This window comes from Watersipora subatra, chromosome 4 (assembly GCF_963576615.1).
Source record: "Watersipora subatra chromosome 4, tzWatSuba1.1, whole genome shotgun sequence".
Lineage (NCBI taxonomy): Eukaryota > Metazoa > Bryozoa > Gymnolaemata > Cheilostomatida > Watersiporidae > Watersipora > Watersipora subatra.
Window position 1 is genome coordinate 25,263,900 of NC_088711.1, and position 576,716 is coordinate 25,840,615.

Sequence of the window (576,716 nt, forward strand, 5' to 3'; positions counted from 1 at the left end):
TGATAAAATCAATGCATGAGGAGACATCATTCATATCATTTACAAAATCATGTTTCGAAGATTGTATGTAGTATTGTTTAGAACATTTATTATCCTTTGACTAATTTAAACACCTGGTATACAGATCTTGTTATTTATAAAGGACACTTCCCTATGGCATCTTATTTTCAAAGTACTGCTCTAAGGTAAGTTCTTTCAGCAATCTATATAAAATATATCACGTTTTGAAAGCTGTTCTTTCTTCATTGCTTCCCTTACAGGTTAAAGCTCTCCAAACTTGTTTGGACTTTTTTCGTTAATTTTGTTAACTGTGAATTTAATGCTGTTGCATTATTGAGACAATATTGTACTTTTTAGCGAGATTTCTATCTGACAACCTCTTTCGGGAGGTGGTCAGATATACAGACCTTACGGCAAGGTAGAATTGATGACGACAAAGACACTTGTCAGCTGAGCATGAAGAAATAAGTTTTTCATTAGGAGTCATCAGGTTTTAAACCTTTGGTTTCTCTCTGCCAAACACCAATTAGGTCCAAAAAAAGACAAGTTTGAAAAAATGTGAAAGATAGGCTTTGTCAGCATATTCAGCTAGATCCATGACTTGTTGACCGTTTACAGTTCTTCTTTGCATGCTTCCCACAGGGCGCCAAGTGAGGGTCTGACCCTTGTTAATCTGAGCAATGTTATATCTTGTATATGAGGAGTGCTACATTAGCCATTTATTTCATAGAATCCCATGTGAAGTTAAAGTGTTGAAGTGAAGAAGTGAGTTTTGACTTTCGTCAGACCAGACTCGCTCTCTCGACAAGAAGGAAATAGTATTCAGCAGGCAGGAAAAATCGAGACATTCTAGCATTTCTGTCGGGGTGCAATGGCTGACTAATAGATATGTATGTTTGCCCTTGACCAGTAGATGCTGTCACGGTGCAGTGTCACTCTTATTCATCGTTTTTTTACGTCATAAAGCCATTTGCACATGCACTCAGGCCTGCCAACCCAAGAGTGAGGCAATGCTCGAGATTTGGTTTTGGGGCAATTGATGTATCAATGATAATATATATAAAATTGTGGAAAATGGGACAAAAATCTGGTGATTGCGTTAGTCTCACGCCCAATGCGTGAGAGTTGGCAGGTATGCATGCACTCGTTCACGAAAAAGTCGCCATATTTGTAGAAAACAATTGTTTATTCTTTTATTTAATAGTACTTTTTGGTGTTGTTTTGATACTAGAACAAAAAGAATGCAAACAAAAGCATCGTTTTCAAAAATTCATTGCAAAAGCTTCGTGTTTTTAACGATAAAACTGTCTATAAAGATGGCCGACAACGATAAAAATGGCGTCATGAAAAACGAAGGATAGCTCAGAGCTTTTACAGCTGTTGTTCTATGTTCTATAAGGGCATCTAGTTCACCTTCCCCACTTGAATGGGGTTAATGCTTTAGTTACATTTGGTCTAACCCATGCACAGGTGGCACCGGATTACATGGATTCTCAGTAGTAGCTGTTTGATATATTCTTGTCCTTTGCTAACTGTTTTACTATGGAATTTTTTGCTTGTTCTGATGGAGTTAATTCATGTCAAAAAGTCTTTGCTGATGTACACTCAATATTTTTGTCATAAAAGCTAGTTTCTGTCATAGTCAAGTTTTTTTGAAATCAGCAGAAAGTTCTACACAAGAATCAATGCATTTGAAAAACAAAAGCCATGTTGAATATTTTTTATTTTAGTGAAACCAGATGCAACAAAAAAATGCTATCGTTTTCGTAGTTTTACCAAAACGCAGACACCCATTCTCTAATATATAAATATTGTTATCAGAAATATCTGAAGCCCGATATTGAAGAACTTTACTGGCAGAAATACGTTTAGGTTGCTGTTAACATTTGTTCTTTTAATCCTTCCTAAATCAAAAATTAAACAAATTTGGAAATCGCGAAATTATGTATTATCAATGTTTTTATATAGATATTTCCGGCTATAAGATTTTCGGCAGAATGAACGATATGAGTGAGCTGATATCAAAGCTTTTCATAGCTAAAGTTTTTCGAGGCTAAAAATACCACTTGATATGACAAAAAATGTATAGCTGGTTCAGGAGTACGGGCCTGTCTTTGTATAAGCGCTGATATCCTCAGACCTCTGATTATCATGTATATATAAATTATTAGTAAATACTAGCAGGAACTTTCTAGAAGCTGAGTAAAGAAAGAAATGTATTAAATCAAACTATGAATTTATAGAAGATTGTATGACTCTATCAAGCACCTGGATTAGAGCAATTGATGTCTCAAAAAACAGTAGAAAAAAAATACAGCTCGACACTGAAACCATAATTTAAAATGGCCGCTTGCAGAACTTCATTTTTCCTTATAATAAATACATTGTCGACAATTAAAATCATGTATAAATTCTATTGACATGCCATAAAATGTAGACAAAGATTCATAGAGCCTGCGTGAGAGGCTCGGGCAAGCTGAGTGAGTTAAGACGACGTGATAAATATCATACATGTAAATATCAAAGTATACGTAATAAAAACAGTCTGTGACTATTTACGTTTAGAAAATAGACTAGACATTTTAGTGGGCGCTGACTTCTCCATAAACTTGTTGAGCATGCCCTTGCTGTTACGGGGAGACAAAGGAGAGCCTGGAGGAACAGCAGCACCGATAGCCTGAGTGTGCACACTTTGTGCTCCCAACCTGCTATTGCTGCAACATGAGAAAGCAACATTTCATTAGTACTCTGGCAGCTGAGCATTATAAGCATATTAGCTGTGCCTCCCGGCGTTGCCCGGGTATTAAAAATCAGCTTATAAACAATGAGAAGTGATGAGATTTGCTTACCACCTGCTGGCAGGCAACTCTCCAGCAAGTGGCAGGCCATTGCCAAATTGCCTGGCACATTGCCAATGGAAAATTCCACTAACCTAGTTAGTAAGCTTCAAATGCCGGTAGGCATTGACATTGCATCAGCATTGTTGCCCAGCTAGGCTATTCTAATAATAGCTATAGCCGGCATGCAGACAGACATAGGACATAGGACACACGGACATACTTCGAGAAATATATATATAGATTTGTGCACTCTAGTAACATAAGCAACAGAACTACTGTAGTATCTGACGTATTTATGAACAATAAATCGTTAAAAAAGTAAATATACATGTATATTTAAAAACAGAATAAACTAACAAAAAACAATTGAGTAAATCAAAATGACTAATAGAACCACTTCATAGAACTACTCATAAAACTACATACTTCGCGGAACTATTTCATAGAACGACTTCATAGAACTGCTTCATAGAACTACTTCCTAGAACTACTTCACATAACTGCAACTTAACTTTGCTCACAAGCATGTAGTGAAATGGCTACAAATTTCCCTAATAGCCTCGGTTCAACAGGATGTCTTAATTGAAAAAAATGTAAACTATTACTAAGTGTTCTAATCAACACGCCGTGTCGATATTGGTTGGAGAATAAACAACCCTATCAGCAATACTAACAGCGAATTTTATAGAAACTGAAAATTGAGCAAAAGTATGATAAGATTGTAAAATATAAACTACTCAGAACATATACGTATAAAACACTAGGCTTAGTTTGTGAAGTATTGCAATGGTCTGAAGATCAAGCATGAACTGGTATGTAAGAATACAATGGTATCTCTTACAATAACCCAGAGTACAGCTGTCAGTTTTGTACTAGTGACTAAACTTGCATACAGCTGGTGAGATCAGTCGATGACCTCAAGGTCAAACCTCCTTTGTATGACAAGAGCAGTTGTGTGTTGAAGTTATTTTTTAAAGAATACTACGTATTTTGCTTAATTTGTTACACAAATCAAAAACTTAATGATAAATACTTCAGGTAATCTTTACTATAATATATAAATCTCAAAGTCTGTCATTATCTGTTCAGATGTCTGTACAGTTACAGCTATTAAAACCCTGGAATGAAAAGCATGCAATGCTCTGGATTTGAACTCACGGAGATTGCAAAGGAAGGTTTCTAACCACGCATTTAACCACTGAGCTACACAGTCCATACAATTTCATCGCTCTGATGACATACCATAGACCCTTTTCTCGATTGCACACGCTAAATGACGTAATAATTGATATATTGGCCCCATGGGTTACGATGCCACTGTCATAAAATATTTTTCACCTAACTATGAAACGCGATGCTTTTTCGTCCTCGCAATACTAGGGCGATTTTTTCCCGTCAAATGATATTAAAATTTGGTAATTGTTACTGATTACAACGAAATAACAACAATGTTGATAAGCTATTTCGCCGCTCAGTTCTCAGTACAGCGTTATCCGTTATGGTAAAATTGGATTCGCAAACCAATAAGTGATTAAACTTTACTTTGAAGTTTACTAAAATACATACTAAAACCTCCTTCAAGTATGTGTTTAGTAAGCTAAATTCATTTACCGTAAGTTAGATTCAGCGTTTATATTACACATCTGTCTTGAAGGTAAGAACTCTGCATGTTGTACATAGTAATGTTACATCTGCTTGCAGATCATAACCACAAAATGCACTAAAGTTATTGTAGGTAACTATAGTTATTAAGGTTAACATATTGTTTTGTTACTATTCTTTAATGATGACGATTTTGATGATTTTACCAAGAGGTGATCGCATTAGACAATTACTATGGGTTTTTATACCAGTCCATACGTCTATACGATATTTTCGCCTTATGATGCCTCACCACTGAAATGAACTAAAATCATATAATTGTATACCAAATAATTTTTCATTGTAATCGTAGCAAAACAGACTAAATTTAACCATTACTTGCTAATGATTTCACAATTGCATTTAAACACCTTTAAAGTTTTATTTTCCCTCCTAATTTATTTTAACAAAACACTTCTTTTATGATATGAAATGTAAAAACTACAGTTGTTAGAAAAAGTTTTAAAACCTTTACAGTTACTTTATTTTTTCTCTTAATTCATTTGAACTGCACACAAAAACAGGTTTTTCTTGATATGAAGTTTAAAAGTTAGAAGTGTAAAGGTGGTATATGTTAAATAAAAATAAATTTTTTGTTCAGACGTTTTTATTACCCAACAACCTCTGGCATTCAGTAGTATTTACTATAATAAGAACTGTGTTCGTCTGACTGTGCGAAGCTACGGCATCAGCGTTAGTAAAAAAGATTGCCTTGCACAAGACTTGAACTCGGACCCACCGTTTTACAGGCCAGCGTTTTAATCAATAAACTACTCGGCCGCCGTACTACATCCCGGGATAATTACGCACATACTGATTACTCAAGACGATCTCTCACAGTGCACGGGACTTCCAAGAGTACTAGTTACATGTATTTATAGTATTAAAACAAAGGCATATATTAAACCATGTGAAAGCTTAATGTAGAAATCTCTACCAACTTACTTGGAGTTGTCTTCTCCTATTTTAGACTCCATGTCTTTAATCATGGACTGTATAAGAGCGGATCCCTCGAGCGCCAGTTCCTTGAGGTCCACCTGAAGAGCCTTGACACCAGGTAGAAAGGACTCCTTTAGAATGCGACTAGATACAACTGGTAGTAAACTATTAAGGAGAGAAATAGCGCTAGCCTGTGTAACCATCTCTGCTGAGCCTACCTTTCTACCACTCCGGGTTGAGGATATTTAAGAGGGGATAAGGCTTTACTAGCGCGTGTTTAGTCTGATTACAGTCTAGTAAATATAACACAGAACAGGAAATAAAGGCATGAGATGATTCAATGCTCGAACGGGTATCAGGGATAACTACATGCATGTACGCCAATTATTTCATAGAGCCACATCTGACTATCGATTTGAGAACCACTCTTTCAAACATGTGTTCACCTTGTGACATTATTCTCATTATCAAACTAAACAAAGTATTAAAAACTTTAATCAATGTGAAAATTGAGTTTACAAGTTTTCATGCAGTATAGAGGACAACTGAGAGTAGTAATATATATAGCCATATAACCATCAAATATTGTTTCAGTTTGTGATACAAGGAAATACTTGTCATGTAACTAAAAACTTTCTTTTATCTCGGAATACTTAAGCAACACCCGAAAATAAATTTAATTTTATGCAGAGCAGCGATGAACGTAAATCATTTTTCTGTACTCAAAGTTTTTTTTCTATTTTATAGAAAAACCTGCAGCGCAGATTTTTCTATAAAATACAAGACAATGTACAATTGGTACAATACAATGTACAATAGATATGTACAATACTTTATTGTACATATCTATCGTACATTGGCCATAAATAGGTACAATAGACAGCTACGACTGGTAGTTCTGTCACAGATATACAAGCTAGTTGGGGGTCTAGCAGGCCAGCCTCACAATTTAGAAGTTACTTGCTGGCAAGCCTGGTTCTATAGAGTGAGAGAATTAGTCTAAGTGAACAGCAACCCTACTAATACTAAACAACAGAGACAGAACTGCAATGTGCACAAATGGAGTCAGAAGATTAAAGAAGGATACAGCAGCAGGCAAGTGCACAGTACACGTCTATCAGTTTGAGGGCAATATCTCGTCTGCGTATTGTGTCTCCACACTGGTTGTTTTCTCTTGACCACTTAAAAAGGTGAGGAAGGACAACTACAATATAACAACACACAATTTAGATTACTTCCACAATTGATAGATAATTTACAAGCTTAAGTGATAATAGCCCATTTTTAGCAGTTGTTGTTTGTGAGCCTGTGACAAGAAAGATATCGTTTACATTATTGCATTATACATAACTCAGGAGTTGCCTAAGGTTTCGGGATAATGTTATTCCTGTGTGAAGCAATACTAATACAGTCTAATTACAGTTTTTGTCACTCTTTGAGTGTTCCATAGAGTCATTCATAGACATGCCGTGAGTGTTTTATAAAGTTATCCATAGCTCACACTTTGGGTGTTTCTATAAAGTCCTCTATAAATCATTTTGAGTGTTTAATAGAGTTATTCGTAGTTAACTTGCTGAATATTTTATAGACATATCCACAGATCTTCCTGAGAGTGTTTTATAGAATGATGCATAGCTTACACCTAGAGAGTGCCAATAGGAAGAACTTTGATATGAAAAAGAGTTGCCAGAGCTAAAGAGAGCTCATTCAGCTGTCATACTTTGTTAGCTAACAGCCAAGATTGCATGAGCACCAATTATTACAAATCAACTTATATCTACAATTAGCAGATCACAAGATATTCTCCACAGGGAATAATGATAAGCCAATATGCTGACACTTGTTACACTCCTGACACGCACTCTCTTCCACTAGGGATGCACCAGTTCAAGGATTTTCAGTCCATCAAATAGCAATTCTATTTCACCAGATGTTTACTCGAATTTTACTAATGAAAGTTTCAACAATTTTATTACCTAATTTTCACAATCAAAGCACATTTTCACTTAAAAATTACTGCTTACTAAGACATGATTAAGGTTTTTATATTTGTACAAAACACAATAACAAAAATATCAACTAGGGTTTATTGTATAAAGCTGTAAATTAAAATAAAAACACTAAATCTCAGAACAGCAAGCAGATCTAAGGCAGATTCAATACCAACAATCAATGGAACCAAACTGGCCATAGGTTGTTGCTACAGTAAGTACGCAGCGTGTGCATATCATCTTAGTCTTTTCTTGCCATTTGCTCAGATGAAATATCATGCTCAACGCATGTAGCAAAATGTTACTTGAGATTTCATAAGATTTCTGAATTCTTGTAACTTTTTAACAACAAGAAAACATTATTTGTTTTCTACGTATATGTAGATCTCCTTAATGTAGGATTGATATGTAAAGTTGAAAAAATTCTCACTTAAGTTTCTCGTCTCATTGCTTACTAAACTAGCAGGTTATGATTAGCAGAAAGATAGTTTGAAACACCATTTCTGTAATCAAGCACCCCGAAAGGGTCGTTGGTCTACACAACCTCAAAACGAAACAACATAATTATGAAACGCATGCCGGAATTTAGCAAGGACCTGAGAAATGCTCAAAAAACAAGATTGGATGTGTAATCCTAGAAAGGTTATAAAGCATGTGGAGCATTCTAAATAGAAACAGAGTAACTTCGTGTTTTACGTGGGAATAACAAACTCGAGACTTTGTAGTATCAGCCATTCGTAGTGTTTCCTTGCGGCATCCATACATTGACGATTTGGGTTATCAGCCCATCGAATCTAAGAAGGGACTGTCAATGTGTTGTCAGTATTTTAAGAGAGATGCATCGAAAAGCCCTCTTGATCGATGTCTCACTGCCGCCCTTTTAAACCATACCGCCTTAGTACGTCACCAAGCTCTCACTAGTAGAAGGTACAAAAATGGCATGGGAAATATTATTTACATAGTTAATATTGTTTTCTCCCAAGGAATAATTTAAGCACTTGTAACCCTGATGAATGCACTTCACCAGAAATCTTTAGCTATGACTAACATTTTAGCATGAAAATCCCAAAAGGCTGCGCTGTAAAGTAACAACTATGTGGTCGTTTTTCTCCTGAACTGGTTCTAGTCGGAACAGCAAAAACAAGAGGCAATATTGAGCGCATTTGAGAAGCTGTACAGCCCTAGTAACTACCAACTGCGAAGCGACCTTAAACGTTGATTTGACTCGCTTCATACAAGTCTTGAGAAACTAATTCGAAGATAAAGCAAAGCAACGGCAGCGCTAGAAATATGTCAGGTAAGCAGCTGAAATCCTACAGTTGGCATTCTAATTGTAAACTATTTATACAACTTCTCACAAATCAATCCATCGATCGACGATACATGAATAATTCCAGCTCCGCGGTATATTATAAAATCTAATAGAGTGAAGACGCATTCTGCTTTAGAAGTAAAAAAGTGGCTATGGATATACAAAGGTTTTTAGAATCGGCAGCATCAGAACTTGACGGCAGCATCTCTTGGCGTCGTACAAACAATATCCAGGAATGTAAGTGTCTAGCTTGAGTGCTTCATTTGCAAATTCAATCAGTTTTATCTTTGCACTCCCTCGGCTAACCTATGTTCAGATCATATGATGTATGTATATTGTATGTATAACACTCTATGTATGTACATGTATATTGTATGTATAACTTCTTATTTGGCATTCATTAGTAATCATCAACCAAACGATGTTTTCCATTATATGATAAAAGAAAAAAAAAATGCAAAGAACGAAAATCAGGAATTAGTGAATGAGTTGAACATGAGTGTTTTAAAATTGGTAATCTAACAGTATTGCGGAGGAGTTGGTATGGTGAATTGTAGGGTATGGTAACAGAAAGTTCATAAACTGAAACATATGATATTGGATGTAGTATGTTAGTGCCATGGAATAGATGACAGAAGTTAAGTAAATGGTCAAACTGTTATTACTATTATACTTTGTTAACGTTTACGTTAAACACTGTCTTTTTCTATAGATTGAGTTAGAGGAAATAAGCCCTGGTCATAGATAAAGTAACAATCACCAAGTTGTATACTGTAAGTCTGTTACAGCAGCATTCAGCTAGTCAGCCATAAATACAGCAATGGATAAACTCAGACCTTATATAATGCTATATACTTCATGAGAACTTCATCAAATAATGTTTCATCTAATTTTCTCCTCCAGATTGTTTCAATTGCAGTTATTTGCAGTAACGACTTGAGAGAATCAAGATCAAAATAGTAAACTAAAAGTTGATAGTGGTGGTGTTATGATAAAATGATAGCCGGATGTTAGCAATTGGTTGATTGTACAAGAAGTGTCATGGTTTAGGAGTTGCCACAAACCTTCAGATATCACACAGGCTTAATGAGAGGCAAAATGTGTAATACTAATTTGTAACATACATACAAATGGCTCCTTTTATTCCTTAATCTTGACATTAAAAATATTGCTGACTTGAGAACCTCCAGTTATAACTCCGACAAAAGAAAATGGTTATATCCCATTCTGCACATAGAAAGTTATATAAATTTAATAGAGTGAGCGATGGTGATATCCTTTATTATAAATTATTAAACTTTCTATGTTCATTTATGTTGCAGTAACATGATACTGTTATGCTTACTATTTCCTTTAGTTATCAAAATTTGGTTTTTCAGCCATGATTGTGAACAAATAACTTGTGATTATCGAAAATATATTCGTAGAAACAAAAAATCAACGGCGCCCATCACTTTGCTTTCTACACGAACGGTTCAGTAGTAGTATACACCTGTTCTAGCACTAGCCGTGTGATATTTCCGGTGATATTTTCTCTTATGGCAGTGTCAGTCATGAGGCAATCTTCCTGATTTTAAACATACCACCATAACAGCAGTAACTTATGACTCAGCTACATATAATTGTTGACTAATAATGGTGGACGAATTAATTGTAAGACCCTTTGACAAAGTGCAACTACAAGACATTCACTCAATTTATGTAAACGAATGCTTATCGTTTCAAGTCTCTCGTAAACTTTTGAAAGATGATTGCTGGTGTATGAATCAATACTGGTTCCAAGGAAAGACGATTGCTGTCAAATGAATCAATACTGGTTCCAAGGAAATGCATTTTCCATTAGGGTTGTATGCACAGCTTGAGTTCAAGTGTATGTACAGAGTACTTGCATATCATCAGATGCTAAAGGAAACCTGACAGCTGAGTTTGGAGAATGGGTGATGGAGTTGTATATACCCTATGCAGTGTTGGAGCTAATGGGAACCTTTGGAGCACTGGTTATTATCTCCACCATGCTCATGAGCAGCACGTAAGTGATCACCCCGCCTCATACATTTATGCTTTGCCTCCAAGATGAAACTAACCCATATGTGATAACTATCGACTAGTGCGTATGCGTGCTCAACTATTTTTAACCATTAAAACATCTAAACCTAGTAGTTGGCACATATGTTTTTTTTGTGATAGCTTCACTACATCAATAGGAAATAACACATATCTTCATATATGTTCAAAAAAATTTTTAATTTTTTTACCTGTAATTCATTTAAAGCACATAAGTTATATACTTTTTTATTATATAATTCAATACATCAGTCTTGGCTTTCGAATGAGCCTACATGCCTATGTGTATACAATACACAATACAATGTGTATATTCAATACACAAAGAATAATAGAACTATGAAAAATAGGGTGTCAAAAGTATGTCCTGCAATAAAAAAACACTTGGTTGCGGTTCCCACTATGTGATGTCATAATTATTATTTAGCCTTAGGTAGTTGATCCCTTGCGCTGCCATTGAGGCTGCGCTTTTCTGTGACAATCAGTGCTGTTAAACCCAGAGAGCGCTAATAAGAAACTAGGATTCTAGATAATCAACAATGCCCAGGGACCGTGCTAACGCCAGACCAATACAAACACATGTTCTGGGTTAATTAATTATGCTTCAATAAATATACTGTCATTGATAAAGGTAATGAAATCACATCTTGTGATTAAATTGTGACCCGCAGTTGCGTGGCTCTAGGACTATATGTTGATCACACTTTCGGAGATCATGCAATGCTTGAAATTAATTAGTCTCACTCATGCTCCTCAACATCACAATAAAAAGAGAGAGCTAGTGCATATTATCATCGGGCAAACATAGTATGGTGCTTGGAATCTGAGTTATTTAACATCGAAATAATCTGTACATGAAGAGCTAATGACACTGATTCCTTTGTCATCTTCATTAGTTCTCTGGAGTTGTCCTACCTTCGCCTGCCACTAGCGTCATTATCGTAGTTGATAAATATAAGCGGTAAGCAATAAAATAGGTGGTAAGAGCACACAACGCCGAATATGAAAATTGTTACGTCACAATTTTCGAGCCTATACCATTGAACATTTCTGCAGTAGAGCTCCGGGTAAATCCTAAAAACACCAACCAATGTCTATCTCACCATGTCAAACCATGGCTCATTCCAAAGCCAAGACTCTGATGCATTGAAGCATATGATAAAAAAGTATGTAATTTATGTGCTTTAAACAGTATTTGCTACATTTACAATTTGTGTTACATCTATGATTGGTGTTACATCTATGATTTGTGTGATATCTGTGGCATGAATTATATCTACTAGTACGCTTGTCAGACCCGTGCACTGTGAAAGATCATGATGAGTAATCAGTATATGGCTAATTGTTTCGTGAAGTAGTAAGGCGACCGGGTGGTGTAGTTGTAGCATGCCTGTCTTTGAATCTGACGCTCTGAACTCGTTTCCTGTGCAAGACAATCATTTTTCCTAACGCTTTTAGCATGGCTCCGAACAGATAGATGGATAGACAAACCCGGCTCTTATTATAGTAATGATGGTGTGAGTAACAACCGAGGCCAAAATTGCATCTACGGTCTGCACTACGTTTACATTCTGTAATAAAGTTTTAATCTGCTGCACACAACAGCATGTGCGGTAAAAATACCTAGTAAGACGAGAATATCAATGAGAACTGACTATAATTTTTAACCCAGATGATAATTGTTGCTGCAATAGATTTTAGTCAGCCAATAAAAAAGAATATGACAGAATTCAAGTTTTTAACCGGCCAATAACAAAGAATGAAACAAAATTCATGTTTTAATCAGCCAATAAAAAATAAAATTGAATTCTTATTTTAGTCGACCAGTAATAGATAATATAACAGAATTCTTGTTGTACATTACAGGTTTATCATGACATACAGAGTTTATTTATCCCTAGCAGCCATCATGGACATTTTCCTCCTGTACGTATTTGGTGGAAACTTGGTGATAAATGTACTGACCAGCCACAACACTGTTTATGAGTAAGTAGACTACTAACGCAGTAGAGCTAGAGGCGCTGCCAATCTTGATTGCATCGCTATATGTAGTCAATAAGCTATCAATTATGATACTGTATAAAAGATCAACAGTTCAGGCAACTCTCTGACCATATGAATGGTGCTGCTAATTACAGAGTGCTGCTCCAGTCTGACATCAGCTGCCGAGTTTATCATGTTTGCATCGGTCTCATGACTCACTTGAATGTCTGGCTCAACGTCAACCTTATGATAGAGCTATTTGTCATGCTGGTCTTCCCCATGAAGATGAACTCAGAAAGCAGCAAGGAGCGAGCACACTTCCTCTCACTTCTCTTGCTGGCAGTCCTCAGCATCCTCAACATGAACTACTTTTGGACGATTAAACAACAAAAGGTACTTACTCCTAATGACACCAGTCTAAACTACATTTAAAACTAGGTCAACATAAAATACTGTATAGGCAAGTTGTCTCTAGGAGCGATGTTGCCAAGTTGAGGATTACACCTTCACTAACTGGAGAACACTAGTCTCTACTGTTAATTTATAAAATTATTTAAGACGAACATATTGAAGCCCTTTCCTAGATGTCTAAAAATCAGTCAAACCACAGCATATAAAGTTACTTCATTTGTACATTTTATTTCATATGTCAAAAGCTTCCCATGTTAGAATGAACTTTATTATACAAATGCAATTCAGTTTGTTTAATTCGCTCCACAATATAAAAACTTTACGATAAATACTTCAAGCAATTACCGTAAAACCTCTAATTGAACGCCACCTCTAATTGAACGCCACCTCTATTTGAACGCCACCTCTATTTGAACGCCACCTTTATTTGACCGCCACTATGAGAGAAAGGTTGAAAAATAGAGCGTCACCCTCTATTTGAACGCCACTTCTATTTTATCGTCACTTTGATTATCTTTGATGTTTATGAACCCATAATATCAAGTGATCAGTAAAAAGGTTTTCACAAAATCATTTTAATAATGAATCGTTTACATTAATAACAATCAATTCTTTCATTGTCCAACTTCAAAGCTTTTTGTTTTTTTTTGTTAAAACTTTAAAAGCAATACCAGAGAAATAAGGAATAATTGTCTCAGGCTAATAGTAGTTTCTTGTTTAACGCGGTCTTGATACTTCGAAGAACATATATGGAAACAGGTTAAATGTATGATGGTAGATGAACTTTGAAAGCTACACAATAGAAATAATTATTATCTGGCTCAGGGTAATAGTGTTCCTTGTTTAAAGGTTGACTTGCAACAAAATTCACATTACAGTTATTTGATATGAAAAGATTCACCATGTCTTACTCTGTTGTGTTGTAGGTGCAAAATATGTGGAAAGGTGATTACAAGCTCTTAAAAGCTCAAAAATGAACAGAAAATCGCAGCCACACAAGACCGCCGTAGTTTGGATTCTCTTTCCAAAGCAGCTCAAATGTGACATAGTTGTGAGAGATGGTTTCTGTTTACACTTTCATGCAACCTCATTCGTCGAAATATTTTCACAAATATACTTCACGCATTCAATAAAGCCATGTCTATTGTTTTTACACGTCTGTTTTATCGTCATTGTAATGCTGTCACTTTTAGCAGTGATATCCTATAACTTACCGTAAAAATTCGTTCAATTTTTTAGCCTTAGCTTGAAGGAGTACATATCATTGTCTGATAATCATGATGAGCCTGTTGGTCACTTGTGATAATCGAAAAGTGCTGCAGAAATTATTTGCGAAGTATTGGGTCATATGATCAGATTACGACTTGCCAATTAGATCAAACCGAAACAAAACTGTAAAGTAGCGAGCATCTATATTTGACACAGGGTTTTCGGTAAAACTTGAAGTGTTTGTCATAAACCAGTGCTACGATGAGTTTTATATTGAGCTTTTTATTGGCCTTTCAGTTCACGTGAGAACATCACGTGACAAGACAATAACCAAATTTCATGGCTACGTCATCGAAATAAAGAGATTCCAATCTACGGCGGCTTTTCGTTTTTGAGCTTTTAAGAGCTTGTGATCACATTTCCACATATTTGGCACCTACAACACAACAGAGTAAGACATGGTGAATCTTTAGATACCAAATAACTGTAATGTGAATTTTATTGCAAGTCAACCTTTAATGCGGTCTTGATATTTCGATGTACATATATAAAAAAGCCGTTTACAAGTTTGGGCCAGAGGTTATGTTTAGTGAGCAAAACTTTTATGCATTGCATTTGTGCCAAATACGACACGTGAAAGTCTCGATCTGCTAAAAATTGTTTAAACGCTAATATTGACTAGTTCAGCAGTGCAAAAAAAGAGTTGAGGTCAGATGACATTGTGGAAGGTATTGGATAATCGGAAGATGTTCCTTCCATCAAAAGCAACAGCCAGAACGCAGCTATTCTAGCAAACGATGCAAATATTTTAGTTTAAAAAATGTGAATTTCTGTTTCTGCATGTAAGATAAGTATCGTTCGCTTATGTCACTTGTTCATGAATACATATTTGTAGCATGTGATAGATTACTATTATTATTATACTCGTATAACCTATAAATTTGCAGATTTATAGCATATTGTTTGATAGCATCATTGCGGTAATCTGATCTTACAATTAATTAAAGCTTGTAACTTCTATTGCACATAAAAAGCTAGTTTTGGTTGCAAACGGTAGCAAACATATCAATGAGTGTAATGAGTTTTATGCAAGATTGGTAAATATAAATATAAAATAAAAACACGTTTTCAAATGTAGAATGAAATAAAAATTGAAAGCTCTAACAAATTGCAAAGCAGAACAATGGCTGTAATATCATCGGAGATTAATTGCAAACAATAGATAACAGCTAGTAGAGATATATCTCGGCTTCCTAATGCAGCTTTATTTTTTATGTAGAAAATTACTCAACGGTGTCAAAAATTTTCAAAAAATTGATGTGAAGATCTTTGGTACTGTTTTTTTATAAGCTCTTGCGTTTAATCTGAGAAAACCTTAGCCTTCTTCCTTGTTTCACCGCTATCACCAATCTAACTAGCTTTTTGATATCCATAATTTAAAACTTGAAAGACAAGATAGAAAACAACATTTAATATTAAATGAGATCAGTAAAAGAAAGCTATGCGAAGAAAAACTGCACACATATGTACTGATTTCCAAACTTTGGACATGGTACGTTGGAAACTACTTCAAAGCTGCTGAATCGAGTATCTGATCAAATTTTACCATGTAGGGTGAACAATTGATAGGTTAAGCTGGTCATACGTTAGACATGACTGTATATCAAAATTACTCCTATATCACACGATGCTCACAGCGAGATCAGGAGCTACAGGTGTAGATACAATAGCAATTTTTTCAGCTACTTTAAAACTATATTAGCTAAATAAATTCTGGGCAGAAACGAAATACTGAACTAGAGCGCATTAGGTATAACTGCCGCTCGTCCACATGGAATCGGATAACGACTGACAAAATACAATTAAAACTTTAAAAGTCCAAACAGGAAGATGTAGTAAGCATCAACTAGATATTGTTTTGTGAAAAATACAGTCAAACTTCTACTTATGGTCACCTTAACATATGAAAGAATTTCAAACATACGATAGAAATTTCCCGTTTCTAGAAACATTCCTGTTTTGTTTGTAAAAGTGAAGTGATTGAAGGTGAAAATTACAAATAAAAGATAAAATACCAAATATAGAAGTAATATGATAAGTGAGGAAAGTTAGTTTAAAGCTGATGTAGTCCATGTCAGGGTAAGTTACTCCGCGAATCACTATCACCATAACCTACTTCTAAACTCTCTCTCCTGCATTGCCACAACAACCACAACAAGACCTTCTTACATCCGTCTCCAGGACAATATCTTGTTCTATTGATTCTTCTCTATTAATGTAGTTTTATATCTTTCTTATATAATACAATTGTCTTATTACTTTATGTAATTACCTACAGTATTTATTAAGGGGTCATCATAGGCTTTTGGGCTGTGTAATGGAGACAAATTTCAGTGAATTCTTATAAAAATATTAGGTGAATGCCCGACATTGCACAAGTAATACAAAATGTTTTCGCACCCAAAATTTCCTTTTTAATCAACATATACAACAAGAACCATTCTAACTTTTAAATGAAGGCGTTTGTTATTTCTTTGTGTGCTATTAATTCAATTAAGTTTATGCTATATATACATATATTTATAGCATTTTGGGTACGTCTGGACACATATATTAAAGATTGGTATTTGTAATATGTCCACAAGTATTCCACAGTATGGCAATGTGGCCACGTGCGAAGCGGTTAACTCGCTCGTCTGCGAAACCGGTGTTTCCAAGTTCAGTTCTGCTGCAGAGTGGTTAATTCATTCCTAGTAGTTTAAACATGCGAATTTTAATAGCTATAACTGGACATATGACAGACCAACAAACACTTGGATTATATACATGTATATGGATTTAGGCAAGCATATGACAGTTTCAACATATGAAGCAAGTCATGGAACAAATTAAATTCTTATGTAAAGGTTTGACTGTGAATGTAGAAAATCTTTTGTAAAATTAAGATTTGTCATCTCATTACAATCTGTTTTAGGAACCGCTTGGCATAGATCGTACAGAGATCTGTTATTTCGATGCAAGATTTCAACTGTTCGAGACCAAGATCTACCCTGTGATCGAGGTCGCCGTCGTTGGTATTATCCCCACACTTACATGGCTTGGTCTCTTTATATTTACAGCCAAGAAATTCTGTGAGTTGTTTAGATATTGAATTTGTGTAAGTTCATACTTTGGCAATTATGAGCTAATAGCCGAGACTACCGCCACTCCTTTTTGTATATGCAGATAAGCAAGGTTCGACAAGCCCAGGCGGTCTGCTCATACCAACCAGAGAGTATTGGAGGATCAGCTACTCCATCAGCACGGTCTACTTGCTGGCTCACTTGCCTCGTGTCGCCTGGCTTGTTCAGCGCTTTGTGAACTATGTCAAGGACTCCATTCAGAATCCAGGTAGATTACTAAACTACATCCAGTTGTAAAAAGAACTTCAGATAGTAATTGCTTATAGATATTTTTCCATATGTTTTCAGTACTTGTCTGACAACTACAGCCTCTCATACTGTACGCTTGCAGGGATATCAACTCTGCAGGATTTCCACACAGAGCTTATAGATGGAAACCCTTTGTATAATCTTCCTGTGATTGTTGCCATGGCTATAAAGCTTCCCATCCTTGCAGCTGTCAGCAGTGCATTCAGGCAAGTACTCCCATATCAGCACATTTACTAGCACCTTTAAACCACTGGTTTCTAAAGACTACAGGTATAAAGGAGTGACAAGGTGGACTGATGTTCTGTGGCTATGCTAGTACCCATGTGATGTGCATGTGACAAGGTGGACTGATGTTCTGTGGCTATGCTAGTACCCATGTGATGTGCATGTGACAAGGTGGACTGATGTTCTGTGGCTATGCTAGTACCCATGTGATGTGCATGTGACAAGGTGGACTGATGTTCTGTGGCTATGCTAGTACCCATGTGATGTGCATGTGACAAGGTGGACTGATGTTTTGTGGCTATGCTAGTACCCATGTGATATGCATGTGACAAGGTAGACAGATGTTCGGTGGCTATGCTAGTACCCATGTGATGTGCATGTGACAAGGTGGACTGATGTTCTGTGGCTATGCTAGTACCCATGTGATGTGCAGTCAGCTAAACAAAGCTTCAGTATTCATTCAGAAAACAGCGTCGAGCAGTTCACGCTTTTAGAAAGCAACTTAGACGAGTTCTTATTACAGTACGGGCAGGAAATATACTTACTGGGACACGCAGTACTCTCACTGGATATTTAATACTTAGAATGTTCTCACAATTTATAGGCAATGTTACCATAAAAAACCAGTTTTTGCTAGCAATGATACACTTTGCATGTCTAAAACATTAAAAGAAAGCTGGACAAAGATGCATTTGTATTTATCCGGACATCACAATATTTGTTCTGAGCTAGTAACCCGGCGTCTACAGTTGGTAGTTATAACACACCACATGATTGGCTGTAAGTTGTTCACATTCGTAGATTATCTAATTCTATTGCTAGTGAAAGCTCGCATGCTTAAAAATGTTTGAACTGAAAATGAGAATATTCCAATAGTAAGTGTAATTTTACCTTTATGTGAACGCCCTACCGCCGTAATAAATATGATTGGTTCCAACAGCGCAATAACCTTAGAGGGTGGGACTGAAAATGACAACTTAAAATCTTGTCATATGTATTAGGACTCTTAAGGAAGCAGCACACACAGTAATCAATTGTTGCTTTGAATCAAATTCTCACACACTGACACAGCACGATTGAGTCTTCAATATTCCTTGTACAGTTGATGACACTGAACCAGAGGCTACAAGCTTCAAGTCATACTGTACATACATACAGTATGTACAGTACATATGTATAATACCAGTTGAATGCATTTAACTGAAGTGACTCAGCGTATGTCTATACACAGGAAAGAGTTGAGAAAGCTGAGCAGAAAGATATGCTGTTGCCCGAGCAAGAGATACAGCATAGCCCGAGCTCTTAACACTCCTTATAAACTCAGCAGCATGACCCTCATTCAAAACTCTAGCAGCGAATTCACACTGCCTACTTAGAATGACACGGCTGGTCAGCTATAGAGACTCACACACAGGACTCACACTGTGTATGTAGCAGTACGTCTCCTTTTAACTTCAATGGAATTATTACACTATAAGAATGGCATCATTAGCATGCAGACACCATCAGCGTATCTACAGGCCTATCAATTGATATCTCTATGAGTAAAATATTTAAACCGATTTAACATCTCAACAAGTAAAAGACAATTATAATTATAACTCGCCTAGACTAAGAACTAACTTCACAACATTAAACTAATGGATGCTACAAGAAGCTTACCATCCTCTCTGAACTGAGGCTCAACATTTGGTCCAATCCTGCTGAACGTGCTTATCATAGACATCAACATCAGTATGTCTCCAGTCTTCTCAATATGTTGGATGAGAGACAGCAACTCCGAGTAGACCCGATCCATTACCTATGGGGAAACAAGTTAAACAGCTCAGCTCCTTTGGGTTCAACATTGCTGCCTTTCAACTCTGTATTAGATGTATAGTATTGTTAAATGGTAAATAAACATAACTGGTAGCCATGGTGATGGGTAAAACTCTCTGTATTTCACTTATCTACCTCTATAACATAACAAGTGTAACTTGATAATCTACTATAAAGATGTTTATTTCCACATATCATAGTGGCAATAATCTGGAAAAAATGTTTTTCGTTTTTTCAACATAACTGTTTATCAGTATGAGAAGGCTTGGGAAATGATGTAAGAATATCCACATACTAGTCATAACTGGTTGCATTTCAGAATTTACAATCTAAAGCATATATACATTACGGCATACACGATGTATTGTAATGCAATAAACTAGTTGTAATAAATTACAAATCGGGAACCAGTTTGAATCAGAATAGGGAGGGAAATAAGATGAGCATTTACAGAATCGCTGATGACCAGAGAGGCAAGTCTCTAAAGAAAAATAAGAAGTCTGCACAGAAACAGACAGAAGACATCGGCAGTGTATTCAGGAGATGAAGTTGGGCAAAACAACCTGCTTTCCTAGACTTCCCTCACCAGCAGATCATTTACCTAGATATGCAAGTCAAGTATGATTACAACTTTACCTTCCTAGCCCCCTAGCTCCCTACCTCCTAGCTCCCTACCTCCTAGCTCCCTACTTCCTAGCTCCCTACTTCCTAGCTCCCTACTTCCTAACTCCCTACCTCCTAGCTCCCTAGTTCCTAGCTCCCTACTTCCTAGCTCCCTACCTCCTAGCTCCCTACTTCCTAGCTCCTACTTCCTAGCTCCCTACTTCCTAGCTCCCTACCTCCTAGCTCCCTACTTCCTAGCTCCCTACCTCCTAGCTCCCTACTTCCTAGCTCCTACCTCCTAGCTCCTACCTCCTAGCTCCCTACCTCCTAGCTCCCTACCTACTAGCTCCCTACCTCCTAGCTCCCTACCTCCTAGCTCTTTACTTCCTAGCTCACTTCCTCCTAGCTCCCTACTTCCTAGCTCCTACCTCCTAGCTCCCTACCTCCTAGCTCCCTACCTCCTAGCTCCCTACCTCCTAGCTCTTTACCTCCTAGCTCACTTCCTCCTAGCTCCCTACTTCCTAGCTCCTACCTCCTAGCTCCCTACCTCCTAGCTCCCTACCTCCTAGCTCCCTACTTCCTAGCTCCTACCTCCTAGCTCCTACCTCCTAGCTCCCTACCTCCTAGCTCCCTACCTACTAGCTCCCTACCTCCTAGCTCCCTACCTCCTAGCTCTTTACCTCCTAGCTCACTTCCTCCTAGCTCCCTACTTCCTAGCTCCTACCTCCTAGCTCCCTACCTCCTAGCTCCCTACCTCCTAGCTCCCTACCTCCTAGCTCTTTACCTCCTAGCTCACTTCCTTCTAGCTCCCTACTTCCTAGCTCCTACCTCCTAGCTCCCTACCTCCTAGCTCCCTAACTCCTAGCCCCCTACCTACCTAGCTCTCTACTTCCTAGCTCCCTACTAGCTAAAGTAGGTAAAGTAGCAATAAGTAAAGTAGGTAAAGCTACTAGGTAAAGTAGCAATAAAAACCTCTTTTCATTAATCAATACTTTATTGATTTTTAGTTATCAAGTCTTCCAGTTGAATGAGTTATTTATTTAGACTTTATGAAAAATATTTGTTTTTCATAAAGTTTAATGCTATATGCAACTATCAGCAGTAAATACTGAATAGTTACTTTGAGCTGGAAGATACATTAAACAAATTATAATGAAGCTTTATTGTATCAAAGAGATGACAATTTCAACATATAAAGTGGAATATGTAGTTTAATTTCCTAAATAGAGATGTGACTATATAGCAGATTTGAAGCTTGAAATGACCATTTCATACATACGCCTGTAAATTACTAAGAACAACTTATAAACTAACCTCTCTCTCAGAGCTTATTTCCAGTACACTGCCAAAGGCTGATATAGTTGATCCTTTCACTTCACTGCAACATAAAGGCAGATGGTTAAAGCTAAGCACATTCTATGTAAGTTTCTAAATTGCAACAACAAAAATGCATAGATTACAAGGTTGTAATGCTAGATATAGATTGATATTTAGAAGACATACCTTTGAGGAGAATTGGCCAAGACAGCCAGGCCTGGTAAGATTTTGCTGCAGATCATGGTTGAGCAGTTTGTGGACTTACAGCAAATCTATAAAAATAAATGACCAACAAAAAGCCAATGAAGTACTCATGATGTGTCCTACTTCCAATAGACAGCTATGTCAATAATGTAATATCGCTATATTGAACAAACAAACAATGGAAATCAAAAATTTCATGCAAGTGACTAGATCAAAGTATATATTAGGGATACAATGCTACCTCCAAAAGATGGGAACAGCTTATCTTGACCATAGGTGAGCTTTCTGTCAAGAGTTCCACCAGAGAATCGATGACTGGCTCCACAAGCTCCGAATCATCACTATAAAACAAGTTATGAGTCATCACTATAAAACAAGTTATTAGTTGTCACTATAAAACAAGTTATGAGTCATCACTATAAAACAAGTTATGAGCCATCACTATAAGTATAAAACAAGTTATGAGTCATCACTATAAAACAAGTTATGAGTCATCACTATAAGTATAAAACAAGTTATGAGCCATCACTATAAGTATAAAACAAGTTATGAGTCATCACTGTAAAACAAGTTACCATGAGTTATCACTATACAAGTTCTAAGTAAAATTTGACCAGTTAATCAAGTTGCTAACAGATACTTTTTTCAAATAAATTTGCTTTCACTAGCAGATAAAAGGCTGTTAGATCAGTAATCATCCAAAACTTTGAATGTGCTCTTATCCTCACCACTGGAGGTGGAATGTGCACCTCCCCTCACTACTGAAAGTAGAAAGTGTTTCTTCCTTTATTACTGAAAGTGGAAATGTGCATCTCCCCTTACTACTGAGGATGAAGCATCTCCCCTTACTACTGAGGATGAAATGTACACATCCCCTTATTACTGAGGGTGGAGTGCGCACCTCTCCTTACCTCTCAGGGTGGAATGTACTCAGCCATGACAGCTCCTTATTGCTTCATTGATAAAGAGCTAGTTTTTTATGAACCTATTCCTGAGAATATTAATTTTGGGTATTTCTGCTAGAATGCCAAAATACCATTACTTTATCTAAACATAGGACTGAAACACAGGCAAGGATGATAAAGCGATTATTACACTAGGAACGCATTTCAAGAACAATATAAGAATTATCAGTTTTGACTGACAGCAAGAGAGTGAGTGACATATCGAGAGCCTGCATGGGAACCTCCCCCTCAGCCATGGAAATTATGAGCTTGTGTAAACAACTGATGAGCTCAGTGATGCTAGCGGACTCATAGAAAGCGGCCTTGACCCCGCATATGAGCATTGGAAGCAGCGCACTCGTGTAGACTTTGTGATGATGTGAAGTTATCCGATCCTCATACTTGAAGAGCTCGTTGAACTTCGGCTCAACCTAGCAAGATGCAGAAGATGCAACTAGACATGGTGACTGTTACAAAGCTCTTCTCTTCGGCATGTTAATTGTAAAATAGAAAAGAATATCATACTCTTTGATGTATTACTAACTGCAGCTTCAATATCGGCAACAATACTTACTGTCTTGTGCAAGAAGATGCATAGACAAGCAGCCTTTGCTATTGGAAATCACTCTATGGTTCAACAAAACCGCTTTATGGCTCAACATAGACATATGAGCTAACCTTATCAGTTGTGATACGTTTGCCGAGCAATGCACAAACGGCCTTGACATATTGTACGAGGGAGCTGATGACTCTGTATTCATCTGGCTGGATAGATAATGCTAACATGGATAATTGAGAAAACCTGTCAAAACACAATAATTGAGTGCTTAGGAAATGCATGGTCTGTCACGTGTCAAATGCATTTATTAGTTAGTCCATTACAAGACTTTCCGGCAGCTATGCAATGGCAATAACAGTTCCTAAAACTTATATCTAAACTAGATACAGGGGAGAGGGGGGTCAGTCAATAAGTAGCAAAAATTTTGTCATAACTTTTGTTCTATTTTATCTAGCAATTTAAAAATTTCTAGATTTTTATAAATGGGAGTTGTCATCACATACCAAAAAAATTAACTATGTATTCTATTCTGCAGGAATGGAGAACTTTGTAGGTTGATGGAACAAGCGGGTAGAAAAAAGATCTTTCATTGAAAAGTGAAAAGATATAAAACTCTAACTTAACACAATAAAACATTGTTACACAATTTCTACCACCTATTGATTGACCCTCCTTAACCTTCCAATTAACTACATGTATTCTAGAAGCTTCTGGTCAATGTACAATTCATACTATCAAAACCACGCATATTAAATTAGTGTTTCTCAAATAAGCTATAGGAATAACAGGTAATTATAAGGAATTGAAACATCTAATGAGTGACAAATCTCAATTAAGCAACAGTATACCGCACCCCATTTTTTAACATTTATTTACATAAAAGTTTTACTAAGTCAACTTGTTAGTTTTTTCATACCTAAATTTTGTTCAACTCATAACTAAGCTTTCTACTTATTAACATACTTTTAAAATTTTACTAAACACAGTAATCAATTGAGAGTTGTCAACTCTACGTGTTTAGCCTACACTTCGCACAACAGCAAAATGTAAAGATTTGTGTAGACACTCACAATAGATGACTCCATATAATAACACAGCTCAACAACGCATGGGCTCATAAGTAAATTGACCAACTACAACTAGCCTCGGTGGATTTACTAACCGATTTATTGCTTCCAAAGCGTTAAAAATAACAATGACAAATAACTTACATTATTTCTCATACATCTACCAATGAATTTTTCAACAAACGCTCCAAAATTTGACCGAATATTAGTCACGACATACGAAGTAACTTCCATCATACAACGCTCAAAATTTTTTGAAACTTGACAGCTTTGTCCACAAAAGAAAAACTGGTGAAAATTAAAGACAAAATCAAAATAATAAAATATAAAATTTAAATTAAGCTAGTTTAAACTATAGTCTATGTTAGGGTAAAGTGAGCAGGATATTTACCTAACTCACTCTACCACTCACGCATACCTCTGTTTACGTGTCTCTAAGATACTTACACCTCTGTTCACGGGTCTCTAAGGTACTTACACCTCTGTTCACGTGTCTCTAAAGTACTTACACCTCTGTTCACGTGTCTCTAAGGTACTTACACCTCTGTTCACGTGTCTCTAAGGTACTTACACCTCTGTTCACGTGCCTCTAAGGTACTTACACCTCTGTTCACGTGTCTCTAAGGTACTTACACCTATTTTCACGTGTCTCTAAGGTAAAGTAATGATACAAACATTCTTTTATTGACTATTAGTTTATTAATTTAGTTTTTACATATACTGTAGTTAAAATGTTGACGTTTAGTTTTTATATATCTTATATATGGTGCATTCGGTTAACCGCTATATGTTATTACTTGAATATTGATTATCTGGTTCTTTAGGCTCTAGAGTTATCCAAATATAAAAGATGCTAATAAGAATGTTTTGTTCATTATAGTACAGTTTCAACATGTGAAACATATCAGAACAGATTATTTTCATATGTCGAGTCTCGACTGTTATATTAAAGATATAGTACAACAATAGCAATAGTAATCATTTCCTTGCTACCAGATTTAACATCTCTCCCACCGCTTCCTGAGCACCTGCGGCAATCTGTCAAGATGCTGAGTCACTCACGTTGTGTATACAAGAAGTTCAAACTCAGGCCAAGTCTTGTACCATTCCTCTGATGTGTATTCGATAAACAACTTCCACAGGTGTCGGTACTCCGTGACATTCTCTACTAGAGTGAAAAGTGACGTCAGGTCTTCAGCACCTGTAAAGCCACAATAGCGGGCATGTTAAAGTACAGCTATCAGCATTCGTAAGGTAGAGTCAGTCAAGGAATAACACTCTAGCAACTACTGATAAATTGTTGTTACACAGAAGCTGACTTGAGCTGATTAATCAACTAGTTCTAGAGTGTTTCTTAAAGATGTAGTTGCGTCAAAAATGAAATTAGGACCCATAAAAGGCTAAAACATCAGCTACAATTTGATGCCATTTTTGTCTTTGTAGACCAACCCTGTCCAGAGATATATGCGTTTGAATGAGGCCCTCTTTTAAAAAGCTCACGTTCCAGCGGGTGCCAATTTCGTGACGTCACTAGCTTGTTTTCTGAAACGAAACCACGAGCGATAAATATGAGGTCGCTTCGTTAGCCAATCACGATCGCGAAATTTTTATATAGACCGTAATAAATGTTATCACTCGTAAAACGCGTTGTCTGTGATCTCGAAGATTCTCATCGCTAGAGAATTCATGCTCATCGTTACTGATTCAACGCGTTTCAACAATTACTAAGTTATACATAGTTTTAAAATGGCTTCAAGTTCGAGCGACCGCTACTCAGAGTTATCTGAGCAACGTTTAGTAAAAGATTAGAGTAGACAGCCTATGGCCAAAGCTGACAGGCGTCAGCAGCGTTTTGCTGCAGAAGAAGACAGAATGGAGGTAAATTAACTTTGAGTCTTCTATACTTTAGTAAATGTAATATTTTTTATAGTCATAAATACATATACTAATTAATAAAATGATAATTCTTTGCTATCTCCAATCATCGTTTCATAGCTTATCTGCCGTTTTACCTAGCTATAATATTTTTTTCGAATTTTCTTTGGTAAATTAGAGTCATGATTACAAATTATTTTCACACGTAGGAAGTGGGTAAAATCGATTGATCATTGCAAATCTTTAATTTCCAGAACCAAAGCTTCAAATCGTTGGCTTGGCGTACTTGTGCCTTTATTAAATGTTTATTCGTTTTTAAAATTACACTCGCAATCTATTTAACTCCCAATTTGGAAGCTGTCAATAGATACGCTTTAGAATGACATATCTATGAATGACATATTTATTGCATCTACTTTGTTTACATTTACTTGTTTTACTGATTACAGAATGTTTATGTCGTCCCACCAGCCGAAGAAGCTTTGTCAGTGTGGAAACTGCTATAAAGGAGGAAGCAAGACTTGAATGCGTGCTGGATGATGTTTTGTTTGAGTTTGTTGCAGTAGATGAATTTGTCTTATTGTATCAGCTAATACTATGTGAGTGGCCACGACTTGATGAATATTTTTAATAAAAGCTTTATGCCGAGATGAAAATATTTTTGCTTGTAAAAATTATATAATAAAATAATATTGTTGAAGATAATGCAAAACATGATTTGCAGAATATTGTAGTGAATCGGATATAGTATATGGGTGTCCGCAGAACTGGAGAATGTGAGTTCAAATCCAGTTTGCAGCAGACTTCTCATCCTTAAAACTCTATCCCTGTCTATATTCTTTTCAAAGAGGTGGCTTGCTAGTAGTAAGAAACTAGTACGTAGGCAATAGGTAATAGGCGACATAATGTGGGCGGGGCTTATGGGAGGCTGTATATCGTTTATATGGGTAGCTGCAGAACTGTGCTGATACAAAGACCGCGTTCTACATAAAATGACTAGACAGAATTACCGTAGACCGGTAGAATTGGTAGTCGGTACCCAAATGTTTACACAACATTTGGAGAAAGTGAGTAGAACAAACTTTCAATTTTCGTTATTTGAGGCCTTTTAAACATTCATAATAATGCATCTGTAGCAGGATTTAAAATTTTATTCTAGCCAACACGAGCAAATACAAAATAAGATATATGCCAATAGAGCCGCGTAAGACTAGACTTTTATCGCAAATAGCCGATGTGAATACGAGAGATAGAGAGAGGTTGCCAAACGCGTGACATCATTTTTGGCGAGGCTGGGCACGTTTTTGTGGCCTGAGCGTTTTTACGGTGATCAGATTTTTTCGGTTTTAATCTTCAAATATCTTGGCAATGCGATCGCGTAACACAACAAACAACATATCAACTGATAGAGAAAAAAAAAAGCTTTCTTTTAAGATCAACTTAAATTTTGACGCAACTACATCTTTAACCTTGTTGAATTGAACTCACCAATTTCATACGCAGTTTCACCGAATCCTTCTTTATTGAAACATAAAATATGATTTTTGATAAAATTCCAAACCGGTAGATATTTTACTGGTGCACAAAACGAGCTGTGCATTAACTTCATTGTTAATAAAAAAACAAAACCGATACAATGCATTACCTCACGACAAATTACATGACTTTTCATAAAGGCACGACCTTGCAAATCAGTCTAGTTCTGCCGCCATTTTGAGAAACCCCAGTGAACCCCTGAGACTGACTCACCCATACCATAGGGTTTGATTGACCCCAAGTTAAAAACCGCTATTCTAGAAGAAGTATGACCCAGTTTCCAGTGAAAAAACCAGACCAGAAAAGCACCACTTAGTATTTTTGTCAAATACAAATCATTTTCTCACCAATGTATACACATAAATGTATGTCTTGAAAGAATTTGAAGAGGCTTGCCTCTTACACGAATTACTAAATGGGTTTTTTAATCATATGCCTGTCCTAATAACCTGCGATTACATATCTTAAACAAGAAAATTCCTGACAAAAACTTTGTTTTTAAAATTGGTCGTAAAAATGCCATAAAAAGAAGCCATGAATTGACTAACATATGAGTCTGGCACACAAATTGAAAATTTCTAAAACCATTACTTATCACAAGCTTCTTCTGGGCTATATTAGTAAAACACAACAGTAGTGAAAAGAAACACAAAGATAACGCAGCTTTTGTTTACACAAACTGTAAGATGTGCAAATGAGTAATAAGTCATAGACATAGAAGAACAAATGAATGATACAATAAAACAAACCATGGTTATCCATAGAGATCTCATCTTCGCTACTGTAAGAGTTGTCGTTGTATGGGCCACTGTACAGCATGGATATAAACTGAAAGTTGATGAGCTGATGGAGGTGTTTGACTGCGGGAAGAAAGGAATCTGGGATGACCTTGATTTCATTCTCTTCATTTGGTTCTGTCAGCTGTAACCATAGACAGTGCAGCTTTTCTAACTGCCGAGTTGAATGTAGGTCATAGGTGAGATACACTTGAACTATGGCTAACAGAGAAACCTACCAGAGTCTTACACGTGTTGGATATATGAATAAATAATTGAGTGAAGAAATGAATGAACGAAAGAATAAATAAATGAACAATTGAGGGAGTTCATTCACAAAGAAATTAATGAAAGGATGTAATAATCTTAATCTCTATATATAAATCTCAGTGTGCATCTGTCCGTCGTTCATGTGTCCAGTTATAGCGAGAAAGTTATAGGAACAAAAAATTTGCTTCACACTGGATTTGAACTCGGAACCTCCAGGTCTGCAGACTGTTTGTATATCAACTAGGGCAGAGGTCAGCAACCGAAGAATGAAAGAGGGAATGAAACGCCGCAGCGAGGGAATGAAAGAGCCGCATGCGGCTCTTTCATTCCCTCGCTGCGACTCCCTCTGACTTTTTTACCATGTGCCAAGTAATTCATAAAAATATAGAAGTTTATCACTAGATTTTGTAATATAATATAAAAAATTGTAATTAGGCCTATAGTGATAAATTAAACATTGTCACTCGTTATGCGTCAATATTTATGCGCCAATAAAACCCGCCAAAATTACATCAGCCGGCATGACATTTCTTGATTTTTTTACCCCAGGTAGGAAAACTGACAAATACTAAGAAAATAAAAGTGACAGAAAAAAATAGAACATTTAATCCTACGTGGGCTAATTCGTTTGCTTTCACTGCTGATGAGACTGGTTCACCAGTTTGCTTAATATGTAATGAGAAATTGGCAAACAACAAAAAGTCAAATGTTGCAACACACTTTCAGAATAAACACGCAGCCTTTGCTAAAAAATATCCAGAGGGAGATGAAAGAAAGAAGGCCGTTTCGGAACTGATGCGTAAAGCTAATTTGAGCAAAAATCATTTCAAGAAGTGGGTGAAGTCCACAAATTCAACTACACATGCTTACTCCCCAAATGACAGCACACAGAATAAACGTGGCACAGTTGCTGCAGTCAGAATTTAAGTTCGGCATTTTGTTGAAAGAAGGATTGAATTAAACATGCAGTTGCATTTTTTCTTCAAAGTAACCTTAAAAACAACTTAATATTTCCACGTTACGATCAAGTTATTATTAGCTATTTTATTGTTCTTTGCAAAAGTGTAATTTTGTTTTCTCAGCAGTTAAGTCATTATACATGCCACACCCTTTCGTTTTATAGTTTAAACCGTGTATAAAAACATTAAAAGCTAAACAAAAACGTTACATGTAGTTTGTTTTATTTAAAATATCAAAGGGAGTTTGTGGCTCCCACTGCGCTCTTTTCTATGGAAAACGGGTCCAAATATCTCTTCAAGTGGAAAAGGTTGTAAAACCCTGAACTAGGTCAAGCGGCTACAATGCTATACAATAATTGTGGTCATACTTATGACAGCTGTCAATATTTAATGCCGATTAGTTAAAATAGCATACTCCACACTCCAGCTAGCATGCTTGAAAATCATCATGATTGCGTGAGAGAGCATGATTGCAATCTTATTCCTAACACTGGCTTAAGTTATAATAACGGCGATTATTATAGTAAAGATTTAAAATAGCTTAAGTTATTAGCTTAAGTTACTAGCTTAAGTTACTAGCTTAAGTTACTAGCTTAAGTTACTCAACTTCATTGAGTAAAGAAACCTAGTAAATTAAAAATAAATTTTCTATGCAAAAACTTGTTCTATTACCAGTGCAACACCCTTGTTCTATTACCAGTACAACACCCTTGTTCTATTACCAGTACAACACCCTTGTTCTATTACCAGTACAACACCCTTGTTCTATTACCAGTACAACACCCTTGTTCTATTACCAGTACAACACCCTTGTTCTATTACCAGTGCAACACCCTTGTTCTATTACCAGTACAACACCCTTGTTCTATTACCAGTACAACACCCTTGTTCTATTACCAGTACAACACCCTTGTTCTATTACCAGTACAACACCCTTGTTCTATTACCAGTACAACACCCTTGTTCTATTACCAGTACAACACCCTTGTTCTATTACCAGTACAACACCCTTGTTCTATTACCAGTACAACACCCTTGTTCTATTACCAATACAACACCCTTGTTCTATTACCAGTACAACACCCTTGTTCTATTACCAGTACAACACCCTTGTTCTATTACCAGTACAACACCCTTGTTCTATTACCAGTACAACACCCTTGTTCTATTACCAGTACAACACCCTTGTTCTATTACCAGTACAACACCCTTGTTCTATTACCAATACAACACCCTTGTTCTATTACCAGTACAACACCCTTGTTCTATTACCAGTACAACACCCTTGTTCTATTACCAGTGCAACACCCTTGTTCTATTACCAGTACAACACCCTTGTTCTATTACCAGTACAACACCCTTGTTCTATTACCAGTACAACACCCTTGTTCTATTACCAGTACAACACCCTTGTTCTATTACCAGTACAACACCCTTGTTCTATTACCAGTACAACACCCTTGTTCTATTACCAGTACAACACTGTGCATTCACTTAGTTTATTAATATATACCGTACTTTTCGGACTATTAGCCGCTACTTTTTTCTGATGATTTGAGCCATGTGGCTTATATAAAGGTGCGGCTAATCTGTAGCTTTGTCTTTCACCGCTAGGGCGCATTAACAGGAATCTCCAATTAGTGCGCTTCTAGCGGTGAAAGAAAATACGAAACAATGCCTCATGATACTGTTCCGTTAGGCACTACGTAAAAAATCGTCGGATAATACGAAACTGTGCCGTTCGGCACTGTTCCGTTTTAAACAGCAAAGTTGCTGCCGTGTTAAAAAACACAGTTCTGAGTTCTGCAGCCTATACAAAGGTGCGGCCTATGTATTGTTTTATTATCGTTTTTTGGAAAATAAAGCAGATGCGGCTTATATAGGGGTGCGGTTTATAGTCCGAAAAGCACGGTATGTATATAAGTAGTGGGTTATCCTAAATTTATATTTAGAAGTGCTACGATTAAACATAAATAAAATAAAGTAAAATAGAAAGCCACAATAGATCTCTATATAACTAGTAATAAGCAGGGTAATTGATTAAGATAAAAACTTACTTGGAAGTCGAATTCTGAATTTTTACCACAACAACTCTGTTTCATGATCCAATCAATGCCTGACGAGTGACAGCCAATCACGAAACAGATTAGTTGTAGAAAAAATTCAACTTTCCAGATAAGCTTCTACTTTAATCGTATTTATCATTATATAAATACATGTAGTTAAACTAAAAAAGAACTCAATCTAAAGCATGTTTATAAATACAGAATAGCTATTTTTTCAATTTCATTAAAAACCTATAAGAATGTAGAACAGGAACCAAAAGTAATGCTTTAAAGTTATCAAAATCAACTTTTTTCTTTATCATATTATCAAGGTAAAACAGTACGACTAAGCTAGCTGTGAATTAGAGCTGGAGTTATAAACCCTTTCCAAAACAGCTAGTCCAAAATGAGATACAAATAATGAGAGCATTTATAGAATAAGGGAGTAAAATTCAGAGTGATGTTATTCTAGTTGTAATCTTTGCTGTATAATAAGAGCCGTGGCCATCCATCAGTTGGTTCGAAACAATGTGGTTAAGAAAAAATATTAGCAAACCGACACTCTATCACCTGCGTGAATCGATCACCATGAGGCATTGCGGAATAATTGTGCAGTTAGTTATTACATCTGATGATCTGTCACAGCACACTGGACTGCCATGGCACTAGTAAAGATACAAAGCAAAGAACCACTCACACTGAATCTTTGGACTTATACATAAACTAAATGAATGCCCGGCATTGCACGATTAATAAAAAGTTTTTGCATAAAAAATTTATTTTTAATTGGCTAAGTTTCTTTACCTAATGAATTTGAGTAACTTAAGCTAGTAACGTTACTATATTAAGAACCATTATTATAACTTAATTCAGCGTTAAGAAAAAGGATTGCATCATGATCTCTCACGCAATCATGATCTTCTAGATTAGCAGGTACATAAGTATGTTCAAAGTTATTCACCGCTATGCCTGTTTACAGACCTGGAGGTTCCGAGTTCAAATCCAGTGCGAACCAGATTCTTTATTCCAAAAAACTTTATCGCTATAACTGGACTCGCTAAAACAGACACTAAGATTTTTATATAAATAGATTAGGTTTCCGTTTGTATCCGTTATAGATTTAATAACGTAATAACAGAATATATGCTAGAATATATGCAATAAATAATCAACGGATAGACGGAAATAGGTTCATGTTCTAAAGCAAGAAAAAAGCTCACACATGTTTCATTTGCAGAATAAAAGCTATCTGTCGATATATAAAAACTATCTAGAAAACAGATAGAAACTAGACCTAGTTCATCCGTACTGAACCATCATATTACGTACCGAATTCTGGAGGGCTGCAAGAAGCAGCTCTGAGATGTTGGCCATTCTGTTGATGTGCGCTGCCCACAGAGCTAGAGATGGCAGAAGCACTTTTAGTGCCTCTTCCTGGACATCAGGTGAGGAGTCAGTGAGGATATGCCGAGAGTAGAGAGCTAAGATCTTTAACAAACACAAACAATTAGCCTTCTGCACCCATGAACATACATAAAATTTTTAGAGATTTCATTAGAAAGTATTAGTATTTTTCTATCATTTGCGATTGCTTTCGATGTTTGAGGGAATCTGACTGCCAGGATGTTTCAAAATGAAAATCGATAAAATTTGATCACGCCTAAATTGCTCAGAAGAAAAGTTCACGCAAAAGTACGCACTAGTTGCTATTGTTAATATTGTCTATTGCGATCAAGTCGCAACGTTACGTATCTCTATTCTGTCAGTTTCTTTGCAACTATAGATGTCATAATCACACTTTTGCTTGATCTGAGCGTTTTATTCGCAATCAGGTTTTGACGATTTTAGTCTTGAAACATCCTGGCAGTCAGATCATTTCAAACCTTGAAGATAATCGCAAATTGTAGAAAAATACTGATACGTTCTAATAAAATCTTCTAAATTTTTGTTTAAATCCATCTCTAACTTATACACAAGTTTTGAATTTGACAGAATTGTCCTGTTCGCAAGCTAGAAGCTATCTTTTGTGTATTTACTCGGCAGCAAAACTACTTAGTGATAACTGAAGGTAAAATATGACAACATAGAAAGCAATGCCACCTGAGAGAACTTGTCAACATCATCAATGAAGCAGACAAGAATTCCCAGACTTCTCACGACAGCCGCTCGTATTTCTGAGACTCTTTCATCCAAGAGCATCTGCTGCAGCATTGAGAGAAGGAGCGACGCCCGCATTGAGCTCTACAATCCAGGTAGCAACTTATAATTTACATGCATGTTCTAAAAGCTCTCTTTTAGCACCTGACATATAACTCATAGTACATTGGAGGTAACTATATCCAACTATCTTACTATGAAAATTCCTTTTTCGTGCGCAAACAACACCATAAGCATGTATTCCTTTTGCTGCAGTTAACATTAGCAGTGTACATGTATATAGGCTACTTACAGACATGTATGGAATTAGAGCGCAGCACGCATTTACCACGAGCAGACGTCGTTCTGTGTGCTTGTCATTTATCTGTAATCAATCAAAACAACATAGAAGGTTATATGACGGTTTATCAGCGAGCAAATACGGGTTTGATTTATCTTCTAATTTGCTGTAAAAAAGCAAATGTTGACAGCTAACCAAAGAGAATCATAGAGAATGAGGTGAACACTTGCCTATCTTTACACTTAGGTATTTGCAATTGATAACTTTCGCAATCAACTCACACTAGTGAAATAAAAAATTGTAATCCTATGAACTACTCGTAACAGCAATAAAGAAGACAATTCCCAAATTCAAAACAACTTTTTGATTTAAAGAACATTCTTACTTGACATTACATGTAAATAACTTTAGTAATACATGGCATCTCATAGAAAGATGGACTGTCAACATGGTCATTTTTAAGGCATATCTACAAACGAATACTATGCATATTTATCATAAATAATCTATTGTGTGTGTGTATATATTTGTGTCTGTTAGCCTGTGTGAACTCTATGCATTACCACATTATCTGGCTGATTTGTCCGAACTTCGCACACTCCAATCATCAAAAGATTTGGTTTTAAAACTCCATCTGGTTTCTGAGAACCAGCCTCTTAAACACCTATCTGATTAGAAATATATTTTTATTATACAGATTATAAAGTGATACTTCTATAGACATTGAGTGATACTTCTATAGACATTGAGTGATACTTCTATAAACATTGAGCGATATTTCTATACCTAAAGATACACTAAGTGCGTACTATTAGGTGATACTGGCATCCTGCCAACTGCACCAATTTAACATCCCCAATTTGGTTAACTATTTTTACTATAATGAGAGCGATGTTCCGTGACATTAAAAAGTTCTTGTCTGAGAGAAGAGTTTTAATAGCGGACTGCTAAAGTGCAACGCGTTATTTACCGATTATTCTATGTGAAAAAGCAGGTCAACTTGGCGTAAAGCAGGGTTCAATTTGCAATTTTAGATATTTCGTTTTCCATAAGAATGTGGCAATATCTTTCTAATAAGCAACTCAAGGACGCGCCTGCATCAAGTACAATTGCACTCAACAAACGCGTTCATGGATTGTTGCCATGAATGCGGTGTAGCAATTTGCACTGACAATCTGCAAGCGTGCTGCGAGCTGTCTGATCAAAGGTGAAAGAAGTTTCGTACTACATCAGGCTTACTGCCAGTAAAAATTAAACTAATATTAGGAAAAACATAAACATTAACATATTAACAATTTGTGCATCAACAAACTAAAAAATTAATATCAACATTGACTAAACATCATGAAAATAAATACTGACTTTAGAGACGAATCTGGAAGCCATATTCTTGGTTTAAATCACTCGTGAGAGAAAGTAAACGTGGAAACAGAAAGTCATGCATCTTATTAACTGCACAGGTGATACTCAACAGCGATACAGACGGTTCCCTACTTACGAACATTCGAGTTACGAACAACGGTACATACGAACGTATGTACCGTTGTTCGTAACTCGAATAACTTTCGAGTTATTTGTTTGAACTTTACATACATATTGTAAAGGGATTTGCCGGCCTTCACTTGGCACGATCTATACTAATAAATAAAGAGAAGAGAGTGCGTGTAGTTTCATTCAGCTTTTAATTAGCGAAGGAAATTTCACTAGCCGAGGAGCGTACGGCTATCTGCTCTGCTCAACTAAATGAGCGCACTCGTTTATATACAATAATATCAACCGTTCCAGCTAACGGCAAACGGTAAGAACACCGGCTAACAAGGTGAATAAATAGGACCGCTAGCGCTTTGGTTAGACAACAATATAAGTGACGATAATTGATAGCGTTATGACGGTATATCAGATATAACAATAGCATAACGAGTGAAACAACGATATAATAAACGGACAACACATACAAAAAATAAGAAATGCAGTGTCATGGCCCGGCGTCCACTAAAGTATTATCTCCATTTTGTTAAATATTTTTTTCAGTACAAACCAATACAGGTTACTTATACAAGCCTTAAACATACTTATATAAACCTTCAATATACTTATATAGGCCTTAAACATAAATTATAATACAAAACATAGCACTGAAGCAACTTATGAACAAATCACCTTACGAACAATCGTTCGGAATGTAACTCGTTCGTAGGTTGGGAACCGTCTGTACATTCAACCAACTGACCAATAGCGATCCCATATTTCACATTTAATAATTTCACACGAGACTATTTCATACATTAAATTGCAAATACTTTGATCCGTTGCTGCTACCATAGATAATTCAATTGACTGAAAATAAGAAAATTTATCGGATTCCTAGTTAATGAGTTGAAAGCCATCTTTTATAACAAATTCTTCAAAGGGCCCATATGAAAACAGGCACATCACAAATACCTAGTAAGCTTATAAATGCACAGAGGAATAAACACAAATGTTTTTGACAATTTAGTAATGTGTTGATAAGAGAGGCCATTTTTTTCACCCAACACTCTAAGCCTACATTAGAATTTAGCTTAAATCATACCTGTTCCCAGCATTGTGGGAGGAGCTCCTCTTCCACCCTTCCCGGACCATTATACTGCGCAAACATTATGCAGCCTGTGAGTATCATCTCACGCTGTAGCCTGTCAGGCTTCTTGATGAGATTAAAAAGAGTACTGAGCATGCTGTCCCGTGCTTTGACTGAGTGGTGCAGGTTGGCGGCACAAAGAATAAGAGGAAGTAACTCCTCGCGTTTAGCTAAGAGAACATTGGGTACTATATGTGGTAAACACTGGGCTATCATGTCTACTATGGTGTCACTACTGTTTCCGTCTATCTTGGACACCTAAAATAATCATAATTAGATATAACTGACAAAACAATATGCAAATAAATGTGATAATAATATATAATATATAATAATAATAATTTTATGTATTTAATAAGATCAACTTGTTTGTTCATATTTAAAAATAAAGCGAAAGATAAAAGTTAAAAAAAACTATACATTTTAGGTTTTTGAAGTAACTTTCCCGAAATTTCAAATTTTGTTTGCTATAATTTATATAACATTATTATTATATATAATAATAGTATATAATATATTAATAATATTATTACATTGTTTACATAATTATGAAAATAAACTTCTAAAACATAAACTGTAAGTAGAATATATATTATATAATAATATTATTATATAATATTATTATATAATATATATTTCACTTGGATGTCTCACAACTATTTACAAGTTTAAATCTTTTTTCAACTATTAGCAGCTGACGTGTTGAAAGTGAACAATATGTGAATGTTAAACAACAACAGATGAATACTACACAACAGTAAGGGAATGACAGCAGATGCAGTTCACATAAAAAATGAAGTAGTGAGAACTATAGTTACCTGTTGAGCAATTCTGTTGTCACTAGGAATGTGGTATGACATGGAAAGGATGCTGTTAAGGAAGGGAGTTGGAATCGTCCTATCCACGGGCTGATAACTGTAGAGCTGGTGAGGAGAGTGCACACGAGGAACTTCTGGACCATCTGGAACATCAGTCTTATGCCTTTTGTCATCATTTGGAGGAAGTTGCTGATTATGTTCGACGATGGTTAGCCTTTGTTCCTCAATCCTGTAAACCAACAGAAGCACCAATGAGTAAATTAGAAACAAAGCTAACCCCTTTCCTGCTATAGAAACAGATCGGTTCACGCTAGTGCCAACAACAAAAACTTACTTTCCCATAATTAATAAAAACATATCTTTTTACATTGGGACCTACAAAATATACCTTTGTACAGTAAAATCAATAAAATTAAATAATTTCACACTGAGCCTAACAAAACTGGACTTTATTAAACACAAAAATAGAAGTACAGCTTTTTGCAAAGGGACCAACATTTACTATTAACACAGACCTCGTATTATTACACTACGCTAAGTTAGTACAAGGAGAGATATTGTGCCTATTATAAAGAAGGTAAAGTTGTCTCTACTTGTCTCCTTCCCCTAGTAACAAGACAGAATGTCACATGATCGGATACTGACATATCACTATAGATATATATTTATTGCTGTTATGTGGCTCGCTCATGTGTCATATAGACAAAACAATTTTGTTGAAGCATCAGGCTCAAGTCAGAACAGGTGAAACACAAGGCCATTCGATGTATGAAAAAGCGATGCATGAGCTCTCAAGTTGATAAGGCAGTTTGGTAAACAAATGCATAAAATTTCCATTTGTAATGACAATTAAAAATAAAGAAATGGAAAAATAAAAACGCAAAAACCAAAGTGAGTAGTATCAGCTCTCCATGCCTAACATTTACAGTACAGATAGCTAAATCATTTATTTATTAATGGTTAACACCTTGAAAGGCGTTTCCGATTAGTAATATGCTAGTTGGTGGAGCCTCGAGCATACTTTGTAACAATGCTAATAATCTCTGCAAAGTTTTGGCTAAAACTCCGCTATCCATATTGCTCTGAAATTAAAGTTGTCTGCGCTACTGCAGAACTTGCTTAGCGATTGTCTATGATTAGTAACAATAGTAATTGTAATTATTCGATATTTCCATGGTCATAAAACTAGTAGACAAACTTTTGATGAGCAACTGCTGATGAACAGTCTCTATGATTCGTCAACTCGCTAAAGGAAGTGAAGCTAAAGGCAGTGAAGCGTACCTAACTGACTAAAGAGGCTCAAGTCAAGTTCTCAGGTTGATGCAAGGAAAGTATAAACAATTGCATAGTGTACTCTCATAGCCTTAGGAACAGCAAGACATAAACAAAGGCCAGTATGCCAGTAATAAACAAGACTACAACGGTATGTAAAGCAAGAAACTCGTGACATACTGACTTGTCTGTCAGAGAGGAGTTCTCTAGTTTAAGTATTTCTATATCAGTAGTGAGAGACTCATTCGTCATTCTTAAAGATGTGAATTCTTCTCTTCCTACTTCCAGCTGCTCTCGCTGTAACCAAAATCCTGTAACTAGTGACCTATGATTAGCCTTGCTATATACATGTACAATATATTTACATGTATATATATACATGTATATATGCATGTATATATGCATGTATATATATAACTATAGAAAAGTACGAACACTGTAGGATTAGAGTTTGAGTTGAGAAAGGCTCAGGACACTATAAAGTCATTAAGGAAAGCACTTACTATAGCTACAGGTTTGTTTCATCAGACTGAAATGTATGCACAACTCCAACTTTCATGGCTCTTACAACTATGGGGTATGATCTGAGGTCTGCTAGTTGCTTGTAGCTCAGTATATTATGACAGCTATTGAATAGATAAGAGGATTTACTTTATATCCTTAATTAACACACTCAGTATAGCCGGTTATATTGTTATCTTAGAGGTAATTAGCAGGCTAGGGATAGGTATGTAAGACTTATTGAGATATTAGTCATTTGGTCACGTGATTCATACTTAGCAATAAAAACAACATTATGAGAATCATTGAGATCAAACTGACAACAAAAGTAACTATAGACTAAAAAAACGGCAACGGAGACAACAACCAGAAATTTGTTTAACCTAACCGCAAAACTAGCTTGAAATTTGCAAGCACATGTTCATTTTTACAGAGACTAACTTTGTTCTATGCCACGGCTATACAATCATAAAACATCCAATCAGCAATCACCAATGAGTAGAAAACCTTAGCTAATTCAAACTAGAGTGGCTGACTAGAGCTTTCTCATACATGTCCAACTGCTTTCTAGTAATTTTTTTAGCAATACAATTGCATGAGCTTTTCAACAATTCCAGCTGTGTCCTACACATGTGTTTTACAGGAGAACATGCTAATAAAGGCAGGCAACATTGTATTAGCATAAAGCTCTGAACAACTCTGTATTAGCATAAAGGTGCGTTTACACGAGGGCAAATTGTCGGAGATATGTTACCACGGAGAGAGTTGGAGTTGTGTTACCACTGAGAGAGTTGGAGTGGCTTTCAAGTCTGTTTACCATTTGAGATTTTGCACAGACTTTATACTAAACCAACTCAAACTCCGACCACACAAAATGGGTCATCTTTTGCAGCCAATGAAATACAACATAGATATCCATTCCATTTGCTTGTATTTGTAGCGGTATTATCATTGCCATATGTGATTGGTCAACTCCATGTTGCACTTCATTAAGGATGGGCATCAAAACCGGAAAAACATAGCATGCAGCATTGTACTGATTTTGTGTCGGCAATTGCGACAAAACCATTTTACAACCGCTTTTCGTTTGATTTCAAACAGACTTTGGCGGTGTAAAAGCAACTCCAATAAATCATTCTGGTGTAACTGCACCAGATCCAGTAGCGTTACTACATAACTATCGATCAATCTCTCTCAGCCATATTCCTGCAGCTCTACAGCTACCGACAGGTAAATAAAACAGATGCATAGCTACAATTTCTTACCAACATTTGAAGTTGCTTTTCCAGAGCCTCAATCTCGGGAGCATAGAAGTTATCACCAGTAGCCACCTCACAAATGTCTACTACAGGAGCTGAATGCTTGCCAAAGTCTAAATAGAGGTGGAGCAAGTCTGGGGGTTTTGATATGTTCAGACCAACATCATCCCAGTGTTCAAAGTCCTAAAAAGAATACCAAGAGCTGTAAGACTTCTATGGTTTCACCTAACCAATACCGCAAAGAAAAGAGTGTTATAGTAATATCATACATAGTAATATCATATACATGTATATTAATATCATACATAGTAATATCATACATAGTAATATCATATATATTAATACCATACATAGCCGCATTACTTCTAACAATAACTTTTAGCATAACAGACAAACGAGTAAGTTTTAAACAAGTAAAAAAACTGAATTAATGATGCATGTATGAGAGAAACTGAGAGTAGTCAATAAATACAGCATAGATTACGGAGATTACACCAAAAGCTAAAGCAAAAACCACATAAAAAATGACATACCGGTAACTGGCTATAGATGATATTGGTGCTGAAAACAACCAGCATGATCCAGTTTCCAACACAAAATGCGACTGAATACCAAAATCCAAAGATAAGTAGGCAACAATTTGAGGGTGGGAGAAAAGTTTTGTATGTTATACCAAAGAGAATGAGAGGGTTGGGGGAAAAGAGAAAAAGGGCAAAAAAGGAGTGGCGATGGAAAGGGGGCTGGCAGAAAAAGCTAAGGATTCACAAAGGTAAGGGAGAAGACTAAGAGAGAAATGTACGCAGCTGGAAGATGAGTAGAAACGAGGTGGCTGACAAATGGAAAGAAGTTGGCCGAGCAAATCAAACGAATTACAGAAAAAAACTTAGGCGGCTATCAAATAAAATGGTAGACCAACAGAAAAAATAGAAAGTTGACGGCAAAAGGTTAAACAGCTGGCAAATGAGAAGGTGCAAGTTAAAAGACAAACGGCAAGGAGCTGGCAGAAAAGGGAGGGCAGCTATCTGAGGAAATGCAGGAGTTTGGCAGAAAAGAGGACAGAGTCTGACAGAAACGAGGGCGGTAGAGGATGCATATACTGTACCGGAGAGAGGACAGGGGGATAGCGGGAAAGATGGAGGGTGCAAGTGAAGGACAGCACTTTCTAAAAATCATCGAAATAAATTACACTTAATGTCTCTCTGGTTTCATAAACTAGCAGAGAAATTTGATAATGAGTCATCGACTAAAATAAACAAAAGTAATCCAAAGTGAAAATGAAGAAACTCGGCAATTCTTGTTACTGCTAGGTTTTTCGGCATCTCCATTACAGCTGTTCCATAATTACAAGTATGTAATTACTCTATCTGAAGACAATGTAACATTAAAAAGCAGCAGGCTATAACACACTAATTAGTAAGAATAGTAAGAAGCTAGACAAAATTACTCCTTCAAGTATTTGTGGGGAGTTCACTAGTAATAAATTTTGACCCTCCTTGATCCAACCAAGTTTTGCCATCAAAGCTCTGACAGCGAATGAAACCAAAGTTTAGACCTTGTGTGGCCCTTTAACAAAGCTACATTAGATCCAATTGAGAATTAACCTTCTTTTACTAAGATCAATAAAAGCAATGAATGCTTGTAGGTTTATCTAATAATGCCAAGTCTATAATCAGACTTTTCCTCACTTTAAAAGGCTAATATTTCCTAGAACCCTGCCGTCCGTTCTAAGCAACAGTGGGAAGTTGAAAAAAAGATTGCATCATATGGGAATCAAACTCGTGACATCCAGCTTAGCGACCCGACCCACGCATACGCCAATCAGCCGCCTTCTGGCACCTCAGAATAATTGTACAGATTCTTATTCTTTCTGTGTTTTTTCAGCCCACCCGATGATTTGCCGCGGCGCACTGGACTGCCAGGGTACCAGTATATATAAAATAAGAAATTTTTCGTCAATTTACAAGAAACTATTCATTGTATGGCTAAACTTGACTCGACAACTTTCGCACCTGATTTTCATTTTCCTCCGCAAACGTAACAGATGTGAGTTTATAATCATGCAGCAGCAGGTACTCGTTGACAAGAAAATTGATGGCTCGTCGCTGATGAGGTTTGATGGCATCAGCAGACTCCGCTGATTCATTCCTTGTGTTCGACTTTTCATTCGTCACACCAGAGTTGCTGGAATTTTCTACAAGAGGTGATGCATCCTTAAAAAATGATATTCGTTTCAGTTATTGATAGCCATCCACATTCAATATGTGTGAGGTATGAAAACAAAAATCCTCTCATACTTTAGAAAATAATGCATCAAGGGTAAATACTACCTTTTAACTACCTCACGGTAACTTTTATAATGAGGAGATGGAGTTTGCATAAAAAATACTGCGGAACTAGAATATATGGGGAGGCAGCTAAATCACAATAATTTGTTCAGAGAGAACGAATGATCCACATCGATACAAATTACTACAACTATTGGATTAAGCATTGAAGACTTTAGGTGTCTTCTAAAGTAGACCGTGCACTGATTGACCATGCTATCTTTATAACCAGTTTAATTAGCCTTTATCTCCTCAACACCGGTTGATACATTCAACCATAACAAAATGGGTTTTTCCAGTTGCCAACGACCACAAAATTATCGCCCACATGTTTGCTCTTGCTATTGTTGTACATGTAGGTTTGAATACAATGAGCCCCATAATAACATTTCTATTGCTGCTTTAGATTCATGTCAAATGCTTCTATAATCTTTGAATTGAAGTAGATAATAAATAAAAAATGATAAAGTTTTGAAAACTCGAACATCACCCAATGACCAATATCTAAATGGCGTCTACATAAAGTATGCCTGACCTGCTAATTATCTCTAAGATAACAATATAACCGGCTATACTGAGTGTGTTAAGGATAACAATATAACCAGCTATACTGAGTATGTTGAAGATAACAATATAACCAGCTATACTGAGTGTGTTAAGGATAACAATATAACCAGCTATACTGAGTGTGTTAAGGATAACAATATAACCGGCTATACTGAGTGTGTTAAGGATAACAATATAACCAGCTATACTGAGTGTGTTAAGGATAACAATATAACCAGCTATACTGAGTGTGTTGAGGATAACAATATAACCAGCTATACTGAGTATGTTGAGGATAACAATATAACCAGCTATACTGAGTATGTTGAGGATAACAATATAACCAGCTATACTGAGTGTGTTAAGGATAACAATATAACCAGCTATACTGAGTGTGTTAAGGATAACAATATAACCAGCTATACTGAGTGTGTTGAGGATTACAATATAACCAGCTATACTGAGTGTGTTAAGGATAACAATATAACCAGCTATACTGAGTGTGTTAAGGATAACAATATAACCAGCTATACTGAGTGTGTTGAGGATAACAATATAACCAGCTATACTGAGTGTGTTAAGGATAACAATGTAACCAGCTATACTGTGTATGTTAAGGATAACAATATAACCAGCTATACTGAGTGTGTTAAGGATAACAATATAACCAGCTATACTGAGTATGTTAAGGATAACAATATAACCAGCTATACTGTGTATGTTAAGGATAACAATATAACCAGCTATACTGAGTATGTTAAGGATAACAATATAACCAGCTATACTGAGTGTGTTAAGGATAACAATATAACCGGCTATACTGAGTGTGTTAAGGATAACAATATAACCAGCTATACTGAGTGTGTTAAGGATAACAATATAACCAGCTATACTGAGTATGTTAAGGATAACAATATAACCAGCTATACTGAGTGTGTTAAGGATAACAATATAACCAGCTATACTGAGTGTGTTAAGGATAACAATATAACCAGCTATACTGAGTGTGTTAAGGATAACAATATAACCAGCTATACTGAGTGTGTTAAGGATAACAATATAACCAGCTATACTGAGTGTGTTAAGGATAACAATATAACCAGCTATACTGAGTGTGTTAAGGATAACAATATAACCAGCTATACTGAGTGTGTTAAGGATAACAATATAACCAGCTATACTGAGTGTATTAAGGATAACAATATAACCAGCTATACTGTGTATGTTAAGGATAACAATATAACCAGCTATACTGAGTGTGTTAAGGATAACAACATAACCAGCTATATTGAGTGTGTTAAGGATAACAATATAACCAGCTATACTGAGTATGTTAAGGATAACAATATAACCAGCTATACTGAGTGTGTTAAGGATAACAATATAACCAGCTATACTGAGTGTGTTAAGGATAACAATATAACCAGCTATACTGAGTATGTTAAGGATAACAATATAACCAGCTATACTGAGTATGTTAAGGATAACAATATAACCAGCTATATTGAGTATGTTAAGGATAACAACATAACCAGCTATATTGAGTGTGTTAAGGATAACAATATAACCAGCTATACTGAGTATGTTAAGGATAACAATATAACTAGCTATACTGAGTGTGTTAAGGATAACAATATAACCAGCTATACTGAGTGTGTTAAGGATAACAATATAACCGGCTATACTGAGTATGTTAAGGATAACAATATAACCGGCTATACTGAGTGTGTTAAGGATAACAATATAACCAGCTATACTGTGTATGTTAAGGATAACAATATAACCAGCTATACTGAGTGTGTTAAGGATAACAATATAACCGGCTATACTGAGTGTGTTAAGGATAACAATATAACCAGCTATACTGAGTGTGTTAAGGATAACAATATAACCAGCTATACTGAGTATGTTAAGGATAACAATATAACCAGCTATACTGAGTGTGTTAAGGATAACAATATAACCAGCTATACTGAGTATGTTAAGGATAACAATATAACCAGCTATACTGTGTATGTTAAGGATAACAATATAACCAGCTATACTGAGTGTGTTAAGGATAACAATATAACCAGCTATACTGAGTGTGTTAAGGATAACAATATAACCGGCTATACTGAGTGTGTTAAGGATAACAATATAACCAGCTATACTGAGTGTGTTAAGGATAACAATGTAACCAGCTATACTGAGTGTGTTAAGGATAACAATATAACCGGCTATACTGAGTGTGTTAAGGATAACAATATAACCAGCTATACTGAGTGTGTTAAGGATAACAATGTAACCAGCTATACTGTGTATGTTAAGGATAACAATATAACCAGCTATACTGAGTGTGTTAAGGATAACAATATAACCAGCTATACTGAGTATGTTAAGGATAACAATATAACCAGCTATACTGTGTATGTTAAAGATAACAATATAACCAGCTATACTGAGTATGTTAAGGATAACAATATAACCAGCTATACTGAGTGTGTTAAGGATAACAATATAACCGGCTATACTGAGTGTGTTAAGGATAACAATATAACCAGCTATACTGAGTGTGTTAAGGATAACAATGTAACCAGCTATACTGAGTGTGTTAAGGATAACAATATAACCGGCTATACTGAGTGTGTTAAGGATAACAATATAACCAGCTATACTGAGTGTGTTAAGGATAACAATGTAACCAGCTATACTGAGTGTATTAAGGATAACAATATAACCAGCTATACTGAGTGTGTTAAGGATAACAACATAACCAGCTATACTGAGTGTGTTAAGGATAACAATATAACCGGCTATACTGAGTGTGTTAAGGATAACAATATAACCGGCTATACTGAGTGTGTTAAGGATAACAATGTAACCAGCTATACTGAGTGTGTTAAGGATAACAATATAACCAGCTATAATGAGTGTGTTAAGGATAACAATATAACCAGCTATACTGAGTATGTTAAGGATAACAATCTAACCGGCTATACTGAGTGTGTTAAGGATATAAAGTTAATCCTCTTATCTATTCTATAGCTGTCATAATATACAGAGCTACAAGCAACTAGCAGACCTCAAACCATACTCCATAGTTGTAAGAGCAATGAAAGTTGGGAGTTGTGCATACATTTCAGTCTGATGAAACAAACCTGTAGCTATAGTAAGTGCTTTCCTTAATGACTTTATAGTGTCCTGAGCCTTTCTCAACTCAAACTCTAATCCTACAATAATTCAATCACTTGTAATTAGAACTGTGGGCAGTACCTTATGCTCAGGTGTCTTCATGAGCAAATATTTGAAATGTTTCCATGTTCACCATTGAACTATTTCCTTGAAGCGATCAGGGGATTCCAGGGGATGCGAGTTACAGAGGTGGGCAAAATAAACAGCCCTTTTTGTTCGTTGAACAAATTTTTCAAACTTATTTATACTTTGTTGTTCCCATCCTTATTACTAGTAAACAAACATGGATTATACACTAGATTCAAAATCTCATCAAAAATCAGAATATCCCATTAAACAATGTGTAGAATGTGCGCGCATCATATTAGATGCAGTTTCTCGAACCAATGTAATAAAAATTATTGAATTGCATATAACCGGGTTTCATGAAATGATTTCCTGGTTCTAAAATTTATACAGTCAAACATGGATAACTCGCCCACGGATAGCTCGAACACATGGTTAACTCGAACGGTTTCTTTGGTCCGTTCCCACGTAATGATAAATTGCTATAGATAACTCGACCTCAACTCTGTTAACTCGAACAGTTTTTTGTCCAACAGCTACCAAGATGGTTGTTATCACTTTGGAAAATCACTTTATTCCAAGTCATAGAGGTAAACCTCAACTTTTCGTAAATCATCGGCGTCGTTATTACCACCGTCGGCAAAATATTTTTGTCAACGACTTTTCTAAAGGTTTGGTGAATTTTGATTTTTACCAAACATCCGCTTAGCGATCGCCTTTCGGAAGCATGGAAAAGTGAGGTGACCTTCGCATAAACTTCAAGAAAAATCGGCAAAATTGATCTCGGTTAAAACGCTCAAAAGAAAAAGATGTCTTTTCTTCTGAGCATTTCAACAAGGATCAAGTTTTGCCAATTTTAATCTAAAAAACGTCCTGGCAATAACATCACCTCAAACAACAAAACAATCTCAAGTGATAGAAAAATCTCCTATACTTTTTGATAAAAAAGTTTTAAACTTTACATTAGAAGCATTTAATTTGAAACAAGCCATTTATGCTTTTGATTTTTATCATAGTTTGTATATGTACATGTATCTACTAATAAATAAATAAATACATGGACTTGTGACAGTGCTCTGATAACTTGAACGCTCTGATAACTTGAACACTTTTGCTCGGTCCCGTGAAGTTCGAGTTATCCATGTCTGACTGTACATATAAAATGTTTGTATCCAAAATCTATTCTTGTAGGTATTGCGAAATATGTTGTCTTGCATAACACCAGAAGCAAACAATCATATCTATACAAATCGTTTTCTTCATCTAACGATTAAAAATGAAATGTTCAGAATTTAGCATAATAACAGCATTCAACATAATAATTTTACTGCTGTTTAGTTTACATATTTAAAATCAGTGCAAAGTGAGGACTAATTTAATATTTAATTTATGGTCATAAATCAAATTTACAATGAGTAAAAATGTTATAAATGAGACTTAGTTTTCCAACAGTTTATTTTACACACCACTGTATGTTATCTTATTAACCAACAAATGCAGAACTCAATCTGGTAAAATGAAAATTGGGGTGTGTTACCTGCAACTCTATCTTCAGCTTGTCTGTCTCCATCATCTGAATATCTCGCCCAATCTAATGAGTCAAACGTCTGAATGCTACCACTTCTCTCTGAAAATGTTAGTGACGGTATTCAAATATTTGAAAAATCAAACTAACTTTTACCATATGAGAATAATACTTCAATACATTGTTATAACTCACGCAAGCTAACAGGTGGGCTCGTAGATTGAACGTCTGGAGGTTTCATTCTTTCAAAATTTCCAGGGTTCGAGAAGTGGTCCTTTAAAAAAGTTACGGGTTTTCCAATTTCCTGCAGCTCTGTGTGCAGTTCAAGAGCAGTGAGAATAAAGCCGTCAAGAATCAGCTGACGGGAGATATCGTCATAGTGCATTCTATCACCGACAGGAGAATTGTTAGAGGTGACTCTTTCATCAACAACAGAAATCTTGGGTGATGTGCTTTCTGACAGTGCAAAGTCCCCATCATCATCAAGAAATGGATTAGCTGGTGTGTAAGCCATGATGGAACTACAAAGTGCTGCTAGTTTATGAACAAGATTACTACGGCATAGATATATGTTAGTATTGTGCTCTTGTAACATCCATTCAATTATAAGAAACTAGCAATTTGACTTCCGTAGTCTAGTGGGCAAGGCGTCAAACTGGTAAATGGCTTGGTCTGAGATCGAATCCTCTTCGGTAAGGAATATTTATTCCAAGATTTTAAGATCTATAGCCGGAAAACCGACATATATACGACGACATACTTTGAGAAATATATAGATGATAATAAATATTTGTATATGCTGTTGACACTAATTACCAGATTTGCCAAACAAACACTCTTGTAGTTTTACTATCGTATAATTAGTGTAATCTATACTTCACTCATAAAAATGTTGCATTTTGGTTCTCATTCTGTTGGCGTAGCGCAAGTACAGTTGTTCCAATGATGTAACAAATACCATCTGCATTCCAGGATGAATGGCGTAAACTGAGTCCAGCCCAAATTAAGTTTATAAAAATTTTTGTCACACTGTTACTGTTCCGACTTTGTCACCGCAACAACAAACTTTTTCATTCTCTATTCATTCACATTGTGTTATCAACTAATTGAACACCAGTCACATTATGATTGTAGAAGTATATGCTATAGTATCACATGTGCTAATAACTGTATGCGTAGGCTACATAAGTAGGCTACAATTCATACTTTTGCATTCTGTACCACTTCTCCGCATGTTAATCTTCTCCGCATGTTAATCTTCTCCGCATGTTAATCTTAACCATTTAGTACAAGAATCTTATTTAAAGAAAGAACGAGGATAAAAAACAGCCTTAGGTTTATTATAGAGCCTTCAAGTGCGTAAAATATTCACATATTGATTAGAAGACATAATTATCACCAAATCATTTGGTAAAATTAATAAGCTAGAATAGGTTTTATATAAATTTTTTAACTTTTGAGTCATATCTTATTATCTACATAACTAGCAAATATTGAGAAGCTCACAAATTGAGGTGATAAAAGATGCAACCACCGGTATACAAACAAAAGCATATTCGATCATTCTATTCCAGTGAACATTTTCTAAATGCATTGGTGTTAAATATTTACTTGGAAGGTTTCTTAATTAACACAATTTTTAAAAATTTTGAAAAATCAGGAATATTTATATAACTTGCACTGGTACAGTACGGCAACCCATATGGGTAGCTACAAGTAAACACAATGTAATTAACAGAAAACATCACTGCAGTAAAAAGCAGTAAATACGCTTAATGTCAGCAATCACAGAAAATGCTGAAGCTCAACCTAACCTAGCTCTAATTAAAGACACCTCATCAATGTGCTAAATTCATTTATAGAAATTTTTGCCAAAAGCATTTACTCATCTCGCCCAATGATTAATGAAATGTCCTCAATATTCTTTATTGCCATTTTTACATTGAGCGTAATTTCAATAAATCACATTTCAAATCTCTGTATCATGAACAGTGCAAAAATCCACTGTAAGACTATAACTAAATACATTTTTATCAAGTTCCTATTGATGTAAAACTACTTAACTTTTGACTGTTTTAGATGGCTCATAAAGTTGCTGAAGCTGTATTGATGTGTTACCCCTGATAGTATACGTAGATAGCTCAAAGGAAAACCAACCTCATGTTAACGATATGTTTTCGTCGGTGATAATTGTTTGTCAATTTCCTATTGAAAATGCATTTAGGTAAGTTAAGTTGCAAGCAAATCTACTCACCTAAATTTATTTGTAAATAAATTTATAAAGACGCAATACAATTTACAACTAAAGGTAGCCAGATATTTGTATAAGTATCTCACACGTAGCTACCGATGAAACAAAATCCGGTTTTATGTTGTGGCTGTTGTGATTTAGCTTTGAATTCAAACGAGGCTCATGCAAGTAACCAAATTTCAACTATATTAAATTGCAATATATTCATTAAAACTTGAAATAATGTAAATATAGTATTCTTTTTATGAAACCTATATATAACACATTACCATAGCTTGTTCTGGGAAAAGGAGGATACAGCGGATATTGAGAACTGGGACTTTATTGTTGAAATAAAAATTGTTTGAGGACTACTCGCAGGTTTCGCAATGAAGTATGGATTCTGGTGTTTTTAAATAAAACGATTCAACGTGACTCGCTGTATGCAAAAGTATATACATATAGTTTATGATCTGCAGTATTAAAATGACTCACAATTCAGGAATAAATTGTACATGAGTACGAATTTTCAATCGTGGCATTATGTTTTTAATATTGCTTTTTGTTCAGTTAGTACTGAAGAAAGTTTAGTGTTGTAGAACCTTCCGTATGTATTACTACATTGAAAATGTCAGCTTGCAATTTAATGTGAAAACCCTAGGGGTTGCTATCACATCAGAAAAGCGTGAATCGCATGTATCAGCACTTGCTACATTTATGAGTTAACAACTAGATAATGCTGTAGTCATTCTAGCGGAATCACTCTAGGTCTTCAACGCAATAAATGTTGCGAAGTTTGCCCCTCACTCGAGGCAGCTTACATGTTGATAGCTTTGCAAGTGAAGACTTGCCTTGATTACCTATATTTACATGTTTAACCAATTATGGTTATCCTTGTTTTTGTTACTGTGAAAACCTACATTTATTTTGCGTTTTACTGCAGAAACATACCATAATCTTTGTGCCTTACTGTAGAAGCATTCCGTTATCTTTGTGTTTTACTGTAAAAGCATACCATTATCCCTTAGTGTTACTGCAGAAACATACCGTTGTTTTTGTGTTTTACTGCAGAAACATAGCATTATCTTTGTGCTTTACTGTAAAAACATTCCATTCTCTTTGTGTTTCACTTTAGAAAGATACTAAGCCGTACACCATTTTGAGTATGAATGTCCAGATATGTGGCCGAACTTGTGCTGTGTTCAGCACTTTTATCTTTAATTAAAAACCAACTTGATAGTTTTTTTATCAGACATACTCACTGCCACAATGTACGTTGGTTTCTAAAAGTATTTGATAATCTACGTTGCTTCTTTAAATAACAATAGAAAGATTGCTACAGCAGCTTTGACTAGATTTTCTAGTATATGTAAAAGTTTGTAATTAAGATTGTAATGAAGACAAACAATATGAGCAACTTTGGCAGGGAAAGAAGTTTTACATCTTCCATCAGCTTCGATGTACTAAGTCGTTTGCGAATTCTATTGCTATAAGGGTACTGTTTGTATATTGACCCACTTGAAGTGTGAGTCTTTGAAACTGAATCATCTGTGCACTTCTGTAGTATTCTTGTCTATCAATGCACTATGGCTGCTTCATTTTCAAGGTTATATCTATTAGCAGTAAATTAGCCTTAGTTCATTATAGTGATTAACTCTTGTCAGTCGCTCACCAATTTTAGCGGTTTTTGGTGTATTTTCACCCTATGTACAGGATCATTACTGTTGAAAATTAGAAATTATGGATACGACAAATTTTCTATGCACATGTTGTTCTTCTATCAGGCGATTAATGGGTTATATGTATCTACTTTGTATTCTGGTCTACTAAACAGTATTCAGATGACTCTTTCAGGGCAGCATAATGTCACAGAAAAAGATTCTTGTGAAGCAGCCAGTTACAGGAAAAGCTAAACCAGACAGTCTACCCAGCAAAGTATGGCATATAGCTCTAATTGAGATACCTGGTTTCATACAGTTTTGAATGACATTTTGAGAGTCTGATTACCATAATACCCCTAATTGAACGCCATGGCGCTTCATTTTTCAACCCTTCCTCCATAGTGGCCGTCAATTAAAGGTGATGTTCAATTATAGAGGCTGGCTTTTTTTTCAAATGGCTCATCAGAATATTGGGAGTCGCAAATGTCGCCTATATTTTGCCCTTTTCTTCCGGTGGAGTGATTATAAACCTTTTGGATGCAATAAATCTGCTAACTTACCTCCAACTCGTCAAAGATCACTTAATAAATATGGAACGAGAAATATCTCTACCAATTGATATCTATTGCTTGCAATTAACCTGCAATGATATTATAGCGTGTGTCCTGCTTTGCAATTGGTTGGAGCTTTCAATTTTTATTTCATTCTAACGGTAACCAGTAGTTGTATGGTATTCGTTTGTTTACATGCTGTATTTACTATTTAGTTGCAGCTGTGTGTTTCTTTGTTTAATGTGGTACATTTTTATATACTTTGTTTACTTGTGTCCATAATCCACTAATTTATAATTGATTCATAATAAACATAAGCAGGCATGGTGACAAAAAGTCAAATTGCTGCTCAATTGCAGCCAAGTCAGCGGGCCATTATGAAAAGTTATTTTGCAGTCTTCTGGTTTATTTGTAGATTGTAGTTCGTAGATTACCGCCTTCTTTAACAAAGGAATCATTTTTAGAGGAAGTTTCACCATTACCGGAACATGACTATTTTCACTTTGAACCCGCTGATCGAAGGTTGGCGCTGACAATATATTCCTCAAATATTTTTCATGATCTGTAGGCTCTATGCTGCTCTTATGAACTGAAAGTTATCAATGTATTTGCAGTTTGGGGCCATTCGCACTGTGCAGAGCTGTGATCAATTTCAAAGATGTACAGGATCTGTACATATTCCGAGAAAAGTTTGATGGATATGTCTTTGTTGATTCACGAGGTAAAGGGATGATTGCTGCTACAAAGTTTAGATTGTTTGTTGTTTCCGTTTCACCTATGCGAGCATATACCAAAACTCTGTGTGTATGACATTGCAGTGGTGTCTGAAATTAAACATCTTGGTAAGCTTGGCATTTGTTTGATAATTTTATTCCACCGAGTTTATGATATTTGCTTGACCTTGCAGGACAGATGTTTTCACAGCAATCATTCTCAGAAATGGGGACATAAATTTCTGCTATATATTAACTATCGGTAGTTATTTCTTGATTCTGCACCGTATAACAATCTTTTGGCCTTTAATAGGAACAGAATATCCTGCGGTGGTAGAATATGCTCCTTACCAGAAAATCCCTCTTAACCATCGGAAAGATCATCGTGAGAACACACTGGATGACGGTAATAGTTTAATATTTCTCATGACATGGACAATTTCCTTGTTCTTCACATGTTCCAATCTTTGCTACACTGTCATGTTTGTTACTTTCAAGTCTCCATAATACTTCTTGGTATTATTCTTCTGTCACTTTTCTCTTCTTCGCTTAGAGCAGGTACTTAGAGCAGGTACTTAGAGCAGGTACTTAGAGCAGGTACTAAGAGCAGGTACTTAGAGTAGGTACTAAGAGCAGGTACTTAGAGCAGGTACTTAGAGCAGGTACTTAGAGCAGGTACTAAGAGCAGGTACTTAGAGTAGGTACTAAGAGCAGGTACTTAGAGCAGGTACTTAGAGCAGGTACTTAGAGCAGGTACTAAGAGCAGGTACTTAGAGTAGGTACTTCATTCACAACAGTAAATAAGTACCTTAGCCTATAGTCTATTCTAATTTTATGTTGATTTGACTTCAAATTTTGATTTTTATTGATTTGCTAGAAGACATGTAAGCCAGAAGTATTTGTCAAGGCGAGTTCGGCGTGGTTATAGTAGATGGAAGAGAGTTGAAGTTGGATTGAATTCAGAGATATTCGGAGAATCTAAAAATCATCAATGAAGAGAAGCTTTAAGAATCTTTTAGCTACCAGCAGGATAAACTTAGAATACGCCTTTGTTTACCTGCCAACCGTACAATTCCGATGTCGCTCTGATAATGTGAAAATAGTCGACTGAGAAAAAACTCTGTTTTTGCCAGATGACAAGTATTTTGCCCAAATTTAGAAACAATTATTTCTCTTCTGCCTGTGAATCCAACTGTAGAGTAGATGAACCAGAATTTGATTGCTTGGCTTATAGCATGTTTCCACTTTTTGGAATACAAATACAAAGCACTGCTTACTATGAAAAGTCAAGAGGCAAGGGTGAGAGAAGCTGTGGTTAGTAACTCTCAGCACACTTTTCCAATTTAAAACGAACTCAATACATGCAAGTACATAGCGGTAACTAGCTTTCTGGCACTAGACTGTTGTGGAGTGACAGCATAACCTGCACAAATGAGGGCCTAATTCATAAATAGCAACAACAAAAGCATTATGGTTAGGTTGTACAATTTGCTGAAGTTTAAGCTTTTTTTGTCATATGTGAACAGGTCATATCATTTTCAATACAAATGAGGTTGAATAATAAAATTGTTTTTAGGCCCCATGTAATAGAAGTTTCTCAACTTTTCAAAACTTTGAAATTGAAATCAAAGCAATTTAACCTGAGATACAGCTTTTTATCGAATGTGGTGTTGGTCAATATGGTCAACACAACAAACTGAAAAACTCCTTCAAAGATGATGGATTAGATTTTAAACAGTATTATTTGTTGACGTTTAGGAAGGTCATAGCAATCGCTTGCTACAATCGTTACATTTCCATAAATGTTGAAAATAAATTGGCTTCACAGAAGTCTAAGCCACCTTGACAATTTTCACTTTGGGAGTCCATTTTGCACTATATGAAATGCCTCATTTGTATTGAAAATGATACAACCTGTCGCCATTATATATACGTAGGTATTAATAAACAGGATGATGTTAGCAATGGTTTTATGTATGCATGCAACTACTCATCATGGCTAGTTGGACAACCATGACATTCAAGTTTTCAGTGCTTGGAGAATCTAAAAACAGGCAATCCGCACATTACTGCTGGTCATATTAAACTGTAATTGTTTACTCCAACCTTAGATACATTGCATGTAAGCGATATTATAGTTTCATTACTTGCACAAAGACTGGTAGACGGTTCATTAACAATCATTAATGTTTTGTGTTAATTGGGAGTTGTTTTCTATTACAGATCAAGAATATAAGAAATTTTTGGAAAACCATGAAAAGCAGGAGACAGATGAGCCGGTAATGACGCTGAAGGAAGTACTTGAGCAACTGGATGCCAAGCAAAGAGAGCGGCTGGCAGCGCAGAACTCTGAGACCCCTCTCCTTGCTTTTATTAACAAGTTTAAGATTGAGAAAAAAAGAACACAAGAGGTATGAGGTCTTCCCCATGATAGGCTAGACATGTGCATGATGAAGATATGCAGCATAAGGCATTTCATTTTGGTCACATTCATATGGTTATTCGACATTTTAAGCATTCTTCTTTGACTGCCAATGCTGTTACACATCATATGAGTTGTAGCAGCAAACACCTATAGTTAGTAGCTAAAGATCAATACATCCTTTACAAGTAAGTTTGTTCGGTCTATGACCAGAATTCATCTTTCATGGACTTGGTAACTTCAATTTTCAGAATATGTTGATGTGGGGTTGACTAATTAGACACTTTCATTCTAAGTTTTATGCTGCGATATCAAATTTATCCAGGTATGCCACCGTTGTACCATTTTGCTAGAATTATCAAGCGCAAAAGCCAGGCAAGCAGAAATCTCATTAGCAACTTTATTTTGACACAAGAACACATTTATTCATTTTAGGTTATGCACTCGAGTTATTAGCTGTTGTGAATTTTATGAGATTATTTTATTACTAGAAACAAAGGGAGGAACGACGTCTTAGAGATTTGGAGAGAAAGAGGGCGCTGGAGGAGCAGAGAAAAAAACGAGAAAGGCTAAGAAAAGAAGCAGAGGAGAATAAACAAAAAACAAATTCTAGGACGTCTGCAGTAGACGACGTTAGTTATCACCTATTCTTGTGACATATTTATTGCAGCACTAAAAACAATTATATTTATTGCACCGCTAAAAAAATGATATCTATCGCACCACTAAAAGTAATTATATATATTGCATCGCTAAAAACAATTATATCTATTGCACAACTAAAAGTAATTATATTTATTGCACCACTAAAAACAATTATATCTATCGCACCACTAAAAGTAATTAAATTTATTGCATCGCTAAAAACAATTATATCTATTGCACCACCAAAAGTAATTATATTTATTGCATCACTAAAAGCAATTATATTTATTGCAGCACTAAAAACAATTATTTCTATTGCACCACTAAAAGTGATTCTATTTATTGCATCACTAAAAATAATTGTATTTATTGCATCACTAAAAACAATTATATTTATTGCATCACTGAAAGTAATTATATTTATTGCACCACTAAAAGTAATTATTATATCTATTGCACCACTAAAAGCAATTATATCTATTGTACCACTAAAAGTAATTATATTTATTGCAGCACTAAAAGTAATTATATTTATTGCAGCACTAAAAGTAATTACATTTATTGCAGCACTAAAAACCATTATATCTATTGCACCACTAAAAGTGATTCTATTTATTGCATCACTAAAAACAATTATATCTATTGCAACACTAATGGTAAATATATTTATCGCATCGCTAAAAATAATTGTATTTATTGTATCACTTGAAACAATTATTTCTATTGCAACACTGAAAGTAATTATGTTAATTGTATCACTAAAAACAATTATCTTTATTGCATCACTAAAACAGCTATATTTATTGCATTACTGAAAACAATTACATTTATCACATCACTGAAAGTAATTATGTTGATTGCATCACTAAAAACAATTATCTTTATTGCATCACTAAAACAGCTATATTCATTGCATCACTGAAAGTAATTAGGTATAGTCATTGCTATTATACTAAAAGCACTCTGTTTCTCATATTGGTGATAATGAGTATGGAAAGCATTACATTCTTTGGATATTTATACCATGATTTCCTAATTGATAGTTAAGCATTCATTACCTGTGCCCTCCTAGTGTTTGTAAACAGTTATGATCCTTATAGGAATTTGTAGTAGGATATCAAAACAAGTACACATAGGAAGGATTTTTTGCCATCAAAACTTGTCGAGAGCTTATCAAACTGCGCAGAAACTGTCAGCTTGCTTACCAAACTATGAACAAATTCTTTTTCACTGCATTTAGATAGCAGTTTGGTGAACTGGTTGAGGGTGTATCGTGGCCACTTGTCCATTGCTATCACCGAAATATGTAGCTGAAAATGGTTTGTCTCATTTGATCGACAATGGCTCATTGTCGATCACTTCTACCATTCCTGCAGCTTCATATCTGGGAATTTATTTGCCAATTTAAAAAAGAGCAGACAACTCTGCGTCGTGGAGTCAAACTTTATCATTGCACATCAAACTGAAGTAAACGTTTGTCTGAAATAATATTATAAAACTTTTACATTGTGAGCATGTTGTGAGATTCCTTGTGTCTTTGCTAGTTTAAATAATCACTACTCGGAAAACTGTCAACCGCCTTGAGGCATTCAACAAAAACTAATGAACACGTTTGCCAGTAATGCAATTACATGTAGGTTTTCTTGCATTTTATGTCAAGGTCAGTGAATTTATTCAAATCGCATTGGTTGTTGTTTCTAATGTAGGATCAGCGGGATCGAAAGAAAACTAATAAGCCTGGTGAGTCACAGCAGAAGTTTTCGTTAATTCATGTTGGAATTATCAGCTCATTCTTTCATCAAACCTAAGTGCGTACAGTTACTAGTTAGCCCATGTAGACTTATGTTTTGCTCATCAGGTGCTAAGGCTGGAGATAGCTACACGTCTCAAAGTACGTCTGAAAGACCTGGCAAAGGCTCTTCAGCTGCCGGACACAGAAGCTCAAAAGATGGTATGTGTATTTTTGTTAGGATTATCTTCTCATGAAAATGTCATACTTTTAATAGACATGTTTGAACCATTTTGACTGTTATATGGAATATTTTATGCTCAGCACAGTAGCTATTGCTAACAAATTGTCGAAAGTGAACATGTAGTTCCATAAACTTGGAAATTTATTTTTGATCGCTTCGGGTGGTGATTATCTTTTTATACTAATACGGTATATTTCAGCTAAAAAAGTTCATTTAGAAAGCAATATAATGTTTAGGGAAGATAATTCTATTAATCATTGTAGCTAATCATTCATGTTTGGACATCTTTTCAACTAATGAACTAAGTGATATGAAAACTTTCTTTAATTTTTAAAAAATTTATAATATTATTATTGTTCTATGTACACAATTGGTGCGGGAAGAACCACAAGAAATACTGATGATGTTTCCAAAGATTATGATAATTTCTCTTCGCAGTATCGTAGTATGAGTGAATAATCATAGATATATTAATATGTCGAGTACAGAAGAGAATAGAGGTTACAAAATTGGTCTTACAAACCTTGCTTAAACTGAAATGACAATAATGAAATAATGACAATAATGAAATAATGACAATAATGAAATAACAATAACTAAAATGACAAGATTCCGATTACAATGAACACGAGTGCACCATATTATGGTGCACTCGTGTTCATTGTAATCGGGATCTTGTTCAACTATATTGAATAATTATGTACAATTTAGCAGCCTTGATGTCTGATTGGTCAACGGTTGTGGAGCACATTGTCAGAGACTCAGTTACTGAAGCTGCTGACAGAGCATCAGATTTTTAAAATTTGTTCTGATGTGTGCTGCCCATGAAATACTGCGTGTTGATCGTATTTGCGTCGTAAAATCATACTACAACAATTTTCTTTATTAACAAATTGCTTAAGATTGGAACATTCAAAAAACTTAGGCGTAATATATTTTTATGAAATGAAAACTCTGTAAGATAATAGTTTTATTAAATCTCATGTGACGGTGGACCAGCTGCATAGCTATTTGGTGTCTTTTCTCGCTGACATTGTCGTTATTTTCGTTATTATTATATTTGGTATCTTGCAGATATTATCGTTCGAACCTTGCCATCAGGTAAATCAAAGAACTCTAAACAGGCGGTCTTTTCCGAAAAGCGACCTAGTTCTGTCAAGTCTTCACAACCAGCTTCCAAGTCTGGTACACCAGTGAAGTCAAGCAGCAAGGCTGGCGACGTTAAAGGTACGGGTATGTAGGACCAAAAGTTTTATCAAATCGGAATTTCTTTTTATAGGGATCAGGCTCTTTGTGCATATATATTGCTGGCCCACACTATAAATCGTATATAATGCTTTTATTAGAAAATTCGTCATCTGAGAGTACATCAGGTAAACAAGAAGGTCTGCGAGGAAGCAGTAAATACAGTAACTCAGCAGTCACTGTAAGATCCTTCGACAGAAGAGTTGTAGACAGAAGCACTGGTAAATACTACAAAGGCAAGAGTTGGGAGCAGGTAAATCTTATAAAGAGTGATCCTAAAGTTTCGCATGGTTGTTACTTCACTAGTCTGACCCAGAAATGCTATACATTATTTAAGGTGATATGTTCTCATTAGTACTGGCTGCTGCTGACGTATTGATGTATTTTTGCGTGTTTAGGATAGTGCAAAGGAGTCTGGCAAGGGAGGCACAAAATCAACCAATTCTGGGAAAACAGATGACACCTCCAAAGGTAGATGAACTCTTGCATGCCCTATTTGGTCATATAATGCAATAATCGTATGTCCCCGCATATAAGCCTATCTCGCATATAAGCCAACCCTAGAAAAACAGCCCTGAAATCAAGGGATTTAGAAAATTTGCATCTAGGCCAACCCTATATATCATAACATGCCAAATGTACCTATTAAAGCGTTGCAGCAGTAGATCGGCTTTTGTTGCCTTAGTACAAACATTTCTGATTGGTGAGCACTTCGATAATTAGATTATCGTGTCTCTGCTTAATCAAATGGAAACAATCATTGGTTTGCGTTGAGCCAATGGAAATCATGTTTGCATCTCACGCTGACTTCAGTTTCACTTTGCAAAAACACTTTTTTATAGCTATTTCTTCTTTGTGATGATCAGACGCGTTACAGCTATGTCAGATTTCAAAAATTTTAGATCAATAGACTTCTGATGATTATATATTGGGCAAAAGTAGTAGTGACAGTGAGTATTTATTTCTATCAGTAATAATAATGCCGTGAGCTATAGCATTAGTGACAAACTCGTCTGACTCGGAACATGCTCAACTTGTCAACCACGGTAGTATGAAGAGGACAAAAGTGTCTGAATTCATTCTGCAGCACATCTCTAGCCTTTATATGGCATCAGATGACCATCATCAAACTTCGTGCTAACAATTTGGTCAAATTTTATGACAATTTATACACGATTTTGTTAAATATTTGGTTTTACTGAAAATTTAATTGTCTCAGTAACAAAATTTACTTCGTAGTAAAAGAGTGATAGCGGTAAACATTATTTTTATGCCGCCACATTGCTTTTATTTTAAAAGAAGTGTAAGAAATTCGTTTCCTTTTATGGGTAGAATCAAACAATTCTTTAGTAAAATCTTTTAGACTGCTAGCAATACTAATAATGCAATTGCATGTGACACTAGTAAGACGCAAGCGATCATGTGTATGACTAACTACAGACTGTTATTACCGTCATAATGTACAATCAAACGAGAGCTGCTTCGTGTGGGTGTCACACTATTACCGTGAGAGCAAAATCTGGACAGAACAGTGTTAAATGCACCGGTTCTGTTGCAGTTCATTCAATGAGTCTGCACGTGCGGCTTTTTTCAAGTGCAAGCCATCTGTATAAAACAAACTTCAAGTAAAAGGCTGCCAGCCGCATGCTTAGCATGGTTCGGGTTGTAGGTGTTAAAAATAAGTTAGCATGTCATTTCGTTTGCTTTCAGAGTTGCGCACATAAACCGGACCCCTTGGTTTGGTAACATTTTTGCATTCTAGAGTCGGCTTATATGCGGAAGATACAGCAATGGACTACTATTCGAGCTTAAATAGTACCATAGAAACTCAATATTTAAGTAACAAATATTGCTAAAATGTATTTAGTATTTTTGTCGTTTTTAACAAGTACTTCTTTTTGTTGAGATAATCGCTAAAAATTATTTCTTTTTAAAGGTGATTATTATGGGGCTATAATGAAATGCATTACAATGTTATCTCTGCGTCTATCTTGAGAGTAAACTGGTTTTTCTAATATGTGCGCTCTTAATTTTGATAAGAAGTATTCAACTCATATCTAACATGTACTACTATTTCTGCAATTTGAAGCTGTAACACTTATGACATGTAGTTTTAGTTTAGGAGTAGTTTTATCTTACTAGGAACTCTATAGGATTTCTATATATTTAAGCTGATGATCTGAGTGCAAGACTGAGCTCTGCGAAGCTGAAAACTGACAGCAGTGAAAGTTCAAGTTTGGAAACAAAATCTGGTAGCAAAGTCTTCGACAAAAATTTAGAAAGGTTGGACTACTTAGGAAGTGCTGGCATTTTTTAACTATTCACTGCATGTCGCTGTATTGTACTAGTTTGTAGTAAGAGGAAGGTGTGCATTAATATAAAATTCATTTAAAACAGTCAGAGTGAACATTGAAGCTGAGGATGATTTTTAGCTCGATCAGCTCTGCATAAAAGGTGGAATGCAGCCTGTTATCGGTTATGAAGAGTAAAAAACATTTTAGTCAAATGGATCACATGTTCTCATTCGAAAGAGTGCTAGCATTTGAGGCTCAGGCTCATTCGCCAGCCTCTTATCTCATTCTCACCATGATATCACTAGACCTGCGTGTAACACTTATTGCTCATGTTGCACTTTTGTAACCCTTTCTGAAAATTAAAAATGTGGGATCAAATGATTAAAACATAGACTGCCCTTCCATGTGCTCACAGCGGCATGCATGGTAATTGTATCATTTAATTATGAATTGATTCAGAGCAGCAGCTGACAGATCATGTCTTGTTACAGGTCAAGCAGTACTACCAGCACGGCAAGTGATTGCAAGTCACTGGACAGCAGTGTGAGTATTACTGCATACTGATTATCAGTCAATGAGAAAGGCTGCTAATCCATTAAACTATTCCCTGTATACACATTGTCAACAGCATATAAGTTTATCAATTCTCTTTGTTTGCTATAGCAAGCCAAATATGTCTCGTTGATAAGGTCTGTTGTTGGTATAACTGGGTTTATTGATGAAATTCCAGGAAGGAGACGGAGATAAACCTCGAGCCCGTAACACGCGATACAAAGACAGACCTGAACGAGCAATCTATAATCCAGCGGCACGAGCTGCGGAACGTCGACAACGAAAGCAAGTCACTGGATCATCTAAAGCTGCCTCAAATGATGAGAATAAACCAGAATGAAGTAACATTGTATTACAAGACTAAAAACATGTAAATTTTATGATCAGAATGACAAAAAAAACTGATTGTGAAAACATCTTGGCACTGATAACAATATAATAATTAACAACACCCATAAAATATATCATTGGATTGAAAATATTGTAGATCTTTATAGCAGCACCGCAATAACAAAAATTAACAAGGTAAATAAGTGATTGTCATAGCGAAACAATCAACAGAGGTCAACAAGACAAATGGAGATTAATAAATGTCTCCAAAAATAATTGATTTATGGCATTAAATAAGTATGAAATGACTATAAAAATGACTGAAGAATCAATATGGCTTTGATATGCGTTACTTCCTTCCATACTTTGCAAGGTATTTTGGAAATTGATTTGAGTCGGATTCATTCGCTTTCAGCATGTCTCGCATGGCCCGAGCCTTGTCCAGTCCTTGCCAATACTGCTCAGTATAATCATATTGAAACCACCTGTAGACACCAGCGATAGGATATAAATTTTTTTAATGCTAACAGGTAAAATTATACCACACACATGGTATTCTGGAACTCTTCCACACATTTTTATGCATCCATTGTATAATCGGAATGCGGGTCACGGAGCTCTGTAAGCTTCCTGTCTTCTTATATTTTCCTACACTAAGTACATTTTCAGCAGATGAATTCCCATATACATACCAATCACGTTTTTCAGGCTTTTTGTACAGTTCAGGGGCTGGGCAGGCAAATTTGCGACCATCGGTCAGTTTAGGAGGTATCAATGGAATTGTTGCGTCCAATTGTCGAGCTTTGTTATTTCTATACACTTCAGTAGCTCTATCACAGACAAAGCACTCAAATCCTATAAGCCAGAAACAATTGAAAATATTTTACAAAGTCCACATGAGACAATAATCAAACCTACATAATAGCAAAATATCAGAATAACAATTTTAATAAAAGAATTAAAAAACCCTTTTTGTTGCATTATCTGCAGTATCAGCCATGTGTATCAGTAAACTGGCAGATTTAAAATACAGTGCAAAAGCAGCGGGTGAAATGAGTTATAAATTTATAATGTATGCATACAGTGGTGATACAAATTATGGAACCACCTCTAATTTTCGTTACATAGCAATGAATTCTGAGTTGTGTTTGTTTTTCTACAATCAAAATTTTACATAACTATAAAAAATTATATATCATTTGAATTGTCACAATGTTGGCTTTTTGATAAACTTAAATTAAAACCACATCGTATTTTTTATAACAATATTATTAGAGGTTTACTGAAAGCTGTCAGAGAGTTACTGTACAGTTGTCATTTTTATTAAATAGTGTCTGACCAAAAGTCATAAAATAACATATTTATTTTCTTTGAAATGGCTTTTATTGTGAATTATCTTAAAGACAAGGTATAGTAGCTTTGAAAAGAGCTGTTTTGGTTCTTAAGATGATCAATACTTGGTTGGCTAGCCTTTGTTGTCAATCACTGCTCGGCAGCACCTGGGCAAACTATCTGTCAGCGTTTGAAGCTCTTCAGGTGTAATTATTCGATGCCAGGATTGCAAAATAAGCTCCATCAATCTTCTTTTATTTGTTGGTTTGTCTTTAGTTACGATTATGTCTATTCTGTTCCACAAATTTTTAATTGGGTTAAGGTCTGAGTGACTGAAGGCCAAGTCAGAGTGTTAACGCTATTGTCAGCAAACCACTTCTTTACTCTTCTGGCTGTGGCATGGAGCATTATCTTGCTGAAACAGCCACTCTCTATCAAACAGACTTCTAGCAGATGGTATCATCACACTTTGTAGCACTCCACAATGTTTTTCTGCATTCATCATACCATCAACAAAATCTAATCTACCAGGACTAGCAGCCTAGAAACAACCCCACACCATTACTGAGGTGGGATGCTTTATTGTAGGTAAAATACATTCTGGTTTAAACTCTTCACCAGGTCTCCTTCTTACATAATTGTTACCAGAGTGATTTTGAACAGTAAATGTGCTCTCATCGCTGAATAATACTGCTCTCCAGTCTTCTGGTGACCAATTCACATGATCTTTTGCCCATTGTAGACGAGCCTTTTTTTGCCAAGACGATAACAAAAGGTTTTCTACGAGCTTTACAGCCTCGTAAGCCATTATCTCTCAATGATTTGCAAACAGTTGACGGTGCTAACTCTGCACCTGTTGATTCTTTTAACTCACTGGCTAGCAGAGAACTGGTTGGATGTCTATCAACCAAGGAAAGTCTTACTAGGCGTCTGGTCACTCGATCTGTTGCTAGCTTTTTCCTTCCCCTACCAGCCCTTTCTTCAACTTGACCAGTTTCCTTCCATCTGCAGATTGTTGTAAATACACCTTTCTTAGAACAATCTACCTCCTTTGCAATTTTACTTTGCGATTTCCCTTGCTAATGAAGGTGAATTATTAGAGCATGCTTTTCTTTCGTGAGATGTTGAGGCATGATGATGAAGTTATTAGAATGACCTTTACTGAGAGCAGAAGGACTTTTCAATACTACTTGGGTTACATTGCGTAATGCACAGCATCTCACTCAATGCAATTGCTGTCTTAGATGATTGTTGAACTGAGCAGAGCAAAGAATTTGGAAATTCTAGACATCATTCACCAGACTACTGTTTTTGAAAAAAATGACTTGTTATGAGACACCCTGACTAGTTGCACTTTTAACAGCACTAGGGACGGAATTATTTTTGGATGCAGAAAAAAATTAAACAATGCGACAGCTGATAAAATTCCCTTTCTAATGATATATAACTTTGCATATCTGGACTGAATATAACTAATATGAGAGCCATTATAGCGCATTGTTTACTAAAACTCTAAAGCGGTTCCATAATTTGTATCACCACTGTATGTATTTCCAGTGCAAAAATTACTATGATAACAAACGTAATCACAGTTTTATTTTTTAAACCTTGTTTGGGTCTGCTATACTCTATGGCATCCTATATAACATGAGTCTAGATGACCATAGAGTCATCATTTACACTGGTACGAACAGCATGAGTGAGGTATAAGCTGGAAGTAAACCTGGTTAATATTGGTTACCATTCACATACAAAACTGAAACATAGGAACATTATGAATGTCATAAGACATGGTGAACAGCGATAAAAGATTTACAACATGTGCAATGTTTGGCTTGTTTAAAATTTTGTTGTCCCATTTGACAGTGTGAATCGTAACAGTGTGCAAGAATCCATAGAGAACCAGGCTTTAAACCTACATGATCTGTATAGAAATTGATTACAGACTAACATTTCATCAGCAAGCTGAGAATCCTGAATCACTGATTCAGTACAACTCGACAAGTATATCCAGCTAAGCTCGTACCTTCAAAGAACTGCCCATATTACTGTATCGCTGATTCAGTACAACTCGACAAGTATATCCAGCTAAGCTCGTACCTTCAAAGAACTGTCCATATTACTGTATCGCTGATTCAGTACAACTCGACAAGTATATCCAGCTAAGCTCGTACCTTCAAAGAACTGCCCATATTACTGTATCGCTGATTCAGTACAACTCGACAAGTATATCCAGCTAAGCTCGTACCTTCAAAGAAAGGCCCATAGTCCTGATCGTTATTAGTGAACCTCCATGGTCTTCGTGCAAGATGATCAAGTAAACTCTGGTTTGTGATCTTTTTAGTCTTTTTGAAATTGAGAAATTTCTAAAAAAGAATTGAGCCTTAGTCAGCCATTTAGCCTTTGGTTAAAATATTGGAGAATTTTAGACAATTGACAGGACAGTATCAAACCTCATATTCTCCATCATCCTGGTTGAGTTTGTGTAGAAATGCTGCCAGATCTTTCGGCGAAGCAAAGTCATCGGTCATTATAACTGAATTGTTGTCAGGCATAAACTCTTTAGCTAACCTTGAACCTCGGTATACAGGAACAGAACCAACATGCAGCGGACGGAAGAGTTTCTCTGTCATGTAATCATCACAAAATCCTAAAAAGAATTAATTAGTACTTTCAAAATATTTGCATCATACTTTTAGTATCCTTGTCATATCTGTAAATCTCCTGCAGGCTACTTCAGCTTTCACTGCTTGCATGAGCATATACATGTGCATGTATATATGTGAATTCATTCATTTCTATGGTAAATCCCCACAACACATCCCTAAGGTCGACCCTTCTGTAGGTATGTATACCAGTAATTGAATTGAGAGCATCACTAGGCAGCATACAGTAGAAACTGCAAGATCAATTGTGAAAAACAATTTTATTAATGCTATATTGCAGGTAAAATTCAATATCGTACAATCACCACTGTTAAAAGAACTGCAAGGTACTTAATTATTTCACTTCAAGGGTAAATATTCCGAAAGAGTGTGTGCACAACAGCCATTTTGATGTGAACTCATTCCAAATAACCAATCACTCCTGTAACATACATGCATGCAGTTCTCATTATTATGCTCCTTTTACATGTATTTCTTTATTAATATAACTATAATGCTGTACTAGTAGGCGACCAAATATACCAGGTGAACACGCAGTGTTTAACATAGATTAAAAAGCTCTATACAGTGGACCTTGCCATATGATTTTAATTCGTTCCAGTGTTGGCATTATAAGGCGAAATTTCGTATAAAGAGGTATAGAAACCCGTATTAAATAGCTAATGCAAACACCCCTGGTAAAAATAATTAAAATTTAATATGCGCACTGTACATATTAAAAATTAGTAATAAAATAATATGTTAACCTTAGTAACTATTGTTACCAACAGTAGATGAAGTTTATTTAGTGGTTATGATCTGCAATAAAATGTAACTTTACTAAGTGTTACTTTAAGTAACTTTACGTACTGTACTACGTACAGTACGTACCGTAGGAAGTTCTTATCTTCAAGGCATACGTATAATATAAGCCTTGATTTTAACCTAAATGAGTTTAGATTACTAAACACATACTTGAAGCTAAGATTTAATATGTATTTTTAACTATTTTACTGAACTTCAACTCTTTTGGCGCAAAATTTTATTGCCTATCTGTTTTTAGTTTCATTTTCACACTAACTAATAACGAATTACGCCCGACTGAGCAAGATCGAGAATCGTTTCTCTTTCATCTGTTGTTAGAGGGATTTCAGCCAATAGCATATTGACATATTTGTTATTCCGACGTAATCAGCACATCGACTGCTGAATTTGAATTTTGAAAGAAATTTTGGCTGATATCATTTGGTGAAAAATATTACGTAAGGAGAGGGTAAAAAATCATATAACAGGGTCATGGTAACCCAAGGGCACATTATATTGTTGAATTAAGAATTTGAACAAATGAGCAAGCATAACCACAAGAAAACTTTCTTAATATTGAAAAATAATAACATGGAAACTTAAATTTTCACCCAGTTATACTCTATCTGATATTTATATTATTAGCGAATTTCAAAAGCAGGCTAAGTGAGAGTGATGCCGCAGCAGGTAGGTGACAGCATGTGATTAGCATGACAAAAACTCATAATGCCATATTGACTCAAGAATCCACCAAGATAAATGCAACATTGGTATGAAAGCAGTACTTACCATTTTCAAAGGAAAGAACAAACTTGTATTTGGCTATCAGATCTTTAAATCGGTCATCAAACATATTCTCAACTGGGTTGACAAGCTCTAGAGGTAAATCCTTGTTATGCAGGCACTTGCCTACCAAACAAGCATAATTACTTATCTTGAAGGGTGCCCATCGAATATAAGTGCCTTATCAACACTATCTAACAAACAGTGCAATAAGATATTTCGAAATGAAGTTGCTTAAATTTACAGTAAAATCTCTATTTGAACGCCATGGCACTCTGCTTTTCAACCCTTTCCCTAGAGTGGCTTTTATTAGAGGTGACGTACAAATAGAGGCTGTCGTTGTATTTTTCAAATAGCTCGTCAGAATATTTGGAAAGGTAAATTTAACCCTTTTATGGGTGAAGCGGGTTTCGCCTATATTTTGCACTCTTCTTCGGGCGAGCGAAATTAACCTTCTTGGATGCAAGAAATTTGTGCTAACTTGCCTCCAATTTGTCAAACATCTCTAAATAAATATACATAGGAAGCTGAGTAATATTTCTACCATTTGATATCTATCGAAGTGTATAAACAAGCCATGTCACCACTAGGCTACGCCATTCTTATCATTCTCAACCCTCTTATCTATCGTTATCGCGATTGCACACACTAAATATGTCTTTTATATTATGAATTGACATTACCTTTGGCGGTTTTTTTAGAAAAAAATTTCAAGGTTAATTTTTACCAAAATCTATTTTTATAATTTGTAATGTTTATATTTGAAATGTGCGGTTACATTACACTCCACTTTCCAGTTCTTTACGTTTGTGCCAGTATCGAGAGGTTCCAGTGTCAAGAGGTATTAGTATCGAGGGGTACCAGTATTGAGAAGAACCAGTATACCAGTGACCAGTATCATCATATTTAAAGTTTTGATAGATAGTTTCTGCTGCAACAGTAACCTTTTTTATACACACAGTTTTATGTGCTCATTGTTATTAATTATTCAATATATTCATGATTTTTATTTTGTTTTCTCAGTTCATATTAATTGTATCAGTATCAAATCATTTTTCATTGTAATTTCATTGTAACAGACTTTATCTAACCATTACTTGCTAACTACTTCACATTCAAACACCTTAACAGTTGTTTTATTTTTTCCTTAATTTATTTAAACTGCACAAAACATTTTCCTAATGATGTGAAATTTAAAGGTTAGAATGGCAAATTCTGTACAGTGCACGCTTAGAATACAATTTTGATCCGTTCCAGGGTTAGCATCGTACAGTGAAATAATCGTATGTTGGTCACCCGCAATAGTGCTAAATTTATATTCCTAAATTCTGACGAGCTATTTAAAAAATACACCACCAGCCTCTATTTGAACGCCGCCTCCAATTGACCTTCACTGTAGAGAAAGGGTTGAAAAATAGAGCGCCATGGCATTCAATTAGAGGTTTGATGGTATGTATAATGCAAACATCACCAGGTAAAAATCGTCAAAATTTCATATAAGTGCTGCACGTACATGTATATTAAAAATTAGTAACAAAATAATATGTTAGCCTTATTAACTATAATTACTTACAATAACTTAAGTGTATTTAGTGGATTTTGTGAGTATGATCTGCAATAAAATGTAACATTACAATGTATAACGTGTATGTGCAGTAGAAGCAAGTGTGTACCATAGGGATCACTTATCAGTTTCTGTGTTCGCTTTCCCGATAACTTTCAGCGGGCCTGTTGAAAACCTTTTTCAATTTAAGTCAGTGAAAAGCCCGAATGATGATTTCATAATGAAGTGGATTTTTGCTATCAGATTAAGGAAAGTTGTCTGACCCTCTGTTTGAAGAGACTGCAACTCCAACTTTGCTAATGGTTTTAAAGGGAAAATATTACTGCTTTAAAAGAAAAATATTATTGTTTTACAAACAAGAATAGCTGAACTGAGAGAAATCGGGCATCATGTCTCTTTTAGGCATTGTGAAAATATTTTCGGCAAATAGTATTTGGGTGTCTTTGTTATTTTAACGCACATAATAAACACGCTGATTGCCAAATTTGAACGCAAACAAAAGATTTTTTGAATTCGTATGGTAAAATAAGGTTCGACTGATGAAGTGAAAAAATCACGTTCAACTTCGTAAGGTGAAAAAATCGTATATCAGGGTAATCGTATCCTTAGGATGCGTTGTATAGGTACCGTAAAACCTCTAATTGAACGCCATGGCGCTTTATTTTTCAACCCTTCCTCTATAGTGGTGGTCAATTAGAGGCAGCGTTCAAATAGAGGCTGGCAGTGTATTTTTAAATAGGCTCGTCAGAATTTTCGGAAGATAAATTTAGCCCCATTACGGTCGAATCGAATGTCGCCTATATTTAACCATCTTATTTCGGTGGAGCGGTATTAAACCTTTTAGATGCAATAAATCTGCTAACTTACCTCCAAGTTGTTAAAGGTCTCTGAATAAATATGCATCGAGAAACTGAGAAATATCTCTACCAGTTCATATCTATCGCTTGCAATTGACATGCGATGATATTATAGCCTTCTTAGCAATTTGTTGGCACTTTTAATTTTGATTCATTCTAAATTTGAAGACACTTTTTTATTTTATATTTCTACTTACCAATGTTGCATGAACGCTTATTGCACTCATTGACATGTTTCCTACAGTTTGCAGCCAAAACTAGCTTTTTATGTGCATATCAAAAAGTATTAAACTTAAATGAGGTATGTTTGATCAAGACCTAAAATTGGTCTTAATTATTTCATATATAAGTTAATACCTACCATAAGAGTCAATTTTGATGTACTGCATCAGCTCTTCAACGTAACGATCTCGATCTGATGGCACCTCACAATGTGACTGCACATACATTACAGGGGCAAAATCATTCTGCTTTTGAAATTCATTTTTCTGAGCTACAGATACTGGTGCGCGATTTAGTATGAACTCGATACCAGGAAAACTCATTGTTGTAATCGGAAAGTCAGCAGCACGATGATAAGTAGCTGTATAATTGAACACATTCATACCAACTGCATGATCTAAAATAAAATTATTAAGTGGAGATTCTTCATGAGCTAGTGCCCACAAATGCTTTTGAAGCCTTGGCAAGGGTAATGTTTTGGGATTGAAATCGGTACCATAGAAATAGAACGCAGTTGTTTGTGGATGTCGAACAAAATCTTTATTTTGAGTCGAGTAACAAATGCTGTTTGGACACTTTAACTCTTCCCAAACATTGAGATGGGGAAAAATAGTTTCAGTCCACCAAATTATAACAGGAATATCGTTTAAAGAATTGTTAACTTTGTCGGCGGTGTTTCCTGCAGTACCAAAAGTCCATCGCGCTACATTTTCCCCAGCACTGAATTCGTCGCAATCACAAACGTTCAAAAGTATTAACCGTAAAAGTAACAAGGCAGTTGTCTGTTTAAACATAGCATTGAATTTATATATGCCACCGCATATGCCGTGCAAAGAAGACGAGACACGATTTTGCCTCACAAACTTGAGAAATCGTGTACAGGAAATAGTACTTGGCCAACAAAGTGGCCATAATGTTGTAAAATCATCCCAAAGCTTCGCTGTATTTATGAAACTAAGACTAGAACCACGTTGTTTTAGCGTTCATGTAAATTTATTGCGCATGCGTGTATTGTTGTCGTGGCAAAACCTACTCAACTTGTTAAGGTATGACAAGATAATAAAATACTTGTAGTTTTCTCTATTAGTGTGAATATCTGGAATCAAGGTAAATCACTTAGCGTGGTTTAAATATTGCTTGAAATTTAAAGCTGCATTTAAATATGTACTATACGCTTATCTGTTTTATGTTCCTCGTTTAAGAAAAATCTTTCATAGTGTTTTGCATGCATAAATTATTTGCTAAACGTTATCAGTTTTTCATTTGTGAGGAGCGACATTAGCAATCTGTATCGTCGGCTGACGTTGACTAAGTGGCATTAGAATCACGCCTTTATACGTTTTTTTATATCAAAAGATCTACAACGTGGGGTGTGACTGTATTAAGAACCAATATGTTGTTTCATTATTTTTTGGCTAGCATTTCTTCAGACATTTTCGACAGTACAATGGAAGCTTGGGTTAGCAGTAGACTCAAATGGCACGTTTGCTTTGTCATGATAATTATAATAATTATTGAAAGATGCAAAGAAAAAATCTCAAATATACAAAAATTACAGGATACAGAAAACATTACATATTCTATATTTATCACAGCATCTTAAGCAGTAAAACTCGTTAAAGGGCTTTTATGCTTTACTACTACCTCATTTACCTCAGTTGTAATGGGAATATATATCTGATATGAAGGGTTTTGGTGTTGAAGCTAGACCCTTGCAATGGTGTCCAATTATTAAAAAACTACAACAAACCTCATAATTGTATCCATTAAATATGTTCAGTTCCAATTTTTATAATACAAAAAGGGCTTTATATAATAGTAATCTAGTTTAGGTTCTGTTTTGGCTGCACTCACATGGTAACCTATATTGTTTTTTATTTGCTAATGTACCTTACATCACTTTAGCCTGCTGCCTTTTAGGCAATAGATATAGTGTATAGAGTATGTAATTGTTAACAAAGCTATAAATATGCATCTGGATTTAACCAATTTGGTCCAGGAAGGCTTTGAACTTGGTTTAATATTGATGCTAGCATTAGAATTAGCATTAGGAGTGCCCATACTACTAATGCCCAAGCTATTGTCAATGTCAAATAAGTCATGGTGATAGACAATTTTATCAGTTTTTTATGTGAATCAAAATTTCTTTCATCTCACACTAATTAACACCTGTAAAGTTGTATCAAGCTAGTTTTTGTCAATTTTCGTTGTAAAGGCTTACCCTAAATAACAGTCAAGCATTTGTATATTGTTTTTATTTGAAGTAATCTGTCATTTTTATCTTTGTCGATTACTTATTTTAAAAATATATCTTAAGCGTATATACTGAACAACTATATAGCGAACACCTAACTGTATAAAATAAGATTTTATATGACGCATTTCAAGTATTTCTTATGACAAAACTAGTAGCTCCTATCAGTTCAAAGACGTGATTTGTAGACAGCTTTGCTATAAAAAGAGGTTTCAAGATATCAGCAGCTTTATTTATCTATTGAACTCTTGGTCTGGCTGGTTAGATTCTCTTTTTGTGGTAGTTTACTTTTGGTAAGTTATCCACTTCATTTTGAGAAACTAAAAAATTGCATTGTACATCAATTAAATGGTACTGTATGTCCATTAATCGTATTGATTGGATCATTGCAGCCTTCAAAAAATTTTTTATTTGTGTACAACCAGAACCTCTAAGAAAACCAGCAGATAATCTCATACAATGCAATGCACTGTCTGCTAAGAATGGTCTTCTGTTTGACTCGGTGTGTGCGTGCGTGCGTGTGTGTGTGCAAGCACTCAAATGCATATCAAGATGAAATCTGAAACATGCCAACATTTCTGGTATCTCAGAAATCAAGATACGGTAAATGTAAAGTTTATTGTGAGCCATATAAAGAATAATGCTTTTGTTCATGCAAATATCATGTAAGGCTAAAGCATTTCGGACATGCAGAATTTCAGTCAAATCTAGCCTTTAGCTTGAGCTTTTAATGGCGTTAACAAAGATTTGAATTTATTACAATCCAGTCCTTTCACATAAGGCTTAATTCCTTGCTACGTAGGTGACACTATTTCTATTACGAGTATTGTACGAGTGTAGTACTCGTATTTACAGTCTGTTACTACGCAGCATATGTGATTTTGAGTAATTGTGAAAGTCTGTGCCTGTTTTGCTGAAAATATTCATTTCCTTTATGGTGTTCGTTATGTATGATAATAAGCTGTTTTACAAGTAACTTGTAACTGCTGCTTTACATAGTCAAAGTTTACAGTGCACATTTGTGCTATATATAATGTATATATATGCGATTAAATCTTGACTTATGGTCAACTCAACTTGTAAATTTTTAAAGGTTGACGTGCAAATTTACATTACAGTTATTTGGTATCAAAAGATTCACCATGTCTTACTCGGTTGTGCTGTAGGTGCCAAATATGTGGAAATGTGATTACAAGCTCTTAAAAGCTCAAAAACGAAAAGCCGCCGTAGATTGGAATCTCTTTATTTCTCTGACGTAGTCATGAAATTTGGTTATCGTCTTGTCACGTGATGGTCTCCCGTGAATTGAAATGGCAATAAAAAGTTCAATATAAAACTTATCGTACCACTAGTTTATGACAAACACTTCGGGTTTTAACAAACACTTTACAGTTTTGTTTCGGTTTGGTCTAATCGGCAAGCCGTAATCTAATCATGTGACACAATACTTCGCAAATAATTTTTGCAGTACTTTTCGATTATCACAAATGACTAACAGGCTCGTCATGATTATCAGACAATGATTTGTACTCCTTCAAGCTAAGGCTAAAAAATTAAACAAATTTTTACGATAAGTTATAAGATATCAGTGCTAAAAGTGACAGCATTAAAATGACGATAAAACTGACGCGTAAGAACAATAGACATGGTTTTATTGAATGCGTGAAGTATATTTGTGAAATATTTCAACGAATAAGGTGTCATGAAAGTGAAACCATCTACCACAGCTACGTCACATTTGAGCCGTTTTGGAAAGAGAATCCAAACTACGACGGTTTTTTGATGGTGGCGATTAACTGTTCGTTTTTGAGCTTTTAAGAGCTTGTAATCACATTCCCACATATTTTGCTCCTACAACACAACAGAGTAAGACATGGTGAATCTTTTCATATCAAATAACGGTAATGTAAATTTTGTTGCAAGTCAACCCTTAACATTGCATGAAAATTGAGTAATTGTTTATCTCAACATATTAAGTTCCAACATACCGTGTTAAATGTTTCTCAAATCATTTGAGTTTTGGAAATCCATACACATGTACACAGTTCTTTTTCCCTTAGTTGGGCCATTATGTTTTGAACTAATTTCGAATAGCGCTTTTACACTTTCCAAGTTTAGAAAGTTGTTTAAAATTTAATTTGTATGAAATCGAATTATATCTCATGAAATAATATTTTTAAAAACTAGAAATTTTAGAAAACCTTGCTTAAAACCTTTACTGACAAGCCTGTAGTTTACTTGGCAATTTTGAAGCAGTTTTTTTGCAGCTGTTTAAAGTGTATATGGCAAATATTTCGCACAAACTTTTTGCTTTATATGTCGTAAAACTTCTGTTTGAGTGACACCTTTAATTGAATGCATCTCTAATAAATCACCGCATTGACATTCATTATGTTTGAGCTTTATGAATTCATAATAAAAAGTGATCAATAGAAAATTGTCCACCAAATGGTGCTAATAATGACTACATTAGATCAATAACATTGAATTCTTTCGTTGTTGTCATAGCTGCCTTATTTTAATTGCACAGCTTGAGAAGATCGATCATCATATTATCAGAACTAGGCTCTTATTCAAAGTCAGTAAGGTATAAATTTGACTCGTTGTTGTCAGATTCATCCATGAGGTGGTTCACAACCTGACCTGAATACTTAAACGTATCGTTAAATGATGAGAATGCTTTTCAGGGCCTTAATAACAGCTGCTATTACGGCGTATTGAAGTCAGTTTTCTAGCATCAAAGTTTTTCTTCCTTTTTTTTCTCTTTAAAATTTTGAAAGCATTACCATCAAAAAAGTAAATAATTGTATCAGTTTAATATATTTTATTCAAAGTAGTGTCTTGTTTGACTCGGTCTTATACTTCGACATGTATAGCAAACATTTTAGCAAAAATGCAGACACCGATGGCACGAGTGTCATTCTGCTTAAAGGAGAGTGCAAAATATAGGTGACATTAACATCGTTTCGCCTGTAAAAGGGTTAAATTTCTCTTTCCGAAATTCTGATCCGCTAGTCAAAAAATAAAGCGCCACTCTTTATGTGAATGCCACATCTAATAGAACACCACCATAGTGGAAGGGTTGAAAATACAGCGCCATGGCGCTCAAATAGAGGCTTTATGGTAAATATATATATAGATTAAGAAAACAAGCAAAAATTTCATTTGTATTCTTGGAATTTTATATGTAAAAGAATGTTACTAACTACTAGTGTTAATATGACTATTTCAGATGCAAGGTGCATATGGTCCACCTGCCGGTGGTGTTTACGGTGCTCCGCCCAATGCTGGGCAACCTCCTAGTCATCCTCCAGCTGCTCCAGGTATCTTGACCCAATATACATCCTTTAGTAGGTTTCCTCAGTCAGCATTTTCTATTTGTTGCAACAGCGAGTTTATATGATCCTGCAATATGAACATCGGTGTGATTTTTCTATCTGTGTCTGGACCAAGTGCTCAATAGCAGTAACAACATGAACAGGCCGAGTGGTTTTCAGCATACTCACATATATGCAGCGTATCTACATGTATATATAAATCCCTAAGTTTGTCGTCTGTATGTGTGTAGTTCGGTATGTCCAGCTATAACTATTATTAAAGTCTTAGAATTAAAATTTCGCATTCTGCTGGACTTGAACTCATGAAGATTGCAACCGCAGGTTTGCAATCCAATTTCCTAATCAGGAGACTATGAAAGCTCTTACAATTCATAGCTCTTGCTATATTCTGTATACACCCTTTATCCAATTTCACAGCTAAAATGACATTAATTGAAACTCTATGAACGCGTTTAACTCTATGAACTCTTTTAACTCTATGAAACATGATGCTTTGTTGTGTGTTCGTGAGCTTCTGTTTCCTGTTTTTCATAAGGTTCAATTGCTAAATCATGGTCAAGGTCAATTATTTTTACGCGGATACTTGTATTATCTCAAGTAGGAATAGCCTCTACATTCTCTTTCCGTTCAGTCAGACAAAGACAGTGCGATATCTCAGTTTTACATTTGTACCAGTATCGAGAGGTACCAGTATCGTCGTATTCAAAGTTTTCTGCGAAACTGAGAAAATTTTCTGAGAAAATAAAAACAGCTGTATAGGTTTTCAAACTTTGTCAAACAACTTTTAATTTTCATATCATGAGGAAAATGTTTTGCGTCGGTCAAATAAATTAAAAAAATAAAATGACTATAAAAAGGCTTAGATGTAAATGTAAAATAATTAGCAAGTAATAGCTAAATTAAGTCGGTTTTGCTACAATTGCAATAGAAGATGATTCGGTAATGATACAATTATACGAACTGAGAAAACAAGATAAAAATCCTGAATATGTCAAATTAATAATAATTTAACAATTATTGCATAGAAGTGTGTGTGTATAAAAGAGGTTACTGTTCCAGCAGAAGCTATCCATCAAAACTTTGAATACGATGATACTGATACCTCTCGATATCGGTACAGATGTAAAAATGAGGTATCGTACTGTCTTTGTCTGACCGAACCGAGAGATAATGTCGAGGCTCTTCCCATGGAGACAATATAATTGTCCGCGTGAGAAGAATTGGCCTTGATCCCAGATAAACTAATTGAACCTTATGAAAAATATTTCTTAACACTGCATCGTAACGCGTGGCCGCATCGTGCGCTGTAGCTGGAGCAACACACACATGTACTTTGAGAAATAGATATACATGTATATAGATATTCATTCAATGCATAAACACTTTCATAACGAGCTTTACTAGCAGATCAGGAGCAGACAACTCTAAGAGTAAAGTGGCCTAACAATCTTACATGTAAAGACAATTTGGCGAAGGTGGAAATATTAGTTTTTTGTTTGACTATGGTGTTACTGCAGACCTCACAACTACACATTCATTGTACCTACTGTATTTGTATAATTTATAAAAAGACTACCATCTTTGACTTTTAATTGCGCATTAATTGATGCAGGTGCAATAAAAAGTGTTCCTGGACAACAGGTACAGCACAATGGACAGTATATCAACAACCCACAAATGAACCAGGTCAGTGTCACGGGTTTCAAGGATTTGCTACTGTCAGTATTTTGCCCATGATTATGGTACTTTCAGGACATGGTTTTGTTACTAGTACTAAGTCTCCGTGCAGCTACAATAGTGCAGCTACACCGACAAGCAAATCATGTTTCCATAGGCACTATAGAAGAGCGATGGTTGCGTGACGCGTTATGTCAAGGATGTATCTTTGAGAGGTCATTGTCTTAACAAATGATGGATGGTCAGACGAAAAAAACTGCTACTTCTTATGGCGTTATCCGTCATGCTCATGACACTAGTTAGTCAACAGCTTTTGTCACTACCACTTGTCAGCTTTTGTTGTATCCAGCTATGATACAACTAAATACTCGGCTGCCATTTTCGGTTTCATGTAAAACAGAGATCAGAGGGTTTCAACAACAAAACATTTCTGCATACGAAGCAATAGGAAAGGAAGATCTATGCACAAGCACAAGTTGACGCTGTTGGTCGCTAAGGCTATATCGTGGCACAAAGATGGCGCATGGCGTGTGTGTTTCATTTTCAAACACCAACACTGAATTGTTGCAGAATGAGAATAACATGACTGTTTCCACGATGGCATTGCAGCGCGATATGGGGGTGTGTCGCTACCCTATCGTTGTATGGAAACTTGGTATAGACTAAATGTGAGATATAATTTGAAGTAATCTTGGTTGCTTATGCCATACCTAACATGGCATTCTGCAGAAGACACTCGAAATTATTTTTAAGGAAGTTCAATTTGTTACAACTGCGTCGATCCTTTACGTCAGGTACTAATGTAAACCAGGTTGAGTTTTCAACTGAGCAAAGGCTCTGACAAACTCAATAATAGTTGATAAACAATGACTGGTAGGTATATATACCTGTCGATCATATGTATATATACCTGTCGATCATATGTATATATATATATACCCGTCAGTCATATGTATATATACCCGTCAGTCATATGTATATATACCTGTCAGTCATATGTATATATACCTGTCAGTCATATGTATATATACTAGTGCTGGGCACGGGTAGTAATACTCGTTAAACTCGCGGGTTTATCTTCTCTCGAGTATCGGGTAATAGAGATTTCGGGTATTCCATTCCTTCGGGTTCGGGTTTTGACTTTCAAGTTCGGGTTTTGGTACACGGATCCGTCGGGTAGTGTTAACAAAAACTCGGTCTATTGTACCCTGCGCTCTTAGTCTGGGACCACAGGGCATTTCTGTGCCATTTTTGCTAAGGGGGCATGACGATGGAGTTTAACGAGTCTTTAATTTAATAGATAGAATAAAATATATCATACCTTATTTACTATGCCTACTAGAAATATTGTAGTCAAGCAGTGATTACTTGTCATTAAAAGGTGAGAAGAAATACTTACATCAAATTTTATTTGCGCAATTAGCCAAATCGGCTTCGTAAACAAATCTATGCCATTTTTAATACGGCGCGTGTTCGCTATCACCGATAACACATAGGTCCTTAGTCTGTTTCCGCTATCGCTTTGTTAGAAACAGCTATCAGCGTTGATAGTAGCAGTGAAAATTTAATAACTCTGTTTAAATTGATTACCACAGCTAGCTATTATGGATTACATAATTCATTATAACCAAGCTTTACTAAGCCAACAAGCCTTACTAACGGAAAAAGCCGATAATGTAAAGTTTTTTATGATATTTGGAGCACCATCTACAAAAAGTCAGAGAGGTACATAGAACATGCTTAAGTATTAAGCTACCATAGACCCTATCTTCTGCCACCTGTTTACACATAAAAGCCCTGTAGCCCCAGACTATCTTGACTGTTTAACAATCCACCTGTTAACGCTGCGAGTACGAATGTCAGTCAATAAAAATTGTGAAAAGTGATAAATAAATCGAAAAGAAATATCATTGCTTTGTAAATTTGAAGATATATCTGTTTAGAAAATTTAAACATAAAATCCATATCAACAAACCCGATACCCGAAAAACCCGTAGGCAAAGAAATACCCGAGCCTAGCACTACTAGCTACCCGATACTCGAAAAACCCGAACAGAAGGGGGTGGGTCTAAACCCGTTGACCAAGAAGTACTCGTGCCCAGCACTAATATATACCCGTCAGTCATATGTATATATACCTGTCAGTCATATGTATATATACCCGTCAGTCATATGTATATATACCTGTCAGTCATATGTATATATACCTGTCAGTCATATGTATATATACCCGTCAGTCATATGTATATATACCTGTCAGTCATATGTATATATACCTGTCAGTCATATGTATATATACCCGTCGATCATATGTATATATATATACCTGTCGATCATATGTATATATACCTGTCGATCATATGTATATATACCTGTCAGTCATATGTATATATACCTGTCAGTCATATGTATATATACCCGTCGATCATATGTATATACATATACCTGTCGATCATATGTATATATATCTCCTCATATACCTAAAATTCTTGAAGTATATGGGGAAATGCAAGCACACTGACAAGAACAAACAATCTTTTTTAGATTTTAAATTGTAATGTTTTGAGAAGTTAGCTAATCATGATTTAGTGTTCACCCTGGAGACAAATTTTAATATCGATATTTGTTTGCAAAAAAATATATATCACAACTACTCACTGTCCGTTTTTAGATAGTAAGTGTTAATACATATCATTATTCTATTTATCTATATCATCATTTTATTTATATATATTATCATTTTAGTTATATATTATTTTATTTATAAATATCATCATTTTATTTATACATATCACTATTTTATTTATACATATTGTCATTTTGTTTATTTATCAAGGAGAAAGCTATCCTATCAGATATAGCTGTTCTCACTTGTTGAATGTGTTGTTTGTTGAATTTAGATGGCCAATCAGATGAATAGAATGAGTTTACAACAGCCACCTCCGCATGGCATGGCATCACAGAGTCAAGGCAATCCTATGCCTTCATCACAGTCATTCAATAGACCGCCATTAGCGGGCCCTGGTGCACCCAATGGGCCCGAACACCAGCTTCCACCACATTCTGGTTCACAGCCTGTCTCAACGAACACTTCCGCCGCTTTTAACAAAATGCTACCGCCTACAGCAGGTATGCAGGCTGGTGTTCCACCAACTTCACATTACAATGGACCACCAACTTCAAATGTAGGACCTAATAGTATGCCACCCACTTCGCTATACGGTGGGCAACCTAACGGAGTATCTGCTCCTTTACCAGGAAACGCTGGAAATCAACCACAAGCTCCAGGGCAGCTACAACAACCTGGTTTACATTTACCACAACCAGGAGCAATGCATCCGCCACAACCAGGTATGCCTGCACGACAACCTGGTATGCTGTCACAACCGGGTATGCCAGGCCAACTGCCTCAACCTGGTATGCCAGGCCAACCACCTCAACCGGGCATGCCAGGTCAACCCCCACAACCGGGCATGTCAGGTCAACCACCTCAACCAGGCATGCCAGGTCAACCACCTCAACCGGGCATGCCAGGTCAACCACCACAGAGCGGCATGCTAAGTCAGCCTCCACGACCTGGTATGCTACCACCGCAACCTGGCATGACAGCACAACCGCCACAACACGGTATGCAGCCACCACAACCTGGCATGATCCACCCGTCGCAACCCGGAATGCCAAGTCAGCCGCCGCAACCAGGAATGATGGGGTCATCTGGAGGCGCTAATTATATGAATTCTGCACCTGCTCCAAAACGCCTTGATCCTGACACCATGCCTAGTCCGGTGAGTCAAACTCTGGGTGACAATAGATTTTAATAAACTGAAAATCATCAGTCTTGTTTCTTTCTTATAGCTATATTCAGGGACTTCAGGGAGAAAGTGTTATCACTTTACTATGCTTATCGATGGATAATCTGCTTCAGCACTTGTATTGCTTTTGCTCAGAAAATGGGACCTGCTGTCAAAATAGTCATCGGCGCTATCTAGTTGTTTAGTCCTGTTGTCAACCGAGCCTTTATGATAGCGGAGATGATGATTTGCAATAGCGATTGTTTTTAATGCTTTAGAGGTTTTTGCAGCCGCTTAATTATCCATTTATATTCTCGAAGCTTAGTATGCGGGCAAGATGCTTATTTTAACTAACCGTCATATCATGAGCATGAGATACAAAAGGAAAAGGCTTAATTCTATAGCTGCGCAATTAAAGAGTGTTAATGCTTTTAAACCTCTTTCAAGTTTTTTAATGTTTTTTTGTTAAAAAGTAGCTATTTTTATTGTTTGATGCTTTTTTGTTTCTGTTGTTGACTCGGATTATGCATTAAGTTGCTGCCATTTCCTTCAGTACAGTCTAACTCCGACTTACAATCACCTCCACTTGTGAACTTGTCGACATACAATGTAAAATTTGAGCAAATATTTGCGTCGACAGGCAACATCGTTTTCAACTTACGACAATCGCAATGTTTAAAGCATTGTAGCTTTGTAGTTATAAGCAAAAAAGCTAGTAGAAATTAACAATGAAACAAAGATAATTAAAAATGCCTAAAAAGTTAAGCGCAAGGATGTTGGGTTTTCATTAGCCCGAGTTGTGCCACTTATCACTACCTCTCACTTTTCTACCAAACCTAGCATTGCTGAGTTTACACCTTCCTTCAAGTGTCGCTATACTGAAAAAATATCTTTTTACTGATTCTTATTTTAATAATTTAGTTTTTACAGATGTTTTAAGTATAATTTTAAATAATGCATTTGTTTAATGTTTAGTGTAATCACGTAAAATATAAAATAAATTTATAGTTGTTTTTTGGGCTTCAGAACAAATTAAGGATAATATAATGTATTGTTATAAGGACATTTGTCTCAGCCTATGAAATTTATGTCATGCGAAGGAAATATCAAAACATTATAACTTTGTATGTCAATGTTTGATTGTACTGTTATTATATAATATACTGTACTCTATGACAGTCCATTGTCATGAATATCAGTTTAGTATGTCTGTATTTTTATGAGTAATGTTTTCTTTTTTCAATTACTGTATGATAGTCTATAAACAATCCTAGTGCCCTAGCAAGACTAGATGTTGTCAAACTCCTGTACTGTCAGGTCTTACGGTACAACTTTGTAAGGCAAGACGGTATGTTAAAAATATTTTATAGAAAGGTTCGTAAAGCAAGTTTTTGTGTTCTTATTTTGAAAGGCGACGAGTTTAGAGTGTCTGTGTAGTAGTGGTGTCAGCGTAGTAGCAGTGTTCCAACTGGCAAGACTTTCTTGTTTGCGCAGTGTTGTCCTTGTGGTATTGTTTAATCGGTGCTACATGTAATTGGCATGACTCATTCAGTGCCCGTGACTCATTCAATGCCCGTGGCTCATTCAATGCCCGTGACTCATTCAATGCCGGTGACTCATTCAATGCCTGCAATAAAAGTATCAGCTGTTGCCTAATATCAAAATACCATACTTGGTGGCTTAAATTGGATTCTTGGTTAGTTTGCTAAAATCATGATGTCACTGTCTTTAGCAGCTTTGGAAATTGTTACATTGGCGTAACGGCTTGTCAACTATTTCTTAAATGCAGATTCAGGTCATCATGGATGACATAAAAATGAAGAGTGGAGTATTTCAGACAGCGCAAAGAGGAGTTGTCCCGCCTCTAGTAACCACAGATTTTACCTGTCAAGACCAAGGTAAATATTTCTGTTAGTTATGCAATTCACTTGAAGGGTGACTTGCAACAAAATTCACATTACAATTATTTGGTATCAAAAGATTCACCGTGTCTTACTCTGCTGTGTTTTAGGTGCAAAATATGTGGAAATGTGATTACAGGCTTAGATAGCTCAAACCGCCGTAGATTGGAATCAATTTATTTTTCTGTTGTACTCAAACGATTTGTTTATTGTTTTGACACGTGATGTTCTCACGTGAATTGAAAGGGCAATAAAAGGATCAATATAAAACTTCTCGTAGCACTAGTTTATGACAAACACTTCAGGTTTTACCAAAGAGCCCTTACCAAACACAGATGCTCGCTAGTTTACAGTTTTGTTTTGGCTTGGTCTAATCGTCTAGTCGTAATCCGATCATGTTACCTATACTTACTGCCAAATGGCCCGAATAATTTCTGTAGCATTGTTCGATTATCGCAGGTGACCAACAGGCTCGTCATGTTTATCAGAGGATGATATTCACTCTTTCGAGCTAAGGTTAAAAAATTAAATGAATTTTCACTGAGTTTTGAAAAATCAGTGCTCTAAATGACAGCATTACAATGATGATGAAATAGACGCGTAGGGACGATAGACATGGTTTTATTGAATGCGTGAAGTATATTTGTGAAAATATTTCGACGATTGAGGTTGCATGAAAGTGTAAACAGAAGCCACCTTGTACAACTACGTCCCATTTGAGCTGTTTTGGAAAGAGATTCTAATCTACGGCAGTTTCGTGATGGCTCCGATTACCTGTTCGTTTTTGAGCTTTTAGGAGCTTGTAATCACATTTCCACATATTTTGCACCTACAACACAGCAGAGTAAGACATGGTGAATCTTTTGATACCAAATAACTGTAATGTGAATTTTGTTGCAAGTCAACCTTTAAGCATTTTACTTTGATCTGATGATTTGCTGCTAGTACATTGTAATAATTGTTAGTCCAATAGCATTTTTTATCATTTTTCTAGAGCATATTTTCAATTCTTGAGTTTCTTTTACATAAATATGCCTAATGCATAGATGAAGCTTTATTTTTGGTACTATTTCAATGACAATATTATAGAGCGTTATCAACCATTACATTTTTTGTGTTTTCAGGAAACTGCAATCCTCGATATCTAAGGTCGACAATGTACAGCATACCAAACAGTAGTGAGATGATGAAACAATGCAAGATGCCATTTGCTGTCGCCTGCACTCCTTATGCTAAGATACCCGCCAGTGAGGTGAGGGACAGTGAACAAGGCTATTACATATCCGGCTTTTAGTTTTCAAAATTAATTGTTCACTTGCATGATTGTTGTTTGTTAAACCAATTATTAAGTGGAACAGATCACCAGGAGATAGATGTGATAGATAAAACACAAAACTCTGTGATATACTAAAAGTGTCTTTCATCCACATGACTGTTGTTATCATCGGAATATAAACAACTAGCTCATTCGGTCTAACTATGTCACATGCGTTTCAGCGACCACCACCATTGGTCAATCTTGGGGAACTCGGGCCTGTCAGATGTCGTAGATGCAGAGCGTACATGTCACCTCATATGCAATTCATAGACGGAGGGAGGCGATTCTCCTGTCCTTACTGCACTTGCGCAACTGATGGTATGTGTCTGTAAATGTATGTTCATTCGTCTAAACTCGGCCTCATCAAATGAGTAAAGTGACATGGTGAAATTCTGTTATTGCGACTCTCGCACGGGTCTTCCTCACAATTATCGTAAAACCTTCTATTCAACCCCATGGCACTTTATTTTTAGCACTTCTTCTATAGTGGCGGTCAATTAGAGGTAGCGGTCAAATAGAACTGTTGGTGTATTCTTTAAATGGCTCGTCAAAATTTTGGGAAAATAAATTTAACCCTTTTGCGGGCGAAGCGAATGTCGCCTATACTTGGCTCTCTTTTTTCTGGTGGAGCAGTATAAACCTTTTGGATGCAATAAATCTGCTAACTTACCTCCAACTTGTCAAAGATCTCTTAATAAATTTGCATTGAGAAACTGAGAAATATCTTTACCAGCTTCTCCGTTTCTACTACTCTGATAGTTTCTCAGAACTACTCTGATATACATCTTTTGCCTGCAATTGATCTGCGATGATATTTTAGCCATTGTCTTGCTTTACAATTTGTTAGAGCTTTCAATTTTTATTTAATTCTAAATTTGAAGACATATTTTTATTTTATATCTATATTTAACAATGTTGCATAAAAGCTCATTGCACTCATTGATAAGTTTGCTACAGTTTGCAGCCAAAACTAACTTTTTATGTGCAATAGAAGAGGAGTTACGAGCATGGATCAATTGTATAATCAGATTACCGCAATGTTGCTATTAAATAATATGCTATAAATTTGCAAATTTACAAGTTATATAATAATAATCTATCAAATGCTACAAATATATATTCATGAACAAGTGACATAAACGAACCATACTTATATTACATGCAGAAACAAAAATTAGCATTTTGAAAACAAACAATTCCATCATTTGCTCGGATAGCTGCGTTCTGATTGTTGCTTTCGATGGAACGAACATCTTCTGGTTGTCCAATACCTTCCACAATGTCATCTGACCTCAACTCTTTTTGCACTGCTGAACTAGTCGATATTAGAGTTCAAACAATTTTTTGGCAAAGCAAAACATTTACGCGTTGCATTTAGCACAAATGCAACGCGTAAAAGTTTTGCTCGCTAAACTTAACTTTCGGCGCTGACTTGACTAACTGAGTTAGAGCTGACTAACTGAACTTTGACTTGCAAACGGTTTTTTTATATATCATATGTACATCGAAGTATTAAGACCGAGTTAAACAAGGGACTACTATACGTCTGAGGCAGTTAGTAATTATTTTTAGTGTTGCTTTCAAATTTTATCTACCATCATAAATTTGAACCGTTTTTTATATATGTAAGCTACTTCGAAGTAGAAAGACCGCATTAAACAAGGAACTACTATTAGTCTGCGACTGTTATTGATTATTTCTATGGTGTTGCTTTCAAATTTTAATGAAAAAAAGCGAAAAGTTTTGCAACAACTAATGGATTTATGCTCTGGTATTTAAAGATGCTTGTTGTCTATTACCAGTTACATAAGTGGTTTTCTCACTTGTTCAAGATTTGTCTCATCTTGTCTACATAGATAAGAAAAGTATAAGATTTATCCTCTCCTCTTTAGGCTATGTATATGAGCACTTCTTATTGAGAGGTCTTCAGTATCCTCGGATTCATTTCAAACTTTTGTACATGTATATTGCAGTTGTATCAGCTAGGATTTATATAAATATTCATTCAATGCATTAACGCTCTTCTACTGATTTTTACTAGCCGGTCAGGAGCAGACAACTCTAAGGAAAAATAGTATTTGAACAGCTTGGCTTAAATTTCTATTAATAGTTTTAATGATTGTCTAACACTCTTATTATGATGTTTTTGGCTGCTCAAAGATTTAGGTTGACATCAAACTGCACTCTGAATCATTTGCCATGCCTGCTGTCTCTGCTTGCGTACCTTAAAGGTTGACTTGCAACAAAATTTTCATTACAGTTATTTGGTATCAAAAGGTTCACCATGTTTTACTCTTATGTGTTGTAGGTTCAAAATATGTGGAAATGTGATTACAAGCTTTTGAAAGCTCAAAAACGAACAAGTAAAAAAACGGCCATAAGTTGGAATCCCTTTATTTCGATAACATATTCAACTCGACGTGATTATTGTTTTGATACGTGATATTATCACGTGAAATGAAAGGCCAATAAAAAGCTCAATATAAAGTGTCTCATAGCCCTAGTTTATGACAAACACTTCGGCCTTTACCGGAAAGCCTTTATCAAATACACGTGTAGATGCTCGCTAATTTACAGTTTTGTTTCAACTTGGTCTAATCATGTAGTTGTAATCTTATCATGTGACCCATATTTCCGGCCAAATGACGCGAACAATTTCTGCAGCACTTTTCGACCATCACCAGTGACCAACAGGTTCTTCGTGGTTATCAGAGGATGATATGCACCCCCTCAAGCTATGGTTAAAAAATTAAACTGATTTTTAACCTTGGTTTTGAGATATCAGTGCTCAAAGTGACAGCATTACAAGGATAATGAAACAGGCGCGTAAGGACAATAGACATGGTTTCATTGAATGCGTGAAGTGTATTTGTGAAAATATTTCAGCAAATGAGATTGCATGAAAGTCTAAACAAACACATCTTGTTCATCTACGTCACATTTGAGCCATTTTGAGAGGGATTCCAACATACAGTGTTTTCGTGATGGCTGCGATTAACTGTTTGTTTTTGAGCTTTTCAAAGCTTGTAATCACATTTCCACATATTTTGAACCCACAACATAGCCGAGTAAGACATTCTGAACCTTTTGATACCAAATAACTAATGTAAATTTTGTTGCAAGTCAACCTTCAACCTGGCACATATGTCTGAGATATTTATTTGAAGTTGTATGTTTTTAGTTCCCCAAGAGTATTTTGCTCATCTAGACCATACTGGAAGAAGGGTGGACACTTATGAGAGACCAGAACTCTGCCTCGGCTCTTACGAATTTGTAGCCACCAAAGATTATTGCAAAGTATGTTGTAGTTGTCTTCTCATTTCATGTAAGATGACAACTCTTTACGCAATTTTTCTTGTTTAATTTATTGGAAGTAAAACACGTATAAAACATGAGATTAATTTTCAGTTTTTATACCAGCATTGTCATTTGTTGTTTTTTAATGTTTTTGTTATACCGTAAGTCCTTAAGCTCAAGCCGCGCGGCTTGTCGTTGGGCGCGGCTTCTGGTTCAAGGTCATAGGCCGCGGCTAAAGCCAAGTTTTTAAAACTTACGTGAGGCTTAGGGCGGCTTCTCGATAAATGCGGTCTCTGCTCAGTTTTGCGCTATGACCATAGAATCGCAGTCATGATACACTTTTATGTACGGGATTTGGCGACCTACTCGTTTATTTTCAAGGTCATGTTTATGGAATAGTACTTTAGACTAAAGAAGAATTTATCGCTAATGTTTAACTCACCACAGTCGTAGGTTATTGAAACCGTTTCATTCTTGACCGGCATCTTTCCATAAACGTGAAGCCCTCTAACAGCGCAATAAAAATCTAGCTGAGACATGGCAAGTAAGTTCTTGATGCAAGGGTTTAGGAATTTTAATTCGAACTTGGAAGTAAAAGAAAATTTTTTTCACATGTACTGATGTAGCCTGTTTACTTATTCAAGAGTACGGGGGTATAGCGAAACCCTTCTCAACACTCTTGCTCCTGAAGGGTCAAGGACGACAAAACCTCAGTCATTAGCCGCGGTCTGTGGGCATACGCGGCTTGTTGGAGGATTTTTTTTTCGTGAGTCATCTGGTTTTGAGCACAAGCCGCGCGACTTGAGCATGAGGACTTACGGTATATTTTATCAAATAGCTGATATTTATTTACAGAATAGTATACTTCCTGGACCACCAGCATTCATATTCATGATAGACGTATCATACAACAGCGTAAAGAGTGGGCTAGTGCATTTGCTGTGTCAGCATTTGAGGGAAGATATTCTTCCTCATCTACCCAAGTAAGCTATGTCTGGGGATCTGATGCTGTGATATTGTCTCACATTTTTAAATCCGCTGTATCTGTGTATCAAATGGTACGTTTATTTGACCGATAACAATAGCAAAAGGGGAAAAACAATGCAATCTATATATTCCCGATTGATTTGGAGACAACAATATTAGCGTTACAAATACATTATCAGCTTGTTTTTTGACATTTGTGAGTTCTATGAATAGCTCTCTAGTATGTTTACCAGGATATTGCTGACTGCTCACACTTGTAGGTGTAAATCTATTTTGGAGGCTCGCGTGTCAGTATCATGTTTATTAATAGTCGTGTTTCATCCTTTGTTTTCTTTGTTTGAGATGAACTTACACAAAATTTTAGTAGATTTTATCAGAAATTATCAGTATTTTGCTCTTATTTGTGGTTGTTTTTGATGTTTGAGTTGATATAACTGACTGTCGGTTTAAAGATTAAAATCGACAAAACTTAATCACGGTTAAAATAAAAGGCTCAGAAAAGAAAATTTGCTGAAATGACATCACTAGTTGCACGGTTGATTGTCTCTCTCGTTATTGATCTCTGCTATTGCTTTCAAGTTGCAGCGTGACACGTTTCTATTTTGCCGGTCCCATCGCTGAAGCGCAACTATAGATGCCATAATTACTATTGCGCTTGAATGCGAGCGTTTTAATAGCAATTAAGTTTTATCAATTTTAATATAGAAACATCCTGGCAGTCAATCACCTTAAACATCAAAAGTGAAATCAAATCAAAATGAAAAATAGCGATACTTTTTGTTAAAATGTACTGAAGTTTTGTGTATATTCATCATTAAGTCTGCGTCTCTGTCAGGGATATGCTAAAGATATACTATGTTGCTTGTACTGTCTTTTCTTCCATGTATCATGTCATGTGATGCATTGTAATTTCATTGTTTCATTCTCCTTGCACCCATTATTTATGTTTATGCAGAGAACAAGGGATGGAGGAGTCCGAGATAAAGGTTGGATTTGTCACCTACACCAATGTACTTCACTTTTACAACGTACTCGGCAATCTGGTCCAGCCACAGATGATGGTTGTCGGCGATGTTAAGGACGTCTTTGTTCCAATGGTCGATGGTTTCTTAGTAAATCTTTCTGAATCGGACAGCGTTATACAAAGGTACCATTTAACACATGATTTATCAGTTGCTTTAGGACAAATTATAATACTGTTTGTTAATGTGGCTTTTTGTTGTAATTTTTAAAGTCATACATTAGCAGGTTCATGGTCTTAAAGTTGTGTATGTATATATTTGAATACTCTATACGAGAGTAAGGAGCCAATTAGTTTAAAGGAAGGATGAAAGTTTATGGTTTCTTAAAACAACAGCGAAGGTCTCTTCTCACATTATGTTTACTGATAGTGTGACCCAGAAATTTTCCACACTTGAAGAATGTTACTAACTGAATGTATCTAACTAAATTTGTTGTTAAAGTTATATTTGCCTTTGTGTATATTTTGCCGGCTTTCCATTTTACAGCTACACGTTCAACTATGAATATAAACACATACAATTAAAATTTGGGAAATTGCCTTATTTTCATATTTAGAAAAAATGAGGAAGTTTTAATATTTTTTACAGAATATTTAATCCAATTTGAGTAAAAAAATTTAATATCATTTTTGTATTTTGCCTGTTGCATTAATGATACAACGTGACTCCTTAGATAGATAGTATCATGGCATGCCCCTAGTTTTTAGAGGAACCGAGGACATTAGTCTCCCACAATTGCGTTAGTAATAGTGTTTTTCTTGTTTTCTACATCATTACCTTAAGCGAGGATCTACAAAAGCTTGGAATATAAAAACTGGTTATGTTATACTTCTTTTGCCAATCACATGAACTGCTTTTGTCAAATATAGATATTGCCAACAGTAAGAGTAGCAGTGAGCCAACAGTAAGAGTAGCAGTGAGCCAACATTAAGAGTAGCAGTGAGCCAACAGTAAGAGTAGCAGTGAGCCAACATTAAGAGTAGCAGTGAGCCAACATTAAGAGTAGCAGTGAGCCAACAGTAAGAGTAGCAGTGAGTCAACAGTAAGAGTAGCAGTGAGCCAACAGTAAGAGTAGCAGTGAGCCAACAGTAAGAGTAGCAGTGAGCCAACATTAAGAGTAGCAGTGAGCCAACAGTAAGAGTAGCAGTGAGCCAACAGTAAGAGTAGCAGTGAGCCAACAGTAAGAGTAGCAGTGAGCCAACAGTAAGAGTAGCAGTGAGCCAACAGTAAGAGTAGCAGTGAGCCAACAGTAAGAGTAGCAGTGAGCCAACATTAAGAGTAGCAGTGAGCCAACATTAAGAGTAGCAGTGAGCCAACAGTAAGAATAGCAGTGAGCCAACAGTAAGAGTAGCAGTGAGTCAACAGTAAGAGTAGCAGTGAGCCAACAGTAAGAGTAGCAGTGAGCCAACAGTAAGAGTAGCAGTGAGCCAACAGTAAGAGTAGCAGTGAGCCAACAGTAAGAGTAGCAGTGAGCCAACAGTAAGAGTAGCAGTGAGCCAACATTAAGAGTAGCAGTGAGCCAACATTAAGAGTAGCAGTGAGCCAACATTAAGAGTAGCAGTGAGCCAACAGTAAGAATAGCAGTGAGCCAACAGTAAGAGTAGCAGTGAGTCAACAGTAAGAGTAGCAGTGAGCCAACAGTAAGAGTAGCAGTGAGCCAACAGTAAGAGTAGCAGTGAGCCAACATTAAGAGTAGCAGTGAGCCAACAGTAAGAGTAGCAGTGAGCCAACAGTAAGAGTAGCAGTGAGCCAACAGTAAGAGTAGCAAAAATAGTAGAAATGTTGAAATGCAGTGTTTACAAGGACTAGAGGAGGCACACAATGTCCAAGTGCGATTTGTTAGTATAGATTATGCCAATTTATTTCATTTTTTAAAAACATTCTATAAACTGACTGATTTTCACTTCTAGGATCTTAGCACCTCTTTGGCTGCATTTTGCACCAAGTTGGCGCTACTGTCCAGGTTAGGGAAAGTTCAATGCTGTTTTGATGCTGCTATGCATACATTTCGCAAACCCGTGATATCTGTATTTCCAAGTTTGTGTCATCATCCTGGAAACTTCTTCTATGAGCCAAAAATATCTCAAGCCGACGCGTTCTGATTTCAATAATGTTGTTACATTCTATTATTGCTAACATTTCATTATAATACAGTGCAGCTAATATTCCTTGGGAAAATGCTTGTAGTCTTCTAGCGTGTGATTGGATTTTCCCATCCGCCATTAGATATTGTATGTCGAAATGTTAGTGGTGTAAACGGCGGCATGCTGTTTGTTGATTCTCAGGGGACAGAAGTTGCTCAACTCATTTAATATTGCATTGTTTATAAGTGCATGCAGCCTTGCCGATTGCGAAATTCTTTTTTGTGTCTCACACCCTTCCTACGGATCATTTCGACGCCGTTTACAATCTTGACAGTTTATTTTCTCAATACAACTGACTGGTAGTCATCACATGGTCTGTGGACGCAATTTGAGAAGCAGGACTTTGTTCATAGCTTTTTCTTGCATAACCCAAGAGCCACAGAGTCACTTTGATAGACTTTTTAATCAAAGTATATTTGACCATTAGTTATCAAGTACATCATTTAAGATGTAGCCAACTGTAATATTTGTAAAATGCATTTGTTTTATGTTTTATATTCTTCAACTGTTTACGGTAATTATATTTGTTGCAGTGGTTTATCAATAATACTGTTTATTGAATAGTATTACTTGTAATTTAAAAGCACGCTGTTGCATTGATCGTATAACTGCCCCCACTCTAGCAGTTTAGCTTCACTAAAAGTGCTTTAGTTTTGTGTTTACAAGGGTTTAGTACACGCCGTCACAATAGATTTGTCATGATCTATTTTAGATTTCAAATTAATTGTATCACAGCGCTACTTTTAACTGATTGGAGAAAGGGGGAAGATAATTAGGGACTTAAGAAAGTCTATCGTTTTCTGTTTTTAATTTTCCATAACTTGACTTTGATTTGTTTCAACTTGCCCGTTTGGTACGTTAAAATACAGCCAATCATGTGTTTTCACAATCACAGGTGAATTACAGTAAAGTATGAAATATTAGTTTTGTTTCAAATTTAAATGTCACAATTTTTATTTCTGTGTTACTTGAAAAAATATAATTAAGTTTGATTTGCAATTCAGATGCAATACAGTGACACAACATGGCTTGTACCTATGTCGATACAATAGTGACACAACATGGGTTGCACCTGTACTGATGCAATAGTGACACAACATGGGGTGCGCCTATTCAATGTTTGATTATTCCCCAGTGTTTCAGCCATATATGTGACTAATCAAACTTGGCTTTGTAACTAAACATCAGCAATATTATCAGGAATTGAAATATGGTACTTTGAATACTTTCGAATTCCATACGCATAAGAGTGCATGATAGGCTTGTGTATTTAATTTCCAATAGTGTACTCCTCACAGTTGCAGAAAAAATTAGTACTTTTTGCTTTTCATTAGAATACGTGAGGGTACGTGATAACCGCAGATGTGCAGTCGGGTTCGTTGAAAATATATATATATGGATATATCCATCAATGCATAATTAAAAACTATAAACTGAGACCTTTATAAATAATTAATATTTGTAGGCTGCAACATTTTTGATGCACGCTAAAAATGTTGTTATTGGATTTTTTCAAAGGTCATTTTGTAATTGATCAGGTAATTACCATGGGGGTTGCATGCCGCAAAAAGCATCGTGTGGAAGATAACTCCATATATATCTGTATATACGTATATCTGTAGGCCTAACCAAATACTTATCCAGCACTCTGTTGAAGACTAGATATTTTCAGGTGTACCACTCTGGGGGTGCAAGTCGGAATCTGACAACGTCTTTAGCTTAGTAATCATAGAAAAGTACACAGGAAGACTTCAACTTTTTCTATCTCCACATTTACTGCACATTGTCCTGAACATATCAACAAATAAGAGCTAGCATTTGCATGTTCTCATACTTTTACATGTATTTAATTTGATTTGTTAGTAAAGATAAGTTGAGGTGGTCGATGTAAAAAACCAACTACCATCTTTTGTCTTTTCATCTAGTCTTCTGGAGCAATTGCCAGAAATGTTTGCGGAAAGCAGGGAGACTTCCGTAGTTCTGGGTCCGGTCATTCAGGCTGGTCTCGATGCGCTCAAATCGGCTGGTTGTCCTGGCAAACTCTTTGTATTCCATACATCGTTACCGACAGCCGACGCTCCTGGAGTCCTCCAGAACCGAGATGATAGAAAGCTGCTCGGGACGGAGAAAGAGAACGTAAGTGACTGTCAGCTTAAGTATGTTAATATAGTTGGGTCAGCAGCCCATCGGAGTGTCTCATTTTCTATTTGATTGATGGCTGCCCTATCAGTAATCTCCGACATTCTCTGTTTTAGCACTAAATTATTAAGATCGAGTGAGAGAGGGGCGATGGTGGTGGTATGGTAGGGGTGGTGTGTAAGTGCGTATGTGTAAGTGTAGGAGAAAACAATTTTAAATATAGAAAGGAAAATTTATTGGTAGGCGTTGCCAGGTTTTATGTCATGTACAATCTGCAGTATGGCCTGGTAGATGCAAATGTTAAATCTTTTCAGGCTGAAAGTTCAACTTTCTTACAGGGAGATCAATAGGTTAGTGACATAGACATGTGTTACGTTATGACACGCTGGGTTGGTGAAGCCTTTCGCTGACCTTGGATTCAGCAATTTAATTGATTTGCTGAAAAGTAATTTGTTTGAGCCCCTTTAGAGGTTGTCACGCTCTGATAGCTCACTCTCAACACGTGCTGGTTAAGGTTTCCATATGCATTTAGCTAAACTAGCACTAATTGTCTCCCTTGGTGTTGTGCAGACTCCCCTGTAGGATTTGTCATTGAGAAACAAACAACTGAGTGTTATTGTTATATTGATTATTCCGCAGTTTCGTATCAAATTGAAAAGTTTCTGTAAGTTTTATACAATACCTTCCCAGTACTTGAGCATCTTTTACTGTTTTGTTTACAGACCATACTAACTCCTGCGGGTACCTTCTATTCGTCTCTCGGCCAGGAATGCGTGACGCACGGCTGCGGTGTTGACCTCTTCCTCTTTCCCAATTCTTATATAGACATAGCGACCATTCGCGAGGTACCTCGCATGACTGGAGGGGACATCTATCGCTATGAGTATTTTACGGTCAGTCGATAGTATTGTATGATTTTTTCAATGCATCATCATTTTGCCGAATAATGTATGTTGATAATCGCGGAATTCGCTATTTGTTTTTTATTGGTCATTATCCAATCAACCGCATTCTCTCTGGTGCACTGCTGTATTGGTAGAATTTTGTTTGTTAATGAAAAAGGGAATGTCTAACAGAAAAAACTGTTTTCAAGCTGCCATGTGTAAGCATTCCACGAATGTCCCTGGTCTTGGTATACTTACTGATTTTGACATGGGAAAATTTCCTAGAATAAGCAATTGTTGCAAAAAATATCGCCGAGTGTGCGTTGTGCAAGCGACAGCGAAGGTATTTAGCTATCAGGTTCCTTGTATTCTGCAGGCCCTGTTTGTCTAGCCTTGCAGCTATAGTACATTCTAAAAATAGATGTATTTTGTTATGGAAGAGCAAAAAGGATCCATATGCACATGGGTAATTAGTAAATCGTATGCGCATATGTTTAGGCTGGTTACTCTCACTTCGTCACATTAATCAGCTCATTCCGCGTTGCTTCGTTTATTTCTCTTTTACTCAGCTCGCAAATCATTTGGATGCTGTCTGTGATTTTTTTCTCCTATAATTGTTGTGTTACGTAACTCAAAATCTATTTTATCAAGGCTTTTTAACAGTTAATTAAACGCATGCAAAAGTTGCCTTTGATTTGAACCTGTTCTACTGCAGGTAACAAATTATTCAGGAATTGTTTAATTTGATGTTACATCAAATCTGGTGAGAATATTTTTGCATGGTTAGCTCTATGGCTCTATTCTGTTAAAACTATTCACAAAAACATTGCAAAATTTTTAAAATAATATGCTACAGGTTTAACGATGCATCTCACATTTTAATGTCTGTGTTCAGAAGTTTAAGATCACGACAGCAAGTGTTGAATACTGCTATCATCTTTTCGATCCAAATGTTCAAAGAATTATCTTCACATAACCCACTGGCCACGCACTATATTATGATGCAAATTACTTTTACCTGGCTTCTTTAACACTTTCCGTAGAGTTATTTATCTCAACGCCTGAAAGAGCGTATTAGGACTTAGTAGTAAAAAGATTGTTTCACAAATTAGCATTTCCGCCGTATCATTCAGACCAACAGCATTACACATAATCACCCATGGACTTATCTGTTCTGCTGGTAGAGATGTCAATTTTGTGGCTTTGCATTACAAAGTATGATACTGGCTTGTGTATAACTTTGAGCTTTTTGCTGTTGGATACAACAGCATTGGATACATCGGTATTTATACACTATGCTGAGCCATCGACTCATGACTTCTTAAGTTTCTTCTGATATTTGTAGGCTGATTCACATGGAACTAGATTTATAAATGACCTAAAGTCAGCAGTCAGCAAACAGATAGCCTTTGATTGCATTGTTAGAGTGAGAACCAGCACTGGTAAGGACAGTTTTTAATCATTCCTCTGATATATAACATTTATGAAGTTGGTTGCCTTTGCTTCGGCCTCTCTTTTCACCCGCCTGTTTATGTTAGACATTATTTTCAGGAATTCGTCCTGTCGACTTCGTTGGAAACTTTTACATGTCCAACACAACGGATGTAGAAATGGCTGTAGTGGACTCGGATAAGACATTCTGCTGCGAGATCAAGCACGATGACAAGTTGAATGAAGGTGATGGCGTCTATGTCCAGGTGTGTGTATGACTCAATAGGTGCTTCGTCGCACCCTTTGGTCTGATGTAATCTCCGCACTCTGCAATGTGGCCCGTCATTGAAAACATTTTGTGATTTATAAATCCACGAGTGCGAGTCAGTAAACAACACAATTGCCGAGCCAATTTTTAAATAATTGCGGTTTTTATTTTTGTGTCATAACATATTCTGATAACAATTACAGCGTGTGCAACAAGCGAGTTGTCTGATTTATTGCCTGACATTCGCGGATGTGACAGAAATCTCCTCAAGTGTCAGACTCCGTAAAAATGCGACAGAATTGACAAATGCTTATACTTATCCGTGTCTTGTGACACTTTGTAGGCGCGAAGATGTCTTGACTATCCTGTTACATGGTTTTATTGATCACAGATTCTTATAGTCTGGTCTTGCTGGTTTCATCATTATAATTAAGCGCAGTATTATCTTTATTATAATAAGTTCTGTCTCCTATGTGTCCTTCCGTCTGTCCAAAGTCACAATTACTTGGAGAAAAAAAATATTGCTGTAAACGGGTCTCAAACTCACACATCCAGCTTTGTAGACCAACACGCTAGCACCTGCACCACCTGGTTCACCTTCCATGTTAAAATAATTCTGTATATACATATTTTCTGCGCTTTATTGGCTCGCCTGATGACCTCTCACAGCACAATAGTTTGCCAGGGTACTAGTTATGTATAATATGATAACTGTGAAAACTTGGGCTTCTCTAAATGGTTTTTAGTCCTACCATATCTCATACGTGTCAGCTGTCTGTTGGTGAAAGTGGAGCTATCATTAGTTCTCGTAAACCTTTTCCCTTTCTCATTTAGTTCTAGAATTTTATTTGCTATAGTTTTTTGTTCTTAGAGTATTACTCTTCTATTGGGATTATCTGTTTGTCAAGTAATACTCCGCTTGCTTCATAAAGAAATTGTTTTTTAGCCGTAATCTTTAGTGCTTGTTTTTTAATATTATGGATTACCTCACATTGCTAGTGGCATATTTTATTTTAAAAAGTAGCGAACTGTTAATCGGTTAACGTGAACTGATTGGTTAATGTGAAGTCAAGCTAGCAAATGGATCAAAATTTTTCGATTTTGAAAATAATCGATCATATTTTAAGGAACTGATCTACTGATTAAGGGTTTTGTCCAGATTTCTGCAGACGCTATGTAATTATAAATAGTATTAGAATACACAACTCGAGTTCGTTCAAACATATTTAGCTTGTATATACTGTTAAGTTGACTGTCTGATATGCTTTTTGAAACAATTGAAACAATTCTGTATTTGAATACGCTGTTGTCTTTGAACCATACACATTTCTTATATAATCGTCTTTTGTGCACGTAATGCAGGAGACTTCAGACCTACTGACACAAATACAGTCGTCGTGATGTATGTTCAAAACAACAAACTCATCAATATATCGTTACGATGTGTTTTGCTTATTCGTGTTTGTCTGTGCTGGTCTTCTTTGCGAATTTTTCATGCATGCGGTTTGCTGGTTTTGCTAATACTTTTAGCTGGTTGTCCGCAGCTTCGGGGGAAACGCAGACTTGTTTATGTAATAGTTGCACAAGATTCACGCAAAAATCTCTCTGATCAGTAAATTATGATTGATAACCGGTTACAGGTCGCCATGTTGTTTACAAGTATCACGGGACAGAGGAGACTCCGTATTCACAACCTTTCCCTCAATGTCTGCTCTCTCATGACAGAAATGTTTAAAAATGTAGAGCAGGACACCCTCATTAACTTCCTGTCCAAAACTGGTGAGTGATAGTGGCAACGTGGTTAGATGGGCTTTTAGCTTTTTCCAAGGGCTCATTGTCGTGTTGGTAGGTTTTCTTCACTGCAGGTTTAACAGAAGGCAGTATTTGTGCTGTTTTTACTTTTAAAGATGACCTTGACCTTAAACTATATTTTAGTAGATTTTATTAAAAAGTAGCGGTATTTTTCTATTATTTGTTATTTTATTTTACGTTTGAGGTCATTTGACTGCCATAATGTTTCAAGATTAACATATACAAAACTTGGTCACGGGCAAAACGCTCAGAAGAAAGCTACGTGCCGAAACGACGTCTTTAGTTTCGCCCCTGCCAGTCTCTCTTGTTGTTGAAATGTCGAGACGCGTCTCTATTCTGTCCGTGACTTTGCCGAAGTGCAGCTATAGACATTATAATTGCACTTTCGCTTGAATCTGAGCATTTTAACCGCGATTAGGTTTTGTCGATTTGAATCTATAAACATCCTCGCAGTCGGATCACCTTCGACACCAAAACTGAGAGAAAAATATTGATATTTCTCGGTACAATCTACTAAAGTTTTGTCTAAGTCCATCTTTAAGTCTAAGTTTTTCAAAACATTGATGGGGAGAAAGAGTCCAGTACTGCTATAGAAGCTTATTTATGCTCTTGTTTAGTTGGCATTTGAGTTGTTTGTCAATATCTTAATGGAGGACGCTGGTACTTTTGCAGTAGATTTATAGCAATAGTTACGTAAACGCTGTCTGTTTCTGACAAATAAATATTAATAAAATAAGTGATGCAGCTGGCTACACTCTCCCAGTGATAAATCATAGAAGATGATTGGAGTTTTTGTTTTGTAAAAAGTTTTTTGTTTTTTGTATAATTACTGTCTTTCATGCTAAATTATGTAAGTTCACACCGTAAAAAGTTTTTTGCTTTTGTACTTAATATTTTATCCATGATCTGTGTAACAGGACGGTGATAGACTGCTGTTCCGGTTGGTCAGGCAAAAATATATATTTTGTGGACATTTTTATATATGGTAAAATATCTTTCATCGCGATCCTTATTCATGTTAGTTCAGTCCCGGGCAGTAAACTCAATCTTATATATGATATGTGCTCAATTCTAGTTGAAGGTTTTTACAATAACTAAGTGTATAATCCAAAAGGCTTGACAAAGAAGAACAGGATGTTTGTAAAATGGGTTATTGTTAGAAAACATATCACTAGCTCAAAAACAAGTTTCATGTAAAATTTATCATCAGTATTTGTGTCGAGATCATTAGCGTTCGACTGTTGTACGCGCTTTAACTGGAATAAAACACAAGCTACAGTAGACGCTCTACAACATAAATAATCTGTTCCACGAATTTTACCTTAGCCTATAGGGATTTTATGTCATAAGGACAGTAAAATACATGTGTATGTAAATTGCTTAATCCGTTCCAAGATCTTTCCAAACTCACCCCTTTGGGTCATACAAAAAGAAAAGCTTGACTTAACTCTTTAATTTTGTTAATTTGTTAGCTGTACCGTAACTGCAGTGTTATTAGTTAGCAGTGACAACTTTTCTCCTTTATCACTTTCACTCGTTTTATGGTCCAATATTGTAGTAATTGTACATTCACTCTACTACATTTTTTAGGTCATTTATAATAATTGGTCTATTTTTTCTAAACGGCAAACTTTATTATGCAAATGAAAACTAATAACACACCTTTTATATATCACAAATAAAGTAAAACAAAAATATATTTTCACTATAATAAGAGGGATGTGTACCTGTCCGTCGTCTATCTGTATGTAGGGGTCGAGGTTAGGATAAAAAAGAACTGTCTACGATACTCCAACTCGTGACATTCAGATGTGTAGACTGACGCTGTAACACCTGCACCAATCGATCGTCTTTAAGTATTGCTGAACAATTGCTCAGCTTCTTATTCTCTCTGTTTTTGTCAACATACCTGACGATCTATCTCGGCGAACTAGAATGACTTGGAACTTGTATATGTAATAGAGATAACGCTACACGTACGTCGTTTTATCTCACAAGTGCAGCGAGATAACTATAAGATTATCATTATTCAAATCAAGTTTGAGAACTTGCGCCGATTTGACACTTAACATTATATGGAACTTTGCACGTAGTATGAAGCAAAAACTTTGCATAAATTTTTTACGTTATGTGGAATTTACGTTATAGGAGGTATTCATTATAGGAATGTCTACTGTATTTCTGCACTTTTATTTTACCCAAAAATCAGAAGAACCGAGGCTGGAGTGGACACTACATATACATTCTATCGCTAAAGTAGTTATAAAAATCGATAAAGTAGCTGTCCGTGTACTCTGTATATTCATATATAGGGTCTATTCATAAACTGCAGACAGTTTATGATTTAAAATGATATTAAAATGCATAAAAAAAACATTTACTATTTTGGGACGGATTGAAATTGTTTATCATTTGTAATACGACTATTTCAGAATTCAAGCAATTTGCTTGTCGAACCACTATCTTTAATGGAATGTGGTCGGAGCTCGAGTTCAGACTGTATTTATGCATGTCATGCAAGGCAAAGCATCGGTGCAGTGTCTTTGAGGATGTTGTTGTTGTTGTTTAACTTCTTATATAGAGATCTTTGGACTCATTGCTGCAATCACAGCTATATAGCATGGTTTGTCCAAGCATGCGAGCCCTTTATCTTATCTAATTCATGTATTGTTGTTTTGTGGAAGCTGTCATTGCTGCAAGCCAAGACATAATCTCACATAAAATAGTTTTCTGTCATTTATTTATTGACGTTTAACCGATCCTTTGGTCAGTCATTATTCCTCATGGTTCCCAATATCTGTCCCATATCCGGTTACTGGCTTCACAAATAAAAGTTTTGTAAAAAAAATGTGTAGAATATCATTGCATCTTTAAGCAGTTGGGTAGGCTACAACTTTGCCAATGGGAAGATGGTAGGTTTGCTGGTGGGTTTACTGAATTTTCATATGGCAAATCAATTAAGAAGTTATGGAGTCGGAGTCATGCTCTCTTTCATCAAAGGAAAGTTTGTTATGCATTGATTGTAAATTGTTCTAATATTATTCGAGAGATTTTCTACATTCAGTCACTCATGTTTTTAACCCTGATAAATCAACTAGGTCAAGGACATTTTACTTTAGATATTAATGCAGTCACAATCTAAAAGCTAATTTCAACTAACGATGTTTTTCCCACCATCATGGGGAAAGTGCTCAAATTTCAAGCTTGATTTTGTATTTGAACGGAAGATATTATATCACTGGTGTTTTGCCCATATATCATTTGAATTTTGTGTTTGGTTGTTAACAAGTTATTAAATATCATTTTAAAATTTTCAGTTTTGATTGCATTTTAAAATTAACATAACCGAATAAATAAAATTAATTATTACAATAAATCTGTGTAAGACATTTGTCGAGTTGGAAATAAGGTTAAAGTGTCATTAATACTCAGATGCCTTACCCAAATATGTCTGAGAAGGGAAAGAGACGCGCATGTTATTGATGGAATTGTTGTCTTAATATTTCTCTGCATGTCTCTTCAGGAGAAGTGACGAGCTTTTCTTTGTTCCTGGCAGGGAGCTAAAGCGGTGGATTTGTTGTCTTTATAGCTCAGATCGATTCTTTATTCATTGTAAATGAGCGGTGACATAAACAGGAACATCTATTTTATCTGTCTCCAAATCTGGGTGCTATTTAGGTAGCTCTCGAAGAATCAGAAAATATGGATACCCTGAATATGTTGAACTCTTGAACTCTTTGTTTTGTGAGGTGTACTTCTCGCATCAGCCTATTAAAATCTCTACAAATAGTTCAAAATATGTGACATTATCTATTTCTGACCTAGACCTAGTAGTTGAGCGAGCAGATTCTTACATAAGGTATGGGAGTTTCATCCTTTTAGTAAGGGTGCTGTTAGCGGCAAGCTCTGATTATTGCTCCTGTGTTCTATTCCTTCACCTCATCATCCAGAGGTGGCTCTGTAGCTGGTGCGTTCATATGGCTGAGGAAAAAAAATGTTTCCTTTGAAGTTTGTCACAAAACTCTCATAGTAAAATATCTTTCATGCTTTTTTATCTTCATGTATTGTAAATAATATTTTATACCAACTCTTGGGGAGTCGGTTGTTTTAGTGCCACAAATGACTTCTTAAATGCATTCAGCACATAAACATCACTTATGAAAATGAGGCCTGTTGTGGATGAGGTAACTCTAAAAGGGGCTGCTGTCTTTTAGTATCCTATAGTTTACTAAAAAAAATATTTTTTCTTTGACCAAAAAGAAACATATTTTATTTAGTTAGAGACTGCAGTGTGCGGCCACTTTACAGATATTTAATGGTAATAGAGTTCAGATTTGTTATCATTGTTCCTTCAAAATTAATGACACACCGACTATTTCAGCCGTGAGAGACCAGCTGGAGAAAACACCCAAGGTAGTGAGGGAGCGCATAATGACGCAGTGCGCCGAAATCCTTGCTTGCTACCGACGTAACTGCGCCAACCCATCCTCTGCCGGACAACTCATCCTACCTGAGAGCATGAAGCTGCTGCCTCTCTACACCAATTGCATTATAAAAAGTGATGCTTTGCAGGCTGGTGAGTCACTTTTTAGTATTCACTCCTTTCAGCCTGACTAGTGGCAGCATGGGAGAAAAACTCGCATTGTGAAATCAAAACCTTTAAGACAGTAGATTATTCATGTACAATAAATGCTATTCTGCAATCTCTGATTGCTATGTCATAGACATTGCTGCTTGTGTGTAATTTTATGTGACAGTCCTAGCGCCTTATGTCAATGCTCAATGATCTCTTTTTGGGTGTTTTAAGGCTGTAGGCTACTGAATACAGGACAAATGATTTTCCATGTCTTATTACAGGCAGTGATATATCGACAGATGGTAGGGGGTACCTGATGCATCTTGTCATGTCATTAGATGTCAACTCGTCTGTTCCCTTCTTCTACCCGCGACTCCTGCCATTGGTGAGTTTAGAATCTGTCTGTAGGGTCTTCCCATTGTAGCAGTTTCAAAAGGTTTCTATATGTTGCCTCTGCAACAAACAGGAAATCGCATTAGATAGTGGCCGTAGATAAGCCAACTCTTTGTTATATCTCTTGCAGCGAAGGAACCAAGCCATCCATTGGCAGGTGGAGTCAACCTTTGCCATCTTATGCAAAGCTTGTGCAATGTTAACCTAAACCACATAATATTGTTTGTCATATGCGATTATCCATTTCGTTCCTTTTCGGTTTGACTGAGAAACCAAAGGCAAGGTTCTCCAAGGTCGGGCAATGAAAGCAGCCAAACGCTTCTAAAATTGTTCATTTCTTTTTATCCAGTCGCTTTTAAACCAATATTGAAATTCATGCAGATAGATTTTTGTTTGAACACCAAAATTCAGACATCACAATCTACTGCTATTTTTCAGTTTCTCTTGCGTAATGCACACGGATAGACTAAAATATTTGCTTCAAAAGCTCTATTCGTGGCATCATCCACCTTATCATGTTTCTGTGATGCTGCGATTAGTGTGCTAAAGGACTCAGCTTTCATGAGGCGATGCTGTATTGGAGATTAATTTTAACAACCAATAAAAGTTAGTTCATTTCTGCAAGAATAACTTGTGAACACATTCTAGGTTCCTAGACTGAGGTCCTTTTAAAGAGTATTTTTGATCCATGTTATAGTCCTGCACTAATAATACTACTAGAAACTTTAATCAATCAGAGACACAAAAAACATTCGTATTTTTAATACCAGTTTTCTGTTTAATTGAATATTTTTGCACTTCTATATTAGTCAACATACACTTCTATATTAGTCAACATACTTCTATATTAGTCAACATACTTCTATATTAGTCAACATACACTTCTATATTAGTCAACATACTTCTATATTAGTCAACATGCACTTCTATATTAGTCAACATGCACTTCTATATTAGTCAACATACACTTCTATATTAGTCAACATACAATTGAAACCTACCCAATGATCGTTGGCATAAGGTTTAGAGTGTCGAGTGGCATTGTAAAACTCAACTACAATCGCTAAACGGCATCGTCGATAGACATATCTTACAAACTTGGCAAGGTTCTGACGTTCAAAATTGTTATCGTTTTTTGTCGAGTAATTAAATAAAGTTATTCTTGAGGTCGTGTCACCTTGTCATGTTATACTTACAGTTTAAGACCACTTGTAAAGCTACGTTTCTACGTTTTACTACGTTTCCATTGTGCGAGTGATACATATTCGGAATTTTGCGTGTCGAGTTATCGTGTGAGAAGTGCTTCAATAAACATTCGCATGTTGCGGATGATTACGGGCTCTTTGTTAAAAAAGATAAAAAATTTTATGCCAGAAGTCAAGCGGTGCACTCCTGTCTCGCTTAGAAAAATAGGAATGACTCGAAATTGTCTCGCACAAAATAGGAATGACCAAAGTGTAAAAAATGTTTAAAATGGAGTAGTTTGTCCGGTATTTTCTTGCGCCTCATTCGCAAGTGCCATTTCCATCTTTGGCAAGCGTAAAACATTCAGTAAAAATATGCTAGTAACAAAACTCGCTAAACTCACGGGTTGTGACAATTTCCCATCTTGGGATGGTACAAGTCTGTAGATTCACTTCATGGAAACATAGCACTAGAGATGGGATGATCACACAGATGGAATGAGATTGTCAGGCAAATAGTCTTCCTTCTACTAGTGAGCACCTGCATTTAGATGAAAAATTTAAAACATTTGTTTACATTAGTGGCTCATTATTGCTAATAACATGGTGTCAGCAAATCTCAAACCATCAGCAATCTGGTTAGTTTGTCTTGTTTGATGATATGTGGGTGAGGCACTGGTCACAGCATCTCTATCATGAGTCCTACACTTTCCCATTGTTTTTTGTTCTCATTGTCTACAAGGCTGCGTCATCTTGTTTTCAGGCATTCCGCAGCAGCTGCAGTGATTAAAACTTGTTTGTCTGATTATGTAACGCATGTTGTAGCACACCTTGGATGTCAATTCTGATGCCCTTCCTACTCCAATAAGATGTTCGACTGACAGGCTGTTGGATACAGGGGCTTATTTGCTAGGTAATGGCTGGTCTCAAGCATTTCCTTTTCAATCACATTCGTGGTTGGCTGGGGTAGAGAGTAACAGACTGTGTATTTGGCTAATGGGCTTCCCTATAGTGATGGATGGGTGGTTACATTTGGGAGTTAGCAACACCGGTCCATGCTATGTTATATAACTCGGCTAAGTTAAGGTCATATGTGTAATGCTCATAGCGGTAAACAAGAGGCATAAGAAGTGGTTTCTATCAGTAGTACGCTGCTGAGCTGTGGTTGAGCTCTGGCCAACCCTTTCTGTGTCAGGAGGCTGGTTGACCAGATTTGCACCTAGTTCATGCTGTTTATGCAAGCAGCTTGGTTTAGCGCACTGCAGCAGATGTTTTGTTTTCTTGAATAGGATTTTGCACTGTCACCGGTGATGAGCATCAGCTGACTTAATGATAAAACATCATCTTGTAAACCTTCTAGAACCTTCTAAACCATATCAAATGTTGAGCACTTTTTTCTTTTGATGCTTTTCCATTCAGCTTTTCATTTGATTAATTTGTATAACGTTTTGCACAAAATGAGCAGTTTTATTATTCTTGCAACAGTATTGTCATTTTAGCAATAATATTATTAGCTATTATTTAGTCAGTTTCCCTCACGTATGTCTGCTAAGATAATGATTTTGTTTAAAATATATTTGTGTTTAGCGAGTAAACTGCTTCAACTAAACATCTACTTTATTTTCGGATGAACAGGTATATAGGTTAGCCAAAGCCGTACTGTAGTATTCGTTTAATCATTAGATATTGCATATGGTGATGTCGTGGCACAATGACATTGTTAATAAGTGTTTGATATTCAGGTCAGTTTCAGCAGCATCAGGCAGCACCTTACTGAGTGATAACCCGATGAAACAATTCCAGCGTAGTTTGCTTTTTAAACACCCAACTTACTTGTTTCAAAGTTTCTTCGATTGTTAAATATTTTCTAAGCCATTTCCTTCTATGATATACGAACGCAATTCAACTTCTAGTCATAAATGAAAGTGTTGTTGTTGTTGTGTGCTAGTTAATTTAACATTTACTGGGCATTGCTGGCAGGGGGAGTTAACTCTAGCCATAGGCATGGTTACTTAAGCTAATAGGCTATTAAATGGTAGGAGTATTTATTAACCGAGATGTCGGTGCAGCAGTTGTTTTGCTATAATAATGTCCTTGCTCTGGCATTGAACTAATCTCTTTCATTATTTCTCTTGTGCCCGTATTTATAGCGGCAAGGTTGACAAACTTGATTGCCTTTGGTGCAGCTCGCCAAGTTTGAATGACATGTACTAACTAGAATATTTTGCTGTTTTCAGATGTATATTGGGCGAAGTACTTTCTCTTTGACAAATATTACGTGATGGCTTATATCAAACAAGTGTACTTGTGTCAGAGTTGCTAAATTAATTGTAAATATCTCGGTTACATAGAATAAGAAATAAAAGTCCTGCTGACGCTGGACTAATTGGTTTGACTCATTGGTCTTTACATCTCTGGAGGCGCACGATTTCCTCGAATAACAAGAATGTACTAGGAGAGTGTCAAATATAGAAAGCCTGATAATCTACTGCCCTAGGGAGATTGTTGATAGCTGTACTAAAATAACTAACTCCCATCGAGGTCGCCCTAGTGTTGTTTACCACTCGCCTATGCTAATTTTCTCTCTGACAGGTGTGATGACTCCTTGGATGATATTATTAGCATTATATAAATCTTATGATTATCTTTTTATGAATACGAACTGGATGTGTTCTCGGGTCTTTCCGGTGCCTGCCGCAGTTGACAGTCATTGTTATGTAACTGTAAGCAGTTCGTGAGAGAGCTGGTGCCCAATTAGTCATTGGTGCAAGTCCGGTGTTGCGGTAAGGCTCTTTACCATTAGCTAGGCTGTCAGTTTACACCTGGCAGCATGACACTGTCTGTCAGTGCAATAAAAGTGTTTAGTTACTTTGTAGATTGTTAGATCTTAAAACCAAAGAACTACATGGAGTTTGTGGTTTGTAAGTTGCGTTGAAATGTTGTTTATGAATGACAGCTTTGAATGTAATAACACTTATCCACTCTGACAATTCATCTTAGCTTTTGTCAGAGGAAGTTGGATATAAACAGCTGAGTGTTTGTAGCTGGTTATCTCAATCTGTACTTGCCCAAACTATTGCTATGAGCAGAAATATGCGTGACTATCTCTGGGAAACACTATAATAGGTTACTGAACCAGTGACCTGTTCTGGAAAGGATGTTTGTGTTTATTATGGTCACATGTTTGCACCAAAAGCTGTTGTTGTTTTGACCTGAAGATAATGATTTGGCACATGGCAACATCCTGGCCATAGTGAATGGCCTAACCTACTGATGTCTTAGGTATATTTGATGATACTAACTTTTAAGGCAGCTTTGTATAACTAGAGTTAACTATGGTTTGTAAAAATGTGCAGTAGTGCAACTTTGGAAGGTATTTAAAATATGTTCTCCATTTTCATTACAGCGCTTGCTAACATATTCAGTTCACCATTTCTTTTCACTCATCGCCTCTTTCCTGAGATACTAATTGCCTGTTTGCATTACATAACGCTGTTTTTATGACCTCGAAGCTCAATACTGTTTTTTTTTTTGAGGTAATGATTGTATCAGCGGCTTTGCTGGAGCACATAAGATTTTCTACCTCACTGTGGTCGCAGATCTCCTTCGTGGTCGGCTTGTTTTCGCTTTTTGCTTACCAACTTCTGCAGAGTTTATCCACAACAAAATTCCAATTTATTCCGCTAGTGGAGCCTTCAAACTAATTGAATCTATGGAATGGATTAGACTAAGGACTGGTTATTTACAGTTGATATCTGTAATTACAGCGGATGTCTCATAGGTTACGCTTGCCATCGACTTACTGCTAGGCATAAATCACACTAGGAGTTGGCAGGTTCCCAATTAGTCATGACAAACATAAAATTTCACAGTAAACTCACTTGAGACACGAGGTGTGTGAATATTATGGGGTTTCCTTCCAGCTTTATCCTAAAATATAGCAGTGAGTGTTGGCCGTTTACCGCTGAATATCATATTTGCATCACTTGCAGTTTATTCTGTTTCCTAAGGATTTCTAATTGATGACCTTCTATCTCTGGCATGTCAAGTATTTGCATAATTGGGAGATGTAAAATTTCTTGATGAATTATGGCTTGGTCTGATAATCGATGCATAAAAAATATTCTAGAGAGCTATGCATGCAGAAAATGGCTATAGAACTGTGAGTAGCTCTAAATTCTGGCTGAGCGTTCAGATTCACTGTTTAATATTATTCTCGCCGATTCGAAAGCTCCGAGCAGTGCCAAATGAATCGGTAGTCTGCAAATGCATGTACATTGGCCTCTGCAAATATATGAAAAGTATGCATATACATCTATGCTCTTAGCCAAAACTCGAATATTTTATACAGTAGACCCTCTCTATACGATTTTAATTCGTTCCCGTGTTGGCATCGTAAGGCGAAAATGTCGTATTGCGGGGTTATAGAAACCCGCAGAAATTATCTAATGCAAACACCCTTTGTAAAGATCATCAAATTTTTATGTATGTACTGCTCATATTGAAAATTATTTTCAATATATTACACGTCTGTTAACCTTAGTAGCTATAGTTACCTACAGTAACTTTAGTGTATTTAGTGGTTATGATCTGCAAGAAAATGTAACATTACAATGTACTATGTGCAGTATGTACTGTAAGGAATTCTTACCTTCGGGACAGAGGCATAACATAAACGTTTAATTCAACTAAAATGAATTTAGATTACTAAACACATACTTAAAGCTAAGTTTTACTATGTATTTTGCTGAAGTAAACCTCAACTTGGTTATCGGCTAAAATTTTATCATCTATCTATTTCCAGTTTCGTTTTCACAATAACTAATAATGAATAACACCGAATCAAGGTGGAGAGCGAGCATCGTATCTCTTTCAGGCGTTGCAAGAAGGATATTGACTTATTGCCGATAATTGCTTATCGGCATCTTCGTTATTTCGGCGTACTCAACACACTGACTGGCAAATTTTAATTTTGAGAAATCTTTTTATTTGATAACGAATGGCGAAAAAAATGGCGTATGGTGGGGATGAAAGAGTATCGTGTTCCACATAATGAGGCGAAAAATGCGTATAGCAGGCGCCGTAACCCTTTAATTTAGAATTTGAAATCCATTGAAATACAGTTTCTTTCACCAAAAAAATCTTTCTATTTTGTGTAGTAATATTCTGTTTATGATGATGCTGTATTTTCTCTTCTAGCTCGAGATATTTGAAAGCTGTCAATGGCATGTCTTCAGGCATAATGTTTAAAATACGTGTATTATATGATATTATAGCATAAAAGTATTTAATTTAGTATTAACTAACTGCTTTTAGGTTCTTAAATGGTAAGATTATAAGCAGCAATCCTAATGACCGAGTCATTCTATAGTTTTTATTGTGGCAGCAAATACGATGGTGCCTTCCTTATTAGCTGTACTCTATTAGAGAGTATAGAGTAGTGGCTATTTTGCATATGAACTGTGAAACACTGAGCGTAGTGTATAGGATTGCATATGTCAATTACATTCAGTTCACAGAAGGTATAATTGTTCGTTGCGATGTCCTACATTATTGCTGTAAATTTTTCTAACCATTCGTTTTATGATCACCCAAATGTAACGTGTACATATATATCTGTGAAGGCCAGGTGGATGTTACTGTAATTCGGTTGTAGGCTACCAGTCTTATTTTCAGGTAGACTGAATTATTAGACTGTATAATGATATTAGTGTAGGAATCTATATAGTTTGTGGTATGGTCATTGCACTGCATTTTAAACTAGGTTTGTTTATGGCGAGCTAGAATAATTTCATTTTACACCCTAAATGTTTGTTAAAATTGAGTTTATCATCATTCAATTGATAAGGATTTAGCCTGGCTCCACCTACTATAGCTGTGGTACCTCCATTAATATAAAGCTTTCAATAAACAGATTATATGCTCTATCGGTTAAGGGCTATATCAAAGTGACCAAAAATGTGTTTTCTACACTAAAACCATTTTGAATCGTCGTAGGTTTAACTTTCAATCTTAAAACTAATATTTTAATAAGGAGTGCTTATTAATTCATGGTAGAGCTTTGTCGTATTTGTTATGTTTGGTTCTCAGTCTGTTATCGGCTTAATGACTGCATATTACGAAAGAGTACACTAAATTGCTAATTTACTTATTCTATTTCTTTATCATTGGAGTTGTGACCACTTTTCTTTTTCCAGACTTGCCATAGAAAATTACCCTCACCTTTACTATTTTATTCACAGAGAATGGCCTCTCAATGTTTCTTTGGTTGGGCTACAACTTGAATCAAGAGTTCATACAGGATGTGTTTGGAGTTGGCTCCCTTGCGCAGATTAACATCGAGACGTGCATACTTTTGGAGCTCGACAATCCACGATCTCAACGCATCAACCAGATTGTCAGTAAAGTTCGAAGTCAGCGCAGTCGTTTTATGAAGGTAATAGTTTTTCAAGTTTCTATTGGCTAAAATGAGTGTTGGGCATTTTGTGAGGTGGTAATAACATCGGAATAACCAAGTTATAGTCATGAAAACAAGTATAGAATTGGCTTGTCTCGTTACTCAGTTCCCAGTCGTTTATACTGTTTGGAAAATATAACCTAGAAAGTTCTCAGGGCCGTTAGTTTTGAATTTATCTTGAATAAGATGGTTTTTCCAATTTCCTAGTCTCTTGGGGGTTGTTTGTTTGAGATTATGATTAACAAGGAGACTGGCTGTTGATTGCTATGCACTATCATTCAAATTAAAAACATTTTGAGGAAAAAGTGCTTACTAATCAGGGATGCGACTTTCAGATCACTTGTTGACAGGGAATATTTCTGCATATAGTTTTACCGGCAAAACAAATGCACTAGTTGGGGTCGGCCTCTTCCTATTGCACCACCCATTCTGTTAAACTCTCAAGTCACTCTTGTGGTTGATTTTGCTTTTTTTTTTGGCACAAACAACTTCGGATTCCATTGCTAAATATGCACTCGTAGTCATGTTTCTCCGTAAGGCAAAGGGATTCTGACGAGTTTTCCTTCGGCTATATGGGATAATGTTATACCTTACAAAGTTGTTAATGGCAGCTTTTCTTGTCGTCTGACTAGAATGGTTCACATTTCTTGTCGAGATGAAAACATTCCGTAACGGGCGATGTCATGAGCCATCCACCTCAGTTCAAATTCTGTGTCAACCACAAATCTACCATCTACATCCTCTCTGGTGAACATTCACTCTCTCAACTACATATTGAGGTTATAAACAACATTCTTGTTGGGTCAATCAAGGGAAGGTCTGTTTGGTACTCCATGTGGCTCTCGGACTCTCTCTAACTGTCAAAGTCATCCTCTAATGCAATATGCAATAAACAAATGTCTCTCCTGTCGCACACTCGTCTTCATCTCAGACTCTCTTTCCAACGTTCGCTGACCTTTTATTTTCGTGTTTACCGTTAATTTAAGACTTTAATCTGAGTAATACACTCTTGTTTACTGTACTGCCAATCGGCTGCTGTTTATCATGTTATTAAGAAAGCGTACTCGTTTCAGTGTAACATGAGGCTGGCATATCATTGTATAACCTGTTGATGACTCTATTGTTCGTTCAGTTGACAACGTTGAGTGCAAACATTGAGGGTTCCTGCACTGTGTATAACTAATTACTCTGTTATTGCTCGTTTTCTTTTCCGATCTCTTATTATTATCAATATAAAAATGTCACTAGAGAAAGTCATTCGTGACATCTGTATGTCTAATTTGAGGTGGAAACGTCAATTTATTGACAGGTTTTCAAAGGTAACTAAATCCTCTGCGAGTTCCTTGCTTACGTATCAAGTTTTAATCATAATGCGGCCTGATCGTGAAGTTTGTTTTTTTATTGCCAGGTTTATTCATAATGCTTCAAGCTATTGGTGATTATTCATATTTTAACCAGAAAAATTTTGCTTTTGTGTTTATAATTTCCTCCGTAGCATTCCAAAATCTGCTTCTATTTAACAGTACATCAGTTAAAATCATATCCTTGACTATGCCATAGGACATCCTCCATCTTATGTGGTCTATGACATCAAATCCCAGCAGAACCAATGTATACAGGGGCGAGTATAGTTCCTACTGAAAAAGTTGTGTTTCCAGTTACAATGTTTCCTTAGTAGACTCGCTGCTTACCCAGATGGTTATATGATTGTTATACGTAGATAACTGTAAACACTACCCTCACAAAGCGCCAGCTTAATTGAAATTCACTGTTATTAATCTTTTCTTATGGTGTTGGTTGCTTTTTTATAGCAGACATTATTCAAGTTGCAATTACTTCCAATTTTAAAAAAGTAGTTTAAAATTTAAACCAAATATCCTATTTCCCAGTCAACATCGAGTCAACTAAGAAAATATTGTAACCGGAAACACAAATTTTTTAGAAAGAACTATACTCTTGGTGCAAATGATGTATGATGTTTGCTTGGTACTGTGGAGACCAAGCATACATCATATATGCTTGCAACTGGCGCTGCTTTCTCCGGTTGAAAGTCATCTTCAATTCGCCTATGTGTTTAAATGTGTTATGCTTGTGAGATTATCTTGTTATCACTAGTTAATAGCTTCTATCCATATTTGTTGACAACCGATCTCGGTGTATTGTAGCTGACGATAGTGAGGCAAAGAGATAAGCTTGAGCCATGGTTTAACCACTTTTTGGTCGAGGACAAGGGAACCAATGGCTCTCCTTCTTACGTCGACTACCTATGTCACATACACAAGGAAATACGTGGTATACTCAGCTAACTTATCCTCTCGTCATGTATTCCTACCCAAAATACGGTGCTATTCGTTTCATGTAGAGGTGAGGGGTGCTTCTCGTCGTTTCTTTGTGATTTTTTTCCGGCTCTCTGTTGTCTTTTATGTTCCTTTCATAATGTCTACTCTCAACATATATATATTTATCCTTATTCATCTTTTGATGATTTTCCTGGCTCTTGTCGGGTACACTTCTCCATCATATAATCATTTTACCGTCACGCTATATGCTTGGTTGTCTCTAGCAATGATTTGGTACAGTATTTGTGTAATTTGATGGTGAAACTTTCTTCATATTTTGACAGTTTCTGATGTGTTCCAGTTAACAACTTGTTTGTTTTAGCAGGTACAGGTAGTTGATTGGCGAGTGTGCTATGGATTTCCACGAGAGAGAGGTGCCATCTCACGAGAGCTGAAGTCGGTAGTACCAACTCGAGCTCTACAATAGACTCTAATTCAATGAAAAAATAACCGTAAATTAAGCTTATAAGTCAGGAGGTATAAGTGTTAAAGCTTTCTGTAAATAATTACTGGTCATGTGGTACTCGGATGGACCAATGAAATGTCAACATTTGTCATCTATTCAATGCTAAATTTTCTATAATAATATTTTATTTATTATTGACATTAATTACAAATAGTTTTATGTACCTCACATAGATTTTATGTCAGCTGTTTGGATGAGGCCCATTTATGTTGCATTTTAATAGCTATAGTAATAAATAAATAAAAGGGCTCACGACATATGTTGGTATGACAGTTTATTGTTGAATAGAAGCATTTTGCATTTCTGCCAAAAAAATTGGAAAATGTGATAAAACTATTAGGGCCTTAGTATACGCAAATGAATATATGCAATATACCATGCACGGCGCAAATATGCATAGTAGACTCTACAGACCAAAAAATAAATTCTGTATTTACATCTGATTGGGAGATAGGAAGAGCCATCTCCTGGCCGGAGGCCATTACATAAATAATTAATATCTTTAGAGCTACAATAATTCTGTAATCATAGGAAGTAGTGGTAACAATAATGACAATAACATTAACTGAGCAATAAATTAGAAAAAAATCTTTGGAATTCTCATTTGGTAAAAGAGTAGCTGAGTGGATGAGGAGGATCTGAGAATACAGAGCAGCACTTGGTTTAAGGATGTTGACTAGATTGTTTGACATGCTGACTCAAGTGTGTATCACTGCTTCGTGTTCTTGCTCGCCGCAGGGCACATCTCCACATAGTTGCTACAGTTGCTAGCCTTTAGCGCCCCATCCATCTCATCTACTATGTAGCTGGCTACTTGAGTAGGACGAAAGAGCAGTCGACTTGTGCTAGTCCGTATGTATGAGCTGCTGTTGAGAGGAGTCGGAGAGGTGTGTATGGAAGCGTGTGGCTCAGCGTCGAGCGAGGAGACTATAGCAGTACTGTGGTGTGAGGAGTGAGAGGAAGTTGACATGTTGTCAGCACTGCTCGTGAGCGAGTGTAGAGACATGCTTCCTTCCATGCTGTTTAGGGAAACGTCATCTTCAGAGGATGCGGATAGAAGTTCAGGGAATGGATGCGTTATTAACGGGGAGACCCTTGGTGATGTTTGCACAGCCATCTGATACTCACAATCTTCCTGTTTCACTAGTTCCAATCTCTGTTTGGATGCCTTATCTAACGACATTTCCACATATCCTGTGCTCGAGCCCTGGGTCATGTCTATATAGTCATTAGCATCTTCTGCTGTGTTGCTGCCGCTTGTTCTTTGAGGGGGCCATCGTCGTTTCTGTTCAGTTGTTGCTGCGCGAGGTCGTATCGACTGAGACCAGCTTGAGCCTCGTGGTCTGTGTGTGCAACTGAGACTCGATGTTCTGCCTCGATCGTCAAAGTCGAGGTTCATAAATAGGTCGGATTCAGATCGTTGTTGTTGTTGATGAGAGGCGGGGATTAGGTGAGGTGCAGATGAGCTCTTGTCCCGACCTGCAAGTAGGAGGTATATATTATGAATCATTCCGCAAATCTCCTAATGATGGTAACACCTGAAGACACTGGCATAGCATGAATAGCAGACAGTCATGTCGGTAAAAGCTTGTCACAGTCCTTTGCCTCTTAGTGAAAGCTAGTCTACGCATTAGTTGGCCATAAATATGGGAAGAGGCACTCGAATTATCATTCTGTTTGGTAGTAAACAAGGTGATTAATGACGGTTGAATGTGGAATCCCAGCTCTCTACTACCACCAAAGCTTTGGCTAGTACAAGCAACGCAGCTATAGAAAACCACAAAGAGCTCAATCATAGATAACAAGAAAAACAATAACAGGGCTATTGAAGTTGAAATAGCAGCACCTCGTGAGCCTACCTGTCAGCTTGTGTGTTCTGCGCATCTCTACATAGTCATTAGGTTGAGAAGTTCCAGTTTGGGTTCGGTCTTTGACAGAACTTTCGGGTTTATTGCTGTTCACAGAACCCACTCTATCGTCTGATACATAACATTTGACTGGCTCTGGCCTCAGCTTGTATCCTACAAAATAATCAGAGAACTTATTCACCAAACCAGACAAGCGTTAAACAACGTATCGTATGTTCTCATCACACGTTCAACAAAAGTATGTGAAGCATTATTTACCTTTCGTACTCGGAGACACGCGTCCTCCAAAGCTCATGTCTACGTAGCAAGTTGATTTTTCGTCTTGTTTACTGTCTGCATGGCCTTGATATCCTCCACTCATATCCATATACATTAAATTATAATTTCTATCGTGCGACTGTTCCAGACATCCCATACTCATGTCCAAGTTGTTCTCTGTCTTCCTCATCTGGCAGTTGTTTGAGAGACACTTGCATGGCTCATCCCCAACTGAAACACAGTTGTTCCGTGAGGATATACTTACTCAAGGGTAATCACCTGGTACTACTGAAGGATGGAGAGCAGTAACTAGTCATGAGCTGTTAGTATCAGCCATTATCATAATCGTAAGATCATTAGCGAGGTCAGTCACGTAAACAAGAAAGCGGCCATAGTATCTGACTAATTTTTTACTAGCCACCAACGCAGATCTCCTCATCAAGAAGCATGAGAAACAATTTTAGACTGATGACTTTCCAAGCGTGACAGCTCGCATTCAAGATTCAGACACTCAAAAATCCTGACCATCAACGCTAAGCAACTACTTATGGTTAGGTTAGGTACACGTATGTATATTGAGTTTTTAAGGATTTCAAAATCTGAATAATGAGGATAATCCTACCTGATTTTTTTGTCATGGTCATAGGCATGTATTGAGACTGTGTATCTGTTCTTGGGTCTGGCGTGACAGACCGGCTCACGCTTTGCCTAAAATGCATCATTAATCGTTTTTTATAAAAGCAATAGAGACATCTAGTTTTGCAATAATCATAAGTAAAACTTGCATCATGCAAACAAGTTGCATTGACCGATGTACCGTAACGATAATGACCAATGGCACAGATGCGTTTGCAGTGTGACAGATCAACTCAACAGCGTCTTTTATCGTTCTGTCACAACAAGAATTTCACAATGGTGGACTCTGGTCAGTGGTTAGCTCACTCAGAGAATACAATAGATGACACAGCTCAGTGTAAATAACAGAAAACAAGCTAGGTGAAAACTCACCAGTTGTGGCCGCAATCAGATTCATCTGTTGACAGGCTTGTCGTAGTGCTGTGTGAATCTACACTATCACTGCGACCTCTTTTTATCCTAAGAAAAAAAGTTGTAATTGATTTATTTTCATTCAGGTTATATGACCAAGATAAACAACCTTAGAATTAGACCAGAAATTGCACAATAGTAACATAAATATTGGTAAACAGGTGTTGGTGAGGAGAAACCACACAGAATCCAAAGCAGTATAAATAAGTTAACCTCAACGAGTAACCTGAATAGACAAATCATTACTATAATGCGATGATAAACCGTGTCTGGTTGGCCTCACATTTAATTGCACGAACACTGAAGTCAACCTTTTTAAGCGCTTGCTGGAAGTGAAGCTCGCTACTTTGTTTGAGATTTGTTACGCAAGCATGCCAAGGTAGCTAAGTGCATTTTAGTGCCTTATCTATTGTCGGATGGCTAGCATTGTGCTATGCCAAGTTGTTTTGTCTGCTGATGCCTACTAGCAGATGCAACACACGGAGAAATCAATATAGACTTCATAAATGCAGGAGGGCATATGTTCATGAAATAATCAGAAACGACCATACGGTCAAGCAATAATAGCAAAATGCAAATATGTTTTACACAACGGAACATGATCCAACTGCGTAAAATCGTTTGTCATCGAGAGGTAATACGCGGAACTCATAAAAATAGAGACTATAACAGCAGTCACTAACAATGTACAAGGCTAAAAGATCGTCATCTTTTTAGAATAGAAACCTTCTGGACCAAGCTGAGTATAGTAGATGAAAACAATGGAATTAAGAACAAAAGGCGATACCACAAAGACTCTCTTCTAGTCTAATTGCAGTGACCCAGTTTGTATTGATCCAATTAGAAACAAATAAGCATCTATTTATTTGTCTGATGAGTGGTAGAAAGTGCGCAAAAACACAGGACTTGTTGTTGAGAAAAGATATGAGAGCTAAGCATATGATAGTCACCCTGGCTGAATGCGAAGCATCCTAAACACACATGTTTACAGCCAAAACTAGTATTTGTTCTAAGACAGGCAATCATGTGTACTGAGTAACACTCTCGATGCAAACCCACACATCAACACGGCTGACCGACGTTGCGACACAAGACACTAACCGGTAGCTCCCAGAGAGCCGATTACATTCGCATAGAGACACGCATAGAGACACTCGATATCTAGAGAGTTGTTGTCCAAAGACACTGACTCATTGATTAGTCAAATATGATTGTAATAGCCAAAGTTGTTGCATAATTTATTGATGAATTGATTGTTCCTACAGCCAGGTTGGCCATCGAAACGTGGTTGGCAAACCGCTATACGACGTAAACACGACAGTTGGGTGCGCACAACGAATGTCTTAGAAGAGGTGGGAGACAGATTACTTACGAGGTGAAGTTGGATGCTGAGAGAGCCATCGAACTGTATTTATATAGAGTCTGTCCTATTCGGCTTCTGCAAAAAGGAGCAGTAATAACTCAATAACAGACCTCACATAAAGCACAACTTTATTATCCGTACAATACGCAGTGAAATCATCAATTGATTAAATATCATCCGCTCTTTTTAGAACAACTTCAAAGCTTGGTGCAGAGGAAAAACAAGCATTTTCTAGGTGTTGACGCGACGCGAAAGACCATCTGTTCATAAAGCGAGCTTTGTTGTCTGCATTCCAGTGTTATTGGGAATTACATAAGTGCTTGAAACGCATTCACGAATACAATTACTACCAAGTTTACAATGTACCTACAATTCTATGGCTATGAATAAGTTCGCAAACAGTTCCAGTGCAGTCAACAGCGAATATTGAGTTAGCAAATAAACAGGTAGCACTTGGGTCAGAGGAACTACGATTATTATATTTGGTGTGAGGGCAAAAAACGAGCAGTCAGAAACGAGGTAATACACACCTGAGTTTGGCATCGCTTCCACTCCGTAGTCGAGTGCTCATCGCTGTGCTTTTGTCTTTAAATGTCAGACTTCGACTTACTGGCCTAAAGGCGTTCTCGGTGGACACAATTTTTGATCGGTTTCTATAAACAAGCGCAAGGCTGGCATGAGAGAATGAAACGCATTATATGACACTGGCTAATTACATTGCATGGGAGATAATAATAAACAGTAGCAACCTTCTCTCAGCTTGAAAATGCCAGGCAACAAACCATATGAACTTTACTTTTATCTGGAGACACTAAAAAGGCAGTTGAACGACTAACAGAATACAGTTAAGAGAGAGGTTAATGAAACGCCTATAACAACAATAACAGTGCATATCCTTCCCCTAATCAATATAATGTCGTATATACATGGGGATCTCAGGTAGAGCTTAATGCTGTTATGAACTAACAAACAAGTTTTACTAGCTGAGCTCATATAAACAGGTTAGGCACCAGAGCGGCAGACAAGAAACTGTATCGATGTGTAATGAGAAAGGAAGCAACAACAAGGGTTATTTTTAAGTTATGGTTTATGTACTCACTGCTGAAATGCTCTGTGTACGTGCTGCGCTATGAGAGAGTCTTCCAGTTCAAGCCAGATCTCGCCGGGCCCAGTTACCGCGGAGTGGTTTACTTCTAGAGCGAAGTATCGGTTTCTGATAACGCAGTGGGTTATGACATCCAACTGTAGTAACAGACATAAAGAAGAGATGAGATGCAGACGCCAAGGCAATCGCTGGTAACAGATAACACTGAACGAAATTTAAGAGCAAACAATAAATCACCTGGCCTTAAAACAACATTCACTAGCCGGTCCAACAGTGATTGCCTGGCGCTAAGTTATTGACCTCTTAACACGAACTCCACTATGATGCCCTGTGAGGGTGTTCAATAGAGCTAAGAATTGTATCCATATACATCATGAACAGACGAAGAACTACTAAAGTCAATTAATATATAAATAAATACTAACTGGAAACACGAAGATTTGCTGAGGGTCATCTTTTGACTGAAGACTGGTTTGCTCTTTGTTGAGACTGAGTTTAAAGTTTCCCTCAAATGAGCTTTTCATACTCCTCGTCTGTACTCGGACATCCCACATATGCTCTGTAAGAGGAATGGCTTGTACTGATAGCTGTACCAGCTTAGCAACATCAAAGAGGAGTCTTCCTTTACTCCCACAAGCAATAACATCAACATCTCCGTGTTTATCTCAGTCACACGGCGAGTGAGAGATGATTCATTGGTATAGACATAGATCTTAACACTATGGCTGCCAACTAGATTTGTTAGATAGGATGCTCTTAGCAGCAAATAAATACCTACCGACAGTTTTGTGTCCGGGGTTGGGAGAGTGACTTAACAGGCGCATATCTGCCAGCCACATGTCTCGGGTTTGCTCAGAGGCGAATCCAATCTGAAAACTGTCATCTTTCGTGAACAGAGCCACTCCATATCTTACACGAGCATCAGAAAATGGGTTAATACTAAAAATAAAAAAAGACTGATATAGGGAAGCGAGAGCGCTTGAGGTACAGTGCCATATTGCATAAGCAAAAGTCGTTGAGGTGGGTTTACACTCGTTGGTAAAAAGTAGCAAGGTTGAAGCGGCAAGGCCGTACTTGGGTGTGACATTGCTAACGAGGGATAAGCTCGAGGAAAGTGAACCATCAATCATCTGCCCTCCTTTCTTAAACCTCAACTCGGTAGCAACAATAACAAAAACAGTTGTATCATCGGTTCATTGGCTGGGAATGCAATTTCAACAAGCTGTGCACCCGGTCTTGCCACAAGGGTTATTATTAGCAAGAGAAGCAGTCTACCACAGGTGGCCAACCATACCACCCATCATCCCTCAGTACAGTTTATCCTCTGTAAACAACACTCATCCTCCACCCAGATGCCCACATAAATATCTATTTGTTTGTTAATCTGAATACTGAATACAGTTTCTACTTTACCCACCTGAAACACGTTCTGAGGTAGATTGTTCTTTTGGCTTTCTTCTTTTTTTTCCACTGCTGTTCTGTGTCGTAGTATTCTAATCTAGCTGGAGCAGTAGTCGAGTCTTTGTGTAGCACAAAGAACTTGGTTTTGTTGGTCTACAAACAGGGACATATCAATAAACATCAGTTCTTCTCAGAGCCATCCATATGGCATCCATTACTATACGAAATGCCCATTGGTGTACCAGTTAAGAGTAAGCCTTGGAGCAGGCTATTTAAAAAGACCGTTGTTGTTGTTGTTGTTGTTGTTGTCTGTCGACCGATAATAGAATATTCCAACATTGAGTAACTCACGGCATGAGAAGGAATAAATAGTAAGCTACTTTATTGTAACATAAAACAAGCCAGAGTGGATCAATTTGCCATAAGAACGCTCTGTTTCCATTGTGCGAATTATGCGGATTTAGAATTGTGTGCACATTGAGCTGCCACGCAATAAATATTTCAATAGAGATTCACAAGTTGCGGATTATCGTGGGCACTAGGTAAAAACAAAATACGGAATTCTATGCCAAATGTCATAGCAGCACTTACTTAGCAATACTCAAATCAAAATTGAAACGAATAAACTGCTAAAATGTCCAAAATGGAAAAGCTTGCACAGCATTTTCTTGCTCAACATCCAATAAAAATTTACTAGTAACAAAGCTCGCTTGACATGCTGCAGAAGGCATCTTGCAGAAGACATGCGGATGACGCAAACCTGTAAATTAACCGCGTCATGGAAGCAGAGTCATTCAGAAGAATTGCACAAATTTAAACTTCTTTTTAATTATTGGCCCAGTTAGAGATCTATTAGTTGGCGTGACTCTCAGCATTCTATAGCACAACAGCATATATCAATGTTGCCGGTGCTGCCGATGTTTCTGTGTTACTAAACGCCACACATGACTCTCCATGGAAGAAAAGAATACCTCATCAGTTTAGCTTGGCATCCTTGATGAGCCCAGATAGGGGCTGAGCGCAATACACGTGATTACCCTACAGCCTATCAATTGTTTACCATAAATTAGGCTATTTGCATGACTATTGAGGGCTGAGGCTATAAAAGACTAGTAAAAAAACAAGTTAACCACACTCAAGCCGCAAGCCTTGCTTAGCTTACTATTGAAATTGCAAAAACCCACTTGGTGAAATAACACAATACTAGTGAGTGATTTCACTGGACTTGAATTAGACTAAACAACAACAAAATACATCCCTTTACCAGTGATAAATACTGATTCATCTTGAATGGTCGATAAGATTCACAGTTAAAAGCTCTCTCTGTACAATGTTAGTTTCTCCCTTCATTCAGTAGTATAAATGAAATTGGAAGAGCATGACTTGGTTTTAAAGCTATTCACCGTACAAGATTTTTGTACGTGTTAAAAATTCATAGAGCAGTTGATATTCATTCGTATAGTTTTACAATGTCTATTAAATATTTTATTTGACCTCTCGACTAGCAACCAGTACATCTTTTCGCACATTTAACAGCTTCCTGTAGTTACTTGAAAATAACGAATTGCGATACGGACTACGTCAAGGCGTCCGAGGATAGAGTCGAGAAAAAGACTCTGCTAGTAAATAGAGAGTTTGCGCTTGGTGGCAGAAAAAAGGGGGCTGTGCTCTATACGTAGCCTAGTCTTTCAGTGATCCTTGAAACCATCTGTCATAGATTATTAGATTAGCATTTAGCTCCCAACTCATGAACAATATTTCCAAATTGCAGCGCATACCATCGTCATTTCACTAACTCATATCCAACTACCTAACGGACAAGACGACGATCTGGTAAAATCTAATATTTGTATACAAGTAATTAGACAGTTTTGCAACATCCCATGACATCCATATTTTGATTAATTTCCTCCATTACAGACAATGACTCTCGTGCAAGCTGACATCAGTCTGACGTGAGGCGAGGCTGACAAAAAGCAAAGATATGGACACCCACTGACAAGGGTCAGCAAGTGATAAACAAAATCCAATCATCTGCTAGTGTCTAACGCACTTCCAGTTACTAGGTTGAAAGGGATTGGATTCGCCTACACAACGCTGTCTGACACACCGCTGCCTGACACTCGCCTTATGAATCTGAGTCAGAGGTAGACGCTAGTTCTCACAAGATAATATGATTTGTTTATGAAAATGTGACAGATTCAAACGCCTCTTATTTTTTCCTTGTTTACAACTTTGAAAGGTAGTTTTTATCATTGAGATAAGTTATTACCTTCATCTTCTTGAGTGTAGCATGCTTGCAGACACTCGATACTGCCTGCGATGTCATCTCATCGGCTAGGTGACTGCCAGAGAGCCTATCTGTCGCACATCTCTTCAAGTCAGCAGAAGAACGCATCAACTGAAATGAAATCAACAAGTCTTTAATTATATGAACCCATCTAGTTTCACACTGAGCTATTTTAAGGTGCTTATTTAGTGAAAGTCAGCAGTTACACACTGTTACTAAGCTGTTTGTTATGGGATGTCTGCTAGCCTTGGCTTTTCGCCTCTGAAAGGACTTGTTATGACTTGTTATGATAGAGCGTGTGCGCATTTAACCTGGACAAGTCGTTTGGATCACTGACCAGCAGAGATGCTATTGAATAGCAGGTCTTGATTACGCAAATGTGACAAGGACAATAATCAGCTAGGTCAACTCAGGTGACACGACTGGTACACTATGTGAATAGTTTTTGACACAGAAACACAAACAATCATACAAGCAACTACCACCAAGAGTCTCAAAGCAGACATAGTTCTTCCTGTACTCAGTAACAAATGGAATTCTAGTCTGAGAAAAGGAGAACCCTCCGTAGGATCCTTACACAGTCACAATGAAGCTAGAAGCGTGGCACATAAGAACCCTTCGTAGGATCCTTACACAGTCACAATGAAGCTAGAAGCGTGGCACATAAGAACCCTTCGTAGGATCCTTACACAGCCACAATGAAGTTAGAAGCGTGGCACATAAGAACCCTTCGTAGGATCCTTACACAGCCACAATGAAGTTAGAAGCGTGGCACATAGTCTGAGAGATTGGCTTCAAGTAGAAACTGTAGTAAACTTACCGAATACACCATTTCTTAGTAGTAATATCTCACAATGTAGTCAGCAACTCAGTTCAAATGCATTCATTCCCTTTAGTAACGAGCAGGCAGTTGCGGGTATGTCTAATATCCAACAGAAGCTGTTTACTCCAGTGCAGTATAAAGAGCTATCTCACAAAACATTCATCTATGCACGGCTACTTACATCAAAATGATTATTATCATGCTCTGTCAAAACAACTAAACAAAACTACTGAATTAATAGGTCAACCAATCACAGCGCGGGCCGATCTCGCCTAGTCATTCATGTCTAGCTGTACACAAAGCAAAGCCTAGCTGCATCGCACATCAGCGGGCAGAGTAAACAACTGGCCCTAATATCACTTGAGCAGTTGTTTGTTAAAAGGCTTCCGATACAACTTTGAGTACAGCTCGTGAGCTCGTTGTCGGCACAATTTACCTAATAGCTGATGCTCCGCTCACTCTTCTGTCTCAGATTAGACGATATTTAGCGAATTATGAATTCAATTACATCAGTGAACCAATACGCATAATTTTTACTATAATACGAACTGTCTGTAACGCCGCCTAACGCTAGAAGCGTTTGGAAAAAATATTGCCCCACTCAGGAATCAAACCCAGATACTCCAATCCATAACCTAGTGCTCTACCATCTGCACCACTCCACCACCTTGCAGCATTTAAGAATAATTGAGCGGATATCTATTAAACATGACGATTTCTTACTGTACACGAGACTGTAGGCATACGATTACTCATAGTAATGGCTGTGAACAGTCTTGCAATAGTTACACGGAAATGAAACATTAACTAACAACCGTCAGTAAATCATTTTATGCAGCGTGTAAGGTTGTTATTAAAAATGCTTATCTAACACGCTTGCTCAGTAAACCTTAATATAGCTGTATCAATTCATGTCATGGCTTCTCTGGCAGTCTCATGCATCCATAAGGAGTTTTAGAGTAAGCGTCAGCTTGGAGCTAACTGAAGGCTGACACTGATCTCTCCGATATGCTGTACATTCGAGTATCAAGCAGACCTCATTGATTTAAAAATAAAATTCAAACAATTGAAAAGATTTATTTTTATCTTGAAGGCTTTACTGATATTAAGGTTATTAGAAGGTTACATGACCAGCATAAACAACCTTAGAAATATACCAGAAATTGTACAACCGTAATGTAAACATCGGTAAATTGATCGATGACGGTAAAAGTGGTGTTGCCAATCTTGCATATTACAATGCGATCCATAATTGTTGATTGACATCTGTGTTGCTTTTAGAGATGGAGCTCTTGTATGACTTCCTCCCATTTTACAATTCACTTACTTGCGTCACGCAGTGTGACTTGGTAAAAGCGGCGAATGCATGTTTATACCAATGAATCATGATATGGCGGTAATCCTGTTAGAAATGTACGACGGCCATATTTACAGTCTTGAGAAATATTTCTTTTAAATGGTGTGAAGTTGGACTTTGGGTCATAACGCTGTAACTTAAATGACTTTGTGGTTTAAAGCATGCAGCTATAACCTAACAACGTTCCAAGAACGTTTAAGCTTCGTAACCAAGAATATTGATTTGTTTTAGTTATTCGTTAATGATAATCCGTGTAGATCATCATGAGCCAGACAAGCTGAAATATAACAAGATGTGCCTCGTATTATTCCAAAAGTTTCTGACATGGCTATTTGCTTCCAAAGTTGGTAAACAGAACATGTAACCAAAGAGGTGCAGAAAAAAAGGGGCGGCTACATTGGTAGACGTTTATCTTCGTTATAAGCGCTGATGTTTTTGGTACATATTACCTAAAACCTCAGATCCATCATGGTGGCGGCACTTTAAAATGTTCTTGTATCTCATACAACTAATTTGGTTGTTTTTGTTAGAAACGAGCAGACTTAACCAATTTGTTGAATTTTGGAAAGCCACTAGATATGATCCTTTCACATCCAATAAAAGCAGAAGTGGATCATTGAGAATGACCTTGAACACTTAACTTGATTGACCAATAGGCAAGCAGCATGAGTGTTATTGATCAATAGTGATCACGTAAGCAGTTTCATGAGAAAAACATCATAAGCACTGATCACACTGGTCAAGGTTATGTTTTTAGCTTTAGAGCGAGAATTATCACAATGAAATATTGAGCTGCCATGAGCGGCTTTCAAGGCCGCTCACAGCAGCTCATTTCATTGTCCGATTACTCACGACTTGCTCAATATTCAACGCTTTTTGTTTTTCAAACAACTTTTATTGGGTTTATACGTGAACATTTTGGATGACTTTCGGCATCATTGTAAGTCTGGTAGCGCTATAAACGGAACGTAATTGCATTGTTTTGTACCAAGGGCCACCCTGAAATATTGCCTTTTTTACAGTTCATTTAAATAAAATAAAAGCATCATTGTTACATTTTATTCTATTGTAAGCTTCAATGTTACAACAGGTCACTAAGCAAGCGAGTGTATCTCTGGGTTATTTTTAGTGTTGCTGTACGTACAGATTCTGAAGCTGAGAAAGCTCATTACACAAGACCCACTAGCCTGGCAATCTAGCGATGGTCTATTTACTATATAATGTACTTTTCATACGATTCATCAGTTGAATTTGAAGGCCGACATAGAGAAGGATCTTTACTATAATAAGAGCCATGTCCGTCCAGTTGGAAAAATGATCGTAACGTAAGAGATTGATACCCACTGCACTCCACTCTCCTGTCCAGCACCCTACCTCCTGTGCAAATTTTTCTTCTATCCATGTATAGAATAGTTGCACATATACTTATTCTCTGTGCTTCATTGGTAGACCTGACGATCCTTCGGGGCACACCGGACTACCAGAGTGCCCCGAAAATATCTATAATAAAATATATATATTTTATATATAGGCCTATACAATGTATATGTATGTATATATATATATATATATATATATATATATATATATATTTATATATAATACCTATATATCTTCTATATATGAAATATAGAAGCATCATAACAGCTCAGGCGGATAGAAGCAGCCCAAGTTAAAAAGTTTAACCATGCAGCTCTGGTCATACTTTATTTGGTTTAACAGGCACAACTGAAGCTCACTTTTGATTGGACAAAATTAATATTAATGAATCCAATTATCATCTCATGTAATATTAGGAGTTTATTCTTATTGTTTATTAGCTAAAAAATAAAATTGCACAAAGAAAACATTACTTTTTGAATTCTAGATCTTCGACGTGGCAATACTTCATCGAATTTTGTTAAATAATTTATTATCGGCAAATGCATTTTTTTTCTGCAGTTCGTTATCGTTATTTTTCCACTGAGAATAGTGTGGCTAACCATCATCAACTTTATTTGCTTCAGTTCAAATATGCTAACAAAAACGGAATTAAATATTGTAGGTCTACAAAAAATAACAAAACATCCGGATACCGTAAAACCTCTCATTGAACGAGACCGTTATTTGAATGCCGCCTCCCTTTGACAGCTATTATAAAAGAATGGCTAAAAAATAGAGCGCCACCCTTTAATTGAACGCCATCTCTATTTGACCGCCACTTTGACATTGTTTGATCTTTACAAACCCATAATAGAAAGTGATCAGTGAAAAAGTGTTCATAAAATCGTACTAATAATAACTCGGTTACATCAATAACAATTAATTCTTTCATTTTTTCAGTTCATATCGAAGTCCGTTTTCTAACGCCAAAGCTTACAGTTTTTTTTGCTAAAACCTTGAAAGCAACCCCATAAAAATATGCAATTAATTTCTGTATCAGGCTAATAGTAGTTCCTTGTATGAAAAACGGTGTACATTTAAAATGGCGTACGATTGATTAGTTTTAGGCTAAAAGTTATGCTTAGCTCTCATGCGGCTCAAAGTTTATATCATTTGTGCGAAATACAACGCATAAAAAAATTTTGCCTTGCCAAAAAATATTTTGGACACTAATATCGACTAGTTCAACAGTGCAGAAGAAAAGTTGAGGTCAGAAGACATTGTGAAAAGTATTGAACAGCCAGAAGATGTTTGTTCCATCGAAAGCAAGAATCAGAACTCAACTGGCCGAGCAAACGATGCAAATATTTTTGTTTTAAAAATATTAACTTTTGCTTTTGCATGTAATATAAGTATGGTTTGTTTATGTCACTTGTTCTTGAATATGTATTTGTAGCATTTGATAGATTATTATTACATAACTTATAAATTTGCAAACTATAGTATATAATCCGATGACATCCTTGCGGTTGTCTTGCAGAACAACGATTCGACGCTCTAACTCCTCTTCTATTGCACATAAAAAGCCAGTTTTGGCTGCAGACTTTAGCAAACATATCACTGAGTACAATGAGCTTCTATGCAACATGTTTAATATAGTTATAAAACAAAGATATGCCTTCAAATTTAGAATAATATGAAAAAAATTAAAAGCTCCAACAAATTGCAAAACCTGTGCTATATCAACAATTTATATGGCACAGGCTATAATATCATCACAGGTTAATTGCAAGCAATAGATATCAACTGGTTGAGATATTTCACGACTTCTCAATGCATATTTATTTAGAGATCTTTGAGAAGTTAGAGGTAAGTTAGCAGATTTATTGCATTTAAAAAGGTTAATCTCGCTCCGCCTAAAGGAGAGTGCAAAATATAGGCGGCATTTGCTTCACCTGTATAAAAGGATTAAAATTTTCTTTCCAAAATTCTAACGAGCTATTTGAAAAATACAACACCAGCCTCTAATTGACCGCCACTACAAAGGAAGGGTTGAAAATTAGAGCCACATGACGTTCAAATAGAGGCTTTACAGCATAAGATTTTTTTCTCAATATTTCATAAAAATTGTAATATAATAGTCCGCTCACAGAGTGAATACTGCAGCTAGCAACTACAGATTGTTGCCTGACACTGTAGACCATTTCGCGCTCCAATAAATATTCCCAAACTTTTTATAGACAAAAATACTAGAAATATAATCATTTACCAAATCGCTCTATTTGTTATTGCGCAACCTGCAATTAGTCAGTGCTAATTATCTAGGCAAAAAAATTCAGGAAAACTCTGAAAGCTTCTTCTTACCATAATGCTCTCTTTGATTTCCTTTACAGTCCAAATTATCTAAAAAATGATTGTACAAAAAATATTACATACTGTCTTCTGTCTGGGTCAAGCACATGCCTTACCAAACATTTTAAATAATCACAACATTTTCGGACATCCGTAATTCAAGATTGGCAGAACGTAACATCTGTCTGTATAATGATGTTACTGAGGTTAGCAGGAGTCGGAGAAAAACAGTAGTCAATCTTTACTATAATAAACCCGTGTCCGTCTGTTCATCTGTACGGAGCAACGCTAAAAGCGTTATGAAAAAAATGAATAACACAGAAAATAAACTCAATATCTGGCTTTGCAGCCAAGCGTATTACCAACTACACCACTGGACCAGCTCACATTAACATGGAATAATTGTGTACCTACTTATTACACATGATGATTTCTCACGCCGCGTCGACAGCCAGCGTACTAGTCTTTACTATAACAAGAGCCGCGTTGGTCCGTCCGTCCAGAGCCACAGTTTAAGGTTGCAAAAAAATAATGCATTACATTGGTTTTGAACCCACATCATTCAGCTTGATGGATCAACACGGGAACATCTGTGCTTGTCAGCCAATGAATTTTTGTGCACATAGTTATTCTCTGTGTTTTATCAGCTCACCTGATCATCCCTCACAGTACATGAGACCACCAGGGTGCTGGTTGTTATAATACTTACTAAGTTTGTAAGATAGCTGTGATCTCTGTTAGCAGGGTATGTCAAATATGCTCGAGACAGATTCCTCATGTTATACAACCAATATGTTATATATTATGTATGTTATATAACTTGCTCACAGTCCGCTGTGCGCTAAATCAACCTTCAGTAAGACATACCGCTAGTAGTTTTTAGAGAGGGAAAATGTAGGCAGTAATACATGGTAACATATCAACATTTAGCAAGTAGGCCTACATACATACAATGTAGTATTAATTGCATGCTATAGATAATCTATGAATGTTTTCACAGAACCTTCCATTCGCAGCTAAAAATTTCTGTTTTCACAAACAAGGTGACGATTTAGTGCACATAATAAGAAATATGTTTTTAAAATAGTATTAAGAAGTGTTCAAATTTTATGTCGGCGTTAGCTAAAATTAAAAAAAAAAACTTATGAACCAGGGTATTTGCAGGGTGCAGATCTGACACTGAGGTCAATAATCATGTCATTGAAATGATGACATCTTTAACAAGTAAATTGTTAAAGATGTGCAATCATCTCGGCTTGATAGTCTGGCCATGAAGAGCCTCTGGTAACCCCAGTCTAAACCCTGAATATTTCTAGCAGGCAAACGGTTCATAAATTGCCTCTGATTAGTCTTATAAATTCTAAAGTGGTAAAAAACATTTAGCTAACTCAGTGCCAACTGTAAGCAGAGTGTTGTCTGGGTCAATCTGTCATTAGACAAGGATGTAGTAGCTGTATTCTTAATGACTTTTACTGTATAATCTTTGGTTGTTGTTGGAGAAGTGAAGTTGTGTCGTCATGGGATTGAGTGCACTTTAAAAACACTTCGGAAGTCATGCCGACGCACGAGATCTGTCAAAAATATTTTTTATTTTTGTCTTTTCCTTGTTATTCATTATCGGCCCTTTTGAGATATTCATTTGTTATTCAGTTTTAAAATTTAGTGGTCGATAGTTTTATAGAAACAAGCATTCTCTGTTAATGATTATTTGATAAATTTCAGTGTAATGATGTCATTTTGCAAAAGCGCTTGCCGCTGAAACATTAATATATGTGCCATTCACTGCACTCAACAGACAACTAATTACACATGATAAATGTATAGCTGAGTATCCTAGAATGTTAGTTTATGTATCTGGGCGTAATGCTATGTTAGCCTATGTATCTGGGCGTATAGATGAGTATCCCAGAATGTTAGCCTATGTATCTGGGCTTATAGCTGAGTATCCCAGAATGTTAGCCTATGTATCTGGGCTTATAGCTGAGTATCTCAGAATGTTAGTCTATGTATCTGGGCGTATAGCTGAGTATCTCAGAATGTTAGCCTGTGTATCTGGCCACGATTGTGTACTAAAAGAAGGAATTACAAAACAATCTGAAAAAGCCATTCATGTTATCTTACTGTAAGGTTAAAATAAAGTGTTAAATAAAAGATGCATTGTATGAGTTGATTGATATAAAAGCTTCTAAAAGGAAAGGTATATCTGTTTTAAGATTACACCAGACTTGAATAGTCAAGCTTGATGCATTGCTGGGTTCAAGACATGCTTACGATGATACTAGTTCAGAACACTTTTACATCACATGTATCTGGTTGAAAAATTCTATTATCGTTAATAGACATTTTGCTGTTTTAAAAGTCGTTGAAGGTAATAAGCCTACAATCACAACAATTCTTTTCTTGCTAATAAAAATCGGAAGCATTCAAGACAGCTTTAAAACAAATTCATTGACGAACATATTACCGACTCAAAACTTTGTTGGACAATATATCACCAATTCATAACTTCACTGGACAATACACTACCGACTCAAAACTTCATTGGACAATATATCACTAACTCGTATCCTCATTGGACAATATATCTCTAGCACATAACCCTATTGGACTATATGTCAGTTCTCCATAACTCCATTGGACAACATATTACCAAATCATGCCTTAGCCTATTGCGTAATGCCTTGCCAACGTGTAAGTTCTTTGATGAATATATCACAAGAATATTACTAATAAATAGTAATTGTACATACAGCATCATAACAAACAATCATGAATAATCAGCTTGCGTAGTTACAGAAACCTCAGCATTGTGACTGTTGCCAAACATCAGTGCCCCAAAACATCTGAGAGAGTAAACATTATATAGCAATACAAGAACTGGTTGACATCTATCAGCTGCCAACTTGAACCCAGAACAATAGGATGTGGCTGTGAACTCAATCAAACTATTTGAAGTAGAATGAAAGTTATTCAGTACATTTTAGAATATATTGGAAGCCTCACACTAGCTCTCTAGTATGTCTTTTCTGATCTGTCACACTCTATGAAATTGATACATAGAGAGAGTTAAATCAAAAATAGAGAGAGTTATATCAGACATAGCCCAATTTCCGTCTTCTCCTATAGCTATATTAATTTTGGCCAAACTTCACACACATGTTTAGTTAAAATAAAAAGATTAATAATATTAATAGATTCAATAATATACATATAAATATTATAAATCAATATTATAATACATAAACAATAAATATCGAAACAAATTTAATAAAATATTAGATTGCAAAACTCCGTCTGGTTGTTAAAAACCAGCCTTTTAAACAACTCCATGTGGGCTCTCTGATTAGAATGAAGGAAATCTCAAGTATCATTGGGCCTACTGCTGGTCTTCAATATACATAATTAATTTTCTGCATAACCCTACATTTGGTAGCCCCGCATAGCCATACATTCGGTAGCCTCGCATAGCCCTGCATTCGGTAGCCCCGCATAGCCCTGCATTCGGTAGCCTCGCATAGCCCTGCATTCGGTAGCCCCGCATAGCCCTGCATTCGGTCGCCCCGCATAGCACTACATTCGGTAGTCTGACATACTCTGTATGGTCAATAATTAAAGTGACCATCATACATAGACTAGACTGTACAAATTGTATAAGAAGCCATGATTTGAAAAGCCTGTACAATTTTCAAACCTGATAGAAAGTAATTGCTTCCCTCTACTTGATCTAATACAAGGAAGAACAACTTCTGAGAAAATGCATTTAGTAGTAGCTGAATGATAAGTACAGGGTATACAAAGACAAACTCTAAAAGCATTAAGACAATGTCTGAAAATTTATAAACTGCATAACCCTTGAGTGAGAGTACTTTAATGTATTTGAAGACACTTCAGTACCATAAGATGTATCCATATCTCTGCCAAGCTGGCACAAAGGAAAAGTCGTGAGTAGGTGAAACTATGAGGTTGGTACTATCAATACTGCATGGTGGTACTATCAATACTGCATGATGGTACTATCAGTACTGCATGATGGTACTATTAATACTGCATGGTGGTCCTATCAATACTGCATGATGGTACTATCAGTACTGCATGATGGTACTATTAATACTGCATGGTGGTCCTATCAGTACTGCATGGTGGTACTGTCAGTACTGCATGGTGGTACTATCAGTACTGCATGGTGGTACTATCTATACTGCATGGTGGTAATATCGGTACTGTTTGGCGATACTATCAGTACTGCATGGTGGTGATATCGGTATTGCATGGTGATACTATCAATACTGTATGGTGGTATTTACGGTTGCCTTTTGTAATTTTAATTGGTTTATACTGTGCGACAGATCAGACCCAAAACATCCAAATAACATATTAATACCACCAACCTTGTTATCTGTCACACAATATTTAGCCAACCAGTACCAAGAGTCTACTGATAATAGTAATTCGGTGAACCTCTATACCGGGTGGTCAGTATTGATACTCAATAAGACTGCAACTTTTATCACACTATCACCTTGTGTGCATATCTTTCTATAAACATGGGTATCTATCTATATATCTTATATATATATATCTATATACATAAACGCAAGTGTTTTTTGTTGGTTTGTTGTATGTCCAGTTATAGCGATAAAATATGCACAAAAAAACTACTTAGCACTGGAATTGAACTCACAAACACTGGTTTTGCAGACAGGCGCACTAACCACTACACCACACGGCTACCTTGCCTTATCATGGAATAATTGTGGACATACTTATTACATTTACCAATCTGTAATGGTGATTGGTTAAAATGCAGGCGTTTCACACTTTAGCTAGCACAATTGAATTACTAAAAAAAAATATGTGCCCAGACTTCCCCAAACTGCTATAAATAGGTATATGTATACATAGCATAAACTTAATTTAAGTTATAACACACGCAGACAGAAACAAACACCTTCATTTAAAGTTTACAATGGTGAATGTTGTGTATCTTGAATAAAAATAAATTTTCTGTGCAAAAATATGTTTATCACCTGCGCAATGCCAGACATCCATCTAGTTTGTCTATATCAACGTACAATACCGTATATCTTTGAATCAAGAAGAATGGCTGATTATACCGTTATAACCATCAATCTGCATTTAAATAGAAAGCTTGCCAGATAGAATAGCTGTTGATAATCTCCAAATTTGCTTCATTAACAGCCAGCTCCGTAGCTATGTATATACATCTCTACTACCCTGACAGTCTGGTCTGCCGTGAGAGCTCTCCATGTGTAATAAGTATCTGCACAATTATTCCAATGTACCATAAGGAGGTTGGGTGGTACTGCTGGTCAAGCTGCTATGCTCAGAATTTGTGAGTTCAGATAGACAGTAATAAACAGTGTTCGTTGGACAGGTAATAAAATAATTACCCAAAGAATTTGAGTAACTGAAGCTAGTAAAACTACTAACTTACTATAATAAGAGCTGTGTCCTTCATCTAAGACCAGCCTGCTAAAATGATCTCTTACGCAATCATGACCTTGAAGCGTGCTAGTATTTTTGCAAACAATACATATATATGTGCCGTATTATTCCATAGTATAACAAGGGCAGTATAGTGGGTTAGTTTGCTAGTTTGTAGACTTGGACAGAGTTGAAATCCAGGTGAAGTGGACTTTTCGCTCCTAAAACTTTATCGCTACAACTCGACGAATGACAGACAAACACTGAGATTTATATATATAGATTCAATAATTACATTAGTTGTTCCTATTTGAAAATAATGCAGCCAATTTACAGAACAAAACACGAGCTTGACCTCTTGTATTATATGGTAGCAATATTACATCATTTCCTGTACAGACTATCACATAAGAGTATAAGAGCTCAGCAGTTTGAGTGAGAAAGTCTAGTCAATAGAATTCTGTTTACTTCAAATGTCTGCTCAAACCAATGATTTTATGAACATATTCACTGCAGAGCTAGTCACCCTTCATTCATTGGTTCCCATATATTGCAGCTAAAATCTCATCCCAAACAATGCTACAACTTAGTGACAACTTTAAAAAGTACATATTCAGTATTTTATAACTTTAGTTGGTGGTATAGCATCTGCTATTAGTTAGTGCAGATGGTGGCCAGTAATTCACTCGCGAGAAAACAATAATAAACTAAAATCTCTATTGTGAACACTTGAGTACACAAATACAACTGCCGTTTATGCCAAGTGCATTTGGAACATCTGCAGATAAAATCAATAAACGGTAGGATTAAAGAAAATGTGGGTTAAAACAACACCAAGCGTAAAGTAGTGCATTGGAAACTTAGTCCAAATCAAACTACAAAGATCAGTAGTTTATCTATAGTCACTTCGGTTTTTATAAATAAACTTCAATTTATAAATACAATTCTAATTTAAAATCTTAAAATTTATAAATTTAATTTTAAAATAAATTTGAATAAAGCCGTTATTAATGAATGGTTCAGTATGAACAAACATCAGTCATCAAAAACTGGGCTTCTTAATAATGGAAATAAAAACAGGTCAACTATATTCCCTTTTGACCAAAACTAGGATTCACAAGCTAGAATAGCAAAGCTAAACAGGATGCTCTTAATTTTATTTCAATGACTCGCAGAAGATAATCACTATTTAAACATCAAAGGAAATGACAGCTTAGATGAGGTCTCGCGTAGAGCATCTCTGTGATACAGACAGCATGCGCTGACATAGAGCCAAGAGGGAGACTGTCACGCTTTGCTTTGGAAACATGAGCAGGGGACACAATGAGTGACATATAAACAGCTAATGAGCTAATTAGCAGCAAGTGTTACAAACATGCAGATTGATGAAGTTAGACAGAGATGACTGGAACAATAAACGCACTTTGTCAATAAAACCGCTAGGATTACATTCACGACATTTATGCAGTTAATGCCAAATATGCTACCAAGGTATCAGCAAACTTCATATGAAAATGTAATTGCTTTTGTAACACATTTAAACATTGGCAGATTTTGATGTAGTTTTCGTCAAGAGTTTGTTTTAATCATATTTGTTCAAGTATTGTTTTTGAAAGAAAACAAAAATGACCCATTTTTTATTGGATAATAGTTTAGGAATAATTCTTTCAACTTTTTGGAATCGAGTTTGAAGGTTTACTCATAAATAATACTTAACACTTGCAAATCCAAAAGGTGTTTGTTTGTGTTACATAAAAATCTTTCATATAGGTGGGAATAATAGGTGGAGACAACTCACTTAAGGCAAAATAATTACATCATGTGCATACTGCTTTTTAAATAACGCAAAAATCGGTATACCTACAAAACTGTAAATTCAAATGACACCAAAGCAACTTAGTAACTGATGTTACAATTAGTCATTTTTTACCCAGAGCTTCTTTATATTATTAAAAAAGCGGATTATTCTGCCTCTAACCCAACTTCATACATTTTTAAAATTTTGCAACAAGATTACCTTTAATTCATTAAGAACTATCTATTTTGTTATAAAGTTAATTTATCTTTGGGTTGCAGACTTGAACGTAAATCAAAACTACTCAGGCAAATAACGTTGTCAGCTTGAAAATTGAGAGTTATGCAATGTACTACCTAGAGAAGACAAATCTTAAATACCTAAGCAAGTAGCCATCCAGTTCTGTGTGATAAATTATGTAATAGTCCAGTTATGGTCACACAACCTTTATAGTAGAGCAGGAAGATAAACTTATCTTTCAGCCTTTTCCTTTGGAGAGTGGGCTATTCATACAAATATGTTTCATAGCTAGAAATTTATGCTGAATTCAATTATAATGTTTCTACACCAATGTGTTTGCACATTTTTGAGCTGAAGAGCACTTTTGAATTGGGAGGGGGCAACTCCAATTTCGCTTGGAAAACCTTACATATCAGTCAAAGAAAACTATTTTATAATCTCGAAAACTAATAAATGTTTTTATTTGAGATTTGGTGAGTCAACTCTCAGCATTTTTTAATCCCTGCCAAGGATGCAGCAAGACTGCTTGTTTCACTGTCTTGATCAGTCTGTGAATGAAACCCTAGTCAGAGAGACTAAACTTCAATATGCGACAGCCAAACACTATTCAAGCAGATGGTTGATATTGGAAGAAAAGAGCATTCCATGTTAAATTGCTCAAAAAGTGCTAAGCATTGAGAACTTTAATAAGAGTTCAGACTTGTTATGTCATTATGCCTGTTATAAAAAGTATTGTAACAGACTTGCTATGCAAAGAACTGAGAAAACACATGAGAGGAGACAGAAAGAATGTGATACATCAGAAGAGGTGAGACTAGATATTTATAACTTTACAAATTCATGATGATTACTCCATGATGATGGTACTTGGGTGTGAGACAAAGAAAACATTTTCATTCTTGTCTGCACTTTTTGGGGGCAGCAAAACTAACTCTTTGCAGTTTACATGATGTGTTATAGCCTACAATTTGGACAGAAATGTATAAATAAATTACATGTATAATCCTTCCTTAGTTTTTTGCATATGACCACACAAACTACGCTAGATATGACATGCTGTACTATGCTGAGATGACTAATCTGAAAGTATCGCATAGCAAGGTGTATGAGGCTCTAATGAAGAAGGGGTATTTTACTTATCAATCACGACATCACTGTCCATTCAGCTCTATCGCTTGTGATCAATCTATTGAGCAAGCAGTTAGAATAGACTCACAGTCTCACGATGGAATCATAGGGTTTACCAGGAAGTCATCGGCCTCTCAGCGATGGACTTTATCTCACTCGAAACAAACAGCTGTACATACAGACATAAAGAAAATGCTAGTGCTTGGTGATTCGGATACAGCAACTTATGAGATGCGTGAAAAGACATGGAAGGCTGATGAGGAAATGAGGGAAGTCATGAAAGACTCATAACAGCAAGAACTCGTTTGCGTTTCAAACCACAAAGCCTCCATTGAAGTGAAGCAGGATCTTGAAATAGCAAATGTGATATGAGAGAAACAGCTTTCAGAATTTGTACAGAAGAGGTTAAGCACCCAAGAAATGGATTTCAATGCATTTATCAAGTCAAACAAGCTCAAAACCTTCACCACATTACCATCAGCTAAGAAGAAATCAAAAGAAAAAGTCCTAGAATGTTCGCACAGACTGTTTGAGAACTTGCTAGTGATCAGCCAACAGCGTAACTTGGATTTGAGAAGTGTTATCATTTTCTTTTTTCAACATCAGCTGGTCCCTGGCTAACTCTGATGGCTCTATATTGAAGACTGCTGAATCAACTCTGATGGCTGCTGTTGAGAAAGATGCTGATGGTCAACCATCAATCTATGTTAATCAGGATCAGCCACCAGTCTTTGACGCTGTTGTGGTTGTTGCTATGGCTGAAATTCAGACCCTGAAAGCTCCTCCAACTTTTGGAATGGTTGCAAGTCAGCTTTTGCAACGGATAGTTAATATTGGAAGCGTGTATCAAACATGCCGTGTGGATTTTTTTTGTGACACATACCCTGATATCAGCATTTATTGAGGTGAGAGAAGTCGTAGAAGTGTGAAAGGAAGGCAGAAGGTTGCTGTGTTTAGTCCAAACTAATCAGTGCCAAAATGGTCTGAATTTTTAGCAGATGGCTCAAACAAGACTGCCCTAGTGTCTGTCCCGATCTGAAATCTTTGGAAGCATACGTGGAGCAAGTCAACTGTGAAACAAAAACTAGATCTTGTAACACCTTTTTCTCAAGAATACCACATGATCAGCTATGACCTTGATGGATCAATTGCTGTAAGCTAAATGGATAGTTTGACATCAGACCACGAGGAGGCAGATACGTGCATGTTATCACATATCGCAAAGATAATGGAAGACAAATCCAGCTCAAAAGTTCTAGTCAAGTGCCAGGACACAGATGTTTTCCTAAGCTGTCTATCTCTAGTGGATGAGTTGCCATCACAAAAACTCATTTACTGCTGTGGTAAGGAGCAGTTGAGATATGTAACCATAGGCTGTCTGTCTACTGACCTCACACCCGAACGATGGAAAGCACAGCTCGGGTTCCATGCTCTAGGTGGATTCGACAGTGTAAGCGCATTCTATTCCAAAGGGAAGATAACTTTCTTCAAGCTGCTAAAGAACATTCCTGAATTCTGTAACATACTGAAATCATTAGGAACAGATTTTGAAGTTGATGGTGCAGTAAGAGAATATATTGAGACATTCATATGCAGATTATATGGTGAAGAGACAAATTCCATCAATGAAGCACTGTATAAGATCTTCTGCTGACCGTCTCGCACATCGCAATCAAATCTACCACCCACACTAGATGAGTTAAATCTCCATATATCTAGGGCTGCCTATCAGGCCGCAATATGAAGAAGAGCCAAGCAAATCATCATCAATGCTCCATCCCTCAGCAACATGGATGCTTTATGGAAGGTGGAGAGCTTAAAGCTAGATGGATGACACAACAACCAGCACTTCCTGATGTGCTCATAACATGTTTTGTCGATGCAGAACTGGGTGCCAGTCTAGTCGCTGTCAGTGCAACAATACAGATCTCAAATGTATGGACACGTGCAGATGCAGCTGCTGTAGCAATAGAAATACAGAAGATGGAAATGAAAGTTGTGTTTTAGAAGACTCAGATGACTGTGAATTAGAAGGTTAGTATTTGAGTGGAATTGTAACCAGAGGTGTGCTTCATGTTTGATTAGAATACGTATGTGTTATACCGTATGAAGACTGACTAATTGCAATTTCACTTGCATAATAAAGTATACGGTTCAACATAATGAGCATTAATGATGAATATATGTATACTAAAATATTATATACGCATGGTCTGTCTTTAAAAATACTTTTCATTCTGTTTTGCAGATCTGTAATGATATAGGAGTTGCGGAATAACAAGGACAAACTTTAAAGCTGCCACAATATCAACCAACCAAACTGAGATCACATAATATTATATAATACAATTATAATACTATTCAAATATTTGAATAATAAATATTTTAGTGTTATCAGAATTGATTCCAACTTAGGTTATTGCTAATTATTTAGTATTTATATGCCATTTTCATTATCACATTGCTGGTAGAAGCACATAAAACACTACAGCCATTTATTTAATTAAAATAATATATTAATTATATTGCTCAAAAATGAACAATCTGAGAGGTGTAGAAACCAGATATTTGAAATCAGTTCAAAATTCTGATCTAGATGCCACTCTTATTACATAGCCCACTTTCAAAAGGAATAAATCACTTTTTTGACAGCTTTTTGATGCCCTCCTGCTCTACTATTATTGCTACATCCACATTGTTATAAAAGCTTTTGATGCCACAGTGCATTTGTAGCTGTTCATATAATAGATTCAAATTGTCAGCTTCCATGCAAATGGAAGGACCAACTATTGGTGCAATCTCTAGTTATGTACATTGACAGTGAACCAAAGGAGTCACTCAGGCCAGTGTGAAGCAAACAAGAACATAGAATACTAGTTAACTCGTGATAGTAATTGTAACATTTAGGGTTTTCCCCGCTAATAAACAGGGCATGACATTTTTAGATGTACTTATAACCTAACAACTACAGTAATAGATGGTGACTCTCAAGCAATACTAGACAAGGTCACAAGAGTAACTCACAAACTTGGCCGAGTATTGCCCAGTTATAGAGTCGATATTCAAGGGAATGCAAATATTAAACCTAATAGATTTTTGAAGGGTTTGGCCATCCACCATGGAATGCTGGTGGTTATACCTTAAAGCTAATAAATATATGTAGTCAAAATTACCCTTAAAGCAATACCGGAAATACAAAACTAAATATTTTTAACAAGACATTGCCAGGCTATACGATGAATGGTGACTTACGTGTACTTGTGTATATTGAATTATATTATTTAGATACTTGCTAAATCGATGCTGTTAGATGTCAAAAAAGATAGCAACAATAATGAAATATAAATCACATCGTCACATCTGTACCTCAAGACAATTATTGAAAGCAACTACAATTATTATACATGCCTTTAATATTTGTCTTCTTGAGGTACAGATATGACGATATGATTGGTTAATGTGAAATTGTATACACAAAATTTTTTATACAATTTCACATTAGCCAACTTCAGCACATGACTCTAAATGTAGCACTTCCTGTGACAAAATTTGGAGATTCAGATGACAGTTCAAATATATCATAGGAAGTTTAACAAACAGTGATCTTAGCTGAGACTCAGATAGGCAGATGCATGAAACTTGGTAAGTGTAAAAAGATGTCCAACTGATTATTATCACAGTAATCTGATTTATAAGGATGGTTTTGACTTGTTTGCTAGAAACTGGTTTGTCCACATGTATAACAAGGCCGGCACAAAAAATGGAACTTCGCAAACTTCCAACTCTTTTAATCTGTCTTATAACAACACTGCGCTGTTTGTAGTACAAATTGGGTACGGGTAGTAAAACCTGTTGAACTCGCGGGTTTATCTTCTATCAAGTCTTGAGTAATAGAAATTTTTAGTATTTTGATCTTTTGGGTTTGGGTTTTGACTTGCGAGTGCGAGTTTTGGTCCATAAATCTGTCGAGTAGAGTGGACAAAAACTCGGTCTATTACACTCTGCGCTGTGAGCACTTTTTTAACAACCCGCCTGTTAACGTTGCGAGCATGAATATCGGTCGATAGAAAATAGTGAAAAATAGTAAGCAAATTGAATAGAATTGTAATTGTACTGTAAATTTTAAGATACGCTCGATGTTTAGAAATTTCAGACATGAAATCCGTATCAACAAACCTGATACCTGAAAAGCCGTTGGCCATTAAGTACTCCTGCCAAGCACTACTAGCTACCCGATACACTAAAAACTCGAACGAAAAGGGGCGAGTCTGAACTCGTTGGCCAAAAAGTACTTGTGCCCAGCATTTGTACCATTTTTACAAGCTGTCGTGTTTAGTTATTGATTGAATTTTTTTCCTTGACAGAACATAATTTAGATCTGATTATTTTTCCAAACTGTTAAGTTCTAAACTGTGATGCTGGCTAAGCCGTACAACATATTAAGCTTGATGATGTATGAGCATGGACCCCGGAGTTGTTGAAAATTGTTTTCTTGTTAAATTTTACAGATGCTATTGTGATTAATGCAGCATCCTATGTACACAATAAGCCTCAGCTATCTCTTACATCTGTTGATTTAGAGGGAGATGGAGGTGTTTTAGTACCTTGGTAAACAGCTTTGTGCAGTTACGATCAAATGATAGTCACATAGTTTTAGGTGGAAGGAGTAAATGTATGACAACAAGAAAGTTAGATGATATTTGAAAATCTATAAAAACGAGCAGTACAAGGGTACATAAAATTTACATGCTATATCAGATGTTAAACCAGATGAAATCACCAATGGAGGTACAACAAACTATTGAGGCTACCGCCTACTCGTAACACTTGTACAAACGCTGAAGTAAATTCTGGGAGCCATGTTGCTGCAGTCTTGCATAAAATGGCACTCACACAAAGATGGACACTGCTAGAACAGTGTATGATAGTACTAATGCAACTAAGGTAGACATAACCTACAGGGATAGTTTAGGTGCTAAAATTTACTTAGCGCCTAAACTATCAGTGTACTTAGCAATTCATTCAGTTTACCACATAATTCATGATTCCTGTTCATCCATTAACATTTAGGTACTCATTGCAATACAACACCGAATCTTAATTGAAGAAAGTAAAGATAGTTAAAAATGCTCTTAGAAAGACTGAATATACTAAAATGAAACACCAACGATATTACGATATGCAAATTTAGCATTAATTAAACTAAAATCTATTTTGCATCGATAAATTTCAATTAAAATTCTAGTACATCAATAAAATAATTAGTTAAAATCTTCACCAGACAATTTCCAAAGTTTACAACTTGGATTGATATATACATGTACTAGTAAAGGGGAAATATCTGAAGCTTGTGAACTCAATGAGTTGAACAAATATAAGGTATGTCAACATCTCAAATAGGTAACTGGAGTTTTGTTTGACAGCAACCCTTCAGCATAGGAAATCAGGCCTTGGTATAAAGCTGCTAACAAACACGCTAGAATATCTGAAATATTTAAATGGTGTCTTTGTAGCATTTTAGGTGACATTATGAAGAAAATTATTAAAATCAAGCTGCTTGGAAAAAAGACTCAATTTTTTCATCATATTATGTGATGCCAATCGGCAATGTAGAAATTCTATTTGGTGAAAAGATGGCTGGCTTTAGAGTCTACAGAGCACTAAGTTTCTGGTCAGTTAAACATTTACACAGACATATTCACATATATATATATATATATAGTAAAAATAAAGGGTGTCAACGTGGATCATACTGGATGTTGCATATTCCTCAAGTCCTCACTAACAGAGGTTTATTATATTCTGTCATGAACTCACAAGCTGGTTGCGCAATAATAACACTTAAAAAGTCATACAAGAATTAGTGACACGGCGATGTAAGAATCCTAAGCTATTTCATCTGAACAAAGTTGTGTCAATAAAGATATCTTTTCTAGAGTCCCTTCAGTTTGTATCGAAACTTCTATGAATGTTTAGCTCTATTCACTTGTTTTCTGAGCAAACTAATCTTGTCTATCATTTGAGTCTGCCAGAAAACCTTCAAAAAGTTTTGTGAACAAACCGCATGCACTTGTGTTGAGCAATTTAACTACAGACAGACGAATGCATAGAAAATGTTTTGAAGGAGCACAAGCTAATCTGCCAGTCATATTTATAGTACATGGATGAGTCTTCAACTCATATCATGCCAGGATTTCGTGAATCTCTCAGTACTTCCTTATCTATATGACGAGTTATTGTTCGCCATAAATCCCTGCTATTGATGAGCTCACCTGCAGCAGAAAAGATGAAAATAACAGGTCATTGAGCGATTTATAGCTTACAATGCACGAGTTTTATAACAAACACCAAACTGCATTAAATTATAGCTTGGTTTGGTAACTGTTCCTTACAAAATTGACAAACCTGTCTGGAAAAATTGGCATAAAAAGCAAACGTTGCAAGCTGAAATGTCTGGCTTCATTCCCATATTTGACAAACATGAACTGTGATGGTATGTTGGAGTCACCAAGTGCTCTATTTGAACAAAGCTCATTGAAAGGCCGAGCTAAACAAAAAAAAAGATATTACCCTATACGATGTAACAAAAAACATAAAATTCTAATTATCTCTACTACATGAAGATTCCTCTATAAAAAATTTGTAATGCTAACGCATGTAACTGCGCAAGCGTTAACCACAAAACACTAAAGTAACATTATTCAAGATAGTCAACCATCTATATGACTTCATGGCACAACTGGTAATAATATCATCAATAGTAAAAGGTACTGGATTCAATTCCTCGATGCTCTGAATCAAAGCTTTATATGCACCTATAGAGGCTAGTTGTCCGTAGGCAAATGATATACTGACCTATATTTGCATCGGCTGTAGCAAAAAGAGTTACTACACACTGATGCAGTGGTAACTCATTGAACTGTATGACCTGGAAAAAAGCAGAGCATCTGGTTGGAGAGATGGCTAATGTGGGTCAGCAACACAACAACAATACTTTATAGCACTTCAAGCTTTCGCAAACAAGATGTCAGACAACAATTTTAGAAAAATTGAGCAGCAAAAATGGTGACATGACTACATTTATGAATACATCTGAAAAGTCAGGAATCACGCGCTAATAATACTCCTCAGGCTATTACAGATCATTAACTTCCTGTAAATTTTCTGTTTATAAAAACTACATTATGTATTCTTCTGTATCTATCAGTTTTGTCCATATCTAAATACAATACACACATGGAATTGTATTCTCCCACACATATTTCAACTGCTTTGGAACTACAAAGGAGAGGATAACTCCTTACAAGCAATGAGACTAACCTGATAATGTTGATAAGAGGCTATGAATGTATCACTGGCACCAATGCCGAGTTTGTTTGCCTGATCACTCATGTTACTGAAGGCACTCGCTATCTGACTGTGCTTGGCAAAACTTTTGGAAAGATTTTTTGCGCTCCGCGACCACTCTGCAACCAAATTACATATCATGTCCAGCTTTTAGTTTACTCTGCAACAAGATCACATATCTATGTCTATGACTAGCTCTTAGTTTACTCTGCAACAAGATCACATAACTATATCTATGAGTAGCTTTAAAGTGACAGTAGGTGCGCCTACAACATAAATAATCCATTCCAAGGAACGTTTACGTCATAGGAAATTTACGTTATAAGAACAGTAAAATACATGTTAATTGCCTAATCCATTCCAAGATCTTTCCAAACTCTTCCCTTTTGGTCATGCAAAAAGGAAAAGCTTGACTTACGGTAACTTTTTTAATTTGTGGGCTGTACCGTAACTGCAGTATTATTAGTTTGCACAGACAACTTTTCTCCTTTTTATGATCAATCTCACTGGTTTTATAGACCATGATTGAGGTAATTTTACAACAAGTTGATGGATACTGCACATTTTCGAAGTTCATTTACAACGATTTTCTTATTTGTTCTAAACAGCAGTCTATTCTGCAAAGTAAAACTAATAACAAATATTTTGTACGACTACAATAAGGCAAAACAACAAAATATTAATTTTTTACTATAAAAAGCAATTCTACGTGTTCGTCTTCTATCAGTATCCAGGGGTCAATGTTAAGATAAGAGATAACGTTTGATGATACTCCAACTCATGACATTCAGATTGGTAGACCGACGCCGTAACACCTGCACCAATCGCTTACCTTTGTATTTATGAACAATTGCGCAGATATCCTATTCTCCTTTTTGTTGACACATTTAACGATCTATTACGATGAACTAGAATGTTGCAAAAGTTATATATAATAGATATAACACTATAAAGGCGGCGGTTTTTCTTTTGCAAGTGCGACGAGATAAATTAACATTCAAACCGAATTTGAAAACTTGCCCCACTCGACGTTATATGGAATTTTTTACCTAGTACGAAACTAAAACTTCACACGATTTTTTGCGTTATCTGGAATTTATATTATAAGAGGTATACATTATAGGTGCGTCTACTGTACAAGTGATAGCAAAACTTAGATAGGGACACAGCTTTCCATTCCACACATTCAAATTATAACTTACCTTGAGCAATAGGCACTCCATCCCGATCTGTAATAGCTATACCTAGTAAATCCTGCTCCTGCCTATAATATGATAATATGCAACGAAATAATTATTTCGACAAAGCGCAGAATTTACAATAGCTACCAGCAACATCTTATTTTTACAGGTAAAATTGAGTCCAAGGCTTAAAATTGCCATTTTATTATATAGGTAGATACATTTTTGGCCTTTAACACTGTACCTTTGGACACTTAATTGAAATAACAGATAATAGAAAGGTACAGACAGATAACAGTTTATGGTGGCTGATGAGAATAAAAATAATGTTGCCAACTTGTTTCCAATTTTTTTACATTATCACGCTATGACAAATCGTATTGAAACCCCAAACATTATAATAACTTTTTTGAGCCGCTAAGTGAAATGATGAGTTCATGAACTTCTCAACATTTTCTAGTGCTTCATGAAACTGCAGTAAAATATGTGTATGTATACAAAAATATGTCATACGCCCCCACATCAATACGGAGGGGAAAAATGCCACATGTGTGCCTGTTGCACAAAACAGCAGATTAACCTATTGAGGTTGCTAACAAATATTTTGGTTATAAATAGTAAAATAATTGAGATGGTTCTAAAAATAAGGCCGTTTCATAACATTTTGTCCCCACTCTGCATTAGAACAGGTGCTCCCTAACGCTCATAGGGAAATACACAGTAAACTATGTACAAACATCAAATTCCTCAATGATGAGGAAGAGTCAACAGAACTTACATGATCAGCTTTTTCATATACTCAGTCAACCGTTGTTCCTACAAACAATAAAAAACACTCTAAAGAAATTGCACTTTGATTTGCAGGGGTGAAATGTACATTGTGCGATATCATACACATTTCCTACATAATTGTTTTAAGAGAGAAACACTGCTAAAAGTATTTCTAGGTATCAGCATTTTTAATCATTTCATTGCAACAGTACTAGCGCATCATGTAATTCCTAAATAGCCTTCAACGAAGGGTAAATAATCAAATTCCTAACAAGCTACACTTTATGTTAACAAATTTGGATAGACAGATGAAGAATTCAAAAGCAACAGGCTGTATCGAGACATAGATAGACGCACCTGCTGGTGGACCTGAACAGCTCCTTGAGAATCCTTCATGATGAGCTACCAATCTTCAAGTACCTGCTATGACACCAGCGCAATTACAGATCTGACTCGATATCCATCAAACTAACGTGCTGACTCGTTAAAATTCAGTCACGACAGCAAAAAAGGGAATACTTTGTTCATTTAGACATTGTTGCCAGCTGCCTAATAAACACAAACAGTGTATCAGCACTTGAAGTTGTTATTTTACTTGCACATTAGTAAGCTTTTGTTTACTTAGGAAAACATTTTACATCTTGAATCTTTTTACCAAACATAAACATCTGTATATTTTACTTTTACAAGGTTGGCTTGAATTTAGACACAAAATAAATAAAAAGAAATACGTTCACTTTGAATATGTGAGAGCGCAACAACCTACATGATCTATATTAAAATGTAGAATTCAGACTGTGAATATTATATGTTTAATCATAACTGAATTAAGACGTGTGCAATATATGGCTTTAATTAATTTGAAAATGATTGATTTGTGGAACAGATCAATGCTGCAATCCTAATGATGTAAAACTCTGCAAATAGAGTTTGTGAAATTCCTTGAGAAACTTGTTTAGTATCTGTGGATAAGGTTGTGAGAATGTGAGCTCTACCAATGAGCAACAACCAAAACCTCTTAGAAGGATGTCCATAATGAAATATCGCCTGTCAACTACTATTATAGTAAATTTTTGATTGTTTTGATAATCAATTGTAATGATACTATTTTCAATTGTATTGATAATTTTTATAATTTATCGGGCGAGCTTGTGTGCAAAGGCAAGTGTTTTTAAAAGTTTTTAAGCTCCCAAAGAGTTGAAGTACAACAAGCAAATGCAGAGATTGTTGAAATGTGTTATGGATGTGCTAGGTTGAAATGATTGTGTAAAGTCTGATTGTTTAAGGGCTAGATCTACATCGACTACTGCATTTAACACAGTACAATGCAAAAATAATAAGACATCAAATATGCTGCAGCATAGCAAGAACTTGGAGATAATGGACAAGTTGTAAACAGATACAGTCACACCTCGACATATGAGTGCCCCTATATGCGAGAAAATCAAGATATGAGCAGTATTTCAAGCAAGTTTCTTCCTTGAGATACGAGTAATCTTTAAGATACGAGCCGGTCCTCAAAGGTCACTATATGGCCAAGTATGCGAGAGGCCGCTTTTGGGAACAGCATTGCTCGGTCTTCTCAAATTAGTTTGAAAAGCATTTTTAAAAGGTCAGCTAAAGGTTATAGTGAACACGAGACAAAAAGCGTTAAACCAGAAACAAATAATAAAAAGGTAAAATGATAAAACTAAAGTAAGTCTAGTATTAGATTAAAACTTAGCTCTAAGAATGTGTTTAGTAAGTTAAACTCATTTAAGTTAAACTCAGAGTTCCTGTTACACAGCGTCACAAAAGTTTTGTGTATCGAATGCGTTGCTGTCAAGTCTTTCTCGGACTGCAGTTGGTTACTACGTCTGTCTCGAAGGTAAAAACTTACAGTAGTGTACATAGTAATGTTACATTTTATTGCAGCAGATTTTAACAACTAAATAGGTATTTGTTATTTTGTTAGGGTGGGTACTGAATTAAAACAATTAAAAACGCATAATCGCCAATAAAGTACTATATATATATATATATTTTTAAGGCAATATCATGCTTTATGTGTTTTTTATAGTATGGTAATGGATTAGCTTGTATTTGGTTATTTTATATACTAAGAAGTAGTGACTTGAGACACGTGCAAATTGACATGCGAGCTCAGTCCCAGAACGCATTTAGCTCGTATGTCGAGGTATGACTGGATAATCTACATTATCCAAGTTTAGAAATGCAGTTTGGTAAAAATGGTTCCACATGTGCTTCTAAAGGATTATTAAAATCGTGAATGCTACCATAAACTAGCCCTTTTTTAACACGAGCTGTTGGACATCTGAAAGATTAAAATGAAAACGTCTAAAACATTATAGAGTTTGAAGTCAAAAATGCTGCTACAAACTGCCACCCACAACAGCTTAGAATAGAGCTATCACCTTTGCAATACATTAATAGAGCTATCACCTTCGCAATACATTAATAGAGCTATCACCTTCGCAATACATTAATAGAGCTATCACCTTTGCAATACATTAAAGATGTTCAAGAATGCGGCGACTAGCCAGAAACTTCAACAAGAATAATTCAAAAAAGCACCTTGTTGCAGGAGTTGTAACCATAATCGCATTATCTATTTGCATTGCTTTCATTAACGCATTATCTTATATATACTTAACACTAATTTTATTCCCATTTTTTGGCCTAAATTAAAGCACTGTTGGATGACGCACAATTATTTTTAGCAAATGCAAGGTTTGCCTCAAAATAATCTGTTTCACTACAATTGGATACTTTTCAGAGTACTTCATTTGCTCCCAACTTGTGCAACTAAACATGACCATGTCAGTTGTGAGGCTGGGTTGAAGTGCTCTATACCATATAAATCTAAACTGTTCTAAAGAAAAGATACGATAGGTGGCACATCAATGAGATTCTGATATCACGCATCCAGCTTTAGACATCTATTGCTACAATGCAATTAGTTAAAACTTCTTAGTATATTTGTCAGTGCCATGCCCTTTGTCAGAACCAGATTGGAATTTTATACTAAGCATAGTTGTTAATATGGAACTACTAATGAAGGCCCAGCGTTGCCATATAATAAAAAAGTCTTCAAACACAAATTTATTTTCATTATATATATACACCATTTACCATTCTAACTGTTAAACTTCACATCATGAGAAAAGTGTTTTTGTGCAGTTCAAATGAATTGAGAAAAAAAAATAAAACAAGTTTTTCAACTTCTTCAAACAATTAACTTTTAAACTTCCTATAATAAATGAAATGTTTTGTTGAAATAATTTAGAAGGAAAAATAAAACTGTAAAGGTATTAAAATGTAAATGTAAAATCATTAGCAATTAATGTCTAAATATAGTCTGTTTTACTATGATTACAACAGAAAATTATTTGGTATACAACTATATGATTTTATTTCGTTTTAGTGTTGACATTAAATATCAGATACGTTAACAATGTTAACCGTAATGACTATAGTTACCTACAATAACTTTGGTGCAGTTTGTGGCTATCATCTGCAAAAAAATGTGACATTACAATGTACTACACGCAGAGTTCTTACCTTCGAGACAGACGTGCAACATAAACGATGAATCTAACTTAAATGAATCTAGCTTACTAAACACATACCTAAAGAGAGTTTTAGTATGTACTTTAATAAACTTCAAACCTTCAACTAAAATGTTATTACTTATCTGTTAGCTAATCAGTTTTAACCATGAAAATTAACGCTGAACTGAGATAACAGCAAAATAGCATACCAACATTTTTGTTATTTCGTCGTAATCTGTACAAAAAACGCCAAATTTTAATTTCGAGAGAAATCATTGTTGATTCGTATGGTGAAGACAGAAAAGCAATGTGTTTAATAGTTGGTCAAGGGCATTGTTACCCATGGGCGCAATGTATCAATTAATACATCATTTAGCGTTTGCAATCGAGAAAAGGGTATACGGTATATGATAATGACGATAGAATTGTAAGGACTGTGTAGCTCAGTGGTTAAATTCGTGGTTAGAAACATGTGGTTGCGATCTCTGTGAGTTCATATCCAGTACGAAGCAAACTTTTCATTCCAATATTTCAATACCTGTAGCTAGACAGATCGAATCGTAGACCAAATCACAGACAGACACTGATATATACAGTATATATAGGTCCTTACTTTCAAGCAAGAGCTCCTTTTCTTGACAGAGGCTGATTTCAAATCGCAATATTCAGCAGCAAACATTAATTAGTGCTAAACTAAACTAGCGTTAAAACTTTAGAGCCTTTGTCTATTGATAGTAAGTTAAGTGCATATATTTTTTACCTTCACTAACTGGCTAATGCTTCTAGAAGACACTAATGTAGCACCATCATACTTAGAGTCTGCCGTGGGAACAGCCTTTTACATAATCCGACTGCATTAAAAACTGAAGCTGCAGGCGCATAATAATATACATACAGTACACCCTCAGGATACGATCACCCTGATATATGATTTTTTCACCTTACGAAGTGGAACATGATGATTTTTTTACCTCGCCATATGAATCTTATTTCACTATACGAATTCAACAAAATAACAAAGACCCCGAAATGTTTATGGCCGAAAATATTTTCACAACACCTGAAAGAGACACGATAACGATGTGTAAAACAATAATATTTTTTCTTTTAAACCAGTAACAAAGTTGGAGTTGCGATACTTCAAACAGAAGGTTTGTTGGTCAGACAACTTCTCGTAACCTGTTAACAAAAAACCACTTCATAATAAAGCCAACATCGTTTGGCCTTCTTTGCCAAATTAGGTAGAAAAAGGTTTACAACAGGCCCGCTAAAACTTATACTGAAAGCAAAGACAGAAACTGATAAGTGATAAAATTTTAGTGATAAAAAGTTTAAGTACAAAATAGTTAAAAATACATACTAAAACTTAGCTTCAAGTGTGTCTTTGTTTAGTAAGCCTTATTTAAGATGAATTCAAGGTGCGTGTTATATGTACGTCTGTCTTGAAGGTAAGAACTCCCTATGGTAGATTATAGTGTTATATTTTATTGCAGATCATAACCACTAAATACAATAAAGTTACTGTAGGTAACTATAGTTACTAAAGCTAATATACTACTTTGTTACTAATTTATAATATGTACAGCACTTATACAAATATAAAATCTTGATGATTTTTACCAAGGGATATTTGCATCATACAATTATCATGGTTTCTATACCACTACATACAATTTTTTTCGCTATACGATGGCAACCCTGGAACGGATCAAAATCCTACACTGAGGGTGCACGGTACTTTGATTTTGAACTAAGCAAGTTCAATTGCGCTTTTTGGTATAGTAGAAAATTACAGCTTCAGCTTAGATCGGTGTTACTGTGTACGTGCTAATTCACAAGTATTCTGTGTAGAAAAAAGATTACCAACAGGCTCAAATGCTCATAAAGCCAAAAGTGAGGTCTAGTGTTGAATATGATGCGAGTTTCTGCAAGGTCTGTCACAAACAAACAGCTTCAATGCTGGCACAAGTACAACTGCCTTCATGTAGCGATTCCAAAGTTATACCGAAAGGCTAAAGAATGAATAGCACAATATAGAACACCTCAGAACTGATCTTACAACCAAATACACGAGTCGAATACCTTAGGATAGGCAGTAATTAGCATGAGTCCAAGCGGAGACTAAAAAGAATATTTAAAAATCTTGATACTAACTTTCATAATCCATATCAGGAAAGTCAGACATTCAAGCTGATGTGACCTAGCCAGAAAACGTTATCTTTTTGAATAACGTTACAAAAAGCTAGCATGCGGATTCACAGCTGAGGGTCATAGATTCATCCGAAAACAAACTGTTAACCATACAAACATCATTTTTGATAACACGTCAGTAACATGGCTCTGTAAGTTATTTAAGACCCAACACTGAAGTACTTCAGCATGTATAATGATTTATGACAATGTTTTTCATTGAAGTTTTAATGCTTTACTAAATTTATCTAGCGAAATATGCTAAGACATGCATGAAATAACTTTTCGAGGCATCGACTTGAATCAGTTTTAGACATACAGAAGTGCTTTGATGTCACGAAGAACCATAAAATAAAAAAGGATTATACTAGTATAGGAAGAATTACAGAAATATAGTGTAGCATATTACTATTATTGTATGTATTGAAAGCTTGCATGTTTGCAGATCCACTAAAAATTTAAGTGTACTCAATTTGGAAAGATTAAGGTTGTCCTTAGTCTACTCTGTCAAAGTACATTCCCCCGATCTTATTATAATACTTTCAAAATGCATTTTACTATTTATAGAATCAGCTCTTGAAACACTATGTATGAAATGTTATATTATGTCACTGTTTTATTACGGCTTTTGACTTTCTGAAAGTTCTTATTAGAATTGTTCACCAAGAAACATTTACAGCGGTCAGTCATTTATGTGAGTTTATAGCAAATGAAGATTTTTAGCCTTATATTAGGAATAAACAAATTAGTCTGTTTTGAACATGCTCTATGCAATGAATGTGCCTAGTCATAAAGGCCCTAAAAATCAGCGATACATTTAGGGATTAAACAATACTATGACTTTTATGCTTGACGGTTAATCCTTTCGATGCCGTAGACGCATAAATGCGTTTTCTATGGTCGGGTGCCGTAGACGCATAATTGCAACTTTCCCAGCGATTGCGTAGTAAACTTCATTTGATTATTCGTTGACAACATAACCCACGGTCTTTAAACCATAACTGCCACGAACAACTTTTATCATATTTACTAGGTAAATCAGACATGCTGATTCCGATTTTGTAATCAAAATAAAGATTAGGCCACTAACTTTCAGAGTAATGAAGAACTTTTTATAGCGTTTTAATATCGGTCTCGAAAACAACACGATCGGCATAACAAGCTCCGCCCATAAATACTTGACGTAACCTAGCTTTTTAGGAACAGAAGTTACGTAGGGATGTTTAGACCGATTTAGAATAATAGAGATGGGTGTTTTAAAATCCATTAATATCTAAATTCAGCCTTAAAAATAATATCAGTCTTTTCTGAAAGGTAGATAAGCTATTTAGCATTGCATATTTAAAAAGCGCAATAACAACGCTAGCTCGTGATAAAACTGCGCTTTTTGAGCTCATTTTTCTCGGCGTCCAGCCCATTTAAACGTCATGTAACAAGCTGCGAGCAATTTTAAATAGTTTATATCCGTTTCATAAAAAACTGAAACTATTTTACAGGCTGGATTTAGATAATAATGGGTTTTAAGACACCCATCTCTATTATTCTAAATCGGACTAAACATTCCCAACTTCCGTTTCTGAAAAAGCTAGGTTTCGTCACATATTTATGGGCGGAGCTTGTAATGCCGATTGTGTTGTTTTTGAAACGGATATTGAAATGCTTTAAAAACGCTTAAATGACTTTGAAGGTTAGTGGACTAATCTTTATTTTGAGTACAAAATCGGAATCAGCGTGTCTGATTTACCTAAAAAATACGATAAAAGTTGTTCGTGACAGTTATGGTTTAAGACATTCATGATATTGACAACGTTGTCCGAAGATATCTCTATAAAATTTGCCTAAAGTAACGAAGCAATTTTAAACTTTTGTTTGAGAACTACTTACCTAAAACGAACAATTTTTGTGTAAGCTTTGCTAAGCACCGCACGAGTCAGAAAACAGGTAATTACTTATGTTGATCACGTTATAGCCAATTTAGATCTTTGTGATTATACAGATAATTAAAGTAGCAGCAGTGACTCTGATAGTGGTGAAAGCAATAGTTTTGTAAGAGTAAGGAACATTGTGGAGGACCGTCTTAGCGATCGCTTCGCATAGCTTTATCATCGCACAAAGTATGGATACAAAATTTTTTTTGCATAGCAGTGTTAGATAAAATGTTGGCAAAATAAAATATGCTACAAAAAATGTTCTAGATAGAGTTTGAAATTGAAAAAATATTGTATACATATCATGAAGCAATATTAGCAATTTTCGGTAAAATGGCTGGCACTAGGCCGATAGCTAAATTTGTACATGGATGGCACTGAAAGGGTTAATACAGCGCATGAGTCTATATTTTTTAGTGTATTACAGCGTCTTGCACCAATGTGCTCATTTCAGCAAAAGTCTTTTTCAATACAAACAGTAACGTGCCTAAGACTCAACCTTATTTGAAGCACCTACCATAGGCATCTAATTACCACAATGTTTTGTATGATAGTTAATAGCTCTGAATGCATTATGTAGATGTATGTTTTGCCTTTTATCAAGGTGAATGATTTCAAAACACTAAATAATAATTTGTTGCTCAAAATCTCATTTTTAGAATAGGCATTACTATTTCACAATTACAAATAGGCGGCGGGAACGACTGGTTGATGGCATATTAAAAAATCATGGTGTCAAGAAATTAAGTTTTTTTCAAGTCAAGGTACTTTTTATCAATCGTTTTAAAACTCTGCTTTTTCACACTTTGTTTTTTTTCTGCAACTTTTCAACCAATTTTCCTTCACCTTGCTATTTTACATTTGGCTTTATATTTACCCCTCCCTTAAGTTAGACTAAATGAAACATTGACATGTTGGGTTAATTTATTGACAGTATGACCAGTACCATCAAATTTTCACATTAATTGACAGCTTTAAAAACTTATTACACTATAATATGATGAAGTTTGAATTCGCTAAAGTGAGAATCAAAAAGGTCTAAAGATGTTGTAATGCTGCTGTATGAAAGTGTTAGCAAAAGCAGGTAGCATAATGGAGAAACGCCTAAACACTGAAGAGATATGTAATACATATTGCAATGAACAAAAACACCTAGTAGACGACAACAGACAAGTAGTAAATACAGTCATCATATGCCCATTTACCAGCGAATTAAAAACCTGCAGTAGAAGTAACCCATGAGAAAAGAGACATCAATCGATGTGCCGGACAGCCATTAAAAAAATTAAACTTCTACCAGACACGACTAAAACAATTAGAGTTAGTTATCACTTCCAATCAGTAAACTCCCATGACGTACTTAAGACAAGTCTAGTCAACTGCTAACCCTCTGCAACATGAAGAACAGAACCTGAGTGTCTGAACACCTTCTTACAGGCTAACCGAGATATCTATATAAGATAACAGCTCCAATGACTCTGTCTCTCTCTTTTCCAAAAGCTTGCTGAGGCTCTCTTTCTCCTCTCTGCCTGCTAAGGCTCTTTCCTCTGCTTGTAAAGCTTCTCTTTCTCCCCTGCCTGTACAGTCTTTTACTGCACCACCTGCTACCCTCCTTCTCTTGCCTCTGCCAAGCCTCTCCTCCACTTGCCTACAGAGACTCTTTCCCCATCTTCATCTGAACTTCTTCTACTTTACTAACTCAATTGCTGAGCCTCCCTATCTATGGATCCTCGGTTGACTGTCGAGACTCGCAGCCGTACGACACCGAGCAAGAAAACTTGATGTTCGTTCGAGTAAGGGGGTAACTTTTATTGGCTATTTTAGGCTTTTGTGATTAATATTATTGTTTAGCATTTTTTTAGTTGTGTAGTTAGGTTGTTTGACATATAGAATAAAGAATTAACGTTTAGGCCTATTGGTAAATATCAGTATTGCTTACAAAAGGTTAAAATATTCACGAGTGCCTGAACCAGTAATAATAAAATTAGTTCACACAAGCTGAGCAAAAGTGCACAAACTAAACATGGTCAAAATAGAATAAGATGAAAAGGAAATTCAACACTGATGCGTGTAGAATCGGATTAATTGTGTATAGGTTCTCCCTAAACACATATGGCAACGCTGTGGAAAGCGATTCATTCAGGTTGAATAATAATAATATCAAACCGATTAACACTACGAACATAATTTAGTACCTAACGTTTTGAAACGCTAGTCTACAACAAGCTTGCAATTGACTTCCAGCAATGAGAACAGAACGTATTTTAAGTATGGTATGCAACCGTACACGCATCACATGATCGCGTAAAGCGAAAGCAAAATGTTGTAAATATCCCCCAATCCGTTTTAATGACGTTCGAAGCATACAGGGAATGTATTGGCTAATTTCAGCTCACAGAACTGAATAACGATTTTATACTCCTGATTAACTCTATGATTAGCCCGCGTGGAAAGTTGGTCGTATGTATGCGGGAATAGGGCACTGCTAACATCCGAAAGCATGTGAAAAAAGTTTCCAGAAGCTTTGAAAACTATTTGGTATATGGCATATTTGTGCAGTACAACCCGTTAAAGGATTTCAAGATCTGTGTACTCAGCTCAGTGAGAAATAGCGTATTTATCTTTTTTTTTCATTAGTGAAAGGAATGCCTAATGATGAAAAAAGCTCGCTTTGTAGTAAAGATAGGGCAACAAAGTTGACGGCTACCAATCTGTATTTTAAAAACCTTATTGATTTGGTACCGCCTCAAGCGTATTTTGATGTCGAAAGCAAGGAAATTCTATCTAATCACAAGGTGTCGTGTGAAATTTCTCAAGCCAATGGCAAAAAGTTGAAAACACACACAGACCGAAAGAACGAAAAGCACTTGAATAAGAAAGCGAAACTCAACCCAAAGACGCCAACCAAGACATCTGAACTTCAGCAGATACTTCCACAACTGAAGGAACAGACTGCTAATGTAGCGATTTCTAGCGATTTGCTTAGAAGCTCTACAGACAGTAGTGTTACGGTTAGCCAACGTGGCGATAAACAGAAAGCACCACCCGCTTTGCACAGTAATCGAGTCGAGAATTGTAATGGTGATGTGGAGAACGCTGCTACAAAAGCGAAGTTAAAAAGAACCAAACAAGTGGCTAAACACTTGGACAACGCTGAAACTAATGAAGAAACAGCAACTGCTGTTTTAATAGACGCTAGTAATAGTTCTCCCGATGAAAATTTTATTTTAACAGAAGCTGATAGCAGTGGCACAGTTTCTAAGCATTCCCCTGCTGGAACTGTTGATAAAAAATTACATCCTGATGAGTTACGTGAGAAACTTCGAGCTCGAATACTGGAGCTCCAACAAAAGCGTCAAAAAGGTATGACAGCTGAAGAGTTTTTGGAAAGCAAGAAATTGCGGAGAAAACAGTCCAAATTTAAACTGAAACAAAAACGAAAAGAAGCAAAGAAGCTAAAACTGTCGATTGAAAAGCAAGCCAAAAATAATCAACAGAAGCTTAATGGTCTGTCCGAAGTAAAAGATGATGCCAAAGCGTCTGGAGCTAGTAGCATTGTCTTCAGTAAATTTGAGTTCTCTGAGCAATCCAAGAAGCCTAAAGAAAAAAAAATAAAAAAACCCAAATCTTACAAAGAATTGTATGAAAAGGTTAGTTGTTTTAACACACTTCCTCAAGCTTTAAGGCTCAAAGTTTTTTTTAACTACATTGCTCGCTGTTATTTACTGATGATTACAGCATGTTCTCTGAAGTTTTAAATGTTAAAATTCTTAAAAAAATATGGTGCAGCGACCCATTATGCTATATATAGTTCTGACTTTGTATTAATAAGGTTACAAAAGACAAAGCTCAATTGGAAGAGCTACATGAATCAAATCCAGATAAAGCCAAGAAAATGGCAGAGAAAAATGCTTGGAGAAAGGCTATGGACCAATCCAAAGGTGTCAAAGTAAGTGCGGCAATGCAAAATGGCGTCACTGTAATGACAAGACTTCGCGTTGGTCATTGACCTGTGTTACTGCTTTTACGCGAGCTTGATAGACGCATTATAAATTATTTCTCTAGGAAATAACTCTTCATTAAGGTAAACTTGTCTACCCTATCACCACTTTTTCATAATATGTAGACTTTGCCATTGGTCCGTCTCCTTTGAATGAAAGAGCAAAGATGTTTTTAACTATATGAAAATCATTAGATTGAGTTATTGCTTTATTTTAGAAGGAACAAATAATCTTCAAAATAGCTAGTAAAACTTAAAAGATCAATGTCTTGTCTTACACGGAATGATACTCTATTACTTCACAACATAACTCATTTTATTAACCTTTCATTGCAATCTTAATAGGCCGATATAAATTCTGTAATGCCTAATTTTGTTATTTCTAAGATGGAATAAATACAAATTTTAGCTTATTACTTGTAGCCAGCTAGCTACAAGTAATAATCGAAAATTTGTAGCTCGTTTGTTGCTAGTTCGTTTTTGAGCTTTTAAGAGCTTGTAATCACATTTCCACATATTTGGCACCTACCACACAACAGAGTGAGACATGGTGAATCTTTTGATACCAAATAACTGTAATGTGAATTTTGTTGCAAGTCAACCTTTAACATGTATATTATTCTGTTACTAATTTTTAATGATGATTTTTACCAGGAGGTGATTGCATTAGATAACTACAGTGATTTTTATACCACTATGTACATCTATAGCCTAAGATATTTTCGCATGCGAAAACTGGCATGCCAATTTTCACACGCCAACACTGAAACGAACTAAAATCATATAATCGTATACCAAATAATTCTTCATTGTAATCGTCACAAAACAGACTATATTTAGCCATTACTTGCTAATGATTTCACATTTAAACACCTTTCCATTTTTATTTCTCCTTCTAATTTTTTTCAACCGAACACTTCTTACAAGTTATAATTTAAAACTTTTCTTTTAATTTATATCAACTACACAAAACACTTCTCTCATGATATGTAGTTTGAAAGTGAAAATGGCAAATGTTGTTATATGTTACATACAAATCAATTTTCTCTCCAGATACTTTTTTATTACCTGGGCAATGCCGGGTAGTACAGCTAGTTTATCTACTGTATAAATATAAATCTCAAAGTTTGTGTGTGATTCGGTATGTCCAGCTATAGCTATTAAAATCTTGGAATGAAGAATCTATTTAGCACAAGATTCAATCCCGGAACCTCCCATTTCCCAGACGATTTGCTAAACATTGAGCTACACGAGATTGATGAATTCAATGGACGATATATGTCGCTATGTGGGTGAAAAGACACATACCGGGCAGCGTTACGTCGCAATGTCATTTTATGCTTGCTCTCATGGCTCTTATTAGTAAGTTTAGCAACACTAGCTTATTTAAATTAGCCATTGGCAATGTGCCAGGCTATTGGCAAGTGGCAGGCAACTATGGTACCTGTCACTGTTTATAAGCTAATTTTTAATACTCGTGCAACACCGGCCATTCTGCTAGTCTACATATAAATCTAAGTGTTTGCTTGTCTGTGGTATGTCCAGTCGACAGCGATTGGTTAAAATACACACGCTTGCAGAGCTTGAACTACTAGAAGCAAACTACTAGAAGCAAACTACTAGAAGCAAACTACTAGAAGCACGCTTGAACTACTAGGAGAAAATGCCCTTATTTTCCCATTGGGCTCTTTATTATCCATGCAACACCGGGCATTCAACTACTAACAATATAATCATATTTCATTTTCCAGCGATGGTTTTGAAACTAGAAAAAAATATTTTGGCGACAACCCTCGCATTGCAAACTAAGCTGCGACATAAAGAGATTTTTTTCTCGAAACATAGTCATATGAAATATGATGTCAATGCAGGCGATTAACCAATGCATGAACACCAGACTAAAGCCCCTCTATTGGCGGCCATTGTAAAACATTTTCTCCATCTAGTTGCCAGGCTACATGTTTTGGTTACCGAACATGGCAAATAATTATTATACAAGGTCAAAGGTCAACTTTTATCTCTTTGGCTATCGAATTACAGCAATCGTTTTGTCAAGTGTGCTAGCAAAAATTCTAATAGATTTAAAATTTTGTCAATAAAAATTAGCTATTCTCCAAGGTCATCTGTTTAAAACATTTAACGCAAGCTCTGCTTTCATTATTAAGGATTTTGAATGGACTATTTTTTAGATAATCTAGCTCTAAAAATGGGGAATTATAGTATAATTAATATATAATAATATATCATATAGTATATAATAATAGTATAATTAATTATATAGCTTAGCAGCCGTTTCCTGTCAATATTTGCAACAATATTTGCAAAGATCGCTAATTTTTGTTTGTTCGTTTTCACGATTTGAAAATGTTGTTTAAACCAGGGCTTTTGTCAAAATTACTCAAAAATATTCAAAAAATACATCTCTTACTATAGATGTTATATTTGTGCTGTCAGGTAACCACTAAAACAAAATATTCAACCTTCAAATGCTTAGCACACGCTCAATGTGCATGCCGACTTCCAGTGTTTGTATTGTTGCATTTTGGTTTATTAATCAATTTGAAGATCAGTATTGTGAACAGTTACTCAATCGTTGCCAAATGATTTCACATCCAAGCTCTAGTTTATGATCGATTTTCTTCAGCTATGAAGTTTTTGTTCAAGTCACTCAATAATTTTTACCATTTTATTACAGCCTTCCTTTGACCAAACAGCATTGAAATTGTTTGTTGTCAGTTTAGTTAAGTGCTGGCAACTGCTTATTATACACCATTTAGCTATTATTTCTTTTACCTTTTATTATATTTTCCTCTTTCTTTGATTCAATCCGTTCAACAAACAATGTTGTAAGTTTTGCTGTATTTCCTTGATAGTTAAGATGTGCTGAGTTACGCTGTATATTTCAAATGTTGTATAAATTACCGTATCTAGTTTGTCAAACACCTGAGATTAACACGCGATGGGAACTCTTCTGATATGTAGTTGTTTTTTCATAAGTTTTGACTCAGCCAACCTTTTCTCCTACAAGCTTTGATCACAAATTATAGGTTAAAGATAATCCTGAGTTGATCAAGAGGAGTATGAAGAGGGAAGAAAAATTGAAACAGCGGTCACAGAAGAAATGGGAAGAGAGGAAGGCGTCTGTTGCAGATCAGCAGCAAAAGCGACAAGATAAGCGAAAGAAAAACATTCTTGCTAAAAAGCAAACAAAGTCTGATAGAAAAATAAAACTCGCTAAGAAAAAAGGTCGGATTGTTTCAGGGTTTTAACTAACAACCGAGTATTACCTTGATTTGCTCTATTATGAAATTTTTCTATGATCATTATGAACAGAGCTCATAAGTGTGCAACTTTGCACAAACAATTTTTACTCATCTACCATTTATGAAAAGGTAAGCCTTGTTTGAATGTAAATCAGATTGTAAATACATCGGATGATAAAGGGTCCATATTTATGTACCATTGGCATTCTCTTGCAAAAAACAACGTTTGGTTGGTAAATCAGTGACAAGCTAAATCATTTTGTCAGCAACATCGACATGCTAGCAGACAGTTAAGTTCTCAGTTCATTTTATATTTGCTCGTCAATTATCAAAGCATCACTATTAGTTCTAGCTCTTTTGCCGATTTAGACGAGGAAGTGCATGGTAATCAAGGAGCTTTATGAATTTCCCTTGGATCAATCAGCCCAAACAGTGTTCTTCCACATGTTTGTTTAGAATGAAAACATCTCATCTTTTGCCAAGTTAAGCCACTAAATTTGCAGTTTTAAATATGTGGCTCATCCTTGTGAATTTGTCCATGGTGTCTCATCAGTTTGCAGTTTGTTACAAGATGCTATGTACAGCTGCTTTGCTACTGGAGTCAATTAGAACATCTTACACGCAAATAGTTATTTCATAAGAATGTAGCTGGTCACACATTTATTGTAAGATTTGTGTAAGGCTGGGCAAACAGGATCACATCAGCTAATCTTCTCAGATAGTAGATTTTCCTGCTATAAAATCACAATAAAGACCAAATACGCATGATTTGTGTTTGTGCTCGCAAAATATACAATAATTCCTAAAATCTAGAAAACCAACAATCCATTGCTAATAGAAAAGCGGTGTATAGAACAATCTAAGTACAAATATTGTGAACAATCGTAAAAAGTGGCATTTGAATAGCATGTAAAAAGCTTATGTATAGAAACAGCAAAAGCTAGCGTATAGCGACATAATCATTGTACATCTACATTTTAAGTCTGTATACATAGACATAGGATATAATAAATGTCTCAAAAGAAAACAGATCAGTCAAAGGCGTGCTAACGAGTAGCTGTAACAGAAAGAGCTGTTACGTGGCCATAGAGTGCCTGTGCGTAGATGGCAAGGACACATACTGTACATAGCTGAGAGGTAATCGATTATATGCATGTTTATAGAGGAGATCGTTTAGTACATCCAACACCCTTACATGATGGCACACTTGTTGTTGCTCTCAGGGTCCCCCTACAAGAATAGAGTAGACGACAGTGAAACTCTTGGTATTTGCAACAGACTGATCATACTTTGCATACAAGGTGAAGGCTGCTGCCTATAATTATTATTGAACTAGACACATTTGGAGTAACTGGCAATATTGGACTGAAGAAGCTAATGCATCAGCAAAACTACATTTTCTCTTATGTACATGTAAAGGTTTCTCCTATGTACATGTAAAGGTTTTTCCTATGTACGTGTAAAGGTTTCTCCCATGTACGTGTAACCAAGTATTAATGCCTTTGCACACCAACATATATAGAAGAGCTGTCTAATACACGATGAGAAGGCGCATCATTTTCTTTACAAAATTCAACTTACAGTCTGATGGAAAATCTCTTCAGAGCTACTACTTCCAGCAGCAGCAGATCTTCGGGTTGCCGTGGCAACAACACGCTGGCTTGCTCGGCTCATTTCATAAACAGCCATTTCCTGGTACAAACAAAATCAACAGAAAGTAAATCTTTGCTTGATGAAAAAACCGCTGATGAGATACTAAAAGTTCTCACATTGCAGAAACACTGCAAATAAACCATAAATTTACCTGACTAGACAAGACGATGTTTTTAATATACCATAGCCAAACCTTGTCTAATGATTATCTCCACATACAAACTTCTGACATGCAAAATCTGAACAATTATTTTGTTTACATATGAAGTAATTTGGAACATACGACGTTCACAATTTGATAGAATAGGGCAAAATGTTAAAAACAATTAAAATGAAAAGTAATATAAATTGATTTAAACTATATTTAGTATAATTAATGCCACACATTTCCATCACTCGCTCAACCACCAAGCCTACATATTGCTGAGCTTACACTAAAGTAACGATTAAAGCTCGTTAAAATAGTTTTTCATCATTTTAACTTTTAAATATAATTTAGTTTTTACATTTCATTTTTGCATAAAGCTTGAGTTTTAATGCTATATTAATTAATTTGAAAAATTTGTAGATATTTGTTTGGTTTTGCAACAAATTAAGCAAATACAGAGTATTATTATAAGAATATTTTCTCCAACATACAGCAGGTTAATAATATTTGAAGCAAATATCAAAATAGATAAACTTTGTATGTTGAGGTTTGACTGTATAGCCCGACTATATACAGTGGACTCCCGCCATACGGCATTAATTCGTTCTGGTGTTCGGATCGTAAGGTGAAAATGTCGTACAGAGGGGTATAGGAACCCATAGGAATTACCTAATGCAAGCACCCAAGGTAAAAAAAAAACTATCAAAATTGTATACATGTATGTGTACTGTACATATTAAAAATTAGCAACAAAATAGTATATTAACCTTAATAACTATAGTTACTTATTTAGTGGTTATGATCTGCAATAAAACGTAACATTACTACATAGTATGTACAGAATGGAGTTCTTACCTTCAGGTCAGACATATAACATAAACATTGAATTTAACTTGGATAAATTTAGCTTACTAAACGCATACTGAAAGCTTCATTTTAGTATGTATTTTACTATTAAACTAAATTCACTAAACAATTTTGTCATCGTCTTCATTTTATTCTTAATGATTTTCTTCCTTAACTGTTAGCATTATTATCAATCTTGAGACCCATGGCTAACGAATCAAAGTTTACTGTAAACACACTAAATACTGAAATGCACAATAAATTCGATATCGCTTCATTTTAGCCAGATCAAGCCTTTAAGAAGCACGAAGAATGCTGAACTGAGAGAGAGAGCGCATTGTATATCTTTCAGACGCTAGTTGAGGCATTTAGGCTAATAGCATAGCGGCATCTTCGTGACTCCGATGTATGCAACAAACCGACCACCAAACTTGAATTTCGGGAAACATTTTTGTTGATATCATAAGGCGAGGAAAATGCTGTAACAAAGGGCCGGGAAAACTTCGTATTCCACATTGACAAGACGAAAAAACAGTAATACAAGACATGGTAACCAGGAGGTCCACTGTATTTGATATTTGAGAGTGAAGACTAGGAATAAGGGTGTATATCAATATATATGCCAAATCATAATATATATATATATAATATGTATAGTACTATTAGTATATATAATCATATCGTATTGCATATTGGTGCAATATATATTGCATTAAAGATTTTGATTTTTTCCGTGCAAATAATTGATAAATGTTTTGACAAAATTCGAATTCAAAACGTTGCCTAACTCATTGCCGTTTTATAGCAAAATAGTCAAATCATGACTCACTGAAAATCTTATGAGGCATGTCAGTAATTGCTCTCATTAAAGCTGATGAGATGGAAAGAGACAGCTGAACCAGTTTTGCAGTTAAATGATACGGTGAGCATGGCATATATGATGAAATTTTGAACAGGGAATTACCTCCCCCTTGCAACTCAGAGAGGTAGTCATAGAGTCTCCGACGCACCATCGTGTGCCCTTCATGACGTAATTATGAGTGGGTGTGTCATGAACTGCCCCAGCATCAGAGCTCCAAACCTGCAAAAAGACATGTAGCTGTTGCCTTCCGTCTCACCATACTAACACACAAACATAAACATCCCATATCCCAAAACATCACACAAAAACTGTAAAACTCTCTAAAGAGATGTGGTAATCTCTATAAAATGGCAAATACATGTATGACAACTAGAGTAATGCTTGCTTACTGTACAACCATAAAAAGAGAAGACGACCCTGAATCCAACATAAACTCATTTATATGTAAATGAATACAATGTACAGGCCAATTTTAGAAATAAAAATACATTATAAGCGAACAAAACAAATATCACAATTTTAATAGCTACGCATAGACTAAATATCAATATGATTGCAAAATATTTAAATTTCGTTACAATCTATTGAAATCATAAAAATTGTATGCAATCTCCACCAAACTCAAGTCGATGTTATCTTTGTGAATCATAGTAACTCACCGTGGCTACATCTCCCGGAGAAAGCTTAGTAGTGTGATGGAACTTGAAGTCAGTCTCCTCATCACCAGCCTTGTGAACAATTTTCCAGCCCTTCAGAGAAACTTCCTAAAACAGGTTAGGAACCTGAACCAACTAATGCTCATCTACCGCAAATAGTTCAACTATTAGGAACCTGAACCAACTAATGCTCATCTACCGCAAATAGTTCAACTATTAGGAACCTGAACCAACTAATGCTCATCTACCGCAAATAGTTCAACTATTAGGAACCTGAACCAACTAATGCTCATCTACCGCAAATAGTTCAACTATTAGGAACCTGAACCAACTAATGCTCATCTACCGCAAATAGTTCAACTATTAGGAACCTGAACCAACTAATGCTCATCTACCGCAAATAGTTCAACTATTAGGAACCTGAACCAACTAATGCTCATCTACCGCAAATAGTTCAACTGTTAGGAACCTGAACCAACTAATGCTCATCTACCGCAAATAGTTCAACTATTAGGAACCTGAACCAACTAATGCTCATCTACCGCAAATAGTTCAACTATTAGGAACCTGAACCAACTAATGCTCATCTACCGCAAATAGTTCAACTGTTAGGAACCTGAACCAACTAATGCTCATCTACCGCAAATAGTTCAACTATTAGGAACCTGAACCAACTAATGCTCATCTACCGCAAATAGTTCAACTATTAGGAACCTGAACCAACTAATGCTCATCTACCGCAAATAGTTCAACTATTTGTTTGATGTAAACAAGAATATTGACTATTGCATATTGAATATTGCAGAGAGCTATGCTTGCATCGTATTACATATTGAAAAAACACCATACAATCATGACATAGAAGCACATCGTGCAGTTTTTTCTAGTTTTTAAATACCTAGTCTTTAAATTATATAGTTTCATTGAAGCATCTGATGTATTGTCTAACATTAGTTTTTGTACGTTTCTACTTAGTCATCAAATACTGTAATAGACCACAGTGATGGTCACCTTTCCAATATTCAGATTTGTTTCCCCTGTTATAGTACATTTTTTACTATGTACAGTAGACGCTCCTACAACGTAAATTATCCGTTCCAGGAACGTTTACGTTATAGGGAATTTACATTATAAGAACAGTAAAATACGTGTAAATTGCCTAATCCGTTCCAAGATCATTCCAAACTCACCTCTTTGGCCATGCAAAAAGAGAAAACTTAACTCTTTTAATTTGCGAGCTGTACCGTAACTGTAGAATTATTGGCTTACATCGACAACTTTCCTCCTTTTATGATCAATCTCACTGGTTTTATAGACCACGATTGCGGTAAATTTAAAACAAGTTGATGGGACCGCACATTTCCAACGATTTGCCTTTTTTTAAACAGCAAAGTTTATTCTACAAGGTAAAGCTAATAACAAATATTTTGTACGTCTACAATAAGGCAAAACAACAAAATCTTTTTACTATAAAAAGCAGTTCTACCTGTTCGTCGTCTATCACTACCCAGTGGTCAAGGTTAGGATAAAGATAATTTTTGACGATATTCCAACTCGTGACATTTAGATTGGTAAACCGACGCTGTAACACCTGCACCAATCGATTGCCTTCAAGTATTTATGAACAATTGCACAGCTATCCTATTCGCCTTTAAGTCGACACATTTAATGACCTATTACCACAAACTAGAATGTCGCGAAAGTTATATACAGTAAATATAACGCTAAACACACGGCATTTTTTCTTCTATAAGTGCAGCGAATTAAACTAACATTCAAATCGATTTTGAAATCTCGCCTGACTTGACACTTTATGTTACATGGAATTTTATATGTAGCAGGAAACAAAAACTTCACATAAATTTTTTACATTATCTGGAATTCACGGTATAGGAGGTATACGGTATAGGAGCGTCTACTGTATATACAATATACTGTAAATCAATCGCATATAACGTTACAATACTCTTAGTCAGATGAACTCTGTGTAACGGAAGCCTGAAAGGCTCCGTCACATCGTACCTCACCAATAACACCACACTAATCTCAATCAAATGCCTACAACATCTTACCTTGCCGGAGATGTTTTTGACCTTGATAAACCGGCCTTCATCGTCGACTACACAGATCTCGACATCTCCACTGCAGCTGTTAGACGAACTGAAGCTGCTACCAGAGCGCGATTCCTGAACAAGAGGAGTAGCGACAGCCACTTCTTCTCTCTTGCGCTTTCTGGGTGTGACCTTCACCTCAGATTGCGACATTGATTGAGAGATGTTTAACCTATAACATTGTTTATTAATGATGAAGGAAAAATGATAAAGGCTGCTATTGGCTTAACATAATTCTAACACGACATGTTGTCATAAACGAACAAACAAGTTACTAATGTAGTAAGCAAAACGAATGTACATAACGTAATATACCTTTCCTCCTCCCCTTCAAGCAGTTTCCTGTAGGCGGCTATTTCCATGTCAAGGCTGATCTTGATCTCCAACAGTTCCTGATATTCCCTGATGCCAGCATCAATGCGTTCGTGCAGCATGCGGATGTCCCTCTCCTTGGCAGCACACATATTAGTGAACTGCTCACGCTCGGCTGCCAGGTCACTCTCTAACGTAGCTACCCTTGCTTCCAGGCTTGCATTCTGCAAAGCAGTATCACACCTAGTAGTCTATACTGGACAGCGTAAAAGGCGGCGCAATTAACACAACTTCTGTTAATAGAAATCATAGGAACGGAGAAAACCTTTTTCTTTTCAGCGAGTGTAAAATATTGAGACAACAGTAGCCAGACAGACATCCAATGAGAATCTGATAACCAAGTAAAAGTTGCCAAGTTATGGTTGCTCCAATGACAAACCTTCACTACAATTATAAACAGGAAATCAACAGAAAATAAGAAACGGCGTTTTTAATCAACAATATCCACATAAAAACCTTCAACATATAGTATATACTATCTGAAAGATTTTGGATTCTGAAAAAATCAGATTCGAATTTTTGATAGTTTGCATTCAACGAAATGTTGTTTATAAAGCCAACAATATTTGCTCATTTAGTAAATAGATTAAATGAGAATGTTTGAGATTCTCGCAATACAAGAACATAACATTAAACAACTTCTTACCTTCAAGAAAAACCAGACCAATGCAACCAGAATTTTCAAATTTCACTGTCTTCTAATTCACAACAGATAGGTACAACGTAAACTCGGCAAATTATTAAGGGCGAATAGAAAATTTTCAGAACATTTTAAAACCTAGTGATCAAGTTTCGAAGCAGATCAAAGATGAACAGAGATTCTTTGGAGTTCTTAGAGAGAGTCAGGAAGTCATAACAACGGTCTTAGATCAAGTGCAGCCACAATGTTTTAAAATAGATTATTTGCGGGTTTTTCAAATCCAGAGATGCAGTTTTACGAACATAGTCATGAAATTTGCTAAGTTAATTGGTTTATTAATAAAGAGATGCTATGCAGAAGAGCAGCATAAAGCAAAGCCTTGAACATGATAGACACAGTTCAAAGGCCAATACGTCGGATGCCCATATACATATACATAAAGATATGTAGGAATTGACGATTGATTATACATAAGGCAGTGTTTCCTAACAAATAAATCTAGGAGAAGCAGGTCCTATTCTGGAATTAACATATGTCACAATCCTGCAGCGAATAGTAGATAGCACCTGCATGAGCTGCCAATCTATTACCTAGCGCAACCACAAAAATGCAAGCTTTTACTACCAAGGACTGAGTAATTCTTGACAACCCGTTATTTACCTGGTTGGCCAGCTTGGCTATTTGGGCCTGTAACTCCGAGATTCTGCTTCGGTAGGACGTTACCTCAACCCTAAACTTCTCATCCACCCCATCATTCTGGGCGAGTTCCTGCTGCATGCCAGCGATCTGAAGCGATAGAACGGGCATTGAACTTTCTCACATTGACATGCATGAGGCTTTGCATTGGAAAGGCCGGCAAGCGAGTGAACATAACAGCCGTACGGGCACAACTGCGCTCGTCTGTGTAAACAACTACGAGAGAGTCTCAAAGGAGGCATCGAATGACAATTGGAAACATTTGAATATGACTACAACTAGTGAGTAGACAGTATGCATGTGAGAGCAACAGGGGAGCCTGCAGATGGCTTTCATTGTCTGCAGCATTCTTTGAGAGGTTGCAAAAGACAATTGGGTTAGCTAATATTAGCAATGACCAAAGATATTCCCCGATCTGCAACTTATTCTAAATGCCAACACACAAATGAAACAGTTTTTGACTTCAGAACCCGCAACTGAGCCTCACCTTTGACTCGTACATAACCTCCATCTCCTCCCTATATCTCTTCATCTCCAACTCATGCTGCCTTCTGAAGTCATGCAGAGCTTCCTGAAGCTTATTGTCATACTCGCGCTGTACTTTGTCGTCGACTTCCTCCATCGATATCTCCATTCTTGTACGCGTCTCATTCAGCTCTGATTGGTGCAATTGCTTGAGGAAGGCAAGTTCTTCCTGCAAACATGGGCCAAACCGTGTAAGGTCTGCCACTCATGGAGACTGTCAATACAAACTGCACCTAATATGAGATTTTGAGCAACAACTAGTCCTAATAACTAGTGAACGAGGTAACCAACACTCTAACCGTGAACATACAAAACTGTAAGCTCTAAAAACCTCAATTATGGCCTAGCATGAACAAACTACTGATAGATAGAGAACTGGTGATAGAGAAGAGCTGATAGCTAGGTTTACTGTCAACATGAGCCAACAAAGTGGCCAAGTGCCCACCACATATGGTGATCTTCAATCTTGCACAGTTGCCTGCAAGGATGGGGTTAGGAATCCTGCGAATGATATATATGTCTTTAAGTCCTCGGGAAATTATGAACAGTTTTACAAAACTATAAATTGAAAAAGAGAAACAAACTGACAAACTTTAGAGATAAAAAAAAGAAAGCCTGAGCGCACTGTAAAAGACAAATGACGACAAAGCTTTATAACCTAAAATAACCTTCTAACACCAAGGTTGGCCTCTGATTCCTAAAATTGATGTGCTAAAAAGGACACGGTGAAAAAGTTCAAAAGATTTTGAATGGCATCACCTACCGATGAGATTTTTTGTTTTTTTGTCACCATCATCATAAAATATCTCTATGAATTCCGTATAACTAAAAAACTATCTGTTAAATATCTTTGTTAGATACTGTTTGATCCAGAAATGGTAACCAGAAGGCATTCACTAATAATATGAAACATAAGAAAAAAAATCAAGGTAAATAATTGGCTGACGACAGGTGAACAGGTGTGAGGAACTAGTATACAGGTATATACCAGCTTTTTAACAACTGAGCATTGCTGCGTCAATCAATCCTTGATAATGTAAATAACTCTTGGCCAGCTACAGCAGCCATTGTACTACTTCACAAGTCAGGCAGCAGAGCATCAATAATTACATTATTATGCGTAAGCTAGCGAAAACCAAAGCATAGAAACAAAGGCGCGAGTGCATTGCATTCCAAATTTCATTCAACACCACTTATAAAATAACGGAAACAGATTTAAACAAAAATTTCACACATTCCACACAAACAAAACATACCTTCAGACTCTGAACTCTATTCTCCAAGTCCACCTTTTGAAGCGTTTCCTCTTCGAGCTGCTTGCGGGCTGAAGCCAACTGCCTTTCCAGTTCACTGATCTCTCCCCGGATTCTCTGCAATGGTAAAAGTTAGTGCTGTACAAAATCATTCTCATACTCCTAGTAGCGGGAGGCTTTCTTGAAGTATGCTCATTCTGTTGCAACTGAAAACTACTGCAACAAAACTATGCAGCCAAAGATGGATTGATTTAGGTTTTCGAGAAAAAAAAAGCTACTGGCTTATGAAAAGACACATCGGGTGAAAAGAGCAGCGTATCCGGTCATTTGCTTTGTTTAATTAATGGATACGTGAATTATTTGATGATCAGACAAGGGTACTCCTGTCAGAAGGAGGAACGATAACTGACACAACAAGCTGTTACCTCAATACTAATAAAAAAGGTGAGTTCAAATGTTTATCCATGTGTAAAGCCATTGAGACGGTTAAAAATTATATTGCTTATCAATGCGATCAACTAGGCTAAAATTTACCACGCATGAATGAGCCATCGATTGTGCTCAAGACCGCCATTTGTTAACTGGCCTAGCAAGGTAAGAAGCCGGCCGGCGAAAGAAACGCTTGTAAGATCTGCTGATAATTATCTGACCGCGTACAGGCGCAACTGTTTTATAAAAACTTACTCAATGCTATTGAATCAAGCATAGCATAGTAGGAGCAAGCGTGGTTACTACACTTACTCCATACTCCAGTTGCCATCTCTCCTTCTCGCTGTTGGCTGCAGCGAGCTTGCCTTCAAGCTCGGCCAGTTGGGCTTCGAGATCAGCATATTTCTTCTGAAGGGCTGACAGCTCACGGTCCTTCTTATTGTACCTGTGATAGAATGTCGTAGCATGCACGTAGCTATTCACTAGCGGACCTAACAATGCAGGATACAATAAGGGCTGTATGTATCGAGTTGCAGCCAGTGGTCTTATTCACTACAACCACACCTGTCTAGCGCCATTAAAAGATAAAGCGCGTAGATAGCAAAATCAAGACATCCCTGAGGGGCCAGGCGTTAGCTTCAAGGTTGAAACTGATGATCAGAAAGTCGCGTGTGAGTATATATTTGGCAAATAATCGGCGTGGGTGTATTAATAATGATACAACAGGAAGGGCTACAATAGCAACATTAAGATGCCCTACTTACTGAGTCACTCGCCATCAAATAACTGATCAGCATATTCAAATAGCTCAATACTTGATTAAACTACTAGTAGTAGTTAACTGATTGCTAAGTTCCTAATAAATGTGTCAAGTCAATATTAAGCTCATAAGATTACATAAAAATAGCCCGTATGCCAACTAGTGTAGTGCAGTACTATATATATAGTCCAACTCGGATAACTCAAACTTCACGGGATCGAGCCAAAGTGTTCGAGTTATCAGAGCGTTCTAGTTATCAGAGCACTGTCACAAGTGCATGTATTTATCAGTAGATACATGTACATATATAAACTATATATAAATCAAAAGCATAGATTGCTTGTTGCATGTTAAAGGGCCTCTCATGTAGTTTTTAAAAAATTTATCAGAAAGTATAGATATTTTTCTATCACTTGAGATTTGTTTGTTGTTTTAGGTGATGTGACTGCCAGGGCGTTCCCAGGTTAAAATTAGCAAAACTTGATCGCCGTTAGAACGCTCAGATAAAAGACATCTTTTTCTCTTGAAAGTGTTCACCAAGATCAACTTTGCCGATTTTACTTTAAGTTTACCCAAAAGTTACCTCGCTTTCTCTTGCTTTCGAAGGGCCATCGCAAAGCGGATGTTTGATTTTTTTGCAAACCTTCAAAAAAGTTGTTAACGAAAATATTTTGCTGATGATGGTAATAACGACGTCTAAGAAGTACTAAAAGTTGATGTTTATCTCTATGGCTTGCAATAAAGTGATATTCTAAAGTGATAACAAGGCCTTGGTAGCTGTTGGGCAAAAAACTGTTCGAGTTAATGATGTTAAGGTCGAGTTATCTAAAGCAATTTATCATTGCGTGGGAACGGACCAAACAAATCCGTTCGAGTTAACCATGTGTTCGAGCTATCCGAGGACAAGTTATTCGAGTTTGTATAGGCCTATATATCTAAAGAAAATCATACAGAAGGAGGCTTACGCAACATTCTATAATTAACATGCTTGAGCTAAACCTAGCAAATAATACAATCTCTGTATAACAGAATGCCAACACTTAAAAATCGAATGCAAAAGATTTTAGTGCTACACATTTAAACACAGATAAATGATCCTAGAACATTCATAGCTCATTATTCTAGCTGGAGTACTTTTCAATACACGCTAAGAGTTACTTCAAAATACTTTTGTACTTGTTACACAAAACACACAGAGAAATAGACCAAATACAGAATACATTTAACACTGAAGGCATTGACCTCACACAGGTACAAGCCTATTGTGACTAGTTACATTATCTAATAATAAAAATATGTGATAGGCATAGCCTATAATATAGCTAACTCTTTTTACTAGATGGGTATATACAACGTATGTGGTGCTTAGCTTCTACGCCGATTTCACTATGCTCATCTAAAACCCAGTAACAACTATCCTACCAATTTAAAACTTACGCTGCTTTTACAAATCGAGTTTAGAGTGTGAATTCTCAAATATCAATGCATCTAATCTATTATTGCAGTAGCTAATTTAACAACGCACCAGATGCCTTAAAAGTTCAAAACAAGGATATAAACTAACTTTCGCATCCATTCCTCTGCTTCTGATTTGTAGGTTCCAACATTCACCGACAACTTGGCATTTTCTTTGGCGACTTCATCTACGAGTTTTCGAGCAGCCGCCAGCTCTCGCTCATACAGCATCTTAACATTGCCAACTTCTCTTCGGCTAGTTTCTTCAAATGTCTGGACCTGCAGTGTCAGCTTCTCATTATCGCTTTCGAGAGAACGGATATGGTCAATGTAAGCGGCCAACCTGTCATTAAGCGTGGTGAGCTGGTCTTTTTCTTCCAATCTGCTCAATCTAGAGGGAGATGAGCTTGTTGAAAACGACGCATTAGAACCACCAGATGTATATGTTCTGGTGGTAACAGTTTTCTTAACCTGCCGAGTGGACATATTCGCTTTAAACGTAAAAATATCCCAAAATGATAACTACTTTTATACTAAAGCCGCTATTTTTAGTCGGAAGCGTTTTGGCGGATTTTCTTGGCTAACATAGAAAAGGTTTTATTGAATTATTGTTTTGTCTTATGTAAACGAAGAGCGTGTTTACAATTTTTTGTGGAACGCGTGCTACAGTTTTTGCGGATTTGTATTGATTGGCTCGCGGAGCGATGTTCAAAAGAAGATAACTCGTAAGAATCAGTGTTTCCACTACATTACACGTAGTTTTCTAAACAAACTTTTCTAAACAAAAAGTCGCAGGCCTTTTTATCGACCTACAAAAAGCGTTTGACTGTATGTGGCACCAAGGAATGTCGTTCAGACTCGCTGAGTTAAAAATAAATGAACCCTTTCTTCAATTAATATCTGATTTTCTCACATGATGAACAATCAGAATTTAGGTTAATAACCATCTATCACAGCCAAAACAATGTGAAATAAGACTGCCACAAGGAAGCAACTTATCCCCTATACTTTTTATACTTTACACAAGAAACAGGCTGAACTCATGGAATGGAACTCCGCTCAATTATGCAGATGATTGTTCAGTTATCTGCTCGACCAAATAAAGAACTACTATATGAAACAATGGAAAATAACTGCATGAAGCTTACACACTGGCTAGAACAATGACGCATGAAAACAAACTGTTCTAAGACAGATACCATTTGGTTAAACTGCAACCCAAAACAACTTCAAGTCAATGGAGAAAACATAAACATCACCAATTCTACTAAAGCTTTAGGTTTAACCCTAGACTCTAAGTTAGCATTCAACACACAAAGAGAAGAATCAAATGCAATATATAAAAAATGGAGATGACTTCTCCCGCTCATCAATGCATGGTCAAAGCCATACTATTCTAAAGAGATACTAGAATCAACCATAATACTGAAAGTGTGTTACAATAGTTTTGTATGGGATCAAAAAGCTGACATCTCTCTCTATAGTTGTTTGAAAGACATACTAGGAGCCAAGACTAATCCCTCGACGGAAGCACTCCACCATATCACAAACACACCTACAGCTGAGTCTTCACGCTCCAGAGACATATACACTTACTGTAGAATGGCAATAGGACAGAGTTATTTCGCAAAAACTTTGTTATTTACAAAAAACAAACTTAAAAAAAATACATTTTCACATTGTAATCCTAAATGACAAAAACACAACTATAGCAGATATGTCAGCAAGTCATTTTAGAAGATCCACTATTCGAAAGCAACTAAATAATGATCGGCAACGTCGATGGAAAACTCATCTGATAACAGGACACCATTCCACTGGTTTATTAAAGGACCTAGAAACAGATCATCTGGAAAAAAACCTTATTCCACTTATATTACCAAGGAAACAAATATCAATTTTAGCCAGGCTTTTCAGAGGCCACACAACCTTACAATATCACTTATACAAACTCAACCTAACATTTACACCAACATGCACATGCCTGGATGAGGACGAAACTGTAGACCATTACCTATACAGATGTAGCAATTACATCAATCTAAGAAAGAAAATATTCCCTAACCCTCACAACTATCAACATCTGCTAGAAATTTATACATGAAAACAATGGTTCAATTGAAAACATAATTAACCCACTGCAGAAGTAAACATCAATGATACTCACACAAACAGATGATACAGACCATATTATAGTCATTCAATTATTAATTAACAATCTATTTTGCCACAATCACTACTCATAGAAAATCTAGTCTTCAGACCTGAACCCTTGTATATAGTATCAATTTATTTTTGTATAGGGTAAGTTATCATGCATTAATTATTTGAAGTCATCCTCTCATGTAAATTTTCTATGAAATTTTACACAAATAATCTCAAACTAAACATGAACTGTTCACTACTATCTTGCATTTAGGATACTTTTACAGTTTCCATTTTATTTGATAATATGCCTGCAAATATATGCCTTTTGTTATTTAGTTAGCAGCAAAATCAAAGATTGCTAACTCAGTGGCCATCCAATAAAATACTAAAAATAGTAATACAATACAATAATACAATGTAATAGTAATACATACACAGGCATCTAACAGTTGGACGATGTCATGAAGACATCTCACGATATACGATAACTGGAACGGCTTTTAGTTAGCCCCAGAACTAGTGTTCAAATATTCTTTGCAGTCTCAGTATATAAAAAACGATAGCTTGCTATCATTGGAACTAATTTTCAGCCGCAACTTATCTTAAAATGGAGGACGCTGTTACCATAATTATACATGATGCAACATTTTGCAATAGCACAGTAGTGTAGTATGTATGGCATATCTATCTGTCTATCTATTTGTCTATCTGTCTATTTATCTGTCTTTCTATCCGTCTATCTGTCTGTCTGTCTATCTATCTATCTATCTATCTATCTATCTATCTATCTATCTATCTATCTGTCTCTCTATCTGTCTGTCTATCTATTTATCTATCTATCTGTCTATCTTTCTGTCTATCTGTCTGTCTATCTGTCTGTCTATTTGACTATATAGATAATTTTCTCAAAGTTGGTCATATGTACGTGCGTCCAACTATAGCTATTAGAATCTTCGAATAAAGAATCCATACCGAAGAAGATTTGATCTCAAACCCTCCCGTCTGCCAGTCCAACGCTGTGCTGATTCGGGCACAGAGATTGATAGACTGGCTAAGCCGTATATGTCGCTATATGAGAGCAAATACCATGATGCAAAGTCATGCCGTACCGCCATTAGAAGCCGAGTTCTTACTAGAAAGTTTACTGAAATTTTCCATTAGCACTGTGCCAGGCTAATAGCAAGTAGCAGACAACTCTCACTACCTCTCATTGTTTATAAGCTGATTTTTAATACTCGGGCAGTGCCGGGTAGCACAGCTAGTCTATATATATGTTTCTCAAAGTATGTCGTATGTCTGCATTCCGGCTATAGCTATTATTAGATTAGCCTAGCTGGGCAACAATGCTGACGCAATGTCATTACCTACCTGCATTTGAAGCTTACTAACTAGCTTAGTGAAATTTTCTATTGGCAATGTGCCAGGCCACTTGGCAATGGCCTGCCACTTGCTGGAGAGTTGCCTGCCAGCAAGTGGTAAGCAAATCTCATCACTTCTCATTGTTTATAAGCTGAATTTTAATACCAGACAACGCCGGGAGGCACAGCTAGTATATATACATTTTTCAAAGTATGTCTGTGGATCTGCCATTCCGGCTATAGCGCACGCTGATTGTTTTACCGATGCGACCACGCATTACGATGCCCCTGTTAAGAAATATTTTTCGTAAGATTCGAATACTATATCTGGGGTCAAGGCCAACTCTCCTCGCGCAGACAATTGTACTGTCTCCATATCGTCGTATTCAAAATTTTGATGGATAGCTTTTGGTGAAACAGTAACCTTTTTTATACACGTACTTCTAAGCATGAATTGTTATTATTAATTATACATATTCAGAATTTTTATTTTGTTTTATCAGTTCCTATTAATTGTATCATTACCAAATCATCTTTTATTATAATCGTAGCAAAACCAAATTAATTTAGCTATTACTTGCTAATTATTTCACATTCAAACACTTTTATAGTTGTTTTATTTTTTTCAACTTATTTCACCTACACAAAACATTTTCCTCGTGATATGAAGTTTAAAAGCTGTTTGACAAAGTTTGAAACCTCCACAGTTGTTTTTATTTTCTCTCTTATTTGATTTCAATTACACAGAAGACTTTTTTCACGATATGTAATTTGAAAGTTAGAATGGCAAATGTTGTTATATGTTAAATACAAACCAATTTTCGGACCAAAGACTTTTTTATTATCCGGGCAGCGCTGAGTAGCACAGCTATTATCTATATAAGTATCAAACTTGTTTGATATTTATATAGATTTTTTATTTTTGAATGTCCTGAGTTGGAGTATTGTTAAAAGCTATCTTTTATTCTAACCTTGAACCCTGGAGACAAATAGATGGGTGGACAAATAAACACTGCTCTTATTATAGTATAAATATATTTTATTTTGCTTTATTATAGACACATAAAATAATTTTTATTATTTTTCTTTTGCAGAATAAACCTCGCTATCTAGAACAAATCAACAAGTAGTGGTAAATTTATGTTGGAGTTGCAAAATTGCCGCAATCATGGACCATAAACCATGTTGAAGTAATAAGAAAAATGAGACAAGTTGTTGATGCAAACTAATAATATTACAGTTGCCGTACAGCTAACAAATTAAAAAGTCTAGTTTTTTCCCTTTTTGTATTGCCAAAGGGTGAGTTTGGAAAGATCTTGGAACGGATTAGGTAATTTACACGTATTTTACTGTTCATGTAAAGGCAAATCCCTATTACTTAAACATTCCCAAAAGGGATTATTTATATTGTAGGAGCGTCTACTGTATGTATTTACTATCGCAAAAGTGGTGTATGTCTGTCCATCCATATTTTTCAAATCCAAGCTTAAGATAAAAAATAGATTTTAATGAAATTCCGATTCTTGTCATTCAGATTTGTAACTGACTTTTAAAATCTGCACCAATTGACCACCTTTAGGTGTTTCTGAATACTTACGCAGCTACTTATTCTCTTTGCTTTATCGACATACCTGATAATCCCTTACCGCACCCTAGACTGTGAGGATACTACAGAGATATGTACTCCTATACACGTCGTTTACTCTCCCAAATGTAGGAAAAAAGAAAACAATATTTCTAAGGCTAATTATGGAACTCTTGTTATTCAAATTATTCCTTTGTGCTACTACTTATTCTCTTTGCTTGATCAGCACACCTGACGATCTCTCACGGTGCGCTAGACTGCGAGGGTACTAGCATATATAATAGAGATACCCATATACCGTGTTTTTTTTTCACACAAATGCATTAAGAGAGAAAATGATATTTCAAAGCTAACTAAGAGACTTTCGTATATTCAGACTGAATTTGAGTACTTCCAATGACTTCACGCTTTATGTTATGAATAATTTTTTGTGTAATACGGAGCAAAAACTTTACATAAATTCTTTATGTTTTTGGGATTTACTTTATAGAAGGTTCATGTTATAAGAGCATCTACTGCATTTATCTTATGAATTAATGATTTTATTGAAATAAAATACCCCTGCGTCTTTCCCTGGAGCAAAACTCGAAACTGATCTTGCCTAACAATTGCAGCAATATTTATGTTACATAAGCGAGTGGGCTAGAGCTTGACAGCAATTGTTTTCAAATGATAAATCACATAATTTTGCTTACAGCTGACTTTCCAACATTTCCCCCTACACAACAATATAAAGTTATTGTACCGCAACTAGTCATCATAGTGCAATAAATGAGATACTAGCAAACAATTGGCATATCATACGTAAGGAACAGCCATCTTATGTAATAGCAAGATATATCTTGAGTACAAAAAGTAATAAATACAATATTATCTCGAGAAAAAGTGTAAATAAAAGTAAAAATATCACTCAAGGAATTCTCAGCAACTAATAGATAACTGAAATAGATACCTCCATTATTCTCAGCAACTAATAGATAACTGAAATAGATACCTCCATTATTCTAGCAGACAGCCATGAACGTAGAGAAAGTTTACTGACAGAAGTTTGCTACTTTTGTCAATACTAATTACAAGTAGTACTAGCTTAGTACGTAAAGCTTATTAGTTATGCTACTACTAAGTTTGCATAAATTCTTTGAAGATTGTCAATTGCGTAAAAATTCTCATCAATTTCTTCAAATGGTGCTTTTTACCTTTTCTTGGTCAACTTTTGTTCCAGAAACCTTTCATCAGTTAATCATGCTTGGCTAACTATGTGGAGTTACTTCCTCCACAGCCCTTCTCAAGGCCATCACTCATTTCATAAAGTTTCTTCTTTGAAATATTTTGTTTCAATTTCTTGATTTACTAAAGTACCAATTTTTGTCATTTGAAGGTCATCTGTAAGCGACAGAATCAAAGCAGATTTATTATGATGAATTGTATTTTCCAAATGTCTTGTCTGTAGCACTACTGTTGTGGTTTTCTGGTCATAAGTGTAAAGCCTTTAGTCAGCTTCAACTATAGAAAATTTTCGCTGTGTATCTAGGCACCTTACTTTCTTTAGTGTTGACATCTTGTTGGTATGTTGCTGGTTTGAGATTATCAGGTAAGGTAGTTATATGTTTAGTCGTTTATTCATAAACCTTTGTGACGGAGCATAACCATCTTGTAGAAGGGTTCAGCGATTGTTGAGCAACGCTCAGCTCAGAGATTCCGTTGATGTTCATGAGCCCTTTGTAGATCGTTTCAGCAATCTACTCGCATTTTTCATTGGCGCAGAGCGTATGAAATGAGAGGATTAAAAAAAGGATATTATCATTTGTATTCCGCTGAAACTTCTAAAAAGCAAGGCCCATTGTCAAACATGGTGTAGTTTTGAAATCCATTAATTATGGCTGCATTGTTAAGGATAATTATTACATTTGCTGGTGTTTGATTTTGTGAGGCATCATGGACCTGAATTCAATGACTATAGTAAACGACAAGCGAGTTGTTGGTATTAAATGCTCCATTTTCTTTTATTTATCCGTAAGCAAACTTTACGTTTATCTTCTGTTAGTTCTCCAATATCATCAAAAGCCCAAATATTATCGGTGTACCACAATGTTTACGAGTTAATTGTTTGTTCATTATGATATATATGTTACCTATTTATTCATGTTAACACGAATATAGCAGAACCATTTGTCAAATGACTCCAACTACAACTTTGCAGATTTACCATTTCCCTTGCTAATTAGTGTCCATTTGATGTGATACATTTACATGCATAGTATTGTATATTTCATAGCTAACTGTTTTTCATAACTTTTTTGGACTCCTAAGTTTCCATTTTTTTAGTTGTAATCACAAACCAGTGTACACAGACTGTTAGATCAGTTTATATTTTGTTTGATGAGTAGTTTATATAAGGTATGGATAGTACTGTAAGAGGAGTGAAAATTGCAAGATAAACAAATATATGCAAAACAGATTGCTTCGAGGATCAGAAAGTATAGTACAATTGCTTGGTGTCTGATCGTGTGAGTTTGCCAAAATTTCTTTTCAGTCAACCATGGTAGAAACTACCATAATTATTGAGGTTGAAGGGGCTCAGAATTAAATTCCCATGAAATGAACCTACTGCTTGCAGATGCACTCTTCAACTGCTGGAGCTCATGTTGACATGAGTTCAAAGAGCTGCAAGAGAAAGTGTAAAATGAGAATAGGAAGAAATTTTAGTGCGGCAGGCAACTGAAATGTAACACAAATACGCTAGTCTGTCTAATCACTCAAACCTCCATACAACGAGTGTTCAATCTGATGGACAGGGTAGCGCGATTAGGTTGTTCACATGTTATCTGTTCAAAAAAAAAAATTTTCTGGTCTATAAAATGGCTTGAGGAAAGATGAACAAGTGTTAGAAGAGAATTACCTAGCTCAATATGCGCTCATAACTCTTTCAGAGTGTGTTAATCTAGCTATTTAGCATCTTATCATCTGGTAGTCTTTGTCTGACATCACAAAAGCATCAAAAATTGTTGTCTCACTGCCCTCTAGTTTAAGCCATTAAGCTTAGGGTCTTACTCAGTTGATTGTAGCTGATTGTGTATGTAATGCCCTATTCTTGAGCAACCAAATCTATCAATTAACAAGTAATGTCAAAACTCAGGCTGCGGTGGCATTCTGCACAAGGGTGACAAAAATAGGTCAAGGTTAAGACATTAGGAAGAATGCAAGAGCTAATTGCAATTGAAACATAGATGTCCAGGACTGGTCGTACATGTTTAGTGCCAAAAGTAAATCTTAGAAGTAAGTTTTTTTATGAAGATGACAAAGTTGGCACCGGAGAATCAAGTAGGCTACATGTACATGTATTTAGATTTGTTTGTAAAAGATCAAGAGGCACTAAAGTCGATCCTGGAAAATATACTTATGCCCTAATTGTTGAAGAAAGGCGAGTAAGACAGGGATCAAATACATACATTGTTAAGATTGTCAATTACACACACATAGCGTAATTCATAGAGTACATCTAATAAATGTTCTAATGTTCACAGACAAAGCTAGCTTGATCCGTCGGGGTGGCGCATCCAAGACTGTAGTTTATAGTAATTGCTACTCAGAAGTTTTTAGTTTATAGTAATTGCTACTCAGAAGTTTGTAGTTTATAGTAATTGCTACTCAGAAGTTTGTAGTTTATAGTAATTGCTACTCAGAAGTTTGTAGTTTATAGTAATTGCTACTCAGAAGTTTCATTAAGATTAATACCTCTGCAGGAATACTTCAGGTTAAACTTACTGCATAAAAACAAGAGAAAAAAAAGGAAAAATTGTTTCAATTTTTTTCAAAGTCTTAAAAGTTTTAACTTTTTTAAAACTTTGCTTTGATTCCCAACTCATGTTGGATATTGGAGATCATCTCCAAAATTATTAAAAACTGATTTAAGCCTAAAGGCCTATCATAACAAAAGTCATAGAGCCTATGATGGCCTATGATACATTAGGTCATTGTCAGATTTGTCAGCTACCATTTAATTAACTTGCTGCCTTCTGGAATTTAATGAAAACATCAATACACTCCTTGCTTGGTATTGGTTTAGACCAGTTTGAGTTCAATGGTTTAACTTACCTTTTGTTCATAGACTTATATTAGCAGATGGTTTAAGATACTTATAAGTTACATGTACATTCTAGCTTGTTTTTAATGATCTATATATCTTTTTTCTTACAAAGAAAAAAAGTATAACAATGGCAGTTCCACTATACTTTCTAGTAACTTCAGAAGCTGAAAAGCCTTTTAGGATTAACATATGTAGCTAATGAGGATCAATCAATGTAAAGGCGTTATCAACACACTACCATGCTGGACCTATGGCTGATGTCATTAAAAGCAAAAGCTCAATACAAACATGTAGTTCCAAATATCGATTTGTGCTGCCATAGCTTGAAAAATGTTTGAATTTTGTTTGCATCTTACTTTAGCATATTTTATTACAAAATAGTGAGCAATTGATCTGTTGAAAGATTTTTTTGCTTTTAGAAATTATTTGACGTTTTATAGTAGTACTAGCTGGATGCCTGGCGTTGCCCAGGTATTAAAAATTAGCTTATAAATGATGAGAGGTAATGAGAGTTGCCTGACACTTGCTATTAGCCTGCCGCAATGCCAATGGATAGTTTGAGTATGCTTGCTAATAAGAGCTACCCTTCTCATGAGGTTACGTTGTGACGGAGAGCGGTAGTGTATTTGCTCCCATATACAGACATATAGGTATCACCTAATGAGTGTGGTTGAATTGGTAAGGCATTGGACTGGTAAACCGGAGGGTCTGAGATCAAATCTTCGGCAATACAGATTCTTTATTTCCAGATATTGTAAGCTATAGCTGGACAAACACAGACACATATACACAAACTTTGAGAAATATTTATATATAAAATTGTTGAAAATTGTTTCCTTACCCCGGTTAACTCGTATGGGTGGTAATTTCTGCTCTAACTCGGGTCTCCTATCAAAGACCTGAAAGTTTGAGCACTCACCTTAAGATCTTAGCTGTTTTCAATAGCGCACTTTTCTGCAACTCACCTGAGTTGATTGCTGTCGGTATTTGGGCAAGCCACAGTTTATGCGCCAGTGTTATTGCGCCCAGTGCCCAATGACTACTGGAATTACAGTTGTTCTTACATTCCAGCATATTTCAATCTCTTCTCCAAGAGGGAGATATTTCTCTACCTTTTCTTTTTCTTTGCTGGCTATATTGTAGTCATTGGGTACTGCTATATCTATTATAGTAGCCCTCTTGTTCTCCTTATCCACCACCACCACTATATTATTATAGTGGTGGTGGTGGTGGTTCTCCTTATCCACCACACCAGATTATGCAAAGCAACATCAACCACGAAGCCGAAGTACGTCACAAAGCCATTACTGAATACAAAAAACACCTTCGGCAGGTCCTACGGAGCCAGCTCAATGCCAAGAACCAAGTCATGGCGATAAATACTTACGCACTGCCAGTTATAAGATATCCAGCAGGCATAATAAAGTGGACTGAGGAAGCCATCAAGGAAACAGATATAGCAACTCGTAAACTGCTGACCATGCATGGAGCACTCCACCCAAAATCTGATACTACTAGATTGTATCTCGATAGGAAAGATGACGGTAGGGGACTCAAAAGTGTACAGCAGACAGTGAAAGCAGAAGAGCAAAGCATCAAAGCCTATGCAGCCTCCATGGCCACTTCAGATAAGTTGCTAGATAGAATTTCAATCGGCTGCTCTTACAATGGACCTTCACCCTGATGATGAGGAAATTGACTGGCACACGAAACCTCTTCATGGTGCTTACCACCGACAAATATCTAAGGTTGGCGATCTTCACCAGACATATATGTGGCTGAACAAAGGAAACCTAACGGCCAATACAGAGTCGCTAATCATGGCAGCCCAGGAGCAAGTGTTCCCAACAAGGCAACTCCAGATAAAAATCTATCACACTAGAGACGATCCTAGATGCAGACTGTGCAAAGATGCACCTGAGACCATCCAACACATCATCAGTGGATGCAAGCAGCTAGCAGGAAACACATACACTGAAAGGCATAATCATGTCGCAGGGTTTGTGTATAGAAGTCTATGTGACGAGTATGGCCTTAATAAACCACAACACTGGTGGGAAGCTCCTGGTAAGGTCAATGAAAATGACCGCGCTAAGATCCTCTGGGACTCCTACATCCGGACTGACAAGCATGTCCTGGCAAACCAACCAGATATCGTGGTGGTGGACAAGGAGAACAAGAGGGCTACTATAATAGATATAGCAGTACCCAATGACTACAATATAGCCAGCAAAGAAAAAGAAAAGGTAGAGAAATATCTCCCTCTTGGAGAAGAGATTGAAAAATGCTGGAGTGTGAGAACAACTGCAATCCCAGTAGTCATTGGGGCACTGGGTGCAATACCACCGGCACATAAAATGTGGCTTGCTCAGATACCAACAGCAATCAACTCAGGTGAGTTGCAGAAAAGTGCGCTATTGGGAACAGCTAAGATCTTGAGGTGAGTGCTCAAACTCCCAGGTCTCTTGTAGGAGACCTGAGTTAGAGCAGAAACTACCACCCATATGGGTTAACCGGGGTGAGGAAACAATTTTTATATAGTGGTGTATATATATATATATAGTGGTATATATATAGTGGTATATATATATACATGTATATAATAACCAAAAGCATATAAAAAGAGAACTCTACACTAAAAACCTAAAAGATAATTGGTGGAGTATGAAATATTTGCAAAAAATATTAAGAAGAAAGTAAACTTCTAGTAATTGCGCTACAAATCTGTTTCGTGCGATGCACTCATTAGATGCGGTTGAACTAAAAATATTTAGTTCTGGATTTTTAGTCCAACCGCGTCTGATGAGTGCATCGGACGCGGTTGTCATCGAACTAAAAGTTTACTTTCTTCTTAATATTTTTTTCAAATATATATATATACATGTATATATATGTATTGCAGCAAGGCACTTTAGTTTGGGGTGATCTGGCAGTGTTCAATAATGTTTTTATCTACCTATATTGACAGTTCATTGTATTTAATAATCATACCAAAGGTTCTTTGAAAACTTGAATACAAAAGGCATGCCTATCGTTCTTGCCCACATACCTTAAATGATAAATACCACCTAGTTACTAGGTATCAACAGCAAGTTGGTACTTAGGATGAACTTGAAGCGATGTGTTATTAACTTACCTATCGTTAGTTTATACATTGTTCAATCAAGCGAGAGAAAAATTATGTGATTAAAACTCATAGCTCATTAACGTGGCTAATCGAGGCGCCGAGCCTGTGTAAGCAGCTGGTAACTCAACTGTGTCAGTGAGTCCAGCAGATATTTGTTTTCACAAATACTCTAAACTTAGTAACATCATTCATTTCTCTGAGGTAAACTAGAAAAAAGCTCCACACATTAAATAGCCAGTATGCAGCACATTTCTGGCAACATGCAGGCAGGTAGTCGGGTAATCTGTATATACTCTGGCTGACCAGCATAAGTGTTTGCTTATCAGGACTTATGATTAGTATCAACTACCTTCTCTTTAAAATTCTTACAGACTACATGCCATTCTAGTAGCTATAGTGTCAATATAATTTTTCTGCCAACCGCAATTTTTTTAAGTGTACAAGATCTATTCAAATTTCGATTACATGGTTTGCATACTTCACAGTGTAATAATTAATTACTGAGTACATCTAATTGAATTTTGTTTTTTGACTAATTCAGATAAACTTGTACTTGCCAGTTTTAATTCATATTTGTCGATAAACCCCTGATTTCATTGCACATATTTCTATTTCTCCCTTTCCTCACTCCTTTGCCTTTTGAAAACGGATAAATGTTTGTATTCAACTTTGTGTAACTATTCTATTTTGCTTGTTTTTGCATAAAACTGTATAACTATTTTTTACATAATCTAACTTTGCATATGACTATTGAAACTATGTTATCTCTGGGTTACGAATCATGAACAGAGTATTGTACTAATTTACTCTATCTAGCTTGAAGTGTTTTTATTAACATTTTAACATTTATTATAACAAGTATCAATTCTCTACAACAACTTAAAAACTTCACCAGACTAAAATCTCTATAAAATTACTTTTGATTATTCAATATTTACAAAGCTGCAGTCGCTATTCAGTTTGTCAACCGAAACAAACGTTTGGTTAATTAGGAGTTGTTCATTCTTTAAAGGTGATAGTTCTGTTTTAGAGTTTAGTGTTGATGTAGAATCTATCTACTTATTATTTTGTAGAAGCGATTCGATGTTTATGCTTTAATGCAAATGTCAACAACTGTATTCGCTGTATTGATAGTAGAGGGAGTTACGAGACGGTAAAGCATAGGGGCTCTGCGTTGATCCGAATTCTTTAGTCTTCGGAATCGTCTGCGTTTCGGATATTGCGTTTTCACGATGGATCCAACCAGTTCTTCTCAAACAAAAACCAATGGAGTTTCAAGAATTGTATCAAAACTCGAGAGTAGTATAGCGAATGGAAATTACTACGAAGCTCATCAGCTTTACAAAACATTATCTCACCGGTAAATTAAAGCTTATAAATAGACAATATTTTGTTAACCGAAATACAATACGCCAGTAAGCCTATAACTTTTGTGCGTTAATTATTTTCCAAAATTGTCGACCAAAGCAAGCATAGTTTGTAATTACATATCATAACTCACATATTAAAAAGAACAAGTTTTTACCGTCATCAATTTCTCTCGCCATGAACTAAAGAGTCAAACAGTACACTATATGTAGAACTGCAAAGTTCACTAAGAATTTCGTTTTTCAACGCTTAGGGCAGGGAGCTGTCCGTATATTTTAATATCTGCCACATTTTTTTGTAGCTTGGTCTGTGTTAATTTAGCTGTAGAATGTTTGTCTCACATTGGTAATTTTATTGTGATATGCAACACATGATTTTTTGTTTTCACTAGCTCGAACATCGTTGCTGTATTAGCTTTAGTAAGCGTATGCTCAGAAATACATTTGCTTTTATTGACTTTTCACGAATGCTCCTACAAGAAATGCTGTCTTATCATCAGTTTCAGAAACTTTGAATACTTCAATATTGTCATGTGAGTAGGGAAAGTGGGGCACATTGCAACGCGGGGCACGTTGAAACTCTCCTCAAATTTCTTGCTTACAAGTTTACACCATTTTAAATTCATACCTCACTAATTAAAGAGCTTTCTATGTCATCTTATGAGATATCTTAATTGCATGAAATAAAAAGAACAGAAATTTTGGTGAGCCATGATTTTGTAAAATTTAATGGTAATTTTTAGCCCTTTTTTATATCCAAATTTAAAGAATTGCATATCTTCTTTGTACATCATCTCATGTCAACAAAAGTCAATGGAAGAAGCTATAGACATGTTTTTTTCACAATGCACCCACCAACTTCCTGATTTTACATCATCCCGAGTTGGGATAAACATTTTGGTTACTCAGTGTCAAGTCGGGCACGTTGAAACAAAGGGTACGGGGCAAGTTGCAACATGTTTTAATGATAAGCATAGAGGGGCAAGTTGTAACATGTCACAACTTGCCCCTCTATTCTTATAGAGGGAACAGCTCGAGTAGCATTGAAACTGCTGTTTGATGCAAACTTTGATGACATAGCTAAAAGTTAATTCTCACGATGAACCCCTAAATTTCTGGTCAATATTGATATTATGACTGCAAATATTAATATATAGAAAGAAAAGTTTCAGTTTTGTATCAATACTAGCTATACTAGCCAGCATTGCCCGGGTAATAAAAAGTCTTTGGACAGAAAATTGATTTGTTTTCAACATATTACAACATTTACTATTCTAACTTTCAAACTACATATTATGAGAAAAGTTTTTTGTGTAGTTAAAATAAATTAAGAGAGAAAATACAAGCAACTGTAAAGGTTTTCAAACTTTGTCAAACAACTGTAACTTTCAAACTTCATGTCATAAGGAAAATGTTTTGTGCAGAGCAAACAAATTAAAAAAAAATAAAACGGCTAAAAATGTAAATGTAAAATAATTAGCAAGTAATAGCTAAATCAAGTCTGTTTTGCTACGATTACAATAAAAGATGATTCGGTAATGATACAATTAATACGAACTGAGAAAACAAAAATAAAAATCCTGAATGTTTAATTAATAATGATTCTTGCATAGAAGTGTGTGTATAAAAAAGAATGCTGTTCCACCAGAAGCTATCCATCAAAACTTTGAATACGACAATACTGGAGTCTCTCGATACTGGTACAAATGTAAAAATGAGATATCGTACTGTCTTTTTCTGACCGAACGGAAAGAGAATGTTGAGGCTCTGCCTACAGAGATAATACAATTGTTCACTTGAAAATATTTGGCCTTGGCTACGATTTTCAGCAATTGAGCCTTATGAAAAACTGAAAATAGAAGAAAACAAGAAAAAGCGTTGTGTTTCAAAGAGTTAATAGAATTCATAGAGTTTCAAATAATACGTCATTTTGTGTGTGCATACGCTATATGATATATGGTAATGTCTTTGGGCAACATGTCCTGTATAGCCAGTGGTAGAGCGCTTGAATTTAAAATATGTGGTTGCAATCTCCGTGAGTTCAAATCCATCAGAATGTAGAATTTTAAATTCAAAGATTTTAATAGCTATAGCTGGACATACACAAACACACAGAAATACAGACAAACTTTGATAGAGATATAGGTTTTGTTTTACTGTGGAAGTTTGTTTGTTGTGATTGTTGTACACGCGGTTTAAAGTTCACAGCAAAACTCTTTTCAAGTTTTTCTTGCTCAAATACTTGGTGGAACTTTGAATTGTTTGGCTGAAAATAAATTCAAGAAAACACCATACTAAAACTAAAATTTACTATGAAAATCAAAGACGTTTCAACGTGCACCGGGGGCACGTTGGCACACCAATTATGCAATTAGAACTTTTTTGATATTTTCCAAAGTACAACTAGCAGAAATTTGGCATACAAATAGAAAACATATTTCTGCATCATTTATGATGATCTACATTAAATTCCAATATTCTAGGAAAGCGTTATACCCAAAAATGCACTTTTTTGCAACATGCCCCACCCTCCCCTACTTTCCAATGAAGCACCAAGCATAGGTGTGGTACAACATATAATCCAATATTGTCTAACGCGTATTAAATGGTTGAACTAATTAAATTGATTTTTACAACGTAACTGACATCGCTACCAAAACATCTCACTGTCTACTGACAAAATAACCCATTTGTCCACATAAGCTGAATTTTCTCGTTATTATCTTTATCTGATGTTGGCAAATCTTTAGGACTTGCCTTCACTGCCCGATATGAAAAACTTCTGAAAAAAAGTGGAATGTGCAATTTATTGTTACAATTTGATGTAACCCATTACAATTTATCAAGGAAATATAATATTTTGTCAATATCTGGCTGTACATTACATTTGACCAGTTTCTTAAAATGGTTTTTACTATTAAAAGTGACAATTTTTCATAATTTCAACTGTATTTATTTGATTGATGGTACAGACCAAATGCGGTAACTAACCGGCCGATGATCATTTGTCTTAACTGATGTTTTGTCGTTGCGGCATTATTATTAGATTGCTTATGCTTTGGAAAAAATATCCTACAATAGTTCTGCTATTGCCTACAATTAATGCTTTTTACAACCTAGCTTGCTGGTCTTCTGCAGGTTAACAAGCAAACAAAAGCATGGAGAGGCGATCAACTATTTATATACAGGAGCATGCATGTTGCTCCGAAATAAACAGGTTTGTTTTGCTTTCCCAAGAGTGAAAAGTGAAAGTATGATTGTTTATAGTCATCAAAGGTTGTTTGTCTTTTGACCATCTGCACAAACATTTTATGATAGTTGCTCATCAGTCATTAACATTAACAATTATGTACTCTAATTTTCTTTGGCTCGATTTGTTCAGTTTAACTCATTCACAATTAGAATTCACGCCATGCAAAGATTCGCAATTTTGAGTAATCTTCATTTCATGTTACGTTGTGGGTGGCCAAGGCAAATTCTTCATACATTCATAAAAAGGGTTTAAATGGGCACTGGTAGGAATAGTTGTACATATGACACAATGAACCCTAGCTCACATGTAATTAGGCCTGTAGCATTTATATTGGTTTAAAATACAGACTGTGTATGCAGCTGTTTTAGTTTACTATGCACTTCTTTTGAAGTCCATAATAGTCCTTTTGATATTTTTTTCTTCTTTCTTGACTTGCAACAAAATTCACATTACAGTTATTTGGTATCAAAAGATTCACCATGTCTCACTCTTGTTGTGTTGTAAATGCCAAATATGTGGAAATGTGATTACAAGTTCTTAAAAGCTCAAAAATTAAAAGCCGCCGTAGATTGGAATCTCTTTATTTCGATGATGTAGCCACGAAATTTGGTTATCGTCTTGTCACGTATGTTCTCACGTGAATTGAAAGGCCAATACAAAGCTCAATATAAAACTTATCGTAGTACTAGTTTATGACAAACACTTCGGGTTTTACCGAAGACTCTATCAAATATAGATGCTCGCTTTTTACAGTTTTGTTTCGGCTTGGTCTAATTGGCAAGTCATAATCTGATCATGTGACCCAATACTTTGCAAATAATTTTTGCAGCACTTTTCGATTATCACAAGTGACCAACAGGCTCGTGATGATTATCAGATAATGATATGTACTCCTTCAAGCAAAGGCTAAAAAATTAAACGATTTTTTACGGTAAGTTATAAGATATCACTGCTAAAAGTAACAGCATTATGATGACGATAAAACAGACGCGTAAGAACAATAGACATAGTTTTATTGAATACGTGAAGTATATTTGTGAAAATATTTCGACAAATAAGGTTGCATGAAAGTGTAAACAGAAACTATCTCTCACAACTACATCACATTTGAGCCGTTTTGGAAAGGGAATCCAAACTACGGCGGTCTCGTGTGGCTGCGATTTTCTGTTCGCTTTTAAGAGCTTGTAATCACCTTTCCACATATTTTTCACCTACAACACAACAGAGTAAGACATGGTGAATCTTTTCATATCAAATAACGGTAATGTGAATTTTGTTGCAAGTCAACCTTTAAAGCTAGCCTACCATAGAAGACTGAGACAATACTATAAATTTATTTCAAAAAAATTAGTCAAGTTTACCACTTTTGTTAGGTGTGTACTGCGGGCTATCTGCGCATTTATTAAAATAATAAAAATAGCACAGGTATGTAGTTCACAGATTTTGTGAACTTTGTTGTTAACACTTTATATCTGAGGTGATTGTGATTATGTGAGTACTCCCATCATTTTTGTAGCAACGTTACAATTTTTTGTAATGGCCTAATTTCAAATACAAAAAAAACATTTGAATAATAACACTGGCTTTGATAGAAAACAGCTGTACACAATATACAGGAAGGTTACTTACTTTTGGAAATTGAACAGTAGTGTCCTCCATCACAGTTTAGCCCTAGTAAAAATATCTAGTAACAAATGTCTATGCGGTCACTGTATTTAGATTTGATCAAATGTTGATGCTGCCTAAACTCGCTGTTGGATCACCAAGTCTGTTAGTTCTTATTTTAGGCATAGGAGCACTCATTTTAGAAGAATTGTTTTTGTTTTAGGTAAATTCTTCATTAATGCTATCAACATGTGCATTCTTATTTATGTTTGTTATAATGAGCATTAACAAGCTCTGTTGGTAATCAAACTCTCCTTGACATTGGTAGTAATATATGGTGTATGAAATGATTTTTGTTTATTTTATTGCAATGTCTTACCTTCCCTTTGCTTTTGCAGATTGAGAGTGGTGCTGACCTTGCCATGACTTTGCTAGATGTGCTCAACAAGTTAGACAGTGACTCAAAATTGCAATATATTAGCAAATTAAGCTCAATTCACGCTCTCATACCACCAGATGCTGTTGAACGTAGACAATTTGTATCTAAGTCCATTAAATGTACAAAAACTGCTACGTGCACTGCTGGGTCTCCTGAGTTTCACAAAGCACTGGCGATCACGTTATGGCAAGGTATGTTTGTAGGTGAACTTGCACAAAACTGTAGTAGATTTTATCAGAAAGTATCGGTATTTTTCTATCATTTGTGGTTGTTTTTGATGTTTGAGATGATCTGACTCACAGGATGTTTCAAAATTACAATCGACAAAACTTGATCCCAGTTAAAATGCTCGGATCAAGTGAAAGTGTGATTATGACATCTATAGTCGCAACGAGGTTGACAGAATAGAGATGTGTAGTGCTGCAACATAAAGGCAATAGCCGATATCAACTATAGCAACGATAGCAACTAGTGACATCATTTTGCACGTTTTTTTTAGCATTTTAACCACGTCCAAGTTTTGTCGATTTTAATCTTGAAACATCCTGGCAATCGGATCACCTCAAACATCAAAAACAATCGCAATGCAAAAAAAATATCGATACTTTTTGATAAAATCTATTAGAATTTGGTGTTTGTTCATCGTTATGTTCATTTGTGTAGAGCATCGTTATGTTCATTTGTGTAGAGCATCGTTATGTTCATTTGTGTAGAGCATCGTTATGTTCATTTGTGTAGAGCATCGTTATGTTCATTTGTGTAGAGCATCGTTATGTTCATTTGTGTAGAGCATCGTTATGTTCATTTGTGTAGAGCATCGTTATGTTCATTTGTGTAGAGCATCGTTATGTTCATTTGTGTAGAGCATCGTTATGTTCATTTGTGTAGAGCATCGTTATGTTCATTTGTGTAGAGCATCGTTATGTTCATTTGTGTAGAGCATCGTTATGTTCATTTGTGTAGAGCATCGTTATGTTCATTTGTGTAGAGCATCGTTATGTTCATTTGTGTAGAGCATCGTTATGTTCATTTGTGTAGAGCATCGTTATGTTCATTTGTGTAGAGCGTGTTTCATTAAATAAGTGGCTCCAAAAACTTGAATCTTGTGTTAAAGTTTTTAAGAATTTTGGTGTTGTAAACAGCAGTACGGAAATAACCAACCATGCTCTAAACAAATCTAATTTACAACACATCTAGTTCAAGTTAGTGTGAGGTATGCAATGTTTTTATCACTCATTTTATCACTGAATGTACTCATTGTTAGCTTACACTTCCATTCACGTGTCTCTAGAGGTAGAGTCATAAGAAAAAAATAATTTTACTAATTACTCTATTAGTTTAGTTTTTGCATATAGTTTAGGTTCTTACCTTTATTTTGTGTAGTTTACGTAATTAATGTTATGCATTATTGAGTAAAGTATGTATCGCTGTTTTTGGTCTCTAGAATGAATTACACAAAACACGATGTATGCATGTAAGAATATTTGCTGTAACCTTCAACATTTCCGGCATGCGAAGGCAATATTGAAACGGATTAGCTTCGTATGTAGAGGTTTCTGTTGAGATGGGCTTAAGTTGAGCTTTATTTGTACTCCCAAAAGAAAATACTGTACACTAGTTGATTTTATTCTTTCCACACCCGCAATGCCTATAAGAACTGTTTAATGAATAACCTCACATAGCATTATAATTGATACACTATAAAATACTATGTAAAAACTTGAAAAAAAAACATGAAAACTAAATTTAATAAAGCAATAAGTAATTGCAAAAAGCTTTTTATTGTTATCCTGGAGACACGCAAATGGAAGTGTAGGCTTGGCAATGGAACAGCGCAGAGATATAGATAGCGATAGGGTTACGTGATGCACCTTACTCTAACAAGACTAACTGGAGTTTAAACTACAAGTACTTTGGCTTTCTTACTCTTTCTTATTTCTCTATTTTCTACTTGTTTCTTTTTTTTCACCTTTTTAATGGAATTTCGATGTTTCAAGAAACTTTGAGTCTGGTATAGTTACAATTACTACGGTGTAAAATCAAGTATTCGATGGAGTTTTACGTCCTGTATTGGAATATTTGTACATGAAAGCAATTGGAATTGAAAATTTGACTAGAACTGTCACTGTAACTTGGAGTTGGCTTCTCATGTGACTTTATTTGCAAACAATTCCCATTTAATTGTCTACTTTGATGACACTTGTGGTCAAAGAGCTCTGAATCCTGACCATGATTTGTGTTTGTAGGTTTGAATATTGCGAGACTGCAATGCTAGAGCTCGCTCATGTTCACTATTTGTCTTTACACTCTTTTTATCTTCAGATAGTGATCACGGTCGGTGACAAAGCTAGCAATAGCGACATGTTGTTATCATGTCTCTATGCATGTTTAAAAGCTTTTGTAACATACAGAATTAGCTACATGTTTGTCACAGACTACTTATGAATATCTCAAAGTATTACCTTGTGCTAATAACATCTTTAACATAATTGTGTTTAATCATCTTCATTATATAAATTTAGTTCATATCAATTCATTGTTTTTTGAAGGGGTCGAGCATTCAACCTATGATCAGCGAGTATTACTCGCAACTGTAATTGTTACAAAATTTCAACAACTCTAGAAATTATTTCCACTGTTCGTAGTTGTCAATTTTAAACAAGCTATTGTATTTTTGGTTACATGAACAGAATATAATCAATAGTTCAAAAAACAACTTTTGCCAAATTTCATGTAAGATTAAATCTGCAACACTATTGCCAGCTTTGAGTGTTGACTTTCAACACCAGTGTGAACTAGTTTCTCTACATACTTAACACGACTAGTATATTTCATATAATCATGGCTGCTATTACTATTGTGCTACTGGCATTTTAACTGGCTATTCCCATCAATCGTTTTAGAAAAAAGTTTACACGCTGCACAGTACCACTTTCTATATGCAACGGATGGTGAAAATTTTGGAAAGTTTCTTGCAGACTTTCACTGCAACCATGGTGGCTACCCGTATGAGGTGGATCTCTTTATAGCTCAGATTGTTTTGCAGTGAGTATTTGCCATTGGTTACAAATGCAGGCTTCTAATGCTTCCAACACTACCGACATTAAACAGAAAAACTAAACGCAAAACCTTCGACTACAACAACAGAAACCAAATGTTATAAATAAACCTATTTTGGTTGGATGAAAGTTGGAAAAAGTTGAGAAAACCCTTTCTTGAACTCGAGGATGACTATTTTGGCATGAGTGGTGGCAAGTAGGAAATTCTTTATTGATTAAATATTGTGTGTTCTACATAGTGAAATGTTAAATGAACAATCTATTAGCCATCATTAGTACTAAACCTCCAGGTCTGAGTGAACTGATTACTAGTGTACGTAACTAAAAAAGTGTTTGTAATCTGTGCACGCATACAACTCGATTTAAAAATTCATTACACCAACTCGAGGGTTTCTTAAATTCGACTATTTCTTTGGTAAGAACTTGCATCAACAGTTCTTGTAAGCAATGTGTTAGCTTCGCATACCGTAAAACCTCTAATTGAACGCCATGGCGCTCTATTTTTCAACCCTTCTTCTATAGTGGCCGTCAAATAGATGTTGGTGTTGTATTTTTCAAATGGCTCATCAGAATTTTTGGTTGATAAGTTTAGCCCTTTTACGCGCGAAACGATTGTAGCCTATATTTTGCTCTCTTTTTTTCCAGTGGAGCGATATTAAACTTTTTGGATGCAATAAATCCGTTAGCTTACCTCCAACTTGTCAAAGATCTCTTAATAAATATGGTTTGAGAAACCGAGAAATGTCTCTACCAGCTGTTGATATCTATTGCTTGCAATTAATCAACAATACTATAGCTTATAGCATTGCTATAGCAATGCTTATAGCCTGTGTCCTGCTTTGCAATTTGGTGGAGCTTTCAATTTTTATATCTTTTTAAATTTGAAGACATTTTTATTTTATATCTATATTTAACAATGTTGCATAAAAGCTCACTGCACTCATTGATATGTTTGTTACAGTTTGCAGCCAAAACTAGTTTTTTATGTACAATAGAGGTTACAAGCGTCGATCCATTGTAAGATCAGATTACCACAAAAGACACTATCAAACAATATGCTATAAATCTGCAAATTTATAAGTTATATGATGATAATTCATTAAATTCTACAAATATATATTCATGAACAAGTAACATAAACTAACCATACTTATAATACATGCAGAAACAAAAATAAACGTTTTTAAAACAGATTTGTTTGCATCGTTTGCTCGGCCAGCTAGGTTCTGATTGTTGCTTTCGATGGAACAAACATTTTCTGGTTGTTTAATACTTTCCACAATGTCTTCCAATCTCAACCCTTCTTCTGCACAGCATAACTAATCGATACTAACGATGAAAAATTTTTTTTAGCAGCACAAAATTTACGCGCTGTATTTTGCACAAATGCAAAGCATAAAAGTTTTGCTCGCTAAGCACAAATTTTGGTCTAAAACTAGTCATTCATATACTATCGTTAATGTAAACTGTTTTTATATACTTCGAAGTATCAAGACTGTGTTAAACAAGGAACTACTAATAGCCTGAGACAGTTACTAAGTATTTCTATGGCAATGCTTTCAAAGTTTTAACAAAAGAAAAACGAAAAGTTATGGAGTTGGACAACAAGAGAATTAATTGTTATTGATGTAAACTATTCATTATTAATATGATTTTGTGGACATTTTTCTACTGATCACTTGCTATTATGGATTCATAAAAATCAAATAATGTCAGAGTGGCAGTCAAATGGAGGTGGCGTTCAATTAGAGGTTTTACGGTAGCTATCTGAAATTAATTGAATTTACAAGCATTGCTGAATGGAGTTTAATGAAGTCTTGGTGTTGTTTGACATGGAAAAGGTAATACAGTAATACTTCAACTTACGAGTGCTCCAATTTACGAGAAACTTGAGATACGAGCAAGCTTTTAAGCAAGTTTTAGCACTAATATACGAGCCATGTTTGAGATACGAGCACGTGAGTCAGTTGCCAAGTATGCCGGAGGTGTTTTATGAGAACAGCATCACTCTGTATTTTTTAATTGCTCAGGCTATAATACGTTTGTAGCGTGTTTTTGTGTGCGATTTTCAGTGCGGAAGTATGTGAATTAAAAGTACTGTGCGTAGTCCGAAAGTTTGCCAGTAAAATGAAAGATAATGCAAAGAAAAAGCAAATGATAACAATTGATATTAAACGGAAAATTATTGAAAAATATGCGAAATGTGTATGCGTGATTGAGCTAGCTCAGCAATGTGACCGAAATATATCCACAATGATCAAACAGAAGGATTATATTCAGGGCATTTAGTTCGCAAAAGGACTAACCATAGTTTCTAAACGGCGCAGCGATCTTCATGACCGCTGATGTTGGAACTGCTCAAGCATTGGATAAACGATAAACAATTGGCCGGTAACATCGTAACTGAAACGATGCTATGTGAAAAGGCCGGTGGTATAGCAAAACAATAAAAATAGACATTTGGGCAAGTTGGCTAGTGGTCGTGCATTAAGACTTTGTGACGACACTTGTGTTCGCCCTAATCGCAACATGTTGAAAGGGCGACAAAAGCAAACATCCTTAGATAGGTTTATCTTAAAATGGCCGGCTAGTCGTGAAAGTGAAATAAAGGAAAAATTAGCTAACCAGCGAGCAACTTAAAACTATGAACGCCGAAGATATTTTAATTCCGTTAAGTTAAAAATGAAAGTTTGCTTTTAGGTTTGCTTCTAAGTTTGTCTTTTAAGACTTTGATTAAATTTAAATTCATCAAAGTCAACTGTTGTAATGAAGGATAACTTATATCTCCCTCTGGCAAATTCTAGCGTTAGCTGCTATTGTAGGTATTTAATTTTACATTTTAATTAATCACATTTCTTTGCATTATTTTTTATTTGTTGTTTTTGAAAGCATGTGCTAAGTTAGGTCCATAACCAACACATTCTTTCTGTTACAATATCTTGTTTTGAGTGTTTTATTTGAATTTTTTAGTGTATGGAAACCAATCAATATATATTTAATTGTTCTATATATAAATAAATTGCACAAACACGCGAGTAAATTGACATACGAGCTCAGTCTCCGAACGCATTAAGCTCGTAAGTCGAAGTATGATTGTAGTTCTCTGCAATTCTGGATCGGGCTCTTTGCACTCTCCTTTATTCTAAAACTAAATTCTTAAATTATTCTAAACTGAATAGTAAACAGTAAAATATGGATTTGACTTATGTGATACCCAATTGATAGCTTGTTTAGATGGTGTTGAGGGTAGTTGAACAATTAGTGAAAGAAAAGCAGTGTAAAAATAAATTTATGAAATGTCAGCATTTTCTTACTCTTCACATCAGTACCTATCAACTGAAGACGGCAGTGGCTTTTGCAGCTGTTGTAGCTGTACCAATTAAAGCGTTTCCAAATTCTTGGGTTTTACAAATAATATAATTTATTTTTCATATTCCTTGGCATGGTTGTGTAGAGCCAAAGGAAATTACAAGGTAGTCCTGACATATTAGCATTTCCAGTCGGTTGTGTGTTGGCTATATATTTAGTCTGTTTTTAATTATAAGTGTTATACGCAACAGAGAAGTAAATGTTAAAACTAAAACCTGATAAATTTATTTCTTTGTTCCATATTTTTTCCTGTCCTGTTTTTGCTAAAACTAATATCATGAATTCAATATATTGGGGAGACTGGTCCATCACTCATACTCTACTCTGGTATGGAACTTAACAGATCTTTATCATCACTCATTCTCTACTCTGGTATGGAACTTAACAGATCTTTATCATCACTCATACTCTACTGTGGTATGGTCCTTAACAGATCTTTATCATCACTTACACTCTACTGTGGTATGGAACTTAACAGATCTTTATCATCACTCATACTCTACTGTGGTATGGAACTTAACAGATATTTATCATCACTCATTCTCTACTCTGGTATGGAACTTAACAGATCTTTATCATCACTCATACTTTACTTTGGTATGGTCCTTAACAGATCTTTATCATCACTTACACTCTACTGTGGTATGGAACTTAACAGATCTTTATCATCACTCATACTCTACTGTGGTATGGAACTTAACAGATATTTATCATCACTCATTCTCTACTCTGGTATGGAACTTAACAGATCTTTATCATCACTCATACTTTACTTTGGTATGGTCCTTAACAGATCTTTATCATCACTTACACTCTACTGTGGTATGGAACTTAACAGATCTTTATCATCACTCATACTCCACTCTGGTATGGAGCTTAACAGATCTTTATCATCACTCATACTTCACTGTGGTATGGAACTTAACAGATCTTTATCATCACTCATACTTTGCTCTGGTATGGACCTTAACAGATCTTTATCATCACTCATACTCTACTGTGGTATGGAACTTAACAGATCTTTATCATCACTCATACTCTACTCTGGTATGGAACTTAACAGATCTTTATCATCACTCATACTCTACTCTGGTATGGAACTTAACAGATCTTTATCATCACTCATACTCTACTGTGGTATGGAACTTAACAGATCTTTGCCATCTATATCTATTAATGCTGGTTCACACTATGTGGCCCCATGTTGGAGTGGTCCTTTCGGCGTTCATCGTTGAATATGTGCACCGTAAACCAATGGCATAGACAAAATAACATGGATGCGTCAGGAAAGTTTTCAGCTAACAAACTTTCCCGACCGTTCGCCGAGCACTAACGACAGCCTGTACAATGTGTACCGCTTCGGCAATGGTAATTCGTTGTCGCGGATAGTGTGATCTATTTATTTCCGTTCATGACAGTAGTATGACTAGTAGTTGATTCGAACATGCGGCAACAAAAATGTTCCTTCACGAAAAATTGAAAAAAAATGAAAACACTACGTAAAGCAGTATTTCTGACGCAAACACAGGTCGGTTTGTGACATTGTTATCACCAATGATCACCAAAGTATCGTGGCATCAATGCCGGGATACGGCGATATAGTGTTAACAAGCCTTTAGCCATGAAGACTCACGGATTTTTTTAACTCCGTAATTCCAATATTTTCCATTAGCCTGTGTCGCAAAATTCTGCTCATTAGTAGCGAAAAGCAAGAAAGTATTATTGTGTTACTGATATTCTGATATTGTGATATTTTCCGTGTAGATAAAGATGAATCATTAAGGCAGCCAGTGCCAGAATCTTGTTGGGTGACCAATAAAACGGATTATGTAAAGATTCAGGCTTGTTCAGTTATTTTTAGCAAGATGTAATTAGCGCTTATCGCAGATGGTTTTCAAAATGTCATGTCAGAATACCTCATTTATTCAAATTTAATTCAATTTTCACACATTCTAAGTACTTTTTTTGTTAGGCAGTTATGTTACACCACAGAATTCCGGTGGTTCTTTACTTCTTGTAATGCACTCAGCCGTCTCTGTCATTTTTCACAGATGCTCCATCTGCTTGTACCAGCTGCTCCTTTCTAATTTGCTCTACAAGGAATAAATAATTAGCATATTCTTGCAAACATTGTCTGGGAGTCCTGAAGCCGCTAACCCACCCCTTCTCCGGAAGGTGTAAATACTCACTGGAAGTTGGAAGTACTAACCTGCCCCTTTTCTACGCATGGAAATCTGTTCTTGCGAAACTCTGCAATTATTTCACTCGCAATATTTTAGGTTGCTGTGCCTGAAGAACTGGACAACTGCCAATGTAACATTTTGCACTTATGTGAATAGCCATCCAGATGTACAGAAGGAGGACACGTTATTCTATCCTCCTCTACTCAACTTTCTTCATTTCCTCTTGCAGGCAGTCAAAGAGTACGCAGTTAGTTCGCTCACATGAGTTTAAAAAAGGCATAGCACATTACCAAATACTGAATGACTTTAGCAGCTAGTTATTAACAAAATGCCCCTGCAAGTCTTTGACATGTTGGTTTGTTGTTCTGTTACTAAACAGTAGAAAGATCATATCCACCTGAATGTCTTAGCATTTATGATACAAAAATTGTGTGGAGTCGTCCATTTAGCGTGCTGTGGTTGTCAGCTTATTTGTATTATCTTTGCATATTAATTATAAATAGCTGCCTTTACACCTGTCACATTGTGAAAATAACTGTCTTTACACATGCGTCATTGTAAAAATAACTGTCTTCACACATGTCACATTGTGAAAATAACTGTGTTTACACATGCGTCATTGTAAAAATAACTGTCTTTACACATGCGTCATTGTAAAAATAACTGCCTTTACTCATGTCACACTGTAAAAATAACTGTCATTAAGGAGTTGAAAGAATTTTGCTGGCACCCTGCTGAGTCAACCAAATGCAAAGACATTTGGCAAAGGAACATATTTGTTGTTAATGTATGATAAATTCTGTGAGATAAAAATATTCGCCCAAGGGATACTCATTCAAAGTCATATCCTATTGAGTCACATTCTGCTTATAGGTATCTCAGAAAATTATCTTTTTCAACAGTTAATCTTGCATAATCCGGTGTTCACATAAAACTTCAAGGTTTTGTGCGCCAATTCTTTGTTTCCATGAAGTAAATTTGATTCTGCTGATGGTAAATTCCTAACCCTACCGGTATATTTCATGCTATTTATGGCATTTATGATAGCAGCATTGATTAAGCTTCTGATTTTTAATATGTTTGGTTTGATGTCGTTGTAAATTTTGCTAGTGAAAGCTAGATTCTGTAAAAGTATTTACTTTGGAAAGTCTAAAAATAGGTTTTCTTCTTGCAAAGGATGTATAAGAACAGCTCTAACCAATCGCATAACTGGAGCTTTTGTATTGTTTGTTTTCAAAACCCGTACTGGGCTTCCATACAGTCTGTGTTTCCTTGCCGTAGCCTTTAGTGAGCGCATTGGCTAAAGGTTCTTTCCATGCAGTAATATAATACTTTGGATAAAAATGTTGTTTTGCTATTCTAGACATAATGACAATTAATGGTATTCGCTTATATCATAACTGGTGAAAAGAGAGGTTTTTCAGTGTAATAAATAAACCTATTGAAATTACTCTTTTAGAATAAAGGAATACTATTGTAGTTACTCTCACACAAAATACTCCCTACACACATACACTGCAGAAATATTTTACGCTACATAGAAATGTATGGGCTATATGTAGCAACTCATCGACCTATTTAACAGCCATTTTTTGATATTTATTGAATTTTGCACGCTTTAATATTTAAAGCTAGGTAGTCGCGTCTTCTAGAGTTTTCATTTAGCCCTTCTTATTGCTAGTTTCTTCTCATTTTTATATCCACAGGTAAATAAATAATGTCTCTAATTTTCTTAGATTAGATTTCTCTGATATCTGTAACAGTTTTGTGCAAAATGCACAGCCACAGGAAAATTGAGCAGTAGCCCTTGTAAACATAGTATTTTATTTTGATGTTGTAGTGGCATGTCGCTGCAGGTGTTTGCTATTCTCTGCGAAAAGTACCAGGTGTCACTTTCTCGTGATCCCATCTATAAAACGTATCTTGACAAAATTGGACAGAACTTCTTTGGAGTTCCTGCACCAGCTGGTTCGGGTGGACTTCTTGGTAAATTGATGGCTTGGCATGAAGTTTTGTGTTCTGCTAACAGATTTGTAATCTTTATTTATAGGCAAACATGAATTAGTACCTATAACAATCTGTTTTGAATGGACTGGTTGTAGTTCATATTCACATTGATTGTTTACATATTCTCTATTTGGTGCAGTGCAGAGCTTCATTGTCTTGTTCTGAATTTCTAGTCAGTTATAGTGTGATGAATTGGCTGTTTTAGGAGGCCTCTTAGGTAGCTTGTTTTCTGGAGCTTCTGAGGAGGACGTAGAGACGCATACCATGGGCCCGACTTCCTCGCAACCAAGGCAACCCCAATCACCTCGAACTTTTGAAACAAGTGATTTAGATTAGTAATATAGTTATAATGAAACTCCTATGCTCGAATTATTTGTGCTTGATTAGAACACCTGTGGGACAGTGTCAGCTAGTGTTATCTACCCACGCTTAGTCCTAAAGTCATCAATTATGCTCTCCTTCACATTTTATCTTTGGTGTGGTTGCCAAAATTTGTCCTAAAATTATGCAATAGGTGTCACTGGAATGCTGGTGTCTGGGTCTTCACAGCTTATCTTGTCTACTTTTGCAGGACACATCGCATTGCTACTATTTTTCTCACCTCCACCTGTTTTTGTTTGATTAAATTAGTGTAACTATGCTGATTAAACATGTCATTTGCTATATTCACACCAGTAGCCATACAAGTATCCTGACTCGTCTATGGGCAAGCCTGTTTGATAGTGTCTGTTGTTATGGTAGCAGACTCATCAATTGTGTCAAACAGAATTATTGCATTTCTCCAAAATAATTAAACAAAAGTGTATTGCCATAGTTGCCTCATTTGCATTCTAACACCTGATGCTCATTTGTATTTGGTCACATGTGAAAAGATTCATCAGCTGGAAGTGGTACACTCTACAGGTGTTAGATGGAAACACTTGCAATGTTGCGATATCACATGTATTAAAATCTATGAATAATTAAATAATATCAATAATGAGGTATCGGGGCTGGTCCACCTACTGGAGGAGCAGGTGGAAACTGCGATACAAATTTTGGATATGGAACTGGAACATGCTTCACGTAAACATAATCCTTCACTTTCCGCCGCAAGTTGATGTTTTCTGATTTTAGGTTCATGTTTTCGTATCGTAGATCCTCGTTTTCTCGAACCAACCTTTTCTTCTGTTCGCATAGCTCTGATACTGTCTCTCGTTCACTCTTAAGGCATTCAATTACAGTTTTCAGATCTTTTCTGTACATCTGCAGAAATCAATACCCAGATGGCATTACGGAGAGCAAAATACACTAAGCATTCAGATTTTGTTTCCAATAGATATCATAATTGTAACACTTAGGCCAAGGTGTTGTGTGATATGCTACTGTATTTCCATAGAAATAATTGCTGGGCTGAATTCCTTAAATGTGAACCATTGGAAAGCTGAGCTTCATTGAAGCTTGGTAAACAAAGCGGTTCTAGCTCTGTGCATTTATATAAATATTTTAATAAAACATTTAGAACACTACCAATTTTATTCGTAACAATATTATTTAATTTGTTAGGGTAAAAGTTGATAGGGAACTTTTTTCATGTTGTGCATACGTCGGGATGAATACAACCATTTTACTAGCAAAAATACATCTAAATGTACATGATCAAAACTTGTTAATGTTCAAAACAGTGATTGAAATTTTTACTTTCAAACAGTTAAACCCTAAAAACAATGCCTTTTCCATGAACTGAATTTGACAGTAAATCTCCCCAAGTATATAGTCATTCAGTACCAGTGTAGCAGGAATCGAAAATAATCATAGGCTTTGAGTGACTCATAAGTAGGCATTGAACAGAAAATAGGAGGAAACGCGGTTAGCTTCATTTCATTAAATTCATAATCCTTTAGGTTTCGCCACTAACATTAATTTTGGATAACTCATTTGGAATAAGATTAATTAACATTACGCTAAGAATTGTTCTTAGTCTTTTCAGCTGCATCTACTATCTTTTCGCAGAAAAGTCTACCAGGTATGTTCCTTTTACTTCTGATTGAATGAAACTGGCAAGGTGATAGCTATTTTTTGAGACTATTTATTAAAAGCAGTGCTGCTGCGGGTAGCTTAGGCAATAACAGTAATATGGCACAGATAGATATAAAGTGATGAGTCAATACTCTGGCATGATGAGTAGGTAGCAGGTGATTTTGGTAAAACAGTAAGGTTCATGTTGTAAAATTTTCTTTCATTTACTGATCCTCTAGCATACTGGAGGCATTAGGTGGAGAACATATGTGTTTGCCCAAGCGTAAAGCTGTAGATGAGATAAAGTATGCAAGTGGTATACCTGTACATGTACCCTAGTGTGTATATCTATACATGACCAAGTTTACATGTGTGTATCCTTATACACATGTGTACCCATATAGGGGTATGGATCCAAGTGTACAGATGTGTATCGGCGTATGTACCTAAATTTACATGGTATGCATATGTACCCAAACGTGCACAAGCATAAATATGTTTTTGTGTATAAATGTGCCCGAGCGTGTATGTATGTGTGGTATGTGTGGACAAATGTATGTTTGTGTATGTTTATATGCATAATTGTATGCATAATTGTATGCATTTGCATGTATAATAAACATGTATGTATATGCGTGCAAGTGTCCATGTGTGTGCACAAAATGTACATTCATGTATATAATGTGCCAAGTCAGCATTGTTAGCAACTGCTTTTAAATACACACTTTTCTTTAGCTCATGAGAAACTTTAGCTTTAGATCAATTGCCCGACATTCATAGACATGAAAGCATCTATCTCTTTTTATTATTCAAACTGGTTGTGCTCTTGTTCACTGCTGGATCACTTTTTAAACTTTAGAATGAGCTATCATTCTATTGAACTCGAGCTATGATATTTGGTATGAAGTCTTGGCCTTTCATAGCTGATTAGTACAGGTGAAGATATACATGCATAGCCATGTAGGAGAGTTGCATATAGTGTGTAACTAAAAGTTTAATCTAGGATTTGACAGAAGTAACCACATCTGGTAATTCATGATATTTAGATTACCTCATTCTGATCACTCAGTCTTCGACACGTCGTGTCCAGTGCATCAATTTCCTATAAAACATTATAAGGGTATACATGTATGCCTATATATGTTATCTAAACTGTAGTAAACAACCTAGTAGATTAAGAGCCTCAAAATGATGTATAGGATGGTTTAATTTGAGAAGATACCGCTAGGTAGATATTGACTTTACATGTACCGGTCAATTTGGTTCAAAGCAAATTAAACCATGAGACCAAAAACAGTTGAGGTAAATAAAAGGTTTAGATGAGTTAGGAAAGCGAAGTACCAGAGATTATATGAAAATAAGGAGGCTGCTAGAGTTTTGCCAACTGCTGTATGTTCAACCATTGTAAAAAGTTCAATTCTATATTTCTTGAATTAGTTAGCCTCTTTTACACAATATTATACATACTATAAAATTGTATTGAACCTTTGTAAGAATTCGTAAAGCAATTTTATACATAATAATGAAATTATTTGATATTGATGCGTGCTCACAAAAGTAAGGCTCTGCTAAAAAAGATCTATATTGCATTGTCAACATCTTTCTTTGTGCATGAAGACAAACAAATCCTTTGACAAGTACACATTTTAAAGCCTTTAAATTACTTCAAAGCATGTTGTTTAGGAACAGCTAGCGTATCACCTTAAATGAGGTTGCAAACGATCAGCGTATCACTACTTAGGATCGGATACAATTGCACATCTGTTTTAAGTTGTCGCATGATCAAGCTTACGGGCCTCATTAGCAGAAATCCAGCCGCTGATTATCAGGTCATCGTCCACCCGGTTACTGTTTATACTGCATACCAGGAAAATCAGTTTACAATAATATTATGTTGTAATACTGTTGCTACATGGGCCGGCGAGAAAGGAAAAAGATAAGTTCTGATATGCAATAAACTTTGGAAATTATTATATTTAAAAGCTATATGTGTGCATATTCGGAAAAAATTAATTTGATTTTATAGACCCTAAGTTATGGAATGAAGCAGATTAGTGGGCTCTCTCCAAGGGTAGGTTATCAGCTATGTAAAGTATTTTCTGAACTAAAAAGTACACTCAATTTGATAGTTGAGCTTCTAGTGAACAAACTGCAATTGCTTTATTGTATTAAAGTGCTCACAAGCAGAAGTTTTTATTGGTCATGTCAGAATTTTGTTTGTAGGCTTGCTGCAATATTATTGTTACAAGTGTAATTTGAGATCTAAAATTAATTAATTTTACTTAACTAATAGTTGTAGACTTTTTTGCTGCAATACAAGATAATGTAAAGCTTTCTTGTTCAGAATCCTCTTGCATAACAAAGCATTTGTGTTAGTGGGATGAGATATTGTTGGAAGGCGCAGCTGTACAATGTTTGTCTGTATCATATTGATAATTTATTCACCCTTGTTCTCGATTCCCAATACCGGCATATCTGCTGCTATAATGCCTTATCATAATTCACCATTCTTACAATGGCTTACCTTTCTCAGACATGTCTCTTCTCGAGCTGCTTTACCCAGCTTCCGGTCTATCTCATCAAGTCTCCTGCTGTTTCGAGCATATTCTAAAAAAGAGGCCATCACAACTCTTGCATTAATGAACTATTAAAACTATTTTTCTGTCACATTATGCAATGCATTCTTGCCATTTAGTCAATGAATTGGCTAAAATCAACTAAAGGTCATGTAAGTGTTGTTCCATGATAAATAATAACAAAGAAAACAGGGCAAGAATAATTGTTTTTATAAAATGTTGTTATTATATTATTCTAAATGTAATCAACAAATAGCATAATGATGTGAGCAAGTGGTTGGACACTTTTTTTTGTTTTTTTTCTCTTAGTTTTAACTTGCTCAGTGATTATTATTTGATAGTGATGCGTGCTCACAAAAGTAAGGCTCCCATATCTTTTTCTTGCCTTTGTTATAAGAAATTTCAAAAAGTTGATTTAGATACTAATAGTAAATATACTATAATTTATACTGGGCATAGCGGCTGCTTGTTGCTCTAATCTCTCTGCATAGCAGCTGCTTGTTGCTCTAATCTCTCTGCATAGTCAGTTTAGTTTTATATGAAAGAAATTGTAGACAAATGTGTTACCCTTTCGTAAGCTCTTGTAATCTTTCTAAAATTTAAAGGTTTTCACATATAGAAACTATATATCTTTATTTGTTTGCTATACTATCTGGCCGGTCATTCAGTTCAGCTTCTTGTATAGACACACCACCTTCTTTACCAAACTATATGGTAAGGGAAAGAACTGGTTAGGCAGTGGTTGAACCAGACTTATGATGTCTACAAAGCTGTCAAAGCTACTAAAGCTTCCAAAGAGCGACGCTTTGCATAGTTTGAAATGACAACAATTTTTACTAGATTAAAAATGATTCTGATAGGGTGGAAATTCCATTTTTAACAATTCTTGTATTATTGGTGCGTGATGATGATTCGCTAATAACAGCATGAACAAAAAATTGGAAAAATGGTACTTGTTTTTTCTTAAGTGGTCCAATCAAACACGACCTTCAGTAGCATCTGTTAGAGCGAATCAAGTATGACTGATGCAGGTCGATCACTAGTTTTTTGTCTTACGATGGTCTCTCCAATTGAAGCTTTTGAGATAACAAAAACTAAATGCGATTGTGGTTCAGTCCGCATCCTTAAGTTCTACTCCGTAACAGCAAAGCGATGCTGCAGCTCCGGTTTTTGGTCCCTATTCTCAAGTTATGCTCACCTGGTACATGTACAATTTTTTAAACATTCATATCACAAAAAGCATCTTTTGTTAAAAACGATATTGCGCTTGCAATAATATATTTATATACATCGAAAAAGAAATTGAATAAATCTACCAATTCTAAATAATTTATGATTAACACAGCCTGATAGAATGTGACAGTTTTATTTGAAGACAATGGAGCTGAAACAGATCAGTAAAACGGCAGTTAGCTTTCAAGAGAGAAGCGATCACTTTGTAAGGTATAAATCGCTTTCTTTGTCAACTCTTCGTCAACTTCTAATGATCGGGTGTAAATCTTTCTGAGAGTTTTTTCATATCGTTCAGTTTCATGTATGTAGTCCTCTAGCAGGTCCCTGCAAAGAGCGCAAGGCAAGATTGCTCATGATATGGCTTTCCTTTGGCATGATTGGTCAGTTAATATCATTTCTTAAGTCTTAATCTCTTTTTAATACCATAGGCACTTTATGACTTGCCTAACTCATTTAGCGCATGGAAAATTTCTTATTTATCTATTTGTGCAAAGGCAAAATCGTACGATGTGTGTGGTCACACAGCCAGCTGCAATTATAGTAGCCCAGCGCTTCCTGCCACTGAATCCGTTCAATCAGCCAGTTGTCATCAGTGATTGTGTTCAGATTGTGTGATGATTAATGAGAAAAGTGATTAGTTTAGTTTCTTTTTAACTTGATTATTAGTGTCTCATTAAATAAATATAAAACATAATATATAAACATATAATATATAAACAATATATGAAAATAATATATAAATGTATAATATATAAACAATATATAAACATAATATATAAATGTATAACAAAATATAAACATATAATATATGAACAATATATAACATAATATATAAATGTATAATATATAAATGTATAACATAATATAAAAACATAAAATATATGAACATAATATATAAATGTATAAAATATAATATATAAACATATAATATATAAACATATATATAAACATATAATGCACGAATATACAATCATATAATATATAAACTTAATGCAGGTATTCAACAGTTTTTGCGAGTAGCAGTACTATTTGATTTAATTAATAACACCAAAACTTCAAATTCGTAGTGAGGGGGAATAAGCAGATTTGCAGGTTCTGTCTTACACAAATTTCTAACAAACTTGCAAACTAATAAAAAAGCTTTTTTCTGATACAACTCTTTTTGCCTGGGCAAATAAGAATAGCTATAATAATTATATAATGTTTATACATCACGCAGAGGTCAGCATTTTTGCAAAAGGTTGGAGTAAGATTAAAAAAACTAGAACAAAATTTTAAATTAAAATAAGTAACTGTATATATTTTTTGGAATTTGCCAAAATTGTAGGAAATCAAATGAAGATTTATAGATTTACAAAGTCACAGACTTGCTTCACTTTCATCAGCTCTAGTTGCAGTGTACATTTCACATAGTCAAATACATTGAGGTTCGGAGATACAATTAACAAAGAAACCAATTTACTGAATGTTTGTCTGAACAAATGTTTGCAAAGGCAAAGATTGACCAAATACAATGGCTCACTGCAACGGAAAGTGAACACTTGATATCAATAGATAAAAAGGCAAAAATTAGAAGATGCGTGTCGGAGGTTGTAATACGGCGCTGACGGTATGTTATGACTACGGTTTCTTTAAGCAGGATATAGTTGTTATGTTCATCGCATTATTAGTGAAATGCAAAAAGTATTAATTTACAAAAGTAGTATGACAACGAATTATTTATTTCAGCATAGCTCATTGGTTACTTGACTTCGGAAAAGTGGAGACGTAAATCCGCTGGTATCAAGTTAATCTTAAAGGTCAAGTTAATATCAACCTATTAAAATATCATTACAATACTTGGGACATAGCCTTTTGTCCCTTAATGATTCGCCAAACTTTCTACAACAGGTATTTTTATCTCATGACACTTATATCAAAATAATTTTTTGTTCAACCTCGAAATTTTTCATTGCAATATAGATTACTTCATTATTTTTAAATTGATAGCTGAGTTGTGGATATTTTGTGTATGAGATTATATTTGATCGCAGTAGATATTAGTAACACCTAGGCTAACATTACAGTCTTAATCTCAAGGTAGATAAGCTATAAGCTAGGCAAAGACTTGGCGCCTTTTGGCGGGAGTGACTGAATGTTGTGGCTTGTTCTATCCTGAGCAACCTTTTTTACAGCGCCCATCTCGCTTAGTCACTGGTGACTCACCAGTAGTCAGGAACTTTTGGCAGAGTCTTTGATGTAGAAGTCGTTTAAAGAATTTGCCGTTTTATGAGTTTATTTCGTAGAAAATCACAAGATAATGTTATATATAATTAGAAATCCCGTGCCATAAATTACTTTGCGCATATTCTACTAACCTCAATGAGCGGTTGCTCACAGTCAACATGTCATTCTCAGATGTAAGTTGAAAATTTTTCTTTTCTAATTCGGCGCATTGTTGAGAGAGTTCAGCCTTAAAGTTTCGGTACTCATCCACCTGACGCACAGCACTGTCAAGGTGCGCTTTAAGCTTCTGCGATGACAAATATGATAAAATGAGAATTGCAATGACTATAAAGGCTGTACTGAATATTTTCAGCTGTGTAAGGGCAAGTTAGCTGGTTTAAAATTTTAAATCATAAAAACTCTTGAACATGCAGTAAAGTCGTACTTTGTGCTACTTTTTTTTAATTTGAAGCTTATTAGGAACATCAGTCATGTCTTCGATTGTTACAACCTCAAAAGAAGACGATCAGAATGTAATTTGATCTCCCTTAAATGGTTTGTTTTTTATAACTGAAATCTTATTTGTGAGATAAAACAGTGTTATTTACTGTTATATTGGAAGCCTACAGCTTTGTTCTTAGTGGATATTAAGTGAACTCCACCCAAACTATATTGCCCATAATGCACATCTGTTTGTTAAGATATTTGTGTTTACATGCGCAGTACAGGTTTAATTTCTGACTGCCTAGTCTTAGCACTTATCTAGCCATGGCCGATCACAAGAGGTTTCGATATGTACTTTGAGAAAAATCTGTAGCAGTGACTCACATTTTGAAATTAATTATTTTGGTAGGCAGTCCAAACTTACACTTGCATGTCATAAGTGTTGGTTGCAGTTTTTATGACAAAATTGACTGTCACATGAACAATATTATTCAATGCAACTTAATGAGAGACTTTTTCAGGTATATTAATTCATAAATATTAGTTTGTCAGATGAAATTTTTTTACAGATCTTACTCTAACTTCAAACTGTTTGACCAATCTGTAGATTATGAAATAGAAAAAAAAATTAAATTTACCCATTGCAGCTATTTAGAAATATCTTTTTAAATGTTTGAAATGGTAAAAATTCATTTTAATGGTAAAAATTCATTTCACTTTCTTTGCCCACAGAGATTGTGATGGGATCATGGTTCTCATTGTTAAACTGGTCAAGTAGATTACGCAAAGAGTTTTAATCACCCTAAACATCCACATTTACATCTTATGGCAAGCGTATGTCTTTTCACCAATGTTCATACCAATGTTCACATCAATCCTGCAGGTGTTGCAACTTTATACATAATTCAGTATTAAGCTGAACAATTATATAGGCTGCTATGCTGCCTGTTTCTCAAGGGCTTGCCCCTTCACCTCTATATCTTCCCAGTCAATGAAAAGATTCCATGAAGGTTTGGTATGCTGACATACAACAATTAGTCACTAGGTTACGTTGATTTAAGTGTGACTACAGCGGTGTACTTTCAGAATCCTCTCAATCTAGATCTTCTTTAACTTCTTTAAGTCTCATAAATTGAAGAGATGAAAATAATAGAAAATATGCAGAAAATATTAAAACGGTTTATCCCATTAATATCAGATGTCTCATAGAATAGACCGAGCTCTTTATTGTGTCCTTGACACAAAAACCGTTTTGCTGTTGATAATCGTTTATGCTATCCAATGCATAGAAACTTGTCACGCTAGTCGAGACATCGCAAAGCCAAACTTTTGATGCACCACTGAATATAAAAAGTTGAAGATATATGTTGCGTTACATGTTTTGCTTGCTATTTTGTGATTCCTGCAAGCAAAAATTTAAATAACTGAATAATAAAAAATATCACTGCATTCTATTGTGTCTATCAAATTGAAAAACAAAATAAAATGTATAAAATATAAAATTTTAACTACATACCCATTGTACAGAAAACCAATTGCATTCTGGTTTTTCACATATCTAATCTTGTTTACGCAATTACAATGATATTTTGCGTATAGTTAAACTTCCGTTTTGTACCGTTTCTGCTAGTAAAAGTTGAAATATTTCTTGTCGATAAATTACAGCATATTGAGTATATAAACAGACAATTTATGTCAATCTCAAATGTGACAAAGTTTAGAATGTTCGTTAACAAACTAATCATCTTTAATAATTGTTTTTCCTGCTGTTTTGAACATCTGCTTATTTATTTGTTAAAGGCTTTTGTTTTTATTACGAAAGAAACCTTTGTTGCTTAATAAATCTATTGTCACTCTATGAGCCATATACACGCAGTTGCTAAGTGACCATCCATATTTTAAAAACAAAGAAATTCTCCAGACAAGGTTACTGGCGAGACTCGCATATCTTATGCACCAAGCTTTTGTGGCTACGGTCTATACACAGGTGCAGCGCAGACGTAAATCTATTTTGTTTAGTCTATCGCGAGTTTTTGCATACTTCAAGTTTTGAGTTACTAATTATCAAAAAGAGCTTTGCCATCCGCTTCAGAAAATCTCAAAATTAATAATAGTTAATACTTAACGGGCCAGTACGTGACCCGCTCACTAATTGAAAAAGTTGCTAATCCGAATTAATGAACCACTTTTAACTGATTTACATGTTTATAAACACGGGCGCTGCTAGCTGCTGGAGGTAGCATTTGCATAGGTAATCACTTGTACAATTGCTTTAACTTCTAAATCCCTTGTGCCTAATATGGGAGTAAAATAGCCGTTAGCGTGTGATGGGCAAACCAAGCTATACAAAAACCAAAAGTTGACCATTAATCAACTTAAATAATGGAAAGTTGACCAAAGCTAAATGAATAAAAGTGCACCCATTTTACTCCAGTTTTTTTGCGTTTAGCCACACAATTCTAACTTTTCAGCTGTTGACCTCCTGGAATATTGTCTCGTCTGTGTTTTGACCAAGTTACCAGTCAATCCAAATACTAATGCTTAGATATCTTTATGAGAACTTGTTAAGTTGGTCTGAGAACTTGTTGAGCAGACAAGGTTAGACTTGATGAGTTTTTTCTCCAGTCGTATAAAAGGTCAGAGTAACGACACTTTGACATTATCTTTTGCAACACTATTTAATTTAAATTGGATAACGAAGCCATAAGCATCCTATAAAAACTTGATGCATTGCCAGCAGCACACGCTGTATTTGACCAAAACTAAAATAACTTCAGCAGTTTTTGCATATTTTATATTTAAGAGCTCTGAACCATTGGCAGCGCTGCCAAGATGTTTCACAGAAGTATATCCAAACTTATATGTTAATTCTAATTACAATAACGGTTTAACATTTTGTGATTTATTATAATGTTGGATAGCATATGGCTAGCTTTGCAATGCTGCTCATTTTCAATTAGACCTTGTCAATCAATGCTATTTTACACTCTTTGATGAAGGAGGTAGCCAAATGAATTTTTCTCTGAACAAAGATTAGACTCATGGCATAGTAATAATAGTCTTCCTTTTTCAGAAACCATATTCTGAAGATTCAGATCAGCTCATTATTCCGAGTCACAACTTTATGTAGAGCAATAACATGATTTTAAAATGATTGCCTGGTTTTATAACTAGACTATAATAACTAACAAACACAAAAAACATGCCATCATTTTCCCAAAATCATGATTTATTGCTTTATAGCTGAGTGAGACTAAGGTGTGACTTACCAACTTATGAGATTGCAGTTTGTCGCAAGCATTGCCCAGGTCAGATTTCAGCTACAAAACAAACGTTAACATTCCTTGGATCATTATTAATCTCTCTGGTTTGCTTCTTAAGTCTGATAAACACTTGCACCCGCTCATCGCACCCGCTCATCACTCAAGCATTATCTCAGGAGGTGATCTAATTCAAGCCAGCGGTGAACCTGTGGTCACTCATATTATATTATTTACATAATATCGTGCAAGGATTAGTTTGGAATAACTAATTTACTTGTTAAGCGGATCTACCACCCTGAATATACATACTTGCGTTAGCTTTGCTTGCTAAATCAACAAAGAGCCAGGAGGTTTCATTACCAAATCATGTAATAAATTAGTGATCAGTTACGTTAGATGTTTTAGTTGAAATATAGGTTACTATATAGGTTGAAATATAGGCTACTTTAAATATAGGTTGATAAGACATTGTCTTTCTGAACTAAAGCATCTTTTAATTCTGAAACATTCTTTTTGAAAGTTATTCAAAGTGAACATGTGATTTAGCAAATTCATAGAAACATTTTTGGGTATATCAAAGAGCATGCTAATCAACGAACCAGGGAAACGTCTCTCATCAACATGATGCAGAAAGTAAATAAAAGCAAGCAGCAATTATTGGCACACCTTTTCTGAATGTATATTCAAGCTGATCTTGTCTCTAAGAGCTTTTTGATTTCGTCGTATTTCTGCTGATTTATCATGATTATAGTGTCGGGAGTGTCTCTCATCCGCTACCAAATAAGGACAGCTGTGAAATATTCTTACACCGAAGCTAAACTTTTATCATGTGTATTAAATACGCAAGTACGGATACAAGTATGCGTGAGAGCCATTGCCAGGCAAAAATATTTAAAGCCTCTAAACTTAAAGAATAGAGCCAAAAAATGTCAAATAACAAATAGTTAATGATGAGGTCGTGACATTATATTTTTTGCCATTATTTTGAACCAGTTTTATAAATAAAGGAATAAAAAGTATTGCTTGTTAGTATAAAGAAATATGCTAAAAAAGTCTACAGTAAGATGACAAAGGTGCAAGGTCAGCATTGAACCATCAGTCGCTTTTGTTAACAGTCAAATTAAAGTCACGTAAAAGGAATCGTCAGTTATTATCTAGTTTTAGATAACTAGTAGATATAAATTAGCTAGTAGATATAGATTAGCTAGTAGATATAGATTAGCTAGTAGATATAGATTAGCTAGTAGATATAGATTAGCTAGTAGATATAGATTAGCTAGTAGATATAGATTAGCTAGTAGACATAGCTTAGCTAGTAGATATAGATTAGTTATTAGATGTAGATTAGCTAGTAGGTATACATTTCTAGTAGAAATAAATCATTCAAGCTTCATTTTATATTGCCCAACATTTTATTCGTTCCTTTTAAGCGTGCCAAATATACATTCACTATTGACAATAACACAATGTACTTGTATCTTATGTGCATGCAAACTCAACAGGGAATCACATAACTATTATTCACAGCTCATCAGCTAAGGGTAAACAAGTGAATTTAGGAGGAATGTTTTAACATTATCATTTATCACACCTCTCATCCTTGTCAAACCTAAATTTACATATTTCTAGTTTATATGGTTAAAATAAAGCATACAAATTTGGCTTGTATTCTAATTGAATAATGATAATAGCCACTTATCCAATGTTATGCAGCTGCTCCTCGTAACAAACGGCTAGTACCTTCATGATTACAGGCTAAACCAGTTGCTAATATCTAAAATAAACCTTGCGGCAAACAAATTAATGCCGATACATAACTACTCAGAACATTAAATACATAGTCAACAGTAAAATCAATAAAAATCTTAATTGGTGTTGGAAATGGTATTTGATCTCTACTAAATTCTCAAGTCTATTGACTTATCAGCCCGCCTGAAGCAATATCTCCAAGGAAGCTACTGTTTTTATACTCATTAGCTAACCAGACCTTTTTTCTGTTATTTTATTAGTTTTGTTTCGATGCCAGGCGAACCCTTATATTGGCTTAGCTAATTTAGCCTGATTCAGCAGAATATAGCCGTTGAACCCAGATAGCAGTACGCTGAGGGTGTATTACATACTCTAGTCAATATGCTATTCATGTTTTGAAGAGAACTCACACTATTGTTTTGGTAACCATTATTTTAGTGATTTGTCTTTCATTAATAGCATTATCAATGTTTCACAGCCTGTATCCCTTTAGTCGACAGTTTGTATGCATGAGTGTCTAATACCTAACTTGAAATAGCTAGCACTTTTTTAAACCCTAACATTGTTTTCAAGACAACAGTGAATCCTAATTTATCAATTTCCTTCTTCTCTTCATCTGCAAATTTAGAAAGTTACTTTCTGTTATTTATGATTCTCCAGACGAAAGCAACATTGATTGTGGGTATTGATTCTGACAGACTGCTTACTTATATGATTAACCTAAGGCCTTGATCTTTAACCTGAAGCTACAATTTTTAACCTGAGGCTACGATTTTAAACCTGAGACTATGATCTTTAACCTAAGGCTATGATTATAAGCGTAAGGCTGTGATCTTTAACCTAAGGCTACGATATTTACCCTAAGGCTATAATCTTTACTCTAAGGCTATGATTTTTAATCTAAGGTTGTGATATTTAACCTACGGGTATGATGTGTAACCTAAGGCTATGGTCTTTAACCTAAGGCTATGATCTTTGTTCCAAACAGTCAGTGTTAAAATTTAGTTACAATCATCATTACTCCAATGGTTGTTAAGCAATGGTGCGATTGCAGATGCGTATCAATTGCACTGTGTAGCTAAGCATATACTTGATGCGTCTAAGAGAAAAATATACGCGCATGGATACTGTCCATTCTTCAGCAGCAAACTTGGAATGGTTTAAATTATATCTTAATTGAAATAACATTTAATAGTAAATAGATTGGAATGCTATTTTACATTGCTCGTGCTAAAATCCATCTTCCTAGCAGTTAATATCTGCATCACTTCTCCTATATAATAGCCTGTTCTTTCTCGCAGACTCCCAGTCTGAATATCTAAGGTTGGACATACCCTTTGCGCCCTACTCTTGTCAGCCTTCTTTACATACAGTTGTGATCACAAAAGTGTTCTATCGTTGCCCGTCATTTTTATGCTTAAAACACCGCTGACTGCTGAGCGACCTCTATTCGCAAAATGCGAATGTTTTGGTATTTAACGAGCTTCAACTTATATTTTTAATTCGCTGTATTTTAAATTTGGTTTTTGAAAATGTGTAAAGTTTTTACCACAGAGTGTTTTAGAATGTTTAAATTAAAGAATTGTGATTATTTCAAGTCAAGAAGATTGCTTCCATATTTTTATGGAAAACCAGATAAAGCTTTTCAAGTAATAATATAATTCAAGCTTATACTGAAATTTGAACAAGAGTGATATTCCAAACTGCCTTGATATTGTCTTAATTTCATGGAAAGGTTATTAAATATGCTAAAGCTTAAAGGTGATTATGCAGAAGATCACACTCATAAATTAAAATAGAAAGTTTGTTACCAATCATGACGCTGGTTTTCTTTCTACAAAACCCCTGAGCTTTGAGGTGTGAGCTAGAAATCTCTTTCTGCATTGAAGAGGGTAAATCAGCAATAACCACAGCTTAGACAACTGAAATCAAAAGCGGCGACCTACGTGCAAGGTTGCGCTTGAAAAACGCCTATTAATATCTAAAATATTTTCTGTGGCTTTGGTTTACATGACCTTCTAACATGGCGGTAGTTTCCTAATTTTTTTTCAAGCTCAATGTGTGAGAATTTTGGCCTTCAATACTTTAGCAAATGTATTTAAAGAAATTACACAAAAAGATTTCAAAATATAAACAAAAAAGTAAATCTCAAGATGGTTCATTTGAAAGAGAGGACTTTCAAGGCTGCAGTCCCAAAATGTGAGTTTTATAAGCATATCCGTAGTTTAGCCTTATGCAATGTGAGTGCACTAACAATTGTTAAACATGAACTCACACAAAAGTTAGTAGATTTTATTAGAAAGTGTCGGCATTTTCCTTTTATTTACGATTGTTCTTGATGTTTGAGGTGAAATGACTATCAGGATGTTTCAAGATTAAAATTGACAAAACTTGATCGCGGTTAAAACGCTCAGAAGAAAACTATCTGCAAAATGATGTCCCTGATTGCTGTCGTGATAGTTAATATCAGCTATTACATTCAAGTGTACAGCGTTATGGCGTCTCTATTCTGTCGGTCATATTGCAGCTAATGTCGTCATAATGGCACTCTCGCTTGTTCCGAACGTTTTAACCGCCATCAAGTTTTGTTGATTTTAATCTTAAAACGTGTGAGTCAGATCACCTCAAACATCAAAAACAACCGTGAATGATGAAAAAATATCGATACTTTCTGACAAAATCTACTAAGATTTTGTTAAAGTTTATCTTTAAAATAGCATCATTTAGCTATTCACTCGTACAAGTACTGTTTATTCTTCAGCAGCAAACTGAAATGATTTAAATTATATAAAAATAACATTTAATAGTAAATAGATTAGAGTGCTACATGTATTTTATGTTGTTCACTTTGAAATCCATCTACCTACAATTGTTACCTGCGTCACGTCTCCTATAGCCTGCTCTTTCTCTCAGACTCCCAATGTCTGAATATCTAAGGTGGGACATACCCTTTACGCCCTACTCTTTTCAGCCTTTTACAGTCATACTTTCCATCTGCCAACTAATGATTAGCAAACAGAAGCCATTGCGCATACCTTCTTAGTCACATCATCAAACTATGTGCATTCATGTGATATAAATGCCATGTTTCTACTCTGAAAGCTCCATAATTTGTTTCAGTTGCGCAGCTTTACTGTGCTTTACTCATTGTTTTGTTTATACTGATATAAAAGTCATCATTGATTGACTTTTTTCTTTTCCTGTCTGTTTGCTGAATAGTTCTAAAATGGTTTTCATTTTTAAAAACTAAAAGATTCGAAGATTCCTACAATATTTGTCTTTTTTAAAATATTGTTCGAAAATATTATAAAAGTACTGCGCATTTTAATCTTGATTGACAAGAGCCATTCTGCCGGCTAGCTGTCATTTTTAACGTACTGAAAAACATTGAAAGTATGTTTTTATAATACATGATACTGCAAAAAAAATTTTAAATTTATGTGCTATGCAATAATACGGTGATTTTCCTCTCCATCAGTAAGAAGCATTAGCTGTGACAGTGTACAAGTGATCAGATGAACCAAGTACAGGTGCAAATATACTCATTTTAAATCAACTTTATCATAACAAGCTCACCTGCTCACTAGGTCTTAGTAAACAAGCAAATTGTTTAATTTTATAAAACGAGAATTACCGCAAATATAGAATATAAATAATTAAATGGTTGGAATTTGCTAGAATGATGTTATAATTACTACTTGGTGGTACCATCTATACCACACCTCTGAAACAACAATTCCAATCTAGTTTACGGTTTTACACTATACAACTATCAATTTATAACTAATTTAATTTTTAGATTTATGTTAGAAGGTTTCGGTAAAGCTCATATAGTTAAACCTGCATTCATATGCGATCAATAGATTGTTGGTATCACTTACCTAAAACTTACTTGTGCTCATCTAGTTCCACCTCTTGAGCTATTTTTATAGATGGCTTCAGACACAGACAACGACACCTAGAATTTGTTTTAACACATATAATCAAGTGTTAACTTTTTGCAAGATCTTCATTTACAGATATGTAGTCTTTTATTGCGATATTTATAAAAAATATTATTGATTGTAAAAATATTTTGTTCAGTCAAAAACGATTCTGTTGATTTTATGGTTAGTATATATTTTTTTAACAAAGGAGGTTCCTTTTTGTCATATTCACTCAAAACTCATAAAAGTTATGAGATCAAGTTGATAAAATACTTTGTTCAAATGCGAAAAGAAAAATTACCATTGAAAGAATCGGATTGTTTTTTCTATGTCACCACATTATATCATTCACAATGTGTATGCTTAGTTTTCCTTGGAGACTGTCTTTACTGGTTTAGTTTGTTTTACAAAAATCTTAACGGTTCGACTACAAAAAACTATAACACTATAAAACAAATATCTAATGAGATTTAAAATGTCAGTTTAATGGGTGATAAATGACAGTTTCTAAAAAAGGTAACTAGGGTCTTTCAACAAACCATTGAAATAAGTTAGGTGTTTGTTAGTCATATTAGCTCTGGCTCTGTTGACGACGTCTCAGAAATAGAGTAAAGAAATGCAATATTCATGATCAGTTACAATCAATTACTGTTTTCGCGAGAAACATCTGAGGTTGCATCAATTGACAGTTAGTTCTCTCTCAGCCACTATTTAGGAGCCTCATGGTGTAGGATAGCAGTAGATTTGAAGCTAGCCATATTAATGACATACCGCTGTTCTTGTTATAAATGTCAGGTATTATGGCTTGGCACACTTTAGTAAATTTTTTATCACCGCAATGCTTTGTCATCATTTTTACTATTTCTTTCAGCCATCGAATATCTTGTTTTCTAATTGTGATTACAAATGACGATAGCACACGGTCGTTGACAAAATTATCTTTTTACTTAAAAAGCGATGGAATTCACAGAATTTTTCCGTACATGAAGTGGCCTTTTTGTAGTATGTTGCTAGATAGCAGTGCATGCTATGACTATTCCAGCAACATTTTTTTTCTCACAATGACGCATCCTGAATATTCCAAGTACGCAAATGTTTTCAGCTAAAACCTAGTGCAAGGAATAAACAGGTTGGTGAGCTGGTTTGTTTGCATTAATTAACACTTGTGGTCTCTCATCTTGTAACTGTTAGCATTACCATCAGATTTACTTCATGAGCAAAAACATTCTAAGTCCATCTTGCTAGACAAATATTTTTTCGACTTGTTTCAATCTGGCTTTTGAACTCTTTATGACCTTTTCAGCCATAGAAAAGATTCCAAGTTGAAAACGCACTCTTTTATTATTTGCATATTTATGGATAAGTCTTTTCTTGGTGTCTTTAGATATTATGATTTTAATAACAAAATGAACAGAAAATATTAGCGTGCAGACCGGCTTTTGACATTTTGGCAAATTCTACCAAAGTCCATTGTTACACAGTGAAATATAGTTTCAGTCTATGTTGCATGTAAAATACAGATTTCAGTCTATGTTGCATGTAAAATACAGATTTCAGTCTATGTTGCATGTAGAATACAGATTTCAGTCTATGTTGCATGTAAAATACAGATTTCAGTCTATGTTGCATGTAAAATACAGATTTCAGTCTATGTTGCATGTAAAATACAGATTTCAGTCTATGCTGCATGTAGAATACAGATTTCAGTCTATGTTGCATGTAAAATACAGATTTCAGTCTATGTTGGATGTAAAATACAGATTTCAGTCTATGTTGCATGTAAAATACAGATTTCAGTCTATGTTGCATGTGAAATACAGATTTCAGTCCATGTTGCATGTAAAATAACACTAATTGCATAATTCCTACTGCTCAGTTTTAGCTTTGATTGCAATTCTGCAAAAACCTGTTATAAAAATCACTATACGTAATCTCTTTAATACAGCAGCTATGGCTGTATATTGAATTCAACTCTGCAGTTAAAGGCAATGGTGAGTGCATGACAAGTTGACTGAAGTGTGAGACAGTTAAACTCACTTGTATTCTGTTTAACAAATCAATATGATATTAGTGCAGAAACACATGTAGTCATGAGAGTCTTTTGTCTTGTCGTCTGCAGCCTGATGAATCTCTTTGGAGATGTACAGTGAGTGGGACGGTAGCTCGCTGCTCGCTGTACTAGACCAAGTTTAGAAGATTTCTGGTAATTTCTTTCATGCATTTGAATGTATCTAGTAAAATAGTAACGTAAAATTAAACAAAATGTATTGAAATATTTAATTATTTTTAATGTGTTAATAACTACAGCTACAGTAAGTTCTTTGTTTTGGCAGCAAACTTTTATCTACCTGGTACAAAATACCCTAAAATAACAATATAATACTTTATCAATAGAATCTGGTGGTGATCAGTTTTAGCCAGAAAGCGCCATCATTTACGGATCTCTGAAAAGTCTTTTTTTTTCCTGAAACCTTCTAAATTAATGATGTACTCAGATATTTGCTCTAGCATAGCCCAAACGCCCCAAGATTTTATGCTCGTCTGATGGAAGCAATGAGTAGCACTGCTGTCGGTAGTATTACTAAACAAGTCATTCATGGTATTTTAGCTACTAGAGGGGATTAATTATAATACGAACACTTGCTTTGTTTGGTACTGATTATAAAGAAAATCAAGCAGTCCTCATAATTTTTTACAGGCACCACTTATTAACCAGAGGCTCAAAAGAACAACAGTTTATTTCGCGAGATTGTATCCTTCCTACAGTTAGTACTGTTTCATTTTCTGCTATTTTTCGATGTAAAAATAGCTTGGTTGGTTCGTTTTAGATATTTGCTATGCAACGGCAGGCCATTTCCTGACATTCCGATACCCTTGGAAATTTGAATATTCGTGTTAAATGACATGCTTTGTAAAAACTGTCAGCTTCATTTATTCCTTATTCAAACACTCTCCAGAGTTTTGTTTAGCGTGATAGTCGGATCAAATAATGGAGAGTTTATGATGTCGTGTCAAATCTTTGCTCATTTTGCTATAGTTGTGATTTCGAGATCTAATCACACAAGTGAATAAAATTTTATCACATTACTAATAACTGGAGACAGTTGTGTTTATCTCCCTTTTGTTATTCTAAAAATAAAATAATTAAAGCTAGTGAGGGTGAGCAACAATTTCTTTTAATATTTAATATAGCTTATAAGTGTCTTGAAAATTTTGATATCTGTACATCTCTGCAAGTCTCGTCGTCTCTACGCTCCGCAGACCCGTTCTGTTCTTCAACATTTTTTCCTACCAGCATGATACTAACTTTACACTTAGCATAGCTTTTATAAATCAGTGCAATCATTTTTCTCATGAGTTGTTAGGGCCAGAGGCATTTAGTACGAAGTTAGTCAATTAATTCCATTTCTCTGATAAGCTCTCGATGACCCTTTCGCTATTCAACGCCAACAATATTAATTCTTTCACAAAATAGGCTAAGATAACGCAATAAGAATAAAATAACAAACAATCGTCTTCGGTAATTTTAAATTGGCTCGTGTTTAAAGTAGGTTTCATTATAATTTTTTTAAAAGATTTTAGCTTGTAAATAATACTACCATTCAATTGACATGCGTGCCTCCTTTGTTAGACAGCTTCGAACATCAATCAATAAAAGTTAACATTCAGTGCGTTTCGCCAAGTCAGTCGATCAATTATGAGAATAAGGTAGTGCCAGTACATGCATGTGATTATATATATAGACATTTATCATGTTCCAGAGCACTTGCTACGCTCTGGTCCGACAGTGCACATCTATATCAGCTCAGGTATCTTCTCAAGCTCATTAATAAACCACGTCTCATCAAGGGAAGTCTTGGCGTGTGTCCGTCTCTCTCTCTTGTCTCTCTCTGTCAGATACCGTCAAATTTTGTTTTATTTATTTTATGGAACTGACTCTGTCATATCTAGTGGTGAGTAAAATATATTTATATATATATATATAAAGTTAATTTATAGATATGCGGTGGCACTATAGAACTTTTGACGCGCAAGTCATTTGTTTACAAATAACACGGTATTCCACATTTTGTTTATTTAGATATGCAAAACTCGTAGTCAAAAATATTCGACTAAAAGAATAATTTAGAGTTATATTTTCTCAGTATTCTTTTCATAATTTTCTCACCATAATGTGAGGGGGTGCAGCTGTAAAATGGTTAGATATCAACTGAAGTACCTCTGGCTGTGAGCAAGTCCACTACATTTCAGGCAAACAAAGCTATCTTCTCCTTATTGTGCCTAAAAGCATTGAAGTTCACGAAAGGGGGCCGCAGAGTGACTGTGTTTTCTGAAAGCCTAGCCTTAATTCATAGTTGATGCAATTTTGTTACAGCTAGTTGCGTGTGAAGGCTCCGCGACCGGCTGCTGTGTGACTATTTGCATCTTATCTAAAGGCATGGATATAACCAGTAACATAGCTAGCCAATATTTTGTTGTTTTTCTTAGTAAAGTGCAGGCTTGTATTCCCTGGTTGCAAGTTGGGGCAGCAAATGTTAGGCGAGTAGTTATGAACACCTGGGGGTTTGGGGGGCGGTGTAAGCCCCCTAACAGGGTTCGGGGCAGTGTCTCAAAGCTCTGGACCTTTTAAGCATCAAAAACCCTCAATGTATGCATAAATGCAATTAAGTGTAAGCATCAAAATCTACATGAATATATTGTTTATGGTTCATGGAAGGCAAAACTTGTTCTTTATTCAACGAACGATAATAAAATTACGGCATAAAACTCAGGACACTACAGATTTCTGTATGGGACATTGACAGAGCAAGAGCTATTACATTTTTATTGCAATAGCTTTTGTTTTGTTAATGTGTCCATGGCAGAAATCTTTCACAACTGATTCTGTATCTATTTCAACATCTTTATATAATATTAGAAGATTATTTAGACGAACCTTCCCCATTATAGTGCTCCTCAACGATGTTTTGGTTCGGTTATGTTATGATAAGAAAAATGCAAGTTTGGGAGCCTTCTTCACACTGCCACTGTAAGCAATAAAGTTCAGTTTGCAAGTCTTAATAAAGTCTCACAAGATCACTCATTTGGCGAGATCACCACGGAGGCAATATAGAGTGCTAGTAAATTAGTTGTTGAACACTCCAAGTGAATGAGCTTAGACTGTGATTCTTAGTACTTACCAGCCGAAAATCACAAAAAATTGGTCGGCTCAGCCAGCCGGCCGCCCCAGAGAATACGGGCCTAGTAAAGTGAGATCAACCATTTAATTATACTCTGCACTGTTTAAAAGAGCGTAGAATGGTTTGAATCCATTTTAGTGAGAGCTTATGCAGGTTTCTATTTAGGGAGAACTCAGCTGTATCATTTGTATTATGCATTCGAAAGTAGCAAAAACACTCTGTCTTGTGGCATATCAGAACACATCTTACCATGATCTTACCATTCAACTCCTTTAAAGACACTACAGTTAAATGGGGGCAAGTTTACTGTACAACTTTCACAACATGATGAAAAGAGCATTGTTAGAATGCTCACAAGTGGGCTGTCTGAATGTATCTATGCGTTTCTATGTATTTGTGTTTCTCTATGTTTGAGCAAATGGACTTTGTATTTTAGTGATTATGTGTATGCGTTTCATGCCAGAAAAATACGGAGATTTTTGAGGTTTAGATTAAAATAATCGGCAGGTGTTAGCGGAGGGACTTTTCTTAAAAACTGATGTACCCTGAAAAATTGTCCAATCAAGTTCTCCGACGACGCATATTTTTGTCAAGGAACCCTAGGCATTGTCTATAATCCCGTTGAGACGGCCACACACAAGGGATAGTTTAAAGCCAATTACAATGAAGGCAATTATTATGTTAGTACAGATTGTCACACTTTTTATGAGATTACGACATTACTAATTGTAGTGTTCTGTTGTCCTATATAATAGCCGTGACAAAGAAGACAAACGCTATTATATACTTACTGCACACTTACTTCACCAACTTTTTAACTCCGAACACAAAAATATATATTTGCCGTTTTTAAAATCACGACCTTAAAATTTAAAATTTTTTCTCAGAGTATTTGAGTTTTTGCTAAGGAGTTTATCAAAACAAGGTAACAAAAATCGACTTTCAAAAACTTTCTATAGGGATATAATTAGTTAGTCAATGCTGGTCACCACTAGAAGACCGAATAATAATGTCGTTTTGTCATACTTACTGTTATAAGCTAGAACCGTTTTTGGTCAGATTTGGAAGTTATGAACAGGTTGGTCAAATAAGCAATTACCTTAATGAGATGTTTTAAGCAGGTTAACCTAATAATTGATGACTACGTGTAATTATAGAACTCAGCCAACACCAACTTTCAAATACCTCCCAAATGATAAATTTTGTTTCAGTTAGTACAGATGTTTGTCCGTCTATTAAAAAAGTTATAATTTTTTGCACATTCATGACTACTCTCGAGGGAGCCAACTGTCTATAGATATTCAACCGGCTCCACTAAAATTGCGATGATAAATTTCGCTGCATAATTTTGATGCTTAAAAAACTTTTGGTCATGATAAAAGCATCACCATTGTTCCATTACTCACAGCAGCATCAGGGTTTGTTAAATTCTGTAAATAAAACCTGGCCCAACTTGAAAATTCTGATGACCAAAATAGCAATCAAATTGTTTATTATAAATATACATAAACACTAATTATAAAAACAAAAATATGAGCTATGACAAATATTTCATCTTTTTATTTTGCTCTTTACTTAATAGCATGAATTTACTATTCTTGGTTATAGTTATTTGTGTAATGCAGCTGTACAACTACTCATATTTTGGGTAATGTCAGGTGAAGTCGGGTGGCTGTAGTAGAAAACATAAAAATCTTTCCATTTCTTATTTGCTGACTCACAGCCCTGGTAGAATAACATGCATAACATTAATGGAGTGAATACGAATTCTTTATTTCTGTAAACCCAAGGAAGTTGATGTGGATAGAAATTCCTCAAATTACAGCGCATTTATGCCTTTATTTTTTCTTACCACTCCACAACCATGGTTAGACCGCGTAGCAATGTCCACGTGTGTCATTGGTTGTGTAGGTGACACCGCCCAGTTACTCACAGGTGTTCAAACTGTTCATTATTCAGGTGCTGCCAGATTAGATGCTCGGGTTATGATCAGCTCATCCAAGCCTGCTTCAACTCCAAGTTCTGCCATGATACCTTCGCTGCCTGCTGCCTTCTTTTCTCCGACCTATCGCCCTCTAGGCATCCCGTTTAACACTTACGGTGCAATGCTGTGCAACTGGACAGCGATTAACTCTTTTCACGAGGCCCAACAGAAGGTCACACAAGTCGAGACGGAGAGCAAAGCTGACAGCAGTTATCAAGGTACCGTGAGAAACTCTCTTTCCTGACGCATTTTTAAGTGAAGATGATTGCCGAGGCGTTATATCCACTGAGAAAGTATTTATAGCTTGTGACTGGCAATATGGCAATAAATTACAAAACCAACCAACAATTTTATTAATTAATTATATGAAAATTTGAGGTTTTTTTGGTAAAAATAATCAAACTTTAAGAATTATAGCTCTGTATTAAAGTATTATGCGGTGACAGAACGCCTTTCATCTCATCAAAACAATTCTGTCCATTTCTTCAATTAAAGTGATATTATTACAACAATTAAATAATTTTCGACAAATTTCATCAATCAACAAAAACATATTCGCACTAAAAGCATCTGCCCTTTGGTAATTACAAATAGATATGCACTAATTCACCTCCAGAATCTGCTCATTACGCCCTCGGACAGGCTTTTTACCTCAATTGCATAACAGATATAGTGCAATAAATTACACAATTTGCTGTGTTTTAACAAAGATCAGGTAGTTTGAGGCCGCAAAATGAGTGAGCACGCGTCCATCACTCCGCCATTTATCTTCATCGGAAACGAAAAAATGTAAGAAAAGTCTGTGGAAGCTAATCGGATCCAACATCTGGTGCTTAAGAAGCAAAAATTAAAATGTGCTAATTAAAAAGAACAGCCAGTGGTTGTTAATGGTGAATGTAACCAAAATACGAGTACATGTAGGTATGTATTTCTGGTGGGTCTATACTCCAAGCTGTCCGATTGCATGTTTTATACAATAATAACATTGCTGGTAGACAGGTTTTTATCAGTGACAGTTGAGCAAAACCGTTTAAGGTTTAATCATTTAAAATCGTCTTCAGGGTAATACGGGTAAATACAGTAAAAATACTAGCAAGAAGCTGTACTGTTTACCAGTTGAAAAAGTTTTTAATATGTTTAGACTTTGTGAAAGCTGCTGATTTGTTACACATTCTTTTTATCTTGTTTTGTACACTGGCAGACAATTTTCAGGAAATGCTGCCAAATCTTTACATGTGCTGTCAATTGCTTCTGTCTGTTTCATCCTCTATTCTCATCAATTATTCTTTTGATAATACATTGTGATGCATGCCTTGTTTGAACATCCATGTTAGGTATGTTGTTAGACAGCAACCTTTACCTAGTTTAAAATTAGCTGTCGCTGTCATGACAAGTGAAGCAAGTTTATCTGGCCGATAGTCCACTAGCCATGATGTTGTTCTAAGGAGCTAAGAACTCTGTCATCGTATTACAGAGGATTCCGACTCAATGGATGGGGATAAGCGTCGGCGGTCAAGGACTAACTTTACGAGTTGGCAGATGGATGAGTTGGAGAGGGCCTTCAGAGACTGTCACTACCCTGACATATTCAGCAGAGAGTCGATAGCCGTACGACTAAATCTCGTCGAATCTAGGGTTCAGGTGAGTGAAACTTTGGAATGATGCGGCTACCTGTTTTTTTAGAAACTGATAATTAAAGTCATTCTTTACATGAGATGGTGTTACAGCAAAAATCACCTCATCGACAATTCAAAATAAGTTAGTACGGCACGTTTAGAAATAAATTTAGGATTGACGTAAGTCAGAGAACAGGGTTGATTGATGTACTAGCATTGCTCTCTCTGTTCAGAATCACATCGATGTAGTACTTTGAAAGAAGTTTTACTGAGTGAAAGTACACTAATGACATCACACAAGAAGTATTAAAGTGATTTACATGGTTAATACCAGGTTCCTGCTACTCTAACTACTGGTACTCTAACTACTGGTACTCTAACTACTGGTACTCTAGCTACTGGTACTCTAACTACTGGTACTCTAACTACTGGTACTCTAACTACTGGTACTCTAACTACTGGTACTCTAACTACTGGTACTCTAACTACTGGTACTCTAACTACTGGTACTCTAACTACTGGTACTCTAACTGCTGGTACTCTAACTACTGGTACTCTAACTGCTGCTACTCTAACTGCTGGTACTCTAACTACTGGTACTCTAACTACTGGTACTCTAACTACTGGTACTCTAACTACTGGTACTCTAACTGCTGGTACTCTAACTGCTGGTACTCTAACTGCTGGTACTCTAACTACTGGTACTCTAACTACTGGTACTCTAACTGCTGGTACTCTAACTACTGGTACTCTAACTACTGGTACTCTAACTACTGGTACAACTGCTAAATGGTTAGTTGCTTCCACTACATGTCAGATTAATGAGTGACCATAAAAGTTTGCTGTCTATGTTAACACATTCTTGGGTAACCTATTGCCTCTTGGAAGTTTGGTGATTAACATAGAATTAAATTAAATCACAGTTTTCATTCATCAAACCTGTATTCTAGAGCATTGGTTAGCATAGCTAACATCTCTACCTATGCACTCCTACTATGTCAAATAAGATAGCTAACATCTCTACCTATGCACTCCTACTATGTCAAATAAGATAGCTAACATCTCTACCTATGCACTCCTACTATGTCAAATAAGATAGCTAACATCTCTACCTATGCACTCCTATGTCGAATAAGATAGCTAACATCTCTACCTATGCACTCCTATGTCGAATAAGATAGCTAACATCTCTACCTATGCACTCCTATGTCAAATAAGATAGCTAACATCTCTACCTATGCACTCCTATGTCAAATAAGATAGCAAACATGTAGAACAGGTGTTCTTCTTTAATTTGAAGAGCTAATTTTTATCCTTTTGCAAAATATATTGTGAAATTGATTAATTATATTTCTCTCAAGTGCTAGGCTTTGGTTGACTACAACAAACGAACTTTTGTTCAAAGTCTATTACACAATGTTCATTCACAGTTTCATCACCGCTCTCTCATTGGGTCCAACAGCTGCAACAATCTTCTCTTAATCCACGTCCAAGATTCTCTTGTACTTTCCGATACACGACCATGCTCCATAGCGTTAGCCTACTATGCCCTCACGTTTACAACTGACAGGTCCTACTTGAGGACACTTGTTACAACATGCCATATACATGACTCTCTACTTCCTAATGGCAAGGCGCCAAATAGCCCCCCCACCCCCAACATATTACTTCAAATAGTGGGTTTTCCTCATAAAAATGCATGCATGGGCTAAACTTACACGACTATTATAAATAATATGTGAAGGTGTAACAGTTATTAGTAATTTTTATTTTCAGCGAAAATCCTATGTGTAGGCTATTTGGTGATAACAACTGAAAGCTTACATATATACCTTGTTACACCTATTAACTTCATGTTGCTACTAATTATTATACAATCTGGTCCGCCAAAAGAGATATATATATATAATTTATATAAAATAAATTGGTTTTATCGTACTTTTATGTTCAAAACTAATTCTATGACTAAATGATGAATTAGTAAAATTAAAAAATGAAGTAAAATTCAAAGCTAGAAAATAACTCTACGCTAATAGTAATAAATGGAGTAGCTGTTTAGTCAAATTTTTCTTCATTCAGTATCTGGTTGACGGTGTCGCTTGAAAATGAAGACACTGTAATCACGAACAATTCGACTTCCAGACAAGTTTTAGTCACCATATATATTTATAAGCGTGTATAATGAACTATGTTGTAAGTGTGAAGATAAATTTAAGAATTAGCATTGTAAAAAATAATAACGATAATCGGCAAGTGCCTGAGTATTACGAAACTTAATAATGATTTTGTAAGAAAATGTAATTAAAGGCTCAGGATTTAAAGCTTACTTGTACAGATTTACGATAAGTGATTTAGAAATGCAATATTTATAATCATTCCTTAAAAAATTGTCTGAATTCATCTAAAATGTGACATGTGATTTGCTTGCTTTTGTTGTTACCAAACAAAAGTCGACACGCAACAGCCAATATGTTAATATTTCATACGTAAAAAAATTATAATAAAAATAAAAAGAATCATAATAAAAATTAGACGAATGGAATCACTAAAACAATGTTTTCCCAGCTGAGATTTTTTGTCAACGCAGCATCAAGTGCCGATACATTACTGATGAATATTGAAAATGGAGTTTTGTGTCGGCATTCCGATTTTTGAACATAGTAAATATATATTGTAAAATCACACCCAAGTTCAAAACATGTTTTGAATCATAAAGCTAACATAAAATGTGAAAATCAGAATAGTTGGATTGCGGTAAATGAGTCTTGTAAAAAATTGGTAATTTTTATTATTGCAGTTTTTCATCCATATGATACACTACAACCTTGAGCGTCAACTGATATCAGTATTAGTCAAATAGAGGTATGTCATAAGAAATGTACTTCACTGAATGTGTAGTCTTAATCCATAAGCATACTACGCCTCCAAAAGTACGCCTCTAAAATCTGTTGATCAACTTGCAAGTTTTTTTCTCATTCGCTTAGTTATGCCTCTTCAGTTTCAGCATAACTTCTCGAGAAGTCATAACTGACTCGCAACAGTTGCCATCATCAAGAGTGAGTTATGACCTACAAATTATTCCAAATTTTCTGCAAATCCGGTTCATACCAGTCATTTATCATAATAACATCAGATGCCTTCAAGGCACGCACATTGCCGCAACAGGAACCTTGGTTGCACGCTATAAATGTCTTTATATGCCAACTTTGCAGATTATCTTCAAATTAGGTGATTTTTTCTTACCTGAGCATTTGCTTGACCAAGTTTTAATCTTTATCACGTGTAAACATAGAATATATAGATCTGTTAATTATCATTGTACTAGTGAGTCTTAGTTTGTATGTAACGGTTTTTTTTTCTGAACAATAGCGCTTGTTTACCACCAACTCCAATCTTCTCATCGTATTTTAGCAAAAGCTGGCGACTGTATAATTTTATGTACAAAAATTCGTGCTCAATTATAAAAGCTTGATTATTATGATAAGTTATTACTAAATTATTATTATTATTAAATTTATCATTATCTTTCGCACAATTATAAATACGCATCTAGTATACAAGCGCTGATAAAACGTGTTTCATAAACACCTGGTGTATCTCCTATTAGTAATCTATTTGCTTCTTTGAAAGCGTTTACCACTCGCGTGTTACACAGTTATGGGAAGCATGCCAGAAAGTGTTACCAATTCGACGTAACATTAATTTTCATGTTTGCTACCAAACCAACAAATTTAAATCAAGCTATCTGCATAATTAATTATCTATATGCATGACATTTATTATACAGTTGAAACGGTCAGCGGTTTACGACGTTTCTATTCAAAATATAAGTTTTACATAATATCAACAGTTTCTGTTGTAGAATTTTATGAGGTTAGATCAGCAGTTTGAAAAAAACATCTCTAATTACAGAAGTTCAAAGCTTTACTAGCTGTCAGTTTAACAAAATATCAGGCAATCTTGAAAGTCAAGGTCGAATGATCAAGTGGCGAGCGAACTTGTTTGTGTCTAATTAGGAGAATTTAATCTGCTAGTATTATTAAATTGTTGTGTAAGATTTGGTTGGTGTTTGTTCGCTGCACACACCTCAGCCGCAGGCGCCATTGCTATAGGCTACAGATGACATGAAATGTCCACAATTACTTCGTTTGCTTGGGTGTCTATTTAATCGCTATGTAGAAAGTTATATTCGTCAAATGTTGAATTCCTGCGTTGGCGAGAATTGTCCTAAATACTGTACCGTATACCATTTAAAATATTTAGCTGAAAGTGAAGAGTAAACACCAAACACACGGCGAACAAAGTTTGATGCGAACTGATTGCACCGACATATACGACAATCAATTGCCAATTACGTGACACTCAAGTGATTAGATCTCTGAACTACTTCATCAGTTGTCATTAAATGAACCTTTGAAGCTGCTATTCTTCATTAATCTGAAGAAAATTATTATATTTATAAATTTCATTCGCTAAAAGCTTCATGTTGTGATTGCAACAGATGAATTTGCGTTTCCATAATGGCGATTAATTAACTAGCAAACGATTTTGCTGAATAAATCAAGTCCAAGAATATCAGCACTATTCCTACATCTTTGAGATAGTTATTATGCGTATTGACTTCACGGAATTTATTAAAAGGTCTCATTATGTTTAGATTGGATGCACAAGGAGAATTGACAGTATTTAATGATAAACCAAACAGTATTTAACACTACATAAACTAGCATTGAGGGCAGCAGTAAATTAACTTGGTCTCCGAGTGCAAAACTCTGTCTGGCCTCTAAAATCTGAGTTCAATGGTACGATATGAAATGATCAATAAAAATGACTTTATTTATATAATTGGTGTTTGTGTTGGGAAAATGTGTGAGTTATTGTTTAAAGTCATGCATGTTTACACAGCAAATTTTTGATGAAAGAGGTCGGAAGAAAGCAATGATTGATAGTAAGTACAAGCTTGTCAAGTTACGGCAAACGAGTGCAATAAGCGCAGTGCAGAGGACACATTCCGCCATAACCTAGCCTGTAAGATCCAACCTTACCGCATTACATATAAATACTTATTAGTAACCCCCATGCCAACAATTCTCAATTTTACAAATTTGTTAAATTTTTTTCTGTTACCTTGTATAAAATTTTATTATTATGTTCCGCTCTGTTTTACCAGTGATGACATAGAAATGACCCTGCAAAGCAGGACCACCTTAAAACAGAACTAATATGTGTCATTTTCACCTTGCTAAGGAATATAGTAACACTCATCAATGTTGAATAATTTTTATGTTAACCTTATATTAACATTGATTAGGGCCAGATAAGCTACGTAGCTACAAGTTATATTATATGATAAGAATGTTGTTTTTCGTATTTCTATAAGTGTCAGTGCACCAAATGATTGCTTAGTAATGAAAGCGAATGCGTGTGATGACCAACTCCTTGATAAGGCTGAATAAAGCTAATCATCACGTCTTTAATGCGCCCTAAAAGTAAATTTTCGGGATTTTCAATGCGGACCAATTTAATGCACAAAAACTAAACGTAATAAAAAAGCTATCGCTTTGCACATTTGATAGAACCTTGCTAATGCTGCGCGCTTCCTTGTGAAATATAATTCTTATTCATTACAACTGTATTATTAATTTATACATTTATATTATGAGCAAACGCTTGAGAATTAAATGTATTTATATTATGCATAAATACTTGAGCACTGAAAAGCAATTGATGCTAGGAGAGTTGACAATGAGCTATGTTCATGACTATATTATGCGCTTTTCCATAGCGCTTAAAAGGCTCTGGGAAAAAATTGATATTCTACACGAGTTGAAGCCATTAAGTCATTGAAGGCTAAGTGGAATGCTCTTAGCTCCACTCAAGTTCTTGTTATCACTTTCATTTATAGATTTACGCGCCATTATGCTCTTTGTTTTCACATTTTCAATGAATGCATTAATTAAAATACTAAACGTTTAATTGATTGAAACAGATACAAGTGTATATTTATGGCTGAAAAACCTGCCAGCTCTATTCACAGATATTGCGTATTATGTTTCAATTAAAATTCAAGAATGACACTATCGGATATGTCTGCTCCGTGCAATTCAAGTCATTGTTTGAGCTGTTATAAGACCATCAAACCTTTTATATATGCGGATATGCTTTAATTTCACAGGGAAAACTGTCAATAAACAGTAATCAACTTTTAATAAGATGAAACAAGCACTCCATACGCAAGTCATTAGAAGTTCAACTCATGGATCACCGTATGGGATGCATAGGTCTTAGACGACTGAGAACTGTTGAGAGATATTATAGGTGTAATAATCCTTTTTACTTAATTACTAAAATACAACACAGCCTTCAAGTAGCTTGCACTGGTTTTAAAAACCAAAAAGTAATAAATGCATGTCCAAAAAACCTTCCCTGAACCTGCTAATGAAAATGCCTTTGGTAAGCCATGTCCTTCACTTTGTACATACGTCTTTTGATTTTAAAACATTTTACCACATTCTATTAAAGTTAGCAATGCAATATAAAAAGTTGATGAGGAGGCTGCGTATAAGAGTTCAATCACAAATTACTATGACTTTCCATTTAAATGCTGATAAATGGGCACAGAATGAGAATGCATAAGGGTTTATCCACTTATTTATTGCTTATAATAATTTAAGATTTGCTGCATGATAGAAAACTCTGAAAACAACAAAACCTATCTAACTCAGAAGTTTGACAAAAAACCTATTGATTTGCCAGGTTTGGTTCCAAAATAGACGAGCAAAGTGGAGAAAAAAGGAGAATACAAGAAAGGGACCAGGCCGTCCAGCCCACAATGCACAGCCACAGAGCTGCAGTGGAGAACCTATACACCCAGAAGAAATGAAAATTCGAGAGCTCGAAAGGTGAGATCTCTTAATTAAAATTCATTTTTATCACACCGCAAGAGTTAGAACAAAGGTAGATTTATTGCAGTCTCACAGAGAATCTACCATAAATGCCACATATACCGGGCATTGTGGGTTTCCTGCGATTGAGCAATCACTATGAGAGATTAAAGAGTTCATCCAAACTCTTCCCTTGCGCAAGCTCCTCTCATTCATTATCTAGTTTTTGCTATGCTTTACTGCAATTTAATGGAGTCTATAGTACAATTTAATGTTTTTTTGCTTTAGAGCTGAAAGGAAAAAACGGCGGCAAGAAGAACGCCAAGGGAGAAAATTGAATACGAGCAAAGCGGCAAAACCCTCTTTGGTAAAAGAAGACAATCAGCAAAAACCATCAGCTGATGCGCAGCAGTGTAAAACATCTTCAACAAATCGAACCTCGAGTTTCAATCCATCAACTGAAATGAGCATAAGCCGAAAGACCTCCAATTCATCGTTCACTATTGACAATCTGCTTCAGATTCCGAGTGTACCAAAAATCGCTGAAACGACAAACAAGCTGATGCTTGAGAATCTGTCGAGCCCTATCGCAATATGGCCAAGACTCCTTAACCACAATACTCATTCCGTTACACAGCCAATGGGATTCATCGTATCTCAGCAAGAACAGCCAAAATTGTCAGCAAATAGAAATGTGAAAATGGAAGAAGCAAATCTTAGCCCGAGTACAATATCTGAGCTAGGGGATGATATCAGTAACCAAAACATGGACTCTAAAGACTTAATAGATGTCGTTTAATTGAATCAGTTTTCTGTAAGATACTAAGTTTTTAGCGTATTGTTGTATCTTTGTACAAAAATGAAAAGTAACTTATTAATATATAAGAATAGTTATATTTATTAATGGTTAACATATTTTTATATAGAATAAACTGTTGTATTCAAAATATTTGATGTTACTAGTTTTCTTCTATAATACTCGTGCATAAATATAATCAAACACTCATCAAATTTCGAAGTTATATCATCACGGATAATTACGATAAAATTTTAAATTAAAACAAAGCTGGTTTAGGAGGCTTCAGACAATACTAGAAGTCCTATTACCGAGGAAAGAATTCTCACTGCTGAGCTGTCACTATAATTTTATAGGCGCTTTCGCACATTTTGGTAAAAGATTTGAGCATAAGAACATAAAAATTTTCAGGTCAGACTATCATATATTAAAGAATATGAAATAATAGAGAAAGAGATATACGGACAGATGAAATCACATTTCATGTCGTAGCAAATCATATTATAGTTACTCAAAAGATAAGCTAAAATAAATACACCACCCATAATAAGTAACCTATATAGCGAAAGCAGGCCCAATTGTCTCCTCAAGAGTTCAGCCAATCATATCACCCACAGTTCTACACATACGCTTCCTCTGTCAGCACAACTGCTTATACCAAAGGAAATGCACAACTTTCCAAGTTATAAGCTAGTTTGTATAAAAACATGAGGTAATATTGAGCCTTGCACGATCATAGTCAGCATTTGGTAATCAGCATGTGATGCAAGGGGACACACTGATAAAAAAAGCACCGCGTAATGTGTAGGCATAACTGACTGGAGTGGAGGTCAGTCTCAGGTCAACAAAGATGCATGACTCAATTCCTATGCCACATAATCCATATTATGTATGCGCTTATTAATTACAGTTATACTTTAATCACAAACTGTTGTCACCCAGTGCAATCGGCGTCATACCGACAATGTCAGTCAGAAGCAACTGATGTTGGCAGTGTGAATGCTTTTATGAAGACAACAGGAAATCATCACTCCAAGATATGGAATATAAGTTCAAGGACAAGCAGAGAGTCTGTTATGGCAGAGGCAGCGCTGTGCAGTACAGGTACAAGTTCACCATCCAAAGAGTTCATGACCTCTGCTGTCAGTCTACTACCCATAGATCCGCTGATGTACTCGACCTGTGAATACGACAAGTGATTTTGACATTTTCAGTTTGTATTTAAACAAAACTAAAATAACCTTGCATTATAAACGGAAAAAGATATTTTAGTTTAAATTTCTTGATCGCTTCATCAAACAATTTTTTTACCGGCTACTTTTTCGAAACCAAGAAAAAAAATGGAAAAACATAGGCGGGCATGACAAAGGGCAGCATACATAGGCTTTTGGAACAATTTCACAACACATTTCCATCAAAATATAATGTGAAGTGAAATGAGACATTAATCATAAACATTAATAAACCCAAGCGATCACACTATCTCCGGATTCTACGGAATATGCATGGCCAGCGTACTGCAAATCTCCTGCTTCAAATATCAATAGCATATGTCAAGTTGCACTCAGTGGCTGGCAGAAAAGAATCATAAATACACAGTTGAAAAGCAACAGGGCGACAGCGAATCAAAAGTGAAATGAGAAAATAGAACAACTTCTTTTGCATACAAAATTCTGAGTGTATGTTTTTTCAGCCAACATATACCCATGATCCAAGTTTGAATATTTCCCTGCTATTCAATTTAGCTACCATTCAGATGTCAACCTTTCGATTTTACTTCTAGCCACAAGGTTTTCTCACAAGCTGACAATTGTTGACAATAATCGCAACATAATTTAATAGCAAGGCAATATAAAGCGCTTAAAAGGAGTGACAGCTAGAAAAGCTGATAATCTATTAAAATGTTTGTGGGCAGACAACTCCGTTGTACTCGGAGTTACCTATGTACTGTACATGCGATACTCAATATACCAACAGGGGTAGCATATATTGTTTATCGTGTCTCCCTAAACCTTGTCCATAATTAGCGAGTAACAAATGACTGCATCAATCAGTGTTCAACTGTCCAGTGTTTTATTTTAAAACTGACTCGTTTTTGATGCACTATTAAAGAACTCATGCCTGCATCCTTTGCTTCCATCCCTCTACATACAAAGATGTCATATGCTAATATGTAGGAGAATGACACGATTTGACTATATGTTAATTCAACAAGCACTGACTGCAAAATATGGAGAATCTCCAGCGATTAGCTCAGTCAAGGAATTACTGTAACATTAAATACTTAAAATATACCTTTGAAGCTTATTGTAGTAATTTAATTATCGTTCACATGCCATGAGAATATCGCTAGCACCGAGGCTTCTAAACCAATTAAGGTGCTGGCATCTAGCAGGTTACTAAAACCCATCCATCTTTTCTCATTTATCAATAAGAATCCTGTAAATATGTTCATTCGCAGAGAACTATGCAAACCGTCTTTCAACATCGTCAGAAATTTCTTTTAAATACGGCGCTAAAAGGACTAATCTATCCCAGTAATCTACTAAAAGGTGAAAGAAAACAACAGCACTTGATGACGGGAATACATAACTCACTTTATTTTTAACCTAAACCAAAGGACGAAAAAATATAATTTTTTAAAGCCTGTGAAATACACCTTCACTACGTACACTGATTTAACAATCGTTCATAAGAGTACGTCTCAACTGAGAGAAGGCCATGCCATACACATGGATGAAATGAGATGACAGGTAGAGTAGATACTAGCTGTGGCTACACGCGCGCTGACATTACGAAACAAGGTGAGATAGAGTGACCAATGGTGATTGACCTGAGTCAGGTGAAGGCCATGAGGTCATTGTTAGATTTTCCAGAGCCATTAGTGACGTATAGTCAGTGTATTTATTATATAACATAGCGCATCAACAATTGAAGATAGTGATTAATGACTTTTGTGTGGCTAATTGTATTACTATATGTTTGCTCAAATTATTATTTTAAAACCAAAATCACACTTATAGAATTATAAGCTATTATCCCTAAAAACAGAAAAGTACACAAACCGTAAAACCTGTATTTGAACGACACCTTTATTTTAACGCAACTTCTAATAGAACGCCACTATAGATGAAGGATTGGAAAGTACGTCACACATTAATTGAACGCCACCTCTATTTGACCACCACTTTGACATTTTTTTTATCTTAACGAACACATAATAGAAAGTGATCAGTAGAAAAGTGTCCACATTTCAGTACTAATAATGAATTGGTTACAGCGATAACAATTAATTCTTTCGTTGTTGCTGCAGCGGTTGCCACGATTTTAGTGACGGTGTATCTGAAAAAAATCGATGGTCACAATCATAAGAACTAAGCTCTGATTTGAAGTTACCAAGGTCTAAATCATATCCATTGTTTCAGATTCGCCCAATGTGTGGTTAACAATCTTACCTGAAGACTTTACAGCATTTCGATGAACGATGAGAATACTCTTCAAGAACATCGTACTTGTACGATACCACAGCACAGGTACGATGACACTGTATCAATAGCAGCCATTGTTATGGCGTATTCTAACTTTAAAATGTCTTTAAAAATTAAAAACATTATGTCCGTTTTCTAACTCTAAATCTTTACATTTTTTTTCAGAAAACCATTGAAATCAACACAATCAAAATATTTAAAAACAGCACTAGGGTAATATTTTATAATCAATGTAGTGCTTTGTTTAACTAGGTCTGATACTTCAACGTATATGAAAAACGTTTTAGAAAAATAGAGATTTACGGTATTTTGGGTTCACAACACAAATCAAGTTAAAATAGAAAACTGGCGTTTAACAGAACTAAATACCTCAAGTACTATCTGAAAGGTTTCATGAATAAGTTTAACTAAAACTAGTGGCTTTTACACTATATATCTCTTACAAATGTAAAAATCTCTGTCCATATATAAATAAATTTTTGTGTAAAGCCCTGTTGTTACCATTGTTCGAATGCAAATCTTTGAAAAAAATAGTTTGCGCGGAGAACGAATAAATTGGAATCAAGATTGTTCGTTAGAATAAACTATTTCAGCCAATCACACAAGTGCTGGTTCTATTTCTTCCAACATAGACCAACGTGTTCATGTCGACCAGATGAATCCACATGGCGTAGCTAATTCATTGGCAAAGCAGGAGACGCACGCCCTCGGTGTGTATAGCGAAGCCTTGGGACCAACATGACCCTTAAATGATACTTTTTAGGTCTGTGCATTACTAGCACAAGCTAGAAATAATCTACTACAAATGTATTCGAATATAATTGAACAATCAGTACAGCATTCGGGTTGCGTAGGAGAGCAGTGATCTTGTCAATTTTTTTTTAATTCTTCGTCTTTCATTCTAAATGCAAATTGCTACACTGCTCATAGAGTTCAATTGTCCTTAATGTGCGATGAATTTCTAAACGGATAGACCAATGTGCATTTTAATTAAAAATGAAAGTTCTAAGATTACCAATTGGGCCCCCACATTACGTGGAGTTGTCCCACTGTTCCACATTGAATAAGCCGCAGGTAATACATAGAGCTCTGGCAGTCTGCTCTTATAACTTTTCCATCACGCGAGGATTTTGTCATGCCATGGAACACCACTCTTATTATACTGGTAATAAGAATTATTCTATTAGTTTTGGAATAAGATCAATTAGCGCAGGTGACTAATTCTGAACTTTTGTAAAAATCACTTACATTTGCGATTCATTTTCTCACAGAATACCACAACTCAAAACTTTAGAAAGTTGTACAAAATATATTAAATGAGTTATGTTATACCTATTTTAAACCTCTTCCATGAAACTGGATCAGCTAAAATATGTTTCCCCATGCATAGAGCCTAGCTAAAATAGCTAGGCTCTACGCATGGGGAGACAATAAATAATATCAAATAATTACAGATGGTTGTTTGACCTGCTACCTTGGCATTGTGAACCATAGGAAATGAAGCACTCCTTAACATCTATTAATCAAACATTGACTAGACGAATCACATTATTGCAGTGACTCTGCAGACAATAGTTTAAAAGTGTTTCCTTAAGCAAACCTACTGTGAAGATAATTAGCAAATTATAACTAGGAACTTGCGCAATGTGACGAGACCGACAATAAATTAATTAAACTATCCTATAATTGAATAACTTGATAATTACAATAAATAATTATGATTTATAGAACGAACAAAGTGACAGATACACCTGTTGGTATTGCGAGTTTGAAATACAGAGAAAAGCTAAACAGTGGCGCGTGTGTGCAGCCTTGTGGTGAGCACAACTCCATATGCGAACAGAAGACGCTTGAGTAAGCATTGGTCTATGAGAAAAAAACAACAGAAGTTACAGCCACACAGTAGTTTGATTGTAAAATGTAACAGAACCAAAAGGTTAATAGAAACACTACTTGTATCTGGTTGTGTTTAGCAGTGACCAAAAGAATGAGAAACAATGAACTTATAATGTTGTTGGAAGGAATAACGTGGTTTACCAAACCAGAATTTAATGTGTGACATTGATTTATGACAAAGATTTGTTAAGATGGATGAGCTGACGTGACTTTATCAATAGAGTTGGTGATGAGGTGTGAAAATGAAGTAAAACAGGATATGCAACAGAATCTTTTGAAAAAAATAAGCCCTGAGCATAAAATCTACAAAACAATAATATATAACGATTGTAGACTAGAAGTGCCTAAATACGGAATGGTAAAGAATCTTTAATTTTCACTATTTTACCATCAATATTAGTGTCTCTCATAACTTATGCGATGCTTCATCTAGGCATCTCTAAAGCAGCGAGTAATCGAAATTGATAACATTTAAAGCGGGGAGATGCGTAGATTGTGCGCAGGGCAACAACTGTATGTAGAAAACACAGTAAACAAACCAATAAATGTTGCCAATTAATGGTAGTGCAATACTATTAACAGTGTGTTTGACAGATTAGGTATTGGTTTGTGGTTTAATTTATAAGTTAAAAAAACAAATTTAAATATTTTCAAGTAAGCAGCTGGCAGGCAAACAACGGAAAAAGATTTAGTTGAGATTAGTGCCTAGTTTGATTGTTTTACTTTTTCTCAATCCTATTCGTGCTAGTATTCATCACCCCATATCCACGAGTCACTGTTGCATTCGATATGTGATGAATGTTGACAAGTGCTGAACATACCGACACCAGCTGAATGTTGACAAGTAGTGAATGCACTGACACCTGCTAAATATTATCAGGTACTAAATGTACTGACACCTGCTGAATGTTGACAAGTAATAAATGCAATGACACCAGCTATATATTATCAAGTACCGTACTAAATGTGCTGATACCCGCTGAATGTTGTCAAATACTGAATGTACTGACACCTGCCGAATGTTGACAAGTATTAAATGCACTGACACCCAAAGGACAGTAACAAGTATTGAATGGACTGACACCAGCTGAATACGACAATCTTCTGTTAACACAATGACCAGATGACAATTCAGGGTTAATTTGAAATGCTGCTTGATTACATACAATACAGCGACAAGTTCTCCAATTTTTTATAATGGTAATTTATCCTCGGAGGTGATAGTAACTACTCCTCCATCAGTTGGAGGTGATGGTAACTACTCCTCCAGCAGTCGGAGGTGATGGTAACTACTCCTCCAGCAGTCGGAGGTGATGGTAAGTATTCCTCCAGCAGTAGGAGGTGATGGTAACTATTCCTCCATCAGTCGGAGGTGATGGTAAGTATTCCTCCAGCAGTAGGAGGTGATGGTAACTATTCCTCCATCAGTCGGAGGTGATGGTAAGTATTCCTCCAGCAGTCGGAGGTGATGGTAACTACTCCTCCAGCAATAGGAGGTGATAGTAATTACTCCTCCAGCAATAGGAGGTGATGGTAACTACTTCTCCAGCAGTAGGAAGTGATGGTTAGTATCCCTCCAGCAGTAGGAGGTGATGGTAACTACTTCTCCAGCAGTAGGATGTGATGGTAACTACTCCTCCAGCAGTAGGAGGTGATGGTAACTATTCCTCCATCAGTCGGAGGTGATGGTAAATATTCCTCCAGCAGTCGGAGGTGATGGTAACTACTCCTCCAGCAATAGGAGGTGATAGTAATTACTCCTCCAGCAATAGGAGGTGATAGTAACTACTCCTCCAGCAGTAGGAGGTGATGGTAATTACTCTTCCAGCAGTCGGAGGTGATGGTAAGTATTCCTCCAGCAGTCGGATGTGATGGTAATTACTCCTCCAGCAGTAGGAGGTGATAGTAACTACTCCTCCAGCAGTAGGAGGTGATGGTAATTACTCCTCCAGCAATAGGAGGTGATGGTAATTACTCTTCCAGCAGTAGGATGTGATGGTAACTACTCCTCCAGCAGTCGGAGGTGATGGTAACTACTCTTCCAGCAGTCGGAGGTGATGGTAATTACTCCTCCAGCAATAGGAGGTGATGGTAACTACTCTTCCAGCAGTAGGATGTGATGGTAACTATTCCTCCAGCAGTAGGAGGTGATAGTAACTACTCCTCCAGCAGTAGGATGTGATGGTAACTACTCCTCCAGCAGTCGGAGGTGATGGTAACTACTCTTCCAGCAGTCGGAGGTGATGGTAATTACTCCTCCAGCAATAGGAGGTGATGGTAATTACTCTTCCAGCAGTAGGATGTGATGGTAACTACTCCTCCAGCAGTCGGAGGTGATGGTAACTACTCTTCCAGCAGTCGGAGGTGATGGTAATTACTCCTCCAGCAATAGGAGGTGATGGTAACTACTCTTCCAGCAGTAGGATGTGATGGTAACTACTCCTCCAGCAGTCGGAGGTGATGGTAACTATTCCTCCAGCAGTAGGAGGTGATGGTAACTACTCCTCCAGCAGTTGGAGATGTAAAACAAGAATTGCACTCACTTTCCAGCAAATTTTTTTTTCAGATTTATATTCATGTTGACACAACCTTTAGACCTACCTCCAACAGATATGCTTTCAATTGCAGCATATCTGTTGGAGAAAGGTCGGTCACTATCTGTCACTCAAGCAACTGCATAACTTAGATTTGTCATCCTTGTGAAAATTTTCATGACTTCGATAGCAACTTTTTACAAGCGTTCTCAAATGCAAAGATCTATCAAAGATGTAAATAGATCTGAAGGTCTCACCGAATTTTAGAGAACGCTGTATACGGCAAGAACTGATCAACCCTTCCTCCCGCCTACACAATGCTAGAAGTAAATTAAACCTTTTCATAATAAACATATATTTTTATTGTTCAAATGAATAGACAAATAGGCGACATGTATTCTCTTTATCTGGTTGGCAGACCAATTTACAGGGATAAGCAGCCACAGACCCTACATTACATGATCAGATTCCCTTGAACATAGCTCACTGCTCATTGAAATCATCCGACTTAACTCGGAAAATAATTAACTGGTTAAATTAGCTTCTTTGAATCCAAAAATCTTTGGCTCCACCTATTTTAACTTCTTGGAAGGCTTCAGAAAATAGTGCAAGTGTAAAGAGTTGCATATATTGATAAGGGTATACGTAAAACACATTAAAAAAAGGATTGTTTTTTTCTTCATAATCTCAGCTGTCTAATGCGTACGTCAGCATACACCTATTTCACTTCACAATATTTCCCTACAACATGCTGCCTGATTGTTTGTTATGTCTGACTCCGAAACAAGTTTATCCATGAGTTGTGATATCCGTGTCACCTTATGCCTTATTAATGTCACAAAGTAGGTACAAATTGATGTCATACTATTATTATTTTGAAGGAAATGAACCATATAATATTTAATTTTTATTAAAACTATGGTTACCATGCTATCTACTAGAAACCAACTGGTGGCTCTGATTGCTATCATTATAATGATATAATGAATAAGTGTTGGGTTGCAATAAATAAAATATTTAAATAAACAAGTCATGTGTAAAATGTGGCCCCTATGACCGAGAAAACAGACAGAAGCGTTGAAACTTGCGATGAGAGTAAATACATCCAAAGAAGATGAGCATAATATAATATAAACAAGTATTCTGGCTAGTACAGACATACAGACAGACAGACCAATCAAGTGCCGAAGTCAATAATAACCAAACAAACCGGATTGATCATGGCAATACGTATATGGCACTTAGACCATGGTTGTGTAAGTAACTGTAGCTATTGCGACACTCAGAATTAAACCTATGCGCAATCAGTTTTTACTCTTCAATTTCTATTCAGGCGTTGTTTGATGACACGTAATGACAACTTTTAGAACCCAAATGAAAATGACATTGCCTTTTGAGTTGACTAACCAATAGGAATAGATTACAAGATAAATTAAGTAAAACTATTAGCTTGTTGTCAAGTGATTACTATTTTAATCTCTTCGCAAGTTTCAGTATAGATGAAGATCTCAAAATTTGTCTTCAAGTAGAATATGATATCTCTGTAACAAATCTGAGCTTATAAGCCATGAAGCAGATACTATTCCACTGCCAATAGAAGATTATTTTTAGCATGTTCTCCTATGGCTCAGTTGATGGATGATAAACACATCTCTTTTCAATCTATTTTATTGTCACAAGACAAGTTCAACTCGCTTCCCGATGACAATTCCTCTCAAAAATCAGAAGCTCAAGAAAAGCTAAATCTTGTAACAGTGTTGAACACCACTCAAGTTCTTACAGTATACAGTTTAAAATTTGAGTTTCCTGGTGTGACTGAGTCAGCACATTTTAATGTAAGTTTATCCATACTATCAAGTATGTCATAAGTTGCAGAAGAACAGTTTTATCTCAGTTTTTCCTTGACATGAAAAGTAGGGTGAGTCATATTTTTACTATTTTGAGGGTGACTTAACCAATAGAACTGTCAGTATAGAATCCTAGTTACGAAGTTTATGTAAGCGAGGTCACGCAAGGTTTACGTAAAGCATGAATATTATCAGAGCTTGAAAGCTTAGAAAAATACAATATTACAATTTATTAAAAGACTTGTTAACAAAATAACTAGTTATTAATAAACTGTGTTAGCGACAGTATTTAAACTGAATAAATCTACTTTCTTTTTGTATTTGACCTCTACGCTGAATGTTTTTACTCTTACCAAAACTGGTAACTTTGGCCAGAAAACAAACTGTTCACCAATGTAAATCTGCTACAGTATATACAATGATAGAAAGTTATTCGATGTGAATGGTAAGCTATCTCGCAGCACTTGTGAGAAAAAACGACATATTAAATCTATCCTTTGTTTTTTGTGACGTCATTTTATCGTTGTCGGCCATCTTTATAGACAATTTTATTGTTAAAAACATGAAGCTTTTGCAATGAAATTTTGAAAACGATGCTTTTGTTTACAATTTTTTTATTATAGTATCAAAACAACACCAAAAAGCACTATTAAATAAAAGAAAAACGATCGTTTTCTACAAATATGGCGACCTTGCTGTCTAGAAAAAATGAACAAATTGTTGTAAATGGACGTCGAATATGTGCATTCCCCATGAACTGATTATACAATTACCGCAATCATAGTCTATAAAACCAGTGAAGCTGATCAGAAAAAGGAGACAAGTTGTTGATGCAAACTAATAATATTACAGCTACGATACAGCCAACAAATTAATAAGTCTAGTTTTTTCTTTTTCTATTGCCAAAGGGTGAGTTTGGGAAGATCTTGGAACGGATTAGGTAATTTACACGTATTTTACTGTTCTTATAACCTAAAATCCGTATTCGTTCTAGAAACGTAAAAACGTTTCTGGAACGGATTATTTACATTGCAGAAGCTTCTACTGTAGTCTACTCATGTGATCTTACTAAGTTCCTCTATTTCTCTTTCAACAGCTATGTGTGTGTATCATTATATACAAATACAAAATTAAACAAGCATCATTATAAACATTTATTAGTTTTTCTTATGAACAATTCAGTCAAAGCAAACACAAGGGCTGTCCAGTTGTGAGTAAACCTGTAAACAGTCTATAATGAAATTTGGAAAGTTTGTAGGTCGAGGATAATTTATTGCAACTATTTGAAAGTATGCCTTGTGATGTTTAAATGTCGTTTTCAATAAATTAATTCTATCTACTATTCATAGAATGCTTAAGCAACAATTCAACTTTTAGAGCTGTAAAATGCATGCTATTTACTTGGAGAAGCTAGCGCCTACTTGTAAATATTACAAGTTAAGCATTTCAGCGGTAAAGTGATACGACGAATCTGCTCACCTGCTCGGGACCAAGGGTAACTCGAAGGGCGACCTTCTTCATGCCCTGCTGGTAGAGGAGTGAAAGGAAGGGAGCTAGAGCGCAGCAGGTTGAGTTGGCTACCGTTTCACTAAACTGAGTGATCTCTGTCGCGTCGACTGTCAGACGTGACTCGTCAACTTGCACAAAGAATACCTAAATGATAACGCATATACAGAAATAAAAAACAAAGAAACAATCAGATTTTCTGAGAACATCTCCATCTACAATCTTCAGTTTTAAAGGTTGACTTAAAACAAAATTTACATTACAGGTATTTGATGTCGAAAGGCTCACCATGTCTTACTCTGCTGTGTTGCAGGTGCAAAATATGTGGAAATGTGATTACAAGCTCTTAAAAGCTCAAAACGAACAGTTAATCGCAGCCATCCCGAACACGGGCGTAGGTTAGAATCTCTCTTGAAACGGCTCAAATGTGACGTAGTTGAACACAATGTGCTTTTGTTCACACTTTCACGCAACTTCATTCATCAAAATAGTTTCACAAATAAACTTCACGCATTCAATAAAACCATGTCTATTGTTTTTACGCGTCTATTTCATTATCATCGTAATGCTGTCACTTTGAGTACTGCTATTTCAAAACCTAGCCTAAAAATTAGTTTAATTTTTCAACCTTAGCTCGAGGGAGTGCATATCATCCTCTGATAAACATGAGGCGCCTGTTGGTCACCTGTGATGGTCGAAAAATGTTGCAGAAATTGTTCGCGCCATTTGGCGGAAAATATGGGTCACATTATCAGATTATGACTAGATGATCAGACCAAGCTGAAATGAAACTATAAGGTAGCGAGTATCTATATTTGATAAGGGCTTTCCGGTAGAACCTGAAGTGTTTGTCATAAAACTAGTGCTACGAGAAGTGTTATATTGAGCCTTCCATTGGCCTTTTAATATCACACGTCAAAACAACCACGTCGAGTTGAGTACGTCATCAAAATAAAGGGATTACAACCTACGGCCGATTTTTTTAACTGTTCATTTTTGAGCTTTTAAGAGCTTATAATCACATTTTCACATAATTTGAACCTACAACACAGCAGAGTAAGACATGGTGAACTTTTTGATACTAAATAACTGTAATGTGAATTTTGTTGCAAGTCAACCTTTAAGATATCTTAGCGGTAAGTAAAACTGATGCATTGAGTTTGTTTATGGATATGTATCAAGATTAGAAAGGAAAGGGAGAAGCAGAGCTACAGGCATGTGTATGTGTACCCACCTCAGTCCAGCGTATTGTGTAGCTGTCACGAGTGAGGTCATTGAAGGACTTTACCCGTAATGACACAACTCCATCCATGGGAAACTCATCTACTGGGCTAACAACCCTAAAGTGTGATGAACATGAAATTGTCAAAAACGATGCATATGACACTCTTAATCCTACGCATACAATAAAACACCACAAACTTTCAGACATAATGTCAAACATTTAGGTCAGAGATAAAAAAAAACAACTTCAGGGTTGTATATATTTACAGTTCGATTATAACCTTACGATATGTTGGAGTCTTGTTGTGGACTAATAGCAAAAAGGATAACATGAACCACTTATTATACGAAAGATAAAAAATTTGGATTATCTCTGCCGCCCGTGGCGGCCTAACAGTGGTAATAGGTCAACTAACTCCAGACACATTCAAGGAGCTTTATAACTGAAAGTTGATATGACGACTCCTCACCCGATGTTATAGTCCTTGTAGTCGTCAATCCAGACAATTCTGACTTGTTCATTTGGCTCCTTGCCCTCATCTGTCCGACTGCATGTCACAGTATATTCCTAGTTAATGAGTCACAAGTAACATTAGAGAAAGTCCCGATAGTCCGGGGCATACATAAGACTTTCTAGTATGCCTATGTCATATTAGGCTGACAATACTCAATATGCATTACACATACTAAATCTACCTGCTCTTTGTCATATATACCTGCTTTTAGCTATATACGTATACCAGCTATTTGCTAAATATATATCAGCTCGTTGCGACGCATGCCTGCTCTTTGTTATATACACCTGCCCTTTGTTATATACACCTGCTTTTTGTTATATATACCTGCTCTTTGTTATATACACCTGCTCTTTGTTATATATACCTGCTCTTTGTTATACACACCTGCCCTTTGTTATATACACCGACTCATTGTTATATATACAGTGAAACATGGATAACTCGCCCTCGGATATATCGAACACATGGTTAACTCGAATGGATTTGCTTGGTCCGTTCCCACGCAATGATAAATGGCTCTATATAACTCGTACTCAACACTGTTAATTCGAACTGTTTTTTGCCCAACGGCTACCGAAATGGTTGCTATCGCTTTAGAAAATCACTTTATTCCAAGCCATAGAGGTAAACCTCAACTTTTCGTAATTCATAAGCGTCGTTATTACCACCATCGGCAAAATATTTTTGTCAACGACTTTTCTAAAGGTTTGGTGAAATTTGATTTATACCAAACATCCGCGTAACGATCGCCCTTCGGAAGCGAGGTAAAGTGAGGTAATCTTTGCATAAACTTCAAGAAAAATCGGCAAAATTGATCGTGGGTAAAACGCTCAAAAGAAAAAGATGTCTTTTCTTTTGAGCATTTCAACAACGATCAAGTTTTGCCAATGTCAATCTAAAAAACGTCCTGGCAATAACATCACCTCAAACAACGAACCAATCTCAAGTGATAGAAAAATCTCTATACTTTTTGATAAAAACGTTTTAAACTTTACATTAGAAGCATTTAATTTGAAACAAGCCATTTGTGCTTTTGCTTTATATTATAGATTGTATATGTACATGTATCTACTAATAAATAAGTAAAAACATGGACTTGTGACGGTGCTCTGATAACTTGAACGCTCTGATAATTCGAACACTTTTGCTCGGTCCCTTGAAGTTTGAGTTATCCGAGTTTCACTGTACCTCCTCTTTGTTATATATACCTGCGCTTTGCTATACATACCTGCTCTTTGCTATATACACCTGCTTGTTGCTTTCTATACCTGCTCGTTGCCATATATACCTGCTCTTTCCCATATATACCTGCTCTTTGCAACATATACCTGTTTCGCAGCACTGGTGATGTGTGTGTACTGATTATAAAGCAACAAAAAGTAACTACAAATGAAGATATAGAGCGAAGGTAGGATAAGGCCCCGAGGTGCATTGAAGGTTGACTTGCAACAAAATTCACATTACAGTTTTTGATATCAACAGATTCACCACGTCTTACTCTGCTGTGTTGAAGGTGCAAAATATGTGAAAGTGTGATTACAAGCTCTTAAAAGCTCAAAAACGAACAGTTAATCGCAGCCATCACGAAAATGTAGTAGATTGAAATCCATTTCCAAAATGGCTCAAATGGGCAGTAGTTGAACAAGATGGCTTCTGTTTACACTTTCAAGCAACCTCATTCCTCGAAATATTTTCACAAATATACTTCACGCATTTAATAAAACCATGTCTATTGTCCTTACACGTCTATTTCATCATATATGTAAATCTGTCATTTGAGCACTGATATATCAAAACCTACCGTAAAAAATCATTTAATTTTTTAACCTTAGCTCGAAGGAGTGCATATCATCCTCTGCTAAACATGAGGAGCCTGTTGGTCACCTGCGATAGTCGAAAAATGTTGCAGAAACTGTTCGCGCGATTCCGCAGAAAGTATGAGTCACATGATCAAATTGCGACTAGATGATTAGAGCAAGCTGAAACAATACTGTGAAGTAGCGATCATTTATATTTGATACGGACTTTTCGGTAAAACCTAAGTAATTGTCATAAACTAGTGCTACGAGACGTTTTATATTGAGCCTTTCACTAGCCTTTAATTTCACGTGATAACATCACGGGTCAAAACAATAACCAAACTGTTGGAGTACGTCAGCCAAGTAAAGAGATTCCAAACTACGGCGCTTTTGTGATGGCTGCGATTAACTGTTCGTTTTTTGAGCTTTTAAGAGCTTGTAATCACATTTCCACATATTTTGCACCTACAACACAAGAGAGTAAGCCATGGTGAATCTTTTCATACCAAATATCTGTAATGTGAGTTTTGTTGCAAGTCAACCTTTAAAGGAAGTAAGACACAAACTTCACACAAGAATTACTTTTACATTTAGATTTATGCTAAAACCAAATTGCGATTTGCCTTTCTCAGCCTGCCTTTACGCAGTGATATGTTGAAATGGTTCTATCTGAAGTATGCATTTTTGTTGCTGCCTATGTGACATTTACCATATGCTTGTGTAACAAAAAAGTTAAAAATGGACCGATTTCACATTTTTAAGGTAGCTAAAACAGAAAACTGTGTTCACAAATTTTTATTATAAACATAAAATTTGATATATGATAAACATAAAAATTGAAATTGAATAGCAGTGAACTTTAGTGACTTTTGAAATTTTACAATTGAATTCAAATAATACTCTTACGATTGGCCGATTGGCATCAACAACTAATAACATCGCACAATTTAAAAGTTAGGTTTGATAACAAGTTCACAATGTTTATATAGCAAATAATATATTACAATAAACATAGTACTAGACCAGATTTGGGATATAGCAATTGTTGTGCTAACAAGTGTTGACTTTGGCACAATGGCTCTCAATAAGCCAATCTACATGAAATTGATATCATTATTTATTAATGTCTTTGTACTATTACTAGCTGTGCTACCCAACGTTGGCCGAATATTAAAAATCAGCTTATAAACAATGAGAAGTAATGAGAGTTGCCTACCACTTGCTATTAGCCTGGCAGATTGCCAATAGAAAATTTTAGTAAGCTAACTAATGACAATCACTTACTTATGTAATCACCCTGCGTGGTATGCAAAGCCGTTGGGTATGCGGGTATATAATATAGCGGGCTTATATAAGCAGACTATCAACTCATTCTCTGTGACCTATTGGGTAGGGCGTTGGACAGGTGAACCATAGGGTTTGAGATCAAATCTCCTTTGGTACAGATTCATTAATCCAAGATTTTAATAGCTATAGCCGGCATACATGCGGACATACTTTTAGAAATAGATTGTACTATTACTAGGTAGAATAGTATCCATAATAGTGTCATCCTTACTAGCTTGCCTGTCACCTTTTGAACCCAGTTGATCAAGGAATGTTTGATAGCCGCATTTCTGTGGTGATTGTCACAAAAGCAAGAGGTGAGCAATATAGTAGCCCAGCTAACTTTTGGTTTTAAGCTATATTATACATCAGATTTTCTGGTTAATGCCAACTGATCACATTGGTTGTGCTCTCTTCATTTCCATTCACTGCTTTAATTAAAATAGCTAAGCTTAGGCATTTGGGTGGTCTTTTTGTGTGGCAATAGCTAAGAGCTGTCAGTTTAGGCCCAACATTCAACTACACAGCTATAATGACCTTAAACCATAACTGCCACGAACAACTTTTATCATATTTACTAGGTAAATCAGACATGCTGATTCCGATTTTGTAATCAAAATAAAGATTAGGCCACTAACTTTCAGAGTAATAAAGGATTTTTTATAGCGTTTTAATATCGGTCTCGAAAACAACACGGATCGGCATAACAAGCTCCGCCCATAAATACTTGACGTAACCTAGCTTTTTAGGAACAGAAGTTACGTAGAGATGTTTAGACCGATTTAGAATAATAGAGATGGGTGATTTAAAATCTATTAATATCTGAATCCAGCTTTAAAAATAATATCAGTCTTTTCTGAAAGGTAGATAAACTATTTAGCATTGCATATTTAAAAAGCGCGATAACAACGCTAGCTCGTGATAAAACCGCGCTTTTTGAGCTCATTTTTCTCGGCGTCCAGCCCATTTAAACGTCATGTAACAAGCTGCGAGCAATTTTAAATAGTTTATATCCCTTTCATAAAAAACTGAAATTATTTTACAGGCTGGATTTAGATAATAATGGGTTTTAAGACACCCATCTCTATTATTCTAAATCGGACTAAACTTTCCTAACTTCCGTTTCTGAAAAAGCTAGGTTTCGTCACATATTTATGGGCGGAGCTTGTAATGCCGATTGTGTTGTTTTTGAAACGGATATTGAAACGCTTTAAAAAAGCCTAAATGACTTTGAAGGTTAGTGGACTAATCTTTATTTTGAGTACAAAATCGGAATCAGCGTGTCTGATTTACTTAGAAAATACAATAAAAGTTGTTCGTGACAGTTATGGTTTAACTTACATTTCTCATTGATCTGTGCTACTGAACATGCCATGCGCAGATACGACGAATGATTAAAGGATTTTTACACAACGTGTGAACTTTAAGATTTTACACTTCCTGCTAGGATACTAAACCACAAATGTTCGTGTTCAGATTTTCTCACCTTGTAACAACGATGACTATCGATAAGAGGAATGTCAACAGCTTCCTTAAGAAAGAGTTCGACTGAAATTTTATGTGAGCTCAGCACCATGTTGATTCCAAATTGAAATAAGTTTAGTGATCATCTTCTATTATACATCAATTCTAGCAAGCGCGATGTTTTTCTGCGGATGTATTACCTTTTTTAAATATAAATTCAACGTAGTTTGACACAAACATCATTGAGGTTCATTGGCATGAGAGATGATAAACAAAAAAGCACAGCAAACATCCTCCATTATTCTGTAAGCATTAAGTGGATGAACAGAAGAAAAATATTTTTGGTTTTATGATAACTACTTTAAAGACATGACAGTGACAAAGCCTAGGACTTTGTGAAAATGATTGACATGTGAAAAGGATAAGAAAATGGTGGGACAGGCGACCACAACTCAATTGAGAGTTATTACCTTACGAAACACTTTATAATCATTTGACGCCCTTGAACACAAGTAGTACACAGGTAAATAAGCACAAGCAGTATGCAGGTAAATGAGCATAAGCAGTACGCAGGTAAATGAGCATAAGCAGTACGCAGGTAAATGAGCATAAGCAGTACGCAGGTAAATGAGCACAAGTAGTACACAGGTAAATGAGCAAAAGCAGTATGCAGGTAAATGAGCATAAGCAGTATGCAGGTAAATGAGCATAAGCAGTACGCAGGTAAATGAGCACAAGCAGTACGCAGGTCAATGAGCATAAGCAGTACGCAGGTAAATGAGCACAAGCACTACACAGGTAAATGAGCACAAGCAGTACACAGGTAAATAAGCACAAGCAGTATGCAGGTAAATGAGCACAAGCAGTACGCAGGTAAATGCGCATAAGTAGTACGCAGGTAAATGAGCACAAACAGTACGCAGGTAAATAAGCACAAGTAGTACGCAGGTAAATAAGCACAAGCAGTACGCAGGTAAATGAGCGCAAGCAGTACGCAGGTAAATAAGCGCAAGCAGTACGCAGGTAAATGAGCACAAGCACTACACAGATAAATAAGCGCAAGCAGTATGCAGGTAAATAAGCACAAGCAGTACGCAGGTAAATGAGCACAAGCACTACACAGGTAAATAAGCACAAGCAGTATGCAGGTAAATAAGCACAAGCAGTATGCAGGTAAATGAGCATAAGCAGTACGCAGGTAAATGAGCACAAGCACTACGCAGGTAAATAAGCACAAGCAGTATGCAGGTAAATGAGCACAAGCAGTACGCAGGTAAATGAGCACAAACAGTACGCAGGTAAATAAGCGCAAGCAGTACACAGGTAAATGAGCACAAGCAGTACGCAGGTAAATGAGCACAAGCAGTACGCGGGTAAATGAGCACAAGCAGTACGCGGGTAAATAAGCGCAAGCAGTACGCAGGTAAATAAGCGCAAGCAATACGCAGGTAAATGAGCACAAGCAGTACGCAGGTAAATGAGCACAAGCACTACGCAGGTAAATGAGCATAAGCAGTACGCAGGTAAATAACAAAGCCTGATTACTGTAATTATAGTTATATAGCTGACTATCTACACAACTAAAACAACGTAATGCTAGGAGTAACACACCTATCTATATATATACATATATTTCTTAAAGTATGTCCGTATGTATGCCAGCTATAGGTATTAAAATCTTGGAATAAAGAATCTGTACCAAAGGAGATTTGATCACAGACTCTACTGTTCACCAGTCCGACACCCTACCCAATAGATCGCAGAGAATGAGTCAATTTAGCTTGCCGATATAAGTCACTATATGGGACAATATACCCAACGGCGTTCCATACCACGCAGGGTGATTGCATAAGTAAGTGATTGTCATTAGTTAGCTTACTAAAATTTTCTATTGGTAATCTGCAAGGCTAATAGCAAGTGGCAGGCAACTCTCATTACTTCTCATTGTTTATATGGTAAGCTGATTTTTAATACTCCGGCAACGCCGGGTAGCACAGCTAGTTATTATTAAATTGTTTTCTTCTGCCCAGAGCTGCTGTAAAACTTCACTACAAAAACATATCTTTCTACCAATACGATTATGGTCTACAGTGCTGGTTGCTATCGATGCAAGCAATACTACGATCTCCTTCAATATAATGCTATACTCGTATATCGCTGTTGAAATAGTGATAAAGTCAGTGACGTTTGGCATTACTTGTATTTTTGCTTTTATCAAACTTGTTTAAATATGACACACGTACGACATCACATTTTAGCTGCTGTAATAAGATGTAAACCATAAATATAGATGTATGCTATATGCATGTATATCTATGCATACACTTATATGAAGAATCGCATAGACAACAGCTAAATACATTGTCACAAGCATTTGAACACACACAGCTGTGTCCGTTTAAATGATTATGACAAGGTGCAGACACGTAAATAAAATTTTGGTTTTGACATAACTCAAATGTGAAAAAACAATTATTACTGATTCAAGTTTGTAAATTTTTATGTCACACCTCCTTTAGCTATTGAATTCATCGAATTCAAATTTTGAACTGTTGAGGTACCCTTGTAAATGAAATTTCTTTAGAAATTATTGACGCTAATACCCTGGCAGTCTAGCGCGCTGTGAGAGATCCTCAGGTATGCCATAGGAAATTATCAATAAAGGATCATTTTTAACTTCATATATTCTGTTCACTTCTCCTGTGATAAAGAATAACTATTTTTACAATTACTCTGAAAGGCCGAGAGGTGGCTGATGAGTGCGGGTGTTAAAGTGTCAGTCTAATAAGCTGATTGTCTCAATTTGGAGTCTCCATACAAAGCAAACTTATCCTTATTTCTAACCCTGGCTTCGGACAGACAGACAAACAGACAGACAAACAGACACTTGTCTTATCATAGTAAAGATTGTTGCTATCAAATGGTTGGATACATATAAACAGTTGGCTCACTTCTTTTAACTTGAACAGGTTTGATACAATCCTATAGATACTTCACCTATATTTTATTATACGGTAGGTTTTTTTTATAAAATTTAAAAAATCTAGAATCATTAATGAAACTTTAAAATGCAATTTTGGCTGGTTTAAATATTAAAAGTATAGATACAAAGCAGCATCACAGACACTTTACCTTCAACAAGACTATCTTTATCTACCTGTGAAGTCTTTCTATACCTATCAAGCTGTATTGCTGAGCATTACAACATAGGGAACTTTTGTGTTAGGTGGTTATAGGTTGAAGATGCTTTGAATATTAGTGGTGGCCTAATAGTAAAAATGTTTCAGAGCAGATGAGTTATTGTACAATGAGCGGATAGCTTAAAATATTTCTTAGATGGAAAAAGCTTATCAGAACTGATAATCTGCTATTGCATACCATTTTATGTATTATTTCATTTATTTTCCAAGCTTTAATTCGAATGGAGATTACATGAATTCATTATCCTTTTAGTATATAGATGTCCATGGTATCTACCCGACTCGTGTGTTGTATTACCTCCTCGCCACTTGTATCTAGTATGGCAGCGTTATCTACCAGATAAGTATCACACATACCCACAAAATATGTCATGCATGTAACTGATGTATAATTGGCATGTATATGATATGTATGCGAAATATGTCATGCATGTAACTGATGTATAATTGGCATGTATATGATATGTATGCGATTTTTATGTAGTGTGTATTTATTATTTTTATTTTGTTTTATTTATTTTTTTCTTAAGGAAGCTGTTGACATTCCTCTTATCGATAGTCATTATTGTTACGAGGTTAGAAGCTGTTGACATTCCTCTTATTGATAGTCATTATTGTTACGAGGTTAGAAAATCTGATCACGAAAATTTGTGGTTTAGTATCCTAGCAGGAAGTGTAACATCTTAAAGTTCATATGTTGTGTAAAAATCCTTTCATCATTCGTCATATCTGCGCATGGCATGTTCAGTAGCACAGATCAATGTGAAATGTAAGTTGAGGTCATTATTACTTTTATGCGGATAGCGTATAGGTGATGTACAGGTGATGTATAGGTGATGTATAGGCGATGTAAAGATGATGTATAGATGATGTATAGGCGATGTATAGGCGATGTATAGGCGATGTATAGGAGATGTATAGGAGATGTATAGAAGATGTATAGGCGATGTATAGGCGATGTATAGGAGATGTATAGAAGATGTATAGAAGATGTATAGGCGATGTATAGGCGATGTATAGGCGATGTATAGGCGATGTATAGGAGATGTATAGGCGATGTATAGGCGATGTAAAGAGCAGATACCAGGTTTGACTAGAGTAAGGCCAGAAGAAAGACTTGCGTGTGATACAAGCCTCTCCCGCTCTGTGTGATGTAGATGTATATAAAAAAGAAAAGATGTTGATATCAAAGACTCTAAAAGAATGGAGAATGGAAGATATAATTTCTCACCTGCATATTTTGTAGTTTAACCTTGAACTCATCGAGTGCTTCTTTGGTGATCTGCACCATAATTCCATCTTCAACAATGCTGCATTTGGCAGTTACATCATATGACTCCTTCATTGACCCACTGAACACCACAAAACTAGCACCAGTCACTGCAAGCAGATCAAAAGTCACAGTTGAAGTGCCTTCCCAGAAGGTATGTTCCCAAAGGGTAAGTATAAAAACCGACAAATATTACTGGTACATGAGCTGTGAATGGTCATCAGTCTAAACTGTGTGTATAAGAACCTGTAACAGACCTCTTGTTAGATTAAATCTGACTACACATAATCGCAAGAACATACCACTACATATTTTCAAAAATGCTATACAATTGTTCTATAAATTAATTAAATTTTACAGTGATATATGGCTTAATACTGCCAGCCCATGGGAGAACCACGACAAACGCGGCTTCAATGCAAGCACTTTCGTAAACGTGGTTGACAATGCAGTGTGCTGCATGTTATAATAGCATCGTTTATCAAAGGCACCCACTGTACTATAGTAGTGTACTGTATGTTTTACTAACACTGTTTATTAAAGGCACTCGCTGTACTATAGTGGTGTGCTGTATGTTTTACTAGCACTGTTTATCAAAGGCACCCACTGTACTATAAGTGTGTTGTATGTTTTACTACCACTGTTTATCAAAAGCACTCACTGTTATAAAGTAGTGTACTGCATGTTGTATAGCACTGTTTATCAAAGGCACCCACTGTACTATAGTAGTGTGCTGTATATTTTACTAGCACTGTTTATCAAAGGCACTCCCTGTAATAAAGTAGTGTACTGCATGTTGTATTAGCACTGTTTATCAAAGGCACACACTATACTAAAGAAATGCACTGCATGTTGTACTAACACTGTTTGTCAAAGACACTCGCTGGCTGTATGGTGTATAGCACTGTTTGTCAAAGGCACCCACTGTATTATACCAGTGTACTGCATGTTGTACTAACACTGTTTATCAGAGGCACACGCTGTACTAAAGCTTAGATATATTTTTGTAACGACTAATTTCCTCATGTTTACACGATTCCACCTAGACAAACCACTAAATATTCCATCATTAGAGACTAATGTCTGATTAGGATGCCAAAGGGTAGACATTCCTTTCTAGGCTATCCTATCCCTATTTTTGACCTACATTTATAAGTTGTCTGCAAGTGTACAGCGGCCTTATTCATAACAGCTCAGTTGTTAGTTTGGCTTCGTAAGTACATTTGCGCTGTGAATCTGGTTCTAATTAAAAATGCACTTCCGATGGCTTAACTTTAGTGAGAGTACATACTCGGTCATTATGATATAATACTCATAAGCTGCAGAGCATTCCCATTAAAGGGTGGTTAAGAGCTATATGGGTAAAAAACCGAGCGAGACAGGTGACTACGCCTAAAACAGTATGTGAAAAAATGAGTTAAGGAATGGCTAGGAGTGCCGATTTTAAGCGCTCATGTTTTGGCTAATTCTTCAGTGATGGGCCTATCTTTTACCTTTTGAAAAGTTAAACAATTGATGAACTTGCTGTTACAACAAACCCTTTCATGACTAATGAAACTACAAGAGTTGTCAAAACTAGCCTTGAACCCAATGGGTCAATATAGCCCCTAAAGTAGGATCGATGACCCCTACTGAACCCGGGTCTACTCAAACATCTTATATCTCTCTAGAATATCTAACCCTAAAACAATTTATTTTGTAGACCAGTGTTTAACCAAAGCTAATGATACAAGAACAAAGTCACATTATTGCGTGAGCTGCTTCGACTACATAAATAGTTAACCGCCATCACTCCTTGTACTATGCAGACCAAGATTACCAGAATATGGTGGAAATGCCAAAAACACATATATACCAATGGAAATAGGCTTCTTAGTTCACGTTCTCTGTAATGCAACAATATAGCCATATGCAATGCTTCTAACCAAACAGATACAGTTTTTATGAATGTTTGAGGTCGCTTGTACTTTTCCCTATGCATTGCAATATGACCTAACACCTGATTGATATGTTTTGTACTTAAGTTTCAGGTATTTATGCTTGTGATCACACATATTTGTTTTTTTATTACATTCCTAGTCACTAACATTGTAAAGTCTATCAACTTGTTACAAGCTGTCATAATTCGATTGTAACACACTTACTTCCTTCATTGAACTCGCTAATAGGCTGGGTGTTGATTTCATCAATGTTACACAATCTAACTATTTCTTATACAACAATCTTATTTTTATACTCTGGTTGGTTCACAATAAAATCCTGGATAAGCAGGACTTGCAAGAAAAAAAGATCTGAGATTGCAACACGACTTTACCTGGTCAACCTTCCACGTAAGACCAGACGCTTCTTTTATTAATATCTTGGTCTTAAAATATTAAACATAAAATCTTTTATATATTACATCATACAAAAAAGTATTACAGGCTTACTAACTTGATGGTAGAGCCGAATTTTTCCGTATATTTAGTACACATATAGATTTGGCACAGACGATATTGTACCAGAGGTTTCTATGGTCAAAGTATTTGGTACTGTGAGCCAAGATCACCAAAATATGGCGAAAATGCCAAATACATATATGCATACCAATGAAAATAGGTTTTTTAGTTCATGTTCTCTGTAATGCAACAATATAGCGTTCGCAATGCTTCTAACGCAATGCTTCTAACGCAATGCTTCTAACGCAATGCTTCTAACGCAATGCTTCTAACGCAATGCTTCTAACGCAATGCTTCTAACGCAATGCTTCTAACGCAATGCTTCTAACGCAATGCTTCTAACGCAATGCTTCTAACGCAATGCTTCTAACGCAATGCTTCTAACGCAATGCTTCTAACGCAATGCTTCTAACGCAATGCTTCTAACGCAATGCTTCTAACGCAATGCTTCTAACGCAATGCTTCTAACGCAATGCTTCTAACGCAATGCTTCTAACGCAATGCTTCTAACGCAATGCTTCTAACGCAATGCTTCTAACGCAATGCTTCTAACGCAATGCTTCTAACGCAATGCTTCTAACGCAATGCTTCTAGCAATGCTTCTAACGAAAGGGATACAGTTTTTATGAATGATTGAGGTCGCTTGTACTTTTCCCTATGCATTGCCTTATGAGCTACTGTAACACCTGATTGATGTTTTGTTCTTAGACCATAACTGCCACGTACAACTTTTATTGCATTTGCTAGGTAAATCAGACACGCCGATTTCGATTTTGTACTCAAAATAAAGATTGGTCCACTAACTTTTAAAGTCATGAAGGCTTTTTTAAAGCGTTTCAACACGTTTTTAAAATGAAAACAACACAATCGGCATAACAAGCTCGGCCCATAAATATGTGATGTACGTTAGCTTTTTAGAAACGGAAGTTAGGGATGTTTAGTCCGATTTAGAATAATAGAGATGGGTGTCTTAAAACCTATTATTATCTAAATTCAGCCTTCAAAATAATCTCAGCCTTTTCTGAAAGGTAAATAAGCTATTCAACATTGCATATTTAAAAATGAGCTCAAAAAAGCGCGATAACAATGTTAGCTTGTGATAAAATCGCGCTTTTTGAGCTCATTTTTTCGGCGTTCAGCCTCGTAAACATCCTGTAACAAACTACGAGCAATTTAAATAGTTCATCTGCCTTTCATAGACGACTGAGAAAATTTTGCAGGCTGAATTTAGATAATAATGGGTTTTAAGACACTCATCTCTATCATTGTAAATCGAAATACACATCCCTAACTTCTGTTTCTAAAAAGCTAGGCTAGGTCAAATATTTATGGGCGAAGTTGTTGTGCCGATTGTGTTGTTTTCGAGACCGATATTAAAACGCTGTAAAAAAGCCTTCATTACTTTGAAAGTTAGTAGATCAATCTTTATTTTGAGTACAAAATCGGAATCAGCGTTTCTGATATACCTAGGAAATGAGATAAAATTGTACGAGGCAGTTATGGTTTAAGTTTCAGGTATTTATGCTTGTGATCACACATATTTGTTTTTTTATTACATTCCTAGTCACTAACATTGTAAAGTCTATCAACTTGTTACAAGCTGTCATAATTCGATTGTAACACACTTACTTCCTTCATTGAACTCTCTAATAGGCTGGGTGTTGATTTCATCAATGTTACACAATCTAACTATTTCTTATACAACAATCTTATTTTTACACTCTGGTTGGTTCACAATAAAATCCTGGATAAGCAGGACTTGCAAGAAAAAAGATCTGAGATTGCAACAGAACTTCACCTGGTCAAGCTTCCATATAAAACCAGACGCTTCTTATTAATATCTTGGTCTTAAAATATTAAACATAAAAACCTTTTATGTATTACATCATACAAAAAAGTATTACAAGCTTACTAACTTGAAGGCAGAGCCAAATTTTCCTGTATATTTAGTACAAATTATATAGATTTGGCACAAACGATATTGTACCAGAGGTTTCTATGGTCAAAGTATTTGGGACCGTAAGCATTCTAGCAGTGAGCATACAGATTATAGTAGGACATTGAAACTCCACACAAAGGAAAACACATCACGTGTCACCTCAACATGTAACACCTGCATCAATATATGAAGATTCTAATGGACGTCAGAATTGTCATTCATATAATTAATATGAGAATTGTCCAAGCAAACATGTACATCTTTAGTGACATCATGAGCAAATAGAATGTTTAAACCGTTGTATGTGGTAGATTATGTAGATATTATGTTAGATATGTAAAATAGGTCGGTATATATCCCTTGTTTACCTCTCAATGTCGGTGCAATTATGAACATACCCCACCATTGCAATAAACTATTGACTCCTATCTGTTTCAAGATGGGAGTCAGCGGATACAGTATGTAATTAGAAAAGGGATATGTAATGACCAAAGAGGAACTTCTCCAGTAATAGCGGATTTACGTGGAAAAGCTAGAAGCAATTATAACGAATGAAAATAAATGTTTTATGCGATTTTGCTGATATTAAACCTGCAAACTAAACTACATTCATGGAGGTCATTTATCAGAGTGTTAAACATAGACAGCTTGAACTGTTGTAGTAGTGAACTTAAAAGGCGATTTATTTCCTTTCTAAAAATTGTCACTGGGATCTGCAAGCCGTTTGCAGGTGCTAGTTTAGATGCGTGTCAATCGCAAACCAAGACTATGTTCATGTGATGTTTTATAACCAAACTAAATGTATGTCATATTAGTAAATCTGGATAAGCTAATAGAGTCAGGGATTTGTAGACCTCTAAAAGCACAACAGTTCAGTTAACTCTCTAAATTACATTGAGACACAGAGGCCTGTCAACTTTGAACAGATTTTTGGCTGGTTTTTTAATTGAACACATGGAAACACTAAATTTTATACATTATACAGCTAAGTTACCATGCGTCCGTCCCGCATATCTAGATTTGTTGTTCTAGGAGCGATTAATGTTTCCTAGGCGCGTGCTCAGATTGACTACGGTCAATAACAACATTTAATTATATAGAAGAGGATCTTGGTGCGAAAGGAAATTGAGGAGCTTCACCGCATCCAGCCATAAGCAACTGCGTAAAAATTATCTCCTTTCCAACTGAAAATGAACAGCTCAGGAAAAATTCGACAAAGCCAAAAATAATCAGGCCTGCACCGAGTTACCTCCTTAAAGTTGTGATTGTGTCAACATGGTCGATTAAATGAAAGTAAGGCCAATAAAAGGCTAAAGCATCAGCTACAATTTGATGTCATTGTTGTCTTTGTAGACTTACTCTGTCCACAGATATACTGTACTTTTCGGACTATTAGCCGCTACTTTTTTATGTTTTGAGCCATGCGGCTTATATAAGGGTGCAGCTATTCTGTGGTTTTTTTTATCGCTAGGGCGCATTAACTCGTACTGTTTCGTTAGGCAGTGGGTTAAAAAGTGTCGGTTAATACAGAACAGTGCCTAACGGTACTGTTCCGTTTTAACCAGCCATGTTGGTGCCATGTTAAAAAGCGCTGTCATAAGTTCTGCTGCCTATACAAAAGTTGCGGCCTATGCATAATTGTTGTATTATCGGTTTTTTCAAAATAAAGCAGATGCGGCTTATTTAGGGGTGCGGTTAACAGTCCGAAAAGTACGGTAAGCGTTTGAATGAGATCATCTTTTAAAATGCTCAGATTTGAGTGGGTATATTTTGTGGCGTATATAGTGATACATGTGAAAAGAGTCCAACAGCGATAAATAAAAGATCTCGTCTTTAGCCAATCATTAGCAAGGATTTTTTTATATAGGTCAAAATAAATGTTATCGCTAGTAAAACGCGTTGTCTGTGATGTCGAAGTTAGGAATTTTACTCAATTACTAGATCGTACATAGACATCGATATTTACTGACTTAATTGACATCATTTATTTACTGAACTACTGTATCGGCATGTTTTTATTGATGAACAACATAATTGTAACAATGCTTCCAGCTCCTGCGAAGGTAACTCAGAGTTTTCTGAGCATCAGGTAGTTAAAGTTTGGGGCAGACAGCTTATAGTTAGAGCTGACAGGCGTCAACAGCGTTATGCTGCAGATGAAGATAGGAGAATGGAGGTAAATTTATCTCTAACTTTGAATCTCCTTTATATATATAAATATATATATACTGTTGTGTTTACATTCAGATTATATTTACCTATTTGAGACAATAATGTAACTTCCTGTACACGCGTGATTCGGATGAATAGTGAGTTCCTGCTACAAATTAACGATGCTGATTGTTAAATTGACAGATTCTTAATTAATCTATAGCATCTAGCAATATAATGGCTTAGATTGATGAACAAGTGCTGAATATACTAAAGGTAATAATTTTAGTACTCATGAATACAGTTACTAAATAATGAAATTATAACTTTTTGCGACTACGAATCATCGTTTCATAACTTTTTCATAGTTTCGCCTAGCTATACTATTTGCTTCAAATTGTCTTTGGTAGTTTTAGCTAGTAAATTAGATTTGTGATTAGAATTTATGTCCACTTTTCACTTGTAGAAAGTGAAAAAAATGGATTGATCAATGCTCATCTTTAACTCCCAAAAACAAGTTTCGGATTGTTGGCTTGGCGTACTTATGCTTTTGTTAAACATTTATTTATTTTATAATTTTACACTCTCAATCTATCAAACTCTCAAATTGAAAGCTTTCAGTAGATACGCGTTAAAACGATGTATCTATGAATGACATAATTATTACATTTGTTTTATTGATTTCAGGATGTTTATGTGGCGTCACCAGTGGGCAGTTGCGGCAGTGTGGAAACTGCTATATACGGAAAAGAGAGACATGAATGTATGCTGCACAAACCATGATACGTTTTGTTTGGGTTTACTGCAGTAGATTAATTTGTCCTATTATATGAGCTGAAACTATGTGAGTGGCCACGACTTGAATGGATGTTTTTAATAAAAAATTTATGCCGAGATGAAAGTTTTTTGCTTGTAGAAATTATATAATAAAATAATATTGTTGAAGATAATGCAAAACATGATTTGCAGAACATATTGAATACATCATAGCCCCGTTTCCACCTGTGCTAAAATCCAGTCCGATAGATGGATTTATGAAGTGTAATCAGAGCGGCCTTGACAGGTACTTTTGTATAGCTCGACTTAATTCCAACGAGCCAAATAATCAGAGATCAAAAAATTTTATGCTCCAAACTACGAAGTGAAAACAGGTGAGTCTACGCTGCCAACCAGGTGCAAGAATGGCTTTATTAACCCTCTGCCAGAATCGGTGGGTTGATTGATGTCAAAGAAATTGACGTCTTTCATTCACTATTTCAGTCAACTCATAGAACCAATTGTTTAGTACTTGAATCAAATGTGACCAGTAAATTTTTTCTACAAATTAATACTAATAATGACTAGATAAACGCTGACCATACATGACTTTTCTAGAGATGCAGTTGGTTTCGCTATATATTCAAACATATTCTTTTCAAAGATGCGGCTTGCTTATTTTATTTAGTAACTAGTTTTCGGTGTAGGTAGCAACTGAGAACTTCGCTGAAACAAAGGCCGCGATGAAATAAATTAACTCGATGACCTAATTACTGTAGACCGGCAGATTCGTAGTCGGTACTCAAATGTTTACACAGCATTTAGAGGAAACTAATATGACAAATTTTTACTTTCCCTTATTTGAGGCATTTGAGACATTTATAATAATGTATTTGTAGCTAGATTTAACATGTTATCTTAGCAATCATGAGCAAATACAAAATAAAATATATGCCAATAGAGCCGCGTAGGACTAGACTTTTATCGCAATAGCCGATGTAAATATGAGAGATAGAAAAAGATTGTTGCACTAAATACATGATTTTGGACAAGTCTGGGCACATCTTTGTTGCCTGAGCGTTTTTACCGCGATCAATTTTTTTAGATTTTAATCTTCAAATATCTTGACAATGAGATCGCCTAAAACAACATACAATATATCAACTGATAGAAAAAAATCAATACTTTCTGTTAAAATCAACTAAAATTTGACGCAATCACATCATTAATAGTAAAATACAGCAACCAATAAAAATAGGCCACTCAGTCACCTGGTGGAAACCAAAGCCAGACATTTACATTCCAGATTTTCACCTCAAAAACATTTATTTTTAACTCATAAACTTTCAGCTGCTTCAACTTTAGAAACATATACCGAGTGATTGCAACTATTACTGGTGACTGACTTTGTACATAAGCAAACAACTACTGCTCAAGCACTATGTAAGATGCCTTTAACAGGTCGACTTTTTTTCTAAGATCTATAAGCTGGGGATAATGAGTGCAAGGAAAAAGAAACCAGTGCATGACTCGTAAGATTCCTTTAATTAATCTTACAACGTCAAGGAAGGTACTAATTGATAAATATATCAATATACAGACATACTTCTGTTGGTAAACCAGTAGATGAATTAGAACGCTTCCTTTTCTTATGCTCTAGACCTCTAGACGAAGATTAGCATAACATGAATGGATGGAATGACTGGGACAGGGAAGCTATGCTGAGCAAGTGTGAGAAAGGAATGAATAATAACTTTGTCATTGTAGATAGACATGAATATTAAACCTAGTTAACAGAAACTCTATGCCACAAGTCTTTATCCAGACAGCCTTATTTATTAACTGAAATGGTAATAATAACCAATCCATCGTTTTTTTACGTCATCAAGCCATTTTCACATGCGCTCGTTTACGAAAAAGCCGACATATTTGTAGAAAATGATCGTTATTCTTTTATTTAATAGTACTTTTTGGTGTTGTTTTGATACTATAATAAAAAAATTGCAAACAAAATCGTCGTTTTCAAAAATTCATTGCAAAAGCTTCGTGTTTTTAACGATAAAATTGTCTATAAAGATGGCCGACAACGATGGAATGACTTCACGAAAAAACGAAGGATAGAGTTATGCACATATATTATACATTGCCATAGACGTCTGACTATAGAATATATCTGAATGAAATATAGTTTATTTTTACTTTATACCAAACTTAAAACTTCAAAGAAACTGTGAAAAACATGCCAATCCAACGACTGCAAAAAAAATGCCTAAGAATATTCACCATTGAATGAGGGTGCAAGATAAGTAATCCTTCAGGCCTTTACTCACTCATAAAATTGGAATAATCCTCTCCACACCACTGATTTATCAAATCAGTATCATATCGATGTCCATGCGATTTAATAATAGAGTAATTTCCCTAAATTTGAGATCACAGACAACGCATTTTACGAGTAATAACATTTATTACGGCCTATATAAAAATTTCGCGCTGATGATTGGCTAACGAAGCGACCTCATATTTATTGTTCGTGGTTTCTTTTCAGATGTATTACTAGTGACGTCACGAAAGAAGCACCTGCTGGAACGTGAGCTTTTTAAAAGAGGGCCTCATTCAAATGCATATATCTCTAGACAGGGTTGGTCTACAAAGACAAAAATAGCATCAAATTGTGGCTGATGTTTTAGCCTTTTATGGGTCTTAATTTCATTAAATCGAATTTTTTGACGCAACCACATCTTTAAGGGTGGTCAAAGTATGAATAGAAAAACATTCACATACACCAAAAACATTTGGTGAGTCTACAAACATTAACTATTAATGAAGACGGCAGACAGCAGACAGCAGTTTATAACATTGCTTCGACTTACTGCCAATGAAGCCTATCCTAGTCAGTTATCACATGCCATTGTGTATCCAATTTGTTTCAATAAATAATATAATTATTTCATAAGTGCAAAAAGTACGTGATGAGAATATGCACCCCATATGTATTCCTCAGATGCATATTTCCCTGCGCTCAAGGAATCAAAAAACACTCTATTATGCATGTAGCTAGTTTAAAAGCTCCAATTTTGCTGTTACATTCTTTAAAACTTTAATAAAATTAAAAATAACGTATGTAATTGCACAGTGATATCAGCAACAGCAAAGTGTGAATGCACTACAGTTATCACTGTGTTGGAGTGTATTGGTTGCTGTCAATGAAGTCACTATTATGAAATGTGGGTTGCTGTCCGGAGATTTCAGCCAAGTGTTTAGGCTGCAACAATGGCAAACACTTTCTTTACGTATTTCATGAGTTGTCAAAATTGGCTAAAGGTGTCAAGGCCATATACAGTAGACGCTACTATTACGTAAATTCCAGATAACCTAAAAAAGTTACACACAGCTTTTGCTTCGTACTACGTAAAAAATTCCATATAACGTAAAGTGTCAAATCGAGGCAATTTCTCAAATTTGATTTGAATGGTAACATATCTCGCCGCAAATGTAAGGGAAAAACGACGTATGTATAGCGTTATATCTATTACATGCACATATACAACTTCCATGACATTCTGGTCTGTCGTGATAGATCCTCAGATGTGAAGGCGATCAATCGGTGCAGGCGTTACAGGGTCGGTTTACCAACCTGATTGTCACGAGTTGGAGTATTGTTGAAAGTTATCTTTTATTCTAACCTTGACCCCTAGATACAGATAGAGAACGAACAGGTAGACACTGCGCTTTGACGCCAAGAAAATATTTGTTATTAGTTTTACTTTACAGAATATACTTTGATGTCTAAAAAAACAAACAAATTGTTATAAATGAACGATGAAGACGTGCGTTTCTGTCAACTTACTGTAAAATTACCGCTATCATGGTCTACAACACCAATGAAATTTATCAGAAAAAGAAGAAAAGTTGTCGATGCAAACTAATAACACTGCAGTTACGGTACAGCTAACAAATTCAAAAAATTAAGTCAAGCTTGTCTTTTTGTATGACCCAAAGGGGTGAGTTTGGAAAGACCTTGGAACTGATTAGGTAATTTACATGTATTTTACTGCTCTTATAACATAAAATCTTTATATGTAAACGTTCCTGGAATGGATTATTTATGTCGCGGGAGCGTCTATTTTACTGGTGTATTATCCAACGAGATTATCCAAGCAATAATCCAGGAATGTGTTTTGAGTCACTTTCAATACCATTTACCAACCAATTACATAACTTCCACCTGCACAATCTGTGCATATAACAATTTAAATAACTGTTTTGAAATTCTGGCAACTTATAAGTACAGGGTAGCATTTCATATAAGATGTGTAATATAATTCTGCAATATTTACAAAAGATACATCTATCATGATTTCAGGACAAAACTACAAGAAATTCTCAGATTCATCATACACACACTGAGCATGATAACATACATACATTCACCAACCTTGTTTGTATACATACAATAACCATGACAGAATAAATGATGAACTAGCATACAAATTGGAGAGGCATCAACCAGTTTAGGGGCTAACATCAAGAAGCTGTCATACTCAAACAGGTTGTTCGAGTATGACCGTACAACCGCTGTTATGAAGATCATTCTACATAGCTTACCTGTTCGCTGTTGATCTCTGATGTTCATAGTACGGGACGTGTATGTACCGTCCTCATTTTGCATGCAGACAATATGAGAATCTGCTTGCATGCTAAAGCTTGCACCAAACGCTATAACACACTCTTGTGATGCTCCTACCGCCTTCATAACCTAAAATAACAAAATAACTGCTACATTACCTAATAGTTAGTACATACACACATCAAACTATAAGGAGTAACTTACTACTAGTAATAACTTACTACTAGTAACAACTTACTACTAGTAATAACTTACTACTGGTAATAACTTACTACTAGTAATAACTTACTACTAGTAATAACTTACTATTAGTAATAACTTACTACTAGTAACAACTTACTACTGTTAATAACTTACTACTGGTAATAACTTACTACTGATAACAACTTACTACTGGTAATAACTTACTACTAGTAATAACTTACTACTAGTAATAACTTACTACTAGAAATAACTTACTGCTAGTAATAACTTACTGCTAATAATAACTTACTGCTAGTAATAACTTACTACTGGTAATAACTTACTACTAGTAATAACTTACTACTAGTAATAACTTACTACTAGTAATAACTTACTACTAGTAATAACTTACTACTAGTAATAACTTACTACTAGTATTAACTTACTACTAGTATTAACTTACTACTAGTAATAACTTACTACTAGTAATAACTTACTATTTGCGATATTCCATTACTGCTTGCAGGAAAGATTAAAGGTATTGTTACTCATTTATTCCAAAAAGGAAAATAAATGTGGAGTGACTGGATATAAGGCAGGTGCTAAGCAGCAAGTCAGCTACTACCATAGACCTATATTAACTATACATTAATAGTATTCAACGTATAGTTAATAGGTTTATGGCTACTACTAACATAGCTAGTTGCAGATTTTATAACGAAAGGAAAAATGGCTTCATTTGATACATTTCACATGCATTGTTCATGATCCCAAACATTGCAACAATTCAGGCAAAAGCACGCGTCATGTCACACAAATATTAATGACTTTGCAAGTATCCAAACAACAATGAATAGCAAACACCTATAATAATTGAATGATATAACGGCGGAATGCGCAAAACCATTGCTTTCATTGATACGCCCTTTTTATGCAATTAAAAAGAGTGTACACATCCAAAATTATGATTAAAATACGCACACTAAAAGTGCATAGAGTTATCTTTTTGCGAGTTAGTATAATTGCACAACCGTTACTAACACGTAAAGAAGCCATCAAGTTGCAACCACACCCACCAGTCTTTAATATAAGGTTACTCATAGTAGGAGTAAATTAGAATAACTGTCATTTTGGCAATGTGGTTGAGTGGTCAAAATATCTCACTAGCCACAATTGACTAACAAGAACTATGAGATGAGAAGCGGAATGACCCTAGAGAGTAGATTTTAAAACCCTCCTTATTTTGAAAATACCAGAATAAGGAGTCAGTCAGTTCACCTGATATTAACCACCCTGTCTGATCAGCAATAGCCAAGAGCAGAAACCTGAGCACCAATGACTATGACTGAATATTGGCTGCGAGTTCTTGGTGTAAATGATTGCAACTGGTCAGCAGTTAGCTAGAAAATTTGTTTTGATAAAAAATTTCAAGAAAATATAGCACAAAATTACGAACATTTATTTGTCAAATTTTAATTTCTATAAATTTTATTACTAAACTTTAATAAGCTCCAAACTTTGCTTAGCACACCGTACAACCATAATTTCAAAAAACACATTTGGTGAGCTGGAGGAGTTAAAACCCAAATTAAAGTCAATTATAAGGCATTCAGATTCTCAAAGTACAGTATTTACAAAAAAAGCATTATCTCCCCTAACTTCTATGTCAGCAACTAATGTAGTCAAAAAATAAATTTATTTACAAAAATCTGCATTTTATAACATTTAGTTATATTTCCTATTTAAAATTGCGTCTCAGTAATGAGGCAAATAAACCAGAATATTCTCTTGAAGAGATTGAGGCAAATAGGCAAATGAGGCAACCATATAAAATGCAGAAAGACCATAAACTTATATGGCATTGCAATAGAGTAAATCATAGAGCAAATCTTGTTCACTTCACCTTCAAGTAAAGCACAAAAACAGCCACTTGATGTAAAATAATATTTACTTCCAGTCTTGATACTTAAAGGTTGACTTGCAACAAAATTCACATTACAGTTATCTGGTATCAAAAGATTCACCATGTCTTACTATGTTGTTTTATAGGTTCAAAATATGTGGAAATGTGAAAAATGCTTTTAAAAGCTCAAAAGCGAACAGTTAACTGCCGCCATCACGAGACTGCCGTAGATTGGAATTTGAATTGATTGGAGGCGCGACTTGGAGTTTGTTTTCAAAAACAAGTCAATTTTCCTGATACCTCAAACGCTGTCGACCTTATAAATTGCTGCTGCAGTTCAAAGTAATGAATATCTCCAGGAACAAGAAGGTGGCTACTCACGGACGAGTACATATTTTTGGGAATGGAGATGGTTGTCACTTTATCCATTAGGTGTACAGTGAAGCCTTCAATCTTGGTCAGCGAATATTTGTAGGTATGGAAGTCAGCTAGTAAGTTCATGATAGTGTTGCCGATCTCTCTGTAGACTGGGGCCCTGCCACGTACACTCAAAAGTGGACAAGGATAATCTAGAAAGAACAACACTAAACTATTAGTGCGCGAGTGAGGTAATTGAAGTCTCACCCCAAATGAGGAAAAACAATGTGCACAAAAACTGAACTTAACAAATTCCCTCAACTATTAGACCACTTCTCTAAGCCTGATATACCTATAAGTATAATTCGCTATGTAAAACCCATACATAGAAAGATATCTCTGTACAACTACTAGGAAGCTGTGTAAGGCCACTTCTTGACACGTCATTGTTAACCATAGGGAAGCAAATGAAGAACTGCAGACGGTTATAGTGGTTGCACCATTTTCAACCTTAGAATGCGTGAATTTTTTAACAAATATTGTTTATTCTAATTTGTTTTGGCAGACAGAAGATACTAAACCTGGTATTAAAAATCGTTGACAAATGAATTCACGCCAAATTCATCGGGTCTGGATTTCTTCCGAGTTTGGTCAGTGCTCAGAGAGTACCAATATTTTTACAGGTTCACAATTTAAAACAAAGATGAGGATTGTTGTGGCTGAGAGGACTTCTTGAGTCTTAGGAGCCGACAGATGCACACAAACCATAATTTTAGCACTTTCATCCATTTATGGAGCATTTTATCTTGCGCTAGGGCAACATACATGTATAGTATATGCAGACATATTTAAGGTAGAAAAGCCACAATAAAACAGCTTGATAATATTAATCTAACTGAGTGCAGTTGCTGTAAAATATGTTAAATTTATTAGTGTTGAGTTCTTTATGTTATGACATCATATTACCTACTCAGCAGCTCAGCATAAAATAATAGTAAATACGTTATGAGAACAAATTTAAAAATGAATATCTACTAAAATGAAAACAGAACATTTTTATAATTCTATTTATAATATGAATTATTATCCCACATGATGTTAATAGCTTAGTATAAGGACTCGGAAATAAAACATGGTTTTATTTCTCTCCTACTTTAGCATTGAAGATGCTTGAAGAAGACTTCAGCAAAAAGATTATTGCTGGGGGGAAGGAGTCGAGGTGGAAGATTGGGTATTATTTTAAACTGATTTTCAGATTTCTAATGCAATGAACAAAATCTGGAATTTTAATTAGCTCAAAAGTCGAAGAGCACACATTCCCAACCTAGCAGACAGCTTTATGCCTCAGCTTATAAACCCAGCAAAACTACAGAATCTAAGGCAGCAGCCTTCACCTTAAGGCTGTCTTGCTTTTAATAGAAAAAAAGCTTTAGGTTTCTACTGAAATAGTTGTTTAGCCCACAACTCCAAACTAAGTTGTTAATAAAATTGTACACATAACATAGCCTGTGTGCTAGTATAAACTTGATAACGATGAACAAGAACTCAAGGTTGCAACTTTAACATAAATGTTTCCAGAAATTGTACATTACTAACTAATGATTAAAATTGAAGCAGAAAAACTGTAAAGCTATATTATGACCTTGAAAGCTTTTAACAACCGCAGAGATGCGCTAAAGGTGATAAGCTCTGGTGATAAGACAAATATTTGAGTCAAACGCCAATAACAAGTTTGCATAGAATCGCTGACTGAACACTCGCAACATTCAACTACCTGCTAGCACTTCAACTACCTGCTAGCGCTTCAACTACCTGCTAGCGCTTCAACTACCTGCTAGCGCTTCAACTACCTGCTAGCGCTTCAACTACCTGCTAGCGCTTCAATCACCTGCTAGCACTTCAACTACCTGCTAGCACTTCAACTACCTGCTAGCGCTTCAACTCTCCTTTAAAACCACTTCAGCAAGATTTTTTCAGCTTAGACAACCTTGCCATCTCTTCCATGCATTTATAATTGGCAATCATGAATTGGTAAGTTTTTGGCCTGCAGTGATGTAAATGATATATAAATAGAAAGCTGAGAGTCGCAAAGTTATTTGGTACAAAAATTCAATGTTAAGTATTCAGGACATGGTCCGACAAATGTCCCTTGGTTGAATAAAAGATACAAAGCATTGATAGCAAATTACAGAGCTTTTGATATTTTTAGTAAATGTACCATGACATTTACCAAATATCCTTTAAAGTTAGTTCCCATTTTAAACAGATTGATAAGCACAAACTATCAACTGGCCTAATGCGCACGTGTCTCCGTATGCTAGATGATTTGATGTTCGAGTAATTGTATATTTGAGGCCCATTGAGAACTGATTTTTAAATGTTGATTTGCAACAAAATTCATATTACAGTTTATTTGGTATCAAAAGATTCACCATGTCTCACTCTGTTGTGTTGTAGGTGCCAAATATGTGGAAATGTGATTACAAGCTCTTAAAAGCTCAAAAACGAAAAGCCGCCGTAGATTGGAATCTCTTTATTTCTCTGACGTAGTCATGATAATTTGGTTATTGCCTTGTCACGTATGTTCTCACGTGAATTGAAAGGCCAACAAAAGCTCAATATAAACTTATCGTAGCACTAGTTTATGACAAACACTTCGGGTTTTACCGAAGACCCCGATCAAATATAGATGTTCGCTACTTTACAGTTTTGTTTCGGCTTGTACTAATTGTCAAGTTGTAATCTGATCATGTGACCCAAAACTTCGAAAATAATTTTTGCAGCACTTTTCGATTATCACAAGTGACCAACAGGCTCGTCATGATTATCAGAAAATGATATGCACGCCTTCGAGGTAAGGTTAAAAAGTTTAACAAATTTTTACAGTAAGTTATAAGATATCACTGCTAAAAGTGACAGCATTTACAATGACGATAAAACAGACGCGTAAGAACAATAGACATGGTTTTATTGAATGCGTGAAGTATATTTGTGAAAATATTTCGACGAATAAGGTTGCATGAAAGTGTAAACAGAAACCATTTTTCACAATTACGTCACATTTGAGCCGTTTTGGAAAGAGAATCCAAACTACGGCGGTCTCATGTGGCTGCGATTAACTGTTCGTTTTTGAGCTTTTAAGAGCTTGTAATCACATTCCCACATATTTGGCACCAACAACACAACAGAGTAAGACATGGTGAATCTTTTGATATCAAATAACTGTAATGTGAATTTTGTTGCAAGCCAACCGAGTTGTGTTTTAATAGGAGGCTTCCTTATTGAGTTGTGTTATAATAACTTACACTTAAACTCTGCTCCTAGCCGCAGTTTCAGTCGCACAGGAAATAGCCTTGCCCATGGAAGTTCAAGCCTGTGAATGACGACTGCGAAGAGGTATGGCGGGCTGGGTAGGCACAAACCCTTCAAACACTGGAATGTTGAGCGAATAAAGAGCAGGCCAATGTGGTCAGCGCTGCCAAGAAAGCCTGTCTCCGTATCAAAAGGCGAGATCATAGACAAGTCGACAAATCCGAGTTCTGTCACTTGTTGACCTATTTTACGACAAATAAATGTAATTAGTCATACGCAAGCATGTTAAGCAATTAAGAGTTGTTTTCCCTTTTCAGAGCAATATGAGATAATCCTAAAAATAGACTGACTATCCTTATTTTTTTACAAGAGTAAGGTGCTTTATTATGGTTTCAAAAACTGAAGTTGTACGAACAAAAATGTTTTCAATCAGAAATCAGAATAGCATCGCATGCCCTCGAGTCCCACATATTACCTGAGCAACACATGATACTCAATATAAACGTGAATGTCAAACATGACCTTCTGACCTGCAGCTGCTTGCTGATAAAGCATTTTGTAAAAGTGGAAGACATCTTTTGGTATGGAACTCTCTTCGGGAAGACACTCAAGTAAAAATACTACCTCATCTTGTGAGACAGTGTTGAGTCCATTCGAAGAAAAGCACCAGCACTGCCTGCCAGTGCAACAGTCCACTGCAAATCAAGCATGTGCCACAACATTACAAATTGGTTAGAGTAAAATGATTTGCATGTAAAAACACTTGCAACATTTGCAAGTGTGCCAAATTCAGCATTTAACACCATTACCAATTGAGTGGCCTTATTATACTACATGGTTATCATTGTTATTATTACACTATTATTAAAATATCCGGTGAATGGAAAACATATAACTGACGATTCAAGGTCTTATTCCTATGACACAATCATGTCAAAGCTGAAACCAAACGGTTGGTCAAGCCGCAAGTTGACTAGGAAGAGCCCTAATAGCACAGGTTGCTGAGGCAAGGTCACGGTCACAAAGGGGCAAATAAATAAAACATGTTGTTAAACTTACTGTTGATTATTTTAACCTCAACACAGAGGTCCTTGTGAATAGCAAATGCAAATCTACCATTCTCTTCTTTATCTGCAGTAAGAGGAAAAAGACAGCAGATGAAAATACATGTACTAACTAAAGGAAAGTAAGACCACAATTATATCATAAACAATTTTTAAAAACTGCCAGTAGAAGAGTTTAACGTCAGAAAGTTGACATTTTATAAAGTAGGCAGACGCACAAGTGAGTGTCAGAGGCCAGTGAGCCATAATATAAGATGCTCTTACGGCCCACAAGGAATTGTTGTTTATGGGGTGAATAGAGATTTTACCAATGTTATATGAGCCACCCGCGGGAGTGAGCCACTGGGTGCCCCACTTTGGGAGCACGTCTGAAATAAGGTGGCCAACTAGTCGACACCGAAATGGGGCACAATTGTTGAGCTGCTCAACTTAGTAATAAAAGTGTCACATGCCTATACTTGCCAGCTTGTTAATTACTGTGTACCATTTTACTTTAGAATCATAAGTAAAAGATGGAATTTCTTATAAAAAATCCAAGTCCTGTCAATCCACAAAGCCTAAAACTTACAATATTTATATATAGCTCTATGCAATTCACAAAATAACTCTATGGCTCCTTGTCCGTGACACAAATTCGGTTGATAAAATGTCGATGCATTAGAAGATCGATAAACATATAGCGATGGGCTACTATCTCGCCAGCAAAGACGCACATAAATTAGGCCGATCCTATCGAGGAAATATGGCTTATGAATAAAAGTTGGCTATGAAAGCTCGGCCTTATTGTGCCAAAAAAGTTGCAGATATATAAGACTGAGTTCTCTATTGTTGTTTCTGACCTTGACACACTGTTTGCATGACTGTTTCAGATATTACATTGAAGTTCATCAACACACAGCATGAGATGTCAAGGATTAGATTAAAAAGATCAGCCTTACTAAGTGCCCTGAACCAACTAACACATGTATTGCAACTTTAAATTTTTGCGTCATTTGGCTATTATAAGACCGACCAAATCTGAATTGTGGGCCATGGCTTTATGACGTTGATCAAATTAAAGGGTGGTTCACATTATATCGCCGTATATTGGAGTTGTCCTTTCGACATGCATCGTTGACTATGTGCACCGTAAACCAATGGTATCGATGAAGCAATGCGGATACGTCAGGAAAGTTTGTAGCTGTCAAACTTTCCCGATAGTTCAATGAAATCAATGAAACCCTGTGCAATGTGAACCATTTAGGCAATGGTGATTCGCTGTCACAGAAAACGTAATCTATTCATTTTCATTCATGATAGCTGCTGCGGGACTAGTATTTGATTCGAGCACGCGGCAACAAAGAGGTTCCTTGAAAAGAAAAAAGAGAACACTACGCCATGGAGTACTTGCTGATGCAAATCTGGTGGATGATCTGATGATGATCAATCAGGTAGATGGTGGCATCAACGCTGAGATACGGCGATAGAGTGAACCAGCCTTTAGGTGGCCCACTCCATGTAAGATTTTCAATTAATTAAACCTGCTAGTACCTGGTAACAACAGATTTCATAAACTATAGTTTGATCATTTTATCTGTTACACTCTACACGACTTTAAAAGTGTTATATTTGATTTCAGTTCACTTTGCTTTGTCAGTACAAATATTACTTATTCAACTAACCGCTGCGGTAAACACAATCTAAGATATGCATATTCACTATCTGATGTGCTCACATTACAGCAACACTACTCCATGATAAACATTCCAAATTTCAAAAGGATTAGAGCACACTAAAAATAATAGATTCTATGGTGAAAGCCTAGAAAGTTACCGATCGGATGCAGTAAGATCAAGAATAGAGATCAATGATAGGGTCAACAGGGTCAGATACAGGGTCAACAAATAACTTTCTACATACCTCTTAGACTGGCGATGAGACTCGCTTCATCTGGTGTCGAATCGACAGCGGAATACTGAGCGCTATTCGTGTTATAGCGAAGTAGGGGTGGCAGCGTAGCATCTGGTATAATGAACGTGTTCCTCAGAGTTTCCCTGAGTCTTTGGCTCGTCTTTTGGCGATCTGAAATGAGTGATCTTATGCACAGAGGCACAATACAAGGAACAAAGGCTAGAACAAGCGATGAGCATACAAGAATGGATGATAATGACAAGAGACTACAGACCATAATACCATATTTTACACTACACAATAGAGGTTTGCTAGGAGTTTGGAAACAAAAACGGAGCGAAGAGGATTTTCAGCGAAAAAGCAAAATAACGATTAATTTTATATATAGCAAACAGTCTAATCGAAAACTCGATCTTAATCGAATGATGTGATTTTAAAAAATTAATGTGATATTTTCTTTTTGATCTCGGTGATACGACATCTTCAATGAATAAACAGAGCGAATAAACTTGCAGTAGAAAACTAAAGTGGACGACTCCTTCACTTATAATATATTGCTCAAATAAACGCAGTCCAGTTGTATCTGAATCTTATGGAGCATGATTAAAGCCTTCAAGTTTAAGCCTTATGGCATTGGCGAGAGCCCTTTCAAACCAATTAAAAAACTTCACTTATAAACTTAACTTTGACTGCTAAATGACCACCACCAATATTTGGTTGAATTCTTTAAGATGATCATTGGATCATATGACGAGATTTGTGAGAATCTCAGCCACAAAATAGGCACTTTGAAAGGTTATATCGTATTGACCAATCAAAACGCAATCAGTGTGATATGTACCACGTTTGGTGAAAACAACTTTATACTGTTCACAAATTATGAGAATTTTTTGCAGACATTTCCTAATCAATATTATTGTTAATATCTAATCTTGTGGCCCACTCTCCAAGATATGAGACAGTTTTTTAAAAGTGGCTCTGAAATCCCACATATGTATGGGGTAGCATTCAGATTTTGATCTCCTCCTAATTGTAGACGAATTACGGTAGTTTTGCCTTAATTAAGGTCCTAGCCTACTGTAGTTGGGTAGGCCTCATTGGCATGCCTGTCGATGCAGCAGCAAAGATCTTCATAAATAGTAGGTAATGTTTCTAGGCAACAATAACCGAGGACTTGCCGTGTCAAAAGTGTGAAAATGTGTTCGGTGTATGCTCAAAAATACTTGTCTCGAGCCTTCCTCGATTTGCTAAATTAACCACTATTTCAATTGTTCATCACCGAAAGCGATTGTAGAGAATAGTTTCAAATTTTCCGGTAAGCAAGGACCTAAACAATTATCACATAAGCCTCCTTAACGGCAATTTTGATTTTTGTAATTTTGTTATACCTTCTCGGTACCACAGAGGCAATTTTGATTTTTGTAATACTGTTATGCCTTCTCGGTACCACAGAGAACCCCAAAGCACATTAAACTACTCAGCGATATAACTTTTTTCTGTGAAAAAATACGAAATTAAAATATAATAACATGATAAACAGAGTTGCTATATGGCGCAGCACGCATAGCGATGAGGCAACTGGTGAAAGTTGTCAACAAGTAGTCAGTGACTGACTCACACGCATGACTGATGACTAACCTATCATGCTATTAATAAATAAAACCTTGTAAACAGCATCAAACTTTAGCTATAGCAGGTAAACAGAACATAAACTTCTAAATACGAATATTTGATCTTGAAGCAAACGTGGTGTGCGCTGGCTTTGCCGCTTTGCGTGTGCCAGTTAGGAAGAAAAGAATTTCAAGAATGCTCATTGCGCATGCTGGAAATGTGATCAACACCTTAGGGTGTGAGAGACACCCTAAGGTGTGTATCACAAACGGCTCTATCCTAATATCAGAAAGAGGTCTCATAACTCTTTATACTGTAAGAAAGTTCTGTTAACACAAGGTACCATTTTTGTACACAATTAAAAGACCACAAATAGTAAAAGCAATGATGCTACCCTAAAGCAACAGAAAATAAACTTGCCTGCCATACCTCTATGGTGAGAGTAGCTCTATGCCATATGCCTAATGAATAGCTCGACCAGAAATCAGTTACGAACCAACAACAGTGATATTTTATTATCTTTATAGCTGATAACTTTAAATTATTAAATTCACTGATGATAAATACAATCAATATTTCTCGTTACTGCTTCTTATTGAACAAGTTCCAGAAGTGGCCAGTGAACTTTGAACAAGATAAATAAACAAGGCTTGCTTGTTAACACAGCCGAGCTTTCTAACTATTGGTAAGGGCAGACATGTTGTGATAGCTAGAGACAACCATGTTTGTTTTCTTCATTAGCCACTTTGGTAATGCTATAATAATATTGACATCAGGAGCCACAAAGATGACAACATATACTCAGTGATAGTACGTACGTTGGCAATGCAACAATGTTTTATACACAAACGTTATTCGACCTATGATCGAAGCGCAATAAACAGCCAATGGCATAAAGGTTTTATTTTAAAAGATATGTTTGGTCTGCATTAATTAATAATGCAAATGAATTTACTATCTTCTAGGTGATACCATCTTGCCCCTTTGATCAGCGAGAGCTAGTCAACAATTTAGAGGGTGTGATTATGCAGAGTGATGAAATGGTACATCGATGCACGCAATTCATTCAGGCAGAATTAGAAGTATTGGACAGTAAGGCACAATTAGACAGTCAAAGAATTAGAGCACATCGATGGACTACTCTGTGACAGATGTCTCATGGAGAGTCGGGTATTGTGACCAAGAACATAATCTTTAGTATAGAAGTATTTACTTTGGCTTGTCGCGACACGCTTAAACAACCTAAAGAATCAGATATAAGTTAACTTACTCCTGGACTTGCGTCGTACACGAGAGGATGTGTTAGAATCAGATCCATCCAAATGAGAGTTTTCATCTCCTGGTCTGATTCCATCAGAAAATATCACAGAACGATTTGCATCCCTGCTTGCCACAGCTCCTGTATGCAAAAGGAATACAATACAGCTGAATACGTCAAATCTACCTGCAACAGAACCCATTCCACCATTTTAGTAGGAAGTAGTCAATTTATACATACAGTTCCAAACAGTAAATTATTTCGTGTACAAACGAAATTTCATTTTTTACTTGAGTTGTATTAAATTTGTGAGTAAACTTAAAAGGTAGTAAAACTCAACTGATCTCCTAGGCTGAAGGCAAAAATACCATAAAACCTCTAATTGAACATCACCTTTATTTGAACGCCATTTCTATTTAAACGCCACCTCTATTTGACCGGCACTATGGTAGAAGATTTGAGAAATAGAGCACCACGCTTTTTTTAACGTCACCTCCATTTGATCGCCATTATAGGGAAAGGGTTGACAAATAGAGTGCCATGGTGTTCCAATAGAGGTTTTACGGTAGCTGTCATTGACTAAGGTATGTGACGAGTGAGCTATCAGGAATATGAAAAGCAATAAACTCAATGCTACCCTCTACATGTCACTTTCATTGATAAACAATACGGAGATAAGGAAAACTCGCGGATGAATCCAAAAAGATTTTTGGCATTTACCAAGCATACCTGCTACACAAAAAGTGATCAAGGATCCTAGTCTACAAACAGTAAGTATCAATGAAGTTCTCAGACCACGTCACAGTCTGCGCATCCTCGCTGTCGACAACATCTCCATGGCTTAGAAAAAAAAACTAGCATAACTATCCTACAATAAGGAGAAATGGACCAAAGGCCATGCATCCCTCCTACAATTAGGAGAGATAGACCAAAGACCATGTATCTCTCCTACAATTAGGACGGATAGACCAAAGACCATGTATCTCTCCTACAATTAAGAGGGATAGACCAAAGACCATGTATCTCTCCTACAATTAAGAGGGATAGACCAAAGACCATGTATCTCTTCTACAATTAGGACGGATAGACCAAAGACCATGCTCATATCCTATAATTATAAGGAATCTGAAAGCATCCCACAGGTTTTACTCACTACCAGTAGTTGTGTCTTTGAGCACTCCAGTAGGAACAGCTGGCGTCTCCGCCCCGACGGGAGGCACCTCAGCACTTGCAGCTCCAACTACTTCTCCAGAGACTCCGACATCAGCATGGTGCCTGTCTGGGTCAGCAGGAGGCAGCTGTGAGTTAAACAGCCTCGCTTGTTGCTCTGCAGCTGAAATGAGTATTGAACATAAGCCCTAGTATTAGACTGGTTCAATTCACTCAGACTAAAAAACCTTCACCTGTCACTTATTTAATATCTCTACGGCGGACAAACAAAATTATATATATATATTATACAACAAACAATATCTCTACGGCAGACAAACATTCATCTCGATGGGAAAAGTCAATTTCTATAGACAATACATAGTGGACAAAGTTGTAGTGTCCAGAATGTAGTGTCTAGAAAGTGTGGTGTGTTCATTTTTTGCTAGTACTTGGTCTAGCATGGGTTAAAACCAGTCTATATATATAGCATTGTGAAGCTGGTCTATCATTGCTACTCCAATGTAAACCAAGTTTAATTTTGGTAAACCTGGGCGCTTCGATAAATTCTGACATCGAAAATCGGAAACAAATTTCACAGTTCTATCGAGTAGTGTCAAGAAGGGGTACTTTTTTTTTAATTTTTTGCTAAATGGACAACTCCTCAGCCATGAAATATTAGTGAGAGCTAAACACCATCAGTGGCTACCTATAATAAGCAGCAAATCAGTTCTATGATGTTCCAACAAAAATCTACCATGACTTATGTTTATCAAATGTAGTGTCCAGAATATATGGATTTGGCCTCTACAGGAAAAATGTTATTCTTAGTACCAAATAAGGTTTAGAAATTTCCTATAAAATGTCTTGTAAAGCTATGTTTGAAATAAGTAAATCTCATAGACGATTCAGACAACTATCCAATAGCAATGAAGAATATTAGATAACAAAGCAATGAGAATTTACAAATAAAGTTATTTATAACATCCTGCTTATTAAAATTTATTTTTGTTATAAAATATTACTGCCTCAATGAATGTTGGCCAAAGACTGGAGCAGTGCGCTATAATACTAGTAGCACCTTTATGTATCAGCTAGCATTGGAAAATGTTCAGCAATGAGTGCTTTGACTGAAAAAGGGTTTGATGTTCTCAGGCTACCATAAGACAAATAAGCGTATTTGAAATTATTCATATTTTATAAGCTTAAAATTTTGGTCTGTGAAAAATACTCTCAAAAGCTATTGATGCTAAATGATAGGTATGTGTTCCTATCGTGTGTTCCTATCGTGTGTTCCTATCGTGTGTTCCTATCGTGTGTTCCTATCGTGAGTAATGAAAAAACACATGGAAAGAAAGATACAAAAATGCAATGACTAAGAATACCATAAAAAAACATTTGAAAATTTACGTAGATGAGGCGAAAGTGCACATCGCCAAACTTTCTCTCACTTTCTCATATACAGGCTCAACAGATTTTTGTCTACAAATACATTTCCTTCAAACAGTGAACACGAAGGCTTCCTTTGTCAGCATTGCGGTAAATTATCTTTCAATATGATCTGAAACAATGTTGTTTAGATTTCTATAACTTTTTATTATTTACCAGCAGACATAAATAATCATGAGTTTTAGTCTCTAAAATGGTTTAGTTTTTTGTTACAAACTAAATCCATTCAAATAGAAGTTATGCTTCAAGTTTCTGTATTATCTTTTTTTGGTGAACTTGGTATTATTGGAAACAAAAAAGGCTACAATAAAAAAGCTTAGTTGCGTAAGTTGAATACTTTGCAGAGACTGAATATTACTAATTTAGTACATGAGCGATGAAACAAGATCATTTACGCAAGATTAGCTAGTGAAGCGACGAATTCTCTTACAACACTGCTAAAAGATAATGTAGCTATTTGTAGCATCGTAACAGGGTGCAGTTCATGGTAGGTTTTGGAATACACACACATATTCTTATGAGCTGATTACAAAGTTTTGAAAGTGAAAAAATATAACTCAAAATACCTACTGAACCTCAGGTTTATTTTATAAACTTTTATCTGAAAATGATTAGCAAGCCTGACAATTCAGGAATAAATGCCAGTAAACGCCAATGTTTGTTCCTTAAAATTTGTAATACTTATGGATGCCTTATTTTCATAAAGTAGGCGGTACTAATCGAAAAAAAAAAACAAGAAAAACAAATAGTCAAGAAAAAGCTTTTGCCATATTGCTAGCTATAACTAAGAATTAGTAAGAAATCCACAATGAAGTAACTTCTGAATTTGCTAAATCGACCGTGATGACAGATGACTAACACTGCTGCCTGGAGGATTGTGATACATCTCACTAAACATGTGTCCAGTGACCAATCCTAAAGATTGTACAAAGTGTTCCCCTTTTTAAAGTAACAATATTCACACAAGACAAAGCAAAATACTTTGGCAGTAGGTGAAGCTAACGACGCCTGTTAAATATAATACATAAACCTCCAACATGTTCATTGAACCTTCTGTTAACATAACAAGTTTAGGTAGTAATTCAGTGAACAGGCTGTGAATATAACGTGCAGAGCTGTATCTTACACGTTAAAAAGGGCTAGACTAAAGATTGTTTAATCTCGTAAGGTCGAACGGACAATTCATTGTCATATTTTAATGCAGTTCATTAAATTCATATCCTAATAACCACTTTGGCCAACAGTCTGTTATGCATGATGTTTTAGTTGTCTCTCACACCAACAGGTCTGTTAAACACAAGATCTAAAATGTCTCACACACCAACAGATCTGTTAAACACAAGGTATAAAGTGTCTCACACACCAACAGGTCTGTTAAACACAAGGTCTAAAGTGTCTCACACACCAACAGGTCTGTTAAACACAAGGTCTAAAGTGTCTCACACACCAGCAGTTCTGTTAAACACAAGGTCTAAAGTGTCACACACACCAACAGGTCTGTTAAACACAAGGTCTAAAATGTCTCACACACCAACAGATCTGTTAAACACAAGGTATAAAGTGTTTCACACACCAACAGGTCTGTTAAACACAAGGTCTAAAATGTCTCACACACCAACAGATCTGTTAAACACAAAATCTAAACTAAAGACTGTCTGTTAGATATAACACCTCACTTAGTCGTCTCACTTATGCCAGCAAGTAAAAAGCGAACTCGTTATGAATGCTGCAATATCTGGCTAACTAAAAGTAAACAATATATTGTGAGCCTGTGTTTCATGATATCATATCATGATATGATATGTTTCATCTCTGTTCCATTGTTATGTACATGTATTTAAGGATGGATAGTTCAATTCCACTCCTATACAGACCATTAACATCTACAGATCCCATCAGCAAACCAAATTAGAACATAAAGAAACACTGGTATTAACCTCCTAGAATAGTTTTTAAACTAATGAACATGAGTTTAAGCTCTTCATGTGGGGGGGGGGGTATACAATCAGTCTCTATAGCCTAAGTATTAGACTTCAGTAGAGGCTCTATGACACTCATGTGGAGATGGCATCTTACCTAGAGCAATGTTCTCGTGACAACTTTTACAAACCCGTGCCTCTTTGAAATCCATATACTGTAGTCTTGACCTCAGGCTTGAGCAGCTGTCACAGAATATCTGCATGCAAAAAACGTCATAACTAATAAGGTCTCACATTAATAGGTCACTCACTCATAAAACAGCAATGTTGCACTGTGACTTAGCAAAATGGACGAAGAAGCCCAGACTGAATGAGATGCTTTAATGTAAGATCAAGGTACCGCCTGCTTTGATATGTTATCCTAACTCGTCGTACATTACCCTAACTCGTCATATGCTACCCTAACTCGTCGTACATTGCACTGACTCATACACTACCCTAACTCGTGTGTTACACTGACTCGTATGTCATCAAACTCGTATGTTACCTTAATTCGTATGTTACTATGAGTCATACGTTGCCCTGAGTCATATGTTACCCTGACTTGTACATTACCCTAACTTATACGTATGTTATCCTAATTTAAAGTTATGTCATAATTGATTGTACTTACTGTTAATGAGAAAAGACTGCTAGTTATTATGAGTAGCAACTGAGAAACTGTGAAAGTATGGGAACTGAGTTGTTGGAGAGCCAAGTAAAACACAGAATTGACTAAAGACCATTCAGAGACCAGATAAATGTCAACCACATAAAGAACTAGGCAAAGTTCATCGCTGGCCACTGATTTGTTAGTAATATAATCTCGCTTGAATAACATTTGGCAGACCCAGGATGCTTTGCTTGACACCAAAATGAATATATAAACAGGATAGGAGTGACTAAGATTGTTTACAGAACTAGTAGAAGCTACTAGTCATGAAAATGCTGGTAGTAGTGAATATAGCAGACACATCTAATAATACATACATATACACAATGTACTAGATGCAAGAATTACCGTACTTTTCGGACTACAGTAATACTTCAACTTACGAGTGCTCCATGGTACGAGAAACTTGAGATACGAGCCAGCTTTTAAGCAAGTTTTAGCACTAACATACGAGCCATGTTTGAGATACGAGCACTTGATTCAGTTGCCAAGTATGCCGGAGGTGTTTTATGAGAACAGCATCACTCTGTATTTTTCAACTGCTCAGGTTATACTGTTGTACCGTGTTTTTTTGTGCACGATTTTCTGTGCAGAATTATGTGAATTAAACATACTGTGCGTAGACCAAAAGTTTGCCAGTAAAATGAAAGATAATACAAAGAAAAAACAAATGATAACAATTGATATTAAACGGAAAAATATTGAAAAATATGCGAAATGTGTATGCGCGATTGAGCTAGCTCGGCAATATGACAGAAATACATTCATAATTATAAAACAAAAGGATTATATTCAGGGCATTTAGTTCGCAAAAGGACTAACCATAGTTTCTAAACGGTGCAGCGATCTTCACGACCGCTGATGGCATTGGACAAACAATTGGCCGGTGACAGCGTAACTGAAACGATGCTATGTGAAAAGGCCGGCGCTATCTATCCAAACTGTTTAATAGACATTCGGACAAGCTGGCTAGTGGTCATGCATTAACCATTTGTGACGACACCTGTGTTCGTCCTAATCGCAACATGTTGCAAGGGCGACAAAAGCAAACGTCCTTAGATAGGTTTATCTTAAAACGGCCGGCTAGTCGTGAAAGCGAAAAAAAGGAAAAATTTCTCGCTAACCAGCGAGAAACTTCAAACTATGAACGCCGAAGAAATTTTAATTACGTTTAGTTGAAAATGAAAGTTTGCTTTTAGGTTTGCTTCTAAGTTTGTCTTTTAACACTTTAATAAAATCCAAATTTATCAAAGTCAAATGTTGTAACGAAGGATAACTTATATCTCCCTCCCTGGCAAATGCGAGTGTTAACTGCTATTGTATGTATTTAATTTTACATTTTAATTAATCACATTTCCTTGCATTATTTTTTATTTGTTGCTTTTTGAAAGCATGTAGTACGTTAAGACAATAACCAACATGTTCTTTTTGTTACAATATCTTGATTCGAGTGTTTTATTTGCATTTTTTTAGAGTATGGAAAACAATCAATATATATTTAATTGTTCTATATACAAATAAATTGCACCAACATGCGAGTAAATTGGCATACGAGCTCAGTCTCGGAACGCATTAAGCTCGTAAGTTGAAGTATGACTGTATTAGCCGCTACTTTTTTCTGTTGTTTTAAGCCATGCGGCTTATAAAAGGGTACGGCTATTTTGTGGTTTTTTCTATCACCGCTAGGGCGCATTAACCGGAATCTCCAGTTAGTGCGCCTCTAGCGGTGAAAGAAAAAACGAAACCATGCCTAACTGTACTGTTAGGCACTGGGTTAAAAAGCATTGGTTAATACGGAACAGTGCGTAATGGCACTGTTCCATTTTAACTAGCAAAGTTGCTGCCGTGTTAAAAAGCACCGTCCTGAGTTCTGTGGCCTATACAAAGGTGCAGTTAGTGTATTGTTTTATCGATTTTTGAAAATAAAGCAGATGCGGCTTATATAAGAGTGCGGTTAATAGTCCGAAAAGTACGGTAGCTCACTATTAACAGCAGTTCCAATCTAAAAGAAACTTGGCAATGATTAATAGGTGAAATCCAGAGCTATATCCGCTAACCAAATTTTGGATTTTGCAATGTACATACAGGCACTAAACAAGAATTACTTCCAGTGACCCAGCCAGGCCTTGTTAGTTCAGTAGTATCGAGTGAGCTGAGACGAAAATGACATACATGTACATGTAGATACATATTTTCACATTCCTTAGCGAAGACCATTTAAAATTTTTACATACATGATCGTGTTAGTAGCCTGGTAATAACAAGGAGAGAAATTATGAAAGTTTCAATTCTAACCGCTAGTTATAATAATCGTTGAATATTTGTTACAAGCAATTAACAAACCCTTTTATTAAATAAAAGAATGAACAGCGGAGTGGATAAGCATCTCACAAACTTGAGATGAGTAGTGCACAAACTTAACCAACGTAGGGTTTTGCTCTGTAGAATTTAATCTGTTCAATAAATGAAGCAGCTACAGAGACTCCATCCACCTACTCTTTCTTTCTGTTTAGACAACACCGCAACGATTTGAAGAAGCTATGCACTGATAATTTCAGGTTGAGACTGGTTACTGTTGCTAATCAAAGCATTTCATGTATGAACACGATAAGAATAGTTAGTGTGTAAGCAGGGACAAGTGAACACAACCCTTCAGCATGTATATATATGTACATGGGGTACGAATAACAGTGGTTTCACATCATCAATGATGCTGACTGCAAAGAAAATCGGCTGCTAACTGTGTATCGACCAATCGCTTTAGCCACAGATGTATCCTTGTACATAAAATACGTGTCGAGTTGTTGCTAGAGAGTTTGAACCATGCTTCATGAACTTTGACAAAATGATTCAACCACAGCTATGAGTTAGTAATATCTATATCTTTACCACAACAACATAAGATAGTCAGAGTACATACGTTGCCACAAGACCTGCAGTGATGCTTCCTCCTGGTAAAGCTGAACTTCACTTGGCAGGCCATACAAACATTAGTCTGAGAGTCGGGCAACCAAAGTGGCTTATTAGCACCCATGTCCAGGTACTCTCCTGCAAATGCCCCGCAGAAACTGATATTAAAAAACTGAGGAATCTCTTACCTCTATGCAAATACACACCCGTATGGCTCTCAGAACAAAAAAAAGATTACAGACAACAAAGAACACACTAGAAGTATGCTTACCTAAAGCTGAAGAAATAGAAGACGACTCTTGGTTGATCTCATCAGGTATACCAGTTTCAGGCTCTGGAGAATGGTCCGATCGGAGCTCGAATGCAGGATCCACCACCTGATATGGTGGCGGAGGAATATCTGCCAACAAGAAATTTAATGCATAAAACTCAACGCATAGGGTGTTGACCTCTTGAACTGAACTATAGTTCTGTGCAGACCTTAAAAACAAGAAATCCATCAAATCCTGTAGTAAAAAAGTCAGCCGGAAAGGACACAAGTAATGCGTATATATGTAGAGATGGCATTTGAGTTGTTTATAAGAATTGTTTGTAGGAGTGACAAGTAATGCGTATATACGTAGAGATGGCATTTGAGTTTTTTATGAGAATGGTTTGTAGGAGTGACAAGTAATGCGTATATATGTAGAGATGGCATTTGAGTTGTTTATGAGAATGGTTTGTAGGAGTGACATGAAATATGACAAGTCAGTTGATGAGTATATCATTATCAAGTATTGCTAAAGCTGTCACGAGTTTTCTAATACTGACATCTATTTACATAACAACGATGAATGTGCATGAATGTGATGAATCTTTGCACAGTCACCACCTAACGGTCGGTATAAAATATTATGTAGACAAGAGTAATTAATGGTCAGGTAACTATTGCCCAACTGTATCAGCAAAGCTGCTTAAATTAACTAATATTAACCAGCCATGAAAACATAAATCGATTAGTATAAAATGACTAATATAAAATGACTGGAGTAAATTGACTAATATAAAATGACTAACATAAAATGACTAACATGAAGTGGACAGTATAAAACGAATAATACAAACTGACTAATACAAATGCACTAACATATAATGGTTAATATAAATTACCAACACTCTCACTAGAATACATCATAATTCATTTAATGCTTGTTACAGTCCAAATAGCTAGCAATAAATACTTCAAGTAATTACATATAGCATTAAAACAAATGAATTACATAAAACTATTAAAAAAACTAAATTACATGTAAAGTAATCGATACTTATAGTAAGAGCAGTGTCCATTCGTTTGTCGTTAGGAAAGGCGTTAGGAATAAAATTGCCTCGCGCGAGAATTGAACTCGGGTACTCTGATTTACAGTCCGGCACTCCAACTACTGCACCACTAAATTATCGTATCATATCTGCACTTGAACAAAAGGAAACAATTATCTACACGCTTTGAGACAATAAAAATATGTTAACAATCTATTTTGAGCGTAGTTTTGCTTTTAAAAATCTTATATTTTTTATCACAGTTTATTGTTAGCAATGACCAGTCGTGCTAGATGCATTACAGCTACAAATTTTTACTAATTTTCGACCTATGGACTGCTACGGTTGTCATTGAACGATTATTGTTACTGAAAGCTATTATTCATATATTATCAGCAATAATAATGCCATAAACTGTAATAATATTGATAAATCGTATGACTAGGAAATGCTCACGGTCTTTTCCAGAATGGCCGAAAATGTGATCATTTTCATTCAGCAGCGCATTTGAGGTATTTTCGTTGCATCAGCTAATGTAAAACTTTATGATGATCCATTTGGTATCAAAATAATTTTATAGACTATGTGGTTCAAAAGTTATGACAGTTTACACACGCCCCTCATAAATATTAGGTTTTATTAAATACATAATTATGTCCGGGTAAAAAAATAATCGTGGTAGCGAAAGAGTTAATTATGCCCATACTGGTTACTCATGACGGTCTCTCACAATGCAGGGGACTGTCGAGCGTACCAGTGTCAATAAAAAGATGTTGTCCATTCAATTTTATGTCAAAACAGTCAAATTGAGGTGTAGCCTTGGCGATACAGAGACAACCAGTACACAGATAGAGGTGGTGATAGTGATACAGAGACAACCAGTACACAGATAGAGGTGGTGATAGTGATACAGCAGAGCTAGTTTAACTTATACAATGTGAACTCTAAATTACTATAATTTACTTGTATTTGTTGTTTTATATTTAACATTGCTTTTATTTTATATCTAAATGTCACCAGAGGTCTCTCCACTAGCACTCATTTTAAGATTTTCTGTTTTGCATCACTTTAACCTTCATCCCCGCGATCACTCTTAGACAGTTTTGTACCCTTAAAAAATTGATTCAAAGATATTCACTCATGATTTTGTTATACTTTTTTGTTTCAATTCTAAGGAAATCGTTGACTTCTTTCTTCACAATATCACCGGCACCAATTCTGCTGTAATACATGATTTTAAAACTAAGCAGGAAGGTATGAGTGACTATTCACTTTTATTAGAACCAAACTATGTGGAGAAGAACAGTGTAAATATGCACTGATTTAAAAATTGCAGTGTTTTGGGAAGCTTCAGATGCCGTATGTTGGAAATTGCTTTAGGTGTAGAGTAGATCTTTGATCACATCGTAAATCAGGTGTTGAGAAACTCATGTAAGATAAAGTGATCTTAAGCCGAGATTTGACTGTAACTATGCGACTTACTATTAATGGATTCTAAAATGCATAAGAGCATACAACTGCAAACATGGCAATTAGAATTTGAGTAACTTAATGACAGAAGAAGGAGCTTACCTGGGCATTGCGGAGCATGCGTTGGAGTTTCCGACTCTGGAGAATCAGGCTGCTCAGCCTCTTCTTGTGTGACCATTGATTGTAAGTCAGCGGTTGAAGGAGATAGCTCATCAAATTGTTCAGGTGTCAGATTATCTCTTGCTACTCATGAAAAAATATGAATGCGAAAATTGATCTAGCATTGAGAAAAAGCTCAATACCTTTACTAAGGTATTGAGTACAATTGGTACAATTACTACAATTGGTAATACAAATGTAGTCGTTTTAATCTTAGTAGGTGAATATGTTCCTGTTTACAAAGATCATGCAACCAAACTCAACTTCCTCATCATAAAAATCACGTGGCCACATGAATCAAAATTCAGTTGAAAATAAGTACCGATAACAAAAAAAACATGAAACGTCTACTGGCATCTCAGGTAATTCACACCAAAGGCCCAAAAAATTGGCCGAACATGAACTAGTTTGAAACCCAATCTATTCACATATCCATAATAAATATATACAAACATCTGACTTACTGTCATATAGATCAGAGTTGCGATCAACAAAGTAAGTCGAGCCACTTTCTGCGAATGCAGGCCTACTAGCATCAGCTTCAGTTGGTACCTCCCCTGGTGGTAATTCATTGATGGGTCCCGTGTCTGTTGTGTCTAATGTCAGCTGTCCAGTTACAGTTAGGTCTAGGCCAATATCAGCTAAAACATCATTTGCCTCAACCACGGAGGTAGTAGTAGCACCAATGTCCCACCCCATGTCCTGATCCACATCAGAGGTTGGAATAATACCGTTTTGTTCTAGCAAACTGTTTCTGTGAGCCTGACTAGCAGTCATCTTATGTAACGCAGTAAAGCTTTCTGCAGCCTGCGGTGGCTCAATGTACTGGAGTCTCGTAAAACTATCTATTGAACCAGAGATATTTGGATCCTTTTGCAATGAACCTAATGATATGAGTGGTGAAGAAGCAACATTATTCCCACAATCACCTACCCGAAAACTCTCTCCATTATCAGTCATTGTTTCTGGTTTGTTGGTATTACTGGGTATAGAGTAGCCATTGGCAGCTAGGAGCGAATTGAATTCCTCATCTGTTCGACTTTCAAACTGCTGTTCATCTTTTTGAAAATAAGGATTTTCATTTGTTAGGTTAGTTCTGTTACTAACTACTTGCTGTGCAAACATTCCATTGGTCATTGGTTTGCTTTCTGTCTGATGAAGATATGATTGATCATCGACTTCTTGGCCTGTACCATTACAGGAACTGGTTACTTGTTCATGTAATGTATTCGGTGTGGATAGATGAGTTGCTGACAATGAATCGCCCTGATTTGTGTAACTGTAACCTTCTATGCTTGTAATGACATTAGAAAGATGTGGGGCACTACTGGCTAACAAATCTGGCAGCATGGCGACAGAATCATGAGGGTGTTCAACTGGAATGTCCGCTTTATCTGTTGAATGTATATTTAGCTGGGGAAAAGATAATCCTGATTGGTGATCACCAAATGTTGAGATGGGTAATGCTAAGTCGACTTTAGTTGGATAATTGCATGGCAAACTACGCTCATAATTAGCATTAAGAGAAGCATTTACTCCTGTATAGAATGATAAATTGCTTGGTTCATGCTGGCTGGAAGATGCTGTATAGCTGCTCTGTAGCATGTCTGGCTGCTCTGAACTGAGCATAGAGCCAACTGGTCCTGGTTGTGTGACAACTTCATCTGATAGATCTGGTCTTAAATGCTCAGGAACATAATTAGCCATATGACTGTTCATGCTTATTTGTGAGTTGCTTGCGCCATGACCAGCATCAACATAGTCATCAGATTTTCCAATGCCAGACAGACCAGATTTTAACACATCGTCTGTGGTGTAATCTGTGTTATGATCTATGTAATCATCTTCTTTCATTGATTGTAAGGCATGATACCTTGTCGACTGATCTTCTGAGTTTGAAGACAAACTGATTTCTGAAGAAAGCTGATTGTGTGTTGGTGTTTGCATCAAATTAGTGTCAGGTATGCTGCGTACAATTTGATTTGTTTGGTTCAGAGTTTGCTTTTGAAAGATTGATGGATAAGAACTTTCTTCTATAATGTTGGGTCCAAGCATCTCTGCAGTCTCCGTTTCAGTCAGAATTGAAGGCTGATCCACCAGCTGACTATTTATTAAACTGCTTAGTGGAAATTTCAAACCACTTTCGGTTGATGCTGGTTTTTGAGTAGCAACATTAGAACTTTCCCCAGAAATAGAACTGGTTGTAGAGACAGAGCAAGGTTTACTATGTTGTTCAGTGTGTAAACTTGGAAGCTCTGAAGCTAAGTTGTCAACAGAATGCTGAAGTACTAGATCTGTACTAGTCTGTAGTCCTGATGCAGTGCAACTTCCTGGCAATGCCGAGTTTATTTGAGCATTTACTGGAGTCAACGATTCTATGTCAACAGTTGAGGGCATTTTGAACCCTGTACCATTAGGTAAGTCAAATAGATCCAAACCTAATCCAGTAGTGCTAGGCTCATTTTGTAGACTATTAGAACTATGCAAGGAAACTTCTGATGACTTTGATAATGCATCTATTGTGTTGGGGAAGCCAGAAACAAAGTCAGCAGATATGGGGCCAATGTTAGAAGAACCCACTGGCTGAGAGGGTGCACTCACTAGTGAACTGTCGTTTGAGCATAACGTTAAAGAGCTCTGAGCTGGCGCAAAATCAGGTTCAATACATATATCTATCAAATCATCCATATAACCATTTGCACTAGGCTTGCTCTCTACAAATGAAATAAAATTATCAAGTAAAGCACAACCAAGAAACCAGATTCAATGATAAGCAAACCGAAAGAAGAAGAAAAGATGACATGTTTCGAGACCAATCAACTTAAAAGGTTAGTTCTAACATGAAGATAAACAGTAAAAGGGCACAGTTCATTCCTAACTATTTTGCAAGCACTGCAATATATACACATATATATGATTTGTTTTAGTATATATTTAGCCTAGGTAGTTTAAGCAGAGCTTTCAACTTAACATATACATGAACAACACTTGAATTTGTCAACCTGAATGATTAGAGGGTTGCTTAGAAGTTAGCATTGGAGTAGATACTTGAGGGCTAACAGGAAGACAACTCTGATGACTGTCACCATCTTCCAGTTCCAAGTCACCCAGCAGAGCATCAATATCAACTAGATTATCCATTGCCTGCTTGACAGTCACTAGCGGATTCTGTTTACAAACAAACACCCCTCTAAATAATTAATAAAGGTAGCAAATAATGCTGTAAAACATTATAAAGTCAAATTAAAAGCGACATCTAAAACTAAACGTATAATTCCTATTATTTGCTGCCTTCAGGTAAGTCATCGTTGAAGAGTTTTTACAATTGATATAATAATGGAAATTATCAACTGATCATAGACTATTTGGAGAAAATAAGATCGAATTTTTGTTACTATCTAGGTGCTTTTAATCCAAATAAAAGCTTTGATTTGACGAAATCAAATAGGTAGCCTACAGTGATCTCGTTAAACGCCACAGGACAAAACACAAGATTAACCATAACTGTTTTCAATAACAAAAAAGTTGTGTTTTAGTTGCTGAACTTTTTAATCTGCCAACTCATTTCGCAAAACGATTTCGTGGGAAATTAAAGAGCATTATCAACCAAAGATATTTTGTGTATTGCAGAATTGTGTGAGTGAGCGTCCTGTCTAATTTAGATAAAAGCCTGTTACAATAAGGGATGCGAATATTATACACTATAACGCTTTGTACTCATTGCTAGTCACAGTGTAATGGCTATGCTTATATAAATAACAAAAGCTTTCATCGGCAGCCAAACCTAACCGTTGACCAACTCAAGTAATATTAAGCTCAGTTTCGTTATTCTTAGAGTTGTTACATAGGGAGCTTGAGATGCCCGTCTACTTTTATTTTCTAAATAATTACCACAATATATATATATACCTCTAATTTATACGAAGTAAAAGTATTGTCAAACTAAGTAAACCATATGCACAAAGGGACAAATAAAACAGAAAGTGTTTCCTCGGGTCCCGCGGATCTACGATGAGTTAGGATAACGTTAGTTGAACTATACGTCATCGATCTTGACACTTTACTATTTCTATGTCAAAGGTCAGATTTATTGTCATGTTTGAGCGATTCCATTTCTGTTGTTTTAAATAATACTAGTCCTTGTAAATAAATAAAAATGCTCTATAGGACGCTAAATAATATAGTTATTCTCATACACATATCATTATGCAGTTTTGTACATCAAACAATAGCTAACATATTTAATGAAACTGATTTGTCAAATTCTGAATACGTTGCTAATTTGTCAAGTAATAATATAAATACACAAACTAAAAATACTTCAAAATATGACTCTTTCGGGACTACATTAACGTCTACAGTATTGGATGACGACAATAATACAAGCATTCCAGTTGATCAAGAAACCTGTCCTTTGTTATTAGACTATAATGCTGAAGGACCTTTAGTACGCTGCGATTATTTGTAAGTAAAAACTATGCTTGCGTATTTTACAGATTTTCATTACGAAGGTCGTCATGATTGTACTACAGAGAATCTTTATATTATTTTATCGCTGTTAATATTAGTCCAATTTTTATCAAGTACATGTAGCTGATGAGCATGGTTTCCAATAGGCAGTAGTTCCATGTCAACACAGTAGACTAGAGAAAATGAGAGTAAGTTTTTTGTCAGCAGGTTTGTGGATCCTTGGAACAGATTCTTTAGGCTAAATGGTAGGATCACCCTGACGACCAGTTGCCATATTTTTTAAATGGAAGTTTGTTACAGTTTGAAACCCATTCACTATACTTGGGAGTGTGGCTATCTAGTGACCTTTCGTGGCAGTATCACATCGATTGCAAAGTTAAAAAGGCCAGTCAAATGCTAGGATTTTTAAGGAGATCTATATCTAGTGCACCTAAAGCTCTCAAACTACTTGCATATAAATCCTTTATTAGACCTATTTTGGAGTATGGATGCCAGGTGTGGGACCCGTACAAGAGATACGAGGTTGACCAGGTTGAGGCGGTTCAGAGAAAGGCTGTAAGATTTATTTGCAATGTTAAAGGTCGCGATATTGGTGTAACTGGCTTAATTAAAGACATGAACCTGGAGACGTTAGAGGAACGTAGAACCAACTTGCGTAAATGTTTGTTATATAAAATGATCAGAGACGCCTGTTCCGAGTCTCCAGGAGCAATATCACACAAGTTTCCTGAGCTTTTTAGTAAAAATAAAAATGAAGATCATTGTACCACTAGAAGTCAGCGTGCCTCGCAGCCCATGAATTTAACCGCAAATAACAACAAGTACCATAATAGCTTCCTTCCGAGAACTATACGAGATATGAAACTCGGAGATATATATGTCATACAATAAGCTTTATTATTTTTTGTTTTTGAGGTTGTAATTTTAGTCTATACTTTTGATTGTACAAACTTGAGGCCTGCACAATATATTCATATGAATATCTGCAGGATCTATTTATACCGATACCGATACCGATACCGATCACCCACCATAAATGAGGTGCCACGAAATCTGCGAAAGAAATGTAATAAACTGTTATATCAAAAACTATATCAGTGTTAAGATTTAATTTCAACAATACCCTATAAATCACTTTATCAATTTTAATGTTTGTACAGTTGGAACCAGGGTTGGAAAAAACCAGTTTTATGAAAAAACTAGGTTTTTTTGGTTTGAACCGGTTTTTATGGTTTAAACCGATTTTTATGGTTTTCATAATTTTACCAAGGTTTTTGCAATTTTAAGTCAAATAAACATCACTTACTATAGCTGCATGATTGAGCATTGAACATACATATGTGGAATCATCTATTAAAGATGGTACTGTGGGATTTGTTCTGGAAAAAAAGAGAGAAAACATAAGGAAATTTCGGACTGAGTCTTTAATCAAACATGATGAATGAAATACAGAGCAGAAATCTTATCACATAAAGTGAATATTTTACATACAGCTCTATGTATAAGTAGGAATTTGAATCCAAGTGATTAGTCATGTGGTAGTGTAGAGCAGAGCATAATGCAGATGCATTGCTAGTGTTTGTAGCAGTAGCAGATGACTTAACTTCTATCACCTGAATACTAGCATCACTGTCTAAATTGGTATTTTCAGCTCGACATTTTGCTACATGAGCTTTAAGCCTATCTGCTTGACCTCGCGTTACGACAGCACACTTATTACATTTTGCCTTAAAACCTTTGCCTTTTGCAGTTCGAGTGAAAAACTGTCAAACGAGATCCTATTTGCGAGGCCTGTTGGAAACTTGAGGCACAACTTTAGCTTTTCAAAACACAAAAAACTTGATAAACTGAAGTCAAACAATCCAACTACTTTGGCTTGTGCCCAATAAATGAAATATTAGTTTGCAAACTTAGAGCTTTTGCCCAAAAAGATTTTATTCTTTTAATTTCTAATTATAAGTAATCCTTTCTCACTGGCCAGACTTGAGAAAGTATTTATTTATCATTAGAGATGATGATTGGATTAGTATATTTCCCATGGTTTATATATTTCATCAGTAAAGAGATCATCATATCACTTAATAAAAGCAATTGAAAATGAAATTCACTAATTTATTGTTGTTCTAGGATTTCATGTAGTTTCAACTTGAGCTCTGCCATCACTTTACTACTGTGTCCTAAATAAACTTCCACAGCTGATAGTTACATATAATTGCATTTCTACCGCACATGAACCACTAGGAGCTTAAAATATTATGTTTTTCAACAAAAATGAAAAATCCATAAAAACTGGTTCTTTCAGCTGGTTTAAACCGCTTGGTTTAAACCATTGGTTTAAATCAAGCCAACCCTGGTTGGAACTGTTGATGATTAACTAGGATCTAATTAGCTTTATCGAAAGCATTATTTTGCTTGTTGTATAGTAACTGATGCTCCATGAAATAATTTTTTTAAATAGACATTATGCTTGGCTTTTAAATGCCGATAATTAACTTTTTAAATATGTTGGAGTATAGTGATTGTGTATAGCATTTAAAATATTTCAATCTGTTAATCTATAAGAAGCCTTAAACTTTAACAAGAAATTGTTACTTGAAAAGCAAAAAGCTGGTTGGTCTGCTATTGCGCTTTTAGTGTAAGCGATGTTCTTCTCAAAATGGTAGCATTACAGCAACAGAAATGTAGGTCTCATTTGAGTCCATGCCCATGTTTTGTAATGCGACTTTTATATGGAAGATCAGAATTATTCTTGTCTGGTATGGTTAGAATTGTAAATGCGTGTTTTGTTTTTACATGTACACAGCAGTACACTTCAACTTTCCTTTTCCTCTCTTTACTTAGCTATACTTTTGTTTTTCTCATAGATTCAAACACACCTTTTGAAATCTCACAATATGGTGGCTATTTTCTCAAATATCAGCTGTATATTTTAGGCCATTTGAATTTATTGACTGTGAACCTCCAGTGGATCTGCAAGGAAATGATACAATAAAAAGGGAATATGGCTATGGCTGCATTAAGGTGTGTTCTCTAGTTTTTTATGCTCCACTTAACTTTCTTGCTTGTAAAAAAAGAATTGTAAGGCCTTGTAATTGAACCCAGGTTTTGTCACATCAATTGCTTGCCTCAAGCATAATTGCTTACCCCTGAATGTCCTGTACAAATGTGCTCCATCAAGCCTGGATTTCATACATTTCCTAAAGCATTGCATATGAAGGGCAATTTTATGTAAAGGAGCATATAATAATTACAAAATTCCTAATAGCTGTTTGTCATGCAGAAGGTTCAATTGAGCCTTTTTTTTGCGATTCAACTACTTGAGCAGTCATTAGGATTCATTGGCTTACAGGTTTCAGTTATAGTTGCAACTTTGAATTTTTCGGCAATGCCAATGATTATTATAGAAAAGAAATGCAGTAGTGAACAAGTTGAATCGGTTAAATAGTTAAATTTGTTGCTTCCTTAAAGCAAAACAACCTTACATGTGCAATCAATGTGAATGTTCATTTAGTAATATTCCACAATATTGTCGGCCATTTGATAGTTGGATACGTAAAAGAATCAAAACTTTTTAGCTGTACATCTTTCTCATAATATTTATGTGTATTATATATATTTTATATACATGATACAAAATGTACATTACTTCACTGCTCAGCAACAGGTTCTCTATCACATTTTTTTAGTAATTTCTTTTTGCTCCAAACAGAGAATTTCATAACATTCACTAGTATTCCCATTTCACTGGTATTTCATAACAAGCCTTGGCTAAATCACCAAAATGACAAACAGATACCTTCATTTTAAGCAGCTGATTAGAATGTTGGTTGATACTTTTAGAAAAACGTTTTCAATTAATAATGAATTTCCCATACCTGAATTAAATTCAGAGAAAATATTCTTAAAAAGTTAGGATAGAAATTATTTGCAGTTACATTTGCATAGATTGTCTGCCTGTTTTAGTCCAAATCTATATTTGTGTATATATTTTGTAAACATTTTAGTTTGGAGGCTCAAGTAATGTAGAAATCACAAGCGTCTGGTGCAGTGTTTTACCAGATATCGAATGCTATGGCAAGAGACGATTTCTGAAGGAGGGTTTTCCCTGTGTAAAGTATGTATAACATCTAAAGCTTTGAATAGCATGAGTCAAAATGACTAAATAAGTCAAAACACTTTTCTCATGATATGTAATTTGATAGTTAGAATGGCAAATGTTATTATATGTTAAATACAAATCAATTTTCTTTTTAAAGACTTTTCTATTACCCGTAGCACAGCTAGTATATCTAGAAATCTCAAAGTTTGTCTGTGTGTATACTTGTGTAGTTTGGTATGTCCAGTTATAGTATTAAAATCTTGGAAATAAAAGCTCACTTATGGCTGGATTTGAACTCACAGAGATTGCAACAGCAAGTTTCAAACTGCGCATTTAACCACTAAGCTATGCTGTCCTTAGCATTTCATTGCTCTTACCGTATACACTTTTCTCGATTGCACACACTAAGTGATGTATTAATTGCAACTCTATTAACTCTATGACTTATTACCCAGGCATTCAATTGGTATATATCTATATATATAAATTGTTTCCTCACCCCGGTTAACCCGTATGGGTGGTAGTTTCTGCTCTAACTCGGGTCTCCTACCAAAGACCTGGGAGTTTGAGCACTCGCCTCAAGATCTTAGCTGTTCCCAATAGCGCACTTTTCTGCAACTCACCTGAGTTGATTGCTGTTGGTATCTGGGCAAGCCACATTTTATGCGCCGGTGTTATTGCGCCCAGTGCCCCAATGACTACCGGGATTACAGTTGTTCTTACATCCCAGAATTTTTCAATCTCTTCTCCAAGAGGGAGATATTTCTCTACCTTTTCTTTTTCTTTGCTGGCTATATTGTAGTCATTGGGTACTGCTATATCTATTAAAGTAGCTCTCTTGTTCTCCTTGTCCACCACCACTATATCTGGTTGGTTTGCCAGGACATGCTTGTCAGTCCGGATGTAGAAGTCCCAGAGGATCTTAGCCCGGTCATTTTCATTGACCTTACCAGGAGCTTCCCACCAGTGTTGTGGTTTATTAAGGCCATACTCGTCACATAGACTTCTATACACAACACCTGCGACATGATTAAGCCGCTCAGTGTATGCGTTTCCTGCTAGCTGCTTGCATCCACTGATGATGTGTTGGATGATCTCAGGTGCATCTTTGCACAGTCTGCATCTAGGATCGTCTCCAGTGTGATAGATTTTTGTTTGGAGTTGCCTTGTTGGGAGCACTTGCTCCTGGGCTGCCATGATTAGCGACTCTGTAGTGGCCGTTAGGTTTCCTTTGTTTAGCCACATATATGTCTGGTGAAGATCGCCAACCTTAGATATTTGTCTGTGGTAAGCACCATGAAGAGGTTTCATGTGCCAGTCAATTTCCTCATCATCAGGGCGAAGGTCCACTGAAAGAGCAGCCAATTGAAATTCAGCTAGCAACTTATCTGAAGTGGCCATGGAGGCTGCATAGGCTTTGATGCTTTGCTTTTCCGCTTTCACTGTCTGCTGTACACTTTTGAGTCCCCTACCGCCATCTTTCCTATCGAGATACAATCTAGTAGTATCAGATTTTGGGTGGAGTGCTCCATGCATGGTCAGCAGTTTACGAGTTGCTATATCTGTTTCCTTGATGGCTTCCTCAGTCCACTTTATTATGCGTGCTGGATATCTTATTACTGGCAATGCCTAGGTATTTATTGCCATGACTTGGTTCTTTGCATTGAGCTGGCTCCGTAGGACCTGCTGAGGCGTTTCTTGTATTCAGTAATGGCTTTGTGACGTACCTCGGCTTCGTGGTTGATGTTGCTTTGCATAATCCCCAAGTATTTGTACCCTTCTTCTATATCTTTGATGGTACCATTTATATATATACATATATATATACATGTATATACAGGCATAAAATGTGGCTTGCCCAGATACCGACAGCAATCAACTCAGGTGAATTGCAGAAAAATGCGCTATTGGGATCAGCTAAGATCGTGAGGTGAGTGCTCAAACTCCCAGGTCTCTGGTAAGAGACCCGAGTTAGAGCAGAAATTACCACCCATACGGGTTAACCGGGGTGAGGAATTAATTTTTTTATATATATATATATAATTCATTTTGTTAAGCTGTATATTTCAGTAACTATCTTTCACAGAGGTAACATGAGAATGAAAATATGGCAGGCTCATACAGTGTTCTACTGATTGATATAGACATGCCACAAGGGGTTACCAGTGACAAGAAAGTATTGCCATAACCTTTGGTTGTTAACAATGAGTTTTACCTCTTACCTAGTTTGAATTACGTTTAGTTTGAATCCTATCTACAATTGAATTACGTATTTATGGATGATTTTTTGTTAAGTAGTGTTTCTAGTGTTTCTGCAGTTGCATGTGAATGTGACGTGTAGTATCAGTTATTTTTGTACATTTTCTTTTACTAAATTACTTGAACATTTAATTAGATTAAACAAGTAGTAGTGCTGTTGTTGTCTGTACATGTTGTGTTTGTTTCTGGAAGGGAGCGAATTCCAACTATAGGTTTATTGAGTAGTTTTAAAGACAGCATGCTATTTTCATTCTCATGTTACCTCTGTGACAGATAGTTACTCAAATATGCACCTTCCAACATAATATTCACGTAGTCATGTATTATTTAGGTATTGTGTTTATTCGATAAGTTTATGAACCAATAATTATGTTGGTAAAATACTATTCTTAGATTATTTTCCATCATAATTTAGATTTTCTCCTATAATAAAATAGACACACAAAGTATGGAAACTTTGCCAAAATTGAATTTATTAATTCTCGGCGATTCTTGAGGTTGTCAACTCAAGATCATATCTAGATTAATTTTAGGAGGCTTTTGGTTAGTTATGATTAAATTTCAACAACTCGTGAGCTGCCCTAGTTCTCTACATATTCAATTCTATTTTTGTTTGTTAGATATAATGGCTACTACTTTGTGACAACACTCATATACTCTGTGCTCCTTGGCTTTTTGGGCGTGGACAGGTTTTGTCTTGGCTATACTGGTAAGTCAGTAACATTTCTTTAGTTAGTGACTATTAGTTACAGCTACAAATAGAAAGACAATTGGTGGAATTGCTTAGCTTCTGGCGTTACCATTCATCTAGTGCCTCATTATCCAAAATCGTACCTGTCAAAGACTTCACGTGAAAATTGAGGTTGGCTACAATAAACCAAATCTTGGAGTTGTCTTAATAACTTACCATTATCATTTCGGTAAATTAACTTGGTCTTTCATGTTTTGCTTAGATAAAGGCCACATAGGGATGACCTATCTTCAAACTTCTCAGCATCATGTTTGAACAGCACACATTTAAGGCACAAAATTCTGACACATCCCATTAGCTTGAATTATTTGAATTTCAAGCTAATCATACCAACAAGGACAAGTCATTCAGCAATAGCTGTTAGGATGCAATTGCTATTTTACAGGTGAGGCTGTAGGAAAACTACTAACTCTAGGTGGCTTCGGTATTTGGTGGATAGTTGATATAGTTCTGCTTGTTACTGGACAGACAACGCCTAAAGATGGAAGCAATTGGGAGCCCTATTATTGAGGATAGGTCATTGACACCACTCTTTGTGAACAGACAAGCCACTCCCAGGAAGGGAAACAACACATGATGATCCTTGTTTTATGTACAAAAATCTATAAAGACTATTTGTTAATGTATTGTAGTTGCTATGTAAGCTGCTCTTGTTGTACATAAAACAATTTTCTCATCCAATTTGTAATGCTATCAGAGCATAAATACAACGTAGCTATATGGTGAATCACTGTATGTGCGCTATATTGTAGTTTGTATGTTTTATTTTTGCAACAAGTTCATTAGTCACAATTTTTTAGTTCTCAATACGTTCAATATACAGTTTGAGAACGGTATAACTATGTACAACATTACCTGAATACATCTGATATAAACAAGATAGCTGTCACCCAATAATGAAAGCCAGCAAAATGCAAACCAAAATTATTGCAAAAATATAATCTAAATTGCCTTTAAAAGGCGTGACCTATGGTTACATGAACACTATTAGACACACCGAGTGAGTGTGTAAGACTGTCAACTAGTCAGTAAGGATCACTTCATTTCAATGAAGAGCCTATTTGTCATCCTTATGCTTTCGATGCTTCCTCTTACTGTGTTTCTTTGATTTCTTATGCTTAGACTTGCTGGAAGACTTATGTTTATTTTTCTTCTTTTTAGACCGTTCCTCGCCGTCAGATTCTGTGGCAGTCATACTTGCCGAGCTGTCGGCATCCTGTGACTCATTGTCCAAAAGATTTGTGACACTAGTATGAGCTTCGCTAATATCGATATCATAGTCAGGCTCAAAAGTCTCTTCGCTTGTTTGACAATCGAGTTTCCGTATCACTTCATTTGGTTTATTCGCAGCCTCATCATCGGATTCTATAGTATCAGACTTTTCTTTCGTAGTTGCACCATTTTGGTTTTGATTCGGACTTGCAGATGTTGCAATGACATCTTGCCTTGAGTCAGCCTTAGCTCTCTTATCAGTGTCAGACTTCCTGCTGCTTGGCCTTTCATTGGAATGGCTCTTGGAACTTCTAGAAGTACTCTGCTGCTTTTCACATCTAGAGCGTGTTTTATCTAATGATTTGTCTATTGTCGACTCATTTACATCCTTTTCGTGTTTGTCAATGTCACGATTTGATAGAGATTTTTTGCCAGGGTCAGACTTGCTTAGGCCTTTTCCACTCTTACTGTATTTGTCTTCAGCAGATTTTACCTTGCTAAAACTACTGTGTTCTCTCTTCCGATCGCTACTTGTTGGTTCACCCGAACTGTTTTTTCGCTCCTTTATGCGCAAAATCTTTTTGCGCAAATCTGATTTACCATCGGACGCATCTGACTCTGTAAAGCATATACCAAAAAATAGAAATCATACCAAAAAGTTTGTCAGTTGTAAAAAGACTTGAAATATGTTATTTTATAATCAGGTGCTTATGTTGTATGATCAAAAATTTGTGGGACATCTACAAAAGCTCACCATTAATTTCATTCTCAACACCTTGTGGTGAGTCAATCAGCCCGGTAAGCATGCACAATAAAAACAATTGAATGTGAAAACATTCTTGTTAATCAAGCAAAAGCAAATAATTAATCAAGCAAAAGCAAATAATTCTAGGATAGATGATAACCAGCATGAATGAAACAAACGTTAATTGCCCAAGGTCCAGGTTGTTACAATATGAGGTTGTTACAATACGAGGTTGTCACAATATCAGGTTGTTACAATACGAGGCTGTTACAATACCAGGTTTCTTTACAATTATACACATTGTTTTAAAAGAAAGTAATTTTATTAGAGCGGTAAATGAAAGTTTGTACATATTATTAACAGCTTAATATCACCAATTATGTGAATCTTTATCTTAACCATTCAAAATAAACATAGTAGTTACAGGCTTGAGATTGCCGCAAATTTTTCTGCGTAACAGTCAAACGACAAAAATAATAGTAAAATTTCCAAGCTCTTACTAAGAAGAAAAATTCCCATTAAACTCCCCTGAAAATAACCTGACTAACTGAGGTACAAGGCACCTGACAACCGAGATACAAGGCCTCACAAGAATTCATGAGTGAACATCGCCCAAACGCCAAACCTAGTCTTACCGTTTCCCTGTTCAGCTTGCGTGTCAGTCTCAGTGCTCTCGGAGTACAGTGTGATATTACGTCGATGCTTCTCACCAGCCAAGCTTCCTAGTGGCTGCACACGTTTATTGCGCAACAAATGCTCTGCAGACTCAATTACTTTCCTAAAATGACAAAACAAAGTTAAAAAGATTTAAATCAAATAATTTGTCTAAAGTATACCTGCACACACAAGTTCTATGAGAAATGTTACCTGGAGACATGATTAGTCTTGTCATTATGCTTTTTGGATGGAGGTGAAGCATGCTTGACATCTGATTCCGAATCATCTTTCTCCCACTTACTTGGCTGAGGAACTTTAATGGTTTGTATGTCATCACCAGTTTCAGACTGCGTGGATTCCTCTTCATCCTCGCCTGTATGCAACTCAACATTATAAGCGATATTAAAATACTGTAACCCCTGTCGCAGATGCGTAAAACAATAAATAGCAGGTACTTCAAGATGCACTGAATAGGTTAAGTAATGCAGTATCAATACTAGCCCCAAACCTGCCACATAACAGAAATGATAACAAAACTAAAGAAATCAAGTCTAGCATCATATAACAAGAAGTGATAAACAAACTATAGTCAAGTCTAGCATCCCATAATAGAAGCTATAAACAAACTGAAGTAGTCAAGTCTAGCATCACATAATAGAAGTGATAACCAAACTATAGTCAAGTCTAGCATTACATAATAGAAGTGATAAACAAACTGAAGTAGCCAAGTCTAGCATCACATAATAGAAGTGATAGCCAAACTATAGTCAAGTCTAGCATTACATAATAGAAGTAATAAACAAACTGCAGTAGTCAAATCTAGCATCACATAACAAAAGTGATAAACAAACTATAGTCAAGTCTAGCATTACATAATAGAAGTGATAAACAAACTGAAGTAGTCAAGTCTAGCATCACATAATAGAAGTGATAACCAAACTAAAGGAATCAAGTCTAGCACCTCATAACAAGAAGTGATATCCAAACTAAAGTAGTCAAGTCTAGCATCGTGGCTTTACCTGTCAAATCAGCTAGAGGTGGAGAATGAGACAGCTGACTAGATGAATGTGACTTCCGGGTTGATTGACTAGTTTCCGAGACTGACTTGTGTGTAGATTGACTAGTATTGGAGACAGATTTATCACTTTCTTTAGAATCATGACTCATGTCCTTCCTGGATAGTTTTTCTGTATGAGTCTCTTCGTCCTCCTAAATGTAAATGTGATTCAGGTCTTGGAAGGTAAAACAGACAGTTTAAAACAGCATGAAGATTACAGTTGTTGCCACAGATTGTCCAATGAGAGACAAGCTAGTACTGTCAAATGTGTACCGTAGATTACAATCTATTCAAAGTACAAATTTTTCAATAAGGATGTAAAATTTAGGCAAACATGTGCATCTACATATGAAGTAAATCTCTAATGTATGGGCCCAAAATTTCTAAAAACAGTACAATTCAGTAAGTCAGTAAATATGTATGCAGTTCTCATTCACATAGTTTGGTCCTACATTGTTTGAATAGCATTAAATGTTTCATACTTTTCTTTAATAATTTTTAAATCATCAATACCGAGAAGAATAATGTGAGTAAGTGTGCCAGTCAAAACCTGAAAAAAGCAATACATTTCTTAAAATAAAAACTACAAATTATAGAAAACCCTGAGCAAACATGAAACATTTTCCAATTAGTTCTTTGAAAAATCTTCAAAACCATTCATCGTATGGAAGAAATTAATAAATTAGATTCCTGCATATAATTTAGTTTTGTATGTATGTTTGTATAATGCATTTGTTTACTGCCTCCTGTAATTACCCAAGTATTTTGTGTGAGGTTTCCCATAGTTGTGGAGCGCATTAAATGGCATACAATATATTCTTATAAGAACATTGGTTCCAGTGCGCTACTATTTTCACATACAAGGCGTAAATATCGGAACGGATTAACTTTGCATGTCTATGTTCATGTCACAATACTTACAATGAGAAAAAAGCTAGCAACAAAGTACTTTGGTTCTGTCACTAGCACAACCAAGAATAGGATTCGTACCTTAGAGGCATCTGTAGCTTTTCGCTTCTTTTTTTTCTTTTCAGTCGCCTTAGAGCTACTGTTAGATTTCTTTGTAGATGAAGGTTTGGAACTGGACTTTTTCTTATTGCTCTTAGTAAGTTCTTTGGAGGAGTTCTCGGAAGAGTTAAAGCTGTCCTTTTTCTCAATGTCATTAGATTTTGGCTTCGATGGATCATCATCTTTAGAGTTGAGCACTTCCTCAGTCTTTGTTGGTTTTTTAGAGACTTCAGTCTTTTTGGATTTTTTCTTGGTAGGTTCCTACAGAAGCAGTGTATCAGGGATACATGTTTTACAGGGTTCCTATGCATGACACACAACAATATGTCAGCCAGCAACCAAACTTTGATATACAGCAACAAGAATGAATTAAAGCAATTGTGGTATCACACACCTTTTCAGCTTTGGACGAATCTCTTTCATTGACTGCTTTCTCATCACCAATAGGTGACTGTGACTTTCTCTTGCGCTTCTTTTCCCTAGCTCGATCAACCTTGTCAACTTCTTTTTCATAAGATTTGAATCCATGTCGTTTCTCTGGCTCAGCTGAGCCTTCACCTACATAGAGCATTACTGTCGTGTAGCTAAGCATGACAGTTGAAATACAGAAAAAAATATGATCAAAGCACTGCATTTTTGTCTCGTTTATGTTTGGTGTATTTTATCAATCCCAATCCATCAGACTGTATAAATTCGCCAAGTCTAGAACTTCTTCACACAAAGGAAATTATAATCTCCCTAACAAATAAAACAATCACTTGTAAAAGATTACACTTTTTGATAATAGCGTGTTTCACACTTTTTGACTAGCAGCTGTGAATATACAAGTTATTTTAAAACATGTAAAATATAAAAACAAACAAAAGCTTACTTGGCTGTAACAAGTTAAATACAGTCAAACATGGATAACTCGAACTTCACGGGACCGAGCAAAAGTGTTCGAATTATCAGAGCGTGCACAAATGGCTTGTTTCAAATTAAATGCTTCTAATGTAAAGTTTAAAACGTTTTTATCAAAAAGTATAGAGATTTTTCTATCACTTGAGATTGGTTTGTTGTTTGAGGTGATGTTATTGCCAGGACGTTTTTCAGATTGACATTGGCAAAACTTGATCGTTGTTGAAATGCTCAAAAGAAAAGACAGATTTTTCTTTTGAGCGTTTTACCCACGATCAATTTTGTCGATTTTTCTTGAAGTTTATGCAAAGATAACTTTACTTTACCTGGGATTCGTTAAGAGCAACACTCCGAGGCAGTTCAATTAAAAGTTTTACGAGGTTTTACGGTACATTGTATATCACTCACGCTTTTTGAATGGATACTTATTGAATGTACACACGTATTCTGTGTTTAGGTCAAACGATGAATAGTTTTTTTTAGCTAAGACAACGTATACGTTTAATTACCACAATTTTTAAGACGTTTTAAACATTCAACATTCCGACGTTGATTGAACACGGAATCAACGTCGGAAAACTATTCGTCACGGGCTAGCCGGGTCACGCACTCAAGGATTTTCGCCACGCACATACAAAACAACATGCTGTTTTTGTTTTGTATGTGCGTGGCGAAAATCCTTGCGCGCGAGACCCGGCTAGCCCGTGCTACTCATCGTATAGCAGTATAAATCAAATTTCACCAAACCTTTAGAAAAGTCGTTGACAGAAATATTTTGCCGATGGTGGTAATAACGACGCTTATGAATTACGAAAAGATGAGGTTTACCTCTATGGCTTTGAAAAAAGTGATTTTCTAAAGCGATAACAACCGTTTCGGTATCCGTTGGGCAAAAAAACAGTTCGAATTAACAGTGTTGAGTTCGAGTTATCTATAGCAATTTATCATTACGTGGGAACGGACCAAAGAAACCGTTCGAATTAACCATGTGTTCGAGCTATCCGTGGGCGAGTTATCCATGTTTGACTGTATAATGGAGAGATGCGAGTCATTATATTTCACAGCTCATCCACTCATTTTTAAAATAAAATTATCCTCATAGAAATTAAAAAAGCTTATCTTACATACTTTTAATATTCTTCTTTGGCGTATGAGACTCTTCCCGTTCACTCAGCCTTGACTCCTGCTTATCCTTGCGCGATTTCTCGCCATATTTCTTGCCATGTTTGGAAGACCTGCCTTCAGGTTTGTCATCACGTTTCAAATATTTGTCATTAGACATGCCATCATCATATTTTCCGTCGTACTGGGAAGATCTGCCTTCGTTTTTCTCTTCATATTTGGATGACTTGCCGTCATATCTTTCATCGTATTTGGAATATTTGCCGTCATGTCTTTCATCATACTTGGAATATCTGTCTTCATATTTATCATCATACTTGCTATTGCTAGACTTCCTGAAATACTCATCATCTCTGTCAACCTTATGCCTTCTTTCATACTCCTCCTCCACATACTTCCTGTCATACTCTCTATAATCTCTCCGTCTTTCTTCTTCATACCGAAAGATGTCCTCGTCATAGTGCCGCCTATCCTTCTCCTCAAACACTGATAAGTATAACAGAACAAGTGTGTGATAAATCAGGCATATGGACGGCTCGATTTCCTTTTTGCACAGAAAAAGATGAAAGATGATACTCACATCTCTCTTCTCTTCTAGGAGAGTAAGCCCTGCTGCGAGGAGATCCATAATCCCTTCTCTCTGGAGTGTAAGCCCTGGGGAAGGGTGAGTAGCGTGACCTATCATAAGGACTGGCTTTGCCACCATTAAACATCAGCCTCTCTGCATACCTATAAGTAACATGGGTGGATAAGAACAATACTGGTGAGCTGAATTCTACCAAGCAGCTGGTCATTTACTCTCACAACTCACTGCCTTATAACCTATTCATGTTAGTTAGTTCCCTACAGAGCTTCAATGCACATGACCTGTTCACGCAAACAGTTACCGGAGAAACTATGACATAGTCAAGCAGATGATAAATAAGGCAGTCTGCAGCATCACTTTGTAACATTGCAGGGTATTACGCCTCCGGATAGAGTGAATGATCTATATTACTGAAGATAGTCATTACACTGCAATCCCTAAAATCTTTCCTCTCATGCACAATATGATAATTTCTAGTTGGCCAAAACGTGTACTGATGAGTAAATACATATAAAACTGTATTTTATGCTTATTTACCTCTCATCTCTATACATTTCCTCCCTTCGTGATCTATAGTAGGAATCTGGTGGATAATAAGCATCAGGGTAGGTACGGCGGTACTCGCCTCTGTATGGAGGAGGAGATCTCGAGGTATAGCGATAACCAGGAGAGCTTCAAATATCAAAATATGTTGAGCGATGAAACAGTAAACTGTCTAGCTGCTAAACTGGTTTCAAGTTGTTGGTGACAATATACATACCGTCAAACCTCGAAATACAATTAGCCCAATATATGAGTTTCTAGATTTACGATTAATGATTCACGTCAAATTCTTATGGCTCAGGTGAGCAATAATTTGCGATATGAGCTGTTGTTTCAAGGTAGCCGACGCAGCATGTATGGTCTGCACGAGAAACAAGACTTAGTTGCTAATATGAAAAAATTAGGTAATGTTTGTTATATGATAGAATTTTTCTTTGCTTTTACCGTACTGTAGCAAAGACGTACAAGTATTTATTGCATACAAACATCTTTATAACCCTTTCACTGCCGCCCATGTACAAATTTAGCTATCGGCCTGAAGCCAGCCATTTTACCGAAAATTGCCGATATTGCTTCATGATATGTACACAATATTTTTTCAATTTCAAACTCTATCTAGAACATTTTTGTTACATATTTTATTTTGCCAACATTGCTATGCAAAAGACTCAATGTATTTATACTTTGTGCGATGATAAGGCTATGTGAAGCTACAATTGCTACGAAGCTAAAATGATCCTCCACTATGTTCCTTACTCTTACAAAACTATTACTTTCATCACTATCAGAGTCAGTGCTGCTACTTTAATTATCTGTATAATCACGAAAATCTAAATTGGCTATAATGTCATTAACATAAGTTATCTGTTTTCTGATTCGCGTGGTACTTAACAAAACTTACAAAAAAATATTCGTTTTTAGGTTGGAAAGTCTCAAACAAAAATTTTAAACTGCTTCGTTAATTTAGGCTAATTTTATAGAGGAATCTTCGGACGCCAGTGTCAATATCATAAAAGTCCTAAAGATCGTGGGTTATCAACGAATAATAAAACTAAGTTACTACGCAATTGCTGAGAAAGTCGTAAAATGGTCGCAAAAATGCGTCTATAGCACTCGACCATAGAAAACGCATTTATGCGTCTACAGCAGTGAAAAGGTTAAATAAATAGCAAATGATAGTGGGACATTTTTTAAGTCAAGCAAACATAACTCTATTCCAATTATTTTACATGTGATTAATTCAATTGACATATAAGTTTACTGTTAAACAAGCACAATCATGGAGCGAATTAAACTTGTCTTTTGAGATTCAGCTGCACTAGGAATGCTTCACAGCCATGCATGGCAAATTTTTACCTGACAGTCCCATTCAATATTCACTGTCTACTAACAAATCGAATGCCATATATTAATTTGAATGATGCTGATGCAAAATGTTTTTACACCCAATTTAAAGATGGACAAAAGCACTACACAGTCAACAGAACAACCTTAATTATTTTCCAACACACATGGTTACTTCTTGACAATGCATTATTGGAAGAACAAACTTCCTGACATTTTAATGAACACTCACCTTAACAATGTGATAGATTTAAGAGATTCATTAATATTATCTTTGGTGCAAAAAAATAAAGATTTTACAAGATAATCACAAGCGATCTGACATTTATGTTTAAGAAGCCGTTTATTCTAATCACATAATATAGGATGCTTACATAGTGCAAGCAACAAATTATGATGTGTGTCATAGAAAAGGACAATATTTATAATTGTTTCTAAGTTTATTTGGTACATCTGTTATTGTTACGCTAAAAGAAATATAAGGGTGAATTAGTAACTCTGTAAATTAGCTGATGATTGTGCGGTCTATTGCTGGTGATTGTGAAGCAACCTGCCAAGTTGATTAATATACACGAAATGATTTCTTTTTACACCATCGTGTTCCTTTGTGAGTAAGCAGCTACAATATCAAGTGAAGGTTGCAAAGAAAAGAAACAGCTCCTTATTGCATCTTAAGTCAAGTTTGAATACAAGTTTCCAATTGCAATTCCAATTTGAAATGGCCATTGGAGGTTGGATTTGTGTTATAGGGAAGGATGGTGAGGCCTTATTCATATTTTGTCGAATGCTCACTGATAGTTTGCTCTATATTCAGCGTTGTACGTTGCTTTAAAAGCAAGTATATTGTCACAGTTTACTGTTAGTGTCATAAAAAATTTTAAAAAATTAGTTAATTATGTTAAAATGGTAGCATTCGTGTTTTTAGCCAACTTTCCAACGTATTTTGATAAAAAGTATTTTGCAACTCAACGCTTTAATTGGAAACCGAAGGTTACTTTACAGCATGTTACAAGTGTTTTGAATTGTAAGACCTTGCGATGTATCACTTATAGACATTTCGCCCTTATTAATTGAAAGTCGCTGAAATACTGGTATAGAAGTCTAATAAAATTCAGAAATAATTATTGGCTCACTAAAAAATTAAAACTTGCCTTAAAGGTTGACTTGCAACAAAATTCACATTACAGTTATTTGGTATCAAAAGATTCACCATGTCTTACTCTGTTGTGTTGTAGGTGCAAAATATATGGAAATGCGATTAAAAGCTCTTAAAAGCTAAAAAACGAACAGTTAATCGCCGCCGTCACGAAACCGCCGTAGGTTGGAATCTCTTTATCTCTTTGACGTAGTCAAACGATTTGGTTATTGTTTCATCACGTGATGTTCTCACGTGAATGGAAAGGCCAATAAAGGGCTCAATATAAAACTTCTCATAGCACTAGTTTATGACAAACGCTTCGGGTTTTACCAAAGAGCCTTCACCAAATATAGATGCTTGCTACGTTAGTTTCATTTTGGCTTGGTCTAATTGTCTAGTCGTAATCTGATCATATGACCCATACTTCCTGCCAAACAGCACGAATAATTTCTGCAGCATTTTTCTATCACAGGTGACCAACAGGCTCGTCTTGTTTATCGGAGGATGATATGAACTCCTTTGAGCTAAGGTTAAAAAATTAAACGAATTTTTACAGTGGGTTTTGAGATATCAGTGCTCACAATAACATCATCACAATGATGATGAAATAGACGCGTAAGGACAATTATAGACATGGTTTTATTAAATGCGCGAAGTATATTTGTGAAAATACTTTGACGAATGAGGTTGCATGAAAGTGTAAACAGAAGCCATCTTGTTCAGTTATGTCCCATTTGAGCCGTTTGGAAAGGGATTCTAATCTACGGCAGTTTCATTGATGACTGCGATCAACTGTTCGTTTTTAGCTTTTAAGAGCTTGTAATCACATTTCCACATATTTTGCACCTACAACACAGCAGAGTAAAAGACATAGTGAATCTTTTGATACCAAATAACTGTAATGTGAATTTGGTTGTAAGTAAACCTTTATGGAATAGGTTTTTTTAGTTTTTTTTTTCAAGTTTTTACGCTTCCTTGCATTCCCCAATGAGCGATTTTGATACTGAATAGCACATGAACTACTCACCTCCTCCTAATCGGCCTCGGTGAGATACTGCGTCGTCGAGGTGGCGGTGAACGAGTCCTACGCCGCACCGGAGACCGGGAATAGCCTCTACGCCGTGACCTAGAGCGTGAACGACCCCTCGGAGTTCTTGACCTGGAACGATTGCGAGGACGTAGATACTCTCCAAATGCATCCATCATCTTATCTTTAGGCTTGACGATCCCCCTGCAGCGTGTGAGAGCAGAAAGAGCATTAGAAGCAGAGCAAACTCATAATCAACAAAAAAGCATAACTTGACATTCAACAGAGCAAACACGGAACACTTGCAAATTTATTTTTCACCTCAGCGACTTGCGCTTATACTCTCTGACTCGTACTCTAAAAGACATCAAAGCAGAACAGGATTATCACGTCTTTTTATAAGTAACAAAAATTAGTAATTCTGAAGAAGCTCTTAAAAACTGTGTTACAAAACCAATTAATGCAGAAATATAAAAGATAGCATTTCATCTTACTTTTTAAGCTTTATGGCCTATGAAAATAGTTTAGATGTAAAAGTTGATAAGATTCCCAAGTGATCAGTTTAAACAAATCAATTTTGAAATGGACAGAATTTCAAGTGGCTAAAAATATAGTACAAGAGTTGGGGAAAAAGCAGTCGCTCATTATAACACTACATTTACCAACTTTGAAATTGTCACGTATTACTTGTAATGTTTGACAAGTTCCACGGGGAAAAAGCACTCACTCGTTCATCTTCTGCTCTAGTAACTCGGCTTTGGTTTTATAAAATTCTTCTTTTGTCATGATGGAGGATGTTGAAGGTATAACTGGCTGCAAACAAAACTGGAAAATATTTCATAACTTAGATATCAGTCAAACAGTACAACGTTAATCTACTATTGTCCTAAATCCACTGCTGAGCTAGAAAAACGGCTGAAAAATGAAAAAGTATCATTGCTTGAAAAATATTCAAGATACTCTAAATAATGGAAATGCAAACCTACGAACTAACCTGGCCAAAGCTCGAAATGAGTCCCGGTCGCATGCCAGGTGGAAACTGCGTATAGGACGGTGCTGGAACAGATGGAGCCACAACTAAAACAGCAATAGCAACAATAGATAGACAGGAAATGTTAATTCTATTTGAGAGTGAAGCAATTTGAATATGAAAAAAATGACTTAGAAAGACAGCAGAGGAAGCCGACTCAATGTCATGCAGGTTTTATTACTGGCACCCACAGAACAGAAAGCAATTTTATGAGATGTGTCTATTACCTGGTGGATAGGTGACACCCGGGAAAGGTGTGCTACTGACATTGTACAACATTTGTGGAGTGCCTGTATAGCTAACAGTCGCAACAGGCAGTACAGCAGGTTGGGGAGGAATAGAAGCTCCCGGTAGGATAGGACCAGCAGTCGATGACGCAAGAGTGGCGGATGATGAAGAGGGAACTATGGTTACAGGAACTGTGCCTGGTGCTGCTTCCCCTATAAAATAGGAATTAGACCATCAACTAGAGGTGTTGTTGAGCAAGTGGCAATGTATGCATGCAGACATAGCAGATATAATAACAATGAAAACGTACCCAATGATGTAGAGGAAGGTGTGTCAGCAGCTACAGTGGAATTCACAGCCATGGCAGCAGTGCTATCAGTGCTTTCCTCAGATTTATTTGCTCCATCTGAATGGATAATATGAAAAGGACACATAAGAAATGGCAACAACAATTGGATTGTTGCCAACCCGATTGTGAGCCTTTGCTAAACTATGTAACCATTTGTATTTGAACATATACCAGAATATACCCATGCACAATGCCACTAATCTTCAACTTGTTATGGATTCATTGCGAGCATATGCTAACCTGCTACACTTGTGATTGCTGGAGTAGAGCTACTACCAGGTTCATCCGTGGTGCTAGGATCGCCATTGAGCACCGCTGCTGTTGAAGAAGTCATCGATGCAGCGGTGGTACTTGGGCTAGTGGCGGATGAGGTGACAGAGATTCTATCAGGAGTATTTCTTGATGAGCTGTAGCATGTAAAGAGAACACGACTCACAAATCCAGCAATGGGGACAGGGTATGTAGTGTGACGATTGAAAACAAAAAGAACGAAGCAATTTAAACATTAACAAATCTATGCATAGATTTGTCATTAGCCAAAGTTGAAACGTGCAAAAATAAAATTAACAAAGGAATGCCATTGGGAGTATTTAAACTGTACAAAATAAATTAAGAGTATAAAACGGGGAAACAAGAGAGATTCTGTGCCAAAAACTATTAACAAATTACTATAAAAACAAATATGTGAAAAATAAATCATAAGCAAATACTTACACAGCCACAGAATTTACAGGTCGAGTAGGAGAGCCGGTGCTGGGTTGCAGTTGAGAAGGAGAATCAGATCCTATGGGTTTCTTCACTTTTCTGGTGAGTCGGAAGCCTGAATTAGTTTTATTAAGGAATGTGGAAATGGCATTACGGAGGATGATATCTGGCACAAGACCATCAGGAGATTCAACTTCATTGCACTGAGGACAACTCTGGTCTTCATCTTCCAACAGCGCCTCACGAATACCTGCAGATCATTTGTAACATCTCAATAAAACAGCCTGGCCATAGGACTATTGCATGGTAACAATAAAAACCTATTTACTTAACTGCCAAAGCTGATTATACAATAAGGGTGACAATAGGCATTACCTTGAATATACAGTAGCAATGACGGTGTGCGTTGATGATTACAAACATAAACAGAAGTGCGAGAACCTATGTTAAAAGGTCAAACAAATCCAGCAAGCAGGTGATGGCAAACAAAAAATCTTACAAGAATCACAGAAGTGGGTGACGCAGCAGGCTGTCTTTACAGCATCAGTCATTATCTTTTTACATAGAGGGCAGATAAAGTTATCAGGGATTTCAAATTCCGGCAACTGTTGTGGTGTAGACTGGCTTTTCTTTTTCTTCGATGCCTCTTCATACGCCTCGCTAACATTACACGCAAAACATGTAGAGTGCCAAAATTATAACAACACACTAGGTAATAATATATTGTAAGGCAAAGCATCACACTAACAAACTGGTATTGATTTCTCATGTCATCAGCTCATCACTAAAGTTATCAGCTCAAAATTGATGGCCAATAATCACAATGTAACAGCTATGACTTACGCATCCTTTTTGTTGATAACATATCCATATTTAGACCAGAATGCTCCTGGAGTGTTAGCATCAGCAGGTTGTAAAAAGTCGATAGGTATTCCATGACCTCTCCTTTGTGTGTCCAAATTACGCAGAGAGAATCTTGCATTTGGCATCATTGGAGCGCTAGCCAAAGGACAGTTCATATAGAAGTGTCCGGGTTTATTGCACCTAAAACCAATATTGCTGAAGCTCTAACACCTCAGTCACAACTCAGTTTTTGTTACCGATATATCAAAGTCACATTTAAGCGAATGAGGATAACGCAAAACTAGTGCCATTATATTATATCACCTTTTACAAATATAACCGGAGTGTGGCTGCCCCGCTCGAGGCATACACCGTGGACGGATGGTGTAATGTTGAACATCATAATTATTTGTAGACTCAGCCATCATAGCTTGAATGCTTTCTTGTTCAGCCATGCTGACTGTACTTTCTGCTCGCTAGAAAACCAATCAATGAAAAATTCTGCTTTTTTATATATTGCATTTAAATTTAATCAACAAACATAATCGCTTCACTCAACCAACTTGGCTTTAAATGCCGAACAATAGGGCATCAAGTACTATACAACAAAACTACATTACTGTGAGGTTTCAAGCAAATTTATGGTTAATGCATCTGTCATCATGACCTTGGCACACCTATGAAATGATCAAGATTACCAGTTAAACTTGAATATTTGCAACTAGATCCACAAACTGGAATTGACTACACAGTTACCTACTAAATAGTAATATTAGCAAAATACCAGCAGAAATATGTGAGCATGTAACAATAACAAGTGTTAGTAACTAACAAAACTTTAATCATGTATACCTTGGCAAGAAATGTTAGGTGGGAGTCTTCATTCATCTGTCCAGAAAAAGAGATAAAGCAAGATGAGCACAATAAGATTAAACTAATGTCCAAATACATAACAAGAAACAATCGCTGACCATCATGGTATTGAATTGTAAATAGAAAGGCAAGTTGCAGCAATAAACGCATTTCATGTGCCCGATGTCAAAGACACAGCCATTGAATAATAACCATTTCATGGCGAAAAGTGAAGAGGTATACTATCAAGTAATAACCGATAACAATGACTTGGGTAAAATAACAGGTTTTGTAAAAATACGCATGATGTGGGAGGACGTATCTCTTGTTGAGTGACACAAACAAGCGATGGCAGAACATTGTCATTCCCTGATGAGACGAATTCAATGACTTCGGATCAACTCAAAGAGGCAGCGACTAGTTACAAAAACTTTCACTAAAACCATGTCTACCAATACACATCTACCACTAGCATGGCAGTAGCTTATGTAATAATTGAATAAATTTGCAAAAAATGCTCCATGTGATATTTAGTGACATCACATCAAATGCTCTTTGCCCAAGTCCATAAAAAATGATACAGAAGGCTTCTGCTCTGAAAATCTGTACAATGTGAGACCATCACACTACCACGGCTAAATAATTGTTGTTTGCTCAATGCAGCCCACTTACACAGCTCTTAGCTGATAGGCCAAAACTGCCTGCCAATTTTTTTACTAATACTAAACAGATACAACTGTAGCATCAAGGTTCAAGGGAACCTTAGAGCAGATAACAGGATGAAATGTGTTTGTAGAACAAGACATGCTTTGAAAAGCTTCTTGTTATTGCGAATCGTATCAAAGCTAGACAACAGTCATGCAAGGGATTGGTCAACCAATCAGTTACAACTAAAGATGCCTCACTTCATATGATTGAAGACGATCTGGATACCAATCCATCCATCAACTCTCTTTAAAAACCCCCCTGATCCAAATCTTTTGTGTTGATTAGTTTTTTTATTGAAAGATATAAATGAAACATACAATTGCATGTATTTATTTTAAAACATCTAAAAGACAGAGTATATTTTATTATAATTATGCTAGTATTACGTTGAAATCTTAACCTGTGACTATTTGTAGTTATTTTTAAGATTGCAAATGAAATGTATGACATGTTTTCAAACTGGCTTGGGCAAAAAAATCATTGTCTACTGAATTCATCAGCTATGTTGCAGAGATATAAATAAGTCATTTGTCAAAATTTGACTTAATTAAATATTTGTATATAAGTTACAAAAACTTGCAGTTTACATTTGTAGGTGTGTTAGGCTATATTATACTGTCACCATTAATTGATTTGTAGAAAGGAAACAAAGTTTCAGATTTATTAAAAAAAATATCAGCTGATAACCATTAAGCTACGCAACCCCCATACTTGTGTATACACCGATATCCATACAAAGATTGGGGCATCTACTTAAAACCTTTATGATCTTGACCTTCAAGAGACTTTATTAGTTTTTACAATTTTATCACGATTGTTGCTAATTTCTGATTAAATCTAGTTTAGTTTTTTAATTGCGAGCTATTCCCCTTACAACTGTAAAAATATGGAAACCATTGACGCATCGCTGGATCAATGACATAATCAGTGACACCATGAAAAAGGCAAGGGCTTAGGCATTAAAAAAGGACCACGATCAGTAATGAATTTTATCTGTAAAATGGAACAAACATCAATGTTAATGATCAAATGCTTTAAAAATAAGACAAAGCAGATGCTTATCATGCACAGCAGGTCGGTTACACAATGGTAACGGACAAATAAGCCAAAACCAAATATTATTAGTTGAAGTCTTTTTATTACTACCAATTAAGTTACAAGTTGTTATAAAATTATTAGCTGATGAAAGACTATATATGTGAAGAATATAACAAGCTAAAACTTATTTTCCCTGACCGGAATAATTTATGATTTTTAAAAACTTTGGAAAAAAATTAAAAAGACCGGAACCATACGCTCTGGTTCTGACCCATCCGTATTTTGACCCGTTTGTATTTCGCAACACTGTGTAGAAAATAATAAGATGCTTGACTCGTAAACAATTGAAAATATTGTCTAAAGAATTCAACTTTAATGAAATTTTTGATCTAATTCAAGACTTGAACATTAGCAGGTAAAGAAACTGGCAGATATCGGGAGAAACAGGGTAAGCACTATACGAGTGGTGATTCTAATATATCACACGAATAAAAGTGCCAGAAGAAAGTAGTAACAAAACCAGAAAGTTCGAACAACAATATCCCTCTTCCTCTGTTATTGGTCATTGCTTGGCATATGATTTATTACTTTAAATGGCGAATTCTCCAATCAAGTAGATATACGCTGCAACAAGGGTTTCAGCAACCAGACATTTGTCGTCTCTTTTGAGTTAATGGCTGAGTAACTTGTTATATTGCAGAAACTGCACTATAATTAATTATTACGTGGGCCAACTATCTGCATTCCAATAAAAACATGGCAACAGAAAAGTACAGCAGCCTGTACCGACAGGGAATCAGCTATGAAGCATTAGACGGCAGCAATTTTACAAAATTATAAGCGTAAAGATGCCAGTAAATAACAAAATCTGCACAGCTGACAGCTTTTATTCATTTCCATGGTTAAGGATAAAATCCAGCCAATTATGACAAATGTGATATTTCACATACTGCAATGTGTTGAACATGTGCCAAGCCCGAGAATATGATACATGTGCGTTTCACACTATTATAAACCATCTCATGCCTAAAGAATTGCTCAAAAAGCATAAGCTGGAACTGTTGCAGAACAGCAACGTAGCTAGTGAACAAACACCTATCACCTGATATAGCCAAAATCAACCTCGGGGAGAAGTTGACAAAATGACTGTTTCTTATGCATATCATATTTGCATGATGGCCCCCAGGCTATCGACGTACCAAAGCCGCAGTTATTTGAGTAATCTGACTAGCTCAAATTAAGCTACTAGTCAAACTAGTCTAAATTCACTGCTTTATTTAAATGCAAACAAACTTAACAAAGACTACCATGACATATGGCAAAAGGCTCACAGTCAATAACAAGTAACCAAAAGCACCTTTGTAAAAAAGAAAAAATGTAAAGCTTAACAATGATTGAAAAAATCCTGACTAATGCAAGCCTCACTGGGGTGCATGTGATGTTTTATTATTACCCAGATGAGGCTCGCTTACAATAACTCCTAAAATTAGATGATATAAGCATATAGCTACCCGCACGCAGGACCATTTCCACTGGAGGCAACTGTAGCTTGACTGGTTACCGCGACTCATGATTAAGAACATACTTACTAACATCAATCAATTCACAAACCACGAAATACTTTGTGTTTACGTACATTTTCACCATCGTCATCTCTACAAGTACAGTAGAATTATTGGAAAATATCCAACAAATGATGCCCATCTGGTACAGCATAACGTATTGTGTGTTAATGTATTATTGCCTTCATAAAGTGATGCAACTAGCGAGCTGAAGTTGTACCAACTTGGCTCCGCATGCTTTATAAAACCACACAGACTGACTGAATCACTACATGTAGGATAATAATGATTTTGCTAGTGCAATTACATTATACAAATGATATTTTTAAGCCTGGTTCATACAGGAGGTCAAATGAATGTAGCACTGATGGGATGTGCACTTGTCATATAATGCAAATGGTAATGTTTGGCTCGTTGAAACCTTTCCACACTGTTTGACATATAAGCCTCTGTGGGCAGTTACATATTTGGTAAATGAAAATACATGCTAAACATTGCACAAGTTTTAAGATGTATCTAGAAAAAGCCGATATTTTCGATCCTGATCAATTATCAGAAAAAGAGATCTTAATTGCTCTATGCCAATCGAATACGAATCAATCTGCATCACCGACTGACCACCACATACATAACTGGAGTTTGACGAATGAGCCCGGATTTCACCAATTTTTCCTATACCCTATAGTCCAGCTATGGCCAAATGGCGGATCTAGATCCGGATCTTTGTAGTTTTTTGTGGATCTTTCAAGTTAGCTGTCAAAAAACCTTTTGAAGAATTTTTTTAATTTGTTTCAAAAAAGATTTTTGTAAACTTTTCTCAGAATTTTTGTAAATTCATTGTTTTCAGCAATGAATTTTGTAAAAAGTACTCATAGAACACGACTCACAAATACTCATCTTCGTAAACTTTAAGAGTCGCTGTAAGTAGCAGATAACTGCGTTTTGATATTATTGTGAAGTCAAAGCCCACTTCATTTTTCTCACTGATATCAGACATTTATTACAGCACATTCCTTCACTGATTTTTAGTCAAATTATGTAGATAAGCAAAATTTTGTAAAATCGTTTTTGATGCCTTGTTTAAGATATACATATCTTCAGCTTGGTTGTGGATCTTTCATTCGTCAGATTTGTCTGTAACGGATCATGGCCAAAATCATTTGGCCACCCCTACTATAGTCTATCAATATTTCAAGATCAATCAGATTATGTCAACAGTTATAGAGCGTCATGGCATTCAATTAGAGGTTTTACGGTAAATGCATTGTCTTATTATTACGTTGAAGTTTTCTTTTAAATTTTTACAAACCTGTTCATTTACAAACCTGCGATGGTTGAAAAGAATCCAAACATTGTATGTTGCCGATTACTAGGAGTGTAGAGTCAATTATTCGCTCGAATTTCATATTGTTCGTTGGAAACTGCGTATGTGTAAAATTATGTAAAATTCACATACACATGCCAATATTTCTTAGCTGACTGTATTAAATAATACTGCTCATGCAGCGGCCTCTTTTGACATACCAGCTACATTCACCATCTATCCAACATAGATGTATGTTCCCATTGTAGGCAAAAAGTAATAAATCCTAAAAATGACTCATTCTGGAGACCCCATGTCAAAACTGGCATAAGTGTAGAGAATATAATTTCCGAGAGGCGTAAAGAGCAGCATAATTCAAATGGCATCCAGTATGAACCAGGATTAAAGTAGCCTATCACTCTGTGTTAAGTTAGCATCCTTTGTTAATGTTAGGCAAACACAATGAACAATCCATAAAATTCATGTCATGTTGTTTTTGGGCCTTAAATATAAATTCATAAATGAGTATAATGAACTTATAACTATGCCTAATAGGAATCCTGAGTCAAACCAAACAAAGGAATATGAAGTTCAACGACATGCTGATAAAAAGGAACAATGGTTTTATTGATATTAAGTTCACTTACCCCTTGAAAACTTTAGCAATTGGAACTCTTGTGACATTCACGGATGTGTTCTTCGGCACCAGATCAGAGTCATTTTTGTAAACTAAAACAAATTATTTTTTGTACAAATCCAAAAAAATCACGCATGCTTTTTAACACTAGCAATAACTCAAATGTTGAATTTTTTTGCGAACATAACGCACACGAGTAAAAAAAAGACAACATCAGATGACAATATTATTTTCTGGCAATAATATTGATTCTGTATATATTTGAATGTTACAGACTAAGCCTAGTCAAATAATGATTATTTATAATCTGAAAGTTCAATTGTCACACTATAAACATGTCATCAGGGCTGATGTTAGTAAGCTAACCTTAAATAGATTAGGTGTTATTACTTAGATGTGAACAATTATTTTTATATGTCATCAAATGACTGGTTGAGACACTAATTGTCCTCAAGCTCTGGTCAATTGTGCATGCACATTTTAATATTAACCAGTTGCAGATATACCTTGAAAAACAAATATAGTAGACACTCTTACAACGTAAACCTTTTTTTACATAAATCCAATTCACGTAAAGAACTTATGTTAAGTTTAAGAATCGTATTACATAAGAAATATTACGCAGAGTCAAGTTGGTGCAAGTTCTCAAATTCAATGTGAATAACGAAAGATACTTGTTAAAAAAAAATCGCTTTTTTTGCCAAACCAGAGAGAGAAACTGAGTATCTCCATTATATATAATAGTACACTGGCAGACTAATGCGTGGTCAGAGATTATCAGATGTCGACAAAATACAGAAAATAAGCAGCTACACAATAACTCCAAAATACCTGAAGTGGCCAATTGGTGCAAGGGTCTCGGCCTACCACCCCGAATATTACGAGTTGGAGTCGGGTTAAAAGCACGCTAACCCTGGCTTTGGACAAACACCGCGAGTGCAATAGTAAATATGTATTTTGTTCTAATTCATTTTCGACCTGTAGACAATTTTTTTTTCATTCCAGCACAGACCTTGTTGTCTAGAAAAAATTCCAGCAAAATTCGTTTTAAATTGACATTGAAGGTGTGCGCTTTTCTAATTTAATGTAAAATTACCATAGCCATGAAAGCCAAACAAAGGAGAAGAGATAAAACATGTTGTCAATATAAACCAATAGTACCACAGTTACTGTACAGTCACTACATTAAAGTTACTTTTTTCAATTTGAAGGACCAAAAGGTTTTAGTTTGGGATGATCTTGCAACAGATTAGGAAATTTACCTGTATTTTACTGATCATAACATAAAATCTATAACGTAAACGTTCTCGGAACGGATGATTTATGTTGTAAGAGCATCGAAAATCTATTGCATGACTTTTTTTACTTGTTCAAATGTTTAAACGCAGACTATGGGCAACCATAGTCCTGTCACACAAACCTCTGGGCAACCATCCCCAAAGATATGAGAATGGTTACAAAGACTAAAATGTTTTGGCTAATTAAAGCCATAGTCGAGTAGTTCCACCAAAACATTAAACTCAATGAATTGCCGTAATTAAAATCGTATCTTTGCAAAAACAAGTTTTAACAAGTTTATTTTTAAATGCGCTGGTTAGACAATTGGTTATATATAACAAGCAACAAAATAATATACATTGGCCTATATTTGTAAGACTTCTAATAGATCAAATGCGAAGAAAACGTATATCCAGTTGATATGTCACTCTCAGATATATACCTTCTTTAGTTTGAGCATTGGTTATTTGAATGGAAAGGTCAGCGGATGGGGCTAACTTGCTTTTGTTGAGTATAGCGGTTCTCAAATCAGCCAAAGAAATTGACAGACCATCAAAGGTGATCGTGTCATGATCATTGCTACTTTGGAACTTATAATGAACGTGTGACATCGTTTTAACGTCAGGCAGAAATACTGGGCAATCAAAAATTAAGTTGAACCCTGTCGCAGATCGTCAGCGTATAACGAGTTCTCCTAAAACAATATGACAACAGTTAACAAGTTGGTCTACAGTTTGAGTGAATTATCCTATAACTATATATTTGAGACAATCTACGAACCGAATAGAGTATTGCTTATCGGCCCGAAAATATAAGCCATTTCATCGCCATTCCTAAGTGAATAGAATAGAGATAGTATTTAGCGCACAATTTGTGCGCTAAATATGAGCATACGTTCTCAACTTTATTTGTGCGGCACAAATAAAGTTAAAAACGTATGCTCATATCTATTTTTAGCTACCAAAACATTGAAATGCATATAATAACAACTTGAAAGTTGCACTATACGTTAATCAGACATTACCACATAGAAAACATTCAATTCATTAGAAAAGAAATACAAATTTAACTTACTATTTTTGAAGAATATATACGATGTTCATTGCAATATTATGACTGCGACAAATATGTACGTTTTTGCAAATGAACACTGCAAAACAAAGTGTAACCTGAATCCTGATAGATTCACAGTACTCAAATGGCAATCTGAAACTTCAATTACAACGTTAGCCGACTGCAATATGGCCGACAATGCTTACAGACCGTGACGTAAATCTTCGCGATTTCCGAGATCACGAGATGTTGCTTTCGTTACGCAGAGCCGTATTATAGCTTCACAGAGTCCCGCGAGTCTGTCGGTACAGACCGGCTTTTGCGAATCATCTCTCAATGCAGGCTGATATGTTGTAGGTAAGATCGGGTACCTTTATCCATTATAACAAGCAAATTATATTACGTGTATTTATCGAGTGCCTAACTGATTAATGTTGGATCTCAAGCTACAGATAAAACAGAAAGCGCTTGTCACCGTAATAATATACCCCTAGACGAGATAATATTTTATTGAACATCTTGCTAGGTAAGTTGTATGCTGTAACTGCATTATCACGAGTAGCTTGCTCAACTCGTGACTAAGCTTTGTAATAATTGTTTTAATCATATGTGATTAGCGATTTTAGGTAAAACTTTTGTCGCTTCGTATTAAAACAACATTCTCAAGATCTTCCAACTCCAAGGGATCGCATACGACACAGAGTGTCATTATAGGGATGTATCAAGGCTACTAAAAATGGTCATTTGAGCTACAAACTGACATGTCTTTTTATTGTTATTTGTTTATATATTAGCCATTCTAAACTATTTATCAAAAGCATGCGGAAATAAAGTAGACTAGACGTTCACTTCTCACCAAAAATGAGGGAGATCCGATGAAGTTAATAAAATTGAAAATGTGATGAAAGCCATTAATCCCTTAATCCCATTAATCTATTGTGGGATACTCAATTAAGCTCTAGATTTGCTATTTATCATTCACCAAAAACAATTCAATAACTTTTGAATTTTTAAAAATTTTAAATTTATGAACATGCATAAATAAGCCACAACATTAACCAACAAAAATTACTCTCATTGGCAGTCGTTTTAAAATCGATTGTTGTATCATACACCATTTAAAAGAGGTGCAATAAAATATTGGCTAATGAACGTTGTTAGGCCTGGTTTGGAGTATGGGTGCCAAAACGAGACTATTTTTAAAAAATGTAAAAAGCTTCTGCCAAAGTTAAAGTAGCACTACTAAAGACAGGCATGGTAATGCATCCTTAGCATAGATGTTTTAGCACCAAATGTATAGCAGACCTCTATGAAAATATTGAATAAGAAAAGTGTCAAAGACGAAGTTGTGTTGGTCACACAAGTATATATCTTTTACAGATATGTAAAATAATTGTCTATATATAGTAAGCTGATATTTAACTACGTCATATATACGTAATTGATTCAGTAAGGATTTTTTGCTATTCTATGTGACATTGATAACTTGTATAAACAAACATTAGAAAATGATAGCAAATAGTTCTGTCGAGAAACAGATTACAGTATGTTATATTTAGGTGCAATTGATACTGTATGTTTGTCTGGTTTAATCACCCATCAATAGTACTAGTTCAGACGCCTTTTGCGCTTGTGTTGATTAGGAAGATTTATCTCCTTATCTGTGCGATGTAGCTATCTATAGGTTTGACTAACACTTTTTATCTGTTTATATTTTGATTATCATACCCTATCATATCATATATCTACAAAGTACTCTTTTGTTATCCACCATACAGAGGGGGTTATATTTGCGAAATGCTCTGATATCTAGATGGCAACACGAGATGATGAGATCGAGTTGGGATTTGGTAAGCACCAAAGATATGTATTTATTACTTATTACGGTATCATCAGCAGAGAACCGCATATATGGTAGATAGTAGCTATGCTAGCTTATGTATATTATTCTGTTTGCTTTACATAAATTTCACTTGTACCTATACTTGTTATCTGTTAGTACAAGTTCCGCGTTTGCATTGAGTTCGGCAGCCTTGCATGTGTTTCTAAATGCTGTGTAAACATACCAGATGAGTACTAGATGCTAATGAAACCGTATAATTATCACTTATAAATAATATGTGCGGCTATTGATGTAACTGTTGAAAAAGCCTGTACATGTCCTTCTGATCTGATTGTTTTCACTGTGATCAGGTTGTGTTGATTTTATTCTTGAAACACTCTGGCAGTCCGACCACATAAAACATCAAACAAAATCTCAAATGATAAAAAAATGTCTGCACTTTATGATAAAATCTTTTGAAGTTTGGTGTGACCCTTTAAACAGTATGTAGGCTAAACCAAACCATGTTGACTGTAGCGAACTTAATCAGTCAAATAAATCAATAATTGATTTTGTTGTCTCCTGTGCTTTCTCACTACATGAGCTCTGTCAGGATGTTTAATTCGCATAATATAGTATTATACTTACCAATTGTGAGCGCCAATTACTCGATTAGACTGAATGAATATAATAAAATGCAAAATATTTATACATGAATTTGTTTATCTTTCACAAACCTAGAGTTGTTCCTCCTAATCAGATTGGTTCATTCTGTTTAGCACGCAGTTGTCTCTCTCTTGTTTTAACCATCGCTATGCATTAAATACATTTTTTGTCTGCTATAGCACCTAGTTGAGCTTCTACTACATCACCACGCAGTTAGTTATACTTATTAATTTATTATAGACCGTAAGAGGGGTCAGGTGATACTCAGCTTCCTTTGGCTGCTGTTGATAATGTTAAATATTAACTTTGAGATTAACTTGATGTTTGAGATGACTGCCAGGATGTTTTAAGATTAAAATCGACAGAACCTGGTTATGGTTCAAACTTTTAGAAGAAAAATACGTGGCAAAATGAAGTAACTAGTTGCTATAGTTGATATTGATTATTGCGTTCGTTGCAGCCTTACACATCCTTATTTTGTCAGTCTATTTGCAACTACCGGTATAATAGTCAAATCATAAACACACTTGATCTGAGTGTTTTAACCGTGATCAAGTTTTTTTATTCGACTCTTGAAACATCCTGGCAGCCAGATCACCTCAAACATAAAAACAACCACAAATGATGGAAAAATACCGATACTTTCTGATAAAATCTATTAAAATTTTGTGTAAGTTTATCTTTAAAGGTTGACTTACAACAAAATTCACATTACAGTTATTTGGTATCAAAAGATTCACCATGTCTCACTCTGTTGTGTTGTAGGTGCAAAATATGTGGAAATGTGATTACAAGCTCTTAAAAGCTCAAAAACGAAAAGCCGCCGTTGATTGGAATCTCTTTATTTCTCTGGCGTAGTCATGAAATTTATTTGTTGTTTTTTCGTGTGATGTTTTCATGTGAATAGAAAGGCCAATAAAAAGCTCAATATAAAACTTATCGTATCACTAGTTTATGACAAACACTTCGGGTTTTACCGAAGACCCCGTATCAAATATAGATGCTCGCTACTTTACAGTTTTGTTTCGGTTTGGTCTAATCGGCAAACTGTAATCTGATCGTGTGACCCAATACTTCGCAAATAATTTTTGCAGCACTTTTCGATTATCACAAGTGACCAACAGGCTCGTCATGATTATCAGACAATGATATGTATTCCTTCGAGGTAAGGCTAAAAAATTAAACGAATTTTTACGGTAAGTTATAAGATATCACTGCTAAAAGTGAGTAGTGACAGCATTACAATGATGCTAAAACAGCTGCGTAAGAACAATAGACATGGTTTTATTGAATGTGTGAAGTATATTTGTGAAAATATTTCGACAAATAAGGTTGCATGAAAGTGTAAACAGAAACCATCTCCCACAACTACGTCACGTTTGAGCCGTTTTGGAAAGAGAATCCAAACTACGGCGGCCTCGTGTGGCTGCGATTAACTGTTCGTTTTTTAGCTTTTAAGAGCTTGTAATCACATTTCTACATATTTGGCACCTACAACACAATAGAGTGAGACATGGTAAATCTTTTGATATCAAATAACTGTAATGTGAATTTTGTTGCAAGTCAACCTTTAAGTAGCAAGCGGTAGGCAAATTCCAATGATAATTATTAAAATGGTGTTGTACTCATAACTCCAAGGAAAAAGCGGGTGTGCGGCTATAATCTGTGCTGAAAAAGTTTTTGGAATATGTTACATATCGTTTGTTAATTAAAACAGTTTGTCGTAGTTTTCAAGTTGCCTAGGCTATCCTTAAAAGTAGCATCTTCAGAAAATTAGTTCATCATAGTCTCTCATTCTAAACAATCTTACTAGAGTTTAAAATTTAACAGTGAATTTCATTTTTCCATTGATTTTATACCTGAGAAACTGACTCGTACAAAATTTACTGCCTTCTTTTAGTAGCAGCAGAGTACACAATTTGAACAGTTGCTAGGCACTAAATAGTTTAATAACGTATTCAACTCACCGGAGTTGGTTTAAACGAGTTCACCAGTTCATATTGAAATATCCTCTATATATGTGTACTAGGTGCCCCATGCTTATCAGTTATATAGTGTACTTATGATGTATACAACATGTAATGTACAGAATATGTCTATTTCTTGTATATAGGTTGTGAGCATAATAGAGTCTTCTGTGGTAACAGTGCTGAGCCTAGAGCGTCAAAGAAATAAACCTTCACTGCCCTTCAAGAATCCGTACACATTCGTGTGTACAAATTCAAACAATATGAAAGATTATTATTTATGCGTTGTCAGTAATAGGAAAAAAGGAAGAGATAGAGTGCTTAATTTTGTTTGTTAATTTATGATTAATTTCCAATGTTTATATTCACATGTTTGGTTGTTACGCAGTAAATGGGTATGGTCCAAGGGGAGATGCTCCAACACGAGCTGTTCGCTATGATGATAATGTGGTCGACATAGTGGACAGGCCATATCTCAACTCCCATGGCAACCTGCATGACCCGTTCGATGATTCGGATGCGGAGTCAGAACATATCGACCTTACTGAAGAACTGCCTAGTCGTCAAATTCAGAGTGAGCAGTTTTGTTCAACCTTTATACATGTTGCTTTAATTCTGCGCTGTAATACACTAGTGTTACATGCTACAAAGTTTTGTCGTATTTTTCATTTTTGTAGCATGTAAATGGTTCAAAACGTCGAATCTTTAAGTCTTCGAAGCGATTCAAACCTCCGTTTCAAGGGAAGTATATTTGAAACCATCGTAGCAACAACGTAGTACTGCGTATCATGTAAACATCAATATTCGTAGTATTGCACAAATCTTTGCGATCGGAGGTTGGATTGTCATCGTTTTCATTAGTGGCGTCCTTACAGCATTTCTATTTTTAATGCACGTGTTTTAAAAATATTATCTTCAAAATTAAAAATATTACCTCCGAAATTTAAAGAAAAATTTCTTACACGCTTTGACATTGGTGTTTGACCTTAGACGCATTTTAGGAGTTCCAGCTGCGATATAAACTATGCGCCCCGTTATAGATAAAAGCGCAACAGACTAATATAAAAAACGCGGAGTTGTACGGCAATTTCTTCGTAGCATGTAAACTCCTCAGCTATGAATAATTGCGAATGGTGCGACCACTCCAGCATATCATGTAAATTCGTCCTCCTCATTCCTACGATCAAACCCACAACTCCAAGCTCAAAAATTCGTAGCGTGTAACACTAGTGATAGTTATTTGACAGAAGGTTACGACCTCTGTCAATAATGTCTCTGCGGTCTGCTAAAGGTCTATGGCTGTAGTTTGTGTATCATTCATGTTTGACAGAGTTGGTTGCAGAGTTATGGCTGGTTCACACTATATTGTCGTATGTCTGTGTAGTCCTCTCAGCGATTATTCATCGACTATGTGCACTGTAAACTAGTGGCATCGTCGAGGCAATGCGAATACATCGGGAAATATTGCAGCTGTCAAACTCTCCCGATATTTTGTCAAACATGCACAACAGCCTGCGCAATAGGGCCTATGCATCACTTCGGCGATAGTGATTGAGCGTTGCGGAGTGCTTGATCGACCTATATCCTTTTCATGGCAGTTGCTGTGGAACTAGTATTTTACCATTACCCCGAATGCATTCTGTAATGAAAGTGCTATGCCGCGGACTATTCGTCGATGTAAATGGAGATGTTTTTGTGATAGTGTGAACGTTGTTATCATAGACGATCACCAAAGTATTGTGGAATTAACACCGACATACAGCGGTATAGTGTGAACCAGCCTTCAAGGGATATAATGCGGACATTCATTAATATGCAGACAACCATTGTGTGACAGAAAGCTTGGTTACATTCACATTAGTAATGAGTCATATGCCATACGTCAACATTGGGCGGGTCTTCGTATTTCCTTTGTTTATTCAATCTGCATACATCATAGCAGGGAAGGTTTTACTCATAGCATAAGTTGTCATATCAGCTGTACAGGTTCCCTTAGGTGACCTTCAAGACTCTTGACATGTTTACTCAGATAAGCATATAAGCTTTTAGATGTTGCAGTAACTCGATTTGATACATCTCGCTTAAAATGCTTATGATTGGCCACACAAACATTAGAGCAGCCTAACTTCATCTTCTCCATTAGCTAACATTAAGCAAGATTCAGTAATAATTATCTACAAAAATGCCATAAGCAATCTGATATATGGAGAGTATATTTTGCTGAAGGCTTAACGTACAAGAACCTAGATGGTACAATCAGACGGAGAACTACATCTGCAGCCAAAGCAAAGATTCATCGGCCAACTCATCTGTACAACAAGTGGAGAGAGGAGCCAAATCTGGTGCGTTTATTGGGGGATTGATATACGGTAGATGCTGTGGTTTTAGTTGTCAGTGAAAGCGTGACAACAACAAAGTTTACGCATTTTGAGAAAATGTTTACAAGGTAGACAACTTCATTTTAATCAGGGATAAGTGCCTCGTAAAACAATCATAAATGTTTGAAACTTGCGCAGTCGTGGTAACACAGGTCAATAATTAGCGTTAAGTTTCGGTTTTCTAGTTACATACCAGACTATTTATTCCACTTTTATTTAAAAAAATTATGTTACGATCAACATATTATTACATTGTCATTTCCTTTTATTTACGGATCGAGCAGAAACATTCTTAAAATAGCCTTACACCGGGATCCTTCCCTACTTCGTGGCTCATCTTTCGTAGCTTCAGTACTTCACGGGGTAACAAATATTCATTAAAAGTTAACAACATTAATACAAATAAAGACATGGAACATAAAATACATAAATCTCTCCCATACTCTGGCTCAGTGAGATCCCTCCGTGAGCATCGTTGCTAGCAGCTGTCGCAGTTTGCTAGTTTCCTGTTACGTTTTGTAAAGTGTAACAGTGTATTGCGCTTGTCACACCATTCAGCGTGTTTCTTGGTCGAACACCCTAATCAGTCTACCCTTAATCGTCTACGACTCTCAAAATTGTCCGATGAACTGAAGAGAAAGTGAACAATGCTCACGATTAATAAAACAGTGACTTTATTACATATGAGTTTATTAGTTTCTATTACCTGCGGGTGCTGATTTTCACTACTACCTGCGAGTGCTGATTTCCACTACTACCTGTGGGTGCTGATTTCCACTACTACCTGCGGGTGCTGATTTCCGCTACTACCTGCGGGTGCTGATTTCCACTACTACCTGCGGGTGCTGATTTCCGCTACTACCTGCGGGTGCTGATTTCCGCTACTACCTGCGGGTGCTGATTTCCACTAATACCTGCAAGCTGTGACAACTGATCTCACATGGTTATGGTCTCACAATATGGTGATGGATACTGAAATAAAGTGTTAATATCTGTGTGCTGTAATTAAGTTTATTTGAGTTTGTACTCTGGTGTTTATATATGCCAGTTCGATTCTTGCTTAGCTGATTGCTATGGGGGTCGTATATGATTGCTACATGAGGTATGTACGTATGTATGTACCTCAATATCTTTGAATGCAAAACATAAAGCCCACAAAATATAAAGATACTATAGTGACACTGGTTAGTAAAGGAATAGAGTTACCATATCAACAATGCGCTGATTAGTAGAGAAATAGAGTTACCACATCAACAGTGATATTCCTTTATATATGATAGTTGTGTCACAATCTCACCACCTGTAATAATGAACAGGGTGAGATGATGATGCTCATAAAGCATTTCAAACAGTTAGTGATAGGCTCTGGTGTAGTTTGTATCAGCCTTTCTGTATGGTTATCTCCAGTTTTAACATGCAATGTTGTAATAATTGTCTTTAGTGATAGCTGTGAAAGGAGTTTTTCAATATACAGTGAAACATGGATAACTCGCCCTCGGATATAGCGAACACATGGTTAACTCGAATGGATTTGCTTGGTCTGTTCCCACGCAATGATAAATGGTTCTATATAACTCGAACTCAACACTGTTAATTCGAACTGTTTTTTGCCCAACGGTTACCGAAACGGTTGCTATCGCTTTAGAAAATCACTTTATTCCAAGCCATAGAGGTAAACCTCAACTTTTCGTAATTCATAAGCGTCGTTATTACCTCCATCGGCAAAATATTTTTGTCAACGACTTTTTTAAAGGTTTGGTGAAATTTGATTTATACTCCTATACGATGAGTAGCACGGGCTAGCCGGGTCACGCACGCAAGGATTTTCGCCACGCACATACAAAACAAAAACAGCATGTTGTTTTTGTTTTGTATTTGCGTGGCGAAAATCCTTGAGTGCGTGAACCGGCTAGCCCGTGATGAATAGTTTTCCGACGTTGATTCCGTGTTGAATCAACGTCGGAATGTTGAATGTTTAAAACGTCTTAAAAATTGTTGTAATTAAACGTATACGTTGTCTTAGCTAAAAAAACTAATCATCGTTTGACCTAAACACAGAATACGTGTGTACATCCAATAAGTATCCATTAAAAAAGCGTGAGTGATATACAATGTACCGTAAAACCTCGTAAAACTTTTAATTGAACTGCCTCGGAGTGTTGCTCTTAACAAATCCCAGGTAAAGTAAGGTAATCTTTGCATAAACTTCAAGAAAAATCGGCAAAATTGATCGTGGGTAAAACGCTCAAAAGAAAAAGATGTCTTTTCTTTTGAGCATTTCAACAACGATCAAGTTTTGCCAATGTCAATCTAAAAAACGTCCTGGCAATAACATCACCTCAAACAACGAACCAATCTCAAGTGATAGAAAAATCTCTATACTTTTTGATATACTTTACATTAGAAGCATTTAATTTGAAACAAGCCGTTTGTGCTTTTGATTTATATTATAGTTTGTATATGTACATGTATCTACTAATAAATAAGTAAATACATGGACTTGTGACAGTGCTCTGATAACTTGAACGCTCTGATAATTCGAACACTTTTGCTCGGTCCCTTGAAGTTTGAGTTATCCGAGTTTCACTGTATTTCTACATCTGCTGATATGCAGTTAATCAGTAAACCACAAATGTTTTGATAAGGTAGCCTGAGTTTCTCTAACCATGTTAAATCTGTAATAATTACAGAATTATGTATTTCAGTAATTCATGTATTACTTTATGTATTTCAGTAATTATTTCTAGTGTCCTGGACTACACGTTAAATCTGTAATTACCTGTGTCTTGGACAATGGAGGTTTGCATGGGATCTTTGTACTCGTACTCATTGGCAGTTCTTTTTTGGTGTTTTTGATTATGTGATATGCCGACATGCGTCACGCCAACTATTTAGACTGAGGGTAAGCCATGGTTACCACTTCACTCGGTCCGCAACTAAAAACCAGCAGAGGTTACTAACAGTGAAGTAGCGGCTGCTTAACCAAAAGACCTAGCTAGACTGCCAATTTTTAAGTCCAACGACAATTGCACACCTAACATATCTTTTGAGCTCATTTTAATCCCATCAAAAATTAGTAGAATATTATTTTTTTGGCAAACAGGTTCATAGCCCCATGATTTTCTCTAGCTCCTTGTCCTCTCTTGGACACCACTTGCTCATGAAGAGGCTTCTTTCTCAGTCTGTTTTATTTATTTTAATATGATGTTACGGAGCCGAAATGTTCAATTACGCATTTCAAAAAAATTTAAGATAAATAATACCAGCTTTTATAAGTGCTTTCAGATTTCATTCGCTGTTATATGTGTACTAAGTATGTGTGACCTTGAAGCAATGTTATGGGTGGTCTAGCTGGTGTTATCTTTATGACTCATCAGTACTGATCAAGCAGCCTAGCTAAGCAGTCGTCTTGAATTATCCTTGTCAACATTCATACAATAAAACCACCTTGAGGAAACTCCACATTATAATATTCGCGTACCCCAGAGCATCACGCGGAACAAAAATATCTATCATCGATTTGGGTATATCAAAGCATCCATTATTCCTAGATATATCCATAAACTTGAGAGTTATCCTTTTGGTGCCATTTTTAGCGGTGTGGCAGATGCAGCAATTACTCTAACAGTGATTTGCAAGGGAATCTTATGAAACACTTTTACCATAAACCAAGCACGTTTCTTACAAGAGAACTTTTAATAATCGTAAATTAAAAGCATCAAAATATTTGTGAAGATTTCGGCGCATGACTTTTAAAAATGCACTGGTATTGTCGTTGTGCTGTGGGAAATCGTCAAGTCTAATAAGTAACTGCAAAATTATTCCAAAATGTTGCATGGTGATCGATTGGAGCAGGTGGTAGAGTGTCGATCTGGAGGCTGAGAGTTCAATTCCCGTTAAAAGAAATCCTTTTCTAACCTCTGAGCATGGTTACTGATGGACTCGGTTATATTATAGTAAAGGTGTTCACGTATGTTTCTTCACTGTCAACAAACCCAACTTCATTGAGTTTTGATCTGCGATCTTATTCTCTAATCATGGCAAAACTACGGTAATAGTCTTACGATTGTGAGGAGTACTTGGCTTGAAATCTGAACGCACCAGGTTACCTCAATAGAGAATCTTAAAGCACCCTAAATCACTATTGCTATGGTATGACTGTCTGCAAATATCAATCGCGTTGTTTGTTTTGCTTTTTGTCCAACTTGCTTTAACATTACAAACTCATGTAGAGTTTTTTATTTTACCTGCGCTAGAGTTTACCTGCGCCAGAGTTTACCTGCGCCTAAGATATGAAAACGGTCCCTTTTTCTATTTTATGCTATATAATATTATGGTTTATGAAGTATCTGGCTATATTAAATAGGAAACCAGTTGTTTGTCTTGAGTAAGCCTTGTATCACTGTGTATCAGTTTGGTCTTAGCTAGATTTAAGTAGATTGCAAGCAAGTGGAGGGTATTAGGGGCATTCTATGCAGATGTTGTGTAGATGCTCAATAAAGTTGTCATCGCTTCATGTAATTTTAACATATTGAGTGAGGGCCGAGAATACTATTGTATTACACTAGTACACTGGCAGTCTAGCGTGCCGTAAGAAATCGTCAGGTGTAAGGACAAAATGCACAATTATTCCGACAAACGACAAGGCGATCGATTGGCACGTATGTAGAGTGTAGGTTTACCAAACCAAAAGTTCAGATCCCTTTGAAAGCAATCGTTTTTCCTAATCTGTAAGCATGGTTTCTAGTGCATAGGTTTGGCATGGGCTCTTATTTTGATAAAGCTTTAGTGCAAATTGTCTCCATGCTATCTCATCTCTTGTCTCGAATGGATGGCTTATGACCAAAATTATGCCAGTCTTTTAAACCATCGGTCTTGCAACCATTGCTCCACTACACTTTACAAGGTCGACTGTTATTAGACACCTTCATATCATCTCTCTAATAGCATTGACCAGGTCAAAAGCATTGTCAAGGTTAGTAGCACAAATAGCAAAACTAGAAAGGTTTGTGCTTTGATTTTTTACTTTTTTCAGCGATAAAAAACAGTGTGCTTTATCGGAACATTCTAATCACTGTATTCATTGCTTTGTTGTTATACAAATACTTGTTGACAGCGGTTTCAATTAATTTTGTATCTGATTTTTTTATGAGAAATATTTTTTAGGCTATATAAATGTTGAAAATTGTATTACAACGATTGCATCTTTAAAATCGTTAGTTGCTGGTGCGAAGTCAGTCTATGACTATTTTTATCAATGGCCTGTCAATCATTTGTTGATGAAAGTTTTTTTTTCTGTGGACGGGGAGAGGCTCGCTATAACATTGTCACATTGTTCCCTTTTGTGCCAATCAGTTTTATCATTGACTTACAACACATTTTCAAGGGTCACTCATGTCAAATTCCAACTATTTTATTAGAAAGTAAAGCTTTTGTTAGGTGCTTTGGATAAGTCTGAGAACGTCTTTTTCTTTTAACTGTGATCAAGTTTTATCAATCTTAATCTTGAAACACCCTGGCAGTCAGGTTACCTTAAATAAACAAAATCTCCAATAATAAAAATATATCTGTACATGAGAATAGAATTTTTAAAATTGTATGTGAGTGACTCTCTGAGTCTGTCATGTGAGTCTGCCGATTGGGCTACCTTATTGGGAGTCCTCGGATTCGCTTGAAGCTTACATAACTAGTTAGTTACCTTGACCTTTACCGTGACCTGTATGTTCCACTCTGCTTTACAGCTTTTTGAGCAGATTCTGTCTGCTTGGCGAGAACAAGATGCTCAAGAAGCCGAGGAGTTAGATGCAGCGCAGGAAGTGACCACTAACAAGCGCATTGAGGAACTTAGAGAGATGACAATCAATCTTCAAACTAAGATACGACTCAGGTAAGACGGTGGCAGCAGGTGGGTGATTGCAGTCGCGCAGCAAAGTTTGTGAATATTAACGTGACAGACATGTGTCTGTTGCATGATGTGAATGGGAGGATTTGGCATAAACAAGCTTTTCTGTGGAGTTATGCTAATGTGAACATTGGCAGCCTCAAATGGCATCTCTCTTGACGAGGTTGTAGGATATTTTCTAATCTCTATATGTAATTCTCAGTGTTTCTTTTTCATTCGTGTGTCCAATGATAGCGATAAAGTTATAGGAACAAAAAATCTGCATCGCACTGGGTTTGAGCTCAGAACCTCCTGTTGTCCAGACATGCTAGCTAACCACTAAACCACACTGACTATTTGTGATAAATGGAATAGTTGTGCACATAATGTTAACACCTGCCAGTTATAATACCTATGCTTCACACTTAAACTAGTTCACTCTACTAAAAATTTTACTAGCAGAAAAATATGTGCCCAGACTTGTATAAAATGCTATAAATATATGTATATATCACAAACATTATTAAACTTAAAGCACACACAGAAATAACAAACATCTTCATTTAAAAGTTGGATCTTAAAAAAGTGTTTATTTTCTGTGCAAAAGTTTTTTGTTACCTGTGCAACGCCTGGGATTAGTCAAGCAGTTATATATTGACAAGTTCTAGCAGGTAGTCCGACAGTGCAAACAGCAGTTTTCAACATTTTTAGTAGATAAGATAACCAGGCTTGTCCAAGTTATAATATGACCATCTGACTCCTCCCACTCAGCTCTTTATCATTCCAACCTTTTATTGGTCAAGCACCTTCTATGTATTGATATATACAGTACATGTAATCACCTGCGTGCATATGTATTACTACTCTTGTTATTTGTTTATGTTGTCATTTGAACCTTGGGCTATTTGGCGGACACTGTTGTTTCGATCTATGAAACTTCAATCGGTTACGAATCATTTGCTTTTTTCATTGACATCCCAGATGTCTCTACCTTAAAGAGCAGCCGTGACCTAGTGGTGCGGAAGGCCTGATCTGCAAACAACAGGCGGGGGGGGGAGGGGTGGGTTTCAATTCCTTAAAAATGCCACTGGTTGTGACAGGAATAACATACAACCTTTGCAACTGGTTATGTCTCCAGTCATTGAGGTTCCCTGGACGCTAGACTCAGGCACGTCCAGCCAGCAATAACAGAGTCAAGGCTTGTGCATCAATGCTCTGGAAAACATCACAGCTTCTGCTTGCAGTAAGCTCAGCAGATGCCATACTGATCTTCTAGAGATTGTTCACAGACCTGTTTGAGAAAAGAATAGCCCGCGTCTGTCTTTTCATTAGGCTGAAATTTACTTCATTTCAGGATCTAAGCCTTAGACCCTGAAATGAAGTAAAATTACCTTAGACTCTAAGGTATGGACAACATCGTTTATATAAACAGAAACTGGTATCGCTTACATGTAGATAGTTTAATGTTTGCTAGTCTGAGGATATTTTGTCACTTTGAAACTGTGTAGCAATTGGAATCAAAAATATGTAGATGAAATAATCATGCCGGAATTTATTTAACAGTCAGTTCATGGCCAAAATTCCAACACTGTATTGTGTATATTTGTACAATAGCATGGCACTCTATTAGCCACAGCAGCTGTGATTAGTTCAGTGCTAGGCATGATAGACTTGCCCTGCTGAGAGTCAACGATCTGGTAATTTATGAGGGCTCTGCACCACAACCTCATAACAATAATAGCATCTCTCTCTAAAGTTGCTTATGCCCTTTAGGTTAAATTATATTCATCCTTGTTATGAATGTACATGTATATATGGGTCATCAGTGGTAACTTGTCTGACAAGCTGTGCCCATCCTACGCACTGGCATGCCTGATGGTGGTCTGTCTTACAGCTGTGTTATACATGGCATGCTGTTTACACTGTATATATTATGCATTCATGTCTGCTAGCTGGGTTACGTGTAGCAGGCTGTGTACATTTATCCATACATTTATTATGCATTGTTGCTATTTTCTCTATGAACTCTGGAGAAAATCTTGCAGCTGTAAACTGTGATGTTCCATTATGTTTGTTAGTTTAATTATATTTTAATTATTTTGTTATTCTTTTACCGGTTAGAAGCTTTAGTAGCCATCAATACAGGGAAATGTTGCTTCGCACGCTTAGCCCACTGTTACAGACGTGCTTTCACCCATATTGCTTCCTCAGTGGCGTACATTAGTGTTCCGACTTCTCTCCCTCCTTTCATCAGGCTTTAGAGCAGTTGACCTGTCATGTCCTGTCAAGTCCTGTCAAGTCACTCATTAAAATCTTCTTTTACTTTGTCTCATTATCCGTGTTTTAATTTTTTAGATTTGATACAAATATTTTTCTAAAGATTGTTTGTTTGACTGTACAGGGACGCGCTGAGGAAAGCCACGATTAGGAGAAGACAAGGGGCTAGGAAAGTGAAAGGTATATCGGCATGGAAAAACATGAAATACTCACTTGCCATTGTAAGCATAATCACTTGCACTTCGCACTTCGCGGCATAAGCATAGTTTTATGGATTGGCATTAGTGTGTGTTCAGTACATGCTTCTGATGGATTCAGCTTGAGGTACAGTTTGTTGGTGTGTGTTTGGTGCTCTTGCATAACCCATTATTTTATTGATTAATTGTGTTTAATCGGAATGCTCTTTTGGTCGTTTGATAAGCTGCGAAAAACATCAATTTTTTCCTCACAGTTAATAATGACAAAAAATATTACAAATATTGAGAATCGTGAAAAAACATCAGCCTGCATCATCAGTCTGTCCCATTGAAGCAGAGGAGCGATGTTCCTTGTCAAGGATTAGCTCTTTCTGACCTTGACCTGTGTCATCTGTCGATCTTGCTATCAAACTTTGTTGCTGAAGGTTTTGTTGGCACTTTTGCTGGAGTGAATATTAACCCAGTCGCCTGAGTTAGTATTGGCACTGGAGTGAGTATTGGCACAGGAGTTGGGAGCTTTTATTATCAAACATTTCTGACAATGATTATTTTCTCTTGGCTAATGGGAGAATGGAAACGGTCTCCTTGTAGAAATGGGAGCATCTGAAGAGCTTTATGTCGAAGACATTCAGTTCTATGGGCTTATGGGAGGGACACCTCAAGGCCTTTGCTGGTCACTTTGGCACTGACGTTACTGCCTACTTTCTCTTCCTGCGTTGGTTGTTTGTAGCCAATGTTATCATAGGTAGGTCTTGCGTGTCAGCTATAGCAGTGGCCCCCAATCTTTGTCTAACTGCAGAGCGTTAGACAAAGATTGTCTAAGCTTGACAATTTTATTACAGACCGGGTGGTTGAAATAATAATAATAAATGTGAATCCTTCGTGTACTCATATAGAACTTTATTACCACATTGCTCCTACAATATAACATAAGGTTTACAAGTTTACAGATTTATAATTGTATCTAGGTTTAAGTTGTAGGGGTTTTATATTATACGAACAGTAAATATATGTAAATTACCTAATACATTCCAAGATCTTTCCAAACTCACACCTTTGGCCATTCCAAAAACTAGACTTAACTTTTTTAATTTAAAGACTGAACAGTAACTGTAGTAATAATACATGTAGTTTGTTTCGACAAGTTTTTACCTTTTTTTTATTAATTTCACTCCTTTTATGGTTAGTGTTAACGGTAATTTTACGAGAAGTTGAAGGGAGCTCTTACCTTCAATGTCAATTTACATGGGCTCTTTCCATTTTTTAGACAGCATTGTCTACTCTGCTAAGGAAAAATATTGCAAAATATTTTATGTACTTAAAAGTAAGACAAAAAGATGGTTTTACTATTCGTATTAGGAGCGGTGTGCTGACTGATGGCCCGTCGCCAGGATTTGAGGTTATTATAAAAAATAGCTTTCGGTGCAACTAAAACTCATGACATCAAGCTTGGTATATCAACCTCGGACGCCTACACCAATAGATCGTCTTCAAGTATTTATGAGTAATTGCACCACTACTTACTCAAATTAGATTGCTAAGGTATTAGTGCATATAGAGAGCCCTAAATGTACGTCGTTTCTAGACTTAGATAATAGATAAAGCAAATTACTAATTAAATTAATTAACTCTTGTGCGGCCCGGTACAGATTGATCCACAGACCAATACCAGTCTGCGGTCTGGCGGTTGGGGACCTCTGAGCTAGAAGACTCTCCTTACAGAAAGTGTCATTGTCAGCGTGATAAGATTCTAGTGTTTACACTCGTCAAAGAAATTCTAATTTGTACCTTACAGAGCTACTCAATAGAGAGCTTGTAGTTTTGGTCACTTACAAAGTGTAATGTATGTTTGTTTTTGTTCTATTTGGGTAGTAGTCATTAAAAGAGTTTCTGGCTTTTCATGGCAATTACTGGAATATTAGTTTATTAATATTATCTCTTAGTAGAATCAAATTATTGATAGTTTTACCTCAAACATAACAATATTTGCACTGAGGTGCTTTCGGATATCTTTTGTTACCACGTAAATGTATACTACGCCTGGCGAAATATTGAACAGTATTTATTATGAAAAGTGGTACGTGATAAGCATTTGTTTAGTCATATGCATATCCATAAATTTGGAATTACCCTCACCTTGAAGCTTTCAGCGGTATTTGACCGACGCAGTAGTTATTCTATCAATGCCCTCCAAATGAATCCAATAAAATATTTTTGGCATACATTAAATGTGTCTGTTGTAAGGCTAGCCTAAAAATGTCGAACTATTCATAAAGATCTCAGGCTACAGCTTTTGGTAATACATCACTACGCATACATTTATCCACTGTCAATGGAACCTGGCTTGATTATCGATCGATCGCATACTCATGTGCATCTCGTTCAAGGCTAAAAGTACAGTTTCATTTGAGAAGGGTCAGTGATTGAAATCCAAACATTTCACATATACTCAATCACATCACATACCTTGGAAAACCGAAAGCAGCTTAGTCATTCAAATTGTCTGACCCGTGAACCGAAACTGTAGTCAATGATGTCACATCTTGCTTGGCAGTAGTGTAGGCTGCTACCGATTCACCAGACCGGACATAGAGTCACCCCAAAATTCATACGGATCGTAGGAACTAGGAATAGGCACAGCATAGACGTATACCCCATGCACTTGCTTAGCTTCTTACCTAAAAGCCTATAGGGCTGTCATTGAGAAAAGCGGGGCAATCCATCTATCTGTTTCATACAGGGTTGCTCATCCTAGTCTTCCTCTTTGTCCCGAACACTCTGTCAACCTTTGCTTCAACCAGCGAGACTAATGAAGTCGTTGTGATATCCTTATCAGACACTAATCGTTCGGTCCAGAATTCGAGATACACTCCACTACAGAATGCAGTTGAGCTTTTAATTGGCAAGGTAGGAGTTGCCTAGTTTTATTGGATATTGCAATACTTGTTTCGTTATTAGCATTTATTGTCTACAGTACTTTTTGTACTATTAACCGCACCCTTATATAAGCCGTATCTGCTTTATTTTAAAAAAAACAATAATAAATGTAGTAAACAATAAATGGTTCGTATTAACTGACGCTTTTTAACCCAGTGCCTAACGGAACAATACCGTTAGGCATTGTTTCGTTTTTTCTTTCACCGCTAGAGGTGCACTAACCGGAGATTCCGGTTAATGCACCCTAGCGGTGAAAAAAAACCACAGAATAGCTGCACCCTTATATTAGCCGCATAGCTCAAAACATCAGAAAAAAGTAGCGGCTAATAGTCCGAAAATGACGGTAGTTTGTGTATTTCAGCAGGTACGACGACCTGAATATAAAGTATTATAATATATAATGAATGTGTTCAACCAATTATTGCTGTTTTTTTTTAAATCTTTCAGTGGATTTGTTATCAGAAAAACTGATACAGCTTCCTTAACACTTTGAAGTCTAAGCTTGTATACACAAGCAGGACCCCTGATTCTAGACTGTATTAATAACTTTTCATCGACTGTGAAAACACTTACAAGTGCACAATCCCTTTTGAACTGAACACTATTTTGAAGCCCCAGGCTCGTAGAAATAAAAAACAGAAGTCAAGCTAAGTAAATACCTCTTTTCCTACTCTTTCAAGGAAGTGATGTTTTAGAGGTAATTGAAGAGACATAATGACTAGAGTACGCAGAGTCTGATAGAGTGGCTGTACTTAATGTATATACTTGTTAGAGAAAAGCAAATAGTTTTAGTGTAAAACTTTTAGCGTTGTCTTTTTTTATCCTTTATTACCACGAATTTCAATCAGTGTGTCATCAAAATCTAATCTTCTGTCAGCAGCCATTTTGACTTTTCAGTCGGTTAGAAGTTCCCTCGGTATTTTGATGAGATCTCAAGAACTAATAAGCCAATCGACTTGAAACTTTGGAATTATACTGAAGGCATATTATACACAGAGTAACCAAAATGGGAAAGACAACTCCCCGACTTTTTCAAGCCGAGGCTTGTGTCAACTAGTAACCTGTCTTGACAAACTGTTATTTTTGCGGAGTTGTCCTCCGGCGAGCAGAGCGAGCAAAACAACAGCTTGTCACAATGCGCACTGCACCTGATGCATCAGCTGCACTGAACTAGAGTTGTTCACTTCCGTCTATGCGGCTTGGCTGCGATGTTATGTCAGTTGCTCCATTGGTAATCATAACGGATTTAATCCAAAAATTTATGTAGAAAAAATATGATAATATTGTTTAACCAGAGATCAGTCTCTGCGGTAAACTTTAGTAAAACTTAGGAATAAAATATATTAAAAATAAAATCAATAAGAACAGATAAAACTGACTGATACAAAAATTCAAATAAAACTGACTGAGCGCACAAATAACAACATGTTTAGTTGCTGTTGTTGCCTAAGTTTTTCAGTTTTATTAAAGTTTAGCGCAGAGACTGGTCTCTTGTTAAACGTTTTTATCTTATTTTTTCCTACATAAATTTTTGGGTTGAATCCGTTGTGATTACTAATGAAGCGACTGACATATGTAACATTGCAGCCAAGCCGCATAGACGGAAGAGAACAATTCTCCCTTTCGGTGCAGCTGATGCATCAAGTGCAGTGCGTATTGTGACAAGCTGTTGTTTTGCTCGCTCCGATCGCTGGGGAACAACTCCGCAAGAACAACAGTTTGTTAAGACAGGCTAGTTAACTAGCAGTAGTGAAAGTACGTGTATAAGTTTTACACGTGTACCTACCAATCATCCTGTGAACATAGTCGCTGAATAAACATTGGTTCACATTCTCTGTAAATGAGACTTGGTTCTCTATTCGACTACTTATAATGAAGTATGTGGATTTGTTGCATGAAATAAACTGTGGAATATCCATAGATATATATACCTATATATATGTATATATATCTATGGGAATATCGTTGAGAGGCGTGAATATGTAATAGATGAAATGAGACCTGGCTTTCCGTATGAAATTAGATGCTGCTTTTGCTGTTGTAATATACGTTAGAGATTCGAATGCAGGCACCAAACAGCAACAGCACGGGATGCTTTGAAAATACTGGCATGTATTATGGAGACTACGACAGCAGGAACATCACCTCCATTGGCTCCCATATTAGTTACAATATGCAGCTGGCCTACCTCATCAGCTATTTCATCTATTTCCTCGTCTACTTCCTTGTTTTAGCAATCAGGTTAGTACAGTTGGCAGATTGGCACGAGCATACTTACATCATTTCTTATCACTTGAAGACTATCAAAACTTACCCTATTCCCGATTACACTATGTACCTTGTGATGTAGCCATGCTGTTAAGCAGTTTATTTCCTTGTACGCTAGTTTTAGCCTCTTGTTCTCTTTGTTGTGCCAGAGTTACTTGGCTCGCTGTGCTATATGAAGGTCTGCACCTCTCTGCTGTTAATAGCTTTTGCCTCAGTACCCTCAGTAGCCTCAGTAGCCAGTGTCACTCTCCAATCAATGTTGCTAGACTACCCGTAATGGTAGCCACTGGTATTGCGCATCTCTTCGCATCAAAGGTGTTTTTGGATTTCCTTCTCATATCCTTCTCGTATCTTTTACTCATACAAAGTTCAAACTTCTAAAAGAATGAGATAAGCTTGATAAGATAGACTTGATAAGGTAGAGCAGTCGAAGAGGCTGAACTCAGTTTCTACTGATAACTACTCAAACACCTTCTTTATGACAGCGTCTTACAGCTGTAATCTCTCTTTTTTCTTGCAGTGTTGCCAAGTCATATAGGACTAACTTCGTAGAGAGTAATGACAAGTTTACCTTCCAGTATGTTTTGAACATACTCGATGGCTGGGACTACGTGGTTGACTCGGCCAAAACAGCTGAGACTAAAAAGAAAAACAAATTTAGAGATTTCAAGGTACGCTTAGCTGTGCTCCACAAATTAAAAGTGTTGCGAGGTTGACTGTTGTGAAGGCACTAGTATTCTGACAGTCCGGTGTACAGTGAAAGATCACAAGGTGTACTGTGAGAGATCGTCAGGAGTGCCAATATAGCACAGAAAATACGTATGTGCACAATAATGCGTAAACACGGAAGGTGAGGGATTGGTACAGCGGTTAGTGTGCTGGTCGCTCAAGTCAATGGTCGCAAGCTCGACTCTTGTTCGTTGCAACCTTTTTACAACATCCAACCATTGCTTCGGACAGACTGACACGGCCCTTATTATAGTAAAAAATTAGGCATGTTTGTTAGGTGCTGTCATGTGAGTTTTGATATGGTGGATTGAATAACGTGATCCCAATAACATAGTGCCATGCATAGTAGGGTGTACGACTTCCTTCACATATATGTCACTACTAGATTTTTTTTGCAATGCACCAACCCAGAAAATGTGTTGTACCACACAAAACACGTATAGTAATGGAGTCGAACCTCAACATAAAAAGTTAGTTTGGTTCATCATTTGTTGCGTATATTGAGTTAATCATAAGCTGATGTTTTGCTGTACATCACACGATGGGAACAGATTAAATATCAAAGAAGCCTGAGGTGATCACAGTTGAATTACGTGTTTGCTAATTGTTTGTTATCAACCCCACACTCTCCCAGTTACTATTGGTGTAAGTATTGCTGTCATTAATGCAGAAAATGTTGTAGGATTCGTGTTTGCGAAAAAAAGTGGTGATGTTTTGTAATACAGTAGATGCTCCTATAACGTAAATTCCAGATAACGGGAATATTTTATGTGAAGTTTTCGCTTTGTACTACGTAATTACTTCTATATAGCATGAAGTGTCAAGTCGGGTGAGTTCTGTGAGAGAAAAAACGATAAACATGTAGCGTTTTACCTGTTATATTACAACTTCCATTACATTTTAGTTCGTCATGATAGTTCATCAGATGTGTCAACAAAATATAGAATAGGTAGTTGTGCAATTGTTTGTAAATACTTAGAGGCGATCGATTGGCGCAAATGTTACAGTGTCGGTCTACCAATCTGAATGTCACGAGTTTCCGTCTCATTTCAAGTTTTCTTTTATCCTAACGTTGATCGCTGGATACAGATGTATCTAATGACGATAAAAAAGTAGCACCGCTCTTTTTATTGTAAAAATATTTTTTGTTCTGCTTTATTGTAGATGTATAAAATATTGGTTATTAGTTTTACTTTGCGGAATAAACTTTCCTGTTTAGAAAAATAACATCGTTGTAAATGGACGTCGAAGATGTGGGCTCCCCATCAACCTGTAAAATTTCAGCAATCATAGTCTATAAAACCAGTGAAATTCATCAAAAAAAAGGAGAAAAGTGGTCGATGCAAACTAATAATACTGCAGTTACGGAACAGCCGACAAACTAAAAAGTCTAGTTTTTCCTTTTTGTATGGCCCAAGGGGTGAGTTTGGAAAGATCTTGTTAACTACATACAGTAGGAGTGCCTACTGTATGTAGTTATGTTTTCTTATTTGTTGAAGAGGAAATAAGTCGGGTTTAGCTTAATAAAGACCAGTGCTACGCTGTAGCCTTTATTTCTATGTTTACAGGATTCTTACAATATTCCGTGTTGATCAACTAATAATAACACTGCACTAAAAACTACTGCCCTAAATTGATGTCAAGCGAATGACTATTATTTTAGGTTAAAAAAAGCTCACAGTATTGCATTGCTCAAAATATTTTTTTTCTATTTCATTATATTGGTTGTTTGACAACATAGCATTTTATTTAAGAAACGATGAAAAGTTTTTAGAGCAAGTTACTCAAACCCTGAAACTAACAAAATGGAGTACCCAACAATAGTTACGAGTTATATCATATACGAGTTTTACTGATAATCAACTCTTTAACCTTTCTGGCTATTCATTTGTCATACTTTGTTTTTAAGACTTGAATGGTTTGGTCTATCGACTGTGTTTATCACATTTCGCGTACCTGTTTATTTTTAGGAGTTCTGTTGGGGTAAGAGAGAGCCAGAATCGGATGTGAACTTCGCTGACAGTCTCATGCTGTTCATGTTCAGGGCTGGCGCTGTCGTTGTGATGCTAATCTTTATAGCCTTGAGTGGCTTCGGTGTCTACGCACTTGAAAGGGACCAACATGCGGTAGGCACACTAATTTTTTGTGTAATAGTTAGTTTTTAACTAAGCCAAAGCAATTCACAAATCACTGAAATCGTGGTTCTTCGCATTTTCAATATATTGTCCAAGAATATAGTATCTATTAAAAATTCTTTAGTTTGGCTAATATCAGATTTTATAATCAGTAAAGATATTCTGTTAGAACATTCTGAAACCTTAGAACATTTTGGAACCTTAGAACATTCTATTACCTTAGAACATTCTGGAACCTTAGAACATTCTGGAACTTTAGAACATTCTGGAACCTTAGAACATTATGGAACCTTAGAACATTCTGGTAGTAGTGCTAGTTTGTGACTTGAACAATTAAATAATATAGAAAATAGAAATTTGCCTGGAAGTTGTAACGGTTGGTTGCTTTAGGAGAATGTCTGGCTGAGAGATCTAGGAGGGCCGACCATTATAACTGCCATCAACAGTATAGTACCTTTCCTCTTCACCATCATCTCTTCTTTTCTCAAGTTTACCTACCAGAAGTCTGTGGTATACCTCTCGCTTGTCATGTAAGTCAAAGGTTCCAGGTTTCTTGTTTGCCCGTTACCATTTCCTTTGCCTAATTTAAACCATAGGGGTAGAAATCTCATTTATAAACCAAATGCAGATTACAAATACGTTGCGTTGTTTGTACTATTTTTTCTGAAAATTTATTCTTTGGAATATGATTACAAAACAAAATGGCATGCAGTTATTAACAAACCTGTAGCATTATACCTTAAGAGCGATGGCACGCACCACCCTATTTTTACATGAAGCAGCCTAGAAGGGATACACACATTCTGGTACACCAGATAGACAGAGTGCCCCCCCCCAAGCATTACAAGTAACAACACTATATAGCCCAGTTGACTAGATCATAAGTTAAATACGCGCTTGTTTTATTTTATCAGTGGCTCTAGTGTTCCGTAGGATTTTAAAATATTGTCTACAAATGACGGTCCTTTACCTAGGTGCGGAGAATAATTACAAAACATTGCATTCTAGTAAAGATAATGTTACCAGACTTGTTTATTTGTCTGAGTAGCGATATATTGATTGGTAGAGCAGATTCAACCATGGCTAACGGTGCCATGATACAGTCAAGGTAGGAGAATATTATGCTCTTTAGTTTCATAATAATCGTTTGTCTGCAGGACAATGTTTCTATATGGAGCCACCCTCGGGGTCTACTTCTTTGTGGCCATGTTTCCATGCGGCAGCGAAGGCAATTTTAAATGTGAACTGGTGAGTCTATTATCATTTTACAGTCTTTTGTCTTTGTCCATTTCCATGAGCCAATTAATCAAAAATACTGTGCTTAATAGATTATGGAACAGTTTTTGTTGAGAATAGTTTAAAACCATTTTTGTTGTAAAGAGCTTTCAATTTTTCAAAGTTGCTGTGGCTGCCAAAACTGGTAAAATGTGGGTTTAGTAAAGTTTATGAATTTTTTCTACCGCTGCCCTTCCTAAAATGACTAGCACCTTATGAACAGGAAAAAGTTTAATATGGTTAAGAAATGCACAAAACTGTATGGTAATAATCTCCTATGTTGATTAATCGAGCTCCATTTTGTTCATGCTTTAGGAGGGGTGCTGGGAGACACGCCTCGGTACGAAAGCTTACACTCTTGTCGTAATTGACTTCTTGTTTGGAATTATCATTTCTCTGGTGGCTGAGGTTCTTTACAGGTAATATATGTGTGGTTGACGAGTCATTGAAATCCAATTGATGTAATTTCTTATTTTCTGTAGCTGGTGAATAACAATTTGTATTACAAGTGAGTAGCTATTGACAACACTGAAGTCAACATCTTAAAGTTTAGCTATTGACAACACTGGAGTCAACATCTTAAAGTTAGAATGCATTTAAATTTATTCCCTAAAGTTACTCTTGCTATAGCAACAACAATGCATAGAGTACTTCATATTGGTATCTAGGGACAGACATTGCTGCCCCTCCATAGACCTATTAACTATATTAGTATAGCTAATAAGTCTATGTGCCGCTCTAACTTTATGTTATCTGTCCTTTATGTAAATTAGACATGAAATATTCCTACTCTGGCATGATGTACACATGGTGCTGTTAAGGGGGTGCGTTGGTTTGCAGGCTCGTTGCTCAGTTCTGCTGTCAAAGGTGGGAAGCTCAGCAGAAGGAGGAACAAGAAGGACATTCAATTTATCCGCAATTTGATATAGCGAGGAACACTATGGCCATCATATACAATCAATTTTTACTCTGGTTAGTGAAGTTCTATTCTTTTGTTTTCTGCCATTAAAAAGGTCAAGGTAAAATTATCTAGAATAGTTACTTCCATTTGGACTACAAACTTGGTAAGTTCATGTAGCAGTTATAGCTGTACGACGGAGTAGACTATCGATAATAACCTAAGTCTAGCTAAGAACTAAATTTTCTGACTAGCTTTGCTACTTGATCAGCTAACAGTAGCGGTAGTTGGTATCTATTGCTTGTGAGATTGTCAGTGTATAAAAGATATCTAACCATCAAATACATTTATTTTTTAGGCTCGGCATCTATTACAGTCCTCTCTTAACTGTTGTGGTAGTCATTAAACTATGGATCACATTCTATTTTAAGAGGGTAAGTAATAAGTAAACCTCTGAAGTGCAATCATTGTTGTTTTTTTATTAAAGATTTGTTCAGACAGATAAGCAATATGCTTGACATGGTGCTGCGTGATTGTTAATGAACTACTGTTTTATAAAGGCTAGTTGAGGCTTTAGTAAGTGCACTCTTGGTCTCTTCATCGCATTTCCATGGTTTGTAAGATATTAATTGATATAAATAAGTGCAGCACTATAAGTATATCGTGTATACGAGAGCCAACATTTTTCTTTCACCCATGGTGACAAATGAAAACTGTCTGAAATATTTTTCTGTTTCTATTTCTCACTTACCCCTTAAGAACTTACCCCTTAAGAATTTATTCCTGGCTGATATTTTCACTTACCCCTTAAGAACTTACCCCTTAAGAACTTACCCCTTAAAAACTTACCCCTTAAGAACTTACCCCTTAAGAACTTACCCCTTAAGAACTTACCCCTTAAGAACTTACCCCTTAAGAACTTACCCCATAAGAACTTACCCCTTAAGAACTTATCCCTTAAGAACTTACCCCTTAAGAACTTACCCCTTAAGAACTTACCCCTTAAGAACTTACCCCTTAAGAACTTACCCCTTAAGAACTTACCCCTTAAGAACTTACCCCTTAAGAACTTACCCCTTAAGAACTTACCCCTTAAGAACTTACCCCTTAAGAACTTACCCCTTAAGAACTTACCCCTTAAGAACTTACCCCATAAGAACTTACCCCTTAAGAACTTACCCCTTAAGAACTTACCCCTTAAGAACTTACCCCTTAAGAACTTACCCCTTAAGAACTTACCCCTTAAGAATTTATTCTTGGATATTTTCAATTTTTTGACTTCCTAATTAAAACTTAGCCTTGTCATTAGCAAAAACTTTGTTAAAGGTTGACTTGCAACAAACTTCACATTACAGTTATTTGGTATCAAAAGATTCACCATGTCTTACTCTGCTGTGTTGTAGGTGCAAAATATGTGATTACAAGCTCTTAAAAGCTCAAAAACGAACAGTTAATCGCCGCCACCACGAAACTGCCGTATATTAGAATCCCTTTCCAAAACGGCTCAAATGGGACGTAGATGAACGAAATAGCTTGTTTGCACTTTCATGCAACCTCATTCGTCGAAATATTTTTACAATTATACTTCACGCATTCAATAAAACCATGTCTGTTGTTCTTACGCGTCTGTTTCATCATCATTGTAATGCTGTCATTTGAGCACTGATATCTCAAAACCTACCGTAAAAATTCGTTTGATTTTTTAACTTTGGCTCGAAGGAGTGCATATCATTCTCTGACAAACATGACGAGCCTGTTGGTCACCTGTGATAGTCAAAAAATGCTGCAGATATTATTCGCGCTGTTTGGCAGGAAGTATGGGTCTCATGATCAAATTACGACTAGACTATTAGACCAAGCCGAAACAAAACTGGAATGTAGCGAGCATCCATATTTGATGCGGGTTTTTCGGTAAAACCCGAAGTGTTTGTCATAAACTAGTGCTGCGAGGAGTTTTATATTGAGCCTTTTATTGGCCTTTCAATTCACGTGAGAACATCGTGTGTCAAAACAATAACCAAATCGTTTGAATACATCGGAGAAATAAATTGATTCCATTCTACGGCGGTTTCGTGATGGTGACGATTAACTGTTTGTTTTTGCGCTTTTAAGAGCGTGTAATCACATTTCCACATATTTGGCACCTACAACATAACGGAGTAAGACATGGTGAATCTTTTGATACCAAACAACTGTAATGTGAATTTTGTTGCAAGTCAACCCTTTAAAGTTTAAAGTTTGATAACATAATCTGAATTAAACCTTCTATTATTCGATGACATTTATTGATGTCATCATGTTGACATCTATTGATTTATCAGTGTTTAAAGATAGTAATACTGGAACATTAAAAACAGTAATAACAAATAACACTCTTTAATATTTTTTGGGAATGGTTTGTTCAAAATACTAAGAGAAGCTAACTCCAAGCTTCTGTATTTGAATTGTGCAGTGGTCAAATTCTTATAGGTGACTGTGATGAATTCATGCATACCAACTACCAAACCATGGAGAGCTGCCAAGATGCACACCGTATTCCTTGGACTCCTTTTCATTGGATTCATTGTCTGTATCGTTGCTTTCACTGCTGCCGTCGCTGTGTAGGTGGTCTGGCGACATGGTGTTATCACCATTTAACCCAAAAACTGTTGCCCTCTTGTTTCATTGTCACTATGGTAAAGATACTGATTGTATAGAGATATGTCATTTGAGAATAGCATGAATAGCATCACCTCCAGTGCTGGTAGCTCACTAAGCTCTTGGCAAGCATTTAAGCTACTGCTTTGGAACCTAGCTGGTCGTAGAATTTGGAACCTAGTTGGTCGTAGAATTCAAATTATATATAAAATAGCTGCAACAATATGTAGCAGAGGTATTTAACTTGAGGTTAAACATGATCTGGCAATGTCGACGCATTTAATCAAAGGTTATCTTCTCGTGTAACAATTTATAACCATTCAGCACCTATTCGCATGGGCAATGTGCAGTAACGCAGGTCTATGACACACACATTGTAGTCATTATAGTAACTGACTATCTACTCAATTAAAGGAAAAAAATTATTGCTTTGGGCACAAATTGTCACTGTATCTTTTTTGACAGCTAATGCATTTAAAAGACTTGTTTGAAATAGCTTAGCATTTGTCACAAAAAAATCTTAGCCTTTTCAAAATTTGGATACGTTGTCATCCCACCATTTCCATCCCATTCATCACATCTTTGGTTACCTACTGACGCCGTCTGTCAATATCAGAAGTATCGCAATTTTCATTTGTTCTGTCAATCTCATTTAAAAATTACATGACAACACAGTAACAATCTACCCCGTCTAGCTGCTGAAAAGATATTAAAATAGACTGTTTCCGCGATTTATGCCCATATGAATTATTGCATCATCAACAATCAAAATGCGGAGTTGTTAGAATTTTAGCTTCTGCCGCCGCTCAAGCGTAGACCAAGGGAGACAAATCTAGAAATTATTTTGGTATAAATCTTAGCACGAAAAAGCTATTACTAGTTGAAGTTGTTCAACCTTTTGCGTTACATTCCTGTTTCAAGTTATTTGTTAACTTTTGACAATTTTGGCTTTAAGAAGCTGGTAATGCGTGAGATTATGTTATTAGCTATGCATTGCATCAAACTCGATCTGTGATATTTGCTTTTACTCATTTTATCAGTTACCTTTTTGAACAGTACCGCAGAGCTGATATCATGTCATACTTCTATTTAACCTGAAGGCGAAATATAAAATCTATTGCTTGCTAGAGATGGCTTCTTTTTTTCCAATGGTGTAACCTTCAATCGCCAGCAACATTCTGTGTAGAGTTTATATGGAGTATTGAGCTAAACTTGTTCTTATTTGTTATGTATGACTTATTACTTTTATTGATTACCCTTTCGAGTATTGTGTGTTACATCATTACCCACACTTTTAGGAGTGTGGGTAATGATGTAACACATAACCTGACACTTATCCTATAGTGTTCTTTTAGGAGTGTGGGTAATGATGTAACACATAACCTGACACTTATCCTATAGTGTTCTTTTAGAAGTGTGGGTAATGATGTAACACATAACCTGACACTTATCCTATAGTGTTCTTTTAGAAGTGTGGGTAATGATGTAACACATAACCTGACACTTATCCTATAGTGTTCTTTTAGGAGTGTGGGTAATGATGTAACACATAACCTGACACTTATCCTATAGTGTTCTTTTAGAAGTGTGGGTAATGATGTAACACATAACCTGACACTTATCCTATAGTGTTCTTTTAGAAGTGTGGGTAATGATGTAACACATAACCTGACACTTATCCTATAGTGTTCTTTTAGGAGTGTGGGTAATGATGTAACACATAACCTGACACTTATCCTATAGTGTTCTTTTAGAAGTGTGGGTAATGATGTAACACATAACCTGACACTTATCCTATAGTGTTCTTTTAGAAGTGTGGGTAATGATGTAACACATAACCTGACACTTATCCTATAGTGTTCTTTTAGAGTGTCTCCATCAACAACTTGTGGACCATTTATGGGTCTTAAGAAGCCGAGTGACATAATTCAATCAGCGATTGGCGAGGCTGATCACATGGTGACAAACATAGTACTGTCACCCGGTGTTGTCGTCGGTGTCATAGTTGTACTTTGGTAAGAACCTACCTACCTGCTAGTTATTACTAAATAGCATGGATGTAATGTTCAACTCCCACTGCGCAGTGTAGCACTCACTTTATATCATTCTGTTACTATTAAGGGCTGACAACTCACTCATTCCAAAGCAGAGATAAATAAGCCACCAAGGATGCATAGCTTAACAGGGTAGCCATTACGTTATCATCAAGTTAAAACTAGCAGTTCGGCTGTCAAACAATATCTGGATGTAAAAACATACGCTGCAGCCATGTAAATCTTTGTGTCATTTTTATCCTGCCTGTTGATTCGTACCTTATTAATGATGTTTATTTGTTAAATAAAATATCTATTGTATTTATTAGTACTAACGGAGCCAATGGAACTCGGAGGGTTGTGTACTCTTTGTTTTGTTACTACTCTTTAACCTAGGCAATCGACGGCTCGTTTTAGTTTTGGTTGACCATTAACAAAGCCGAGAGAAACCCATGTCAACTTTTGTACCATTTTTTATTTTCCGTCTTGTTCACTTTTCCACTAGTTAGTTGCTTTTCTCAATTTTACTTTTTCCTGATGTTTACTTTTCTACATATTTAAAATATTTATTGCACTTATTAGTATTAATAATGATTTTTTTAAATAAACTCCATAAATTGTAATAGTGTTTTTATTACGTTTTCTGTTCTCACCAGGCTGAGACAACAGTTAATGAGTAACCATGTTTAGATTCTTTGGCTTGACACAATACACAATACAAGCTTTATTTGTTGAATGAGTATCCAGAGATTTGTTTGCTTATTGTAACTTTTCCATTTGATTAGCGATCTACCGCATTTGATAATTTCATTATCAATAACATGGATGTTCAAAATCGATGTTCATTTTTCATATATTTTAGTGTCATCGTTCATTATGTCCGAGTTACCAGCAGTGGTAGGCAGACCCTCATCTCGTTGCTCAAGATTCAAATTACTTTGGTAAGTGCAAAAACTATAACTCCTTTCTTAACCATTGAGCTCTTTTCTTTCTGATGTTTTTGCTAGTGGTGTATGTGGTTGGTTAAACATTTTACCCCATACTTAGCTGCAGTATAAGTTTGTGATATGGAGTGCGACCCATCATAAGTGTTAAAGGTATACATTAGCTGGTTGTACCTATCGTCTTTACTATACCCAGAGCCGTGTCTAAAGCCATGATTGGAAAAAGATTACACCTTGTGAGATTCGAACACACAACTAGCAGGTTGACCACCCAGTACACTACTACCTGCACCAGTCAGCTCTCTCGCTCTATTTAAGAATAATTGTGCTAATGGTTATTACACTTAATGATCTCTCACAGCGCACTAGATTACCATGGTACTAGCATGCACGTGTATAACGAAAGCTAGTGCAGTTGTTGTTATTCTATAAATCTTAGCAGACAATTGTGGGCCAGAGGAGTAGTGCCAAAGGAGGTGCTTTACTTGTTACTAGTAGATTATTGCAGGGTGAGCTTAGGAAATCTACATCAGTGTTAGTAGAACAATACCAACATACATGTAGATCAGAGTCTGTAATGATTCTCGTCATGTATTACTGGATTGATAATTTTCACCCCATTTCTAGGCGAACGAATCATTTATAGAGTGGGTAGATACTAGGACAATACAACGTTTTGGTTACATGGAAGCGCGATGTTGGCTGTTGACAAACGTTCTGTTCCATGGCATTGTCAAGCCAAACCGCTCTATTCTTGGTGCAGGAATCGAAAGACAAGGCCTACCTGAGACACATGCTAGAGGAGGTTCAAAAGCATAAGAATAATCGACGGGAGATGAGAGAAGCTTGTCGATGTATCGGAGCATGTCACTGCGGACAGGTGAATCACAGTAATGGAGACGCAATAGCGCCACGCCAGAGAGGTACCTGAGTATTAATGTAAAACATTGTGTTTAGTTGTTAGAAATTGAAGTTATCTTTCATTGCTTAGTGCTGTTGAGCAAAGACTACATCGTAGTAAATGCACTGTTTATTTATTATTCTCAATTGTGACACAGCAGATGATAGCCTTTCACAAGACAGTTTAGGTAAGGTTTACATCTATCACAACTCCTCTTACAGTGATTATTGTAATTCTCAGACTATGCACTCTTTTTCACTAGTCATATTCTATGATGTCTCGAGATAGCCTCAGGTAAACCTTCCTATGTCTCTCTGAGGGGTGGCTTCTTAAGGGCTCCTATGCATGCTCATGCTTGCTACTTCCTTGCTGATGCCTGCATTGAGATGAAAGTTGAATGGTTTGCTACACTCCGCAGTGAATTCCGTTCGAACAACTTCTGGAAAAGGGATTTCTAAATACACTGTACAAAAGCGTAGTTTTGTAAATTATCAATCGCCAACCATTGAGGCTATTCTGAGTTTAGTCTGGTGTTGGATAATCAGGTAAACTGCTATTGGCTGGCGCAGCATGTGAATAATTTAGTTCAATAAAACCATTGCTCCCATACCGTAACAGACTAGATCAGGAATCACTAAAATTCATTTGGATTATACTGAATTTTCACTTAAAGCACCAGCATGCGTTAATAATACCTCAAATGTGGTTTACTTATAGCTACCAGCCATTTGTGTTGGCAAAGCTATTGTTGACAGGGATCTGTGGGGTCATTTATACCCTGTTTCAACAAAAGGTTCCCTTCACCACAATTTGTATTAGTGTAAATTTCAGAAATATTTTGTGTATACACATGAATATAAACCACCTGTTCGTCAATACTTCCTTAGCAAGTTTTAGCAGCAATTTTTAGAATTGGCATGATGATTTACAAACTAGATTAAAGGTTATTTACGTAATATAAATCTTTCAATTTAAATTATAAGATCAGTTACACGCCAACAGGCATTGTATCTAATAATACATTTACTTATCAAATTAAGTAACTTAATGGTTTATGTACAATTTGAACTTATGTATTTTTGGTAACATCTGGTCAAGTAAATCATTGATACACTGCGACCTCTCTCGAATAGTTACATGGCTTGTAAGTATTCATTCGTGCTCGCAGACGATGTTTACAGTAACTCTTATAAATTATTATTTAATGTATGATTTCATTTCATAATAGAAATAATTTTCCCTGCCCGAAAGAGATTTAGAACATTAACTAAAGTTTTTCATCAAATACACCCAAGGTACAAACATGAATTAGTAAAAGGTTTTTTAGCTAGTTACAACAGCGCCATATAAAATGGTGAATACCCACAACCTTAGCTTTTTTCAGACTTATCCGCTGATAAGCCATTATCAAGCTGTTCAGGTGTTTTTTGCACAAAGAAAAAGCTGCTTTTTATCTTTATTTTCCATGATTTTGGTGAAAAACTGTTTATGCAAATAATTCTAACCTGTGGAAATTTTCAGGTATCGGTGCCTTGCCATTGACTAGAATATTTTGGCATTTGCCTAGAACCAGTGAGAAAATTTTTTTTGAAGACCAATGATAGTCATTTGGTTGTGTTTCATGTTAGGATGTGGGGCCACAATCCATATGGTATTCTTTGAAAAAATTCTTTTCATATTTGTTTCTTATTGAACCAACATAAAATAACTGAGAGGACACTTTTTTATAAGGTCACCAGCATAAGGCAACATTTCATATAAAAGCTCTAATTGACACCAACTGGTGTTCATATTCAAAGTTTAACTGACCCCATGGGTGGCTAATATGCTTGTATCTTAAATAGCCTTATTCTTTAGAATGATGCTTATTTGTCAGTACCTGCTTAGGTGGCAGTTCCTTGGGCCACAGTTTCCAGGTTGGGGAGCTCTTATCTGTCCCTTGCTGCATGCAGGTCTTATGTTGTGTGAATATCTTGCTATTACTGACAACCCCAATGTCATGATTTATCAGTCATGTCACTGTTAATGTATTTACATCGTCACTCTCCATATTTTAGAGCGACGATTATTTGCCAAAGAAAGAAGCTCTGCTTCACTAACAACACCTTGGACAACAGGAAGCGCTGCCAGCTTGCTCGGGTCGAGGGAATCTGGGTTGCATCTATCCCGAGAGGATTTATCAAAAACAAATCACGAGCGCTTTTAAAATCACTCCTTGTAGGTGAATACCGATGTTGGTCACGCAAGGATAGCTAGCTAGTCTCTTATTCAGGTCATCTAGCCCATAGTTATGCCCTGTGGGTTTTAGTAAAACCTCTCATATACTCACAGCCCACATTGGAGAAATTTACTACATTACTATAGAAAATAATTATTATTTGTGGTATTATTCATATCCTTAAAATTACAAGAGACCTTTTTCGTCTGTAGGCTCTTCCAGTATGGGTAGCAGTCGAATGTACTTCTTGTTACATTTTTATTTCTTGGCTTCACCTGGTATGCATACAACCATGTCATATTGATATACAAAAAACTAGGAAAGTGCTGTTACCTATGATGTGTATAGTAAGGTCATTCCAGCTCAATCAGCTAACCTAATATTATTTATTAAAATTGTTAATTTTATAAATACATTTTCATACAATATTTGCTTATGTAGTTATACATGTATATTGTTACGCAAAACAAAGGTGAATGGTATTAAAATGAATGGGCATGTGGTTAAGCAATTTCTGCACATTTGGCAAAAAGGTTGCAACTCCAAGACTGTCCTCATCTCACATGACAACCTTGACTGAATGACTGTTACATTTAGTGCTTTGCCAGGAAAGCCCTGCTTCAATGCATCAATAGAGTGGTAAAATACTTCAAGTGCATAATGTAATGTTTGCCGCTGTTCGAACAGCATTTTAAACATCACAAACTAGTAAAGTTATTTGTTAAAAAGCTGTTATTTTCTCCAAGGTTTAGAGCCGGCTCGCTTGCCTTTTCTTTTCTGTTTTGCCTTTTTCTTTTCTGCTCCTTTTGCACGTTTTATCGCTCGCTTGTTCATCCAGACAGGAAAACTCCCGCTGTCTGTTCGTGAACCCACTCCCATCGGCAGCTCTTCTTGCTCTAAAACAAAGTAGTCAGATGTAGGTTGCCAGATGTAATATAATTAAACAAATAGCGGTATTGCATGACTAATGCTTACGGTCACACAGGGTCGAATCACAGTGTTGCAATAGGAAATGGCAAGCTTTTAAGTATTTTTAATATCCGGTATCCTACCAAAATTTAATGTTTACTGTTTTACATTAATAACAATATCTCATCAGGCTCAATAAGTAGAAACTGGGAAGCTGTGTTGATTTACTGATCCTGCACAAACCATGTTATCAAAATTGGAATGCGCTACCCTTCTGTCATAAATTGGAGTGATGCAGTTATCCCTTGTGTCTCTCTGGGTCAAGCAAGCACACGTCGAAAAGGATTGCTGGTTGGTCAACTATGAGTGATGACAGGCTTACACACAGAAGACTATGTCATAATGAACATGAAACAACAACTCTATTCAAAATATGGGTCAAATAGAACAAGCTATCTGAAATAAAAAACAAATAGCAACAGAAATTATATGTAAACCTTAAATATAACAACATTGTTCAATGACATTAATAACAAAGAGGTATAACAATCAGGTAATTCTTTTATAATTAAAATGCATTTTATGGTAATTTTAGCATGAATTTGGTAAATACATCTGCCATTCGTTGTGAGATACCAGTTAAAAAATTATCGAACAACTAATCAATGTGGCATGAATGAAAAGTCTTAAATATGACAAAGTTCAATTATATTGCTAACTTGTGCTATTTTTAAATAAACAAATGGTGGGAGAGAGAGCCTAGTCGAATGCTTCAAACTCTTCTGGATTATATACCTACATATACTATGCTTGTACATTCAACGATCTGTTTATATTTTTTTAACTGAAAGCAGCAATTTAAAATGCTACCTCCAAATCGACAGGCAATACATATGTAAGCAGTATAAAGAGAGAATCAAACTCACCCAAAAATATCAAAGTGTAAGATTACAACTTATCCAAAATTGCTAAGTTATCTCAACCTCGGGAGTTAGTATTTGCTTGATTGATATATTGGTACGGCTGTTTCCATTTTGATGGCCTTGAACAAGATCAAGTAAAGCCATTTCACCTCCATAAGACGATAAGGCTAATCACTTATGCACAAACCTATGCCTCGCATCATAGATTATGGTTGACCACCTGTTGTTTGGCTATGTATTATTACATGCAACGTTATACGCTGCTGTACATTTTTTAACTTACAATGGATTATTTGAATTATTACCTGTACATAATAGCAATATACAAAATATTGTTATTAGATTTTCAAGCAGCTATTTCCAAACCGACAGGCTTTGTTAATAACCAAACCTGATGTGAACTTATTCCTTCTGAAGTTTGTTAATAACCAAACCTCATGGCAACATAGTTCTTCCGAGGTTTGTCAATAACCAAACCTGATGTCAACTTATTCCTTCTGAGAAATAAGTTCACATCAGGTTTGGTTATTAACAAGCCATATTTTAATAAGATTAGCGAACTCATGTGACTGGTGGTAAAAATCATTGCAATGTAAGCATTTAAAATAGCATTCAAATATAGTTGCCTTTGCTTTCACTCAAGTGCCTAAACATTTGTTTAAAAAACCACTGATATTTACCTTCATCTGCATCAGCCGCCTTCAAAGTAGGCTGTTCTCCATCAACTATCATTTCCTCAACTTGAACCGTAGAAGAATCGGTAGTCGGTGCACCAAGCACTGTGTATACTTTCTCAGGTTTTGGTGCTATACCTTCTTTCACTTGCTGTACCATCTTCTCCAATTTGGCTAATTCTTTCTTCGAATTCTTCTCCCGTTTTAACGCACGGTTGGCTCTTTTAATTTTACTTCGTCCACTTTTGGCCATTATAAATTTATTAGGAACCTATAACGCAATAAGTACATATTTTCTGTAATGACACTGCACATTTCTATTAATAATCTGCAAGGACAGACAATTTTCAAGAACTGACGATCATGAAAGTAATGCTAAATGCTACAGCTGTAGTTTATAATAAGCTTGCAGCTTTTGTTTTAGCCTTGGCCAATCAACACGCCTCATCATTATCTAGATGGCCAATCAACACGCCTCATCATTATCTAGATGATTAAAATGTTCAGAAAGACCTAAATTCACCGCTTGTATTAAAGTTCAATGCAATTACAACCGGATTCAAATTTGTGAAAAACATCAACTTCCTAGTTTCGAAATTCTCTCAACTTAATTTTAGAATTTGTATAATGATGCCATCCATAAGTTATCTAGTTCTATGGTAGCTGAACTGAAGGGGACTAAGATGATTTTGATTTTTACAGAGAGCAAGCATTTGTTGAGCAATAAGTCACAACAACGGATAAATTCTGAGCTTGTAACCTGTGTAAAAAAGTCCTGTACCAGAAATCGTCAACAAAAAAGTCCTGCGACAGAATGTGGGCTCCAAAAAGTCCCATTCCGTATAAAACAGTACAGGCTATTTATTAGATACACAATGTAAAGCTCATTTAATACTTCTCCCTTTTCGATCACACACAAATGGAATCTTTCATAAAGATTATAGAGTTATAAGATCTTGTTACAGTGGTCTGTGGAGATAACAAAAACATAATTCGATCCATAATTGCTTTTATATTACAGCATTAGTTAGCAAAATAGGAGTGCAAGTCTGGACATAGAGCTGAGGCCTGAGAAAGGCAGTAGCCAGCTTTCATATCAAAATGGTTTAAAACATTCTTGTAACAGTTAAAACCTTTAGGCTTTTTTATAAGTGGATTCTTCGATTATAACCTAACATTCAGTCATTCTGAATCAAAACACAATCCATTAAAGTATTTCCATGTTTGTTCTGTGCATTTACTTTATATATGGCACTAATTACATTTGTAAGTTTAGACTTTTTTTAAAGTCTCCAAGTTCTCATGTTTTATACTCATCTGATTAAACTGGCTGCCACATCTAGCAAACCCAAAAATTAATTAAAATTAAACTCAATTGAAAGCTGATGATGTAGTACTCAGTAAATTTATATGTAAGACTATCATGCTCATGGATCCTGCATGCACCAATCCAAATTAAGAAGCATAATTTCCTAATTATTTGTCGATGGCATAAGGGTTCCAGCTAACAACATTATATACACATTTTATTCGAGTACAAAAGTTTTAACAATTTGTAGATTGCAAAAATAATGTGTATTTAAAAGTTTTATAGTTATATTGCCTTACATGAAACAATTTGATACGTTATGCGATATACAGTTTGACCATTCGTGTAAGAGCTCCTATGAAGCATAAAGGTCCGGCCACACGTAACGAATTATTCGTTCAATCTGACCGAATCCACGAATTTCACAGAATTCACAGATTTATTCTACCGAATATCATAGATTCGTCTGAGCTGTGCATGCACACCGAATTCGTTACCGAAACGCGTTTAATTGGCTAACCAATTTTTTTAGCGAGCACGATTATAGTAGCTTTGACAAGTGCTATAGTCCAAGACACGTACGACAACACACAATAAAAGTATCACCGCGATATGACTTGATACATACGATGCAACTGCCTATATGCGCTAGAGATAGCGACTGTTTTTGCGACGGAGCTTTTGCTGCATAAAAACAAATTATTATTATTGAAAAAGAAATAATTCATAGCTTCTAAAACATCTAAAAGAAAATTCTGGATACACGATGAGAAGTTCCTGTCATGGTGAACCAACGAGAGAGAACCAACAATAGCGCATATAGCCCGTTGCATCGTATGTATCAAGTCATATCGCGGTGATACTTTTATTGTGGGTCATCGTACGTGTTTTGGACTATACCACTTGTCAAAGCTACTAGAACCGTGCTCGCTAAAAAAAATTGGTTAGCCCATTAAAAACGTTTCGTTAACGAATTCGGTGTGCATGCACAGCTCAGACGAATCTATGATATTCGGCAGAATAAATCTGTGAATTCTGTGAAATTCGTGGATTCGGTCAGATTGAACGAATAATTCGTTACGTGTGGCCAGACCTTTAGATTGATTATGACTAAATGCACTTCTTATCGTCACCCTAACCATAGTTCTAGAGACTTGTACATACAACACTAGCGCTTCAACAACACATCCTAGATTTTCTACTTGAACAATTAAAAAAAGTTAGTCGCATAGTTACAATATCATTTTAATGTATTATTTATGATCCACCATTTATTCATTATCACTATATATTTAATATATAGGTAGAATACAATAGTGCTGATGTATAATATAACATTTTATTAACTCAAACATATACATCTTGAAGCCCGTTCTATGTCAGACTAAAGTCACGAGCCTGCATCGGTGCAACATCCTAGATAAACTAGTTCAAGCAGATAAAAATGTACAGCATTGTGCTTCAATGACCAGAAAAAAACAAGATGAAACTTCATCAACTGAACAAACAATACCAGTTAGCTGGGTTAAATTTTAGGTGGTTACATTTTCAGATTCATCAAAAAGAACACACTCCTACTTTATGCCTATTATAAGCACATATTATATTTCCAGAACTAGCAACAACAAAAAATGGAGCTAGCACTAAAAGTAGGGGTTCCTACAATGTAAATAATTCATTCCACGAACGTTTACATTAGGGGGATTTTACGTTATAAAAACAGTAAAATACATGTAAAATGTCTAATCCGTTCTAAGATCTTTCCAAACTCACCCCTTTGGCCATACAAAGGGGTGAGTTTAGTGAAAAAAAACTTCACATAACTTTTTAATTTGTAGACTCTCCTGTAACTGCAGTTTTATTAGTTTGCATAAGCAACTTTTCTCCTTCTTCTGATCAATCTCACTGGTTTTGTAGACCATGATTGCGGTAATTTTGCAAAAAGTTGATGAGCGGACATCTTTGACATTTATTTATGATTTGCTTATTTTTCTAAACAGCCAAGTTTATTCTGCAAAGTAAAGCTAATAACAAATATTTTATGTCCACAATAAACCAAAACAACAAAATATTTTTACTATAAAAAGCAGTACTAATGGTTCATCATCTATCTGTATTCAGGGGTCAAGGTTAGGATAAAAGAGAACTTTTGGCGACACTCCAACTTCCAAGATTGGTGGACCGACCACCGTAACACCTGCACCAATCGATCGCCATTAAGTATTTATGAACAATTGCGCAGCTACCTGTCTTGTTTTGTCAACACACCCGACGAACTATCACGACGAACTAGAATGTCAAGGAAGTTGTATATATAATAGATATAACGCTATACGCACACAGTATTTTCTTTCGCAAGTGCGTCGAGATAGATTACAATTCAAATAGAATTTGAAAACTCACCTGACTTGACAATTTTAAGTTATAGAGAATGTTTTACGTAGTACGAAGCAGAAACTTCACATAAATTATTTACGTTTTTTGGAATTTACAATATAGGAGGTATACATTATAGAAGCGTCTACTGTATTCATATTAATTTATTAGGATCCAGCTCTACTGATCATTAATATCATTATAATTGCAGTAACAATTTGTTTGTTTAACAGCCAGCAAAATCGTTTCTTTGTGGGTTTAAGCAGTGGCTATAAAATCGCTGCCTTTTGAAAATTGCTGATAAGCAACAGCTATTTTCAAGTCCTCTTTCTAAATCTTATTGCATTCTCTACTTTCCTGAATAAAAATTGTGATCAATGTTTGAAATATTCTAGCTGAAACATTGAACAAATTTAATATACATATTAGCAACTAACAACATTAACAACTATATTAAATGACAGTTACTTCTGGTTAATATTTTAACAATGTGATTTTTTTGTTGTAAATGTAAAAATGGATAGAACACTATTTAGTTAAAATTAAACAAAAATATTATTAGAACTCCAACTTGTAATGTTATCTACTGTCATTATTCATTAAATTCGTTCAGTTTCAGTTAATCTGTAAATTACAGTAGCGCCTGTAAACATAGAAAAAGTGAGGCTATGACATTCATTGTCTATGGGTTATGGCAAAATATGTGCTATGGCAATGGGATTTTTTAAAACAATGTTACTTTCGCTTTCGAAGAGTCACAATATAATAGACAGAATCTTGTGTTTACTTTACATTAAGGAAAGTAGTGAATGAAATACGAAGAGATGGTCTTAAAGAGATGAAATCTTTGTCCAGAATCTTGTGTCCATTTTACGTTGAAGCACATAAATAATAAATTACATAATTTTTTTATCATATATTTCAATACATCAGAGTCTTGGCTTTTGAATGAGCCATTGTTTGATATGGTGAGACAGACATTGGTTGGTGTTTATAGGATTTTCCCAAAGTTCTACCACAGAAATGTTCAATGGTATAGGCTCGAAAATTGTAATGTCACAATTTTCATATTCGGTGTTGTGTGCTCTTACCGCTTATTTTATTACTTACCGCTTATATTTATCAACTACGATAATGACGCTAGTGGCAAGCGAAGGTAGGACAACTCCAGAGAACCAATGAAGATGACAAAGGAATCAGTGTCATTAGCTCTCCATGTACAGATTATTTCTATGATAAATAACTCAGATTCCAAGCATCATATTATGTTTTCCCGATGATACTATGCACTAGCCCTCTTTTTTTATTGTGATGTTGAGGAGCACGACTGAGACTAATTAATTTCAAGCATTGCATGATCTCACGAAACTGCGATTGACATATAATCCTAGGGCCACGCAACTTCAGGTCACAATTTATTCGATGTGATTTCATTACCTTTAACAACGACAGTATATTTATTGAAGCATAATTAATTAACCCAGAACATGCGTTTGTATTGGTAGGGCATTAGCACGATCCCTGGGCATTGTTGATTATCTAGAATCCTAGTTTATTATTAGCGCTCTCTGGGTTTAACAGCACTGATTGTCAAAGAAAAGCACAGCCTCAATGGCAGCAAAAGGGATCGACTACCTAAGGCTAAATAATAATTATGACATCACATTGTGGGAACCGCAACCAAGTGTTTTTTTATTGCAGGACATACTTTTGACACACTGTTTTTCATAGTTCTATTATTCTTTGTGTATTGAATATAGGCTCATTCGAAAGCCAAGACTCTGATGTATTGAACTATATAATAAAAAATTATATAATTTATGTGCTTTAAGGAAAGTAGTGAATGAAATACAAAGAGATGGTCTTAAAGAGATGAAATATATGCGACCTTATGCCTTGATATAGACCAAAGCTTGGAGCAAAATATATGCTTCGCTGGTTCATAGCAGTCAAATGTAATGCAGTTTTTATACAACATAAACATCTGACTTGACTACTAGTTATTTTGTAATCTGCTCATACACTGGCCTTAGTTAACAACTCCCGGAGGAAGTTTGTGTATTGGTTTATACGATTGGACACTATAACAACATTTGTTAATGGTATGTTCATGAGCTCCACATATGAACACCTTAACACTTCATGGTTATTTTCATTTGACACAAAGGAAAATTTTATTTGGTTTATTATAATTGTCTGCAGCTATGATGAAATTGGTATTATATTACATATGAAGCAAACTGCATTATAGTGAACCATTCTTATGTCTCCGCTTTTATAATTAAGTGGCATGTCTTGTACAGATGAGTTCTATTCAATAGGTAAACAAGGCAGGACTGTTTTTAATGACTAAAAAGTTACACGAGACTTTATTTTGCAATAATCATTAAACAGAAGAACAGCTATATACAATTATCATTTTCAGTTTGGGATACAACAGAGCTTAGGCAAAGAACTTCATGTTTGGCACTGCCAACAGCAATGAATCGTTGTTGTGAATCGGTTAAATGACATAAGACAGACCATTATAGTATCCCACTTAGTTACATATAACGAACCTCTAAATGAGCGCAGTTTTACAGCGTGATGAACGACTATCAATTCATGTATTAGATTCGAACAAATTACTGTACCAAATCAATAGATTTTCACTGTACTAAGTCTGACAATTACACAGCTTGTTCTCAGAATTTAATAAAACATTTTGACAGCAGATTTTTTTACGCTTATAAGGCACTTTAGCTTTTTACAACAATGAGATATGTCATATCGTAGTCCCCTAGTAATTATGTTGTGTCTAAATCATTTGATAAAAGTTTTGGCTTGGCATGCAATAGGATTTGAAGTATAAGTTGAGTTCTTTCTCAATCAGTACACCAAATATCAACTGAATGTTTGCGCGCACAAGAAAGTCCCAGTTGTAGACGCCACATTAAATCTCACTTGGCTGCGATCATTCGCTGTTTGTTTGAGTCACGATCCAAAACAATTTACTTTCAGACTCTAGTTTTGTTAAAGCTGTTGTATAGAAAAAGCAGATAGAATAATGGAGAAACCTCTAAACACCGGAGACATACACAATATTACAACGAACATAACATCTAATACATTAGAGAACCAGCAATAAAGACAGTCATCATATACTCATGCACAAGCAGCTTAGAAATCGCATTCGGAAGAAATCCATAAGGAAAGAGTCATCAATCGACATAGCAGAAAAGTATTAAAAGATATCAGTCCTGTACTAGACACGACCAAGACAATTGGAGTTGGTCATCATTTCCAATCATTATACTCTCATGACGTACTTAAAGGTTGACTTGCAACAAAATTCACATTACAGTTATTTGGTATCAAAAGATTCACCATGTCTTACTCTGTTGTGTTGTAGGTGCCAAATATGTGGGAATGTGAATACAAGCTCTTAAAAGCTAAAAACCGAACAGTAAATCGCAGCCACACGAGACCGCCGCAGTTTGGATTCTCTTTCCAAAACGGCTCAAATGTGACGTAGCTGTGGTAGATGGTTTCTGTTTACACTTTCATGCAATCTCATTCGTCGAAATATTTTCAAATATACTTAACGCATTCAATAAAACCATGTCTATTGTTCTTACGCGTCTATTCTATTTTGTCTTCATTGTAATGCTGTTACTTTTAGCAGTGATATCTTATAACTTACTGTAAAAATTCATTTAATTTTTTAACCTTACCTCGAAGGAGTACATATCATTGTCTGATAATTATGACGAGCTTGTTGGTCACCTGTGATAATCGAAAAGTGCTGCAGAAATTATTTGCGAAGTATTGGGTCACATGATCAGATTACGACTTGCCGATTAGACCAGGCCGAAACAAAACTGTTAAGTAGCGAGCATCTATATTTGATACGGGGTCTTCGGTAAAACCCGAAGTGTTTGTCATAAACTAGTGCTACGATAAGTTTATATTGAGCGTTTTATTGGCCTTTCAATTCACGTAAGAACATCACGTGACAAGACAATACCAAACAATCATGACTACGTCAGAAAAATAAAGAGATTCCAATCTACGGCGGCTTTTCGTTTTTGAGATTTTAAGAGCTTGTAATCACTTTTCCACACATTTGGCACCTACAACACAACAGAGTAAGACATGGTGAATCTTTTGATACCAAATAACTGCAATGTGAATTTTGTTGCAAGTCAACCTTTAAGACAACTTCACTCAATTGCTAACCCTCTTCAACATAAAGAACAGAACCTGAGCGTCTAAACACCTTCTCACAGGCTAGCAGAGACATCTATAAAAGAGAACAGCTCTAACGACTTAGCTGATCGATCTATCTCTTTCTCGAGTCTCCCTCTGCCTGCTGAGGCGCGTTCTTCAGCCTCTGGAGCCTCTCTCTCACCCCTCTGCCTCTGGAGCCTCTATCCTTTCTCTACCTATGGAGCCTACTTCTCCATCAGCTGATCCTCTTCTACTTTCTTATCTCAACTATCAAGCTTCTATATATAATGACTGCCATGACTTTCGTTTGACTGTTGAAACTCGCAGCCGTAGAACCGAGCAAGCAAACATGGACGACCATTCGAGTAAGGGTGTAGCTTTTATTAGCTATTTTAACCTTTTGTCATTAGTATTATTGTTTAGAATTTTGTTAGTTGTGTATTTTAATTGTTTAACTTATAGAATAAAAAAGTACCTTCAACTGATAAATATCAGTATTGCTTACAATAGTGTAATCCCTTCACTTGTACCTGAACTAGTAATAATCAAGTTAGTTCCCACATGATAAAGCAAAAGTGCACAAACTGAACATAGTCCGAATAGAATGAAATGACAAAGCAAATTCAACACTGATATTGTGTGTGGATTCGGGTAGTTATGCATAACATAATTTCTCCATTTTCACCCATAACAAAGCCGTTGACGATGAGCATTTTTGGTTTAAAAACAGTGTAGTTTCCCAACATTAAAAATGTACCATAAGTGTCTGCTGTTGTATGGAGATACTGCGAAAACAAGATATCAACAGGGAATGTAGCCAAACCACAGGATAAGCATATAATACCTACAAACAGCAAGACGTCTAAAAGAAATCAAATAATTCGCTAATTGGAAACGTCAAAAGCAAATTATGAACGTCAGAATTGGAAGAATCAATCATAGAAACTGCATCAACACCAGATGGAGAACATGCCAAAGGGAAGTCGAAGCAATTAAACTTACCAACCACCATCATCAAAAAGCCACCAAAGAAACATTACAGACGAGTCAAATGAGTCACATACAGATCTGCCATTCCTGTCAAACATGACCTAGATACCAGGAGTAAGTCACGAGCTCCACCCTACACGCCGACATCACGTGCACCAGCTGAAGACTTACGCAAACAAGATATCTTCACACGCCTGATAAAAAGCATTGAACCTTAACACTCAACCTACACCCACAGGCTAACCGTCCCACATGCCAGACATCTATAAAAGAGAACAGCTCCAATGACTCAGCATCTCTATCCCCATCTCTATCTCCGGCTCCAGCTTGAGGTCTGGCTCTCTCTTCCCGAGGGCCTCCTTGGACACTTTCCCATCTGCCTGCTGAGGAGCCTCTCTCTCGCTTCTCTACCGATGGAGCCTCCGTCTCTTTCATCAGCTGAGCCTCTTCTACACCACTATCTCAACTGCTGACACTCTACATATGGCCTCTCACGACTCTCGTTAGACTGTCGAAACTCACAGGTATACAGGACTGATCAACAAGCATAGACGACGGTTCGAGTAAGGATGTAATTTTTATTAACTCTTCTAATTGTTTGTCATTAATATTATTGTTTAGAATTTTGTTAGTTGTGCATTTCATTGTTTGATTTATCGAATAAAAAAGTAAGTTTGACTGGTAGATACTAGCATTGCTTACAACAGCTTAACACCTTCACGTGTACCTGAACCAGTAACCTGTACCTGAACCAGTTCCCACAAGCTAAGCAAAAGTGCACAAACTAAACATAGTCAAAATAGAATAATATGACAAAGCAAATTCAACACCGATGTTGTGTGTGAACTCGGATTAGTTATGCATAACATAATTTCTCCAAAACCACACATAACAATGCTCAATAATTCGAACATATGCCATATGGTGCAATTCAGATAGGTTATACCGATGTATTAACTGTCTAGTATATAAATTGTTATATGTAAAAATGCTTGTCTTATATTTGATACCTATTCGTAAGCCTAGGCTACATTTTACACGAGAGCAAAGTAGATAAGTTCTAGAGCAATTATTAGCGGTGTTTATGTATAATTTTGGCTACTAGTAAATATTCATCGGTACAACAACGCAACATTTGACGATCTTTCGAAGCTTACAATATTTTTTATGCTAGATATATATACCACGTGCTACCAACATAAGTAAAGCGACAAAAACCCGTGAATGTATAAATCGGCTCGCTTAGAAAGATTTTCGCCGACAAATGGTCAAAGAACTTATGATTAACTAGATGACTAACCAAAAGCTAAAATATTGCTACATGGGTGTTGACAAGTTCCGTTACAAAGCTTATTATGATTTTATGCTATTTTTATTTTCACTGTAATTATTTATTTTAAATTTTACAATTACGTTAATTTTTGCACAACAAATATTCAACTACACTACGAAAATTGCTTTGACCAAGCACCTTGTTTTACCATTTCTGATGTGAGTTGTTTGCTTTTCTTGTCGGATTCGTTTTAAAATTTGCTGGTCTAAAACGACTCGCCTATCTTTCTTCGCCAGCTGGCAATACGGCGATATATCCGAACAGCGTTGATGAGCTTTTCCTTGGAGATGTAAACAATGAGTCGTTTTGTTTCAAATATCGTATAGTTGTTAAAAATATAACTAGCTTCGTTTTAATTTAAAAAAAAACATTGTTATCTAAATGCTTCTATTAGTTGGGCCCAGTGGGTCAGGAAAAACGCGCTTTTCTAAACAGCTGCAAGGTAATTTTCACCGTCGACTGAATTATGATTATAAATGTTTTAATATTTTTGTTGATCATTGTTTATAGACATTTAGTATTGTGCTACTCTTTTTTAAAAAAAACAACAGCAGCGTAATTTTTAATGATGTATGTTAAAAATAAGTGTGAATGTAGTAAGGATAGTTGATTAATGGTCACTGACGATAAAATACCATTACTATAATACCATTATAAAAACTTTAAAATTAATGTTTTAGAATACTTGTCTACCGGGCATGTAGTTTGTGAAGCTGACCTGCAACCGACTGTTCCAACGGTAAGTTGGCCCAGCATGAAAAGAAAATAAATGCAATAAATTACTCTTTTATAAGTGTTATTTGCTTTATATTGATAGAATCTCCAAAGGAAAATTGCTCAAGCATGCTAAGGGCATATTCAGACATGCTAAGTATACTATAAATGCTTATTGTTGTGTTGGTTGCTACGTTTTACTGAATGTTTTTTCTACTTGATGCAAATGAAAGTTTTCTTTAAAACTGCATTACATTAATGTTTGTGTAAATGAATTTCCTCAATTTATTTTAGGTAGGAACGAACATGACAACGCTTCACTTTTCAAGAAAAGATACAGTGGAAATGCGAGAACTTGGTGGAAGCATGGCTCCAATATGGAAGAAATACTATAAAGAATCAAACGCCATCATAGTAAGTTAGTATATATATATATATATATATATATATATATATATATATATATATATATATATATATATATATATTGTTTCTGATGTTCATTGAACTACAAGTGTATTATCGTTTTCTTCAAATAGCAGGAGCTCAAAATTATTGGAATTTTTTCACAGTTTCTTGCTAACAAGAATGGTTCTCTCCAACTCTCTGCATGCTTTATCCTTCTCATGGATATGCTGACTAGGGAGGAATTGAAGGAAGTTCCTTTCCTAATTGTTTGGAATAAAATGTAAGTTGTACAGTTGCAACCATAATCATAAGCCGCGTTTCACTTGGAGGTTTGTCATTCCTATTCTTAGCAGTCATGAATGCTTATGTCTGTTTTACCAAAATTTGCTTATTTGTTTGCAAAGTACGCCTATAGCTTACTTTATGGTAGATACTATAATTAGGGTATCCCCATGTACCAGTTTTATTAAACTGTTGCTAGTTTATGTCAAACCACTATAATTTTTTAGTTGTGTTGCATCATATGCATATCTTTAAAATCAAATGACCAGTTTCAATTTTTTTTAAATTCAAAATATTATTGTTATGCGCACTACATGAACGAAATTATCATAAGATAACCTTTTTCAAATTGGTGTTGCTTTTTGTCTTTAAAAACGATTCAGTTCCAAACTTATATGAAATGCACTTGACGATCTGTGCACTTTACTCTAACTTTGTTCAAACCCAATAAGATGACATCACATTCCGGTCTCATAGGGGTTCTGACAGACTATAAGAAGAGCAGATTTGGTCCAGCGCTCAAACATCTGATGTTGTATTGGTAGCAGTTTATGTTGAACACTCAATAAATTAACACTAAGACTGAAATCTTTTCAAGTCTGTGCAATTGGATAGATGTGAGTACGAAGTGTCAACTTTTACCATCAGAAACTGTCATGAATTGGGGTAGAACTGGCAGCCACCCTAAGTCCACAACCCATATTCTGATATATTGTGGCTGCATATGAATGTATCCATGCGTCACATCATGCAGCCAGTCTGCACTTTGTACAAGCAGGATCTTTCAAGGAAATTGCTAGTTGTGCAAAAGATTTCTCTCCATGTTACAGAGATTGTGAGAACTGCATGACAGATGGCTTCATAAAGAACATTCTAGATCTGGAGCTGATTGCAAAACACGCTAAGCAAAGTATACAGACACTCAACTGCAGCAGTATCACTGGTAAAGGATTAGCTGACATAGCTGGGTGGATACAGCAAGTGACTTTTTCGTGACCCCATTCCCACTTGAAACGGGAATGCTTCGAATTAATGCATCTTTTGATGAATCCCCCAATTGAGCTATGATTACACTCATGGTTGATTAACCTCATCAGTGCATGTGAACTAGCCCTGCATCCGGTGGCAACTAAATGAAGAAACATCAGACATGCATGAAGGTGTCTGTAGTGTGCGCACTGTCTGCATGTATGACAGCGCAGACGTCATTTCCATGGAAATAGCTAGCTGATTAATAGCTGCAAGAACATTTAAGCAAAAGCAATTTCAGAGTCTCTCCTCGCAGGAAATTGGCATAGATATTTCCTAAGTGATGCTTTGAACATCTACGTTACTGCTCTCAGTGTTCTAAATAGAATTGCCTAAAGATTTTTCTAGAACATCATTTTTTGTGCGATGTATCAGGTTTTTTTAAAATGTTACAACATTGTGATAACATTTTAAAAATATATTTCATAGAATAGATTTGTTGTCATAAGCTCATTGGGAAATAAAAAGTAATCAATATGCATATATCTCTTAGTGAATCTTTTGTTACCTGCACTGATCAACTGTCTTGTCTTCCTATATTTACTGTAATATACAAGGAATCATAACCCTTAAGCACTTCATTTTATGTAAACCGAATATGCCGATGCACAAAACCATTACATTGCAGATAATACACGAGAGGAAATATTTCCTATAAGGTTCACGCTAGAAATAACACTGGTAAAAGGTTGAATGCAGAAGATATGTTGAGGAACAAAAATAGAGGACTTGAGGGAAAGCACCCGAGGAAAACAGACATCACTTGCTAGAGTCTAGCCTTTCACCAATTTAATCTTACATGAAAATATTGCAAAGTGTATTGCAGAGCATGACTGCTTAAATGTTTGGTCATGGTCATAAATTCTTCCGTGAGGTCAAGGCTGAGCTACAGTCAGCCTCCGAGCATGTTGAAAACCACACTCGCAAGAGTTGCATTCACTGCGACCACAAACATCATCAGCTGCCTCTGAGCCAGCCATTTCTGTAAAAAACACGGCACATGATGATGAATTTGGTTTTTAATCTTTCCTGTCATGAAAATCTTATCATCTAGTGCAAACAACCTACCTACGTAACATAACCTTATCGATTTTGGTGAAGTAAAAATTAAATTGTATAAAATTGTTATAAAGGAAAAGGCTATTGTAGTTTCTGAATGTATTATGAGCGTTCCTATAGTGACAGACACTTCCCATTTAACTTGACAAAATAGCATTTTAGCTTTAGAGAACTGAAAAAACCACAATAAACAATGGTTCTAGTAATTTGTTGTCATGGAAACTAGGTTTACTTGGTCATGGCATATATATAGTTTTACCAGGGATTGTTGCTAGGAGCACAACTTACAAGCACCTGCTCAATATATCAGCAATTTACTTTATATAGAAAAATATGAATCTAAACTAAAACATCTGTTGGCAGCACCTGGGCAAGTCAATCTCATTTTAGAAATTTCAGTTTGGCTTGTAAGCTAAAAATTGGCAAAGAGGTAGATGTCAACGGAGCTTTTAACTAAATTGTCGTTTGAAAAATGATGATTGAGCGCAACAGTACTTTAGAGTTAACACAAAGTATGCTGCCAATGATTTTATCATGCTTCTAATGACTTCTTCTAGTTTAAAACTCTAGTTGTATTAAAATGTACCTTTACATCGCCAGCGAGTACAGAAATGTCTCCAGCGTTTCTTCTTTCTTGTTCTTCTAACAACCGTTTTATCTCCTCCCTCCTTTCAGCACTCAGTTTCATCAGGTCTTCTTTGGGCATGGAAGTGAGGTCTTTTAGCATCGTAATGTCAGGCAAACTTCCCATCTGTTTGTTTATTGCTTTAGAGAGATTGTTTTGCCTAGATTGATGTACCTTAGCCACAGAACCTAGTGCAATGTCATCTTGTGTACGAATCGGTTCTTGAGTGTGGCTAAGTCTTTTTCTCACATCATTTTCTATTGAACACAGATATGTATCATCTCGAGAAAACTTGCTTAATTTGCTGCCTTTTGATTTTCTTGCTGCAGATGAGGTTTGAGGTTTCGAACTGGTTTGTACAAAGTCTGTCTGTGCCTCTACAAACTCATCGTCACTTGGTGTTTCATCGGCGGGAGACAATTCCGAGTCCAGTGTTCGAGGTTTGCTATGCATATAGGAAGCAGAAAATTTGCTAGGATTATTGTGATTGCTGTCATAGACTGGCTTGGCCAATGAGGGTGCACCATAGTGGTCAAAGTGGTCTGACAGCACCTCGGGGTTAATCAATTGGCCGAGCGTGGTTTTCATTTCAAGTCGCCTTGGCTTTGGAGGGGGTGGGTTATAAGGTCTGTCAGAGGCGCCCGAAGGACTTGGTATCGACTTTGTTGGAGGAGAGCTGAGAGGCGCTGCTGCTGCCGGTAAGGAAGGTTTCTGTTTCTATAAAATGAAATTGTGATCTTAAACTGTAGTACGCTATCAAAGATTATACTTAGAAGCATTTCCTGCCCACCATACAAGCTACACCTACATGTATATGTAAACTATATGCAAACAATATGTAAACCATAAACAAATATGATTTAATTTGATCCTTACTTTATTTCACTCTCTAACAAAAGCAAATCAGGCCGTGTAAAAAAAATAAATAAATTGCAACTAAACTGGTGGTTAAGATGGTTAATATATATGATGAATAAGATATGATGGTTAATATATGATGGTTAATATATGATGGTTAATATATGATAGTTAATATATGATGGTTAATGTATGATGGTTAATATATGATGGTTAATACATGATGGTTAATACATGATGGTCAATATAGAATGGTTAATATAGAATGGTTAACATATGACGGTTAATATAAGATGGTTAATATATGATGGTTAATATATGATGGTTAATAGATGATGGTTAATATATGATGGTTAATATATGATGGTTAATATATGATGGTTAATATATGATCGTTAATGTATGATCGTTAATGCAAACCTCTTCAATATGGTTGCTGTGATTGCGAAGATGCCCATTGTTTTTGCTGTACTGCTGCACGGATTCAGATGATCTATCTGAGGCCATTCGAGAGTTGTATGCTCTTAATTGCTGCGGAGTACTTGAGGGTGAGCTATTCTTACTGTTGGGTTGGCGGTCTATGACAGACTGACTTCGGATATTGGGATTATATTGAAGGCTTCTCATCAATCCCAGTTCAGGCTGAGAGCCTTCCTGATAAATTTGTTTTTTGAGTATATGTGTTCCTACAACAACAGCAAACTTTATTAAAGCTAACAGTTGTAGCAGAGAGAAATCATGACTAAAACTGGTGTTCTATATTAACGAGTGAGATGATCAATTTAGCAGAATGAGGGCTAGAATTGTATGCAATACTTCTATAATATATTCGTTAAAACTGATAGGTTATGCGTAACTTTTATAGGCTGTAAACTGTATCAAGTGTTCTAATTCAAAATATCAATTCAAAAGTGTCAGAGTTAAGGATGACATTAGAATTTTGTTCTTATCTGTTTGTAAGATGCTCAATGTTTTAAAGCCTGGCGGACAGGGGAGAAAATATCACAAACAGTTCATGTGTGAAAGTAATATTCTGGTTCTCTGTAGTAAAAAAGTAATCTGCTCTTTTTAGCAGTAAGCGGATCCTCAGTGAGATCTTCGATTGTTTGTTACCATAGATAAAGCTGACCAGATCAGCTCCGCCACCATTTTTTAAAAGTTGAAAGTTTCGTTTTTTTCAAGTAAGTTTAGGAAGACATTTGAAACCTTATTTTAATTATTTGTTCATACTTTCATCACACAACAGGCAGTCCATTATACACTGACTATATGTTTATTTAGCTTTGTTTCCAGAATCAGTCTTTCATAGAAGGTTGGTATTAGGTTGGGTCCGACTTCCCAGATGAACATACTGGTTCTTAGACTATTATAAAAGCATCAAGAGTAGTGCATGGAGTTTACATGGTAAAAGAGTATATCTAATATCAGTTGTTTACAAGCAACTTGAATTGTTTTCACAGACAAGCAAAGGATAAGTTTTGTTAATTATTTATCAAATTGTCTTGAGTTAATTTATATACGTACTTGGTAGCTGACATTTTTATTTCTGTTTATGATGACAGGATACAGAGTAAGATGCAATAGAGCAGCATATGAGAGCAGTATTGCGACAGGGCATCACAATATTTATCATGTTTTGCATAGAATATAGCATTAAATATTAAAAGCTATTCATCTCCTTATTATGCACTGCTTCAAGAGTTCCAGCTTTGATCACCACCACAATAAAAATCTAGACTGAAAGACTCAGTCTCCCTTATTCAATTATTTGCTGCAGCAGGTTCGGTGGCACTTCTAGCGGGTTCGGTGGAACTTCTAGCGGGTTCGGTGGAACTTCTAGCAGGTTCGGTGGCACTTCTAGCAGGTTCGGTGGCACTTCTAGCAGGTTCAGTGGCACTTCTAGCAAGTTCGGTGGCACTTCTAGCAGGTTCGGTGGCACTTCTAACAGATTCGGTGGCACTTCTAGCGGGTTCAGTGTCACTTCTAACAGATTCGGTGGCACTTCTATCAGGTTCGGTGGCACTTCTAGCGGGTTCGGTGGCACTTCTAGCAGGTTCGGTGGCACTTCTAACAGATTCGGTGGCACTTCTAGCAGGTTCGGTGACACTTCTAGCGGGTTCAGTGGCACTTCTAGCGGGTTCGGTGGCACTTCTAGCAGGTTCGGTGACACTTCTAGCAAGTTCGGTGGCACTTCTAGCGGGTTCGGTGGCACTTCTAGCGGATTCGGTGACACTTCTAGCAAGTTCGGTGGCACTTCTAGCGGGTTCGGTGGAACTTTTAGCGGATTTGGTGACACTTCTAGCAAGTTCGGTGGCACTTCTAGCGGGTTCGGTGGCACTTCTAGCAGTTTCGGTTGCACTTCTAGCGGGTTTGGTGGCACTTCTAGCGGGTTCGGTAGCACTTCTAGCGGGTTCGGTGGCACTTCTAGCGGGTTCGGTGGCACTTCTAGCGGGTTCGGTGGCACTTCTAGCAGGTTCGGTGGCACTTCTAACAGATTCGGTGGCACTTCTAGCGGGTTCGGTGGCACTTCTAGTGGGTTCGGTGGCACTTCTAGCGGGTTCGGTGGCACTTCTAGCGGGTTCGGTGGAACTTCTAGCAGGCTCGGTGGCACTTCTAGCAGGTTCGGTGGCACTTCTAGCAGGTTCGGTGGCACTTCTAGCGGGTTCGGTGGAACTTTTAGCGGATTTGGTGACACTTCTAGCAAGTTCGGTGGCACTTCTAGCGGGTTCGGTGGCACTTCTAGCAGTTTCGGTTGCACTTCTAGCGGGTTTGGTGGCACTTCTAGCGGGTTCCGTAGCACTTATAGCGGGTTCGGTGGCACTTCTAGCGGGTTCGGTGGCACTTCTAGCGGGTTCGGTGGCACTTCTAGCGGGTTCGGTGGCACTTCTAGCGGGTTCGGTGGCACTTCTAGCGGGTTCGGTGACACTTCTAGCGGGTTAAGTGGCACTTCTAGCGGGTTCGGTGGCACTTCTAGCGGGTTCGGTGACACTTCTAGCGGGTTAAGTGGCACTTCTAGCGGGTTCGGTGGCACTTCTAGCGAGTTCAGTGGCACTTTTACCTTCCGTCATAGCTTTACCAATTGGGTTATCTCTAACAAGTGTGTGATCTCAGAGAAATATTTTGCTTCTAATAAAAGCATTTTAGATATGATATAAAAACTTTAGCCAGAATATTTTCGTAGAACAGATACCTGGCTGGTGGAACGATGGGTCTATTTCCTTAGCTCTGAGTCGAGCAACATCTGAATCTTGCTTGGCAGTAGAAGCTGCCTGGAAGGCTTGTTCAGACTTGGCTCTCGCATTCGCCATCCTAAAATACATTTGTACACTTGCTGCTAAATGGTCAAGGTCAGCTATCTCGGAACCGAAGTTTTGCAATATTGTGCAACAAAAACAATTATATACAAAAGGCAAAAAGTTTTTATAAAACAATAACCAGTTTCTATTTACCTAGACACAGCTATATCAGCTTTTTGCATAGCCAACTGGGCAGCCCGCTGCGCTGCCGCGACAGCAGTGTCTATGCGATCTCGAATCTTGCTTTTATGTAGCACCATTAGGCGGTTCTTGTTACTAGAAGATATTAAAATGTTGTTCTTGTATTTGCCTTCTTCTTTGCCGTCATCTTTGAAGGTCGTGCAGCCGTAGCCGTATTTTTTATTGTTGTACCATTCACCCTGTGGACAGAAGTGATTACTAAAACTATACTAATTGTATTTGAACACAATTTGAGTAAATCTTAATGTAAAATTTAACTTTAAATAAAAGTCATCTCAATAAAATTTTATCATTTTATTTAATTAGCTAAAATATGTTATTCTTTTAAATAGTAGTTTTCTAATGCCCAAAAATATTACGCGTAAAATTGAAAACAATTTATGTGACAAAATGCTGCAGATTATTGTAGGTAACAGATAACTCAGCAAAAATGATACATTTTGTCTCATTAATGAGTGCATTAGTTTCGTTATTCAACCACAACCTCTGGTGGTAAGTTTGGAATATAAGGTGAATATGCGAAGCTCTCCTGGGATTAGCTAGTAATACAACCAGGGGTCTGCTAGCAGGACTCACTATATATAGAACAGCGAATCTGTCTTGGCAGTGAAACCTCAGTGAGGAGAGTAGAGTGTATGCGCTGAGATAGTGAGCTGCCATGCATTTCTCTTTTGCTAACAGGTAACTTTCAGCGTGTGGTGGTCTAAACAGACGGCAACCATTGGGTAGCAGGGGAGTCTGCTGAGCGGCTATTGGGTTGCACACAGGTGTTGGCAGTTGGGACTGCCGTGAGGTAAACCATGAGTAAACCATGTGTAAACCATGAATTAACCATGTGTAAAAGCTGTGGTGGAGAAAGCCGTGGTGGAGAAAGCCGTGGTGGAGAAAGCCGTGGTGGAGAAAGCCGTGGTTGAGAAAGCCGTGGTGGAGAAAGCTGTGGTGGAGAAAGCTGTGGTGGAAAAAGTCGTGGTGGAGAAAGCCGTGGTGGAGAAAGCTGTGGTGGAGAAAGCTGTGGTGGAGAAAGCTGTGGTGGAGAAAGCTGTGGTGGAGAAAGCTGTGGTGGAGAAAGCTGTTGGCAAAGGGGAAGTTGGTGTGCCATCGTTGCGGCTTGATGCTGAATAACAACTTTTTGCTGTTTTGCTCACGGTAAAAAAATACGATTTTGATTTGATTCTCATTTTATTTCACTGGTCAATACCAACAAAAGCAAATCAAATTGTTTAAAAAAAATAAAATGAACTAGCAGGATGAGAATTCAAAAGTATTAAAAAATAAATTGTTATGATAGAAAAGATGGCCTAGAAATAGGATGGGGAAGTTGTTTGTGTTATGTGCTTTGTGGTTTTTGTATCTTTGCCGTAGCTATAAAGAGGGTATATTAAATATACAACTTCTCTGAGGAAAATTAGATGTCATTTTGTATTAGGACAGTCAGTAGAGGTGGAACGAGACACGAGACGTCTCGAGTATCGACCTGTCTCGTCTCGTATCGGTCTCGTCTCGACTTAACTATTGCCAAACTCGAGACAGAAAATAGAACTAAAGCGCCTGCGCACGGTTGTTAAAACATGGCTTCTTACGGTAGCGACAACTCCATATATTGTAATGGATTGCGGGCAACTGCCTTTAAAGTTATACCCGGTCCGTTACTACCTGTTGCTATTGATTATGTTGGCCACTGAGTCTAATCATGTAGTCCGGACAACGGCCCTGTTATATTTTAGTTCGGTTCTGTGTCCTTAAAACAGATACCGGGTCGTATCTAATTACTCTTCAGATAATCCAATTTAATAAATAAGACTTTTGCGGGTAAAATGTCTGTATTTTATCGTATCGTGTCTAAATACCAACTGCCCTTCATAAAATTCGGGCCTCTCTTACATATATACTACCAATCGCGGGTAAAACTTGCCCGGACACGGAGAAACGAACGAAAGGCCGCGTCGACCATAGTCCGTGTTCGGTTAACAATGACGTTTTGTTAGCTCAATATAAGAATATACATGTGCATGTATACAGTAATTAATATAATTTCATGAGTACAATTTAAATATAACTCACATACTACAGTTAATATACAAACAACACTTAACATTAATGAAACGATAAGAATGAAAGTATTATCGTGTGTTCTTTTAGTTGCGGAATTTCTTTGTAGAGCGACGGCTATCGGTTTCATTACATTAAAAAGTAAGAACTATTCAATAGATGGTAAAAATATACATGTACAAAGCAATATGTTTATAATAATTATGATCAATCAAGCTCAAAATTCTTAGAATATATAACTTCGGTATTTTAGAGCTGTTTGTGTCACTTTTGTTTACAAAAACTACATGCATATCACTATTAAAATGTTGTATTTAAATCGTTTACACCAGGCGAAAATTCAATTTTAAAATAGTTTTATTAATTTTATATGTCAAGTAGCTAGTACTTGTGTAGTGAAATCATCACCAAATGCTCATTATTTTACTGTCTCGTGTCTCGAGTCTCGAATTTTTACAAGACAGTGTCTCGAGTCTCGTCTCGAACTTAAAAAACCTGTCTCGTTCCGCCTCTAACAGTCAGCATCCAAGCCAAAGTGATGATAGCTACATATGACTGTTCATAATGACTGTTACAATTTTGAGTGAATTTTTGGGTAATAATTGTTGAAGTGCAGAAAACATTTCTGCAAAATGTACAATAGATAAAACTACAGAACCTACAAATACCATTTGTAATGAAGTTATTTTAGTTCAAACTAGTAGGGAAGGGCAACTCTTACCTCATAGCACAGGCCATCAGACCGTTTGCTAACTCCAAACCCAGACCTTTTATCTCCCTTCCACTCACCCATATAGCATTCCGTCACATTAACATCCGTGATGTCATCCTGTAAATCATATTTAGTATTCAAATTGTTGCTGTCAAAAAATGTTTAATATAGTTTTTGTAAGGATTTTTTTTATTTTCACTGACAACTATGATCAGTTTTAGAATCTAGCTAATATCTGAATATCAGTTTAGAGAAAAGTATAAAAAGAAACAATACTAAAAACATGAAATAGCGCTGAGGATAATTTATGCAACGTTTAGCAGAGTTCAGGCATTAATAATATAATTGAGAAAATTATGGCCAGTTTGTATTGCTGTAGATACCTAGCACAGGCCTGGGAAAAAAGTTGGTGTAAATCCCAAATTTTCAAGATGGTTATAATGGCTAACTAAACGTAACAGGCCTAATAATAGGGCCACTCAGTGTAAGCCTATAGAAGTCACTCGAATACCTGACTGTAAAAACTCTGATCATCACTGAAGTCGGTGTGTTTAGAATTTGACGTCATTCCAGACTCGACACTCAGAGTGCTGTTCTGGCTGGCAAAGCTTCTTGTACTCCTCATAGATGAGCTAAACTTATGGTGTCTAGTGGTTGCTCCCTCTGATATATCACCTGTACTTCTCTGTTTACGTAGTTTCAGTGTGTTCACTAAAGATCGTTTCAGAGACCTGGGTTTGTCTAACAACGAAAAGTTTTGTATTTCTGAATCTGTTTTACCGGATAACACGAATCCGCCTCTTGTTTCATCTATCCGTTTGTCACGAGTTTTAACAATCTGTAAAAAAGGGTTTAAGGTGATGATATGCAGTCTCTTTGTCGCTACAGTTGCAGTAACATTGTTTTGATATTTTAGAATCGTCCTCTCCCTCCCAAACGTTGCTTAAAAATCCGCCGATGATAGTGAAGAACCTTTTATAATGCTATAATTATAAACAGCATAGAGTGATCTCAACAAACTAGTATCGAGCTTGTAAGTGACTCGGTTACAGCATGAGATCTTACAAATATATGTATAACCATAATATGCTTACAAATCATCAAGCAGTTTGATATTGATTGAGCCATTGATAAAAATTTCAAATAAATTAAGAAAATGTCAAGATGCAAATTAATTAATACTAGACAGTGTCCAGTTAAACTGAAAATCTTTCAAGGTACCAACCGCTTCAGAACCCTTCACATACTTACATTGCAACTATGTTAAACTTACTATTTTACTGTTTTAGACGCCTACAGCCTACCTGTGATTAAGATGCTTACACAACTTTCTTAAAGTTGAGGCACTCATGACTTACCTAGAATTGAGGTACATAAAATTTTAAAAAATCTGCAGGACTTACAACTTCCCGAAAGGTTACATACCTACAACTTACCTAAAGTTGAGGCACTCATGACTTACCTAGAATTGAGGTACATAAAATTTTAATAAATCTGCAGGACTTACAACTTCCCGAAAGGTTACATACTTACAACTTACCTAAGATTGAGGCACTAATGACTTACCTAAAGTTGAGGTACATAAAATTTTACTAAATCTGCAGGACTTACAACTTCTCGAAAGGTTACATACTTACAACTTACCTAAAGTTGAGGCACTTATGACTTACCTAGAATTGAGGTACATAAAATTTTACTAAATCTGCAGGACTTACAACTTCCCGAGAGGTTACATACTTACAACTTACCTAAGATTGAGGCACTAATGACTTACCTAAAGTTGAGGTACATAAAATTTTACTAAATCTGCAGGACTTACAACTTCTCGAGAGGTTATATACTTACAACTTACCTAAGGTTGAGGCAGTAATGACTTACCTAAAGTTGAAGTACTTTATTGTGTTATATGGTGTTACTGACTTCTTATATGTTAATTAAACTTCCCCAGAGAAATATACCTCACACCACTGATAGAAATAGACCACGCACCAATGTGTGTAATATTATTAGCTTACAAGATCAGCAACTTACCCGATCATCTTCATCTTCACTTCTTAGTGAGGTTAGAGAGGATCGTAAAGTCTGGGCTCTGTAGTGAGCCGCTAATCCATACGGGACACTCTGCCGCACCCCGTAACCATGTCTACAGCCTCTTAACCATTGTCCTTGATATGTTCCTTAAACATTACACAAAATAAATAGGCTTGTTGCAAGAGTATCTTGTGTAAATCATACTAACCTTCAGCTATGACACTTGCAATATGAGAAAAGATACGGCATGGCATCCGCTTACGAATTAAATTCACACCGAGATCGGCTTCATATGCTATAGAGCTACATGTGAGCTTCGTATGTTAAAGCAAATATTCCTACACAAACGCACTGTAATTTGTTCAATGCACTCCACAGCTCAAACACCTACCGTATATTTTAGTAAATACTGTGTGTAACTTTACTATAATCTTTATTAAAATAGCAACCATGTCCATTCATCTGTCTAGAGTCATGGTTGGAGGTTGGAAAAAGGATTGCATCATATGAGATTCGAACTAGGTTTAGCTTAACTGCCCAACACACTAGCACCTGTGCCAACCTTTTATTTTTCAGAATCTTAGAATAATTGTGCACCTACCTATTCTCTAATAATAAGAAATAACAAGAAGTTGGATGAAGATTCTCTGTTCGAATTCTACTAGCACCCAGGCAGTCCAGTGTGCTGTGAGAGATTGTCAGGAGTGCCAATCTACTAACACCCTGGCAGTCTAGTGTGCTGTGAGAGATTGTCAGGAGTGCCAATCTACTAGCACCCAGGCAGTCCAGTGTGCTGTGAGAGATTGTCAGGAGTGCCAATCTACTAGCACCCTGGCAGTCTAGTGTGCTGCGAGAGATTGTCAGGAGTGCCAATCTACTAGCACCCAGGCAGTCCAGTGTGCTGCGAGAGATTGTCAGGAGTGCCAATCTACTAGCACCCAGGCAGTCCAGTGTGCTGTGAGAGATTGTCAGGAGTGCCAATCTACTAGCACCCTGGCAGTCTAGTGTGCTGCGAGAGATTGTCAGGAGTGCCAATCTACTAGCACCCAGGCAGTCCAGTGTGCTGCGAGAGATTGTCAGGAGTGCCAATCTACTAGCACCCAGGCAGTCCAGTGTGCTGCGAGAGATTGTCAGGAGTGCCAATCTACTAGCACCCTGGCAGTCTAGTGTGCTGCGAGAGATTGTCAGGAGTGCCAATCTACTAGCACCCAGGTAGTCCAGTGTGCTGCGAGAGATTGTCAGGAGTGCCAATCTACTAGCACCCAGGCAGTCCAGTGTGCTGCGAGAGATTGTCAGGAGTGCCAATCTACTAGCACCCAGGCAGTCCAGTGTGCTGCGAGAGATTGTCAGGAGTGCCAATCTACTAGCACCCAGGCAGTCCAGTGTGCTGCGAGAGATTGTCAGGAGTGCCAATCTACTAGCACCCAGGCAGTCCAGTGTGTTGTGAGAGATTGTCAGGAGTGCCAATCTACTAGCACCCTGGCAGTCCAGTGTGCTGTGAGAGATTGTCAGGAGTGCCAATCTACTAGCACCCAGGCAGTCCAGTGTGCTGCGAGAGATTGTCAGGTATTTCAATAAAGCACAGGGAATAAGTATGTGCACATTAATTCCAAAACTGTGGATGGTGAATGATTGGCGCAGGTAGTAGCAAGCAGAATTTCGTAGGTTTAAAACCTGTACAATGCAACCTTTTTTCCCAACATCCAATCGAGTCTTTAGACAGACAGATGGACGTACATGGATAGTATTATAATACGGATTATAGTACGGTTACCGAGATAATTGTTGTGCCTAGAAGGATTGCATAGTTGTTTTGGTTGCGAAAATAGCAAACTTAAAAAATAGTTGCTTGCTTACAAATCCTAAAGCGCTAATGTTGTGCAAGTCTCTAGTATGTTCTCTTTAGCTGATAAATCAAACATCAACACTGATTAGCTGCAGATCTTCAATACTAAATATAGCTCCGCTACTAAATATACTAAAGGTACAGCGAGCCTCAGCCGGCAGCTAAAAACTTTGTGCTCTAATCGTGTTATTTCATCTCGTGTTTACTCTATGCTTGTAATGTCTCACGCATTATGAGTATATTCTTGCTAGAATCTTTCTGCGTAATTAAATTATTGTTGAATATCAGTATGCAATTACATGTGTGAAGTGAAATGCACTCTCACAACTAAACTAGGAGGATGATTTTTGTACTGAAATGCAAACTTGTTAATACTCAGGATAAGTCGGTGTGTAACAGCTTGTAGCAGCTGCAATGTTCTGCATAGAAACAAAATAGTATTGACCACTTTCGAGGCTGGGCCTGAGACATTCCAGAGTGTTTTTTTCTTATCAGAACCGACGCCCGAGAAAACTAAGCTACGCAGTTTTTTTTTCTTTTCTTTGTTTCCAGTTCAGTTAGGATAACAAAATTTTGCTCGCTTTGAGCGTGATAAATTCCCTGTATAATTCCGGTGTTTCAAATCGATTGTAATACTAGTTCTTGAGGCATTGCCAAAATACTGAGGGCATATCAAACTGACAAACAAGAGGACAATGGCTCGCAACAGGATATTAGCTTCTATTGACACTTTGATTGAAGTTTTTAGTAATGAAAACTCAGAAATAAACAAAACTAGAAAACTTCTTACCATCAGCAAGAAGAGATTGGCACTAAAAATATTTGCTCTTTTATTCATAAAAAACATATCTCTGACTTGGTATATCGCTCTAATTATGTTTCAACAGATACCTCTAAAACATTACTTTTTGAGAGAGTCTGAAATAAGAACTACTCACTCTATATGATTTTCCCTTCTTCCATTGTTTTCTACACATTTAAAACTTCAAAATGCTATTCAGTTGAAAAATAATTGTGCTATTCTAAGTGCTTTCACGGTTGATGGAAAGTCTGTAATACGGTCTGGGATCAGGGGGACCTTCTTGTACGAGACCATGACTTATGCATGCGAGACAAGGCTACCAAGTGTTAATATAATCTGCCAAGGTAACTTACTAGCTGTTTATTATTACACAGGCCAATTAGGTAACAATCAGTAAACTGTCGTTCAAACTTTTGAGTCATTCTCTCATGGCGAATATAAGCTTGTTTTGTGATAACACTATTAGCACGAGTATTAAAAATCTGCTTATAAACAGTGACAGGTAATGTAGTTGCCTGCCACTTGCCATTAGTCTGGAACAATGCCAGTGGCTAATTTGAGTAAGCTAGTATTGCTAAACTTACTAATAAGAGCCGTGAGAGTAAGCATAAAATGATGTTGTGCAATTCATCGATCTCGTATAGCTTAATGGTTTAGCATATCTTCTGAGGAATGGAAGGTTCTGAGATTAAATCTTTTGCAATACGGATTCTTCATTCCATAATTTTAATAGCAATAACTGGACAAACCGAAACACACACAAACTTTGAGAAATATATATATAGATTGTACATCGTCTTTAGATAAATCCAATGATTTCATGTTAATGGCTACTATACTAGATTTTAGATAAACTCAGCAATACAATTTACTGGCTACATCAATAGTATGGTTTCTGGCAGATCACTGTTTACACTCTAGCTTGATTTAATACTTTAAGATTTAAAATGTTCACATAGTCTAACTTCAAAAAAACTTATCCTAAAAGTTAAAAGGTTATATACGAGTATAAGTAGTCATGAATGAATAAATTTATTTTAGCTTCAAACATCCAGGTTTTTGGTCGTACTACTTGTAAACTTTTAGATCAGTGATTCTTAACTTTGTTGGAAATTCTAAACCCCACTAGTTTTGTATGCACTTTCAAAGATCCCTTCTTTATTGAAAAATAAAATATGGTTTTGTTCCCATTCAAAACGAAAATAGGTTAAATGTTTTACTGGTGCATATAATGAATTGTGCATTAACATCACCCTGTTCAAAAGACAAAGCCAATACAATGAATGAACTCACAACAAATTACATATTTTTTCAAGAAGACATAACCTTGCAAATCAGCATGACTTGCTGTTGCCTTTGAGACAGAGACAGAGACACCTCCACCAAACCAGTTAGACTGACTCATTGATACCCCTGGACTTGATTGAACCCAGGCTAAGAACCCAGACTAAGAACCAGTAGTCTAGACACTATCTCAGGCCTAGAGCACTTTGATGAACACATTTCAAAACTCTCAGCTTAGACATGTAATGTGTTATGCAACGAGTACATAAACATAAGTGAAATAATGATGAAGGCATATTAGTATCAGAAAGAATGCTAGCGTTCACTTGCTTAGTCTGGTATGCAGAAACCTACATTCCAATTATATCCACATCTATATTCCCCTTCGCCCCTTCCTCTCCAAAAGTTAAACTCAAATACATTCCGAGACTATAATATTTTCATAAAAAGAAGATATAAAATGTGTATTGCATTGTATTGCAAATGTGTTCTTTCATCCTCTATATTGTACAGTAACTGTATTATGGACGCACAGCTAATTGGAGTTGTTTTTTCATAGCAGTAGAGACCATACTTTGCATGAAATCAAAAGCAAGCATTGCCAATATATTTACATTATATGTATGATTTATAGCAATGGCACCGTGCGATGCTGTATACAAATTAATGCTGCCCAAGGGAGGAGGTACAAGTAGTTGAATTAATAAGGCTGCCAAAGAGGGAAGGTACAAGTAGTTGAATTAATATGGCTGCCGAAGAGAGGAGGTACATGTAGTTGAATTAAAATGGCTGCCGAAGAGAGGAGGTACAAGTAGTTGAATTAATATGGCTGCCGAAGAGAGGAGGAACCAGTAGTTGAATTAATATAGCTGCCGAAGGAAGGAGGTACAAGTAGTTGAATTAATATGGCTGCCAAAGGGAATAGCTGCAAGCACCAAGCAGCTCCAGAAGCTTACTGTCATCACTGACTTTTTGCAAATTCTTGCACATTAATGAATAACTAGCGCTACCTAGAGCTATAGTTGCTAGATAACTAGAGCTATAATTGCTAGCAAATGGCGGATGTTCTAACGGCCACTCTGGCTGACTTAATCACCAAAACTGATCAGTAGTTATGCTTATAACAAGAATAAATAAAAATTATGAATTAACAACAGCAAACAAGAATTATGAAGACCTCTCCATGTTACTTTCTCAACAAATGATGTAAAATTTGAGCAAGTATTTGCCTCGACATATGAAATTATTTCCAGCCTTTGATGTCTAAAATGTAATGAAAATCCATTAGAAAGCAAAAAGGTTGGTGAAAGTTGAAAATAAAAATTATAAAAAAAGCAAATAAAAAATATTTAAGTCAAGTAGTTTATAGTATACCTAACGCGGGTTAGAGTGAGTTACATTATGTATCTCTATCAGTTACTTTACTACTAGTTACATTGTGTATCTCTATCAGTTACTCTACTACTAGTTACATTGTGTATCTCTATCAGCCACTCTACTACTAGTTACATTGTGTATCTCTATCAGTTACTCTACTACTAGTAACATTGTGTATCTCTATCAGTTACTCTACTACTAGTAACATTGTGTATCTCTATCAGTTACTTTACTACTAGTTACATTGTGTATCTCTATCAGTTACTCTACTACTAGTAACATTGTGTATCTCTATCAGTTACTTTACTACTAGTTATATCGTGTATCTCTATCAGTTACTCTACTACTAGTTACATTGTGTATCTCTATCAGTTACTCTACTACTAGTTACAATGTGTATCTCTATCAGTTACTCTACTACTAGTTACATTGTGTATCTCTATCAGCCACTCTACTACTAGTAACAATGTGTATCTCTATCAGTTACTCTACTACTAGTTACATTGTGTATCTCTATCAGTTACTCTACTACTAGTAACATTGTGTATCTCTATCAGTTACTCTACTACTAGTTACATTGTGTATCTCTATCAGTTACTCTACTACTAGTAACATTGTGTATCTCTATCAGTTACTTTACTACTAGTTATATCGTGTATCTCTATCAGTTACTCTACTACTAGTTACATTGTGTATCTCTATCAGTTACTCTACTACTAGTTACAATGTGTATCTCTATCAGTTACTCTACTACTAGTTACATTGTGTATCTCTATCAGTTACTCTACTACTAGTTACAATGTGTATCTCTATCAGTTACTCTACTACTAGTTACAATGTGTATCTCTATCAGTTACTCTACTAATAGTTACATTGTGTATCTCTATCAGTGACTCTACTAATAGTTACATGGTGTGTCTCTATCAGTTACGCTACTACCGAACCCAACCATTGCTGTGAGCTAACATTTCTGTCCACTTGTATCTAACGTAAAGTAACAATAAATACTTATTTTTACTTATTATTATTTTATTAATTTAGTTTTTATATATAATTTAATTTTTACATATAATTTAGTTTTTAAACATGCTTTCCACACAGTCTTATGTAATGAATTCATTTTATAACTATATGTATTTATTTGAAGTAGTGATCATTGTTTTCAGGCTCTGGAATGAATTAAACAAAATATATTATGTTAGTAGAAGAATATCTCCAAGATGCAACAGTTTAACATGAATAGCAAATTTCAGGACATTTGTAGAGGTTTGACTGTAGCATCAGGCCTGTATTCACTGGTTGCAAGTTGGGGCGGCTAATGTTAGGCGACTAGTTACGAACACCTGGAGGTATGGAGGGGGTGGTGTAAGCCCCCAACAGGTGTCTCTTATGTAGGGCCTCAGCCGGGCCTTTCATGTGAAGTTTTAATTTATCGGAAAGTATCAACATTTTTCTATTTTTTGAGATTTGTTTTGTTTTAGGTGATGTGACTGACGAGACGTTTTTAAATTAAAATAGGCAAAACTTGATCGCAGTTAAAACGCTCAGAAAAAAGACATTTTTTCTTTCGAGCGTTTTAACAAAGATCAATTTTTTCGATTTTATTTTAAGTTTATACAGAGGTTTCCACGCTTTCGATGGGACATGGCCAAGCGGATGTTTGGTAAAACTTGATATTTTGCAAACCTTTATAAAGGTCGTTAACAAGAATATTTTGCCACTGATGATGATAATAATGACGCCTAAGAACTACTAAAAGGTGATGTTTGTCTCTATGTCTTGGAATAAAGTGATATTCTACAGCGATAAAAACCGTCTCCATAGCCGTTGGGCAAATAACTTTTTGAATAAATGATGTTGAGGTCGAGTTATCTGAAGCAATTTATCATTGCGTGGGAACGAACCAAACAAATCCGTTTGAGTTAACCTTGTGTTTGAGATGAAATGTTACATTTTATCTGAGGGCGAGTTATCCGAGTTTGACTGTACTTAGCCGCGGAAAGTTCCTAAAAAGTTGGGGCGACTCAGCCGCCCAGCCGCTCCAGGAAATACAGGCCTGTGTAGCGTGATAGGAGACGCACGCGTGCCCTTCATAATTTGCACTATAGTAAGAACCATGTCCGCTCGAATGTACCAAGGCATGCTAATAGGCTAGGAAAAAAGATTGCTTTCAACAGAATTCAAACTCGTAACTTTCGGCCTGTTAGCCTGATGCTCTATTACCAGCGCCTACCAACCCTCTTGGCACACTAGCAATAATTGCTCAGTTACATAGTTTTTACGCCTGACGATCTCTCCGGTAACACTAGACTGTCAGGCTACTGGTATAACATTATAATTGCTAAGGAGTAACTACACTGACTGAGTTTATGATCTGGCGGGTCTGACATATATCCTTTTGATAGCATTAGCAATAGGTCCACGTTATTGGCGCTTGTTTGAAACGCTTTCAATTGGTCGTGTTTCATTAGAGCCAAAAACTCATTTGCATTTTTGAAAGCTACCAAAAAGATAAACTCGCCATGGCAATAATTCTTTTGCAGCCATAACAATGAAAAGTAATATCAAAAATAGTTATGAACATATAACACATAACTTCATTGGTCAATACTTCGGGAACCTGTAACTTTATTGGACAATATATCGCCAACTCACAACTCCATTGGACACTATATCACCAATCACCAACTCACAACTTCATTGGACATTATATCACCGACTTACAACTTCAATTGAACAATATATCACCAACTCATAACTTCATCGTATAATATCTATATCACCGACTCATAACTTCCTTGGGTATTATGGAGGTACACAATACATCACATGTATTTAATTTATAAATCTGTCATATCTTTTTTAAATATTCAGTGTATTCAGAACCAGTCAAAACGATCACGTTGAAACCGAATGATATTATAAACATGTAAGCGCTAGTGATTTATAATATTGGCCAGTTGACTTATCTCCCTTGTTTCATTACTGATAACAAATATCCTAGTTTCTTATTTCATTTTGCGAATCTTTGTATGACCTCCTATCACTCAAATTATTATATTCAGACTTTTATTATAACGCATCCATTTATTACATCTTCATATGTTAGCTTGTATTGTTTAGATGGCTGTTGTTGTGAGCATTCAAGTCTTTTCTATAACCTATGAGAAATTTAAAATATTGTATGATGTATATTTTACAATAGAAAACTTAGAGAGAGTTTAATATGGCCATTGCTTTGCTTCCTCCATGGAAACGATTATTAACACTATGGCTATCTCCTTATAGTCTCCGTAGAGCCATCCGACACGAAAGTAACAATGGAGAACAATCAGAACTTTAAAGGTTGACTTGCAACAAAACTCACATTACAGTTATTTGGTATCAAAAGATTCACCATGTTTTACACTGTTGTGTTGTAGGGGCAAAATATGTAGAAAGGTGATTACAAGCTCTTAAAAGCTCAAAAACGAAAAGCCGCCGTAGATTAGAATCTCTTTCCAAAACGGCTCAAATGGGACGTAGTTGTACAAAATGGTTTCTGTTTACACTTTCATGTAACCTCATTCGTCGAAATATTTTCACAAATATACTTCACGCATTCAATAAAACCATGTCTATTGTTCTTATGCGTCTATTTCCTCATCATTGTAATGCTGTCACTTTCAGCACTGATATCTTATAACCTACCGTAAAAATTCGTTTATTTTTTTGTAAAGGTTGACTCGCAACCAAATTCACATGACAGTTATTTGGTATTAAAAGATTCACCATGTCTTACTCTGCTGTGTTGTAAGTGCCAAATATGTGGAAAGGTGATTACAAGCTCTTAAAAGCTCAAAAACGAAAAGCCGCTGTAGATTGGAATCTCTTTATTTCGATGACGTAGCCACGAAATTTGGTTATCGTCTTGTCACGTATGTTCTCACGTGAATTGAAAGGCCAATAAAAAGCTCAATATAAAACTCATCGTAGTACTAGTTTATGACAAACACTTCGGGTTTTACCGAAGACCCCGTATCAAATATAGATGCTCACTACTTTACAGTTTTGTGTCGGCCTGGTCTAATCGGCAAGTCGTAATCTGATCATGTGACCCAATACTTCGCAAATAATTTTTGCAGCACTTTTCGATTATCACAAGTGACCAACAGGCTCGTCATGTTTATCAGACAATGATATGTACTCCTTCGAGCTAAGGTTAAAAAATTAAACAAATTTTTATGGTAAGTTTTAAGATATCAGTGCCAAAAGTAACAGCATTACAATGACAGATAAAACAGACGCGTAAGAACAATATACATGGTTTTATTGAAGGCGTGAAGTATATTTGTGAAAATATTTCGACGAATAAGGTTGCATGAAAGTGTAAGCAGTAACCATCTCTCACAAATGCGTCACATTAGAGCCGTTTTGGAAAGAGAATCCAAACTACGGCGATCTCAAGTGGCTGCGATTAACTGTTCGTTTTTGAGCTTTTAAGAGCTTGTAATCACATTTCCACATATTTGGCACCTACAACACAACAGAGTAAGACATGGTGAATCTTATGATACCAAATAACTGTAATGTGAATTTTGTTGCAAGTCAACCTTTAACATTAGCTCAAAGGAGTACATATGATTGTCTGATAAACATGACGAGCCTGTTGGTCACCTGTGATAATCGAAAAATGCTGCAGAAATTATTCGCGCTGTTTGGCAGGAAGTATGGGTCACATGATCAGATTATGACTAGACGATTAGACCATGCCAAAACGAAACTGTAAAGTAGCGAGCATCTATATTTGATAGGGTCTTCGGTAAAACCCGAAGTGTTTGTCATAAACTAGTGCTACGAGAAGTTTTATATCGAGCCTTTTATTGGCTTTTCAATTCCCGCGAAAACATCACATGACAAACAATAACCAAATGGATCGACTACACCAGAGAAATAAACTGATTCCGATCTACGGGGGTTTCATGATGGCGGCGATTAACTGTTCGCTTTTTAGCTTTTAAGAGCTTGTAATCAAATTTCCAAATATTTTGCACCTACAACACAGCAAAGTAAGACATGGTGAATTTTTTGATACCAAATAACTGTAATGTGAATTTTGTTACAAGTCAACCTTTAATGGTGCTTTCAGATTACTTATGCTCATCCTAAAGAGTATCTATGATGGTACTAGATGAATGCTCGGATAATAAAGAAGAGTATCTATGAAGGTATTGGGTACACGATAAGTATTTGTTTATCCAACACATAAACTTGGAGTTATCTTCTACATACTGTTTTCAGAGATATATCACAAACATGGTAATTACTCCACTGGGGACTTGCGAATGAATACAATAAAAAGGTTTCTAGAGTACAATTAAAACGTTTGTTATAAGGCAAGCGTTCAATTACTATATGCTAAAACATTGACATATGTCTAAGGATCTCAGGCTATTCACTCATAGCGTACCCTAGTATGCCCTAACCAAGGTAATAACTAATGTAATTTTCCTGCAATTGGGAGAAATACGCAATTGCAATCTATGGATAGGAGCTTCTATGCATAGGTAACCAAAAAACACATAACTTTGATACCCAACATATCTATCTGTAAGCAACGATTAAATTAAAGCAGTGCACGCAAAACCTTTTGTGAGAACGTCTAAACAGCAAATATGACCATTTCACAATCGATTATTATAGTTGAACATTTCCTAAGCCTTCATGTCAATGGCAGATGAAATATGACAATATCATATAATATCGATGTATAAATTATTTATATCAGTTGCGCATATAAGTTTTGCTCTCATGAGGCACAATAGTAATTAGTAGACCGATTTCCTTCGTTCACTGCTCCCTGTGTTCACTGCTCCCTGTGTTCACTGCTCCCTGTGTTGTAGCATTCTCAATGACACAAGTTGACATTGTCAGGGAAACAATACATTCTTTTATCTGAAGCTTTTCCAGAATTGTTTTAAGGTAGCCAACATTTATTGCAAAAATATATCTTACTAATATAACTGGGCTGTGTTGCTATAGTACATAAAGTTTTAGGTACATAATGCCAAGGAATTTAAGAGCTATGTTATATATATGTTATATGTATGTTATATATATGTTATATATATGTTATATATATGTTATATATATGTTATATATATATGTTATATATATGTTATATATATGTTATATACATGTTATATATATGTTATATATATGTTATATATATGTTATATATATGTTATATTGCTATTGCAATATCAACAATGTTAAATATTACTTAAAATTTTGGTGTTATTGAATTATTTAAATAATACACAAACGTTCCATGCAAAATCTGCCATTTTAGTGGCACTTAAAATATCTATCCAAACTATTTTTAAATCTTTGCTACTTACTCCCACATGAAGTGTGTTATTGGCAGATGTACAATTAGCAGCATTTGATGCAGCATCGTGTGAAGGTCAAAGTAAGGGAGAAAATAATCTTAATTTAGTTTCAACATAAACCAAAATATGACAGAAATCATGGAGGTTTGGCGTGTGAGCAACCCCTTGAAGGTCAAGTATGATGTCTGTTATATTTTTGTATTATTTATTTATGTATTATTTTGTTAGTATTTTGCCATATTATTTATGGCATCCACATTTATTATAATCTAGCTCCAAGATATGTCACTAAGGATTTATTTTTGTTGCAAAAAAGAGCATTTCGACTCATTGCAAATCTGCATCATATTCCTGCATATATTATTCCAACGGATGATCTTTCCAAATCTCTGCATCTTCTTACTCTGCCTATGCTAAATATTTATTTTACTTCAATTCAATGTTTCAAGATTTTTCATGGTTTGTGTCCTCGTTTTTTACGTGACAGTTGCAGGTTCTCAACTCATTTCAACTTAAGTGATGTGAACAAATTGCATACAATCACCAACAATCATTTTGAAAATGTCATTGCCAGCTGCTTTAACAATCTTCCACCAAATATCCATTTTCTTAGTAGAGAAAGGCATTTTAAACACTATTTGTCAGACTATTTATTCAATTTTAATGGTTAACTGTTGCTTTTTTCCCCTTTTTTTGTTTTACTACTGTTGTATGGCCTAATTTGAAAAACATTTTTATTTGTAAAATGAAATTATTGCCAATAAAGTACTACATATATATATATATATATATATATATATATATATATATATATATATATATATATATATATATATATATATATATATATATATATATATATATATATATATATATATATATATATATATATATATATGTCTGCTTAAGTTACAGCACTGTAAGCAGAGGTTGTGCATGTTTTGAAGTGCCAGTGTTACACAAACATTAGCTCTGTGAATTTGATTGGACACGTCTGAGTTCAGTGGCAACACGTCTGAGTACAGTGGCAACACGTCTGAGTACAGTTGCAACACGTCTGAGTTCAGTGGCAACACGTCTGAGTTCAGTGGCAACACGTCTGAGTACAGTGGCAACACGCCTGAGTACAGTGGCAACACGTCTGAGTACAGTGGCAACACATCTGAGTTCAGTGGCAACACGTCTGAGTTCAGTGGCAACACGTCTGAGTACAGTGGCAACACGTCTGAGTACAGTGGCAACACGTCTGAGTACAGTGGCAACACGTCTGAGTACAGTGGCAACACGTCTGAGTTCAGTGGCAACACGTCTGAGTTCAGTGGCAACACGTCTGAGTCCAGTGGCAACGCAATCTTGGCGATTGGGACATGCTCAGTCGCGGAGAGCTATTTAAAAATAACCTTACACAAAATTTTGGTAGATTTTATCAGAAAGCAAAAGTATTTTTACATTTGCGATTGTTTTTGGTGTTTGAGTTGATCTGACTGCTCGGATGTTTATAGATTAAAATCGACAAAACTTGATCGGGGTTAAAATGCTCGGATCAATCGGAGGTGCGATTATGATGTAGTTGCAATGAGGTCGACAGAATAGAGATGTGTAACACTGCAACTTGAACACAAGAGTTGATATCAACTTTAGTAACCATAGCAACTAGTGACATCATTTTGCACGTATTTTTCTTCTGAGCGTTTTAATCTCAATCAAGTTATATCAATTTTAATCTGGAAACATCCTGACAGTCAGATCACATCAAACATCAAAAACAATCACAAATGATAGAAAAATACCGATACTTTCTGATAAAATTTTGTGCATGTTCATATTTAGGGTTGGATGTTATTCCTGTCACAATCAATGGCCTTTTTTGAGAATTCAACTCCAACCTGTTGTTTGCAGGTCAGGAGTTTTAGACCACTAGATTACAAGACCACCGGTTGTGAAATTTTCCTATCTAAGTCTCTTCAAAGATGCATCTACATGTATGCTGTTGTTACTAACAGTAAACGTCCTATACAATCTGCCCTTTGAACTTCTTACTCTCACTGACAGTACTGACTAGTGTTGGGCCGGTAAGAAGTTATCCGCTTTTACCGACACCGAGTGATTATCGGTATCCGGAAAACCAATCATTTTCAGTGACAGCTAGTTATCCGCGGCCGGTTTGATATGATCGGTATTTATCCGTGAAAGCCTATCGGTAATTGGTTATCCGGATAGATTTTTGTATTTGACAGGCTACAGCATTACCAGCGACGTGTGCGCAGGAGAATCTCCCACACAATGAGCTGCTTATGAAAGAGCTCATTTGACGTCTCGTTCACGATCGCTATGTAACTGAATGAAAAAGAAATGAGAAAAATGAAAAAGAAAAATCGCGCGTCAATTGATGTTATGATTAATTGCAAAAACGCATCTTTGAGGAACACGCTAATCAAAAAGAGTCTCTAGTGCACGTTGGCAATCACAACTTTTTTCGCAGACATTCTGAAAACACAACACATGCGAATTATATTATAACTCTTTCTTCAACGAACATTACCACGCTTACCTATAGGTATCTAGTATTATATTACGTTCTACATTGATAAAATGTAAAACATAATATACGTTTTATATTTTATCAAATATAAATCGCATATTACGTTTTATATTTGATAAAACTCCCGTTTGATATTTGATACGTTTGATATATTTATACATTTTATATTTGATTTATTCCCCCACCTGCGTTATATAAAAATGGGCAGTAGGTAAGCTGAAGTTAAACAGACACTGAAAACCATATACCGAACTACAATACGGACAAAACCGAACTTTCTTAGTTGGCAAAGGATACCGAAGATGGTAAATACCAAGGGTACCGACACCGGGAAAACCGACAAAAAAGTGCAAGGGTATCCTATCCGGCACTAAATTATATACCGGCCCAACGCTAGTGCTGACCCACTTTACATTTAAAAAGACTTCCATTTGAACACCAAATGTGAGCATTGAGCAAAAGGCAGCAGTCAGACTTTCCATACAGATTAACCGCGAATAACGTGCGCACTAGATGTGAAAGCAGAACTTATTACAGTCTGACGCAAGCGGGCAACAATGAGCAGTCTTTCTTTATAATATCATCATCTATTGATTTGTAAATAAGTGGTCTAACCTCACTCTCTTCTCTACCTTATCCCTTACGATCTTTCCTATCTTCCTTCCACATGAAGGATTCTACCAAGCAATTATAGCTATAATACCGCTATCAACTCGCTAGCAGCATACTCCTTGTTATTCTTTACTTGTCCACTTACCCGCCTGCTTATGTACACAATTATAGTTCATGGTGTTTTGTTCCTGTATATTTTACACGAATGGACTTTTTTTATTACACTTTTTTTAAGCGCGGACAGTCTTTGTATGGGGATCTGTATACTTTCAAAAAGGGCTAATAGAATTTACAGCAACTTTATGTGCCCAATTACATGTCTTTTTAAACAAGTTTTCAAATAACATAAAGATTAAGTTTTCTAGTAAAACATTTAGCTGATATATTTATAAATGATAAATACCGATGCCTAAACTGTTTTGGAAAATTGCTGTCTTTGGCAATCAGTTGGCTGATGCAGCGCTTGCAGACATCAGGTTTACATTTTATACTTAATATATCATTATAATACATTCTTATAATGTATATTCATAATATATGTTCATAATGCATATTCAAAATACATGATCATAATGTTTTTTATTATATATTCTTATAATGTATTTTTATAACATACTATTTTAACATATATTTTATAATATCTTCTTATGGTATTATTTCTAGAATTTGTAGTATGTATTCTTATAATATGTTTTATAAATTACTATTATAATATATTTCTCCATAATTCATATCACCATCTTAGCGTCTATAGAAGTTTAAGTCAGAACATCTCTGGGAGACGACTGTAATTTATAATACATCAAATATGGCAGCCTTTTGCCGTCAAAGCTATAAAGGATAGATCTATGTAATTTTTCGTATGACAAAGGATCCCTCTAGTGGAGACAACGGGAGAAAGCTGACATGTTCAGATCAAAAATTGATGTCCCGTCGATGCAATCAGCTGCAAAATTAGTGCCTGATTAGGACAGGCTCACAGCGCTTGTTTGTAATTGGCCATTTTTGTGTTATGTTTTCAATATAATATACTCTAACATAGGATACCGTTAAACCTTTATTTAAACACCACGTTGCTCAATTTTTCAACCCTTTGCTTATAGTTGTGCTCTATTAAAGATGATGTTCAAATAAAGGAGGCGTTGTATTTTCCAAACACCTCATCAAAATGTTGAGAAAATAAATTTGAGAAACCCTTTTCAGTAGTAATTCTTTATAAATGTAACCCTTTTATCTGCGAATCGAATGCCGACAAATATTTTGCACTCTCCTTTGGGCGGAGCGCCATTAACTCTTTTGGGTGCAAGAAATTTGCCAACATACCTCGGACTTGTCATAGATCTCAAAATAAATATTCTCGAGGAAGCTGATACATGTCTCTATCAGTTGATATCTATTGCTTGCAATTAACCTACGATGATCTAATGGCCTGCATTGCAATTTGCTGGAGCTTTCAAGTTTTTTATTTCATTTTAAATTTGAAGGCATATATTTATTTTATAACTATATTGAACAATGAGGCATAAAAGCTCATTGTACTCACTGATATGTTTGCTAAAGTTTGCAACAAAACTAGCTTTTTATGTGCAATAGAACAGGAATTATGAGCATCGATCCATTGTAAGCTGAGTTCAGATTACTGCAATTATGCTATCAAATAATATGCTATAAATCTGCAAATTTATATGTTATATAATAATAATCTATTAAATGCTACAAATATATATTCAAGAACAAGTGACGTAAGCAAATCATATTAATAATATACTGCAAAAACAAAAATTAACAATTTTGAAACAAAAATATTAGCACCGTTTGCTCGGCCAGTTTCGTTTTGATTGTTGTTTCCATTTTGAACCGTTTCATACTTTTCTGGCTGTTGAATAACTTCCACAGTGTCTTATGGCCTCAAATCTTCTTTTGCGCAGTTGAGCTAGTCGACATTCGCGCCCAAACAACTTTTTAGCCGAGCAAAACTTTTACGCTATGAGCTTTGCAATATACACTTTTTTAAAATAAAGAGAACACGCATGTAATCAAAATAGCCTCAAAATTTTAGCTGTGAATGTGAAAACTTTGTTCACATTCATCGAATTATCAAGACTGCGTTAGAAAAGGAACTATTATTAACCCGATACAGTTACTAACTATTTCTTACCCTGTTGCATTCAAAATTTTAATGAAGAAAAACTGTGAAGACTTGAAGTTGGAAAATTGACTTCGATACGAACAGGAAAGACAAAAGAATTGTTATTGATGTAATCGAGTCACTATTAGTACGGTTTTGCGGACACGTTTCTACTAATAATTTTTTATTATGGCTTCGTAAAGATCAGGGATGTCAAGTAGAAGTGGCGGTCAAATAGAGGTGGCATTCATATCGAAATGGCGTTCAATTAAAGAGTGGCATTCTATTTTTCAACCCTTCTCCTATAATGGCTTTATAATGGTTTTACGGTAATATATTATACTATATTATACCATAATACAACTTAATATAATAAATGTAATAAAATACAATCTAATCAGCCTCAATTCAATGTAAAACATTAAAGCTATATGTTTTTCAAAAAGACACCCGCTTAAAAACATTTAAAGGCTTCAAAGCTTGATGAGGATGAGTTGTGATCTCTTGTCATCTATTTATTATGTCACTCAGTTGTGTTAAGGTCATTTTTAAGTCATTGCATGAGCTAAGCTAACATTAGTGTGATACTACATAAAAAACTTATAAATTTCAAATAAAATATTATTTACCTGTTATACTATTCATGCTTTATCAACAGAGATACATGTAATCTCATTACCTTATAGATGGTGAAAGGCCGATGGTAATTGGGCTTCTTGATATTTTATTAAAATTATGTGCTCAATTTTAAGCATTTTTAACCTGATGTATAAAATATGCATAAAAATATTGATATTACATAATTTGAATTTAATAATGAATAAATAGGTGAAGCGCTGTTTCCCCTTTTTCATTAGCAAAATGGCAACATTTTATCACTATAACAGTAGATAACAGTATTCCATTACTAAAGTTTAGTTTAATGACATGTTTAGATAATAAATTAATACCTGAATAGATATGGGCATTTCCAAAATATTATTACATGTATTATTATTATTATTCATATAAAACAAATATCAAAAATGAAATGAATATCAGCAGTATGAAGCTATGCTACATATACAGTACTAGTGTACCGTGTCAGTATAAACCTATGGTACATATTCAGTACTAGTGTACCATGCCAGTATAAGCCTATGGTACATATACAGTACTAGTATACCATGTCAGTATAAACCTATTGTACATATACAGTACTAGTGTACCGTGTCAGTATAAACCTATTGTAAATATACAGTGCTAGTGTACCGTGTCAGTATAAACCTATGGTACATATACAGTACTAGTGTACCATGTTAGTATAAACCTATGGTACATATACAGTACTAGTATACCATGTCAGTATAAACCTATTGTACATATGCAGTACTAGTGTACCATGTCAGTATAAACCTATGATACATATTCACTATGTTTCCATGGTGCGCAGTACTGCGAAGCAGCCCCCTCCGAAGTCGAGGGGATTGTACGTTTCCATGCTGCGCAGTGGTTTTAAGCAAATTAGCCAGAGAAGAGAAATTGTATAAATCGAATTGCCTGATGGAGAAATAGAGTCGATTGTGGATACCGAACGTCATAAACGGTCTTTTTATGATTCTGTCGTCATTATACTTTTATTTACCATACACATTCACAAGGCTTTACAAACCTTAACACACTTTTTACAAAGTAATATATTTTTAATAAGTATTTTAAGTAATATATTATTTAAACGTTAATTTAGGACTTGCCACCTATTTTTCGAAAAGTGTTGGCATCGATAACAAAGTCCAGGAAAGTAATCACCTCATCATCCTCGTGAATGCAGACCATAATTAAATTTAGGTGAAAGAAGATCGGAAGAATAGAAAAAAACAAGATTAGCAGGACAACCTTTGTACTAGTTTATGGCCCACGAAGAATCCGTCTCCATGGCATGAGAGCTATGCGCAGCCACTGCGCAGTCGCTGTTTCTTTGCTGCGAATTTGCACTGGCTTCGCACTGATCAGTGCGCAGTGATTTCAGTGCGAAGACGCGGTTTCCATGATTTGGAGATAGCGCAACTCCGAAGCACTGCGCATCATGGAAACATAGTGATACAGTATTAGTGTACCATGTCAGTATAAACCTATGGTACATATACAGTACTAGTGTACCACGTCAGTATAAACCTATGGTACATATACAGTACTAGTGTACCATGTTAGTATAAACCTATGGTACATATACAGTACTAGTGTACCGTGTCAGTATAAACCTACGGTACATATACAGTACTAGTGTACCGTGTCAGTATAAACCTATGGTACATATACAGTACTAGTATACCGTGTCAGTATAAACCTATGGTACATATACAGTACTAGTGTACCACGTCAGTATAAACCTATTGTAAATATACAGTACTAGTGTACCATGTCAGTATAAACCTATGGTACATATACAGTACTAGTGTATCATGTCAGTACAAATGTAAATCCTTCAAGTTTTAACCTCAAATACTAATTTATTTATGGTGTTAATTTGTTACACAAAAAATTCTCAAAATGTGCAGACCTGAGCCTTTTTATGGCATATATTAATATAATGAAATTACATTTGGTCACAATATTAAAAACAATGAAAGCAATATTATATGTAATCATATTATATGATTCTTCGGTACGCAAAAATGCCATAATTAAACGGCTTTTTCGAATCTTGCTTTATTGATGAATTCAATGTCGAGTTTGTGTTATTTACTTGTGACAATTAAACCATAAATAGTTTGTGAAGTGAGAATATGTAGCCAAACTATTAACTCTTGATATCCGTGTATATGTCAGCTCAGAATCAAGCTGTAATCTTGGCCCAAAATAAAGACTTTCCTCTTTTGATGAGCGGAAGTAAAGATGGTGAGTTATTTAGTTAGACATCAGCTCACCCAGATTTAAATTCTAGCTGCGTTTAAACCTCTACAAGCACCCTAGATAGGCACCCTAGATAGGCACCCTAGAAGGGCATGCATGACAAAATATAAAAACAAACTATCACGGAATAGGGTATGTGATAAACGTTTATTTACATTTATCTGTAAACTCGGACCTGGACCTAGTCTCTATATACTCCTTTCAGTTGTATGTGGTCGACATGGTAATTACTCTATAGATATCCTTTCAGTTGCATGTGGTCGACATGGTAATTGCTCTATATATACTCCTTTCAGTTGTATGTGGTCGACATGGTAATTACTCTATAGATACCCTTTCAGTTGTATCTGGTCGACATGGTAATTGCTCTATAGATATCCTTTCAGTTGTATCTGGTCAACATGGTAATTACTCTACAGATACCCTTGAAGAAATTCAATGAAACATTTAAAAATATATCAAACGCATTGGTTATAAGGCAAGCATTAAGATATCATAGCCTAAAAAAGTTAAACATTTCTATAAACTTGGAGTTATCTTCTACATGCCGCTTTTAGTGATAAGCAACCGATACGGCGATTGCTTTATCAATGACCTACAAGTGAATTCGATAAAAGATTTTTCAGCGTAGACCGAGCACGTCTGTTATACGGCAACCTAAAACACTACAAGGTTTATAAAGACCTCAGGCCGACTTTCAATAGTGCATGCACTTATCCACTGTGAGCAGGTAGAGTTGTGAGGAGTTTGTGATGGTTCCACAATCGGGACCTTCTATGCCTAAAGAGCCTGAAAACATTTTTAGCCTTATAGCTTCAACCTAAATTCCCACCAGCTATTTGAAGACTTTAAAATGCATCAAATCTATTTTAAACTCAGTTTATTTCCAGCGGATGGGTGCGAATCAACTTTCAAAATAAGGCAACGCAGTTGGCAGCTTGTTTTATAGAGGGATTCAGCAGAGGATGCTTTGGCTCCCAATAGTTGCTAGCACTACGTGCTTGTCTATTTTGGACGAAGTATTCTATTTGTCTTCAAGTAGTAACTAGCTAATAATGATTCGCTAAACGTAGACGCCAGGAATTAATCTACGAGTATGAAATAATCCCTCTTCAGCTATTTCCTGTCTCATTACGTACAGCGGTGCTCACTTATCCGCTGCGCATACAAATGCCTGAAAAGTCGTAGGTCAAGTTGGTCAAGTTTCTCCTTAGGCTCCCCGCCGATCATAGGAAGTCAGATCAAGATATAGACCAAAGAAAAATTCGGTTGAACAATTCTTTGAACCTTTTACCTTATCCTAAACTTGCTTGCTTTTGCTTTGGGTTGAATATTTCAAAATCCTGCGTAAACTATGCCCAGAATATTTGTATTTATCCATCCATACTATATCGCTTTCTATTCCATGACACCAACATACTACACTCACCATCGTATGCTTCAGTTTATGAACTTTCTGTTACAATACACTACAATTCACTAACCCGACTCCTCAGCAATACTATTAGATTACCAACTTTTAAAACATTTTTGTTCAACTCACTCAATATTTCCTGATTTCTTTCTTTGGCATGTAATGAAGAAATCATACTGTTGATTATTAATGCAAATAGAAAGTTATGCTTACATATACACTGTACCAAAAGGTTTCTGTACGCAGGTCAAAGTTGATTTCCATCAAACTAGCTAGTGGTCTAACCTGATGCATGTTGCTGACCATGTGGTCGTACAAAGAGGCTGACACGCTCACATCTTTCATGCTAACTTTTTATCCAGTGAGCATTCTTGGTAATATTTTTCCCCTGCAGCACAATCTCTAATGATTCTTATATCTAAATGATCTTATTTTCTATAACTATTTAAAGTAATGGTGGGCATCGCTTGAACTTTGAACTCTGTCACTGCCTGCCTCGCTTTAAATCATCTTTTAAATAACTTGATTAAAAACAAACTGGAGAGTTTTCATTCAGTTAGAGCTCGTTTATGTTGTATCCCTAACACGAATGACAGGCCGATATCATGCTTACAAGGTAAAAGATTGCAAGCGGTGATAACAATGGACTTCAGGGCTGAAATAAGTAAGAAAGGAAATCAAAGGGCGTATGAGTGGGCTGAAACTAGTGGGTGGGTTTAGATAAACAATTGTATGTATGCATAAGTTTTTATTGGTATTGGTGATCATCAACAAGATGATGTTCTTTGTTACATGACAAAGAAAAATGAGAAGACAGAAATCAGGAATTATTGAGTGAGTTTAACAAAAAGTGTATTAAAAATTGGTCATCTAATAGTATTGCGGAGGAGTCGGGTTAGTGAATTGTAGGTTGCAGTAACAGAAAATTCATAAACTAAAACATATGATGATTGGATGGATTATGTTAATGTTATGGAATAGAAAACAATGTTTATCATATGTGAAGGGATAAATATAAATATTCTGAAGATAGTTTACGCAGGAATTTAAAAACTGTAACACACATTTAGAAACGAGCATGTTTTGGATAATAATAGTTTGGGAAAGTAATGTTCGCAGTGCAATAAAAACTGTTGTAAAAAGTTTGTAGACAAAGAAATTGTATCCATGGTTAACTACAGTAGTCGGGTTAATTGGGTTACTATGGTTACTTGGGCATAAAAAGTGCATAAGTTAGCATGTCAGCTGTTTGCAATGTATAAAGGGATTACTGCAGGGGAAATAAATGCGCAGGTATATAATCTACATATCATCTCTGTATTCAATATTTACATAACAACATTCTGTTTAGATTGTAATTGCACCATTCGATGGCTACTCAATGCGACTGGGTCCAGCTCAGCTATTGAATAAGTAGATAGATCCACTACTAACTAACTACTAGCTGTTGCATACCGTCCCTTAGGATTAGGCTAATTTAATACACTGGTCAAACTCAAACAGACATTAACTCATGTCGACGACAAATGAACATAACAAGTGCATTTTTAACGACCATGTTCTAGACACTTGACCGACATAACTTGATGTTAATTTGATTGCCAAGCGTGTGCCCAAAATTAGCTCTACTGGTCAGACAAACATTTTGTATTTGATGTTTCTCCAGAGGTCAGCATTAATGTTTGCGGCAGCTGAATTGAATATTCAGGCTTTTTCATAAAAAACTCGAAAGTAATATTTCGATGTAAAGTGTTCATTGATGTAAACGATTCAAAATTTTTTATTTTAGAAAAAAAATGCAAAACAGTAAAACTATTTCACTCTTTTCTTTCTCAAAATTATGCATTAGAAACAACATCCAAGTGCATGGCAAAACATTTTTTGATATGTCAGCTTCACCTCTGACCTTTAGATAATTTAATAATGAGAAATGAACAGTAATAACAAGTTAATAAACTAATAACAGTGATAATAACAATAGTACTAGCAAGCCTTTGTCCTTGTTATCATTATAACATCAGCTGAGCAAAAATCAGTGCTGTTGACAGCACTGATATATTTTTTTTTTAAATAACACTATTTTAGATAGCTAGCTAACATCGGCATCACTCATAATTGGCCACTCTTTACACAGGAAATGTATGAATCGTTTGCTCATTAAACCTCTCTGCTAGTAGTTAGTTTGAATAAGATGTACATACTGCGGTAACAGCGACAACTGCTGCAATACCAATCACTAAAGGCTCTAAACTTTTACACACGCATAGAGGGGTAGAATATTTGGCATCAAAATTTGATCTCTCTGCTTGTGTTTTGCAATCATGTGGTCAAACATTTCAAATTTTTTGTTGTGAGTAAATTTTGCAGCTCCAAACCTTATGTTGGATAAATTTATTTCGTTTCCTTCGCTTTATTAAATTTGTTGCACATCGCTAGAGGTGCTAAAAGCTATTGCGAGTGGCCAGACTCGGTCATATAAAGCCCCGGGTCTCATCTTGGAAAGAGCAATCACCTTATACCCGTGTTTATGAAGGAGATTGCCATGTACAGTTTAATTGGCTACGCTGCCCGCTCAAATACCTCACTTCGAGGAGCATTGGCATATTTGAATTCATATCTATGCAAACATCATAGGTCATCAGAGACTGGTGACCAAAGGTCAACTGGTCCAGAACAATGAATAATTTATGTTTGTATCTCTTAACCTACTGGGCTCTGGCGTGAATGGGGAGGAGAAAAAGGGAAGTTTGTTTGTCAGTCATTACCTCAAAATAAATTACCACTCTACTTGAACTATACCTAGTTCAAACAAGGATGAATTTTTTATGAAATACGGCAAAACAAAATATTGGTTTCATAAAGCAGTCACCCCTCCCCAAAATTTTTTTCGCTATTTTATTCAACTCACCAACAGCTAATGATAATGCATTTCTTACGTTCTTGCAAACAGGAAGGCGACAGAAGCTATAACTACCTAGTCATATCGATCCTTACCTTAAAGATTTTACAAAACCTGACTGTGCTTGACCGCCCACATCGCCTCATTTCAGTCAAAAGAATTTTTTGCTACAAGATTTTGTTGGAGATTTGTCCTTGTGTGACCTAGACATCAACCTTCACAGCTCTAACTAAAACATCGCACAAGCTAATTGGAGAACTCAATGCTGATGGCCAATCACGGCAGCACAAGCCTAGCCTGCATGCCGTGCCTTTTTTTATAAATTTTATAGTTTGCATGTTCAGTGCATTTTCATGCTTCGAATGGATTCGAAGTTGATTTCGCCCTGAATCGTAGAAATAGTAAAATATGAACTCATCCGACGCCATTTCGCAGTACTATTTGACATCACAGAAATTCATACTGCTGATAGATCTGAACTCATTCGACGCCATTTCGCAGTACTATTTGACATCACAGAAATGCATACTGCTGATAGATCTGAATCGATAATACTCGGCAAACTGGCGCCAGTGGAGGTGAAAAGATTTCAGCGTACTTCAGCCTGGAACCATGCGGGTCTCTGCTTTGGAGACGTTCTACTGCTACTTACTAACACTTCTGCGTGACTTTTTGCCTTTACATTACCATTTACATGCCAAGGAGGAGTTGCTCTACAGAATGAAAAAACAATTACTTTTTAAATCTGGTAATTCACTAAGCAAGAATTAAAAAGTGACTATGACCCAAATGTGAGTCTATTTTGAACGCATCTGAAACATGGAAACATAGTGATTGGCTAATTACATTAGAGGTTCACGACTCTCTTCAAATATCGTTTTCCACACTTGTTAGTCGCCCAAAGAATTACTGCCATGCCGTGTTTTTCATTTACTCTAAATTTAATATTTGTCTGACTAGAAGACTTTCAAAGTGTTTGTAATAGAATTATTTAATTTAACGCACCAAAGAAATATGTTTACGCAATCGAAGAAAATTAGTAGCTAAAAGACATCCTGTAGAAGAAATTTTGCGCTGCGTGCTTAATGAAGACAACATTTACAGTAATCTAGGATGTGAGAAAAAGTGGAGAAGAGTAATTAGAGATGAGATGGTAGTAATTGATTTAGGCAGAGAAGGCACTGAAAGTGGCTGGGTGCATGCACCGCAGGCACATAATGGAAGGTTTGAGCCAAGGAAAAGCCATAGCTAATATTTCTAGCAGCGCTCTAGAGAGCGTACTGATTATGCAATGCGTGTAATAATCAGCCATTCATTTCCGTTCTGCAGTAGTAGATGTCTGCTGCCTCGAGCTATTTGCTCTGAGCTCTACAGCATCTAAAGCTTCAATTCTCATTGATTTGGTGTCAAATTTGGTTTAGTTCAATGAAGTGCAGTGCACTTTCATTACGCTTAACAAAAGCCCTTTATGACAGCAAGATGAACGAAAGCTTCTCCAAACAATATATGTTTCTTCTCCAACCTTACCTCCATCTGCATAAGTTTCGCAGCCATATCCGTCTTGCAAGCCTGTGGTCCAGGTTCCTTCGTATTTCGCACCGCTGGTTACGCTGTGTCTAATGCCATACCGACCTTTAAATCCTTGCGTCCATTCTCCTTTATATATCCATTTATCTTTGCGCTCCATGCCCAGACCGTGTCTCTTTCCCTGCATCCATTGGCCTTGGTAATTGTTTCCGGAAGGCCATGTGTAAATTCCGCATGATTCAAAGCCATATGCCCACTGTCCACAATACTCTCCTTGTCCCTTTGGTCCCGTGCACACCCCATGCCCATGCGCCTTGCCGTCCTCCCATCCCCCGCAGTAGGTGCCCCCGTCCTCAAAGTCGTAACGTCCCCCACCTGGAGCTGGTGATACAGGATGGTTTCCTGGTAGAGTCGAGGTGGATGAGTGATGACCTGACATCTATCTAAATATAATGATAGTCGTATTAAGACGCAAGCAGACTAACAACTTACATCTGACCTATATTACCGACTGACTTAGTAAGTGTATCAATTTTTAACACTTCATTGTATGTAGGTATAACTTTTGATTGGCATTAGTATTTTTCATTAGAAAAGAAAGAAAGAAAAAAATGAAAAGACAGAAATCAGGAATTATTGAGTGAGTTTTACTAAATTGTTTTAAAATTTGGTATTCTAGTAGTATTGTGGAGGGGTCGGGAGAGTGAATTGAATGCCATAGTAACAGAAAGTTCATAAACAGTGTAGCGCACAGTTGGCCAGTGATATGAGTAAACCATCATCAGGCAGCAAGCCTGCTCAGCTGTTAGTTAATAAATAGCTTGGTGCTCAGTTATAACTGTGTCAAGTAGTATCCTAATAAAATAGATTAGTTAATGGTCGTTATAAAAATCCTCAGTCTTGCAGAACTCTTATTTGCCTAACAATAAAAATATTTTCATCATTATTTCTGCTGATGTTTCATCTTAAAATAGTTTAAGTGTCAGAACCAAGTGCATTGTATTTGAAGATGAAAGGGCATAACCTCTGGTAATATCATGCAGGTATGCAGACACAGTAATAACACTTCCCTTAAGCCTGCTTCCCATATACTCGCAAGCACCCGCGACAGCACAGCAAGGCTATCAGCGGTGAACTGTGAACCCGCACACCGAGTTCCGCTGGTATTTGCTGGCGGTCAACGCAAGAGTTCAGCGCTGTTCAACTTTCGCGAAGAGCGCAGGCAAAACCTTCCCAAAATGCACTGTATAGGTGAAGGTCAGCACTTTCGAGACGGTATGGCTAGTGGCCAGTTTTATGCGATCACTAGTGCCGCAGCTTTATGTGAACATTAGCCGCCAAGCCTAGCGCCGCAAGTGTTTTGCTGCACTAGATTACCGCCGGGGTCTCTTATTCAACATGGGAACCAGGCTTTACTCTCTGCCATTCCTTTGTGCAAACTAGTAACATTTCCTTAAATACTTTAAAGTAGTCTGCTGTTCGAAATGAGTTGGTAAGGAGCTTTTCGCTAACCTATTTTGTGGCAAAGTAATGTTGACCACATTGGTAATACCAGCATTGACCATTTATTGGTCGATACAACCAGTTTATTCATAATCAAATTGGGTGATAAAAGATCGTGATGGGATGGTCATTTAACGATTACACATTTTTCATTAATTTAAAAGTTAATGTTTTTAATTGCACCCATGCAATTAAAATTTAATTTTAATTGCATGGTTAATTTTTTGGTTAATTTTAATTGCATGGTTAATTTGCACTAGTTAATTGCATCCATGCTAACTAGTTAATTTTTTTAAAGAAATGGAAATGGCGAGCCTCAATTCTTCATTAACTTTAGAGATTTTATGAGGAATTCGATTGGCCGATGCCATAAATAAATTAATCACATGTTAGCTATAACTTATGAGCCAACATACAGGTCAAAAGGTACATCTTCAAGTCGTGTAAAAAAAGCAGCCAAAAATCTTACTTATAATCGTAACTTATCCTACCACTGCTCTGCGGGTAAAAACTGATCACTGATCATTTCTATGAGCTGTATTAACACTAGCGAATGTAATTTGCTCGTGGAATAGCGTTTACTATAAAAAGAAGTGATTTACTGAAGGAAAGAAAGAAGATTTACAGAAGAAATTCGTGGCAGCAACACCCCTTTTAACCTTTGGTCACGAGATTTGGTGAAGTTTTTACAACCTTCGTTAAATGGTCTGTCAGCGGTTGGCGGTTTATAAACTAGTACAACAGCACCATATATAATGTGAGGCTTTATTACACACATGTTTTATTAAACCATAACTGTCACGTACAACTTTTATTGTATATTCTTGGTAAATCAGCCACGCTGATTCCGATTTTGTACTCAAAATAAAGATTGATCCACTAACCTTCAAAGTCATTGAGGCTTTTTTAAAGCGTTTCAATATTTCGAAAACAACACAATCGGCATTACAAGCTCCGCCCATAAATATGTGACGAAACCTAGCTTTTTCAGGAACAGAAGTTAGGAATGTTTAGACCGATTTAGAATAATAGAGATGGGTGTCTTAAAACCCATTATCATCTAAATCCAGTCTGTAAAATAATTTCAGTTTGTTATGAAAAGTATATAAACTATTTAAAACTGCTCGTAGCTTGTTACATGATGTTTAAATCGGATGAACGCCGAGAGAAATGAGCTCAAAAAGCGTGGTTTTATCACAAGCAAGCGTTGTTATTGCGCTTTTTTAAAAATTGTAATGCTAAATAGCTTATCTGGCTTTCAGAAAAGACTGATATTATTTTTAAGGCTGAATTTAGATATTAATGGATTTTAAAACACCCATCCCTATTATTCTAAATCGGTCTAAACATCCCTACGTAACTATTTATGGGCGGAGCTTGTTGTGCCGATTGTGTTGTTTTCGAGACTGATATTGAAACGCTGTAAAAAAGCCTTCATTACTTTGAACATTAGTGAACTAATCTTTATTTTAAGTACAAAATCGGAATCAGCGTGTCTGATTTACCTAGTAAATACGATACAAGTTGTTCGTGATAGTTATGGTTTAAGAGTTTAAACCATAGCCATTAGAAGATAGTTGCGAAGCAGATGTGACTTATCACATGCATTGCAAATGTGGAAAAAATTGTTAGATAAATATTAATGAACACGAGAGAGAGTGATGCAACTAGTATAAAATCGTCAGTTAAAACTCTGTAATTTATCAGAGGTGAGACTAGATGGTACTATAAACTAAATGTTCGATTATGAGTGGGTTTGAAAAAAGGTTAACATTTTTGCAAGTGTCTTCACATCAGAGCGATTGTATTTACTAGCTACACACAGTTTTGTTGCTAGATATGAGGTCTTTAGTGACTTGGTTTCTTTGTTTTAAAATTACAGATGATTTTTGACTATTTGGAAATACTTTTAATCATTTGAAATAAAATAACCATGTGATATTATAGCCATAGTAGACATGAACCTTTTAAATACTTATTACTTTCGCATTTACACCAAAAATAAGTGTTTTTTAGATTTTAGAGCTGGTTATTATGGAAACTAATTGTTTGGTTGTTTAAAACAAATATTAACTGAATTTTTTGATAAAACTAGCAAATACAATTTTACCCCTTAAGTTGCCCACTATGAACAATAAACAATAAATTATTCTATTGTGCAACTTGCCTAGTAGATTGGTACAGTCTATAACTAACAGAGCGATACAGTCTATAACTAATAGAGTGATACAGTCTATAGCTAATAGAGTGATATAGTCTATAACTAATAGAGTGATACAGTCTATAACTAATGGAGTGATCCAGTCTATAGCTAATAGAGCGATACACTCTATAACTAATAGCGTGATACAGTCTATAACTAATAAAGTGATACAGTCTATAACTAATACAGTGATACAGTCTATAACTAATAGAAGGACACAGTCTATAACTAATAGAGGGATAAAGTTTATAACTAATAGAGTGATATAGTCTATAACTAATAGAGTGGTGGTCTATAACTAATAGAGGGATAAAGTCTATAACCTATTAGTTTTAGACTGTATATAGTCTATACAGTCTATAACTAATAGAGTGATACAGTCTATAACTCTATAAGTACAGGTAATTATAGTTACCCCATTATATTACAGATGAACATGATGAAACTAAAAGGAAGGGAGGTTATCAGGTAAATTTGTAGAAGCATTAAAAAATAATATTCAGGCAGTTGTGGAGGAAATCAGTAACGCCCTTTTTTGTACTTGAATAGTAACAAGCTGACTCCCTAAGGCTTTAACCTTCAACCTTAAGGGCACAGAATAGAGTTATTCCTCTCATGTCAACTTCTCATGTCAACTTCATTCACGCTTAAAGTCATCAAGCAGCGAAATCCTACAAACTCTGAACTGAAACAGCTGCTCAAGGCAGACTTTCCTAGCAAGCAGAGGTTAACGATGAACCTACACAAAAAATTTTATTTGTTTTTTTCAGAAAGTATATATCAGTATTTTTCTATCATTTATGATTGTCTTTGATGTTTGATAATCTGACTGCCAGGATGTTTCAAAATTAAAATTTACAAAACTTAAATGTGGTTAAAACGTTCAGAGCAAGCAATAGTGCGATTACAATGTCTATAGTTGCGGAGAGACCAATAGAATAGAGAAGCGTTATGCTGCAACTTGAAATTGATAGCCGATATCAATAATAGAAATCGGTGACATCATTTTGCAAGTATTTTTCTTCTGAGCGTTTTAAACTTTTAATGCGATCAAGTTTTATCGATTTTAATCTTGAAACATCCTGGCAGTCAAATCACCTCAAACATCAAAAACAACCACAAATGATAAAAAATACTGATAATTTCTGATAAAATCTACTAAAATTTTGTGTAGTTCAACTTAAAGCCCACCCTCAGCAACAGAAAGTGAATGCAGTTTTCAATGTTTTATTACAAAAACTCAAACTTTAACCACCAAATGGCAAGTCCTGTCGAGTTCAGCCTACGGAGAGTTCAAGCAACCGGAGAGCTGAGGATCTTTTACGGACAAAAAATATATTTGTGCTGTTAAATGATAGAACATTTCTCATTGGTTAGTAACAACACTGATCATTTTCACTGGTGCATATTTTGTCCCACTAATAATAATTTTTTTGAAAGAAATTAAATCTGCCTGAAATTTATTTGTTTTTTCATCAGGCCTTTTCCTTATGGAACCTACGATCTGCCGCATAGTGCATACATCGTATCACATATCACTAGTGTAAACAAGGAAATGAAATGTCAGATTTTACAAGGAGGTTTGAGTACAGCAATCACCTTTTATGACTGCTTAGTGTACATGTAGCGTACATGTAGCGTACATGTAGCGTACATGTAGCGTACATGTAGCGTACATGTAGCGTACATGTAGCGTACATGTAGCGTACATGTAGCGTACATGTAGCGTACATGTAGCGTACATGTAGCGTACATGTAGCGTACATGTAGCGTACATGTAGCGTACATGTAGCGTACATGTAGCGTACATGTAGCGTACATGTAGCGTACATGTAGCGTACATGTAGCGTACATGTAGCGTACATGTAGCGTACATGTAGCGTACATGTAGCGTACATGTACGCTACATGTACGCTACATGTACGCTACATGTACGCTACATGTACGCTACATGTAGCGTACATGTAGCGTACATGTACGCTACATGTACGCTACATGTACGCTACATGTACGCTACATGTACGCTACATGTACACTACATGTAGTGTACATGTAAATGTACCTCTTGTCTGTTCTTGATTTTTAAATGCCCTTTTTTATAGAACACTTAAAATATAAGATATTGTTGTGGTTCTTGTAACCAGATCAGTACAGCTAGAAATTATGAGATAAATTAATACATGAACTTGCACAACTTTTTAGTAGATTTTATCAGAAAGTACCGGTATTTTTCTATCATTTGTGGTTGTTTTTGATGTTTGAGGTGATCCGACTGCCAGAATGTTTTAAGATTTAAATTGACAAAACTTGAATGAAGTTAAAGCGCTCAGCTCAAGCGAAAATGTGTTTATGATGTCTATAGTTGCAAAGTGGCCGACAGAATTATAGAGACCCGTTTTGCTGCAACTTGAAATCAATAGCTGATATCAACTATTGCAACGAGTGACATCATTTTGCACAAGGAAGCTTATGTCTAAGCATCAGATTGTAATTTTGTTGAATAGAAACAGTAATTTTTTTTATTCATCTCCCAAAATTACTCTGTTTACATCTTGTGATGGGTCAAACCACTTTCCTTCTTGGGACTTGTTTATAATCAAGTGTCACCTGTATCTGAATATAAATAGACCTATTATTACATGTGTTCCAGTTTGGGAGCATCTGCACACCATTGTCAAGGGTTGCCTTGTTTATTAGTTTAATATCTATGACTCTGAACTTAGCTCTTTATAGTAGCCTAAAGGCGTGGTCACACGAGCACCGAACCGACGTAGGATCGGTTCGGTTCGGAGGCTGGTTCGGTTCGGGGCACATGTCACACGGCCACCGAAGTAACTTCGCTTCTTAGATACCATACGTATAGAGACAAGACACGGTTTCATTAGTAGTTTTTATGTATTTGAGTTAAATATTTCTATTGTAAACAAAAAACTTTGAGGAACAATTATAATTACACAGCAGATTTATCCGAAGATCGTTCAGCTGCTCAAAATAAATCACTCGATACAAAGATTTTGCTAACCCTTCCCATCAACATAATTATATTTTTTTATTAACATATGAATGTTTTTCTATGCTGAGTACATAACAAACAAAATCAGTCTTTATCATAGTACTGTGGTTTTACATAAATAAATCAGTCAACGATACTTCATCAGGATGAATATGACACATTACTTATATTCCACACGAAAGAAAATCACAACCATTCCCTTACATTTATGCAAAACTTAAGTGCAACATCTTACATTTATGCAACCCAATCACAAGTCCGGGTGAACCTTGTCGTAAATTGCTTCATGTTGTTTATTTAACGAAATAAAAGTATCGTCCCATTTCTTTTTTAACTTTACTCACACGCACGTAAGAAGAAATGTGACGCGTGCTCGCTAGAATTCTAGAATTTTAACCAGCCAATAAGAGCAAGGGTTCGGCACGAAATTTCGAGCAGTACCGAAATAGTTCGTTTCGGTCAGAAATGTCCTCAGCCGAACTTTTTAGAGCTGAAAACGACGTCGTTTTGCGTCATTTAGTTCGGTTCGGTGCCCGTGTGACCACGGCTTAAGTTATCATAGGTTAAATGGGACAAGTTTTATTTCTAAATTTCATCATGTGGATAACAGTTGTTTTGCTTCCTAAATGTCAGTACACAGTATGTCGGCATTAATCTCACAATACATTGGTGAACGTGATCGACAGTCTACATAATACATTGGTGAGTGTGATCGACAGTCTGCACTATACATTGGTGAGTGTGACCGACAGTCTGCACAACACATTGGTGAACGTGATCGACAGTCTGTACAATACATTGGTGAGTGTGATCGACAGTCTGCGCAATACATTGGTGAGCGTGATCGACAGTCTGCACAACACATTGGTGAGCGTGATCGACAGTCTGCACGATACATTGGTGAGCGTGATCGACAGTCTGCACAACACATTGGTGAGTGTGATCAACAGTCTGCACTATACATCGGTGAGTGTGATCGACAGTCTGCACAATATGTTGGTGAACGTGATCGACAGTCTGCGCAATACATTGGTGAGCATGATTGACAGTCTGCACGACACATTGGTGAGCCTAATTGGCAGTCTGCGCAATACATTGGTGAGCGTGATCGACAGTCTGCACAATACATTGGTGCAGACTGTCGTGAATGCTCAGCAAAATGTTGGGAAAGTTTGACAGCTGCAATGTCTCTCGACATATTCGCATCACCTTGGCAATGTCATCGGTTTACGGTGTGCGTAGTCGTTGAATAATCGCCGAGAGGGCAACTCCAAACCAGCCTTAAGGTTTTAGCATAAGCAGCAGTTTATTATGGCTACAAATAAGACAAAATTTAGAAATGTAAAATGCTTTTATCGAAAACTATATTATGTAATTTTCATTAAAACTTTCAATCTTTCTGATAGCGCTGATTATTTGCTGCCATAACATAAAGAATAGTTTATATAACACACAGCGCAGTCGCCAAATGTTCTCTGACGAATCGTGAGTTAAAGCAAATTAAAAGAGAACCTCCTTCCAGAAATCTACTCTATCGCTAATAAAAGCATCAATCTTATCAAGCTAATCATCACATCAGTGACGCTGATGGGTTTTATTTTCATGGCAGCTGATATGCAAATGACTGACAGCAAGAGCTATGTATTGGTTAGTGACTGGCATGGTTTATGATCGCTGACTAAGATTAGCTATGGTTACTACCATCTTTGTCTTATGAGCGAGATACCTTGTAATCATTCACGTGTAACGACACCAGCCCTTAGAACTCTTATTCACACCATCGATTATGAATCTTCAATACTCTGATTGACTCCTTGGATACTGCAACAGTTAAATTGCCAAGCCTGTTGCCCATAAATAACATCATTTGTTGCCATAGCTGGAAGGTTCGAGAATGATCATTAGCGAAAGCCTGCATACTATTAGAGCCGACAGACAAAAATTATAATTGATCTTTGGAGTACACTATTTTTGTTCTTATATAAATATTATTACTGGTTTTTATTAGTTCGTCATTAATGTTTCAGCTGGCTTCCATAAATTAATTTTATTTTTATACTCTGCAGTTTGCGGGCGCTGTTACTATACTCTGCGGAGCATTTAAAACTAAAAGTTAACACACCTGCGGCCAACAGCGGAAGATGGCCTTTTATACAAGACGTCAAAAAGTTTATTCTACATTTTGGTGACACAGTTAAACACGAGCAGGGATAATCTGAGCAACATGTTCTTATGCATCGTAATATCACTTTCAGTACCTGTATACCTATACAACAGACCACCTCTAACATTTATACCTGTATACCTATACCACTGACCTACTCTACCACCTATACCTGTATACCATAGACTATTAAAAACAACCGGTACAATTTTATTTAAAACTGTTTTCATTCTCAAAAGTTCGTGATTTACGAAAGGTACTAATAATCCACATGATTGTTCCTGATCCTTCATTACCTTGTTTTTGCATTTCGCTGTAAATTGTGCAGAAGATAGCATCATTTTTAGTGTGTGTACTGCTTTTAGCTTGAAAGGGATAAAAACTCTGTTGAACTCGGTATAGGGTTTACAGTTATTAGTCATTGGAGGTACTTGGAATGACACAAATCGCGAACTCGCAGAGTTATTGAATGTCACACTGTTCTACAGCATGATTCCTTGTTGCTGAAAGCATCTAACAAGGTCTGTAGGTACTTAGCCTATCTATATTTGTACATGGTTGTTGTTAGTCATAATGCGTGGAATGTTTGTTTGTGTTCTTCTAGCTTTAATGTTTGCTTTGGGATATTCTAATACACCCACGTGTCACCCTCAGCCTTTTGAGAAAAACTGTTTGGTGCACCACTAAAGTATCATTAGGTTTCAGAGTACATTTGAATATTAATTGTAGTGAAAGATTTCTCACAAGCAATGAATAGTTTTCGTCAGCACTAGTAAGGATTAGTAAGGATTAGTAAGGCTATCTTACTTGATTTGAAAGCTTTTACAAGATGAGCAAGTTTTCAGCGCACATTATTAATATACAGCAAGTGTCACAACACAATAAATGACGCACTACATCAGGTGCCATGTCACACCTTTACTTCACTTCTGCTATCATTCTTACTATATAAAAATCAGATGACTTTAAAATGATGAGGATGGCACCAACCTGCTCAGAGCCAAAGGCTGTTGGACAAAAGCTAATCCAAACAAATCTCTGTGAAGATGAAATCTATAGTCGGCATGTTTCAGTAATCGAAGTGATAGTCTCGCTGGTGAGTCGTTCACCCACTACCTTTTTAACGAAATACTTTTGTACTAAAACTTGTTTTCTGTGCTATGCGGTATCACAAGATTTGCTTTCGTAGGTGATTTCAGAAAACTTGAAAAAGTATTTAAAATCTCAGACAGTCCAGTATGTGATCTGTCACCGCGCGGCTATTTGTTGTTGAGTGTGTTGCCCTATAGACTCTATCAAGCCCGATATACTGCAGTCGATCAGCTCCAATTGATGGGTTCACCCTCTCTAGCGGCTGCTCTCTGCTTTCACTGGCCAATTAGTATATAATATCAATACAGGAGCCAGTGCAAGATTTATGTTAGCCTTAGCGCTACAGGATAGTATAGCCTATCATATGACAGGTGAATGGAAATGAGGATATATTAAAGAAGACGAGCTGCGACTAGTAATAAGCAAGCGAATGTATAAACAGAGCTTACGATTCAGTTAGTGCCATTGCTTTGAACATGTTTAGCCTATAGGGTTAGTCTATAGGGTTAGTCTGCCCTCCATCACAAGTTCAAATCAGAGGTTAATCTACTGCCAATGCACAGCATTCAACCGGTGATTGGAGCAATTATCCATATATGGCAGGGGAGCTAATCACAACTGCTTCGACTGGTTGTGGGTCATACCCTAATATTCAATGCTAATTGCTGGCCACTGCATTGGCACTCTTTGTTAACTACTCACTAACTTATAGCACACTCTGAGGTATTGATCTATCAGAAAGTATATCAATAGCATAAAACTAAAAGTGTTACCTCAGGATACCTCACCTCACGTTAATTATGGAATACGCATGGCACGTCGGTAGTACTCGGCTGGAAGATAAACTTACATCCGCGTGTCATGGTTTCCCTCTGAATGTTTTTATTAGGGTTAGCTGTGCAAAATCAATACGAGTTGAAATGAAGTTTACAGGAGCGATGAATGAACAGTCTCGCTTGGCAAGCAGTCGTCAGCAAACTAATAGTAATAAGCAGAAATCAATTATCCTCGCTGACAGAGAAAAACCTACTTTCAGTACAAAATACTCTCACTGGCATGCCATGGATTAAGACTCGAGTACAGCCGTTGATGACATAAGCTCTCCGCAGTTTGTGAATGGCCGATGGTGGCAGCTGTCAGCAATTATGCTTAGACGCCTGGCTTTTTGTTTATCTCACACATTTGTATTTACATAATATGTTATTCTGGTACATTAACATTGTATGTACTCTCTGGAATAGTTGGAATTCCAAAGAGAGCTTTTCTGTTTTTATTAGATAGCAATAGATAAGAAATTTCTTACGTCAGAATTTATCATCAGAATTTATTGATAGTGTGCTAACCTAATGGATATTTGACCGCAACTTAATGATCGTACTATAAACAATTGAGGTATTTCCAGGCACCTGCTGTTAGTTGTCCGGAAACAGACTTACATGTGCATGTACAGATATTCCATTTAGCTTTAAGCACTCATTTGAGGAAATAATATAAGCTTAAAATCATATGGCTCCTTCTGCCATGTAATTCCAGCTTGACCATATGTAAGGTATTGGATCTAGAAGCCTTTACATATAGAATTCAACTATGATCACGACTTCATGTCAGGATTTGCATGGATTGTACTAACCAGTAGCCCAGTAATTGGTTACTAGTGACTCGCTACATCTATGCTTATGTGTGCTACATCTATGCTTAAGTGCGCTACATAGACTGACTCATTCATGCAGTTTCATTCAGGTGCTGCCAGTCTTGCCCCTCCCTGTTGTGAACTTGCTATTGTTCATTGATCACACATTTTGTTGTCGTAACTAAAAGCTTGTTACTCATAACTCTATTTCTCATGCCTCTATTACTCATAACTCTATTAGTATACTCATAACTATATGACTATTGAGTATATTACTCATACCTCTATTACTCATAACTCTGTTAGTATTGACTCTATTACTCGTAACTCCATTACTCATAACTCTATGACTATTGAGTATATTACCCATACCTCTATTACTCATAACTCTATGACTATTGAGTATATTACCCATACCTCTATTACTCATAACTCTATGACTATTGAGTATATTACTCACTAGAAATTCCAGTCATACAGCCCACGACCAAAGTAGTAATGGAAAAAAGAAAGGGTACTGATGGTTGTCGAAAAAGTAGTTCTCAGCAGAAATTGACAGAGTATAATGTAAATGAGACTTGTTTGAGATGATATAAAATAAATTTGAGGGAGCACGACTCTAAAAAGGCGCAACAGAAATAACAGAAATGTAACAGAAATAAATATTAATAAAATAAATAATTAACTATCTCAAACTTATGTTTTACAATAATAAAATATACATTAATTCAAGCCGTAGACCTAACCTACTGTACGTAATTTAACTAACAACAACAATGCCAACAATAAAGAAATATGTTTATTATATCTCTGCAAATGTAAATCTAAATGCAATATTAAACGTTAAACGGCAAACTGATGTGTAATATACAGTTTGAAAGTTGGTTGTGTTGTGATGAATGTAGAATGGTTTTGACAGCGATATGTAACAGAGAGCAAGCGTTGGCATTTACGCGTCTGGAAGTTTTATGCAAACTGTAGTGAAATAAAGAAATATTCTTGTCATAAAAGGGCGTTGTAGTAACGCCCTACCTTTTAGATAAGATGTAAAGAAATCTGGCTGATGTTCTAGATAATTTGAAAAACCTTCGGTAATTGGACAAAACCGTAGGCTGATAAACTGTGTACCACATTTTCGTACCTGTAAATCGGTCTACGCCTCAAACAGTAGACAAACAGTACACAGTAAACAGTTCTACTATCTGTCGCACGGCTTTTTTGGCGTTTCGTAGGTCGGTCGAAACTATTAATAAACCAAACTGTTCAAGCGTTTTGTGGCGATTTGTGGCAAGACTTTATCGTTCTATTCTCTGTCGCTCGGCATTTCAATTTCCGGTCTTAACTTTATTAAACGAAGCTTTTCAAGCGTTTTGTGACGATTTTCGTCCTAATAAATCTGTCTATTTATGTATAATCCGATCAGATGGGTTAGTTTTAGGTATTTGCGTCAACCTTTCAAAGGCTTGGTAACATATTTAAATAGGTTTATATGCGTTTTGTATCATTATTATACTTAAACGACTTTACTGAAAAATAGTTAAATTTGTTGATAGGATTTCGTTGCAAGGGTTTGGTGACGGCCGTTAACGGATAATTTTTCGGGAGTTGTGTGCACATGTGCATTTATCATAATTCTCCCAATCAATCGTTTCACTCTTGTTTGGTCGTGGGATAACTCCATTACTCATAACTCTATGACTATTGACTCTATTACTCGTAACTCCATTACTCATAACTCTATGACTATTGAGTATATTACCCATACCTCTATTACTCATATCTCTGAAATGGAATTCGCCCTGGTTAGGAGCAGACAATTCTCACTTCGGTAATTGGGGTCCTTTTCCCAGTGATTATTTAATCTGGTTGTCTTACGAGCCTACGTTAAAGGTTCAGTAGCAATAACCAAAGAACAACACCACGATCAAGATCAATACAAGTCAAATTATTATTAAGCACCATATAGAGATATCATATAAACGTTAGCTTACCAGGGTTACCGTTACTACAAAATATCGTAAATGAAAGTCAAGCAAAATATCGTAAAGCAATTAAATCTCCGAAACACGGTATGTAATAAAAGAGTGAATAAATATACGTCTTGACACAAACAAAACAGAAACGTTTTCTAGCTAGGCCAATTCAAGAGTGTCCCTCAATCCTAACACAACAAATCCGTCCTAGCTTTTGCGAGACTTCTTAAGAAAGCTAGCCTTAGGGCAAAAGCAGACTACTGCGGCGACAGGGCAGCTAACCAGTAGTTGTGGGTCCATGGCCAGCAAGCCACAGAATCGAATCTCACTGACTCGCTGAATCCGGAAATCCATAACATCTCTAAGACTATTGAGTATATTACCCATACCTCTATTACTCATAGCTCTATGACTATTGAGTATATTACCCATACCTCTATTACTCATAACTCTATGATTATTGAGTATATTACTCATAACTCCATTACTCATAACTCTATTACCATTGAATGTATCACTCTTAATTCTATTCATTTAAACTGCCAATCCTGAAGACTTGTCAACTTAGTTTCATGTCTCATCAACAGTGAGATTTTGCTAAACACTTTCATTAACAATTGTTATCGCAGAGCTTCTTTATTTTTAGTGAGAGTTGTCTTATGCTAATGTATAAGGCAGACAAGTCCTAATGATATTGGAACAGTCATTTTTAAAACCTGCTTTAGGATGGAATTTCTATTTAATCTACCTATCTATATATATATATATATATCTCAAAGTTTTTCATCATCAGTTGGACCGTCTCCCTGTCCAACTATAGCTGTTAAAGTCTTGGAATTAAAAGCTCACTGCGTGGTGGATTTGAAGTCATGGTGAGTGCAACTGCAAAATTCAAAACCATGAATTTAACCACTGAGCTATACAGTCCTTAGCAATCTATCACTTTTATCATATCCCCGTTTTTTGATTGTACATGCTAAATGACGTATTAATTGAAACTCTATTAGCTATGTGAAACACGGTGATTTTTGGCGTTTTCGTGAACTTCTGTTTCCGGCTTTTTCGTAAGGTTCAATCACTAAATCGCGGTGAAGGTCAATACTTTTTACATGAACAATTGTATTATCTCAAGTAGGAATAGCCTCTACATTCTCTTTCCGTTCAGTCAGACAAAGACAGTGCGATATCTCAATTTTACATCTGTACCAGTATCGAGAGGTACCAGTATCGTCATATTCAAAGTCTTGATGGGTAGCTTCTGGTGGAACAGTAAGCTTTTTAATGCACACACGCACACACGCACCCACGCACGCACACACACACACGAATACATGTACAAATTTTTATACGTGCACAAATTTTTATTATTAATGCAACATATTCAGGATTTTTTTGCTTTTTTCAGTTCAAATTACTTGTATCATTACTAAATCATCTTTTATTGTAATTGTAGTAAAACCGACTATATTTAGCTATTACTTGCTATTTATTTCACATTTACATTTAAACACTTTTATAGTTGTTTTATTTTATTTTTTAATTTATTTGACCTGCACAAAACATTTTCCTCATGACAAGAAGTTTGAAAGTTACAGTTGTTTGACAGAGTTTGAAAACCTTTACAGTTGTTTGATTTTTTCTATTAATTTATTTAAACTGCGCAAAACACTTTTCTCATGATATGAAGTTTAAAAGTTAGAATAGTGAGGGTTGTATATGTTAAATAAAAATAAATTTTGTCCAAAGCCTTTTTATTACCCGACAACGCTAAGCATTCAACTAGTCCTAAAAAAAAAATTAATTTAAGTCATTGCATTAATACATTTATGATTTGGGAACAATAACTATAGTAATAATCCTTTTTAACTCACTTACTCTGGAGAGCCTTATATAGTTTGAATTTAGACGTGACATAACACTCTTTATTAAAACGAAAAGCAGGTGAACAAGTTTATTATATCACAACAATAAACAGCCATGACATCGACGAAAACAAAACTTTATAAATGTGCTGCGCATAAAATTCATTGGAGTAATTCATGCCCAAGAAATAGACAAAATATTTCACTGAACAAAAATCTCTGTACACCTGAATAAAACCTTGTACAAATGTTCTTGCATTTACTAGATATATAATATATAATAAAACAATATACAGAATATTAGGTAACTTATTGAATATTAAATCGATAGTTCTTGATATTTCACTTAAATCTATGAAGAAGATATAAAAAATGAACTATAATGTAGAGCTGGAGCAGTGAAGCAAATCACAAGCACCAAATAGACATCCAGAACAATAGTAATAAAGTAACATTTAGAAAACTTGATAAATGACTACAGCGTATACAACCAGAATAATAAAAGCATTCTCAAAGACATTCAGTAAAAAGTAGGGGTATCTAATTCACAACTCTGGTCTACCATCAGTCATGGAGTTGCAGCCTACTGCAAATTGGTAGCCGCTAATAATTGATCACACATATTTTACCAGTTTTTAGTCATAGATTTCCTAGTTTAACATATATTATTTTTTTGTAGTTACAAACAACATGATTGAAGTTTGTTTGTGCTTATAAAACTCTTTTTTACTTTAGGTAGATGAGGTCCAAATTTTTATATTAAATGACTTTTTTTGTTGAATTTTATTGGTCTATGTCTTATACAAACTAAACGTATGGATATATAAACTGCAAAATGATTGCATAATCAGCTGCCACGAGATGTCGACTAATGCAGCTACTCCCAGACCGTTATCTACAGAAAGTGAGGCTAATATTCTATCTCTATATAATGAAGCCAATTTAGGTTTCATTACTATTTTAAAAGCTTTCCGTGATACAAACTATTATTTTGCCTCAAGTTTTATTTTGTATGTTTGTGGTTTTATTTTAGATGTCAACTTGGTATTAGTAAATATTTTACCTGTGCTATTGTTTTTTATCAAAAAGTCATAACGAAAAGAAAGTGCAGATCAGTGAACTTCAATACTGAGTGTCAGCGTGCATAATCGCTGAAAGTCAGCCAGCTCTACCAAAGTTCGCTGACAGAGACAAAAAGCTGAGTGAGTCAAGAGGTGTTTTTTACGGCAAGCATCACTAAACTACACACTGGAAGGCTGGAAAGGCGAAGTTAATCTATGTTTCTACCATAAGGTAGAGGGTACTGTTTGTTTCCACAAGCAGTTGAAAAAGAGGTGACATGGTGAGAAAGGGGTGAAGAACCATCACAGAGAATGAGATGAGCGATCATATACATTAAAAGAGTAGGTAGATGAAGACAAATGATATTTTCAAATGATGATAAGATAAAACAGTTGATTATCGATTAAGCCTAAACAAACTTTTTCAAGTATTACTGTAGCACTTTTCTCAAAAGTTCAGTAAGCTATAAGATTTTATAGATTTTATAGTTTAGTAAGCAATGGGGTAAAGATATCTGTTGGAATGTACACATAAGTAGATGCAAAATGACTAAGCAGTGAAGTTTTATATAACACGGTGTGAACTAGTCGATTCACCACTCTATCACCTCGCATAAAACTTCTAATCATTTACATTCTTAATATCTCCAAAGGTATCTCATAATACTGAGATGACGCTAAACGCTCTGCTTATTGCATGTCATCCCTGCCTTCCATCATTCCTGTCATATTCCTGTCATCAGAAGAGCGAGCAGCTCATTACCCACAGTGCATCTTTTTAGCTGGTTCAATCGTACTTGACATTCTATTTTAGTGTTTTCAACATTTAGTAAATAGCTTTAAGTTAAAAGTGAAAGAACTCACAGAACTACAACAAATAATAATGCAATTATTATTTGTTTGTTTTATGTACTCATTTTAGTCATTTTTCATTTTTAGAACTTTGATCAAGCTCTTTATGGAGTCAATTGGTAAAAGATTTTATCTATTATGAGAAGAAAAATTTAATAGTATGCTTTAGCTTTAGTTTCTCCAATTTATTTTCACGAAATATCTTCTGTTGTCATCAGGTTTTGAATTTTTAACAATTTTGCTATCTTTCCAGTCTTTTATAAACATGATACCAAAGCAGAGGATGAAATGGGAGGTGCTACCAAAACAGAGGATGAAATGGAATGGGCTAACTGTGATCTTCTCGTTGGTTCCACAAATAGAGTAATGACTGGAGAAGTTTATGAAAAGCAGCCCAGTGCAGAGTGTTGCAGAGAAGTTGGAACGGAGATAGTACTTACACAGCCCTCATAGGCCTACGCTGAGCTGCCAGATACGCTTCATGAGCTGGTTGTGAACGAAACAGATATGAGTTATGTAAAAGACTACAATAGCCTGAGGAAGGAGTTCTATACGCAGAAATGATGCTCAGTGATCTGTTCTGCCAACACCAACTGGACTCGCTAACATAGCCTTTGCCACTGAATGTTCAAGTAGCCAAGCCTTATACTACTAAGCTGATGTAGCTGTAAGTTATTCTCTGCAACTGGTATTATTAGTTTTCTGGTATTTAGTCATTTTTAAAAAAGTTTTTGTCTCAGCGCATCACCTAGACTTCTCTCATCACGGATCTATCTCCCCTTTTACCCGACTTAAATTTGTCTGCGATTCGGTAGCACTTCCCTCAGACATCGTGGTTTTAGAGCCCATCTGATTAAGTCCTGAAGCTATACTCTTAATATATCCAGGAGTGTAACCTGGGTTCCATTGCACCTGAACTGAATCCGCATCACTACCAGCAACGCGTGTATATTGCTCAACCTGGTCTCTGTGCTCCGTGTTGGCTGGACCCCAAGAAGCTAGAGGCATGAAATTTATGCGCAGAATCTACAAACATTGGAATAAACTTCAACAAACACACTCACCTTCTGTAGTTATACTGTCTATAACAAGCAGAAGACATGTAGCTCCTAATTACAAAATCTAATGGATGCTGAAATTACTATATTACCAGACTAAAAGTCGCACTAGCCATAAAATGTATCATAATTAAGAAAAAACATATATACCAGTAAGTCGCACTGGCGTATAAATCAAATTTTTTTGGAAAATTTATTTGGTAAAATTGAATATCAAGAACAGACATGCCATTTAAAATTTAAATGATGAACAATTTTAAAATATAATAGAGGCTACAACAGGCTGAGCGGTATTCTTACACTACTGAGCGTGTTAACATAACGTGTTAAGAGTTATTCTGATAGCTATAACATAAATAACGTACTAAGAAATTTACCGAAACAATCTGTGCTAGGCACAAATACACGATAATGCAATGAAATTTTTATCTGCGGCATCACTTTTTAACGACGCTGATACCGGAAGTAGAAAACTCGGCCACCTAGCTTTTAGCCCGTGATTGACGATTTATTTTCTTTTTGTTTTAGTAAAAGTAGCCTCCGCCTTTCCCCTTATAAGTTTCTCACCAACTCCAACTTTTCTTTTCACTGCTCAATCGATTTTAATGTGTTAGTAATTTGACAAGCAAGTCGCTCCTAAGTATAAGGCGCAACTCGGCCAAACTGTGAAAAAACCCGCGACTTACAGTCCAAAAATATGGTGCATAAACACTTGGTCAGCAAACGCTGCTGAACAACTTCTATCCAAGTCTGTGTGTGATGATAACATCTAGACAGCATTGGTATTTGTAAGTCACCTTGGGTCGCATAATTATACCGATGACTCCACCTGATACAGATGCACAGTTTCAACTTACTCTATATGCATTTCGTGCTGCAGAAGTCAGCCGCTGCAAAGTGATGCTTATTTTTTAACCAGCTCCATTTTAGGTTCCTTTATAAATTTGTGTTGGAGCCAGTAGCTTCGTATACTTACATCATAGCCGCCATGTTTACAGTAGTAGTAAAGGAACCATCCAGGAATCCAGAGAAGAGGAAATAAGGCGATACACCAACCAAGAGAGATCGAAGAAGGAGGATAGTCTTTGCCAGGGGTGTACTCAGGATTTTCAAACAGAAAACAGTTGGTGATGACTACGAGCTGCAAAAAAAGGTAACATATCATTCGTCTAACGATAAATACGAATTTTCATAAGAACGATAAAAACATAGCTTATTCTCCTAAATCCATTCAACCTAAACCTTGCTAACATACTGGAAGGACTTAATTCTTGAAGTTATCTTCTCAACAGAATTGTAACTGCCAGTGAATAGCAAAATGGTGAGGTTTGAAGTTTTTATAATGCATCAAATTGTAAAAATTATCAAAGCAAAGCATTGTGATTTAGCAAGCTTGAGTGATTTAGTGACTTACAGAAACAACCAGCGGTGAGACACCAAGCCAGCAAATCTTCCAGTAAATGTTCGGCTTTGAGCCGAGCATCATCTCAATATCCACACTGAACCGATCATATCCATAGATGTAGTTGATGGCGATCAGCTCAAGAAGAGCAACAAAAAGCAAAGGAAAGCCAGACACGCTGTAGTCAACCAGGTTGAGCAAGTAGATTCCTCCCTGAAACAGGAATTAAACTGAAATGAAGCCAGTCGTTTCAGTGTCTCATTGCATTTCATTTTTCCCCACACCAAGAGGTCAAGGTTCATAGCCTTGAATGTTAAGAAAGGTTAGGGACGTTACTGTTTACGGTTGTATCAATTTAGTTGAATAAAGTAGGTCAATGACTGATGCATGCAGCTGAGTAAAGAATAGCTTAGATTAATAGATGAATCTATTAATCTATCAATAGATTGCTCCATCATTCTATTAATAAGTTAAGGTAGTTACGGGAAAGTTATGTGTGCATTTTATTTTCGGCTTACTAAGTTAATACCATTTTTTATACTTAGCATTTTAGAGGAGCAGTTTTCTTCCTAATTTATAATTACCCTGCAGTTTTTACTGTATTATGTTTATCTATATGCTTTGCTTTGACTAGATTTATGCATTTTTAAATAAATCGTAAGTAGCCAACCTATAGCTCGCACCATATCATAAAGAACAGAAAAGCATTCAACAAAGCTTTGTAAAACAATATTGAGATAATTTAGGGAGATGTGTAAAAACGAGCAAGCTCTTGGAATGAGACTTAACTGATTGCTGTTGATGCCAAGGTAGTTACCCAGACAAGCTATTCACACTGTGTGAGCTAACACTGAGGTTGGTAAGTCAATTATTGATAGATTCCAGTCTGTAACACCAACATACTACATCTACCATCGTATGTTTCAGTTTATGAACTTTCTGTTACCATACCCTACAATTCACTAACCCGACTCCTCAGCAATGCTATTAGATTACCAACTTTTTAAACACTTTTGTTCAACTCACTCACTAATTCCTGATTTCTGTCTTCTCAAAGCTATGACTGACTATGTATGCAGCGGTTCATTTAGATAGGCACAAAGATAAGTAGATAGATAGGTGAAAAGGTATAGCTAAGTAGATAGGTAGCGAGGTAGGTATATAGAGGTGTGTGAATAGGTAGGTCGGTAAACGGGTAAGTAGATACATGTAGGTAGGTAAACAGGTAAGTAGATAGGTAGGTCGGTAAATGGGTAAGTAGATAGGTAGGTAAACAGGTAAGTAGATAGGTAGGTCATCAAAGTTTCTTGCATTCAACTCAGCATTATTTATAACTACTTACGTGTAATGCAGCTAAAACCATCATCATAATATTGACTAACTCTGTTGACTAGCTCTATAGAATAGGTCACTAATAACTAGACCAGAATCTAAAATGTAGAAGTTGTCAGCAATTGAATTGATTACCTTTGAGACCATTGCAAGGCCAAGGAGAAACATAACAGCACAGGCGCATATCCTGAAAATGATGTTGTTTCTACGAGGCTGCAGCCAGGTTGGGAATTCGTCGGTGAAGGCGCTGAGCACACATTCTACTATGGAGAACTGAGAGCCAAAACCCAAAGTCAGCATCATGATGAAGAAAAAGACAGACCAAAGTGGAGAGACGGGCATTTTTGAAATAGCCTCAGGGTAGACTATGAAAGCTAAGCCTGGTCCTACAATCACACAGGGGCTAAAGGTTAGAGAACAAATTATTTAGGTTGTTATCGTAATGAATCATAACATAATTTGAGAGTTGTCCTCTCAGTTAATAGGGGAAAACTTCTGATGATGGATTTCACTAGCATTATAGCAAGTAAAGCAGAGCAAAACCTGATTTATGTTGCAGTTTATTACAACAACAATATCGTTTCAGTGAAAAATATATCAATTCTCGTATATGTGCATATATAGTGTGGAGCCGTAAGTAAAATTCTAACTTTATATTTAACTAAAAGATTTTACTTAAAGCATTTTTTAGCATAATTTGGCATAGATTTTAGCATGAAGATTTACAAAATAGTCTATTTAAAAGCTAAAAATTATTCAATTTATTTGGCACAATTGTAAATGCTATTCTGTGAGCCGTCAGAGCTGTGACGTGTAAAATTTACTTTCAATTCCAGCAACCAATCATGTGCTTCCATGTAATCGATTTGATGAACAAGAATCATAGGTTTAATACTGCAGAAACAAATAGAGTAGACACTTCATCAGTCATGACTGCATTACCTTTTCACCCGACCTCTAGGATTTTCAATGTTAATAATTTTTAAAAATTCTTCTGTTAAAAGAACAACTCAACAACTATAGTTTGGACTAACATACACAACACTGCAGCTCAAAAGGTATTTTGTCCCTGCTATGATAGCTACCGCTCTCTGTAGTTTATAAAAATGAACGAACAAAAATCATCTTAAGGTATGGCCAAAAACGGTAAAATATGAACTATACTGGAAGTTAGTGAAATTTAATTCAAAATTTAAAATCTCATTCTAAATATTTTACTGCCAAAAGCGGTACAATATGAACTATACTGAAAGTAATTAAATTTAATTCAGATTTTAAAATCTCATTTTAGATATTTTACTGCCAAAGATGGTAAAATATAAACTATACTGGAAGTTAGTAAAACTTAATTCAAAATTTAAAATCTCATCTTACCTCCCGCCACAACCTTGTCAATACTGACTCCCTTCTCTTCAGCCATAAAGCCGAGCACAGAGAATATCACCATTCCAGCGAAGACACTAGTGCCACAGTTTATCAAAGCCACAATAAGCGAGTCTCTGCAATATATTCTATTTTGTCACAATTTCAAGAAAAGCGAGGTTCTACTTTTGACAAATTCCAAGCAAAAAAGTTTACGACCTGCCAGTTACTGCAATCTCTCTTAAAATGAATAACAAGTGGAGTGTTCAATGCGTCAGCAACACCTCTCGTTATGTGTTAAATAAACATATTTTTAATAGTGATTTTGTTCTAAGGATTTGCTTCGAAACCTCAATCGGGCAAGCAGTCTTATTATTTTGAGATATAATGTTGTAACATTTACACAATATGAGAGCCTTATTATGTGAGCCCTGGTAGTCTAGTGTGCCAAGAGGGATCATCAGTTATTTTAATAAATCACTGAAAGTATATCCACATTAATTCTAAATTGTGGAAGGTGAATGATTAAGACAGGTGGCATCGCAGCCATGCAATACGAGGCAGGTTCAATTCCTGTACAATGCAATATTTTTCCTCAGCCTCTAACCGTGGCTTCGGACAGATAAACACGGCTCTTATTATAGTAAAGGTTTGGCAAATAGTGAATAATAGATAAGCGCACTAGCATATCACAGTAATAAGTTGGGTTAAACCTCTGAGATATTCTTATCAGTTGCCATTTAAGTATCAAAATCATCAATCAAGACAATAGCAACAGTGTTACAGGTAGCATCCAAAACTTATGCTTTTTCACTTTTTATTGAAAAGCCACTCAAAACAAGTCTGACAGACTGAGTAAATGAGAAGGACAAATTACGCAACCTGTAACAGTTGTTCTTGAACTTGTTAAAACTTGACATGGCGATGAGACCTCCAGAGCAGGCGCTCAACGAGTAGAATATCTGTGTGGCCGCATCACTCCAGACTCGGGCTTCTTTTAGCTTCTCAAATCTACAAGGCAAAGCTCATAGAGATTCTCAAAGCAACATGGACACAAGCATGAAAAAAACTTCGCTTAAATGCGCAATGTCAGGCTATTTTAGCAAAAGGGCTGTTAATGCATAGGGTCAGTTACTAGAACTAAAGTGAACAACTATAAGATTACTTCTCTAAGGTCACCTATCTAAGGTCACCTATCTAAAGTCACCTATCTAAAGTCACCTATTCAAGGTTACCTATCCAAGGTCACCTATCTAAGGTACCTATCTAAGGTTACCTATCTAAGGTTACCTACCTAAGGTTACCTACCGAGGAGTAAGATAAAAGAGAATTCCCTTTGCTGGTCCAGGTCCTGGAAGAGTCACACCTCGGATGAACAAGATGCAAAGCATCACATAGGGAAAGATGGCCGTGAAATAGACAATCTGTATAAAAAATAGAAAAGCTTTATTTAGCGTGTACACATCAAAAACTACACAATTGTACATCCAGTATTGTTTTATGTTTTTTTTTGTTTTGTTCCAGTATAGTGTTCATGTGTAAATCAATGGAGAGTTCTTAAAAAGCAATGCACTATGAAACATGTGGTTTATAGATCCATGTCTGTTGTACCACGACTATGTAGATCACTACATGGGTGTTTGAACTAGTACTGAGTCATATAGTATGTAAACATAATTATACCAGCTGTGGAAGTACCAAACACGTAGCCCTAAGATCCTACATTGCTGTGTTTGCCGCAGTAGGAGGCTTACAACAGCAGCCTATTAGGCTAATATAATTATGTATTTTATGGCTAATCAAATGACCAGACTGATTTACATGAAGATACATTAATAACAAAGCCTTGGGAATAAAAAAATATCAATTTTTTATTGTGAGTCAATTCATGCGCTTTATAAACAACTTTTGTCCAACATAGAGAGTAAGAATTAGTCTGCTAAGGAAGCACAACTCTCACAAATCCAAAATCTAGAGCTTTATTAGATGAGAATGTCCTGTTTTCATAGTTTATTAAATCTTTGAAATTTAAGAAAATGTAACTGCAACCAAATATGCTGTCTTTTAAATACTGACAAAAACATAGCCATTCATCTATATATATATAAATAACTCTCTTTGAAATTTATATATATAGATATATGTTTATAGATATATAGAAGAATGGCTAAAAGAGATTTATATATAAATCTCAAAGTCTGTAGTTCAGATTGTTCAGCTGTAGTTATTAAAGTATCGGAATGAAGAATCTATATCACAAAAGGTTTGATCTCAGAACCTCCCGTTTACCAGGCAAATGCATTACCAATTTCACTACATGAGATTGATGGATTCTTTGAGCGTCATACGTCACTATGTGGGTGAAAATACACTACCGCTCTCCATTATGGCGCAACGTCATTCTATGTACAGTGCACCCTAAGGATACTCTTTTGATCTGTTCCAGGGTTGGCATTGTATGGTAAAAAAATCGTATGTAGGGGCATAGAAACTATAGTAATTATATAATGCAAACATTCCCTAGTAAAAATCGTCAAAATATTTTATATAAGTGCTGTATATATTAAAACTAGTAACAAAATTGTATGTTAACCTTAGTAACTATATTTACCTACAGGAACTTAATTGTATTTAGTGTATTTAGCGGTTATGATCTATAATAAAATGTAACATCGTAATGTTTTTGTAATGAGTTTTCACGTTCAAAACAGACGTACGTATAACATAAACTTTAAATTTACCTCAAATAATTTTAGCTTATTAAACACACACTTAAAAGTAAGCTTTATTATGTATTTTCAACTAATTTACTGAATTTCTACTTTTTATCACTACAATTTTATCACTAATCAGTTTCGGTCTTCGCTTTCACTAAAACCTTTAGCGAGCCTGTTAAAAACTTTTTCCAACTTAATTCAGCAAGAAAGCCAAATGCTGTTTTTGTAATGAAGTGGATTTTTGTTAGATGGTTAAGGGAAGTTGTCTGCTGCTGACCTTCTGTTTAAAGAGATTGAACTCTAACTTTGCTACTAGTTTTAAAGGTAACGTATTACTGTTTTACACACAAGAATTGCTGATCTGAAAAAATTGGTCATTGTGTCTCTTTCAGGTGTTGCGAAAATATTTTCGGCAAACAGCATTTTGACATCTTTGTTATTTTGATGTACGTAATAAGCATACTGTCTGCCAAATTTTAACTCGGGTGTAAATTTTGTTGAATTTGCATAGTGAAAAAACATTTGTATGATGTGGTAAAAAAAATCATCATGTTCCACTTTAAAAGGTGAAAATATTGTGTATCAGCGTAATCGTATCCTGAAGGTTCACTGTATTAGTAATAGCAGTAGATAACTAGCTCGCTTAAGTTAGCTATTGGCAATGTGCCAGGCTAATGGCGAGTGGCAGAGACTACATTATAAGCTGGTTTTTAATACCCGTGCAACGCTGGGCATTCCGCTAGTATTATGTAAAATTTTATATGAATTGTGTATAACCTTGTGCAATGTCAGCATCGATGTCAAACACTGACCAGTGGTCAGCCCTCTCAAACTCCTTAAAAGCTGCTTCAAGAAGTTAACGGTTTAAAGTAGTGAATGTAAACAATGAGCAGATCAGGAGAATTACATATTATGTCAGGGTGATTGCTCAGTCAAAACTGGGATTAGTAAAAACTGCCAAAACTTGCTTCAACTTAAGGTGATGATCTACTTTAAGTAACATACTGGGTCATTAACATTACAAACAAACAATGAATCACTGCAGAGTGAAACATAATCGAAAGATGTTATTTTCAATGAGTTAGTTGCGGCCTGAGCTAGTACAGTGGACTATCAAGTTCTGATATAACTATGTACTAGAATTTTGCTGCCGAACCATAGTGTCCAAACGTAAAACAGGCTGCTTTAGATTTTTATACAACTGTAAAGTCCTTGGAAAAAAGTTTACAAATATACAAAATGAAAGCAAAGTTGCCTCCAACATGAACACCTTCGCTGCTGTTCACAACATAACTGTACAATTATGTAACTATAACAAAACAACTATTAATTTCTAATTGGTGCACTCCTGCAATGAACCTCACAAAAAGTGGTGAAAAACAGGCCTTTCATCGAAATATGTTGCTGACTAGAGAGAGGTTAAAGATTGTTGGCTGAGCTGAGAGAGCGTGTCTGCCACAGTAGTTCTTATTTCTAATTTTAGTTGAAAGGCGTTGCAAACAGAATGTAAACAGTCTAATGTCACATACTTTGTTGTATAATATTTCACACATTCAGACAGAAGAACTATGATATGACGTTATCATGACGCTAATGTAATAATTCATATTGTATATATTTAGATACCACACTAACTAAAGCTCTCGAAGCAAACTGCAGTGTGCAGCACGCCAAAATCAATGCATAGTATATTCCGGATGGCATGGCGCAATTTTCATACTGTTTGTGGGAGGAAGGTTCAATGCCCTGTGATATTAAATAGCAACATGAATTTACGTAAGCACTTGTATTGATAGCTCGTGTGATATTGAAACGAATGTTGTGCCAGCGCTGTTGCTGAGCTCATTATAATTCGCGTAACTACGCGATAATCTAAAGTCTCCAGAAAATGCAAAAACTGTCTTTTCTTCATAAGCAGATCAGACTTATCCTAAGCCAGTTTCCTAATTTCAAAGCTTCCGCTGAATGTAAAACAAAACAGCTAATTGTTATTATGAAAGGAAATAAATTGGCAATGTGCCACCGCTATCTACAACAAGAACTTTTCTGATCTGCTGCAGACGAATACTAATTATGTTTGTGCAATGCCAGAGAAGGAATACGAACATTCCTCTTGCGTAAGAAACAGCAGATGGCGACAGCATGGTCAGCATAGCTAGACACTAGACTATTTTGACAGGCAGCATTCATAACAAAAGGATTAGGTTAATTCTTATAACAATCAAATTATTCATATTTTTTATTTCATTTGTCAGTTTCTGGAGCTAATATAAATCTGGAATCAACATAAAATACTGATTTTTTTCAACTGAAAAAGATACTCTGAAATTTAAATAAACACAATCTGTGTATAATTTATGAAGTGTTTAAAATTTCCAGCAAAGTTGTGCCAACGGAATGAGGAATGCTGACTGTAATCGATTTCACATTATACCACATATATATATATATAAGTATATTATTATGTGGTACAGCGCGTAGATGCTCTTTATCGATGAGCCTTATTGATCAGAAAGGCTAAAAATTAATAACCAGATGAAATGTATTAACCTATTTCTGCCTGAAATTTATATGCAAGACTTCTTCGGAATATATCTGAATACCTTTGCTAGATGATATTATTAAAACACATGTTCTATAGACATCAATGGAGCACCTGCAAAGCTTGTAATATTGCGTAAGTGGCAGCGCAGTGCAGGTGCTGGTCCTATGGGTTGTACAGTTGAGAGAGCAATCTCTTCACTAATTATTAGCAGAATTAGTGCTGCCCTAATTGATAACATTAGGCCAAGTTTTACAAAGTTAGGTTAGTGTAAGTAGAGGGCTGGCTACTAGGCAGGACTAAAGGGCCAACAATTATTATTAATAACTCAACACTAAAGACCTCATTAGTGTTGAGTTATTAATAATAGAGGCCCCTCAGACCCCTCACTTCCTAACCCTGAAATATTAGACAATTGTTTGCACTGTTTATAAATTTGCAGTTGACAGATATCATATTCGTCTAATTCTTTAGCTAAACATGAACTAAATATCTCTTCTGACACCAGCACAATTTCTCTTAAAATTACTTTCAAAATTCTGGGGTTTCATCTAATATTAAAGTGCAGTAATCTTTGCTTATCACTTGACTGGTTGAAGTTTAGTGAGGTGAATTGCTAAATTTTTTGCTAAGGTATTTTCCAAAAAAACAGGCTGCAATACTGTAGGTATTTGTTTGTCCTTATTTATATTTTCAGACATGTTTCTACCGATTTCGAGCAAATCACAATAGTAGTCTTGTTATTGCTTTAGTTTTTCCTTTTATTTTGGTTTAGTTTTTTTGTTTTGAATATATATATTTTTAATAAAATTTTGACCTACCTCTATTTGCTGGAGACAGTTAAAACTTGGAGATATGATGCTCCAGTTGATAATACATCCACTTTCAATAAATCTTTTAGATGGATTTTTCTTTGTTGAATTGATTTTTACATGAGGCATTTGCATCTATTATTAATAATATGTACAACCTTTCAGCTTCCCTCATTACTACACATACAAGATAAACAGCAACTCAAGCTTTCACAGGCCCTTAAGCCTTCACCCTTTCCAAATTTCCAAACTTTTTGGTTCTTGAAAACATGTACCTTTTCCTAGTGGTAACGACAAAAAACCCGCGAATATAATTACAAAATAAGTTCACAGACAACGGAAAGTTCCCAATAAATACTTAAAATTTTAGGTCGAAATGAAGAAAGTTTAAAACTAAAATTAGAGTGTATACCATAAACCAACCTTGCCAAGAGAAGAAATGCCACGTATAAGAACAGCACAAACAATTGTCCAAGCAACAAGAAGAGAAAGCGCCAGTTTCCAGGAAACGCCTCCCATAATCGAAGGGTTATCTGACTGCTCCAAAACGTAGTTATAGTAAAAGTCTTCCGTCGGCGTGATGGTTACGGGACATGTTCCACTGTAGGTGCTGGCATTGCACGTCTCAGGCATGATCAGAGTGTTGTTTGCTGCATTGAATATAAACACTCATATATATATTTATATATATATATATATATATTGAGTATAAACATATAATATAAACACTTATATATAGGCTAATTCGGGAGTAAGAAATCACTTTAGGGCCAGCTCAAAATTTTTTTGATAAACAGCAAAAATTTTAACCTATGAAACATCTGCAAATTAAATATTCAATTGTATTTTTTCCATACCGTTCTCAGTATTAGCTAATGCTATTACACCCGCGTGGATGATCATATGCTTTGCATCATTATAATCTTCCTCATAAAAAGTGCAAACAATTTTGTTTAAATCTTTTAAGAAAAATAAAAACATTTTTGAACAACCAAGTAGCATAATATTAGCTTTTTTGTTTTTAGTGTAAAAATTCTTTCATAATGATAATTTGTAACAGCAAACAAATAGTTTTGGTAAACTATTGCACACTCATAACTCAAATGTAATGAATATCGATTTTAGTCAGCAACAAAGAGTTAGTTTACAAACCAGCTTAAAAGTCAACTCGCTTACATGAAATTCTAAGAAGCTTGAGTGGTTCTTGATTTCAAGTTGAATTTACAAAATCAGAGCTTATCGGTATTTGGTACTCAGCCGAGGACAATTATTATGATAGAAAGCTGGCTAGTCGCTTTGTAACAACTTAAAAACTTAAGTGAAAAATTGACTTTTTAAAAAGTTTGTTACAATTTACATTTAAGTTACGTGTTCAAGTACTCAGTTAAAATTAAAACCAAGTATGAACAATCATCTAATAATGACATACCATAGAAAAACCAAAGCACATTTTAGATAAAATTAAAATGCAAAAATTAAAGCCGCAATTTAATGAGAATCATACACACCGGGTATGGTGTAGTTCTCATCAGGTACTCTGCAGTATGGAGAGTTCCAGGCGTGGTTGCAATGCTGCCATGGTAGCTCAGAGGTGAAAGAGGCAGCGAGGTAAAAAAGTACATGAGCTATGATGACATTGTAATAAAGGCCAATGAGCCAGGAGACCCAGACAGAGCAGTATCCCAATCCTGCAAACAAGAAGCTCTCCCTTACAACAATATACAGACATCAAAATCAACAAAACACGACTCTCTTCTTGATTAGATATTAATCTCGTGCCAAGCAGTAATTACCTTTAAATCTTGGCGGAACGCGTCATCTTCATACCGACTGGCTGATTAATAGTCGTATAAGCTTTTAACAAAACAGTCAAAACGTGTACTTCGAAAGAGTGTAAATAAGAATGCTAAAGGCTTGCCAAAAATCACTGAGAGACTCCAGGATATTCTCAATGACCAACAACCACAATTGTAAATAAAGAGTTTGCTAAGAAAATGACACGTATTCTATCAAAATCGTCATAAACACTCGCAGTAAATACTTTGGCAACTGTTTGTAACAAAATAATGTTACAACATCAGCTATTGTATGGGAGAAGTCACTGAATTTGATGAAAAGCTGTTTATGATTGCCTGTAGGTTCCTGAAAAACAACTTCTTGGAGCTGATGTATTTACATGTCACAAAAAAAACAAGAAAAATTCGGTGTGAAAGTACTGAAGAAGATTTTCTCAAAATCAGCTAAATCACTTATCGGGGAATCACAGAAGTAGAAAACAGTCGGCACAACCCCTCAAAGATCGCGTATGATGTCCGGTTAGCTTACTGCACACAGAGGCTGTGCGTGTTGCACCTATCACGAGGTTCTACGGTCTCGGCTGGACATGTGTTGGTACCAAGTGGTAAGGCAAACCACAACGGCCGGAGACATGCCCAGTTGCAGAGAGCAATTTAAAAATTCCCTTTTTTGGGAATTGAACCCAAGCCTGTTGTTGGCATGTCAGGCGCTCTAGACGACTAAGCTACAGCTGCTCTTAAGAGAATAGAGGTGGGCACTACAGAAAGTATAACAAACCTTTAAATAATGGGTTTATTTTCCAGATAGCAATCGGGCCGAGAGAAGCAAACTGTCCAAAAGCCAGCTCCATAAAGAAAAGCGGCAAACCCACCGTGGCCAACATGAGAATGTATGGCAGTAGAAAAGCACCTGCAATAAATGTCACACTTCTCACATGTGTCGCATCACAAATGTATTTAGTTTCTTGCTATTCAGCGAAGGAGCAAGAACATGAGACAGCTCACCGGCCTTTTAAAGGGTTTTAATTTGTTCAAAACTTAAAATGAGAAATTATTGCGACTTGTAAAATTTTGTGCAATTTAACAGTTTTTGCCTGATATTTTTAAACATGCTTGTAGATGTAACAAGAAGGAGAACTAAGGCATCAATAAGAAAATGTGAGAAATGTAAAAACAGCCAAATAAGAAACACAACAGCGTATATCAACAATAGAAATTTTATGGTCTCTTGGTCAGTAATAAAACTTACCACCACCATTTCTATAAGCCAAGTATGGAAACCTCCAGACATTTCCGAGGCCGACAGCGTATCCGACACAAGTTAGTATAAACTGGAGTTGCCCTCCCCATTGAGCTCTGTTATGCTGATTTCCTTCTTCTGGAGCTGCTTCAGCATCCATGCCAGAAATTGGCTAAAAATAGTTTTACTCCATAGATTATGATTAAATGCAAAAACTACAATGAACTAATATACTTCTAAACCTTCACTTACAATTGTATTTATATTATATATTATATTACAATTATATTTATATAAAATTTTGTGGACGAATGACACAGATTTCACGCAAATCTTGTTTTACATTCAAAAAATTTTCTAACATATGACATGCAAACTTTCTCAAAGTAGCTTTGTTTTGCGAGTAATTGTAAGGAATATGATAAAAATGAATTGAAAAACATGAAAAATTCAAAAAATAAAAAACGTGTTTGTACAAAGTTAGTTGAAACTTTTTTTGATCCAAGTTAGAGTAAGTTATCCACCAAAATTTCAAACATCAATAGGCCTATTGTCAGCGTAACCTTCCGTTTGTGCATCTCTAAAGAGCAGCAGCCTAAAACTAACTTGTTTTTAGTGATTATTATTTTATTAATTTAGATTTTTTACATATAAATTAGTTTTTACATAGTTTTATATATATATGTGCCTGTTTTAATGTTTAAGCGTCTATTAAGAATTATTACTGAACCAAATACAAAATATTCTATGAGAACATTGGTCCTAACAGGTGCCAGTTTTAGCATACAAACAAGATCTTGAAAGGAAATAACCTCACATGTAGAGGTTTTAGTGCATCAGCAAGTAGGTCTATGACTAGATTGTTTTGGATTAAATAAGTGCTACCTACAATTGTATCTACCTACATTGTATCCACCTACATGCATAATGTACGTGTAGGATATCCGAGGTCAAGCCTATCTTTGACAAGCAACTTTGATTATTAAAGTGAAAGACAATAGGTAAAAAGACTGTGAAAATGGTGAACTATTATGTTTTGATGAGACAGCGTTATGATCAATAGTATACCAGAAATCAACCCTGAGCAATGGTGCGAGTCCACCATGTAGAATGAAAGCAAAAGTTTTATTATTTTGGTCAAAAGGCAATCACCTTCAAGTTGTGTGTAACAATTCTAAGAGTTGCCACAAGATTTTCTTGCATAAAAGCGAATTTTACAGTCAGTGGCTCAGTTGTAACTGAAAGTCTCTAACAATTGAAAAACAAAACAGTATATCGTATCCTACATGAATTTATATCAAGCAGAATGGCAACTGGCTGATAAGAAAAGCAATCAGTCAGGCCAACATCCAATATCAATCCTCACTTGTCCCTAGAATGTCAAACTTTAGCAACATACCCCGGCGAGAGGGACCTGTGATGATGTCGTCTGCAGGTCTATCGATGGATCGCTACTCATTTGGCTTCGTTGCGCCATTTTACTATCTGCAAGTATAGAACTTGCCTTACAAACCTGAATCATGTGTTAATTGAATTATATTGAGAATACCATAAGCTTGAACTTTAAGAAATTGATCTTAGGGGAAACTAAAAGCGATGATGAGCCGTATCCTGTCTATACGTGTGAAGTGGCTGATGAAATGTCTTCTCAGAACTCCCACAGACATATATTTAAAAGAAATGGGAGACTAATCTCTTAATCATACAGTGTGTAACGCTGACCGTTGGCAAGTTCCACCCACACTTCAAAATGACGCAATAATCTAATCGACTTTTGCAGTTAAATTATAAAGTCTTGTCAAATTATCTCGGACTGAACAGGACTGAACCGGACTGAACCGGACTGAACCGGAACACTAATATTCCAAATGCTCTATGACTTTCATCGAGCGCTCTGCGAAAAAAATGGAAAAAAAATATCCGGGGCTATCTCTCAACTAAGGCTCCTCTGCTCCCAAAGTTTTTCGGTTAGATTAAAAATAAAGCCTTTGATCCATGAATTTCAAACCTCCAACACCTTTGTAAACTTACCTTCGCTTGTAGTATTCTTCTAATCGACAAAAATATGCCCTTTTGAGACTCAAATAAGACAAGTATAAAAAGGAGCCAAACAGCACTGAAAGACGCTGCGTTTTGCAAATAAACTGATAATTTACAAATAATCTGTTTATTTTCAAAAGGTAACTGATTGAGTTTTGAGTAACAGATCTGGTAAGATGACGGAACCTTTTTATCTTATATATCAATAATATACTAGATATAGAATCTCTGATCGTTAATGTTAATACATTGATGCCATTTTTTCTGCACTAATTAACTGTTCTCATTCACCGTTTCGCTATTTTGTTTGCCAACAAAGAATTAAAACAAGAACAGAGCCAATGTCTATCGATTATGGATTACGATGAGATTGATTTACCTTATAACAATCAAATTTATGTTTCTTTAGGTACACTCTCAGCTGCTGCCTGTGACTCACTAGTCAGCCTGGCAGCATCCAGTATTTCAATGCATAGCTTTCTTTTAACCAACAAAAGCTTTAATTGAATGTTGAATTTCAGGGACAATATTTGTTCAATTAAAGTTAAATAACAATTTCTGAGTGTCATTGTCTTATATAACAGCTATTGTTAAAATAATATTTAAGCATTCAAAGGGTACGCGACTCTTGGTTGCCCCTAGTTCACCAAACAATTTTATTTGTACCAACTTTGCGAAAAGGAACTTGTAAAGGGTTTTTTCCCTAGTTCTAGGCGGGTTGCCAAACATCGTGTGAGGTTTTCCTCACAACGGCATACGTTAAAAACATCAATGCTGCTCAAGGAATATTATTTTATGCCCAGAAACAGCATCGTAAGCTTATGGTATTGGGATGTCCATATAGCACATTGTGCATTTCCCAAGGCTTGAGTACGCAAGGGCAACTTCTAAGCTGATAATATGATTGAAGCAACATATGATATGATAACATATGTTAACATATGATAACACCATATGATAACATATGTTAACATATAATAACACCGTATGATAACATATGTTAACATATGATAACACCATATGATAACATGTGATAATATGATTGAAATCTCAACAATAGAATGAATCTGATATTTGTATTGTGGAATATACTTACCAACTCGACGATGTTCCACGCTCCTCAAACTTCTGGCTTTTCGTAAGATGGGTTTATTTGATCATAAAACTACAAACAAACCTCCGAGTCTACATACGAACACTTGCTCTTTTCAAAATGCTCTACAATTTTTTATAAAATTGTGTAAAAAGCTCTTATAATAGTTTCTGTCACCGAGTGACAGCGCAATCAAATGCTACTGAATTGATAGGCTCACTGTCACCGGCAGCGAGGTAATGGGGAAGGACAGCGATGAAAGTCTTATTAGTAGATGACAACTATGACGTCACAGGGTTAACTTTGCCTAATAGGTGTGTTTACGGTAGCCACGCTTGTCAACGTGCAATCCACAGGTTTTGATGAGTTAAATCAGAACTTTAAAGCAATATATTCGGGCTCAAAAGTCGAGTATTGATGCCTGCTTGGCTTACTGCGAGCAGAGGCTGTGCGTGTTTTCCAGAGCATTGATGCACAAGCAATGGCTCTGTGATCTTGGCTGGACATGTCTGAATACAGTGGTATCGAAACCTCAATGACTGGAGATAAGCCCAGTTACAGAAAGAAATTTAAAGGTTGACTTGCAACAAAATTCACATTACTGTTATTTGATATGAAAAGATTCACCATGTCTTACTCTGTTGTGTTGTAGGTGCAACATATGTGGAAATGTGATTACAAGCTCTTGAAAGCTCAAAAATGAACAGAAAATCGCAGCCACACGAGACCGCCGTAGTTTGGATTCCCTTTCCAAAACGGCTCAAATGTGATGTAGTTGTGAGAGATGGTTTCTGTTTACACTTTCTTGCAAACTTATTCGTCGAAATATTTTCACAAATATACTTCACGCATTCAATAAAACCATGTCTATTGTTCTTACGTGTCTGTTTTATCGTCATCGTAATGCTGTCACTTTTAGCAGTGATATCTTATAACTTACCGTAAAAATTCGTTTAATTTTTTAGCCTAAGCTTGAAGGAGTACATATCATTGTCTGATAATCATGACGAGCCTGTTGGTCACTTGTGATAATCGAAAAGTGTTGCAGAAATTATTAGCGAAGTATTGGGTCACATGATCAGATTACGACTTGCCGATTAGACCAGGCCGAAACAAAACTGTAAAGTAGCGAGCATCTATATTTGATACGGGGTCTTCGGTAAAACCCGAAGTGTTTATCATAAACTAGTACTACGATAAGTTTTATATTGAGCTGTGTATTGGCCTTTCAATTCACAAGAGAACATACGTGACAAGATGATAACCAAATTTCGTGGTTACATCATCGAAATAAAAAGATTCCAATCTACAGCCGCTTTTCGTTTTTGAGCTTTTAAGAGCTTGTAATCACATTTCCACATATTTGGCACTTGCAACACAACAGAGTAAGACATGGCGAATCTTTTGATACCAAATAACTGTAATGTGAATTTTGTTGCAAGTCAACGTTTAAGGTTAAATGTCATTCCTGTTACCAGTAGTGGCTTTTTTTAAGAATTGAACCCGACCTGTTGTTTGCAAGTTGTAGACCACTAGGCCACGGCAAAAAGCAACAAAAAGCAGGCAGATGAGAGAAAAACTTCGCGCTGACCATTTCATGGCAAAAGCAAGCCATGTCGGCAACATATTGAACCTATTTGTCCAAACATGCATTAAGCTCTTCCATGACAACCTTATCATTGGTTTTCTCTAAATAGTAGTATTTAAAGGCTGGATTAGATTAAATCTAAACACAAGCATCACATATTAGAGAATGCAGACTAGTTCAGTACAGCTATCGTAGTAAGTAAATAGAATGGAGAGATAATAAGGCTTTGTAGGCAGTATTTACCTGGCTATTCAGTCAGAGGAGAGGAGCTGTCTTGTATCCGACAGGAGTTCCCGAGAATAATTGGTTAATCCCAAAATATTCCAGATACTCGACAGCAGGCTGCCAGTGAGCGTAAGGAGTGGGTAAGCCTACTATGGCAAATTGCCAATGTGTACCGTGGCCAATGTATAACTAGCTGGTCAATGAATTGTAAGCATATAGCATATATGGAATCTATTGATTTTCTTATACTAGAGCCTGCATAATTGCATTCAGTGTTTTTAGCCACGCATTTCGCATTGTTTAGACAGCATTAACACTTGAACAAGTATCTAGATTTGATTAGTTAACTGAAAGACAAAGATAGGAGCAAAGGCTATTGTTGCTTGGCGACATGAACTCACATACAATATGGGTTATTCATGTGCTTGCGCTTTGATCACAAGAGCATAGTGGTGTGTAGAGTAAGTTGAACTCAGTTGAACTAGGGTAACTCGTGATGTAGTGGGTTTGTTGTCTCTATGGAAAGTTAAGATTTACTGGTAAGTACGACAATCAATAACTACTGCTACTAAATATAATCACTTACTAGGCAGAGTTCCTTCCAATCAGTCAACTTAAACCATTTTGTAGCGGAATTTAGTCTTTCTATGCCTCGTGATGTCATTAAGCTTTGGCAAGATAGACTACTGGGGCAATGCAATTCCAGGTCGGCCACAAGAGTTGTCCTACATTACCCAGGTGAGAGATCGAAGCCTTCTGAGAAGCTTTTGCATAAGTTTTGAACAATATTGTGATCTTGGCTCAGCAATAATTTGAAAAAGCTCAAGGCAATAATATAGCTTATATTTAGGGTAGTTACATTACTTTTTATTTAATACGTAAACTACTATTCAAATATATGCAATAAGGATTCTAATCCGCAAAACCAACCTTTAGTTGAGATGCATCTGTAAGAGTATTCTACAGGAAGACGCAGTAAATGGTATTAATGTACTCATTAAGCATGTGGTACTATCTACACAAATGTTCGGCCTAATGCTACAACTTGAAATGCGCATAAAGAAGTTCCTGACTTTTAACAATGATATAAAAACATCATTATACCACATAAAAAGTTACTCTCAGAAAATGGCTGTGTAAGACAATACAGTGCATTTGTAAGACAACAAATATGTGTGTAACAAAAAAGGTGCATGCATTGGTAAAATAGTATATGATATGCCTAGCTGAATCAGGTTACACAAGTGTGAGTGATTATATGTACATAGGACCAATGTTTATCTAGATTCCACTACCCATTGAGGACATTTCGAGAGAAGCAAAAATAAAAGCGAGATGCATGGGAAGGATGACCATTCTAGAACCTTCTAAACCTACACGAGATGAGGTTAGATTTTACACATTTGGCCGAGCGAATGCATGACCATAATATTAAAACAGGAATTATGTGCAACACATAGTTTTGTCTGGTTTTATGCTTGTCAAAATACGCGTTGTTTAGTTTCATTTGAAACTTGGTTGAAGTTGTCTGCTCTCGACGTCTTGTAAAATGATAGACTTTAAACACAGATATCCCCTGTGACAAGCTAGTACGACACGATAGTTGTAAACAAGCTAGAGTGGCAGGAAAGCACTTATCAATACTTTACGCTGTAGGTTAGGAAGATCAACTACGACAGAAGAACGGACCAGATCAATAATCAGGGATTTGTAAGCTTGAAGCAGAGGCCATACAGAGCAATAGGGCATCCTGTCTACATCGATAACAAAAAACTCATAACAGATGCTTTGGGTCTGCCACACCAGGTTAGTTTTGTTCAGATTTTTTGATATGTCGCAAAATCAAAATACAGTTTCACGCATTTTTGTGATGAGATGAACAAAATACCAAGCGTATTGGGCGAATTCTGAATTAGACTGGAATAAAAATAATTGCGTACTGATATAGTGGTGTGGAACTTTCCAATTCAGATAGTAAATTAAACTATTGCATGCTCAGTATGAAGTTATGCACTCCTCGTGTTTGATGGTTGCAGGAAAATGAGTATGAACAGAGCAAGCCATCGACTCCTTCTTCATCCCTTGAAGAGGGTGAGCGCCCCGAATCAAAATACATGCTCAGAAGGTCAAAGAAACAGCTAAACACACTCAGAAAAGAAATAGAACGTGGAAGGTATGTTTACTGTTTATTATAAAATATAAAGGCCAAGTAGTAGTCAGTAGCAGAACTTTTATAGATTTATTAATAATCTCACAACAAAAGGTTCTTTGCGGTTTTAAGCCAACCACAAAATCTCCGCTGACAGAATGTGACAAGAGTAGGTGTAACCAATTGCAGCGCATATTCTCACAGATACAGCATTTGATTGGTCAGAACTACTTTCTGGAGTAAAAAAGAGTCCCTGAATGTGGCTTCAACTCGCCAGACCTATTGCGCCAAATAAAAACAAATAAATTTGTCCAGTTCTTCCTGTGGCAGATTGAAATTTGCGTACCAGAATATTTTTTAAGAGGTTTCAATATTACACAAACATCTGACTAGTTAGAATATTGATTACGCGATACTAGTACACACAGGCCTAAACAAACACCGGTAAGTGTGTAAAATTGGTATGTCTACAAATTCCAACATGACACTTGAGAATGTACACAAACCAACATAAGAGCTCAGCGTTGGCTGCCATATAAAAATAAACAAATATTTGTCTTGTAGAAACTTGCTTCGAAATGTGAAGTTGGGACACGGTTTATTTAAAGTGTTGGAGGATGAATGGACGAAAACGGTAAGCTTATTGATACTGGGATAACCACGATAGCCAAACAATTGGTGAAATGCTCTCATAATGTTAATATAACAAGCAAATATCAAATCAACTTGAAATGTCTGAATGACACTCTTAGTACAACATTGTCTCACTCAGATATCACAGAGAGAATCTGATGCTGCGTTAGCAAAACAAAAAGCCATGATGAACTGGCAAATGGCGAAGTCCAGTGGCAGCGAATCGGAATCAGAAGATGAACTTCAGGACTACTTTGATGTCTCCAAGTAAGCAATAAAAAGTTCACCTTATTACAAAAAGAAAAAGATCTTGACATCCTCCCACGGCTTTTTACCTTGTCTTATCTTCTGTAGTGTTACAAACCTGCACTCAGATAGAATATAATATAAACTATTTGAAGTTACGTGAAGGCTTGAGAGATGGTTACAAAAAACGAACCTCTTCGAAAGCAGATACATATAAAGGTTTATCCTGTTTAAAAAAAGTAAATAAAAAACTACACTATGATAACAGAGCCTCCTAAAAATTGATGTGACAATGGTTTACGCAAACAAGCAGCTAAAATAATTTTAGAAAAATTTGGATTTGACTGACTTTACGAACAAATCAATTATCCCCGATTACATAATGCTGTAATTTGTCCATTTATTACTATTAGGCTCTACATGAGTCTGACAGTAGAATTTAATTTTAATAAATGGCTAGCTATGGATTCATGAACACTCTATAGAAAATTATGAAACTAGATATTTACCTACAACTTTCTTTCCTTGAGAATAGTTAATTGCAGAGTTACGAAAGTATTTTGTGTTATAAAGGCTTGTGCCTTGGAACCCTGGTACAATGACCAAATGTGTATGGATTGTAGAGAGTTTGTAGACATAGAGGTACCGGAATATGCGCAGCAAGAAGATGAGCCAACTGAAGACCTAGAACATGTTCGATTTATGGCCAGACCTGAAACATACAGTGGTCATACAAACACAGACAATGAACCGTGAGTTGTCAAAAGGAACACAACTCCTTACCCGTAAAACATTTGGAAACCTGTGAAAAAATGAATTGCAACATAAAAATTATGCTTTATCTCATTAAACTTGTTGTTAGAGCTGAGAGACTCCAGATGAAGAGATGCCTAAAATACAAGTTTTTTTAATTACACTTCATACTTTTTAGTTTGTTCTGTACTTTGAACTTGTATGTTTGTTCTCTGAAACTAAACTTTTCAGTTGACATTACGATGTGGGCCTAAATGTCAATCCATTATAAACCAGACCAGTGACATATGACTAACATCTAAACACTATAATTATATCAACATTGATTTGTGCAGAAAACTCTTCCCACGTTTGAAATGTTCTACGCTTAATAAAGTGATGACAGAGCTTTTTATACAAACAAGAAACTAGGTCAAAGAATCAAGGACCAGAAGGTCAGAAAACAGATCAAAGAACAGGGAAAGAACTAGACTATAATTTTTACTATAATAAGAGCCGATAAAAGATTGCATCTACCAGGAATCAAACCTGAATATTCAGATCCCCAGACCAGCACACTACCAACTGCACCACTCGACCAACTTGCTGCTGACAATAATTGTGCCCATAGTTATTACACATGACAATCTCTCACAGTGCCAGGGACTGTCAGCATACTTGTTTGAATCGCTGTAAGAGGATCATATCAGTATTTGTGCTTTAAATTCTAAACCGAACTCGATACATCACAGCTGAAAGCTGCTATCCAACAGAAGATGCATTGGTAAAATGGAATTAATAAATCAGGAGGCAAAATCAGTGGTTATAACACTAAATGAAAGAGTTGCTGGAAGAGAAGCGTGGGCAGGTCACACCAGCAGTACACTCAAGTATGATGATACATTCTGATATAAAGTTCAACCACTATTTCTGACCCAAATCTATCCCTGAAGGCTGTTTGATAAGTGAATTGTTCAAACTCTGAAATTATTTTTCAGATTTCATTAAAGAATTTTAATTCTTTGCAAAACTAAAACAACTACCATTTAAAGCTTTTTATATTTTTTTATATTAAATGAAAAGTTAAATGATAAACTATATATTAACAGAGAACATTATACATTTTACATAAAGTATATGGAATTTTTTATATAAATAGTCTATCGATGGAAAAGTCAAGACTGGGGAATGTTTCGCTGTATCTGTAGTGGTTCATACCCCAGACTCGCTTCTTCCCGCCTCAAGTAGAAAAGGTATCGAACAAATAATTTAATAATTTACATTCTAATAAAATGTAAAAATAAAGAATACACTCCGCAAAACAGAAAATACATTTAGTCTATTGTAAACGTCAACAAACATACAAAGGTTGAATACTAAAAATAATAAACAAGAGTGCCAGTTGGTAATCAAGCCACGTCGTCAGGTTCCCGCTGCCTATCTCAGGGTGTGCGAGTTGCAAATTGTTGTTTGGCGTATGAAGCGAAAGGTCAGAAACTATTTTTTGCTCAAAATCTGATTTGTTCGAAATCTGCGACATTCGAAAACCATGGCTAGAATGTATATCGCAGACCCTTTTATTATTACACAGTAATATATACATGTATAATGGGAATAGCCTTTGAAGCCGACTTCTCACCGAGTTGAAACTAAAATTACTAAAGTAGTACAACTCGCTGCTAGTATTGATATACAATGTAGTGAGTTGTTTAAATTGTTGCCAAATTCAAGAACATTAAACCAGATAATCAATAAAAAACTATTTTATTTCTATGAAATTAAGAAATCTTACGAAATGTCAAGGACCAGCTAAAGAAACGATGAAGTGAATATATTTGTTTAAGAGGAAATAATCTTATGATAATATTAATGATTAATGAGTGTTCAATTCACGCAGATACAATAAGCATGATACAAGCTGAGTACAGGTGGGTATCATAGTGCTCAATTTTCAGCAAAACAGAATTGTTTTTGTAAGATTTGAGAACTGTACAAATGTGTTCACTAAATACGCAGTCAACAGTTGAAAGAATTTATAATTCCATAAATAAGCACAAAGACAAACACTGCAAAACTTTAAATTGAAATCTGGAAGAATCTTTACTATAATAAAGGCCCTGTGTGTCTGTCTGCCCGAAGCCAGGGCTGGAAATTGAGAAAAAAAGATTACATCGTATGCGATTTGAACTCGCTACAATAATTCTTAGCCTTATAAAACCATACCACATTTGTACACATAAATGTGGAAAACACATATTTTTTACTTTAAATCCTGCATATAAGCCTTTCGCTGTAGGGTGATTGATTTGCAAAACACACATGCAACTATAAAAACTAAATGTTTGAATGCTACAGTAAATGAGTATGTAGCTTATATGTGAGGTAACATTCTAGAAAATCTTCTTCAACTTTAGTTTACATCTCAAGATTAATAAACTCAACCTAATATATTGTAGATCACATTCTAAAGAGAAATGTGTTAGAGCAAAATCTGTGATGACAACAGCATCGCCGAGAAGAAGGAAAGGTGCTGCCCCAAGGCCTTACACTCCTGTCCATGGAAATATCAGTCAAAAAAAGCATCAGACAGGGGAAATACATGGGTAAATTGGCAATCAACTATAAGATAAATTTACCTTTATCCTATAGTTGATAAAAAATCTCAATGCAACACAAAAAGATGGATTCATGTTTGCAATTCCAAATGTTTTAATTTTATTAAAATCTGTGAGCACTTATTCCTATACAAAGCACTTCAAAAGACTTTTCACGTTTGAAGTGAATGTAAAATATTCCAGTGGCAATTCCTTTTCTGACTGACTTTAGAAGTTTGTGAAACAACAAATAAAGTTAAAATGCATCAGCCACTGAAACACTTTTTCAATCTATTTCTGTATAAATAAAAAAATAACTTTCAAAATTTAGTTTTGAAAAACATTTTGTTTTAATTGTTATGTGTCGGAATCACTGCATCAAAAGCAAATATTGGGAGTTCAGCGAAGAGCTGTTATATTGTTTGAAGGGAGACGCTGTTTAAACAACTCTGCTGCCTGCACTGGATTCTGAAGGCAATGGATATCGCTGAGACAGTCACCATGTCGCCTTTAATAACTTGTTGGGAGCTCAAGTAGGTCTTGCAATATAGAATTACGTGAAATAATATAAGCTTGGCTATTACTTTAAAAACCCATTTCACAGTTCTACATGTAACCTTAGAATTCTTTGTATTCACTGGACGGTAGTTAGCATACCTCCCCACAGATTCCGATCTGATTCTTTAGCGCTGACAAGATGGGTGGCATTGAGCTCAACAAACGAACAATAGAAGACAAAAAGCAGCGAGAGCAGCTAAGATATGACAACCTGTTTAAACCTGTCAAACCAAAAGAAATCAAGAAGGCCAAACCTCGAACAGAGAAAAGGCGATCAACATTCTATCCATCACGACTGAGCAGGTGAATTTATAATGCAAGTAATGAAATTACTGTGATAAATAGGTAAGTCGCACATTATATTTAAACTATATAACTGTTATCCTAGTAGTACATTATATTTAAACTATATAACTGTTATCCTAGTAGTACATTATATTTAAACTATATAACTGTTATCCTAGTAGTACATTATATTTAAACTATATAACTGTTATCCTAGTAGTACATCATATTTAAACTATATAACTGTTATCCTAGTAGTACATTATATTTAAACTATATAACTGTTATCCTAGTAGTACATTATATTTAAACTATATAACTGTTATCCTAGTAGTACATTATATTTAAACTATATATCTGTTATACTAGTAGTGCATTATATTTAAACTAAATATCTGTTGTTAGTTAGCACACTATATTTGAACTAAAATAATGTTAACTCCATGGAATAAAGGATATATCATATCATCATTGCATAGATGTATACATATGCATATGTATACACATATATGTATGTCAATTTTATGTTAGGAATACTCCAGCTTGGCCAGATATACCCAATTCTTACTATTCAGGTCTGGCTCCATCGCTCAGTCGATCCGAAGCAGGTCTGGCTCTATAGCCCACAGCCAGGGTAGCGAAACCATGACACTTATGAATGACAATTCAACTAGTGGCTTAGATGACTCACGATTTGACCATGACAGCAATATTATAGAAGGTAAGGCATGAAAATATTGTAACAATCATGTTTTAGTGGCATCACTATCCTTCTTATATATAATGAACAGCGAAACCCAGGCATCTCACATAAAGTGCAAGAAGTACCATTATACCACGGCTCAAATCAATCAACGACTGCTAAATTTGTAATAAATAATGCAAGCATTGGTAAGCTAATGCCTATCTAAAAATACTATCTATTTTCTTGTGGGCGACAAAACAAAACAATTCTCAGACCATATGACTATTACCAACTATGCTAAGACAATTCCTCGTTGTAGAACAAATATTTGAAGCACCAATAACAGTACCACCTCCAATCACCATAACAGCCCCGGATAACGAACTTGCTGCCAGTACCAGACCACCGACTAGACAGCCAGGAACAGGTGCGAGGTCTTCCTTATTAAATATAACGAGAGAAGAGCTCAAACAACAAGAACTAGCGGTAAGTTCTACATCGTGACAGAAGGTTCTGCTTACATATCAGTGTCCAAGGAACAAGCTTGTGCGACCAGAAAGTTCTGCTTATATATCAGTGTCCAAGGAACATGCTTGTGTGACCCTAGTATTAGACTCAATCTACTGATTAAGGAAATCTTTTTATGAAAAAGCGAGATGATGGAATAATGGTCTTTTAACTGAGGTATATCTTCTTTTTAGAAACAACTCGAGGAAGCGGCAAAGATGGACAGCACTCCTATGGAAAGGCTCTCTCATTCGAGGATGTATCGAGCAACGGCTTCAGTAAAACCAAAATCCTCAAAAGAACTGCTCGAATTCAAGGCATCATGTAAAAGCAGCAAACTTATCAACCAATCACAGGATTTAAAGCAATCTTGGGCGGAGGTGAAGGAGGAGAGAGCACTACGACTGCATGATGAACTAGACTATCAAGAAAAGTAAGAGCCTGATATACAGTGGACCAAAAAAATAAAATATTAATGCACTCATATTGCCTTTGATATGGTGATCAATGCTTGATGCCAACGCGGGTGTTATGTTATGGCGCGACGCAATTTCTGTTGTTTTGAAAAGTTACCAGCAACGAAAACCTCGCCATTGTAATTTTTTTCCACCTAGAAGTATACTTGCAAGGATACAATATATCACTAGCTCAGATATAATAAAAATTGTAAGTGGATTTGAAATATCCTGAAAAATATCAGCATGCATAATCAGTTGGTGCGCTCACTCAAGTATTGCTATGATGCATCTTTTTAAGCGTCACTGCTGTAAAACTAGTGTAGCCACCCCTTCGCCTAAATGCCTTACCACTATTTTATTTATACATTTGACCACTATTTTGGTCATCATTTACAAAACATTGCTGCGCACAACCTTTTACTGATTGTAGATCAAATTCTGCATACATTGAGCATTATGGAGCATTGTGTATATCAAGCAATAATTTGACATAAAAACAAAGCCTTCAGTTTTAAGTATTGTTGAACAAGTAGAGGATATTAGAAAGTCTTCTTTAAGAAAAAGCTAACGAACTCGTGTCAAGTTGAGTGAGTCATTGAACTGTGTGAGCGGTGCTTTAAAGATGAACTTTCACAAAATTTCAAGTAAATTTTATCAGAAAGTAATAGTATTTTTCTATAATTTGCGATTGATATATATATTATTTGATTGAGCGTTTTAATTGCGATCAAGATTTATCGATTGAAATCTTGAAACATCCTGGCAATTAGATCAGATCACCTCAAACATAAAAAACAATCGCAAATGATAAAAAATACCAACATTTTCTGATAAAATCTACAAAACTTTTGTGTCCGCTCATCTTTAACAGCAACACTAATTCAACACATTGACTAAGAAACAAAGTACCTATTATGACAAAATAAATGTCAACCAACCATAGTGACAGAAGACTTACAGCTTGACAAAACTCTAAAAAATTATTCTGAACTTTTTGTAGAGCTAAAGAAGATATTGACGTAAAATCATATGATCCTGAGTGTAGAACTGTTGCTTGGCAAAGTTGTAAAGTTACAATATTTTTATCAAAACGTTTTGATCTATGTAAAAAATCCCTGCAAGGCAAACACTTTGTTAATTTTAGGAATCGTTTAAAAACATGCCAGGACAAGTTTAGCGCGATGGAAACAAGCGAAAACAGCTTCCATAGAGCGTTGAAAAACATGAGATTAAAAAGTGAACACAAAAGAAGGGAGTCGGAAAAAGAAAAGAACCAAAGACAAGACCAATCAAAGTACGCTAAATGGTGAGTGGTTACAGCGATGGTTACTATGGCTACAGCGATGATCACTATGATTAACAACCCAGTTTAACAAGGATCTTAGTATAAATTCGACAACTGGTTTATATACATGTATATAGTAAGTCAATATTGAAACTAAACTTTGACTGGAATGGTATGAATAGATTCACATTTCTTTTTAAAACAGACAAAACAAAAGCAAGCCCAGGCTATACAGACATCTTCAATTGATTGGTTGAGACTACAGGTCCTTTTCAAGTTGCTAAACAAGTACATACAGTTTAACCAGTTGCAAGAAGACCAATGCTTTAAATGGCCTGAAATATAGTACCTTCATGTAAAAAAGCTCTGTTGGTAACATGATATTAAGACTATTGCACCTGAGCACAGTTCAATAAGCTCATGTGAGAGAAGTACAACTCTATTTGTATTTAAACGACTAGTCATTTACATATGCATATACACATGACTCATCTCAATTGTTTGCTCAACTTAAAACTTCAACAAATCAATCAAGTTCATGGTAAACCCTGTAAGTCATGGTTTCCAGTATGTCTGAAGTCTGTCAGTAATAGTCATAATGAAGTGTATTTAGATTTGTTATAAATATATTATCTAATTAACTTGATAATTAACACAAAAATGCGATAATTATATTTCCAAGTAAAGATTTCCAAAATTTCGATGAAACTCCCAAGAAGTATTCAACATAAAAACGCATAATTTATTTATCATGCAATTGCCTTAGTCAAAGAACACATTTTCATCGATTATTTTAAAAAATATTGGGCTGGGTATTAAAATGATATCTTATTTGGTATGCCTGATTGACTTCTGAGTTGAAAACGCCTTTTGCAAGATATTTCCTACTTTCATATATAACTGTAAAGAAGAATCTATCAAGAATGTTTTCGATAATACAGGTATGATGAACTGACAAGTCTAGTACCAGCTGACTGCTCATCCCAATGGTACTTCAAGAACATCCTTAACAAACTTAGAATATTTGGCATAGTAAGTAATCGTTACTTGCTTTTTGACTGACAATTTTTATGGCAAAGGTGTATTGAAACGTTAATATTCCAATTGAATACTTTTAAAACCTATGACAAAAACAATCATTGCATATTACAGACTTAACAATTTGTCATTTAAAACAGGAAGTACATTGTTCAAAGAACCCTTGGTAATATATCCGTGATTCGTCCCTACTCAAATGCAATATCTCAATATTCTCCACACCATTCTCCATCAGCTTTGCCGTATTATTTTGCGAACAGATATTATTTCCATATATGTAACCAATGACAATGTTTACTGTCTCTTTTTCTCCATTCACTAGTTCCTATATTGTTGCACATTCTATCCTGTCCCGTGTAGTTCAATGTGGAATTTATGAACAATAACATTTCAAACCTTCCTCTGTTGAATTGCTCCCAGACAGCATTACTTATGCTGCTGATGTTCATAACACCACTGTTGAATTTTTAGAAATACGGACCTGACAACAAGGTGAATTCCTAATAATGCTCACCTTACTTTGCGTGTTTCATATATTTGCTAGTCTGGTGTTTGCAGCTGAATTTGTCTTAACAGCACAAATGCACCCCATTGTTTGTCACTTTAATTGATTGCTGAACCAACGAAGAGATATACCTATATGTTGACGCCGACAGTAAGCGCATTACAGAGTCGAGCAAAGTTCAGTGATCAAATAATCCTTCAACAATCACTCATATTACGCGTTGCTTGCATAGGAGACTCCAAATGTCAGCGTTTGTATGGAATTAAATGAACGATAACTTATTTGTACGGTTTGACTTGCTGCCTTTGTGGGTTGCTATTCTTGATTGGCTGTTCAATTCAACAGGAATAAAGGGTATTACTGATTGATAATGGAGTGTGTGTGGCTGTAATGATACATGAACAAGAAACTGACTCTCTCAACTCTTGTATTTTAGCAACGTGTAAGCTATGTCGCGCCGCCAATATCAATGGTATCGTCCTATAATTAGTTTCCAGCCATTCACTATGATCTGTTAGTGATATTTTATAATTACACTGCACATAGTTTGCACACCGTTCCGTTTGTTTAGCAGTTCCCCAAGCCTGTCGACCCAAACCCTCAATGTTGTAATGATCTAGCTGTAGATGTCGATAAGTTGAACCAACTTTCCTATTTCTGAAAATGATTCGTGTTATCATATTGATCAGGTAAAATCATCCGATTTTACTGCATAACCTAAGAGTTAATGTCCAAGAATATTTGTGTTTGAGGTTGAATGTCCCTTTAATCTTGTTAATTCTGCACTGCATGATCTGATAGTAGTTAATGTTAACTGCGTGATTGATAAAATATTGGAGTGGAGTGATAACCAAGTCGACAAACACGCCAAATACATGTATATGCCCACATGAATGATTAACAAACTTAGCTCTGTATATTGTAGACTGAAAGCTCAAGCAAGGCAAGCGAGCATAAGTTCACCCGAGTTCTCAGGCTAATACGTTCATGGGAGATCTGCTCCCCAAACATAGCTGTTGCTGTTGAGTTTTGCAGGGATCGAATAATCGAAATGAATGAAGAAGATTTCGAGGATTTGTTTCACCATCTGTTTCCTGCCATTGAGCGACCAAAAACAGCTCCGGCTAAATCAAGCCGATAGCAACTAGGCAATATTATGCGAACGGTTTAGTGCAGTTCATTGTTAGTATTCGGTTTCCTGTTTTGTTTTTCTTTTGTTTACATCTTTGCATGTTATTTGTTGACCCAGTATACTCAGCCCTGCTAAGTCATGAATGAAAATCTCTCAGCCAAATATTTTAAAGTTGATAATTTATTGCCTACTCACTTTACCATAGTGCAACATTTGAGGGACAATAGCATAAAAAGTAAAACACATGCAAGTTGTTGATAAAATTTTTGTAAACGATATACATATATTTCTGTAACAGGATAAACACAATGCTCATTCAATATACAGTATTTACAGTATGTAACCAAAACCTGAACTGCACGTGTACATAAGACAAGAAAGACCGCTAGCCCTAGAACACTGCTTTTATTTTCTCTTACCACCTCTTGAGGTTCGCGGCTTCTTTTCTTTATTTGTGGAAGGATTGCTTTTCTGACTCGACGTCTTTGCTGAAGACCTCTTTGATGGCTGCAAAAAATAAATATAGCAAGGATTAGTTGAATAATAAAAAACTCATCAATGAGACACTGAAGAAGAACTGCCAGGAGACAATCATAATTGTGAGAGCAACATGTTGAATGGACCAAATATTTGAGAAAACAAAAAAGATCTAGCTTCCTTTGAACATAATTTTCACATTGTGCATTTAACCCAATGAAATATATTACTTGAAAGCAGTTTGGCCCTATTGAAAGGTTTTGTTAAAGTGAAGAATTACAGGTCTTAATAGAATCATCATGTGACACTCGCATGACCTTCAGAGACATCAGACATAAAGTCAGTAAACAGTAGTATCAATAGTATTATTAATAGCACTAATAGTAATATTAGGTAGTATAAATTGTCGTAGTGTTACACATTCAGTAGTGTAAAATACCTATTCACATTTACCTATTGGCAATACTTGAGAAGGGGTTAAACCAGCCCTCCCACCTTTATCCAACTAAAGATGAACCTAGACAAAATTTTAGTATCGGTATTTTTTTTATTATTTGCGATTGTTTTTGATATCTGAGTTGATCCGACTGCCAGGATGTTTTAAGATTAAATCGACAAAACTCGATCGCGGTTAAAATGTTCAGAAGAATAATGCATGTGAAATGACATAACTAGTTGCTATTGTTGCTATTATTGCTATAGTTGCCATTGTTGCTATAGGCTTTTGCGTTCATGTAACAGCATTACGGGTCTCTATTCAGTCTCTTCGCAACTATAGATGTCATACTCGCACTTTCGCTTGATCTGGTTGGTTTCAAAGCAATCAAGTTTTGTCGATTTTAATCTTGAAACATCCCGGCAGCCAGATCAACTCAAAAATAAAAAACAATCACAAATGACAGAAAAATACTGATATGTTCTGATAAAATCTACTAAAATTTTGGGCAAGTCATCTTTTAATCACAGTGAATCAGTGCTAACAACTAACTTAACAGTGTTAACAACTAACCACTTTCAGAGCTTTCACAACCTCCTCATCCGAGTCACCCTCAGAATCAACCTCCTCATCCTCTTGATCATTAGCAGAGGCTTGCACCCGTCTTTTTTTGACAGGCACTGCATCCATGGAATAGTGTAGCTTATGAGATGACTTGTTATATTGACGGGTGAGGGCTGCCTTCGTCTGTGTAACGAATAAGCAAGCAACTAAGGAGCTGCTGTATATCTGATATGAAAAATAACACACAGCGGGACAAGTTTCACTGTCACTGAAACTGTCATTTTCACCTGCAGTTGAAGCTCCTATAACGCATAACTCCCTATAAAGTAAGTTCCACAGAACGTAAAAAATGGTGTAAAGTTATTGCTTCGAATTATGTAAAAAGTTCCATACAACATGAAGTATCAAATCGGTACAAGTTCTCAAATTCGATTTGAACAGCGAGAATCTCATAGTTGGCCTAAAAATATTGTGATATCGAGAAAGTGACATGGGTTATATCTATTATATATGGGTTATTTCTATTATATATGGGTTATATCTATTATATATGCTAGTACCCTGGCAATCTAGTTCGCCGTGAGATATCGTCAGGTGTGTCGATAAAACGCAGAGAACAAGTAGCTATGCTAGTTAGCTTTTATTCAGAAACACTTGAAGGCAGTCGATTGGTGCCGATGTTTGAGTGTCGGTCTACCAATCTGAATACCAAGAATTGGCGTCTATGTTGCAAGCTATTTTTTATCCTAACCATGAACCCTTACTAAAACCAGACAGACATGTAAATAATGAAATATTTTTTATTATTTTTTCCTTTGCATAGTAGTTCTTGCTGCCTAGAAAAATAAAGAGAAAAAAATCAACGTAAATTAACATTGAAGGTTTGCGCTCCTCATAACTTATTGTAAAATTACAATCAAGGACCATAAACCGAGTGAAAAATATGTCGATACAAACTAATAATACTACAGTTATGGTACAACAATTATATTAAAAGTTAGGTCGCTAATTATCTTTTTAAAGGGCTAAAGGGATGAGAGTTTGGAAAGATCTTGGAACGGATTTTTACAATTTACATATATTTTACTGTTCATATAACGTAAAATCAATATAACGTAAGTGTTTAAATAACAGATTATTTATGCTGTAAGAGCGTCTACTGTGTTTATAAATATGAAATCAAGTTTTTACAATATACAGTGTTAGTATTGCTAGTGTAGGCATGATAGAGTTGCTACAAGAGCACAAACAACCTATGAAAATATAACAAACCTTCATTGGAAGAAAAGTCTTACATAGTAACATCATATTCTAACCTGGATACACAAATTTTTTAAACAAATATATGACATTCTCCCTCGGCAATTTGAAAGTTTTTCTAAGTATAACAATTTTGTACAAGAATAAAGAGAGTGAAGGGGCATTTTACAATGATGAGGTAAAAATTAATATTGGAATATAAAAATAATGAACAATGCTGTGCATCTGCACCGACAATTTTACCACCCTGTCCCTATCCTGCATCACTAACCCTACATTTCTGTTGGCCTGTGTCTATAGTTAAGCAACAACAAATTCTATTGCAGTAGAATACTTTCATTCAATTTTTTTTATTTATACCTTACTTATATAATGAATTTTTTTTATTGAAATATATATAACAATCTGTTAGATTTATGAAAGAAGAAGCTATGGTAATTTGTCCAAACACAAATGCTTTATCAAACATACCAAGCAGATACTGACACGAACAAAATCACATATAGAGATTTGACTGCATTAAACTCCTGGGCTAACCACAGGTAGCTCTAATAACAGAAAACCACAAAAATAAGTTTGTGAAAAACAGAATATCAGTTAATTTATTTAATAAATTCAGATTATATCACATTCCTATGAGAACGAATATCAACATTGAATACATTTTTGAAGGAGTTCAAAACTTTTATTAGAATCCAAATAACCAATTTGGTGCCTGATTGGATGAAGGTGTTACTAGCAAGCAAACTGGTTGCTAAAGAAATGAGCAAGAAGATAGAAATTACCCTAGACTCGATATGCGTACGAGGGTCACGCCGATTGGGCCATTGAGTCAGTTCCAGAATGCTGTCGTAGTCATCCTTGAGGAGGTCATATTCTTCTAAAAGACCGACCACCTGTTTCACTCCCTCAGACGGCTCTTCCTTTATTAAGGGGCGTGTCAGCCTATCACGCAAGATAGGCAGATAGTCCAAAAGAACATGCCTGGCATTGGCTGTCACACTGCAACAGGTACTCATTGCGTCACTACGCGACAAAATGAACAAGTGCTAAACAAACGCACAAGATTGACTAACAAATAAGAATTCGGGTGTCCAGAGGAAGTTGACTACAGATAAACGTGTTGTATGAGAAAATGACTGTGTAGAATGTAGATCATAAAGTCCTGTTAGATGTGTATTTATAAGTCTGTTTCAGCTTACTTTAAACTCATGTGTTGAGAAATGTCTTTATTCAATCTAGCATTCTTGTTAGTAGTTGAGAACTTGCCAAGCCATCTAGGAAAGTCGATTTGTTTGGAGAGATGGCCCATGAGTGCTTCGGCAGGCAGGACACTGGAGAACATGGCCTGCACAAGATATAGCATCAATATACCATAACACCGGGGAACATGGCCTGCAGAGGATATAGCTTCGATATATCGTATATGCCATAACAAGCACAGCTTATCTTTGGCAGCACAAACCATTATCCGAAAAAATGTCTAACCACTAATTTGATTCCATACGGTGAAGCTAACATAAAAAGAAACAAAACAAAAATTTGAATGTTTATAAACAAATTAATTTTAAAATCATGTGCATTCATATGTATAACCATTCAAGTGCAGCAAATCCAGTGCGGCAGCTTTTAAGTTCATTCAACTTGAATAAACCTAAAAAAACTTCAATGCACAAGTACTAAATCACTGAGTGTAACTATTTCCAAGTTGGCATCACATGAAACACTGGCTCCAGGCATTTAATATGACCACACAACTCAACAACCGGATGTGCATTTGTGTGTCATGTGTTAACGAGTCCAGTGCCAGTAACTGTGACAAAGGAAAAAAATATCTCACTTGCATTGGCAGTAGACCCCATTTGTCTGTTCGGATGGCCTTGCTAATGACATCGCCCATGGCTATGAACTTGGCTGCCTTCGCCAGGCGCTTCAGCTTGTCCCCTTCATTATGTTTGCTAAAATTGGTGAAACAGAATCAGTGTTATTTCATATTCCCTATGCACATGGGGTACATGATAGGGTGTACTTGCGACACTTGGGATTCCCTGCCAAATTGAAAAGACCTACGGTAGTGTGTACCTTGATTGGGTAATCGAGATGATTGAATTAGGTTTACTGACAATGGATAAGCGCATGAGGTGACATAACATTTGACTACGCAATATATAGTCTAACAAAACCTATTAGAATCATAGCCTGAGGTCTTCATTTATAGTTAAATGTTTGTGGGCTATAACTAAACACTTGCCTTCTAAAAACTCATTTGGTAAATGCTAAAATGTTTTTATGGGAACTATTAATGAGTTATTGATGAGTAATTCCCAGCTTAAAAGCGCCAAGCAGAGAATAACTCCAAACTTACAGACACGTGTAAAACGAAACGAATGCTTATTGAAAACCGCTTTTAATAATTTTTTTCATAAATTAAGCAGCAATAAAATAAAAATTAAAAAGGAGAAAACAAGATTCATGAGTAAGTAACGACTAGAAAATCAGCTCAATTCGAGTAAATAACTAGAAAACCATATACTCCTAAATCTGGGTTTACACTAGAGATGCCCCGATTCTAACTTCACCAGCCGATTCAGATACCGATCCGATATACCGATTCTTATAGAAAAATAATCCGATTCAGATACCGATTTAGATCTTTTGTGTTGCATAGATAATTGTTAATTTTATTACACAAATATAATGCAAAGAAAATATAAATATTAATGCATTTATTTGTTTGTATTTATGGAAAAAGATATACATGTATATTAAATTCACATACTGACATACCGTGCATCTAGTAACAAAACAGTCCATGTTTCTTGTAATCTGCTATTAATAATGGTAATTACTGTTAGTGGTACATCTTTCTCTGTGATAATGAAGTCTGTCTTTTACTGCTGAACGAACTGATGCACCGGTACAAGTTTAGAGCAAATAAACGTTTCTCTAAATTACCGTTAGTGATTCAATTATCTCGGTGAGACGTCCTTATCTTCCATCACTAGCGATGTAGCGAGTCGTACTGAAGAAGGATTCACTTGCAACAGATGATGGGGGACAGGCTAAATACCGATAAGCCACTCAGGTTATTTTATGCAATGCAAACGATACATCATATCATCAGGATCAAGAGAGATACGTAAATAACTTTATGCATTGACTGCTCAAATTACTTTCGTAATGCTAGTACATAGAAATGTTACACCGCACGCACGCTTTCTTGTTTCGATCATTAGTCTCTTGTTCGTGATTGGCTGCAATAAATCATATCGCTGTAATTGGGAAATACCACACTTGTTGATTACGTCCTGTCTAAAGCCACAAGATTCCTCAGCTGTGTTGACGTTTATCAGGCTATAGACATGAAATAGATTGTGTGACAGGCTTGGAATTCATTAGGTGAAAGTAAGGAACTTGCAGCTGATGATTTTTGATTAGTGCAGCAGGCTAAAATACGGTTTTCTGCTAAATAGTTGATCTGCAAAAAGTATCTGAAGTTTCCGATTTTTTAAGAAAAGATCGGCCGATACCGATTCAGATACTTAACACCCATATCGGCACCGATACCGATTCCGATATTGAAATCGGGGCAACTCTAGTTTACACACATTGAACATTTGACATTGCTCCCGATGTTAAATAAACCATGAGAATTGTGGAAGAGTCGAGGTGTTACCGATAACCGAGTAATAATCAATGACTGGTTCATGTTTGGCAGTCCCAGAGGCAACCGTTTGATTTAAACTTGTGCAAGCTATGAAGCTTATCGGTGGTACAATCATATTCAACTTGACACTATTTCATAGTTACCGGCAATTGCATATTACTGACAACTTACCGCACATTTTACATCACTATCACAATTCACCGCATACCATTGAAGTTTGTAAGTTTACTGGCATTAAGAAAGATTGTTTGGATCAAAACCATTTTAAAGCTCATATCTGTACTATGAACTTCCACAGTGCAGTCACTCTTGTATTTCATATCTGTCTAGTGTGAAAGTGTGATTACTTGCACTATGTCATACTTGTCAGCAATTGTGTACTGCACATGACACATGTACACTGAACAAATATGAAATACAAACAAGAGTAACTGCGACGTTGAAGTTCATAGTACAGATATGAGCCTTAAAATGGGCTTGACCCAAACAACCTTTCTTAGCGCCAGTAAACTTACAAACTTCGATGATGTGCGGTGAGAACAAACCATAGATAAGGTTTTTATCTCAAATTCTCAAATGTAAACAAAGTCTCTAGCGATATCACCTAGCATGAGGAACTGCGTGTATGTAATTCTCCTGGATGAAGAGAGGATGTATCGAATAGTCATAAAAGAACAAATCACTTTTGCCCTTTAGCGACATCTTCGACGTCTCAGATTCGCTGAACGCCATCCTACACGCTGTGAAGGCATCCTACAAATAGGAATCAATAGCGGTGATACAACAACAAATGGAAGTCATCTTCTCTCACAAGTCAAAGATTAGCATTGTAGCGTGGTGTATAGAGGATGGAGCGGAGAATGGAGTATAGCGCATGCAGAGAGCTGCATCGCTGTATCTACTCACAATCTTATAATCCTTCTTAGCTTTGTCACTGTCACTCTTTAGTTGCTGCCGGTCAAGGTTCTTACTTGAGGCGCTCCAAACAGACAGATTGTGTAGCACCTGCAGTGAAACAGTGCAAAAAGAATGGCGACGATGCCTATTTGTGTAATCAAATCTTGTATCTTTCCACGCATATAATCACATTTTTGTAAATTTTATTTGTTCTCATGGCTCAATATGAAACGATGAAAGACAAAAAGTAACAAACATTGAACAAAGACTAATACTGAGAATAATATTAAGCGATTAAGATGCACTACATGAAGTTTGATGTAGCCTGACTAAACGCCAGAAAACAAGCTAGCTACTAATCAATCTATTTACACATGGTTGATACATGAAATGATAGGAGTTGTCTGCCCATATATTTTTGTTTAATATTCAATTCAACGCATTTTAATGGTTTATAGCAGCCATTACTTGAACACCGCTGTGGTGAGCTGAAGTTTCACACGTAAAGTGCTTTTCCACATTTTAGTAGCAATATAAGAGCTAAGATTTTAGATTAAACAAAGTTGATTGACAATGTAGATCCCGTGGCCACTCCATTTTAAACTAAACTATTATTTTTCATAAAGCAAATACATCCTTGAAGACAAGCTATATCATCAATAGTTTGTTGTCATGATGCTGTAAAAACAGAATTATTTGAACAGCTGTTTCACGTTTGTAAACCAAAGTTTAGAATTGCTTAGCGATGACTATTATGCCACTCAGTACCAAACCAACTATTTGTATAGCAGACGCAAGCGATGAGTGAAATACTTATTGATCAATAGCTCTTTGTATTAGCAGCCACACAGAGAATTTTAAAACTTCGCGTGTCAAAAACCTTATTGCTGTGAAATAAAATTTGAACAACAGACGACCAACAGAAGGCAGACAGAGCAGACGAGACAGTGTAAGAGTCTTTAAATTTCAAGAAACACGAAGACATTGTGTGATGATAAGGCTAGAAAAATGTTATTTTAGCTCACTATATGACTAAAAGAGTCAGCTTTCAGCAGCGTATACCTCCATGGCACCAGCGTATACCTCTATGGCACCAAGTTGATGCTTCACTTTAGGCTACAAAAACGCTAATTTCTTATATTTGCTGTTGTTGCATGATGTATAAGCTATATATAGCAATGAGCAGGATATGGCATTCTAATTGAAAGGGCCAATACAGACAAACAATATAGGACTATATATTCTACTATAGACAATAGAATCTGATGTTTCTCAGTACTTTTTAAGGAAAGAATATGAAGGCCATCCGCCTTTCTAAATTCACCAAGTTACCAGCGAACAGCCCATCATATGCAAAACATTATTAAGATGAAAAGGATGTAGATTGGAATGTCTTTAGTAGAAAGCCACATGATAATAAAAGTGTGTTGTGTTGATGTAACTATTGTCCACGGTCACATGTTCCTCCTTTTTTTACTTCAGAGCTTATTTTACTAGCTTACTTTAGCTCTTCTGCTCTCTTATTTTACTTATTTTATTTACTTACACGTACTCTATTTTCATTTTACCTTTTTATGTTGGATAGTTATATTTAGCAATGGCAATGTTCTCCCTCAAGGAAATAATTTTCTTTTAATAAAAAACCATTGCAGTCCAACAAACGCTTGATTCCTAACTTATTGCGTAGTGCGGATTGACCCAGCGTTAGCAAATGACAAAGAGGTGCATGGTGTGACTTTAGTGGGCTTCATACAAAATCCTTTCTGATTAACGAGTAGTTAATTAATTAGCCTATCGAAATGGAAGGAAACAATCATCTGCCTGCGCTGAGTCAATAAAAAGTAGTTGGTTTCGCTTGGCAAAACTTGAATTTTGTAACCGAATTTCTTTTTCGCAATACCAGTCATGTCAGACGCATTACAGCCAAGGAGATTTCACTAATTGTAGACCAACGGAGTTCTGATGATTGCCTATTGAGCAATGCTACGGTAATTATTTTAACTTCAACAATAATAATAATACCGTAAGCGACAGCAATAGCGATAACTCGTCTGACTTGGAACACACTCAACTTGCTACTCACAGTCGCAGCGAAAATCACTGAAAAATATCTGAGATGATTCTGCAATGCATTGGTAGGCTTGTTTTATGGCATCAGCTGATATAAAATTTAATCCGATTATTTCGGTATCAAAATTTTTTTCATAGACCTTGTGGTTCGAGTGTTATGACAATTCATATTGTCAAATATTAAGTTTTAGCAAATGGGTCTTTCCATAGAACTCGCCCACAATGTGTGATTAAACAAATCAAATGTTCCATGTTTAGATTATCACAAAGTAAAAACAGGGTCATAATGGATAAGTGTTGGCTTTGATAGCACCAAGCCAAACATCAACTGGCACAAAGTACGACTTCCAGCGACCACCAACACTTATTGATATAAAAAGCATTATTATGTGGTGTCCCCGACAGTTTTTGTTGCAAAACGTGTGACATGAAAGCATTGGGGTCTGAAATGTAAGATTATGTACTCAAAGAAAGCATTATTTTTTGCAAATTCGTTTTCTTGTCATCTGTGAAGTTGAATTCATTCTGCCGATGGTACCAATGTAACAGGAACACCGCATCACCTGGTGTCCCTGTTACATAGGCAACCTGAATCCAAGATAACTAACCTAAATAACTGGAATCGAAAGATATAAACATGTATGATCACTTTTATTGTATGTTGGACATATGTAATGACATAGTGTTACCATTTGGCAATATTACCAGTGTAACCGTGAAATGGTGTCCCCTTGTGTCTCTGTTACATCGGCAACCTACATGTATATGTATGGTAAGAAAGACAATTGTTTTATGTATAGTATATTGTTTGCACTCCATAGTTAACTGTTTTTATGGCATTGTAACCTGATTACCCAAGTATTAAAGCAGGTGAAAGATGATTAAGCTTGTGTCTTTTTGTTTGATAAAAAGGTATGACATGGTGTCCCCTGTTACATCGGCAACCTGTCCCTGACCTGTTGTAGAAACACCAATATACTGCAAAATTTAAAAAACAAAGCAGCAAATAACTGTTTTGTTTACAAAATTTGAATAGTTGAGCTTTCTAAAAAAAGCTAAATCTAGTGTAGGGGTGATTTGAGATTTTGGCCTCTATGTCACACTTTATGGGCGAGTTCTATGGAAAGACCCAAATACTAAATTATGTCCTGATAAAAAATTGGTTTGATAGCTGAAGAGTTAACGCTAACTTAAACCATAACTGTCACGAACAACTTTTATCGTATTTTCTAGGTAAATCAGACACGCTGATTCCGATTTTGTACTCAAAATAAAGATTAGTCCACTAACCTTCAAAGTCATTTAGGCTTTTTTAAAGCGTTTCAATATCCGTTTCAAAAACAACACAATCGGCATTACAAGCTCCGCCCATAAATATGTGACGAAACCTAGCTTTTTCAGAAACGGAAGTTGGGAATGTTTAGTCCGATTTAGAATAATAAAGATGGGTGTCTTAAAACCCATTATTATCTAAATCCAGCCTGTAAAATAGTTTCAGGTTTTTATGAAAGGGATATAAACTATTTAAAATCGCTCGCAGCTTGTTACATGACGTTTAAATGGGCTGGACGCCGAGAAAAATGAGCTCAAAAAGCGCGGTTTTATCACGAGCTAGCGTTGTTATTGCGCTTTTTAAATATGCAATGCTAAATAGCTTATCTACCTTTCAGAAAAGACTGATATTATTTTTAAGGCTGAATTTAGATATTAATAGATTTTAAAACACCCATCTCTATTATTCTAAATCGGTCTAAACATTCCTACGTAACTTCTGTTCCTAAAAAGCTAGGTTACGTCAAGTATTTATGGGCGGAGCTTGTTATGCCGATCGTGTTGTTTTCGAGACCGATATTAAAACGCTATAAAAAGTTCTTCATTACTCTGAAAGTTAGTGGCCTAATCTTTATTTTGATTACAAAATCGGAATCAGCATGTTTGATTTACCTAGTAAATATGATAAAAGTTGTTCGTGGCAGTTATGGTTTAACAATTTGTCAACTATAACATATAGCTAGCAGCAACACCTTTACCTTTAGATACCAGTTGGTCAACTCATAGAATTCTCGTAAAATAAGGATTAATATTCAGCATCTCATTGTGAAAACTGTTAAAACCATAATGCAATTCATGCACAAGAAAATTATACAGTTAAACCTCTATGTACAGTAACGTTGCTCCAACTTGATTATGAAAAACACCAATTCTTTTCTATACAAACTTTACTATAATAGGAGCTATATCCATCCGTAAGAAGCCATGATTGGATGTTGGAAAACACATTGCATCATAAGTGATTCAAACCTGTGACTCTCAGCTTGGTGGACTGACATCCTAACAAACTCCCCAATCGACCAATGTCTATAATCTCACAATAATTGCGCGCATAATTATTATCTGTGCTTTATCAGCACACCCGACGATCTTTCACAGCCAACTAGACTACCAGCGTACTAGTATATCAAATCTTTAAATATCCATCTAGGTGCTTGTCGTTTGTTGGTCTGTTGTCCGTATGTCGAGTTCTAGCAATGAAGTTTTTGGAACAAAAAACTGCTTTGCACTTTAAGTGAACTCGGAAACCCCGATTCTGCAGACGGGTAAAACTGGCACTATGCCACACAGCCTTCTTGCCATACTAAGGAATAACTATGCACATGCTTATTATACTGGCCAACCTTAAAGGCGATTGGTCAAAATACGCACGCTTATACATACTACTAAAAAAATGTGGGTCCAGACTTTTTTCAAAACACTATAAATATATTTGCATATAGCAAAAACTAAATTAAACTTATAGCATACACAGAAATAAACATCTACTATATAAACGGCAATCGTTGTCTGTCTATCTATCTATCTATCTGTGTATCTGTCTGTCCGCTTTATAGAGTACCTTACTTTTCGGACTATTAGCCGCTACTTTTATATAAGGGCGTGTCTATTCTGTGGTTTTTTTTCACCGCTAGGGCGCATTAACGAGAATTTCCGGTTAGTACACGCCTCTATTATAATACGTAACCTGCTATTCATCGTAGGGATAGACGATAAATACTGCTATGCTAATAGTATGAGTTGTCTTCTCGATATATTGAGTCACCGATAACTCCCAAATATGAGCAGTATAAATAAATTATATGGCGGTCTTTTTTTTTCGATTCGATCGTTAGTTAGTTAGTAATCTTTTATTTTCCTGATAAAAAAATAACAAAAAGCCTCTATTTGCAGGCATATTATCCAATAAAACGGAAACTGTAGAAGAATCCTGAATGCAAGATAGTAGTGAACAATTCATATTTAGTTTGAGATTATTTGTGTAAAAGTTGAAAGAAAATTTACATGAGAGGATGACTTCAAATAAGTAATGCAGGATAGCTTATACAAAGATAAATTGATTGATATGTACTATATACAAGGGTTCAGGGCTGAAGAATAGATCCTTTATGAGTATTGATTGTGGCAAGATTGTAACAGATTCGATCGTACGAAGCAAACTTAATTAATATGAGTAAGTAGTAAAATTAAATTAGTAGTAAATATTAGTAGTGAATTAAATAAAATTTACTACTCATTAAATAAATTAATGAGTAGTAAATTACATCTAATTAATATTTACTGCCAACGTGTACCGGAAAGGTCATGTGAACATTTGTTTCTTGCAACCGCTAGAAAAACGCTGTTCTCTATCTACTATATAAACGGCAATCGTTGTCTATCTGATTGATTGTCCGCCTTATAGAGTGGTCTTTCCTTTTATCGTCGTACAAATTTTGGTCGTATGAAGCAAACTGAATTAGGTAATATGTGTAGTAACGGTAAATAAATTATAGAGCGGTCTTTCTTTTTCCATCCGGTCGAACGAAGCCAACCGAATTAATATGAGTACTAATTATCGTAATATCGTAATTTCGTAATATGGACTATTAGCCGCTACTTTTCTCTGACGATTTGAGCCAAGCGGCTTATATAAAGGTGTGGCGATTCTGTTGTTTTTCTTTCACCGCTCGAGCGCATTAACCGAAATACCCGGTTAGCACGCTTTTCAAACGGCAAATTTTCTGCCGTGTTTAAAAGCACCTTTCCTGAGTTATGCGGCCTATACAAAGGTGTCTATACAGCTATACAAATGTACTATTCATTAAATAAAATAAATTAACAAGTAGTTATTTACATGCTATTAATATTTACTGCCAACGTGTACCGAGAAGGCCACGTAAACGTTTGTTTCTTGGAGCCACTGGAAAAACGCATTTCTCACCTACTAAATTTCCACATCAAAAAGGTAAGTGTTTCTTATACGATGTTGTATTGTCTATGAATTGCCACATCTCCACTACTTAATAACGTTGGATTTGCCGCTGTTCGTGATAGTGGGTCATGTTCATTTCCTTCAGCAGCCGAGTTACTAATTTTTTTCCAGCTATGAGTAGGCCTACTGTAACTTACTATTACAGAACTTTCACGAGTACTCCGAGCGTTGTGATACGCTATTGTGAAAAGAAAGAGAGCAGCTGCTATCGACTTACTGTCACCCTGCATCAGCCATGACCAGCTATACGTCGCCTGCTCAAAAGTAGGCACACACCGAAAACTGTTTCTTCATACGCCCGACAGAAAAACCAAAAATGTTGTCTATCCGCATGTGTTGCGTTGAACTAAGGGAGAGAGAGAGAAAGAGAGCGAGGAGGAGAGGGGGGAGAGAGAGAGGGGGAGAGAAGGGGAGAGAGAGGGAGAGCGAGGAGGAGAGGGAGAGAGAGAGAGGGAGAGAGAGAAAGAGGGAGAGAGAGAGGGGGAAGAGGGAGGGAGAGGGGAGAGACGGAGAGAGGGAGAGAAGGAGAGAGAGAGCGAGGAGGAGAGGGGGAGAGAGAGAGGGAGAGAAAGAGGGAGAAGAGGGAGGGAGAGAGAGAAAGAGGGAGGGAGAGCGAGGAGAAGAGGGGGGAGAGAGAGCGAGGGGAGAGAGAGAGAGGGAGAGAGAGAGGGGAGAGACGGAAAGAGGGAGAGAGAGGGGGAGAGAGAGGGAGAAGAGGGGAGAGACGGAGAGAGGGGAAAGAGGGAGAGAAGGAGAGAGAGCGAGGAGGAGACAGGGGGGGAAAGAGAGGGAGAGAAAGAGGGAGGGAGAGAGGGGAAAGAGGGAGAGATGGAGATGTAACTGCATATTTGGAGTTGTTTTACAGTATGAAAGACAACTCTCAATAAACCTTATGCTGCGCGTGAATCTATTCCTGTAGACGGGTAATGCAGCTAGTGTTCATTTAAAAATTAGAATGGTAATTAAATATGTGAATTAAAAGTAAATTTTTTTGAGCAAAAACTTTTATCCATGCAATGCCGGGCATTCAGATAGTAATTATTTAATAGTATGTGTAATAATGATTGTTTGGAGGAACTAAAGATATTATTAGACAACGCTAGCCTAACCAAACCTCTTCAAGAAACCTGCATGTTTGTGAATATCGCAAGTACCACCATTTCTTATCATCGTTAGCTGTCAAAGTGACATAAAATGTAATTCTTTTGTCAAGTTATATTTTACAATTTCAAAAGCAGACCAATTTAATAAATAATCTCAGTTTATATGCTATGCAAGGCATACCTGTCGGACATCATGATTGGACGAGGCAATCATATTGTCCAATGAGCTGTTATCAATGGTAATTCCTTCCTTGAAGCACACAGTTTTCATCGCAGCCTACAACACAGCATACGACAATGAATTATCTAGAGAAAGAAAATACTAGAAACAAACAATTTTCAGATTGCCTCTACCGTCCTGCAGCAGCAAAACAATGAACGCTGATGAGCAAAGGCCTCGAAAAGGATACTGCAAGGACATTTCCCATTGTAGACATTACGCATATTATTGATGTTTGCTTCAAATCAGTGGGAGCAGACTTGATTAGAAGTAAGCCAGACACAATACCACAGTTTTAGACTTCCATCATACGTGAGCATAGAAACCAACTAGCTAATATTTCAAAAAGACTAAACCAGAATGTGTTGGAAAATCTATAGGGCTTATAAAGTTACCTTACATAGTGTTATTTTGATAATCATTTTGATGTTTTGAGAAATTTTGTTTCCAAAAATCCAAAATGGGATAAAACAAAGGTTTCAAAATTACCTCTGACCAAATAGCAAATTTTATTACCAGCAAATATTTTTATCTAGTCATACCTTGTTCAAGAGAAAGAATTACCTTGTTCAAGAGAAAGAATTTTTGAATGACAACTTAATACAAAAAAAGCATTTCGATTCAGAGTGGAAACATTTCCCAGTTTACAAAATTTAGTGTTTCAAGGAAGACTGCCTTAGCTGAAACTGTTTTTTTAGCTATGTACTGGCTGTCATGTTAGCTATGTGTTGACTATCAAGTTAGCTATGTGTTGACTGTCAGGTTAGCTATGTGTTGACTGTCATGTTAGCTATGTGTTGACTGACAGGTTAGCTATGTGTTGACTGTAAGGTTAGCTATGTGTTGGCTGTCAGGCTAGCTATGTGTTGGCTGTCAGGTTAGCTATGTGTTGGCTGTCAGGTTAGCTATGTGTTGGCTGTCAGGTTAGCTATGTGTTGACTGTCAGGCTAGCTATGTGTTGGCTGTCAAGTTAGCTATGTGTTGGCTGTCAGGTTAGCTATGTGTTGGCTGTCAGGTTAGCTATGTGTTGACTGTCAGGTTAGCTATGTGTTGACTGTCAGGTTAGCTATGTGTTGACTGTCAGGTTAGCTATGTGTTGACTGTCAGGCTAGCTATGTGTTGGCTGACAGGTTAGCTACCGATATGTGTTGACTGTCAGGTTAGCTATGTGTTGGCTGACAGGTTAAATTGAAATCACTTTTAATCAGTAATTTTAAAAGAACAAATTTTTCGCTAAGATTTCTCTCATTAGAACTGTATTTATTTTGCATTTTCAATCTTATTATCATGATTCCAGCTGACCTATCTGAGGTTTATATATAAACTATAGAAGCAACAAACAATTAATTGATAAGAAAGAATAAATTTTTTACATAAATTTTGAACAGTAACTTGTTTCCCATTGTCTATGACTGCAGACTACACACTGTAATAATACATTTCTTAGAATTCTCATTAAATATGTGGTTGCGTCAAAAAGGTCGATTTAATGAAATTAAGACCCATAAAAGGCTAAAACATCAGCTACAATTTGATGCCATTTTTGTCTTTGTAGACCAACCCTGTCCAGGGATATATGCGTTTGAATGAGGCCCTCTTTTAAAAAGCTCACGTTCCAGCGGGTGCTTCTTTCGTTACGTCACTAGTGATACATCTGAAAAGAAACCACGAGCGATAAATATAAGGTCGCTTCATTAGCCAATCATCAGCGCAAAATTTTTATATAGGTCGTAATAAATGTTATCACTCGTAAAACACGTTGTCTGTGATCTCAAATTTAGGAATTTTACTCTATTATTAAATCGCATGGACATCGATATTTACTAAATTAATTAACATCATTACTTTGATGAATTACTCGATCGACACGTTTTATTGGCGAACATAATTGTAAAAATTGCTGTGATGTTACCGCGAAGGTGACTCTGAGTTTTCTGGGCATCAGGTGGTTAAAGTTCTACGGAGGAAGATCAGAGAATGGATGCAAATTTATCTTTTACTTTGAGTCTCCTATAGATTTTCCTGTTGAGTTTACATTCAGATTATATTTCCCTGTTTGAGGCTAAAATGTAATTTCCTGGGCGTGCGAGATACGTATGTACAGTGAGTTCTTGACGGCTTCTCTTTAATCCATAGCATCTAGCAATACAATGGCTTAGATTGATGAATATACTAAAGGTAATATTTTAGTACTCATTAATACATGTACTAATTAATAAAATTATAACCTTTTGCTATCACTAATTATCTTTTTATGTTTTTTTATCGGTTCACCTAGCTACATTTGCTTCAAATTTTCTGTGGCAGTTTTATCTAGTAAATTAGATTTATGATTTGACTTTAGATGTTCACTTCTCACTTGTAGAAAGTGAATAAAATTGATTGATCAATGCAAATCTTTAACTTCCAGAACTAAAACTTCGAAACGTTGGCTTGGCGTACTTGTGCCTTGTTAAACATTTATTCGTTTTTAAAATTACACTCGCAATCTATCTAACTCCCAATTTGAAAGCTTTCAGTAGATACGCGTCAGAATAACATATCTATGATTGACATATAGTTATTGCATTTGTTTAACTGATTACAGGATGTTTATGTCGTCCCACCCGCCGAAGCAGCTTTGTCAGTGTGGAAACTGCCATAAATGGGAAAGAGAGACTTGAATGTGTGCTGCATAAACCATGATGTTTTGTTTGAGTTTGCTGCAGTAGATGAATTTGTCTTATTGCATCAACTAAAACTATGTGAGTGGCCACGACTTGATATTTTTAATAAAAGCTTTATGCCGAGATGAAAATCTTTTTGCTTGTAAAAATTATATAATAAAATTATATTGTTGAAGATAATGCAAAACATGATTTGCAGAATATTTTAGTGAGTTGGATACGGTATATGAATGTCCGCAGAACTGGAGAATGTGAGTTCAAATCCAGTTTGCAGCAGACTTCTCATCCTTGAAACTCTATCCCTATGTATATTCTTTTCAAAGACGCAGCTTGCTTATTTTACTTACGGTAGTAAGAAACTAGTTTTCGGTGTGGGCAATGATATACAGCCCCGCCCCAAGGATAGGCGACGAGCATATGTGGGCGGGGCTTTTGGGAGGCTGTATATCGTTAGTGTGGGTAGCGGCGGAACTGTGCCGATACAAAGACCTTATTCTACATAGTTTGCTTGACAGAATTACCGTAGACAGGTAGAATCGGTAGTCGGTACTCAAATGTTTACACAGCATTTGGAGAAAGTGAGTAAGACAAATTTTCAATTTTCGTTATTTGAGGCCTTTGAAACATTCATAATAACGTATCTGTAGCGGGATTTAAAATTTTATTCTAGCCAATATGAGCAAATACAAAATAAAATATATGCCAATAGAGCCGCGTAGGACTAGACTTTTATCGCAAATAGCCAATGTGAATACAAGATATATTGACAGATATATTAAGCGTGACATCATTTTGGGCAAGTCTGGGCATGTTTTTTTGGCCTGAGCGTTTCTACCGCGATCAGAATTTTTCGATTTTAATCTTCAAATATCTTGGCAATGAAATCGCCTAACACAACAAACAACATATCAACTGATAGAGGAAAAAAATACTTTCTTTTAAGATCAACTCAAATTTGACGCAACCACATCTTCAATACAAGCAACTCAAAACTAAGCAAAGTTGAGCGTTTGGTGTGAGCTGAGTTAAGAGATCAGAATCAGCCATGATAAACTGAATCAGTTTTATAAGTGTTATTTTGTAATCAAATACAGCCAATAAACCTAAAAAGTTTAGTCAAAGCGAGCAAATTCAAGTTGTTTGCAAAAAAGTGAGATATTAAAATTAAATTTCAAACACTGTGTTACCTTAATCTGCTCAACCCTTGGTCGCTGGAACCTGAGATCAAAGCAATGGTTTGCCAGAGAGCGTATCTTGGAGCTCTGTCTATCATTACATATACATATGACTGGTATTTGAGAGCCTTTGATGAGCTGGATAAGCTCCTGCATCCCTCCCCTATCTTCATTGCCAGCCATACCGTCAACCTCATCCATGATGATACAGTGTTTTTTGCTGTTAGTCTCACCACGATCTAACAAGCATGACAGACCTCATTTGTGAAATCTTAATACATGGATGCGGAATAGAAAATATGATTGCCTGAAAGCATTACATCAAAGTATGAAGCACTAAGACGGAATAAAACTTTTATGAACAGCAACATAACTATGAATAGTGTATTATTTGGATCAGATGATACCAAAAGCTTTTTCGAACCAGGTGAGCACCTAAAATTAGTTTTTATTCAATGGTTTATTATACAAGGTTACTTAGGTTAGTTTTTGAATATGAGCCTATCTTAGACATGACCAGGGTAATGTTCCATGTTAGGTGCACTAAGTGTATGAAACACTTCTAATATATAACACTTCTGATGAAATTTACTCGATCATACCTACATGTATATTAGTGTTTACATTTCACAAATTTACATTTTTTCGCATGTGTATGAGGCACTCTCAGCACGGTGCCCTTCAATTGATGAATAAATGGAACCGCACATCTAGTGAAATAAGTTGCAATGGAAGGAGTGCTTGGGCAGAGAGAAATTTCCATAATACATCGATATGAATGAATATTTTTACACAATAATAGTATATAATTTATAGATTTCACTGATTCATCTAACGATTTAACATTAACATAAGAATTCACTCAGCTCAACTTATGAAGCCAACCCACTTTGGCATCTGGTTCATATATCTCAACCGTCGTATTCTGAAGCATATATTCTTATGTGAATACACCATGCTTTATTTACACCGTTCCACAGACCAAGAACTTAACAATAAATGCTTAATGTGATTATATTAAGATAAATGCACTATGCAATACTATGTAAACAAGTAAGTATAAAAACTAAATTATATGTAAAAAACTAAATACATAAATAATAATCACTAGCACGAGGTTTTTAATGTCTTTTGATGTTAACATTAAAAATATACAAATTGAGACAAATAGTGTGACAAACAGAGCGTAACTAGCAATCATGATAGTGATACAGAGTCTAATTTAATCTCTCAAACTCAGAATAACGTAACTTATTTATATTTTTGTTCTTAGACTTGATACTTTTGATATCATCCAAACAAACTCTTGATTTTCACTAGTTTTAAACTTTTCCATTGCATCAGTAAAATTTTCAATTCCCTCACAAAAACTTCTCCACGGCTTCAGAGGATCTTCATAGAGACGAACGAAGTTGTATACTGTTTTTCGATCATTAGTTGTTTTTATTCTAAGAAAAATATTGCAATCTTTTTTACCATTACAACCACTTGCACCAGTCTTCTACTAACAAGGAAGGAAAAAGGAAGGCATGAATAACTGTTCAAAGGTCGTTCATTTGTTAAAAAGAACTCTGTACTGATTTACAACACTGTAATATTTCGAGGAACTTCAGACTTTTCATGTTGCAAATTACTCCATACATTGTGACTAAAAGTTATGACTAAAATAGTGAACATACAGCATATCAATAATCTTTTCGAAATTAATTTACGTGAGGAGAAAAACACTGAAAATAAATTTTCCCTCCAAAGGGTTAACAATGAAACTAAAACTGACCAAGTCCCACCTACTGCCCATATAGTCAACTAGTGTGGTGTTGCCAAGTCCCACTTACTGCCCATATAATCAACTAGTGTGGTGTTGCCAAATCCCACTTACTGCCCATATAGTCAACTAGTGTGGTGTTGCCAAGTCCCACTTACTGCCCATATAGTCAACTAGTGTGGTGTTGCCAAGAGCCTGGCCAATCGTCCCCTGTAGAATCTTCTTGCTCCTTGAATCCGAAGCATTTGTTTCAAAGAAGCTAAATCCAGCTTCCTTGCAAACGAGAACAGCGGATGTGGTTTTACCGATGCCTGGCGGTCCGGAGAGAAGAGCGGCCCTAAAGCCAGCACCAGTTGGGTCACCCCGGCCAAAACCTCCAACTGGAAAATACACACATATCACTCGAATAAAAGTTAGTCAAATACATGCACAAATATTATGAAAGCCAACAATCTTTCTAAGCATATACAGTGGTGATTGTAATTATGAAATGGCTTAAAATAAACATACTATTTGTTATTAATTCATAGTTTGTGAAGTATTTATTACATGCATTATGGTAATATGCATATCGATGAACAGCTAAGGATTCATGCTACACACAAATATCATTAAATATAAACTGATATTTGCCTTTTTAAACTGGACTTTTATTTAAGATAACTGTATCTGCACATTATAGCAAAAATCCAATTAAAAATGAGTTTATATTCAGCGACAAAGGTCACTAAATTTGGCATGGTTTTTGAACAAACGTACGCATGTAACTATTTAAAAATAGATTAGTGGCCTTTGGAGTGTTAGGAACATTATAATATTTCATTGGCCAATCTTTTTTGGCTCAAGGATAAGATCAAGATAAAATGGGTGCCCGAAATACAGATGTAGATCCATATCTTGAGAATATTTTGGATGGCAGACAGAATGTTGGATGGCAGACAGAATGTCTACAAAACCTACACGTACTTCTCAAATATTTATAGTATAAATAGTCTGAGATAACAAAGAGAGCTTATGCCATATATAACAAAGAACAAAAAAATTACTAGGTAGTTTCATAAATCACAATTACAAACATCACTGTAAAAATAACATTAATGAACAATTTAGAAGTAGTTCTACTGAGGTCAAACCAGTTTCAGGTGTTTGATCGATGCTCCAAACTCAACATAAAATATCACGCCTTATTTAGAATTTCTTGCATGGAAAGTCCAGACAAGCTTTGGGAATCTAAAGTGCTCATTTTTATATACATGATAAAAAGTGCTCTTACTAAAGTAAACAAGTCTACCTCAGTTTGAAATATAAAGAACTAATGCGAAAAGGATAAACGGCATCTACCACTGACAATCCCAAATATGCTACCGTACGGTCACATATTTTAGTTGCTACAAAAATTACTTAACAAGATATGCAGCGCCAGCAGCTATAGTGACCACTGGTTGATATAGTCCCTATTGGTTGTTAGTCCCTATTGGTTGTCACGAATGTTTGTTTGTTATGGCAACACTGACCATTGTGGCCAATACCTGCTGCAGTCGATCGTTTTTGCTACAATCTGCCACAGCTCCTAGTGGTCAAATCTGACAGAAATTGTCTCTAGTTTTAAGAGCAACAAGCGCCTGCAAGTCGCGTACATTATGCTTACTCGAAAATAATAATTAAAGACAATTAGGTTATGTAAATGATTTGTTTTACGGTTTTTGAACGGCTAAAGTCAAATTTAATAAACATATTTTACTGAAGCTTGGGTTTTTTCCGAACTTATTTAATGAACACAATTTACAAATGTTTGCGTGTGCTATATTACCATGGAATAATGTGATATAAGCCTGAGAAATACTTGCACTCACAACTAGAGACGGGTTTAGTGCCAAGTTTCTTATGTCGATGCCAGTTGTTAAGCCACACGAGAAGCTTGCGAGCATTGCTTTTGTCTCCCATCTGTCCGATTATCTTACTAACGGATGTAGGCTTATACTTGTCCACCTGATGGCATAAAACAGTTTGTTGGATGAACCATTAAAGACATAGTTTCTTTCAATGAAAAAATACAAATAAAAAAACCCGAGCAATAACCACACGCGGTTGATGAACTGAGGCTACATTAGCATATACAAACTATTCTTCAATCAGAGGTTTAACAAATTACCCAAAGAAGATCGCTTGTTTGATCACGAGGCAGAGAGGGTGGAGGGAGCAGCCCATCAGCCTCTTTGGTAGAACTTTTTATTGGCTGCTGCAACTTAACACCGGGAGAAGCTGCATCCTTCAACTAGGAGAGACAATATCAGGTGACACTCAGCACTAGATAAAAACTAACAGCTGGTGACACATAACACCAGATAAAAGGCAATGGCAAGTAGCACATAACACTAAATGAAAAGCAATGACAAGTGGCATGCAAGGCTAGAAAGATAATGGTAACTTGGACATAACACTAGATGAAAGGTAATGGCAGTAGACACATAACGCTGGATGAAGAGCAATGACAGGTGACACACAACGCTAGACAAAAGACAATAATTGGTAAGGTAACGCATGACATTATATGACAGGCGACATGTAACACTAAATAAAAGGCAATAGCAAGTGACAGATAACACTAGATGAAAGGCAATGGCAGGTGACATATAACACGAGATGAAAGCCAATGGCAGGTGACATGTAACTCTAAATAAAAAGCTTTGGCAGCTGACACATAACACAAGATAATAAAATAACTCTACACTCAGTTTTTAACACATACAAAATTCACATTTCACAGACTATAATAGTGCGAAAACACGTGAGACAAATTATTTAGCATGAAAGGAGACTAGTTGTCTGAAATTGACCCTGATCATTATGCAAGTTAGTTTCGTATGCCAATGATCCACTCAGCTGCATGTACTTCTCCACAAAAAGATTAGATTGGAGAAAAAAAGCTACACAAAAACATAGCAAATGACACGCGACTATGAACAATTTTAGTACGTGTAGAAAATGTGTGTTACTACATACATGCATGTTCTAGCTCCTAGGAAAGCTAATCTGAGGAACGGGTAAACTGACTATATGAAGAAAATATATGCTGTAGAATCTGGAGCAAAGTGATAAAACGATCCGCTTTTAGTGCGTCATTAAAAACTTCTATGAATCTCTGAGGAAAACATAGACATGAATTCTAGCCGCACTTGAAACATTGGACTGAGAGAACAAGTCCAAATGCAGTACCTGTGTATGAGCTGGCTCATCTATGTCCATAGATGAATCCATACCATCAGCGAGCGATACATCTCCAGATGGTCCAATAAGCTCAAGAAATTCTGCTTCATTGATGATCTTCAGGGCAGACATCTTTTCCGCCTGTCAAAAGAAAATTAGTGGAGTTTTAAAACACAGCTAGTCGATTTTAACCATTGGGCAAAAGTGCAAATATTTGATATTGAGCTATTGACACGAACAGCTGAACAATTTATAACGCACTCCGGTCTTCAAGAAGTGAGACGTGTTGTTTAGGCAAGACGAATCTTGTCTAGTGTGTTAGAGATATACACAGCGTTCAGCGGTCACAGTTCAACACCTGCACCAATCGATTGCCTTTGTATTTATGAACAATTGCGCAGCTATCCTATTCGCGTTTTAGTCGACTCTTTTAACGATCAATCTACGAACTACAATGTCGCGAAAGTTATATTAATAGAGATAACGCGTTTTTGTTCCGCAAGTGCGGCGAAATAAACTATCATTCAAATCGATTTTGAAAACTCGCCCGGCTTGACACTTTACGTTATAAGGAATCTTTTACGTAGTAGAAAGAAAAAACTTGACATAAATTTGTTATGTTATTTGGAATTTACGCTATAGGAGCGTCTACTGTAGTGATACATGTATATCACGTTATGTCATTATTGCTAAATCTTTAAATTGCTAATTTTTTCAACTAGCAAAATATTTTGCAAGTTAAAGAAACTTAAAACATCACTTTGCTACAATTTTCGATGAATATTGTTAGAATATGAAGAAAACCGTATCATTTCCTATTTTTATCTCATCTAAAAATATGAAACAGACCAAAATGTTTATCCAATTATGCAAAGATAAAATATTGCATGGTTGGCAGCGTTCAAATGTATTTTCACGCAAATATCAAACAAAGCAAGTCTAAAGTCAATTTTAGGATTAATCAGAAGATGAAAAAAACTTGTTATTTGTTAAAGAGTGACAGAAACCTGCCAAGCCTTTAAAACAAACCTTACGACCAATAATAAAAACACAGCTAGGTGAGCTTTTTACAACATTGAATAAAGTACCCAACGTAAACGTTGTAAAATGCAAGAATTTGTGTGAAAGTTCATGTTGAATGCTGTAGAGTACTCCCAGACGCGCTACTTATTTCGTGAGATCTTCAATGTAATATAATACAGCGCAATGGGGAAAAATAATTTATATTATTCTCTAAAATTACTCCGCAAACTGCAGGGAACTTCAGAACTCAACCACACATACCTTCGCCATCTTAGAGACACCAGCATCTTGTCCGGCTACCAGGTAGTTAACCTTACCACTTAATGCGCTAACAACCCGGCCACCCAGCTTGCATATATGCTCCTTAGCATCATCCCTGTCCATGTTATCCAACTGTCCTGTTATTACAAATGTTTTCCCATTCAGGTTCACCTAAAATATTCCATTTTCATATTACACTGCTTATAGACACAAGTAGAGGTCTGAGTAGCCTGACTAAACATGCTCTGGGTGAGTATCATGAGCTCAACGTATATTATTGAATCCTCCGAGTGGATGGCTGATTGTTGTCACATCTACATATATGCCTTGACATATCGCAGATCATTGTAGTTTAATACAAGCAATCTAAAATCGACAATATGGTCACTGTATCTAGACTGACTGAATGATGCCTATACTGTGCACCTTTGGGATTTGATTACTCTGACCTACGATTTTTTCGCCTTATGAAATGAAACTTGATGATTTTTCCACTTCGAAATACAAATCTTATTTCACCATACAGATTAAACAAAATTTTTGCCCGAGTTCAAATTTGGCAGTCGATGTGCTTATTACGTACGTCGAAATAGAAAAGACGCCAAAATTCTGTTTGCTAAAAACCTTTTCACAATACTTAAAAAACACATGATGACCGATTTCTCTGAGTTCAGCAATTCTCATGTGAAAAACGGGAATATTTTCCTTTTACAACCAGTGGCAAAGTTGGAGTTGCAACCCTTCAAACAGAAGGTCAGTAGTCAGACAACTTCTCTTAACTAGATAACAAAAATCCAATTCATTACGCATTGAACGGAAAATTTTTGAGAACAGCATCGCTCGGGCTTTCTTGGAGAATCAAGTTGAAAAAGGTTTTAATGAGGTCGGCTAAAAGTTATAACGAAAATAAAGCCGAAAACTGATAAGTGATGAGATTTTTGTGATAAATGTTGAAGTTGAGTAAAATAATTAAAAGTACGTACTAAAACTTAGCTCTAAGTGTGTGTTTAGTAAACTAAATTCATTTAAGTTAAATTCAAAGTGTATGTTATATGTACGCCTGCCTCAAAGGTAAAAACTCCCTACGGTACATACCGCACATAGTGATGTTACATTTTAATACAGATCATAACTAATGAATACACTAAAGTTACTGTAGGTAACTTTAGTGTATTTCATGACCACACATAGTTACTAAGGTTAACATACTATTTTGTTACTAATTTTTAATATGTACAGCACATAAATAAAATTTTGATGATTTTTACCAGGGGATGTTTGCATTATATAATTACTATGGTTTCTATACAACCCTACATACGATTTTTCTCCATACCATGCCAACCCTGGAACAGATTGCAATCGTAACCCAAGGATGCACTATATAAAACAGTTTGACATCTAACGCTATGAAGAATAGAGGGCTACATCTAGTAGTGAGCTTATATGACGTTCCAAGTACCGCTGACTTAGGAGTACAAGAAAAGTACAAACACTTCTAGACACCGCAGATCTAAGGTTAGGAAAAGGTACAGGCACTTCGACACACTGTAGGTCTAAGGTGAGGAAAGTACAACACTGCTAACCTGAGGCTCGAAGAATAAATCAATGCTCTGACATTACCTGCTAACCTACCCACTATGTCTCAAAAATCAGGAAGATCATAAGTGCATGAATTGGTTGAAAGGACAAAATAATTAGTGATAATTACTCTTGCAAAAGGGTTACCTTAGGAGGTTTCTGAGGAGTATCAGACTTGCTGGTTTTTATACTTGAGTCGGGTGTCTGCTCCTGAAAACTCCTCGACTTGCTTTCAGGCGACAAGTCATCTGGGACTTTGGTAGAAACCACTTTTCTTTTGTCTGAACCATCAACGATAGGCAGTGATTTGTATTTAGAACTGGTTTTTCTGGGGGATTTCGTAGGAATCTTATCATGAGGTCTTGTTGGTGTCTTCCCAAGAGATTTGGCAGGTTTCTTTTCGGGAGATTTTTCGGATACCTCCTCAGATTTTGCAGACTTATTGTCTAGAGATTTGTCGAATACTTTGTTTGGAGATTTGGTACTCAGTTTTCCAGATTTCTGTGATGCACTTCTGGAGGACTTGGTGGGTGCTATTTTAGGAGATTTGGTAGGTGATTTCTCCAAAAATTGATCTTGGGATTCCGTTATTGAAGCTTTTACCTTACGTGAGGCTTTTTCAGGTGATTTTGATGAAGCTTTTGCAGGTGTTCCCTTACTTGTCTGAGATGAAGACTTGCCTTTTTTGCTTGGAGTTTTCACGACCACACTCGAAGTTATATCACCAGCAGACTTGTCTTTAGTAAGAATCCGTTTAGACAGTCTTAATTCGGTCTTTTCAGGCGTTACATTTTTACCATTGCTCATTTTACTATCAGAAGAACCTCTTTGTGGAGACTTGGTAGTTTTGGATCTATCTAGTTGATCTAATGTTTTATTGAAGTCTTTGTCCAAATGCTCCTCAGTCTAAATATAATATCAGATAAAACAGAACTCGAAAAAAACAAAGATCATTATAAATATCAAAAATAAAAAATTCTGTAAAACAAATAAATACCGATTTGTAAAATGTTAATTGCAGAAAAAAGAACACTAAAATGAAGCATTCATAAAGAGTATATAACTGTATAAAGGGAGGCATGGGTAAAGTAAGGTACGAGCAAAAGAAGACAATAACTAACACTAGCCTTGTCATCAATTAGCTGAGCGAATGACTCATCATCATTCCAGTCCTCATCACTCCCAAGCACTATGATTTCATCTTTCGAGATTTTAGCATTAACTTTATGTTTTACTTTCTTGTCTTCTCTTTTCTTCGTTTTCACCGCCTCGGAGAGTGCAGAGGCAATCGTCTAAAGAAATGTAAAAGAGATTAAGCACCGCTACTGACCAATTGACCTAGTCTTTTGTCATTGATTGTAGGTAAATTTTCCAATACCGTAGCGGAAGTAAAGATTACCATAAACTTGTTGAAGAAACGAGACTTAGGTTAGAACAGAGCAGCCTTTACGAGTTTAACCCTTTGAACCCTGGCTGTCCTCGTCAATGTGTGTCAGTAACCCTTTGGCAATTTGTCAAATGGTACGAAGGTTTTAAACCCTTATTAAATATATCAAAATGTGTTCGTAATACAATGAGATTTAGTAAAGCACTAGTAAAAAAGTCTGGCAACCCACAGCAAATGTCACAAAACAGAAAAAAAATTTCACATCTATTCGGACAAAAACCATAAATGTTATAATAAATAGGAGCATAATATCTATCAGGCACATGTTCACTATCGTTTCATTACTCAGAATAAACCGGAAAATTATAGTTGGTATCATCTAATTTTTCGTTTGTAACACAACTATCCATGACCTACCAAAAAACGAGCCGTATCGATTTTTTGCGATATCATTCCAATAAAAATTGTTATAATAACGAAAGAAGTAGATAGGTGGAGTAGGATGTGTAATAGGAAGTGATGATACTCCCAGAAGCAAGTGCCCAGGGTTCTGGTTTTACTTTCAAAATGTAGTTCTGAACTGAGAGTAGTGGAATTCTAGATAATGGATTCTACACTATAATCTCGTAGATAATGTTAAAGGACAACACGAAAAGCTACCTTGGGAGGAACTTTGCTTCCAGAAGTCACCTTCTTTTCCCCAAAGAAATCGGATGCAGATGACTTGATTCCATTATCTGATTTTTTTACTTTAGGCTCTCCTGCAACATTGCCAAGCGTTAGAACCATAGACCTATTAACTATACTTAATAGTATAGTTAATAGGTCTATGGTTAGAACTCACAAAGAACAGCAAATGCATCATTCCAGAACCATGTTTTAAATGTTGATTTAAAGCACTTCAGACCTGAGCTCGAAGTTCCAGATTTGGACTTTTTCTTTGGAGTTTCTTCCACCACAGTGACATCCTCGTCAGACGACTGCAGAAATATACGATTTGTAGTAGTATAAAGTAGTAATATATAACATAGTAGTATATAATTTTATAGTAATGCGACTACTATAAATATGTGCATACACCTGATGATCTTTCGCGAGACACTAGACTGCGAGGGTGCTAACATATATAACAATATAATATCTCTATACGACGCTTTTTCTCCTAAGTATGGCAAAAGAGAAAACAATATTTTTACAGCCAATTATGAGATTCTCGTTTTTGAAATCAAATTTGAGTACTTGCACTGACTTGACACTTTATGTTATACGGTATTTTTTAAGAAATACAAAGCAAAAACTACATAAATTGTTTACTTTAGCTGGAAATTATGTTATGTTTACCATTTAGCATCTACCGTATTTATAGATATATATACAGAGATATATATAATTTGGATAGATGTATAAATATACATGTATATATACACATATATACCTATAAATATATGGGTGTACGTATATATTACTGAAGCATGGAACAGAACTGCAGTGACTCACGAGAAGAATGCCAAGCTGAAAAAAGCTAAGTACAATTACATATTCCAAAACTTTAGTTATTTATACACACATATGTATAAATACATATATCTTTATCTTATATCTATATGTATAAATCTCAAAGTTTGTGTGTGTCTGTCTGTAGTTCGGTTTGTCCAGCTATAGTTACCAAAGTTTAGGAATGAAGATTCCATTTCGCAGAAGATTTGATCTCCAAACCTCCCGTTCACCAGGCAAATACCTTACCAACTAAGCTACGCGAGAATGATGGATTAATAGGACAATATATGTTGCTATATGGGTGAAAACCTCTCTCCATTACGCTTCATTTTCATAAAATAAAGCTCTCTTCAATTTAGGCTTGCTCTCACGGCTCTTATTAGTAAGCTTACTCATATTAGCCATTGGCAATGTGCCAGGCCAATGGCAAGCAACTACATTACCTCTCACTCTTTATAAGCTGATTTTTAATACCGCGCGCAACGCCGTGCATTCCGCTAGTATATTGTAATTGGAAGTGTTTTTGTGCAGTCAAACCCAAACAGAAAAGATACCACCACGTACAGTGCCGGTTACACAATAAGTAAAATGGATTTTACTAAAATCAGTTTTGCTTATTCTGTATCTATAGATTAGCAAGTAACAAATAGGAAGAATATCGTACATCTGAAATGTATGACACTCTTTTCCTTTTATCAGATTTTTTAGAATTCCCTTTAATTGAAGTCGATTTCTTTTTCTTTGGTGTGCTTGTTTCCGATTCTTGACTAGCTAGAGTCGATCCTTGCTTTCTTGTGTTGTGAGAGCTTGATGTCAAATACTTCCGTATATCCTACAAAGGTCACCATCTAGTATTATGGTTCCCTAACGATGCCATAAAGTATTTTATGCTATATCATCATTGTAGTTTAAAGATGTTCAAAGATGATGTAATTGTACTAATTTAGTGCTAGTCAAACCTTCAAGCTTACGATTGCTTTAACATACCAATTTTTCAAAACAAGATGGTAAAATTACAGCAAAAAATTTAATTCTACACCAGCGGTAATTCTCACTATACGACACCAAAAGTTTCTTGAAACATGGCAATTTTTTGGGTAGTGAATGAAAAGGCTAGTAGTATGAAGCATAAAAATACAATAATAAAAGATATATAAGATAAGTTAGTTTAATGTTTACCTAGTAAGTTATTCCAGCATATCTTTCACGACCTCTGAATTTGTACATCTCTAAGGTACATTAACTATATAACCTGTATTGATTATCTATTAATTTAGTTACCCATATAATTTATTTTACGCATAAGTTATCTTGCATAATACATTTTAATGTGATCTGTAATTACTAGCAGCACTTATTAAGCTTATTATCAGAGTTTTTTGAGATGAATCAAATTAATTACAATGTATTTCTAGTTCTGAATTCCTATGGGAAGATTTTCTCTGACACATGAAAGTTAACCTCGAAATAAATACAAATCATATGTAGATGTTTAACTGTATAAACATATTTTTCCATATGATCAGGCTTTGTGACACTTTTGGTTGCAAGCTACTGCGACCTGCGCATCAATTACGATTCATTACAATGTTTATTTTTTCAACACAAAGCCTAAAAGCACATCCGATACAATTGAACAAAACCAAGAACATAAGTTGTTACTATTATGTTTAACTATATCATGCAGCATCGGCATGTAACTGCTGACTGGAACTGAAGCAATAAAACAGTTTTAATTTTGAATAGAATACTAAATAATATTGCAATGATGTAATCCCTTTAATAAAACTGTCTTGCAGGACACAACCTTGACTTATCACATATAGACATTTGTTGGAGGTGCTAAATATGATTGACAGCATGATCACAATGCAGAGACTATTAAATAGAATTTACTGGGATCACAATCCTACAACTTTTCCAAGCCATTAGAAAATTACTTGTTAGCTCATTACATAAAATACAAAAGCAGATTAACCTGATATTTAAATAACAAACTCTTCCATTAAAATTTTTCCAGCTAATATGTTCAAAACCCAAACTTCATATCCGGTGTCATACAAAGGAAGCCATTTTAAGTGAGTCTAAGCATGTCTTAAATAAGTCGGAAGCATGTACAAATTTAAAAATCTCGGCTTAAAATATTGGCTCGGCTTAAATCAGCCGAAAAAACCTGGTTTTTATGGTTTTTTATTATTTTTTTGTGAAAAACAATATTTTAAGCTCCTAGTGGTTCCCGTGCGGTAGAAATGCAATTCTATATAATTATCAGCTGTGGAAGTTTATTTAGGACACGGTAGTAAAGTGATGGCAGAGCTCAAGTTGAAACTACATGAAATCCTAGCACAACAATGAATTAGTGAATTTTATTTTCAATTGGTTTTATCAAGTGATACGATGATCTCTTTACTGATAAAATATAAAAAACAATGTGAAATATACTAATCCAATCATCGTTTCTAATAACGAAGAAATACTTTCTCAAGTCTGGCCAGTGAGAAAGGATTGCTTATAATCAGAAATCAAAACAAAATCCTTTGGGCAAAAGTTAGCAAACTAATATTTTATTATTTGGGCACATGCCAAAGTAGTTGGATTGTTAGAATTCAGTTTATCAAGTTTTTTTTGTGTTTTGAAAAGTTAAAATTGTGCCTAAATTTCCAACATGCCTCGCAAACAGGATCCCGTTTGGAAGTTTTAAGTGGAATTGCAAAAGGCAAAGGTTTTAAGGCTAAACGTAGGTGTGCTGTCGTAACGCAAGGTGACGCAGATAGGCTTAAAGCTCATGTAGCAAAATGTCAAGCTGACAACACCAATTTAGACAGTGATGCTAGTATTCAGGTGATAGAAGCTTATTCCGGTGATAGAAGCTGAGTGATCTGCCACTGCTTCAAACACGAGCAATGCATCTGCATTATGCTCTGCTCTTCACCACCACACAATTAATCACTTGGATTAAAATTCCTACTTACACATAGAGTTGTATGTAATATATTCAATTTATGTGCTGTATTTCATCAATCATGTTTGATTAAAGATTCATTCTAAAAATTTCATGTTTTCTCTCTTTTTTTCTCATAACAACTCCCACAGTACCATTTTTAACAGATGATTTCACATATGTATGTTCAATACTCAATCATGCAGCTATAGAAGTGATGCTAATTATACTTAAAATTGCAAAAACCTTGGTCAAATCATAAAAACCGGTTTAAATCATAAAAACCAGCTTAAACCAAAAACACCTGGTTTTTTTATAAAAACCAGGTTTTTTCCAACCCTGCTTACCATGCTGGTCAAAGAATGACCACATGTGCCTCAAGGAACTTCAAACTACTTCAAGCTACTTCAAGAACAATCTACAATAGCAAAAGAAAGATACAGGCAGATATATGACTGCTTGAGTAACTAATTGCAAGGCTGAAGCAGCTTCAGAAAAATTGACCAAATTAAAAAGTATGACTTTAGGAATTGCATTGAACCAAACTCTAGAAGATAGTGGTAAGGTGATCCTTGAGCATGTAAATATGTAAGCACTTGCGATGGAGATTTCGCAACCACAACATATTCCACATGTTCAGTTTTTGTTAAAAATATAATATTATTCCTTGGAAAATAAAAAGAAAATCAAATAACAATGGTACGGCATAGAATTCAGGCAGCTAACCACATTTAATATCTTAACTGAAATGTGAAAACGACAGCATTTAGAATATTTCACTAATTGGGTTTTCATGCCTAAAATAAGAAACCATAGGGTAAAAATATGGCTCTGAGACCTTTAAACGGTAAACTGCTTTAAGCTAGTACTAAAACCAAATTCTAAAATATTCATACTAGAGCTGAGACAGTTTTAAATGTTATGGACGACATGAAGCTTAGATGCTTCCATTAGAAACCAGTTTAAATAAGCCATAACACCTCATAAGTCCTCATAAGTCTAGGTAACCTAGATTCCTTTTACCTCTGAACGATTAAATTTTTCCCTCACAAAAACTTTTAAGACTATAAGACAGACGTGTTTATGGTTCCACCATTTACATGGTTAATGGAGAGTCAGAGTGAATGCTAGCTTCTAGTTGAAGCACTGGTATTTATTAGACAAAGTTGCATTCTACTAAAATTTATTAAAATGCAAACTTCTACAACTTATAAAATATAAAAGTATTTAGTAGATATATATCACTAGAATTCTTAAATCAGTCACTATGAAGTAGCATTGCCATTCACCTTGTCTGATACATATTATGTAACGCTGACAAGCGATTACATTAGTCTATTTTTGGTAGAAAAATCAGACATGATAATTTAAGGTAGAATGATAAGCATTTGGTTTAGTCTTGGTCTACTCAACATATGACAACTGATGATGATGAGTGATCACAGAATTTGGTAGAGTGAAACTGATTTGTGACTTGGTTATTTTAGAATGAATGTAGACATAATGCGCTAGTTGAAATTGGATCAGCTATACTTTAATTACAACTTTGCATTGATATGGAAATGATTTGGAGAGTTTGCTATATTCAGTTGATGTTTTATTAATATTTTTTGGTACTTGAACAACCTTGAGCCAGAATACAGCCATTCTTTTACCACAAGCTCTGTTATCTTTAAACGCTGAACTATTGTTGTATTTACTACAGATTCTATAAAACTAATGATAACTTTGCTTTCAAGCGTAATACAAACTGTTGCTCAAAAACAAAGTTTTGTAACACTGTCCGTGACCAAACAGCTTTAAATCCCAAGCAGGACATTGAACAATTGTTTTGGTGAACTTGAGTTTCAGAAATTCACCAAACTGACAACTTATAAACTGTAGCCCAAGACTACTGTGAGCATGCTGGGTGTTCCTGTCAATGTTTGGCATTTAATGGTTCAAAAGTGAGACATTTTGCCACCAACGTTTCTGTTAAACAAAATTAGCTTCACACTCTTATCAAGATAAGAGTTTAAACACTTTCATCTAAGTACAACAAAAAATCATACTGAGGCTATTGCATTATGGTTATACATGTATGAATATTAAACAAGTAAATTAGGTTTAGCCCAGCCAAAAACCATCCTATCACTAACATGCTTAACACTATTAATTTGTGGGTGTCTCACCGTTTTTATTGCAGTCACTAGTTAGCCTTTACCCCTAAAAGCGATTATGGCACCTCTTTATTTCTGGTCGAAAAGCCTTTAGGAAGGAGCCAGGAGGAGTACTTTCATACCATTACCTGTTCGGCCATTATTCACTTGTACTGGCAGCACATATGTGTGCCAACCCAGCTCCCACATGTACTCACAACGCAGAAAAGAATATGGCAGCAAAGTGTCTAGTCCTAGATGGGAGGTGGTGCAATATCAAATAAGAGTAGGTGCTGCATTTATGTAGTACGCTTCAGTAATCGACCCATAGAGCAACAGCTGTCTGTAATAGCTCTGCTAAAACTTTAATAATGGTTCAATTGTCTGCTAACTTAACATAAATATTGATGTAAATGAATCGTTACTAATGAGGCATTGCAGATATATACAGTCACTGTCTATCATATCAGCACTTTTGGCTTTTTTTGACTTTTCTTTACTAATAGACTTAGGGAGCTACTCATCAAGATTGATGGTGCATTTGCATTCAAGTTTCACAATGAAGATGCCTCCTTGCGTAGTCTTACCATCTTCCGTTAAAGCAAATACTTTGGGAGCCAGCTTTTTGGCAAAAATACTTATTTTGCTTTTGGTCATTAATATGAAAAATTTAAAAATTAACTTGCTTTTTTGTTTACTGGGTAAGGTATGATTACATGTTGATCACTATAAAACCCATCTAAATGCTACTTATCCATACCCTTTACTAAAATAAAGGTATAAATAGCAGTGACCCATTCATCTTACTTTCTGTATTACAACTCCAGTCACTCAGAAAAAGGACTGGTTTTTAACAAGCTGTATGAATCGTATTTCCGAGATTTTGTAAAAAAAGGGTCAGTGCAATAAAACTGGTAATAATGTCATTCCTTTTGATGCGGTGAGTTTACAAAGCTCACAACTAACCTAGACTGTAAATCCATAATCAATTCACTAAACACAGGGTCACTTGTACCAAGCCCTATATGCAGTAGATGCTGGAGTTTGTCTAGTCAATGTATATCTCATTCCAGCATTAATAGGCCAGCCGTTTTGTCAGTCATGAAATAGCAAGCTCCTCTGTTGATCATCATCAATTGCAATAGAAGAAGATCCTACTATCTTGTCCCAAGTCTTACTTTGACTCAGTAAAGAGTCTTGGAGGGCCAACTCCAACAAATTATTTTTGAGATAGTCTCACCTAATGAGCTTTCTGTTGAGATCGCGAAACCTACAGCTTTCAGCACTTTTAGTAATACTGTGCTTGAGTTTAACAACCTTTGCCACGTTATTAATGGCTGCACCTTTTCCTGATCAGTGTGTAAAGTTAGCTGAAAGCAGTTTAGAGTAAAAGTTGTGTTGGAAAGGAATCAAAGAATTGGTTTTCCATATGAGTTTACTTTCGATATAGAGACCGGACAACGCACAATTTTCCTTGCTAATATAATGACCCTGTCCAACTTGAACTCTGCACTTCATAATTGCAGCTGCCTAGTCGAACTTGCTTAGTGACGATTCCGTAATAGTATAACTTAATCGACGATTACTATAATTTTTAAAACTTTTACTAGTAGGTATAACGTGCAAGCTTGCATTTAACTTTAGTTTATTGTTACTAAACAACAAATACAAAACAGTAAAAGTAATGGCCAGTACTCTTTGATAAATTGGAGAGTACAAAATTTTACGATGATATATATTTTTCGACTCAGTTTTACCACAAGCGTGTCTTGTGTTTCTCACGCCCGTTACAATAAATTGATGTGATGCACAAAAGAGATGTCAAAAACAGATATTTACAAAACAAAAATTTACGAAAATTCATACCAAATTTTAGAACCTTGCAAATAGCGTGTTGCAAAGAATTGACAGCGCTTCGCTGGCCGCCAAACGTGCGTTCACATTTCCCTCGTAAATAGGATATTTTTTGGCGCCGTAAAAATTTGACTCGCTATATGGAGAAAACTCATAGGCATAATTAGGGACATACCCCAAGTACCTAGATGTAAGCAGTGTCTGAAGTGGAGAGAGATTCTTGGGGGTACTCTCTGTCATGCCAAGAGGGTAGTGCTCAGGGCCAACAGCCCTGCTCGCCGCGCACAGGGTGAGTCTGAGAAGCGCGCTGCACCCTCTCAGTAGAGGGGATCGGGGGGGGGGGGGGGTATCCCCCGGAAATTTTTTTTAGCATGAATGCCCCTAAATTATGCTGTTTTCCATAACTTAAAACCCTGTGTTGTGTTCAGTAAGAAATTAAAAGTGGGCTTAGCTGCACAACCTGTGTTCTCTATGACTATGGAGACTCCAGGTTGTGATGTGAGTGAGTCAAAAAACCCTATGAACAGTCCACACAGACCCCACACACAAGACAGTCCCATCTCCAAGCCACCATGAATATTATTATATGATAAGCTCAGTCACTCACTATTTTTTCAAATACAGACTCTAAATTCATGACAGTCACTAATTCTTACTCACCTTTAAAGAAGTTAACTATTGGCCCATGTTGTTTCATTATGAATTGAAAGAAACGAAAAAACTAGTATAATAAGCAAGAATTTATTCAAAACTACCATCCAAAACACAAAAAAAGAATCCGGACGGGTATAACTGGAGTATCTCAGAACCTGATTGCAACCTCAGAACCTCTATGTATGCATGCATACATGCATGTATGCATGCATACATAGAGGTTCTGAGGTTGCAATCAGGTTCTGAGATACTCCAGTTATACCCGTCCGAAGAATCCAAGCAATGATTAATCTCAAGCTATTCGAGGGTTTCACAGGGCGGCCGACGCAGGGTCCCGTCGATTGTGGCGGTTGATAGAAAACTGATCGGTTCTCAGGTTTTTAACAAAACAATCTCGTTGATTTGCTGTAATAGCAAAAAACTGACTGAAGAAATTAAAGATCAGTAGCATCACTTTCTCGTTCCGAAAGCGCGCACTGTTTTCGGTGTAATGAACTCGAGCTAATGTAAGTTGGGAACGAAAAGGAGGAAACGTGAGAATATTTCACTTCATTCCGGTTTTACCGCATTTATTAAGATATGAGCAACCTTATATGAGGGGGTACGTGTCCTAGGGAGTACTCTCACTAATTCTTCTTAGGGGTACGCCGTACCCCCGCACACCCCCCATTTCGAACACTGCATGTAAGTACTATATACATACATGCATTGAACTCAAACCCCTAAAATGGCAATCACGTGACTTTTACGTTGTTAGTGATACGTAACGTATGCGCCATATTGGAGAGCTAACCGAATGCTAGTTCTGTTTGTAAACAAACGGTGAAAAATGACAGAAATGTACATGTTGAATAGTTATTTTCTAGCTGGGTGTTAATAAAAACTCCTCCTACACAACGTTTAGAGTGCCCTGATAGAAGAAAACCTATTTATGACATATTGAGTGGGATATATCAAATGATAAGTAGATAGAAAATAGATTTTCGTGGGCCATGTTATTCATACACATACCTGCCAACTCTCACGCATTGGGCGTGAGACTCACGCAATCACCCCAAAGAAAAAATGAAAATGCGTGAGAAATGCGTGAGATTTTTGACCCAATTTCCAAAATTTTATATATGCTGTCATTGATACATCAATTGCCCCAAAATTAAATCTCACGCATTGCCCCACTCTTGGGTTGGCAGGTCTGTTCATACAAGCTGTTGTATTACAGATGCATAAACCCAGCAAATGATATATTCAGGCAAATAACAACTGTTCCGTTATATTAAAATTTATATTACATATGCATAAATGCATATAGAAAAACTTAGCACATGAAGTATTTCGATAAAAACAACACATAGGTATGCTGCCAAAACAGAAACTGTTTTCAAGAATTAAGTGATAATAGCTTATGAATGTATGATATGTATAATACAGTAAATGTAAAAGATGGAATGAACTACTGCAACAACTAAACGGAAATTAAAAACTGTTGTAATAGAGGATAATCAAAATAATGCAACCAATAAATGCAGGAATTAGTGTAATCAGATGATTAAACTTATACATACACGTTACAGAAACTGTGTAAAAGGAGATTTGTATAGCACTGGATATTGAGCCAAGGTGCATCAGAGTTTCTTAGAACTAAATCAGATTAGGAATAACAGCACAACAACAGCTGCAGATGAATATTACAGTGATTACATTGTTACTGGCCTTTAAAAAGTACTACTTTAGTATTGTATGCCACAAAGATGCACCTTGCAGTTTGAGTGTAGGATTTTAGCATAATGATGCTGTCGGAGATCATAAAACAACTGAATAAGGTTTTTCATCAATGACACAGTGGTTGGATATGCCATCTGTCGTATCCGTAAGGTGTTTCCCAAAGCATAACAGATCACTAGATCTACACTACTGATAAAATACACCACACAATGGAGTGGATCTGGCTTTGTATTAATACGAAAGTATTGATCTGCAACTAGCAGGTTCCTGATGGCATCGTCTGATGAACGCACCAATCCTCCATTGTTTTGTAGCTTGAGTAGAGTATAGAGATGTCGGTACTGGATACTTGACTTAGTGGTAACCAGCGACTGACGGCCGATGTCACAACAGCACATTAGTTAGCTTTTGCACAATGTAGCCAGCTATATAGACTATACTGTTACCTATAACAGAAATTTGACATCTGAAATCATTGAGTTCCACAAACTGATCAACTTCTGGAGTAGCCTGTATGATGAGAATCTCGTTTTGAGCAGTAACATTACCTGTCTTACTAGCATCTGATTTTGCACCACATTTGCTGATAAGTTTGCGAAAGGTAGCCTTAAACTGAGTAACAGTAGGATTATTATTCCAACCACCTAAACAAAAGCATCAATTATAACAATTACATAAAATCAACAAAAATGAATGTTTTATTCACATAAACATAGTACCCTTAATATACAACAATACAACTAATAAAATAAGCAAAAATAAAACAGCTCAAAATGCTACCATATCGCTATGTAAAATGAAAATGTGGCAATTTTCACTGAAAGTCATTCACACCCATCTTAGGCATAAGGCTTAAAGGTTGACTTGCAACAAAATTCACATTACAGTAATTTGGTATCAAAAAATTCATGATGTATTACTCTGTTGTGTTGTAGGCAGGGTTGTTAAAAATCGATGATTTTTTAAAAATCAAAAAAATCGATTTCTATTGATTTATTTGATTTTTTTCGATTTCAATCGATTTTTTTGTTTCAAAAAGATATTTTGTATTCTAAATTGCAAGTTATTGCTATCAATGTGGACTTTATGATTTGCAGGGGTATTATGTAGTTTTATTACAATAATTAGGAAATGAAAAAAACATCTACACAGTTAACACACGACAAAAAGGACAGTATAATTTATGTGTCGGACATTAAATCCCAGAAATGAAGATGAAGAATCACAGAGAACAGATCACACAACTGCTAAGCTGCAGACATATTCATAAGCACCTGCTGTGGCAGCTGTCACTGTTTTCCATGCTGTTTGAGGTTTCTAAATTTTTTTTAGATATATCAACTTTAAGTTGAACAACCTTGCAGAACTGTGCTTGACAATATGGTTTTAAATTCAATCATTGAAAAGCATCATTCAATATTGAAAAATTTACCTTGAAATGACTTCAGTCGAACGTTTTAACCTGTTGTCAAAACATGGATCATCGAAATGTTCGTTGCAGATAAGTGCCCAAGGATCAGGCTTATTCACTCTTCTGCGGTTGCGATACCATTGTAAATAACGAGAGTTCTCAGTTGCTTTGTTTGGAAATCTAAAAATTAAAATGAAACTGTAGTAGTTAGTTAGCAACAGTAGTAATAACAATAGTATTATTACTCTTATCTCTTTACTGCTAGCTATATCCTGGTACAACAATAAATAATATTATAGGCACGATAAACATTTTTTTCAAAGATAAATATTTAGAAATAACCAAATGGTTTGTAGTTCCAAAATATTAATATAAAAGAATTCCAAATTTAAATAATAAAAAATCTTCGTTCTGAAGAAAGAACATTTCACTCACTAGCTTATAAATTTATCTACCGACAAAATCACTGACAAAATACAGTCAAACTCGTACACTCAGTAGTGACACTGATCGACTCTCACTCACTCAGTGACTAGTGTAGTAGAACTAACTAGTGGTAGTACTAACTAGTAGTAGCACAACTAGTAGTAGTCGTAGACTTTAGCAATAGTAATAAAACTAGTAGTAGAAGTGACTCACTTGTGAAATGTCATGCCCTTTCCTTTGAAAGTCCATTCTTGCGGTTTTTGCAGTTCATGGAATAGCAATAGCACTGCGCACCTACACCCTTCTTTCTCGTACATAAATTAGTAGTAGTAATCTCAGTAGTCTGTTCCTTTGATTTAGCGGTGTATTCGTGATCTTCCATAGCTGTTAAATCTGAAATTAGATTTCTTTCTCACATTGAACACAATGAAATTAACTCAAACGGTACCTGAACATGGCGTCGACCGAATTTTTGTACTCGCAAATGACCTCTGCCATTCTAGGGGTTATGAGTTCAATGCATACTGTGGTATGTTTATCAAACACTCAGTTTATTCCAATTCAAAACGCAACTGATTCTCTAACACAAAGTCATTGCATCAAGCATGGCGTAGTGTAAGCATTGCAATAGGCTGTACATTTTACATAGGCAATAGGCAATACATTCTACATCCCCTCTTGATCTCAAGATCAACTGTTGTAAAACCTTACAGCATAACATCTAATAGATCTCAGGATTAATTGACTTGTACAACCATTACAGCACAAAATTTGATAACCACTTAGGAAGAGGTCTATCTCGAACAGGTCTGTTTTCAAAGTCACTATTTTGATCGAGATCAGAGTCAACAGGCTCTCGATTCAACTGAACATTGTTATCAAGCAGGTCTGAAGTACTAAACTCAACTTCGACCTGATTAGACTCTCTAGTTGGCCTAGTTGATACATGTATACCATCTGCGATGTCGTCTTGATGAGCCAATCTCAGGTCAGACACATGCCTATTTGTGCCATCGACTTCAACCGAAGTGCTAGAATTTATCTTTGTCACTTTTCGGCATTTCCACTTATCAAAGCACCTAGCATTAACTGGCTTGACATAAACAGTGTCTCCAACTTTGTATGGGTTAAGGCTGCAGTCTCTATTGTCACTAAGCTTTTGTGGTATTTCTGTCGATTTGGTCGCCCCTGCTAAGTCACTTTGATAGCTGTATAGTTCTTCCACAAGCACTATACCATTGGAGTTTGGTGAATTGTTATACCAATATGCCATTTCTTCAGGTCCTTTACCAGTTCTCATGACTGCTCTTTTTATAGTACGGTGATGTCTTTCAATTATTCCATTTCCAGTAGGTTTATAGGCACAACTGAGGATCTGCTCTACACTCCATTTTTGCAGAAACTCTTTCATTCTAGCGCTTGTGAAACATAGGCCATTGTCACTCAGAAACTCCTTAGGAGGTCCACGTTCTCGAAACACATTGTCCAACTGTTTGATTACTACGTCTGATGTTTCATTAACCAGTTTGAACCAAAGAGAAAACCTGCTAGGCCCACAATCAATAATAGTCAGATAAGGTCGACCGTTCACATGAGTAATATCTGATGCAAGGCGCTTCCATACATTTGCTATGTTTAGCTGACAATGATCCCATTTGATTGGATGAGGATCTACACTGTTACACATAAGGCAAGTTTTCGCTACTTGCTCAACTATGTCTTTCTTGATTGTTTGTCCAAGCTTTTTCTGTGCCAAGTACAGGGTTTTGCTGACACCAAAGTGGTGGTCTTGATGAACTTTCTTTACATCTATCTCATTTGTGTTAGAAAGTACAACCCCTGAGCATGCAACAACTTGTAGCCATTTATTTGGTACTCTGGTTAGGACATCCGACTTGTTCTCACCTGATGGAACAAGTTAGATCATTAGTGTTAACCCGTATTCATCAATCAGCTGACCAATAATTTCAAGTCTACGTCGAATGACCAACTCACTGAGGCCAGTAACCTTAGGCCTTTTGGTATCTTCTATCACTGAATTTATCCACCCATAAACAGTAGCTGAATCTATGATCACTTGCACATTTGTCATTTTCCACTTTAGCGCTAGGTTGATTCCTTTCAATGCAGCTTCTAGCTCAGCAACATTTATATGAGCACCATCATCCTCTTTATGTAGCCATGCTGCATCATCAACAGTGTAACCATCTACCTCCAGAGACACTCCGAGAGCCAAGTTGCTGCCGTCACACCACACAGTACACTGAGAGGTCTTCTTGACATCCCACTTGCCTCTCACTGGATCTTGCTCTTGTACCTTTTGAAATATTTCATCCAACAAAGATTTCACAGAACTAGGAACTATTTCAAACCAGTCTATGTCATTAGTCAATCTCTTTACATAGCTACACGCAACTCTTAACCATCCAGGAACTGGGTAATGTCCAACTAGTTTGCCACAAATGGAAAAAAGGTCTTTTTTTGTAACCTTTTCTGAAACTACAGGCAACTCACCATCTCGCTACCAGTTGTACTGATCATCTTCTGCATTGTTTACTCTAAGACCCAACACACGAGTATCTGATAGTGTCAATGGGTCTTTTGCCACAAGTCCAAACCTTAGTAAGTGAGCTCTAACAACATCAGCTTGAACCACCTCCTCGTTGACCCAATTTAACACAAAAATCATCTAAAACCACAGTCTGTTCGCAACCAGTATCTACAAGAGCTCTTGCCGATACTTTATTTACATATATATCAATAAATGATAGCACCTCTTTGTTCAGTGACTTGTAGCGGGGGGGGGGGGGGGGAGTATCCGGTGCAGACACTCCCCCATTTTCGTTTCCCTTAGCCTTAGGGCAATTCATAGCTATGTGATTGCCAAGCTCTTGACAGTTGTAACACTTTATTAGCCTTTTTGCACTCTTTACAACCTTGGATGGGCACTGGTGGGCTCCATGACCTCTGCCATTACAAATTGAACAAATCTGTCCAGGAGGTTTTGAGCCTACATACCCCATTGCGCAGACTCCTTGTGCTCCACCATTGCTAGACAATCATTTTTGCTCTCGTGGCCAACTCTGACAACGAAAGTTTTTCAACTGCTGAAATGGATTTTATCTGGGTAGCTACAATTGGTAACCCAGCCACAAAAGCACACTTCAACAAGGGTTCTGGTACTGTTTGGCCAATCAGAGCTACTAGCCTATGCAAATCTGCCAGGTAAACATCAACAGTTTCTCCTTCTTTGTATATCCTTCTTTGTAGTTGTCCATATACACAAAAGTTATTTACTCCAAAAGCAGTCATTAGCTCCTGTTTAATCAGTGCATAATCCTTTTTAGTGTCGGCTGACGGTTGTTTATAAATGGCGAATGCCGGTCCAGACAGAAAGAGTGGCACAAAAGATTTCAACTCCGTAATATTCTGCAGCTCAGCTACAAGCTCTAACTTGTCACACCACTCAGAAAAGTCAACACTTTTCTCTACGTCTTCATAGGTTTTAATCAAGTCTGAAAGTTTTACTGCCATTATTGTCACAGTTTTGCCGAAATAGCTTGTGGTATGTTTATCAAACGCTCAGTTTATTCCAATTCAAAACGCAACTGAATCTCTAACACAAAGTCATTGCATCAAGCATGACGTAATGTAAGCATTGCAATAGGCTGTACATTCTACATAGGCAATACATTCTACACATACATGTACTACAAAACGCTCGGCAGAACCGCACCTAACGATTACACATTGTCACGGTCTAAACTTACTCATTTTGAGAATTAATGGTAACTCCACACCCGAATTGATTTTGCACTTAGTGACCGTATAGCATTTAGAAATCCTTGGACCGTAAACGATAATTTTTGGATTTTTAAAAATCTTTGCAACCAACTGCAGGATAACATTAAGTTGTTACTAAGTGATTTGACTACCAAGTACAAGCTATAAAATAACCATAAATGTAATAATATTGGACACTTAGTTCATCGAGCTTCCAAATTGCATTTGTATAATGTAATCTCTCGATTTGCAATTGCTTTTTGGTTGATAGACAAGACAAAAAAAATTATTTGCAGTAACTTCATATTTCGCTACTGAAATTGCTATCATCTAAATTAAACGACTTAATTATTGTCAGGACAACTGAGCTTGTGTTTTTCAAACATTAAGTGCAATGTTATGTACTAGCAACTAAATCATCTCTGAATGCTTCAGTGTTTTCCTTCCTTTAGTGTACTGGCTACTGTACTCAAAAGTTTGCAGCTTAAATAAGTAATATTGTTTTGTTATTCGTGCAGCTTTACGTATGTATTCAATACTTAACAATTTTATGTCATGTTTGTAGATGTTATCAAGTGACCTCTCATAGCATATTCAATGGCAGCTACTGACATTCATAAATAAAGAGCGGGGTAACAAATAAAGGTGTGATTAAAGTGGTAGATAGTAAAAATAACCAACAATTGAAGCAAGCAGTAAAAAAGATATACTATACTAGGGTCAAATAAACCTTAATAATGGATATTCATTATAAAGCATCTATGTTTTACATTGCACAAATGCATCTAAAAAACACAAGTAACAGAGTGCGAACAAGTTTGCATAACAAGACAAGCTGATAGCAAAATTATATCACAGACGGACGGGAGCTTATAAACGGACCCTTGGTCGTCTTGACATCGTCTGTAATATTAGTTGATTGATACATATCATGATTAATGGAAGGATAACTTTGATCAAAATTTGACCTATAATTTCCTCGGCGGCGCTGAGGAGCTGGACTCTGTCGTGACGAATAGAGCCCTCCGTAACTACTAGTCACCTCTTTTAGTGTGCCAGTCATAGAGTTGGAAGTTGTGGAACTAGCTGCAGGTTGAGCAACGGCTGGCTGACTATTTGAAGAACTTCGTGGAACATCTGGTTGACTGGGTCTCTGCCAAGGAGGAGCATTAGTGGATGTGTATTCTCTAGCATGTTGAGAGTGATCAAATTTCCCTTGGTAAGGGGAATTACTAGTAGAATTGTCATTACTCCTACCTTCACGCACCTGTGAAGTGACTCGATTATCTAAATTAGTTTCATGAAGGCGTGGATTTATCTGATCATGTTGTTTTCGATTGTGAAAGTTGCTAAAAGTTTGTTCATTACTTTTACTGTCATGTGACCCTGGGGGTGTGCGACTATCTAAATTAGTTTCAAGATGAAGACGATGTATTTGTTTTGTTGGACTATTTGATGAAATGCTTGAATGATGCTGAGGCTGCGTTGTTATCATTGGTTGCAACGCTATACTTGATGATGGCGGAGATTCTAAATTAGGTGGAACAGGTCCTTGAGCCCTCAAAGACAAATTTCCTGTCACCATCCGTCTAAATGTGTTGTCTTTGGGTTGCGTATCTCGACTTCTTATTTGCCGTAACTCTGAAGTTGGAGAAACCCGAGAGTCGAATGACGACTCCAACTGATCCGTTTGATCGCTAGAAGTATTTCTCTCAAAGTCACGATAAGGCGGCTTTGCTGGCAGAGACAATGGAGTGTGTGCACCGGTTTTATGCGCATCTAGTCCTGAGTTGTGCCCATTGCCATTTGTTCTATGGGGATCACTGTCTGGCTTATGAACTTTGAAGTTTGACCTACGAACATCTACTCCAAAATTGTGAGAATGCTGATCAGGCTTAGGTTTACTGACTCCTTGTCTATGCATGTCAGTGCCAGGTCTTTGGATATTTGAAAACTGTTGACTATTATATATTGGGTTAGACAAGCCGTCACTTCGGTGGGAAGGATTTGAAACAGGCTGATCAGGCTTGTGTCGTGAGGGTATATGCTGAGGATTTACATGGCTGACATGCTGCGGATATGCACTCCTGTTTGGGTCAGGACTCGCGTTGCTGCTTTCGGCAACAGGAAAAGGAGGCCTGTGATAATCTTTATTAGAATAAGAATTGTCAAGGTTATTTTCCAAAGTATGACTAGAACTGAACGCTGTCATGCTTTTCTCTGTACTCATGCTTGAGGAGCCAGGGCTAGAAGGACTCGAGGATAGGGCGGCCTTCGTAGGAGTTGGAGGAATAACTAATTGTGTAGGGCGATTGTGCAAGGCTCTGCTGCCGGGGTGTTGAGCATGTGTTGACCGATAAGGCTCTGGCCCATCAGAAAGTGGTGGAGGTGGGGCTGGGAACGCCACACTATCCCGTGAATAAGCCTCAGGCCCATCCTCTAATGGTGGAGGCAAATCTGATGCAGTGTTAAATTGAGGACCGAGATTTGTTGGCCTATATCTTTTGTTTGGAGTATGACCAGGAGGAGCACCAGGTGAATCAAACTGTTGGCCCTGCAACTGCTCTGTATGTGGCCCATCTGATGAGCTACTATAGCCGTATGATTCATTCTCGTGACCTTGCTGCTGTCGATGACCTTGGGGATAGTGAGACGATGGAAGAGCATCACTGTCCAATCCTGACGAGGGCATAATGGTAGGTGCCCAAGGCAATGAGTTGGGATTGTTCCCTTTACTTGAACTACTTCGACCCGTTCGGCCACTAGATGACTTTTTAGAACGTGTGCTTCCTCTATTACTACGCTTACTTTGCCTAGTTCCACTGTGACTAAGGTTGGCAGACCTAGCACTACGAGTGCTTCTGTTGGATCTAATGCTATCCCGCCCTTGACCCGGCAACTCCCAAGGTTCAGGACGGCTCAGGCTATTATCTCGATCCATTCTTAAAGATATGCTGGATCTCCTTGAGGAAGGTGCTTTATATACTTGAAATACGGGGTCTACAAATAATGGAACAAGTAGCAACTCTCGTAGGGTAACAAAGTTATATGGAGAATTGGCAGCATTAACAGCATGGAGCCTGTCAGCAACAATCAACACAAAATGGAGAAGGCTATGCAACAGCAAAACATAAAAACAAATTTTCAAAAACAATAATAGCCAACAGTCAAAATTGGTTTACATACTTGGAGAAACCACTGAACCAGAATAACTAATAAAATGTACATCTATGGTACTTTATATGTCATGACTACAAGAAAGGTAAATAGCGGTGCATGCATAGCCAATACAATGTATACCGATGATAGCCACAATAAATCTGTGATGGGCAAATTGGAGTGGATAACTCCAATTCACCTGGCATAGGTAACCTTGGTGATAGCAAGCACATAAGCCAACAGAAATGTCAGGTTGCCGCTGACAATGATGCAGACTAACTGTACGCATCTTAGTCTATTTGACAAGATCAAGAATTTACGTGATGAATGCTGTGATGAATGCCTAGGGCTGAGAGGTCAATGGGTGTTGGGCAAATTGGAAGCCGTTTATGAATTCAACTACAGTGAACAAAGGCAACAGCTGAATGACATTTATACTAGTTGATAGATTTTGTCCTGAGGCAACTGTGTTTTTTTTCAAATCATTTGAGCAAAAATTTAAACATCTATAAAATCTTATGCGTAAGCAGTGAATATCAAACTGCAAGCTGTGTTTGGCATACTCAGTGATAATCCATCTTTGTTGAATTGGGAAAACCCGTCTATATCATATGACAATTTAACATTAGTGACGGTGCATTCTTCTTCGATTAGTTTTATTATGTGACCTTTCTACTGACGACTATTTTGTTTTACAGCATTTCTAAAATGGAACTGATTTGCCGAAACTTAACTCTTTTTATTACTTTGGCTGCTTGGTATTAAATTTTATTGGCCAACACCAAAAATGAATGAAGCTAGCATTGTGACATGCTCTTGTATGCTGGTTTTTGCTCCTTTTTCAAAATATTTTGGGAAAACTCCGAAGTAGCTATGTGTACATCGGTGGCAAAGTGTTACCAGAAAGTAAATATATGAAAAGGTGAATGCCCCTGCGAAAAATTAAGAGGTAAATGGTAATCCATTCCCAGAGAACGCCAACAAAATAGGAAATTTTTGGCAGGCAGTGAAAAGAAGAAGATACCATGGCATGGAAGTATACATCCACCAGCATATGTATATACACGTACGAACAGCCGTTATCTCATAGCTGTGCAGAGACAGCACCAAGTACCAAGATACTACTGGTGCTGACCCTGCACTCAATGCTAACAAGGCATCGACTGCGGACTGTGTGCAACCACTAGCTGTCATTACAGAACCAGGTGGCAGGATATTCATGGTCACCGGCACTGGCTGAAACAGTACTGAGAGTAGCAGCTCAAGAAAGATTGAGTAAGGTGCTTTAGTAACAGCTTTATACACATGTAAATGACAAGACTGATTGGAAAATGGCCTACCATTCCTCTCATAACTAATCCTCTCTGCAAGCAAGAGCAACATTACATAAGCGTGACAATTCCACATGATTGCACATTTGTCTCTGATTGCCCAAACTATTGCAACACTTCTCAAACTGCAGAGGTTGTGTGACACATAGCATTACCTCCGCAAGTTTAGAACAAAACATCAATTAACATATAAAAACAAACTAACAACTGATTTAAAAAATCAAACCTGTCACACGTACAAAAGGCTGAACCTCTTAAAATATCTGACACACGAATGACCTTCAAGCAAAGCTAGGCTGCAAAATTGGACATTTGTGTAAACTAAGACCTTTTTTGTGTCTGTGGACTCTTAAAAATTGCTGTTGCTAGTTAAGCAATCATCGGAATGCAAACAAATTTTTCAATTATTAGTAAATAATAAGCATGTGTTGCGTGTCGAATCACCTCAATTCAACCAAGTGGTTGAAAGCTCTTGGCTAACACAAAGGCAGCCAAAATGCTATCATTTTAAAGAGTGCAACAAGTCACTAGAGCAACTGGTCACGAGTTTATAGACTATACAAAAATAGAGTGAGTGGATAACACTTGAGTTCTAAAAACAAACACGGCCTAATATCTCACACTCATGTGTGAAAAGATCTCATGAATATTATTTCCTGCCAACGAATCAACGGTTTTAAAACTTAACTGTTTCTTATCGATTTATTTTTATAGAATGTATTGATTTATGTTTGACCACTGAGCTGGAAATATTCATCAGATAAAATAAAGCACCTTTACGAGAAGAACTAGAACTTTTGTGAAAGCAATTTTGACAGTTATGAATATTGCGGCAAATTAGCAGAATTCATAGTTATCACTCCACAACTAGTATCACAAGTGAAAAATATTTCCTATTATTATTACATACAATTTAAAGGTGAACTAGAAAGGCTTCTTACAAAGCATACATATATCTTTAAACACTTACTCGTATCATCCTTTTCCCTCAGTAGATAAATGACAAACGATGATGAGACACAACCTATCATCTACAACATAAAATGAATGTGATATCCCCGTTTAAACAGTTTTTAAATACGATGCAAAATGAAGTTAAAACCAAATTCTAGCTTAGAGTTGTACAGCATGAAAAGGTGATGGACCTTTCCATATAAAACTAGCTTAGTAATGATACAAGCAGGTAGAATGTTTCGATTTCAATCCTAAAACAAAGCCTACTACATAAAAATAGTTTTCTTAGCTTGAATACTTGGCTTAACAAGTGCAATACCATCACAATGAAACTATTGTATTAAACTGGATGGACAGTCAAATATGCAGTGTAAAAATTACATGTAATGCCAATCAAAACACTGCATTTCTGCGACAAATTGTGCTCACTGCTTGGGGAACTGATTGCCTAGCAACAATGCTGCTGACAGCTTGGCACATCACCCTCCCGCTACGTAGCCCACAAAATTCTGCTGTCTAGTGAAAAGGGCCTACTGTATCCCAAGCTTGCGACAGTACAACTCCGGGGCATGTAGAAGATTGACTCAAAATGAGTTGTATTCAAGACAACTTCAGCACAAAGTCGAAGAGCCAGCAAGGTAACAAAGCTCTTTGTCACAATAATAGGGTCTAGAACAATAGTTGTCAGAAATACGCTGCTGTGCTACTTGCTGAGAACAGACGTCACCTCCTGACTAATAACACAGTTTTCAATGTAAATAGATTTATGCGTGGCTCACAATACTTCAATACTGACTAGAGGGTGACTATACAAAGCGATATTCCTTCTGATGCAAGTACGCACGTACAGCCAATAATCATGCTACATCAAACATTTTTGATGCTCATTAGGAATGCTTTGGTTGTATAAGGTGCAACTTTAGGATTAGGAGTGCTTGTAAAGTTGGAGATGAAAATATGTTTGTGCTGAAGCAAAAAATTCATTAACTTCAAATTATTTAATTCATGAATTTTAAACAGGACAGTTTATTGACCAATATTCAACCTGATCAGATATTGCTGAAAAATAGTGATTTTTACATAAAAGCAACGCAATGATCTGCAATCTTATGGTTCATTCCATAAGATATTACTTTGTATAGCAACAGTAATAACAGCTAACTAGTAATGAGAAAGAACTAAAGAAAAAAGATTAACTTGAAAGAAAGCAATTCAAATCAATTTTATAAGTATAAAATACCTATTTCTAACTTGATGGCATAGTTAATAGAAGCTTTGATAAAATTAAATAATATTAATGCATGGTAGGAGCTAGACTTCGGTGTTGCAACAACGAGTTGAATGAATAGAAAAGGCAAGCGAGGGTTTGTTCTATGAGGATAAATTAAAATCAGGTGTGCGTAAGTTGTAAGCACTTAGCGAGTCATAAGGGACTGCACTGAATATTAATCAACAACAACAGAAGCTGAGATAGAACAGAAGCTGCTGCAGGCTGTAGGAAATGATTAAAATTTATCTTGTCTCTATTCAGATGCTTTATTGATGGCTGTAAACCTATCGTCTTAGCCAAGAGATTCAGCTGAGAACCTAACAGTAAAGGCTGATGTTTGAGAGTGCTCGAGCTTGCCAAGAGGTATTCTATCCAAGCAGCCATGATGCTTTAGGAGAAAACGTTATCTTAATAGTTGAACGAGTCTAGATGTATATGCACCAATGAGAGTATGCATGAAAGGATAATATTAATTATTCTCTCTTTTTATTGGTTGCTGAAGAGAATTATCACAACTGCAAGCTCAACATCTCCCCAACCTTCCAAAATAGATAAATTCATTCACACCTACCATAATTAGACGATGAATGAACAACACACTAACCCTAGAACTACAATTATAAAAAGCAATTGTAAAGCAAATTGATGCACAACATGGTCTTGCATAATTATATATCAACACTTTTCAAAGCACCAAAAATATTGTAGATTAAAATACATCAAAAATTGAAAACTTTTAATTGTAACTATAATTCAGCAAGTTTTAAGAACAACACTGCGACTGATATTAACACGGTTTAAAGCAAGACCGATATAACAATACAGTAGATGCCCCTACAACATGGAAATTACACTATAGGTGGTTTACATCATAGGAGCATCTACTGTATCTCGTAAGTAAGTATGTGTCTTATCCAAAACAGTCAAAAGCATAGACTAGAGAGTTTAAATGAAACCCAATTGAGACCTCACACCTGTTTTCAAGCTATGATACTTGCAAACCGTGAAGTCGGGTAAGGAGAGCAGCGCAATCTCTTCAGACAAGAGCCATTTTACGATCAATCCCATGAATGATATTGCATATGCATACGCTGCAAGTTACTGAGATAAAGAGAGATTCATTACATTATCTCTACCGACTAGACTAGGACATAGATATCACAACTAATGCTGAACATATAAACACAGCTTACCGAAGGGTTTCAGGTTAGTCTATAAACACCTAACCTGAAACCCTTAAAGCCAGGCCAGGAGATAACATTGTCAACTCACAGATAGTAATATCTGTATGCCAGCATGAATCACTTCCACAATGCTGCCATCCACCACACATTTCTTCTCTTCATAACAGTTGATCCAGAAGGAGCTGCCAGCTCCGAAAGCAAGAATGCTAGTAGAGCTCTAAAAGACGCCAGAATAGCCAGTAAAACACTAGAGTTCAGCAGGTCGGTGTACTGCAGGTGATAGATGGGATGTAGATGACCTTCCATTACTGAGGAAATGAAATGGTAGGCGCTTAAGATGATGGTAGTGCACAATTAAAATGCAATCAAGTGTCTGCTAAAAGCAACTGACTCCTATATTTGTATCTGCATCCATTTCCATTCGGATATGAATTGTGTACTTCAAATAGCTGGCTGCCTACGAGCCATTTACTCACAGAACAGGAAGACAGCAAGAGGATGTGATGGCATAACCAGCGACAAGGATGTCACTCAAAACTATGGTAGACTAGGACCCTGGCTGTCTAGCGCACAGTGAACAAAGATCAGGTGTAATAAATATATGTACAATTATTTCAAGAAATCCAAAGCGTAGTTGATTGGTGCAGTTGTCAGAGCCTTAAGGTCCGGCCACACGTAACGAATTATTCTTTCATTCTGACCGAATTCACGACTTTCACAGAATTCACAGATTTGTTTGGCCGAATATCCCATAATCGTCTGAGCTGTGCATGCACACCGAATTCGTCAACAAAACGCTTTTAATTGGCTAACCAATTTTTTTAACGAGCACGACTCTAGTAGCTTTGACAAGTGGTATAGTCCAAGACACGTACGACGACACGCAATAAAAGTATCACTGCGATATGACTTTATATGTACGATGCAACTGCCTATATGCGCTAGAGATAGCGACTGTTTTTTACGACGAAGCTTTTACTGCATAAAAAGAAATTATTATTATTGAAAAAGAAACAATTTATAGCTACTAAAACATTTAAAAAAAATTACTGGGTACACGATGAGAAGTTCCTGCCTTGGTGAACCAACGAGAGAGAACCAACAATAGCGCATATAGGCAGTTGCATCGTATGTATAAAGTCATATCGCGGTGATACTTTTATTGCGTGTCATCGTACGTGTCTTGGACTATACCACTTGTCAAAGCTACTAGAGTCGTGCTCGCTAAAAAAATTGGTTAGCCAATTAAAAGCGTTTCGTTGATGAATTCGGTGTGCATGCACAGCTCAGACGATTATGGGATATTCGGCAGAACAAATCTGTGAATTCTATGAAACTCGTGAATTCGGTCAGAATGAATGAATAATTCGTTACGTGTGGCCGGACCTTTAGTCTACCATGCTGAAACTCGCGAGTGCCGATGCAATCTCACGCGATGCAATATATATTCCCAACTTCAAACCGTGACTTCGGACAAGCGATGGCACACAGCTCTTATTATAGTAAAGATTATCCCACATACGATGACAATAACTCGCTGCGAATGCTGAGAATGAGCAAACTGAACGCAAAACTCCTAACTACATGAGCCTAAAATATCAAATTAATGTCTTGTCGTGGTAAAACGGAACGCTTTGCAACAGCTAAAACTTTATCAGTAACTTGATAGGGGAGGTGCTGGTTTTTTGGGCATTGTTTAGCTATTCCTTAATACCGACAAATAGTGTTTGGTGACACGCTGTCATCTCAGTATGCTGTTTATAAACGAGGTGAGGTCACGCTAAGAATTGCTATGGCTGTGAAGACTTACAACATGTCATCCAACAGCAAACAAAAGTCAGAAAACTAAGGGGTTAAGGTATGGCACCACACCTACCTTTTCAAAACTACCAACTTCCAGGTAGAGACAAATGACGAATATATTCCAAGCAATGTATATGATGCTCCATATTAGATACTACAACATATCAGGGCACAGAGTACCTGTCAAAGTGTGCCAATGTATATGATGCTTCATATTAGATACTACAACATATCAGGGCACAGACTACCTGTCAAAGTGTGCCAACTAGCATTTAAACGAAAGTGACAAAAGCTGATAAATGAGCGAGCCAACCGCTGCTGAGTTATTGCCCTGTTCTACAAAGCAAGGGTGAAATGTCAGTCTGAATTGTTGTCTGACAGCGAAACTTCAATGATTTTGGCTAACTTTACAGTCTGTTTTCAAAGGTTTATCCGCAAACATTACATTACCTAATCCTAATAACGCTATAATCCAGGCGATGACACATCAAAGGAGGTTGAAATAACCACCCACCCTCACACTATGACAGAGCAACCTTGCATTTAGAGCGTAGTAAAGGTAACTAGTAATGGGGTGACTGGCCCAACAGCTCAACTTTTACACGGTTAAGTGATATGTAGAGTGTTTAGACTTCAATATCCAACGCTAAAGGAATATAATACTATTTGTAAATGGGGCATGACAATCACAGTAAGAGCTAATTCTAACAAGCACTCAACTAAAAAGCTAACGCTGCAGCCGCAGTAGGGAAACAATGCTATGCACGATTAGCGCAACCAAAATAGTTTTGTTTTGAGAAAAAACGTTTCATTACGACCCATGATACAAGGCAGACCGAGCAACTTGGTCACTGGCTCAAATAACCCATGATACAAGCAGACTGAGCAACTTGGTCACTGGCTCAAATAACCCATGATACAAGCAGACCGAGCAACTTGGTCACTGGCTCAAATAACCCACCATTTTAAGTCAGCACTCTAACAGCTACATTATCGTAATTTTTAAGCAAACGGCTGGAGGCATGTTCAATCAAAGACTATCAAATTAGCTGTCTCACTCAAACAGACATGACTGGGCAGCCGGAGAGGCTAAGCAGAGTGGACAGTGACACTCACCACCAGCACGAGCTTGTGTTTGTAGAGGCACAGGCCAAAGATGGCTATAATCACAATTGCTATTTGCACAAATCCAGTAAAGATGGATAAGTAAAGAAATCCAAGGAAGTCCATGACGAGTCTCTCCAATACGGCGACCTGAAACAGACGCCTTCAATCAAGCGCTCATCAGCAATGCTAATATGTCGATCAGTTCCTTGGAGACTGACAGAAATCATGGTTAATGTTTGAGATAACTCAAGAAGTAACATACTGTATGTAAATTTGCTAGCTGGTTAGTATGCCAGCAGGGCTTACAAAGTAAGATGGCTTCATGAAGGTCGGAAGAAGTAAAAGAAAGACGTTGCCCTTAAGAGAGGTAAAGAACATAGCGTAAAAACAGAGAATCTTCCAGGTGTAATGGCAGTACAGCAACAACCGAAGCACCAGACATTGTGATATATATAAAGTTGCAATATTGACGAAACAAAAATACCTTCCACTTCCTACTACTTGTAACTACTATGAAACAGCATGTGTTCTACTAAAATCTTATGGTTATGTAGGTGTGCTGTAATAGTAGACCACAACTGAGGAGCATATTTAATCATGACTGAATATTCTACATTCTAACAAATTATTGTACCTAAGAAGCCTCCCTTCCCTTCCTTCATCTCAGCGGTAAATGTACATAATAACCATTCCACACCAGCTGCTAAGTGTAAAGGAAATATTAAGATGTTACGTTATTATTCTTATGTTCCAATGCTCAAACCTACTAAATTGGCCTTGGAGACTTGCCAATCAGGGAAAGTAAAACAAGTTTGTGTAATACATATAAAATGAAACATATTTCCACAAATGTTGTTTGTGAAAATGTAGCAGGCTTAATATGATCAAATGATATCAGCTATGGATTTCACAGCTGTCTATGCCAATGTCCAACACAGCACAAGTTTGCTGCATCTTCAGATAAACTAAGAATACAATCAAAAAAAGAATCAAGCTTCCGTATTTTTATAAAAACTTGTTGCTTAAAACATGGTAAACACCTGCTATAAAAATTGTTAATTTGTAAAATGTTTGAAAATATTGCAAAAGCATCCTAACAAAGTTTGCAAGTATGGTGATAACTAATTAGTTAAAAATACACAACAAATGAAATTTGGTAACAGCTCAGCCTTACTTGAAACAGCGTACATTATTTAATATATTCAGCGATTAACAGCAAGGCTCCCTCAATAAAGTCATGAAATATTGTTAGTGAGCAAATGTGCCGGATGATTAAAACAATAATCCATGAGTAAATTGCTATATAAGAAAATTAAGTTGTCCAAGCACTAATTGCTTTTGCTATTGAGAAGAAATTGCTTCCTTCAAACTGCTAATTACCTGTGTAGAAAAATATATACTTAACAGTATAGTCTATACCATCAAACTACGATATATACTGCATATAGAGCACTATTTCTACCTACACAATCTTGCATATACCTGCATGATGTAACACATGTCTGTATAACACACCTGCATAGCAGTATAATACATATCTATATCATATATATATATATCATATATATATATCATATATATATATATATATATTATAGATGACACTAGACAGCTGCACTAAATACTAAACAATAAATGCACCATATGAACTGCCTTACGTTTGGCGAGGATGATACACCACCTTCCGAAAAAACATGGTCAACGATTAAAAGTGACTAACTCTACTACAATGTGACCACTAATCCTGGATTAATATAATTCAGACTGAAAAACCAGACAAGTGACTAGTATGCAGTTGAAAGTCTATTGCTTAGACATCAATTCATGGGACACAAATCTGAGAAATAGGCACTTCTGAACAATTGGTGAAAGGTCATTAGAGTCTTCCACCGAAAGGGGGCAGCAATAAGGATGTCTGGTAGAGTAACTTACCAGCTGGATGGTGCAGATGACCAACAAGACAACTGATCCATTGCAACAGCCCATACTTGTATCTATCCTATCAAAAAGTGCTACTCATCTGTCTCCATTTCAACACTGCAACGATAGTAGCCTAGCATGAATATACCTAATAACCTGTGAAGTAGTGATTATTCTTTCATTATTTGGTACTGTACATTATCTAAGGAAAATTCACTAGCAATTTGGTGAGCATCTTCGTGTTCAACTTAAAAAAAGCTGTTTGGGCTAAATAGATGTATAAGCAGAATTGAAGATAACAAGATGTGATTTCAATACCTTTACTTTTGGTGATTCACAAAATCTAAATGACTAATTTTAGCAACCACTAATGAGTCATAACAATAACATTTGAATAACATTTCGTTATCTCTGCTTCAAAACAGTTAATAAAATCTTTTTTATAACAATTGTGATTTCTACCGACATAAACTCAGCTCAACTGGAAATCTCTAGTTTCATTGATTTGAGAAGTTGAATTGACTTGTCTAAACAACTTAACATGGCAAAGATCTTGTTAACAAAGACGTTTTTGAAGGCTAAACTCTCGCTGGATACCTGTCAAGTAACCTCACTTGCTCATTTCATTCCCTAAGTAATGGGCTCATTCCCTCAGTTTCGAATAACAAAATAACATTTACTATAATATCAGTTTCATTATTTGATTCATTATATTTATCACTCATTTTACAGAAAATCTAAGCGTCATACGTAAGCAACAATTAATCATATTTGATATATCATCTAAAATTTAGTTTCTGAAATACTCCCATCCTAAGTATCGAAATACAATAAACATTTAGCATAAATGCGGACACATTTATAACAATGAATAGCAGAATTAAAATACTACGTACTAAAATTTAAAAGAGACTTAATTAACAATACCAAATAATTCTAATCCAAGTTTATAGCTATTGAAAGTAGCTTGACAACATAGAAAAAGTTACATGCTGAAAGGCTATGAAACCTCACGAGTTCATTTAGATTTGAGTCACTCAGTAAGAGTGTCGTTAAGTTTTTCGGCTTAAAACTTTAAAGACTCATGCGATTAACTAGGAAGTGAACAGAAATTTAATGACTCTGTAAGTTGTATTATTACGAAAGTTGTATTAGGATACAACAAGAAGTAAATCTCATTAACAGATGCAAGCATATAAATGTTGATGTTTGCAAACACCTTTTGATGGGTTCTAGACAAATTGCATAAAAATTGGGTTGATAACCTGCTATCTAAAATCAAAATGTAAAAGTGTGTGCTGCAATAAATCTCAAACCAGAAAAAAACAAACAAAAAAGTTTATACACACCAACGATGTAAGTCAGAGCCAGCTGAAGCACATTTTATAATGGAATAAAAAATCCAAATGCTTAATTAGTCTAGGAACTGAAAACAATAATACTAACTACTGATATTATTAGGAATAACAAAAAGATTAAAAGGAAAGACAAAATGAGCATTGTAAAAAGCAGTCGTAAGGCTGAATTTCAGTAGTATGCTTCGCATATATTGCATAATTTCTTGAACGTGTATCCAACTATAACCGGCCGAGAATGCCACAAACCAGCCAGCTCTTATTCTAACTACTACAGAAAAAGCTTATTCTACACACTATATTCTATTGATGTAACTATAACCAGTACTGTTGGAGAGAATTGCAAAAAATACACAACAGCAGATGTCAAAGAAAACCGGAAAACTTGCTGTATACAGAACCCAGATACATGTGATCAACTTGAGAGCAACGAAAGAAAAACCTCAAAGCATATAATGATAACATTGTTAAGTCGGTGTGAACTGCATTAATCAACCTTCTGAGCATAAAGTTCGACGCCCTTTGCCACATTCTATACAGACAAACGTATATGATATTTTGGAAAAATGCACTAACCAATTTTCTTAATTAAAAAGCTAACAAAACCGATTTTCAACCTGCTTAACAACACCAATTTAATCTTATATTTAAAAGTATGTGTTCATGAATGCTCTTCCATCGAAATAAGGCTTGGTAAACTAACTATTCACAAGCAACATTAAAGTAGCAGAAAAGATATATGGGCGGGAAAAAGAAAATGATTGATAAAAGACAATATTATAATGCTAAAACTAAAAAATACTTTCAATAAACTTTATACGTATTTACACGCAGCTTGTACACCTACATGAAACTAAAACCTCCAGCAATATTGTCTATCGCTACTCCGTTACCTATACGCTTAGCTCTATGAAGCGAATACAAGTTCTTTGATTCAAGAAGTTAGGCTTTATTTCGTAGTCCCTTTTCTGCGACCGAACAACTCATCTGACAGTCGACACTTACTACGAAGCTAAGCCTACATAAGACTAGTGTGTAAACATGGGCCGAAATCTATGGCATTTTTTGTGCATTCATAAAGCTATTTGAGACGAATAGAATAGAACGTGATAGAATAGTCGTGACTGTATAGTAGATGAATCACGGCTAGGATTAGTTTTGTGGTCATGCTATGCATGACTAGAAACTAAATGGACTCAATACATGTAAATTACAACAGATAATAATTACCTAATAACTTGAGGTGATGTATTCGATATGAAAGGACAACTTCCACTATTGAACTGTTGCCAAAACGTTTTAGCACAATGACCAAAAACAAGCGCTGCGAGCCAGGCGTTTACTTATTCTTCGAATAATGTTCAATCAAATAGTCCACTGTGTGCTGCTAATAAACTATACAAAATAAGGGAAGCATCAGCCATCCTCAAAATCTCAGCAAGGCCATATTTGGAACCACTTACACTCATAACTGACCCAAGTCTTCATCTTTATTGCATAAAAGGTTTTGCAAATATTGATAGGCATTAAAAAAAAATTATTTCAGCAGAACGAATTTATTAGACATGACTAGCGCTATTAAGTAGTATAATATATTATGCATCACAAACTTATATATAGTTCCTATTAACATTATCGCCTTCACAAGTTTTAGGATATGTGAAAAGCAACCCATATCACAGTAAGGTTCACATTGCTACGATGACTCGTTAAAACAATAAATTTACATGACGACACAAATATATTCATAGTAACAGTTACACTGATAAATGTGATGTGCTCTACCTATGTTATTCACTGCATGTACATAAATCTACAATGCAATAAATGTTCCATATTGCATCTTGTCTTATTGTTAATAATAACACACTATATTTGAGCACTAAATTTGTAATAGTAATCATTCTGCGAGTCAATAAATAAAATACAATAAATGAATACATATACCACAAGAATATGTAGACTACTACTAAACTCAGATAATTTTGAAGACTTCATTAAAAGTATGTAAAATGCTCATACAAACTGGTTGTCAATTAGACAGCAGATTCTATCATGGGCGGGCGTCAAATGAGATTTCATTACTGTCAGTCCAGCCATTGAAAATGTTATGAAGTATTTTCAATAGGATGAAATTTTTTTGCAGAAGGCAGTGACACATTCCTTACTGGTGGAGGCGGTTTGGGCTTGGAGCCAGTTCCACCCGACATTGCTGATTTATCTATTGGAGAAATGAGACTAACAGTTGTTGGTGCAATATGTCCAGCGCTTGAGTTGCTGGATGATAGTGAAACACTATTCCTCCAGTTTGCTACACTTACAGAAGACGTACCGACTAGCCTCGGATCAATGATAGTCAATGGAGTGCCAAGATGTGGAGGCACTGATGCTGATCGCGGAGACAGGACCGCTGCCCTAGAGTTTATATTGGTAACGGCAGTGGTTGAAACTTGAATCGCTGAGTTAGCCGGTTTATTGGCCAATATAGTAAGAGATTGTTTATTATTGTAAGAAGAAAGATGAGAGGCAGCAGGAGCACTGCTGACCCTATTGGGTATTCGATTTGGAATGGTTGTACCAAGGGTTGCGCCTGACACATAAGATCCTTGCTCTCCAGTGACTGGCTTGCCACTCAGGCTAGTTTGTTTTGCATTGCTACCTTGACCTTGCATTCCTTGACCGGCTGCCCGTAATGCTGGTGAACTAGCTATTCCAGTTGGGCGGTTGGCTGAAAGTTCTGGCCGATAATGTAAAGGACGGTTTGCGGGACTTCCATGAATGTCCCCCTGTGGTCTAAGTATAACGTTTGGTTTCGGGCTAGTAGGTGGTAGCGCAGCCCTTTGCCTTGGCTCCGAGGTTGGTGCAAGTCTTGGCTGACCAGCAGTTATATCGCTAGCCGGCCTTGACTGCTGAGGTCTAGCCGGGGTGCGAATCTTAACAGGTGAAGCATCTACCTTGACCTCTGTAGTCGACAATGGTGTGGAGATAGCCTTACTGACAGTCACAGTCTGTGATATAGATTTGATAAGCGAAACGGGAGTCACAATGCTAGATGAGGTGAGAGCTGGGGATGTAGCTGGCTGCAGTCCAGTTGTACCAGTAACACTACCGATATCAAACACTGCCTCACTTGACTCCTGCTGCAAACTTAGCACAGTCTCTTTAATATCGGTCAGTTGATGAAGTAGATCCTTCACCTTATTCTCTTCCTTGCGCAGTTTCGTTTTGTACTGCTCTCGTTCTATGTCAAAATCCATCAGTTGCTTCTCCATACGAGCTTCGAGTTGCAGAAGCTTGCTATTCTCACATTTCTTGTTGTCAGCTTGTTCCTTCTGCAGCAACTGCGCGATGGCTTGATTTTTCTTCTCCGATTCGGCTACCATAGACACCATCCTACGACGCTCCTTGATTAAATCCAGTGCAACCTGCCAACATACCTTTTTTTGCAACAACATGTGAACACAAGTACTCTTAGCTTCACAAACGGTATGGATCCAATGTAAACTAATTTTTAATAGTAACTACTTTCCTTACAGCACTAGAACTGTTCATGAAAATATTATTTGAGCAAAGTGAACATGATAATTAACAACAATCACATACCGTATTTGTTTGATAATGATGTCAGATGCAATAAGACAATTGATTGCCATCTCCAACTTTAAAATAACTTTTTTATGTTTTTGTATGTCCGCATGAATTTCATTTGCATCTTACAAACATTCTTGTCAAAACGTGGTGAAACTCAAATCATCATATTGTTTTTCCAATTTAAAAAATTATCTATTTTTAAATCTATATAAATTTTAAACTCAATAAAAACCAATCTTATTGCAACCCTGGAGTAAAAAACCCATTAAAGATCTCAAGGGGTTTTAGTGAGTACACACAGCCAATGAAGCAACATCAACAACTGAGTCGCTTAGACGTCGTAAAGGGTCCGTGCAGGATCATACTAGTCGATCATAAAGGCCGACTATCACAGGATCATACTAGTCGATCATATAGGCCGACTATGACAGGATCATACTAGTCGATCATATAGGCCTACTATCACAGGATCATACTAGTCGATCATATAGGCCTACTATCACAGGATCATACTAGTCGATCATATAGGCCTACTATCACAGGATCATACTAGTCGATCATATAGGCCTACTATCACAGGATCATACTAGTCGATCATATAGGCCTACTATTATTATACGCAACCCTCAACTGAAAAGTAGACATATGCAGACAACTCCCTGTTCTAATGTAACAATGTCTGATAACTAAACCAACAAGCTAATTCTGTTTTTGATGAAAGTAAAACTGCGCAAAAGATAAGTAAAGATAATGGATTCAGCACCCGGAACTGACCCTGTAAAAGTGCCTGTTATCTTATAAACAAGATAGCAGGCACTCAAGCTTCTACAGAAACTAGATATGAGCATCTTCAGATATGAAGGTCAGTGTATAGGGGAGCTGAGAGATTCTATACCTGTTTGTGTTTAACCGCAGTCATAGATTCCTGCTCTAACTGTGACTTGGTCCGCCGCAGCTCCTTCTCACACTTCTTCAGTTGGTTCTTTGTATACGCAAGCTAGAAACAATATTGGATATAATGAAAGAATCCTAACACTCCGCAAGTTGATTCTTTGTATACGCAAGCTAGAAACAATATTTGATATAATGAAAGCATCCTAACACTACGCAAGTTTCCGGGAGGTGATGATAATCAAAGATTTGGTTCGGCGACGTGTGGCAATAGGTCAGTGTACATGCATTAATTCATCAATGTACCATACATTTTTAAATGAAATGCTTTGAATAACAATGTTGATGAAGGTTATACCGCGCAACATTGTTTATGGACCCTTTTCCTGTCCAGCAGAAAAACAAAAGTGGCATCACATGGGAAATACTAAAATCATCAATACCTTTGCTTTTGGTTTTCTCACAAAAAATGCTGAGCTTCGCAATACGGCCTTGATATAAGGTTGTTATACCACTTAGTAATTGGCCACTGGTTACGCTTCAACTATGCCACGCGCAAAATGCGCATAGAAACTCGTTCTGTTGGTACACACAATTGCATGAGCAATCTTCAACATGCCATCATCTAATAAACACTTACAGATAGACGGTGGCAATTGATATTTGCATAAAATACAGGGACATACAAAAGCAAGTTCAAAACAAGGAGGCGATATGTAGCAAGTAGTTCAACCTGGTGAGTTTTGCACATGAAAAAAACTAGAAATATCGTAATATTTTAATTTATCTAAATTGAGCTGCACCAAGAATAATTGTATTTAACAAACTCACATCCTGCTGAAGTTTTTCTCGTTCTTTTTCTAGAGCTACTGTGACGTCATCACCTTGGGCTGTGTCTCGTGCATGCTTTTTCCTTGCCTCCTCCAACTCATGGCAAACCTATCATAAGCAAATGATAAAAAAAATTACAGTTAAGTAATTGGTTTGAAATATAATCGCCTTAAACGGTCTACAACTCAAATATACAAACAAATCTTTTGGCAAAATACATATATATTATTGCCAGAAGTACAAAAACAATAATAATAAAGAGATGTCAAAATAAATGAGCATAAAGTGAATAAAACAATCACAAGAGAGTATCTATAGAGCTATCCAATCCAGTAAAATGTAAATACAAATGAGAGCCCATCAGTGTTCGATTTAGTGCTAGGTGTAAACAACTGAATAGGAGTTACCTTCTTATATCTTTCGTCAGCAGACAACTTCTGCTCTCTCATGGTTGACTGGGCTCGCCTCTGTGTTTCTATCAGATTTTCTAGTTGTTGGAGTTGGTTATCGAAGAGAGATTTCACCTGAGGAAGGCGATAATGTTTGGTTATTAAAGAAAAATTTTAACTACAATTATCTTGTTTTCCAAAAAACAACCAAAGGTGGTGATCTTTAAAAATATTTATTGCAAAATTACAAATCACAGTGTGCTAGCCCAACCCTATTCAAGGAGACCTACACCGTATCTGACATGCAAGCAGACCCTGATAGAACATGAAAAACACTGACTTATAACATGCTTAGGTAGTACTTTATAACCATGAGCGACCTTGTTAACCAGTCTAGCAGAAATGAGTAATATTTCTATGGCAATGCAATTTTACACCCATCACAGCAAATACTTGCGACAATTGAAAGATCAGTTGTCTTACATTCCACTTCAGTTACTCATCTATTTCAGTGCAACAACTGTCTTTTTTGAAATATCACATTCCTCGGAGATGACAAATGATGGTCTTAATGTCTGGCTACAGGAAATCATACCAGTGTAATGATGTCATTGCCATATTTCCTACCAGACAAGATATATTTGACATGACAGCATCGCCTACCATATGTGATGCGGGCCACTGTGATCTTATTTATATCCTATATATAGGATATAAATAGATATGACAGTGTCTCTTCCCTACACTACCTGAATACATTAACTGAATGTCCAACGTTGAACAATAAAAAATTTGGGCACAAAAAATCACCATTTATTTACCATCCAACTTTTAAATGAAGATGTTTGTTTATTTCTGCGTGTGCAATAAGTTTAGTTAAGTTTACGCTATACATGTATATACATATATTTATAGCATTTTGAGGAAGTGTAGCCACCCATCTTTCTCCTAGTAAAATTCTTCTTCTAGTAAATTAGTTCAAGCGTGAAGCGTAGGTATTTAAACCAATTTTGCCATTAAAGATTGGCAGATGTAATAACTATGCGCACTGTTATTCTATTGTATTGCAAGTAAGCTGTGTGGCTTAGTAGATAAAATGTCTGCCTGCTGATTTGGAGGTTTTGAGTTGAAATCCACTACGAAGCAGATTTTTTGTTCCTAAAACTTTATCGCTATAACGGGAAACACAAATGACAGACAAACAAACACTAAGATATATATATATAGGAAGGATATATATATATACTATATAGATACTGCATTGTCATCTATCGCAAAGTCTATAGATTTGGCATTGCCTCTTACCACATGTAATCTATAGATATGACTGTCCGTCTCTTATTAAATGGAGTCTATAGATAGATATCACATTGCTTCCAACCATATGCAGTTTATAGATGCATATAGCATTTGTGCCCGACCAGACGCAGTCTATAGATATATATATAATATATATGGCATTGTCCCCTATCACACGTAATCTATAGATATGGCATTGTCTCCTACCATACGTTCAAGTAAAAGCTCACAAACCTGATTGTGATCAAAGTTATCATTCGTAACCTGATCAGAGTCTCTTTGCAAAGCCGTAAAGGGGTCAGAAACACCAAATCGACCATACTTGGACTGATAAAGTACCTCCCGAGTCTGCTGATGCTGAAACAGAAATTTAAAAAAACACCTAGACTCAAACATCCGTATTAACTTCCTGGGAGTGCAGTATGTCATTATAGTCAAACTCGGCCATAATATTAGCACGAGTACTAACAACAATTTCAATTGATGATCATTGAATGGCGATAGCTGATAAATCATTAACTTTCTAAAATAGATCTGCTCATCTGCATGCAAGAGCAAAACATTTTGTTCATCAGCATTGCAAGCATTTAGAATGCTACTATGTTACCACAACTGCTCAAAAGAAGCATGAACGACACAAAACATATTACAATACACCAATGAGGTTCCAAACACAGTGCACCCCAAGTTACGATTACTCTGTTATACGATTTTTTTCACCATATGAGTGGAATACGATGTTTTTTCGCCATTCGACATTTTTTTCGACATACGAAATCAACAAAAGTTTCTCTCCAAATTCAAATTTGGCAGTCGGGGTGCTGAATATGTCGGAGAAACGAAGATACTGATATGCTATTTGCCGAAATCCCTCCCACAACACTTGAAAGAGATATGATGCACACTCTCTCATTTCAACATTATTCATTTTAAGTTATAGTAAAAAACTGAAAACAGATAGGTGATATGAATTTACACGATGAAAAGATTACAGTTTAGTTTAGCTAAAAACCATCCTAGAACTTAGCTTCAAGTGTGTTTAGTCTAAATTCATAAGTTAAATTCAAAGTTTATGTTATACGTCTGTCTGGAAGGTAAGTACTCCCCATGGTACATAGTCTGGAAGGTAAGTACTCCCCATGGTACATAGTCTGGAAGGTAAGTACTCCCCATGGTACATAGTCTGGAAGGTAAGTACTCCCCATGGTACATAGTCTGGAAGGTAAGTACTCCCCATGGTACATAGTCTGGAAGGTAAGAACTCCCCATGGTACGTACTGCGCATAGTACATGTTGATGTTAACTTTTATTGCAGATCATAACCACTAAATAAATACGCGGAAGTTACTGGGGGTAATTATCGTTATTAAGGTAAACATACTATTTTGTAACTAATTTTAATATGTACAGGACGTATATAAAATTTTGATGTTTTCTACCAGGAAGTGTTTGCGTTAGATAATTGCTATGGGTTCATATACTCCTCTATACAATATTTACGTCTTATGATGTCAACACTGGAATGAATTATTTCGTATGGCGGGTCCACTGTATCTCAAAATAATTAGTCCTCAAATAATGGTTAACTTGAAAAGGCTAAGAACTGTGTGTAAGAACTAGGTGTCTACAATGTAATATAAAAATGCATTAAAACTAGAATTTAAGTTGTTTTGTAAGCTATGACAATAATCGATCAAGTTAAGCACTGCTAATTTGTTAACCATTATAGTCACAAGTCATGCAGCTGAGTGGAGCAGATGAGCAGTAGTTTGACAATGATTTTATATCATGTAACTCAATATTGTTAGAGTTGTATCATGTGCACCAGCACCTTCCAATTCTACAATATGGTTGCTTCAAGCCATATCTTATGGATATGGAAAGTTAGTTTTTTTCTACATTACTACTCTACTATATGCACTCCATTAAAATATGAATATATTGACGTTTGGTGATGAGATACAGTTAAGCTAAAAACTTTTATAATCAAAACCTTTAATAAAAGTATGCAAAAAGCTTACATGTAATCCACCCAATTACGATGGCATTATGTAAGATGAGAGTTGTTCACTCTTGGTGTTAGCCAATAAAGTTGGATGCAGAAAATGGTAAAAAAAAGATATCGATGAATGCTGAAAGCCTGAAATGTGAGGCATTGCACAACACTAGAACTAGCGCCAACCTTGCAACTTTAGAAACATACTGGAGGTGTAATCTTTTGTTCTTGCCGACATACTTTTTACAATATATTTTTTAATTTTGTATGGCGTAATACTATTTTTCAATGACTAGATTTCATCATAAATCCACCTAAAATTCTTTCAATACGTTTCGGGTTCATTTTAATTTTTAACCATCAACCAGCCAATCATGAAAATGCAGGAGACATAAATATCATGCACTCACTATAGACACATACACTCTCTATAGACGCATACACTCTCTATACACACATACACTCTCTATAGACACATGCCATGCACTCTCTATAGACACATGCCATGCACTCTCTATAGACACATGCCATGCACCCTCTATAGACACATGCCATGCACCCTCTATAGACACATGCCATGCACCCTCTATAGACGCATGCACTGTCTATAATAGACGCATGCACTCTCTATAGACGCATGCACTCTCTATAGACGCATGCACTCTCTATAGACGCATGCACTCTCTATAGACACATGCACTCTCTATAGACACATACACTCTCTATAGACACATACACTCTCTATAGACACATGCACTCTCTATAGACACATGCACTCACTATAGACACATGCACTCACTATAGACCCATGCACTCTCTATAGACACATGAACTCTCTATAGACACATGAACTCTCTATAGACACATGAACTCATTATAGACAGATGAACTCTTTATAGACACATGAACTCTCTATAGACACATGAACTCTCTATAGACACATGAACTCTCTATAGACACATGCACTCTCCATAGACACATGCATTCTCCATAGACACATACACTCTCCATAGACACATACACCCTCTATAGACACATGCACCCTCTATAGACACATGCACCCTCTATAGACACATGCACCCTCTATAGACACATGCACCCTCTATAGACACATGCACTCTTTATAGACACATGAACTCTCTATAGACACATGCACTCTCTATAGACACACGCACTCTCTATAGACACATGCACTCTCTATAGACACATGCACTCTCTATTATAATAGACACATGCACTCTCTATAGACACATACACTCGCTATAGACACATACGCTCGCTATAGACACACGCACACTAGTGTTCAATGCTAGTGTCAGCCATAATGACCATGTATTTTCATATTTATAGAAATTTGGTTCACCCTTATAGCTTCCCATCTTACAAGTAATCCACAAATATGAACCACCTCGGGAGAAAAAGTGTTAAATTATGTACAAAATAACTCTTTTCATTAAAAACGAACGAAATTGTTTGCATGCATAGTGAAAGCATAAGTGAAATATTACGGTTCTTCTGCGCAGTGAAAGATCCCAAGCATCTACATACACGTATATGATGTCAGAATTCTACCGATACTGAGAATTGAAAAAAAAACATGCTTTAAAATATGCCTAGTCTTTAGTATGACAAAACCAGCGGTTTTAACAAGTAAGGATCGGTATGATTGATAATTAAAGCATAACTGTCACAAACAGCTTTTATTGTGATTCCATAGGTAAATCAGACATGCTGATTCCGATTTTGTACTCAAAATAAAGAATGGTCCACTAACTTTCGAAGTCATTTTTGTTTGTGAAGGCTTTCTACAGCAATTCAATATTGGTGTTGCAAACGACACAACAGGCCCCGCCCATAAATTTGTGAACAGCCTAGCTTTTTAGAGACAGAAGTTGGAGATGTTTAGTCCGATCTAGAATTATAGAGATGGGTGTCTTAAAACCCATTATTATCTAAATTCAGCCTTCAAAGTAATCTCAGTCTTTTCTGAAAGGTAGATAAGCTATTTAACATTGCTTGTATCTCGTTGCAGGATGTTCAATGGGCTGAGCGCCGAGGAAAATGAGCTCAAAAAAGCTCGATTTTATTACAAGCTAGCGCCGCTATTGCGCTTTTTTGAGCTCATTTTTCTCAGCGTTCAGCCTAGTAAACATCTTGCAACAAACTACGAGCAATATTAAATAGCTTATTTACCTTTCAGACAAAACTGAGATTACTTTGAAGGCTGAATTTAGATAAAATGGGTTTTAAGACACCCATTTATATAATTCTAGATCAGACTAAACATCCCAAGCTTCCATCCCTAAAAAGCTAGGCTACATCACATAGTTATGGGGGGGGGGGGGGGGTGTTTGTTGTGTCGATTGCGACACCGATAGTGAAACACTGCAAAAAGCCTTCAAAAACAAAAATTATTTTGAAAGTCGGTGGACAAATCTTTATTTTGAATACAAAATCGGAATCAGCGTGTCTGATTTACCTATGGAACAACAATGAAAGCTGTTCATGGCAGTTATGCTTTAAATATTTTCTTTATTTGTGTTTATTATGCAACAAAAATGGACAATGTACAGCCAAACTTGTGTCAATTAATTGTTTGAAGAACTTAAAACGTATTTGACCTGCAGAATCCCAAACTGCGCTATTTTTATTTTTACATTCTATGACACACCTAAAAATGGTTGGTTGACAAACGTAAAAACATTTATAATCATAAAAACGAAGAACTCTTATAAACTCATTGTGAACTGTGAAAGAATTTATTACGAATGAAATTGCCTAACTCAAGATATACACCCAAATAGCTTTCACCACAAATCTGATTTGACCCAATAACAAAGAGTGAAGGTCAGTACATGCTGCAAACAACATTCTACATCAAAAACGATCGCTTTAGATTAACAGCTATGATTTTGGTCATTTGGGATGACAATAGCGATGGAGCTAAAATCATTCAGCCATAATAACTTATAGAGAGTAATACAATACCTATATATTACCATAACCTATATTACGGTTCTTCTGCCGTAATAACCTATAGGGCCAATAAATTCTATTGGTCAACAGCAAAAGTGAACAACTCTCATCTTTCATAATGCTCTCGTAAATTGATGGATTACAGGCCAGCTTTTGGCACAATTTTATTTAAGGTTTTGATTGCAAAAGTTTTCAGTTTTACAGCATCTTGCTTCAAAATATCAATTTATATTTTAATGGAGTGCATATAGTAGAGTAGTAATGTGGAAAAAACTAACTTTCCATTTCCAGAAAATATGGCTTGGAGCACCCATATTGTAGAATTGGAAGGTGCTGTCGAACATGATACAACTCTATTAATATTGAGTTACATGATATAAAATCATTATCAAACTATCACTCATCTGCTCCACTCAGCTGCTGCATGACTTGAGAGTATGATGGTTAACAAATTAGCAGTGCTTAACTTGATCGATTATTGTCATAGCTTACAAAACAACTCAAATTCTAGTTTTAATGCGTGTTTATAATACATTGTAGACACCTAGTTCTTACAAACAGTTCTTAGCCTTTTCAAGTTAACTAATATTTGAGGACTAATGATTTTGAGATATTCGGAACCTTGCAAGTGTATTGTAATGTTTTGTGTTTTTCATGATTATCTGGAGCAATCGTGGTAATGTCCAGGCATTTCAACTACAATGCTAATAGAAAAAAATTGTAAAAAAAATCTTTTGCTCTTTATGCTTTTAGATGAGGAGATACATTTTAGAGTCTTAGCTAGAGTTTGAAGAAATATCTTTAGATTTTATCAGCTATTGCCAATCAATAAACATCCATTGAAAGGTATTTAGCACTCGAACTATAATGCTAAAGCGCAATGGGATACTCCTTCTGAAATTGGCGTCATTCAACCAACTTTGTGATGAAACGAAACTATCACTCTAGCTAAAATATCATTCTGGTTAGCGTATGCTATTTCAACGGTTTAAAGACTGAGGGTAAGTTAAACTGCTATAACTTGAAGTGGAATGACTTAGACACCAATGGCTGTTAGAACGAATAAAAAAAAAAGAAAAATACATAACATATGGAGTGAAAAACAATGCTTTTGCTAATAGAAGTCCACATGACTAAAAGGAATTTGACTTAACACCATTTATTCTAGTTCTGTGGTTCCATCAATTTAAATTCAGTATAAAAACAAAATAGATATAGTATTCTATCCTTTCTTTAACACTAGTCGATGCTGATGTCTTGTAATTATCTTACAAGAGTATTTGATGATCCCAAATGATAATGGAAAACTTATACTTTTAACTACAACCCTGTTGCATGCATCTAAACAAGAATATTGGTCTTTTTCTACCATGTCTATGACACATGTTATCAACTTCGAGTTCCCTTATGCACCTTCTACCATGTCTAGGACACACATTATCAACTTCGAGTTCCCTTATGCACCTTCTACCATGTCTATGACACATGCTATTAACTTCAAGTTCCCTTATGCATCTTGCCAGGCGATTGAAAATTTAGCAAGATTAAAGAAAATGCTGCAAAACATATTTTCCTATGTCAGATTAACAGCATCGGCCATGAATACTCCCATTTTATCAGCTATAAAAGCTATTTTCATTGTTTGATAAACATGTGACACTAGAAATATGAAATGTAATTTATGATATCATTACTGAGTTCAACTGAGCTGGATACTGATGACTGTACACCGACTCTATCCAGGGAAATGCTGTTATTTAAAAAATTAAATAAATAGACTCTCTAACAATATGCTGACCTTAAATTTTATCTCCGAACTATATAAACAGAAATATGAACTAAGGAAAAGTGTAAAGGAAAATAACTGTTGCAAAGAAATGCATTAGTTCACAGACTCCCTATAATATTGCGCATCGAAGACTTTAACAATGTCTACACCGTGAACATATCCAACATAGATTGCACTATCCACAGCACAAGAATAAATGCTGAAATGGTAAGCCAGTAAGCACTCATTTCCGTGATATTGATGATCACTTTGGTCCAATTAGGGTCACCATCTGATCCAATTCGACAATTGCTCTTGAGGATATTTCTCATGCCAGTCGACACTCATTCCAACATATAAACGAAAGCCAACTGTTTCTCAGACCAGTTTGCATTTAACATCCTGGATTTTATCTCAAATGTTAAACGTTATCTCCTAGTAATGACAATAACAAATCAACTGTGTCTATTCACACAGTTGCCGCATTGAATTTACGATAAACTACCAGCCAGTCGTCATCATCAAAGCGATTACATAAAAAGTTTACAAGCCAAGCCAATACTACGCCGACTATTGATTTTAGCTTCTTTGGATCGCGGATGCGGTTGAGAAATCGCCAAGACTCAAACCTGACACTATCTAGCTACAACCCATCGTCTTTGAAATCACCAGCCATAATGTGGCAATAAATCAAAACATAGCCTGAGCCAACATCTACTCACCATCATTTCAGTGATGACAGAGTCTCTGCTGTGCACCTCATGCTCCAGGTGCCCTATCAGCTCGACCAGGTCGGACTTGCTTAGCTCAGCTAACTTAGCCTGAGGAATGTAACGTTACATTGTATAATATCAGGCACTAGCCATAATGGTTTTGGTTTACCAAATTCAGCTAACTAATTTTAACTTTCTCCTACCTCACCAGACCACATACAACTACCATTCATATACAAAATGCTCACAGTTACAACAACTAGCAGGAAGATCATACATAACCTGGGCCATATTAAATTATAGGTTAGCTAGATGAATGACAAGGATGTAGTCTCATTACAAAAGTTATGCATTGCAGAATAATACACCGGAACTAGTTCTCTATTACAATGGTGTAGCATCATTCCATGGGCTTTCAACAGTGATTAAAAACAAAAATGTCGTCTACAAAACTGCCTTATGAACCAAAGAAACAAGCGCACACCAATTCTTGTAATCACATGAAGTGGCCACTGAAGGTGTATCTTTTCTCAAAATGTTCAAGAATGTTCCATAAAAATATTTCTCAAATTGAAGATACCCGTCAACCAGGATCAGTATATAACAGCAATGTTATATCCATAAAATATTCAAAAACGTTGGATAACATTTTTAGTGTACCAGAATGGAATGCAACTAAATTTTATTTGGTAATTATGCCTTGATTAACAATGCTAACTGTCAGAAAATTGGGTCAAGTTTCACTGCATACACTGAGTTGCTATCATGCATTAAAGAAACGTCATTCGATTATTGAAGCCACAATATACCGTGAAAACCTCATTTGAATGCCATGGCGCTCTATTTTCTAACCCTTCTCCTATGGTGGCGCTTAATTAAAAGTGACATTCAAATTAAGGTGGGGTTCCAATAGAGATTCTATGGTAATACAAATATTTCTATCCTAGAAAAAGAATTAATCCTTATGTTATTCTTATGCTATTCTTCAAAGATTTGAACCTTACAAGCAATCGCTGGTTTAGATTACAGAACAAGTATTGTAAATTTTCGAGCGTATATGGATTTAAATTTACTACTATTTTGTAAATGCCATCATAATACACTCAGATTTGATTTTAACTCTGAAAATGCAAAAAGCTGATCATTAATGATTGGTTAACTAATGAAGAAATTAATTCCTGCTGCTGTAATTTCGCAACAATTAATGAATGGAAATGACCATCAACAGTGTAGCGCTAGCTCAACAGTTGCCGAGCCTAAACAACCTAAAAAACTGATATCTTCTAAATTAAATACATTAGCTTTTTATCGCATAAAAACAACCAGCAACTCATTTCAAGGAATAACGACTCTTATGAAGAATATCTTCAAACAATGGAAACGTCAGTGTTTGTGCTATAAATGAAGTTGATGGGAGATGAACTGCAAAACGGATAGGACTGATGGAATTCGAAAAAGAGCATGAAGGCCACATGTCCTACTGGTTTGTTATTCTATGGAGAGCATATGCATTCTATTACATAATATCTTAATTGAAGAATCTATGGAATGCTAATGGGCTAACAAAGAGATATGGGACCAGGCTGCACGGCACAGCACTTATCCAGACCTATGAGTACAACAGAGTCGCATGCAAACCTTCTGAAATAACATGAATAAAAACAGCCTAATGCCAAACATAGCCTAATAGGGATTTGACATTATCGTTATCATCATTATTTGATGCAGAGATTCAGTTGCCATGGTTACCATCTAACACCTTCGTGTGAAGAACTTGTAGCCAAATGCCTACGCATCCATCTTATACAGTTGTTAGCAAAAGGATGCAGAATACAGTATATTGATGTTATTACCAAACCTTAGCATTGGTCGACTGCTCATCCATAAGACAGCCAGTTTGATCGTATCCAGTTTCCATTATACTGGAACTCTACCGTAAGCTTGAATAACAAGAGCAAGCTCTTAGCAGCATCTCCTACTAATGGTAAAACAGGAACTTTGACAGCTCTCAGATGGTAATCTCAGGTACTTATAAGGCTCATACTAGCTGACAAATTTAAAACCTAGAAGCATTTTAATAAATATAACCAAGGTAAATATTTGGAATAAATAGATATACACTGCCAAGTTTAATTAGAATTAAACAACACAAAGTCGTATGACTCAATATACCAAATAATTGCATTATAACTGCCAATTCACCATAGCGATCCCACAACAAACCAGAGCATATTCAAATGGCTCGTGGATGAAAGTCTAGAATCCTCACTATTTTAAAATGTCTAAAACCTGAAATTAGCATAATATGGTACAGTAGCATAGTCCTATGATGCAGTAGCAGTGTAAAAATGAGCAGTCTAAACTATATACAATTTAACTGATATGAAATAAAAAAATGTTAGTTGTTGAGAACATGTCGATTTTTATACATAGATCGCTGCCTAAGCTGAACAACTCATGAAGAATAATGGTATCACCAACAGATATTTGAACTGTATTATTAATATGATACAATAGAAGTGTACATCACCAATTAATTATTATCACCATAAAAACACCATGATGAAGCATAACATAAGTTCAAAAACTCAATCGCTGAGAAAGCAGAAGGTTTGAAACACTTATTGTACAACTTATAAAATCAAATATTAAAAAGCTCTGCAAAATAAAAACCGTGTCACCACACCAAATGAATGCAATAACAAAATATATCTTTTATTTTAATAATAAGCTACTAAAAGCATATTAATTCGAACAATATTACTATTTAACATTTTGAATCAATTTTACAACTTGATTGATGATACAAACTCTAAAGAACCATGAATAATCTTCCAGCCAAGAGGATAGCTAGGCGATTAATAAACAATTAACAAAGATAGTTTGTTACACTTGTAAATTCATGAGAGGTCAAATAAACTTGTGAAGCATTTTGAACAACTTCAACTAAATATACACGTATATGCTTATCACATAAATTTGGATCAACAGCTTTCACAAATTCTTTTAATAAATTATTGTCAATGATAAATGTTGCTTACTGTTCTAGCTTCACAACAATTTATTAGTTAACGGTTGAGCTTTCGGCCACTACGACAAACGAGGTTCATTCGCTTTGCGAGACTAAATACGTATAGGTACCAGCGACACAGACTTTTTGGTAATACAATAATGAAACTTAAAAAATAACCACAGCTGCCATCAACGTTGCAAAAACACACCGTGTTTGCATGACAGTATTAAAGCAAACTCTTCAGCTACAGCGTCCACTGCACAAACTCACTACAGATAAGTAGCAGATAGATACATGTCACTGCAAGCAGCAGTAATAATCATAAACTAGATGCACAAACAACGCACTATCACAACTTTTCTCCTAAAACCGCTTCACTAAGCATAGACTAGCACAAAGTGAAACCAAGAAAAGAGCTGAACTAAGCAGGAGCTATGATTTTTTATTTAGTGATTTCACTCTAGCCCAGCGTATGACCAAATTCACTTAGTACAACAGAAAATTACTATTTCTAAGCAATGTACTTACGAGTTAACAAATTTGAAGTTGAAACTTGAAAAACCACGAAGGATTACCATAACTTGTGTCTTAGATTTGAAGGTTAAGTCACACTAGTTTGCCAATTTTCCCTAACAAGATCTATGCTGGGTGACGATAATACTATCGAATTTTAATCCACGGATGTGATTATTATTTAACGAGTCAAGAGTAGACTAAGTCACGTGACACATATTTTACCGTTTCCAGCAGATTCATTTGTGATTTTTTTCTTCTGCGGCGATGTTGCCGTTAATAGAAGATTTTACGCGCGGCTAGAATAAGTGAGTGTTCATATAATTTGTTCTACTCGAAAGTACTTTTTTAATTTGGTATTGGGTTACAAAAATTGCAATTGAATTGTGATATTAGTTTTTTGAATATGTTAAACAACATTAACAAGTAAAATCATACATTTAAAAACAAATTTCGTAGTTACGGACGATAGCAAAGCATAATTCAAAGGCCGTAAAATATCTAACGATGCAATTAAAATCTTTTACGCAGCTCTTTTGTGTTTTTGACGTCTCTAAAAAGATACACGTTGGTTGGTATCAAATGTCAGATTTGTGGAATGTCGAATAAATGTCCTAAATCACTATACATTTTTGGCAAGGGCAATAGCAAAACTACCTTCGATTTCGAAACTGGGTAGAGTCCAACCTATACACAAAAAGGGAAACAAACAAATACCAAACAATTTTAGACCTATTTCCCTCACTAGCACAGTGTGCAAGCATTTAGAACACATAGTTTCCTCATATTTGCATAAGACTTTTAAGGAGGGTAACATTTTTGTAGACAGTCAACATGGTTTTCGACCTCATAGGTCTTGCGAGACTCAATTATCTCATACTGTTGGACATCTTTCACACCTATATGATCAAAAACAAACAACTGATGTTATAATATTAGACTTTTCTAAAGCATTTGACACCGTTAATCATCGAAAACTTTGCATATTGGTATTAACAATGTCTTGCTTTCCTGGATATCTGACTTTCTTAGCGATCGACATCAATTTGTTGAAATCGAGGGTCAGAGGTCTAACACAAAACTAGTCAGTTCAGGTGTGCCACAGGGCTCAGTTTTGGGCTCTTTGCTTTTTCTGATATATATCAATGATTTACCATCTTGTCTTCAATCACAGTGTCGTCTTTTTGCCGATGATGCAATACTGTATAACACGAGTGACAAATTAACGCTTTTAAAACAAGACCTTTCTGCATTAGAGGCTTGGGCTTCTAAGTGGCAAATGAAATTTAATGTTGACAAGTGCACATTCTTACAAATTGGTAAAAACATTAATAGCCACCCTGGATATACTTTCTGTGGACAAAATCTAAATAAAGTGTCTTCTTTTCCTTATCTCGGATTACAACTACAAGCAGATCTAAAATAGAATGAACACATAGACAAAATAACAACTAAGTCTACACAGAAGTTGGCAATGATCAGAAGGGTGCTAAAATCTGCAGATACCCCTACAAAAAAGATTGCCTATTTTTCTTTAGTAAGGCCAACACTAGAATATGCCTCACAAATCTGGAATCCCTATCAAAATAAACATGTCAAACAGCTTGAAAAGTTGCCAAATAAAGCACTACGATTTATTTTTAACATTAAGGGCCAGATAAGTTTTACAAAATTACGAGAAGATACAAGTGTTGAGTCCTTACAGGAGAGAAGAAGAGAGGGTAGGCATAAACTGTTTGTAAGATGTGCTGCCGAGGGCATAGAACCACCATTCAAATGCGAAAACATAGGATACAATACCCGCCAAAAATCAAACACCTATACTCCATATATAAGAACTAATGTATTCTATCAGTCTTTTTGGCCCCGTACACTAAGAGAGTTATGATCCTGATAAGATTAATCCTTAGGAGAGAAAAAAATAAATGTATGTAAAAATATATGTATATATAAATAAATAGAAAAACACAATATAATTTTTAAAAAAAATCTTATTTTGAAACCACTTATTAGTGTAAACACACCGTATTCCCACCCCCCTTACGCACCTGCTGTGCGGTCTAAGTGGGAAAATATAATAATAATAAAAAGGGAGCATTTGGGCATTTATTATTCGGCATACGACACCAAACTGCAAAATATTGACGTGAAAAATATTTCAAGTCATTTTCTATTGTGAACACCTTTAAAACTATAAGACACGTTAGAATTCTTAGGTGCAAGTGAAGTACCTCAGGTGGAAACGGCAGGCAACAGCAATACTACATTGTTACATCGCCCAGCCGTCTAGTAATTATGCAGTTTCTGATAGTACTCTCATGTTACGTATAGTTTTTGGGAAAACTGTGGTGAAATATACTAGAGGCTGCGTATATTAAAGTGGGTTTCTCACCGCTAGTTTTGCGTGTGACTATCGTCTTTTCAGATATGTTTTGTCTATTTCATCGTAGCTGGATGATAGAATACTGCGTCTATCCTCATCTTGGGGGATTTTAATGAGTAAAGCTACTCTATGGTTTTACCTTAGTCTGGATAGCGTCGGAAGACCTAACTTTGGGCGGGCTTTGATGATACTGTCGCGGCCTTTCAGACTGCTTACGGTCCTAGCAGCTCTACTCTGTACGCCTACGATTGCGTTTATCATAGCTTTGTTGGTAGGGTTTCACATTGTATCCGCTTACTCTAAGATGGGTCTACATGAACTGATGTATGCAAGAAGCTGACTGTTTTTGGATGCAGCACCAAGCGTATAATTGATTGTCCTCATGGTTTTGCTAGCTTTCTCAGTTTTTAAGGCAATGTCTTGGTCGAACTTTAGATCTTGTTGCAGAGTGACTATTCAGACATTTGGTATTTGTTACATATGGTGTCGCATGGGACATGCGATGAGTCAAGCTTGTATTGTAACTGGGGTTTAGGGTTTGGTCTGAAAGACCTGGCATGGCGGTTTGCAGAGTTAAAAGGCATCTTCCAGATGCCTTCTAACTCTTCAATGCCTTGTGGCAACGGAACCTTGCTATTTGAATTGCATTTACTATAGTATTCTCAAAACAGTAGCACAAAACAGACATTGCCAAATCAGAAAGAGTAAACATGCACTCAAAGCTGTCAGACTAGAAGAAAAGATCGCAAGATTTAGAAAATTAAAAAAGTTAATGTAAACAACTACCAAGAAAAATGAAGAAATTATTAATTTCAAAAAGTGCTGCATTGCATGGTTGCAGTTTATTTTCTTTCTTACACATTACATTGTACAACAAAGTCATAAATACTCTAAAATGACGCATTAGTAAAGGTTACGGGTTTTTTTTGTTTTACATACGGTATTGTTTTCTTCTATATATTGTAAAACAATTTTAGTTATGTTAGCTTGTATTTTCTTACATGTAGTAAACTGGCATGGGCTAGGCACCATCCCTAGCAAATATAAACCTAGTTTTTATTTACCGTTGTGTTCCAACTTTCACAATAAGATGCACACTAGGCTTCATCATATTAGTTCGCAAGCAGTCACCATTTATCAGCCATCAGGTTGTTTAAAAAGGATGTTCAAATCATTTTTTTTAAATTAAAAAGAACTTTTATAGTCGTGACACCGAAAAAATAAGGATACTAAAGAGAAAGCAGGATAAATTTTACATTATTTTTCCATATTGCTGAAGCTTTCAAAAGGTTTGAAACAGTTTTGCACGGTTTCAAAATGGCAAAGTTTTTTTATCATCAGCCAAGGGGACCAGAAACATAAAGAAAGGAGACTCAACTAACCTCAAAAATCGTGCTCGTAACGCTTTCAAATTTTTTAGAAAACTCATTTGTTTTCATTCAGTCAACCAATTAGGGTCAACTAAAATGTTGAACTGTGGATTAATTGACGAGTTCGTGTGACAGACATTGGAACAGATGAGACGAATCGAAGAGGACTAACCAACAGCTTGTAGACCAAATGGTCCTAAAGGATGAACAGTGCACTAAAAAAGCTGTAGAATAGACAACAGTTCAGAGAAATTCAAGCAACAGTTTATGGGTCAGAGAAACTGAATAAGGGAATTTTTGTCATCCGCTTTTGCAAACTATAAATTTACATTTTGTCAGATAACGTAATTTTTGAGGTACTATTGAAAAATGATTACATTGCCAAAAGGTTGTTATTTAGTGCCAAGGAATTGGTTTTCAACTTGATTGAACGAGAAATATATACTCAAGATACTTTACAGTACTCAGAAACCAAGTGGAAACTTTCCAACTGCTAGACTTATGTTAAGAGTTAGTTAATGGGTTATAATTTGCTTGAACCAAGTTCACATGTTTACTCCTTGTGTTAAAGTATCTATCACTTCTACCAAATATAATTTTTTACTGTCAGGGTCAGCAATAGTTTATGATATATGCATTAATTTGAACTCAAACAATAATTTATTAATTTTTTATTGCATTGTAATGGAAACATGTAAGATGTTTTGAGACCATTCGTACACAAATCGGCATTCTTATGCAAAAAGAATCTTATTTCAGATTAATGCGAAAGTTATTTAGTCAGTAACTTTCATTTCTTTCAAAAATGTAAAGGGTAAAACTGGATCAAAGGCAAAAAAGTTATGAGAACGCATATGTCAATATGTATTTTTGCGCCTATATGCCACAGAGAATTAGCTAAATTGATAAAAATGTAGAACAGGCAAAGATTACACGTAATATAATATTCTCAACAGGTCATTAACATTGAATAAATACATACCTGTTTTACTAATTATGAGATCTACCCCTGAAATGACTGGCGGCTCAATTTCTGCTGTCCATTTAAATAGTAATGAGCAAAATTTATTAAATCGGTAAACATTGAAAGCTCGACAAGAATAACGTTTCACTAATAAAAAAACAAGGCAGCGGAAAAAGCTAGGCTTTTTTTAATTAGACTCATCTGCCAGCTTTACCTGTCGGCTGAAATCAATATACATTATTCAAAGGTGGGTTTACTAAATTGTTAATATTCAGATATTATTCTGTTTTTGCAGATCTTAACTTGCAGTGTATTACGCTGCATGGCTTTTTTTAAGCAGAACCTTAGCATAAACTAGTTTTTAAACATATAATATTTTTTATTTAACCCTAGTACCAACCCTAAAAATTTCATTAACGACCATCTATTTCAGGGGTAATTTAGGCAAGTGGCTAATCGCCAATAAATCCAAAATATGTCATTTAAGCTTAGACAAAGCATACATTTTCGAAAAGGCTAACAAAGTGAACAAGCCAACTGCATCGTAATCTGGGCTGTAAATGCTCATAGACACATTATCTGTGGGCAAACACCATGGGGAGACCAATTCATGAAATTTTCTGCAATGTTCATGCTTTTGTCTTCTCAGAATTAAACGTGACCAAGTTTGATGATTATCTGCAAAAATTTCCAAGCAATTTCTTCAGTTTTTCGTTTTATTGCAATGTTTTTCTAAATTGGTGACCATGAAAATAAAGAGTGACAACAAATGAATGATATTCCAGTGTGCGAACTACACCATATGAACAAAAACAAAGCTTTAGAGCCCTAAAACCATTCCTAGCTAATCCCTCAAAGCATTCCTAACTAATTTAATTTATGAGTGAAGCTCCTACTGTATAACAGCCTAGATGGCAGCCCATTTTGCATGCTGCACACCTGGTGTGTGATTGCCTACCCACTTTATCAGACCAATCAGAGCAGGCCATACAATCCTGTTCATTTTCGCTAATCTTGTCCGCTGTTACTTTTTTCTCCATTAGTGATAAGTATTGTTTTTCTTCACTATTCCCATGTTTATTCTGAGCACAATGTATTTTCTTATCTCTTCAGCAGTAGGCTTTCTACCGGTGAAACCGAGAGTCGTGTTTCAGCAGCCTTATGAGGCATTATACGCGCGGCATAATTACATGATAAAAATTATGCATCTTTATTATACTGGAGCGCACATGCGAAATCAAGAGATGAAAGGTGGATTCAATTTTATTCATGATCGAGTCAGAGGCGAGATTCACTGAATGACAACTCCAAAAAACTCATTCTATTCACGTCATCATCAATAAATTGACTCATCATTATGCAGCTAGATATACATAGAATTTGTAGCATTTTTATCATAGTTCGGTACCTGTTTGTTTCTCTGATCATAGTGAAAATCAAGGCAGTTGTGATAAATAACTCAAAGAACTGGAGAGGAGTAGCACAATCATAGCTTCTTAGCTCTCACACTCACCCTTTACTGCTGCATCCTCACTCCAGCCTGCGTCAGTTCACAAATTGTATGGCTGCCTGCCACGTATGGCTTGTTTCTTTCTACCGGATCTTCAAACTCCTCCTCCAGCCCTTTGTGGAGCACCAAACTGGAAATACAGCTGGAAAAAAACCCAGGCATTGCAATATGGAATAACGCGATTGGTTGACAAGGGATTTGTTGATGAAACAATTACAACCGCAAGAAAGCCTGTTGCCCATTGGATCTCTGTGGAAATCGGCATGGCATTTTCTTGGGTTCACCACATGACAGCTAAAGAAAATATTGGGGTCACTTACCAACCTCTTCAATATTTGATCGTTCATCCATACTGGATACTACCACTATTCCTACTATTGCAGACAATGACATCTATGAATATGATAATCAATGATGTAATATATCACAAACTAACACATATAAGTAGATCAATCTAACCCTCTCACAGTTATAGAGACTTATTCTGATCAACAACGCTAACCCTAGATCAACATTCGTGTTGCTGACTGGTGGTGAACACCTCAGCTAAAAAGAACACACCTTCTCCTTTACAGATCTAGCTACTTTCTGAGCCTTTTTGCTCACCTCAGCACGACTGAATTTACTATCATGCCCCATAGACACTTTCACCTTTTTGGTGCCTTGGGCTGTTCTCCCTTGACTACCAATCTCTCTACTCTCCTAATCTCTAAGCTACTACTGTCCTTGTGCTGGTTTCTGATATACCTCTCTCTTACTGCACATCCACTACTTGTCACTCTCTTGTTTTCGCAAGTTCACAAATCTTGACCTGTACAGTCTTTCGTCATGTCGTTTTCTTTGTCAGACTTATTTGGTCAGGTTTTTCAACTTGACATCATCTGAAACATGCTTAACATTAAATCACTCCTTAACAGGCTTCAACTTGCTCTCGCATAACCCTTTTACAACAGCCAATAATAAAAAGCTCGATCTCAATCCTGTCACCACAAACTTCAGCATTCATAGTCCTGTGTTTACTTCCCAAATGAACTACTACACTTTCAACCGCGTTCAACTCACTACCTTCGGCACTTTTTAAAGCTGTTTATGGCTTCTTTAACTGTAGGGTTAAACTGTTGTCTCGGTTACTATCGATACCTCAGACCTAATATCAAATGTAAACTCGACATTCTTTTCATTAACTTCCAAGTACAACACAATTCGTCGGCCTAGTCATTGGTCTTTACAATTTTTATCTTTAGAGCCAGCAAATTTTACACTTCCGTTTCTCATTCTCGAACCGACTGTCTTTCGCATACCTGTCCATACTGTTATCCCTCTATCTACTCTACTTATCTCTCACCTCATGAGGGCTTTCTCTGCCTCTATACCTTTCCCTATTACTATCTCATTTACCCTACCTCTCATAGCTGGTGTCACGGCTACCTCCTAACCTAATGCTGCTACCTCGTCTGTCATACCTCACTTCTCTACCCTAATCTCTGCAATATCAGAATACGTAACCTCGTTGCCCACAAGAAAGATATTTAATAGAGGGACAACTTCGCATATCATAGCCACTACACTTGCAACTTTAGGAAATTCTATCTCCACTATCTTGTACTTGCTCCATATCTAGAGATATACCTCTCTCCCTGCTATTGTCTCTATACCTCCTATTGTCCCTGTCCTTACTATACTCTCGGCTTCTTGCCCCATACCTACTAACATCATGCTCATCACTATAGCGCATGGCTATCATGCCCTGACACTTTCACTACCTCCTTAATCTCTCTTCTCAAGTCACCACCTCTACTCTCGGCTCTCAAGAACCTCGCCATATTAGTCACCATCTCATGAGCCCTTTATTCCCAATTTAACATATCCCATGTCAAATCGGCGTTCTTCATCGAGTTTCTACTCACTTCTCTATTTCTCAACTCGTTAACTGCCACTATTAGAGCAAACCTTACTCTATCAGCATTATTAGTAACATCCAAATATCTGCTCAAACTCTCAACTCGAAGCAAAAACTCTAGATCACTTTCACCAACTGCCTGTCTAGCCGTCAAGATCTAATGCCTCTTCACAAACATGCTGTCCTGTCTACCATAATACTTTTGCAAAACTCTACTGCCTACATCTACATCAAACCCTGCACTTTCAACACCTCTCAACCACAGTGCCCAATAGCTCTCAACAGCTGCACCGACTTATCTCCGCCTCTTATAATAGGTAGTCAGTCTGTTACCACCTTCACCTTCATAACCTCTACTCTCAACTGCACTCTCAATCCACAAATTCATCTCCTCTGCGAATTTCTCCCACAAACCATCACTGTGCTCACCAAATGCCAGCTTCGAATGACCGAACTCCATAACATACGACGTCACACCACAATCTACTCTACACCTCCACATGTCGTCTCATCAGTGAACGAGTACCGCCAATTGTTAAACTTACAACACCACCAGAACCTGCACTCTTTTATTAACGATCTCAAAAAAATCAAAGCTTTTTCAACTTTACCATGTTGTATATACAAGTGTACTTTCATGAAGTTGTAGCAAAGAAGGAGGTCTCCGTCTTTATTTTCACACACGCTGCCTAATACCACCCAATACTGTTTAATACCACCTACTCCACTGGCTTTATTCACTCGCCGTAATTGCCGTGACCACCTGCAACTGCTTGGAGCTCAGACGCCAATATAGCCCAATCGCCACCAATTCCATTGTACAACACAGATGACATATTATTTTATCAATGCTGTTTCCTTTCAATTCACAACTTAGGTTATCCCTATTTTGTGATGTTGTAAAGCAGTTGATATAGTATGGTAATACTGTAATACTGTAAATATCTTTCACTGCTTCACGAGAATCACTGAGTGCAAGGCAAAAAGAAGCATACCGTAAAACATCTAATTGAACGCCACCTCTATTTGACCGCCACCTCTATTTGACCGCCACCTCTATTTGACCGCCACCTCTATTTGACCGCCACCTCTATTTGACCGCCACCTCTATTTGACCGCCACTGCGAGATAAGAGTTGAAAAATAGAGTGCCACCCTCTATTTGACCGCCACTTTGACCATCTTTGATCTTTATGAACACAGAATATCAAGTGATCAGTAGAAAAGTGTTCACAAAATTATATTATTAACGAATCATTTTTATTAATAACAATCAATGCTTTCGCTGACAAACTTCGAAGCTTTTTGCTTTTTTTCCTTTGAAATGTCAAAAACAACACCATAGAAATAATCAATAACGGTCTCAGACTAATTTAGTAGCTTCTTTGCTTAACACTGTTTTGATACTTCAAAGTACCTATATGAAAGACTGTTTAAACTAGTACGGTTAAACTAGGTAGGTGAACTTTGAAAGTAACACCATAGAAATAACTAATAACTGTCTCAGGCTAATAGTAGTTCCTTGTTTAATGCGATTTTTCTTCTTCGAAGTAGCCTACATATATAGAAAAACGGTTTAAATTTATAATGGTAGATAAATTTATAATGGTAGATGAACTTTCAAAGCAACGCCATAGGAATTATTATCAACTGTCTCAGGCTAATAGTAGTTCCTTGCTTAGCGTAGTCTTAATACTTCGACGAACATCCATATAACAAACGACCTGCAAGTTTTTGGCCAAAGGTTACGTTTAGTGAGCAAACTTTTACGCGTTGCATTTGTGCTAAATGTAGCGCGAACAAGTTTTGCTCTGCCAAAAAAATTGTTTGTTCGCTAAAATCAATTAAATGAGCAGTGCAGAAGAAGAGTTGAGGTCAGAAAATATTGTGGAAGGTATTGGACCACTAGAAGATGTTCGTTTCATCGAAAGCAACAATCAGAACGCAGCTATCCGAGCAAACGATGGAATTATTTTTGTTTTAAAAACGCGAGTTTTTGTTTCTGCATGTAATATAATTATGGTTCGTTTATGTCACTTGTTCATGAATATATATTTGTACTATTTGATAAATTGATAGATTATCATTATATAATTTATAAATATGCAGATCTATAGCATGTTATTTAATAGCATCCTTGCGGCTATCTTAACACAGCTTACAATGGATCGATGCTCATAACTCTTTTTATTGCACATAAAAAGCTAGCTTTGGCTGCAAACCGTAGCAAACATGTCAATGAGTGCAAGGAGCTTTCATGCAGCATTGTTAAATATAGATATAAAATAAAATTGAAATGCCAACAAATTGCAAAGAAGAACACAGACTATAATATCATCGTGGGTCAATTGCAAGCAATAGATATCAACTGGTAGAGACATTTCTCGATGCATATTTATTAAGATATTTGACAATTCGGAGGTAAGTTAGCGGATTTATTGCATCCAAAAGATTTAATATCACTTCACCCGTAACAGGGGTAAATTTATCTTCTGAAAATTCTGAAAAATACATCATCAGCCTCTATTTAAACCCCGCCTCCAATTGACTGCCACTATAAAGGAAGGGTTGATAAATATAGCACCACGGCGTTCAATTTGAGGTTTTACGGTATATTTGATAATATATATAAGCATACAAGCAATGGAATGTGTATGCGTACACTGAAGAGCATGCAAGAGACTGCCAGAGATCTGCTCGTAGTCACTTCAGGTACTCCTTTTATACTCTTTCGTTCTTGGCTGGTTCCGCCAGATCGGTAGCATTTCGGTCTTAGCAGCCAACCCGGAGTCTCACTGACAGGCGTGTTTTCCATTTTTACGATAGCCGTGGCTCGGCAGGTTGTGACGTCGGCCCTAAGGTCGTCTGGGCAGCGGGCCCTGGTCTCGGTGATCTTCTGCCACAATCTATACATAATCATTTAATACTATAGCCTGGTCGGCGACTATTAAAACCGCCTGTGCTAAGAGGACTTACTTGTGCGAAAAATTTTGTTAAGAATATAAGTGAATATAAGTGATTTATTTTGGGAGCTTTGCAAACGAAGAACTTGAACAAAGCATGAAAATGTCAAATTACAAGTACTCATCAGTCGCAAAAGAGCAGTCCCACAGTAATTCTCATTTTCTAAAATCAAAATTCCCTTGTGCTCCTAATAGCTCTAGTTGCATCTGAGATTTTGTGTGATACTTTACCTCAGCAGCCTTTTATGGATAAAATATTGTAAAAATCTATGTACAAAGCTGCTATCAAGGGAACAAAAGTATCAGATAATGTTACATGTAGATACAATATTTGTAAATGATAATTTTATATTTTTATCTACTATCCCACCTAGCTTTATTCTCATTTGTTACATAGTTCACATGCACCATAAAATTCTCTTGCTTTACTTAAAGGTTGACTTGCAACAAAATTCACATTACCGTTATTTGATATGAAAAGATTCACCATGTCTTACTCTGTTGTGTTGTAGGTGCAAAATATGTGGAAAGGTGATTACAAGCTCTTAAAAGCTCAAAAACGAACAGAAAATCGCAGCCACACGAGACCGCCGTAGTTTGGATTCCCTTTCCAAAACGACTCAAATGTGATGTAGCTGTGAAAGTTGGTTTCTGTTTACACTTTCTTGCAACCTTATTCGTCGAAATATTTGCATAAATATACTTCAAGCATTCAATAAAACAATGTCTATTGTTCTTACGCATCTGTTTTATCGTCATTGTAATGCTGTCGCTTTTAGCACTGATATCTTATAACTTATAAAAAATCGTTAAGATTTTTAACCTTAGCTCGAAGGAGTACATATCATTGTCTGATAATCATGACGAGTCTGTTGGTCACCTGTGATAATCGAAAAGTGCTGCAAAAATTATTTGCGAAGCATTGGGTCACATGATCAGATTACGACTTGACGATTGAAAAATGCCGAAAGAAAACTGTAAAGTAGCGAGCATCTATATTTGATACAGGGTCTTCGGTGAAACCCGAAGTGTTTGTCATCATAAACTAGTACTACGATAAGTTTTATATTGAGCTTTGTATTGGCCTTTCAATTCACGTGAGAACATACATGACAAGACGATAACCAAATTTCGTGGTTACGTCATCGAAATAAAGAGATTCCAATCTACGGCGGCTTTTCGTTTTTTAGCTTTTAAGGGCTTGTAATCACATTTCCACATATTTGGCACTTGCAACACAACAGAGTAAGACATGGTGAATCTTTTGATACCAAATAACTGTAATGTGAATTTTGTTGCAAGTCAACTTTTAAAATGCAGAACAACTGTTGGTCTCACTCTTATCTATTCACAAGTCATATTTTTGACTAGCGTGTTTTAAATGAGGTATTTGGGTTGTGTTGGTAAATATCTTAAATCTTATGCAGAGGCGGAGTAATAACTTGCATTTACTGAAAAATGCAAAAAATAAAACTACTCATTTGTTATTTCTACAGCAATTCGAAATGAACTTCAATCAGACTAATTTTACCTTTTCTTCAAATATATTTCTTTGACGAGAGCTCTCGATAGACAAAATGAACATTTATTATCAGTGTGTTTTTATGCTTTCCCATTAGTATTTTTTAGTTTTATGTTCTATTAATTACTAAATGACTTGTTCTATTTTCCTGAATATACAAGATTTGACACAATTGTTCCTACAACTTGCTGCATGCTTCAACCTAGCAGTCTGAATAAGCTAACCATATAAGATGATTAGAGGTTGTCAATAACATTATAATTACAGCTATCCAGATTTTTATAGTCACAAGTTTACTATTTATGCAACTCTTTCAAACATTTTCGTGTGCCGGGGTATTTCTATATGTGCAATTTTGTAGCGCCCTTGCCGAACCATGAGCTGTCTCTTGAAGTTGCTTGTTGCAGCCTCATGTCTACAATTCTTTCCAAGTTCGTCCATGCAGATTGAGTCATGTTACCCTTGTTATTGCAAGTAAGGATTTTTGTTGCAGTTGTATTACTGCTCCTTTAAATTATTAGTCTCATATTTTCTTTGGATCGGAATATTGTATTTTAATTGTTTAGGAGAGAAATATAACTTGGAGTAGTCTAATTATTTGTATATTTATTCACAACAGCTTGTTATTGATTGGATGTAAATTTACCAATACCTAAAAATAGAAAAGCTCGTTTTGAATGTTCATTGATATTTTTTTATTGGTACAATTCATAGCTGGCTCTCTACTCCACACTTTGTTCTCAAGTGAATTACCCAATCATCAGCGCTGTAAATACAGTTTTTTCTACCATGCATTTGATGTGCTCAGCCCTCACAAAATGTCATGCACTAAGTGCTTTGACTTATTTAATCTGATTGCAAATAAAGGTTCACCTATTGTTTGAAGTTATCTAAAATGGATAACTCAATCATCAGTCCTAGAAATACAGTTTTCTTTACATAATTTGTGAATTCAAACTTCTCAAAATTTATGCACCAAGTATTTTGAGTTTTGCTGTCCGTTGCAAATCAATACACATCGTGTTGTTGTGGTGCAAAGGCCTGATTTGAATTTTTTATCAGGTCAAATCTAGATTATCTTCTTTGATTGAACTTTACATTTTTTTGCAGCACCAACTTTCGTTTCATGCTGGTCAACTGTTCCTCTCGAAACATAACCACTCTTCGGAATCTTCCCACCTATGGTTCGATATATTTGTTAGATGACAATCCCTCGTTGGAAATCACCAAGCACAGCTTTGAAAATTTTGCCTTTGTCAAGGAGATTTCATTGCCAAACACTAAAGCCTCTTACAACACATCGACATTGTTTAAAAATAATGAAGATTTGACAACCTTGAGGTTCGGAGGGAGGGTAATCAATATCAGTTCTGAGTTGTTTATCCCTGTCTCGAATCTGAAGTATATTTATAATTTACATGTGGAGACTATTCCGACTGGCCTGTTAAACTCGGTGCAGTTGCTACAAGTGTTAGAGATTGAAACCAAGGATGTTGAGCTGAGTGAAGATCTGCTCAGCAATACCCGCATGTTAACTCACTTGCAACTAGTTGCAGATAATGCTCAAGAACTGCCTCACAACCTTGTCAAGCCGGTCTTTGACACACTGGAAGCTATCTACTTGCAGATACATGAAGTTTTATTTTTACCTGAAAGTTTTCTCATCGATGCCAGTCATTTGAAAAATATTACAATCGCAGCTGCCAAACTGACCGTTATGTGCCCTCTTCTCTCACCAGATCTCTATGAGGCGCATATAGCCATCTATGCATCTAACGCTCACCATTGCGCATTTGATAATATTACAAATATGAAAACACTGAAACTCAGTGCTCTCAACATAACCTGCGGGCCTTATCACCATAGGTCCATGACACAGTTGCTTCAACTAACCGTAACGCACAGCACCATGTCAAGCTTTACAGGTAAAGTGTCTGTACTTGCTCAACTCGATTAGTTACTATTGCATGTCAGTTGACGATGCTCATGATTAGGTTTTAACACATTTTTAGAAAGTCTTGTTTTTATGTTACATCAACTGTCAGGGCCCTGGGCTACTCAGCTTTATTATTTAGCAACCTTTTTAGATTTACAAATCAATAGCATATCAGTCAGGTCAGTCAGGTTTCACAGTTTTTATATATTTGTCATGTGTATGTCTCCTCTTCCTCCAGATATCCAGTCGAACTGTGAATCGTAAGTATTCATGTTTGGTATGCCCAGTGAGTGTACTGTACTGTCGGTATTTTAGTTGGTGCTGTAGAGGAACCCTTTTCTAATCACACATTCTATGCATGTTTCTAAATCATTCACACTTCCATAACAGCCCGTCGCTTTTGCTATTACCTGTAGATTCTATTACCTGTAGATGCTATTACCTGTAGATGCTAGTACCTGTAGATGCTATTACCTGTAGATGCTATTACCTGTAGATACTATTACCTGTAGATGCTATTATATGTAGATGCTAGTACCTGCAGATGCTAGTACCTGTAGATTCTATTACCTGTAGATGCTATTACCTGTAGATGCTATTACCTGTAGATGCTATTACCTGTAGATGCTATTACCTGTAGATGCTATTATCTGTAGATGCTATTACCTGTAGATGCTAGTACCTGTAGATGCTATTACTTGTAGATGCTAGTACCTGTAGATGCTAGTACCTGTAGATGCTAGTACCTGTAGATGCTAGTACCTGTAGATACTAGTACCTGTAGATGCTATTACCTGTAAATGCTAGTACCTGTAGATGCTATTACCTGTAGATGCTAGTACCTGTAGATGCTAGTACCTGTAGATGCTAGTACCTACTAATCGATGGATTGACCTGCAAACAAACCCATAATGCTTGTGATATATTCAGGCTAGCTCACTTAAACCATGTCTCGCATTCCTATAGTGCGGCAGGAACAGTTAGTCATATTGGGTTGGACTACTTCTTGCAGATGGATGCGTATACAGTATCTTTTATGTGAATGGCACTGCAAACTTCTCCCATAACAATATTGCCACATTACAAGTAGAAAACGTGGAAGAAACTGAACTGCAGATCCTTGACCTGTCCTTTAACATTATATCAGCGCTGCACAACGATTCTCTGGCCATGTTCTCGAACTTGAGAGAGTTGTATTTGCATGGCAACTTGCTTAGGTATATTATTAACTACACAACTTCATGTCATCTGTGTTCAACATGATAGCTGTGCATAAATAGTTTTTATAGTAATCTATTTCTTTATCTTTTGAAAATACAAGGTCATTTGTGTTGCTTAGTGCATTCACATCTCTTAATAAAAACAAAATTTTGTTATCATCCCTAGAGGTCACAAGATATTTGTAATAAAATTAATTAGACAGGTCAATCGTAGTATCGGTTGTTCATTAATGAACGACACTAATAAAAGTGAAATTTTTAGTTTTGTCTTCTAAATATTTCACAGGTTTGTCCTAATACGTATTGTGAAATTCTAGTGGAAGTTTTTTTTTCAAGTATTATTGTATAAATAATTTTCTATTTATATAGCTTTTTTGATAGCTCAAGTACTATTTGATCAATCAATAAACCTTTTGTTAGGCTACGCTTGGAATACCTGAAAAGTTGACACAACTTTGCCTTTTGTAGTTCTTTAGGTTTCTATGCGTTGGCAGCTCTGATGGAGTTGCGGATTCTTAGATTGGATCACAATAACCTTTCATATTTGCCCTCCGGAATCTTTGGGACAGCTGAAAGGAAAATGAATCATTTAACTCTGCTTGATCTTTCTCACAACCAGATCACTTACTTGTCACCAGATATATTTAAAGGCCTTCATGCTCTGCAAAGCATTTCTTTGCAGCACAACATGATAGAGGTATTTTTATGTTGTCGACTCTATGAATCCTGTTGTTATCCTGCATATACAGCCATTTCTTAAAATGCTTTGGGATGCAACAACTTGTTAGATACCACCAAGGGTGCAAAAAACCTTTTTGTACGTTCTTTGCCAATGTCTGGATTCTGAGTGTGAAAAAGAGAAGTGATTCATGCCTTATTTTAAGGCAACTTTCTTGATGCCCCGCTTCCAATTGTTGATTTGCAATAGTTAATAAAATACAGTGAAACTCGGATAACTCAAACTTTAAGGGACCGAGCAAAAGTGTTCGAGTTATTAGAGCGTTCAAGTTATCAGGACAGTCATAAGTGCACGTATTTATCAGTAGATACATGTACATATACAAACTATATATAAATCAAAAGCATAGATTTCTTGTTGCAAGTTAAAGGGTCTCTCGTGTGAAGTTTTAAATATTTTTAATCAGAAAGTATAGATATTTTTCTATCACTTGAGATTTGTTTGTTGTTTTAGGTGATGTGACTGCCAGGACGTTCTCAGATTAAAATTGGCAAAACTTGATTGCGGTTAAAACGCTCAGAAAAAACACATACGTATTTTTCTACCGAGCGTTTTAACCAAGATCAATTTTGCAGTAAGTCAGTTATTACAAAACTGCTTTTCTATTAAAACCCATTATCAATTTTGCCGATTTTACTTTAAATTTATCCGAATTTTACCTCGCTTTTCTTGCTTTCGGAGGGTTATCGCTAAGCGGATGTTTGGTAAAATTTGATTTTTGCAAACCTTTAGAACAGTCGTTAATAAAAATATTTTGCCGATGGTGGTAATAACGAGGCCTAAGAACTACTAAAAAAAGTCGATGTTTATCTCTATGGCTTGGAATAAAGTGATATTCTAAAGCGATAGTAACAACCGTGTCGGTAGCCGTTTGGCAAAAAACTGTTCGAGTTAACGGAGTTTCGGTCGAGTTATTTAAAGCCATTTATCATTGCGTGGGAACGGACCAAACAAATACGTTGAGTTAACCGTGTTTTCGAGCTATCCGAGTGCGAGCTATCCGAGTTTTACTGTAATGGGTTTCTGATCATAAAAATATGGAATTGGTGAAAAAAAGCTAAGACCATAGAGTTATCTTCCATAGGGGAAGATAACTCTATGGCTAAGGCTCTCTCAACTGATAAGACTAGTTATTAGAAATATAGCTCCATATTAATCACTCTCCTTTCTTAACATTATGTGTCTAAGCAATAGTAATACAAGCTGAACCTCCAAACTCAATGAGTATCGGCTTGTGAAGTCTTAGGGCATTAGGCTTGTAGATTGTAAATTTATGAATGCAGCTGTTTTTCAGTTTATAATCAAATATCCATAGATATAACAGTATTTTAATGTATAATCAGATATCTCTGGATATAATAATATTTAATATATAATCAGATATCCATGGGCATAACAACATTTTAGTATATAATCAGATGTCCCTGGATATAATAATTTTTTAATATATAATCAGATATTCATGGATATAACAATATTTTGTTATATAATCAGATATCTATGAATATAACAATAGTTTAATGTATAATATTTGGATAGATGGATCTTATTTTTTGTTTAGCAGAACATGTAAGGCAACAATCTGACAATCATATAAATTGTGCATCTTGACTGCATACTTTCTCGTATTGACATTTGTACTTTGTATCGACATTTTGTTCAGTTGGCACTTGCCGACTTTATTCTCTCTACCCGCATTTATGCTATGCTTCCATTTGTAGACTCTCACAGCAAATCTGTTCTTCACTGAAAATCTCAAGTTTGCAAACTTGTCCTACACTGGACTGACAACTGTACCGGAGCCACTGTTTTATAACAGGTGTCCTCCAGAGAATGCGCTCATAGAGCTCACAGGTCTGTAGTGAAATCGTTACTAGATGATGAGACCATTTGCTGTACTAACCGTGAGCAGGTGCCGGAAATGTGATTGCTTAAGAGTTAATATTAATTCATTGCTTGTATTGAACGGTTTTTTCAGTTTTTCTGTGTATCTACTATCTTGTATGTATATTGATTCTGGTCGTTGTGGTAATCTTATGCTTTAAATTATGTACATTTTTGTAAAAAGTTATTAGTCAAAAACTGCTTCTATATTGTGTTGAGCATGTGAAAGAGCCTACGGGTAGCTTGATATTGAATAGCAAAAAGGTGGAAAATTTGATCAAAATCTCGTCATTTTTTACCAGCTCATCAGCTAGCTAGTTTTTATATAGCCCCCCACTTAATTCTCATCTTCTTACCAGCAGTTCACGCAGTATCATAATTTGTTGGAGGGAAAATGTAACAACTTGAACAGGAGTTTGGACAAATTGCTTAGCGAGGAAAATTTACATCCAGTATTCATCGCTTTAACTAAAAACCTCACTGCAGCCCTCGATGATGTTACCCATTGGTTAGTCGCGCCACATTTTAGTGTGCATCTAAAATAATTTAACGTGAGAGGGTAACACTCAGCATTGACTAGATGACTCGATACAACTATTTCTTTTGCTTTTGCCTTGAACAATCTTCGAAGCCTTATGTTCTAAGTTTGTTTGCTATATACGGTGCATATTTGCATTTCATAATTCTTACCTTGACAGTAAAATGATTTGTTGGATTAAAGAATAGGACTATATTAAAAGTTGTCTATTCCGCTACGACTATAGTCATATGGTTTCCGTCTGTTTAAATAAAGATATTCTGAGAATGAACTTGTGATGTTCATCTACTTCTGAACATGCAGTAGTTTTTAACAGATTGGTACCACATTTGTATGTTTCCAGGAAATGAGCTGCATTGCGGTTGCTCATTTTATGCTCTGGTAAAGTGTAAGCTCATCATTTGGTCCAAATGCAGCTATCCTCAAAGTATTGCTTCTATTCCCCTAATGTATCTGCAGGAACGGCATCTCTGTCGCTACAGCGACTTGAAAAAGCACTGTAAGTCATTGAGATTGTCTTCCTGAGTAAGTAGACAACTTCTATTTGAATGTGTTTAGTTGTTCTTGAGCAAATACTGCATAAGTTACATTATTAATTTATCATGCAGTGTCTGTAATCAGCAAAACCAGTTTAGCTACATTTGTTATCTCTAAAAGGCCTTCAATAGACACTAGCTCTAAAATACTTGTAATAGACACTAGCTCTAAAATACTTGTTATAGACACTAGCTCTAAAATACTTGTTATAGACACTAGCTCTAAAATACTTGTTATAGACACTAGCTCTAAAATACTTGTTATAGACACTAGCTCTAAAATACTTGTTATAGACACTAGCTCTAAAATACTTATTATAGACACTAGTTCTAAAATACTTGTTATAGACACTAGCTCTAAAATACTTGTTATAGACACTAGCTCTAAAGTACTTGTTATAGACACTAGCTCTAAAATACTTGTTATAGACACTAGCTCTAAAATGCTTGTTACAGACACTAGCTCTAAAATACTTGTTATAGACACTAGCTCTAAAATACTTGTTATAGACACTAGCTCTAAAATACTTGTTCTAGACACTAGTTCTAAAATACTTGTTATAGATACTAGCTCTAAAATACTTGTTATAGACACTAGCTCTAAAATACTTGTTATAGACACTAGCTCTAAAATACTTGTTATAGACACTAGCTCTGAAATACTTGTTATAGACACTAGCTCTAAAATACTTGTTGTAGATACTAGTTCTAAAATACTTGTTATAGATACTAGCTCTAAAATACTTGTTATCGACACTAGCTCTAAAATACTTGTTATAGACACTAGCTCTAAAATACTTGTTCTAGACACTAGTTCTAAAATACTTGTTATAGGTACTAGCTCTAAAATACTTGTTATAGACACTAGCTCTAAAATACTTGTTATAGACACTAGCTCTAAAATACTTGTTATAGACACTAGCTCTAAAATGCTTGTTATAGACACTAGCTCTAAAATACTTGTTATAGACACTAGCTCTAAAATACTTGTTATAGATACTAGCTCTAAAATACTTGTTATAGACACTAGCTCTAAAATACTTGTTATAGACACTAGCTCTAAAATACTTGTTATAGACACTAGCTCTAAAATACTTGTTATAGACACTAGCTCTAAAATACTTGTTATAGACACTAGCTATAAAATACTTGTTATAGACACTAGCTCTAAAATACTTGTTATAGACATTAGCTCTAAAATACTTGTTCTAGACACTAGTTCTAAAATACTTGTTATAGATACTAGCTCTAAAATACTTGTTATAGACACTAGCTCTAAAATACTTGTTATAGACACTAGCTCTAAAATACTTGTTATAGACACTAGCTCTAAAATACTTGTTATAGACACTAGCTCTAAAATACTTGTTATAGACACTAGTTCTAAAATACTTGTTATAGACACTAGCTCTAAAATACTTGTTATAGATACTAGTTCTAAAATACTTGTTATAGATACTAGCTCTAAAATACTTGTTATAGACACTAGCTCTAAAATACTTGTTATAGATACTAGTTCTAAAATACTTGTTATAGATACTAGCTCTGAAATACTTGTTATAGACACTAGCTCTAAAATACTTGTTGTAGATACTAGTTCTAAAATACTTGTTATAGATACTAGCTCTAAAATACTTGTTATCGACACTAGCTCTAAAATACTTGTTATAGACACTAGCTCTAAAATACTTGTTCTAGACACTAGTTCTAAAATACTTGTTATAGGTACTAGCTCTAAAATACTTGTTATAGACACTAGCTCTAAAATACTTGTTATAGACACTAGCTCTAAAATACTTGTTATAGACACTAGCTCTAAAATGCTTGTTATAGACACTAGCTCTAAAATACTTGTTATAGACACTAGCTCTAAAATACTTGTTATAGATACTAGCTCTAAAATACTTGTTATAGACACTAGCTCTAAAATACTTGTTATAGACACTAGCTCTAAAATACTTGTTATAGACACTAGCTCTAAAATACTTGTTATAGACACTAGCTCTAAAATACTTGTTATAGACACTAGCTATAAAATACTTGTTATAGACACTAGCTCTAAAATACTTGTTATAGACACTAGCTCTAAAATACTTGTTCTAGACACTAGTTCTAAAATACTTGTTATAGATACTAGCTCTAAAATACTTGTTATAGACACTAGCTCTAAAATACTTGTTATAGACACTAGCTCTAAAATACTTGTTATAGACACTAGCTCTAAAATACTTGTTATAGACACTAGCTCTAAAATACTTGTTATAGACACTAGTTCTAAAATACTTGTTATAGACACTAGCTCTAAAATACTTGTTATAGATACTAGTTCTAAAATACTTGTTATAGATACTAGCTCTAAAATACTTGTTATAGACACTAGCTCTAAAATACTTGTTATAGACACTAGTTCTAAAATACTTGTTACAGACACTAGCTCTAAAATACTTGTTATAGATACTAGCTCTGAAATCTTACCATAACAGTGCCTTCATGCATTGCATGAAGGCACTGTTATGCTTTCAGTCTTGTCAGCTGTTGTACAAGTAATTATAAATGGGGAAATGGTGACTTGTGTGTTAGCTATCAGAGAAGAACACATGTAGCCAGTTTTTACAGTGTTTATCAGTTACAAAGCATTCAACCTTGCTGATATCTTTTTCATGGCACTACTGTGTAGTATTCACTGTGTAGTGTTCACGTATTTCATCACACATAAAAATGTAGCAAAATGGTGTAAAGGTTTCATCATCGTGATTGGCGAATCTTTTACGTAATTTTTTGTTTTGAATGTTGTACACACAAAGAATGCAAATTAAAAAAAACTGCAAAACATGTTTGAATTGCTTTGCAGATTTGTCTTTAAGATTTTCGTCAAATAACTCGCATATGCTCGTGACTCTGCCTGATGATGAAAAGTGGGAGGAATTTGACAACCTCGTCCACAATGGTAGCCACTTGCTCCTGCACCAATTCGCACTGCCCGTTAGCTCTCTTGCAATCAAGTCAGGTATGCTCTGATCTGGGTTAATAGGCTGCCATTCCATTTGAGTTTCAACTCGCCTTTGTGTCTTTCACACCATGTTATATAGTGCATTTTATATAGTGTATTTTATATAGTGCCTTTTATATAGTGCACTGTATATAGTGCATTTTACATAGTGCCTTTTATATAGTGCATTCTATATAGTGCAGTGTATATAGTGCAGTGTATATAGTGTATGTTACATAGTGCAGTGTATCTAGTGCATTTTACAAAGTGCATTTTATATAGTGCATTTTAAATAGTGCATTTTATATAGTGCATTTTATATAGTGCATTTTATATAGTGCATTTGACTGTGTGTGGATATGGGTGGTGCTCACTTAATGACGACTTGGAGTTATGACGGCATGTTAAAAATGGTCAAAAATATGCTTGAAGAAGGTAAAAGGAAATAATAATAAAATACATTTCTTAAACCGTTAAAGTAGCCGTGCATGTATAGTTATTACACATGTATCGGGTGTTATACTGATATCTGTCCTAGTTGAAGCATTGTAAAAATAAACTATGGTACATACAAATGCTGAATGGAAGAAGAAATCCCAAAAAATTGAGCACAAATAATAGATAGAAATACGTAATATCTACCGCAAAGCACTCTACAGTAGCCTGACATTTGCCTACACGCTTGTGCACTCACAAAAGCTAAATAATACAGAAAACAGTTAAATTCTAATTTTTTGTTGAAAGTTCACACTTATTATTAAAAGGCCAATGGAAAGTAGAGAAGGAGAAATGATGAAGAATTAGAGTGAACGCCAATAGCCTACACACATGTAGTGGAGGCTCAAAGAGATGGTTCGTTTAATGATGGAATCACTTAACAACCGTTCTTCAGAACGTAACTCTCTCGTCATTGAGTGAAGACTACCAGTAGTTCATTAGCTGTGCTTAATCTAGTCTATTTAGAGATGTGATATTCACTGTTCAGTTATCTTTGTTAATCGCAAACTAGTACGCACGCAATTCACCAGTTTGCAATAACTTTTTATAATGCATGATTGATTTACATTTGGTGTGGGCCAATAGAAGTAGGAAACGACGAATAATAATAACTCATTGATTCTCTGTGTCTCCACTAAATATTCATCATTCTGGAGCTAGAGTGAACAAAAATATGTAATGGCTAAAAATATCTGAGCTGTTATCGGTCAATTTGCTGCAACGAATCACTTCAACCAGCACAGAAGGATTGGCAGCAGTTATTGTTGGTGTTATTAGCTTGAGACAATTGCTGGAATTTAATGCTCGCTTTTTATATGAGATTCTAGTAAGGCAACTAGAGTTTTGAAAATCATATGAAAGTGTAAAAACAATTAATTGTTCTGTACTGATGATTGGAAAGTTTGATACTGGTAAACATCGATCCCACTCAAGCTCACTGTAAGCTCACCGTAGGCTCACTCTGCTTAAACGTCCTAGAGCTGTGAGAGATTAATTAGTCCATGATAATTGCTTAGATTCAGCTTGATGCATGTTTCAGCTTTTTAGGGAAAAGAAAATAACATTGCCAGCTTTTTCTACTTTGTGCTTCACTTTTGTAAATGTATTTTTAGGGTTGTTATTTTTAGAGAAAAAAAAGTTTTCAATCACCGTCATAATTAAATTTTGAATTAGATATATATATTAGAAAATATTATATTATATATTATATTAGAAAATTACACATCCTTTAGACAAAATTTTAAAAGACTGAAACGATTTAAGCGTCGAGTGAAAGAATCCAAGTCACCATTCTTTTCTAGAAGTTTAACCAAAATCATGTGTGAACATGTTATTGTATAGTGGTAGAATGTGCACAGTCGTGCACGATGTTTTTCAAGTAGTCTCACACGCAGCAATAGTTGCATAGAAGTTTTCTTTGTCAACTATGACAGCCAACTTACAACAAGAGGTTGTTCTAGACTAAAAGGAGACAACTCTTCAAGGTTGTTTGTTAGCATAGTGGTAACTGGTTAGTAATTATCGAAAGACGATGGACTATGTGTAAGAGAGGTCAAGGTGAATTTAGAGAAGCCAAGGGAAGCTTTTTTAGATTCGACTTTTTATTATCTAAAAGAGCTTATCATTATCGATGTTAATGTTTGTGGAATAAACTTTTTATTATTGTTGTTATTCATCAGTGTGCCATATTCATTGCAGAGACTATCACTAGGTAACTTAAAACATAGTTATAAGAAGTTATATGAAGAAGTTAATTCTATAATGTGTATAAATATGTGCTACATGAACTACTGGTAATTTTATCTTCCCTTACATTGTCTGAATGTTAATAGAATTTTTGCTACAACTTGCGTTGCCGTGGTTTCCTAAATTACCCTAGAAACAATTATTTTTATGAACATCTGTTCAACAGTTATCGTCATGCGAGCTGGTTTATTTTTTTAGTATTTCTTTTAAAGCAAATAATGACACAGTGAGCACATAATCTGATATAAAAAAGCTAATATATTGCCTCATATTTAATAGGTAATCATTTGAGGGTTGGAAGAGCAAGCATTTTGGGTACATTAGTTTGTCTGAAGTAAATTATGAAAGATAACTTCCCTGAACTGCTCATTAAAGGACTTGTTCCATTTTAAACTATTTGGATAGTATCACATTTAAATAACGATGCAGAGCTGTTTGTTCTCAACTTTAGTAGTTATGCAAATATCTCTCACTTTTTTATATTTAGATGGTTCCGCAATATTCAGTCACAACAACCAAGAAGTCTTCACAACAAATGTGCATCTTCCAATCAGGGCTTCATCCAATAATCTTACTTTAAACTTGGCATCCGGACAAAGCATTTTCATATCTACCCCTAATTTTACTGCGAACTTACAAGTTGATGAGCTACAGCTCAAAGGATTATTAAACACGACTCTACAGCTGCCAGGAGATAATCTCAGGTAGCGGCTATGTAATGCCATTTTAGCAAATGCCAGTCTATAGTTCTGTTATACCTTTGTTCGATGCGAGTCACCCATTCTTCTTCCTAATAATCTTGTCATCATGCTGGTTTTAGTACCAGCTGTGATGTCTCCATGAGCTTTAGGCTTGCGTTTGCTTGAACGTGTTAAAATGTTTACTGAGATTTTAGTAGTTGTGTACAAATTACTTAGCACTGAATGTGGCAAGCACAAACTCCGAGTATCGTGTGGCTAGATCTTGACAACCAGAAATGCGAGACAGACACTCTATTCAAGTAATATTAAATGCTAAGTTGTAATTGGAATATGTGTAAAACCCACAAACCTGATTAAATTGTATTAAAATCTTAAAATGTTGGACTTGTTATTATTTTGTGTGTGAACGCAATTTACGGTAGTTTAATATTCCTTGAACAGCTTTTTGCACGCTGGTTCATTTAAGAGCAACATCGGCCTCTACATGAAACTTTACAAATTAGTGAAGGATACTCGAGTGTCCCTTTCAGATTCATCTTAGCCTCGTGCAACTCTATTAAGTTTACATTCATTACACTTGCAGAATATTGTCAAATTTATCCATGCATATTCTGTAGTGTTGAAATGTACCGTAGTGAGATTCTTGTAGTTACTTTTTATCTCTTCAAATCATACTACCAGAACAGTTTCATGTATTTTAATACATGCTACTTTGATAACTTCCAACCAAAAATAGAATAAATTCCCTCACTTTTTGTCAAAATGTCAAGATGGACAACAGGGTGACGGTAATAAATACAGTGTATCATTCAGTTCAACAAAGTAGTCTGTACAGAGCATTTTTTGCATCAACATTTCAAATGCGCTCAGCTGGTCTCACGTGGCTCAGTTGCTGTTTGTTAATGCAGTACTGCTGATCTTCCTGTTATATTTCAGTCTCAGCTTGGACGAAGAGCTGCGAGTTGCAGTCAGCGGGAAGGATGTGTTTGCGTTCAAGGCAGACCCAGGATTGAGCATTGGTGTCTCTTCGAAATCGATTGTTTTCACCAACTCTGATGGCCATAAGTTTTTAGATGTAGAAGATGTTACATCCATTCTCACTCTTGATGCAAATGGGATGCTTTCAGTTGGTGCTGACCCGTTTTTCACTCTTAATGCTTCGTATCTGCTGCCAGTCATACAGCACGGTCGGCTAAAGTTCTTGTCAGAAGATGGAGAGAAAAAGATTGAAGTGGAGCCAGAAGTTAACAGCATTTATGTGAGCTATGACAGCATCGTGGTCATAGCTAGAAATCTTAGTGCTGTGCTCAACCTCTCAGGTACCACAATATTGCTTGCTTATTGAAAGAACCACATTTTGTAGTCCTATGGCATATTTGCATGATCACTGGCCATCTTGTTGTTGTAACCGCCATAGGTGCGAATCTTCATTGCTAAATCAGTAGACCTAATCAGTAGATGAAATGCTATTTAGAGCAAGTTGTCAATGTACACACGAGTAAGTTGTCAATGTACACACGAGTAAGTTGTCAATGTACATAATAACATTGACAACTCACTTGTGTGTACATTGACAACTCACTTGTGTGTACATTGACAACTCACTTGTGTGTACATTGACAACTTACTCGCGCGTACATGAGTGACTGTTTTTTTTTGCTCATACTACTCGTTGACTCACTATTACATTTTTCTAATTCCTCTCTACCTGAAGCACTCTGTTGAGAGATCTTATTACATGGTCACTCAATATAAGTGCTGATGGAAACAACCTTCCTTTCTGAATGCACTCTGTATTTTTTGGTCGAATGCTATTGCCTGCAGGAAATGTTCACATGAACCGCAGCTATGTAGTTATCAAAAGCCTTTCCGGGGATGGTACACAAGCTGTTATATTCACTTCTAATGATACTCTATCGTACTGGAACGGCACTCATCTAATTAGAGACTCACTTGTCATCGATGCAGAAGGTATGTGTGACAGTCTAGTTGCAAAAATTTGGTTGGCAGCGGCCTGGCTGCCCAAGTAATAAGTGTAAAACAGTAGACTTGCCCTTATTACATGTTCAGTCAGTGTAATAAAGCATTAATATAAACTTTTGGTAAGCTATATTAGTATTGACATCCAAATACTCCCCTCTATTTAATTTATCTAACATTATTTGTGATATGATCTGGCTCAGGAAAAAACTGGAAAAAATAGAATTAGTCTCTCTAATTTTGGCGGTGCATGAATGCGACAGGCAACAAATTTAGGTGGGGGAAATAGATAGATTCGATATTTTATTAACATAGAATTTCACATCATGTCACATGGTCAATAAAACAAAAGAAATATTCTTTGGTCTCAGATTAACTCCAAAACTAATAGGTAATAAGAACTATTTAAATTGAATGACTAATAATTTAGTCCTGCTAGAATTGTGATTGATAATGCCTTTGGCGAAATGCTTAATTTCGAGTGCTTTCACCTCATTTTTGATAGTGTAGTAGATTTGGTACACATAGCCAAAAATTGATTTGTCCGAAAGCAAGCCTGGAAGGTATTTAGTATACTGCATGGACACATGGCTCATCAGTGTCAATAACAAAGTTACATATGCATCTAAGTTAAAATCTCCCGTGTGAGTTTCTATATTGGCCAATTCTAATCCAATCAGTATGCCCTATTAGCTTAGTCCCTCTTTGCGTACCAGTTTTCTTGACATTGTCAACGATTAGTTGCTCTGAGTTTTTATACATTTATGCCATAAGCCAGAAATATACATATAAGATCACCATTGTTCTGTTCTCGGCCAAAACATTACATAAACTAACATGATGTGAAATAATCATAGCGGATAGTTTTATGCATTAATTGCAGTGATTTGAATTAATGTTTGGCTTGTTTCCAAACAGCCGTATACTAGAACTATGATGTTATAGCCAATCAATCGAGTGAAGTCGATCTTAGGAATGTCAAACAATCACTGTTTTTGTTCATCAATGGAAATGTTTTCTGTACTTTATTAGCGACTTGGAAATGTAAGTAGATTAATTACTCATTGTAGTTTTATGTTTATAAATTAGATCAATATTTTGACTCAATACTGTTTTAAATCGATCGGTGAACTTGCACTTCATTTATTCAAAGATTTACCAAAAAGCTCGCTTAAGTCTCTTACTAGCATGCATAAATGTTAGTAAAATGATAAGTGTTTGTGACTGGAAATGATTTTTTTTCTTATCTGTACAGAATACCTACATGTAACAGGAGAGGTGAATGAGTAATAGTAGTGTGTTTGTGTTTTGCTAAAGGTCTGCTGCTGTTGACACCTGGAATGGTTGAGATTCAGAACAGCAACAACCGGAGTTTGTACATGGAACAGGGGAAGGTAACTTCTAGTCTTTGGAATGGAACTCACATTGTTGTGAAAGAGGGCTCTACTGGCATTGGTAGGCATGCTATTAAACGCGTTTTATTGTCCATTTTATGCGTTTCAACAATTAAAAGCAAATCCTGCGTTTCACCTCCGATTGTAATTAATTGTAATCATCATATTATAATCAATGTTGTATTTAAAAATAAATTAGCAAAAAAATTGCACCAAGGTATTTAATTTAGTCGGTTATCAGTTAGTTAATTCAATCAGTAGGGTTTTTCAGTCTTCAGGGTCTTCAGTGATCAGTGAAATATGTTTACATGTGAGCAAACACTTCTATTGATTCCTGAGAGTATCGTTAGTGTTGATTACATATTTACTGTTCTTAATAATGAGCTTGTATAGTAATTAACGTTATGATTAAAGAAGGTCTTTCAAACCATGCCAGACCAATCATAGAAACTATACCAATCATAGAAACTATAACAATCCTAGAAACTATACCAATCATAGAAACTATACCAATCGTAGAAACTATAACAATCGTAGAAACTATACCAATCATAGAAACTATAACAATCGTAGAAACTATAACAATCGTAAAAACTATAACAATCGTAGAAACTATACCAATCGTAGAAACTATACCAATCGTAGAAACTATAACAATCGGAGAAACTATGCCAATCGTAGAAACTATACCAATCGTAGAAACTATACCAATCGTAGAAACTATACCACTCGTAGAAACTATACCAATCGTAGAAACTATAACAATCGTAGAAACTATAACAATCGTAGAAACTATAACAATCGTAGAAACTATAACAATCCTAGAAACTATACCAATCGTAGAAACTATACCAATCGTAGAAACTATAACAATCGTAGAAACTATAACAATCGTAAAAACTATAACAATCGTAGAAACTATACCAATCGTAGAAACTATACCAATCGTAGAAACTATACCACTCGTAGAAACTATACCAATCGTAGAAACTATAACAATCGTAGAAACTATAACAATCGTTGAAACTATAACAATCGTAGAAACTATAACAATCCTAGAAACTATACCAATTGTAGAAACTATAACAATCGTAGAAACTATAACAATCGTAGAAACTATAACAATCGTAAAAACTATAACAATCGTAGAAACTATACCAATCGTAGAAACTATACCAATCGTAGAAACTATACCAATCGTAGAAACTATAACAATCGGAGAAACTATGCCAATCGTAGAAACTATACCAATCGTAGAAACTATACCAATCGTAGAAACTATACCACTCGTAGAAACTATACCAATCGTAGAAACTATAACAATCGTAGAAACTATAACAATCGTAGAAACTATAACAATCGTAGAAACTATAACAATCGTAGAGACTAACAATCGTAGAAATTATACCAATCGTAGAAACTATACCAATCCTAGAAACTATACCAATCCTAGAAACTATAACAATCCTAGAAACTATACAAATCGTAGAAACTATACCAATCGTAGAAACAATAACAATCGTAGAAAAAACATTATCTTCAGCTGATGGTTATTTTTGAAAACGGCCTATTTGTAGTTAAAAAATTTCTACTGTAAGACTTTACTCCCCAACTAGTTAAACTATATTTTAACATACAAAGAGTGTATCTTGTTTAACCGTTTTTAAACATTTAAAGGAATAATCAAACTAATCATGTTTTTGAAGTTCAGGTTTATGCAGATGTAAAAAATCATGTTCTCTTTATTAAGGAAATTTCCAAGTAATGCTAGAGCTTTTCAGCTATAGTGATAGCAAACTACTATATTAGAGCATATGAGGGCATAGTTCTACAACAACTCATGATAACTTCACAGAATAAATTAAAAACAATAAAAATTGATCGCAATTATTGAAGTTGTACTTCACTTCGATCGCCAGACTGATTACATTAAGATATCCTACAATTCCATGATACACACCTTTTTGTATTCAACGATATAATTAATTCATATTGATATTAAATAAAGTGGAGTCCTGCCAACAGCGACAAAGCTGCTAACCAAGCTTTACAGGGGCAAGCTTGGTATTTTTGGCTCATTGGGCACAAGAATTAATCACCATTGCTATTGATACAGATCTTTCACTTAATAAATGAAATGATTATTGGTATTTTTGCAAATGAGCTTCATCTCTGGGTAATTTAACCCCTCTCGTTGTTTTACAAGTAATAAGCTTTGGAGACTGAACTGCTAAATAAATTTGTAGAAATAAGCGATAGGACGTTTGTTAAACTTTATTCCCATCTCCTGTCTTCGTCATCACAACTCACAAACCAACTAAACTCCAAAAAAGGCTGCGTAATTTATCTACAGTGATGTGCAAAAGAAAGGGCCCACCCTAAATTGTTGTGTATTTCGGACAGTAAACCTGTGCTGAAACAAAGGTGTTCGCTCCAAGTATAATAATGTATATATTTTTGGAATCAGCAGCTTCTGGAGAATCAGAACCTGATGTCATTTTTGATCTATCCTGCAAAATGTAATGTCTGGGATAGAATTTCCATTGCAACTTCGGAAAATGCCTAATATGGCATACTTTAATTTCATCACTATTACATAAAGTATCATTGGGAAACTCTTTTTGTCGAACAATTCACTCTCTTGGAAGTGTTGGTGGCCCTGAAAAGGGCCGTTGGTGTTGATTTTGGAAGGTCATTAGTACTTTGAGAAATTAGTCATTAGTGCTTAGTGCAAAGAGAATCAGAGGTGGGCCCTTTCTTTTGCACATTATTGTACATGTAGTCCTGTTGACTCAACTGGTAAAGCTGCTTTACAGCTTTAATAGCATAAAGTATCATCTACATGAAATAACATAAACGCGCCCCTAATATAATTTTTCACTATTTGCATAATTGACTCGCACCTGGTGTCACGTCACTATCATCGCTTTATGACCACCACCCCTATGCAGCAGTTTTGTGATCGTGGTTTATTTTTCGTATTTTCAGTACCAAGTAATCAATAATAAAATGTAAATTTACTAGACATCTGTTACCTTGTACTGTAATGATATGTAGGTTGTTTGCAGATAGAAGTTGTTGTGTTTGCATAAAAACATATAAAATTTCCTAAACTAGGAGTCTAATACAGAACAGTAATTCATGTGACAAGATTTAGAAAACATTTTTAGATATAATGTGCGTTATTTATAATTTTGAGGATCCGAATGTCTGTATGTTCTTGAAGCAGTTTTTATACTGCTAGTATGAAGCATCTGGTTTTATAGATGATTCTGCAATGTTTGCCGTCAGAGGACTTCCTGGCTATGAAAAAGGCAACATTACATTTAACCTTTCCTCAAATATTTCTGCTATAATATTGGTCCCCAGACAGATTCCACGCTTTTTGAGAAATCGGGTAGAGTTTGCAGGTGAGCAGCTTTACAAACTCATTAAAACTGGACTTGAAAATTAGATTTGCTATCGTTTTCATCAGGTGTTATGAGAGACTTTTACTATTTGTATAAAATCCCTTGTCATCTTCAAATTGCATGACTACATTTTATTCCTCCGGCTTGCCTTTTATACTATCACCTTACTAGCAAATGTTTATTTTAACAGCTAGCTATGCTATAGTTTACCATTGTGAGTAGTCGGTGATGTTTAGTAGACAAGGTACTATAAGACTTTTGGTATAGAAATGAATGGTTTAACTACTACTGTGAAGTATTAATAATTCAAGTATTCCAAATGAAAACGAGGTGTCTCTCTCGGAACAGTGTAGACGCGCTGCTGTCATACTTTTTTTAAACTTTGTTGACTGAAAATTCTAGCTTGTGTGGAGATGTACATGTGTTTGCTCATCGTTTGTACTTTATATATATAAATAAACACTTTGTGTGAGTTTTAGTAGCATTTCACATAGGTGATTAACGACTCACCCGCCAAAACTCATGTAGAATAAGTCGGTATACACGAAGGTTAGGAGAAAGTTGACATTGTCATGAGTATACCTTTCTTTGTTATTCTGATGCAGACTCTAGCGGCCACAACGTTTCCCTGCAAATGGAAGGGGAGGTGTATGTCAACAAGAGCCATTTAGTGGTAAAAAGAGCAGCCCTTGAGAACCAGGAGTCAGAGGACAAGAAAGAGTTGCTGGGTGTATTTGCTGCTCCTGGTAATATTCTTGATAATGGAAATGAGATGGTCAAGCGGGACTTTACTACGAACAAGACAACAGCAGTTTTGTCGTCCACTTATGCGCCTGGCAGTATGATGGTAGGTGTAGCAAGGGGGGGTGAGTTACCTGGCAGTATGATGGTAGGTGTAGCAAGGGGGGTGAGTCACCTGGCAGTATGATGGTATATTACTTATATATTACTTCACCATGTATTTTAGTTTGTTCATCTTTATAAAGTTTTAGTTCATACCAGATGCATTCATATTACTGTTGCTTATTAGTGGTAAATGCCTTTACACTAGTTGTGAGCAAAATACTTCCACAGTGCTGCTTTCTTGATTGTAAAATTTTTGTCAGTATTAATATTATTTTTGGCGATTCTATATTTTTGGTTAATGCATCCCATGACCGAAGCCTATTGAACAAACAAAGGAAAACGGTATCACTGATCACATCATATCTCTCAAGTTCTGCCTCATCATCATCTTTTGGGACTGAAGCATCCGCTGCTTTATTCTCATTGTCAGTGGAGCGCATTACGCCATGTATACTGTCATGTATACTGTCATGTATACTGTCATGCATCTTGTCATGTATACTGTCATGTATACTGTCATATATACTGTCATGTATACTGTCATGTATCCTGCCATGTATAATGTCATGTATACTGTCATGTATACTGTCATGTATACTGTCATGTATCCTGCCATGTATAATGTCATGTATAATGTCATGTATCCTGCCATGTATCCTGCCATGTATCCTGTCAGTTTACCTCTGAAAAAAGTGTTTTAAATTCTCTTATTTTACAGGCTGACCAGCCATACGCGCCTAACAGGATACAGATTGTGGTTCGTGTCAAGGGCAATGAGTCATTGTTTCACTACCCACCAAGGCACTACAGCTTTCCTGGCATACCCATCTATAACGGTTAGTGAGCTAGTCGCGTTGTATGTATATGTATACTTTTGTATATCTTTGTAGATGTACATTTTAGTGTTAGAGTATGCAATATACATGTAGTAAATTATTTAAAGCTTTTTGTACCAGCATTAAATACTGCTTTCATTGCATCTTGAGTTTTTTGCCATCTCATTGAACAGGTGTAGATGAAATCCGAGTGGGACGCAACAGCTTCATCGCTAGCGGTGTACCAGTCATCTTTAATGCTAGCTATATACGCCTAGAGAGCAAGATAACCGAATACACGTTCCTATTGGGTGGGTCACAGCATATACCCTTGTATATATTTCTTGCCATCTTTTACTGCCTACATCTTACTATTTTGTTGATTTTTTGCTTTTAAAAAATCAATTGAAAGTTTCATTAAACTTAGCTTTAAGATGGTTTCAAGTTAATATCTATTGCTAATTAATATGCCATAAAACCTCTAATTGAACGCCACCTCTATTTGAATGCCACCTCTATTTGAACGCCACCACTATTTGAACGCCACCTCTATTTGAACGTCACCTCCATTTGAACACCACCTCTATTTGACCGGCACTAGAGATAAGGGTTGAATAATAGCGGGCCATCCTCTATTGGAACACCCCCTCATTTTGACCACCACTTTGACATTCTTTGATCTTCAAAAACACATCATATTAATTGATTAGTAGAAAAGTGTCCACAAGATCGTCTTAATAATGAATTGTTTACATCAATAACAATCAATTCTCTTGTTATCCATCTCTAAAGCTTTTCACTTTTTCTCTCGTTGAAACTTTGAAAGCGACACCATAGAATTAATTAATAACTCTCTCAGGCTGATTGTAGTTCTTTGTTTAACGGTCTTGATAGTTCAAAGTACGTGTATAAAAAAACGGTTTACATATACGATGGTAGATGAACAACTAGTTATAGGCTAAAGGTTGCGTTTAGCGAGCAAAACTTTTACGCGATGCATTTAGCACA

The 576,716-nt window shown here is 36.0% G+C and overlaps 27 protein-coding genes and 1 long non-coding RNA gene across 43 annotated transcripts; 11 read left to right on the forward strand and 17 right to left on the reverse strand.

Moving 5' to 3' along the window:
* Positions 1-2,260: 2,260 nt before the first annotated feature.
* Positions 2,261-51,107, reverse strand: LOC137393187 (RAB11-binding protein RELCH homolog). Of its 2 annotated transcripts, XM_068079631.1 has the most exons (23): positions 51,079-51,107; positions 48,754-49,079; positions 48,571-48,660; positions 46,934-47,005; positions 42,933-43,114; positions 40,930-41,106; positions 39,348-39,460; positions 37,892-38,120; positions 37,029-37,331; positions 34,469-34,540; positions 34,120-34,260; positions 33,349-33,507; positions 28,719-28,890; positions 25,621-25,759; positions 23,611-23,734; positions 23,134-23,363; positions 22,230-22,329; positions 21,971-22,056; positions 21,782-21,845; positions 19,709-19,847; positions 6,508-6,624; positions 5,427-5,574; positions 2,261-2,714 (listed from the first exon to the last, which is right to left on the reverse strand). In XM_068079631.1, exons 2-23 carry the CDS (start codon positions 49,070-49,072, stop codon positions 2,552-2,554), a joined length of 3,339 nt encoding a protein of 1,112 aa, XP_067935732.1. In that variant the 5' UTR covers positions 49,073-49,079; positions 51,079-51,107; the 3' UTR covers positions 2,261-2,551. The 2 variants fall into 2 exon arrangements, with proteins under 2 accessions (XP_067935732.1, XP_067935731.1); XM_068079630.1 differs by lacking the exon at positions 51,079-51,107 and having other exon boundaries at positions 48,754-49,196.
* Positions 8,876-19,422, forward strand: LOC137392954 (uncharacterized). Its single transcript, XM_068079318.1, has 8 exons — positions 8,876-8,960; positions 10,623-10,752; positions 12,654-12,773; positions 12,926-13,163; positions 17,365-17,521; positions 17,616-17,780; positions 17,904-18,027; positions 19,278-19,422. Exons 1-8 carry the CDS (start codon positions 8,876-8,878, stop codon positions 19,420-19,422), a joined length of 1,164 nt encoding a protein of 387 aa, XP_067935419.1.
* Positions 51,108-51,136: 29 nt separating the features above from the next.
* LOC137393189 (regulator of nonsense transcripts 3A-like) lies at positions 51,137-63,206 on the forward strand. 3 transcript variants are annotated; one of them, XM_068079633.1, is made up of 15 exons: positions 51,137-51,182; positions 52,643-52,723; positions 53,416-53,522; positions 53,615-53,721; positions 54,027-54,119; positions 55,937-56,124; positions 56,627-56,767; positions 58,487-58,520; positions 58,639-58,731; positions 59,828-59,980; positions 60,100-60,251; positions 60,397-60,469; positions 62,170-62,281; positions 62,784-62,835; positions 63,023-63,206. In XM_068079633.1, exons 2-15 carry the CDS (start codon positions 52,652-52,654, stop codon positions 63,182-63,184), a joined length of 1,539 nt encoding a protein of 512 aa, XP_067935734.1. In that variant the 5' UTR covers positions 51,137-51,182; positions 52,643-52,651; the 3' UTR covers positions 63,185-63,206. The 3 variants fall into 3 exon arrangements, with proteins under 3 accessions (XP_067935734.1, XP_067935735.1, XP_067935733.1); XM_068079634.1 differs by lacking the exon at positions 51,137-51,182 and adding an exon at positions 51,284-51,307; XM_068079632.1 differs by lacking the exon at positions 51,137-51,182 and having other exon boundaries at positions 52,636-52,723.
* On the reverse strand, positions 63,172-72,230 carry LOC137393190 (alpha-(1,3)-fucosyltransferase 11-like). Its single transcript, XM_068079636.1, has 6 exons — positions 71,521-72,230; positions 68,745-68,864; positions 66,960-67,156; positions 66,755-66,872; positions 63,867-64,029; positions 63,172-63,659 (listed from the first exon to the last, which is right to left on the reverse strand). The coding sequence occupies exons 1-6, from the start codon at positions 72,173-72,175 to the stop codon at positions 63,524-63,526; spliced, it is 1,389 nt and encodes a 462-aa protein (XP_067935737.1). The 5' UTR covers positions 72,176-72,230; the 3' UTR covers positions 63,172-63,523.
* A 172-nt stretch (positions 72,231-72,402) lies between these two features.
* Positions 72,403-115,314, forward strand: LOC137394784 (protein transport protein Sec24C-like). 2 transcript variants are annotated; one of them, XR_010978373.1, is made up of 21 exons: positions 72,403-72,488; positions 76,868-76,958; positions 78,586-78,659; positions 81,551-82,435; positions 84,231-84,339; positions 85,467-85,594; positions 85,840-85,978; positions 88,842-88,957; positions 89,813-89,940; positions 90,900-91,091; positions 95,036-95,246; positions 95,972-96,142; positions 97,479-97,575; positions 97,685-97,830; positions 99,473-99,611; positions 104,026-104,220; positions 104,502-104,605; positions 106,623-106,710; positions 112,040-112,233; positions 114,420-114,618; positions 114,916-115,314. XR_010978373.1 is itself a non-coding variant. In XM_068081551.1 (21 exons), exons 2-21 carry the CDS (start codon positions 76,868-76,870, stop codon positions 114,930-114,932), a joined length of 3,351 nt encoding a protein of 1,116 aa, XP_067937652.1. In that variant the 5' UTR covers positions 72,403-72,488; the 3' UTR covers positions 114,933-115,314. The 2 variants fall into 2 exon arrangements, 1 of the variants encoding a protein (XP_067937652.1); XM_068081551.1 differs by having other exon boundaries at positions 114,420-114,546.
* A 2-nt stretch (positions 115,315-115,316) lies between these two features.
* Positions 115,317-125,392, reverse strand: LOC137394785 (serine-rich adhesin for platelets-like). The gene is made up of 13 exons (XM_068081553.1): positions 125,212-125,392; positions 124,374-124,502; positions 122,118-122,254; positions 121,479-121,639; positions 121,126-121,259; positions 120,695-120,837; positions 120,126-120,248; positions 119,605-119,670; positions 118,194-118,280; positions 117,808-117,893; positions 117,186-117,416; positions 116,919-117,080; positions 115,317-116,538 (listed from the first exon to the last, which is right to left on the reverse strand). Exons 1-13 carry the CDS (start codon positions 125,221-125,223, stop codon positions 115,769-115,771), a joined length of 2,241 nt encoding a protein of 746 aa, XP_067937654.1. The 5' UTR covers positions 125,224-125,392; the 3' UTR covers positions 115,317-115,768.
* A 19,202-nt stretch (positions 125,393-144,594) lies between these two features.
* On the reverse strand, positions 144,595-158,199 carry LOC137393745 (ragulator complex protein LAMTOR3 homolog). Of its 3 annotated transcripts, none has more exons than XM_068080429.1 (7): positions 158,062-158,199; positions 148,550-148,615; positions 148,200-148,237; positions 147,443-147,504; positions 146,214-146,359; positions 145,749-145,821; positions 144,595-145,165 (listed from the first exon to the last, which is right to left on the reverse strand). In XM_068080429.1, exons 2-7 carry the CDS (start codon positions 148,586-148,588, stop codon positions 145,071-145,073), a joined length of 453 nt encoding a protein of 150 aa, XP_067936530.1. In that variant the 5' UTR covers positions 148,589-148,615; positions 158,062-158,199; the 3' UTR covers positions 144,595-145,070. The 3 variants fall into 3 exon arrangements, with proteins under 3 accessions (XP_067936530.1, XP_067936531.1, XP_067936532.1); XM_068080430.1 differs by having other exon boundaries at positions 148,550-148,612; positions 158,062-158,197; XM_068080431.1 differs by having other exon boundaries at positions 158,057-158,134.
* A 160-nt stretch (positions 158,200-158,359) lies between these two features.
* Positions 158,360-163,312, forward strand: LOC137393583 (surfeit locus protein 6 homolog). Its single transcript, XM_068080208.1, has 3 exons — positions 158,360-159,511; positions 159,694-159,810; positions 162,909-163,312. The coding sequence occupies exons 1-3, from the start codon at positions 158,507-158,509 to the stop codon at positions 163,128-163,130; spliced, it is 1,344 nt and encodes a 447-aa protein (XP_067936309.1). The 5' UTR covers positions 158,360-158,506; the 3' UTR covers positions 163,131-163,312.
* A 457-nt stretch (positions 163,313-163,769) lies between these two features.
* LOC137392959 (lamin-B1-like) lies at positions 163,770-176,101 on the reverse strand. The gene is made up of 11 exons (XM_068079330.1): positions 175,640-176,101; positions 173,628-173,760; positions 172,890-173,003; positions 171,596-171,802; positions 171,073-171,198; positions 169,716-169,936; positions 169,362-169,572; positions 167,293-167,397; positions 166,736-166,852; positions 164,706-164,816; positions 163,770-164,354 (listed from the first exon to the last, which is right to left on the reverse strand). Exons 1-11 carry the CDS (start codon positions 176,014-176,016, stop codon positions 164,316-164,318), a joined length of 1,761 nt encoding a protein of 586 aa, XP_067935431.1. The 5' UTR covers positions 176,017-176,101; the 3' UTR covers positions 163,770-164,315.
* A 12,966-nt stretch (positions 176,102-189,067) lies between these two features.
* LOC137393439 (Golgi to ER traffic protein 4 homolog) lies at positions 189,068-206,170 on the forward strand. Its single transcript, XM_068079991.1, has 7 exons — positions 189,068-189,195; positions 192,341-192,419; positions 194,459-194,690; positions 197,403-197,544; positions 203,207-203,350; positions 204,951-205,096; positions 205,323-206,170. Exons 1-7 carry the CDS (start codon positions 189,068-189,070, stop codon positions 205,451-205,453), a joined length of 1,002 nt encoding a protein of 333 aa, XP_067936092.1. The 3' UTR covers positions 205,454-206,170.
* LOC137394089 (uncharacterized) lies at positions 206,090-213,310 on the reverse strand. The gene is made up of 5 exons (XM_068080808.1): positions 213,282-213,310; positions 211,127-211,248; positions 209,640-209,722; positions 208,167-208,217; positions 206,090-206,362 (listed from the first exon to the last, which is right to left on the reverse strand). The coding sequence occupies exons 1-5, from the start codon at positions 213,308-213,310 to the stop codon at positions 206,090-206,092; spliced, it is 558 nt and encodes a 185-aa protein (XP_067936909.1).
* A 55-nt stretch (positions 213,311-213,365) lies between these two features.
* On the reverse strand, positions 213,366-217,588 carry LOC137393139 (uncharacterized). The gene is made up of 3 exons (XR_010978276.1): positions 217,503-217,588; positions 216,843-216,893; positions 213,366-213,436 (listed from the first exon to the last, which is right to left on the reverse strand). It is a non-coding gene; the product is annotated as an uncharacterized lncRNA (long non-coding RNA).
* Positions 217,589-226,299: 8,711 nt separating this feature from the next.
* On the forward strand, positions 226,300-239,198 carry LOC137394947 (uncharacterized). Its single transcript, XM_068081722.1, has 5 exons — positions 226,300-226,464; positions 229,651-229,893; positions 231,150-231,316; positions 238,048-238,193; positions 238,464-239,198. The coding sequence occupies exons 2-5, from the start codon at positions 229,677-229,679 to the stop codon at positions 238,972-238,974; spliced, it is 1,041 nt and encodes a 346-aa protein (XP_067937823.1). The 5' UTR covers positions 226,300-226,464; positions 229,651-229,676; the 3' UTR covers positions 238,975-239,198.
* Positions 239,199-239,280: 82 nt separating this feature from the next.
* On the reverse strand, positions 239,281-298,695 carry LOC137394945 (uncharacterized). 2 transcript variants are annotated; one of them, XM_068081719.1, is made up of 19 exons: positions 298,602-298,695; positions 296,064-298,313; positions 295,543-295,683; positions 292,946-293,074; positions 292,685-292,812; positions 289,210-289,309; positions 285,692-285,868; positions 284,548-284,676; positions 281,676-281,837; positions 279,772-279,843; positions 279,243-279,407; positions 278,706-278,954; positions 275,425-275,612; positions 272,936-273,086; positions 261,005-261,153; positions 251,937-252,034; positions 251,477-251,582; positions 250,216-250,389; positions 239,281-240,151 (listed from the first exon to the last, which is right to left on the reverse strand). In XM_068081719.1, the coding sequence occupies exons 1-19, from the start codon at positions 298,633-298,635 to the stop codon at positions 239,999-240,001; spliced, it is 4,755 nt and encodes a 1,584-aa protein (XP_067937820.1). In that variant the 5' UTR covers positions 298,636-298,695; the 3' UTR covers positions 239,281-239,998. The 2 variants fall into 2 exon arrangements, with proteins under 2 accessions (XP_067937820.1, XP_067937819.1); XM_068081718.1 differs by having other exon boundaries at positions 239,282-240,151; positions 285,689-285,868.
* A 1,036-nt stretch (positions 298,696-299,731) lies between these two features.
* On the forward strand, positions 299,732-308,215 carry LOC137394948 (TM2 domain-containing protein amaretto-like). Its single transcript, XM_068081723.1, has 5 exons — positions 299,732-300,063; positions 303,003-303,090; positions 304,074-304,183; positions 307,048-307,136; positions 307,564-308,215. The coding sequence occupies exons 1-5, from the start codon at positions 299,756-299,758 to the stop codon at positions 307,686-307,688; spliced, it is 720 nt and encodes a 239-aa protein (XP_067937824.1). The 5' UTR covers positions 299,732-299,755; the 3' UTR covers positions 307,689-308,215.
* A 6-nt stretch (positions 308,216-308,221) lies between these two features.
* LOC137394946 (E3 ubiquitin-protein ligase RBBP6-like) lies at positions 308,222-322,559 on the reverse strand. 2 transcript variants are annotated; one of them, XM_068081721.1, is made up of 20 exons: positions 322,522-322,559; positions 321,994-322,145; positions 321,670-321,870; positions 321,326-321,486; positions 320,836-321,076; positions 320,362-320,528; positions 320,083-320,178; positions 319,772-319,984; positions 319,509-319,591; positions 319,242-319,327; positions 318,515-318,718; positions 315,000-315,134; positions 314,457-314,605; positions 313,883-314,362; positions 312,252-312,415; positions 311,840-312,118; positions 310,812-311,001; positions 310,003-310,165; positions 309,771-309,913; positions 308,222-309,008 (listed from the first exon to the last, which is right to left on the reverse strand). In XM_068081721.1, exons 1-20 carry the CDS (start codon positions 322,555-322,557, stop codon positions 308,236-308,238), a joined length of 4,116 nt encoding a protein of 1,371 aa, XP_067937822.1. In that variant the 5' UTR covers positions 322,558-322,559; the 3' UTR covers positions 308,222-308,235. The 2 variants fall into 2 exon arrangements, with proteins under 2 accessions (XP_067937822.1, XP_067937821.1); XM_068081720.1 differs by having other exon boundaries at positions 319,242-319,339.
* A 2,966-nt stretch (positions 322,560-325,525) lies between these two features.
* LOC137394556 (uncharacterized) lies at positions 325,526-330,299 on the reverse strand. Its single transcript, XM_068081283.1, has 4 exons — positions 330,122-330,299; positions 329,490-329,741; positions 327,780-327,861; positions 325,526-325,922 (listed from the first exon to the last, which is right to left on the reverse strand). Exons 2-4 carry the CDS (start codon positions 329,656-329,658, stop codon positions 325,871-325,873), a joined length of 303 nt encoding a protein of 100 aa, XP_067937384.1. The 5' UTR covers positions 329,659-329,741; positions 330,122-330,299; the 3' UTR covers positions 325,526-325,870.
* Positions 330,300-330,392: 93 nt separating this feature from the next.
* LOC137392726 (transmembrane channel-like protein 7) lies at positions 330,393-364,563 on the forward strand. Of its 3 annotated transcripts, XM_068079043.1 has the most exons (22): positions 330,565-330,626; positions 331,879-331,950; positions 334,944-335,129; positions 336,782-336,897; positions 342,675-342,820; positions 345,216-345,312; positions 345,880-346,033; positions 348,029-348,195; positions 350,294-350,466; positions 351,014-351,164; positions 353,193-353,348; positions 353,748-353,887; positions 354,515-354,605; positions 354,948-355,051; positions 355,473-355,604; positions 355,889-355,964; positions 358,000-358,130; positions 360,036-360,182; positions 361,063-361,141; positions 361,908-362,067; positions 362,308-362,339; positions 364,103-364,242. In XM_068079043.1, exons 2-21 carry the CDS (start codon positions 331,914-331,916, stop codon positions 362,331-362,333), a joined length of 2,469 nt encoding a protein of 822 aa, XP_067935144.1. In that variant the 5' UTR covers positions 330,565-330,626; positions 331,879-331,913; the 3' UTR covers positions 362,334-362,339; positions 364,103-364,242. The 3 variants fall into 3 exon arrangements, with proteins under 3 accessions (XP_067935143.1, XP_067935144.1, XP_067935142.1); XM_068079042.1 differs by lacking the exons at positions 330,565-330,626; positions 362,308-362,339 and adding an exon at positions 330,393-330,457 and having other exon boundaries at positions 364,103-364,563; XM_068079041.1 differs by lacking the exon at positions 362,308-362,339 and having other exon boundaries at positions 364,103-364,563.
* A 128-nt stretch (positions 364,564-364,691) lies between these two features.
* On the reverse strand, positions 364,692-376,796 carry LOC137392727 (protein LLP homolog). Of its 2 annotated transcripts, none has more exons than XM_068079046.1 (3): positions 376,776-376,796; positions 366,776-367,040; positions 364,692-365,159 (listed from the first exon to the last, which is right to left on the reverse strand). In XM_068079046.1, exons 2-3 carry the CDS (start codon positions 367,020-367,022, stop codon positions 364,996-364,998), a joined length of 411 nt encoding a protein of 136 aa, XP_067935147.1. In that variant the 5' UTR covers positions 367,023-367,040; positions 376,776-376,796; the 3' UTR covers positions 364,692-364,995. The 2 variants fall into 2 exon arrangements, with proteins under 2 accessions (XP_067935147.1, XP_067935145.1); XM_068079044.1 differs by lacking the exon at positions 376,776-376,796 and adding an exon at positions 375,421-375,441.
* A 494-nt stretch (positions 376,797-377,290) lies between these two features.
* LOC137395168 (ADP-ribosylation factor-like protein 16) lies at positions 377,291-379,902 on the forward strand. The gene is made up of 5 exons (XM_068081995.1): positions 377,291-377,428; positions 377,667-377,725; positions 377,995-378,114; positions 378,273-378,388; positions 379,221-379,902. The coding sequence occupies exons 1-5, from the start codon at positions 377,368-377,370 to the stop codon at positions 379,384-379,386; spliced, it is 522 nt and encodes a 173-aa protein (XP_067938096.1). The 5' UTR covers positions 377,291-377,367; the 3' UTR covers positions 379,387-379,902.
* LOC137395167 (junctophilin-1-like) lies at positions 379,823-426,186 on the reverse strand. The gene is made up of 10 exons (XM_068081994.1): positions 425,818-426,186; positions 415,945-416,387; positions 390,251-390,396; positions 388,731-389,057; positions 388,229-388,336; positions 385,411-385,637; positions 385,152-385,270; positions 382,382-382,647; positions 381,065-381,820; positions 379,823-380,401 (listed from the first exon to the last, which is right to left on the reverse strand). The coding sequence occupies exons 2-10, from the start codon at positions 416,381-416,383 to the stop codon at positions 380,312-380,314; spliced, it is 2,478 nt and encodes an 825-aa protein (XP_067938095.1). The 5' UTR covers positions 416,384-416,387; positions 425,818-426,186; the 3' UTR covers positions 379,823-380,311.
* On the forward strand, positions 383,352-385,116 carry LOC137392956 (trophinin-like). Its single transcript, XM_068079326.1, has 2 exons — positions 383,352-383,365; positions 383,739-385,116. The coding sequence occupies exons 1-2, from the start codon at positions 383,352-383,354 to the stop codon at positions 385,114-385,116; spliced, it is 1,392 nt and encodes a 463-aa protein (XP_067935427.1).
* Positions 426,187-431,454: 5,268 nt separating the features above from the next.
* LOC137395122 (sodium- and chloride-dependent glycine transporter 2-like) lies at positions 431,455-452,581 on the reverse strand. Of its 2 annotated transcripts, XM_068081925.1 has the most exons (13): positions 450,695-450,905; positions 448,958-449,043; positions 447,568-447,730; positions 447,097-447,228; positions 446,031-446,210; positions 444,946-445,172; positions 439,760-439,875; positions 439,334-439,462; positions 438,464-438,588; positions 437,225-437,475; positions 435,770-435,970; positions 435,332-435,496; positions 431,455-434,323 (listed from the first exon to the last, which is right to left on the reverse strand). In XM_068081925.1, the coding sequence occupies exons 2-13, from the start codon at positions 449,033-449,035 to the stop codon at positions 434,060-434,062; spliced, it is 2,031 nt and encodes a 676-aa protein (XP_067938026.1). In that variant the 5' UTR covers positions 449,036-449,043; positions 450,695-450,905; the 3' UTR covers positions 431,455-434,059. The 2 variants fall into 2 exon arrangements, with proteins under 2 accessions (XP_067938026.1, XP_067938027.1); XM_068081926.1 differs by lacking the exons at positions 448,958-449,043; positions 450,695-450,905 and adding an exon at positions 452,523-452,581.
* A 377-nt stretch (positions 452,582-452,958) lies between these two features.
* On the forward strand, positions 452,959-465,324 carry LOC137395251 (coiled-coil domain-containing protein 60-like). Of its 2 annotated transcripts, XM_068082105.1 has the most exons (18): positions 452,959-453,043; positions 453,135-453,242; positions 453,790-453,891; positions 454,161-454,310; positions 454,541-454,677; positions 455,218-455,287; positions 455,426-455,553; positions 456,156-456,284; positions 458,721-458,867; positions 459,287-459,391; positions 459,546-459,719; positions 460,277-460,422; positions 460,706-460,872; positions 461,088-461,326; positions 462,496-462,657; positions 463,578-463,668; positions 464,146-464,166; positions 465,105-465,324. In XM_068082105.1, exons 2-18 carry the CDS (start codon positions 453,162-453,164, stop codon positions 465,318-465,320), a joined length of 2,265 nt encoding a protein of 754 aa, XP_067938206.1. In that variant the 5' UTR covers positions 452,959-453,043; positions 453,135-453,161; the 3' UTR covers positions 465,321-465,324. The 2 variants fall into 2 exon arrangements, with proteins under 2 accessions (XP_067938206.1, XP_067938208.1); XM_068082107.1 differs by lacking the exon at positions 464,146-464,166.
* A 16-nt stretch (positions 465,325-465,340) lies between these two features.
* On the reverse strand, positions 465,341-498,226 carry LOC137395250 (replication factor C subunit 1-like). Of its 2 annotated transcripts, none has more exons than XM_068082104.1 (20): positions 498,162-498,226; positions 495,538-495,705; positions 494,284-494,356; positions 494,037-494,137; positions 493,117-493,281; positions 492,137-492,895; positions 490,409-490,579; positions 489,134-489,265; positions 488,070-488,192; positions 487,771-487,906; positions 486,048-486,297; positions 484,165-484,372; positions 480,273-480,368; positions 472,622-472,720; positions 472,320-472,468; positions 469,889-470,006; positions 469,251-469,396; positions 468,834-469,050; positions 466,798-466,971; positions 465,341-465,818 (listed from the first exon to the last, which is right to left on the reverse strand). In XM_068082104.1, exons 1-20 carry the CDS (start codon positions 498,162-498,164, stop codon positions 465,717-465,719), a joined length of 3,390 nt encoding a protein of 1,129 aa, XP_067938205.1. In that variant the 5' UTR covers positions 498,165-498,226; the 3' UTR covers positions 465,341-465,716. The 2 variants fall into 2 exon arrangements, with proteins under 2 accessions (XP_067938205.1, XP_067938204.1); XM_068082103.1 differs by having other exon boundaries at positions 465,343-465,818; positions 484,165-484,391; positions 486,076-486,297.
* Positions 498,227-506,776: 8,550 nt separating this feature from the next.
* On the reverse strand, positions 506,777-509,068 carry LOC137394090 (uncharacterized). The gene is made up of 3 exons (XM_068080809.1): positions 509,038-509,068; positions 508,015-508,452; positions 506,777-507,924 (listed from the first exon to the last, which is right to left on the reverse strand). The coding sequence occupies exons 1-3, from the start codon at positions 509,066-509,068 to the stop codon at positions 506,777-506,779; spliced, it is 1,617 nt and encodes a 538-aa protein (XP_067936910.1).
* Positions 509,069-510,359: 1,291 nt separating this feature from the next.
* On the reverse strand, positions 510,360-522,648 carry LOC137393473 (sodium/potassium-transporting ATPase subunit beta-1-interacting protein-like). Its single transcript, XM_068080043.1, has 6 exons — positions 522,543-522,648; positions 520,620-520,757; positions 519,577-519,657; positions 517,789-517,917; positions 515,263-515,323; positions 510,360-512,802 (listed from the first exon to the last, which is right to left on the reverse strand). Exons 1-6 carry the CDS (start codon positions 522,594-522,596, stop codon positions 510,650-510,652), a joined length of 2,616 nt encoding a protein of 871 aa, XP_067936144.1. The 5' UTR covers positions 522,597-522,648; the 3' UTR covers positions 510,360-510,649.
* A 2,718-nt stretch (positions 522,649-525,366) lies between these two features.
* On the reverse strand, positions 525,367-541,982 carry LOC137393568 (CTTNBP2 N-terminal-like protein). 2 transcript variants are annotated; one of them, XM_068080182.1, is made up of 8 exons: positions 541,881-541,982; positions 540,198-540,314; positions 538,349-538,447; positions 531,121-531,243; positions 529,606-529,722; positions 529,199-529,306; positions 528,372-528,473; positions 525,367-527,310 (listed from the first exon to the last, which is right to left on the reverse strand). In XM_068080182.1, exons 2-8 carry the CDS (start codon positions 540,255-540,257, stop codon positions 525,994-525,996), a joined length of 1,926 nt encoding a protein of 641 aa, XP_067936283.1. In that variant the 5' UTR covers positions 540,258-540,314; positions 541,881-541,982; the 3' UTR covers positions 525,367-525,993. The 2 variants fall into 2 exon arrangements, with proteins under 2 accessions (XP_067936283.1, XP_067936282.1); XM_068080181.1 differs by having other exon boundaries at positions 540,198-540,317; positions 541,881-541,944.
* Positions 541,983-576,716: the final 34,734 nt, after the last annotated feature.

Excerpts from the sequence above, each read along its gene's own strand:
- LOC137392954 (XM_068079318.1), top strand. The coding sequence starts at position 8,876 with ATGGATATACAAAGGTTTTTAGAATCGGCAGCATCAGAACTTGACGGC. Across the intron at positions 8,961-10,622 it reads TACAAACAATATCCAGGAAT|ATGCTAAAGGAAACCTGACA; the intron begins GTAAGTGTCTAG and ends GCATATCATCAG. Across the intron at positions 17,781-17,903 it reads GGACTCCATTCAGAATCCAG|GGATATCAACTCTGCAGGAT; the intron begins GTAGATTACTAA and ends GTACGCTTGCAG.
- LOC137393187 (XM_068079630.1), bottom strand. The coding sequence starts at position 49,153 with ATGTTACAAGAGCACAATACTAACATATATCTATGCCGTAGTAATCTT. Across the intron at positions 25,760-28,718 it reads GATCTCTATGGATAACCATG|GTGCTGAAGACCTGACGTCA; the intron begins GTTTGTTTTATT and ends GTGGCTTTACAG. Across the intron at positions 19,848-21,781 it reads AAATAAGCTCTGAGAGAGAG|GTAATGGATCGGGTCTACTC; the intron begins GTTAGTTTATAA and ends GTTTCCCCATAG.
- LOC137393189 (XM_068079633.1), top strand. The coding sequence starts at position 52,652 with ATGTCACAGAAAAAGATTCTTGTGAAGCAGCCAGTTACAGGAAAAGCT. Across the intron at positions 59,981-60,099 it reads CAAGGCTGGCGACGTTAAAG|AAAATTCGTCATCTGAGAGT; the intron begins GTACGGGTATGT and ends TGCTTTTATTAG. Across the intron at positions 60,470-62,169 it reads AACAGATGACACCTCCAAAG|CTGATGATCTGAGTGCAAGA; the intron begins GTAGATGAACTC and ends TATATATTTAAG.
- LOC137393190 (XM_068079636.1), bottom strand. The coding sequence starts at position 72,175 with ATGTTTAAACAGACAACTGCCTTGTTACTTTTACGGTTAATACTTTTG. Across the intron at positions 68,865-71,520 it reads CATCAAAATTGACTCTTATG|GCAAGTGCCTGCATAACAAG; the intron begins GTAGGTATTAAC and ends CTTGTTTGGTAG. Across the intron at positions 66,873-66,959 it reads AGGATGATGGAGAATATGAG|AAATTTCTCAATTTCAAAAA; the intron begins GTTTGATACTGT and ends ATTCTTTTTTAG.
- LOC137394784 (XM_068081551.1), top strand. The coding sequence starts at position 76,868 with ATGCAAGGTGCATATGGTCCACCTGCCGGTGGTGTTTACGGTGCTCCG. Across the intron at positions 91,092-95,035 it reads TCGGACAGCGTTATACAAAG|TCTTCTGGAGCAATTGCCAG; the intron begins GTACCATTTAAC and ends CTTTTCATCTAG. Across the intron at positions 112,234-114,419 it reads AGCGCAGTCGTTTTATGAAG|CTGACGATAGTGAGGCAAAG; the intron begins GTAATAGTTTTT and ends GGTGTATTGTAG.
- LOC137394785 (XM_068081553.1), bottom strand. Across the intron at positions 120,249-120,694 it reads GTACACAGAGCATTTCAGCA|AAACCGATCAAAAATTGTGT; the intron begins GTGAGTACATAA and ends GCTTGTTTATAG. Across the intron at positions 117,894-118,193 it reads TCTGATTGCGGCCACAACTG|GCAAAGCGTGAGCCGGTCTG; the intron begins GTGAGTTTTCAC and ends GATGCATTTTAG.
- LOC137393745 (XM_068080429.1), bottom strand. The coding sequence starts at position 148,588 with ATGAAGGATTCTCAAGGAGCTGTTCAGGTCCACCAGCAG. Across the intron at positions 147,505-148,199 it reads TATATGAAAAAGCTGATCAT|GCAGGAGCAGGATTTACTAG; the intron begins GTAAGTTCTGTT and ends ATCATATTATAG. Across the intron at positions 146,360-147,442 it reads TGGAGTGCCTATTGCTCAAG|AGTGGTCGCGGAGCGCAAAA; the intron begins GTAAGTTATAAT and ends ATTTGGTTGCAG.
- LOC137393583 (XM_068080208.1), top strand. The coding sequence starts at position 158,507 with ATGCCTAATGATGAAAAAAGCTCGCTTTGTAGTAAAGATAGGGCAACA. Across the intron at positions 159,512-159,693 it reads ACAAAGAATTGTATGAAAAG|GTTACAAAAGACAAAGCTCA; the intron begins GTTAGTTGTTTT and ends TGTATTAATAAG. Across the intron at positions 159,811-162,908 it reads ACCAATCCAAAGGTGTCAAA|GTTAAAGATAATCCTGAGTT; the intron begins GTAAGTGCGGCA and ends CACAAATTATAG.
- LOC137392959 (XM_068079330.1), bottom strand. The coding sequence starts at position 176,016 with ATGTCCACTCGGCAGGTTAAGAAAACTGTTACCACCAGAACATATACA. Across the intron at positions 171,803-172,889 it reads ATAGAGTTCAGAGTCTGAAG|GAAGAACTTGCCTTCCTCAA; the intron begins GTATGTTTTGTT and ends CCATGTTTGCAG. Across the intron at positions 169,573-169,715 it reads CTTGAAGGGGAGGAGGAAAG|GTTAAACATCTCTCAATCAA; the intron begins GTATATTACGTT and ends ACAATGTTATAG.
- LOC137393439 (XM_068079991.1), top strand. The coding sequence starts at position 189,068 with ATGGATCCAACCAGTTCTTCTCAAACAAAAACCAATGGAGTTTCAAGA. Across the intron at positions 194,691-197,402 it reads GGCGATCACGTTATGGCAAG|AAAAAAGTTTACACGCTGCA; the intron begins GTATGTTTGTAG and ends CAATCGTTTTAG. Across the intron at positions 197,545-203,206 it reads ATAGCTCAGATTGTTTTGCA|GTTGCTGTGCCTGAAGAACT; the intron begins GTGAGTATTTGC and ends GCAATATTTTAG.
- LOC137394089 (XM_068080808.1), bottom strand. The coding sequence starts at position 213,310 with ATGTTGACTGTGAGCAACCGCTCATTGAG. Across the intron at positions 211,249-213,281 it reads GTGAGCAACCGCTCATTGAG|GGACCTGCTAGAGGACTACA; the intron begins GTTAGTAGAATA and ends CGCTCTTTGCAG. Across the intron at positions 206,363-208,166 it reads GACTGAGTGATCAGAATGAG|ATGTACAGAAAAGATCTGAA; the intron begins GTAATCTAAATA and ends TGATTTCTGCAG.
- LOC137394947 (XM_068081722.1), top strand. The coding sequence starts at position 229,677 with ATGATCAGCTCATCCAAGCCTGCTTCAACTCCAAGTTCTGCCATGATA. Across the intron at positions 229,894-231,149 it reads AGCTGACAGCAGTTATCAAG|AGGATTCCGACTCAATGGAT; the intron begins GTACCGTGAGAA and ends ATCGTATTACAG. Across the intron at positions 238,194-238,463 it reads AAAATTCGAGAGCTCGAAAG|AGCTGAAAGGAAAAAACGGC; the intron begins GTGAGATCTCTT and ends TTTTTGCTTTAG.
- LOC137394945 (XM_068081718.1), bottom strand. The coding sequence starts at position 298,635 with ATGCTAACTTCTAAGCAACCCTCTAATCATTCAG. Across the intron at positions 279,408-279,771 it reads TGAGGTTAAAATAATCAACA|TGGACTGTTGCACTGGCAGG; the intron begins GTAAGTTTAACA and ends CTTGATTTGCAG. Across the intron at positions 252,035-261,004 it reads TTAAACTACAAAATATGCAG|GAATATACTGTGACATGCAG; the intron begins GTGAGAAATTAT and ends CTCATTAACTAG.
- LOC137394948 (XM_068081723.1), top strand. The coding sequence starts at position 299,756 with ATGCTCTATAGGACGCTAAATAATATAGTTATTCTCATACACATATCA. Across the intron at positions 303,091-304,073 it reads ATGGCTATGGCTGCATTAAG|TTTGGAGGCTCAAGTAATGT; the intron begins GTGTGTTCTCTA and ends TAAACATTTTAG. Across the intron at positions 304,184-307,047 it reads GAGGGTTTTCCCTGTGTAAA|ATATAATGGCTACTACTTTG; the intron begins GTATGTATAACA and ends TTTGTTTGTTAG.
- LOC137394946 (XM_068081720.1), bottom strand. The coding sequence starts at position 322,557 with ATGAATGAAGACTCCCACCTAACATTTCTTGCCAAG. Across the intron at positions 319,340-319,508 it reads TCATTTCGAGCTTTGGCCAG|TTTTGTTTGCAGCCAGTTAT; the intron begins GTTAGTTCGTAG and ends AATATTTTCCAG. Across the intron at positions 309,009-309,770 it reads GCAAGCTGAACAGGGAAACG|AGTCAGATGCGTCCGATGGT; the intron begins GTAAGACTAGGT and ends TATGCTTTACAG.
- LOC137394556 (XM_068081283.1), bottom strand. The coding sequence starts at position 329,658 with ATGTCACACGTTCATTATAAGTTCCAAAGTAGCAATGATCATGACACG. Across the intron at positions 327,862-329,489 it reads CAATGCTCAAACTAAAGAAG|TTTACAAAAATGACTCTGAT; the intron begins GTATATATCTGA and ends AATTTGTTTTAG. Across the intron at positions 325,923-327,779 it reads ATTGCTAAAGTTTTCAAGGG|AGATGACGATGGTGAAAATG; the intron begins GTAAGTGAACTT and ends CTGTACTTGTAG.
- LOC137392726 (XM_068079042.1), top strand. The coding sequence starts at position 331,914 with ATGGCAACACGAGATGATGAGATCGAGTTGGGATTTG. Across the intron at positions 336,898-342,674 it reads GGAGAGAGGAGCCAAATCTG|CTTTTTGAGCAGATTCTGTC; the intron begins GTGCGTTTATTG and ends TCTGCTTTACAG. Across the intron at positions 355,052-355,472 it reads GTGGCTGAGGTTCTTTACAG|GCTCGTTGCTCAGTTCTGCT; the intron begins GTAATATATGTG and ends GTTGGTTTGCAG.
- LOC137392727 (XM_068079044.1), bottom strand. Across the intron at positions 365,160-366,775 it reads GGCGGCTGATGCAGATGAAG|AGCAAGAAGAGCTGCCGATG; the intron begins GTAAATATCAGT and ends ACTTTGTTTTAG.
- LOC137395168 (XM_068081995.1), top strand. The coding sequence starts at position 377,368 with ATGCTTCTATTAGTTGGGCCCAGTGGGTCAGGAAAAACGCGCTTTTCT. Across the intron at positions 377,429-377,666 it reads CTTTTCTAAACAGCTGCAAG|AATACTTGTCTACCGGGCAT; the intron begins GTAATTTTCACC and ends TTAATGTTTTAG. Across the intron at positions 378,389-379,220 it reads CTAATTGTTTGGAATAAAAT|AGATTGTGAGAACTGCATGA; the intron begins GTAAGTTGTACA and ends TCCATGTTACAG.
- LOC137395167 (XM_068081994.1), bottom strand. The coding sequence starts at position 416,383 with ATGTCAGGTCATCACTCATCCACCTCGACTCTACCAGGAAACCATCCT. Across the intron at positions 385,638-388,228 it reads CTGATGGCCTGTGCTATGAG|GGTGAATGGTACAACAATAA; the intron begins GTAAGAGTTGCC and ends TTCTGTCCACAG. Across the intron at positions 385,271-385,410 it reads GCTGATATAGCTGTGTCTAG|GATGGCGAATGCGAGAGCCA; the intron begins GTAAATAGAAAC and ends AATGTATTTTAG.
- LOC137395122 (XM_068081925.1), bottom strand. The coding sequence starts at position 449,035 with ATGGCGCAACGAAGCCAAATGAGTAGCGATCCATCGATAGACCTGCAG. Across the intron at positions 439,463-439,759 it reads CTCTTTTATCTTACTCCTCG|ATTTGAGAAGCTAAAAGAAG; the intron begins GTAGGTAACCTT and ends TTTGCCTTGTAG. Across the intron at positions 434,324-435,331 it reads GTAAACATGGCGGCTATGAT|ATTCTGCGCATAAATTTCAT; the intron begins GTAAGTATACGA and ends CAATGTTTGTAG.
- LOC137395251 (XM_068082105.1), top strand. The coding sequence starts at position 453,162 with ATGTCATTAAGCTTTGGCAAGATAGACTACTGGGGCAATGCAATTCCA. Across the intron at positions 458,868-459,286 it reads CAGACAGGGGAAATACATGG|GGAGACGCTGTTTAAACAAC; the intron begins GTAAATTGGCAA and ends TATTGTTTGAAG. Across the intron at positions 460,873-461,087 it reads TCAAACAACAAGAACTAGCG|AAACAACTCGAGGAAGCGGC; the intron begins GTAAGTTCTACA and ends TCTTCTTTTTAG.
- LOC137395250 (XM_068082104.1), bottom strand. Across the intron at positions 488,193-489,133 it reads ATGAGCCAGCTCATACACAG|TTGAAGGATGCAGCTTCTCC; the intron begins GTACTGCATTTG and ends TGTCTCTCCTAG. Across the intron at positions 470,007-472,319 it reads CACGCAGTTCCTCATGCTAG|CAAACATAATGAAGGGGACA; the intron begins GTGATATCGCTA and ends CACCAATTTTAG.
- LOC137394090 (XM_068080809.1), bottom strand. The coding sequence starts at position 509,068 with ATGGTGGAGCACAAGGAGTCTGCGCAATGGG. Across the intron at positions 508,453-509,037 it reads CAAGGAGTCTGCGCAATGGG|TTCCTGGATGGTTAAGAGTT; the intron begins GTATGTAGGCTC and ends GACATTACCCAG. Across the intron at positions 507,925-508,014 it reads GCCTAAGGTTACTGGCCTCA|GTGAGAACAAGTCGGATGTC; the intron begins GTGAGTTGGTCA and ends TTGTTCCATCAG.
- LOC137393473 (XM_068080043.1), bottom strand. The coding sequence starts at position 522,596 with ATGGGCTGTTGCAATGGATCAGTTGTCTTGTTGGTCATCTGCACCATC. Across the intron at positions 519,658-520,619 it reads AACACAAGCTCGTGCTGGTG|TATCTAATATGGAGCATCAT; the intron begins GTGAGTGTCACT and ends GATATGTTGTAG. Across the intron at positions 517,918-519,576 it reads AAGTTGGTAGTTTTGAAAAG|AGCTCTACTAGCATTCTTGC; the intron begins GTAGGTGTGGTG and ends GGCGTCTTTTAG.
- LOC137393568 (XM_068080182.1), bottom strand. The coding sequence starts at position 540,257 with ATGGAAACTGGATACGATCAAACTGGCTGTCTTATGGATGAGCAGTCG. Across the intron at positions 529,723-531,120 it reads ATAACTTTGATCACAATCAG|GTGAAATCTCTCTTCGATAA; the intron begins GTTTGTGAGCTT and ends CGCCTTCCTCAG. Across the intron at positions 529,307-529,605 it reads CTGACGAAAGATATAAGAAG|GTTTGCCATGAGTTGGAGGA; the intron begins GTAACTCCTATT and ends TGCTTATGATAG.